This window comes from Planococcus citri, chromosome 4 (assembly GCF_950023065.1).
Source record: "Planococcus citri chromosome 4, ihPlaCitr1.1, whole genome shotgun sequence".
Lineage (NCBI taxonomy): Eukaryota > Metazoa > Arthropoda > Insecta > Hemiptera > Pseudococcidae > Planococcus > Planococcus citri.
This window is the reverse complement of record NC_088680.1, coordinates 10,186,566-10,663,663: the sequence shown is the minus strand read 5'-3', so window position 1 is coordinate 10,663,663 and position 477,098 is coordinate 10,186,566. Positions and strand designations below refer to the sequence as shown.

Below are 477,098 nucleotides of genomic sequence, written 5' to 3'. Positions count from 1 at the left end.
GCTGACTAAGGCGACTTTCACAATTAGCCCTTCATTTGAAGTGTTGAGTCTATGTATCAGGCGATCTAAAATTTGTAGGTCCGTGAAACTAGCACCACTTTTGGCCCCCATGAGTGCCAACATAACCCGCTATTTTTTTTTCAGAATCATCAGATACCAGGTTGCCAAGTCCAATAATCAAAATTTCCCAAAATAAATTTTTTCGATTTTTTTGAATTTTTTGCCAAAAATGTTGCAAAAACTACCCGAGTATGAATTATTAATGAAGAATAAGTTATTATTTTTAAATTTATCACGTTTCTTAACAAATTTGTTCAAAATGAAAAGAGTTTATTTTTCCAACTCAAGCCGTACTCTTTCAAAATATGGCACAAATCCTCCAAATGTGGGCCGATTGTTGCAAAAATTTGCATTTTGACTCCCCAGAACATACCTTTTAAGAAAATCAAAAAAGAATTTCAATTTTTACTGTAGTTGCTTCATTTTTTTGACCTCCACGAACGTTTCAACCGCCACAGTCGGATTCAGCACCCTAAGTACCTACTATGTACTAATATCCACCATAAAAAAGATATCGATTTTTTGGACATCAAGTTGGTTTTCTCGTGACAGATCACAATTGTAAAATGTAAAATTATCCATATCGATTTTTCAGACATGAAGATTTTTAGTTTTTTTCCTGGCCCTAAATCTGAATGTTTTTTGGGAAATACTTTAAAGTACCTATACTATAGGTACATATACCTATTAATTAATTTTTTAATTTGTGGGGGGGGGGTGATGGGAGGGGAGACGAAGAACATTTTATTTACAATTTTTTGAATCGTTCGAAGTGATTTTCTCACAATAACGAATTTATTCAAGTACCTAACCCAGACCTTTTTTTGTATCATCAATACGACGCAATTTACTCATTACTCATAGAAAAAGCTTCGAGAGAGATCAGTGGCATAGAGATAATCTTCGTAAAAAAAAGAGCTAAAAATATAACCGTACATCGATTTTATAGCTTTAGAGGCAGCCTAAAGTGTGAATTTAATAGCCACACATTTCGGTGATAGCCATAATTCTGTTTTATGAAGATTGGATGCTAAAATAATTATCTTCTAGTTTTACGATTTTCATTAAACCTTCTCGATGAAAAGCGAATGAAATTTATTTCTATCGCCCATTTTACTACACACCTTTTGCAAATTCAACTCAGAGAGGGAAAAGAATCGATCGCGACGAGCCACACCATGAGCTTTTCGAATTTCCATCTGAAAAGGAACACTTGAAAGCGAAATTAGCGAATCGTAAATGTAATTCTTGCAGATGAAGGAAGCGGCTAATGAAAAAAAAGTGACGAAAATTAGAGTAGAGTTTGAAAATGATGTAGATTGTATAGTAGGTTGTAGGTAGCTGATTAAGTGCTGTATAATTTCCTTAGTTGGACGTTTTCTCACAGAAGCTTTTTAATTTGAAATTGTGTCTTGGAAAATAGGTATAGGTACCTATATATAGTGGTACCTACCATCTATGTTTACTGATTCGCCTTGAACTTGAGGCTGTTCTGTTCTTATATAGTATATAGTGTTGGTTTAAATTTATGGCATTAATTAGACTAGGAAGTATCGAGCATTTCAATTAACTCGAATTAATTATACTTTTCACTGTTCCTTTAGGCTGCTGACATGATGGTGAAAAATGGCATGGAATACGACTTTCGCTTTTCACACCTGACACGACCTACAAAAGTTAGCAAGTTTTAAAGACTTTGGTATACGAGCTTAACTTACTTCCATCGCTATGTATACGATACCTACCTGACTACGATACATGGAGACTTTATACATTCGACATCGTCCCTCGCCCCTAAAACTCGTGTGAAACTTAGCAGCAAGTTTCACACATTATGATAGGTATATACGCGCACCAGGCGTTTATAAACCAATAAGTAAGAAAATAACAGCGAAAAAAGGCCCAGTCTTGAGTTAATTTATCGAGTAAAAGTATACAGCTCACGCGATATTCGCGTATAATGCATTTATACCTTCCTATTCCTATACCTGTATGTGTATTTATCGCCGAGGAAACGCCTGCACGCGTATATGGAATATTTCCATCCAAATGTGTATTTTCCCTGTTCTGGTTTCTGGGTAAATACCTACACTCGTGGTATGTTTTTAATTATATTGGGTAATATTTGAATTGCCATGCTTAACACGAGCTCGTATAAGTTGGGAATTTTTGACCTCCAGAGTTGAAAAAATTTCTCAATTTTAGAGCCAGAGTTCATAGTACCTATCTAAGAGATCAACAAAGGTGGGTATCAATTTCATAGAAATTCCAAATCAATTTTTTGTTAATTGTGAGATATTCATGGGCTGTAGAGAAGAGGTGCAGAGGACCGAAGGGGACAACTGTCTCTGATTTCAACTTCCTGGAGGGCTTAAAAATAAAATGATTGAGATAAAACGTAAATTGGTTGCCATACAAATGTTGGAATTTTCTTTAAGATTACTTAAACTTGTAGAGAATGTAAGAGGAAGAAGGAGAGGGAGTATCTAAGAAAATAAATTGCAGATTAAGAAGCAGTAATCAAAATTTGAAAAGCTCAACACATTGAACTCCGAAGATGAAAGCTCAACTGATTGTAACAAAATTAGAAAATAGTCCTCCAATTTTGAAAAAAATGAGTTTTAATAAGATCGCGATCTTCAAGTTCAAATATTTGTCTATTTTTTGGATTCAATACATCCACAGAGTCTCAGCAGTTTTTCAGAATAGAGGACTTGAAAGACACTGCTTGGTCTAAGCCCAAAATTGAACTTATATTTGATCTCAGTGACCAGAGGCGTGTCAAACGGAGAGGAGGAGGGGGGTTGTGGAGATGATTCATCCCCCCAAATAAAAACAAGAAAACTTAGGCAAAAAATTGGATGAGTTGGAAACACCCGATTCGCGCAGAGGCAAAATAAAACTAGTTTTTTTTTGCCACTGTGGCAAAAAAACACAAATTCTCAATCATGAAGGGATGCTTTGCCAACGTGGCAAAACATGGCGGACAAAAGTTTGCACGTGTCATTTTTTTGCCAACCAGTGGCAAAGAGTTGGCAAATTCAACTGATATCACTGTGTTTTTGCCAGCATTTTGACATTTTTTGTCAATTGAGGCAATCCACTCGCGCATAAATAATCATATTCCTAAGGTAGTATGAATTTTCTTTAAAATACAATTAAAAATTAAAATTTTTGAATTTTTAAATTGATTTTATTTGTTTTTGCATTAGTTTTTTTTTCAAAGTACATAGGTCCCTATTTTATGTTTTCCAATTTGAAACAAAATTCGCTACACCCAATCAAATTTTGTAAAAAATAAATTTAAAAAAATACAAAATGCAATATATAATTTATGAGGTGCCTATTTTAAAATATTTAAATTCACTGCAATCACTCAAAAAAAAAGACGAAGAAAAATAAAAGTTGCATCTATAGGTATGATTTTGAATATTTTTACCCAAAAAAGTGTGCTTTGTTTTTGAACTTTCTGAAAAAATTCCTCACAGTCACCTCTAATTTCAAAAAAGAAAAAATATAATGCAAAATAATTTGTTGCAGTTTTTGGTAAATTTGGAGTATTAAATGAAAAGATAAAATTTTGAAAAAAATTGCCATTTGTAGAGGATAAATGGGGCTATCGAATGGTACAATTGATTTTTTGATTGCATACGTAGTTTCGGCAGAAAAAAATGATTTATCGAATTTGTGACAGATCGTCCCACTCTCCCCTATAACTTTTTTGACACAGCTAGCCTAAATTATAGCAATTGAGGAGTTTCATGGACAAGGGGCCTTAATCAATGTTTTTGCTTTTCTGACAAGTATTTGCAATTCTGAAAATATACTTTAAAATTACGTTTTTCATCAATTCTCCACCATATTCAGTGATATTAAAGTGTTCTTTCATGAAAAAAAAAACGAATTAGAAAATGTTTGCTTATGGAAAAAAATGTCAAGTCTACTTGAACTCATAAAAGCAGTAAAAAAAATTGATCAAGGCCCCTTTTCCATTCAACCTCTCAATCAGCAACAGGCGCTCGCAAACAAATTATAAGAATTCATTTTATGCCCACATCTCTGTGTGATACTGGTAGCCGTAGTGTTAGGTGTAGGTTGTTAGGAACAGGAGGTCCCAGGTTCGATCCCCCCTTAGGTATAGGAATTTTAGTGACAGGAATTAGGTAAGAAAAATTTGTAAGGGTTGGAAAGTATCATGGATGAAAAAAATCGAAAAAGTACCTATATGTATCCCTTCATTTTTTATTTTTAAAAATCAAATAAATGTGACCGTTAATTATAAATGTGCGCTATTGGCAAAAATACTGCCATCGTGGCAATTGCTTGTAATTGGCAAAAATACTGCCTCGTGGCAATTGCCTGTAATTGGCAAAATACTGACACTGACAAACATTTGACACGTGTTGGCAAACTTCAAATACTCGTCGCTCATTGGCTGGAGCTTTGCCATTTCACTAGTTTTTTTTTGCCATTTGTTCACTTTTTGTCAGTGGCAAAATATTTTGCCTCTTGCGCGAATCGGGCAGTTGGGAAATTTGGTAAAGCTGAGACGAAATTGTGTGAGCAGGAAAAATCAAAGAATCACCTATCAACCCCCCCTTCCCCCAAAACAAGAAAATTTAAGCGAATAGTTGAGGATTTTGGGGAAAAGTTGGATACGTTGGGAAAAGTTGGGAAATTTGGCAAAGTTGAGACAAAATTGTGTGAGCAGGGAAAATCAAAGAATCACCAATCACTCCTCTCCCCCCCCCCCAAATCAAAAAAATTTAAGCGTTTCAAAGTTGAGGATTTTGGGGAAAAGTTAGATACGTTGGAAAAAGTTGGGAAATTTGGCAAAGTTGAGAAGAAATTGTGTAAGCAGGGAAACTGAAAAAAATCACCAAAAACCACGAGTTTTTAGGTACTTCTCAAAAATTATGAATTTTCATAAGTTTTCGCTTTCTCGCTTCGCTCGGGCCAGATAATTTTCCTTTTTCTTTACTGGTGTGTAGAAAAATTGACTTCTCACATCGAAAATAATATTGTTTTATGTACTTGAAATTTTTCAACAAAAAAAATAAAAAAATAAAAAAATAAGGTTTCTCTAAAGCATTTTAGTCAAAACTGCCGTAAAGTCTCAACTTCTGTTGAAATACCAAGAAATATTCTATTTTTCATCGAAAATTCAGAAACAATAACTTCAAATTTTTTGCAAAATTCGAGAATGAAAAGTTAACTTCAGATCTAGTAATTAAAAACGCCCCCCCTCCAATTCAGAAATTCAAGAAACATCACCAAATCAACACCCACACACATGGGTTGGTAGTTGGTACAGTTGCAAAAAAGGTGCAAAATCACGAAAAAAGGTGCGAAATTTCATTCAAAAATACCAAAAAGCATAAAATTTTCGCGTTGAAACTTCTTATATTGAAAATGAGTTTTTTGCATCGACCTTGTAAATAATATCGTCGTGAACATAAAGCGAACTGAATAAGCTGCAAGGTCGATGGTTTTTTGTATACCTCACAAATTGTGAATTTTCTGAACATTTCGCTCTCGCTTCGCTCGGGCAAAATCAAGTATATTCTGTTCTCTTTTTGGATTCGATTTTCGAAGGCCAAAAGGCTGAAAAAAAACTCGAAAAAATTCAAATCATACATATAATATTTTTGTTTCCAACTCCCTCTTCCAAAACCTCAAAAGTCGAAAACCCCAACTGTAAATTTCCTCCTTTTAATTGAATTCATATTCACATATTTGTACAATTTTCCAAAAATTAATCAAATTTGTGCCTTAAATGTCGAATTAATTCACTGGATTTTTTCCTAGAAAATGTAACTTTATACATAGGTAATTAGGTATGTAGTAATAAAAAAAATCACAAAACCTAACGCACAAAAAAAAACAAGAAATGTTCTGGGTTCCATTTTTTTAAAAAAAGTTGAACTATTTTACTACTTTCTTATGAAAAAGCGAGACTTAGCGACAATTTTCAGCAAAAAACTCCAAAAAGTCTGGATTTTTTCCCCAGAAATTTGTCTAATAAGTTATAAATTTTCACTTTTTTACCTATTGAAAAAAGCCTTAATTTTTGACAAGAATTGTGAAAAAGTTATCAGACATTTTGACCCAATAATGTTCAAGAAGTTGAGTTTTTTGATAAAATTGACAAAATTGTCTTTTCCAGCAAAAAAATTCGGAAAAGCCTCGCTTTCTCTACAAACATCACACAATAACACAATTTTTTTACCAATGATTCTCAAACATTGCTGTCACTACGAGTATTTGCTAAAGTTGCCAAATTGTTGTTTTTTGACAAAAATTCTCGCTTTTCAGCAAAATTGTTGAAGATTCTCACTTTTTTTCCAAAAAATTGCCCAAAGTCTCGCTTTTTTTCCGAAAATTGTCTCAAAATTCTGATTTTTTCTAAAAATTGTTTAAAATTTTCGTTCTTTCAAAATTGGCAAAAAATCTACTTTTTTTGCCAAATGTCCAAAAATTTTCGTTTTTTTGCAAAAAAATTCTAAAACGTCTCCCTTTTTTCAAACATTAGGTACTTAGTAAAAAAGTTGATTTTTTTGCCAGAAATTGCTATAAAAAGTTTTTTTTATGCTAAAATTGTCAACGTCTCGCTTTTAGCCAAAAACTGAATTTTTTCAGGAATTGCTAAAATATTCACTTTATTGTCAAAAACTCACCAAAAAGTCTCGCTTTTTCATAAGAAAGTTGTAAAATAGTTCAACTTTTTTTAAAAAAATGGAACCCAGAACATTTCTTGTTTTTTTTGCGCGTTAGGTTTTGTGATTTTTTTTATTACTACATACCTAATTACCTATGTATAAAGTTACATTTTCTAGGAAAAAATCCAGTGAATTAATTCGACATTTAAGGCACAAATTTGATTAATTTTTGGAAAATTGTACAAATATGTGAATATGAATTCAATTAAAAGGAGGAAATTTACAGTTGGGGTTTTCGACTTTAGAGGTTTTGGAAGAGGGAGTTGGAAACAAAAATATTACATGTATGATTTTGATTTTTTCGTGTTTTTTTTTCAGCCTTTTGGACTTTGAAAATCGAATCCAAAAAGAGAACAGAATATTTTTGATTTTGCCGGAGCGAAACGAGAGCGAAAGGTTCAGAAAATTCACAATTTGTGAGGTACAAAAAACTCATTTTCAATATAAGAAGTTTGAACGCAAAAATTTTATGCTTTTTGGTATTTTTGAATGAAATTTCGCACCTTTTTTCGTGATTTTGCACCTTTTTTGCAACTGTACCAACTACCAACCCATGTGTGTGGGTGTTGATTAGGTGATGTTTCTTGAATTTCTGAATTGGAGGGGGGGCATTTTTAATTACTAGATCTGAAGTTAACTTTTCATTCTCGAATTTTGCCAAAAATTTGAAGTTATTGTTTCTGAATTTTCGACGAAAAATAGGATATTTTTTGGTATTTCAACAGAAGTTGAGACCTTACGGCAGTTTTGACTGGAATGCTTTAGAGAAACATTTTTTTTTTTTTTTTTTTGAAAAATTTCAAGTACATAAAACAATATTATTTTCGATGTGAGAAGTCAATTTTTCTACGCACCAGTAAAGGAAAAGGGGTCGCTTAAATTTTTGTGTTGGGGCGGGGGAGTGATTGGTGATTCTTTGATTTTCCCTGCTCACACAATTTCGTCTCAACTTTGCCAAATTTCCCAACTTTTTCCATCGTATCCAACTTTTCCCCAAAATCCTCAACTATTCGATTAAATTTTCTCACTGAAAGAAATAAACAGTAATAGTTACATTAAAACGATGCACTCAGTGCATTAAAACGCGGTAATTTTGGTATAGGAATGAAACGCATTAATCAGTACAAATTTAGAGAAGTAACTATTACACAGGAGTGCAGTAACCATTCCATCGTTTTTATCCAGCAGTATTTAAATTTTAAAAAGTGGGGTTAGGTATTTTTTTTTTTTTTTTTTTTATCAATTGTTTCTCCGCACATTTTAATGTTTTTCACTGCACCGAATTTTTCAAGACCTAATATCCCTACGAAAATTTTCCTACCTAACCGGGATTCGAACCTGCGACCTCTCGTTCTAACTGCCTACACTTAACGACATGGCCGCGAGTAGAATGTTTAATTCAGGCCTTGGAAGTATTTATAAGTTTTTCACTGTTTGGAAATGTTTACCACTGACGATGTACTCAGTACATCGTTTACTGTATTCAGTAAATCACTACATGGTTCTCAGCCATGTTTAAGGAATGTAATCATTGCTTACTATACGATGTAACTATTACCCACCAAATGATGTTCTGAATACCATGTCTGCAGGACTGAGTCCCCAAAGAAATGTAATGAGAACATAGAAATGAATTTTGGAAGGTGATGCAATAAATCCATCCTGGTGATGTACTCATTCCATTATTTGATGCATTCTCTGATTTGAACTATGTAATCATTACATCAAAATGAGGTAATTTGAAAATTACTGTACTGTGCAGTAACCATTGCATCAATTTCGGGACTGAATACAGCGTTTTGAAAATCATTTCTTTCAGTGCTTGTTTGTTGGGGGGGGGAGTGATGGGTGATTCTTTGATTTTCCCTGCTCACACAATTTCGTCTCAACTTTGCCAAATTTCCCAACTTTTTCCATCGTATCCAACTTTTCCCCAAAATCCTCAACTTTTCGCTTAAATTTTTTTGTTGGAGGGGGGGGGGGAGTGATTGGCAGTTCTGACTTTGCAGAAAACGAGACTTTAACAATTCTAATAAAAGGCAGAGCTTAATACTCAACCTCAATTTTTATAAAAATGTAATTCGTTGTTTTGAGTAAAAAATGGAAACTTGTATTTTATCGACCGTTCCTTCCACTGACGTTTAGAATTATATTAATCCCCCCTCTACCATTCAAGACGAAAACATCTGATTATTAGGTGCTAGTACTTTTGTTTAAATAATATTTTAAATCTAGTCGAATAATAAATATTTTATGAAAATGTTTCCAATACTAATACATGATTATTTTCAACCAGGATGATAAAAAAAACATGATTTTTTCAATTTTTTGTTCGAATAACATCTGGTTAATTAGCATGAAAAGTACTGAAGGGAAGGAGGATGGGGGGTCCGGGATAAAACTGTTGGAAAATCTGGTGAAAAAATGTTCGAGAAAATTCCAGTTTTTCCCCACCCTCACCCCACAACGACACATCACTTTGTCACGTCTCGCAAATCGACAAGTCAGAACATGCACCATCTTTCGAACTTCTTCAAAGGGTACTGATCGTGCAGTCGTAGATATCCAAAAACCACGTGGATATTCGAACTTGTACATTTAGGGTCTATCTGTATTCGTAATTGAAGTAGGTAATTATGTACGTAAAAATATTTGGATCAAATTAATATTTTTTACAAGTCAATCTTTCTCATCAGTAAAGAGAAAACCAATTTTCATTTTGAGGTTTGTGTCGATGTCAAATGTTACCCAGTATACTACATTTACTTAATAGGTGTAGGTAAAATGTATCAGTACTACACTGTTTACAGTGGGAAAAGTAGCTCAGTACCGGCGAGTTTTACAACGTAATGTTTATTACTTTACCGAACAGTTTATAATTCTTTACCCCACAGTTTTGACACTTTACCCCATAGTTTTGACTCTGGCAGAAGTAAATCAATATAAATACTTTTAATTTTATTCCGGATCAATCAGAAATGAAACAAACACTTTTAAAACACCATTTTTGCTTTGTAATGGTACTGACGTATATATGTACGTATATATTAAGTACAAAAAACAAAAACAAAAAAAAAAAAAAACAAAAAGAATGAAACAAAAATACTAGATCTAACAGAAATTAAACTAGTTATCACTTTGAAAAATCATTTTGGTGTTCAAACCTATTCTTTTAAAAATAAAACATTTAACATATTGAAACTCAATAATACATAAATTAAATGAACACAGCTGAAGCACCATTTTGGCATATCTACTTGAATAATAATTAAAAAAAAAACTTATAGGTACTGGAGATCGAATAGAAATCAAAGGAACATTTTTTTAAATACCATTTTGGTGTACTTAAAAAATAAACAAATTGAAAAAAATAAGGACAGAAATGAAACAAACACTTTGAAACATCATTTTGGCATACTTAAGAACAGGAGAAAGAAATAATTTAAGATACTTTTTGAAAATCAAACTGAAACTAAACAAAAAACAAAAACACTGACTTATTGAAAATCAAACTAAAGCTAAAATAACAACGAACATTTTGAAATTTAAACATTATTTTGGCATACCTACTTTTAAAAAAAATAAAACATTGACTAATTGAAAATCATCAAGCTAAAGCTAAAATAACAACAAACATTTTGAAATTCAAACACGATTTTGGAATACTTTTTAAAAAAATAAAACACTGACTAATTGAAAATCAAACTAAAACTAAACGAAAATCAAAATGAAACCAAACAAACAAGGATCATTTTGAAATTAAGACACTATTTTGTCATACATTCCAACTTATTGAAAATCAAACTGAAAAACGAACATTTTGAAACATGTCTGAAAAACGAACATTTTGAAACTGTAACACCATTCTGGTATACTTTTAGCAAAAAGAAAAAATGTTAAAACCTCCGGTTTTATTAATAAAAAAATAAATAAATAAAATACTGACTAATTGAAATCATCAAACTAAACCTAAAATAACAACGAACATTTTGAAATTTAAACACTATTTTTGGAATACTTTTAAAAAAAATAAAACACTGACTAATTGAAAATCAAACTAAAACAAAACGAAAATCAAAATGAAACCAAACAAACAAGGATCATTTTGAAATTAAGACACTATTTTATCATACATTTTTTTTTAAATTCCAACTTATTGAAAATCAAACTGAAAAACGAACATTTTGAAACTGTAACACCATTCTGGTATACTTTTAGCAAAAAGAAAAAACGTTAAAACTTCCGGTTTTATAAATAAAAAAAAAATTGATCTAATTAGAATTACTCATCACTGTGTTACATTCATAGTAACATTGCAGTTATTAAATACAAAAGTATTACCAGTACTACTAAGCTTTCCAACATTTTCCTGATTACACTCCTTCGGATTTGCATTCACAATAATATCATCTTCTTGACATGATAACGTCAGTATATCTTCTTCCACTATAAGCTGAGACAAGGATGGCTGTTGAGATTTATTAACTTCGATCTTGTTGGTATTATTTGTTGAATTATTACGAAACATTGGAACTTTAAATTTAAACACTGGCTTTTTAACATTATTATCAGCTGCATTAGTATTTCTATTTACATATGCATAATCACCAACAGAATTAATATTTAAAATAGAACCATTTTCGTCTGTAACTGGGATAAATTCACAAGAGGTAGAAATTTCACTAGGATCAATTGTTGGAATAGTTATCTCCGAAGATATTAAACTAGCCGTTTTTCTTTTATATCGTAATGAATCTTCAATGTAGCGTTTTGGAGCTGCGTCACTCTGCCACCCACCATGACGTTTTATGGTCTCAGAATTTGCTCCTGCATTTGCTAGAATAGTAGTGGAAGTTCTCCGAAAACAATGACCTAAAATTACAAAGTAAAATGTAAATGTATGACACTATGACAATAATGGTCAATAATTCTTATCAAAATAACTCACCAGTATATTCCCCTGGCTTTTCTAGATTTAAATATTCGGCTATCACTTTGGGTAAACTTCTAAATTTGTTTATTCCAATAGGCTGATTCGTGCATTTATTCTTCTGATAATTCAGAAAAAATCTGTCAGTTTTGACATTTGTTTTTGGTCTTGAAGCCATGTAACGATTAACCAACGCCAAATGTGACTGCTCTTCGATGATAAAATACTTCGGACGTTTGTTTTTAGTATTAATACCAGGAATTTTGACTTTAATTAAATTATTTCCATGCCTTTCAACATCATCTACCGTAATTTGAATCATTTCTGCCATTCGCAATGCTCCCATCAGTCCGAATATAAGAGCAACCTGTTGAAAAAACAATTCGTTTAAAACTAATCAATTGAAAATTGAAAATAAGGTGTAAAACAGAACGATCATATTGGTTTGCTGAACTAGTTAGAGAACAAATTAATAATCCTTTGAAACAGGAATTGATTGAAAATTGAGAAGTGTTACTGTGTTAGACTTGATTATTATTAGTTTACTGACTTACCTTCGTAGCTAAATGTACTTCATCTGGAGCAAGTAGGATGAAATTTCGAACATCTTCTTCAGTTAGAGGCTTTGCTGATTTTGGCTCATAGCCTTCATTTTTTCGTTTAATCAAAGCAGTTACTCTGGAATATTCCTCAATATCTATATCTTTATGTAACTTGATAGTTGCTTTTAATCTCGAGTACATAGACCATAGAGATGGTGGTGCCATTTTTTCAGATAATTCTTCAAAGTAAATTAACATAACATTCTCTGTAATAGGCGCACCTTCTCTTCGAAGCCAAGACATAAAACTAGTGTAAGCTTTCATGTACTTAACCCTTGATTTCTCCGGCAATAATGATAGTTCGATGGTTTTAGCGCGAGTTCGCATTTCTGGAGGAGTATTAACGAATTCTTCGGTTTCACTTTCTTCGTCATGTACACTCATTTTTTCAAAATTATATTACAACAAATAATAATCACGAAAGACAAAAGTATTCAATTAATTATTTCAAAATTATATTATAACCAATAATAATCACGAAAGACGAAAGTATTCAATTAATATGATATTCACCGGCAAAATATCACACGCAGAACACATGAAGATGTGTTTCAAAATTACAATGTTGCCAATTTCACGCGCAGCAAAATGATCATGCTAAAATAAGACACTAATCTGTTATTTTGTATTCAACAGTGCCGTTCAAAATTTCAATTTATTGTAAGTTGAGGAAAGTTGAATCAGTGTAGCACTGATACATTTTACCTACATCTATTAAGTAAAGTATCTTACTCAACTGTTTGGCAAAGTGCGTGAATACCGACGAGTGTGAAGTTTGCAGCGCGAGCCGAAGGCGAGCGCTGCAAACTTCACACTCGTCGGTATTCACGCACTTTACCAAACAGTTAAGTAATATACTAATTTTACATGGACTTTACCTAGATACTAGAGCTGAAAACGGTACTCGCTGACAGCGGGTAACTATCGTATCCGTATCGTAAATTCTCGCTACTCGGTAGTAGCGGGTAGCGAATTGAAAAAATGTCGCACCGGTTCAGGATATAACTAGTAGCGCATTGAATGCGTAGCTGGTGTACCGGCATGACATCATCATTGTCATCAATCATGTCAAACGTCACCAGGGTTGTGCGTGATTCGAATCATTTGTGATTCGAATCACGATTCGAATCATCATTTTCTGGATTCGACTCATGATTCGAATCATTTTCTGGAAAACGATTCGTGATTCGAGATTCGCTCGAATCTTGGCCCATGATTCGTGATTCGTGATTCGATTCATATTTTCTGTGATTCGGCAAAACCCTGCTCAAAATTTAATTGAAAAACTGCTTGTTTTTCTTCTTTTTTGGAGGAAATTTCAAGTTTAAAAACAGAATTTCTTAAATTTCACACAAATATTTGTGAAATTTTGTTTTTAAACTTGAAATTTCCTTCAGAAAAGAAGAAAACAACGTTACCTTAATGCCAAATCCGAGTATGTCCAAGAACGTGAATTTTTCAGGAGAGGAAATTGAAAGTTTGAAAGATGATAAAAACAAATGGAGGGGATATGAAGTAGTAAAATTTTGAAGTATGATAGCTCAATCTCTTATGAAGAGATTTTCTGAGCTACATTTGTAAAATTTCTCAATTTAGTACGTGTAATTAAATGTTTTTCAGGCGGTGATGGACATACTCAGGTTTTGATTCTATATGTCCATGTTGTTACGAATTGAAATCCGAGTATGTCCCAAATTTCTTATGAATTTCGGGTATGGGTGAACTGTTATGCAGTCTTAAATTAAAGACAATGAAATTCTTATTCGATTGGTGTTGAATTTTTATCATTTCGCGTAAAATTAACGATTTAATGAGTACTTCTATTTTACTGATTTTTGCATACTACGTACGTCATCTTTAAACTAAAAATACTCGAAATTTTCAGTGGACACATAGGTATTTTAATACAGCAAAATGTTCGGATTTTCATCCTCTTGAAAATGAGCTGTTACCGAAAGCTCTACATGCAACCGTTCAAAAGTTTTCGAAGTTTGAAGTTGCGAAAAAGAGCTGCAAGCTGCAAGTATTGAACTTCAAACTGAAATTACTGAACCTTTTGAGTGGACACATAGGTATTTTAATGTATCAAAATGTTCGTAATTTTATCCTCTTTAAAATGGTTGTTTATCGAAAGCTGTTCCTTCAACCGTTTGAAAGCTCTCGAAGATCAAAATTACGGAAGGTGGTCAACTGTGTTATCACTGTTATCATGCAGTCACAATTAATGAGTTCATTGAGTTCTGTTTAGAATATTTTGTAATGCGGAGTAGGTACTAATTTATTTACCTAATCTATGAAACCAGTTGTCTGGCGTACGAGATGATAAACAAGCTGGAACACAATCATTGATGGTTTTATTTTTAATGGACATACTCAATGGACATACTCGCTTTTAGCTTCTAAATGGACATACTCAATGATTAAAATTTATTTAAATTCAATTTTTTTACATTTTCATAATAATTATAAGGTTTATTATTTATTTCACTAGATTCGGCTGAGCGTCAGCTTTTCAGTGACACCAAAATCAAAAAATTGAAAATTTTGGACATACTCGGATTTGGCATTAAGGTAACGACAAGCTGAATTTTTGAGAAAAATGCAATAAAGAATGATGAATTGATGATTCGAAAAATGATTCGAGATTACCGAATCACGAATCATTTTGAAAGGAAAGTATTCGAATCATGATTCGAATCACATTTTTGAAAGCGATTCGTGATTCGAGATTCGCTCGAATCGTGGCCCATGATTCGTGATTCGGGATTCGATTCATATTTTCCGTGATTCGGCACAACCCTGAACGTCACGAACGACAGGTGTCGAAGCGTAACTCCTCCCACTTACGCATTATCAAATTTTGGGGTGCGTGCGCAGACCAAGTGCGAAAACTTTCGGGTTGTACTCGCTATACGCTACTATCTATATCCGAATCAACCCGATACAACCACTAGCGGGTTTAGCCGGTATTTTAACCAGATACCGGTAAGCGGGTAGCGTAACCGTTTTCACCTCTACTAGATACCCTGTACTGTAGGTCCTATAGGTATTTTATTAACGATACTACCGGGGAGGGAGGTGAATAGTGACTCAACCACAGTTTTGATAAAAACGAACATGCCTGAATTATGCATTAATGATTCATTCATTTTAAAAATAGTGTTATCTTTATCTCGGTGAGTTTCGAAGTCGGTCGACGTGTGTTTCGTGTTTCTTGTGTCTTCGTATTTGTAAATCGTAATAGGTACCAAACGTTATCGTGTTGCATTATGCACAGAGTGTGGTGCGCGGGTGGTGACCGGGTGCAGTGTGCCCAATGTCAATAGCCTTATCAACTATCGCAGCTTACTCACAGGTATGTTGAAGTTCTGTATACTATTATTATTTTTTGAGATCTAATTTTAGTGGATTTTTCATCATCTTGTGTATATTGTACGTAGCTAGCAGCTAGAGTGGTCAGTTAATGCCCATTTAAAATTTTTGATTTTACTTTCCCTGGTACTTTTAGTACTCTTTTTGGTCAAAAATTTTCAAAAAATCGTCCAAAAATTGTCGAGAAATGCGATGGATCTGCTAAACATTTTGTAATTGTTTGAAACTCGACTTGTGACTAGAAATTACGATTCCTAATTTCCTAAAATTGTAGCTACCCATTCCCATTTTCTGACAATTTTTCGAATCAATTTTAGACTAATGTACGGATTTATTTATTCGAGATTTGTTTCACTGACTATTTTTAGAATTGTTGATTTTCGAATGAGAATCTTCGTTGACTCAGCAAATGGACCTTAGCAGTCAATTCAGCGTCTCAGCGAAGATTTTCAGTCGGAAGCGCATTTCTATAAGTCCTACGTATGTACATATTTTGAACTAATGAAAAATAGAAAATTCATCAACGCAGTTTATTAAACATTTTTTCATTTGACGCGAATCCCATTCGAGAACGTACAAAAAACAAAACAAAACCATAATTCAATTTTTCCACCCAAGCGCATAGTTCAATTATCATGAAACAAAATGCCAATCAAACGCTCAATACCCTATCTTTTTTCTTCCTCGTCGTACAAATTATCCTCATCTAAATCCGTCCAACTTGGTTAAAAATCAAATACTTACATAGTCTGCAACACAATCCTTTTTAAATTGAATGAACATTAGGGGGGGAGGAGAGGGAAATCCACCAGGGACGTGGTCTACTTCAAAGCGCAGCGGAATCTAATTTCCTTCAAAAGCTTCCACCAAGCTGTAAAAATCGAGCGTAAAGGTATTCCTATTACACTTTATATATAAGTATAAACACGATGTCGTAAAAAATCTACGTGATAAGATCTCTCTCGCCTTCTATAAAATTTACTATCTATACTTTCTATATACTAAATTTCTGCCACGATCAGTAGTACGAGTACTATGGTACGTGTGCGTATGATGAATTGCATTTTGCAGCCAGCATTCGCACAATCATTCTTTTTCATTAAAAATTTTCCACACAGCCGCCTTCGCATACGTGTACATATGCAATTTAATATTAAAGCTGCGATGAAAAATTGCCATAAAGCTCATAACTCGTAGTACGATTACGAATTATTCTACCATCGAGATATAAAATTTTTTCGTGACTGTTGAATATCAATGGGATAGTTTCGGTGTAGACGACGTTCTTTCACAATTGATGTCTATATTTCGCAGACTGGGTGGGTGTAAGAGTGAGGCTTGAAAGAATTTAGGGTGACGTGCATAAGTATGGGGTGATAAAATAATAAGTACAATGAGAATTTTGATCAATTTCTTAGTGAAAACCTTTATTTTGAGTTAAAATCATGCGGAAAAAATTTCAGCCCCGGAGGTACCTTTAGAGGGAAGGTATATGGGTCCTCAAAGAGGAGATATTTTTGAAAAAATCGTGAGTTTTTCGCTCTAGTCCCTCCCTACTCAACATGTTAAGCATTGATCTAGGTCATTGCCATCGAAATCCAACACAACTTTTTTCTTCTTTTTGAACGATTAAAAATTTTCAAATCGATAATTTTTGGGTAAATTCGTGTTTTTAAAATATTTTTTGGAGAATATTTTGGAACGCAGTGTTGCCAATTTTTCGGTCATTATTGTCAATATTTTAAAAAATCGAGAAAAATAGCTAAAAACTTCAAATTGATTGGATCCTATCCGCTATTCCAGCACCTCCCCAAGGGGGGGGGGGTGGTAAAAGCAAAAAAAATGGTTCCATTCGTGTGACACATATCGCTAAACACGAATATAGCCTTAGTTTTTCATATTTACCTCACCCATGGCCCTCAGAACCTCCCCCATTAATGGGTAAACGCCCTATTGGGAAGGTGATGAGGGCCGTGGATGGGATTTCATCAAAAATCTGACGCCATATTCGTGTTTAGCGTCACCAAAAACATACTACCTATTTCATATGTCGCACGAACAAAACACTTTTTTGAACTTTTACCTCTTTTGGGGAGGTGCTAGGGGTCGTGGATGGGGTCCAATAAAAAATCTGACATCACAGTCGTGTTAAGCGTCACCAAAAACATATAATTCGATATATCACATGCCCCAGATTTTTTTGAAAGTTTTGCCCAAATTTGGGGGGGGGAGGTGCTCCCTTTCTATTAAAAGCTCTTATCTTGAAAATTGAATGTTTCGAAGAAACATCAAAAGGTACATCTATGGAAATTTTTTCAGAATTTCATAATTAAAATTTTAGCAAAATCAAGAATTTTTGCCAATTCTGGCGACAGGATTTTTTGAACATTTTGGCAAAAAACAGGAGTTTTTTAAAAATAGTTTTTCATAATTTTGACAAAAAAAGGAACTTCTTTACAATTTTGACATAAACAAGATTTTTTTGACAATTTATAATATGTAAAAACAGAATTTTGCAGACAATTCTGGTAAAACACATAACAAGGACTTCTTGGGATAATTTTGACAATAGCAGGAATTTTCAAAATTTCAGCTACTAACAAAGTTTTTTGATAATTTTTGCAAAAAAGATTACAACTTTTTTAATAATGTCAAAGAAGGCATTTCTCAACAATTTTGGCAAAAAACAGGGTTTTTTTGGCAATTTTGACAAAAGTTGGGATTTTCAAATCATTTTTTCAAAAAAGAAATTTCGGTTTAAGTAATATTAATTTTTGCAAAAATGAGACTTTTATGACAATTAATATGACAATAAGACTTTTTGGGCATTTGGGCAAAAAACAGGTGATTTTTTTAAGCAATTTTTACAAAAAGTTGATATTTTTTGATCATTTTGGCAAACAGGAATTTCTGAAATTTTATAGCCAACGTGTTTTGTCAATTTTTACAAATAATTCTTTCTCGCTTGCCCACATCCGGACATTGCGACTATGAAATACTGGTAACCAGTTCCCTCCAGCTATCTCTGTCTTTGGTCCTCCTTGTGGATTCTCCCACCGTCATTTCGGCAGATTTCTTGATCAAGTCCGTGTATCAGGTGGGATCTTCCCCTTCCCCTCTTGCCTTCTATGTGGCCTTGGACTGTCAGCTTTTCCAGGTTGTCGTTTCTTCCATTTGGGATTTGACAAGACAGCTGTAGCACTCTAGGAAATAGTAGTCAAAAACGCAGGAACTAACAAAAGGTCCTGTTATAATCAGCAATTTCCAGCAATTTTGACAACATTACATTCCAATGTTTATCCCGGGACCTTTTGTTGGCCAATCAGAAACAAAGCAACACTAGCTTGGCTTGCCTCTGTCAAGTTCCTATATGCCCAAAATAGCGTAGTCTGCGTAATATCCATCTCTTGATAGCTGTGTGCAGGCTTGTCGGACCGGACCAAAAAACCAGACCAATGACCACGACCAGACCCAAAAAATGCACAGAAGACAGAGTGGACCTGACCTGACTGGACCTTGGACCTCTAAAAAAAATGTATGTAAATATTAACCAAACAGATGACCCTTTTCAGAAAAAATGACAGGGACAGGCCGAGACCGAAGATCTTTCAAAAATGAACCCTACTGACAAGAAATACGCGGTACTGCATGGCGTAAAAATGACAGTGCATATTTCATGCAATTAAATGGGCCTACGCGGTGTTTACACCTTTCGCGTAAGTGCGTAAACATGGTCTGTACGTGGTGACACTGTCATCCATAATTGCGGATTTGCCCTTATCCGTGGCCAATCGCTCACAAAACCGAGTAAACTTGACAGTAAACCGCATTTTCAGGGGCGTTTACGCCAGCGTAATTGCGGATTCCTTGTCAGTAGGGAAGACTGTTTTTTGGACCTGGGCTGACCCATGACCACGATGAAAATTTCTGGTCAGGACTGGACCGGACCAACCTACAAAGACAAAAAATGCAGAACCGAATGACCGGACTGGACCATTTGAAAGCTCTAAACTAGGACCTTGATTTTGGAGCAACTGCAAAACCTGAGCGGTCTTACAAGCCTGGCTGTGCGAAGTCTCTCCTTTACTTCCAGTTGTTTGAGTATTGATGTGTTTGTTCTTTTGTGGACCCATGATATCCTCAGCATGTGCCTGTAGCAGTACATTTCAAATGCTTCCATTTTGTCCTGATCTGCCTTGCATATTGTTCAGCATTCTGACTCATACAAGAAGATGGAGAAGACTAACGTTTTTACAACTCTGAGTTGTGTGACCTTGTTGGGGGAAAGGGATCTTGCCATCAGTATATTCTCTAAGTTGTCCATACCATACCACCAGGGAATTGCGACTCAGGACTTATAAAGAGGCGGTGCCTTGTTTCCCTAACTTCAGTGTTGCCCTAGCTTGGGCATAAATTACCTAGTAATGGTGGGATATCCCGAGTCCCTAGTCCCCACTACATATGCCCTGGCTGAGTAGTGGACCCAACCAGAGGTCACGTCTAATCTCAAAGCCTAAAAAAGGACAAAATTTTGGTGCCCGTAGTGGACTAGGACTCAAATATATGCCCCACGTTGGGCGCCAATGTTGAGAGGAAAGGTATCTTGCCCTCAGTATATCCCCCAAGTGGCCCTTACTGTACCTCCAGGGAATCCTAACTCAGGACTTATAAGAGGCAGCGCCTCGTTTCCCTAACTCAACAAGTGAGAGAACCTCCAAATACCCAATCAAACAATGCAAGTGCTGTTGTGATCTTTTATTCAGAAGTCATGCAGACAATTCTATGCAGGGGCGGACTGGCCCAAAAGGGCATACAGGGAAGTTATAGAAATTGGGGCCTATTTGTATATAAAGGGCCCATTTTCCATGGTCTTTTCAATCATGGGGCCCCCAAACTCTCACTCATTACCAAAAAAAGTTGCATACGTTTGAATTTTATCAAAAATTCATGACTAAAGGGGCCCATTTTTCACCAAAAGGGCCCACTCCCCACCCCAGGGCCCATTTTCTTCCTGGGGCCTACTGGGATTTCCCTGTTAGCTCTTATGGCCACCCGCCGAACATTTCGTGTCATTTTACTGTCACCGACTCGCCAAAACATCGTCAATTCTGTGTCAAGGAATTTCAACCAATCAGAAAAGAGGTGGCTCCGCCTACTTTCCGGTTTCAGGTTTGACGAAGATTTGAGGCTGTCAGTAAACGGTCAAATTTACGTCAAATTCGTGTCATGCAATCCGTGACACAAAATTGGCAAAAATATGACATAGTATTGACAATTTTTCAAGGACACTGAATTGACAATTGATGTAGTGAAACAACAACAAGCCTTTGACGTGATTTTGACGCTTATGTGATAGTTTAGTGACATATCTTAAAAATTGTCATTTGTTGAGCAATTTTTTGTTTTGTGATAATTTTTGAGTTACAAAACCAATCAAATTTTTTCCAAAATAAGTTTTATGCATATAAAAAATGTTATACCCTATCTATGCATATTTTTAAAAATTATTTTATAAATTGCAAGTGGGTAGGTACTTTGAAAAAAAATAAGAAGAAGAAATTTTTGATACCTATTTTTAAAAAAAATGATTGAAATACCTACGACCTACCTATGTGCATTCAATTTCTTATAAAATTGAATATTACCTACCTATGCAAGAAATAACATTGATTTTTTATTATGTAAAATTGATAGAATAATTCAATGGGCCTAAATTATTTAATTTCAGATCTAATCAAGGGCAATTTCGCGGAATCTAGGAATAAGTTTTTCATTTCCAAGTATTTTATTATTTTAGGCCTACAAACCAATTTAAAATTTTATGCATATTTAATTTGGGTATATCTGTTTTGAGCATTTTTTTACACTGTTTTTATTGTTATCAGGTACCTACTTAACTTACGTAGATGCAGAAAAATTATTTTAATACCTTATATGCAGAAATTCTAGAAATTCTTTCAAAATCAAATATTAATGATTGGGTACTTATTTTAATTTATTATTCATGTAAGGTGCACCGGGGCAAGTCAGAATGATTTTTCGCAATTTCAACTTTGACCAGCTGTTACTCCCCTTCTAATGAACCAATATGGATCAAATTTATTATGTAGGTTCCCATAAGGGTTCTTAACCTATGGTAAAAATTTGAGCGCGATTGACACAATAGCTTTCGCTCAGTGGAATAAAATATAAACTGTCCTGACTTACCCCAATTGGGGGAAGTCAGAACAGGCTAAACTTTGCAGAGGCGTAGATCACAAACCGAGTGTCCTAGAAAAATTGCATATATACAAAATTGTAGAGAATTTAATTCTCTTTGAGACCACTCTCATCAGATTTTCACTAGGACGCACGGTTCGTCCGCTATATACGAAAAACTAAGAAATAGAAAGTCTGTATTTTAGACCAAATTCAAAATAAGTTCAAAACAACAACAAAATACAATTGAACCAAAGACATCTAAAATGAAACTGAATCGCGAACATTTTTATGCCGTGATGAAGTAGGGGTAGTACCCTCAAGTCACCTTTAGTGGCACTTCGCCAGATATAAACCTCTAGGCGCTAGAGCAAGTTTTCTAACTTACCCCGAATTCCAACTTCCCCCGGTGCACCTTAAAAAAAATTCAATGAAATTGGTAGGAAAAATTTACTTATCTGCTGTGCAAAGTTTTTAAAAACCACGTTAAAAAATTATAGACATCCATCATTTTACACAATATATTGCCTTTAATGTCTATGTCAAAGACATGTCGGCGTAGCACATTGGTTAGGTATAGGTTGTAGGGTAGATAGAAATGTAGGGTCCCAGGTTCGAATCCCAGTCAGGTAAGGAATTTTCGAAGTTGAACTTGAATTTGGGTGATACTAATTGATTCCTATCTATACCAGAAGGGCAATGAAAGTAGAATTGCATTCGTCAATTAATTACTCAATTTTTAAAAATTAATTTTAATTTATCAAATTTGTCAAAAAGCAGTCAAAACATCGTCAAAATATCGTCAGGTATTTGCCAATAGATCGCCAAAACAACGACACGTTGTGAAGTAGAGTCAGTACCTTGTCAAATGCTCTATCTAACGTAAAACCGGTTTGGTGGCATGGTATTGACGCGTTTTTGACACTTTCAACCTCTTCCTGATTGGTTGGAAATTGTCAAAATAGTGTCAAACGCACAGTCAAAATTATCACGCCAAAAAAGTGTCATTTTACTGTCCTGCTTTGCACGGCGGGCAGTCCGTCCCTGATTCTATGCATACAAATACAATATTGTGCTGAGCATCTAACAAAAGATCTTAGGACCAGGGTAAAAGTCCTTTCACCTACAAAGAGAATGGAAGACTGCAAACTGGCCAACTTCTGCAGCTCCGGCAGCGGCTCTGATGAACTAAATCGACAGAGAGCGGTCAGTGTTGCCATAGCTTGGGCATAAATTACCCAGTAATGGTGAGATATCCGGAGTCCCTAGTCCCCACTACAACCTTTGTGATGTCATGGCTTTTCCAGATCCAATAGAGCTTTCCCACTGCTGCCTTTGCTATGGCCAGCCTTCTCCTGATTTCTCCAGCTGAGCTTCCCTGATTCGTTATCAACGATCCAAGGTACACAAAGTCCTGTACTACCTCTATGCCATCAATATTCAAAATTTCAGGTCTGTTCTTGCGCTCTTTATCGATTATCATTATTTTTGTTTTTCCTTTGTTGACCTTCAGACCTGCCTCATTACTGGCTTTTTCAGTCTTCTGAAGCATTTCCCTCAACTGATCGGTTGTCTCCGCAAGCAAGGCAGTGTCATCTGCATAACAATAATTCATCATAATTTTTCGAATCTGGGAACAGGACCATTTTGCTCATCTTACATTCTTACCTGGAAATCACCTTTCAGCCTCACCTCCCCCTTTTCCAACCACCACAATACGTCACTTCTTCACGCCACTGGATAGTCTTCTTTAAGGTAGATAGGTATTTATTTGTAGAACTGACTCTAAAGCTTGCAAAAAGTGAAAAAAAGTACTCGCAGTTATACGAGTACCTACATTATTATACGTAGAACATCATTAGAAGCTATTAAAACCTTGCGAATGCCTTTAACGTCGAATGTACTGTAGTAGGTACGCAAACGTTTTATTTTAAAATCCATACGTCATTCAAAGTCACACCGAATACACGTATACCTAATTTGATATATAACGTTAAAATCAAAAGCACCCTTATACGAAAAGGAAACATCATTCGTCGCTTTTATGTACGAAAGCAAAAATAATCCAGCAAAGTTTACATTACACACACACAAACACACACACACTGTAACGTTACTAACGTTGAAATAACGATATATTTTTCAATGTGCTATATTATTTAAGGTGAAAATATTTTCATATCGTTTTCATATCTCATTAACTCGCAAAGCTTTAAAACACGTTTCAGCTTTCGTTATACTACAGTATTTTGTGAAATTTCAAAGCACCTCGACACTCTTTATGTAGGTAAGATTACAAAGTGAATACGTTTACGTTTCAGTCAACAATGATCTTTTATTTGCTCAACGCTCTGCTTGAAATGAACGACAACAACGTTATTCGCATAAAACATCGTGATATATAATTTACTATGTAGATTCGAATTTTAAAGAAAAACTGAGCAATTTCTATAAAAAGTGTCATCTGTCTGGATGTCTCGTACCTAGTAAAAGACGAGATAATGTATGCATCAATCTAATCAAATATTGAGGACATGATTTCCCCCCTTTTAATACCCATCTCGAGGGAACATTTTCCAAAAAGGAGACAGTAATTCCAGCAGTAAAATCAAATAAATTGTTAATTTTTATCAGCTTTTTGTCTCGTATAAAATTATATTCGTATCACTTTACAATACGTGTAGGTGAAATACACTACACGTGTACATATAGGAAACCATTTATTCGACAAGAATGGCGTGACGTTGGCTGATACAATATTTCGATGACGTAAACTTTGGTTCACTCGGTCGTCGGTGGGTATCCTAAAAATGAACATTAATTAAATCGTCGAGTCGTACTCGCGTTGGTATAAAATTAATCTAGGAAAAATTAATTTTCAACATTGAAGTCGTAATTTTATAAGGTTGCCTTTTACGAAATATTCGAATCGAAATTTCAGCTAACGCAAATCCCTTCCTACATTTTTTAAAAAGAACTTGCCACCGACAGAAAGAATTTTTTCAAAGGAATCGCAAGCACGACGAGGTTTCGAATATGTTGCACAGGATTACGTAGGTACGCGGTAATGAAAAGATTTTAAGCTCATTGAATTTTACTTCTACTCGCGAATTAATTCGCCAAGCAGTAGCAGAGTTCGCGGAAAAAGTCTTTTCAACGAGACAATTTTGTTCTGTGTGGTCTCGTGTAGTAAGTACAAGGTATATAGCCATTCTTTTGCTTTATTAATAGCCCTATCCTGCATTAGGAAACGTACTACGTAAGATGAATAAGTTGTATCTGAAGAGATTAATGTACCGGTTATTGATTGATTAGCCAAACTTTCTCACTTGTAACGTTGTCGATAAAAAGTATACCTACCTATAGGTGTATTTTCGCCGGTGTGAAATATTTTATATTCCGACTAAACAACAGTTCTGCGGCTTGGTGAAATGGACCTTTTGAAATGCCATAATAAATCACATTCGTTTCTATTTTCTATCCTATACCAAAGCATAGAGTTCGAGCTATCAAAGGAAATGTCACTCATCGAAAAAATTTCCTCTAAAATGCGGGTTGTCGAACTCGATTTCGCTTCGGATGAAGCTCTCTAAGAGTATGAAATTACTAATAACTTGGTGTTCTGGAGAGGGAATGAGGGTAGCGTTGAAAACGATGTCGTATAGTTGGACCTTTTTTTTCGGCTGGTTGGGTTTATGTTCGTGGATTGGATTAAAGAGTGGAGAAAAATTTATAAATTTTGTACCTTATTTTCAAATTTCAACGAATGTTAATGTCATAAATGTTACGAATGACCTTTGAAATGAACCGAAGTAGGTACGTTTTATTCAAATCCTCGAAGCTGTTCTCTAAAATACTTATTTCTGCAACATTAAAAAACTTCAAGTTCCAAAAGGGAAAAACATGTAAAATTTGAGACAGTTTTCCTTTCCCTCTTCTTCTCACATTACATTTTCATTAAGGAAATCAATTTTTAAAAATTATAAAAATACTAGCGTAGTAGATAATGTGATAGAATTGATTGAAATTTAAAATTTTCCCCCATTATTTCCAGCACTCAAAGGGATAGCACTGGAAAAAGAGAGGGAGAAAGGGTCCTTCAAGCAAAATTTTCAAATGTGCAGAGATGGCTCAAGGCTCATGCAAAAATTCTCAGCACCCAAGTTTATCGAGTGACAACATTTTTTTCAGAATTTTTCAAAACTCGTTACCTAGAAAACGGCTGAACCGACTTTGATAAAACTTGACGAATCGTTATTAACAAGTGGATCTGTTTTTAAACGAATTGTTTCCACTATAAATTGATTCATTTTTCAGTGAATTGTTCGTGAGAGTATAATTCATTTGAGGGAATCATATTTATGAACAAATTGATTAATTTTTTGAAAGAACCATTCGCGAACGAATTGATCAATTCTTCAACTTACAAATCAATTCGTTCGCGAATGATTCACCAAAAATTATTCAATTCCTTCGTGAATGATTCACCAAAAACTAAGTAAATGAATCGATTCGTTCGCGAATGAGTCACTTGTACGAATCAATTCGTTCGCGAATTATTCGCTAAAAATCATTCAATTCGTTCGCGAATGATTCACCAAAAATTATTCATTTCTTTCGCGAATGATTCACCAACAATTGTTCAATTCGTTCGCGAACGAGTCACTTATACGAATCAATTCGTTCGCGAACGAGTCATTTATACGAATCGATTCGTTCGCAAACGAGTCACTTATACGAATCAATTCGTTCGCGAACGAGTCACTTATACGAATCAATTCGTTCGCCAATGATTCACCAAAAATTGTTCACTTTGTTCGTGAATGATTCATCAAAAATCAAATTAACGAATCGCTTCGTTCGTGAACGAGTCACTTATACGAATCAATTCGTTCGCGAGCGAGTCACCAAAAATCAAGTAAATAAATTGTTTCGTTCACGAAAGAGTCACTTACACGAATCAATTCGTTCGCGAATAATTCATCAAAAATCAAGTAAATGAATCGATTCGTTCACGAACGAGTCACTTATACGAATGAATTCGTTCGCGAATGATTCATCGAAAACCAAGTAAATGAATTGATTTGTTCGCGAAAGAGTCACTTACACAGATCGATTCGTTCGCGAATGATTCGCAAAAAAATTTTAATTCGTTCGTGAATGATTCGTCAAAAATTAAATAGATGAATCGATTCGTTCGCGAACGAATCACTTATAGGAATCAATTTGTTCACGAATGATTCGCCAAAAATCAAGTGAATGAATTGATTCGTTCACGAAAGAGTCACTTACACGAATCGATTCATTCGCGAATAATTCATCAAAAATTGAGTAAATGAATCGATTCGTTCGCGAACGAGTCACTTGTATGAATCAATTCGTTCGCGAATGATTCACCAAAAATCAGATAAATGAATCAATTCGTTCGCGAACGAGTCACTTGTATGAATCAATTCGTAATTCATCATTTTGTTCAAGTATTTTCAAATGTGATTCAGTGGTTCCTAAAATCTGCTCGAAGAATAAAAAGACAAGCAAAATGCAAAAATCTTAAATCAAAGCCCGAAGAGGGGTAAAAATGATTTCTTTTTTTTTGCTTCGAGTACTTTAGAAACCGGTTCAATGCTTCCTAAAAATTCTCGTGAAAAATAAAGACATGAAAACGTTTGAAATCTAACTTTTAAATCTAAAGAGGGCTAAACTCAATTCATTTTTCTTCATTGAATGCTTTTTAATGGTTCAGTGCTTCCTAAAATCTCCATGAAAAATGAAAACAGGGGAAAATTTACAAATAAAAACCTGAAAAGGGTCGAAAACCAATCCATTATTTCGTTCGAGTGTTTTTGAAACCGCTCAGTGGTTCTCAAACTGCCCACAACAAATACAGACAAGGAAAAATCTCAAACTAAAACTGAAGAAGGCTAGAAATCAATTTATTATCTGGTTGCGGTAGTTTCGAAACCAGTCCAGTAGTTCCCAAAATCTCCATTAGATTCCAAAAATTGTTCAGATATCAAATTATTGTGTTTTTTGAAACCAATTCGGTGGTTTCTAAAATACGAGTATTCATGAAAAATATAGGAAAGAAAAAAAATCTCAAATTAAAACCTCTGAAGCGGTCCAGAAATCAATTCGCTGTCTAATTTGAGCGCCTACTCATAAAACCGGTTCAGCAGTTCCCAAAATATTCGTCAAAAGTAAAAACAAGAAAAAAATCTCAAATCAAAATTTAAAGAAAGTTGTAAATCAGTTAATTTTTCTGTTCGAGTACTTTTGAAACCGGTTCAGTGGTTCCCAAAATATCCATAAAATATAAAAACAAGAAAGAAATCTCACATCAAAATCACGAAGAGATTCAAAAATCGATTCATTATTTTTCAACTTCTTTTAAAACCGATTCAATGGCTCCCAAAATCTTCAAAAAAATAAAAATACAGATCAAAAAAAATCCCAAATTTAAAATTGAAGAGATCGTAAATCAATTGATTATTTATATGGAGTTTTTTTGAAACCACTTCAATGGTTCCCAAAATGGAGTCAAGGATAAAATCTCAGGACAAAAACCAAAAACAATACCTAATAATTTTTCTATCTTTCGCGTTATGTTAGAATAATCCTCTCAGTATTCTCACCCATTTTCGAATCATCTGCAACAAGAAAAGCTTTTGTGACATCCTGTGAAAAATATAACGACCAACTAATCATTTAATCTCAATATTAAAACCCCCCTTGTATCTTGAAGTATTGAAGGTGGTTTTTATTGATGAATTTTGAACATTGGACAAGGACCGTTTTTATTTGAATTATTTTAAATTGTAAAAAATGAATTGTTAAAGTTTTCCAACGAGTAATCTCTCTAAAAAGGGAAGAAAATTCTACCAACAAAGGTCTCTGACTTGGAAACCAAACAACCCCGTGGTTATTTTTTCGCCTCCATCGAAAAATCAACTCTAATAAAATTTATTCGGCGTAAAGGTAAAATAGTATTAAATTTTTCTGCCAGATATTTTAATTTTCTTTTCATCGTCGGATATTTTATGGCTTCAGGTTCATCGAACGCCAACGTATCGCCGCCGCTTTCTCGAGGGAATATAAGGAAAAAAGAGTATAATTTTTACCCGTAAAATACCACAAAAAATATTCGTTTTAAAAATAACACTAGGTATTACACGAGATGCTTTGAATTATTATCGAACTCTAATCGCAAGTGTCAACATTATCGAAAGCTTGTTCTGGATAAAAAATTTCATCATTCGTGAATAAAACATTACAATTAAGAAACGCGTGGCTTAGGTATTCGATAACTTTGTGAAGTTGAAGTTTTTTTCTTCTTCTTTTTTACTTTGTTATACAAAGTAAAACGTCTCACGAAATAGACCAATTTAGATATATTTAGATATCATATTCTCGATGCGAATGACTACGATTACGTTTTTTTCGAGAGAAAAAAAATACCTACTCGTTTTATAGGTTATTGTTTTTTTCTTCTCCTTTTTCTTTGTCTTGTGTGTACAAAATCGAATTTTTATAAAAGTTTCTTCTTCACGATTACGCGACGATCCTACCGAGCACGCGAAAATTTAATAAAAATTCTACGTACTGTGTAGCCTGATGTCTCGTCTCCCCGAACACGAAATATACGAGTACGCCAACTCTTCCAGTCTATTAGTTTTAATAATTTACGCCTCCTGCGTTGCGCTTTCATTTCCTCCAAGTGTCTCGTGTATCCCGAGTACCGAGTTCCGAGTCATTTTCATGAATATCCTACGTCAAAAGTACACTCTGCTGTGCATAAAACTGACGAGAAATTTTTCCACTAATAACATGGTAGCTGGGCTAAAATCACACGGTACCTTATACCGGGTGTTCCAAAATATCAGTTGAATGAATCGTCTGATAGAGCAGCAACCTGAATTACACGAGTTTAGATAGGATTGTCTAACTTAAAAGTGAAAGGAGCGAAGCAATCAGGTACCTTATTTATTCTTTAATGTCATTTCGTCATGTGATAGAAATTTAAAAGAACAAATAAAAAACCTCCAACAAATTTTGGCCCCAATTTTAAATTAAAAAACATCTTGCGCAGTTCGCAAGATCAACCGACTTTGCTCTAAATATACCCCAGTAATTTACCAACATTTATATCAGTAATTTACCAGACATTACGTAAAAATTTACCAATTTATCAAAATGCGCGGAAGTACCCAAATTTACCGATTTAATGAATACGAAAAGTCGAAAACATCGACAAAATAAAATAGTCAATCATAAGTAGCCATCATATTACACTTTTATGAAATTGATTTTCAAATAAAAATTAGCGTACTTATGAAGACGTAACCGTCATATTACAAGTGGAATAATATATCAGGAAAATTGTTGACAAAAAACAAAATTATTACCGAAATTTACCAATTTACCGAAATTTAGCTATTTACCAAAATTTACCAATTTACCTATTTACCAAAATTTACCTATTTACCGAAATTTACCTATTTACTGAAATTTACCTATTTACCAAAATTTACCTATTTACCAAAATTTACCAATTTACCAATTTACCGAAATTTACCAAATTTACCAAAATTTACCAATTTACCAAAATTTACCAATTTACCAATATTTACCAATTTACCAAAATTTACCGATTTACCAAAATTTACCAATTTACCAAAATTTACCATTCTACCAATATTTACCAATTTACCAAAATTTACCAAAATTTACCAATTTACTAAAATTTACCAATTTACCAAAATTTACCAATTTACTAAAGTTTACCAATTTACCAAAATTTACCAATTTACCAAAATTTACCGATTTACCAAAATTTACGAATTTACCAAAATTTACGAATTTACCAAAATTTACGAATTTACCAAAATTTACGAATTTACCCAATTTTATCAATTTACCAAAATTTACCACTTTACCAAAATTTACGAATTTACCAAAAATTAACCCAGCAATTTACTAACATTTACCTCAGTAATTTACCAGACATTACCCATTAATTTACCAATTTTCCATTTTACCAAAAATTACCCCAGCAATTTACCAACATTCACCTCAGTAATTTACGAGACATTTCCTCACTAATTTACCAATTTTTTTACCGAATTTTAATTACCCCAGTAATTTACTGTCAAAGGTTTTTACCAATTTACCAAACTTTACCAATTTACCAAAAATTACCCAAGCAATTTACCAAAATTTTCTACCAACTTTAATTACGAGTAATTCACCAAAAATAACTAATCATTTTATTTACTAAAAATTACTATTAATTAACAAAAAAAAAAAAAATTATCAAAATTTACTGGCTATTTACCAAAAACTTAATGTTTTTTGTTAAAACAAAAATTACACTAGAAATTTTTGAAAAATTTTGATTTTTTATGGCAAAAAAATTTTGGACGGATAAAATTAACAAAAAAATTAACAAAAAAATCAACAAAAAATTTTCTCCTCTTGACTCGCGCGGGATTCGAACACCCGACCTTCGGCGTACCAATCTGCAACCTACACACCCTAACCACCCCATCTGTTTGTTGGGGGTGAGCCGTTTGCGAGATATAAGGGTTTTCACAAATTTCTGCTTATCCATAACGTTGAAACACACTTAAACGTTCATATCTCGTAAACGGCTGAACCGATTTCGACCAAATTAAAAATTTCTCTAGTTCAGTATCAAAGCAATATTTTGCCATCATCAGGTTCGACTTAAAGTTCGGAGCTTTTGAGTTCAGCGTGACACAAATTTATACATAAATTGATATATAAACTTATATATAAATACACATGAAAAGTGGTATTACGCAGCCCATACTAGATAAACCTCAGACTTTTTGCGGCCCATCAGGACTTTTTGCAGCCCAGTACCGGGCTGCAAAAAGTCTGTTCTGTTTTCGACCACTACAGACATTCAAAAACAAGCCAACGCAGTGTGTACATAAGGCAAAACACCACTAAAGACCTGCATTATCCGATTTTATCAACTTGGCGTTACATACACCAGCGAATCGAGCTCCTCGCCTCTCTGTAAGTCAATGAAAACATTTTTTTGGTGGCGGAAAAAGTCTGGGGAATATCGAAAAAACATACACTTGAGTGGGGAGCTCTCCTCAAAAATCGAAAATCGAATTACAAGCCTAAATGTCAGTCTTTTTCCAACCTGGTGGAGTATATACCTTCTTCGCATGGCCCAGCAGTAAGCTGCTGTGAGAACACGTGGAAAAATTCAAGCGCACCCCTGCTAGTGCCAACACAAGTCGGTCCGCAAAAAGTCAGTGAAATATCATGGGCCGCGTAATGTATGGGGGACATCTATATATATATTTGCTTGCGACCAGACATGTCAACTATGCAGAAAAGTGAACAAAATTCTAAAATTGGTATAATTTCTGTTCTAAATCACTTATTAAAATTTTATTTGCAGATTCAGTCTAATATTAAAAAAATCCATGTTTTGAAAAAAGTAATCAGATTTTTAGGCAAAATTTTGAAGAAAATTTTTGTAAATGGAGTCTAAGTAATTTGAATTTTGAGAAAGTTATGACACCAAAAGAAAGCTTAAACAGCATAAAAATTTTTGATGTTTTTAAATTTTCCATAGGCCAATAAAATACTGAAAAATTTCAAGTCAAATTTGTTGTCGTGTACACTCAGGATCGATGTATTTGCATACATCTCCACCAGCACATCACATTCTACTCACTACAAATTGACTGTAGACCCTGCGTTCGTCCTCGCGCCTTGATTTCTAAGCCATGCGCCCTCTGGTGGAAGTTTCGGAAAACTCATAGTTGACTTGTATAGTAAAATTAACCCATGACTTGTCAACTATAGTTGAGAAGTTGGTCAGTCCACTTGTATAGTAAAATTAACCCATTCAATAGTTGACATGTCTGGATACTAATACCTATATATACATGCAAACGGTACCTCTACGTCACCTTTTATATACTCATGCGTTCTCTTCGTCACCGAATTCGGTGACGGAGGCGTTTTGCCGGTGACGAAGACGTTTCCCTGTGTATAACAAGTTCAAACGTTTGTTTTCCCCTGAAACGTAAAAGGGCAAAACTTTGTCTGGTGACGAAAAGGTCATGTATACACCTACTGTATACAGATTTTAAAATTTTTGTTCCATCAACACGGACATACCCTCGACGTCACCGTATATAAACAGTACCATTTGGTCACCGCTTTTTAAATGCCTCCAGTTGTGTTATATTTTCGTATTCGTAGCCAGCACAGTTGTAATCTATTAGGCAAGGCATCAGGTGACACAGACGTATAGTCAAAATATTTTTAAATACACAAGGTCACGGAAGAGATCAGTTTAGAATCGGAGGCGAATTGCTACCATTTTTGCAAATTTTTTTGTATAAACTAAATGTATCTAAATCAAGTGGGGAAAAGAGTGGAAGCACTATTACAGCTGTGCTGGTTACGAATATGAAATAAATACACCGCTGGAGGCATTTTAAAGCCTGGTGACCAAAAGGTACTGTTTATGTACGGTGACGTCGAGGATACTTAGGTCCATATATATATATTTGCTTGCGACCAGACATGTCAACTATGCTTGGCATATATGCAGAAAAGTGAACAAAATTTTAAAATTGGTATAATTTCTGTTCTAAATCACTTATTAAAATTTTATTTGCAGATTCAGTCTAATATTTAAAAAATCTATGTTTTGAAAAAAGTAATCAGATTTTTAGGCTAAATTTTGAAGAAAATTTTTGAAAATGGAGTCAAAGTAATTTGTATTTTGAGAAAGTTAAGACACCAAAAGAAAGCTTAAACAGCATAAAATTTTTTGATGTTTTTAAATTTTCCATAGGCCAATAAAATACTGAAAAATTTCAAGTCAAATTTGTTGTCGTGTACACTCAGGATCGATGTATTTGCATACATCTCCACCAGCACATCACATTCTACTCACTACAAATTGACTGTAGACCCTGCGTTCGTCCTCGCGCCTTGATTTCTAAGCCATGCGCCCTCTGGTGGAAGTTTCTGAAAACTCATAGTTGACTTGTATAGTAAAATTAACCCATGACTTGTCAACTATAGTTGAGAAGTTGGTCAGTCCACTTGTATAGTAAAATTAACCCACTCAATAGTTGACATGTCTGGATACTAATACCTATATATATATAGCCGCATACAGGTAAACTCATAACGTTTTGTATAAAATACAAACTCACGTCCCACCTATAACTTCGTTGCTGTGCATGCGCTCGACGCGTCACCCCATAGGCCTGATAGTACTCGATGTTAGGCCGCGTTATATTCGTTAACTTGATTTTTGGGTGACCTGTGGAGAGGTATCTCATTGCCGAAACATCAATTTTTCAGAAAAGCTTTTTTTTAAAAGTCCCTTACGTCTCTGTTTTTCGCAAATAGCTTTTTAACAAAGCATCCCACAGAAAAATAACCAGCTCTGAGCAGAAAGAAAATTTTATTCTCTACAATTTCCTTCATTGCATTTTTTTCCTAGGATGCATACTTTTCCCATAAAATCACTGTTTAGACTGAAAAACACGAAAATTCGGACCTATATAATCAACTCTAAATTAAAATTGAGCAGTCAAAAATTTATTTTAGACGATTTTTGACCACGCCATGTGAAAGAGGACATCTTCAACCACCAAAATCACCAAAAACAACGTAAAAAACGTAAAAAATGATTCTTGGCAATAAACACCTTTTCCTCATGTCCTTGTACATAATACTTAGGCTATGCACTCATTTGAAAATTGAGTCAAAAGAGAAAGTGTATAAACGGCAATCTCACGTCCCTGCTCAAACTTTGCCAGTAGACTCCCCACACCTTGTAGATTCATATGGCACCTCATCGAAAAGTCACGTCCTAAAAAGGTTACGAGTTTGTCAAAACGTAATGAGTTTGCTGGTTAATCTATAAAAAAGTTACGAGTTTACCCCCTAGAATATTTATATAAATATATATATAAACTTATCTCGTTTTGCGCCATATGTCTTATCGTGATCAGCACACTCCAAAACCTCAAGAAAACCCACCCCCACCCAATTCCTCAACCATCATGACAAATACAATACCTTACTTTTCCGTTTCCGGCAAAGTCGGTAAAAAGCCAGGAATGGTGTCTCAAAAGCTTTTGTTGCAGAATGCAGTGATGTATCGAAAATGGGTGAAAATAGTGAGAGGATTATTCTAACGTAAAGTGAAAGATGAAAAACTTATTAGGTACGTATTGTTTTTAGTTTTTGTCCTGAGATTTTTTCCTTGACTGCATTTTGGGAACCATTGAACTGATTTCAAAAATACTCCATAAAAATAATCAATTGATTTACGACCTCTTCAGTTTTTAATTTGGGATTTTTTGGTCTTTATTTTTATTTTTTGAAGATTTTGGGAACCATTGAACTGGTTTTAAAAATACTCCATCAAAATAATCAATTGATTTACGGTCTCTTTAGGTTTTAATTTGGGATTTTTTTTTGGTCGTTATTTTTGTTTTTTTGAAGATTTTGGGAACCATTGAATCGGTTTAAAAAGATGTAAAAAAATGAATTGATTTCTGAATCTCTTCGTAAATTTTTCTGATGTGAGATCTTTTTCTTGTTTTTATATTTTATGGATATTTTGGGAACCACTGAACTGGTTTCAAAATTACTGCAATCAGATAATGAATTACTTTTTAGCCTTCTTCAGTTTTAGTTTGAGGTTTTTTTCTTGTCTGTATTTGTTGTGGACAGTTTGAGAACCACTGAACCGGTTTCAAAAGCACTCGAACCAAATAATGGATTGGTTTTTGACCCGCCTCCGGTTTTTATTTGTAAATGTTTACCTGTTTTCATTTTTCAAGGAGATTTCAGGAAGCACTGAACCATTCAAAAGCATTCAACGAAGAAAAATGAATTGAGTTTAGCCCTCATTAGATTTGAAGGTTAGATTTCAAACGTTTTCATGTCTTTATTTTTCACGAGAATTTTGTGCTCGAAGCAAAAAAAAGAAATCATTTTTACCCCTCTTCGGGCTTTGATTTGAGATTTTTGCTTTTTACTTGTCTTTTTATTCTTTGAGCAGATTTTAGGAACCACTGAATCAAATTTGAAAATACTTGAACAAAATGATGAATTGATTTCTGATCATATTTGGGTTTTAATTTGAGATTTTTTCCTGTCTGTTTTTCCATTTGAAATTTTGGGAATCACTGAACCGATTTCAAAAGTATTCAATTTTTTTTCTCATATCCAGTCGACATGCCTAAATTAACATGAAAAACTCAATCTAAATCTTAATCTAAATCTAAATTTAAATACCGTTCTCCTGCCACTCAAGGAATCTAACTGCTTCATCATCAAGTGTCTCATTTAATTTTCTAGGATTGATTTCTCCTGATAATTCACACTCAAATAAGTGTTTATCAGTCTGAACATCACCGCAGTTGACGCAGTCACACTTTTGCCTCCATCAAGTCTCTTCAACAGTTGCCAGTATAGACACTGGACCTGCGGAATACGACAACCAACTGTAGGCTGAGGGGAATGGAAACAGTAAAGAAAAGGTGTGTAACGCAAATTTATCCCACTGGGTGCTCTTAGCTGCGCTGATGTCGAATTCTTGTACAAAGTACCATGCAAACTACCAGCAAACTACAGCACAGCCAAGAGCATCCAGTGGCAGAAATTGGCTCTACACAAAATATCACTACTGTCCCTCTTCCCCATTACCTGCAGATTGAAGTACAGCGCATTTGCCAAGATAGCTGCCAGTTAGTTGTCTTATACGCAGGTCCAGTGTCTATAGTTGCCAGGCTCTTCTGCTGTATTTGCAGAAATCCAGATGTCTAGATTCTACTATATCACTTCCTAATTGATTTCCTACTTTAATGGTTTCCTTATTGAAAGGATTTTCATTAAATTTTTCAACATACTCCTTATATTGTGTCATGAGGTGCAGCTCTATTCCAGAGATATACTTCTTTCTTGCTCCCCTTGGAATATGATCTTTTGAGGCTTTCTTAACGATTTCATTGAAGAGTTCATAATTTTCTGGTATTGGAAGTAGGTCGTCTATCTTTTCTTCAATTACCTGTTCAAAAGATTCCCAATTGGCCTTTTTGTAATTGAATCTTGGAGGTGGGTTTTCACATTTAATTGGGCTGATGACCTCCTTAATTTCGCATGTAATTGGCCTGTGTTGGGTTGGGGGAATTGGATCTGCTACTCATTTGTGACCAGTGATGGCAGCATTTGCGAAAATTTTGAACCCATTTGCAAATGCAAATGTGAATGAGATTTGATCTCGAATGTGAATGCAATTCTCAAAATTTCAAAATCAAACAAACGTGTTTTTTAAATATTTTTTCATCTGACCTTTTTTTTCCAAATTCTTCGGGCAAATGGCAATTTATGTTGTTTTAAAATTTATTATGTTGCAAATTTGATTTTTCAAACCTCAAAATTTGCGTTCAATCAAGATGAATGCCATTCGTGTTCGTGTTATTTTCAAAAGAACATGTTCACAGTGTAGGTGTTCTTGTAAAAATGAACGCGTTCCGTTTGCGTTTACGTTTACGTTCACATTCTCGAATTTGTCGTTCACGAATGTGACCGCTGCCATCATTGTTTGTGATATAGACTTGAGATTTGCTCTGAAACAAAAATGTTATCTGGGTTATATCCGCGTTTCCATCTTCCAATATTGAAGGATGCCGGCACGCGGCAGGTTTGCATCAAAGACCAAGCTCAGCTGCTGCTCTTCAGCCCATTTCTCCGCTAGGTCACCATCTATTCCATTTTCAGCATATCCCCAGCTCACACTGTGGCAGTTGAAGTCTCCAACTATTATTCTTATTTCTATGGGTGGGACATTGCTGTTTTCTTTCCATGTAAATTCTACATTTGGTGGTTTGTAAACTGATGAGATTAAGCAGTCTCCCATGTCAATTGTTAGAATCTCGACATTATTTTCATCAGACAGTGAAGTACTATTTACCTCCATGTTTAGCTTAACTAGTATGGCACTTCCATATTTCTCATGGGGTCTGTCAATAATAAGTTTCATTCCTTCAATTTTTGGCTTCCGGCTTTCTCTGTGCTTATGTGTTTCTTGAATCGCGATCATGTCTATGTTCAGGTTCTTGACCATTCCAGCTAGTATAACTTCCTTTGGCCCTGATAGGCCCTCTATGTTTATGGACATGATCCTTAGGGGAGTTGTCCTCGTTGGAGGCCCTGAGAAGGGCTGTTTTAACCCAGGTGTAGGGTGCATGATTGACTGGTGATGGGATGATTGGCCAGTAGTTGAGCTACTGTTTGTAGGGGGTGCCAGCTTATCTAGAAAATTTATTCACAGTTCTTAAAAAATCATTCACAGAGGATCATCCCTTGCCCCCCCCCCCCTGTATTCGATAGAAATGACAAATAATTTGTGACCGTCTTCAGATTGTAATGTGGTGTTTTTTTGTGTCTTTATTTTATTTTTAAATTTGGGAACTTTGGAACCGGGTTTTAAAAATAAGTCACACAAAATAAAGAATTGATTTCTGACCATCTTCAGGTTTTAATTTGAGATTTTTCTGTTGTTTTTTTTTCAATTAAAAGTTTGGGAATCACTGAACTGATTTCAAAAGTACTTGATCAAAATATTTTGGTCTCGTTTCTGGTTCTGTTTGTTCTCAAAATGAATCTATGGTTCGTTCTCTCGTTCGTTGGAATGATAGGTACCTACCTAAATCATATCTGATAATTTTTCAATGGTTCCAAAATATTCCAATTTCACATTGAATAAAAAAATTTAAAATTTCATTTTTTCAGTAAATAAAAAAGTATATATAAATTCTCCCCTCCCCTTCCCTACCCTGTCCACCAATTCCGTTCTTTGAAACGTCATTTTAAATGAAAATTATACAAAAACATAGAAAAATGGTAAATTAGTTACTTTGTTATTATTGCATTTTTTTTTTTTTTGAAATTACGAAACAAAATCTCGTTCAAAGAAAAGCAAAATGACAACAACTCTCTCTGAAAATACGAAAATTAAACTGCAAAACTTTTCACAGAGAAGTTTAACGTGCCCACGTCAAAAATTTTCACTAAAAGCTAAATTATTTCCTGTATCGCAACTCGTCGAAAATTTCTCAGCAGGTAAATTAAGGTGAGCATTGTGAAAACGGAAATTGTTTTAAAATTTCATTTCATTCTGACAAAACAACTAAGAAGGATTGTTATCCTTATTAAAATTATCTATTTATCGTACCTTTTCTCAGCATTTCTTCAGGTACGCACATAAATAAGTAGGTAAGATTTGATGAAACACGGTTCTTCTAGGCTATACTTACTATTTATAGTGAAATTCTACGCATACCTAGTCTCTTAAACAGCTCGTTAATTAACGTAAATAAATCGAGCCTGTAATTAAATTCCAAGTACACGTAGCCAGAGCCACCCGCGCAATCGAAATAATTAAAATTTTCTCTACATCTCCATCTCCACCTCATCTAACGAGTATAACGACCCTCATTACGGCGATTAAATTGGAACATAATATTCACTAAAGGAGTACGATACCGTAAGCTGACAAAAAAAAAAAGGCAAAAGCCCATCGAGCCAAGGTTACCCTAAGGGCGGAAATTAATTGGCCAAATAATAGACTAATTTTGGAGACACGTAATTAAATCGGTGGCGGGAATAATTAGTTGAATTATTGAAAAATTACCCAATAATGAGTCGAATAAAAAACCTAACGTCGTTGAGAGTTCTTTCTCTTCGCTGGTCGTTCGTCGTTCGTTCAAGTCGACGACGATGATGTATCGGTTTTCGGCCAGCAATATAGCAAATTATTCATAAGGCACACGATCCGCCGGTCAAACAGATAATCAATAACGGGTTTGCCTTTTTACTGGAAATTACAAATTAACTGATTCGAGCATTGGGTACGTAACGTACCAACGTAGGTACTATACGAAGTATTATAATCTACATATACGAGTAAATAAGTTTATATGTGGTTGTGGTTGTGCTTGTGACGTATTACGATAAAGTTTACAAATGTGGGTCGTTGAGACAACTTACCGGCTACCATATCTCGACTAATTGCTTCGAATTCATTAGACGTCAGGGGGTTCATTGGCGTTAGCTTCGTATGTACGTAAAAGTACATGCAGGGTTTGTAGGTAGTTTGTATTATACTAAAAACGAGACACGCCGACACAAACTAGGCAACTTGTGTAACATTTGTAGCAAAACAAGTCGGAAACTTATTTTACATACGAGATGTACAGGCCACAGGGTGTTCCGTAACGAGTGAAAAAAAATATTACATTCCAGGGCAGCAACTCAAACTACACGAGAGTAGATTGGTTTCAGTTTACTCTGAAAATTGAAGGGGTAACTACATGTTTTTGTTCAACATGTCATAAATAAGGTATACTTAACTGGAAAAATAACTAAGTATGGTTCTGAACTGCAAAACATCAATTTTGAAAAAAATTGTGTGTATTGGTCATGATGTGTCACTAACGAGTACCAGTCCAGTTATAGGTAATCTGGACAGATTTTATAATTTTTTTGGAGGGGGAGGAGAGGAGGAGGGGACTAGAATTTTCAAAAAGTCGCTGGAGGCTCCAAAACGACTTCAAACCATCTCTAATCGACTCAGCATGCTGAAATCAAGGTGCAGAGTTAATTTTGGCTTTCGAAATTTCATTTAGGAAGATTTTGTGAAAATTTCAGGTTTAAAATTTGCTGGAGGTATCAGAACTGCTCAAAATAGTTCGAAACCGTTTCCAATCGATTTGAAGGATCCAAAATAGCGCAAGTTTATCCCGAATTTGAGTTTTTTTTGGGTCAGTGAGGTGAAATTTTCATTTTTTTCCTCATTTTTACCCAAATATTGGTTTTATAATTTTTAGAAAATTTTTAAAAATTCGTGCAATTTCGCCAAATTTTACTAAAATTTATTATGTTTACGCTGATTTGCAGTGTTGGCTTGAAAATAATATGTATAAATATTGAAATCACTTCAAATCAATAAAAAAAAATTGTTAATTTTTCTAAAAGGAGGAGTCTCGATAAGGCCATTTTTTGGCCCCACCTAGTTTTCCACTCAATCACTCTAAATATTATGTTGTAATAAATGTCCGAAATATTGACTCGTCTGCTGGCTTCCCAAGGTTGGCTGTCTAGTGTGCCTCTTATAAGGTCATTGACCCTAGTGTCTAAATTCCCAAGGTCATCGAGGCATATTAAGGTCATTAATCTCTCTGATTGCCTAGCCTCTAAAGGTCACTGACCCAACTGTCTGGCTTCCCAATGTCATCCGTCAGCCTTTCTGATCTCTTAAGGTCATTGACCCCATTTGACTGTCTGGCCTCTAACGGTATTTAACATGTCAATATGACTTCTCAAGGTCGTCTGTCTTCATGTCTGGTCTCTTGAGATCATTGACCCATCGGTTTGGCTTCAAGATCGCCAGTCAGCCTTTCTTGTCACTTAGGTCATTGACCCCTGTGATTGTCTAGTCTCTATAAAAATTATTAAATTCTCAATATGGCTTCTCAATGTCGTCTTGTCTTTCTGCCTGACATCTCAAGGTCATTGACCCATATGTTTGGCTTCCAAAAGTTGTCTGCCAGCCTTTCTGTCCTCTTAAGGTCATTGACCCCCTGACTGTCTGGCCTCTAAAGGTTATTACATGATAATGGCTTCTCAACGTCGTCTGTCTTCCATATCCGGCATCTTAAAGTCATTGACCCACATGGTTGGCTTCCCAATGTCGTCTGTCAGCCTTTCTATCATTTTAAGGTCATCGACGCTTCTGATTGTTTGACCCTGTAAGGTTATTAACCTGCCAACTTGGCTTCTCAAGGTCGTCTGTCTTCCTTTCTGGTCTCTTATAAGGTCATTGACCCATCTGTCTGGTTTTCCAAGTTCATCTGCATTCCTTTTAGTCCTCTTAAGGCCATTGACCTTCCTAACTGTCTGACCTCCAAAGGTCATTAACATGTCAATATGGTTTCTCAAGGTCGTCTATCTTCCTGTCTGGCCCCTTAGGTCACTGACCCATCTACGTGGCTTTCCAATGTCAGCTGTCCACTTTTCTGTCCTATTAAGGTCATTGCTCGCCTGTCTGATTTCTTAAGGTCGTATGTCTTCTTTTCTGGCCTCGTATAAGGTCATTGACCCATCTGCCTGGCTCCTGAAGGTCACCTACCTACCTTTCTGTCTTCTTAAGGTCATTGACCTCCTTGACTGTCTGACCTTCAAAAGTCATTAGCATGTCAATATGGCTTCTCAAGGTCGTCTATCTTTTTGTCTGGCCTCTTAAGGTCACTGACCCATCTGTCTGGCTTTCCAAGGTCAGCTGTCTACTTTTCTGTCCTATTAAGGTCATCGACCCGCCTTTCTGGCTTCTCAAGGTCATCTGTCTTCCTGTCTGGCCTTTTAACGGGCCCCCTCAGCAATTTAATCATTTTTTTTCAAATTCTTATTCGTTAGATTTTTGTATCTAAAAGTTTAACTTATTGCACATAAAAATTCCCAAGATGAATAATTTTCTGAAATTCAATGCAATTTTTTCAAAGTTCTTAAAAGTCAGATCAAATTGTGAAATCAGATAAATGTTCTATAAATATTGCAAATTGGTCTATTTTTTTTCAATTTTTAAAAAGTCTGATATACAAAAGTGATGGCAAAAGTACATATGTCAATTTACTCAATTTTGAATTTTTAAGGAATGAAATTTGTATTTTCTGGTAATCTTTGGAATTTTTTAAAATTGATGATACGAAAAACACTCGTCTTATTATTATTACATATTTTTGATGTGTCAATTAGCATGAAAAGTTGTACTTGAGGCCATTTTTTCAAAATTTTCGAACAATATGAATGCCATCTAGAGAGAAATCATTTTTCAGCTAGGTAATTTTTGATGCTCAAAGAGCTAGAAACATTGATTTTCACCATATCTTCAAGAATCTCTTCTATAACAGACCCACAGATTGGCAACAGTTCCAAATTTGTACCACTGTAGTTTCCAGATGGACCCGGCTTAAACTTTAAGATATCCAAAGTGCAAAAAGCTTGGCAATTTGACATGGAATGACCCAAAAGTATTAAAAACATCGCAAAACACAGAATCAGGGCATTTTCTGCAAAAATTACTTTTATAAAAAGTGTTAAAAAAGCGATAAAATGATGTAAAAACACGAAGAAAAAAATACTCAAAATTGTAATCATCAAAAAATAATGATTGTCATCCCCTAAAGCATTCGGAGAGTTGTCTCTTGTTCACAAGTGACCTTCCCTTTAGTCACAGAGGAATATGCAGAGGGAAATCAACAACTGAAATCTTGGGATTATCCGAAGAATTATTACCTGGGAAGAGGGGGGGGGGGGGAGTAAAACTTGAATAAATGTACCTCCCTGAAATCGAAATTCTTCCAGCTCAAGTATAATTTTCTCTCTTGTAAGAATATATAATTTCTCAAAAAAGATCATCGCTTTGGCTTTAAAAAATTTCCATTGATATTTTCCAATGAAAACTCCAATTTCAGATTGGGGGGGGGGGGGGGTGAGTGCCTCGATACTATCCAAATCGATCAACCTTTTCCTTTGCTTTTGGGTAAGTATCGATCTGAAAGAAGAAAAAAACTAATTTTATCCCCCATTTTTACTAACAAAATCTCATCGAAGGATCATCATATTTTTCCAAAAAATTTCCAGCGTTCAAGCATCCAATTTCCTTGACTTAAAGTATAATTTTGGAACTCTGAAAAGTGAGAGCAAGATAACCCCAACTTTATCTGTTCGATATAAGACTAAAATTATTGCAAACACCTCACAAACTTTTTCAAATTTTGGAGTAAGAAATCTTATTTTTTTGGTGCCAAATACAGCGAAGACAAAAAAATCGAAAAATATGTAATTTTACTCGAGAAATCTATTTCGAAATATGAACATTTTCTTCGATGGGCTTGAAGATGGTGGAAGGAGGGGGGGGGGGGTCGATTAGGATTTCAGCTTCTAGATAGAGAAACAAAATTACACCGCCCCTTTCCAAAATCTATTTGAAGGATTGCTTTTCAGAAATTAGTCTCACAGAATGTGGAAATCGATTTTTATGCCCTTGCAAGTCTTTCATTAGATCACTGAATAGCTTTACAACCAGCACTCGACCATCGAGTTATTTTCCTGAATTACCATCTTCCCTTCTGCCTTCGATTCTTCAATTTGAATTGAATTTTTATTTCCTTCCACATGTAAAACTCCCAAATTGACCAAATTTCGCTCCAAAAATCGCCATCTCGAAAAAAATTCTTCACCTCTCTTTCTCTACGTACTCTAGCATGACGTCGTAAAATGCGTGGAAAAAATGACGCGACGTGCGGTAAAAGTGAGAGAGCGCATCTACACTGCAAGCCACCGCCGCATCGCCAGCTCGAATGAGACCGAGACGGAGACAGAGGCGGAAAGGTATGGCAAAGAGTAAATAAAACACGACGATCGCCAGAAAGAAACAAACGTGTAATCGACGCAAGCGCTTCTCTACGTTCGCAATACTACCGAAAGTTGTTAATGTTTCGCTTTTTTTCTTCTATCAATTGTATTTTTTTTTTTTTATTCACTTTATAATCATTGTTCATCGCGTAAGTATTCGTAACGTGTAAACGTATTTTTACGACGGGAATTATTCATCGTCGTGCGAATGTGTCTGTGATTCACGAACGTGTGTTACTCGTACCTTCTTCGTAAACGTTGAATTTTTTGAGAATTTTTTTCCGAGTTCGGTTAACGTTTTACGTAAAAAAATCGCGAGTTGAAAAAATCTTCGTACTGGTGGAGTCTTCCGAGTGTGCTGAGGTGAGTTTTTTTTCCTTGAGTATAAGTAGAATTTTGTAATTAGTTTCTATTCGTGAAAATTTTTCAATTTTTCTGTTGAAAATTTTGAGAAATAATTTTTTTTAGTACGAAAATTCCACCAATTTTCAAATTTCAAGACTCGTTTTACGTAGAAATGTCGATCTGGGTACGTCAAGTCGACTGGAAACCAACTGAGGAGGGGTATAGAGTAGTTTTCTGAGCACTAAGAAGGGTAAAAAGCAGTTTTCAAGATACTGATAAGGGTAGAAGGGACTTAGAAAATATCTCGCCACAACTACACAGGTATAAATTACACTCTCGAGTCCATTCTCGTACGTCTGACTGATCCTTTTTTCGACCAATTAATAACTCACGAGTTGTAAACTGTAACCGAACATTTTTCTAATCCGCCTTTACCGGTCACATCAATCAATCGACTCACTCTCAACAATCGAGAGAGCCATTGATTAATACACTGGTTGGAAAAAAACATTCGACCAACTCTTTCGGTAGGTAATTTGTAACCCACGAACCGATGAAAAAAAAATTCCACGAAAGGGGGATAAAACTGCACCTGGTTCATCTCTACATTTGTATAAAATGCTACACGAAGATGAATGTCGATCTTCACTCTACTAATTATTCAAAATTATACATCTAGCTTAAAGCTGACATGACGTTTCGCTGCTGTTTGTTCAATTGCTCCCCGACGAACTGTATCCTGTGCCCTTAATGACCCAAATCTGCATTTTTCTTCGCTCTCGCTGTCGCTAAAATACGTAAAAAAAAATTCCCCATCATTTGTGCAAATAGCTTTTTAGCAGCTGGGTGAACCAATCGCGAAACTGTGGGAATTTTTGCCAATCTAATTCGTACGTGTATGGCCTGGTGTTAGGATGATAAATGATTCGAGCGTGTCGCCTTAACTAATATTCCATACGTCAAAGCGAGTCGAGCTTGGAGCTATGGGTACTATGTGGTTTAATTCTGCGAAATACACTTTTTCATATTTCGCTTACCTTAGCTTATTTTCCCACCAGCATCGAAGATGTTTGGAATTTTTTATCAGTGTATAGGTATATCTGGAAAAATGGCTTGTTTTTCACCTTAAAACCTACTATACGTGTAGGTATATCTTTCGGTATACGCTTGGATGAGTCACGAATCGCGTATACCTTACTGGTGCGAAATTTACATTTAAAAGAGAAAAAAAAACTGATTAAAGTTTTGATTAAAATTTTTATAATAATTTACATGGATGTGTTTTCGAATCGTGTGTGCGAAATTATACCTTACTTTGTGGGAATATGGTACACGTAAAAATTGGGTAATTTTTTCACGCAGCTCAGATAGAAAAACGTGAGCATGAATTGAAATCGAGGACACGTATTGCTCATATTTGTCCCAGATGTTCCGAATCAAAAATACATTTGTATATTTTGATAAGTGTACTTTGAAACAACTCGCATTGGTTTCGATTTAAATAAGAAAAAAAAATGATGAACCAAAAAACAAACAAATAGGTAAATAATCTTATACATAAAGAGAGACTTCTTCTTATATGTACCTACTTACTTATGTACATCCTACGCAAACCAAACAGGCTAACAAATTTTCCACTTTGAGCATTTCACTTTGGTCTGATTCTGATATCCCTCATCTAACCTTATCGACAAAGTTAACTAGAAATTCCAAGGCTTTTCTTCGCTTTGGTTTGGTTTGGCGAAGAATAAAAATTTATAGGAAACGAACGAGCGAACGATGGTGGATAGAGAACTATACAAGTAGTATAACTTTCGTTAGAAAATTCGAAATTGTTTCAATTTTCAAAGGGAATAGAGAAAAGGTTAAAATCACAGCGAGCGGTTGAATCCGGAACAATTTGACAGAAAGTTTTCGAATTGCCTTAACATACATATTTAAATTCGAGTTTTTGTACGACGATTTATACGTATATAGGATAGAAAGTCTTGTTTTGGTTTTTTTTTTTTTGACATTAAAACTTTATTGTTGTGTGTCACATGAATGTGTCTTTTTCGAGAGGTCTCTTGAGGATTGGGGGTTTTGTTAGTGGGAGTAGGTGGTTTTGAAGATACGAGGGTTGAATTTTCATCTTGTTTAACCCCCTTCTTGTCTGATGAGAAAAATGTGAAATTTTGATTGGTTTTAGTTCTTTTTTTCCTGTAATTTTTGCTGTTTGAATATTTTTAAGCGTAAGTTTTGGAGGGTTCGGTGTTTTTAAAATGTAGACTTTTTGAGGAGGAAAAATTCTGTATATTGAGTATTTTTGTTTATTCTCAGTTTTATAAATTTTATTTTTGCTGTTTTTTTTTTTTGTTTTTTTTTTTAGAACAAGCATCAAGCATTGATCTAATTTAAAGTCAAAGAAAATTGAACTGGCTTCTTTTTTTTTTATTTAGAAAAAAGTATCTAATTTTCAATATTGAGTTGAAATTCTTTTGAAAATTAATATTTTTGATAAATCTTTAAAAAATTATCAAGGGACAAAAAAATGAGAAATTTTTTATGCTTCCATTTTCCAAACATAATTTTCTTTCAAGTTTACACCATCAATTTGATAAAAATTTCAGCTGGAATGTAATTTTACCCCTACCCTTTTGAAGATCAATATTATTCTCCCTCTTTGAAAGAGAATTCCTCTAATTCCCCCTCCTTCCTCTCCTTCCCTCAGTTCGATCCTATTGATAGGTTTTTTGCTTTCAAATGAGCATGAACTGATTTTAATCTTTTTTAGGTATCAATTTCATTCTTTGAAAATTTTGAAAACGTACATTTTTTGTTTTTTTAGGGGGCGGGGGGGGGGTTAATGAGTTTAAATTGACAATATCGAGTAAAATTTTGCAAATAAAAACTTTGAATGAAACTCCTAAATTGAGTTATTAATATCTACCCACTTCAAAAGTTTGCGTTAGTTTGGTTTTTTTTTTGCTTCTCTTCTTCACAATTTGTTCATTTTCATGGTTAAAATGATTCATTATTAATTTCAATTTTTTCCCTCACAATTGGTAAATTTTTAGTTGTTTTGTGACAATAAGCCCTCATTTTTTAAAAATTTGAAAAAAATATAAATATTTATTAAAGATTTTTCGAATAATTAGAACAGGTTGGTTTTAAAAAAATTTCCAACATAAGGAATAAAAAAGTTGCCAAGAATCAGAAATTTTTTGAAAAAATGTTGCAGTTTGTTTTTTTTTTGACGAAAAATGAATCCAAAAATATAGTTTTTTACTTCCTTTTGAAAAGTACATAGAATTACTTGAGTAGGTAGGTACCTACTTCATTTAAAAAAATGAAATTTGGCTCATCTTGATATTTTTTATGCATCACATTTTTTGTACAAAAATTATATGTATCTAAAATGGATTAACAAGGCGAGGCTTTCTGCATTTTCCTCAAATTTCGAAAAATTGAGATCTCAAAAGAATCACTAAAGTGGTTCAAATTAAGATAAAATAAATTCAGATCTTTATTTCTTATGAAGACTGGGTTCCATAAATTCCAAATTTTTAAAAATTGTTTTTATTTTTAATCATTTTTCATTTTTTTAAACTCTATTTTATTTAAGCTCAAAATGAATAAAAATGCACTCTTCAGCTCTAAAAAAAAAAGTGAGAAGAGCCGAAAAAATTACATTCAGAGGTTCCCAAAATACGGAAAATACTGTATATACCTTATAAAAATACAGATGATCTTGGAGATGTGCAGCTTTTTGAAGTTTCCCTGTACTTTATTCATCACTAAATGCTCATAGGGTGGTTTTTACCTCAAATATGATTTTCAAAACGAAAAGCAGATTGAAAAAAGTAACCTATCAATAATTACTTGAGTATTTTTAAGATTTTGAACAACGTTCAAAGTATAAAGTTCAGGGCGCATTTTTTTTTTTTTGCTTATTCTGACTCTATTGAGTGACTTGTCCTTGGGGGGGAGGGGGGTTGAAAGTTGGATAAAAGTCCATTTTGTTTTTAATCTTACGAAGTTGTCCTATATATTTCTTGCTTTTGCTTTTCCATGTTTAATGATTTTTTATTATATTTCTCTTTAGAAATTTCACTCAAATTAAACCACTGTTCATTTTCCGGATGCTTACTTTTCTCATCAAATCAACATGGATACATTATTGAAGAATACAAAAATGTGAAAATTCGATCTCACGTCAAATAAATTTTCAAACAATAATTTCACAGAAACTCAACAGTCGAGAAGAAATAGGAAATTTTGAGCTTTTCTTTATCTGTTTTAATTTCGTACATTTTTGCATTTTTTTCAGTGGGGAGTTCAATTTTACTGCAATTTTGAGTTTGATGCTGCAAAAGGAAAAAAAATTACAAAACTTGGAAACCTTTTTTCTTAAAAGTTTACTTTTTAAAAACTGAACTTTGAAAGCTTAACTATTCAGTACCTACGATAAAAAATGAACATAATATTATTGGTTTATTTTGGTCTCATTCTCGACAAAATTTTATTCACTGTCGTTCTATGTAGGTACATTAGTAATTAACTATCTAAATTTTACCACTTTTAACGAATTTGTTCCTTGTTCTACGAAATGTCTCAATTTTAAAGATTTTTCATCATTGAATATTTTTCTGGAATTGGTAGACCTGAACCATCACCTAAGTACTTAAATACCTTTTTGGGGGGGGGGGTGGTAGGGAGGAATTGGAGATTGAACCGAGGTGGATAATCATAAAAAAAGACTCCATTGGGACATTGAAAAAAATTTTCAAAAATTATTGATGGAGATTAGGTACCTTTAGGTAGGTATTAGGTAAATACATAATTATTTTGTTTCAACATACATACGTAAATTCTACCAATAGAAACAATATTCACTTAGGTATGAAATTAATTTCCATATCTAAACAAATCGAAATTAAAATTCCGATGTGAAATAGTCAAGAGATGGCCTCGACAATTCTCGAATTTCCAGTTAGCATTAGCAAAATTCAAGTTAATTTAGGTCCACACTTTACACGTTGTACGTACAAGTACGAGTACATTCCTATACTCATTAAAACAACACATAGAAATTTACTATACCTACCTAAATTACCATAAGGATCGATAAAGATATGAAATAATGTGTGATTTTCCGAGTTGACTCATCAATTATCGTGCGTACTTCGTAAGTATGCATACTTAAGAAATTACAAACAAATCGTATATGAAACGATGACCAATAAAAAAACGCGAATATTTTCAGCATTAAAAGCCATATTATTGTATTTGTATTCTTCAAATCTGCTTCACACCCCCAACAACTCTATTTCATCGACATTTTCAAGGACTGAATTTTAATTGGGTTCCAAACTATTTGCAGTGGCAGGGGATTTTTCCCTGAGGGTTCCCATACTTTTGGGTTTGAAAAATTTTCAGCCTTCTTAAATCATCTCCCTCCCCCCCACCCCGATCAATGAAAATTTTGATATTTGACCCCATTTCTAGTGTTTTTTGTGAGGAGGAGGAGGAGGAGGAGGAGGAGGGGTAGAGGGTTCGACTGAAAATTTGCCATATTGATAAAAGGAAAAAATACTTACGAATTTTGCAGATTGATATCATCTTCTAATGACTTATAAAAATTTTCATTTTCTGTTTTGGATTTTTGGGGGCCCAAATGTGAATTTTTTCGTATTAAAATAAGAAACAATTTAGCCTGAGCGAAAGAAGGGCGAAAAATTTTGAAAATTTGATTTCGAGAGGCATAAAAACGATGTTTTTTTTGGTTTAGGAAATCAATTTTGAAAAAAAGTGGACAGGTCAAAGCAAAGTGTGGGCGAAAAGTTTTGAAAATTTGTATTTTGAGAGAACTAAAAACGATGTTTTTTATGCAAGGAGTTTATTTTTTGGCTTTTAAAATTTTAGAATTTGAAATATTTTTTTTAGAATGTTAATTTTGAAAAATGAAAAAGAACTTTCCAGGCTCTCTAGAGAGCGAAAGCCCGGAGCAAACTGCCCCCTTTGCCCTCCTTCTCAATGACCCTGAATTTATGTGCTTTTTAAAATGTAGTACAAATTGAATTATTCTTATCTCGTTCACGTTTATTTATTTTTTAATTCCAGGTCATATCCACTCAACCAACAAAAAAGCACCGAATGACTACATTTAGTAGTTGTATATTCTGATGAGATTGCATGTGCCTAATCAATCCATCTGGATGTATGGATTTCCAACGAGAAAACACCATTACACGGAGAGAGGACTGGCCAAACGTAAGTGTTTTGAAAAATTTTATCCTTAAACTAAGTACTTGTAAGTACATTTATGTATAGTGTGGCTGTGGCTTGCTCGATGTATCTGTTTTGAGAATCGCAAATACCAAGTTTTAATTCTTCAGACGCATAACACCACAAATGATACGCATCGGTTAATGTACCTACATATATAAGTTAAGTACACAGAAGAACTACACAGGACTAAATTTGTTATCCTACGAAAGTTCTAATAGTTGAGAATTATTCACGGTTAAGAAAAGGAAACGCGCCACAGCTATCCTATAAGTATAACTTACCAGAGTTTGCTCATCTGTTTGTTTCATTTCCTTTGGAATTTAACCCCCCCCCCCCCGCACACCCCTGTGCTCATCTCTTGGTAAACTATCAAGTACAAAGTATATACAACAAATGCACACTGTTCCTACCAACCACCTAACCCAGCCATACTCGTACATCGATACGATGTGTATTTTAATTCAACCACCTCAGAGTTTTCATCGCATCGACTCATCGTCGTTTTGCTTTGTGTAGGGCTGATATTTAAATTAGCTTGAATAATTCATGCGGCTTAATTGAAAGTAAACACAGGTTAGTGATATTTTTCTATCATAACCCGCGAGCCCTCAAGTGTCATACTAATCACATCAAATCCCTCTTCAGCTCATTTCACGACCCTATCTTTCTCTCTCGTGTTTTTATATTATCCTTCTTATAAAATTAATCCTTCAACGAGTAGATAGGTACTGAACGCGGAACGTGGAACGTAAGTATAATTTTCCAAATCGTTTTACATTTTCGTGAACTTGACATACTCGTGAACTACGATTGTCACAGAGTCATAAAGTTCCATTTTTAATGACCTGGGTAATTTTCTACGGACAGGATTATTGGATGCTTTTCCTTTTGAAGTTATTCTTTTATTAATCGACCTGAGTATTTATGTATTTGTGAGTGGATGGATTTTTTTTCTGTCGAATTGTTTATTTCAGTACCTAGGTACTAATTTATTTTCCAATTATGTGAATGACAACGAAAAAATGAATCCACTTGAGTCAATGTATTGAAATTTTCCAAAGTCCAGCATCAATTCATCACAATCTTATTAGCTTTTGAATTCTTGAAATAAACTGAGGCTGTTCTTAAAAACCCTTTACCTTTGAGAAGTGTTTTTTGTTTTCGTAAAATTTTTGAAAAATTGTTTCATGGCTTCATTTTGATTGGAAAGTTGATATTGCAAAATGATAATCAGTTTTCACCATTTGATAAGCTAAAATTTCGTGATGAGGTGGAATACCAATGAATTCATGGAAAACATGGGGTTTGAAGGGAGGGGGAGGGTTGGTTGTGAGGTGGGAAAGCTTGGAGGTGGGGGAGCAAATTTTGAGAAATTTTCCAAAAGAATAGACAATTTTGAAATTCTTAAAGTAAAATTCAAGATTCTTAACTTGAAAAAAAAAATACACTTTTCAAGTATTCAACTCTATCTATTGGTTTAATCGACTCAGAATATTAAATTCGTGGCAGGATTAAATTTTTCTACAGCAATTTGGAATTATACTGAAGAAAAGCCAACTTGTATTGGAGATTTCACATCGGCTTAAAAATGTTTGCAATCGTTTCGAGGAACAACTCCAGTGCACAATCCGATTTTCAGATTTTCCATCTCTTTAAAAATTTGCCAAAAATCGAAAAATCAACTTCAGCTGCTAAAAACTTGGTTCTAAAGTTTGGATGATGTGCTCTTTTAGAGAGCAACGTTTTTCAATTTAGATGTTCCTAAAAATCCGATTTATGTTTCAAATTTTTGAAAATTTATATTGATTTATGAAAAGTATTAATAAATTGGTTCAAGAGCTTTTTGATTCCCTCCTCTTCGAGCCCCCTCTCCAATCAAGTGGTGATGATTTTAAGCCAATTTGAAGCCTGTCGTTGGTATAGAAATTGACATCAGAGATCATCAGATCTGTTTTTTACAACTGCTTTCTTTCTTTAGAGGTTCTAAAGGTTGAATAAAAACAGGTGCCTTATTCCAAGATTTTACATCCATTAAAAAGGAAAACAGAAAATTTAGACTCTTGAGTTCATTTTTTGACTTCTGAAAACATTTTTAAACTGTAAAGAAACTGAAAAAAATTATGTTTACAATTTTTGTGAGTTTTTTTTTTGGAAAAAATTGAAAATTTATGAAATGCTCGAAAAAGGCACAGAACTTGGAATTTTTAATTTGGGAGGGGGAGGGGTGGAGTAGTTTGTATGGAATAATTTTTAGAAAAAATTTCGATCTGTTAGTGCCAGAAAATGTATCATTTGAATGGAAGATTTTCTGGTAATAGCTGAAAAGTGAGACTAAAACGCGTATTTCTTGGCAATAGGGGAGTAGGTTGCATGATGTCATCATATCAAGAAGTTTTTGAGAGATATGGGACTTGACTAATGTGTTTACATTTAGATCCCCTCCGATTACCAATTTTTCCCCAAATTTTGAGAGTGAAATATTGCCTGTTCTATTTTATTAAAGAATAAAAGAAGACATCCAGATTTCCAGTAGGATGGCTTGTATACAGAGAGTATATTAATACCCCTACTGGTAAGATTTACCCCACAGATTTCAATGTCTCCTTCCGCTGAGAGTTGGCATACTTCATCTAAATTTTTGTAAGCAGTTCCAAGACTATTTGCCAACAGTAGGGTAAATGTGCCTAAGTTGCGCGCTTCCTAAGATTGCGCAGTAACGATTTCTCAGAACCAGTGAGAGTTACAACATTTGATACCGCCTTTACTTGAAAGAAGAATTAAAATGACCATACTTCACGATTTTTGGTGATGGTAGCACCAAGTGTTGCAAATTGACAAGCGAAAAACTTTTTTCTCAAATTTTTTTATAATTTTTTCAATAAAAGCGACACGCGACAATTTTTATGGAAATGGCTGTAGAAATCTAAATAAGCTATTTTTAGATTCGTCATTGTCTGGGGATTATAACAAGCACATATTTCAAGTATTTTCTGCTTTAATTAAGTTTCAATTTTTCAATTTTTTAAAAAAGCACCCCTGTGCCTAAGATTGCGATTTTCAGTTTTTGTTACTTTTCTAGACTAATAATGATACTTTTCGAAATTTTCATTAAGAATTCAATTTATTTGAATGAAATGACACCTTCTATATGTGTATCGAGTTTACTCCTTGTCAAAACCCATGGGAAAATTATTTGATAAAATCCAATAAAAATTTATCAAATTTGAATTTTGATCTTATTTGATCAAATTAGATAAAAAATTTGATCAAGTTTTGTAGAATTCTATCAAAGTTTATATAATTACATCTGATTAGATCCAGTGGATTTCAACTGTGAATGTAAAGTTTTCTATAATTTCATAAAGATTCATAAAAGTTGATAAAGTTTTATGAAGTTAGATGAAATTTGATTAAGTATACACATGAAGTTTTATTCAATTTTATAAAAATTGATGAAAGTTGATAAAGTTTGATGAAATTTGATGTAGTGCAATACAAAAAGTTTGATGTGATTTTATAAAGATTTGTAAAAGTTGATAAAGTAGTATAAAGTTTTATAGAGTTGGATGTAATGCATTCTTGAAATTTAACTTATATAAAACGTGATATTGTTTGATAAACTTTTATAAAATTATATCAAAATTGATCAAAGTATGCACCACTTAGTTGAATTGTTATACTTACTTTTATTTTATCCAATTTTATTGAATTGCATAAAACTAGATAAAAGTTATGAACTTCTGTTTCACTGAAAAAATTTCTCTATGACAAGGATATTCATCTTGATCAAGTTTGATCAAATTTAATCAAACTCGACCAGATTTTATAAAATTTGATCAAACAATCCTGAAAATTTTCCAAGTCCAGACCCTGGGAAAGAGAATATAAATTTCCTTAATACCTGAACTCTCATGGAACAGGGTGGTATAGTGGTTAAGAAAACAGATTGAGGTGTGGGAGGTTGAAGGTTCAAACCCAGACACTGCCAGTGAAATTTTTTGAAATTTTTTTTCGCTTTTTTGATGAAATATACTACACTACTTCACATTTTAAGCGCAAATTACATTTTATGATTTTAACATTAATTAGACCATTTTTACTAATCAAATATAATTTTTTAAAACAAAAGAATAATGAATTTGATAGAATTTTATCCAAGTGAATCAAATTAAATGAGATTTGATAAAATTTTATACTTAGGTACATTCTGGACATAAAATTCTATAGAAAATTTTTCAGTGTTTTTCATAGAATTTTATAGAATTTTTTTTCCATGGGAAGCTAGGGAGAAATGGGTGTAATGCTGTAAATACCAGATATGAGCGCATTTCCAGTGTGATTCACTCAGAAGTTTCAAATGCACGTTCACGTGAGACATTTTGTTTGCTTTCATCATTAATTAAACAATTGACGAATTTCTATGTTTTTCACTGGTGCACAATCTTGGGAAGGTGAATGCGCAATCTTAGGAAGGCATATGCCTAAGTTTGCGCATTTGACTTTTTTTGGTTTTTGGTCAAAATATCAAAAACTAAATCGATTAAAAATTTCATTTCTGGGGCAAATCATAGCCAAATGTTTGAAGAACCTTCTGTACAAATTTCAATATTCTAGCTCCTTTTCATAAAAAGTAGTGACTGTTTGAAAATTAGGTGCGCAAACTTAGGCACATTTACCCTATACATGCACCCCCTCCCCTCCCTGAAGTCCTAGAATAATACAAACCTAAAAAGTAGCCATCAACCCTAAGCATAGGAATTTCATTAGGACTCAACCGGGTGCGTTCACTTTGGCTGTCAAAAATGGGTATACCCGATTTCATTAGGTATAAACAAATTTAATGATGCACAAATTAGTTCAAAATTGGAAAATTAATTGGCAAATGATAGGCAAATTTTTCAGAATAAAATGAACATATTTGGTAGCCTATTTCATTAGTCAGCAGGAGACAACCAACAATATTTTTGTTTTCTGAGGTGAAATTCATGTTTTGTTCATGGATCCAACCAAATCTTTCAAAGACTAAAAAATTCTGATTGGCTGATGCTTTGTTCATATACATAATGAAATCGGATGTACTCGATTTTGATGACCAAAGTGAACCCAACTCTGCTCATTTATGCAGGCTACATGATATCGATGACATGAACATCAAGTTCACCTAGTGTATGCTCTACTAGGGACACCTTATTTCTAAGTGTTTTTTTTTTTATTCAAAAATTAACGGCTATCAAATGCAATATCATTCAACGTTATCAAATTAAAAATCAATCGAACGTTATCACTTCGCGTAGGTATATTATGATTTATTGGTACTGGTTTTGCGGTAAGATATCTGGTTTTCTTAATACATTTCTTAATTTGTAAATTTTCGTAGATTTATGTCTTGACGGTGCTATTCAGGGTATATTTTGTTCGTCCCATTGTTCGTAAAATCAGATTCGATTTCTTGTAAACCTTATACAAAAACTAAAGATGGATTGATATACGTTGATTGCTCAACACAGCGTAAAAGTCTAGTAGCATGGGTAGAGTTCGATGATAAACACAATATTCCCTACAACGTTGAGGTTAGTCACTTCACAACAATGATTACAAGTGTATGTACAAAGAATCACCCGAATTACGACACTTTTTTTTTCCAAAATCAGATTATGGAGCTGTCGTATACGAGGTTTGGAGTTCACGAAAACACATTTAGCCAGTTTGAAAATTTAAAAAGAGTTAAAATGTTTAATAATTACATCGTGAGTAGAAACCGTATCAGTGGTAAGCCGAAAGAATGGTACGAAGGTATTTATAAACATTTATTCGCCGATACACATCTCGAAGTTATCGAGATCAAGGATTGCGATCTCGTCGACGACAATAGATTCGTGTATCCTTTGTCACTCAGAGAGTTAAATTTAGCGCACAATAAATACACCGCAATTGATTTGACATCATGCGAGGATTTAGAAAAACTAGAAATCCGACGCAATAGTCTCTTAGTATTACCTAAGTTTTCTGATGCAACTCCTCCGTTGCGTTATTTGGACATCGGAAATAATCCTTTGAATAATGTTACCGTTAACGATATTGCTGCATTATGTTGGGTCAAGACGCTGTTGGCCGATATGGACTATAGCACTCACAGTAGACTGATGACTAAAACCGACAAATGCGAATGCGAAAGGATACGAAATTGGCTCGTGGAAATAAAAATAACATTCAGTAGCCCGTCCTGTTACGAACCAGCTGATGAAAATGGTAAAATTATTTGGCTAATTTTAGGTTATAGGATTACCTCTGTACTAGAGTTGAATTTTGGGTCTCGTGGAGATGATTTTTTTCCTCTGGTTTTGAGAGTTGAGTGGGCTAAGGGAAGAGGAAGTAGGACAAAATTCATCTCCGGATCTCGAAATGAGTTCCTGATATTTATTAGTTCATACGAAGTTGGTCATCGATTGTTTCAAATCTTCGATTATTTTACAGAAGTAATCGATTGCTCGAAATACACTTTGGACGAGGCGAGAAAAATACGCCAAAATTGCTTCAAAACGAATACAGGCATTTCTTTCGTTCTACGAAAAATCAAAAGATACAAGTACAGAATCATGACTGTGTTTCTCGGATTGTTTATATTTGCTCTCATCGTTTACATGATTTATAGAATACATCGCGGTACCTTGACAGAAAGTACGTTGATTCGATTTAAATTAAATTTAGCCCCCCTCTCTCCAAAAATAGCTCCTTTGGTTAATTCGCATCTTGTGCTGTTCTATTTATTGTTTAGGTTCGGATTGGAAAGGCAGACAGAGCAAAGCAACGGCTGCAGAAGAGAGTGAAGAAGAAGAGGAAGAAAAAATAGTGTCATACTAATCACATCAAATCCCTCTCCAGCTCATTTCACGACCCTATCTTTCTCTCTCGTGTTTTTGTATCCTTCTTATAAAATTAATCCTTCGACGAGTAGATACTTAGGTACTGAACGCGGAACGTGGAACGTATAATTTTCTAAATGTTTTACATTTTCGTAAACTTGACATACTCGTTGTATGTACGAGTAGATGGTGAACTACGATTGTCACAGAGTCGTAAAGTTCCATTTTTAATGACTGAATGACTGCGAAAAAATGAATCCACTCGAGTCAATTTATTGAAATTTTCCAAAGTCCAGCATCAATTCATCACAATCTTATCAGCTTTTGAATTCTTGAAATAAACTGAGGCTGTCCTTGAAAACCCTTCACCTTTGAGAAGTTTTTCTTTGTTTTCGTAAAATTTTTGAAAAATTGTTTCATAGCTGCATGTTGATGGTAAGGTTGATATTGCAAAATGATAATTATTTTTCACCATTTGATAAGCCAAAATTTCATGACGAGGTGAAATATCAATGAATTCATGGAAAACATGGGTTGGGTTGGGGGGGAGGGGGTGGAGGGTGGGTTGTGAGGTGGGAAATCTTGGAGGCGGGGGAGCAAATTTTGAGAAATTTTCCACAAGAATAGGCAATTTTGAAATTCTTAAAGTAAAATTCAAGATTCTTAACTTGAAAAAAAAATACACTTTTCAAGTATTCAACTCTATCTATCGGTTTAATCGACTCAGAATATTAAATTCCTGGCAGGAATAAATTTTTCTACAGCAATTTGGAATTATACTGAAGAAAAGCCAACTTGTTTTGGAGACTTCACATCGGCTTAAAAATGTTTGCAATCGTTTCGAGGAACAACTCCAGTGCACAATCCGATTTTCAGATTTTTATTTCAATATTATCTCCTTTTATAGAAAATGTATGACCCGAAAAGGTACTTTCCATCTCTTTAAAAATTTGCCAAAAATCGAAAAATCAACTTCAGCTGCTCAAAACTTGGTTCTAAAGTTTGGATGATGTGCTCTTTTAGAGAGCAAAGTTTTTCGATTTAGATGTTCCTAAAAATCCGTTTCATGTTTCAAATTTTTGTTAACTTACATTGATTTATGAAAAGTATTAATAAATTGGTTCAAGAGCTTTTTGATTCTCTCCTCTTCGAGCTCCCTCTCCAATCAAGTGGTGATGATTTTAAGCCAATTTGAAGCCTGTCGTTGGTATAGAAATTGACATCAGAGATCTTGAGATCTGTTTTTTACAACTGCTTTCTTTCTTTAGAGGTTCTAAAAATGTTCATTTTACGTTGAATAAAAACATGTGCCATTTTCCAAGATTTTACATCCATTAAAAAAGAAAGCAGAAAATTGAGACTCTTGAGTTCATTTTTTGACTTCTGAAAAAATGTTTGAACTGTAAAGAAACTGAAAAAAGTTACGTTTACGACTTTTGTGAGTTTTTTTTCTGGAAAAAATCGAAAATTTATGAAATGCTCGAAAAAGGCACAGAACTTGGAGTTTTTAATTTTGGGGGAGGAAGATGGGTGTAGTAGTTTGTATGGAATAATTTTTAGAAAAAATTGCGATCTGTTGGTGCCAGAAAATTTGTCATTTGAATTGAAGATGTTTTTGTGAGTCGAGGGAAGAGGTACCTCAGAGTAAAACGGTTGAAACATGCTTCGATAAATTCTTATCATCTGATCGTGGGATGAAAGAGAACGTACTTTTTGCTCAATACCCTAATTTTTTCTAGCATTTCACTTCTCCATCTAAAACAAGATCATACTTGTTGTACACATTAAAAAATATATATAGGCATCGCGGCAGGCTTATGAGCCAATTTTTCAAAATTTCAAAATTTTTAAAATTATTTTCAATTTCTGTTCTAATTAACTAAGTAATCAAAATTCTAATTGCACAGTCATTGAAATATATAATTTATCTGTATCAAGAAACAGAATAAAAAATTTTTGGAGACAATTTTTTCAAAAAAATTTTAAAATTTTTTGAACTATATTGAATTTTGTGAAAATTGCTTGGTTGTCAAAAAGTCTGAACCACATCAAAATTTTTGGTATCAACAGTATTCCCATAGAGCAATAAAATGCAGAAAAATCATTAGTCAAATTTATCATCGTGCATACCCAATTTCAACAGGGCTTTGGGTATGCCGACCAGTACTTCCTATTCTATAGGCCTCATGTTAGTACTACATCTAGCGAACATCTCTGAGAAACATTCGGTGCGCGCAGCTAACTTTGACAAAACTAGTTTGAAACAGGTGGCTCACTTGTTATGTAACTTTAGCCTTTACGAAGTGAGCCAGGCTGGTAAACCTACTGGTTCACTTCTTATGCAAGATTAACCCATACATGGGTTCATAAGTGTGCTGTCGTGAACATATATATATATAATCGTTTCAAAAAATCTACTTGGAGAGAAAGGGGGCGGAATCGGAGATTGAAGTTTATCTTACTCGCTCTTTATCTAGGTACCTTTAAAAAAAAAATAAATTGAAAATTTTGATTTTTTCACTTGTTCTGGAATAAGGTAGAAATTAGTAGGAATTCACTTCATTTCATTCAAAAAAATTCTCATATTTTCATGAAAAAAGTTTGAAAAATCGCGCTTAAAAAGAGCTTTTTTGAATAATTTTTGAATTTTTCAAAATTCACAAAAAATTCGAAAATGACTTTTGGCTTCTAAAATGTTGATCAATGTGAGTTTTAAGTAAGACATGTTCTTTTTGATGTAGCATTTCAGTATTGGTATCGTTCAAGACGCAGAATGTGAGTTCATGAGGTTCTCTCCCAATCCTCTTCCTAATGGATGAGTTTTGGTTGCTTTTTTCCCCTCAAAAATGTGTATCTAGGTTGGCGATTTGATTCTCAGACAAGAATAAAGCTAAGTTTTCATAACCACCTTACATCTTCAGTTTTAGTCTCGTAAATTCGTCTTCTTTTTTTTTTTAATCATTTCGAGTCAGAAAAATGGAGATACTTTCTTGCTAGTTTAAAATTTAGTGAATTTGAATTTTGAAAAAACCAAAGTGATTAATTTTTGCTATGTATTTCTCTGTTCTGTTTTACACTACACTGAAATGAAATAAATCCAAAATCCTTAATAAGATATTTTCCAAAATTTAAAATTCAATTATTCAAAAATTCAAAAGCAAAAATTAAAAAATCAATATTCAATTCGCACATCGAGTTTTTTGGTTATAGGGTAGATACACTAGTGTTATTAAAATAAGGGTGTGATTTAATACCACGACAAAAAAGGGCGTCAGCACGACAAGCATAGGCACTTTCACGCCAGAAAAATCATTTCCACGACTAAATTGGAAATTCCCGACAATAAAGAGCTTACCCCGACATAAAAGGTACTCCAACGACAAAATAATGTATCAAACGACGAATTAAAAAATTCACGACATTTAATTACTTTCCACTGCTATATAAGGCAATGCACGACAAAATTTTTCTATCAAAAACAGGCATTTCACCGACAGAAATAAACGTTTCAAAATATTAAAATGATACCAAAAAAACGAAGTAGGTATGTAAAAAATGGCTCTTTATAGAAGTAATGTTTTGTGGACTTTGATGGATGACCCCCCCTTCGTTTTTTGACCTCAGGTACGAAGCGAAAGGGGGCTAAGGAGAGACAGTTTCCCCCCCCCCTCCGGTTCCGCGAAAGTAGGAAAAACGTGGGAAATTGTGAGAAATTCAAAAAAGTTAGGAAAATACAAAAATTCCAACAATATTTTAGTTTCAGTTTTCAAAAATTCAAATTTTTTACAATCATGAATTTAATTATCGTTTATTTGCCGACAAAATCGCCGATCTATCCTCAAAATTCTCATTTTTCCCCTAAGATTTTGCCCTCGCTTCGCTTAGGTCAATTTGGTTGTCTTCTACTGAGTCACAATTTCACTCAATTTTTTTGAAAGAAACCCTCAGTTGATTATTTGTTAAAATTTGTACAAAATATAAACGTAATTGAACTGATAATGTTCTGTCATGTATGAAATTATTTTGTCGTGAATACTGCTTATTTCGTTATTAAATCGTAGTCGTTCATAAATACTTTATTGTCGGGCGTCATCTGGCGTGGAACTTCATAATTTTTCGTCGTTCATTCATCTTTTATGAACGAAAAAATGCTTGTCGTGATGACGCCCTTTTTCGTCGTGCAAAAAATATTTCCCCTTAAAATAAAGGAATCAAATAAAGTTGAGCATTTGACATACATATAAAATAAAGCATTATTAATAACTTATAAGTACTTGCTGATGATGAAAAATAACAAGGAAATTTTCCTTCATTTCAAACACATTCATCATTCTATTTTAATTTGAAATAAAAAGATTTTAAAAGTAGAACTGGAATGTGTGGCTAATAGAAAAATTTATTGCATAAACAGTAAAAATTGTTGGCTAATAAAAACAAAGTTGGAAATGCTTAGCAAATAGCAATTTAGAATTGAACAAAGTGACTTGGCAAGTACAAAGGAGTCTTGTGTGTATAGTCCAGGAAAATTAGACCAAAAAAAGGGGTCATAGGGAAAATTGAGGTAGCAAGCTGAATTTTGGTATACTGGTTCATTTTTGTGTGCTGAACACGAATCCGATGAGTCCCCGCGCGTCCCTGGTGAGCGTTCTCCCCTATTGTGGATCTAAGCCCCCCAAAATCAGTTTTTTGCAATTTTCTCCGCCGCATTGCATTTTAGCGAAAATATGTCAACAGGTAAAATAATCTACGTCAAATTCCCGATCTAGTGATATATCAACTTTCCTTCTACCCCCAAGGGGGGTGGAGCTAGGACCGTTCAAATGAGAGGGGGTTTCTAAAATGCTATTGACGCTGGGGAGGGGTGAAATTTCCCCCGACAGCGTTCGGGTTGATACTAGCATGGAAGGTGGGTACCATTGAGAAACTTCCACTTGAAAAATTTCAGATCCCCACCCCTTCCCTTTTTTGGGGGACCCCCCTTTTTCTGAAATTTCAATAACACTTTTCTCAGCTCCATTTCAACCGATTTTGAAAATTTTTCTGGAAGTTATGTATAACCTTAGTAGGTATCCCCAAAAAAATTTTTAACTTCCTCCCCCCATATTTACCCCTCAAAATGACTTTTTTTTCATTTTTTATGCCTATTAACAGTCAAGATTACGAGGTACAATTTTGGAAACACGTTTTTGGATGTATTTTCGGCCCCCAAACATCATATACTTTTTTTTAGAAATTTTTGCTTTGATGCGCCGTGGTGAAAAATTGGAAGAATGTGTTTTGGGGGGTAGGGGGTGAAATGGGAATTTTGAGAAAAATAACTATTAATGAGTAGGGTATCGTTTTCATATGATTCGATACCGCTGAGCACGAATATGACTTCAGATTTTCTGCTATAATCGCCTAGCCCTCTCCACAGCCCCCCCCCCCAGTCCCCCTAATTTTTAATATTTTTGAAACAGAGTTGTTTTGATGATGTTGGCGTCGTTTTCATATGATTCGATACCGCCGAGCACGAATATGGCTTCAGATTTTCTGCTACCCTCACCTACCCCTCTCCAGTGATGAGTTGATTTGGGGTTCACCCCTTCCCCCCTCCCCCTTCATAAAATCATTATTTCCATTAGGTACACGAGTGAAAAAAGGGCGATCGTATGTGTTATGAAATAAATTTGTATTATGACTATTACAGATTAACACACTCGACCATTATCCTCCCCCTTTGGTGGATCCCTGCCCCCCCTGAATGATTTTTTAGTCATATCTGTCATATCTCATTCAGTTTTATTGCTATGGGACAATTACATAAGTTCATCGTCATTGTATATAAAATTTCTCGTAGAATGAGCTACAGCACATGGCTCCCCCTCGGGGGGGGGGGGGTGGACCCTTGAATTTTTTCTATGCAGAAATCGTAACAAATCTGTATGTGTATAGATACTGTGTAGGTATGAGGAGCATATGTGGCGTATCTATTTCACAGAACGTGTTGGAATGGATACAGGAACATTAATATCACACAGCGAAGGGGTGTCTTGCACAAATAAAAATACCACAATATTCGATGACGAGGATCCTGATGATCCAAAAGAAGTGGACCTAGTAGAAGAAAAAGTTGACGATGACGATGAAAAAGACGACGATGAAGAAGACGACGATGAACGAGACGACGATGCAAAAGACGACGATGAACGAGACGACGATGCAAAAGACAATAACGACGAAAAATGTGATGACAACGATATAAATGATAGCGATGACGACGAAGATGATAGCGATTATGACCTCGAAAATGACGATTACAACTATTCCAGCGACGAAAGTTATACCACAGATGATGACATTAGTGATCATGACGATTAAGTGAATCACAAATTAACATTCTTTACTTTTTTTTATAAGTAATTCGTTACCATATTTTTTTCTTGTGATTTTTTATGTAGGTAGTCATTGAATTATAAAATACATACTCATACATACTCAAGTTACAGTTATCATGAATAATTATTATGCCACATATGCTCAGCATACCTATACAGTCAAGTACACATACAGATTTGTTACGTTTTCTGCGTGGAAAAAAAATCAAGGGTCCACCCCCCTCAAGGGGGAGCCATGTGCTGTAGCTTATTCTACGAGAAATTTTATGTACAATAACAATGAACTTATGTAATTTTCCCATAGCAATGAAACCAACATCATCAAAATAACTTTTATTTCGAAAATCGTGAAAATTGAGGGGGGCTGAGGGGCTCTGGAGAGGGGTAGGTGAGTGTAGCAGAAAATCTGAGGTCATATTCGTGCTCAGAGGTATCGAATCATATGAAAACGACACCAATGTCATCAAAATACATAACTATATTTCGAAAATTGTGAAAATTGAGGGGGGCTGAGGGGCTCTGGAGAGGGGTAGGTGAGTGTAGCAGAAAATCTGAGGTCATATTCGTGCTCAGCGATATCGAATCATATGAAAACGATACCCTACTCATTAATAGTTATTTTTCTCAAAATTCCCATTTCACCCCCTACCCCCCAAAACACATTCTTCCAATTTTTCACCACGGCGCATCAAAGCAAAAATTTCTAAAAAAAAGTATATGATGTTTGGGGGCCGAAAATACATCCAAAAACGTGTTTCCAAAATTGTACCTCGTAATCTTGACTGTTAATAGGCATAAAAAATGAAAAAAAAGTCATTTTGAGGGGTAAATATGGGGGGAGGAAGTTAAAAATTTTTTTGGGGATACCTACTAAGGTTATACATAACTTCCAGAAAAATTTTCAAAATCGGTTGAAATGGAGCTGAGAAAAGTGTTATTGAAATTTCAGAAAAAGGGGGGTCCCCCAAAAAAGGGAAGGGGTGGGGATCTGAAATTTTTCAAGTGGAAGTTTCTCAATGGTACCCACCTTCCATGCTAGTATCAACCCGAACGCTGTCGGGGGAAATTTCACCCCTCCCCAGCGTCAATAGCATTTTAGAAACCCCCTCTCATTTGAACGGTCCTAGCTCCACCCCCCTTGGGGGTAGAAGGAAAGTTGATATATCACTAGATCGGGAATTTGACGTAGATTATTTTACCTGTTGACATATTTTCGCTAAAATGCAATGCGGCGGAGAAAATTGCAAAAAACTGATTTTGGGGGGCTTAGATCCACAATAGGGGAGAACGCTCACCAGGGACGCGCGGGGACTCATCGGATTCATGTTCAGCACACAAAAATGAACCAGTATACCAAAATTCAGCTTGCTACCTCAATTTTCCCTATGGAATGTTATTTTTCCTGGACTAGTAGTGTAATATGCAACACATAAGACTCCTTTCTAAATAACATGGCGCATTTGAATTATTGAACGCGATTTTAATTGGGGTCCACTTGGTGGGGGAACCCTAAAAAATTGAAAAATGAATCAATAGGGTTCCACTTGGTGGGGGAATCCTTAAAAACTTGAGAAAATAAAGCAGTGTTTTTTTTTTTACTCAAAAATTAACGGCTATCAAATGCAATATCATTCAACGATATCAAATTAAAAATCAATCGATCGTTATCACATCGCGTAGGTATATTATGATCGATTGGTACTGGTTTTGCGGTAAGATATCTGGTTTTCTTAATACATTTCTTAATTTGTCAATTTTTGTAGATTTTATGTCTTGATGGTGCTATTCAGGGTATATTTTGTTCGTCCCATTGTTCGTAAAATCACAAAGATCGATTTTTTGTCAACCTTCTACGAAAACTAAAGATGGATTTATATTTGTTGATTGCTCGACACCGCCTGGACGTCAAGTAACAGGGGTAGAGTTCGATAAAAATCACAATATTCCCTACGACGTTGAGGTTAGTCACTTCACAACAATGATTACAGGTGTACAAAGAATCATGTGAATTAAGACACTTTTTTTTTCCAAAATCAGATTATAGAACTGTCGTATACGAGTTTTCGAGTTCACGAATACACATTTAGCCAGTTCGAAAATTTAAAAAGAGTAAAAATGTTGTATAATTACATCGTGAGTAGACTTATTATCAGTGGTAAGACGAATGAATGGTACGAAGGTATTTATAAACATTTATTCGCCGATACAAATCTCGAAGTTATCGAGATCAATAATTGCGCTCTCGTCGACGAGAATAAATTCGTGTATCCTTTATCGCTCACGGAGTTAAATTTAGACAACAATAAATACACCGCAATTGATTTGACATCGTGCGAGGATTTAGAAAAACTAGAAATCAAACACAATGGTCTCGAAGTGTTACCTAAGTTTTCTGATGCACCTCCTCCGTTGCGTTACTTGGACATCTCATATAATCCTTTGAATAATGTTACCGTTAACGATATTGCTGCATTGTGTTGGCTCAAGACGCTGTTGGTCGCTGTGGACTCTTACAGTCACAGTACACTGGTGGAAAAACCCGGTAAATGCGAATGCGAAAGGATACGAAATTGGACCAAGGAAATCAAAGTACAATTGAGTGGCTTGTACTGCTACGAACCTGCAGATGAAAATGGTAAAATTATTGGGCTAATATTAGATTATAGGACTACCTCTTGAGGTGAATTTTGGGTCTAATGGAGATGATTTTTTTCACTGGTTTTGAGAGTAGAATGGGCTAAGGGACGAGGAAGTAGGACAAAAATCATCTCCTTATCTCGAAATGAGATCCTGATATTTATTAGTTCATATAAAATTGGTCATCGACTGTTTCAAATCTTCGATTATTTTACAGAAGTAATCGATTGCTCGAAATACACTTTGGACGAGGCGAGAAAAATACGCCAAAATTGCTTCAAAACCAATACAGGCATTTCTTTCGTTCTAAGAAAAATCAAAAGATACAAGTATAGAATCATGACTGTGTTTCTCGGATTGTTTATATTTGCTCTCATCGTTTACATGATTTATAGAATACATCGCGGTACCTTGACAGAAAGTACGTTGATTCGATTTAAATTAAATTTAGCCCCCCCCCCCACCAAAAATCCTCCTTTGGTTAATTCGCATCTTCTGCTGTTCTATTTATCGTTTAGGTTCGGATTGGAAGGGCAGACAGAGCAAAGCAACGGCTGCAGAAGAGGGCGAAGAAGAAGAGGAAGAAAAAATAGTGTCATACTAATCACATCAAATCACTCTTCAGCTCATTTCATGACCCTATCTTTCTCTCTCGTGTTTTAGTATCCTTCTCATAAAATTAATCCTTTGACGAGTAGATAGGTACTTACTGAACGTGGAATGTATAATTTTCTAAATCGTTTTACATTTTCGTAAACTTGACATACTCGTTGTAGACGGTGAACTACGATTGTCACAGAGTCATAAAGTTCCATTTTTAATGACCTGGGTAATTTTATACGGACAGCATTATTGGATGATTTTCCCTTTGAAGTTATTTTTTTATTAATCGACCTGAGTATTTATTTGTGAGTGGATGGATTTTTTTTCTGCCGAATTATTTATTTCAGTACTAATTTATTTTCCAATTAAGTGAATGACTACGAAAAAATGAATCAACTCGAGTTAATTTATTGACATTATCCAAAGTCCAGCATCAATTCATCACAATCTTATCAGCTTTTGAATTTTTAAAATAAACCGAGGCTGTCCTTAAAAACACATTACCTTTGAGAAGTGTTTTTTGTTTTAGTAAAATTTTTGAAAAATTGTGTCAGCTTCATTTTGATGGTAAGGTTGATATTGATAAATGATAATTATTTTTCACCATTTGATAAGCCAAAATTTCATGATGAGGTGGTATACCAATGAATTCATGGAAAACGTGGGTTTTGATGGGAGTGGGGGTGGTGGAGGGTGGGTTGTGAGGTGGTAAAGCTTGGAGGTGGGGGAGCAAATTTTGAGTAATTTTACAAAAGAATAGGCAATTTTGAAATTCCTAAAGTAAAATTTAAGATTCTTAACTTGAAAAAAAAATACATTTTTCAAGTTTTCAACTCTGTCTATCGGTTTAATCGGCTCAGAATATTGAATTCCTGGCCGGATTAAATTTTTCTACAGCAATTTGGAATTATACCTAGTGAAGAAAAGCCAACCTGTATTGGAGACTTCACATCGGCTTAAAAATGTTTGCAATCGATTTGAAGGTCAACTCCAGTGCACAATCCGATTTTCAAATTTTTATTTCGATGTTACAACTCCTTTTGGGGGAGGAGGAGAAAATTTGTCATTTGAATGGAAGATTTTTTATGAGTCGAGGGAAGAGGTACCCCAGAGTAAAACGATTGAAACATGCTTCTTATCACCAAACATGATTTCAGTACAAAGAATGCAAGTTTTTGAGGAACTTTTTTCGCTAATTTTTCGAGATACTTCCAACATAACTCAAAAAACAAAGAGACCTGATTATGTTTCAGTGCAGAGTAGGAAACTTTCAAAACTGACAATCTCCAATTTGAACAAAACTAAAAACAACTTTTGAAATTTTTGAAATTTTTAAAAATCTAAAAATTGAAATTTTTTAAATTTTTTAAAATTCAAAAATGAACTTGAGCACATGAAATTTTGGTTGCGAGGGCTTCAAGAGATGGTGTTGAAATCTACTCTTAGCTTGGTTTCGTTCAAATTGAAGATTCAGTTCTAAAGGTTCCCTCGTGATTAGCGAATCAATAATCAGGCCTGTTATTTAAGAATCTAAAAAAATTAGGGTAAAAAGTTCTCCAAAAACTTACACTTTCTGTATTGCGAAGCCATTTTTAATGATAAAACATACGTTTTTTATTCGTTTTGCTCTGAAACACTCCTTTCCCCGACCCACAAAAAAATCTTCTATTCAAATAACCAATTTTTCTGCATCAATCTAGATGGATCTTTTCCCATCCTATTGCTAAAAAAAAATGAAGGGTAAATTTATGGAAATGGAAATACCTATTCAAATAAAAAAAAACTGCACAAAAGCTGGTCTCTGGAGCAGAACATATATTTTGAGACTTTTAAAATTATACGACGGGATGGGGAAGGGTGAAGGAGAGTTTTCTGAGAAATTGCATAATCCTAGAGCAAAGTGATTTCAAGTTTTTCGACCACAAATGACTAGAACCTCAAAAATGACGATGTTTTATTGGTATTTTTTTGTATATTTTTTTGAAATATTCAATAAATAATGACTAATAGTCCAGGAAAAATAGCATTCCATTGGGAAAAGTGAGGTAGAAAGCTGAATTTTGGTATACTGGTCCATTTTTTTGTGCTGAACACGAACCCGATGAGTCCCCGGTCGTCCCTTGTGAGCGTTCTCCCCTATTGTGGATCTAAGCCCCCCCCAAAACCAGTTTTTTGCAATTTTCTCCCCCACATTGCATTTTAGCGAAAAATGAGGTTAGATACAAGAATCTACGTCAAATTTCGATCTAGTGATATATCAACTTTCCTTCTACCCCAAGGGGGGTGGAACCACAACCATTCAAAGAAGGGGATTCCCTGAAAAATACATAACGGCTATAGGCGCCTAAGAGGGGTGAAATGGTCCCCGAAAGCGTTCGAGTTGATATTAGCATGAAAGGTGGGTACCATAGAGAAAACTCCGCGCAAAAAATTTCAGATCCACACCCCCTCCCCATTTTGCGGAACCCATCTTTTTTGAAATTTCAGTAACACTTTTCTCAGCCCCATTTCAACCGATTTTGAAAATTTTTCTGGAAGTTATGTATATCCTTGATAGGTATCCCCACAAAAATTTTCAACCCCCTCACCTCATATTTACCCCTCAAAATGGCGTTTTTTTCATTTTTTATGCCTATTAACAATCAAGATTGCGAGATACAATTTTGTAAACACGTTTTTTGGATGTATTTTTGGCCCCCAAACATCATATACTATAATTAGAAATTTTTGCTTTGGTGCGCCGTGGTGAAAACTTGGAATAATCTATCGTAGGGGGGTGGGGGGTGAAATGGAAATTTTGAAAGAAATAACTTTCATATGATTCGATACCGCTGAGCACGAATATGACCTCAGATTTTCTGCTACACTCACCTACCCCTCTCCAGAGCCCCTCAGCCCCCCACAATTTTCACGATTTTCGAAATATAGTTATTTTGATGATGTTAGTTTCATTGCTATGGGAAAATTACATAAGTTCATTGGTGATTGTAGCAGAAAATCTGAGGTCATATTCGTGCTCAGCGGTATCGAATCATATGAAAACGACACCAACATCATCAAAATAACTAATGAAAATTGAGTGGGCTGAGGGGCTCTGGAAAGGGGTAGGTGAGTGTAGCAGAAAATCAGAGGTCATATTCGTGCTCAGCGGTATCGAATCATATGAAAACGATACCCTACTCATTGATAGTTATTTTTTTCAAAATTCCCATTTCACCCCTCACCCCCCTTCGATACATTATTCGAAGTTTTCACCACGGCGCACCAAAGCAAAAATTTCTAATATAGTATATGATGTTTGGGGGCCAAAAATACATCCAAAAAACGTGTTTACAAAATTGTATCTCGCAATCTTGATTGTTAATAGGCATAAAAAAATGAAAAAAACGCCATTTTGAGGGGTAAATATGAGGTGAGGGGGTTGAAAATTTTTGTGGGGATACCTATCAAGGATATACATAACTTCCAGAAAAATTTTCAAAATCGGTTGAAATGGGGCTGAGAAAAGTGTTACTGAAATTTCAAAAAAGATGGGTTCCGCAAAATGGGGAGGGGGTGTGGATCTGAAATTTTTTGCGCGGAGTTTTCTCTATGGTACCCACCTTTCATGCTAATATCAACTCGAACGCTTTCGGGGACCATTTCACCCCTCTTAGGCGCCTATAGCCGTTATGTATTTTTCAGGGAACCCCCTTTTTTGAATGGTTGTGGTTCCACCCCCCTTGGGGTAGAAGGAAAGTTGATATATCACTAGATCGGAAATTTGACGTAGATTCTTGTATCTAACCTCATTTTTCGCTAAAATGCAATGTGGGGGAGAAAATTGCAAAAAACTGGTTTTGGGGGGGGCTTAGATCCACAATAGGGGAGAACGCTCACAAGGGACGACCGGGGACTCATCGGTTTCGTGTTCAGCACAAAAAAATGGACCAGTATACCAAAATTCAGCTTTCTACCTCACTTTTCCCAATGACCCTTTTTTTTCATCTAATTTTCCTGGACTATACTTAATGGGGGACAACACTTCGATAAATTCTTATCATCAAAAAAATTTTAAAAGTAGAATTGGAATGTGTGGCTAATAGAAAAATTTATTGCATAAACAGTAAAAATTGTTGGTTAATAAAAGCAAAGTTGGAAATGCTTAGCAAATAGCAATTTAGAGTTGAACAAAGTGACTTGGTAAATACAAAGGAGTCTTGTGTGTAGCGTAATACGCAACACATAAGACACCTTTCTAAATAACTTGGCGCACTGAATTATTGAAAGTGATCTTAAGAGGGTGCTCTACGTATTGTTTGTTCACTTTTCAGCGTACCTGCGGGCAGAGATTAGACATTTTTCAAACGCATTTTTTTATTAGTTGGAAATAATGAAAGTGAATAATTATGTGTGAAAACGTTATTACTGTATTGTAACGATATAATAAAACTTTGAAACAAGCTAAACGATTAAAATATAATGAATTCAGACGGTTCTCTATATTCGAGCATTCATTGTCAGTCCTCAGACACTTGACACAAGATTATTCTGAAACTACTGAACACAGAATTTGATGAAATTTGAATATGTTGTGCAGAAATGAATTCCCGACAACTTGACGTTGCCCTTTTTTTGATTAATTTTGTTAAATCAAAGTTATAGCCATTTGAAATTTTTAAATGGCAATATCTCGAAAAATACGAAAAAATTTGAAAAAAGGGCAACGTCAACCTCTCTGGACCATTTTTATGTACAATACATATATTCAAATTTCATCAAATTCTATTCAGTAGTTTCAGAATTATGCTGTGATGACTGACAATGAATGCTCAAATGTAGAGAATCGTCTGAATTCATTATATTTTAATCGTTTAGCTTGTTTCAAAGTTTTATTAAGTATGTTGTTTCAATACAGTAATAACGTTTTCACTCATAATTATTCACTTTCATTATTTCCAACTAATAAAAAAAATGCGTTTGAAAAATTTCTAATCTCTGCCCGCGGGTATGCTAAAAAATAAACAAACAATACGTAGAGCACCCTCTTAATAGGGTTCCGCTTGGTGGGGGAATCCTTAAACAAGCTAGGTCACAAGTGACCTGGCAACGAGTTCCCCTGAAGCCTGAAAACATGAAAATTTTTATAAAATTTATTTTATTTTAAAATTTTTCGATTTAGATTACAAATTTTCGGGGGTAACTACAAAGGCTACAACTTATAAATTTCCATTTAGGTATTTGCAAATTTTTGAAATTTTCCTTCATTGTAAACACTTTTTTAATTTAATTTGAAATCAAAAAAAAAATTAAAAAATTGAATTGGAATGTGCGGCTAATACAAAAATTTATTGCATAAACAGTAATAATTGTTGGCTGATAAAAACGAAGTTGAAAATGCGTAGCAACGAGTGTTGTTGAAGAAACTGAAAAACACTAAGCACGTAAAAAGGTGTCTTATGGGTAGCGTAATACGCATCACATCAGACACCTTTCTAAGTAAAGCCTGGTATAGACGATCCAATATATTTGACAAACTCGATTTGTCAAATCAAATTGAATTTAATCAAACATATTCGGTTGTGTGGACGCTCTGATGATGTCTTTCTCAAATTTTTAACGTTTTGTTGATCGGAGACACCATAGACACAACTCTGAAAATAATTCTGAAAATATAAATAATTTCTATTTTCAGAATTGGTGTCATCGATCAACAAAACGTTGAAAATTTGGAAAAAAAACTAAGATTATCAGAGCGTTTACATGATCTAATATATTTGACTTTCCATGCAACCAAATATATGTTGATAAATTTTATCAACGATGTCAATTTGACAAACCTGGTTTGTCAAATATATTGGATCGTCTATACCAGGCTTTACTTAGAAAGGTGTCTGATGTGATGCGTATTACGGTACCCATAAGACACCTTTTTACGTGCTTAGTGTTCCCCATGGTGGGGGAACCCTAAAAATTGAAAAATGAAGCAGTGTTTTTTTTTTATTCAAAAATTAACGGCTATCAAATGCGATATCATTCAAGGTTATCAAATTAAAAATCAATCGATCGTTATCACCTCGCGTAGGTATATTATGATTTATTGGTACTGGTTTTGCGGTAAGATATCTGGTTTTCTTAATACATTTCTTAATTTGTCAATTTTTGTAGATTTATGTCTTGATGGTGCTATTCAGGGTATATTTTGTTCGTCCCATTGTTCGTAAAATCAGAAGAATCGATTTATTGTAAACCTTTAAAAACTGACGATGGATTGAAATCCGTTGATTGCTCGGGAAGGACTGCAGGTCAAACAGAATACGTAGAGTTTGATAAGAAACACAATATTTCCTACGACGTTGAGGTTAGTCACTTCACAACAATGATTACAGGTGTACAAAGAATCATGTGAATTAAGATACTTTTTTTTTCAAAATCAGGTTATAGTGCTGTACTATACGACGTTTGGAGTTCACGAATACACATTTAGCCAGTTTGAAATTTTAAAAAGAGTTAAAATGTTTCGTAGTTACTTCGTGAGTAAAAACAGTATACCTATCAGTGGTAAGCCGAAAGAATGGTACGAAGGTATTTATAAACATTTATTCGCCGATACAAATCTCGAAGTTATCGAGATCAGGTATTGCGAACTCATCGACGAGAATAAATTCGTGTATCCTTTATCGCTCACGGAGTTAAATTTAGACCACAATAAATACACCGAAATTGATTTGACATCGTGCGAGGATTTAGAAAAACTAGAAATCAAACACAATGATCTCGAAGAGTTACCTAAGTTTTCTGATGCGGCTCCTCCATTGCGTTATTTGGACATCGGATATAATCCTTTGAATAAGGTTACCGTTAACGATATTGCTGCATTATGTTGGCTCAAGACGCTGTTGGTCACTTTGGATGCTTACAATAAAAGTAGACTGACAGAAGAAACTGGTAAATGCGAATGTGAAAGGATACGAAATTGGACCAAGGAAATCAAATTATCCTTAAGTGGCATGTCCTGCTACAAACCAGAAGATGAAAATGGTAAAATTATTGGGCTAAATTTTAGGTTATAGGATTACCTCTGTACTGGAGTTGAATTTTGGGCCTCGTGGAGATGATTTTTTTCACCTGATTTGAGAGTCGAATGGGCTAAGGGACGAGGAAGTTGGACAATAATCATCTCCGGATCTCGAAATGAGATCCTGATATTTATTAGTTCATACGAAGTTGGTCATCGATTGGTTCGAATCTTCGATTATTTTACAGAAGTAATCGATTGCTCGAAATACACTTTGGACGAGGCGAGAAAAATACGTCAAAATTGCATCAAAACGAATACAGGAATTTCTTTCGTTCTACGAAAAATCAAAAGATACAAGTATAGAATCATGATTGTGTTTCTCGGATTGATTATATTTGCTGTCATCGTCTACATGATTTATAGAATACGTCGCGGTACCTTGACAGAAAGTACGTTGATTCGATTTAAATTAAATTTAGCCCCCCCTCCCTCTAAAAAATCCTCCTTTGGTTAATTCGCATCTTGTGCTATTCAATTTCTTTAGGTTCGGATTGGAAGGGCAGACAGAGCAAAGCAACGGCTGCAGAAGAGGGCGAAGAAGAAGAGGAAGAAAAATAATATTATACTAATCACATCAAATCCCTCATCAGCTCATTTCACGACCCTATCTTTCTCTCTCGTGTTTTTGTATCCTTCTTATAAAATTAATCCTTCGACGAGTAGATAGGTACTGAACGCGGAATGTGGAACGTATAATTTTCCAAATCGTTTTACATTTTTGTAAACTTTTGACATACTCATTTTTTTCTGTCGAATTATCTATTTTAGTACAAAGTTATTTTGCAATTAAGTGAATGACTACAAAAAAATGAATCCACTCGTGTCAATTTGTTGAATTTTTCCAAAGTCCAGCATCAATTCATCACAATCTCATCAGCTTTTGAATTCTTGAAATACACTGAGGCTGTCCTTGTAAACCCTTTACCTTTGAGAAGTGTTTTTTGTTTTCGTAAAATTTTTGAAAAATTGTTTCATAGCTTCATTTTGATGGTAAGGTTGATATTGCAAAATGATAATTATTTTTCACCATTTGATAAGCCAAAATTTCATGATGAGGTGAAATACCAATGAATTCATGGAAAACGTGGGTTGCGATGGGGGGGGGGGGTGGGTGGAGGGTGGAGGGTGGGTTGTGAGGTAGGAATGCTTGTAGGTGGGAGGGGGAGCAAACTTTGAGTAATTTTTCAAAAGAATAGGCAATTTTGAAATTCTTAAAGTAAAATTTAGGATTTTTAGCTTTGAAAAAAAAATACACTTCAAGTTTTCAACTCTACCTATCAGTTTAATCGACTCAGAATATTACATTCCTGACAGGATTAAATTTTTCTGCAGCAATTTGGAATTATACTGAAGAAAAGCCAACTTGTATAGGATACTTCACATCGGCTTAAAAATGTTTGCAATCGATTCGAGGGTCAACTCCAGTGCACAATCCGATTTTCAGATTTTTATTTCAATATCAACTCCTTTTATAGAAAATTTATGACTCGAAAGGCACTTTCCATATCTTTAAAAATTCGCAAAGAATCGAAAAATCAACTTCAGCTGATCAAAACTTGGTTCTAAAGTTTGGATGACGTGCTCTTGTAGAGAGCAAAGTTTTTCGATTTAGATGTTCCTAAAAATCCGATTAATGTTTCAAATTTTTGAAAACTTACATTGATTTAGGAAAAATATTAATAAATTGGTTCAAGAGCTTTTTGATTCCCTCCTCTTCGAGCCCCCTCTCCAATCAAGTGGTGATGATTTTAAGCCAATTTGAAGCCCGTCGTGGTATAGAAGTTGACATCAGAGATCTTCAGATCTGTTTTTACTGCTTTCTTTCTTTAGAGGTTCTAAAAATGTTCATTTTACGTTGAATAAAAACATGTGCCATTTTCCAAGATTTTACATCCATTAAAAAAGGAAGCAGAAAATTGGGACTCTTGAGTTTATTTTTCGACTTCTGAAAAAATTTTTGAACTGTACAGAAACTGAAAAAAGTTATGTTTACGATTTTTGTGAGTTTTTTTTTTCTGGAAAAAATTGAAAAGCTGGTCTCTGGAGCAGAACATAATTTTGAGACTTTTAAAAGTATACGATGGGAGGGGGAAGGGAGAAGGAGAGTTTTTTCAGAAATTGAGTAATCCTAGAGCAAAGCGATTGCAAGTTTTTCGACCACAAATGACTGCGCGCAACCTCAAAAATGTCGATGTTTTATTGATATTTTTTTGTATTTTTTTTTTTTTTTTTGGAATATTCAATAAATAACTAATGACTAATGGGGGACAACACTTCGATAAATTCTTATCATCTGATCCTAGGAAGAAAGAGAACCTACTTTTTGCTCAATACCCTAATTTTTTCAAGCATTTCACTTCTCCATCTAAAATAAGATCATACTTATTGTACACATTTTTAAAATATATATATATAATCGTTTCAAAAAATCTACTTGAATAGTCGGGGGGCCCGCATAAGGATCACCTGCACCCCCCTGCCGATTCTCCGGGACAACTTTTTTCTTAAAGGGGAAGTCCTAAGGAACATTTCTAGCCCTTGTCCTCAAAAAAAAAAAGTGGCCCCACTTACAAAATGGCGGCCATTTTGATTGACAGGTCAGCCGAAATCGCAGGTTTTGCGTTCCAACATAGGACGTTCACGGAATTTTTAAAACCGTATAAAGATGGATCGAAAGAGCAGGCAAAAATTCATCACCTGTCAAAATTTCAAGTGCTGAAGTGCCTTTTTCGATTTTTGGTGAATTTTCAAAAATCAAATTTTGGCCAAAATGTGAGAAAAAAATCAAAATTTTACCAAATTGACCTATAGAAAGCTGAAATTTGGGGTATATCCTATTATCGACCTGCCAAATCGATAGAAAACTGTTTCAAACCATTTTGAGCAGTTGTGGAGCCTCCAGCAGATTTTTGAAACTCGAAATTCTCACAAAATTTCATCAAATGGAGTTGGAAAGCCGAAATTTATTCTTCAAACAAATTTCAATACGCTATGAAGACGACTGCAGGTGATTTTCAAGTCGTTTTGGAGCATCCAGAGATTTTTTGAAAATTACTGGAGCCTCCAGTAGATTTTTGAAACTTTAAATTTCCCTAAAATTTCATGAAATGGGGTTAGCAAGCTGAAATTTACTCTGCAAACTAATTTCAATACAATATGAAGTCGACTGCATGGTGGTTTCAAGTGGTTTTGAAACTTCCAACTACTTTTTAGAAATTTCAAGTCTCGTAAAAACGCGATGAAACTTTTCAAAAAGTCACTGGTGGCTCCAAAATTACTTGAACTCACCTGAAGTCGTTTCAGAAGGTGTTAAAATTGAAGTGCAGAGTCAATTTCAGCTTTCCATCACCATTTGATGAAATTTTGGGGAAATTTCAAGTATCAAAAATCTACTGGAGGCTCCAGTAATTTTCAAAAAATCGCTGGAGGCTCCAAAACGACTTGAAAATCACCTTCAGTCGACTTCATAGCGTGTTGAAATTTGTTTGCAGAATATATTTCGGCTTTCCAACTCCATTTGATGAAATTTTGTGAGAAATTTGAGTTTCAAAAATCTGCTGGAGGCTCCAGTAATTTTCAAAAAATCTCTGGAGGCTCCAAAACGACTTGAAAATCACCTGCAATCGACTTCATAGCGCATTGAAATTTGTTTGAGGATTTCGAGTTTCAAAAATCTGCTGGAGGCTCCAGAACTGTTCAAAAAGGGTTGAAACAGTTTCCAATCGATTTGGCAGGTCGATAATAGGATATACCCCAAATTTCAGCTTTCTAGGTCAATTTGGTAAAATTTTGATTTTTTTCTCACATTTTGGCCAAAATTTGATTTTTGAAAATTCACCAAAAATCGAAAAAGGCACTTCAGCACTTGAAATTTTGACAGGTCATGAATTTTTGCCTGCTCTTTCGATCTACCTTTATACGGTTTAAAAAATTCCGTGAAAGTCCTATGTTGGAACGCGAAACCTGCGATTTCGGCTGACCTGTCAATCAAAATGGCCGCCATTTTGTAAGTAGGGCCACTTTTTTTTGAGGACAAGGGCTAGAAACGTTTCTTAGGACTTCCCCTTTAAGAAAAAAGTTGTCACGGAGAATCGGCAGGGGGGTGCAGGTGATCCTTATGCGGGCCCCTCGACTAGAAGAGAAATGAGGCGGAATCTGAAATTGAGGATTATCTCGTTGCTCCTTATCTGGGTACCTATTTTTTTTAAAAATTGAAAAATTTGATTTTTTCACTTATTCTAGAATAAGGTAGAAATTAGTTGGGATTCGCAATCATGAAAAAAAGTTTTGATTGGTAAAGTTGACCCATTTGACCCCTATTTTCACGCATCTGTTGAATAAGTTGAAAAAACCCCTTCTCTCGATCGGTGAAATTAACTCATCACAAAAAAATCAAAATTCAAAAAAATTCAAAAAAAAAAACAAATTTCATTTTTTTTTGCCGTGAGTGAGATTTTTATCAAATTTTTCATGAAATACGTCAAAAAGTGGTCAAAATAAGACAACTGAATAAATTTAAACTTTTTTTGATGTTTGAAATTCAAAATTGAATTTTTTCAATTTTTGATTTTTTTGTGATGAGTTTATTTTATTGAGTGAAAGGGGTTTTTTCAACTTTTTCAACAGATACGTGAAAATAGGGGTCAAATGGGTCAACTTTACCAATCAAAACTTTTTTTCATGTTTTAAATCAAAAAATCACATTTTTTCGCAATGTTTAAGTTTTTTAAAATCGGTTTTGTTACAAGTTACCATCCCTATTTTTTAATATGTTGTTCAGCATGAACAGTTGTCCATAATACATTTTTTTCAGAATTTTTGAAAGTCGGAGCGATATGAAAATTACGTTTTGAAACTTTTTGAGCTAATTTTTTGTACGGAAAAAAGTGGCAACACTGATTTTTATGATATCACCAAAATGCCTTTCAAAACCTCTAACTATGGGGAAAAGTTCCATTTTTGTAGGTATCGCGGTTATCGAGCAATCCACTGCTGAAATGGATGATATTTTAGGTTCACTGAAAACTTTGACACCCCCTGGCTGCCGTTAAAAATGAGCTAGAGGGCTGCGATTGGCGCCATTGGTCATCCCTTCGGAAGGTCTTTCCACAGGAAAAATTTCAAAAAAATCGCCGAACCCTCCTACCACTTCTTGGTCCAATTGACGTGGAATGACCCCTTTCTGAATAACGTGGTACACTGAATTACTGAAAGCGATTTTAATAGTGGGTTCCCCTTGGCGGGGGAACCCTAAAAAATTGAAGAATGAATCAGTGTTCTTTTTATTCAAAAATTAACGGCTATCAAATGCAATATCATCCAGCGTTATCAAATTAAAAATCAATCGATCGTTATCACCTCGCGTAGGTATATTATGATTTATTGGTACTGGTTTTGCGGTAAGATATCTGGTTTTCTTGGTACATTTCTTAATTTGTCAATTTTTGTAGATTTATGTCTTGATGGTGCTATTCAGGGTATATTTTGTTCGTCCCTTTGTTCGTAAAATCAAAATCCATTTCTTGTGAACCTTCTGAAAAAACTGAGGATGGATTGATATGCGTTGATTGCTCGGGAAGGACTGCAGGTCAAAAAGAATGCGTAGAGTTCGATAAGAACCACGATATTCCCTACGACGTTGAGGTTAGTAACTTCACAACAGTGATTACTGCAGGTGTACAAAGAATCATGTGAATTAAGACACTTTTTTTTCCAAAATCAGATTATAGTGCTGTACTATACGACGTTTGGAGTTCACGAAAACACATTTAGCCAGTTTGAAATTTTAAAACGAGTTAAAATGTTTGATACTTACTTCGTGAGTAAAAACAGTATCTGTATCCCTATCAGTGATAAGCCGAAAGAAGGGTACGAAGGTATTTATAAACATTTATTCGCCGATACAAATCTTGAAGTTATCGAGATGAGGCATTGCGATCTCGTCGACGAGAATAAATTCGTGTATCCTTTATCGCTCACGAAGTTAAATTTAGACAACAATAATTACACCGAAATTGATTTGACATCGTGCGAGGATTTAGAAAAACTAGAAATCCGAGGCAATAATCTGGAAGTGTTACCTAAGTTTTTTGATGTGGCTCCCCCATTGCGTTATTTGGACATCGGATATAATCCTTTGAATAAGGTTACCGTTAACGATATTGCTGCATTATGTTGGCTCAAGACGCTGTTGGTCCATTTGGACTCTTACAATCAGAGTAGACTGACGGAAGAAACCGGTAAATGCGAATGCGAAAGGATACGAAATTGGACCAAAGAAATCAAAGTACTCTTAAGTGGCTTGGACTGCTACAAACCAGAAGATGAAAATAGTAAAATTATTGAGCTAATACATATTAGGTTATAGGAGTACTTCTGGAGGTGAATTTTGGGTCTCGCGGAGATGATTTTTTTCTCTGGTTTTGAGAGTTGAATGGGCTAAGAGACAAGGAAGTAGGATAAAAATCATCTCCGGATCTCGAAATAAGATCCTGATATTTATTAGTTCATACGAAGTTGGTCATCGATTGGTTCAAATCTTCGATTATTTTACAGAAGTAATCGATTGCTCGAACTACACTTTGGACGAGGCGAGAAAAATACGCCAAAATTGCATCAAAACGAATACAGGCATTTCTTTCGTTCTACGAAAAATCAAAAGATACAAGTATAGAATCATGACTGTGTTTCTCGGATTGTTTATATTTGCTCTCATCGTCTACATGATTTATAGAATACATCGCGGTACCTTGACAGAAAGTACGTTAATTCGATTTAAATTAAATTTAGCCCACCTCCCTCCAAAAAATCCTCCTTTGGTTAAATCGCATCTTGTGCTGTTCTATTTATCGTTTAGGTTCGCATTGGAAGGACAGACAGAGCAAAGCAAAGGCTGCAGATGAGGGCGAAGAAGAAGAGGAAGATAAAATTGGTTAGGATGAAAAATCAAATATGTTTGGTTGTTTTTTGTTACTCGATCGCGATTGTTTTATAATAAAAAATTTTATTCAACGTTTCTTTGGATTTTCAAATTTTTTACTTTTATTTTTTAAAAACTGAATTCTTTCAAAAAATTACTCGGTTAGTTCAAATTTGTTTACACAAGAACAAGATGGACGGATTTTTTCTGGTTTGTAAGAAAATTTCAGTTTCGAAAAATGCCACAATAAAGTGGAAAATTTACTAAATTTTTTTCCCAAAAAAACTTGGAAAATTTTACCATTATCGATAAGATGAAAATGGGTATCTTTTCATGTCATCTCATTCAACTAAAATTACGAGAAAAAAATCCTGAGATTTTGAGCGTTTTAAAATCTATTTATTTTTGAAAGCCAATTCAAAAGAATTTATGATAATCAAATTTTATACTCGTATGACGAAAAAGGTATCTAATACTTGTTTTTTTCCAACAATTTCGACCTCTCAGATCATTTCATCTTTCTTTCATTTTTTTATACTCCTGGAAATATACATTTTTTGACATCGCTGTACAGCTTCGTCGCTCGAAAAGGAAAGGAATTTGTCACACGTTTGAAACTTTTCAAAATTAAATTTTCATCTCGCGATCTAAACCAATTCATTTCATTCGCGAATAAGTTACTCGAAAATAATTAATTTAGCGTAGATGCCTCGCAACTTTACTTACCTATATCAAATTAATAGCTACGGTACTGGCAGTTTCAAATTTCAAGACACCTAAACAGCTATAACATCCGAGTTTCTTTTGTAGATCAATCTTTGTCTCGTTTCTTAACATCGTTTATTAAATTAACACTTTAATAACCCTTTTTCGACGTATAAAATTGTATTATGTATTCTTAAAAGAATCGTGTCATTTGCGTTTTATAAAAAGACACGTGTTACTTACGTTGGCTGGGGTTGGCATTTTTCACATCTGTGGGTTTTTCAACCGTGTATATTATCCATAACGTCGCTAAAATATTTGTTTCATATGCTAATCAACTATAGCCACGTGGTGCATGCGGACGTTTTAAAGTTGAAAGTCGACCTCGAGGTTGTGCGGATTCGGTGTCCTGAAAATATCGTAATAAGCTGATGTTACTTTGTAAAAATTTTAAACTCGGAGCCGTTTGAGAGTTGGAATAGAAAATGTTGATCGTTTAATATGGAGATTCGTCGTTACGATTTTTTGGCTCGAATTTAATTTTTAAAATTCAACAACTCAAGTTTTGGCTGGTTATGTACTTTTCTTTAAGCTCTTTCGATTTAGATCAGTCTGAGTTTAAATTTTTTAGCCAGTTCAGGGACTTCCACCACCTTTTTGTTGAAACTACAGACTAGGTACTACATCTAAATTTTAAAAAAAAATTGCCTCATCAAGTCAAAAAATCAATTTCAGATTTCAAAATTTGGGCTCTCTTGGACTTAATTGCATAATTTCGTGACAGTCTACACGTCTTATATTCGTTCAAGAATTCGAATTTCTAGGTACCTATCTACGCAAACAAATCCAAAAACGTAAGCACAACACAATGAGTTATTAAAACGTGAGATTACTGTAAACATACCGTAAACTCCAAACTCTCGAGATTACTCGATTAAAATTCTAAGAAGAGCATCGCAGCTGGATGAGTGGAAAATGGTGAAAATTAGTACGAGTAAATAAGCACTCGAACATTAATACCTACGAGTACCTAAAATATTATTAGTCGAATAGTCGACCGACGTGCACGAATATCTACCTAGTCGAATACACAGCAGACTACGAGCATTTATTAACTTAACGATTAGTCAGTCGTAGCGTGATATTATTATTGTGTTTTCATTAAATGAAGTAATTTGAATTCGTTATATGACAAGATTGATTATGTTTTTATTCAAATCTACTGCGTAAATAGTACGACTACGCGGAGCCTTGGACAAAGAGGGGTATGCGAGGGGTAGACTCTGGAACAAATTGTTATTCTTTTTCCCCGAGAGAAAAAAAATCAAATATGGGTTACGTAGAATTTTTCATTTTCATAGGTTTTCAATAGAGAAATTTTCATCCTTAGTTCACCGAAATTGAAAGGATATTCTCAGGTACAATAGGCGAAATGGCCCTGTTCCCAGATTTGGAAAATTATGATAGATATTTTTGGGTACCTCTGAAAAAAATTTTCGAGTGGAATTTCCGCCCCTCAACCCATTAAATCAAATAATATGTAAAACATAAATAGCAATGCGAATTAATTTGAAGATCTCCAACTAAGTATTTGGAGCACAATCAAAAACAAAAAAAATGCTTCTTCCAAAGGTATGCAAAGGTAGGTGCCTTCTGACGTTCTCGCATCATTCTGCTCGTTTCGTTGAGTCATGTTGAGCGATAAATCTAGCGACGAATAAAGATTTCTCATTATTTCATTAATTCGAAAAATTAAAATGACTAAAATTTTCTTAAAAAATGATAAAAAAATATTGCGAAATAGACGAAATGAGTATAAAAAACAATTAGTATAAAAACACAGCGGCTTGTTTATTAATTGAGGTATTCCTCCTCATTTTTGAATCCATGCAATGTTTCACTCATGGATCTGTGTTGACTTAATTACTACTTATTACCTTTCTTAAAAATATTAAAAAATACTTAACTAAAATGCCAAAGTCACCCCCTAAATTTTACTCCTCCGTCTCTCTTTCGATCCCTGTTGTAGAACTTGTTTAACTTCATCTTATGAGTGGCTAAATAGTCTAGGGACAAACGCAGCAAAGTACGGAAGGGCAGAGGGGATGGGTACGGGTGGTCAAAGGTCAATCCCTCGGGTCATATTTCCTTTTGATCCGTACCCCAGTTGGGTGAAAATCTGCCCTTCTGCCAATAAATACGCGGTAAAGAGCAGTTTAATCGGCGTTTTATACTTCAACGCGACTTTAAACTGCTGCCATGCAGCAGATTTTTCAGTTTTCAAAATCGCGCTTCAATTCACAGGCGTAATTTGAAGCGACTTTTTAGGTTCTCACATTTTCTGCACAGCAGAAAAAAATTTCTGCTGATAAACACGCCACAAGAATATTTTGTAGCGTATTTTTATCGCATAAAGCCACTACGCTTCTTAATTATGTGGCGTATTTTTGCACATAGAAAAAACCAGCCACAAAAATACGCTACGCAACTATTTCGTAGCGTATTTATTCACATATTTGCTGAAAAACGCGCGTTAATGTGATATTTTGCGCGTGTGTTTCAGCTTAGTATATAAATCTTTAATCACTTCCACCAAGTGCTCTGGTGGCATAGGTTGCAAGGATTCTGCTCACAGATCCGGGGACTCGAGTTCGATCCCCGCTGGTGCCAAAAAATTTTTCTTGAATATTGATCAATGACAGATTTTTACGCTTAAATAAAATACACGCCGATTAATGGGCAGAAAAAGCATTGGCGTAAAGTGTTAAATCTCCTGCCTGCGTTTTTATGTCGCGTAAGAGCAGATTTTCACCCAACTGGGGTGCTTTGAACATTTGTCCTACTCCTGGTCAAACCCACAAAGGGGCATTATGTGATGAGCAGGATTGCCCTGACTGCCTGTAGGTGTTCATAATCTAATTTCTCCTCAACATAGTTTTATGATCTTGCCGACCTTGGGCAAGATTATGCAAATTCTACTGTAGGGGCATGCTCAAGGCTATCACGCGATAATTCTGTCAAAGCTGGGGTCCAGCTCCAGCTTCGTTCTCCCTAAAAAATCAGTCTTTTGACAGAACAGTTCGAGATAGTTTCCTCTTAAGCTCGACCAGCTAAATAGGTGACCAGCGAGCTGAGGGAGCCCTGCCTCAGCTCTCTGGAAACCACACATTTGATGTACCCATCTGTAGATGGCGATTCTGAACTTACAACGTGTCTCATTGTTAATCCCTCCTACTAACATGGTTATATTTTATATAATGCGATACTTCGTTAATTTCCTCGTAAGATCTTGGTACTTTTTTGGCTCTTCCCTTGATTTATCTGGAAATCAGGGATGATAACCCTACAAAAATGGAGCTACTAATCATACCTGCTGAAGCGACTAATATTTGGGGTCAGCACAGGAGAGGCAGACAACGCTCACAGTATTATCTAGAACCTGCTCAAACCCAGGTAATCGTTGAACCTTTTATTCAGGGTTGGGTGCACCTGCAATTTACCTAATTACTTAAATTATATCATTAAGCGTAATTGTATCAATCTATAGGTGACAAGGTGTTAGTCACCTATTCATTGGTCTACTTGATTTAAAGACCCTGTTGTAATTCATCTCTCATTGTTTTACACTGCTTTATAACTATCTTCCGAGCTATACTAGCAAGTGTTTTAAGACACCTGCATAATCTTGGCCAATTATGCTGCGGCCATCAAATCTCGTGGCAATACAGAATAGTTACAGGGTATCGAGTACCCCCAAGAAAGTTTTTCATTAAAAAATAATATAGGTTGGCAACGTGAAATAGATGCATAATTATGATTGCAGTGGAATGTTATCTCTCCAGTCCAACAACCAATCATGTGCTATCATTATTATCATTCACTGTGACCAACCAAAGTATTTTAGTAGAAAACTTTTTTTAGGGGTACTCGATATTTCTGGGCACCCTGTATATATTTTATGTATAATCATTTGGTACTTACACACATCTCAATTATTGTAAATATTTCTGATTAAAATTAATGTACATAATTGCTCCATGAGTTGTCATTTTTTTTCGATTAAAAAGGTAACTGAGGATAGTATGTAGTTGATGAATAGTGTAGTAGACCGACTAAGTCTCTCCAATTTGAGCTAAGCAGGCACCTGAGAAATATTTCCTCTCTAACGAATATTTCTCAGAATTCGCCTATGACAAAATTATAAGGATATCTCCTTTATCTTGGAATTATCCATATCTTTCCCATTCGCAGTCTTTCTTTTCCCCATTTTTGACCCCAAATTTGAAAATTAGCACTGCTGCGTTCCAAAATATTTCCCCAGTTTCATCGATGATATTTTAGTTCAGTGGCAAAATGTATTTTTTAAGCAATAAACGGCAAATCATGATAAAGCTATGAAATTTGGTATGGTGAACAAGGACACCAAAAGGAAATTTTTGAACCCGGGAGCCCATCGCCAAGTCCCATAGGAAGGGAAGGAGGGTGATTTGGGGGGGGGGGTGGGTTCAACCCCCATTTTGCAAAATGGGGCTATCGGCGCGACTTTGGTATCAATCCCATATGATTGAACCCCGCTGAGTTCGAAAATACCATTACTTTAAAAATCTGAGGAAGAGGCATGCCTCAAATTTGAGATTTTCTGAGTAAAGTTTTTGCATTTTTCTCAAAAATACCCCAAAATTACAGTTTTTCAACCCTAGACGACACGCTGACCTTCCATCGGCATTTTTATGGTCATTTTCGGATTCTACAGGTCAATTACAATGCGAATCGACCATCAATATTTTTGCATACCTCTACCGCGAGTGCACAGAGAGGTCAAAAGGGGTTAAAAATTGGCAGTTTTTCGGCATTTTCTTACAAAAATCACCGTTTTTGAACTGTGCACCGGATACAATTGGCGGAAGAAGGTTCCATGGGTGATTTTCGAATTCTACAGATCAAATACTATCAAATAAGGCTCAGAGGCACTTTTTACACCCCTCCTGGAAGATAGTAGAGGGGGTCAAATTTGACTCTCATCTTGCTTATGTTGAATTAATTTTAGAAATGTAATTATAATATAAGTATACATTTGCTTACCATCGTGATAATAATGTTTGTATCAATGTTTTTCGTACCGCCGAACCCAAATTTTCAATTATTTTTTCGATTCCAGCCACGGGAGGGGGGCACCATATGAGGGGTGGGTCCATTTTTTACGAAAAATCGACATGTATATCAAAATGTAGGTTTTTGAGGGCGCTGATTTCAAAAATGCTATCGATTTTTCATTTTGGTGCAACCCAAGGGGATGATACTGCGTTCAAGGGGTGGGGATGAAATTTTTCACAAAAAATCGACTTGTATATCAAAATGTAGGTTTTCGAGAACGAACATATTAAAAAATTGGGATGGCATTATGTCGTAAGTCGATTTAAAAAAATTAAAAGTTTGTGAAAAATGCAATTTTTTGATTTGAAACATAAAAAAAAGTCTTGACTGGTTAAGTTGACCTATTTGACCTCTATTTCTACGTATTCCGTGAAAAAGTTGATAAAAATCACACTCATAGCAAAAAATTAAAATTCGTTTATTTTTTCAATTCACTCAGAATTTTGATTTTTTTGGGATGAGTTTATTTCATGGAGTGAAGGGGGTTTTTCAACTTTTTCAACGGATACGTAAAAATAGTGGTCAAATGGGTCAACTTCACCAGTCAAAACTTTTATTCATTGGTAGATCTTTATAATAAGTTTTTGAAGGTGGTTGTTCAGAATCTTCCTTGGCTCGGAACCAATAAAAAATCAATAGCATTTTTGAAATCAGCGTCTTCGAAAACCTACATTTTGATATACAAGTCGATTTTTTGTGAAAAATTCCATCCCCCACCCCTTGAACGCACTATCATCCCCTTGGCTTGGACCCAAATGAAAAATCGATGGCATTTTTGAAATCAGCGTCCTCCAAAACTTACATTTTGATATACCTACAAGTCGATTTTTTGTGAAAAATTTCATCCCCACCCCTTGAACGCAGTATCATCCCCTTGGGTTGCACCAAAATTGAAAAATCGATAGCATTTTTGAAATCAGCGCCCTCAAAAACCTACATTTTGATATACATGTCGATTTTTCGTAAAAAATGGACCCACCCCTCATATGGTGCCCCCCTCCCGTGGCTGGAATCGAAAAACATTGATACAAACATTATTATCACGATGGTAAGCAAATGTATACTTATATTAATTACATTTCTAAAATTAATTCAACATAAGCAAGATGAGAGTCAAATTTGACCCCCTCTACTATCTTCCAGGAGGGGTGTAAAAAGTGCCTCTGAGCCTTATTCGATAGTATTTGATCTGTAGAATTCGAAAATCACCCATGGAACCTTCTTCCGCCAACTGTATCCGGTGCACAGTTCAAAAACGGTGATTTTTGTAAGAAAATGCCGAAAAACTGCCAATTTTTAACCCCTTTTGACCCCTCTGCGCACTCGCGGTAGAGGTATGCGAAAGTATTGATGGTCGATTCGCATTGTAATTGACCTGTAGAATCCGAAAATGACCATAAAAATGCCGATGGAAGGTCAGCGTGTCGTCTAGGGTTGAAAAACTGTAATTTTAGGGTATTTTTGAGAAAAATGCAAAAACTTTACTCAGAAAATCTCAAATTTGAGGCATGCCTCTTCCTCAGATTTTTAAAGTAATGGTATTTTCGAACTCAGCGGGGTTCAATCATGTGGAATTGATACCAATATCGCGCCGATAGCCCCATTTTGCAAAATGGGGGTTGAACCCACCTCCCCCCCAAATCACCCTCCTTCCCTTCCTATGGGACTTAGCTATGGGCTCTCGGGCTCAAAAATTTCTTTTTAGTGTCCTTGTTCACCATACCAAATTTCATAGCTTTATCATGATTTGCCGCTTACTTACAGTTTGCCACTGAACTATAATTAATGCCACATATTTGAGAAATTAAAATTCATACCTATAAAACACGAATTTACCTACCCAAAAATAAGGGATTTGCAAATTTTTAACCGCTCAGTAGAACCCTAACAGCGGTCTTATAATTTTAATGGCAATAGCCTAGGTCAACGCAGACTCGCAAGGTAGGTACCAACTTGTAGAAGTTGGGCATTTTCTCCAAAACAATTAGGCTGGAGCTACAGCGAAATTAATCCCACGATTTTTTCAATAATACTCTTTTTTCTGAGTACCCATAACCCTCTTCTTCTAGGGGCATCTCTATGGAGCCAAAATTCTTATTGAATGAAAATGACTTTCTTCAACTCAGGAAGCTATCTACTAAATTATGACTAAATCCTTCAACTTTTTTTCACAACCCCCCCCCCCTCCCCACCATTCTTCTCCCCTAACCAGCACATTATCAAATTATACTACAGCGATTTCATATTTATGTATAGCTGGCAAGTGAGCACACAAAAATTTGATACTGTGTTCCTGGAATACCAATTTATGTAAATTTTCTTATGATATGAATTTTCTATACCTGCCATTTTATCCTCGATGAATAATTTTTAGAGGATTTTAAGCGGATTAACTCTTAACAGGGATAGGATAGAAGCTTGAAACGAATCGTGGTGTAAATTTCCATTGTCACCAGAAAATCAAGTGAACTCGGACGTTGTCATGTCGGTTAGTTCATTTCATGACTATAAATATCGTTAATACGAAATACGTTGATGGCTGGTACGTGAAACGGTGTCCAAAGTGAAACGTGAGCATCGGTGTTTACAAATAGTCGCACAGGATGGCATCGCATTAATATTTTCAAAGACTGATTTGCATTTGCATTCTCCGTACCTATAGTATATTGAAATGAGACATTATATCTAATTACGAGGTAATTTTCTTCTTTCAAATCATGACGTAGGTAAATCGAATAATTACCTTTTTTATTTTTTTGAGAGAACTTAAACGTTAATTCGATAATTGCAAACACGTTGCGAAAAATTCACTAGTCACTGGTTGAAATTTGGCATCTAACTTCAAGTTATATTTCACCAGTCGTCTCGATATTTAAAAAAAATGGGAACAAAAAAAGAATAAAGATAGGTATTATTATCAAATGCCTCCAAAACAATCTCATATTACACCCAAGAAAAACATTTGCAACCTTGAAAAAAAATATTGTTTTTCCTTAAATCCTGCAAAAAAACGAACCCCCTCCGGTTATTAATTCTTTCATACTCGTAGATATTTGAATTTTTTCCATTTATCCTTCATCCTTCTGACGAGGAAGAAAAGACGCAGTGAGAGGTATTTTAATAAGGAGGCAGGAGGCTGGTTGCTTTAGTAACACAAGTAAGTAAATTACAGCGTGTTTATTTACCTGTGTAAGGTAATTCGAGCCTCTGTGACGTTCGCCCTCGCCCTCGGTCCATTAATGGAAAATAACGCAAACGCTTTCACTTAGGCAGCCATTTTGTTAAAATTTACGCACGAATTTTTTTCATTGTAATCGTCACTCGTGCACGTAATGTCTTCTGCTCGGTATTTTTTTTCCATCAGGCTCGTCGTCGTCCGTCTTCGAGGAGGAAAAAAATACCTATTTTGTGTTTACTCAACATGGTATGGTATACGACCGACGAAAAGAAGAAAAGGAAAATAAGAGGCAAAAAAACACCACATCGGAGACGTCATTTCACCATCGTCGTCGTCCAATGTTATTAAAGGTGCGAGTTCATTAGAAATGGTGCACGATGCGGTGGTAAAATAAATCAGTATTTTAGCCCGATCCGATCCGAGAGACCGAGAGGTTAAATAGGGGGAAAAGTAGGTAGGTAGGTACATCATACAACACTTTGAGTAACCATGAATTTTCCTTATGTACATTACACAAAAGGAAAAAAAATGATTTATTAGTCTTTTCTTGCGTTGTAATGATCTACTCAACGTGGCTTCTACGAGTATTTTTGCGGGTTAACTTCTCGGAACGTGTAACTTTTCCGGGCTGTGTTTTGATATGGCTGTTTTTTTTTTTTGTCTAATACTTTTTTCGTCTATTTTTAACTGCTCGAGGGGTACTTGGGTCGAGTAAACATCGCCAGCAGGGGTATAGGGCAGTGTGGAATTAAGGCACCGAGACCGAGTTAGTGAAATGTGTGATCGATTGAGATGTCCTGTCCTGTTCTGTTCTGTTCGCGAAAAAATACCATACCATAGTAGACCTACTACTTTGGTCGTTTACTCGATTCATTATTTACGACTTTTGTATTAGAAAAAGGCACGAAATGGACGTCTTGTTCGATTTTCGCCTCTGTTAGCGGTCTGTCCTCCTGTATGCCCATCGATGCTCACGAGTTTAATTATTTTTACTTTTTATTTGGTTCCTTGGTTCCTACTCGTCGACTGTAGATATAGTTCGATTCCGAGTTTCTAATTGAATCGAACGAACGGAACGAAACGAAAAACCAATTTCATCCTGGTGTCTTTCAATGTTCAAACAAACCGTTACCTAATCAATCAATTTTTAATGTCAATTTTCCAATACCTATATACTCTCACTATATAGTGAGAATGCGAGCGAAAAAAAAAAACACCAAGCTAGGATAACGTTTTAGTCCGATTAGATGGACTTTTTCGCACAACTTTTACCACATCGTTTACCAATGAGTATTTTAAGCATTTGTTTCGTCGTGGTTTTTCATCTCCGAGTGTGGTTTTTTTTTCGACGTTGATTTAAAGAGCGAAATTTCAAGTGATTGATGAAGAAAATTTATATTCATTACATTTGTTTGAAAAGCCAAGTTGGACGCAGTGATCAATTCTTGGATTTGAAACAAAAATGGATGTATGTCCTAATATTGTTGGGGACCTCCAAAAAAAAATTTCGAGCGGGATTTCCGCCCCTTAAAGCACTTTCCCTTGGACAGTATGGCTAAAAAACGCATTTTTGCGGGAAAAATCGATATCCATGACAAGGTGTCCACTCATTTCTGGAAATGATTTTCCTTGAATTTTCCAAGTTTTCCAGATCAATTTCTCCAATTTTCCAGATTCTTGAAAAGTGAATTACACATTCGATCAGGTTGAGGGGGGAGGGGGGTTATCCAATTTTTCCGAACATCATGAGCTCCAAATATTGTTAATAGATCTACAGTTGTGCCCTTTTTTCCAAGCATGACTGTGTGCTCAATAGGGTGGCCCTTATTTAAACATGGTGGGATTTTTTAACGGGTTTTCAGTGGGAAAAATCAAGATTCTAACGTGCTGAGCTTGGCTGAGCTCAATCGATGGTATCAAAATTTTTAAAAAGAGAGGCGTTCTGTTAAAAGAACAAAAATTGTATTAATAATTCGCATTCCATCCAGTCTTTCTGTATTTCCATCCTTCCGTCTTAGTGAAAAAATACCAATGGTTTTTAAAATACCACAGATTAACAATGGTCCTTGGCTATATACGAGTGATTTTTAAAAATTCACCGAAAATCGAAAAATTATGGACTTGAGCTTATGAAATTTTGGCTTGGTCGGGTACTTTTGCATGTTCTTTTCGATCCAGTTATATCAAACTCAAAAATTTTGTGCCAGATGGATCTCCCTTGATTGGAAATTATCACGGTCACTATTTTGAAGTTTCTTTTTTTATGCTTCCACTACCCTCTCCCCCTCTTTGGTTGGGTTTTATCAGAATTTTTCCTCAGGAATTGTTCAGAGTCCTTCAAAGTTGCAAAAAAAGTGATAATAAAATTTTGTGATTGAAAATTATTTCCGATTTTCAGATCAGAATTCTTCGCTACATCGTAAGTAGTATTTTTTAAAGAAAAAAATCTTTTGTGGTATCCCAAACAATTTCGATTCCCTTCTATACACCCCTCCCCCAGCAAAAAATCAAAAATTAAAATCAAACAAAAGTACCTACCTAAGTAAATTTTTTTATTTTCTTAGTCATAATTATTCCAAATAATCTTCCTTATTTCCTGAAAAAATATTCCTCATTTTTCTCAAGTAACGTTGGCTTCATAAATAGAGCTCTAACTACAGCTACATACATGCAAAGTAGAAATGAAAATTGGGGAAAAAATGCAATGAAATTTTCCAACATTTATAATTATTTCTGTTGGTAACAGAATTACTATAAAAATGACCCTATTTTTAGGGGGGGGGGGGATTTTCTCAGATTCTCCACAAGCGATGTTGGTCTCCTTGTTTGAACTTTTGGAGACCTCGACTCAAAAAAAAAAAAAAAATATAAGTGGGCGAATATTTTTAAAGAATTTTCTATAAAAAAATTAAATAATTTTTGTATTTCGAGGAAGGGGGAGTTAAAGGGTACAACATTTCTCAAGGAACGTGAGAATAGTCCACTGGAAAGGAGTTTATTTACATTAGTGAAATCTAACGCACAATATCAAAAAATTTTGAAAACTGTGCTTTGTTATATTTTTTAAAACTCTCCCCATCCCTCCACCCCTTTTCAGGGTTCCAAGTGAAAAAATTAATATTATTTGTAGGCCCTGATAAGTTTGGGGAGGGGGGGTTGGACTGTTTACGGTAATTTTGACCTACAAATTGAAAATTTTGAAGAAAAAAATAACTTACGTAGTATTTTGTTTGTTTTTGATTTTTTTTCAACTTTTTGGAGCTTCATGCAGAAGAACCAACGAAATTTAATAAACCAGAGGACTTGGAAGTCCTGATTAATTTTTTTTGGGGGAGGGGGGAGATTAGACTGTTTATGGTAATTTTGACCCAAAAATAGAAAATTAAAAAAAAAATTATTTATTTGGTTTCTTTTGTTTGATAAAATAATATTGTGTCGTATGTACCTACTAAATATACGTTCGTATATTCGATACCTACTGCCTAATTACCTACTCGAATAAGCAGGTAATCGGATACGGAGATGTACTAGTGTAATTGTAATAAAGCTAATTACTTACCTCGGCTAGGGCTTTTAGTACACTACCGAACACAATACAATATCATACGCAAAGTTCGTGTAAACGAATGTATTTGTCAATAAAGACAACTTATAACCGACTCGGAGCACTTCAAAGGGTTCAACACAACGATTATTCGGGGGGAATTACAATTACGTTAACACTACTAAATTATTACTAAATTATAAAATATACAAGAACACTTTAAACCTAGGGCCGGAGCTCTAAAGAATTAAGGACATATTATCTTGGCAACTCGCTTGCTTCACGAAAACGAACTACGAGTTGGTCCAGTTGCCAAGGAAGCTGGAAGGCTCATTTGACACCTTGACCACTCATTGTTACCAACCACATCACCGAACGGTGCTGGAAGGGTTAAATTACCTGTTTATACACATACGTGTTACCATTAAGGCATATCCGTCTAACATATGCCCTCCGAGGTTTACTCAGCTATGACTCAGCGAGCTAAGTTCCCAGCAGAGGAAATCACGGTGTGAGACATAGACATGACTTAATGATAACACTGTCCGTACGGACCCTGCTGCCCCCCATGAGTTTCTCGGATGAGAAATTGGTGAGCAGAGAAGAAAGAAGAAAATTCTCAAATTTGGAACCACAGCGCACCCTAGGTGTTGAAGCAGGCGCGTACGTGACCCACTGAGCCACCAGAGATCGATCACTCGAAATATAATGTACTCAACAAATACACGTAACTACCTAGCTCTAGCCTAGGATACACGACATCGAAAAAGTTGCCAGTTAGCAATAATATGATCCTTTTTTGTTTCAGATATCCGTCCAAAAAGGTGAGAATATGGATCGATTGAAGATAAGCCGCCTGAGCTCTGAACGATGAAGCGAATAAGAGCTACGTACGTAGCTGCGAGTTCGATGTCCAAGTCAACATGTCCAAAACAGGTGAGAACCGGTTACCAACTATTGCTATTATTTCGATGTAACTACTGTGAATAATAATCAAAAACAAAATAAACAAAAAAAAATATTAGATTTGGATTTAAACTAGGCTCGTAATTATACACCTTGTATACTAACACAATTGTTTCTATTTTTATGTTTCAGGTTTATGGGTCATTAGCGCCTCCGAGCCGGTTCTATTTATCGTCGTAAATATTCTTAGTAAATAAGTGCAAGTTGTAGAAAGAAAAGTGTGCAAATTTAAGAATAAGTTTGTACTTTTATTTGTATTTGAGTTACAACATGCATTATAGGATATTGATTATTGTTTATTGAGAAAAAATAAAAATAAATATCAATACTATTTCGTTAACTAATTTAGACACTCAGTCTTAAAATTTCAGTCTTTGAAATTAAACATAGGGAAAATAATCAACGATAAAAAATAAGGTCGTTAAGACAAAGAAATGCTACTTACGTAGACATAGCGTAAAAAAAAAAAAAAAAATCACTGAATTCATACACGAACTGTTATACCACCTCGAACGTGTAGAAAAATTATTAACGTAAAGTACAAACATAACGTAATACTAAAAAGAAAAAAAAAGAAAAAAGTAAAAATGGGTAATACTTGTCGAAAAACAATAAACAACTCTTCGAGGTTATTTTTAGTCCTAAGACTCTAAATGTGGTACATACGTACGCCTTACAACTAATGCCAAAGTAATAACCTCTCAAAAAAAAAAAAAAAATCTTGATTTTGCTTAATTTTAACTCAAACAACTACATAACATTGTAAAAAACTTAAATAAACACGCTTTTTTAGGCTTACGTCACGATTCGGTGGTAAATATTTACAGGAAAGTCACAATTGGTAATTTTAATGGATACTCCATTATGTCAAAGATTGGGTAGTATTCGAACGAAGGTAACGAAATTTATCACTTTCAAACTACACGAGAAAATTTTTGAGCAATTAAAGAAACATATTGCATCGATAAAAAAAATCCTTAGTTGCCAAAGTTCCAACATTTATTACCAAAAGATCGATGCAAAATTACTCGTACGAGTATTGATTTTGAATAGAATGGGAAAATTCCTCTTTTTCAATTTTTTCTGGTCTACATTTTTCCAGCAGGAGCTTCATAGTACCATGCAAACGTAAGCAATAACAATGACGTACGTCAATATCATGCTGTTAGTTTGAAAGTGATAAATTGTACAAACGAACCTTATTCGAGCATTTCTTCGTCCGTGGTTAAATTTGGAGCGGTTGTCGCATCGCCGTCGGTTTTTCCAGTATTTTCAGCTTGCTGATTTTCATCGTCGCTCAGATCTGAGACCGTGGTAGATAGCGATTTCATGTCTTCGTCAATATGGAGTTTGGAATCGACGGAATCGTTATCGGCATCGTCGTTGTTATCCGGCTGAGGCGTTGGTGGCCGTGCTTCCTGTTCGTTCGCTCGAACGCCCGAAAAACCTTCGCTTTCGTCAATTTTTTCTTCGGCCGTTGAACCGTCGTCGTTGGTACGGTTTTCGGAGTCTTCGCCGGCGGTAAGGTTTACCCAACTCTCGGTGAGTGCGGCTTTCGTCGATGGGCCAGGTTGGGCATCGTCTTCAGTCAAATCGTGGACGGCCTGGTGCGGCTGGGCGTCGCGCGACGTCGAAGCTGGGCCGTGCGTCAGCTGGCGATTGTCAGTCGTCGACGAAGATTCATTTTCGGATTGCGATTCTGCCGTCGGGTTGCGAAGAAGATTTTCGGGTTCTCGATACCGTTGACGTATTGCCTCGCTGGCATCGTTGGTCGGCGGAATGAACGTGTGCCGTATCCATACCGCGAACTCCTCATGTTCCTGTATCGTGTACATGGGAGGTCGTTCACCGACTGTCGGGGTGTAGTTCACGAACCACGGGTAAGGGTCGATCAATGCGTAGCGTCCGCCGAGCATGGTGCTGTAGTTCACCTCAAACACGGACATGACCGAAGCGTATACAGTTTCATCTTGCTCCGCGTGTTGAATAATTGGCACAGCGTAAATTTCACGCACTCCGCGGTCGCGGCAAATCTTGATTAATCTGCGAAATAGTTCTTTGAATTCTTCGCTGTCGAAATTATCGAACGCGTCAAGATTACCAATGGAGATGATGAGGCGAGGCGGTAACCGTTTGAAACTTGCGAGCGTGCTGATGAATTCTCGAATACGAATCTCGCGTCCATACAGACCGGGATGCATGTATTCGCGTATATCGCGTTGGTACATAATCCATTCAGCTACACCTAGCACAAATCCATCACCAGCCAATAACACGTCTTGTGCGGCGACCGCCGATCTCGCGTCATTTTCGCCGACGAATACGCCAAGTGTCGTAAACTCGTGAGGTAGGGCGTTGAGCGGATAGAACGGCTTGAGCATTTTGGAGTCGATCTTGAATTTTTTGTAGAAACGATTGTGGCTTTTCGAAAGATTTGCCATGCAATGCGGTCTTTGTTTCTCGGCAGGTTTCGCAGGCTCGGTGATGAATTTGCTCGTTGGATTGCGTGCGGTAGGTGGAATCGCCTCGTATCTGTCGTTGCTTGGCGCTGGACCAGATCGAAGGGGTCGGAAGCCCATGGTTGCGATCGATCCATCTGCATTATATTGGGGTAGATCTCGCATCGGCGTATCGTATTCGTAGTTGGACAATGCGGCAGCAGCGTGCGAATTCGTAGGTCGGCGGTGAGACGTGGCATTATCGAAAGGCCGTACGGTCGCTACGTTTCCAGAAGACAAACCAGGTGTCGGCGGTGTCACGTTCGTGGCGTTGGTCGTCGAAGTCGTCGCCGCGTTTGTGGCGGTATTTGCCGGAGTCGTATCGGTATTCGTCGAAGTCTTCGAAGTCGTGGATACACATCGCTGATCGGTGGTGCTAGTAACAGCTGCGTTACGATTAGGCATATTGCGACTGGCTACATTGACTCGCGGCGGCCTGGTAGCTTGGTTACGATTTACGAGCGTAGCGTTCTCGTTACGTAGTTGGCGATTGACTTCTCGCTGGTGCTGCAATTGATTTTGTAAGCGGCGAATCGTCGCATCTCTATCTTGCACCGATTCGCGATAATTTTCCATGATGTATTCATACCTCGAAATTCGTTGGCGGGCCGCGTCGAGTTCAATTTGTGGGTCCGGACGGGCAATTGGAGCTGCGGCGATTTGATCGGTTGCCGGACTAATGAAGTTCGCGTCGAGTGGCCTTATCGCTCGGTTACAATTCAGCTCTGGACATAATACAAAATTGCCATTTTCGTCGGAAGCCATCGACTCACCTCGCATTTGGCTAAGGCAAAACGGGTGAAAAGCGTGGCAGCGCGTGGCGGCCAGCGTCGGTAAATTATCATGATTTACTCGTTGGTTTGGGTCGAAAATCGGTTTGTGACATTTGGAGCACAAGATTACCGTAATTTGGTCGTCGGCCATGGTTGAATTCACTTGCGATCGGTAAAGTTTTTCCACGAATCGTACACACGTACCCGAGATGTCGAACACTCTGCGTTCGTAGATATATAATTCGCGACACACCGACACTAGAGGATTATCGTACTCGCAGTATTTACACATATAACACGTAATGTACGCACAAAAAATTCATATTATTCGCGCAATTTACAAGAATAGTAATAAAATACTCGATTCATCGAACACTGATACTTCGCAAAACGTTCACACACGATAATAACATACATAAAAAAAAATACAATGATAATTTTAAAAACGTAAAGATCGAACTGTAGCCGGGCGGTAGACAGGAATATAATGGAACCGATTACAATATGTGCAATAGATAGTAATTCGAATCCGTCTGCGCGCGTCGCTCGATGCCTTTTTTGTATAAATATAATTTAGAGGAGGGTGGAAAGCATCTCTCGAACGAGAGCAAGTATTTCTTTGATTATCAGTAAAATGCGCGATAACGTTTCGCATTCTTCCAGCGTAAGCATGATGATAACACGAGCGACTAGAAGAGAATAATCATATCAGTAGACAGAAATGAGCTGCTAACGCAAAAACTGCCCTTCTCCCTCCCTTAGGTGACTGGTTGGTGGCGACCAAGCGGCGTAGTCAAATTTCTAAGAAAAGCAGAAGAAGCACGTTCGTGCAATGTGCGTATTGTTTCATTTTATTACGCACTAGAAGGCGGTCTTTTGGACATCTTATTCGGTTTCAAGTTAATTTTTTATAGGTAATAAATCCGTAGTTGTCACGCTAGTGAATATTTGGTCCTTTGAAAGGAATTTGATTGTGATTTTAGCCTTGAAACCGAACCCTGAGATGTGTTATATTGTTCGTACGAACCTATTCGCTATCATCACGTGTGTAGAAAACATGTTTGGTTCAACGCACGTGGTTGTTTTTCACTTAGTAGGGCATCGAACGATGCATTAATTACCATTTTAATGGTCGATGAATTGTTACCGAAAAAGGTTCGTATTCATCGTACGATGAGTGTTTGAGTAATTTGCAGCAAAAAATGAACCTTTTTATGGTAATTAGTCACTCCGGTGGGCGTGGAGTTAGAAAAAATAAACGTACGTTTCTAACTGGCATTTCTTATGTATTATTTCAAGGCAAGTAGGTACCTACCTATTTCTTCGCCTTCTCTACTGAACTCACCTATTTCTGTCTCAAATATACGATGTTTTATGTGTTTTCAGGAGTGAAACTGTACGAGTAATTTGAGTGAGGTGTGAGTAGGTTAGTGTGGGGCGGAACGAGCGTTTCAGGTTTTTAAAATAGTAAATCAAAAAATGTGTACGTTTTCGTACATGTATAGATTTTTCAATCATTCGTTTCTACGTATTTTCCCGAGCTAGGTATGATTGTAAAGTACTTACCTTTCGGTTATTTGCACATAGGTGCATCTTGCGTTCGTATCATAACTGTGATACCACCTGTAGAGAAAAATGTTTCAATACAATTGATACTTACCCATATCTGTTGAGATAATAGTTACCAAGTTTATTTTTAAACTCTTATCACGTTGGTGATATTCTATTCGAAGCATTTCGTTAAATTTTTACTCATTTTTGAGTCTGTTAATTTTATCCCCTGTTGCCACGTTTGCCCTTCCTATAATTTTGTTGATTCTTATATAAGCTTTTACCTATTTGTTCGAACATAGTTCCTATTTATTTTGCCCTGGTAGGCATGGACAAGTAATACGTATACGTATATCGCTGGACTATCCGTACAGTTTTATTCGTTGAGAAATTTTACATCTTAAAATTAAATACCGAGGTACAAGTTACCTATATAACAGTTACCGGACGAGTTCTTACTTTTTCGAGTGTATAAAACTTCAAATTTTACGCAAAATCCGCGTAATTTAATCTTAATAGCTGCAGGAACTCGTCTATGATCGCCATTGGTCGATAGACCCTTGTCGTACGATCTCTTCGCCTCGCAATGATCAGCTGCGCACCCTCTTCATTAAAATGTTGGTGAAATTCGATAACGATTGCTGAGTTTCCGTGCGCGAAATCTGTAAGATTTTGAAAAATTAGCTCATTTAGCCGTTGGTCGAAATCGTTGATATGGAGGAATCGTATTATATTCCGCTCATTGGCAGCGACTGTTACTACGATACGCGGGCGTCGTCGTGCTGCGTGTCGAGGTCGCTGGAATTGTAAGAAGATCGATCGGAATGGTGGTCGCATTTCTGGCGGTCGAATGGCCGCAAGCGCCGGATCTAATCCGGGGAAAATCGGCTCCTGAGCCATCGTACGAACGTAGAAAGATTGCGTAGCAAAACACTCGTAAATTAACCGTACGGTAATATTATAAACGCGATCACTTTACATCAATTTACAGTACTCGATATACGCACGCTGCCTCCCTTATACGCTCGAAATATTATGCTTTGCGAGAACGCACTTAATCGAACTACTGGCACATTGGTTGATTTATCAAAATTTTTGGTTTGATAATCGTACGAACGCCCATTCGAATTTTGCTTAGCAAAATATTCTCCGATCTAGAGTGATGTGATATTTCACGATTGCGATATTCAAGAGAATCAATTTTACTTACCTGTTACAGTAGTTATTCTCTGGCTTTGTACGTGTGTCAATTTGTTCATTTATTGTACTCTAAGTAAAATAAAGAAGTCTATACGTGTGTACATTAATTATTTTATTCGAAACGAAAAATCGAGAAGAAAAAAAAAAAAATATCAGAAATCAGGTACATCTTGACTTAATACTAGGTGGTACGTACGTATCCTACTTAATCTAAACATCTTAAAACTTACATAAATTCCGCCGGGATAAAGCCGAAAGTATCGAGGAAGTCATCGACGACTGCTATGGGTATGCGTACCCGTGCCGTACGGCTTTCTCTGCGAATTACCAATAATCGATCACCATTCGCGAAGTAGAAATTGTGAATCTCCATGATGATTAGTTCTATTGGGTTATAATCAAAATCGAACAATAGATCTTGATGGAACAGCTCGCGGATCATGTTTCGGAGATCAATTCGGGAAAATCTTCTTGTGCAGGCTCGTCCTCTAGCTCGTACGTTAACGCTAATCGCATCCGGTATAATATGATCATGGACCATTCCGTTTAGTCGTATCCGAACGGTAACATACCCAAATCGTAGGTTCCAGGGTCGACGTCTGCGTAATGCGGGAGCCAGGTATGGAAATGGTCGATTGTTATCCATTGCGATCGTTGAAATTGCCAATAGCACTGTTTTTTTATCACCGTAAGGTACTTGTATAATTATACGTACGCACTTATCTTACATTAAACTATATTACCGCACATGTACTGGTTTCTCGCGAACTTATACTTCACCGCATCAGGCGCTAAATAATAAAAATAGCCACGTTAGCTCTGGTTACGCACAATTACGTCCTTTCGATACTGATCTACACAACATAATAGCCTTTCAATCGATAGATGACGCGTGATGTTTCCAAAACTGAACGGCTGATTCTCGCAAAATTTCCTGGAATTTTACGAGATCGGTACGAAAAGTAGCGAGAGGGTGCGGGTGAATACGAATGATAGAACGACGAGCGTCGCTGAATTGGCTAATTCTAATCTTTTTTGTTCGAACCCATCAACCAAAGCGCCAATTTTTTAATCTTCGATTTTGCTTTTTTACCTTTCTTATCATTTTTCTCCGTATCAGAGTTGTTTGGCGAATTATTTAATATGAATTCCAGTGAGTTTTCTTCGTCCGAAGACAATTCATACGAGTCACTTTCGCTTTCGCTAACTGATACTGAACGGTCATCTTCGTATTCAGTTTTTGGATCTGGATCAGTACCGTAATACTTGCCGTAGAATTTTTGTTCATTATCAAGCATTTTAATTTGGTTTACCGTTTTGGCATTCTTTTTCAAAATTAACCGTTGTCCCATTCGAAGGGCGGTAGCTGTGAGACGTTCAGATCTTCGAGTTTTCTTTTCCTTTGGTTCTTCATTCGCAGCATCTTTCTCCTTGTCATCCGTGGTTAGATCTATGACAGGTACTTCGTTCGAAGTATTTTCCTTTTTCTTTTTCTTCTTTTTTTTCTTCTTCTTCGCAGGTGTGTCCAATTCTTCGTATATTGGCTCTTCACTACTAGTGCCAGCTTTACTAGCTAGGTACTCCGAACGTTTCTTAGCTCGAGCGGCTTGTCTTTGATCTCGCGCGATTTTTTCTAATTTTGACAAAATTACCTTCGTGGCGTTTTTGGTATTTTCATCATTTTTGTCCGATCTTGGAACCTTGATTTTTTGAATTTTTTCGACCATTTCTAATTCATCCTCCTCCGATGATTCGTCGTTGTTGGTTTCAATTTTATGGTCATTCAAAAAATCAGAAATTTTCTTCTCTAACTTACGTTTATCAAGCCACGAACGTAGGCAGGGATCTTTTTCCATTTCTGAAATTTCAGCCTTTTTTAAAAACAACGTAAGTTGTCTAACGTTCGCAATGCGATTTACGTTTGAACCGTCGGTTGGTTCAAGTAGGTACGAGTTGGTACCTGCTCGTTTGAGAATCTTAAATGGACCAATACGCTTTTGGTACAATTTTTTCGCGGTTTGCTTGTCCGAACTAGACAATTTATGATTTGTGAGCAAAACCATATCTCCTTCCTTAAGCGTGTCTGGATCCTTGTGCTCCTTGTTGAACTTGTACTCCTCTTCGATCTTTTTTAGTCGTCTTCTTTCCCGAATGTAAGTTTCAATTATTTGACGGTCAGTCATTTTATCGATTTGGAATTTCGCCAGTTCAATCGTGTAGACAGCTTTTTTGGCCAAGTGATCCGCTATCACATTCGTGTATTCGTATTTACGTGCGTAGACGTGGTGAAATTCAATGAAATCGAACGATTTTTTCAATTCCAAAATTTGCTCAAAAAGCTTCTTGTGGTGGACAGGTTTTTTCCTGGCGTTAAGCCACTTGTTTTTCAACCACACGTTAACCGTATGGTTCAGAGCCTTAATGACGTAATTCGAATCTGAAAAAAGCTTAACTTTTTTCACGTCATTAAATTTTAAAATTTCCAATGCTTGAATAATGGCTGATAATTCAGCAAAATTATTCGACAGTTGGAAATCTTCAGTAGGTGATATCCGATCGGATACATTTCTCAATGAATCTGGTGCAAAGCAGATTCCAATCCCCGCTACCGCGTCCGCGTCTCCATTCTTCGAACACGCGCCGTCGGTGGTTACGCGGGCGTATCCGTCTGGATCTAAAATTAAGTCGACCGTAGGGTCTAATTTCTTCGTAAAGCATTCCGATAACGGAATTGAAGGAGCTTTAATTTTGCTCAAATTCTCTTTCAATTCGATTAATTTATGGGTAAAATCGAATTTCTTTCGTTTATGAGGCATTTTTGCATTTATAGCATCTACCATGCCCCATGCCTCGTTCGGGGTGAATCCGAATGACGTAGGTGTATTATTTATTTCAATTTGGATTTCTCCAATAAAGCCTTGCCACCCCGTATGAGGTTTATGAGGATTATGAATTTTATTCAATTTCACCCTCAGCTTATCACCGATTACTCGCATCGTACGTTCGACCGAAGACGATTGCGGGTTGTAGGCATTGGTATGGGCTACCTTGATATCATTATGTTCAAGTAGCTTATACCACGATTCACTAATAAATTGAGTACCGTTGTCGGTAATTACTTTTTTGACGGTTACGTCACGACGTTCGATGTCCGCAAGGACGGTTTGCATTGCGTTGCAGACATCCTTTTTTCGCGTATGACACATTGTTTGGATCCAAGTTTTACCGGTAAAAATGTCTTTTACCACCAGTAAAAATTTAGGATATCCTTCGATCGCAGGAATTGGTCCAAAAATGTCAACTGACAAAACATCGCCAATGGCGTACGCCTCTATTTGTCCGTATTCTAAGACCTTATGGTTGGTGTAATTTTTATTCACTTTACACACAATACACGTATTACATATCTCACGTATGTAGTGCATAGAGTTGGGATGATAATACATGCGACGAAATATCATCTCCAACTTAGCTGGGCCCAAATGGCCATACGCGTAATGCAGGTAGTCTACTGTATCGTAGAATAGGGTATCTGGTAGGTAGGGTACCAGCGAGCCATTATCTAGCCTTTTCATTAACATTGGTTTTTTAATAGGCGTGAGGTCGTTGACCTCCTCATCATCTAAGTCCAATTCGTCCGAATTTTCATATACGAGCGTATCTTTGATCGCAAATTTCTTAGCTTTACGCTTTTTTATTTCGATTTCTTTTTTGTCCGTTTCCGGATAATGCGTAGTTAAAATCTTCATGATCGCTTCACATTTTTCATCTCCGTTTTGGAACTTAGGAATATCGTTCAGACGATTATGAAGTATCGTGATATTTTCTTCAACAAATAACACTTCCAAAGGTGGTATTTCGGTCGAAAAATTCTTTAATTCCAATTCTGGCGCTTTTACACTGTACAAGTGCTTATTGGATTTATCCATAGTCCATTGTAGATCGAAACAATTGAACCAAGTAATCCAATGAGCAGCTTTACGATGTGTTTGCGCCATCTCTCTATACCTATTAGCGATCGCCAATAAATTTTTCCGAACGTGAATTTTTCGTCCAATGACCCACATTTGAACTTTCTTCAAAACTTGCACCAGTGTCATCATTTCACGATCGAAAAGCGTGAAATTCTTCTGATGTGTTTCGAAAAGTTTCGATACAAATAAGCAGATATGCTTCTCTTTCGATACCTTATCTATGTAGAATAACACAGCGTTCATTGCATCTTCGGATACGTACGTATCAAGATACAAATCACCATCTTGAGGCGGTGGTTTCAGTTTGAAATCTTTGCAATACTCAGCTTTCAATTGCTCAAAAGCTTTTTCTTGCTCCTTGCCCCATACGACCTTGTCTTCATTACCCTTGGTAAGGTCATAGATAGGTCGCAAAATTTGCATATAATTAGGAATAAAATTCCTATAAAGGCCGGTCAGTCCTACCAGAGTGAGAATTTCTTTCACCGTTTTTAGTGCAAATTTCCCTTTCTTCGTGTGTTTTTCAACAAATTCCATAAATTTCTTTATTTTCTCACTCTGTTTGGCAACTTCATCTTTTGAAATAATGAAGCCCAAATGTTCCGCGTATTCGCGGAAAAATTGCGTCTTGTTAGGGTTTAATTTTAAACCATTCTTTCGAATTGCTTCGAATACTTCTTTCAGACGATCTAAAGTCTCTCTAAATGTTGCACCAGACACCTTGACGTCGTCAACAAATTTAGTCACTCCTTTCATGTCAGGAATCACCTGATTTATCATGTGAACGAACTCGCCACTTGATATTTTTAAACCGTACGGTAATCGACAAAACTCATAAACTTGTCCGCATACTTGGAATGCGGTGTATTGACGCGATGCCTCGTCGAGAACCAGCTGCCAGAAACCGGCAGTAAAATCGAGAGTGCAAAATAATTCATCACCTTTGTTTTCAAAGATGATCCATTCAACCGGGTTCGGTTCTGTAAGCACTTGTTGTAGTTTTTTATTGAGTTCGTCGGCATCTAAACACAATCTAATGTCACCGTTCTTTTTTATTACCGGCGCCATCGTATTAATGTATTTTGACCGTGAGGGCCTTATTATACCTTCTCGCAGCATTTTTGCGATCGTCTTTCTCAAGGCTTCCATGATCTTCTGCGAGGGACGGAATTTTTCACCTCTCCAAGGACCCAGTTTTGGGTCAATGTCAAACTTGAAGTTGACTCTTTCGCCAACATAGCGACCTGGCGAGTTGCTGAAAATGTCACAGTAGCCTTCAACTTCTTTATAGGCATCGTCTGCCTCTTTCGCGGTAATTTTACCCTTGAGAACGAGGTTGTTTAAGTCATTCTTCATATTCTTTTTATAGAGCTGTTGAGCCTTGAATTGCTCATCGAATAGCTCTTGGTCGAGGTATCCCGATTTTCTGTGTAAGTTGTGCACCATTTCGTGCATGTATTGTGGTTCAACTTCACAATGGTAGACGGACAAGGCGTCCCTATATTCGTCCTCACGTAGGTAAGGTATTTTGAACGGTTGTCCATTTCGTGGTTTACATAAAGCATAATCGTGCCCCTCTTCTAGCTGAGGTAAAATACCTAAATATCTCATGGCCACACGGCCCATTATGCACGATTTGGCGGGAGTATCCAAGATGTAAAATGGTGAGTAAATCATCTGAGTACCTACTCTCATACAAATTTCCACGATATGAGTCATTGTTTTGACTAATTTATCATCAGCCATTCTTAATAGTACCGGACGGCGTAATTGGATATACTTAATCCATTGAGGGTGTTGTCGAGTAATGTACTCGACGACAGGCTTCGAAATTACATTGGGCAGAGCCCCTGAGTCCAATTGCAACGCCATCGGTTTTAATCCAATCATAACCGGGATTACGCACGCTGGATCGACCGTTTGGTGATCAATAAATTGATCACGAGTCATAGATTGTATCTCATCTTCGTTCGAAGCAGGGTGTGCATACTCGATTGCATCAATCGCATTGACTTTCAATTTAGGTGTTTTATCCACTTCCGGGTTCTCGTCATCAGAATTAGCATCTTCCATAATCACCTGGTTATCACCTTTGCCAAAAATCTGTTTTGGCGGTCTTGGTGAAAGAATGGTCAATTCTTCAAAGTTCACCGGTTTGGATAAGTGGCCAGCCTTAGCTGGCGGATCATATACAATTTTTGCAAAAATTGCATCGCCGTTTGGCGTTATTTTTCGACGTAAATAAACACCCGTATTTGGACAGCAATCAATTTTCATAGACAACGCTTGGATTAATTTCTTCATCATCGAGTTGTTTATGTAAATTTTCTCGTCCATAGGATTTTTATTTCGGTCGATATTCGATTCGAATAATGTTTTCAGACGTCCTGATGCAGCTTCCCGCGGCGGGACCTCTCTATCACGTTTGTAATCAAGTACAGATGTTTCCCATTTATCGAGAGCGTGCACAACCATCTGAAACACGTGCGTGTACATCGACATGTCTGGGTAATATCGATTGTACGCTTTCGAATAAAAGAATTTATTCTGTAATGGTATTACATTATTTCTTTGATCGATCGCAGGTCGATCAAATTCATCGCCATTTTCCGTATGGATCTTTTCTAATTTTAAATATGCGTACGCCATCTGTCGCCAAAACGTGATACGTTTATCGTCTGTTAATTTTACTAAAATATTTCTATACGCAATGTACCTACTTAAGCTTACTGGTTTGTCACCTTTTTTACGAGGTTTTACCAGCGGCATCATTAAAAATATATGCTGGACTTTTTTAACGTCCAATAGCAAATTAATAATGCTGTTAATTTGCTTCTGTACGACCTCGTAAGGTTTCCTTGAAAAATTCAATTCTCGTTGTCCTAGCGACAATACCACCTTGGCATTAGGTGTAAAAGTCACCTTTTGAAGGCTCGCATAGAGCTCTTCTAAACCTATTTGGTCACGTACGTAATCTGGTAATTTTTCAATTTGGTCAACATCACCTCGTTTGAGATGATGGACCAAACCATCTCCGATCCACACATACTCGTAAAACATATCGTTAGGGATCTCTATGTGGCTAGGTTTATCCCTCTCTTCCCCTAGCTCTGTCGGTTTCCCGAAGTCGCCGTGGTGGCTGCTGGTTGAGTCGTCGTAGACGCTGTATTCGTGGTGCTCGTTAGACTACTCGTAGCTGTAGGAGTAGGCGGGATGTGCGGGTTGTTTACGTTCGTGGCCACGTGCGTGGCGGTAGGTGCTGGATGCATAAGCGTGGCGTATTGAACTTGCATCGAATTGTCAACGGTTTGTTGCTGTTGCGGTAATTCGGTAATTGTCGCTTGGTGCATCTGTTGATTTAAACATGCATCATACCAATCATTGTATTGTTTTTGTATTTCATCATACAATGGTTGGTGTTCATCGCTATAATAAAAATCATCATCGTCATTATATTGGGGTTGAAGGGGTACTTGTGTACCAGTTACCATTCTTGGTATTCCGTTCGGGTCTATCATCATAAACTTAGCTGGCATTATTGGCAATGGAGCATTCTGTGCTGTGGGTGGGGGCATTGGAATTGCTGCATTGGCGTTCGCATTATTTTGCGCGGGTGGTGTGTAATACACATTTTGGTTGTGATTTGCATTCCGATTGTTTCCTCGTTTAAATATGTGCCTGGGTATCCACCCCTGTGGATTAGCTTGGCCTCTAATTAATGGGGGATACCGGAATGCATTCGGGCGTACCGGCGGTACCGTTGGTGCCGAAAAAAGTGGATGTTGCATTAATGGGGGTGGAGTGGGAGGGAGCGGTCCCATCGGTCCCATTTGGATCGTAGGTGGAGCATGAGGGGGCCATACCCCACTCATAATCATCTGTTGTTGCAACGTCCACTGGGGGGTTGGTTTGGATTGCACGTTCGGCATAATCCTTACCTTCTTGTGTTTAGCAAAATCGATATTAATTTCACTTAACGCACGTAGCTTTTCAATAAATTGCTCTATTGTTTGACCTTTCTTTTCGACTCGCATCTGGTATGCACCAGGTAGTTTATGTGCGATCGTATCGATTATGTAGGACGTACTACGGTGGTCAGAATGGCTTAGCGCGATAGTAAATCGAATTAATTGCCCAATTACGTCTTGTAGGCTGTTTGCACAATCAAAATTGTCGCACGCTCGTTCGAGCATATCTTGGGCACGTTCATTCCAATAGAATCTCAAAAAACTCTCCTTTGTACGTTCGTACGTATCATCTGGCGATAACGTCGTCATCCAGGTCTCACGATCGTTCGTAGCTACCACTGTGGTAAACACATGTGCTTTATGCGCATCAGGAGCATTCGTAGCATTTGTAAAATGCTCAAATTTCTGAATGAAATCATGTGGAAACAAGCGATTTTGCTCCGTAAATACTATGTTGGATGCTTTCAATAACATCACGTCGATCTTATTAGGTTGGCGGTTCCCGCCACCTCCTCCTCCGCTCGGAGCATTGTTAACACGTTGTTCGAGGGTATTGACCTTTTTGGCAAGGTGTTCGGTAGTAGCATTTGCATCCTGCAATACCTCTGCATGTTCCTCAAGCTTGTGATCCAGCTCTTGTATGTCATCAAATAATTGATGCATCTCATCATTTGTATCACTTATAAGTTTATTGGTGGTTTCCTGGAACCTGTCATTTTTCTTGACGTATGCCGCAGATGCTTTGTTGATTTTATCAACCTCTTTCTGGTTCGCTTTGGCTATATCATTGGCCTTTCCAGCCATTGACAATGCACGATTCGCCGCATTGCTCGCCTGTTGTGACGAAACGTCAATTTCATTGATCCTATTTTGCATCTCTTTTTGCTTTTTATATACCTTTTTAAAACGACCATCGACATAGTTCCAGGTATACGTAAGTCTTTCAGCAACCACATCGAACGATAAATCGCCGGGCGGCATTGTGGGAGGGTTAATTACCTCACCGTCACTCGCGGTAAGGTCATGACTTTCGTCGCCAAAATCGTTCATCTCGTGTAGTGGACCTAAGTTGTTTAATGATGGATTTCGCGACGATTTTTTACTACCTACGTTGCTTGGTTTGCGACCTTGCAAATCTCTCTCGTTTAGGCTTCGTCTGTTAGGCCTATTTCTTAGTCTGTCTTTAAGTTCCGACATACGAGCGATATATTGGAACGGGTATTAAAACAAATAAAATTACTAGCTCGTAAAACAGTAGGCGTTGACAGACAGCAGAAATGCGTGAATGAGTCACACATGCACCGCAGATATAGTTGTTCTGTCTGGGACAGGTTTCGCACCTCGGACGTTGTACAGAGGTTCCCCTCTGAAATCAAGCGTGACGAGGTCAACTAAGTATGTAGACGCGTTCGCGCCTTTTTTCACACCTAATTGCACACGTTTACAAATATACAAATACCTACACAGGTATTTGTTATCCGAAAGCGGAAGCGAAGCACAAATTAATTAACTTTAAACAGATTACAGTAGCTAACTGTATATTAGGCGCGTTTTTCCGTAAGGAAAATCAAGCTCACTTTGCATGCAATAAAGATTTGCGTTGAGGCGCCAATGATAAAATAATATTGTGTCGTATGTACCTACTAAATATACGTTCGTATATTCGATACCTACTGCCTAATTACCTACTCGAATAAGCAGGTAATCGGATACGGAGATGTACTAGTGTAATTGTAATAAAGCTAATTACTTACCTCGGCTAGGGCTTTTAGTACACTACCGAACACAATACAATATCATACGCAAAGTTCGTGTAAACGAATGTATTTGTCAATAAAGACAACTTATAACCGACTCGGAGCACTTCAAAGGGTTCAACACAACGATTATTCGGGGGGAATTACAATTACGTTAACACTACTAAATTATTACTAAATTATAAAATATACAAGAACACTTTAAACCTAGGGCCGGAGCTCTAAAGAATTAAGGACATATTATCTTGGCAACTCGCTTGCTTCACGAAAACGAACTACGAGTTGGTCCAGTTGCCAAGGAAGCTGGAAGGCTCATTTGACACCTTGACCACTCATTGTTACCAACCACATCACCGAACGGTGCTGGAAGGGTTAAATTACCTGTTTATACACATACGTGTTACCATTAAGGCATATCCGTCTAACATGTTTTTTTTTCAACTTTGTGGAGCTTCATGCAGAAGAACCAACGAAATTTAATAAACCAGAGGACTTGGAAGTCCTGATTAGTATTTTGGGGGGGGATTAGACTGTTTATGGTAATTTTGACCCAAAAATAGAAAATTTTGAAAAAAATTATTTATTTGGTTTCTTTTTGTTTTTTTTTTCAACTTTGTGGAGCTTCATGCAGAAGAACCAACGAAATGCAATAAACCAGAAGACCTGGAGGTCTTGATTAGTTTTTTCTTTTTTTTTGGGGGGGGGGATTGAACTGTTTATGGTAATTTTAACCCAAAAATAGAAAATTGAAAAAAATATATAATTATATTTTATTTGTTTTTGATTTTTTTTAACTTTGTGATGCTTATTCATGCAGACGGGCCAACGAAATTTAACTTACTAGAGGACATATTTTTTTTCTTTAAAAAAAGAGGTCAAGTATTTTAAAAAACTTATGACGCATAAATAGAAAATTTTTGAAAAATATCTACCACCTTCTTTTTGACTTCGTGTTTTCAACTTGGTGAAGGAGGAGGAGGGAGTTGGAATAACTCAGTTTTAAGTTGGAGGTCAACATTTTTTAGAGATTTTTCAGATTAGCTTTTGGCAGGGGGAGATGAAGCAGAAAAAACGTTAGAAGGATTTGCGAGCTTAGGTATAAAGAACGATTGACATGGAATGGATATATTTTTATTAAGGTTGGGGGAGGGAGAGGGTTCTGTTCAAAATTTGCGCTATGCCAATCTTTTAAATTTCCCACTCTCTAAATTTGAAACAGTCAATTTCACTGCTTAGCAGTCACGACATTTTGCCTTTTTAAAGCAGTAGTTTTTTTTACTGCAAAACAGTGAAAAATTACTGAATTGGTCAGTAAAAAATCATTTTGACTGACCAATTCAGTAATTTTTCACTGTTTTGCAGTAAAAAAAAACTACTGCTTTAAAAAGGCAAAATGTCGTGACTGCTAAGCAGTGAAATTGACTGCTTTAAATTTAGAGAGCAGATTGCGTGTATTTTATTCAATTTTTACATTAGTGCTGACTGCTGAGGAATCTGAAGTACGTACGTATAACTCTCAAATAATGGTCAAAAATTGCAGTGAGTCATTTTAAAAAAATCAAAGGTTTATCCTCATCATTTCTCCATTCTCCAAGAGAATCAGAATCTTGAAATTTTCACTTCTGAAATTTTGAAATACAAAAAATGACATGTTTGTTTTTTTTTTTTAAGGTTTGATAATAGAAAATTTGGCTCTGTGATGGTGTTTTTTTTTTGGTGAGGGAGGGGGAGAGAATTAACATTTTCTACCGTGATGTTTTTTTTGGTGAGGGAGGGGTAGAGAATTTATATTTTTTATCACATTTCTTCGAAAATATGCAAAAGTGGTAGGTACTACTGATTTTTGATCCACCTATTCCCAGTTCAGATCTTGCAGAAAGGAGATGGGTAGGTACAGTTTAGTTTGATCCCTTCATAAGAGTGATGCTCTAAAGTTGGAAATTTTTCCCAAAAACATGTTTTCGATAAATCTATTTTCATTATAGAACTTTATTTTCATCCCTCTTTCAGAAGTATAGGTACGTATCTCAAAAAGGTACATTTCCAGACATAAATTCACGCGCTCTTGATTCGATAAATCTCTCATCTCATCCTCTTTCTCCTCATCATCGACGACGACGCTGGAAATTCGTCGTAAAACATCTCCAGCTTGGAATAAAAAGCGTAAAAACGAAGCGTACAACTCGCATTAATCAACGAACCGAATCGAGTTGGCGAATAAGTACGCGAGTATAGGTACGAGACTACGAGTATAATAAAATTAGTCGAGTTTATTTCCGAACACCGATGTCTCGAGTTTGTCTTTATTCTACGCTGTCTTACAATATCTCAGGTTAGATTAGAAATTCAAAAATATAAGCGAGCTTGATCGAAAACTACGAAAATTTAAACAAACCTCGCTTTCGTACTCGTACCTCTCTTCCTCATCACCACCTATTCTTCCTCGTAGTCGATTTCGATTTGCAACGTAGAACGTACCTACTTGAACACGGAATTCGTAATTCGTAGAGAGAAACAAGATATCTACCTTGTCTAATACTTGTATAGCGAAGATACTATAGATAGATAGATAAGTTATACAGAGTTAAAATTCAATCTCGCCTTCGTCATTATTATTTAGCTTGGTAAAATGTAAAATGTATAGGTAGTACAAAGAGCTGTGTTTATGCTACGCGTCTATTACGAATTTACGACGAACGATGGTGGTTCTGGTTACTACGGTGGGTATAAAATTTATCGAATAAATTTCACCACGATGACGTTACACTGCCGCTGGCTAAAAAGCGTGCAAATCATCTAACAATGGGCGAGTTAATTTTAAACTTTCGCTATATTAATTAAGCACAATAAAAATTATCTCGCTTCGAAATGACGGAAGCTTTTGACGTTGACGTTTATATCTACGTACATTTGCATCTCGCCTTCGCAACCCCCTCCCCACCCCCTGCTCCCAAACCCATCTCTCCAACATACACTCGGGTTGATATTACATATTATTACAGTCGACGCAGCTGAGCAGGCGAGGCGGTGAAATATTAATTTATATTCGCCAAAAGTTCACCAGCACTCGACCAAAAGTCGAATGTTAATCGATAGTCTATAGCGGGGTTTGTGTTCTTAATTTAATCGACGATGTACTACGTACCTCCGAGCACTGGCACAATTTACCAAAATCTACCCATGCTTTTGGCGTCTGCGGAAAATTATTGAAGCAAAAATTTAACAAGATAAACGCCACCGTCTGCTCATCTGCTCTGCTCCGCTCCTACTCCTACTCCTTGTATTCGCGCGCGTCTTCAACGTTTATAAGCTTCCATTTATAAAATTAATTCGGCAGCGGATAAATGATGCGTATCGGGGAAAAAAAGGGACCGAGTAATTGGTAAAGACAATACGAGGAACTGACGAGAAAAAAAAATACACTATAACGAGTAAATTTCCCTTTTTCATCTTCTCAGACCCTGCAGTATATTCTAGTATATTTTTGCGGTATTTTGTTTTTCCTTCCTCTATCTAACTACATCTAGAAGCCCCTGTTTCTCATCCTCCTCGTCGCTCATTTTTCGTAGTAGGTTGGCCCGAAAAGGGAATCTGGAAATTAATTTTTTTCCGCGAGCTTTTCTACAAGATGCTGTCGACAAAATTATTCGTTTATTTTAACCTCAGCCCACATATATTTGTTTGTAAATAATGTACAAATCAACAGGATTTAAAACGTTGCAAAAAAAAATCTGAAATTGTCTCGTGTTTTACGGAAGGAGATGAGGTGGAGTAAGAGTCAAAAAAAGTTCTCACGTGACGTCAAAAGAGTGTGTTGAAAATTCAAAATACTTCGTTTAAGCTTCTCATGGATCAGTAACGAGTAAAATTTTTGAATTTTCAACACATTTATTGGAAACTTTTTTTATCAGAGGAATATTTATGAAAAAAAAACAGTGAAGGAATGAATTTCGGGTTTCCAGCTCCATTTGATGAAATTTTGTGGGAATTTCAAGTTTCCAAAATTTGCCGGAGGCTCCAGAACTGCTCAAAATAGCTTGAAACAGTTTTCAATCGATTTGGTAGGTCAAATATAGGGTATATCTCAAATTTCAGCTTTCTAGGTCAATTTGATGAAATTTTGATTTTTCCCCTCATTTTTGGCCAAAATTTGATTTTTAATTTACCAAAAATGGAAAAAAAACACATTATTTTCACTTAGAACTTTTCCGTACCTACAAAAGTAAAACAAGGCTACAAAAGTAAATCAAAGGAGAAGGCTACAAAAGTAAATCAAAGGAGAAGGCAAAAATTTATCCCCTGTCAAAATTTTAAATGCTAAAGTGTCTTTTTCGATTTTTGGTGAATTTTTAAAAATCAAATTTAGGCCAAAAATGAAGGAAAAAATCAAAATTTTACCTACCTTGACATAGAAAGCTGAAATTTGAGATATGCTCTATTTTCGGACTGCCAAATCGATTAAAAACTGTTTCGAACCATTCTGAGCAGTTCTGGAGCCTCCAGCAGATTTTCGAAACTTGAAATTCCTACAAAATTTCATCAAATGCAGTTGGAAAGCCGAAATTCACTCTACGAACTAATTTCAATACGCTACCAAGCCGACTGCAGGTAGATTTCAAGTCGTTTTGGAGCCTCCAGCGATTTTTTGAAAATTACTGGAGCCTCCAGTAGATTTCTGAAACTTGAAATTTCTGCAAAAATTAATTAAATGGAGATGGAAAGCCAAAATTTATTTTGTGCTCCAATTTTAACACCTAAAGATGAATTCAGGTGGGTTTAAGTCATTATGGAGCCTCCAGCAGATTTTTGAAACTTGGAATTCCCAAAAAATTTTATAAAATGGAGTTGGAAAGCCGAAATTCATTCTGAAAACTAACTTCAATACGCTATCAATTCGACTGCAGGTGCATCTCAAGTCGTTTTGGAGCCCCCAGCGAGTTTTTTGAAAATAACTGGAGCCTCCAGTAGATTTCTGAAACTTGAAATTTCTGCAAAAATTAATTAAATGGAGATGGAAAGCCAAAATTTATTTTGTGCTCCAATTTTAACACCTAAAGATGAATTCAGGTGGGTTTAAGTCATTATGGAGCCTCCAGCAGATTTTTGAAACTTGGAATTCCCAAAAAATTTTATAAAATGGAGTTGGAAAGCCGAAATTCATTCTGAAAACTAACTTCAATACGCTATCAATTCGACTGCAGGTGCATCTCAAGTCGTTTTGGAGCCCCCAGCGAGTTTTTGAAAATAACTGGAGCCTCCAGTAGATTTCTGAAACTTGAAATTTTCGCAAAATGTCATCAAATGGAGACGGAAAGTCGAAATTTACTCTGCACTCCAATTATTACACCTTCTGAAGATGAATTCAGGTAGGTTCAAGTCATTTTGGAGCCTCAAACGACTTTTTTAAAATTACTGGAGCCTCCAGCAAATTTTTAAATCTTGTACTTTTTGCAAAATTTCATCAAATTGAGATGGAATGCCAAAATTTACTCTGCACTCCAATTATAACACCTTCTGAAGATGAATTCAGGTGGGTTCAAGTCATTTTGAAGCCTCCAGCAGATTTTTGAAACATGAGATTCCCACAAAACATCAAATGAAGTCAAGGAAAGCCAAAATTCATTCTGAAAACTGATTTCAATACGCTAGCAAATCAACTGCAGGTGGACTTCAAGTCGTTTTGGAGCCTCCAGCGACTTTTTGAAAATTACTAGAGCCTCCAGTAGATTTCTGGAACTTGAAATTTTCGCAAAATTTCATCCAATTGAGATAGAAAGCCATAATTTACGCTGCACTCTAATTTTAACACCCTCTGGAGACGACTTCTGGTGGGTTCATGTCATTTTGGAGCCTTCAGCAGATTTTTGAAACTTGAAATTCTCAAAAAATTTTATGAAATGGAGTTGAAAACCCGAAATTGATTCTGCAAACTAATTCCAATACACTATCAAGTCGACTGCAGGTGGATTTAATGCCGTTTTGGAGCCTCCAGAGACTTTTTGAAAATTACTGGAGCCTCCAGTAGATTTCTGCAACTCGAAATTTTTGCAAAATTTCATCAAATTGAGATGAGAAGCCAAAATTTACACTGCACTCCAATATTATAACACCTTCTGAAGATGAATTCAGAAATTACTGGAGCCTCCAGTAGATTTCTGCAATACGAAATTTTTGCAAAATTTCATCAAATTGAGATGGAAAGCCAAAATTTACACTGCACTCCAATTTTAACACCTTCTGAAGACGACTTCACGTGGGTTCAAGTCATTTTTGAGCCTCCAGCGACTTTTTGAAAATTCCTGGAGTCTCCAGCGGATTTTTTTAAACTCTATATTTTCACAACATTTCATCAAAATGGAGTTAGAAAGCCGAAATTTACTCCTCAAACTAATTTCAACACGATAATGAAGTCAACTGCGCAGGTGGGTTCATGTTGGTCGCCATTTTGTAAATGGAGCCACGTTTTTTTACGACAAAGGCTAAAAATATTTCTCAGGATTCCACCTTCCAAGAAAAAAGTTGCTCTGGCGGGTCGGTCGACGGGGGGGGGGGAGCATTTAGATCCTTAAGTGAGCCCTCCGATTACTTATACATAGACCTATGTATTTTTCACCAATTTTTGAAATTAAAAAAACAAAAATTGATTAGTTTACTACTTACAAACGAGAAATCGAAAAAGGAGACTAAAATACATCGCCAGAGTAAATTTCAAACTGCTGGAATTCATTTTTTTTTTTTTTTGAGAATTTTTGGTATTTCAAATTTGATTTAGGAAACTAGGTATTAGGTATCTACTTATTTTATGAAAAAATTCAAAATTTGATTAAATTAACACAGAAGGCTGAAAGTTGTTTTATATTCTATTTTATTGTTAGACCTCATCCACATTAAACCGTTCTGAAGCCTCCAGAAGATTTTTGGATTCTCAACGTTCTGATAAAAATCCACAAAAAATCAGCTCAAAATGAAAATTCGGTTCTTAAAAAATTAGCTTTATTGTCTTTATGGCCCTTTCAATTTTAGGAACGTACTCGAGGTTCTCAAATTAAAATTTTCTTCACTGAATATTTTTGGGAGAAAAAATTCAAAATTAATCTTTCGAGCCGTGAATCCACATTTATCAAAACTCAGTCTTATTTTGTCCCTATATTTGTGGAATTTTTTCGAAAAGTAGAGAATCCGAAAATCCGCTGAAGGCACTTTTCTAAATCATTATCAATCGACTCAACCCACTATTTCGAATCTAGTCACGTCAACTCCTTTACTCAACCCAAAATAAAGGATAAAACATACGTCACACCTTTATAGGAACCCTGTATACTTTAAATACGATGGCATTTTCGTCGTCTAAAGTAGGTCTAGGTACCTACTGGATATGAAAACGTTGCTCTTTCGATCATATTAAGTACTACAGATGAGAAATTTTATACCTACCTACTGCAACCAAGGGTGACTGTTTTGCATTTTTGAAACGATATAACTAGCAGGCCTCGGACTCGGTACTAAAAGCGAAAATACACTCGTACATTTTACTGCTATATGTGCTTTTCGCGACGTCGAAACGTCGAGCTTTTACGATATTAGCAATGAAAATAGCCAGCCTATTGTTTTAGAAAGGCAAATATGGTAAAAGCAATTTCTTACTCGACTTTTAAATTCCCAAAGGTGTTGGTAAGTTTTATACTACGTGCTGCTGTCTCCTATGGGAGCTGCTTCTTGACATATACCATACTACATGTACATACGTCGAGAAAACCATCCATGATACGTGTATCTCGCACGTAAACAACCATGGCGCACATATCGATTCCGAAGCTACACTTAATTACCTATCTACCTATACTTCGTACAGTGTACAAAGTAATTTTATTTCAATTTTTTTTGTTTTTTTCAATCTCGTATCAATTATTTAAATAATACTCGTATAATCCGTTTTACGATATAAAACGAAGGCAGATGGAGGGAGGGAGGAGGGAGGGAGGAGGGAGGAGAAGATTTGCGTAATTTTTCCATTCGATTGGAAACTCGAAGCGTTAAAAATAGGCGTACTGTGGATAGAGCGAGGTATCGATTAGATAAACGAGTTGAGTTTTTTCGCGTTTTTTTTTTATTTTTTATTTTTTCGAATTCATTTAAATAATTTCAAAATCTGAAATACCGATGTAAAAATTCCGTTTTATTCCGAACACGTACTCGAGAAAAAAGAATCAATTTGAACAACGGTTATTGGAATTATTCCTACAGAAGAGGGAGAGAGCCAGAGGTTCGGCTTCCGGCGACAAAATTTTCGATATGCAATTTTTTTTTTTTCAAATAAGAATAAAAATCGTCTACGAAAACCAGGTCACGATCATTTTTTTGCTTCTCTCGTCCACTATACGAGATTTTTCCAACACATATTCTTTGCAGTTGGTAATGGAAAAAGATTACGAGGATATAAATCTTTCGGTTTTTACGGTGGAAATGGTTAATATATGATAGGTTTAATCGAACGAACCGTACATGTATGTAGGTTTGTGTTTGTACACATCAGTTTGTATCTCTTGACATTTTTTTGGCCAGTGATGAGATCTTTTCCGGTTCGAGTTGCACGTGAATTTGTATTCGAACGACGTAATTATTTTGCCATGTTTGCGTACGTACATATTACACACGTCAGCGTGAGCAAAACAAACAAATTATCGCGGTAATACGACTCGAATATGTACATTATTATTACCCATTGATAGGATAGGGGTAGGTATAAGTATTGGCGTGGAAATAAAATACGCTCGAAAGCTATAGTTTTGATTTTTATTTCGTTTTATTTCGTGCTTGACGATATCTCTCGTTGAAAAGTTGCTATATTTTCGATACCCCTATACCTATATTTATTGTATGTTCAAGCTATTCGAGCTATAGCTGTAGCTATATAACGATAATAGTGTAATAGACATGTTTTACTGAGCCCAATATCCCAGCAAAAATATTGTTTTTTATATTTACACTCGCACAGTCATGGTTCGATGTACGAGCTTTCCTTCCACCTGATAGCTTTTTGTATATACCTATGCTTATGGTACAAATAGTATCTAATATCTGTGTACTAAAAGTATTTTCAGCCGAAAATATCCTCTCTCGTGTAATGTCTTTCGGTCTTTCTCTATAGTCGTTGAGAAAGAATTTCGTTATTAGAGATTAGAGACTTTAAAATATGAGGTAATCGACCTGCAACCTTCGGTTTTATGTGTACACTGTACGAGTGTAGGTATGTACAATGTACATTGTACAATGCTCGTAACAGCCTTGAAATTGTCATTTGGGTTGAATTTTTCTACGTCGAGAAGAATTTTCTTTTGCCTCTTTTATTATTTTTTTTTGGTGAATCGTTACAGGTCAGTTGGTTTTTAAAATCCGATGAAAATCCTGCCAAATAGGTATGTGGATTAGTTGAGATGGACGGGGGGGAGGGGGAACTCATTTTGAAAGAACCTTGGAAATTTTTGGAATGTAATCTACTAATGTAGGTATCCTTCTGGATTTAATGATTTTAAAATTGTAGCAAAAAGTATCTCAGGTGTGATAAATTTTTATAAACTCGTGAATAAATTGTCATTATGTGTATAAACAGCAGTTGATTTAAAATATAGTGGGCTAGGCTGGATCTGCAGGGGAAAAAAGGTCTAAGGATTTTCTAATAGCCTGGTATGATTTCGTGGAAATTTCAACTTTCAAATATCTACTGGAGGCTTCAGAACTGCTCAAAACAGTTCGAAACCGTTTCCAAAAAATTTGACGGGTGAAAAATAGGGTATGTATGTACTATGCACATATCAAATTCCGGATTTATAGGTCAGTTTGGTGAAATTTTAACCTTTCTCCCCTCATTTTTAGTCGTTTGATTTTCAGAAATTCACCCCAAAAATCGAAAAATGCACTTTCGAGCTTTTGAAATTATGGCTGGTGGTGTATTTTTGCATACTCTTTCGATCCAGTTGTGTTCAGTTCAAGAATTTTTGTACCAGTACTGCCAGTTGGGCCTTCCTAATTAATTTTGGAATTGGGTTTTTTCAAAAAACAATTTTCTGTTTATTTATTCTTCCACAGGAATAACAAAAAAAAAAAAAAAAAAGCGTGAGAAGACCCACTTTTCTTAGAATAAAAATCTTTTACGAACGAATTGATTCACTTTTTTTGAAATATTTGTACAGCAGTTGATCTGGTTACAATCGAATCGAATCATTTACGAACGATTGGCGATTTAAAAAATTGATTGATTTCTTGGCGAGTCAACTAATTTACGATTGATTCGGTTTTTGTGAAACTGTTGTATGGGAAATGATCTGTTTTCAAGCGAAGTGAATCAAATCGAATCGAATCGGGTCCTTCACAATCGATTGGCGATTGAACAAACTGATTGATTTCTAGGTGAATCATTCGCGAACGAATTGATCAATAGTTACTGAATCATTCGCGAACGAATGGATTCGTATAAGTGACTCGTTCGCGAACGAATCGATTTGTATAAGTGACTCGTCGTTCGCGAACGAATCGATTCAGTTACTCAATTTTTGATGAATCATTCGCGAACGAATTGGTTCGTATAAGTGAATCGTTCGCGAACGAATCGATTCATTTACTCAATTTTTGGTGAATCATTCACGAACGAATTGAATAATTTTTTGTGAATCATTCGCGAACGAATTGATTCGTGTAAGTGACTCGTTCGCGAACGAATCGATTCAGTTACTCAAGTTTTGATGAATCATTCGCAAACGAATTGATTCGTATAAGTGTGACTCATTCACGAACGAATCGATTAATTTACTCAATTTTAGGTGAATCATTCGCGAACGAATCGATTCGTACAAGTGACTCGTTCGCGAACAAATCGATTCAGTTACTCAATTTTTGATGAATCATTCGCGAACGAATTGATTATTTCAAGTGTGACTCATTCGCGAACGAATCGATTCGTATAAGTGACTCGTTCGCGAACGAATCGATTCAGTTACTCAATTTTTGATGAATCATTCGCGAACGAATTGATTAGTATAAGTGTGACTCATTCGCGAACGAATCGATTAATTTACTCAATTTTAGGTGAATCATTCACGAACGAATTGAATAATTTTTAGTGAATCATTCGCGAACAAATTGGTTCGTATAAGTGAATCGTTCGCGAACGAATCTATTCATTCACTCAATTTTTGGTGAATCATTCACGAACGAATTGAATAATTTTTTGTTAATCATTCGCGAACGAATCGATTCGTATAAGTGGCTCGTTCGCGAACTAATCGATTCGTATAAGTGACTCGTTCGCGAACGAATCGATTCAGTTACTCAATTTTTGATGAATCATTCGCGAACGAATTGATTCGTATTAGTGTGACTCATTCGCGAACGAATCGATTAATTTACTCAATTTTAGGTGAATCATTCACGAACGAATTGAATAATTTTTAGTGAATCATTCGCGAACGAATCGATTCATTCACTCAATTTTTGGTGAATCACTCACGAACGAATTGAATAATTTTTTGGGAATCATTCGCGAACGAATTGATTCGTGTGAGTGACTCGTTCGCGAACGAATCGATTCGTATAAGTGACTCGTTCGCGAACGAATCGATTCAGTTACTCAATTTTTGATGAATCATTTGCGAACGAATTGATTCGTATAAGTGTGACTCATTCGCGAACTAATCGATTAATTTACTCAATTTTAGGAGAATCATTCACGAACGAATTGAATAATTTTTAGTGAATCATTCACGAACAAATTGGTTCGTATAAGTGAATCGTTCGCGAACGAATCGATTCATTTACTCAATTTTTTGTGAATCATTCGCGAACGAATTAATTCAAAATTAAAGAATTTATCGATTCGTTGGTGAGTGGTTCTTTCAAAGTGCTCGGAGGCCTCCAAGTTGCAGTCAAATTTTTCAGCAAACTGGTGAACTGAAACCTTTTGGAATGAAGTTTGATTCCCCCCCCCTCATTCTCCCCTGGACAGCATTAGAATTCATTTAAAAAAAAAAAAAAAAACTCCTTAGATGAGGTTAGGTTACGTTCACAGTTCAAGTTTACTTGATGTGAGGGTGATTTGTACTTTGTAGAGATAAAACCCCTTTCACTCAATAAAATAAACTCATCACAAAAAAATCAAAATTTGAAAAAATTCACTTTTCAATTCCAAACATTTAAAAAAGTTCAAATTTATTCAGTTGTCTTATTTTGACTTCTTTCTGACGTACCCTATTTCATAAAAAAAGTTGATAAAAATCACATTCGTGAAAAAAAAATTGAAATTCGTTTATTTTTTGAATTTTTTCGAATCTAGTGGAGGAGGTTCTTTCAACTTTTTCAACAGATACGTAAAAATAGGGGTCAAATTGGTCAACTTCGCCAGTCAAAACTGTTTTTCATGTTTTAAATCAAAAAATCGCATTTTTTTCGCGAACTTTCGATTTTTTTAAATCGACTTTACGACTTAATGCCATCTCAATTTTTCAATATGTTGTTCATCATGAAAAGTTGTCCATAATATATTTTTTTCAGAATTTTTGAGAATCGGAACGATATGAAAACTACGTCTTGAAACTTTTCGAGCTAATTTTTCGTACGAAAAAAAGTGGCAACACTGATTTTTATGATATCACCAAAAAGCCCCTTAAAACCCATAACTATTGGAAAAAATTCCAGTTTGGTAGGTGTCGCGGTTATCGAGTAATCCACTGCTGAAATTGATGATATTTCAAGTTCACTGAAAACTTTGACACCCCCAGCAGCCTTTAAAAAAAGGCTAGAGGGCTGCGATTTGCGCCATTGGTCACCCCTTCGGAAGTTCTTTCTACAGGAAAAATTTCAAAAAAATTGGCGACCCCCCCTTACCACTTCTTGGTCGAATTGGGATGGAATGATCTACTCAGGGCTTATTTGTTATCAATTTCAATTTTTCGATTAAGTGTGGTGCGCCCTTTTTTATTTCCGAAAAAATATTTTTAATTTTAAAAGGTTCGATAAAATTATGAGGCAAAAATCAAGCCATGGCTGCACGCCTTTTTTGCCTTTTTTGGAAAATTTTTTGATATTCTCAACTCGTGGAAAACTTCTAAAAACACATAAAAAAGCAATGGAGACAATTTTTATGCATTCATCTAATAAAAATACTTATAATTGGGTTCCTAACCCAATCATAATTAGGAAAAATGTCCATGTTTTTAGATCAGGTACCTAGTACCTACATCAGACAAGTTTCTTATTTTGAATTGAGAAAAAAACCATTCGGGAGAAGAGTCGTTTGGGTAATTTTAATTCGAGGGATCAGATTTGGGGAAAAGGGATTCGGAGAATTGTACCAAAATCGGTCCCCGGGGGCCACTATAGCGATCGTCAATCAACATCATAGACCAGTCCTTCCCTGAAACTCCCTCACCTCCCCTCCTTCGTTACACTAAAAAAATCATCTCAACGACAAAATCCACAAAATATTCTCGTTTCATACTATACGTACGTATTACGAATAAGAGGAGAACATCGGTAATATTCATCGTGGTATGAAAATAACGACCGTCGTATGTCGTCGTCTTCGTCTTCGTTCGTCGTCTCGGGTGCTTTGCATTATGTAAAATTTCAGCTCGACTGAACAACAACAGCATAAATGAAGCTTTTATTATTTAGTCGCATAATATAAACTTATTGAATAGCTATGGGCGTAGCTAGATAGCAGGTTGAAGTTACTTAAGCTATTTTACGCGGGCACGTGACTTCTTTTATAAATGCTCTATTCAGCTACTATACTCGTAGGGTACTAGTCAATAGCGAACTACATTGTAATTCATTTGCGCTGGCATAAGAAAAACATATCTTGGAAATTTCGGTATTTATCATCATTACATAAGCGTTGTGTTGGTAAATATATACGCGATTTCCTCTTCTCTCTCTCACTCTCTCTCTCTTCTTCATCCTCATCATCGTCATCGTCATCTGTGTGAACCACCTACCTATACATATAGGATGTCGAACAGAAAACGTTCGACATTGTGAACTGTGACAAATGAGACGTTCACGTATAGTAAGTTCGTATATTTTCATGTGAGTGTGTGTGTGTGTGATGATGATGATGGGGAAGGGGAGGGGAGGGGGTATCCTTTTTCGAATGTGTTGCTGGGATGGAGGAAATAGGTAGTCTGAATCGATTGAACATTTTCTGGCTTTGATTGATTATAGAGTTCATTTTATCGACTATATAGCTGTGGTGGTTGCTCGAAAGACGATGGATTAAATGTGTAGTATGGATTCACTTTCAACATCTCCACGCTTTAGTTTTCAATCCTGTCTGAAGTTGGAATATCTTGAACTAGGTCTAGGGCTCGATAGTATAATTAATCGAACCGATAGTCGAGACTGGCGACTGGTCTCATTGAACTCGTCGTTCTATATTTCGTCGCTTTTAATACTAATAATAAGATAATAGGGGATCAATAACGCTTGGACGACGATGGTCAGTAGTATACTTTGAAATGACCCTGGCTTGTCAATTTGACGATAGTCGTCAATATATTCGTAAATATTGTAGCTATGGCAACCCCAATCCAATGGTAATAGTTTGTACGAGTAAAAATTCAACCATCTTTCTTTACAGGTATCGAATTGTATAATTTTCTGCACCCTTGACAATGGTTAATACCTATCGTAGTTTTTATTTACCCTACGAAACAAAAAGCGCCCCGTCAAAAAAACACAAAGAGCTTTGATTTTCACCGCCGATTTCGTATCAGTTACGTATGATCTGTTTAAACGATTTCCGTACAGTCGAATGGTGTTTTTTAGCGAAAAAAATTTAGGTCATTGGGTATTGTAGCTATAGGTTCGTCGATTTGTATCCGCTATTTTATCATTTTTTTCCAGTAGGTGACGTGCGAATTTTACACTCGAATGAATTCTCTCTGGTCTGGGATGATAATCTGCCTCGTAGGTACGAGTACATGTGGACAATGCAGATAGCGAAAGTGTACAAATTGATAATGAAAGTGTGGCTGAATGACATCGATGGCGAATCACGTTCACGTCGTTCCATCGAGATTTCCATACCACCTAAAAAAAAAAAGCAAACCATTTATCAAAGAATTCATTATCACTAAACCTACTACTACGAAGTTTTCCCAGCGATGAAAAAAAAAATATTACTGTAAACTTCGCACCTCATACAGTGAAAGTTTTCCACCACACGTATTCTGTCTCAAGACTCAAGTTCAAAGGCAACGTGAAAATTGTCAAATAGCAAACGTTATTTTTCATAGGTACGTTTTCTCGAAAGTCAAAACTGTAACAGTAGAGAGTTTTTGTGGGGTGATGAGTTATACGACAAGTATAACTCCAGGCTGTTAAAGTTTATCCGTCGAGATGTTACGTCTCTTTTCTTCATTCTATACATATACGAATAAAAAGAAAAACTTTTACACAGAGGAAAAAAAAATCAATGTTGAGAATTTGTCGAGCTCCAAGTCGAGCTGTCAGTTGCCTTGTAAGTTATCAAACGATTGGAACATTCGTTTTATTCGTCGTAAGTATACATATATAGAAGAAGTATAAGAACAAAACGTAGGGTAAATTGTATTTTGGCAGAATTCAAATTCACCTCGGATAATTTATCAGAAAATGTTGTCGCGTGAATGCGGAATTTGTTTGTGTGACGTAGGTATGTAGGTAGTCGTAGGTATTTTCTGGGCTTATTTTTATTTTTTCGTGAAATGCAGGTATTGATGAGGAATTATTGGTTCTGCGGTTGTGGTTTTGATTGAAGAAATTATATGTATTTTGACGTTTGGAGTTATTTTGCTTTTGTGGGGGTGGTGGTTTTCAAGGATGTCTGCCTAGTTGAGGTTGGCAGAAATTATTTTATTTATAAATAGAATGGTCACGGTTGGTTAATGGAAAAGGATTTTAGTCAATGAACTCGATTTATTTTGAGAACCACTCTTTTTAAATCAATTGCTGGACAGAAATTAAGGGTCTTTCGAGATTATTGAAGAGAAACGAAATTTTTGATCATAAAATTTTTGATCAGATGGTGTGATTCGAGGTCTATAAAGCTTAGTTCTGGAGAAATTTTGTGCCAAGATTGGGAGGTTCAACTCAAATGAATTGCGTATGATGAAAAAAATTCACTAGTAATTTTAAACTTTTCCATCGCAACAATTTTTTTTTTTTTTTAAAGTTGTAAATTTTTTTCCAAGATGTATTGTTTCAAAAATATCTCAGGAACAAATTTCAAGGCTCAAATTGTTAAAATATTTTTTTTTTGAAAATTGTACTTCCAAAATTTTTTTTGAGTGCCTGAGGAGTTAAACTTTATGATATGGAAAATCAGAAATCTGTTGTCGATATTGACAGTAGGTACCTCGAGAGCCACATTTCCATTCGTAGGTGTCTTAAAATTTGTTCAAATAGTGCAAAAATTATCAAAATAGTACACCAAATCATTTGTGACATAGGTACTATTTTAAAACATTATCGTAACATCGTTGTGTGTCATTTTTTGAGAGTTTTCAAAGTGTTTGGATGTGGTCGTGCGTTTTTGTGTTTTTATAATGCTATCGGGTTATGTAGTGTGGTGTAGTTTTCTTTTTATCTTTTTTTGCACTTGGACGTGGTCCGATGAGTCTTCTTATCATGAGTAACCATTCAGGTAGATATATTCAAGTCGAACGTTGTTGTAATCATTTGTAACTTGGTTTTTGTGTTGGAATGTGCTGTTAAATCTCAGAAGTAATTTTTTATTTACGATTGAGTTAAATGGAAATGATTTCAAGTACGTACCTTCAAAATATAATATTTATGTCAAAATAGGAGAAAATTGCTCTAAAAATACTCAAAAATCATGTTTGGTGGAATCATCTGGTGGTGCGGTGGGGGGGGGGGTGTGAAATGGTATTTTTGGAGCCTCAGCCCATTAAGTACGGTTGCCAATGGTTAATTGAAGGCACAAAAAAAAATGAAAAATAAAACTATAAAATCACCCAAAAATGGTTTATCTAAATGTTCAAAGTAAGAAAAATGAGTAGGTATTACGAAAAATTCCAAATCAATTGAAATGAAGTTCTGTGTTGCAGAAATTACTTGAATTCAATAAAAAGTCTTAAAAATGGTTATAAAGTTGTTAGAAATATAATGAAAATAATTTGAAATCTTCAAAAAAGGTGTTGAAAGTGTTCGTAAGAAATTCTTAAATCATTCTAAAGTCGATTAAAATGATAGAAATGTTGATTAAATTGAAGAAATTTGCTTAAAATGGTCTCAAGATCACTCAAAGTGTTGTAAAATTCATTCTGAAAGGTGAAAATGCAGCAAAAATGTCTGCATCAATAAGACATTGAAAGATTACTAAAAACGACTTAAATTGGAAATTTATGAGTGAAAATGTTATTAACAGTGGGTAAAAAATCTAGTCTAAACTGATAAAACTGATGAAAAAATGATTTGAAGTGATTCGACTTTGGTTCAAAATCCAAAAAAAAAGTCTTGAACTTGACCAAAAGTTGCACTAATTACACAAATTTTGTCAAAAAATTATACTTATTTCATAAAAAGTGGGTGAAATTTAAAAAAAAAAATGTTTAAAAGTCCCATCTATTTTTTGGTATTTTTAAAAACTTTTCTAACATATTTCATTTTTTTCCAAATTAATAATCTAGTAAGTAACCCCCTCCCCCTCCACCCCACAAGAAAAACAAAAAACAATTGGTAGATAATTTTTATTCATTTTTTAGCTCATTTTTCGACACGTTTTAGCAATTTATTGATATTTTAGCAACTCTTGTATAATTTTTGAGGATTTTTCTCATAATTCGAGCAATTATTTCACAAGATTTTTTTTTTGAAATTTTCAACAATTCAAATGACTTTAGCTGTCCTGCTTTTGAACAATTTTGAACCATTTTTGAGTATTTCAACATTTATTTTGAATTAAGGTATGAATAAATTTTACATGCCTTATAAAATTGCTTTTCAACATTTTAACAAACATTTTCAGCATTATTTTTTTTTCAAACTAACCTATTTTTTTGGGCTTTTTGAACTCATTTCTCCAAATTTTCCATCGTTTACAAAATTTTGAGAAATTCTAAAAAATGTTCAACAATGCAAGTTAACTTTCTACTGCTTTTGTGCAATTTTGAAAAATTTTCAATCAATTTAAGTAAGTTTTTCTGAATTTTGAGATAGCTTTTTTTACTTTACTTTGGAATATATTCCTGAAATTTAACCAAAATAATTAACAATGTCATTGGATTTTTAACGACATTATTTTCAAATATGTTTTCCTGATTTCAAAGTTTTTTTGATTATTCGGACTCATCAGGTAGATAAATATTTTGAATAAAAACGATTTCTGTTTCAATTTGAAAAAATTTTCTCATGCCTTGACCAATTTTTCACTTTTTAATATTCTATTAATTTTTGAAAAATTATGAAATTGATTTAAAATGCAGAATTATAAAAGTTGAAGTTTCTACAAAAGTTTGTTTAAAATTTCGAAAAAGTTGACATTTTTGTAAAATTTGCTCAAATTTTTGTGTAAAAGATATTAAAAATTGGCCTTAAATTTTGTCAAATTACAAGAAACATTCTTTAAAATGAAAAAAAAGAACTGTCAAAATATCATAAAATCGCTTAATGAATTCAAAAAACAACAAGATTATGTAGGTTTATATTGATAATGGTTCGAAATTTTCTTAAAATTAACAGAAGTGCTGAAATGATTTAGATAAAATTTTTAAAAAGAGTTGAAAGTACTTACTGTATTGTTCAAAATTTCACAAAATTTGCTATCATTCAAATCGAAGAAATTAGGTAGAATATTCAGACATTACGCTTCAAGAATTTGTAAAATTATTTGAATAGTTCACGAAATGTGTCTAGAAAATCCATAGAAATGATAAAACATCTATTTAAAAAAATGATTTGTTGCTTTTAAATTCGATAAAATTGTTGAAAATGTATTAAAAACTTGATAACGTTGTTAAAAATCTTTGTAAAAATGAGTAAAATTTCCAAAAAATGATTTTGAATTGCTTTAAAAATAGTTCAAAATTGAGGAAAATTGTTGAAAATAGCTAAAAGATGTTTAAAATTGTATAAAATTTGAAAATAGGATGTTCCAGTTGTTGAAAGTTTTATGAAAGTTGTTCAAAATCATATAAAAATCACTTTCAAATGTGAGACATGAGTTAAAACTTTTTCAAAATTATATTATTAAGAAAAATACCTAAGTATACAAAGATTTCAAAAATATGGTAAAATTGTCAAAAAAAACGGTTCAAGTGTTCCAAAAACTCACAAAATGTGGAAAAAGCGTTCATAATGAAGTTGAAGTTGTTCACAGGAGTGGAAAATTTGTCAATAATATTGCACTAAAAGTTTTCAAAATCGGTTCAAAATGGTTGAAAATATTGAAAAAATTCATTTCAAAATTCTGAATTTATTTAAAATTAAAAAAAAGTTGATCAAAATATTGCAAAAAAAATCATCGCAGTGAGGTTGATGTGACGAGAAAATATTTTTGTAAAGATGAGTAAAAATTTATTGCAAAAATAAATATTCAAACTTCTCAAAAATTTGCTCAAATAAAAAGTTTATTGAGAAATTGCCTGAAATGAGTTGAAAATTATTCAAAATCGCAATAAAGTTGTTGAAATATAATTAATTGAATTATTTTTATAATACCTACTTCAGCCTGTTTAAAATTTTTATGGAAATTATTCAAGTTGACAAATTAGTTATTTCTAATTTTTTTAAAATGACATTAAAATGGATTAAAATTGAACTGTTAAGTCACGAATCATATCTTGATACCCATTTAATATACTGGCCAGGTCCTTGCTTCGAGAACCCTGCTAAAATATGTTTACAACTTCATAAAACCGAACAATATAAATACAATTCAATTATTCAAGCGCGAATAAAAATTGCATAGAATTTACAAATGCAGACTAAAGGTTGAGAGAAGAAAGAAAGAAAGAAAAAAGAATACGAAGAAAACAAACGAGAAAATAGATTTCCACTAAATATAACATGTGTAGTAAGGTAATAAAAGAGACGATTAATGTGTTCCGTTTAAACCCCCTCCCCACCCCCTCCCTTCCTTCTCCTACCCTTCTTCTCCCGGTACATTTCCTCGAGCGTATAAAACAATACATCACGTAGGTAATTCAAACTCTCTACCTACCTACAACAAGGCACTGAAACACACAACACATCGACTCGGGATAAAAATCGAATTACCTCTTTGAATGAATTTTCTCGCGAGTAATTAAAGAGTAAAGAGATGAGGGAATTTGTGTGAAAATGAAAAAGAAGAAAATAAAAAGCCGGAAGATACTTGTTTTTCTCATACAAGTTGCCCGCTGTTCTGTTCTCAAACCTCCACCATTGAATGAAAGCTCTTCGTACTCGTTTTTATATTTATAATGTACTCGTTCGTAATAACTCCATAACGATTTTTAAAAATGAAGCTTACGTCGAGACGAACGACGTCCGCGTCCATCTCATTGACGTAATAATTTCAGCCGCCATCGCCATTGCCAGTCGAGTGTTTTAATTAAATTTCCACCGTTATAATCGGAATTATCGGCGAGTTTTTCACTCGGCAGTGTGACGACAAAAGACGTCACATCTTACTCGTATACGCTGCTGACGATGGCAGCGATTTTCGAAATTCAAAAACCAGTCAGGTCATAAAGGTGGAACAAAAGAGGGTTTAATTTTCAATACGATACAATGTATGGGGCTCATGATGCGGAAACCGCGTTCAAGATGGGTTGGGCTCTGCCTCAGCTGCCTACATTAGCATTTTTTGTATTTTAAATTTAAAGAATACGTAATTACATGGTTGTTGTTTTTTTTTTCATTCGGTTGGTAATTTTTTTTTTCTTGGTTTTGCTTTCAGGGCACAGCGTTTCGGAGAAATACGCGGAATTGAAATTCGCCGAACACTCGAATCCACCGTCTCCATATAAAGTCACCGGCTTAACTTGTAACGGAAATAAAGCCATCAGTCCTGCCATCAAAGTGAGTAATGATATCAAATTAAGCGTCCAAATTGAAAGCTTCCAAAGCTTTTATTATACCAGATCATTATACCTACGTGAAAGTTGTACTTACTTAATGCATAATGTATGATGTTATTTAAATGCAATCATTTTCGGCTCACCCAGTCACCCTGCCTTGGCCCTTGGCCTTTGGGATCGACTCACCTCTCGTCTCCGATCTAATCTACTTTTCAACCCCTTTTTCATCGTCACCGCGAACACGAATTAAATCTTTTTTTTTACTCGAGTAAGTAATATAGACTATATTAATAATCCATACACGAAAAAGTGCTCTAGAAGTTGATTTTGTATTTTTTTCTGGGGGACCAAAAAAATGCGCTGCCAAAATGAAGGTACTACCTGCCCCATTCAGAAAAGTGCAATTTTGACATTTTTACCCCTTACAACGAAGGGGTGGACCCTCGAAAAGGCGATTTTGGGGACATGGTCGGGACCGAAAAAACTCGACGGGGTTGTGTTGGGGGACTTCTCCCGATGCCAAATATGTCATTTTTTCCCATGAAACCCTGCACAACTGCATTCTATGGCACTTTGAATGCGATTTTTATGCATTTTTGGCCATTTTTGATGGTAAAATGGCTCTCATGTCCACAATATGGCTGGGGACCGAACGATTCTTGGACGTTTGTTAGACGGAGCTATTTGAAGCCCAACTGCGCAAAAACGGCGAAAAAATACGATCACAACGCGATTTTATGAGCACTAATAGGCTTGTTACCACTCCCCCGCCCCCCACCGAATTAAATAATGCATTGTCTATTCGATAATATCGATGCGACACATCAAAATGATATAAAATTTCGCGCTGAACTCAAAAATCGCAATCATTTTTAATTCTGACCCCCCCCCCCGGTGGAGTGTTGCCCCCCAAACTGAATATAACGATGATATTGAACAAACATTTGCACATTACACGTCGATACTGAGGATTTATGAGTACGAAATCAGAATGAATCTCATATTCGTTGCGTGGGAATATTTTTGCTTCAAAATTTTTCATTTAATCTCCACCCCTCCCTTCCCCTTTTAAAGACTATGTTTGAACATGGATTTGAAAACTTGAACATGACCTATCAAAATGGTATAAAATTTCGCGCTGAGCTTGGAAATTGCAGTCATTTTTCATTTTGACCCACTCGGTGGAGTTTCGCCCCCTCCCTCCATAAAGTCAACTATGAAATTGAACACGTTGCACATTACGCGTCTGTATATGAGGATTTATGTAACAATTATGACACTTGCAACATAAAACAATATTCAAGGAAAAAATACCAAAAAAATTTGAAAATTAGAACAAACATGAAAGATGAAAAAATGAAATGAGAAAAAAAAACAGAAAAATTAGAAGAACGAGAAAAAATACAAAAAAATGGAACAACAATGAATGATTCAAAGAATGCAAACGAAAAAAACGAGATGAAATGAAAAAAAAATAACAGAAAAATAAGAATGGGAAAAAATACAAACAGATAAGAAAATTGGAACAGAAATGAAAGATGAAAAAAAATATAAATGAAAAAAAAATCAGATGAAATAAGAAATAAAGAAAATCAATAAAAAAATACAAACAAGAAAAATGGAACAACAATGAATGATACAAAAAATGTAAATGAATAAAATGAGATTGAGAAAAAAGTACAAAGAAATAAGTAACAACATTGGAACAAAAATGAAAAAAAATATAAATGAAAGGAAATCAAATGTAATAGGAAAAATTAGAAAAACGAGAAAAAAATACAAACAAGAGAAATGGAACAACAATGAAAGATACAAAAAGTGTAAATGAAAAAAAATGAGATGAAATGAAAAAAAAACGAAAAAAATAAGAATGAGAAAAAAATACAAAGAATGAAAATGAATAGGTAACAACTATTTCGGTCAAATTCATTTTTCACAACTAACACGTAGATGTCGAGCACAATAGTTGTGATGTAATCAGCTGATTAATGGTGCAGTGGAGTCTTGCTAGCCATTTATTTGTGTTTTAAGAAACAACAGAAATACGAGAAAACGCTATCCCGAGCTCCATCGTTTCCAAACTTCATTCCAGCCATGAGAAAAACAGTCAATCGAATGTGGGGAGCGAGAGGAGGGGGTGAAAATGAAAATTGATTCCAATTTTCGAGCTCACAATCAGTGCGAAACTTCATGTCATTTTGATGGGTCGCGTCCAAGTTTTCAAATCCATTCTCTGAATTTATGGAGGGAGGGGGCAAAACTCCACCGAGTGGGTCAACATGAAAAATGACTGCAATTTCCAAGCTCAGCGCGAAATTTTATACCATTTTGATAGGTCATGTTCAAGTTTTCAAATCCATGTTCAAACAGAGTCTTTAGAGGGGAAGGGAGGGGTGGAGATCAAATGAAAAATTTTGAAGTAAAAATATTCCCACTGTAAATATAATGATATTATGTACCACTTGGTGATACTGCATAAGCTGAATACTCTGAGAATATTACTTACCCCGGCCAAAGGCTATATCAATTATATCACACAATAAGTAAAATGTAGTCACGTGTAAGACACTTTGTATTAAATGTAAAAGAACAAACACAATTAAATACCTTTAGAAGGTTTATATGTATCAACACGATACTTACACTTAAACTAATTAAACAATAATTAAAACTAATATAATATGCTTTCTTGCCAATTATGGCTATAATACACCACCGAGATTATATCGCGTCGACACGTCCGATCACTACGTACCTCAACAATATAACAATCGGCCGCAGCGCCGCTCCGTGGGCTTGTAGCCCTGTGTCGCGACGCGTGATCAGTGTTACCAACACATATACTTAATCCTATAAAACCCTTACAGGTCCGGCATATCTCCCCTCTATCATATGCCCCTTCGTGGCTTTACTCAATGAGTATAACCAGTCGTGGAAAGCACGGATCAGAGAGAGAAAGATATGTCGAAGCTGTAAGGCTGATCCCTGTGGGAGCAGTCTCTGCCCCTCGTGGTGTTCCACTGCGGGAAATTCGAGGCAGAGTAAATCCAATTTTAGCCCACTGTGCACGTAGCAATACCCCCGAAGCTCCCCTTCGCGACCCTGCACCACCCGCCATCGCATCCGAAGATACGAGCAACGAATAAGGACAGAATACACGAAGTTGAAAACATCGGGTAAGTATGTACTATCTAGCGACAGAATACAGAAATAAAGACTTTTTCCTTAAACTAATAATTTTTTTAAACTCCCAAATCGAAAAGGATAGACGAGACAAGAATCGAACAAGCGAACCGAAAGTCTGGTTACTGTGAACCAACGTAGGAGGTACGTGTCGTCTGCCTGTGGCAGTATGTCGTGTCGTACGTCGAGTATGAAAAAATTACAAAAAACTTAGAACTTCTAAAAATTTACAAAAAGTTTACGAAATACAATAGAAAATAGGACTGTATCGATGCGTCGAGAATACACAACTTATGAAAATAAAAAACAACTGTCCAAAATTACGCATCGTGAAAACAAATTTGTCAAATTCTTACAAAATAAAACTAAATCTAATCAGTCCTTTCGAAAACAAAATTATCGATAAACAAAAATTAATCAGTCTGTGACCGAACAAAATTACATGTAATCAAATTATAACAATCAGCACAATAATATATCAATCGAAAAATGCAACGTAGCGGATTAAATTATCGAACCAAAATACAGATGATTATCGTCGGATGTTAAAGTTGACTTCTTCGAATACAGATAACGACGTTGAAATAAAACGTTGGCGGAATGTTACCTCGCCTTGGTTGCGATGATGCCAAGTCAGTGGCGACTACGATGATATTTCGACGATTGCTGTTGAGAAAGTTGATTAATAAGGTACCCTGTGGGTAATTTTTATAAAATGTCAATTTTACATCGCTGCGCGATTATGTTAAAAAGTAATTTCGACTCATTTTTTGCAATTTTACGTTAGTCCACTCGATTTTTGAAAATTAGACAAAGTTCAAAACTACGAAAAATGAATAAGACTTCGAGTGGAAGATTTTTTAATGAAAATTCTGGTGAAATTGGTCCCTAGGTTCAAACCTTTTTTGAATTTATCAGTACCTACTTTTATTCGGATAGGTACCTACAATTTGGAAGTTGAAATTATTATTTCAAAAATGGTCAGAATTTCTATCTTTTCTGAGTCGTACGTAGTTGTTATTTTTCACCAGATTTTATGTATTAGACTGTGTCTAAGTCGTGTTTACGATTGTATCGTATTAGCTCTCTGGCATGTCAGCATCTTCGTGGTTGATTGTAGCGTTTGCGCTATCTTTGTTGCTATTCGCTTCGCCTTGTTGGCGTTGAGGTTTCGGCGTACTAGTAAGGAAGTTTGCTGCATTTTGCGACTTATTCGGCGATGGTCCTGTGGATCCTTGCGTCGTGTTTATCGGCGCCTGTGGCGTACCAGGGTTGGACGTTGACGGGTATTCTGAAAATGGAACCGTTCCTGGTTGAACAGTTGTTTCCATTCCTTCTTCCATTTTTTCAGGTGTTTTTGGACTGTGTCCAGTGTACTCAGTTTTTCCATCTCTTACAATGGTGAAAGCTGGTTTATCGATCGTTGGGGGTAGCCCTTGGTGTTTTGCAACTTGATTATTTCCAAATGGTTGCATTTGTTTTGTTTCAGGAGCATGTTGCTGAATAGTTTGATTCAATTCGTCGCAAGCTTGATTGAATCTGGTAGTCGAAATGTTCATCATTTGTTGTCCTCCAGGTACATCAACCATCTTTTGTACCGTTTCCGGTGTGGTTTCGATACCTTCCATTGCAACATGTTGTTGCGCTTGTTGCGCTTGTTGAGCGTTGAACTGCTCCAAGTTAGCTTGACTAAGTCCCGCGTTTACGAGTGTATTGTCGTTAATTCCAGCTTGTTGCTGACCAATCGGTATGTAGTCCGTTCCTGGGCTTTCGAATTGTAATTCGGCTTGTTTTTCCGGAAATTCATCGTCCTGTTGAACGAAATGTTGAGACGATTGCGAGTATTCCGAAGAAGTATCGTCGTCGTAATATTGGAAGGCGTCTTCTTCCCCTTCGTTCTCTTCACGTTCTCGCTCTTTCGGATCTTTCGGCGGCATGATAAGATCGTCGCGGATTGCGAATACGTAATCGTGATAGACCTCTGGTTCAAACCAGGGTCCAAAATCGTCCATGTTTGGTCGCATGTTGCCGAAAAAGTTTTCAGGTCCCATTATCTCTACGATACCGTTGTAGGTTCTCGACCAGGAATCAGTGAAAACTTTCGTATAAGCTGCTACCAGCTGTTCATTCTGGTCGGGAAAATACATTAGTGGCATAAGGTAGATTTCTCTAACCTTATACTTTCGCATTAGTCTTAATAGTTCCGCATAATGTTCGCGGAAAGTCGTCGGTGACATGCCATTGAACATGTCCCAGTTTCCAATTGAGTACATGACTCGAGGTGGTAAGTTTTTTAACTTAGTTAGGCAGTCGATCAGGTCGACAATGCTCAAATCACGTCGGTAGAGTCCTGGGTGTAATGCTTGTAGCATATTTTGTCGAAGTCGAAGCATATATTGGATCATTCCCCAAATATATCCATCTCCCATCATTAGGACGTCTTGAGCTGCAACTGCAGTGTATACGCCGTTCGCGGCTTGGTTGTGGAACGTCGCGAGGAGTGTGTATCGACACGGGTAAAATTGCAGTGGAAAGAATGGATATAACGTCGTTGCTTTTATCGCATATCGTCGAAAAAATCGATCGTGTTCTCGTTTTGTCTGTGCGAAAGGTCCTTTACGTTCACGTTCTAGTTTGCTTCGACTTTTTGTCTGTTGTGTGCGGTAAATGCTACGTTTCTCAGTTGTAGGTACGTGTAGCGCAGGTGGTATCAATTTGCCTTGATCGTCGTATTGTGGTACCTGGTCCATCACCGAAACGTGAGGAGGTACCTGGTCAGGTCTGGCTGCTGCCAGATTTACGTTGGCATTTGGTGCCATTTGCTGCTGTGCTGCTGCGGCACGTTGTTGGTTTGCTTTCGACATTCGAATGTTGCCGGGGGATATTCCTCTTGGTAGCCGTGGCGGCGGCATTTGATGTTGTAACATCTGTTGTTGTGGATTGTAAGTTGGAGTCGGAGCTCGGCCTCTTATCGTTGGGTTCGGAGCAAAACTCTTCTGAATATTGCCTGTTGGCAATTTTTGACCTTGTGTGCTTTTTAGCGGTGGTCTGTATTCATGTATCGGACGTTGAATATTTTCGAAATCCGGTTGGATTGCGGCTGCAGCTGCGTAGGAAGCTGGTGACGATGTTGATGTACCAGGTTGGTTTGTGTTGTCAGATTGAACTGATAATACGTTCGCAGCTGTGCTGAGAATAACGGATGCGTCGTCAGCGTTTCTCGCTGGTGTAGTCGATCTTGATCGTGATCGCCTTTCATTAGCTTTAGATAAAGCTAATTGGTAAAGACTTTTAGTCTTAGCGAGTTGAGTTTTCGTACTCGTAAGTTCTGCCTGTAGCTTCGCTACTAAAGCTTGGGTTTGCGCAATTTGTTGCTCACTAGTGGCGTGACTATCCTGCCAGAATTGAGCCTCAATTTCCACCGTCGAGTTTGCCAGCGCACGTAAGTCTAGCGCTTGTAGCGTAGTCTGCATTAGGTGAAATTGTGAGGCGTAAAGTGTCATGTTACACTGATCACGTGGGCAGAGGACCATTTGTTGTCCGTTGGCGCTTGCCTCGGTACACATGTCTCTTACGCATGCTGCGTGGAATACGTGTTTGCAATCACTTGTTGCGAGTACGGTGGCGGCTTCCTTTAGGTCTGCCGTGATGGCCGGTTTGAAGATTACGAGGTGGCATTTTTCGCACGTTAATGCTGGAAGCGCCGACATCTGTGAAGCAAAAATGAAACGAAAAAAAATACGCGATAAATTCGGCACTTGTTCACCGATGTTTCGATTTTACGTAAATAAAGTCATGCATTAAAAAGCAAAAATAAATGTGTGTTATTATTTACACTCACCGTCTTCGTCGTTATTTGTACTTTTCGTACTTGAAGTTGGCTCGTCTGGTCCAGGTTTGGCCTCTTTCACGATTTTTCTCGCTACTCTGATCCAATCACCAGGTTTGGTGGCAAGTCCGAATCGTTGTGTGTGATATGCACAAAAGTCGCGATTTTGCGTCGCTAGCACTTCGGATTCGTCAACGTTCGGATTCGTCGACACTTTCCACTGTGGGTCTATGTCCGCGAGCCGTTTTTCGATCGGTGGAAATTCGTATACTTTCTCACCTTCCGACATTCGCACTCGCGATTAGAAATTAAGCTTTCGAGCTTAAGAGTATAAAATAAATCGCACTTTACCCAAAAGTATGATCGTGACTTGAATCGCACGTCTCACTACCGGGCGCACGTTGGATTCCGAAATCCTTTCGCACTAAGTCGCGAAAAATGTTTGGATTTTTCGATAAATCACAGTAAAAAGCAGTTCGCGAAGTAATTCGCACAATTACACGTCAAAAGAGACACGTTTTATAAACACTTTCAGCTTAAAAAGGCAGAAATTCGCAAAAGTACACGAGCAAGCACATACCCGAACGGAGAACAGAACAATAATATTCGTAAAGTACGGCGTGTCGCTCGATGCAGCCGGTTGTATCGGCTTATCTGAGTCCCCCACCTACCTACTTCTTCTACGTTCGTAGCGTTCGGTTGGCGAAAACGGCGCCGGTCGGGCGGCTGGTTGCGAACCGATCGTGTAAGTGATGTGTTTGTAGTGGTAACTACGATAAGTTCTAGGAATTTCTGCTGTCCAATTGCAAACGTGTCGAGCTATGCTCGATTTCGATTAATTTTACGTCATATTTCAGTTGCTAATTAATATTTCAAAATTCTGTTTCGATAGAAATGTTCCTAATAAATCTGTGCATCTTTTAGTATAAGAATATTTTTCCTTTGTTATGTAATTTTAATAAAAACTTGTTGTTTTATGTGAGAAAATCTAGTCATGTAATCGGCTAATACAATCAGCTCGATCGAATCGGTTTGTGTTGGCTATGTTGCCAAATGTCGCTTTCATCGTGTTCGATGAATTCTCCGAAGTAAACTTGTCTACTTCTGTTTATTCGTTGGTTTTGGAAAAATTTTGACTTCGAATCAAAAAGTGATGCTTGTCGCAATATTAAAATTCAATTTTGGTTCGGAATGTGTTTCAAAATTTTGGAAAAGTCAGTTTTAGGTATTCGCTACGCGAAAATAGTTTTGAGTATTTGAATTTAATTATTCAGTTACGTAGGTATTACTTACCTATTTTGTACCTAATACTTACGTATTGAACTTGTAGTCTTGATGCGAATTTCTCAAATTCGGTTTTCTTCTTATTGAAATAAATTTATTTACCTGTTTTTAGCTTGTTAATTATTTTTAAGTTTTACCTAAATAAAAGTCTAGTCATTTTAACGTCGTGGAGAATTTTTATTCGCATATTTTACACTCTTAATTCTAGTTCTATTTCTAGTCAATCTTAATTGTAAATTAAGCCTTTTGGCTGAAAATCTTCGAAAGTAGCGACTGTGTCGCATTATGTTAAGTCTTCGACTCGATATTGAAGATTTTTTCTTCGTAGGTACATTTTAAGTCTTACTTAAGGTCGTCGTATTCCAAAAACTCCTGAAATTTCTCTGAACGTGGCTATCGGTATCGATGGTCGTTTACGTATTTGTCCATTTATTTTCACCGTCGTTCTTATTTTGTCTCCACGTCTTGCGACTCGAGTTACCGTGATGACATATCCGTCGTTGCTGGCGATTTCCGGTTCGTTGAAGATTCGAAGTCTGTGCATCCAGTTTAAAAAAGTTGCAATTCGTATAAGTCTGTTCGCGTCTCCAAAATCACTGATGTAATCGATGTTGATCGTCGCCTCCTGTCGTCTTTGACGGACTTCTAGGGTAAAGCTGTAGATTGCCATTTCGATTTTCGTTGTACGAATTTGTATAAAACTGTCACGAAATTTTATCACGAAAGATAGGTTGAATACTCGCGTTACGTCGCAAATTCGCGTGAGATCAATAGGTGTACAATTTTCGATACTTTGTATCACACGTAGGTTAATTTCTTTGAAAAATACGTCGATTTCGATTATTCACGAAAAAACGTTCGAAATACTTTCGTTTGTCTAAATTTCACTTGAAGTTATTTTTCCCTTTTTCCCTCGAAGGGAATTTACCTTATTTTGAGGGAAAAATTAACTTCGCGAATTTTCATCCGATTTGAAAAATTCCAACGGCGTTGGATGTGTGCTATATTCAGGAGTAAATGAAAATTGTCTAGAAAATTTTTTATGCATATTTTTGTTAGGTAGGTATGTTACCTATTTAGTCGAAATTTCGCGATTTTTCCGAAACTTTTTACGTAGCGTCATTTTTTCGTAGGTCATTAAGCTTTTTCTTAGCTTTTTCCAATGTAATTCGTTTTTCTCGTCTTTCCGCCATGTCTTGGCGTAATTTTTCGTGATTTTCTTTTTTCTTTAGTTTTTCAAGTTGTACTTGATCTCTTAGGTATTTTTTTACTGAAGCGTCACCTACGATCTTGCTTACGCATATGTTTAATTTTGGTCTCATCTTTTTTGATAAGTTTGAGTAATTTTCAATGAATTTTTGTTTGATTTTGTGTTTTTCAGCTTCATTAGCCTTATCGTAAACCTCTGTGGGTTCAAAGTCGAGATCTCTTTTGATCATGTTTTCTATTTCCTGTTGTGAAGGACGTTTTAGGATTGAAATTTTCTTCAGCTCTGTATTTTTGCTGTGTTTCTCGGTCTTGTCTTTTGAGTCTGATTCAGAGCTACTGTCTGACGATGCGTCGTATACTTTTTCTTGTTCAGTTTTTAACTGATCTACGTCATCGTCGTCTGTTAGCGACATTATGATCGATTGGCCGTCGTCGCTGCTATTGTCAAGCTCAGATTCGTCAGAGGAGATTTCAGTTTCATCCTTGATTAGCTCACAAGGATCTGGTGCAAAATAGTTGATGTATTCTCCATCAGTGTAATCAACTACGTCGATAGCATCTACGTCTATGACGTTTAGTGTTTTCTTAAGTTTTTTAGGCTTTGTAGGGCCCATTCTTTGCCTGTAAGCGGCCATGCGTTCTGATCGACGTAATTTGATTCCACTTGTGGATGGTTGGGGGTTTTGTGTCCCTGAATTTTGAGTAGTTGTGGGTAATTTTATTTTCTTTTTGGTAGGGTTTTTTACCTCTTTGTTTTTTAATTTGTCGTCAGTCTTAGGTGGCTGATTCGTAAAATTCGCTGCAAGTTTTACTCGCTTTTTCTTTTTTATATCAGCTTTTTTAGCTTCATTGTCTGATTTTTCTTGTTTACGCTTTTTGTATAATTTTTTGCGTAGCTTTCGAGCTTTTTGTGCCCCAGTTGATTCGTCTGTCAAATTTTTGTCCTGAGTACTTTCTTTTTCCTCATTTTGTGTTTGTTTGGGCTGAAGCTGCGCTTCTAATTTCTTTTTATTACGTAATTGAAGTCTTTGCTCTCTAGCAACGTCAATAAGTTTTTTTTTATGACCATTTTTGATCCTTCGTGGAAAATTTTCTTTTCCGCATCAGTTGCTAATGGTATACCTTGAATTCTTTCAAGCATGTCCTCTTCCGAGTCAGTTGTTGATGATTTTTGATCATCATGTTTATGTTTGTTTAGGAAGTCTTTGATTTTGTCAATCATTTTTCGTTGATCAATGTATGAATGTAACTTGTCATCCTTTTCCATTCTGTCGATCTCCTTTTGAGTTAGGAAAAGAGTGAGTTGCCTTATATTGGCTACACGATTGATGTTTGAGTCGTCTGTGGGCTCTAGTAAATAGGAATTTATTCCTGTACGTTTTATTACTAGGTAGGGACCCACTTTTTTAGGGTAAAATTTTTCTCCAGTACACTTGTCCTTACTGGATTGTTTATGGTTCGTGAGTAGAACCATGTCTCCTTTTTTCAAGATGGTAGGATCAGGATGCTCCTTATTGTATTTGTATTCTTCTTCAATACGTTGTAGTCTACGCCTTTCGCGTATGTAATTCTCAATTATTTGAGAAGGAGTCATTGATTCCACTTTGGATTTCATGTGTTCAGTCGTGTAGACTGCTTTTTTCGCCAATTGATCTGCGATTACGTTTGTGTACTCGATTTTACGAGCATAGACGTGTATAAACTGTACACTTGTGAATTTTTTCACTAATTCCAAAATTCGTTCAAATAAAATTTTGTGGTGTACTGGCTTCTTACGAGAATTAAGCCAGTTGTTTTGTTGCCATCTTGTGATAGTATAGTTTAATGCTTTGATCGCATAATTGGAGTCCGAAAAGCATTTTACTTTCTTAAAGTTGTTCTTTAACATTGTCTCTAGTGCGACTATAATTGCCTTTAGTTCGGCATAGTTATTAGATAGACTAAATTCACCGTCAAATTCCAATTTCTGTGAAATATTTTTTGTACTGTCAGTTGAAAAACAAATTCCAATGCCTGCTACGGCGTCTTCGTCTCCATTCTTGGAGCAGGCTCTATCAGCTGTCACTCTCGCATAGCCGTCTGGATCCGAGTATACATCCTTTTCAGGGATTAATGTTGTTTTGTGATTTTGTTCGATTGTCATCGAAGGTAGTTTAATCTTTGCTAATTTATGTAATAACTTTATCAGTTTATGTTTAAAATCGTACTTGGCCCCTTTGTGTGGCATTTTGTCAGTAATACAATCTTGTATGCCCCAGGCCTCATTTGGTTTAAATCCAAATGGACCTGGTGTATTATTTATTTCGTCTTCAATTTCTTGAACGTATGTGTGCCACCATATGTGCGTTGTAAAGGGATCGTGTAATTTATTGATTTTAGTCCGGAGTTTGTCTCCAATAATCCGCATCGTTCGTTCAACCGACGACGATTGAGGATTGTAGGCATTCGTGTGTGCCACTTTTATATTCCTGTCTTCCAGCAGGTTGTACCAGTCGTCATTGATAAATTGTTTCCCATTGTCTGAGATTACTTTTTTAGGTTTAATACCCTTTTTGTCTATCCATTCTAGGATTGTTTTCATCTCTCGACAAACGTTTTCTTTTTTGATTTCTGGCATCGATCTTAGCCAATTTCTGCCCGTGAAAATGTCTTTGGCTACTAGTAGGTATCTAGGTGCCCCTTGTATAGCTGGAACTGGTCCATAAATGTCTACAGAGAGTACCTCTCCCATTGGGTAGGCTTCTATTTTTCCGAATTCAAGCACTTTTGGCTGAGCGTAATTTTTATTGAGTTTGCATATTATACATGCATTAGTGATTTCTCGAATGTAATCGAGTGATTTTGGGTGGTAATAAATGCGACGAAATGCTGCGTCTAATTTATTTGCACTAGTGTGGCCATAGGCAGTATGTAGGAAATCGACTGTGTCATAAAATAGTTCTGTTGGCAAGTAGGGAACGTATGTATCGTCATCAAGTCTTTTCATAAGAATTTCCTTTTTCTTTACAGTGTCTTGAATCTCTTCGTCTGTGTCGGATTCAGTACGTTCTCCGATATTCGTATTGCATTGATTTACAATTTTGTATCGGTTTAGTAACCGTTTCTTTTTGTCTAATTCTTTTTTGTTTTTTACAGGTATATATTCCTTCATTATTTTCATCATTGCGATGCAATTTTCATCAGTTTGTTGATATTTAGATATGTTTGACATTTTGTCAAAAAGTCTTGGGACATTTTCGTCCAAAAATTTTAAGTCAAAAGTAGAAATCATCGTTTCGAAATTTTTTATTTCAAGTTCAGGTGCTTTCATCATATAAAGCATCCTATTTGATTTGGTCATTGAAAATTGTAAGTCAAAGCAGTTGAGCATTGTAATCCAATATGCTGCTTTGCGATGCGTTTGCATCATGTCTCTGTATTTATTTATTGTGGCTAATAGGTTTTTCTTTACGTGAATTACACGTCCGAATACCCACATTTGTAGGCGTTTAAGTACTTGGACTAGCGCCATCATATCCTTATCAAAAGGTGTAAAATTCTTTTGGTGAGCTTCGAATGCGATCGATACAAATAAGCATATATGCTTTTGTTCGTCATCTTTGTCTTTATTTGTGATGTAAAATAGAACTGCGTTCATAGCATCTTCACTTACGTACGTATCGAGATATAACTCGACGTCAGGAGGTGGTGGCTTCAATGTAAAATCTGCACAGAATTCTGTCTTTAGCTTTTCAAAAGCTTCTTCTTGGGCTGGGCCCCACAGTATTTTGCCATCTTTCGCACTTTTACCTACAGTCAAGTTATAAATTGGTCGCAATAATTGCATGTAATTTGGAATAAAATTCCTGTAAAGACCTGTTAGTCCGATTAGTTGTAGTAATTGTTTTACTGTCGTGATATTAAATTTACCTTTTTTGTTTGTATATTTATCCACAAATTCCATAAATTTGGTAACTTTATCCTTTTGTTTGGAAATTTCGTCTTTGGATATTACAAATCCTAAGTGCTCCGCATATTCGCGAAAAAATTGTGTTTTTGTAGGATTTAATTTCAGTCCGTTTTCACGAATACGTTCGAATACGTGTAATAGTCTTTTTAGTGTTTCTTGGAATGTAGCTCCAGATACCTTCACGTCATCGACGAATTTTGTAATTCCTTTTTGGTCAGGAATAACTTGGTTCATCATGTGGACGAATTCTCCACTTGATATTTTTAAACCGTAAGGGAGTCTACAGAACTCATATACTTGTCCGCATACTTGGAACGCTGTGAATTTTCGTGAAGCTTCATGTAGAACAAGTTGCCAAAATCCTGACGTAAAGTCAAGAGTACAAAAATATTTGTCACTTGTGTTCTCGTAAATTATCCATTCTATCGGACTTGGTTCAGTGAGTACTTTCTGTAAAACTGCGTTTAATTCGTCAGCGTCTAGGCATAAACGTATGTCTCCAGATTTTTTAATTACTGGAGCTGTGGTGTTTATGTAGTTTGACCTTGAAGGTCTTATTATGCCTAATTTCAGCATTTTTGATATTGCTCGTCGTAAAGATTCAATTATCTTTTGTGAGGGTCGGAATTTTTCTCCTCTCCATTTTTTCAAGTCAGGTTCTTTACCGTCATTTATAAATTTGAATCGGACTTGTTCGCCCTTGTATTTACCAGCATTAAAGCTGAAAATGTCACAATATTCTTCTAGTTCTTTCCAAGCATTGTTTGCTTCTTCAAGAGTAATCCATCCCTTAACTACGAGATTGTTTAAGTCTATTTTCATGTTTTTCTTGTAAAGCTCTCTGGCTTTTTCTTGTTCGTGAGCCCAGTCTTCATCTAGGTACTGTGTATGATTTTTTATCATTCGTACTGTACTGTGTACATTTTGTGGACATACCATCATGTTTTTCAATGGTAAGCTACCATAACCAAATCTAGGTGTTAGTTCAAAACGTTCATCTTCTGTGAGGAAAGGTATTGTGAACGGTATACCATTCTTAGGGTTGCAGATAGCTCGTTCTTGACCATTTTCACAGTCAATTTTTATACCTAAGTATCTTAGTGAAAGTCTACCAATTATGACGCTGTATCCGTCAGTGTCTAGTATAAAAAATGGCATTGTTAGCATATGGTTGCCTATGCGTACACATACCTCTACAATATGTGTCATTGCTCGTATGATTTTATTATCAGCTAATTTTAAGTTTACTGGGTGGTCCAGTTTTATGTATTTGATCCATTGAGGATGCTCTCTTGTTAGGTAATCTACTACCGGTTTTGTCATTGCATTGGGCAATGCCCCCGTGTCCAGCTGAGCTGGTATAGGTACATTGTCTATAAATATGGGGATTGCGCAGTAGTAATCTTCTGTGTTTATTGTTGGTCGTTGTAAATTTGTTTCGTGACGAGCTTCACTCTCATTTGTTTTCATAAATTCTAAAATGTCTAAAGCTTTTTGCTCTAATGTCAATTCAATCTTTTTGATTTGATTTGGATGTTCTTCATCCTCGTTTGGCTCATATTTGGATATTTTGATCCATGGATCGTCTTTTAAATTGTCTACAAATGATAGTTGTACATCATTTAAGTCCATTATGTCAGGCATCATTAAAATTGCCTCGTTTAGACGATCATTTGGTCTCATTTGTGATGCTTTGTCTTCGTAAATTTCTCGATTTCCGAGGTTGTCTGTTTTAATTTTTTTCATTCCAAGTATCGAATCGTATTCGTAATAGTCATAGTGTACAATTTTGTCCGGTGGTATCGTACCATTCATGTTCAAGGATTTTACCTCAAATGTTTTTATCTCATTTTCAATGTCGGTTTTATCGTCATCTTCGATCTGTTTTTGTTCTTCTAAGATATGTTTCTTTGATTTCGGCTTCATTGCCGTTTCTGTATTGTAGGGTTTTGAAAGCTGTGCACTTTTTGTAGGTGGATCGTAAGTTATTCTTACGAATTCGGCTTTTCCGTTTTCTTGTGATCGAAATTCTCTTTGCATGTATTCTCCAGTAGCTGGATCTATGTCTACTTTTTGGGCTAAAACAGCTACCAAAGTTTTCATCATGTTGCGATTAAGTTGTATTTTGTCTTGAGTTTTTTGTGTACAGTATTCGCTGAATTTATTTTCTCGTACGTAGCTTATTGGTTCTTTCAATAGACTACCTGTTTTGGGCATTTCTTCACCTGAATCGTCTACATCTAGCAATATTTTGCATAATAAGTCCATTACTATGGGGTACATCGCCATATCAGGATACTACCTATCGTATGCTTGACAATAGTGAAAAGTAGCCTCAATCGGCATAACCTCTCCGTTGGGTGATTCTTCGGGTTGAATGAACCATCCTTTTTTGTTGCTTTCGACTGTTTCAGTGCGTAAAAATTCGTAAGCTATTTGCTTATGAAATGTCACTCTAGGGTGGTCGTCTGCTATTTCTTGGAACATCTTACGATACTCTTTGTATCGATGTAGGCTCGTGCCTTGTTCACCTTTCTTCGGTGGTTTTGCTATTGGCATTAATAGTATTATTCGTTCCGCTCCTTTTTCTAGCAGTGCGTTTACGATTAAGCGTAATTTGTCTTTTACCATTTCAGTAGGTGCATTAAAGTGATTAAATTCAATTTGTCCTGCGGACAATATGTATTTGGCATTTTTTGGAAAGTTGGTTTTGCAAACTAGTTTTAGTAATGTTCTAATGTCAATCTGGTCCCTTATATATTCTGGTAGTTGTTCGGCTCTGCGTACCGTTCCTCGTCTTATAAAGTGTACGATACCGTCGCCTATCCATATATAGTCTTCTGTGAATGCATTTTTTTGCATAATTGGTGGAGGAAGCATTTTGCTAGACGAAGCCTCCGCGTCGCCTAGCTCTACTTGTTTCCCGTAAGTTTGTCAGCTTTTTCTTTTTCTAAACGTTTCTTCTTCTCCTCTTCAGTTTCCTTCTTCGGAGGATGTAAGATCGTAATTTGCGCTTGTGTTTGCGCATTCGTTTGGTTTAGCGCGTTTACCGGCGCTGTGAGTGTACCTTGATTTACATTCGATGATTGCTGCTGCGCAGCTTGTTGTTCATTTAGCGCTTGTAGTGCTGCTTGTTGAGCTGCGAGCGCATTTGGATCCACCTGTGGCATGAAAGTCGGCATTTGCATTTGCATTAGCGGGTAGGGATAATATGTGGGTGCTTGAAATACCGGTGGATATGGATATGTCATAGGTACTTGTGTTTGGGTCATCGATGTATCGAAATAATTCTGCGATGAATTAGAGGCTGTATCTGGGTAGCTATCATCCAAATTATTATCATAATTTGTGTTGTTGAAATCGACATAATTGCCGTAGTTATCATACCCGTAATCGGGGGTGTATTCTTGACCGTAGTCTGGCATTACGCCATCCATTTCCATTTGTTTCACTGGTAATGTTTGTTGTTGATTTCCTCCTTGTGGAGGTTTGTAGATAGCTACTGTCGTATCTGTATTAGGTTGTTGTTGCCTACCTTGTATTGGTAGGGGTGGTCTCTGTGTACCTTGTTGAAATCTATTGTGTTGTTGGCGTTGGCCGCCATTTGATTGGTTGTTGTTTTGTTGTCTTTGAAATCTTTGACCATTTTGATTCCAATTATTTTGATTTTGAGGTCTGTTGAATCTTTGATTCATTTGTTGATTGTAGAATTGAGCATATTGCTCCGGTGTAAATCTAGATTGGAACTGTTGTAGCATTTGCTGTTGCTGCATCAATAGATTATTTTGCGCTGTGCGTAAATCAGGTATGTTAGTATTTTGTGTCGTAAATTTTTCGGGTGTATATTTTAGTTCCTTGTGTTTGGGATTATGTTCTTTTTTCGAGATTTGTCTTAAGATTTCAATAAATTCGTCGATCGTTAGGTCCGGTTTTTGGACATATAATGCGTACATTTTTGGTGTCTTATCTCTCATCATGTCAACGATGAATTTTTCATCTCTAATAGTGGAATTTTTGAAATTTTCCAACCATCGTATCATAAATCCAATGATTTCTGGTAACGAACGGCAGTATTTTGCGTCATCGCAAAAGTTTTCAGCATCTTGCTGTGCTTTTGCATTCCAGTAGAAATTTAAAAAATTCGTGCGTAAATCATTATATACATGAACTTGTAAGTTAATACTTTTGAAAGCCCATTGGTCTTTCGTGTCTATGTTCGCACGGAAGGCTGCGGCCTTCATAAATTCAGTCACATTAAATCCAAGAATGTATTCTTCAAACGCATTAATGTACTCGTATGGGAAATAACGTCGCTGTTCGTTAAAGAACACGCCAGCGTTACGCATAGCTGTGTAATCGATCTTCGTTGGTCGCGTGTCTGCGCCTGTGATCGCACGTTGGTGTGGATTTGCTTGTAGCGAATCGTGAATTTTTAATACTGTGTTTGTAAGTGCCATTTGGTTGATAGTGCAATTGTTCACTAATTGTACTTGTTCAGCTACATTTTGTTCGATGCTTTGCATTCTGTTGTCGTTTTCTATAAATTTCTTTTTAGCGCTTTCGTCTAATGTCGTATATTTGTTTGAATAATTAACTGCCCAATCGTTCAGTTCATCTAATTTTTGGCGTACGTATTGTACGTTTGTAGCTGCGTCTTGCGCTTGATTACATGCTTCGAGTGCGTGTGACGCCGATGTCGACGCACTTTCAGCTGCGGTTTGAGCGATGTTTTTCGCTTCAGTTGCTACCGATTTTGTTGTTTCGATATGCGATGCTAATTCGCGTTGATTATCAAAAATTGTTTGCATTTGTGTATTGTCATATTTCCATGACTCTTGTAATAAATTACGTAGGTGTTTTATATCATCGTCCTCACCGGGAGGGTGGGCGGGAATATTCGTGCTACGAGGAGTGAATGTGTATTTGTCGTTCATGTTTTCGTTTGATACGATATCGGATTTTTCCAAAGTTTTCTGATTTTGCTTTTCAGAAATCGGTTTCGGAACACTTTGTGTTCGACTGCGCCTATGAGTTCCCCCTTGTAGAGTTACCTCGTTGTAATCTACACGGCTTATACTTCTCTCACTACGTCTCAAGTTTGACATACGCGCCAAAATAAATTCACTACTGTGTAGTTATAAATTTTATTACAAGTAATACAAGTCACAAATAATAATATGTACAATTAAATGCGTATATATACGCAACGTGGTAGATCACGCTGTTTAAAAACGCGCGAAAACACCTCGTGTTGAAAAATACGTTACGTGCAGCGGCAGCTGCGACAGTAAAGTCGTCCGAGATTGCGGCAGCGACAACGGCTCCGTTTTCCGAATTCGGCGGCTGGACGGGGCGGCGGTGGCAGCACGTACCACGTTGATTCGAGTGCTTTTGCTTCGCCTCTTCTTGGCTAATTTTCTCAAATTAACCTACGCGAAAATGCAAATAAAAGCTCCTACTTATTGCTAGGTAATTTAAAAGCCACTTTTTAATCTTTTATTTGCGGATTTACCACCAAAAAGAAAAATAGCAAGCGTGTACGAGCTCTAGCGGCTCTCTATTTGTCTGTAGACAATAAGCAAAAAATGAAAAAGTACTTGATGTTAGGCGCCAATGTAAATATAATGATATTATGTACCACTTGGTGATACTGCATAAGCTGAATACTCTGAGAATATTACTTACCCCGGCCAAAGGCTATATCAATTATATCACACAATAAGTAAAATGTAGTCACGTGTAAGACACTTTGTATTAAATGTAAAAGAACAAACACAATTAAATACCTTTAGAAGGTTTATATGTATCAACACGATACTTACACTTAAACTAATTAAACAATAATTAAAACTAATATAATACGCTTTCTTGCCAATTATGGCTATAATACACCACCGAGATTATATCGCGTCGACACGTCCGATCACTACGTACCTCAACAATATAACAATCGGCCGCAGCGCCGCTCCGTGGGCTTGTAGCCCTGTGTCGCGACGCGTGATCAGTGTTACCAACACATATACTTAATCCTATAAAACCCTTACAGGTCCGGCATATCTCCCCTCTATCACCACGCAACGAATATGAGATTCATTCTGATTTCGTACTCATAAATCCTCAGTATCGACGTGTAATGTGCAAATGTTTGTTCAATATCATCGTTATATTCAGTTTGGGGGGCAAAACTCCACCGGGGGGAGGTCAGAATTAAAAATGATTGCGATTTTTGAGTTCAGCGCGAAATTTTATACGATTTTGATGGGTCGCATCGATATTATCGAATAGACAATGCATTATTTAATTCGGGGGGGCGGGGGAGTGGTAACAAGCCTATTAGTGCTCATAAAATCGCGTTGTGATCGTATTTTTTCGCCGTTTTTGCGAAGTAGGGCTTCAAATAGCTCCGTCTAACAAACGTCCAAGAATCGTTCGGTCACCAGCCATATCGTGGACATGAGAGCCATTTTACCATAAAAAATGGCCAAAAATGCATAAAAATCGCATTCAAAGTGCCATAGAATGCAGTTGTGCAGGGTTTCACGGGAAAAAATGACATATTTGGCATCGGGAGAAGTCCCCCAACAGAACTCCCGTCGAGTTTTTTTGGTCCCGACCATGTCCTCAAAATCACCTTTTTGAGAGTCCACCCCCTCGTTGTGCGAGGTAAAAATGTCAAAATTGCACTTTTCTGAATGGGGCAGGTGGTACCTTCATTTTGGCCGCGCATTTTTTTGGTCCCCGAGAAAATAATACAAAATCAACTTCTAGAGTACTTTTTCGTGTATGGATTATAGTCTAATCGGTAAAATCACCTTGTAGAGATAATTTTTTCTATTATTTTTTCAAATTTCCAAGATGCACGTCTTCTGTCCCTGGGAAGGAAAAGTTATTACCTAAGGTGGTGTTTTACTCATCATTATAACGATATCGATTTGAAAAAAATTGGATTTCGTTATACGCGAAGATTCGGATTTTTTTTTCATTTTACAAACTCACTTTGAAATAATTTGTAGGTTAATAAGGAATTTTCCGCGAGTTATTTTGTTCGAATATATAAATTACATTTGGGTTTTTATATTCATCGGTGTAATGAAATTTCGCAGCTCGTTCAATTTCATATAATAACCAAATTACCATAATTTTTTTATAGCTGATGAAATTCGCTTCGCTTTGTTTTCAACTTGTTGAGTGTGAACGAGAATAAGCTACTGGGGATTATAAAAATGATAATATCGTTGTTGTTGTTGTAGTTCGTATCCTTGAATTTTCTGTACAATTGTTTTTTTTTTTTTTTAGTTGCGGGATGAGAATTAGGTACAAGGTAGTTAATGGAGTGTAAAACTTTTCCAAATGATTTTCCAAAGCTTCAGTTTATTCTTTTATGATTATCACGCTCGTCGGTGGGTTTGAGTACCTACATATAGAGTGGAGTCTGGAAGTTATCTGAGATGCAAATTATGTCCCTTAAAACAAATATTTTGAGCAAGGCACCTATAATGAAATTTATTGTAATTTTATATCTATACAGATTATTTTAATTTTAAATTGCATTGGGAGTACGACGAGAATAAATTGAACAAGTATCCAAAATAATGGAATTGCCTACTGAGGAACCTTTTTACCTACCTATAGTATTGAATTTTAAAACAACTTTCATATGCATGGAAGCCAGTAAAACTACGTGTGTCGAGGTGATCAGTTGTTAAGTGCGTTATCGTTATCCAATTGATTGTGCTATATAAGTGACATTATCTACTCTTTTACTTGTGAAAATCTGTAATTCATTATTATGTCAAATCAAAATGCTACACTGCTTCCTGAATGGCAGCTGCAGCAACCACGCTGGAAGAAGATACCACTCCGTGAGCCAAAAACTGTTGAAACGAAAAATGCAGTCAGTCGAAATCGTTTTGGTATCTTAGCTGATCAGCAAGACCACAACGATTCAAGTTGGGTAAGCGAATTATTGCAAGAAAATGTAAACACCTCTGTGCAACCTCCTCCAATCATGCTGAGTGGTATTAAAAATATCAACAAGCTGAGAGAATTGTTTGAAACAAAGCTTAAGTGGGATCGGTCCAGCTATAAAATTAGGAAATATGGCGATGATATCAAAGTGAACACTTTCACTAACAATTTGTATTGCGATTTGATGACATTATTGAAAGAAAAACAGCTTATTGGATATACTTTCACGAAATATAGTCAAGTTCCTTACTGTGTGGTTATTAAAGGCCTACATCATTCAATTCCTGGAACTGAAATTAAAGAGGAATTAGAGAAAATTGGTCATGTTGTGAAAGGAGTATTGAATCTTCGCAGTAACTTCAGTAAAAAATATCTACCGATACACATCGTGAATCTTGAAAGAAAAGAGAATAACAACGATATTCACAAAGTCGCGTATTTATGTAACCAGAAAATCAAAATCGAATCACCTTACAAGAAGTATATCACCCAATGCTCAAGATGTCAGCGGTACAGTCATACGAAAAATAATTGTTATCTTCCACCAAGATGTGTAAAATGCGGTGATAACCATATCTCAGCAAACTGCACCTTACCTAAAACTACTACTAGAGAAAATTTAACATGTACTTTGTGTAAGGAAAAAGGGCATCCAGCGAATTATAAAGGTTGCAAAGTATATCTAGAAATATTCAACCAAAAATACCCAAATCTCAAGCAAACTACTCCAGCATTCCCAGCAACTGGCAGCAATCCAACTTTTCCAACAACACATCACTGTTTACGAAATCAGGCAACACTCAATGGCGATCAAAATACTAGTGGTACGGGTGTTGTACCAAATCTTTCATATGCCGGAGCAGCTCGTGGACTAACTGTCAATCGTGAAAAATTGTTGAGCACCAATCCAACCTTTCCAACAATACAACATGGTTTACAAAATCAGGCAACACTCAATGGCTATCAAAATACTAGTGGTGCTGGTGTTGCACCAAATCTTTCATATGCCGGAGCAGCTCGTGGACAAACTGTTAATCGTGGGCAATTGTTGAGCAGCTATCCAACCTTTCCAACAGCACAACACGGTTTACAAAATCAGGCAACACTCAATGGCGATCAAAATACTAGTGGTGCTGTTGTTGCACCAACTCTTTCATATGCCGGAGCAGCTCGTGGACAAACTGTTAATCGTGAAAAATTGGTGATAGATATGTTGATGAATCAGTCTGAAATTTTTGAAAAACTGCGCACTGAAATAAACAAGATGATGGAAATATTGACCAAAATGATTGAACTTATGTAATCAAATCAATGAAAAGTTATAAATATGTATAAAATACTTACCAAGTTTCACTGGGTAGGTAACAAAGTATTCTCTAAAAAATGCAATGTGTTTGTTTCAGGGATGAGGCCCCAAACATTTTTTTTTGGGTTCAGGGTCTCAGAGCTTGGGCTTTCAATCAAAAATTTATTAGGGCTTGGATTGGGGCTGGGAAATTTTTGGTTTAGGTTTCAGGGCTCAAGTGTCCAGGGCTTGAACGATGTGTTCAGGGCTTTCCCGTGCTTTTCAGGGCTTGAAATTGCAATTTTATAGAAGAATAAAGTAAAATACTTGATTTTCTGTTAGAAAAAAAATGAGAAATTAAGTGCAGAAACTGCAGATTCTGAATTTTTGTTTTTTTTTTGCCTAATTTGCAAGCATACTGGCAGAGAACTTGACAAAAACACGTTTTAACCCTTTCACGCCGGCTGGGGCAAAATATGTCCCAGCAACTTTGAACAAATCTGCTGGGAATTTCTGGGACACATTTTTCCCGCAGACTGGGTCCCATCAGTAAAGTGTCAGGAATCGATTGAGACCACTCGCAATTTTTTCGCTCATGTTATAGCAACACTGAGAATTATTTTTTCAGCAAAAATATGGTTTTTCAGTAAAAATGTGAAATCTCAACAACTAGTTGGTAGTAATTAAAAATTTATTGCAAACACAGGGAGTGATTGTGCCTGGCAACAAATTTATATTTGAAAATAGATAGAATAAGCTACACTTTGGTATTTCAGTCTGTACCTAAGGAATGTTTTTCTGAATTTATTACTTATATTCAATTTTTATTGAATTTGATGCATTACTCACAGAGAAATCCTCTGCCAAAGAAAATCAATGTCTCAATTTTGGTAATATTTCATGAAAGTATTCATTTTCTGAAATTTTAAGATTTCATTACAGTAAGCTCTCAGTAACTCAAAACTCTTACACATGAAAACTTCTATCAGCCAAACTAACCTCCATTCCCCTTGAAATCTCCATAACACTCAATATTAACTTTACTCAGATAAGTTGAAATTGACTACACAAACCAGTCGTAACTCGAAGCTAAATTTTGCCAAAAATGGCGAGAAAGCCTCTAAGGTAAACCCAGGTGAGATGCCGCACTGGGTGAGTTGCCGCACCTTCAATTTTGGTATGTTGGCATCACTGACTTGAAAATCCAACAGTGTAGAAACATACCTCATACCCAACTACCTTACAAGCAACAAAAATATTCCACCAACCTAACATATTTTGGTCTGTTGAAATCCTTGAAGTTGAAAAGTGATGACATTTTTAAAAAAATGAATTTTCATGATTTTTAAAACAAAAATTTTCGTTCAAAATACATTCTAAAATTGGTTTTTAAATAGTCCAATGGAAAGTACATTTACTTAATATACATTAATTTGAGCTATACAAATTTTTCAATATCAAATGATTTGTTAGATCAATTTTACGAAAAATGAAAAAGTCTCAAAATGGGAGAGATGCCGCACATGTGTGGAGGGAGAGATGGCTTATGAAAATTTCATAGTTATAATAATGCTTTTCATTTTTTTAATGGAATTTTTTAAATTTGAGCTCACTAGACACATCCAACACAGAAGAGTACTTTTGTGACTTCTGCTCATCCCAAATTTCAAAAAAAAATTTCAATGTGTTTTCAATTGTTTACATGTAAGTATAATTCCATAAGCCATCTCTTCCATGTGGCTAAAATTTTTTTTTTATTTTTCAAAAAAATTGAAAAATTATTGACCAAAAAAGAATTGTTCATGGCCACAGGTACAGAACCTGTACGTAGTACTTTTCACTGACAAATTTTCAAAGTCCATGGCTGGGACATATGTGTTCCCATCTCAATGTCTTGAGTGTGAGTTGAGGATAAAAAATCTCATTTCATCAAACCAGCATGGTTTTGTTGAGGGTAGGTCAGTCAACACAAATCTTATCAACTTTGCTGAGTTCTGTGCGAGCTCCCTAGATGGCAGTGGTCAAGTGGATGCAATATATACTGATTTTAAAAAAGCACCTGATAGTGTCAACCATAGAATTCTACTACTAAAACTTGGCGAACTTGGTTTCTCTGACAACTTGTGTAGTTTGTTCTGGTCTTATCTGAATGGAAGGGTGCAATATGTGTCTCATAAAGACAAAATATACATGATACACCCCCATCCATCTGGTGTCCCTCAGGGTTCAAACTTAGGTCCCCTATTCTTTCTATTATTTGTAAATGACCTCCCATCTGTGCTGGAAAATTCAGAGAGCCTGCTCTTGGCTGATGATGCAAAAATATACTTAATTATAAGAAAATTCAAACTGTAAAGGATAGCCAAGAACTTCAGGCAGATTTGGATAGGTTTGTTGAATGGAGCATTGAAAACAAACTTCCTCTGAATGTTTCTAAATGTGCAACAATTACATTTACTTGAAACAATTTTTTTTATGGGATGCTCATACTCTGTCAATGTTGAAGTACTTTCTCTCTTGACAACAGTTAGGGACCTGGGTGTAATTCTAGATGTGGGGCTTACCTTCAAGTATCATGTTAATTCTGTGTTAGTCAAGGCAAGAAGGATGGTGTATTTTGTGGTTAGAAATGCTGCGTATTTCAGGAAGATAAGCATGTTTAAAATTTTATGTTTCTCATACATAAGATCAATCCTTGAGTTTGGAATACTAGTCTGGTTTCCTCATACCAAAAAATTTATAAAATAACTTGAAAAAATTCAAAACAGATTTCTAAAATACCTATACAGTAAAAGCTTGTTATAACGCTTTCAGTTATAACGCTGATTTCATTATAACGCTGATTTCCTCTGGTCAGTAGACAGCCCCATTTAAACCAATGTAAAATTAATTGCAATATAATGCTCATGAGCGATTATAAATCGCGTTTTAAAGCTCTAAAATTCAGGAACAATCATATTTTTTTTAAAAATGTTGACAACAAAAACCCACTTTTTTGCGACAAAAAAGCAAAATTTTCAGAAAATTTCAGCGATAGTACAGTCACTAAAGACCAACTTTGTCCCATCTATGGGAAAAATGAATATCAGACAGACCTTTCTCAGATATTGTTCACAGTGGTACATTTCATTGTTAAGTGGACCACTGTGAACAATATCTGAGAAGGATCTGTTTGAAAATTTTCAGAATATTTCAGCGATAGTCCAGTCATTAAAGACCAATTTTGTCCCATCTACGGGAAAAATGAATATCAACCAGATCTTTCTCAGATATTGTTCACAGTGGTACACTTCTTTGTGAAGTGGACCACTGTGAACAATATCTGAGAAGGATCTGTTTGATATTCATTTTTCCTGATAATGACTGGTACTACAACAACAGTTTTTTTTTTAATTTTTGCAGTTTTGATTTTTAAAAAAATGTTAAAAAACTTTTTTGTCAACATTTTGCCAAAAAATCTTTTTTTAAACTTCCAACAGTTGGAATTATTTTCGATTTTGACCAAAAAAAGTAAGATTTTTTGACATCAAACTGTAATAGTGCCCTTTCAGATTATTTTACTTCTAAATAATCTACATAATACAGCTGGTTGTTCAAAATCCGAAATAAAATTCATGTTTTGAACTTCCTTTTATTACGCTTTTTTTGTTTTAAACGAGAGTTCGCGATATAATGCTCATCAGCGTTAAAATGAGACTTTTGGTTATAACGCTCTTCTTCTCCGGTCTCTTGAAGAGCATTATAATGAGCTTTTACTGTATTTGAAGACTTTTGAATATTATCCTCATGACTTGACTCAAAAAGAACTGTTAGAAGGATTTGAAATCAACTCCTTAGAAAAAAGGAGAGAAATAATCGCGCTGATGTTCCTATATGACATTATCCATGGTAATATAAATTATAGTAACCTTTTGGGAAAAATTAATTTCTAGGTCCCCAAAATCCATTCTAGACAGAAAAAAACATTCTCCTTGAGCAATTACCATACATCTAGGATGAAGGTGTCTCCTATGAATAACGTCATGGCCTCAAGGGCGTCTCAGATGCTTTTCTCTTTCTTTTTCTGTTTTGTTTTTTTTCTTTGTTTTTTCTTCTCTTTATGAATCACCACTTACCTATTAATGTTTTACTTATGTATGTATCTTTTGTTATTAGTACCTATCTTTTTCTTTTGTTTCTGGATATTTCTCACTTTACCTCCTTATTTTTTGTATTTTTATATTTTTTTTTGTATTTTTTTTCTTCTTTTCAGTTTATAAAACGATATTTAGTTTTTATTCTCCCTTAGTTATAATTGGTCTCTCCTGTAATTGGCTTCTGGCTGCTGGAGAGACCTAAATTGTAAAATAAAATAAAAATAAATAAAATATGATAATCATAAACGTATCTACATAGATTATTAGTTTTATTGTTAGATGTAAGTTATAAAAAAGTCGTAGCAGTCTGCCGCTACGTAAGAGCCAAATTTTTGTGCAAGAAACATTGAGGGCTCTTGAACTACTCGCACCCTCGCTTCGCTCCTGTGCTTCGCCTGTATTTGGGGGGACTTTGTCCCCCCTACACCCCCCTTGACCTTCGCCCAATTACCTCCTGCTGATGTCTTTTTTTCGTGTTCTGCGCTTCTCCTGAGCTACTCGCACCCTCGCTTCGCTCCTGTGCTTCGCCTGCATTTGGGGGGGACGTTGACCCCCTACACCCCCCCCCATGGGCTTCGCCCAAATCACTCCTTCCGCGATTTCTTCCTTATGTTAGGGGGGGGGGACTTTGTCCCCCCTGCACCCCCCTTGGGCTTCGCCCAATTACCTCCTGCTAATAACTTTTTTTCGTGTTCTGCGCTTCTCTTGAGCTACTCACACCCTCGCTTCGCTCCTGTGCTTCGCCTGCGTTTAGCCCCCTACAACTCCCATGGGCTTCACCCAAATCACTCCTTCCACGATTTCTTTCTTATGTTAGCGGGGGACTCTGTCCCCCCTGCACCCCCCTTGTGCTTCGCCCAACTCTCTCCTTCCGCTGTTTCCTTCCTATATTTACGGGGGGACTCCGACCCCCCTGCACCCCCTCGGGCTTTGCCCAACTCTCTTCTTCCCCCTTCAAAAAATGTGGTAACAAACCTGTCTTGACCCTGAAACAGGTCAAATGGGGTTGGAAGGTTGAATCCTGCAAAAAGCATTCAAGGGGCACCTTCTTATTGTATGCTGAGAATTTGGATCCCCTAGCTCAATTTTAGGGGTGAGGGGGTCAAAAATAGGGGTAAAATGTGGGTTTTCCCAACTAAAATGAAGTGGGGATGACCTAGGAAGCTGAAATTTGGATATGTTGATCACAATAGGGGTACTGACCAATGGTATGAATTTGGACCCTTTTAATTCATTTGGGGTCATATTATGCCCCTCCAAAAAAATGACCTTTCTGTAAAAATGGGGTTGAACGGTTGAAACATGCAAAAGGCACTTCGGGTACATCCTCCCATTGTACTGTAAAAATTTGGACCCTCTAGGTCAATTTGGAGGGGCTGTAGGCTTGGCTAAATGTTGAAATTTTCAAAAAAACACGTGAAATGGATGAAAAAATCCACTTTTTTGACCCTGGAGAGGGGTCAAATGGGGTTGGATGGTTGAAACCTGCAAAAGGCACTTCGGGTTCATCCTCCCAATGCACTGTGAAAATTTGGACCCTCTAGGTCAATTTGGAGGGGCTGTAGGCTTGGCTAAACGTCAAAAAACACGCAAAAATCCACTTTTTTGACCCTGGAGAAGGGTCAAATGGGGTTGGAAGGTTGAAACCTGCAAAAAGCACACAAGGGGCACCCTCTCATTGTATGCTGAAAATTTGGACTCCTAAGGTCAATTTTAGGGGTGAGGGAGTCAAAAATAGGGGTAAAATGTGGTTTTTCTCACTTAAAATGGGGTGGGGATGACCTAGGGAGCTGAAATTTGGATATGTTGATCATAATGGAGGTACTGACCTATGGTATGATTTTGGACCTTTTTTGTTCATTTGGGGCCATATTATGCCCCTCCAAAAAAATGACTTTTCTGTAATTTTCAACTTTGACCCTCCCCACTGCAGGGGTCAACTCTAGTTCCCAAAAGAACCCTATTCCCCAAGTTTCATCTCATTTCATTCATTAGAACGTCTCTTGATTAAAAAAGTAAAAAATTCAAGTTTCGGTGAAACTTCTATATATATGAACATATAAACATAATATAAACATATAAATATATATATAAAAACTGACACACCGGGAATCGTCTAGTCTGAGCTCAAAACGTCGAGAACTATCAAAATTTTTGACCCCCGACCTTTTTATCCAAAGTTGGGCCTACCGCAATAGCCATCATTTTTTACAAAAATTTGGCTAAAAATAACAAAATGAAAAGTAATAAGGTATAAAGGTTGAAAAACCGTTGTCGTTTTTCAAGTCAACAAAAAACAGCAAAACGAAATCTCCAGTTTCTGGAACTAATGAAGGTACATATTTTGTTTGAAAAGTTACCAACAAAAAACTGAGATATCTGTGGGATTAAGGAAGTTGGGTTCATTTCGATGTAGCCAAAAAAATGCTTGACATTTTCATACTGGAAACAGACAACTTTTTTCAAATAAAAAGTTTATTTCAAATCTTTTTAAAAACATTTTGGAAAAATATCAGCTTAAAATTTTTGGTTGATTTTTATTTTAAAAATTATACCTACCTAATTCCCCGGAAAGCGAGGTCGTGGGTCAAACTGCATCATTTCCTCCCCTCTCAACGGTCTTGTCGTTTAACTTGCCCCATTCGGGTTTTACAGTTGACTTTGAAAAACTGAAAACATCGCTTTAAAATTTTTTGGTAATTCCATTCTTAGATAAACTTCTTCTGTGGTAAACAAAAAAAAAGAAAAGTTCTAGCGTGCGAAATTACCAAGTGCAATTTGCAATACGACGTAAGACTCGGCGAATAAATTGATAAAATATCAAACTTTGGCCATTTTAACCGCCAAATAAGAAGACGAAAGTACATAACGATAGTATTTGCACATAGTTAATGTACGTAAATGCGGAAGTAATTAAACCTAGAGTTTCGTATAAATCTTCATCATCACGGGGTAGCAAGTGACATAGGTTGGTACTGGTACTTTCAGTCGCTGCTTTTTCACTCTTAAATTGTACTCGTAAGTCGTAATAAGTATACTTTCTTCGCATTTTGTTCTTTTCTTTCTCGGGTTTTCTTTTAATAAATGCGCGGTTAATAAATGGCGACTGGCTATAGGTATGCTGGGTAAGCTCGGCTCAGATTACTCCAAAATGGAAAAAATCTACGCTGTCGAGGTGGTTGTTAAATTACATCCTATGAGACATAGGACATTGTAGACAGAGACACCATCTGCTTCAAAGTGTTATGCCAACTTTAACCTTCACGATGTCGGAATGTTTACACGCGATAGTATTCCCCAACTTTGCCATCGGTAGATATAGGAAAAATTAATTTAATTTAAATATAGCTTTTTCCGTTTTCTTTTTTTTGGGAGGAGGGAGGATTTTAAATTAGAAATAAGTATTGTAAAAAAAAAATGACACGCGATGGGCACCTGTGCAATGCAAAACGCAACTCGTGTCAAATTTTTCCGCAATATTAAGGTGATTCGAGAATAAATTGATTCAGGTAAAATATAGGAAGTTCAACAAAGGCTATAAACATATTAGGTAACATTATTGTAAATCAAGAAAAATTTTTCCTAATAGAAATCTAAAAGGAATTTAATTCATATGCGATTTTTGAATAAGTTGTCATGCAACAAACAGCTATAAAATGGGATTTTTCTGAAGCAGCTGTTTTTCCAAAATGTTTTTAAAAAATTTTGAAAAGAAATTTTTGAATTGAAAAAGTGACTTTGATCTATAATAATGAGCCTCACCCCCCCCCCCCATCCCACACATCTACATCTACTTTATCTACTAAGTATGTAATTATTTAACAAAACACCTCCCATCATTTTCAGTAACTGGAGATTTTGTTTTATTGCATGGCTTCTATGTATTTATGAAAATTACTTTAGAATTAAAAACGACGAGGTGAATAGATTTCTCTGTAAGCAATTTCTATTATGTAATAGGTACCTGTTCAATTTATTCTTCTGCTTCCAACGCACTTTAAAATCGAAATAACCTGTCAATAAAATCACAATATATTTCATGACGTAGGTACCCTATACACGATATTTTTTTTAAAGCACATAATTTGCATCTAAGAAAACCTCTAAACTCCACTCTGTGCATTTCATTATTATTTTCAAACCCACTGACGAGCGTCATAATTGTAAACGAATAACTGAGACTTCGGAAAATCATATTTTCAAAAGTTTTAAAGTTTTACACCCTATTAACTACCTTATAATTTTCATTTTGCAACTAAAAAAAAATTCCAATTGTACAATTGTACTGAAATTCAAGGACAAGAACTACACAACAACGACATTATCATTTTCATAATCCTTAAGCTGCTTATTCTCTCGTTCACACTGGGCAAGTTAAAAACAAAGCAACGCGACTTTCAACAGCTAACCCTTAAAGGCCTGAACCAAAGTGGAAGTGATCCGGAAAAATGCTTTTAATTTGTTGAATGGGACTTACATGAATATCACTTTAATATGTAGTATGCCTCTCTGCCCCTCAAAACTATTTCGTAAATGAGGGGTGAACTTTTTCAAATTTTTGTAAATTTCAAAAGAGCAAAATACATACTTAATTGGCCCAAAATTGAGGTAATCTTATATAATCGCATTCCACTCACCTAAATTGAAAGCAAATCCTTAATGAGCCCCGTCCCATTTTTGGTGGGGCATAAATAGGAAAAAGTTGCGATAAAATACAACCCAATAGCTTCCATTTTTAGTTTTAGGAATTTGTTAATATGCTTTCACAAAATATAATCACAAAGGGTATACACAGTGGGGTACAACAGAGTGATTTATTTCAATTTTTGATTAACTGGTTTCTTAAAAGTGGCTGAAACATGAGACCTGAGTAAGTCCATCAAGTACTGCATTTATGAGAATACACTTCACTTAAGTAAAAAGATAAAAAAATTATAAAATGTATATGCAAGCATGCCTGAGCTTCTTCAGGACTTTTCACTTTCAGTTGCACAACTATCTTCTGAATAAACTTTACACATCATTTGTAATTTGGATGAAGTGACATTTATTTTTTCTGATGATGCAGTTTACACGACTTCAAAATTGGACACACATAAAGGAATCATGATTAGTTACAAAAATTAATAACTATATAGATGAGAATGCCTGAGCTTTTTCAGAACTTTAGGCTGACAGCTACTCACACCTCTAAAGCACATCTGTATTTCCCATTGGGGGAAAATCTACCTATAAGCTAAAAAAGATGCCGGTACCAGCTGGTTTATTGAACACATGAAAAAGCGCTGTTCAGAAGGCGGATTGGTGCACCAAATAAAATATATATATCTGCTAAAAAATACGCTATGCGATGCTGGGTGAATATTTTGTAGTGTATTTTTCTTGTGTATGGCCACAGTCCTTTCAAATTACATGGTGTGTTTCTTCACTCTGCAAGAAACCGACTACAAAATATGCCACCAACCTGTTTTTTGGGTGTATTCTTTTGCATATTTGCTAAATAACACGCATAAATATGGTAGGTATTTTACCAAATTTTTTAGCACAGTATGTATAGAAATATTTGCATTCCTTTCATCACATGTCCCAGTGGTTAGGTAAGTAGGAAAGTCGCTCTCCAACTCAGAGACCTGGGTTCAATCCCCAGGCAGACCCAAACAAATTTTCATGAATATTGGACATTGGCAGAATTTATCCTGTAAAGAAATAAGTAGGTACACGCGCTGATTAATGAGCAGAAAAGTATTGGTGGAAGGTGTTGAAATTCCTGCCCCTTGTAATTAATTTGGATGGTGAAATTTTTGTACGATGATGCAGTTTACTCAACTACAAGATTGGACACGCATAAAGCAATCATGATTAGTTATGAAAATTAATAACCATATGGACAAGAATGCCTGAGCTTTTTCAGAACTTTAAGCTGTCAGCTACTTATACCTCTGAAGCACATCTGTATATATGTATTTTACACATCATTCGTAATTAATTTGGATGGCGAAATTTCTGTATGACAAATTGATGATGATGTGCCCAACTGTGTAGTGGATGAAACTGCATCAGTGTACAAAAATTTCACTATCCAAATTAATTACCAACAATGAGTGAAATTAATATAGATGTGCTTCAGAAGTATGAATAGCTGACAGCTTAAAGTTTTGAAAAAACTCAGGCATTCTTGTGTACATAGTTATCAATTTTTGTGACTAATCATGATTTCCTTATGATGTCCAATATTGTTTTTGAGTAAACTGCATCATCCCATACAACAATGACCATGCTAATTTTGATGTGAATGTCAACTCACCCACATCCATCACTTTTGGATGCCACATGTCGATGTAATTGTCGACTGATGTTGATCTGCATTTGTGTCGACGCGACAATAGGCTTGACACAGGGTCAAAATTCACATAGACGTGGGGCATCCAAAAGTGACGGATATGGATGGATTGACATAAATTTATGTCAACCTCCTGCTTCATAAAGTTATAAAATTTGATTGGAAAAGAAAAAACTCTCTCCTTATTTTTAAGCTTTATATTGCAAAGATCTTTTCAAAAAGTACAACTTTTCATCATCAGGCAAGAGCACTTAATGAACTAAGTAATACAAAGTGTACATCTTAAAGTAAAGGTTGGGTGTGGTCACTTCTTTGGGTGTGTCAATTTCTCTGTGTTGTGATTGGTCCTAAAACTTGGGTGTGGTCACTACCAGGATGGGTGTGTTTGTTTGTTGGAGTGTGTATGTGACTGGTTCCATGTAGGCATTTGAGCAGGTCAATGTCCAAAGGTCCCAAGTCATCATTGATGAGTTTTTCTCTATTGTTTTTGTGCATGGCTATTGCTTCGCTAATTGGTAGTTCTGATATTCTGGCAACTGGTTTTTCTAGGGTCAAGTTGAGTTCAGTTATTGTGTGTCCAGTTGCTATAATGTGGTCTCCTATTGCTGATTTTTCTTCAATATTGTATCTTGCTAGAAAAATGCTGCTAGCGTGGTGCTAGTACCATTTTCCTAGCATCATGCTGGCTACAGTTTGCTAGCAGATATGCTAGGAAAGGTGTTCAAAATGGTGCCACCAGTGCTAGCATGGTCATGCTAGCACTGTTGCTAGCATTCTGCCACTTGAAATTGTCAATAGGGATATCAAAGATGGTGCAATACTTTATCTAAGAGTACTAAACTAATCCATTTTCATGTCGACATGTCAATGTTAATGTTGATGTGAAATTCAACATCAACAAATACATCCACAATATCAACCTCATATCATCTACAACTCCAAACTGTGGAAAAGTGAATAATTTCATCAATGCCCTGAAAAATTTGTTTTCCCCATTGAACAAGATCATATTTTTGAATGTTTACCAAACTTTTAAACACTAAAACAGAAATTTCAATTCTGAAAAATTGGTACACATAGTTGTAGATGTAAATTTTGAGCATTGAATTTTACATCTACGTGTCAATCTGGCATGTCAAGGTATCAGAAATAATGAGAAAATTTTGAAAATTTTCATTTACCTGGCTTTTGTACGGACAGAAGATTCCTACTAAATAATTAATTGATCACTTTTCTATCATTATGTTGGAAAAAAATGTAGTCAATGTAAATGTTGACGTTGACAAATTGTTGTGCGGGTATTATACCGAAATTACACTCTATCCAAATTAATTACAAATTCTGTGTGAAATTTACTCATTTGCGCTTTAGAAATCTATAAAGCTGGCAGCTCAAAGTTCTGAAAATGCTCAGGCATCTTTGTCTATATGGTTATTAATTTTTGTATCATGATTCCTTTATGTGTGTCCAGTCTTGTAGTCGAGTGAACTGCATCATCATACAAAAATTTCACCATCCAAATTGATTACGAATGATGTGTAAAATCTATTCAGAAGATATTTGTGCAACTGAAAGTGAAAAGTCCATGTTTTATAAATTTTGTATCTTTTTGCTCAAGTGATGTGTATTCTCATATGCAGTACTTGATGTACTCAGGTCTCATGTTTCAGCCACTTTTACAAAACCAGTTAATCAAAAATTGAAGACGTCATAGCAAAAAGGACATATGTGTGAAAGTTGTATTTTGAGAAAAAACTGTTTGAAAGTTTGAGTGCTTGTGAAGTTTAGAAATGTGCATATTTGAACATGGTGACGATTTTATCTTATTTTCCCACTATCTAACTATATGAAATGCTATGCACCATCAGTCTGGAGGAAACTGTGTGTTAGCAGTAAGCGCTCAAACATTTCGAATTATATGTCCTTTTTGAAGCGAAAAATTGGCCAATTTTTTTTTGATTTAAAAATGTTTTTGAGCAAATTTTTGGATTCAAACCAGGTAAATAATGGTTGATAACACAAAATCGGCCATGAGTAACCAATTATCTCTGAAAAAAGATCGCTATGTTGAGTAAAAAAAAACAACAAAAAAGACAAGTTTTTTTGGCTAATTTTTTTTTATTGATTTAAAAATGTTTTTGAGCAAATTTTTAGATTTAAACCAGGTAAATAATGGTTGACAACACAAAATCGACCATAAGTAACCTATTATCTCTGAAAAAGTAAATTTTTAATCGACTTCGCAGTTTTAAAAAGGCGATATCTCACTGGTTTTTCGACTTTGTGAAGTGGGGGTGGTCTCATATGATAGAGGAAGGTCTGAAGAATAACAATATGGATTCGTCTCAAAAAGGACATATGTGTCATATATACCCCTTTTTGTTATGACGTCTTCAATTGAAAAAAATCGCTCTGTGCCCCACTGCGTATACTCTTTGTGATTATATTTTGTGAAAGCATGTTAACAAATTCATAAAATTAAAAATGGAGAATATTGGCTGGTATTTTACCTCAACTTTTCCCTATTTATGCCCCACCAAAAATGGGACAGAACTCATCAAGGATTTGCTTTCAATAATTAATTCTGAAAAAAAAAGTTTTAAGTTTTTGTGGAGCATAGTTTTTGAAAATTTCGAGCCCGAAATTGGCAATGATAATCAAGCTTATATTTGTAGATTTTCAAAGTTTTTGAAAAACTATTTCTTGGGGCAAAAAAAGTATACGCTTATATTTTCTGAAAGAATTTGGCCAATGCAATTTTTTTGCTTCATGTGTGCCAATTATTAACATTCGAAATCAAGTTGAATCAACTCATCGATATAAATTTCGAATTTTTTTGAAACTTTGAGCTTTTGGCTAGTAACTTATATTAGGGGAGGGGGAAGACGGCGTCTCTCAACACGTAACGAATAACCATTCGATGGAAACTTTGTTACACGAGTGAGAAATCTTTTGTTGATAATTAAAACTTAGACGATGTTTCATTCCATATACTTACAAATTGATTTTATATAACGCAATAGTTGGGAAAGTTGATTGACGTAAAAGCAAACTCGCATATAGGTACTTCTATGTATGTAGGTAAAGGTATACCAATTCTCCATCACACATATTATATAGGTGGTAGATGAAGCCCGTACATACTCGTATTTTCAAGGCGTAGATACTTCACAGTTCACACCATAAGGAATACGGTATGTTTTTTTTCCACCGTAGACTTAACATCGTCGTCGCTCGTCTGTGGCGCGGTAGTAAAACTTTGCCATATACTCGGGTATTAAATTATGAATACAATGAGGCGGTATAATAAGGCGACGGTAGTGGGCACGTTTTAATCAACGCATTGCCTTAATTGGCCCAACAAAATCAAAATTACTCTTAACAAAAAACTTTCACCCTCGAGTGAAATTTCTCTAGCGAGTTAATTGCCTGACTTTATAAGCTTTTGCGCGCAGCCAAGTTACCTCTATTACCCTTAAACTTGGCCATTTTTTTTTCGCCGTCATTTCTTTCAAAAGCTGACTCGTCGTCGTCGTCGTCGTCGTCGCTAACGAACGAGTATTTTCTTTTATGAGTATGACGTCTTTGTCGTCGTGTCGTGTCTTTTATTATCGAATGAAAAATTCAAACGTTTGGTATACGAGTAACCTACCTAGCCACCTACTATTTACCTACCGGGTACGTATACGTCGAGATATAGCGAGGTTTGTCGTTTGTCTCTCATCGTTGTCAAAGCTGCAGTATTTTTTTTTCCACATCGACGACGAATTGGTGTACAATATTCGACGACGAAACGACGATAGTATTATATGAGTGTATAGGTGTGTAGAGGTACCTACCTTTCAAGTCTGTATCGATTTGAAAATGTCGAGGTGTAACATTTTTCGAAAGCGCAGGTAACTGAGAGCACGCCATCCCATGACCCGGTCTACAGGTGCGCTTTTGTTGCAAGAGCGTTTCCAAGTACCACAATTTGCATACGTAACGTCAAACAAGGGGCGTTTTAACTACAAACAGACCATACGAGCTTGCAACAGTAAACCCTATGTACGAGTATATGAAATTTAACGTACATAAACACACAAAGACGGTCACCCAAGAGGGAAGGGGGGTAAGTGGAGGGTGTCTCCACACACACTAGCTACCGATAACGGTACAATGAACAATGTATCGGATGTGTATCTGTATAGTCTTCGTCATCGCAGCGGCGGAGAACATTTTACACAATTTAATCCGCCGTAGTACAAATATATCGTGCTACTAACCTAGAAAAACTTTCTTCGTCGATGTGCTCAGCTTCACCATGGACGATGAAAGTTGTGAGCGAAGTTTTAGCCATTTACGTTCGCAAGTTTCACGCCAATATGAAATAGGTACCTTCCCCCAGACACCCCGAATTCATACACAGCCTTACTCGTATATCGAACAAGTATAATGCAACAACGATATTATGTGATTTTTCACGCGACCAGAGTACGTAATTACGTTCGGGAGCATCGAGTCGTGTTTTTATTACTTTTTTCGTCGTTTTTATTAACCCCCCTTTCTCCCTCCTCCCCCTACCGTTCGTTCGGAAATTTTTTTAAAAATTGATCGTCGAGGGTTTGGTAACAAATTTGTATCGGTGTTTGAGTCTGTAGGGAAGAGGTGTACCTTAATTTTTTATACCTTGGTTCGCAGGGGATGGGATAGGCGAAAATATTACTACTTTTGGTTCGCCCCTCCCCCCTTTCGATGCTCCTGGAAAATTTTAAAAATTGATCGAGGTTTTGATAACAATTTTTATCGGCGTTCGAGTCCGTAGGGAAGATGGGTTAACCTTGATTTTTCATGTCTTGGTTCGCAGGGAATGGGATAGGTAAAAATTTTACAACGTTTGATTCACCCCTCCCTCGAATATACAATTTTTGAGCATATTATTTTATCGATTGGATAATACTTCCATTAAAGGGCGAGGAGGAAGAGGAGGAAGAGGTGGGGGGGGAAGGGGATGGAGGAGAAGGAGGAGGAGAACGGGCAAAGAAATATTCAAATCGATTCCAATCATCAAGGGTCAATTTCATCTTTTCATAGAAGAAGACTCTTTTTCGACAAGTTTTCAGCTGCTGAAGCTGATTTCTTGGTTTTTGGTGAATTTGAAACTGAGACGAAAACATCCCATGTATAATAATTTACTACAAAAGAGTAGGTAGGTAAATCTTGAAATAAAAATTTGAAAATCGGTTTATATTCAAAAGTCGACTCTCCGAATCAACTGCGACCATTTCTGAGTCGATCTGTAGCCTACAGTATAAAAATAACTCGTCTCCAGTAATTTCGAATTTTACTTTAAAAGGTTTTAATCCTTTCAAAAGTTCTATACACAGTTCCGAATCTAGATGAATCAAAAATGCAAGGTGATGGTTTGAAAAGAGTATTTTTTCACTAGTTGTTGAAAATCTTGAATTTTGAAAAATTCCAAAATCACCTAAATTTGCCGAAAATAATACGCTGCAAAAAAAATAAATTTTTGGATTCGTTTGAAAATTTAAACTTGGAAAGTTTCGAGTGGTTTCTTGCAAGAAAAAAACACGACTTTTGAAAGCGTTGGGATGGAGTGACCTCTTGCTGGAGGCTCCAGATTGAATTAAAGCTGGTTGTAATCGATTCGGGGAGGGGGGGTCAAATTCAGGGAGAAGGTGGAGTTTTCAAGGATTTTTTGTGAAGATAGACGATTTCTGAAATTTCTGGAACAAAGTGAACTTTTGCTGGAGGCTCCAGATTGAATTTAAAATTGGTTGAAATCGATTCTGGGGAACAAATTCAGGGAGAACGTGAAGTTTTGAATGATTTTCTGCAGAAATGGATGATTTTTGGAATTGCTGGAATAAAGTGAACTTTTGCTGGAGGCTCCAGATTGAATTAAAAGTTGGTTGAAATTGATTCTGGGGCTCAAATTTGGGGAGAAGGTGGAGTTTTGAAAGATTTTTTTCAAAGATGGACGATTTTTGAAATTGTTGGAATGGAGTGAACTTTTGCTGGAGGCTCCAGATTGAATTAAAAGCTGGTTGAAATCGATACCGGGTAGGGGGGATAGAATTCAGGGAGAAAGTGAAGTTTTGAGTAATTTTCTGCAGAAATGGATGATTCTTGGAATTGCTGGAATAAAATGAACTTTTGCTGGAGGCTCCAGATTGAATTAATAATTGGTTGAAATCGATGCTGGGGAACAAATTCAGGGAGAACGTGAAGTTTTGAATGATTTTCTGCAGAAATGGATGATTTTTGGAATTGCTGGAATAAAGTGAACTTTTGCTGGAGGCTCCAGATTGAATTAAAAGTTGGTTGAAATTGATTCTGGGGCTCAAATTTGGGGAGAAGGTGGAGTTTTAAAAGATTTTTTCAAAGATGGACGATTTTTGAAATTGCTGGAATGGAGTGAACTTTTGCTGGAGGCTCCAGATTGAATTAAAAGCTGGTTGAAATCGATACCGGGTGGGGGGGGGGTAGAATTCAGGGAGAAAGTGAAGTTTTGAGTAATTTTCTGCAGAAATGGATGATTCTTGGAATTGCTGGAATAAAATGAACTTTTGCTGGAGGCTCCAGATTGAATTAATAATTGGTTGAAATTGATTCAGGGGGTCAAATTCAGGGAGAAAGGGGAGTTTTTGAAGATTTTTTACAAAAGTGGACGATTTTTGAAATTGCTGGAATAAAGTGAACTTTTGCTGGAGGCTCCAGATTGAATTAAAAGCTGGTTGAAATCGATACGGGGGGGAGGGGGTAACATTCAGGGAGAAAGTGAAGTTTTGAGTGATTTTCTGCAGAAATGGATTATTCTTGGAATTGCCGGAATAAAATGAACTTTTACTGGAGGCTCCAGATTGAATTATTAATTGGTTGAGATTGATTCGGGGGGTCCAATTCGGGAAGAAGGTGGTGTTTTGAAAGATTTTTTTTGCAAAGATGGACGATTTTTGAAATTGCTTGAATAAAGTGAACTTTTGCTGGAGGCTCCAGATTGAACTAAAAGCTGGTTGAAATCGATTGGGGCGGGGGGGGGGGTCAAATTCAAGGAGAAAGTGAAGTTTTGAGTAATTTTCTGCAGAAATGGATGATTTTTGGAACTGCTGGAATAAAGTGAACTTTTGCTGGAGGCTCCAGATTGAATTAGTAGTTGGTTGAAATTGATTCTGGGGGTCAAATTCGGGGAGAAGGTGGGGTTTTGAAAGATTTTTTTGCAAAGATGGACGATTTGTGAAATTTCTGGAATGGATTGAACTTTTGCTGGAGGCTCCAGATTGAATTATGAGTAGTATGAAGTGTTGGGGGGAGTGGGAGTAAAATTCAGAGAGAAGATTTCCGAATGATTTTTTTGTAAGGATAGACGACTTTCGAAATTGCTGAGAAGAAGTGCCCTTCATGTTAAGATTTCCATAATTATGGAGAATTACTCATGTTTGCTGAAAATGATGAAGTCGATCGATGTCGTATCAAAAATAAACAAATCAATATCATTGGCTCAATTTTCAAGATTTTTTTTCAATTAAGTAAGTATAATAATATTTTGAAAGCAGGAATTTTTCAAGTCTTTTTTTTTCTAAGGAAGCTTAAAAATGTATTTTTTCCAATGTCCAAAATTGAAAGAAAAATCATAAGAAAATCGAAAGTTAACGTTTTTTCAACCCTTTAGGTTTTTTTTGGGGGGGGGGGAGGACGAAAAACGGGTTCAAAAAGTGTCATTTTTACCACTTTTGATTTATTTTAGAGGCACCTCATGATGATGGAGGCGAACGGATGTGCTTATACTCTTTATACAGACAAAATATACCTAGCTCAAGGAAACGTGGTTTAAGAATGTGGGGGAGGGGGTAGTCAAACAGGGATTTTAAATTTTTACTGCATCAATTTTCTTTATCCTCACTTCCATCATTCTTGAAAAAAGCACCTCCTTTATTAAAATGGGAGCAATAAGTTTTGCGAAAATTTTCCTCCTGGCGCAGAACCCGCCTATAGTTCATTTCACATTAACTCGATCTAAAAATGAAGTTGGTCATCTGATTAAGTTTAAGCCGCTCCAAAAGACGTTAGTTTCATCAGAAATTCGACTTTCTAAATCGACATAGGGGCACACGAGTCCCAAATCTGAGATGAGGCATCCTTTGAAATCTCTGGAGATGAGTGAACTTTTACTGAAGGCTCCAGGTCGGCTCACATTGAGAAGTGGTTGAAATTTATTTGGCGAGTCAAGTACAACAACAACAACAACACATTTTTCATGGCGAATTATATGTACCTACCTATTGTTCAAAATATTTAGGTTGAGGAAATTCGATTGGGAAAGTTGGGGGGGGGGGGGGTAATGTATATACTGCATCATTTTTTCGATGCTCGCTTCCAAAGTTCTAAAAAAGAAAAACAAAGGACTCGCCATTCCAATTGAAATGTGTGCAATTAGTTTTGAGGATATTTTCCTCCTGGCGCAGAACCCGCCCATAGCTCATTTCCCATCAACTCGATCCAAAAATGAAGTTGATCATCCGATTTTGTCTATATACAATTTTTAATGAGTTCTTTTCGAAGGTTTAGTAAAGTAAATACTATCATTGCATCCTAATCTCGCCATATCCCTTCAGCCTCCAAAGTTTTAGTGGTACATCCGATAAACTATATTTCATATAAATAACTCGTTAGCCTCGATGAAGAGAAATGCTAGGTACAAACCAGCCCATAAAATCCAACCATTCAATTAGAATAAATATCCAGTCCCGCATCAACACGAACATATTCTGCGACACGAAATATAGGTAAATTTTTAGCCCACTTTGCGAAAAATTTTTGCCACCTCTCAGAAAAGCGAAGCAGATTACATCTTATACGGATGCGAGCGATGGTCCCAGATGAGGGGATATTTTCCACTCGAGAAAACATCTTCGATTTTAAGGTGGAAAAACATCTAAACGACGGAACACTAACCAAGTTTTTGAAAAAGAGGTTTGGGAATAGGTCTGCGAAATATTGTATATCTTAATACACACATATACCTACCTACCTACTACATACATATTGCGGGTACACATACGTAGGTATAAAATTTACGCATTCTATTATAGCAGCGGCCTTACTATCACGTAAACCACTTGACGTTATATGAATGATGGAAAAGGCGAAACCAAGCCTAAGTATACGCATACACGCTAAACGAGTTTATTTAAAATACCCTCGACGTTGCATAACGCCAAAGTTAACCTAACTCGTACATGAGGCTAGAGCGATGGCTACAGAGGCAGGAAAGCTGGCAGGGTGCGGGTGAAAAAAATAAACAGCGAAAATTCAGTTCATCAATTCGCCTCGACTCGACTTGTTGAATAATGTCGGTGTATAACATTTTCTCTATATACCATAGTTTTCCCATGTTAACAATTTACGCCGTTGAATAAACGAACCGAACCGAACCGAGTATCGATATTACATTATTAGAGAGACGGAATCGATACTGGAGCGAGTATGTGGAGGTACATTGTACAGTGCACGATTTTATACATACGTTGTATGGTTCCAGGGTGCACCTGTATGTTCAAGTTTGCTCGTTAGAACAAACGTATGTGTAGTTTCGTGTTACGTTTTTCGAAATTATTGTATCTCTGAGCTACTACAATAAATGTGTTCGATAATAATATTTAATCCTCTATAGCTTTTGATTTTTACATAAAGCGAAGAAATCATTTGAATCATCGTATTTTTGGATTTATGCATTTTAATGCAGGTAAAGAGGGGGGGGGGTAATTCCGGGTCTATGAAAATTATTGGATTAAATGTTTTGAATACTGCGAGGCCATTTTTTGGACTGAAATGAGAAATGGGGTTTGTCGCGAGAAAAAAATGTTAAATAGTTTTGACCAAATTCAGCAAAGACCTTTATTTTGAATTGAAAATTACTCAATAAAAAAATTCAGCATGGGAGCTGGAGGCCCCAAGGAGGGAAGATATAGACTCTCAAAGAGGGAAATTTTCAAAAAAATCACGATAAATTCGTATTTTGAAAATTTTTATTTTCTTAAAATGTTCCTCATTAATTGAATCAAATCAAAAAATATCATCTTTGAAACTGGGGAAATATTTTGCAATACAGTGGTGCCAACTTCTTAAACATTTTAGCCAATTTCAAAACACCGAAAAAATTTGAGAAGTTTTTGGCTATTTTTCTTGATTTTCTGAAATTTGCACTAACGTAAGAACAAGTACCTAGGTACTTGAAGAATTCTGCAGCTTCCAACAAAATCTCAATCTCTTCCACGAGAATTTCAAATTGCTCTTGAGAAATATGGTTGATTTGTAGTCTTTCCAGGATAATTTGAAATTTCTTGAAAAAATCGAAAAATTTTTAAGACTGAGCATTCACATTGCATATTTATGACTATACATAGATTCAAAAATAAATCATCAGGGGAGAAAAGAATCTGAACATAGGTTTTTAATACAAAAGTTGACCTCCTGAAACCGATCTAAAGCCTGCTAAGAAAATTCGCTTTCGATTTTGGAATTATATTTTAAACTGGAGACTTTCAAATCGGATTTAGGATTCATGTGACCTAATATCGATTCATAAAGTCGAATTTCTAATAGAATATTAACGTCTTTTGGAGTGGTCTGAAATTAATCAGATGACCAACTTGATTATTAGATCGAGTTAGTGTGTAATAAGCTATTGGCGGGTTCTGCGCCAGGAGGGAAATCTTAGCAAAACGTATTTCACTGATTTCAACAAAATGACGTGTTTTTTTTCAGAATTCTGGATTTGAGAGCCAAATTCAATTACACGACGTATTTTCCTATGATCTTTTTTTTAATTTTAGAAATTGGGGGAAAAATACATTTTTACGCTTTCTTACATAGAACAAAAATACTTCATTTTCAGAAAAAAGAGAATATTTGAACATTGGTTTTAAGCTATACAGAAGTTGATCCTTTGAATCGATTGCGATCGATTTTGAGCTGATTTGGAGCGTCCACTTGAAGTTCACTTCTTTTAAGCAATTTTAAATCACATCAAAGCATTTAAAAATTGGAAATTTAACTATCCAGAAAAAAATTGAAGTCTGTAGATTTTTTCAGCTTTTCCTTTCTGGTCAGAATTTTTCTAGATAATCCTCTTTCCAAGAGAAAACATTTCCGGAACCTCCCCCCTCTCACTCCTGCCTAAAATACTGGTTCTATTGAATGGGAGCTTTAAATCAACACTGCTGGGGGACCAAGGGAGTTTTTTTTTAAGGAAAATTCTGACACAAAAATTGAAGATTTCATTTTGCCCATTAAAGGGGGGGGGGAAGGGCTAAAACCAGGGGAAATTTTACAGAAAAAGAAATTGAAGAGCTCTATTCCAAAGTGGGTTAAGTCATTTTTTTCGCCAAAAAATGCGTTTGAAATTTTTGTTGCTAAAATTTGTTTTGTTTCGAAAGGTTGGTGCACCTTTCCTTCCATTGGACATTGAACAATTGCTTGTAGAAAAAATCACTTTGAAAAATCGATGACTTAACTCTCACTTTTGAAGTAAAAATCTCCGTAAAACGTGTTTTTTTTTTTTAATGACTTAACCCACTTTGGAATAGAGCTCTTAATTATACATATTTACATTCAGCAGAATTCCGGTTAAAAATGAAAAATTTTCAGCATTTTTTTACTGACTGGTTTATTCTATTCAACTATTTATAGAAAAGGTTTGATCAGAAATTAAAAAATATAAATTTTCATGTATTGTGCTTCAGTTTTTTATTTTTCATTTTGTACTAACTTTGGGATTCTATACAATAGGGCCAATTTTGTCTTGGAAATCGAGGAAGGTTTTGTCTCGAAAAGTGGATTTTTCAGACAGATTCAGACCAAAAATGAAAAATTTTCAATTTTTTTCAATGACTTTGATTTTAATTAGGGTGTCTAACAGTCCTTTCGATCCAGAAGGTCAGGAAAAAGTCCTTTTATTTGCCCGAAGGTCCTCTTTTTTCCGAATTTACAAATAATTCATCGCTTAATCAAAATCGATCGAAAAATGAAATTTTAATTTTTCATAATTTTTCATTTTTTTAAATGTCAAAATAATTAAATGTAATAATAACGAATATTTTGTGTAATGAAAACAAATTAATTACTTCTATTTTTCTAGATTTTTTTGCTTCTTTTAATAATTATAAATTTTCGAGCTTTTTTTGGACAATTTTGAGAAAAATGATTTGGGAGGGGGGGGGGTGTCGCGGATTCGCGATTATTAATATTATTTGGCTATGTTTTCGTTGTATTTAAAGTTCGCGATCTCGATAATATTCGGCTGCAATGTTTGTTATCTCGAAGATTCAAAAGTATTTTGTTATTGTTGTCATTGATAAATAAATAGAGTTACGGAAAAGGTTCGTTTTTTGAAGCGATTAGAAATTAATCGCCCTGTTCGTTGAATTCCTTTTTCATTATGGTAGCAGGCTGATCCTAAATAATCGTTCGTTTCGTCCTCCGAATTCGTTGGAAAAATACAAAAATGCCGGAAACCAACGAAAATGCCGAAAAGATAAAAACGTTATCCACCAGAAAATCCAGACTTCGATCTTCACTGACTAGAAGCATGTCATACGTAAATGAGAAGCTGGCCGCAGCAGACTATAACGAAGTTAAAGTTAAGTTGACAATGGTCGAAGATATATATAAAAATTATCTTGCTTTACTTGACAAATTTGATAACTTCGAAGTTCCGGATCTGGATCCTTTCATAGAAAAATTCGAAGACGACTACATCGACATTAAAAGTAAATTAGAAAATCGTATCGATAAACTTACTAATAGTAGTGCTGTTCCAGGTTTTAAAAGACAGTGTACAACTGAATCTGGTGGTAGTGGTAGTTGTTGTTCTTGCTCAAAAGCTACGATTAAGTTACCAAAGTTGGAGTTGAAGAAGTATGGTGGTAATCTACTTGAATTCGAATCATTTTGGTCTTCGTTCAACTCAGCTGTACATAATACTGATTTAGAAGCAACTGATAAATTTACGTATTTGAGAAATAACCTGGTAGGCGAAGCTGAAGTATTGTTGAGAGGTATGGGTACCACTGCTGCTAACTATCCGATCGCATACGAAATGGTAAAAAAGAAGTTTGGTAATAAAAAGAAATTAATTGATTTACTATATGATAATTTAACGAAAATTCCAAAAAGTAACAAATGGACTAAAAATTTGCGAAATACTTACGATAATATTGAATCGAATTTACATGCTTTAGAAGGTGTAGGTGAAAATATTCAAAACAACACCATACTGTATTCGATGATTATGAAGAAGTTTCCATTTGATATAATTATGAAAGCCGATTTGGATGTTGCAAATAACGATTTATCCGAATTGAGACAGAAAGTTGGCGAATTGATATGGAAACAAGAGCAATATTGTGGTACGAATTCGAGTGAGTCATCCGATAATAATCCTAATAAAAAAGATTTTTTCAAAGGTACTACAGAGAGCTTGATAACTGGTGATAGAAAACCGAGTAAAAAATGTATCTATTGCGGTGAAATGTCACATTATTCCGATGAATGCAGCAAAATAACGACATTGGAAGACCGAAGAAAGAAATTGAATGGTCATTGCATCATTTGTTTGAATCCTGGTCATCTCGATAAAGACTGTACGGTAAACAAACCATGTGTACATTGTAAAAAACGTCGTAGTCATCATCGTAGTTTATGTATTAAATTATTTTCGAAAGACGTTAGTAATCCTGAACCAACTGAATCTTTACTAATGAAAGATCAAGAAGGTAACCTGTTAGCAGCCACAATCAACGTTGGTAATGAAAGTCGTATTCAAGAAGTTATCTCAATTCTGGATAGCGGTTCAAGAAGATCGTACATTACTACAAGGTTGGCCGATAAATTAAAATTGAAGCCTCTTCATTATGAAACGATTAGAATTTCTACGATTTGTTCTGAAGCTCCTAGAGAAATTTCAACCAAGGTCGTTAGTTTAGATATTTTTACAAATGATGGTGAAAAAATAAAAATCACTGCAAATACGATACCTAAGATTATTAATCGAATAAATCACCACGATATTAAGTTAGATTCCAGATTCGAGAAATTCAAGCTCGCTGAAGTTGATAAAAATCTTGTACCTGAACAAGAAAAATGTAGTAGATTTAGTTCCTAAAGTAGGAGATATCGTATCAATCGAAGGCGATAAAAAATTTTGTCCTAGAGGAGAGTGGAAAGTTGGTAAAGTAATTAATGTTAATGTTAGCTCGGACAGTAATATCTGGTCGGAGATCGTTGAAACTAAAAATTCTAAACTTACCCGTCCCATTAACAAATTGTATCCCTTAGAAACATCATAATTTTTCTTGTTTACTTATTATTTTAAATTTAAAAATTCGTTTTTCGTCGGGAGTGTCGCGGATTCGCGATTATTAATATTATTTGGCTATGTTTTCGTTGTATTTAAAGTTCGCGATCTTGATAATATTCGGCGGCAATGTTTGTTATCTCGAAGATTCAAAAGTATTTTGTTATTGTTGTCATTGATAAATACATAGAGTTACGGAAAAGGTTCGTTTTTGAAGCGATTAGAAATTAATCACCCTGTTCGTTGAATTCCTTTTTCGTTAGGGGGTATCAGTAGGTATATTTTTGATTTTAAAAATGTCTTTCCAAAAGGTCCTTCATTTTAATTTTCATATTTTGTTAGACAGCCTAAATTTATTTTTTTTGTAATTTTTCATACGTTGGTGAGGAGGGGAGGGGGAATGCTCATACAGGTCTTTTCTTGAAAAAAAGATTAACTTATCCGGAAGAATTCAGATGCATAAATCAGAAAATTTTCGGATGAATTGTATTTTTTTCATTTTCTTATTATTTTTTATCGGTGAGGGGGGGGGCTCCTGGCACAACATTTTTCCACTTGAGGAAAAATTTAAAAACATAGAATTTTTTTCTCATTGAATCCAACAAATAAACTATAAACTAAAAAAAAGTCAACACGTCTCATTAAATAGGCGGAGATTGAGTTATGAAAACCAACTCGCTGGAAAAAAAATGTCGTGTTTAAAAAATGTCATATCGTTTATGCAGGTTTTAAAATATTTGGGCATAAAAAGAGTGACAATTTTCATTTCGTTTATTTTGATTCGTAATTTTTTCGAGACCTCCCCTTCAAAAAAAATAGAATTTGGTGATATTTAACAGATCTATTTATCACCAAAATGAAACTATATTTGAGGATGAGTATTGCTTGGTTTTTTCGATACTCTGGTTCAAAATTAAGGCATTCATATACCTCTACCTCTTCCTCTGACCTTTCTCAACTGAGCCCCATAAGCCAATGACTCGGGGGGATCAATTTGAGGCTGAAAAAAATTAATTAAAATTTTCCCTTTGCTAAATCGATAGGTACCTAGCTCCTGTACCTAAATGTGTAAAAAGGCCAGTATGATTATCTGGGTAATTTACACGTAGGTAGCACGTTCGTATTGTACGTTCAACGTGAGAGTATGGGCTACGGGCACTCGATCGTGTTATTGACGTCTCGAACAACACACTTTGAGAAAACGTAAAATGACTAAAATACATAAAACGTGTTAATACTATGTACGTATATTATGTAGAAAATGGGCAACATTCACCAACTACGCAGCTAGCCAGCCAGCTATCAACACATTAGAGAGAGAATTCGAGTAAACAAAACTGTTGCTTTGATATTACCATCAAAAGTATTTAGGTACCTAGTTCGAATAGCTATGTAGTAACCCTGGACATTGGCTTTTACCTTCGCAAAAGATCGTTACACAATAAAAGAAAGAAAAAACACATCGAAAAAATACGTTTTCGAGTATATAAGTAGCTAAATTGATTGAACGATGAAGAGAAAAATCAGAGAGAGAAAAATAAACTTTGCAAGCGAAAAAAAATAGAAAAAAAAACTCGACAACATTTTTAAAGACTCGTGTACAGAATGAGCTGGAGAAATTAACGGTAAATAATGAAAACGTTTCTGGCATTTCCTGCTTTTAGCTGGCGGGTACTTAAAAACGATAAAACTTTTTACGATAAGTTGTTGGCGTATACATTTTGGCAACTTATGCGAGAATGACTTTATATTTAAAGCTTGGTTTCGCGCGCGAGAAAAAAATAAGTATAAAATACTCGTAGCGAAATAAACGAACCGCGGTAATGTATTTTTAAAGGATCAGTGCAAATATAACTTACGTGTACAAATTGAGCTCATTAACCCATTTTACAGAAGAGGGAAAAAATACTACCGAATAAAACGTCACCATGGGAGACTTTTTCTTATACAACCCTGTTTGTCAATTCTTCGTCGAGTATTACGAGTACATTGTTTCGACTAAAATATCGGCGACCTTTTTTGGTACGTATTTTAGACACAAGATAGGTATAGGTACTTACTCGAGTCGTATTTTAAATTGTTACTTTTTAATCGTCTCTTTTGTTCTTTATTTTTTTCACGTGTTTTTTTTTGGCAAGTACGATAAATCGAGAGATGGAAAATGAAATAGAAAAGACGAGGTACGTTGAACTAAACGTGAAAAATTCCTATGTCACGTGTTTTTTTAATATTAAAATTGACTAGTGTAATAAAGCTAATGCGATCTGAGGTAATACAAGATTATGAACATTGACCCAACTTGTAGCATTACATTTTTTTTTCAAGGTCAAGGAATAGAAAGCAATTCGCATGCGATACATGCGATGAAATTATTTTCACCTATATATCATTCTCGGTGTACCGAGCAACGTTTCCTTGTTTCAATTCACGTCGACCTTTGAAAATTCGTACCATATTCGTATTTGACCCCTATTTTTTGATTACCTCTGTCACTTTGCTATACGAGTAGATATATGGTGCAAAACATGAAACAAACCGTTTCCTGTTTACCTTCCTGGATGTTCGTATTCGTGTATGAAAATGCAACGTAGACCGAATAACGAATCCAGCAACGTCCGAATTAAATATGCCTTTACAGAGTATACAAAATGAAACGATCGTAAAAGACAAAAAAGGTAACAAAAAAAAATTGTAACCAGATTCTACCTCCTACGACAAAGCTTTCAAAGGGGAAAAATTGGCTGCCTCGTTTTCTAATTAACTGGCTCTAGGTAGAGATATAAAGGCACAAAATATACCTTATGGAACCCAAATAGAAAACCTTATAGTTAATAATTGCAAAAAGGTAAAATATAAAAGCATCATTTGAAACGAGCAAAAAAGGTAAAGGTAACCCGGGGTAACGTAATATTCGATGTACTTTTTAACTCGACCAACTCATTATTTGGTATTTCAAAAAAAAAAAATGTTACACTTATTGATCTAATTCAACTTCGCCATACTTATTCCTATACCTTGTTGTTGGTGAAAACCGTGCCAATTTTATGCACGCCTTCGCTCCCCTAGTCCCCGCGACCCCGCTGTCAGTCTCGCTTTGGTTGAAAGAGCTATACGAGCTACGAGCTGTACGAGTTCGCAGTGTGCCCTATTAAAGTAATACTTCACAGTTTAATTGTCACAAGCATCCTTTTGGATGGGTAAACAAGGTAATTTTAACACGTTCTGTTACAATGTTTACAAATTGTTAACGTTTGTGAGAGCGAGAGACAATCTAACCCAAGTTCGATTGAGTTCGCCTGATGTATAGAAATTAGAATGCCTTTCAAAAGGGTATTTTTTTTTTACTGTGCAATGACTAGAGCGAGCGTAGGTAGTGAAGAATGTGGATTAATTCGTGTGAGGGTGAGGATGTCGAGGTTGATACGAATCACGTATTTAAATTTATTGCATAGGTTGGATGAATCGAATTGGAATGTTGTTTTGAATTTACGAGCTGATGGCTTGAAGTGGTTGGAGTTTAGGTTATGTGGATGAAGGATTTTTTGAACGGAGTGTGCTTTGAAACTCCAGCGAGCAGAATTTCATTGACCACTTGAAGAGGTTTATTAATATTTTTGTGGATTTTTGAAAATTTTAAAAACACATTTTTAAAATGTTAAATGGTTTTATTTTCAAAAAAAAAAAAAAAAAAAAAAAATAGCAACATTTTTCAATTGCAGTACTTTTGCAAAGTGTCCTGATAACCAAAATGCAATTTTTGCAAAATACATATCTCTTATCTACCTCACCAAAAAAAGTTCAATTTTGGTGAAAAATAGAAAAATTAAGTAATAGGTACCAAAAACGGTTCCTTTTTGAAGAGGAGGTGTTTGAAAAAATATGGGCCGATGAAATGAAACAAAAATACAAATTTTACTCCTTTTATACTACAATTCATGTGAAATGTCTCTAAGTGTGCAAAATTCAGGATTTGATTCTAATTCTGGATTCTATTTTTTAAAATAAGATTTCAAATTTTTAATAAAATAAAAATGTCAAAAAATATTTCTGTCGAAAAAAATTATTTTTCACTTGATAAATTATGCACTTGCCAAGCTCAAAATTCACAATTTCCAATCCATTGAGGTCCTCCAAAAAGGTTTCAAAATTATTTTCCAAAGTTTACAAAATTTCTGAAGCATTAATTTTATCTGGGTTTTTGGACTACTCAATATCACTCGAATGAATTTTATGGATCTTTGGAGTATCCATCTTGTGGCAAGCCCCTCCCCCATGCCTAATAGGGGTTCATTGAGAGCCTTATTCATAAATTTTATTTGCTTTTAAATTATATTATGCACTATGATGTATGTAGTTTTCAATGTGCTAATCGAAAGCTTATTTTTTTGTTTGTTTTTGTTTCAGGTAAGTTCAAGTTATTTTTACTGTGTAGCAATGAAAAAATACGATGAAAAGTAAGTCAATGCAAAACTCTATTAATGATTACAATCAATTTCAAATGAAAAAAAAAGTCTTGAGAATTTGAACAGAGGGATGAAATCAGGGTAAAGAATTTTTGGAGGATATGCTAGTACGATCAAAATCTGATATGGAGCTGGTAATGAGGAATCTGGTGTTTAATGACAGTGAGGAAATGCACCTTAAGCTGAGTATGTATGGCAATTTTAGCAAGAAATTGACCATTAGGCTACGTATTTTCACTGCAGTCGAGTCTCTGTTCAAATTCATCACAGTAAAATATGTTCTGGGTTGAAACTTCGAGAGAGGTACATATAAGTAGGGAAGTGGATAGTCCAGTTTGTGGAGAAAAGATAATCAGGGAAATGTTGAAAGAGATTTAAGAGAGGGAAGGGGGGGGGGGTCAAAATCAGTAATTCAGTTAGTAATTTCTTTTCGAGTAGGTACAAGGTACATACTACATGAATATTTTTTATCTTTTGAAAAAACACACAATTTTTACCATCAAATTTTAAAAGTTGGAATTTCATTTTTTTTTGTTTTTTGGTGGATTTTTAAAAATTACGATGGTTTACTTTTCATAAAAAAATACAAAAATTTAATAAAATTTGAGGTAGAAAACTGATCTTGATTTTCCTACTTTTTACCTCCTGGTAATGTTTCTCACGTCAGTCTTATAAAAAAAATCTAGATTTCAAAATTTCGGTGAATTTTCAAAAAATTAGAATTATTGATCTACCTACATAATTTCCGTGGAAAAATCAAAATTAATTGATATGATGGAGACAGTAAGCTGAGATTTTAATTTCCAAGTACCTACATATTTTTTGACCTTTCCAATTTGTTGGTGGCAGTTTCGAGTCATTTTACATCTACCAGTGGTTTTTAATTTTTCTGTGTGATGAATGTTGACATACAAATAAGTGCCTATTCAATTTGAGTTTTTATCCTTTTATGACAAAGGTTGCCAAATTTGGAGAATCTAAAAATCTGTTAGAAGCTCTAAAAGATTTCAAAATCACTATTTAATACCAAACCAGATTTTTTTAAGTAGGTATTTGTTTTAAAATTTATTTGAAAAAAAAAATATTGCCAGAAGATGGCACTAAAAGATCTTTTTTTTTTGCAGTGAAGGTGCTGAATAAAATTTCTGATCTAGTAGTAACGAAATAGGGAAACGTAGAAAAATCACACCATACCTTACTTGTACTCCTTGGGAGAGGAGAAGGGAGGGGTGTAATCGGAAATGAATGCTCGTAATTTTTATACCCACTTGAAGATATTGGAGAAATACCAGTAGGTAAAAGCAATAAAACAAAACTTTTTTTTGAACAATCAGTAGATACGTATTTAAAATAAGAGCTTGTCTTTCTTATCACATTTTTTGACGTCCCACCACATCCTTTTTTGGCAATTTCACTTCAAAAACTACCCAATAGAGCAAGAAGACGCGCCACTCTATCGAAATTGTACAAAATATGCTGTAGAAATGCAATCTTTCTGGCGCAGAACCCCCTCTTGTTGAAAATGTTCTGTGAAAATGCTCCTCCTGGCGCAGAACTCACTATCACTTATTCTATATCAACTCTTACCAGAAATGAAGTTGAACCCCTGAATTCAGTTCTGTGGAAATGTTTCCTCCCAGTGCAGAACCCCCTCTCGTTGAAATGTTTCGTAAAAGTTTTGCTCCTGGCGCAGAACCCATCATCAATTACTCCATACAACTTCAACCAGAAATGAAGTTGAATCCCCGGAATTTAGTTTGGTGGGAATGTTTCCTCCCAGTGTAGAACCTCCTCTTGTTGAAATGTTTTGTGAAAATGTTCCTCCTGGCGCAGAACCCCCATCATTTGTTCGATATCAACTCAAACCAAAAATGAAGTTGAATTGTTGAACTGTGTTCTTTGAAAATGATTCTTCAACGGCACGGAACCTTCTCATTTTAAAATGGTCTGTGAAAAATGCCCTTCCTGGCGCGGAACTCTTTATCTCTAACTGTATGTCAACCCATACCAAAAATGAAGTTGAATCGATGTAATCTGCTCTGTGGAATTGCTTCTGTCCAGAGCAGACCCCCCCCTGTTGAAATATTTGTAAAAATTCTCCTCCTGACGCAGAATCTCCATATTGACTCGAATCAAAATTGAGGTCGAATCCCTGAACTCTGTTCATTGGAAATGATTCTTCCATGACACAGAACCTCCACATTTTGAAATGTTCTGTAAAAAATGCTCCTCCTGGCGCAGAACCTTTCCCCATTATTGGTTCCAAATCAACTCAAACCAAGAATGAAGTTAAATCCCTGAACTAGCTGTTTATTGGAAATCACTCTTCCTGGCGCAGAACCTCCTATCATTTGTTCCATATCAACTTGCACCAAATCACCAAATGTGAAGTTGAATCCGTGAATTTTGTTCAGTGGAAATGCCTCCTCCTGGCGCAGAACCCCCCTCTTCCTCTTCTAGTAATATTTTTCTGGAAATGCTCCTCCTAGCGCAGAAATCCTTGTCATTTGTTCCATATATCAACACGAACCAAAGATGATGTTAAATATGTACCTATGGAAATGCTTCCTCCTGGCGTAGAACCCCCTCATGTTAAACTGCTTTGTGGAAATGCTCCTCCTGGCGCAGAACCCCCCATCATTCGTTTCATAAATCAAGTTAAACCAAAAATGAAGTTGAATCCTTGAACTCTGTTCATTGGAAATGGGTCTTATTGGCGCAGAACCTTCACGTTTTGAAATTTTATGTGAAAAATGCTCCTCCTGTCGCAGAACTCACTATCTCTAACTCCTCGTCAACTCATACCAAAAATGAAGTTGAATCGCTGAAATCTGCTCTGTGGAAATATTTCCTTCCAGAGTAGAACCCCCTCTTGTTGAAATGTTTTGTGAAAATGCTCCTCCTGGCGCAGAACCTCCCCATCATTTGTTCGAAATCAACTCGAATCAAAAATGAAGTTGAATCCCTGAACTCTGATTATTGAAAATGGTTCTTCCTGGCGCAGAACCCCCTCCTATTGAAATTCTTTGTGAAAATTCTCCTTCTGGCGCAGAACCTCCTATCATTTGTCCTACAGTACAAGTGCTTTACAAAACCAAAATATTATTGTGTTGTAAGCACTAATTCCTAAATGAATGTCAATATGAATGTCAACTTGCACCAAATGTGAAGTTGAGTCCCTGAATTCTGTTCAGTGGAAATGGTTCCTCCTGGCGCAGAACCCCATCTTGTTGAAATGTAGATATTTTGGAAATACTCCTCCTGGCGCAGAACTTCCTGTAATTTGTTCCATATCAACTCGAACCAAAGATGAAGTCGAATACCTGAATTTTTCTCAGTGAGAAAGTTTCCTCCTGGCGCAGAACTTCCTGTTATTTAGTAATGTACCAAACCGATGCAAAAATGAAGTTTAATCCGTGGAAACTTTAAAATGATCTATTATAATTTCAAAAGTTCAAGTTTGAACCTTTAATATGATAGCTCAAACTTTTGTGATACGCACAAAAGTTGAAAGGTTCGGTATGAAAGTTTGAAATAATCATAGCAAAGGTACTTTTTGATCTGTTCCTTTGAAAAAAAATCAAAATAGAATTTCAACCTCACCTCCCTTCTTTTGAGGCGTCGAATGCTCTCCAATTTCGATCAAAATACATTTTTTTATAACTGAAACAACATATAGGACTATAGGTTATTATTATTATTTGAAATGAAGGGAATGGGTTTCTAAAAAATTGAAAACGACACGTGACTCGTCGTTTGTTAGATTTTCGCATCGCTGAGTTAAAATTTTCACTCAGTTTTTGGTTGCGGTTTCTCATTCAGTTCTCCTTCAACTCCCTCGATTTGAAAAAAATCTCAAACAGTCATTTCAAAAAATATGATCTGAGGTATATGGAAGATAATGACACCCTATATATTTATTTTCCAAATCAACTCCTCGATATCACTTTCCGCCTCCTACTCCCCACCCCCACGTTGAAAAATGAATCAAGCTTTCTCCTCGAACTTTCAATTTTGAGAGTTTCAAATTTTATTCAACGATCTCAAAACACCGACAAACGAAACGAGTTCGCGTGAACTAAAAATAGGGGGGATAAAAAGTGAAACAAACAACCAATCACATTACATAATCATATTTGTCTCAAAACAACGTCCTCGTCCACGTACCTATTTGTAAATTGAAATACCTTTTTCTTTCGTTTCGAAATCAACACGTATTTCAACCAAGACACGAACGGATTAAAGGCACAGCGAACTGCCGAAGGGTCGAGGGACGTAAAGCACCGCGCAGTCGAATAAAAAAAAATGATGAAATACCCTCATACTCGTATACCTAGTATATCGCATCCAATACATTCGAGGTCGCTGATAACGAATCCGGCTATGTTTTCTCGCTATACTGTACCGATATTCGATTGTGTAAACGCTCACGTATCGTATTTCATTTTTATTTACTCGTTTAAACGAATACCTATAACCTATTCCGTGTCGAAAGTCGAAAAAACACTGGAACACAGAGCGGCATCTTTATCATTTTTACGTGGAATGACGCAATAAATAGGTGAAAAAGGGGTCCACGATCCACGAACGAATATTTTGGCGCAGTTTAATCCTCGCTATTTGTAACAATCCGGTGTATGTTTAGATATTCTGTAATACAGGATTTGAAAAGTACCTACTCGTACTACTTACCGAAGTATCTAACTACCTGCAGTCTCTCTATGTGTACTTCACGCCTTGTAAAATCTTATTTCTATCCGATGTAGAGAGGATTAGTGAGAGGTACATGTAGCGTAACATTTTTATCGCATACAGTTCCCCTCTCTGGGGATGATATTAGCTTAAATCGTCGACTCTGTGTGCGAGAGTTTTTTCTTTACTATACGGTTTCAAGAGTCCGTCTTTAATACTATAGGTAGAAAGTGCAGTCGTTTGATTTTACGCTATAATCTCGAGTGCTTTTATAGTACTATTTTGTTTATTAAGAGCAAGAGCGTAGATATCAAGGTGATAAGTATTACTTTGATGTATCGTCGTCGAATTTTTTCCTCCTCGACGACGACGACACGAAACGAAAGAATATAATCCTTTTCGGAGTGAAAATCGTAGTACGACGACGGTTATCTAAAAAATGTGATAAAGTTACTTAGATATGCCAAGCAGGCGTACTCGTATATAGGAGAAGGTGAAGGATAAACGATACTGGATAATATAGGTACTCGTTCCATGCTCCTTGTATAGGACATTTTTTTGTCGACAAAGTTTTACTTACTCGAGATTTATATTCATTTCGAGAAGAATTAAAACTTCAACGCAACCAAAGCAGAAGAAAGATTTATATATTGAAACGCTATAATCTTGTACGTACCTACTTCACTTACTCTTATTTGAATTTGGAAATGAAATACATAAGAAAAAATATCCCCATCTTCGTCTCATCGTCCGCGTCGCAGCCATCGAAATGTTCACTTTTCGTTTGCATGGCTAACTAAATTAAAAAAGTTTGTCCGACGTTTGGCAACTTTGGTAACTTTTTTGTACGCTAAATCTAATAAGCACATTTAGTTTTTCGCCAGATTTTATTTTTTACTCCGTCGAGTAAATAAATATAAGGTTTTAATTTTATTATACGCCGAGCTCTACGTAGTACCGCGTGCTTTTTGCTCATCCGGTGACGTATATAAAAGTTCTTTATTTTTGAAATTTTACCAAAACTTTCGGACGATGCTGGAATTTCATAATAATTTTAATCGCGTGCCCCCTTTTTTACGTAGAGGGGAAAAAACACAGAGTTGAAATTGTCTTCTCGTCTGCTGTTTTTTTTTCTCAACTCCTCCGCGCGCTACGTTGAACGTTATAAATATATAATTACGTGTAAAACTACCCCTAAATCATTCATCGCTAAAAGCTTCCGTTTCAATTTTATAACTTCCCAACGATTTCTCACTTAGAACACGAAAACACGCAACTTGACGAAATCTAAGTTATTCGATAGGTACCTATGTTAATATCGACTCGCTTCTCGGTGCTATTTAGTACTAGCAGAATGACGACGACGACGATGTCTTTTACACGTGAAATTTTCCTTCACCTCGGTCCCATCCTGTATAGTACACATTTCGGGCCGAGATTCGCCACAGCAGGTGTTTTCTCAAAAGTGATACTTTGAATAGAGCTTTTACTCCTTCTCTCTATCTCGATAATGCACCCTAGAGAATTATACTATACAAGCTGTAGCTATTCGTTTTAACGACACTCTTCAACGATGACGATAAATACAATTTCGCCTAATTAATTTGAAAGCTTTAATATAGGAAAAGAGGAAATCGCTCATTCGGATCTCGATACTTATATCGCTATACTTACTTTAGCAAAGTTTACACGAAATTATCCCATTTTTAGCATTCGTGCGAGCGATTTACACGAATTTATATCTGATCGCGTATTATACGCTTTTACAAAGCCAAATCACTCGATTCAGCTGTTCAAAGTAGTGAAAGTGATAGGAAATATGAGCCAGATTCTATTCGATCCCCGTTCAAGCTGCAGGAGTGGTGAAAAATGAGGTAAGGGGTGAAGGGGAGGGGACAGATGTGGAGTAATGGAGAAATTACCGTGAAATTCGTAATCAGCGTGTTCGAAAATGTAGAAATCGATATGCATGATGCTATATGTTGTTTGATTTGTATTTCTCTCTCCCCCTCCCCTCTCCTCCCCTCCACTCTCCTCACACTTGTTAAATCATAAGACTAGAAGAAATGAAGTATTGCTTTTAAAAAATCCACCAGTTGAGTTGAGAAAAGCAAAATGATTCTGCCAGTTTATTTCCTCCATTTCACTGACGTCATGAACGGTTTCGTTCGGGACTGATTTGTTTATAGAATTTGGGGTTTTGACTCTTTTCCAAAACGATTCTTTTTTGTACACTTTTACAAATGGTTCGTTGCATATTTGATAATTCATTCGTTCTTCATGATCAGATATGTTGGACTTCTGATTAAATCTATTTAGATTTGATGTTCATTCTTTTGGAATTATGATTCTTTTATTTCGTTCGCGAATGATTCTTCTTTGGAGTGTGGTTTTTCTGCATCATTTTAAAATAATTGTTCAAAATATTATTTGGCTTTTTATACTTACCTACTTTTATTGCGAGGAATTTAAAATAATGGAAAAATGGTGATTCGTTTGTTTCGTTCGCGAACGATTTGCTTCAAAACAGTGGTCAATTTTTTCAATTTGCGAACGATTGACTCAATACAGATTTATCTCTTGTTGAACGAGGATTTATTTGAAGTTTGATTTTTTTCATTTCGTTCGGGAGTGATTCATTCGATTCATCGTTCCTTTGTTTCGTTCGCGAACGATTCTTCTTCGTACACCTTTACAAATGATTCGTTGCATATTTAATTCGTTCTTCGTCATCAGATATGTTGGACTTCTGACTAAATCTATGTAGATTTGATGTTCATTCTTTTGGAATTATGATTCTTTTATTTCGTTCGCGAATGATTCTTCTTTGGAGTGTGGTTTTTCTGCATCATTTTAAAATAATTGTTCAAAATATTATTTGGCTTTTTATACTTACCTACTTTTATTGTGAGGAATTTAAATTGAAAAATGGTGATTCGTTTGTTTCGTTCGCGAACGATTTGCTTCAAAACGGTGTTGAATTTTTTCAGTTTGTGAACGATTCACTCAATACAGATTTATCTCTTGTTTAACGACGATTTATTTGAAGTTTGATTTTTTAAATTTCGTTCGGGAGTGATTCGTTCAATTCATCGTTCGTTTGTTTCGTTCGCGAACGATTCTTCTTCGTACACTTTTACAAATGATTCGTTGCACATTTAATTCGTTCTTCGTGATCAGATATGTTGGATTTATGATTAGATCCATATACATTTGATGTTCATTCTTTTGGAATTATGATTCTTTTATTTCGTTCGCGAATGATTCTTCTTTAGAATGTGGCTTACTGCATCATTTTAAAATAATTGTTCAAATAGGTAGTATTCGGCTTTTTATACTTAATTTCTTTTATTGTGAGGAATTTAAATTGAAAAATGGTGATTCGTTTGTTTCATTCGCGAACGATTTGCTTCAAAACAGTGATCAATTTTTTCAGTTTGCGAACGATTCACTCAGTACAGATTTAAATCTTGTCTGATGACAATCTATTTGAAGTTTGATTTTTTTCATTGCGTTCGGGAGTGATTCGTTCAATTCATCGTTTCTTTGTTTCGTTCGCGAACGATTCTTCTTCTCGTACACTTTTACAATTAATGATTCGTTGCACATTTGATTCGTTTTTCGTGATCAGATATGTTAGACTTCTGATTATATCTATGTAGATTTGATGTTCATTCTTTTGGAATTATGATTCTTTTATTTCGTTCGCGAACGATTCTTCTTTAGAATGTGGCTTACTGCATCATTTTGAAATAATTGTTCAAATAGGTAGTATTTGGCTTTTTGTACTTACCTTCTTTTATTGTGAGGAATTTAAATTGAAAAATGGCGATTTGTTTGTTTCGTTCGCGAATGATTTGCTTGAAAACAGCGGTCAATTTTTTCGGTTTTCGAACGATTCATTCAATACAGATTTATCTCTTGTTTAACGATGATTTATTTGAAGTTTGATTTTTTTCATTTCGTTCGGGAGTGATTCGTTCGATTTATCGTTCTTTTGTTTCGTTCGCGAATGATTCTTCTTTGTACACTTTTACAATTAATGATTCATTGCATATTTGATTCGTTCTTCGTGATCAGATATGTTGGACTTCTGATTAGATCTATGTAGATTTGTGGTTCATTCTTTTGGAATCATGATTCTTTTATTTCGTTCGCGAACGATTCTTCTTTAAAATATGGCTTACTACATCATTTTCAAATTGTTCAAATAGTATTTGGCTTTTCATACCTACCTAATTTAATTGTGAAGAATTTAAATTGAAAAATGGTGATTCGTTTCTTTCGTTCGCGAACGATTTGCTTCAAAACAGTGGTCAATTTTTTCAGTTTGCGGAAAATTCACTCAATACAGATTTATCTCTTGTTTAACGACGATTTATTTGAAGTTTGATTTTTCTCATTTCGTTCGGGAGTGATTCGTTCAATTCATCGTTCTTTTATTTCGTTCGCGAACGATTCTTCTTCGTACACTTTTACAATAATTAATGATTCATTGCATATTTGATTCGTTCTTCGTGATCAGATACGTTGGACTTCTGATTAGATCTATGTAGATTTGTTGTTCATTCTTTTGGAATTATCATTTTTTTATTTCGTTCGCGAACGATTCTTCTGTACAATGTGGCTTACTGCATCATTTTGAAATAATTGTTCAAATAGGTAGTACAAATTTGGCTTTTTGTACTTTTATTGTGAGGAATTTAAATTGAAAAGTGGCGATTCGTTTGTTTCGTTCGCGAACGATTTGCTTCAAAACAGTGGTGAATTTTTTCAGTTTGCGAATGATTCACTCAATTACTGATTTATCTCTTGTTTAACGACGATTTATTTGAAGTTTGATTTATCTCATTTCGTTCGGGAGTGATTCGTTCGCGAACGATTCATTTTGAGTAACGTGGTTTTTTCCCTTCATCGTTGAATTATTCAGCCAAAGCATGCATGTTTTTCCATATTCACAAGTGATTATAATTGAAAACGACGATTCATTTGTTTCGTTCGCGAACGATTCGTTCAAAACAGTGATCAATTTTTTCAGTTTGCGAACGATTCACTCAACACTCAATACGAATTTATCTCTTGTGTAACGATGATTTATTTGAAGTTTTATTTTTTCATTTCGTTCAAGAGTGATTCGTTCGATTCATCGTTGCTTTGTTTCGTTCGCGAACGATTATTTTTGAGTAACGTGTTTTTTTCCTTTCATCGTTGAATTATTTAGCCAAAGTAAATACGCATGTTTTTCCATATTCACAAGTGATTATTGAAAACTACGATTTATTCGTTTCGTTCGCGAACGATTCGTTCAAGACACTGATCAATTTTTTCAGTTTGCAAACAATTCACTCAATACAGATTTGTCTCTTGTTTAACGATAATTTTATTTGAAGTTTGATTTTTTTCAATTCGTTCGAGAGTGATTCGTTCGATTCATCGTTCCTTTGTTTCGTTCGCGAACGATTCTTTTTGCGTAACATGATTTTTTCCTTTCGTTGTTGAATCATTTAGCCAAAGTAAATATGCATGTTTTTACATACGTTCACAAGATATTATAATTGAAAACGACAATTTATTTGTTTCGTTCGCGAACGATTCGCTCAAAACAGTAATTTTTTTCAGTTTGCGAACGATTCACTCTATACAGATTTATCTCTTGTTTAACGATGATTTATTTGAAGTTTGATTTTTTTCAATTCGTTCGAGAGTAATTCGTTCGGGAGTGATTCGTTCGATTCATCGTTCCTTTGTTTCGTTCGCGAACGATTCTTTTTGAGTAACATGATTTTTTCCCCTTCATCGTTGAATTATATTTAGCCAAAGTACGAATGTTTTTCGATATTCACAAGAGATTATAATTGAAAACGACGATTCATTTGTTTCGTTCGCGAACGATTCGCTGAGAACTAAAGGTCATTATCGTTCATGTCATTCATGAACGATTCACTCTGGTCACTTTTTTTGGTTTTTCGCTCACACGTAGTTTATTTAACGTTTGATTTTTTTATTTCGTTCGCGAACGATTCGTTCAATGCGTCGGGTCTTTGCTTTATTCAGCAATGATTACTTTTTTGATTTCAAGTGTTTTTGAACTTTGCCCAAAGTACGCTGCTTTATGTTCAAATTGTAAAAAATTTGGTCCGAAAATGGCGATTCATTCGTTTTGTTTGCGAACAATTCACTCCTTTCATGATAGCGATTCACGCTGTTGATTTTTATTTCGTATAAATGGTTTACTCAACGCTTGAATGCTTCACTTCGTACTCGAGTGATTCGTTCAGTGGAAGGTTCCTATGAGTCGTTCACGAACGATTTAATTCGAAATAAGTGATAATAGGCAGGTACCTAATTATATTTTATTTTGAAAACAGAAAAAGATTCATTCCCGTGGAAATTTTTTTGTTAACAAATATGGTTCATTCAACATCTGATTCCTCTACTTTCGTTCATTAGAGTGATTTATGCAATAATCAATATACTTAGGTATGTTTTAGAGATAACAATAATAAGATATATTTTACAACGAAGGAATTGAAAAAACGAAGAAATCGAATCTTATTCAGCATTTTGTAATCTCAGCATTTACCTACACCGTCCTTGCGATGATTTTGCTTCTAATGTAAGACATGGCTTCTCTGTTTGGAATTTTTACGAAAACTGTTCCCCATTGATGCTTGACAACAGTGGCCAGACCAAATTTCAATAGGAGTGAAAACACCACGTTTTCTTGGTGTAGCGAATCGTAAGTTTCTACACCATGCATCAACTTATTTACCAATTCGCAGTCTTCTAAAGTCAACCAATGAAATTTTTCATACGAAATTCCAACCAACGTATCGTTTGATTTTTCTACAAAATTCAGCATTTCAGCCTGAAATGTGGATTGGTTCAACATCTTGGTCAGTATATTACCGATGCATCCGGTTGGTTGATGAGATATAACTCTCGGATTACCAGAACTTATGAAATTTGCTACCGAATACGTTGAAAACATAGGCGCCGTTAGATTTGCCAGAGACCGAAATCCATCGGATTCGAGACTGGACTGAACATCAAAGTGTTTGGTATCCAGTCCGCGAAATTCCATCATCTTTTCCAATTCCCAATCGAATATACCGTAGAAGGGGAAAATGTTATCATAATCAGAAATGTACGCCCAATGGACTCTAGCATTGATACCTGTTAAGCAGGTCTCTTTATTAGTGCTCAGTATTCCTGTTATCAGTGCTTTTCGAAGACAATCGTTATTTTTGAAGGTTAAGTACATGAATCTTTCGAGGTGCTCTTGAAAATCCAATGTTTCAGGGGTGGATTGAAAACGAGAGTCTCCGAAGTAGGCAGCGTGTATAAAATGATCGGAATCATCGAAGACGATGACTACGTTTCGGTCATAAGTGGATTTCAATATGCCACAGAGTCTCCGAATCCCGATTAGAAGTTCATCCGATTCCATAACCATTATTTTACTCCAATCATAATAATTTTCGAAAATATTGAGGTTTTTTTCTGCGACGATATCACTTGTACTAAGGTCGCGTAATCTCTTCATCAGCGGAGTCTGGAGTCGATATGCTTCGTGTATTAGGGTTCTAATTGAAGAAATTCCAGTTTCCATGTTTAGCTTTCCACCATGGAGTCGAATAACGGCGTAATTAGCGAGATGTTCTTTGTTACCTTTGTACGAAGATATCAAAGGAGGTTGTGGATACGTTTTGTCGATAACTTTACCATTTTCGACTATGATCCCATTTACGAAATATTGGAAAGCTGGAGATTTTTCGCGATCAATCGGTGCACCTTCGTCATCAGTGTGCAATTCGCAATAAAATGCGAACATATTTAAATTCAAAGTTTTGCCCCATCTGGGACTTGACGTTACCCATATTAGGTCTTTATTTATTTGCTGTTCGTGCTCGAAAATTACTTTGATGAGCAGGGATTTATCAACCCAAAGCATTGTTTTTTTAATGAAACGATCGAATTCGGAAATGCTTGGCACAGCAATCATGTAGTTTTTCAAGTTAGTTAGTTCGTTCCTAGCTGATTCTTTGCAGAGTACTTGTGTTGGAGGCCAAATTTTATCAGAACTGGCCCATGCTAAATTTAATGAATGGAAAGCTGCACATACCAGGAATGGTCTCCAGCTGATAAACATGCTGGACTGATAAACACGATATCTAGATGAACTTGAATAAATGTCAATTCTACACCGAGCGATTTTTAAAATCAACACGATACTAAATACCGCGCACTTTCATTCATCGATTATCGAATAGTTGAGGGGTAGAGAGAGAAAGTATGTGGAAACGAACAACGTTTAAATTTCGTATTAAAATTTCACAACATAGATGATTCGAATTTTAAATTTTCGCGATAGGTAGTTTACACGAAATAAACATGTTGTGGGTACTTAAGTACTTTCATTGTCAATAAAATAATGAATGAAAAAAAGCATCAATTTCTCTAGGTAGGTACTAGGTACTACAGATTCTCTTGATCTATCATATGTACATATCTCTGTAGATAAGATATTTATAATTTACGCCAAAGATTAACCGTTAACGGAAGTTTTCATCTGTACATCTACCCAGACCTAGCTAATTTGGGCATTTTTTTCAATAATTCTAGGAAATTTTAGCCCATCAAATAGTTATCTCTGCACGATTAACGAAAGTTTTATCATTCTCAACATGTTATCTTTTCAATAGATTGACCGCGTCTTCTTGAAATTTTCGATTTTTAATTTGAAAATTTGATCGATTTTTCAAGTTCTTAGTTAAACAGTTACCTACTCGTACTAGGAATCCTTTGCAATTTAGCAACGCCAATCAAAGCTTAAATTTGACTTACTGAAAGGAAAGAGCGTGTCATCCCATACCTCGGTATCAAATTTTCAGCTGCCATAGGTAGTTGATTTTCCCACTTTCGACATATTCTTGAAAATATAGCTTATCGACAGGTGCACCTACTTGGTATTGAAAAAAAACCAAGTGATCAAAAATTTTAAAATCGACTCAATTACGACTCTCTGAAATCACTATTGATACTGTTTTGAAGCCGATATGAGGGCTCCAGCAAAAGTTGATATCCAGGGACAAAACTAAAGGTTTTGATTGAAGGGGGGGGGGGCAAAAACTTGCCACCTGATATTAGAAAAAAATACCAATTTCACTGAATAAAACGAATGATGAGAACACAATTCTGCCAGTTAGGTGTTTTTATAGCCTATCGTGACTTATAAAAAAAATTTCGTTTTCTATGTTCAATATTCTTAAATGCCTCAAACATGGAATTTTTGGCACACCTGTTCAAATTGTCTGGCGTCGCCACTGCTCTGTACTACCCGTACAACAATTGTAGACGTTGACATTTACATCGAGTACGTTTTTTTCCAACATGATGATGTAAAAGTGACCAATAAGTTATTTAATAGGAATCTTCTGTCCGTAAAGAATCCAGGTTAATGAAAATTTTTGAAATTTTCTCATTATTTCTGATACCTCGACATGCGATGTCGACATGTTGATGTAAAATTCGATGCTCAAAATTTACATCCACAACTATGTCGACCAATTTTTCAGAATTAAAATTTCTGTTTCAGTGTTTAAAAGCTCAGTAAACATTTGAAAAGATCATCTTTGTTTGAAGGGAGAAACATTTTTTAATGGCCTTGATTAAATTATTCACTTTTCCATAGTTTGGAGTTGTTGATGTTATGTCAAATGTGAAAGTCAATTGTCCACAAATACATCGACACTAACATCGAACAAATTTTCAAAGATTTCTCAAATTTGAAAAATTAAGTTGATATTGTGGATGTATTTGTTGATGTCAAATTTCACATCGACATGTCGTCGACATGAAAACGTATTAGTTTAGTACTCTTAGATAACCTATTGCACCTTTCAGTATAGAGAGTTTAATGTTCAACTATACTGAATATGGACTTTCTGTCTGTACTTCTCAGAGGTGGCCTCCGCGTCGATGCTGCTTTTGCTTTCAGCATGAGCAATGGCCACCTAAGTGTGTAAGAGAAAATGATTTTTGGAAAAAAATTTCAATTTTGAAACTAAAATTTAACAATTTTGCGTAGCTGGAGGTCAACATAAATTTCCATGCCAATGTCAATCCATCCACATCCGTCACATTTGGACTCCACATGTCAATGTAAATTTCGACCCTGTGTCGAGCCAATTGTCGACATAAATGCCGATCAACATTGGTCGACATTCGACAATTACATCAACAATTGGCTCAACACAGAGTTGAAACTCACATTGACATGTGGCATCTAAAAGTGACGGATGTGGATGGGTCGACATTCACATAGAAATTAGCATGGTCATTGTTGTATGGGTACTAGCATTTTTGGCCTCGGCATCTATGGCCTTGCACTCTTTGAACTCGGCAATTTTGGCCTCAAACTCCTTGAACTTTGAACAAGAACTAGAACTCGATCATTGGATCTTGACAGAGCAACCAGACCTCAATCTCCAAACTTTGTCACTATGGACTCCCACAACCAGAATCAGAACTCAATCTTGATCTCGAACAGCATCTCAAATGGCATCTCCAAACTACATAATAAGGTACCCAGAATTATGCAGAATGGTGTTTCCGGATAAATTTAGCTATCAGGCAAATAACAACTTACAGAACTTTAAAGTATCAACCTTGAAAAATTGTGAGGTAAAAACGGAAGAAAAGAAAACACATGCTTGTTAAAGTAAACAATTTTTGTTCTTTGTAATGTTAATCCTATCTAATACTCATTTTTGAAATTACTTACCTAAGTGTTTTTTTTTGACATTTGTTGTTTGTCCAAATTTGTTCATTTTGTGATTTTGTTCTAGTTTTATTACTAGGGGGTATTTTTGATTTTAGTTTTTAGAATTACCTGGTTGTGAACTTTTGATTTTTGTGTTGTAGAGGAGTGTTGGAAATGTGCAACACTGCCGTTGAAATTAACTAGTTTCAAGTTCTATCGGTGTGTGTGGTAACATTGTTTTTTATACACCATCCCATGTAACGACAACGATGCAGATTTTGATGTACCTAAATGTAGACACATCAAAATCCATCACAATTGGATGCGTCAGTGTAGAGTAGATGTAATTGTAGATGTACTTGTAGATCATCTACAAACACATCAACAGAACAATATCTACAACGGATCCACATTTGCACGATGCACGCCCTTTTGCAATGTAATGTTATAAAATTTTAGTTTCAAAATTAAAAACTATAACCAAAAATTATATCTCAGAGTTCACCACTGCTCCTGCAAAGAGTAGCATTCATGCAGAGGCCTAGATCTGTATAAATTACATGATGAAATAATTTTCTTTACTTATATAGAAATGGCACAATAGTTTATCTTATCTAAGAGTACTAAACTAATAGGTATGTTTTCATGTCGACGGTGTGTCAATGTTGGTGTCAATGTGAAATTCAACATCAACAAATACATCCACAATATCACCATCATTTTTCACTCATTTAATTCTTGAATTTTTTTTTCAAAAAGTAGTCGATGTTTTGTGGATTGATTTGTAGAGCATCGACATTTACATCGACCTGTGCCCGTACAACAATGACCATGCTAATTTCGATGTGAATGTCAACCCATCCACATCCGCCACTTCTGGCTGCCACATGTCGATGTGAATTTCGACTCTGTGTCAAGCCAATTGTTGATGTAGGTAATTGTCGACCAATGTTGATCTGCATTTATGTCGACAATTGGCTCAACACAGGGTCGAAATTTACATTGACATGTGGAGTCCAAATGTGACGGATGTGGATAGATAGACATTGGTATCAAAATTAACGTCGACCTCCAGCTACGCAGAATTGTTAAATTTTAGTTTCAAAATTGAAATTTTTTTCCAAAAATCATTTTCTTTTACACACTTAGGTGGCCATTGCTCATGCTGAAAGCGAAAGCAGTATCGACGCGGAGGCCACCTCTGAGAAGTACAGACAGAAAGTCCATATTCAGTATAGTTGAACATTAAACTCTTTATACTGAAAGGTGCAATAGGTTATCTAAGAGTACTAAACTAATACGTTTTCATGTTGACGACATGTTGATGTGAAATTTGACATCAACAAATACATCCACAATATCAACTTAATTTTTCAAATTTGAGAAATCTTTGAAAATTTGTTCGATGTTGATGTCAATGTATTTGTGGACGATTGACTTTCACATCGACATAACATCGACAACTCCAAACTATGGAAAAGTGAATAATTTTATCAGGGCCATTAAAAAATTGTTCTCCCATCTAACAAAGATGATCTTTTCAAATGTTTACTGAGCTTTTAAACACTGAAACAGAAATTTTAATTCTGAAAAATTGGTCGACATAGTTGTGGATGTAAATTTTGAGCATTGAATTTTACATCAACATGTCAACATCGCATGTCAAGGTATCAGAAATAATGAGAAAATTCCGAAAATTTTCATTAACCTAGCTTCTTTACAGAGAGAAGATTGTAATAGTGATAGAGAGAATTATTGGCAATGGGTGAAATAGGTATTAATTAGACATAGTTGCAAGGTGATAGGAAATAACTCCTCAGGGGGTGAGAAATTCCCTATGCCTAGTTCAATGGAATAGGCAACTCAATAATCCTCAGGTACTATACATACTAGATTTTTTCTGAACTCCATAACCAATTAAATTAGTTATGAGACAACAATACTATAGAGATTTATTGATGAATAAATATCAATGCACTGTATAATATGTCGTGAATATCATAAGGTATTAATTCTAAAATACACAAAGTGAATTAATACGGTATCATAAAATAGATGATTAGCTCTAGATTACGTTATGCGAGGGACGAATTTACTCAGGATGTTTAGTCCTGGCACACATGAGAATAAAATAAAGATTCAGGCCAGATTAAATTTATCTAATCATAAATATTAATCCTTACTCTGCTCGTAAGTAGGTAATATATCTAAAATATATGAAAAGGTTCTCTACTTACGAGACGCTTCTACATTGTTAGCAATAAAAGCATCGACAATGTGATTGGTGGAGAGTGTTTCAACTCATACCCAACTATTCGCGTTAATCATCTCCAATTAAGGGGTCCATTTACCTACGACGATTCTGTATCCATCATCTCGTAATACATTTTGAGACTGGGTACATACTCTCATGGTCGACGAATGAGAGATGATCCAAAATACCATAAATCGCGCTAATTCATTGAATCTTAATCACGTTTACGTTAATTGACACAAATTCACACCGAACAAGCGGGTAATACTTAGGGTTGAAATGCAAAGAGGCCATAGCCTAATAAAGTCTAGACAGTTGACCACTGTACCGAGAGCTCGAGATCTTGCACAGGTAGTGAAGATATTTTTCGCCATCCTGGTCCAGACCCAGGATCGCGGTAATTTACGTACGTAACCTTTCCCCGCTACCTCTAAACCAGTTATTATCTGATGTACCACTATAGGAATAGTTACAATAGTGACCACCTACGGCAGTCAGGGCATATCTGCTCATCACAAGATTCCTATTAAATAACTTATTGGTCACTTTTCCATCATCATGTTGGAAAAAAACGTAGTTGATGTAAATGTTGACGTCGACAATTGTTGTAAAGGTGGATGTAACATGCCCGCGTAGCACAAGCGATGCCAAAGTCGATGGAAAAGACGAGATCTCTAATCCGTCACTTGTAAACAGGACATTTGTTGACACCAATGTCGATAAATGACGAGTGAGAAGTTGATATCAAAATCAACTGTCGTCTCCCTTCATTTTTTGTCTCGACAAGGTCTCGACATTGTTGTAATTTTTTTGAGTCTAAAATAAGCAAATTTTGATTGAAAAATGTGCAGAATGTGCCCAAACCTATTTTTTTTATTCAAGTAAAATTATTCTCAAAAGTATTTCCCTCAAAAAAATTTTTTTGAAAGAAAAAAAGTTGCCCTGGGTAGGGATCGAACCTAGGTTGCCATCACTGCCATCACTGCTGTCACGTTCTCTAACCACTAGACCACTGCCGCTGTTGAGTGGAGAAGCCTCAAAAGAATATTCAGTCCATCTTATTCTGGACTTAGAAAATTTTTCTTATTGTATTGTCGACTCTGACATCGACAAATGAGTAGGTAACACTTCGAAATTTCTAAAAAAAAATGTATAGATCTTGTAATCGACATCAACTTCCTCATCAATATTAACCAAGATGATTGATGTCGATTACAAGATCTACAGAAGTATCTACTCGATGACGACATTTTGTAGATACTTTTGTAGACCCTATAATCGATATTGAAATTCAGGTCGTCTTGCTGATGCCAAAGTTGATGACAATTATTAGATCGACAAAAGTAACTATACAAGATCAAAATTTTGTAGATGCTTTTGTCGATCTTATAGTCAACATTAACTTCGGATCGACAAGACGACCTGAATTTCGATATCGATCATGGGTCTACAAAGGTATCTACAATGTATCGAAATCTTGCACATGACTGTAGATACAAATGTAGACAGCAATGACAACCATCAGCATTTTCATCATAATTTTTGAAAAAAGTGTCAATTTTTGATTAATCATCTTAAACGTAGTTAGATTAACCCCTTTGTGGATAATGTTTGGACTTTTTTCAATCAACAATCATGTAAAATCATGTCGATACTTTTGTCGAGGCCACTGACGATCTCGTCAGTGCTACGAGGGTGGTGATGTTTACTAAAAAAAGAGAAAATTTTGAAAATTTTTAATGGAGTGGATTTATTAGCCTGAGAATATACCAAAAGAATCACAATTTTTCGCTAACATTGCAATTTTAGCGAAAAAATTGTGTAGATGGTGGTGTAGATGGTTTGTAGATGTCTACGCTTCAATACAGGGTATGCCTTTATCTTCGTAAGTTTTGTACTTTTGTAATTTGATGTTTCGTCTTATGGTAGATATTAAATAATGAACAAAACTCTGCTTTTAGTGACTTTATTTAAATGAATTATAACAACTTCTGGTTTAACAAAAATTAGTTTTTGGTAAGGAATTTTATAAATAATTTGTAAGAGTCAAGTAAAAGTACCTTTTTTTTCTTTTTGGAAAATGAGCCTGTGTGCCCGTGCACACCGGGCACACAGGCTGGCATGGCCAGTGATATAATCCATGGCTTCTCTGTTTGGAATTTTTACGTAAACTGTTCGACGGTAATATTTTTGATCTTTGGCAACCGTGGCCAGACCGAATTTCAATAGGAGTGAAAACATCACATCTTCGTGTCGCAGCGATGAATCATAAGTTTCTACACCATGCATCAACTCATTTACCAATTTGCAGTCTTCTAACCTCAACGAATGAAATTCTTTATACGAAATTCCAACCAACGTATCGTTTGATTTTTCTACAAAATTCAGCATTTCAGCCTGAAATTCGGGTTGATTCAACATCTTAGTCAGTATATTAACAATGCATCCGGTTGGTTGATGAGATATAACTCTCGGATTAGCGGAATTTATGAAATTCGCTACCGAATACGTTGAAAACATAGGCGCCGTTAGATTTGCCAGAGACCGAAATCCATCGGATTCGAGACTGGGCTGAACATCAAAGTTTTTGGTATCGAGTCCGCGAAATTCCATCATCTTTTCCAATTCCCAATCGAATATACCATAGAAGGGGAAAATGTTATCGTAATCAGAAATGTACGCCCAGTGGACTCTAGCATTGATACCTGATACGTAAGTTTCTTCATTAGTGCTCAGTATTCCTGTTATCAATGCTTTTTTCAAAGACGGGTTATTTTTGAAGGTTGCGAGCATGAATTCACTGAGATATTCTTGAAAATCCAATGTTTCGGGGGTAGATTGAAAACGAGTGTCTCCGAAGTAGGCAGCGTGTATAAAATGATCGTAATCATCGAAGATGATGACTACATTTCGGTCATAAGTAGATTTCAATATGTCACAGAGCATCCGAATCCCCCTTAGAAGAAAACTTGAATCCATATCCATTATTTTATTCCAATCATAATAACTTTCGAAAATATTGAGGTTTTCTTCTGCGTTATATTTACTGCCCAGATTCCCATCACTACTTGCACTAAGGTTGCGCAATCTCTTCAGCAGCGGAATCTGGAGTCGATATGCTTCGTGTATTAGGGTTCTAATTGAAGAAATTCCAGTTTCCATGTTTAGCTTTCCACCATGGAGTCGAATTACGGCGTAATTAGCGAGATGTTTTTTGTTACCTTTGTACGAAGATATCAAAGGTGGTTGTGGATACGTTTTGTCGATATCTTTACCATTTTCTACAATGAACCCGTTTACAAAATATTGATAAGCTGGAGATTTTTCGCGATCTAGCGGTGCACCTTCTTCATCTGTATACAATTCGCAATAAAATGCGAACATATTTAAATTCATGGTTTTACCCCATCTGGGACTTGACGTTACCCATATTAGGTCTTTATTTATGTGCTGTTCGTGCTCGAAAATTGCTTTGATGAGGAGAGATTTATCAACCCAAAGCATTGTTTTTTTAATGAAGCGATCGAATTCGGAAATGCTTGACACAGCAGTCATATTGTTTTTCAAGTTACCGAGTTCGTTCCTTGCTGATTCTTTGCAGAGTACTTGTGTCGGAGGCCAAATGTCAGCTGAACTGGTCCATGCTAAGTTTAGTGAACATAAAGCTGCACATACCAGGAATGGTCTCCAGCTCCAGCTGATAAACATGCTGGACCAAATACCGATGAACACTACTTGTATGAAGCTGAATAAATGTCAAGTTTACGACGAACAATAATTCTTAAAAACAACACGATGATAATTACTGCGCACTTTCACATATAGATTATCGAATAGTTGAGACGAAGAGAGAGGAAGTACAAAGTATTAAACGAACTACGATTAAATTTCGTATTAAAATTTCACAGTGTAATTCAAATGTTTAAATTTTCGCGACAAGTAATTGACACAAAATGAACATATTGCAGGTAAATACATACTTTCATTACCAACAATATAATGATGAATGAAAAGGAAACTAGACGAAATACATATAGATACTTAATTATTAATTTTTCTTTCCGCTGCTTTTATGCCTACATATGTACTACCAATTTTCTGGATCTATCAAAATTGAAAGATAAACCAAAGTTTTATCGTACCTATTAAAATACCCAGCCCTAGATAATTTAAGCTTTTTTTTTTTCAATAGGAGATATTTTTATTCGATCAGATATCAAATTTCCAGTTTCATTATATACCTAACATGTTTTTTTTATTTTTGTGTTTTTTTTTAATCCCTATAAGTATCATTCGGAAATGAACCGCGTTATCTTGAAATTATAATTTGAAAAATGATAATAACATTTTTAATTTCAAAATTTGATTAATATTTCAAGGTCTTAGATAGATAGCTAGATAGACAGATAGGTACTTGGATAAATAGATACTCCAATGTAGGTACTAGGAATCCTTTGCAGTTCAACAACTCCAATCAAGCTGAAATGTGTCTACTGAAAGAATGTCATGTCATCCCATATGTACCTCGGAATCAAATTTTTAGTTGCCGCCATAAGTATAATATCTATAGGTAGGTACTAGGTAGTTTATTTTCCCAAATTTCAAAAAAAAAAAAAAAAAAATACAAGTGTGATGAAAAATTGAAAAAATTGATTCACGCTCCGCTCTCTGAAATCTACTGGTACTTTTTTGGAGCCGATATGAGAGCTCCAGCAGAAGTTGATATCCAGGAACAAAACTAAAGGTTTTTTCTGAAGGGGAGAGGGAGTGTGCTACCAAAAATTTGCTGACCTGTATGGTAGTTCGGCATATGGCATATATGGAGTAATTGCAGTTGCACCCCTCCCCCTCCCGATCGTTTGGAACAACTTTTTTCTCAAAGAGGATATCCTAAGGAACATTTTAAAGCAAACATGCCAAAAAAAAAGGGTGGCCTTACAAACAAAATGGAGGCCGTTTTGATTGAAAGGTCAGCCAAAATCACAGATTCTGCTTTACAACGTAACACTCGCACGGAATTTATTTGAACTGGACAAAGTTAGATTGAAAGAGTATGCAAAAACTCGTCACTAGTCAAAATTTCAAGTGCTGAAGTGCATTTTTTGATTTTTGATGCATTTTTTGAAAATCAATTGTAAGCCAAAAACTGTCACGCATGAAGACCGACTTTTCTTTGAATAAAAATCTTTTACGAACGAATTGATTCACTTTTTTTGAAATATTTGTACAGTAATTTGATCTGTTTACAATCGAATCGAATCATTAACGAATGATTAGCGATTAAAAAAATTGATTGGTTTCTTGGCGACTCATTCGCAAATGGATCAACCAATTTACGATTGATTCGGTTTTTGTGAAAGGGACTTGATCTGTTTTCAAGCGAAGTGAATCGAATCGAATCAAATCGAATCGAATCGAGTCATTCACAACCGATTGGCGATTGAACAAATTGATTGATTTCTAGGTGAATTATTCGCGAACGAGTTGATCAATTTGTGATGAATCATTCTAGAACGAATTGATTCGTATAAGTGACTCATTCGCGAACGAATCGATTCATTTAGTCAATTCTTGGTGAATAATTCACGAACGAATTGAATCATTTTTTGTGAATCATTCGCGAACGAATTGATTCGTATAAGTGACTCATTTGCGAACGAATCGATTCATTTACTCAATTTTTGGTGAATCATTCACGAACGAATTGAATCATTTTTTGTGAATCATCTGCGAACGAATTGAGTACTTTTTTGTGAATCATTCGCGAACGAATTGATTCATTTTTTGTGAATCATTCGCGAACGAATTGAATCATTTTTTGAGAATCATTCGCGAACGAATTGATTCGTTTAAGTGACCGATTCGCAAACGAATTGATTCATAAATTAAAGAATTGATCGATTTGTTGGCGAATGGTTCAAAAAACTGATCAATTCATCCGTGAATGATTCGCCAAAAATTGAGCGTCGTATTAGTACGTTGTAGGAATCGTGCAGGCCTATTGAGATTTCAAGTTTCAAGTTTCATCGAAATCGGTTCAGCAGAGCTGGAAATCCAAAATTCACGCCGCACTCCAATTTCAACGCGCTATCAAGGCGACTGCAGGTAGATTTCAAGTTGTTTTGGAGCCTCCAACGACTCTTTGGAAATTACTGGAACCTCCGTTAAATTTTCGAAGCATGAAATTTCTAAAAAATTTCATCAGATGGAGTTGGAATCTCGAAATTTTCTCGGCACAGTACGGGCTAAAGTTGATTTGGACAGATTTTATGGCATTTTTTGAAAAACAGAAGTCTCTGAAAAGCCGCTGGAGGCTCCAAAACGGATTGAAACCTCAGAATGATGTCTAAAATAGGGTGTGAACTGAATTTCATCTTTCTACTTCAAACGAAGGCGGAAGCTGAAATTTTCACATTTTCAAAGACGTATGAAATCGATGGAGGCTCTGGGAATTTTCAAAACGTCGCCGAAGGCTACAAAGCAATTGAAATCTACCTGCGGTCGACTTGATAACGTTTTGAAATTAGAGTGCAGAGCAAATTTTGGATTTCCAGCTCTGTTTGGTGAAATTTTATGGAAATTTCGAGCATTGAAAAATCTGCTGATTACTTTTGAATCATGGGCCTTCTCCCTGATGCGAAAGTTTTCACCGTATGCCACGTTGCCAATTCGAAAAAATTCAAAAAATTAAGGAATTTCATTTTTTTTGCTATGAGTGTGATTTTTATCAACTTTTTCATGAAATACGTCAGAAAGGGGCCAAAATAAGGAAACTGAATTTTAAACTTTTTTTGATGTTTGGAATTGAAAATTGAATGTTTTCGAATTTTTTTTTGTGATGAGTTATTTTATCGAGTTAAGGGGTTTTTTCAACTTTTTCAACGTAGTCTATACGTAAAAATAGAGGTCAAACTTTTTTTCATAATTTAAATCAAAAAATCACATTTTTTCGCAAACTTTCAATTTTTTTAAATCGACTTTTTGATATAATGCCATCCCAATATTTTAATATGTTGTTCAGCATCCATAGAATATATTTTTCAGAATTTTTGGAAGTCTGAACGATATGAAAACATCAGAGATGGTAAAAATTATCGTATGAACTGAGTAGGGGTTTTCCAAGAATTATTCCCTAGGGAGGGAAGATTTCTTATATACCTACTTACCTGACTAGCTCAGAGAGTGAGCTTTTAGATCCTTAACAGTCTCAACCACATCAGAAATGTCTTGAAAAATGTAATAAAACACCTCAACAGAACAGTTGATACTCGTTTAATGATGAAGTTATTACTTAACATCAGTTCAGCTAAATATGCCAAATAAATACTACTACGTAATTTATGTACTCTGTATGTGAGCAAGGCGAATAATTCCTTGATTCTTTAGTCAGAAGCCAGTCTGACTAGATCAATTAAAATGTTCCCAGGAAAACCTGGAAATTGTACAAAAAGGCATGGCAGATTAATCAGAGATACCTACGTTAAAATCATATCTCTCGTCCAATTATTGAATTAATGACTATTAAACACTCACCATTACAATACTTATGTGATTAATTTAGGATGGGCAAATGCAACCTGTAGTAGAGGTATTTTAACCTCCACCTAACACTGTACACTTTGACTGCCGCTCCCTTTGCATCCCCTAACCTTACTACTAGGTGCGGTGGCAGCTATTGGTATAAAGACAACACATAAAAATTGGGTACATTATCTCTATGTCCGGAGTATAGGAAGATGATCCAAGAAACCATAAATCGAAACAACATAAAACATAATGTCAATTTACGTTAAATAAACACAAATTGAATCGGTGGGAACGGAAAGGGGCTAAGTCCATTTTCGCACTTTTCAGGAATAACAAAAAACTGATTTATTTGAAAATCAAAAATTTTTGGTAAACATGCTTAAGGTCATTGAAAGAGGACCCCAAGACACAATTTTTAGCTCTGTTTAGAAAAAAAAATATTCACGTGCGCCGGCACTGTTGCTGCCTAAACACATGGGACTTACACCCTTTCTGCACCCAATTGACAAAATTTCTTTTGAAATTGCTCGGGCATGAATGGGGCTTGATTCGACATCTAAGTACATCATTTAGACTGCTATCTCGTTTAAATTGACCAAAAACCCCTCGAGTTCTAAGACTTTTTGCCGAAGTTGTTAATTTTTTCATCATTTTTCAGTTCAGAGATTAACTTAAATTTCAAAAAATGTTCTGTAAATATAATGATATTAAGTACCACTTGGTGATACTGCATAAGCTGAATACTCTGAGAATATTACTTACCCCGGCCAAAGGCTATACCAATTATATCACACAATAAGTCAAATGTAGTCACGTGTAAGACACTTTGTATTAAATGTAAAAGAACAAACACAATTAAATACCTTTAGAAGGTTTATATGTATCAACACGATACTTACACTTAAACTAATTAAACAATAATTAAAACTAATATAATACGCTTTCTTGCCAATTATGGCTATAATACACCACCGAGATTATATCGCGTCGACACGTCCGATCACTACGTACCTCAACAATATAACGATCGGCCGCAGCGCCGCTCCGTGGGCTTGTAGCCCTGTGTCGCGACGCGTGATCAGTGTTACCAACACATATACTTAATCCTATATAACCCTTACAGGTCCGGCATATCTCCCCTCTATCATATGCCCCTTCGTGGCTTTACTCAATGAGTATAACCAGTCGTGGAAAGCACGGATCAGAGAGAGAAAGATATGTCGAAGCTGTAAGGCTGGTCCCTGTGGGAGCAGTCTCTGCCCCTCGTGGTGTTCCACTGCGGGAAATTCGAGGCAGAGTAAATCCAAATTTAGCCCACTGTGCGCGTAGCAATACCCCCGAAGCTCCCCTTCGCGACCCTGCACCACCCGCTGTCGCATCCGAAGATACGAGCAACGAATAAGGACAGAATACACGAAGTTGAAAACATCGGGTAAGTATGTACTATCTAGCGACAGAAATCACAAATAAAGACGTTTTCCCTAAACTACTAATTTTTTCAAACTCCCAAATCGAAAAGGATAGACGAGACGAGAATCGAACAAGCGAACCGAAAGTTGGATGCTGTGCATCAAAGTTGAAGGTACTTGTCGTCTACCTGTGGTAGTGAGTCGTGTCGAAACTCGAGTGTGAAAAAATTACAAAAAACTTAGAACTTCTAAAAATTTACAAAAAGTTTACAGAATACAATAGAAAATAGGACTGTGTCGATGCGTCGAGAATACAAATCTTAAAAATAAAACAACTGTCCAAAAATACGCATCGTAAACAATTTGTCAATCTTACAAAATAAAATTAAATCTAATCAGTCCTTTCGAAAACAAAATTATAGATAAATAAAAATTAATCAGTCTGTGACCGAATAAAATTACATGTAATCAAATTATAACAATCAGCACAAAAATATATCAATCGAAGAAAGAAAATTTTTTGCAACATAGCGGAATTATCGAACCAAAATACAGATGATTATTGTCGGATGTTAAAATTGACTTCTTCGAATACAGATAACGACGTTGAAATAAAACGTTGGCGGAATGTTACCTCGCCTTGGTTGCGATGATGCCAAGTCAGTGGCGACTACGATGATATTTCGACGCTTGCTGTTGAGAAAGTTGATTAATACGGTACCCTGTGGGTAATTTTTACAGAATGTCAATTTGATATCGCTGCGCGATTAGGTTAAAAGGTAATTTTGACTCATTTTTTGTACTTTTACATTAGTCCACTCGATTTTGGAAAATTAAGCAAAGTTCAAAACTATAAAAAATAAATAAGACTTCGAGTGGAAGATTTTTAATGAAAATCCTGGTGAACTTGGTCCCTAGGTTCAAACCTTTTTTGAATTTATCAGTACCTACTTTTATTCGGATAGGTACCTACAATTTGGAAATAGAAAATATATTTCAAAAATGGCCAAAATTTCTATCTTTTCTGAGTCGTACGTAGTTGTTACTTTTCACCAGATTTTATGTATTAGACTGTGTCTACGTCGTGTTTACGATTGTATCGTATTAGCTCTCTGGCATGTCAGCATCTTCGTGGTTGATTGTAGCGTTTGCGCTATCTTTGTTGCTATTCGCTTCGCCTTGTTGGCGTAGAGGTTTCGGCGTACTAGTAAGGAAGTTTGCTGCATTTTGCGACTTATTCGGCGATGGTCCTGTGGATCCTTGCGTCGTGTTTATCGGCGCCTGTGGCGTACCCGGGTTTAACGTTGACGGATATTCTGAAAATGGAACCGTTCCTGGTTGAACAGTCGTTTCCACTCCTTCTTCCATTTTTTCAGGTGTTTTTGGACTGTGTCCAGTGTACTCAGTTTTTCCATCTCTTACAATGGTGAAAGCTGGTTTATCGATCGTTGGGGGTAGCCCTTGGTGTTTTGCAACTTGATTGTTTCCAAATGGTTGCATTTGTTTTGTTTCAGGAGCATGTTGCTGAATAGTTTGATTCAATTCGTCGCAAGCTTGATTGAATCTGGTAGTCGAAATGTTCATCATTTGTTGTCCTCCAGGTACATCAACCATCTTTTGTACCGTTTCCGGTGTGGTTTCGATACCTTCCATCACAACATGTTGTTGCGCTTGTTGCGCTTGTTGAGCGTTGAACTGCTCCAAGTTAGCTTGACTAAGTCCAGCGTTTGCGAGTGTATTGTCGTTAATTCCAGCTTGTTGCTGACCAATCGGTATGTAATCCGTTCCTGGGCTTTCGAATTGTAATTCGGCTTGTTTTTCTGGAAATTCATCGTCCTGTTGAACGAAATGTTGAGACGATTGCGAGTATTCCGAAGAAGTATCATCGTCGTAATATTGGAAGGCGTCTTCTTCCCCTTCGTTCTCTTCACTTTCTCGCTCTTTCGGATCTTTCGGCGGCATGATAAGATCGTCGCGGATTGCGAATACGTAATCGTGATAGACCTCTGGTTCAAACCAGGGTCCAAAATCGTCCATGTTTGGTCGCATGTTGCCGAAAAAGTTTTCAGGTCCCATTATCTCTACGATACCGTTGTAGGTTCTCGACCAGGAATCCGTGAAAACTTTCGTATAAGCTGCTACCAGCTGTTCATTCTGGTCGGGAAAATACATTAGTGGCATAAGGTAGATTTCTCTAACCTTATACTTTCGCATTAGTCTTAATAGTTCCGCATAATGTTCGCGGAAAGTCGCCGGTGACATGCCATTGAACATGTCCCAGTTTCCAATTGAGTACATGACTCGAGGTGGTAAGTTTTTTAACTTAGTTAGGCAGTCGATCAGGTCGACAATGCTCAAATCACGTCGGTAGAGTCCTGGGTGTAATGCTTGTAGCATATTTTGTCGAAGTCGAAGCATATATTGGATCATTCCCCAAATATATCCATCTCCCATCATTAGGACGTCTTGAGCTGCAACTGCAGTGTATACGCCGTTCGCGGCTTGGTTGTGGAACGTCGCGAGGAGTGTGTATCGACACGGGTAAAATTGCAGTGGAAAGAATGGATATAACGTCGTTGCTTTTATCGCATATCGTCGGAAGAATCGATCGTGTTCTCGTTTCGTCTGTGCGAAAGGTCCTTTTCGATCACGTTCTAGTTTGCTTCGACTTTTTGTCTGTTGTGTGCGGTAAATGCTACGTTTCTCAGTTGTAGGCACGTGTAGCGCAGGTGGTATCAATTTGCCTTGATCGTCGTATTGTGGTACCTGGTCCATCACCGAAACGTGAGGAGGTACCTGGTCAGGTCTAGCTGCTGCCAGATTAACGTTAGCATTTGGTGCCAGTTGCTGCTGTGCTGCTGCGGCACGTTGTTGATTTGCTTTCGTCATTCGAATGTTGCCAGGGGATACTCCTCTTGGTAACCGTGGCGGTGGCATTTGATGTTGTAACATCTGTTGTTGTGAATTGTAAGTTGGAGTCGGAGCTCGGCCTCTTATCGCTGGGTTTGGAGCAAAACTCTTCTGTATATTGCCTGTTGGCAATTTTTGACCTTGTGTACTTTTTAACGGTGGTCTGTATTCATGTATCGGACGTTGAATATTTTCGAAGTCCGGTTGGATTGCGGCTGCAGCTGCGTATGAAGCTGGTGACGATGTTGATGTACCAGGTTGGTTTGTGTTGTCAGATTGAACTGATAATACGTTCGCAGCTGTGCTGAGAATAACGGATGCGTCGTCAGCGTTTCTCGCTGGTGTAGTCGATCTTGATCGTGATCGCCTCTCATTAGCTTTAGATAAAGCTAATTGGTAAAGACTTTTAGTCTTAGCGAGTTGAGTTTTCGTACTCGTAAGTTCTGCCTGTAGCTTCGCTACTAAAGCTTGGGTTTGCGCAATTTGTTGTTCACTAGTGGCGTGACTATCCTGCCAGAATTGAGCTTCAATTTCCACCGTCGAGTTTGCCAGCGCACGTAAGTCTAGCGCTTGTAGCGTTGTCTGCATTAAATGAAATTGTGAGGCGTAAAGTGTCATGTTACACTGATCACGTGGGCAGAGGACCATTTGTTGTCCGTTGGCGCTTGCCTCGGTACACATGTCTCTTACGCATGCTGCGTGGAATACGTGTTTGCAATCACTTGTTGCGAGTACGGTGGCGGCTTCCTTTAGGTCTGCCGTGATCGCCGGTTTGAAGATTACGAGGTGGCATTTTTCGCACGTTAATGCTGGAAGCGCCGACATCTGTGAAGCAAAATGAAACGAAAAAATACGCGATAAATTCGGCACTTGTTCACGGATGTTTCGATTTTACGTAAATAAAGTCATGCATTAAAAAGCAAAATAAATATGTGTTATTATTTACACTCACCGTCTTTGTCGTTATTAGTACTTTTCGTACTTGAAGTTGGCTCGTCTGGTCCAGGTTTGGCCTCTTTCACGATTTTTCTCGCTACTCTGATCCAATCACCAGGTTTGGTGGCAAGTCCGAATCGTTGTGTGTGATATGCACAAAAGTCGCGATTTTGCGTCGCTAGCACTTCGGATTCGTCAACATTCGGATTCGTCGACACTTTCCACTGTGGGTCTATGTCCGCGAGCCGTTTTTCGATCGGTGGAAATTCGTATACTTTCTCACCTTCCGACATTCGCACTCGCGATTAGAAATTAAGCTTTCGAGCTTAAGAGTATGAAATAAATCGCACTTTACACAAAAGTATGATCGTGACTTGAATCGCACGTCTCACTACCGAGCGCACTTTGGATTCCGAAATCCTTTCGCACAAAGTCGCGAAAAATGTTTGGATTTTTCGATAAATCACAGTAAAAAGCAGTTCGCGAAGTAATTCGCGCAATTACACGTCAAAAGAGACACGTTTTATCAAAACTTTCAGCTTAAAAAGGCAGAAATTCGCAAAAGTACACGAGCAAGCACATACCCGAACGGAGAACAGAACAATAATATTCGTAAAGTACGGCGTGTCGCTCGATGCAGCCGGTTGTATCGGCTTATCTGAGTCCCCCACCTACCTACTTCTTCTACGTTCGTAGCGTTCGGTTGGCGAAAACGGCGCCGGTCTGGCGGCTGGTTGCGAACCGATCGTGTAAGTGATGTGTTTGTAGTGGTAACTACGATAAGTTCTAGGAATTTCTGCTGTCCAATTGCAAACGTGTCAAGCTATGCTCGATTTCGATTAATTTTACGTCATATCTTAGTTGCTAATTAATATTTCAAAATTCTGTTTCGATAGAAATGTTCCTAATAAATCTGTGCATCTTTTAGTATAAGAATATTTTTCCTTTGTTATGTAATTTTAATAAAAACTTGTTGTTTTATGTGAAAAAATCTAGTCATGTAATCGGCTGATACAATCAGCTCGATCGAATCGGTTTGTGTTGGCTATGTTGCCAAATGTCGCTTTCATCGTGTTCGATGAATTCTCCAAAGTAAACTCGTCTACTTCTGTTTATTCGTTGGTTTTGGAAAAATTTTGACTTCGAATCAAAAAGTGATGCTTGTCGCAATATTAAAAATTCAATTTTGGTTCGAAATGTGTTTCAAAATTTTGGAAAAGTCAGTTTTAGGTATTCGCTACGCGAAAATAGTTTTGAGTATTTGAATTTAATTATTCAGTTACGTAGGTATTACTTACCTATTTTGTATTTAATACTTACGTATCGAACTTGTAGTCTTGATGCGAATTTCTCAGATTCGGTTTTCTTCTTGTTGAAATACATTTATTTACCTGTTTTTTGGTTTGTTATTTATTTTTAAGTTTTACCTAAATAAAAGTCTAGTCATTTTAACGTCGTGGAGAATTTTTATTCGAATATTTTACAATCTTAATTCTAGTCCTATTTCTAGTCAATCTTAATTGTAAATTAAGCCTTTTGGCTGAAAATCTTCGAAAGTAGCGACTGTGTCGCAATCTGTTAAGTCTTCGACTCGATATTGAAGATTTTTTCTTCGTAGGTACATTTTAAGTCTTACTTAAGGTCGTCGTATTCCAAAAACTCCTGAAATTTCTCTGAACGTGGCTATCGGTATCGATGGTCATTTACGTATTTGTCCATTTATTTTCACCGTCGTTCTTATTTTGTCTCCACGTCTTGCGACTCGAGTTACCGTGATGACATATCCGTCGTTGCTGGCGATTTCCGGTTCGTTGAAGATTCGAAGTCTGTGCATCCAGTTTAAAAAAGTTGCAATTCGTATAAGTCTGTTCGCGTCTCCAAAATCACTGATATAATCGATGTTGATCGTCGCCTCCTGTCGTCTTTGACGAACTTCTAGGGTAAAGCTGTGGATTGCCATTTCGATTTTCGTTGTACGAATTTGTATAAAACTGTCACGAAATTTTATCACGAAAGATAGGTTGATTACTCGCGTTACGTCGCAAATTCGCGTGAGATCAATAGGTGTACAATTTTCGATACTTTGTATCACACGTAGGTTAATTTCTTTGAAAAATACGTCGATTTCGATTATTCACGAAAAAAAATGTTCGAAATACTTTCGTTTGTCTAAATTTCACTTGAAGTTATTTTTCCCTTTTTCCCTCGAAGGGTATTTACCTAATTTTGAGGGAAAAATTAACTTCGCGAATTTTCATCTGAATTGAAAAATTCCAACGGCGTTGGATGTGTGCTATATTCAGGAGTAAATGAAAATTGTCTAGAAAATTTTTTATGCATATTTTTGTTAGGTAGGTATGTTACCTATTTAGTCGAAATTTCGCGATTTTTCCGAAACTTTTTACGTAGCGTCATTTTTTCGTAGGTCATTAAGCTTTTTCTTAGCTTTTTCCAATGTAATTCGTTTTTCTCGTCTTTCCGCCATGTCTTGGCGTAATTTTTCGTGATTTTCTTTTTTCTTTAGTTTTTCAAGTTGTACTTGATCTCTTAGGTATTTTTTTACTGAAGCGTCACCTACGATCTTGCTTACGCATATGTTTAATTTTGGTCTCATCTTTTTTGATAAGTTTGAGTAATTTTCAATGAATTTTTGTTTGATTTTGTGTTTTTCAGCTTCATTCGCCTTATCGTAGACCTCTGTGGGTTCAAAGTCGAGATCTCTTTTGATCATGTTTTCTATTTCCTGTTGTGAAGGACGTTTTAGGATTGAAATTTTCTTCAGCTCCGCATTTTTGCTGTGTTTTTTGGTCTTGTCTTTTGAGTCTGATTCAGAGCTACTGTCTGACGATGCGTCGTATACTTTTTCTTGTTCAGTTTTTAACTGATCTACGTCATCGTCGTCTGTTAGCGACATCATGATCGATTGACCGTCGTCGCTGCTATTGTCAAACTCAGATTCGTCAGATGACATTTCCGTTTCATCTTTGATTAGCTCACAAGGATCCGGTGCAAAATAGTTGATGTATTCTCCATCAGTGTAATCAACTACGTCGATAGCATCTACGTCTATGACGTTTAGTGTTTTCTTAAGTTTTTTAGGCTTTGTAGGGCCCATTCTTTGCCTGTAAGCGGCCATGCGTTCTGATCGACGTAATTTGATTCCACTTGTGGATGGTTGGGGTTTTTGTGTCCCTGGATTTTGAGTGGTTGTGGGTAATTTTATTTCCTTTTTGGTAGGGTTTTTCACCTCTTTGTTTTTTAATTCGTCGTCAGTCTTAGGTGGCTGCTTCGTAAAATTCGCTGCAAGTTTTACTCGCTTTTTCTTTTTAATTTCAGCTTTTTTAGTTTCATTGTCTGATTTTTCTTGTTTACGCTTTTTGTATAATTTTTTGCGTAGCTTTCGAGCTTTTTGTGCCCCAGTTGATTCGTCTGTCGAATTTTTGTCCTGAGTACTTTCTTTTTCCTCATTTTGTGTTTGTTTTGGCTGAAGCTGCGCTTCTAATTTCTTTTTATTACGTAATTGAAGTCTTTGCTCTCTAGCGACGTCAATAAGTTTTTTTATGACCATTTTTGATCCTTCGTGGAAAATTTTCTTTTCCGCATCAGTTGCTAATGGTATACCTTGAATTCTTTCAAGCATGTCCTCTTCCGAGTCAGTTGTTGATGATTTTTGATCATCATGTTTATGTTTGTTTAGGAAGTCTTTGATTTTGTCAATCATTTTTCGTTGATCAATGTATGAATGTAACTTATCGTCTTTTTCCATTCTATCGATCTCCTTTTGAGTTAGGAAAAGAGTGAGTTGCCTTATGTTGGCTACACGATTGATGTTTGAGTCGTCTGTGGGCTCTAGTAAATAGGAATTTATTCCTGTACGTTTTATTACTAGGTAGGGACCCACTTTTTTAGGGTAAAATTTTTCTCCAGTACACTTGTCCTTACTGGATTGTTTGTGGTTCGTGAGTAGAACCATGTCTCCTTTTTTCAAGATAGTAGGATCAGGATGCTCCTTATTGTATTTGTATTCTTCTTCAATACGTTGTAGTCTACGCCTTTCGCGTATGTAATTCTCAATTATTTGAGAAGGAGTCATTGATTCCACTTTGGACTTCATGTGTTCAGTCGTGTAGACTGCTTTTTTCGCCAATTGATCTGCGATTACGTTTGTGTACTCGATTTTACGAGCATAGACGTGTATAAACTGTACACTTGTGAATTTTTTCACTAATTCCAAAATTCGTTCAAATAAAATTTTGTGGTGTACTGGCTTCTTACGAGAATTAAGCCAGTTGTTTTGTTGCCATCTTGTGACAGTATAGTTTAATGCTTTGATCGCATAATTGGAGTCCGAAAAGCATTTTACTTTCTTAAAGTTGTTCTTTAACATTGTCTCTAGTGCGACTATAATTGCCTTTAGTTCGGCATAGTTATTAGATAGACTAAATTCACCGTCAAATTCCAATTTCTGTGAAATATTTTTTGTACTGTCAGTTGAAAAACAAATTCCAATGCCTGCTACGGCGTCTTCGTCTCCATTCTTGGAGCAGGCTCCATCAGCTGTCACTCTCGCATAGCCGTCAGGATCCGAGTATACATCCTTTTCAGGGATTAATGTTGTTTTGTGATTTTGTTCGATTGTCATCGAAGGTAGTTTAATCTTTGCTAACTTATGTAACAACTTTATCAGTTTATGTTTAAAATCGTACTTGGCTCCTTTGTGTGGCATTTTGTCAGTAATACAGTCTTGGATGCCCCAGGCCTCATTTGGTTTAAATCCAAAAGGACCTGGTGTGTTATTAATTTCGTCTTCAATTTCTTGAACGTATGTGTGCCACCATATGTGCGTTGTAAAGGGATCGTGTAATTTATTGATTTTAGTCCGGAGTTTGTCTCCAATAATTCGCATCGTTCGTTCAACCGACGACGATTGTGGATTGTAGGCATTCGTGTGTGCCACTTTTATATTCCTGTCTTCCAGCAGGTTGTACCAGTCATCATTGATAAATTGTTTCCCATTGTCTGAGATTACTTTCTTAGGTTTAATGCCCTTTTTGTCTATCCATTCTAGGATTGTTTTCATCTCTCGACAAACGTTTTCTTTTTTGATTTCTGGCATCGATCTTAGCCAATTTCTACCCGTGAAAATGTCTTTGGCTACTAGTAGGTATCTAGGTGCCCCTTGTATAGCTGGAACTGGTCCATAAATGTCTACAGAGAGTACCTCTCCCATTGAGTAGGCTTCTATTTTTCCGAATTCGAGCACTTTTGGCTGAGCGTAATTTTTATTGAGTTTGCATATTATACATGCATTAGTGATTTCTCGAATGTAATCGAGTGATTTTGGATGGTAATAAATGCGACGAAATGCTGCGTCTAATTTATTTGCACTAGTGTGGCCATAGGCAGTATGTAAAAAATCGACTGTGTCATAAAAGAGTTCTGTTGGCAAGTAGGGAACGTATGTATCGTCATCAAGTCTTTTCATAAGAATTTCCTTTTTCTTTACAGTGTCTTGAATCTCTTCGTCTGTGTCGGATTCAGTAAGTTCTCCGATATTCGTATTGCATTGATTTACAATTTTGTATCGGTTTAGTAACCGTTTCTTTTTGTCTAATTCTTTTTTGTTTTTCACAGGTATATATTCCTTCATTATTTTCATCATTGCAATGCAATTTTCATCAGTTTGTTGATATTTTGATATGTTTGACATTTTGTCAAAAAGTCTTGGGACATTTTCGTCCAAAAATTTTAAGTCAAAAGTAGAAATCATCGTTTCGAAATTTTTTATTTCAAGTTCAGGTGCTTTCATCATATAGAGCATTCTATTTGATTTGGTCATTGAAAATTGTAGGTCAAAGCAGTTGAGCATTGTAATCCAATATGCTGCTTTGCGATGCGTTTGCATCATGTCTCTGTATTTATTTATTGTGGCTAATAGGTTTTTCTTTACGTGAATTACACGTCCGAATACCCACATTTGTAGGCGTTTAAGTACCTGGACTAGCGCCATCATATCCTTATCAAAAGGTGTAAAATTCTTTTGGTGAGCTTCGAATGCGATCGATACAAATAAGCATATATGCTTTTGTTCGTCTTCTTTATCTTTATTTGTGATGTAAAATAGAACTGCGTTCATAGCATCTTCACTTACGTACGTATCGAGATATAACTCGACGTCAGGAGGTGGTGGCTTCAGTGTAAAATCTGCACAGAATTCTGTCTTCAGCTTTTCAAAAGCTTCTTCTTGGGCTGGGCCCCACAGTATTTTGCCATCTTTAGCACTTTTACCTACAGTCAAGTTATAAATTGGTCGCAATAATTGCATGTAATTAGGAATAAAATTCCTGTAAAGACCTGTAAGTCCAATTAGTTGTAGTAATTGTTTTACTGTCGTGATATTAAATTTACCTTTTTTATTTGTGTGTTTGTCCACGAATTCCATGAATTTAGTGACTTTATCCTTTTGTTTGGAAATTTCGTCTTTGGATATTACAAATCCTAAGTGCTCCGCATACTCGCGAAAAAATTGTGTTTTTGTAGGATTTAATTTTAATCCATTTTCACGAATACGTTCGAATACGTGTAGTAGTCTCTTTAGTGTTTCTTGGAATGTGGCTCCAGATACCTTCACGTCATCGACGAATTTTGTGATTCCTTTCTGGTCAGGAATAACTTGGTTCATCATGTGGACGAATTCTCCACTTGAGATTTTTAAACCGTAAGGGAGTCTGCAGAACTCATAAACTTGTCCGCATACTTGGAACGCTGTGAATTTTCGTGAAGCTTCATGTAGAACAAGTTGCCAAAATCCTGACGTAAAGTCAAGAGTACAAAAATATTTGTCACTTGTATTCTCGTAAATTATCCATTCTATCGGACTTGGTTCAGTGAGTACTTTCTGTAAAACTGCGTTCAGTTCGTCAGCGTCTAAGCATAAACGTATGTCTCCAGATTTTTTAATTACTGGAGCTGTGGTGTTTATGTAGTTTGACCTTGAAGGTCTAATTATGCCTAATTTCAGCATTTTTGATATTGCTCGTCGTAAAGATTCAATTATCTTTTGTGAGGGTCGGAATTTTTCTCCTCTCCATTTTTTCAAGTCAGGTTCTTTAATGTCATTTATAAATTTGAATCGGACTTGTTCGCCTTTGTATTTACCAGCATTAAAGCTGAAAATGTCACAATATTCTTCTAATTCCTTCCAAGCATTGTTTGCTTCTTCAAGAGTAATCCATCCCTTCACTACGAGATTGTTTAAGTCTATTTTCATATTTTTCTTGTAAAGCTCTCTGGCTTTTTCCTGTTCGTGAGCCCAATCTTCATCTAGGTACTGTGTATGATTTTTTATCATTCGTACTGTACTGTGTACATTTTGTGGACATACCATCATGTTTTTCAATGGTAAGCTACCATAACCAAATCTAGGTGTTAGTTCAAAACGTTCATCTTCTGTGAGGAAAGGTATTGTGAACGGTATACCATTCTTAGGGTTGCAGATAGCTCGTTCTTGACCATTTTCACAGTCAATTTTTATACCTAAGTATCTTAGTGATAGTCTACCAATTATGACGCTGTATCCGTCAGTGTCTAGTATAAAAAAGGGCATTGTTAGCATATGGTTGCCTATGCGTACACATACCTCTACAATATGTGTCATTGCTCGTATGATTTTATTATCAGCTAATTTTAAGTTTACTGGGTGGTCCAGTTTTATGTATTTGATCCATTGAGGATGCTCTCTTGTTAGGTAATCTACTACCGGTTTTGTCATTGCATTGGGCAATGCCCCCGTGTCCAGCTGAGCTGGTATAGGTACATTGTCTATAAATATGGGGATTGCGCAGTAGTAATCTTCTGTGTTTATTGTTGGTCGTTGTAAATTTGTTTCGTGACGAACTTCACTCTCATTTGTTTTCATAAATTCTAAAATGTCTAAAGCTTTTTGCTCTAATGTCAATTCAATCTTTTTGATTTGATTTGGATGTTCTTCATCCTCGTCTGGATCGTATTTGGATATTTTGATCCATGGATCGTCTTTTAAATTGTCTACAAATGATAGTTGTACATCATTTAAGTCCATTATGTCAGGCATCATTAATATTGCCTCGTTTAGACGATCATTTGGTCTCATTTGTGATGCTTTGTCTTCGTAAATTTCTCGATTTCCGAGGTTGTCTATTTTAATTTTTTTCATTCCAAGTATCGAATCGTATTCGTAATAGTCATAGTGTAAAATTTTGTCCGGTGGTATAGTACCATTCATGTTCAAGGATTTTACCTCAAATGTTTTTATCTCATTTTCAATGTCGGTTTTATCTTCACCTTCGATTTGTTTTTGTTCTTCTAAGATATGTTTCTTTGATTTCGGCTTCATTGCCGTTTCTTTATTATAAGGTTTTGAAAGCTGTGCACTTTTTGTAGGTGGATCGTAAGTTATTCTTACAAATTCGGCTTTTCCGTTTTCTTGTGATCGAAATTCTCTTCGCATGTATTCTCCAGTAGCTGGATCTATGTCTACTTTTTGGGCTAAAACAGCTACCAAAGTTTTCATCATGTTGCGATTAAGTTGTATTTTGTCTTGAGTTTTTTGTGTACAGCATTCGCTGAATTTATTTTCTCGTACGTAGCTTATTGGTTCTTTCAATAGACTACCTGTTTTGGGCATTTCTTCGCCTGAATCGTCTACATCTAGCAATATTTTGCATAATAAGTCCATTACTATGGGGTACATCGCCATGTCAGGATAATACCTGTCGTATTCTTTACAATAGTGAAAAGTAGCTTCAATCGGCATAACCTCTCCGTTGGGTGATTCTTCGGGTTGAATGAACCATCCTTTTTTGTTACTTTCGACTGTTTCAGTGCGTAAAAATTCGTAAGCTATTTGCTTATGAAATGTCACTCTAGGGTGGTCGTCTGCTATTTCTTGGAACATCTTACGATACTCTTTGTATCGATGTAGGCTCGTGCCTTGTTCACCTTTCTTCGGTGGTTTTGCTATTGGCATTAATAGTATTATTCGTTCCGCTCCTTTTTCTAGCAGTGCGTTTACGATTAAACGTAATTTGTCTTTTACCATTTCAGTAGGTGCATTAAAGTGATTAAATTCAATTTGTCCTGCGGACAATATGTATTTGGCATTTTTTGGAAAGTTGGTTTTGCAAACTAGTTTTAGTAATGTTCTAATGTCGATCTGGTCCCTTATATATTCTGGTAGTTGTTCGGCTCTGCGTACCGTTCCTCGTCTTATAAAGTGTACGATGCCGTCGCCTATCCATATATAGTCTTCTGTGAATGCATTTTTTTGCATAATCGGTGGAGGAAGCATTTTGCTAGACGAAGCCTCCACGTCGCCTAGCTCTACTTGTTTCCCGTAAGTTTGTCAGCTTTTTCTTTTTCTAAACGTTTCTTCTTCTCCTCTTCAGTTTCCTTCTTCGGAGGAGGTAAAATCGTAATTTGCGCTTGTGTTTGCGCATTCGTTTGGTTTAGCGCGTTTACCGGCGCTGTGAGTGTACCTTGATTTACATTTGATGATTGCTGCTGCGCAGCTTGTTGTTCATTTGGCGCTTGTAGTGCTGCTTGTTGAGTTGCGAGCGCATTTGGATCTACCTGTGGCATGAAAGTCGGCATTTGCATTTGCATTAGCGGGTAGGGATAATATGTGGGTGCTTGAAATACCGGTGGATATGGATATGTCATAGGTGCTTGTGTTTGAGTCATCGATGTATCGAAATAATTCTGCGATGAATTAGAAGCTGTGTCTGGGTAGCTATCATCCAAATTGTTATCATAATTTGTGTTGTTGAAATCGACATAATTGCCGTAGTTATCATACCCGTAGTCGGGGGTGTATTCTTGACCGTAGTCTGGCATTACGCCATCCATTTCCATTTGTTTCACTGGTAATGTTTGTTGTTGATTTCCTCCTTGTGGGGGTTTGTAGATAGCTACTGTCGTATCTGTATTAGGTTGTTGTTGCCTACCTTGTATTGGTAGGGGCGGTCTCTGTGTACCTTGTTGAAATCTATTGTGTTGTTGGCGTTGGCCGCCATTTGATTGGTTATTATTTTGTTGTCTTTGAAATCTTTGACCATTTTGATTCCAATTATTTTGATTTTGAGGTCTGTTGAATCTTTGATTCATTTGTTGATTGTAGAATTGAGCATATTGCTCCGGTGTAAATCTAGATTGGAACTGTTGTAGCATTTGCTGTTGCTGCATCAATAGATTATTTTGTGCTGTGCGTAAATCAGGTATGTTAGTATTTTGTGTCGTAAATTTTTCGGGTGTATATTTTAGTTCCTTGTGTTTAGGATTATGTTCTTTTTTCGAGATTTGTCTTAAGATTTCAATAAATTCGTCGATCGTTAGGTCCGGTTTTTGGACATATAATGCGTACATTTTTGGTGTCTTATCTCTCATCATGTCAACGATGAATTTTTCATCTCTAATAGTGGAATTTTTGAAATTTTCCAACCATCGTATCATAAATCCAATGATTTCTGGTAACGAACGGCAGTATTTTGCGTCATCGCAAAAGTTTTCAGCATCTTGCTGTGCTTTTGCATTCCAGTAGAAATTTAAAAAATTCGTGCGTAAATCGTTATATACATGAACTTGTAAGTTAATACTTTTGAAAGCCCATTGGTCTTTCGTGTCTATGTTCGCACGGAAGGCTGCGGCCTTCATAAATTCAGTCACATTAAATCCAAGAATGTATTCTTCAAACGCATTAATGTACTCGTATGGGAAATAACGTCGCTGTTTGTTAAAGAACACGCCAGCGTTACGCATAGCTGTGTAGTCGATCTTCGTTGGTCGCGTGTCTGCGCCTGTGATCGCACGTTGATGTGGATTTGCTTGTAGCGAATCGTGAATTTTTAATACTGTATTTGTAAGTGCCATTTGGTTGATAGTGCAATTGTTCACTAATTGTACTTGTTCAGCTACATTTTGTTCGATGCTTTGCATTCTGTTGTCGTTTTCTATAAATTTCTTTTTAGCGCTTTCGTCTAATGTCGTATATTTGTTTGAGTAATTAACTGCCCAGTCATTTAGTTCATCTAATTTTTGGCGTACGTATTGTACGTTTGTAGCTGCGTCTTGCGCTTGATTACATGCTTCGAGTGCGTGTGACGCCGATGTCGACGCACTTTCAGCTGCGGTTTGAGCGATGTTTCTCGCTTCAGTTGCTACCGATTTTGTTGTTTCAATATGCGATGCTAATTCGCGTTGATTATCAAAAATTGTTTGCATTTGTGTATTGTCATATTTCCATGACTCTTGTAATAAATTACGTAGGTGTTTTATATCATCGTCCTCACCGGGAGGGTGGGCGGGAATATTCGTGCTACGAGGAGTGAAGGTGTATTTGTCGTTCATGTTTTCGTTTGATACGATATCGGATTTTTCCAAAGTTTTCTGATTTTGCTTTTCAGAAATCGGTTTCGGAACACTTTGTGTTCGACTGCGCCTATGAGTTCCCCCTTGTAGAGTTACCTCGTTGTAATCTACACGGCTTATACTTCTCTCACTACGTCTCAAGTTTGACATACGCGCCAAAATAAATTCACTACTGTGTAGTTATAAATTTTATTACAAGTAATACAAGTCACAAATAATAATATGTACAATTAAATGCGTATATATACGCAACGTGGTAGATCACGCTGTTTAAAAACGCGCGAAAACACCTCGTGTTGAAAAATACGTTACGTGCAGCGGCAGCTGCGACAGTAAAATCGTCCGAGGTTGCGGCAGCGACAACGGCTCTGTTTTCCGAATTCGGCGGCTGGACGGGGCGGCGGTGGCAGCACGTACCACGTTGATTCGAGTGCTTTTGCTTCGCCTCTTCTTGGCTAATTTTCTCAAATTAACCTACGCGAAAATGCAAATAAAAGCTCCTACTTATGTCTAGATTATTAATAAAGCCACTTTTTAATCTTTTATTTGCGGATTTACCACCAAAAAGAAAAATAGCAAGCGTGTACGAGCTCTAGCGGCTCTCTATTTGTCTGTAGACAATAAGCAAAAAATGAAAAAGTACTTGACGTTAGGCGCCAATGTAAATATAATGATATTAAGTACCACTTGGTGATACTGCATAAGCTGAATACTCTGAGAATATTACTTACCCCGGCCAAAGGCTATACCAATTATATCACACAATAAGTCAAATGTAGTCACGTGTAAGACACTTTGTATTAAATGTAAAAGAACAAACACAATTAAATACCTTTAGAAGGTTTATATGTATCAACACGATACTTACACTTAAACTAATTAAACAATAATTAAAACTAATATAATACGCTTTCTTGCCAATTATGGCTATAATACACCACCGAGATTATATCGCGTCGACACGTCCGATCACTACGTACCTCAACAATATAACGATCGGCCGCAGCGCCGCTCCGTGGGCTTGTAGCCCTGTGTCGCGACGCGTGATCAGTGTTACCAACACATATACTTAATCCTATATAACCCTTACAGGTCCGGCATATCTCCCCTCTATCAGTTCTTCTCAAAAATGTTAGTTATTTTTCAAGGAATCAAAAAAATTTTACAAAAAAGTCATAAATGCGGATCTGCCCTTTTTCTGCGCCCAAATACCACTTTCCCGGCAGTTTTGCGGAAATCTGACATCACCAGTCGATCCGCCGTACTTTGAAACCCTTATATCCGTGAAAAATTTTTTTTCCAAAAATGTGACTTGTTACCTTTCCGTTCCCACCGATTCAATTAACCAATAAATGGATTACTACACAAATAGGGGAAGAGGGGGTGGCCCTCACCTGCTTTTATGTCGCTAAACTGTAAGTGGTTCTCGTTAATTTTAGATCTTTTCATTGGGCTGAAGATCTATAGAATTTAACACGTGTACTTACCTGTTTTTCCCACTCTTATAGAAGGATTACACTAATATTTCCCATAAGGGCTATGTCACGAACCACCTATGGCAGTTAAGGCACTCCTGCTCACCACAAGTGTAAAACTTTCAATTTTTTCTCTCGAAAATGAAAAAAATGTCAGTCTAATTTTCTGATGTGTTATTCTACATAAAAAGGACTAAAACTGAGAATTTTTTCAGAATTTTTATTTGTGATGAATTGATGATCATAGTTATATTGAAGTTATAAGTTTTTAAATCGATTTTTTCATGTTTTTGAAAAGGGCAACACTGATTTTGACATCATTCGTCGATTATTCTCTTAAAGTACTACAATTCGAAAAAAAAGTTCAAAATTCTATATCAGCCATTTTAGAAAACTTTGAAGCCCCACAGCTCCGCCAAAAAAATCAAAAAAATATCCGGTTTGCATCATTCGTCATCGTTTGATGACCTCTAGGTACACATGATCTGATTTTGAAAAGAAATCGATGTCCCATCGTGCAAAAATCCGTCAATTTGTCATTAAATCTTCAAAAATTTGTTAAAAATTCAAAAATAAACTTAAGCATTTAAAATTTTGGTTCTGGAAGTCTAAAACATGCTCTTTCGATCCAGCTTGTTTTTTTTTTTTCAAACCCAACAGTGACAGTTCATATTTTTATGGTTCTTTCGTCGAGTAAATTTTTTCACTCGAATCAATTGCACCATTCAAAACTCCCCGAAAACCTTGAGATCAAAATATAGGTACCCATAGCGAATACGTGGGTAGATACAATACATAATTATATTCATAGTCGAGATAGACACAGCAAAGACCGACGAGCTATTTCAAGACGAAATACGAAAGGATCAAAAATGACACCGGCCAGCGGAATTTATTACCTACTTCCATTGGCCACCTCTCCGAATACCCAGATTACAATGCAGGTCATCTCTTTGGTATAGCGTCTATTACAGCAGGTAACCATCAAAATTTCCCATTAATATGCATATGATTCATTTCCTGGAAAAGACTATCTCATCGCTATATGCTACAGCTTGCAAACAGTAGGTACCTACCCAGCGAACGTCGGACGAGATAAATTTGAATTTGCAGCCTTCCTTTATACGAGTATACATAACTATAACCTTTTCAACTCGGATTTAGCTAATTAATACGGTGTAAAAAAGGACACACCGAGGCGACGCGACGCGACGGTGGACAGAGACATCGGCGTAGAGAAAGCATTTTATTAATATGTGAAATGCTTTTGTTCTGTGGCGAGCTGGCGTTGACGCTGACGACGCCTACACGCATCAGTTAATTTGCCACCGAAAGATAGGTAATCGGGTCTAGGTTTGCTTGTTTTGTTTAAATTTTCACTCATTTGGCACTTTTATTATTGCGAAATTGTCCTCTCTTTTTTTTCACAGCACGCAACATTGTGTCGTTATATATATGAACAAAACACAACATATTTCCCGTATACCCTGAAATAATTCTAGTCAATTATTTGTATCTCGACGAGGGAGAAAAAAAAATACATATTTGACTCACATTGATAACCTTGAACTGACCCGAAACGTACTGCATAAATTTGCAGTTTCGAACCAAAATGGCCAATTACGTGGAAGAAAATTCTACCTCGAAGAAGCAATAAAGCCTAATTTGAATTTTTTTTTCCATGCCTTCGATGGCGTCGATATACAACATGGACAAAAGGCGAAATAGGTACATTAACAATAAGCGCGGTGGAATTTCATAAAACATAAATAACTCGAGCAGTCGAATTACGTACCGCAGCCTTTTTTTTTTGTTGTTGTTGCTTTTTCTTTGTATACGACAAACTTTTTCAATCAGCGAAAATTTCGTCAAAAAATTTCACATCTGCGCACGTGTAATCCCTCCGCTTCTTTCTCACTCGGAAGAATTTTAAACATCGAAATGAAAATTTTACGTACTCGTGCAAATTGAAATAGCTTTATTTACGCATTCGTTGCAGTAAGGTTTACAATACAGTATAAAGTCGTCTAAAGCGTTTAATTTTTCTTTCTGTTGTTTAAAAAAGTGCGGAAAAAAGTCATCGCCTCGAGTTATGAACAAAGAAACACAAAACTCATTTCGTGTTTTCGCCGTACGATACCTAAAAAAGAGGAAAAAAGTTCAATTAATTGGAAAATGCTGTTGACGTAAATTATAAAAAAACATTTCGTGGGTTGAATTACTTATATATTTTATTTAACTCTCTTAAGGTACCTATATAAGTTGTCAGCGAGCAGGATACGCTCAAATAGGCTGAAAATACGAGTATATTTTCGATTTCGGAATCAGCCAGCTAGAAAACGAGGGTTTCCTGAGTGTGAACGGTGTGTGACGTAGGGAAGGTGTTTCTTCTACGAAAACACGTCATGTTTTCCCTTATTTGCTCTACGAGTACTATCTTATTTTTCTTCTTCCTAATTCGACTGCCTACGAAGTTGATAACAAGTTAATTATGAGATAAACTCGGTAACTAGATAAAATATTAATTCATTTTCGATTAAAATCCAAATGAAATTCTGGTTTCAGATTCAAATGTTACCTCCCCCTCCTCCACTGTCCTCTTGATAGTTCTCTGACAAGGGAACCTCTTGAGGTGTCATCATCCGATTTGAACGCAGTCACGATTTTTGGAAAGGGCGTGTTCTGAAACCCTCAAAACCAAATTTTCAGCTGCCCAACTTCATTTTTCTATTTTTGGCGAATGTTTGAATATTCAAAATTGACTGTTTTTGGTGATTTATCATTTATGCTTTTTTAAAAAAAAAATTAACGTACTTGATCAGTAAAAATGATCAAAATAGGTCCTAAAATTGATATCAATTCCCCAAATTCTTTCACCATTTTCAGCCATTCTGGAGCCTCCAGCGTGATTTTTCAATTTCTCCAGAATTTTGAATATGCTCCAGAAGACGTGAATATAAAGTTGGACAGCTAAAAATCGAGTTGTGTGTTATACTCGACCTATTCATATTTGAACCGATTTTGGGGGAGACACCTCAGGAGTGGTTTTTTGACCTGCTTTCTTCATACTTGTACTTGGGTCATTCCTCAATTCGACCAACGTTTTTGAGCCATGTCCTTCGATTTCGCTCAAAATTTTTTTTACGATGTCTACCCATCCAATAAGTGAGAAACCTGCAATCAGTTTGGTCCCAGCCTCCTCGAGGGATGGGAGTAGGGTGGAGGGGACTTCAATTAATTTGACATTGTCTCGAGGTATACTGAACTTCAGCAGCGCCTTACTCCAAAGCTGTGGTAATTTGATCAAAACTGATTTCACAGTTTGAAAGGGAATTGCATTTTAAACTTTTTTTAAGTACCTATTTTAAAATTTTCAAAAGTTGAAAGTTGAACTTTCAAATTAGAAGTTCAAATTTCAAAATGGCGCTGTAAGTGGGAGCTACCATTTAAAATTCTAAAAAAATTCCATAGGTGTACCATTTGATGTTTTTTCGAAATATTTAATTTTCGAGATGGGATCTTTCAATGGAGGGGGAGCACTCCCTCACCCAAATTTGGGCAAAACTTTCAAAAAAAATCTGAGGCATGTGATATATCGAATTGCATGTTATTGGGGACACTGAACACAAATATGACGTCAGATTTTTGATTGGACCTCATCCACGGCCCCCAGTACTTCTCTAAATGAGGTAAAAGTTCAAAAAAGTGTATTGTTCGTGCGACACGTGAAATAGTATGTTTATGGTGACGCTAAACACGAATATGACGTCAAATTTTTGATTGAACTCCATCCACGGCCCCTAGTTGAACTTTTACCTATTTGGCGAGGTTCTGGGGGCCATGGATGAGGTGAATTTGAAAAACTAATGCTACAATTTTCTTGACTTTTGTCCCCTTTGGAGAGGTGCTGGTGGCCATGGATGGGGTTCGATTAGAAATCTGACGTCATATTCGGGTTTATAGCGTCACCAAAAACATACAATTCGGTATATTACATGCCCCAGATTTTTTTTGAAAGTTTTGCCCAAATTCGGTGGAGGAGGTGCTCCCTTTCAATTAAAAAATCCCATCTCGAAAATTAAAAATATTTCAAAAAAACATCAAAATAGCCCAGTCAAAATGCAATTTGACCCAAACATTATTGCGATCAAAGGTTTTTTAGGTGAATATTGTCTAGGGTGGTATGCTGAACAACATACTAAAAGTCCCCGCCCCTAACCCACGAGCTAAACACCCCCCTCCCCCCACACAGTGGATCAAAGCCCCCCAAAATTAGTTTTTCGTCAAGAACTCCTGAAATATTGAATTTTGAGGAAAATGAGCTCAGTGATCATTTCATCTCCTCTCCAATACCTATCAAATGAGCTATCGACCAACTCCCTAGTCTCAATGGGGGTGGCGCTACGACCCCTCAAACTGACGTGATTTTAATAATTTTACATTTTATGACTTGGTACTTGTAACCTGTTCTAATTGATAAAATGAAATCAAACTTGGGGAATGGAATTCTTTTGAAAGCTAGAATCGACCTCTGGAGTGTAGAGGGTCAAAGTAGAAAATTACAGAAAGTTCATTTTTTTGGAGGGGCATAACATGACCCCAAATGTTTGAAAAGGGTCCAAAATCATACCATCGGACAGTACTCCATCTGTGATCAACATATCCAAATTTCAGCTTCCTAAGTCATTCCCACCCTATTTAAAGCGGAATTAAGGTGAAAATCCCCTTATTTTGCCCCTATTTTCGGGTTTTTCCATCTTAAAAGGAGTGGGGATGACATAGGAACCTGAAATTTGGTCATGTTGATCACAGATGAGGTACTGTCCGATGGCCATGATTTTGGACCCTTTTCAAACATTTGGGGTCATGTTATGCCCCTCCAAAAAAATGACCTTTCTGTAATTTTCAATTTTGACCCTTCCCACTCCAGAGGTCAACTTTAGCTCCCAAAAGAATCCCATTCCCTAAGTTTGACTTCATTTTATCTATTAGAACAGGTTACAAGTCCCAAATCATAAAATGTGAAATTATTAAAATCACGTCACTTTGAGGGGTCGTAGCGCCACCCCCATTGAGACTAGGGAGTTGGTCAATAGCTCATTTGATAGGTATTTGAGAGGAGATGAAATGATCACTGAGCTCATTTTACTCAAAATTCAATATTTCAGGAGTTCTTGACGAAAAACTGATTTTGGGGGGCCTTTGATCCACGGGGAGGGGGGTTAGATCGTGGGGTAGGGGCGGGGACTTTTAGTATGCTGTTCAGCATACCACCCTAGACAATATTCACCAAAAAAACCTTTGATCGCAATAATGTTTGGGTTCACCTATTTGTTTCTACTATTTGACTGGGCTAAAAGGTAGGTACATCCTCAAAATCATAATTTTGCAACTTCTCGAAACTAAAATTGTTGAAAGCTTTTGCCTTCACTTCATTTGGGTCTGTTTATGTTGCTTTTTCAAAGTTAACAACATTTAATAATTTTAAAATTTTGAAACCAAAAAAAATCAATTTTCCCACATAATAAAAATAATTGTTTTTTCATCTATCAAAATAGAAATTTTCTAACGTTTTACCCTTGAGTTCGTTCAGATTTACCTAAATTAAACTCTAAAATTTTTAAAACCATGAAAATCAAACTCCTCTCATATAAAAACATTGCTCTTTCATTTATCAAAATACATACAAATTTTCGAAAGCTGTTTCCCTCGCTACGCTGGGGCTAATTTGTTTCTCTTTTACATTGAAAAAATTCCATGTCTGAGGAATTTTAAAATTGAGCACAGAAAACGAAATTTTTTGTACTTAGGTCACGATAGGCTATAAGAAGACCTACGTAGAATGTTAACTGGCAGAATTGTTTTCTCATCTTTCGTTTTATTCGGCGAAATTAGTATTTTTTTCTTATGTAGTTCGGCATGTTTTTGGTTTCTCCTCTTCCCCAACCTTTAGTTTCGTCCCTGCTTATCAACATTTACTGGAGCCCTCATATCGGTTCCAAACTGCTACCAATAGATTTCAGAGATTGGGTATAGTTGAATCGATTTTTAAATTTTTTATCGCTTGAATTTAGTACCTGTCTGTCTAAGAACGTGAAAAAAAAATTAAAAATGATTTTATGATTTTTCAAATCGAAATTACAAAAAGACGCGGCTAATTTCCGAATAATAAGTAAGTATTAAAAGGATAACATGTTAGGATGAATGATGAAACTTTCGTTTATTATTACGTAGGTATCATTCCTACAGATATATCACTTTCATTCCACTTATCGAGATAGATAAATCAAGAAAATCTGTAGTACCTAGAAAAATTGATATTTTTTTTCATTCATTATCTTATTGGTGGTGAAAGTATAAGGTACCTAAAATATGTTCATTTCGTACCTATCGCGAAAATTTGAAATTACATTCAATGTGAAATTTTAATAAGAAATTTAAACATTGTTTGTTCGTACTTACATACTTATTTCGATGTATGAAAGTGCGCAGTATTTATCATCGTGTTGATTTTAAAAATTGTTCGGCGTAAAATTGGCATTTATTCAGCTTCATACAAGTAGTGTTCAATATTCCGTCCAGCATGTTTATCAGCTGGAGACCATTCCTGGTATGTGCAGCTTTATGTTTACTAAACTTAGCATGGGCCAGCTCAGCTGAAATTTGGCCTCCAACTCAAGTACTCTGCAAAGAATCAACAAGAAACGAACTCGGTAACTTGAAAAACTATATGATTGCTGTGCCAAGCATTTCCGAATTCGATCGTTTCATTAAAAAAACAATGCTTTGGGTAGATAAATCTTTACTCATCAAAGCAATTTTCGAGTACGAACAGCAGGATATAAATAAAGACATAATATGGGTAACGTCAAGTCCCAGATGGGGTAAAACCATGAATTTAAATATGTTCGCATTCTATTGCGAATTGTACACTGATGACGAAGGTGCACCGCTAGATCGCGAAAAATCTCCAGCTTATCAATATTTCGTAAACGGGTCCATAGTCGAAAATGGTAAAGTTATCGACAAAACGTATCCACAACCCCCTTTGATATCATCGTACAAAGGTAACAAAGAACATCTCGCCAACTACCCCGTAATTCGACTCCATGGTGGAAAGCTAAACATGGAAACTGGTATTTCTTCAATCAGAATGCTAATACACGAAGCATATCGACTCCAGATTCCGTTGATGAAGAGATTACGCCATCTTAGTACATGTGATGGGAATCTGGGCAGTAAAAATATCACAGAAAAAAACCTCAATATTTTCGAAAAGTATTACGATTGGAATAAAATAATGGTTATGGTATCAGATGAACTTCTAATCGGGATTCAGACGCTCTGTGACATATTGAAATCTACTTATGACCGAATGGTAGTCATTGTCTTTGACGACTTCGATCATTTTATACACGCTGCCTATTTCGGAGACTCTCGTTTTCAATCTACCCCTGAAACATCAAATTTTCTAGTGCACCTCGATAAATTCCTGGTCGCAACCTTCAAAGATAATCAGTATCTTAAAAAAGCATTGATAACAGGAGTGCTGAGCATTAAAGAAGAGACCTACTTATCAGGTCTCAATTCTACCCATAAGTCGTGTGTGTTTGATTATGATAACATTTACCCCTTCTACGGTATATTTGATTGGGAATTGGAAAAGATGATGGAATTTCGCGGACTTGATACCAAACACTTTGATGTTCAGTCCAGTCTCGAATTCAATGGATTTCGATCTCTGGCAAATCTGACATCGCGTATGTTTTCAACGTATTCGGTAGCTAATTTCATAAGTTCCGCTAACCCGAGAGTTATATCTCATCAACCAACCGGATGCATCGGTAATGTACTGACTAAGATGCTGAATCGATCGCCCAAATTTAAGGTTCAAATGCTGATGTTTGTAAAAACTGTGCCTGGTACATTTGTTAGAATTCCTTACGATGGATTTCATTCGTTATTTTTAGAAGAATGCCAATTGGTAAATAAGTTGATGCATGGTGTAGAAGCTTACGATTGGCCGCGACACCGAAATATGATATTTTCACTCGTATTGAAATTCGGTCTGGCCAGTGTATCCAGAAATCAAACACGTGGCCGTGAAATAGTTGAAATAAAAATTCCAAACAGAGAAGCCATGGATTATATTCAAAGCAAAATTTTCGCATAGCGTGGTGTAAATGCTGAGATGATGGAGTCGGATAGTAGGTAAATCAGTCTTGAAGGGGTAAATGCGAGGAAACGATGATTCAACAACTTTCTGATTCAACTATAGATTTCTTCAATCGACGCCATAGACACGGGAAAATAATGGTTTTGGAGCAACCAAGACGTCGCATAACGCGAACAAACCCAAATTCTTAGTAGATCTCATTTCTCAAATAAGCGTTCCCTGCATATACGTTTATAAATTTTGTTGTTTGCTAAATACGTTTTCAAAAATTGTTCTCTCAGAACAAACCTTTGGTGATGTCTGATGTACGATATGCAAACGAACTTATCGTACGAAGATATAGCTATGGCTTTAATGGTAAGCGGTTAGATAGTTATATTGAAGACGAGGACGCTGCTCTGAGCAACACCAGAGACACGTCACTCGATTAGATGTGCATTGAATTAGGCCATCGAAACACGATTTTATTTCGTTGGATTCAAACTAAAGTGTCGAGGAAAACAGAGCTATAGAACTATGATTTTGCTGTATCTAGATACCTATTTCGTTTTTTTTTTTTCAGCTTGAAGCTTTTTTCAATTACGAGTACCTATCAAAAAAAAGAGCCATCATTTTTGGTAATTTTGGTGTTAAATTTTTTAGATGTGAATAGTGTAACAGGATCGTAGATTTTCGAAATATGTAATCCACACCAAAAATACGTAAAAAATAACCAAAAGACTGACGTGTGTAAGAAAATGCTGAATAAAAATCGTTTTCTTCGTTTTTTTTTTGCATTTATTTGTTGTCATTTTCACCATATACTTACTATAGGTACATATCTCATATTACCTGCGAATTTTTTCGTTTCAATCTGATGCATTGTGTTGGATTTCCTCAGAAGATTCATCTGAAGACGATTCAATTTTTGAATTGGCGAAAGGAATCACCTTCACGTTCGAAATTTTCTAAGCATCGGATCATTGGCATTTATGATTGTCACAATCATAAATGGTTCTCGCACACATTTTCACCAGTTGAAAAATGTATATTAAGTTAAACCATCTACAAACTCGTACAACATTCACTATAGCTACACTGTACGTCTTGATTATGGATTTTGAAAATATGTTCCATTTATAATTAATTAATTAGGTACCTATTCAAAATCAGAATTTGTGAAAATGTATGTTCTTTTTACCGGATTTTGAACTAATTCCTGGCGGATTTTCTAAACTCTGCCTTAGGTGGCCACCACTTTCTGATTTGAACGAAATCAAGCTACACTGAAATAGAATTTTCTTCTGAGATCCCCTTAGCCCAAATTTCAGAAGCTAAACATTTATTTTTTAATTTTTGACGAATTTTTCATAAAAGCTGTTTCTTGATGGCGATTTTTCAACCTTTTCTCAAATATATATCTACAGTATGACACAGAAGTAGTGCCCGGTGGCTTTTATTTCTAAGTGAAAAGAGCTAGAGAGATGAATGAAGCGGCGTTGAGTAGGGAAAAATAAGGGCTTTCAAAAGCAACCTAGAAAATTTTAAGCCCATGCACAGGGTGTCTACAAATTGAAAAACTGGTTTGGTCAAAAAATTCAAACTGGTTTTTATTGGCGCAATGTATTCTACACACCAAGGCGACAAAAACGTGATATGAATGTTTTGAAACCGGTTCGTTAATTTGCAACCGGTTAACAAAAAATACCCAAAAATTGCAGATAGAGAAAAAAGTTTGGAACAAAAGTTGTAGAGCGTGAAAAATCACACAATTCTGTCTAATCACATTTTGAAGCCTGTTCATTGGTTCGCATTTAGCAACCAGTTTTTGACAATCACCTAAAAATTGAAGATACATAGAGGGAAAATGCTTGAAACAAAAGTTGTAGAGCGTGAAAAATTGAACCATTTTTGCTGATCATATTTTGAAACCGGTTCATTAAATCACAGCAAGCTATCAAAAGTTACCTGATTGTAAGTTAATTAGCCACTTTCAAAATCCAGTCAGCAAAAATGGTTCAATTTTTCACGCTCTACAACTTGTGTTTCAAGCATTTTTCTCTATCTTCAATTTTTAGGTGATTGTCAAAAACCGGTTGCTAAACACGAACCAATGAACCGGTTTCAAAATGTGATTAGACAGAATTGTGTAATTTTTCACGCTCTGCAACTTTTGTTTCAAGCTTTTTTCTCGATCTCCCATTTTTAGGTAATTTTGATAACTGGTTGCAAATTAATGAACCGGTTTCAAAATCCGATCAGCGAAATAGCTCTTTCCACTTAGAAATGAAAGCCACCGGGCACTACTTCTGTGTCATACTAAAATCGAAATGCTTTCTTAAGCATTATGAAAAAAATTGATAGGTAGGGGATATTGAACCTCTCCTTCTTCCATTCGAATATAAAATTTGAGAAATTGTCCTGCTTTTGTATTTTTAAAAATATTTTTCAATGATGGAATGTATATATAATTTTTAAATAAAATGAACCCGATCGAATAATTACCTATTCTGTTTCAACCAACCACCCCCCCCCCACTGCTACCTCACAAACTACCAATTCTACGTCATATTATGCCCATATGAGCCTCCGAAAATAAATTTTAGCATCTTCTGTAACTTCACTTGGTAGGTAGGTAGAGGTACCCTTTTGATCGTTTGAAAAGCCTCATAATCAAAATTTCAGCTGCCCTAATTAGTTTTTTGACTACCCCCCCCCCCACCGCACATGAAGTTACACAATTTCAAGTCATTCTGAAACCTCCAGCATGATTTTCGATTTTTCCTGAATTTTAAATTTTCCTCCAAAAGGGCGTGGAAATCAATTTGGCAGCTAAAAATCGAGTTCTTGCTCATATTTCTGACCTACTTGAACGGATTTTTCACATTTGAGCTGGTTTCTAGTTGGACTTCTCAATTACGTTCTTTTGATCTCAATACTTGTTTAAATTGTTCAAAAAACTAAAATTTTTCTGTTCCCAGGGAAATTTTTGAAAGTTCAAGAATGGGCAAATATTTTGCCAAAACCAACTTCCAAATCCAAAATTAGCAATTTTTGGAAATTCTGGAGCCACCAAAGCCATTTTCAGCTGTTTCAAAATTTCCTTACAAAGCGTGGGAATTAATTTGGGCTGTTGAAAATCGGGTTGTGGCTCATTCTCAACCTATTTATAATGAACTGATCCACATTTGAGCTGATTCCTTGGAGGACACTTCGAGTGGAATTTTTGATCAGTATTTTGCAGGTACCTATCATTGAAAATGTGTTGATTAAAACAAAAACAAAAACAAAACTCAGAAATGTTCACGTGGAAATTGGCCCATGAAATTTTGGCTGTAAAGGTTTCTGATCATGCTTTTTCCAAAAATTGTAGCTTTTGTTCAAATCGAAGGTGGAAATGTCGAGAGGTTCATTTTGAGCTGCTGAAATTGATTTTGCAATTTTTGGGAAAAGTTTTGAAAATGGCAAAAATTGTGGTTTTATATCTGCTTTGATTTTTTTCAAAAAGAATAAATATATGGATTTAAAAAAAATCACAAAATTGATCTTCATTCTGAAGTTGACTCCCCCCCCCCCCCGTTATAATCAACTTCAGCTGCTGGAAATTTCATCTTATCGCGTCGAGTTGCAGCTGAATGAATTATGAGTCGAGTAGGACTGATAAATGCAAATACAAAACAAACGGTTGAACATTTTTTAAAAATAAGTCGCAAAACTGAAATTTCTATTATTTATTTATTTATTTTTAAAATCCAAAGTACATATCAAGTTCTGCTATAAATTTCCAACTATTTCCTGAAGATGACCTCCTCTTCCCCTGAATCGATTCCTTAACCTTTTTCAAGCTAGTATCAAGGCTAGCAGATGAATTTCCCAGCTGCCAAAGTGAATTAAAAATGCATTTCCAAGGTTGTTTCAAAGTAGTACCTATAAAAGCATGATGTTCAAAAGTTGCTGGAAGCTTCAAAACGAATCAAGTATGGTTGGAATCTATTTGAATTGATTTTTGTACTTAGGACGGTGTAAAAATTTCAAAAAATCATGAGAATAGGTAGGTTTTATAAATTCTAAAAATTCCAAAATTTTCATGATAAATTCGACGAAAATTCTTGAAAAATTCATGATATTAGGTATTTGTTTCAAAACTTATAAACGTGATTTAAAAATAACAACGATATTAAAATTTCTCGACTTGAAAAATTGAACTTCAATTTTGTGATTTGTGATGCTTTTATTAAAAAAATTTACTCATCACATTTTATGACAACGTTGGGTGAATTTTATCAAATTTCTTACTTATCACTCTTCAGGTGCAACAATTTTTCTACATAGGTACTTGATAATTTTAGAAATTTTTGTGATATTCCAAATTATTACGACAAATTGATGATATCTAATTAAATGTTGGCAATGTTTTTGTAAACTTTCAAATTCTCTTTCATTTTGGTGATTTTTCATCACGATTTTGAGTCATAGTAGTTAAACACCTGAAGGTTCTGAATGAATTTTAGAAGAAAATTCCACAGATTCTCTGATACATATCATTACAATTTTCCAAATTTTTCTTTATTTTTGCTGAAGAATTTTTCTCAAATTCAAAAAGTGAAACTATTAACTCCTACACTTGAATAAAAATTACTCTCTTATATTTTTTTGAATTGAAAAATTGCTCCATTTCAATTTTATTACGTTTGGAATGACAAAAAATTTCTTATGTATCGACCCAGTCTGCGATTCCTCGTGTTTTTTCATTTTTTTTTTTTTTTTTTTTTTTCTAAGAGTGAATGAGAGGGAAGAGTTTTTGGGTCTTCTACCCATTTTTTCAACCAAAATTTCAGACGAATTTCTCTGACCTATTTCCTTTCATCACGACTAACATAATTTCCTCAACAGCCAAATTTCGTCGAAAAAAAAATTCGACCGTTGGCGTAGGATGTGGGACAAAAAGTGACCTATATATTTACGTATTTGTCGTATACAAAACGATATTACACGATTACAAATGCACGAAGGCCTTTCGTTGCAATAAAATTCAGCCATTTGAAAGAAAAAAAAAGTTTCACCCGACCAGACATCCTTTCGGAACGAAACGAATAAGGTGGATACCTTTACACGATATTTCAATCGTACTCGTTCGTATATTAATTCAAACTCGCTCGTGTCAGTTACAACTACACACTCTTATATGCTACTTTATAAGCATTTAAAATGTAGTATAACCGTTTCAATTAAAACACCCACGATAATCTGATCGTATTCACGTACCCTGAACCTACCCTCCAGTCCAGTTTAGTCGCCGATCTCGTTACAAATAACTTAACAACTCCATCTAAAGTAAAAATCTTACGATTTGATAAAATCTCTATTACGAGTAGGTATGTAGATTTTATATACAGGTAATAAATTCCGCCAAACTTACCCTCACTGTTCACGAAACCACCCAACAGGCTGATAAATTGGTTAATTCGTTTTATTACGAAAAAAACGCCACTGCTTGGGTTGGCCTGGCCTGAGCTAGGCTGAGCTGCGAATATTAAACACGCGAACTATATTTTCCTATTGTAGAATTTTTTTCTGATTACATTAAGCACGATAATGAATTCTGGCACAGTTCGTTGGTTGTAAAAAAAAAAAAAAAAAAAAAAAAGAAGAAACAAAATCGTGAACGATGAGAAGAACACTATATTTTATTTACACTTGCCAACAATATGTTTACCGTCAATTTACAAGTCAATGGTCTTTTTTTTTTTTGTTAGTTATTCGATTTGCATTCGTGATTGAAATTTTTAATTACGCAGACAATTTGACGTAGCGTTATACAATGGATATGCGCGATGCTTTTATTGTTTGAATTATATTTTTGTACTCGTATATAAGGTACCTGGTATCTACCTATATCTATGTATAATAGAAGGGTACAATTAGCGACTGACTGTAGATATTGTATAGATAATTTCGATTAATGGCTCGATGTGATTTCTGTTTACGATTAGGTTTTGGAAAAGAATGACATAAGCGTATTACCGGTGCTGTCGAAATGTCAATTACATACGAAAAACGGTCTCGTCAACCAGGCCAATAATGTGAACGCTAAATATAATAGTTTCGCCGAGAATGAAGTTACACCCGAAAATAGCATTAGTTATTATGGTAATATAACCGGATGGCATAGATACGAATCGCCTGCCAGAGATGTCAATCCGTACGCGTATCCAGCGCCCGAATCGCCCATCAGGTGAGTTTGTGTACATGAATATTAGTAAATATAATTACATGTATGTAGACTGCCAGAGGAATATTTTTGTTTTGGTTATAAAAATTAAATTTTAGTATTTTTTTGTCAATGCAACAATTTAAAAAAAATTGCAATTTTTAAAAAATAATGCATTGAGGTAGGTAAATGCTTCAATCATGTTTATGGTGTAAGGGTCTTGGAGTGGACGGAGGGAGAGGCTGTGAAGGGGGATTTTTTTCATCATTTCTGAGGTGACTCATAATTTCAGAACTGATCCATATTTCCTCTCCTTCTCAGCTCATTGTGGGTCTCAAATATCCCTATTGCCTCAAGATTATCAATTTCAATTTTTTATTCAAAATAATAATTGTAAAATTTTGATGTTTTTAAAAATTTTGATATCAAAGTCAACATTGTTCTCAGAAGTTGGATTTTTCTGTAAAAATTTTCTTTTTTGAGTCCGAATAAGTCAAGGAAATGGAAGTAAAAAATTTATTTTTATAATTGTCAACAAAAAAAAAATGATAAAGTTTCCGAAAAATTGGACAACATTTAGCTGAAAATCGTATTAAAAATTATGGAAACAGTTGATAGTTTGAATTGCACGAAACATCGTAAAAACATTTTGAAAATGGCATAACTTTAAATACTCGTAGGTAGGTACTTGTGCAATAACCAACGAAAATAGTGTTGCCTAAATTTAGCTAGAACTAGGCCAAAATCAAAAATCAACAAGATTATTAACAATCACTAAAAATTGACGACATTTTTGGAAAATTTCGCTAAATGTAATAAGAATATAGCTTGAAACATTGTGAAAATACAAATATACTGAAAATGACATGAAATTTTTAAAAAGCACCAAAACCATCGAAAATTTACTGATTTTTTTGCACAATTCAGAAAAAAATTGGGTTGCTAAAATATTACAAAAATTTGTTGAAAAGGCCATACAAATATCTTGAAACCGACAAATTGTTGAAAATTACCAAAAAATGACGAAATTTCAGGAAAATATAGTCATTATGTAGTTGAAATTACATACATATATAAAAGTTGTGAATATTGAGTTCCCATTTCGAGACAGAGGCGTGACGAGGTGATGTAGCGTGGGAAAGGGGGAGAATGGAAGGCAGAGATTGAAATTTTTTCAATTTTATTCGCCAGATTTCCCCAAATTTTTATCGGAGATTCCTCCCCCCCCCCCCCCCCCAACAGAATGTTCCAGCCAATTGGCTGGATGCGATTCGAACAAATTTTTGAAAGTGGAGTTGGAAACAAAAATGTGACCCACTGAGCGATAGATACCATTCCATATGAAAAAATGGAAATGAATATCGATATCTTTTTTTTGTGGTTTTGTGTGCAATGAACCCTAAACTTTCCAACGATACTCCGGCCGGACTTTAAATGCACTCCTTTGCCCCTCCAAACCCCTTTTTCATAAACCAGACATAGATTTTTCCACCCACCAGGCTACTATAACATTGGTCAAAGCAAGGGAAAGAAAAATTAGGTATCTATAGTCTAAGCGAAGCGAGGGCGAAAGCTATGAAAAATTGATACCTAATTTGAAACACAAAACGACATTATTTCTCAACGCAAGAAGTTATTTTCGTGACTTCAACATTTTTAGCTTTCAGAAAATGATAACATTTTTTAAAAAAAGGAATAAGATCTGAGCGAAGCAAAAGCAAAATCTTTCAAAAATTCAAAATTCTTCATATTTTCAGGACAAAATTTCATGTTTTCAAAAGGAATCAATTTTGGCAAAAATTAGAGAACTTTTGACCGAAAAAAAGACTTGAAAAAACTATTTTAGCAAAAGTTGGGAATTTCTGGCAGTTTTTACTGGAATAAAGAGACCTTATTCTTATGTGAGAAGTCAATTTTTCTACTGTCCAACTTTGGTCAGAGAATTGAAAACGAGAATATCTGGCCCGAGCCAAGCGAAGACGAAAATTTTTGAAAGTTTATAGGTAATTCAAGAGCAAAACCCCCATTTTTTGGCTTACACAAATTTTTTCCAACATTCTAATATAACTCGCCCAATTCATATTCGAAAAATTACCAACTTTTCTGCAAAATTTTTCTGTCGAAAGATTGAGGGCAGGGGGCTGGGGGTTGGGACACGCCTTGGTTTGGCACGCCACTGGTTCGAGATATGATCGATTTCTATTTTCCCCCTAAACTGGACTGCAAAATTTAAATTTTTTTGGAGATTTTAGATTGACTAGAAATCGATGCGATTTTGAAAGTCACGTCTTTCGATTTCGCTCAAATTTTTTTCAGAATGTCTAACCACCGAATAAGTGAAAAACCCGCAAATAAGTTGGCCTCAGCCCCCTCAGGGATGGGTTGAGGGGGAGCTCCCAATATTTTCACATTGTCTCGAGGTACTCAACTTCAACAGCGCATACCTCCAAAGCTGCGATACTTTGATCAAAACTAATTTCACAGTTTGAAAGAATATTGCATTTTGAACTTTTTAAGTAGTTTGAAATTTTCAAAAGTTGAAAGTGGAACTTTCAAATTTGAAAGTTCCAATTTCAAAATGACGCTGTGAGTAATAGCTAGCTTTTAATGCTTTTTCGAAATATTTAATTTTCGAGATGGAATCTATCTGGGGCATGTGATATTTCAAATTGTATGTTTTTCGTGACACTGAACACGAATATGACCTCAGATTTTCTATTGGACCACATTCACGGCCCTCAACATCTCCCCAAAGGGGGGTAAAAGTCAAGAAAATGGTTTCATTCGTGTGACACTTGAAATATATGTTTTCGATATCGCTGAACACGAACATGACCTTACAAGGGAACCTCTTGAGGTGTCACACTCCGATTTGAACGGGACCACGATTTTTGGAAAGAGCATAGTCTAAAATCCCCAAAACCAAATTTTCAGCTGCCCAAGTTCATTTTTAGATTTTTGGCGAATTTTTGAAAATTCAAAATTGACCGTTTTGGCGATTTATGCTTTTTTTTAAAAGTACGTACTTGATCAGTAAAAATGGTCAAAATAAGTCCCAAAGCTAATATTAATTACCCAAATCCAAATTTCACCATTTCCAGCCATTCTGGAGCCCCCCCGCGATTTTTCAATTTCTCCAGAATTTTGAATTTGCTCCAGAAGGCGTGAATATGCAATTGGGCAGCTAAAAATCGAGTTGTGTATTATACTCGATCTGTTTAACGTGTTTATCTGTATTCGAGCAGATTCTGGGAGTGACACCTCAAGAGTGGTTTTTTGACCAGCTTTTTCAAAAATTAAAAAATCCAAAAAATCAAAAGATTCCCGTTTGTGTGGAAATTCTTGAAATTCACGCGAGTCGTTGAATTTTGTCTAAAACTAACCCTGTTTTTGACGATTTATGCTTTTTTTAGAAGTAGGCTACAACATTGATCAGTAAAAATGGTCAAAATAAGTCCCAAAACTAATATTAATTACCAATTACCCAAATCCAAATTTTACCATTTCCAGCCATTCTGGAGCCTCCAGCGCGATTTTTCAATTTCTCCAGAATTTTGAATTTGCTCCAGAAGGCGTAAATATGAAGTTAGGCGGCTAAAAATCGAAATGTATATGACATTCGACCAGTTTAACGAGTTTATCCACATTTTAGCCGATTTTGAGAATGACACCTCAAAAGTGGCTTTTTGACCAGTTTTTTTCAAAATTAAAAAATCCAAAAAATCAAAAGTTTCCTGTTTGTGTGGAAATTTTTGGAATTCACGCGAATCGCTGTATTTTGTCCAAAACTAACCTCCCAAATCAAAAGTTTACGATTTCCCGCCATTCTGGAGCCTCCAGGGCGATTTTTCAATTTCTCCAGAATTTTGAATTTGCTCCAGAAGGCGTGAATATGCAGTTGGGCAGCTAAAAATCGAGTTGTATATTACACTCGACCTGTTTAACGAGTTTATCCACATTTGAGCCGATTTTGAGAGTGACACCTCAAGAGTGGTTTTGTGAGGTGTCATTCTCGCTCCAAAACGGCTGGAAATGGTACAATTTGCGCTCCGGGAGTTAGTTCTTGAAAAAATACAGCGATTCGCACAAATTTCAAAAATTTCCTCTCAAACGGTTATCTTTTGAATTTTTGGATTTTTTTATTTTGAAAAAAGCTGGTCAAAAAACCACTCTTGAGGTGTCACTCCAAAAATCGGCTCAAATGTACGTAAACTCTTTAAAGTTTTTCAAATTGACCTCACCCATGGTCCCTAGAACCTCCCCTAATGGGTAACAGTCCAAAAAAAATGTTTCATTTGTGTTGGGGGCCGTGGATGGGATCTAATTAAAAATCTGATGTCATATTCTTGTTTATCGTCATCAAAAACATACTATATTTCATGTGTCGCACGAACAATAAAACATTTTTTTAAACTTTTACCCCTTTGGGGAGGTGCTGCAGGCCGTACATGAGGTCCAATAAAAAATCTGACGTCATATTCGTGTTCAGCGTCACCAAAAACATACAGTTTAATATATGACATGCCCCAGACTTTTTTTTTGAAAGTTTCGCCTAAATTTGGAGGATGGGGTGCTCCCCTTCAGTTAAAAGATCCCATCTTGAAAATTAAATATTTCAAAAAAGCATCAAAAGTTTCATCTATGGAAATTTTTTCACAATTTCAAATGATAGCTCTCACTTGTCTTGTAGTGCCATTTCGAAATTTGAACTTTCGATTTGAAAGTTCAACTTTCAACTTTTGAAAATTTCAAAATGCAGTGCCCTTTCGAACTGTGAAATCAGTTTTGATTAAAGCATCATTAGCTTTGGAGGTATGCGCTGTTGAATTTGAATACCTCGAGACAATGTGAAAATAATTGAAGCCCCCTTGAATGCAGGTTTCTTACTATAATTGGGTGGATTAGTCATTGTAAAAAAAATTTAAGTGAAATCGAAGAACATGACCCAAAAACGTTGGTCGAATTGAGTTGGAATGACCCTCTTTAAAAGAAAAAAAATTCTTCAAAATTTTCCAAAATAATCCGATCTCAGATTTTCATACGAGAATTTTCTTTACGAAACACCGTGTTGTACTCGAAGTACTTACTCTCGTAAATATACCATAATTATGCAGATTACATGGCATGTACCGCCATCAACTACGAGTAAAATGTACATAGACGTTAATTGAGTTGCATATTAAGTATAAACGTGTACCAACTGAAATCTTAACTTGGTAATTTTCGCTGAATTATTCACATTATTCTCTTTAAAAGCATTACGGTTATACGATATTATATACAGGTAGGGTACCCTTGCCCCAGACCAGTACATCGTAATTTTAACAAACAGTGTTAAAATATAAGTATGTTCAAAAAAGAAAAAAGTCGTTTCAGCTTCACTTCATCCCTCTCATCCCCTGGAAAAACAGAAAGCCTTATTATTAAAGTAAACAAACACGTACCTATTAAATTCGCAAAAAATTTCCCCTGCAGCCTCATAGACAGTAACAAGTTTGGCGTTGTTTGGAGTAAAATTTGATTAGATGGGTGAATAAATTGACTCGATTCCTGCCTTCTCCCTTTGCTAGCTTTTCTTTTTACTCGTATACTATATAAAATTACATTACCTAATACTCTGGCAAAACATACACCAAATTCGTTTGAAGATGGTACATGGTAGGGGTACCCTCTTTTATCATCAATTCATCCTTGATCCTTGCTCGGTCGAACGTAGTACAAGCACACATCTCGAACTTGATTCGAAAAAACATACACTCACACATATACGAGAACGCATCTCACGAATACACCAGATGCCCTCTCATAAAAAGTAATACCTTTCACGTACCTACGTTGAAAATTAAAGCAGGTACAAGACGTATATATCGATTCGTCGTTTTCAATTTCCATTTCTCTACCGCTCTTTGGACTTTTTGTCGCTTTTCGAATGAAAAAGTACTTCTTTTTTTTATCGCAATCCAGCATAGAATAGTCACGTCGTCGTCGTCATCGGTCGTAGAATCGTAGAATATGTAAGAAAGCAAGAAAGCAAAAAAAAACTTTCCATTTCTAGGGCCTTGTGTAGTACGTTTTGTACGTAGTATGTAGTGTACTATGGTATGAGTTGGTTCGAAAATTGGTACGAGAATGTGTGACGTTTTATACCACGCATAAGAGTATGGACGAAAGGAGAAGTGCAGGAGAATGGGCATGAGACGTATAGACGAACAATAAAAAAAAAAGCTCTCTCGTCAGCCGAATCGTATAAAAGCTTCATTTTCCTTATTGGTGGTATGTTTATAAGGCTGTTGTCGGGGTTATGCCCATACTATGTACGAGTATACGAGATAGATAGATGCTAGTGACATAAACTCGAAACGACTTTTTCAGCATGTTTTTTACTCGTGTACACCACGCATTGTTCTTATATTTTGGAGATTTAAAGCATCATCGTCATTGAGATGTACTACGATATAAGTAGGTATAGAGCTACGATAGAATACGACGTATTGTCGCAGATAGCGCGGAACAATTGCGATTTTACTCGTACCGTCTAGATACTTGTCGCGATGTATTCGTTGGTTTCTATTATTTTTTGCTTGTGTTTTTTTTTTTTTTATGCTCCGGTTGTTATCTGTATCTATCTATCGGGTTTTTATGTAGTATGTGGCGTGACACGTGACACGAGCCAGGGTGATTCGAGCCTTTGCAGATTTTGTGTAGCACAATATACGATGTACAATAAGCTGTTCGTCATGTGTGTGTTTATCGAGGCGATCAGTTGGAAAAGTGGAAAATTCCGTGTAGAGATTTTTTTCCTTCTGTTTATTAGCGTCGTGTCTGGTTTGATGGGGGTATTTTGTGACCTGATTGAGGATAAGAAAGGGAAATGAATAAATTGTGAGGATGATTTTATTGGTATTACCTATTTTTTATTTTTTTCCATCTGCAAAAAAAAGTGGTGCCAGTAGCCCCCACCTCCATCAGTTGAAAAAAATTTAAAAAAATCACAAAAAAATCAATTTATCAAAAATCTTTGTTTCTGCGTCAGAATTTCTTTCAAATATTTCCCTTTTCAAGAAAAAACTTTCTCAGCTCCAGGGCCTTCGAGAGCCAATGCGGATCCGGGGCAAATATACGTAATTTGGCTCCCTCTCCAAGAACGAAACTATGTAGAGGGTTTTAAGAGAGGGAGGAGGGAGGGTGTTCGACTGAAAATTTGCCGACTGGTATAGGGAAAAAATACCAATGTTGCCAATTAATGTCCAGGTATTATTTATATGACTTATAAAAATTTTCATTTTCTGTTTTGGATTTTTGGGGGCCCAGGCGAACTTTTTTGAAAATTTGATTTCGAGAGACCTAAAAACGATGTTTTTTTAAGGAAGTTGATTTTGAAAAAAGAGAGGACAAGTCGCAGCAAAATGAGGGTGTAAACTTTTTGAGAATTTGTATTTTGAGAGAACTTGAGTGTAGCCAACCTAGAAATGCATGGTCTTTGGATGTTGGGTGTTATCAGTGTGCTCAGTGTGTTTGTAAAGGAGGGGCTATACTGAATTTAAGGGTATACTTACGTATTCCCTTAACTTATTCGGACGTAGCGCACAGAGTGGCTGAACTCTGGTGACAAAATTGAAAAGGTGCGAAAAGGTGAACAACAAACCCTCCGCCATCATCTCTGCCCTCCTCAAGAACAAATGGAACCATTTATATCTGAACAAAATAATGTTGTGATTGGTTGTCGACGTTTGTTGTTCACCTTTTTGTTACCTACTCAACAATATGCACACTAGCGCTCCATACCTATTCTACGTCCCAATACTTTAGCTTGGTTTATACTGAATTTAATGCCCGTTAACCTAAAATTTGCCTTTGTTTAACTTCTAGGGTTAAGTTTAAGTTTATGGTTAAATTCAGTATAGCCCCTCCTTTATTGGCAAAAATTTTGTTAAATTTGTACAAGGATTTTTAATCAATTCAATTACATCGATCCTAAGAGTATACTCGACAAACATTTGGTTTCTATGTGTGAAGCTAACCCGCGTAGCAGGGTAGCACTGATGAGATCGTCAGTGGCCTCGACAAAAGTATCGACATGATTTTACATGATTGTTGATTGAAAAAAGATGGAAGATTATCCACAAAGGGGTTAATCTAACTACATTTAAGATGATTGATTAAAAATTGTCACTTTTTTTTGAAAACAATGATGAAAATGCTGATGGTCGTCATAGCTGTCTACGTTTGTATCTACAGTCATGTGCAAGATTTCGATATATTGTAGATACCTTTGTAGTCCAATGATTGATATTGAAATTTAAGTTGTTTTGTTGATCTGAAGTTGATGTCGACTACAAGATCAACAAAAGCATCTACAAAATTTTGATCTTGTATAGTTACTTTTGTCGATTTAATAATTGTTATCAACTTTGGCATTGACAAGACGACCTGAATTTGGATATCGATTATACCCAGTTGGGTGAAAATCTGCTCTTACGCGACATAAAAACGCGGGCAGGAGATTTAACACTTTCCGCCAATGCTTTTTCTGCCCATTAATCGGCGCATATTTTATTTACATGTAAAAATCTGCCATTGATCAATATTCTTGAAAAATTTTTTGGCACCAGCGGGGATCGAACTAGAGTCCCCAGATCTGTGAGCAGAATCCTTGCTACCTACGCCACCAGAGCACTTGGTAGAAGTGACTAAAAATTTATACTAAGCTGAAGAACACGCGCAAAATACCCCATTTACGCGCGTTTTTCAGCAAATATGCGAATAAATATGCTACGAAATATTTGTGTAGCGTATTTTTGTGGCTGGGTTTTTCAACGTGCAAAAATACACCACATAATTTAGAAGCGTAGCGGCTTTACGTGATAAAAATATGCTACAAAATATTCTTGTGGCATGTTTATCAGAAGAAATTTTTTTCTGCTGTGCAGAAAATGTGACAACCTAAAAAGTCGCTTCAAATTACGCCCGTGAATTGAAGCGCGATTTTGAAAACTGTAAAATCTGCTGCATGGCAGCAGTTGAAAGTCGCGTTGAAGTATAAAACGCCAATTAAACTGCTCTTTACCGCGTATTTATTGGCAGAAGGGCAGATTTTCACCCAACTGGGTAGGGTCTACAAAAGTATCTACATAATGTCGTCATCGAGTAGATTCTTCTGTAGATCTTGTAATTGACATCAATCATCTGGTTAATATTGATGAGGAAGTTGATGTCAATTACAAGATCTACATATAAAATATTTTTAAAAATTTCAAAGTGTTGACGACTCATTTGTCGATGTCTGAGTCAACAATACAATAAGAAAAATTTTCCAGAAAAAGATGGACTGAATATTCTTTTAAGGCCTCTCCACTCAACAGTGGCAATGGTCTAGTGGTTAGAGAACGTGACAGAAGTGCATGGCAACCTAGGTTCAATCCCTGCCCAGGGCAACTTTTTTTCTTTCAAAATTTTTTTTTAGGGTGAACTACTTTTGAGAATGATTTTACTTGAATCAAAAAAAGAGTTTTGGACACATTTCCCACATTTTTCAATCAAAATTTGCTTCTTTTAGACTCAAAAAAATGACACCAATGTCAAGACCTTGTTGAGACAAAAAATGAAGGGAGACGACAGTCGATTTTGATATCAACTACTCACTTGTCATTTATTGACATTGTTGTCAACAAATGTCGTGTTGATAAGTGACAGATTCGAGATCTTGTCTTTTCCATCGACCTTGGCATCGCTTGTGCTATGCTGGAAGTACCAAGAACTACTTTTTTGCGGATTTTAGGTTTATGTTAGGCGCTTTTTGGTAGAATGACAATGTTCAAACATGAAATTATTGCTGTAATGTTTTCAAAATTGATGATTATAAGCCAAGGTCTTATGTATTTACAAGTATGTTGCATACCACATATATTTTCATTTCTGGTGAATAAACATTCAAATTGTGAAATTCAGTTTTGGTCTGCAATTGGTTTGATCCGCAAATGGTATTAGATATATATTTTTTTTTATGAATAATTTCTTAATTTCAATAGGGTTGCCAGGTACCCATTGCAGACTAGTCCACAACTGGTAGTTTTTCAACTTCAATATTATTTTGTAAACTTTGATGATGAAAGTTTTCTAATGTGGTTCTCAGAGTACTATAACTGGTCTCAGAGTGAAAAAAAATTAAACGCTTCCGTTCATATTTGCATGATCCGTAATTGGTACTTCTTCAAAAACTGTTTTTTTTTTTAGACCTTATTTCAAATAGGAATCAGGGAAATTAATTCCTGTGAAGCTAAATGTTATCATGTAACAGATTGCAGCAAATATACCTACTACTATCGTACTACAACTTTTTTTTTCAAAACTGAACACCTTGAAGTAAAAGAGGAAGCTTCAAGCATTATTATTTTTTTTTTAAATCATTTTTGGGTCATAAATGATGTCTTGGGGATTAATTGTAAAAAAGTGGTCCATGACTGGTAAGTAGTTTACCTTATGTTATTTGTGAAAAATAAAAGAGAACAGGCCAAGTGCTGGCGAAAGCTATTGAAAATTTGTATTTTAATTTTGAAAAAGAAAAGAAAACATGCCAGCAAATGACAAGATGGCAAAAGCTTTTGAAAATTTGTGTTTTGAGAATTACCTAAAAAAAACTGGTTTTCTTTGCACCGCAGGCTTGTTTTTTGCCAGCCCCTCCACAAAGCCTGAGCCCGGGGCAAACTGCCTTCTTTGCCCCTCTTTCTCAACGGCCCTGCTCTGGTCCTTCAAACCACATCGGACTCCTATAGTTAGCAGTCCCTCAAAGTTGGAAATAATGCGAATTAATCAAAATCAGGAAAAAGTTTTGAAAATGTCTCATTTCCGCATTAGAATTTTTCTACAATACATAAGCCCCTTTTCAAGAATATAAACCTTCGTTAGATCCCCAAATCTTGTATAGAGCCCTCGAAATTTGAAAAAAATATTAAAAAGTGAAAAATTGATGTGTGTAGAAATTTTTTGAAAATTTTTCAATGGACAAAATGTTTTTAAATTAGCACACAAGAAAACCCCTCCTTCGGTCCCCCAAATAGTGTTGGGTCTTCTTGTATGAGACGCCCAAAGTTGAAAAATATTTAAAAAGATGTAAAAATTGATGTCTGCACCAAGATTATGCTATTATAAGACTAAGGCTCTGGTTTATTTTTTTTCCAACATTGCCCAAGTCCAAAACTGTTAATCTAATTCTTTGTAGGTAGCAATTTAAAAAACTGTAGGTATACTTACGAGTAAAATATATGGAAAATATTGAAAACAAAAAGATCGATACGATAATCAATCAAATACTATTCCCAAGTCAGCTGCATGCTGTATCGAGCAATGCATATTGCGGTCTTGGCTTGAAAACTTTCAAAATTCATTTCTCAGATACTTAGCCGTGCTAAAGTCTAACGCAACGAAGGGGGTTAAATCACCTAACGACCATTTAATTTCACCCAAAAAGTCGAAGTCGAAGCCGAAACGTTGGTAATATAAAGGTGAAAACTTGGTTCGAGTGAATCTATATACGGTACACGTTTCCATTCATAATACAACACGATGGCATTGGCTGCAAGTGCTTACAAAGCAAATATATTTCACGAATACGCGCTTATGTATAAAGAAAGTTTTCAATTACATTTAAACTTACGCACACACGAACACATATTCTGGCCAAAGTATATAAATGTACGATAGATACTCCTCGTATACTTACTCACACAAAGTGTATAGGTAACTCTTTTTGAAAAGCGCCCTCTTTTTTATTTTTCTTACATACCTCATTGATTTTCCAGATGGTCGGACGCCCACGTCACCTCACCTGAGCCCGAACCCCGATCTCCGATAAAATTCGTTAAATATTCGCCGGAAACTTCGCCGTTGGCTGCCACAAAGGCGCGCTTCGACTGGACTAAAAATGGCGTCCAGAGGGCTCGCGTCACCGAGAAAATCAACAGCGACGCGTTCCGCAAGAATTCCATCGTCAAAGAGACTCCCGTCTCGCCCGACGAGCCCAAAGAAACCTCGCTCTTGAAAGCAGTCAAGCTGGAAGACACGAGTGTGCTATGTGATCTACTAAACGAGCCAATTACCGAAGATATAAACGCTACGGATGATACTGGAAGGGTAAGTTGAACGATAAATTTATGGCCTTTTTTAAAGGCCCCCTGCCCTTGCCCTTGCTACCGCGATCGTTATTATATCTTCGAGCTAATTTACGTATACCGCGCTATATTATGTACATAAATTTATCGCAGATGTCTCGCCTAAACGCTTGTAAAGGTTTGATGGGAGGGGTATAGGTGAGGAAATGTGTAAATTTCGCCACTGTGAAATTACCTATGGATGAGAATGTGCTCATTGAGATTGTGGAGCAGGAGGAGGAGGTGAGGAGAAGGTTGCATATTATATAAAGGCTAATACGTAATTTTACATATGTACTTACCTAACTTCCACGGAAGTGAATGCAACTTGGACATAATTAACAAATCATATAGGTAGTCTATTAGTCTATTTTTATGTTATCGATGAGAATGCGTGAATTCAGCCCAATTGACAAATTTAAGGAGTCAAATGGGCTAATAACATGCTGGAGGGAAAGAGTGAGGGAGGGGGAAGGAGGAGGAGGGGTCAACGTGTTCAGAATGGTAAAACGTGTTTGTGTTTTAAATTGAATAAAAAAGTCTGATTTCCCGAAAATTGTGAAGTGAAGATAGAGTCGACATTTTTCCCATATTATTTAGGGCTGAGATGGGCTAAAAACTCAGAAATTTTCGTTCAGTGGGGCAATATTGAACGTGGAATCATTTTTATCGTCAATTAAACGCGTGAATAGTCGATTTGAACATTTTGATTTTTTTCACCTCCTCTTCAAAAAATATTGAATTTTTGGTGATATTTAGCCCATCTATTTTTCACCAAAATAAAGACTAATTTTGCGGTGGTGTTTTTTTTTCAAATGATAGGTATTGGGTTTAGAAAACACTTTTGATACCAATTCAAAAAAAAATTTGGGGCGAAATACCGCATGCTCCAAAGATCACGAACAGTATCATTTCAAAATGGTTATTGTAAGTAGGTATTTTAATTTCTTTGCTTTGACTTTTGAGACACCGTGTGCGAGTCGAAGGAGATCCAACAGGGCTTGAATTATTTTACTTCATTAGACTTTTATAACATACTGTGAATGGAGTGTGAGAGTTTTCCATCATTTTTTCAACTCGAATATTTCATTTTTTGCGAGAAAAATATGTTATGAAATGATTGGAATTTTCACGTCTTTGTAGGTATCAAAATTCTGGTGGATTATTTGTACATATTATAGGTATTATTTTTTAAACCGAATTTGATGAATTTTTATGAGGGCCTCTGTACCAGAAAAGAGACCAAAATTGCTTGGGTATTTGGGGGGCTGAGGAAGAAGTTTTATTGAAAAACTGGTTATGAAAAATTCAGGCTCAAAAATCAAAATTATGATTCACTTTGAGAATCGGGGTTACTTTGGAAGTATTCTGTAAGGAAATGAAAAATGTCCAATGCATTGCAAACCGAATTTGATTCATTCTATTTCTATAAATTTTGGAGGTCTCCATTTGAAGAATCCAACATTTCTTAAGGACCGAAAGAGAATTTTTCATGAAAAAGAGATATTTATTGAAGAAGAATTTCTGACGCAGAAATGAACAATTTTCTAAAATCTTTTACCTGATTGGATTTACGTATCTATTCCTTTCTTTTTTTCTAACTTTGGAGTGGCTTCATTCAAAGAAACCAAAATAGGTACATTGGAATGGAAAATTTTAAGAATGTTTAAGACTTGAGTTTGAATAAAGTTTTCAGCTGGTCTATCAATTTTCACACTTTTGGAATAAATTCAAAAATTAAGTAGGTATAATGGAGATAATCGAAATATTGCAGAGGTCTCAGACTGGCTAAAAATTGTGAAATCAGAAGTCTTGTATGGGACCCTCCCAAATTTGGACTAAATCGTGAAAAATGAAAGATTGAAGTCCGGAACAATTTTTTAATTGATTTTTTTTTGGTCGGAATCCCCCAAAGTAAGTACAAAGTACTTTTCTTTTTTGATAAAACCCCTTCTGGCCCTCAAGCTATATTGGTCCCTCCATCAACACAGCCTGGGATCGGAGAGAGGTTTTGTTTAAAAGGAAGGAAGAGGTTATTTAGGAGGAGTTGATCAAAATTGAAAAATCTTCAACTTTTTAAATATTCAGGTAAGTACTTGAATTTTTGACTTTTAGCATTTTTATCAACTTCATCAAGGGGCTTCATGCAAAGGGAACAACATTTTTAGGGGGAAGAGCTGAAGGAGGCTTCTCGAATTGAGAGTTGATTATTTAAAAGTATTCTGACCAGAAATGAGCAATTTTCCATAAAAATATACAAATTTTAATTTTTTTAATTTTTTTCAATTTTGAAGGGCCCAATAATATTTGCAATTGATCCAACTCTGTTTTGGGCACCAAAGAAGATTTTTACTTGAAAAGAGCAGTAGCGTCGTGCTTCAAATTATCTGGGAGGGGAGGGGGTGAATTGGAGACAAAAATGCCGAATGAAAAATCAAAAAATATGGAGAATAATTTCATCTGACAGAATTAGGAGTAAGTACCTAATAAAGTACAATAAAAACAATTTTTTCGGATTTTTGGCCTTAAATGAAAAATTTGTCCATTTTAAAATGAGAAATAAATTGCCCCAAGCGAAGCAAGGGTGAAAGCTTATGAAAATTTTCGTTTTTAAACGACTAAAAACGAGGCGTTTTTTACTGCAAGGAGTTTATTTTTTGGGTTTTAATTGGTACATATTTTAGAATTGGAATGATATTTTTTTAAAAAGTTAATTTTGAAAAAGAAATTGGAATAGGTTCGAGCGAAGCGAGGACAGCAGATTCTGAAAATTTGTGCTTCGAGAGGCATAAAAACGATGTTTTTTGTGTGAGGAAAAAGAGTTCATTTCTGGACTTTGAAACTTGATTTTTTTTTTTAGAAATTTTCCATTATGGCCTTAAAAAAAGGCAAAAGTTTTCGAATATTTGTGTTTTGAGGAATATAAAATAATGTTTTTCTTTCATCACAGGCCCTTATCCGAAATTTTTCCGAATTACCGAATGAAAATTTGGCTGGGGGTTCTATACTTTCCCACCCCCTCCCCTTCCCTTCCCCGCCACATCGACGTCCCCGGAAAAGAGGGATAGATACATTTAGAAGGATTTGACCAAATATAAAACAATTTCAAAACTTTTTTCAATAGGTACTTCAATTTCTACTTTTTCGTCTTTTTTTCCCCCTTAAGTTTAGGGAGTTTTTGGCTTTACACAAATATAAAATCATTTTTAGGAGAGTGAGGGGGGTTTCCTTGAAAAGAGAGTTATTTAAAAGTATTCTGGCCATAAATGACAAATTTTCCAAAAAAAAAGTTAACGACCTTGAATTTTTATTTGTTTTTTGATCTTGCTTCATTTTGAGAGGGTTAATACAATCTTCTGTTTGGGGGCCAAGGGAGGGTTTTTTTTTAAAAAAAAAAAGAGGATTATTTTGAAAATTTCTGACACAGAAATTGATAATTGTCTTAATTTTGTCTGACCTAGGAAGGTTTTCAATTGAGAAGATTATTCAAAAAAATTTCGAATCAGAAATGATTTTTTTCTAGATGAATTGAGTTTTTGAAAATTTTTTCAGCCTGTTCAAACCCAAAACAAAATCTGAAAAAAATTGCATAATTTTTTCATAAAATCCAACAGTTTTGAAAATATGTAGAAGTGTATACATAGAAAACCGAAACTTCAAAATGAGATTTTGCCTATTTCTCTGAAATGATCTGAAGGTTATAAATTTTTTGTTATTGTAACAAGATTTACAAAAAAAAATCGCCATTTTTCAAGTTCTAAAATCAAATTTTTCAAAAACAAAGTAATGCCAAAAATGAATTGGATTGTGCTAGAAATTATGCTGATGCTGGATCCAAAATTTTAGAAAATTTAAAGAGCAAAATGACTTTGCATTGTGCTAAATTGGCAACACTGAAACCTTCATCAAATTGTGTAATATTCTGCCTATTTTCAATTCCAAAGGAGCCCATCACCATCTTATGCCTATACTGAACACTTCTCCTCGTAAAAATATGAAATAGCATCGGATCCATCGAGTTATATATTCGTCGAAAACATTAATATTCAAAAGAGCATCGAACAACCAAGCGAGCCAAAAACAAAAAAAAAAGAAAAAATTCAACTCGTAAACGAATTGAAAAGTTCACGAGCAAGTTCTGTGTACCTTTACCTACCTACCCTTTCTATTCTTTGTTTATATAGTACATATGGTATAGGTAAAGACTACAAGATAGGTAATGGGTATGTTGAATGTTCTGACCAGATATGGCATTCGACACACGTACAAATGTTGTGAAAATGTCACTAGAAGTAGTATACTGGAGTAGTTTGAAATTATATGTAGCATATTGGTCTATAGCTAGGTAGGTAAGGTAGGGGGTACCTATACTCGAAAAAGCTACATTATAACTTATATAAGGTTAAAAATTCTCTCAACGACTTGGTCTTTGGCATCTTTGCACAAGTTTTCACTATACGAGTACGTAATACGTACAAGCGAAACATGGATGAAGGATGGATGGATGGATGGATGGATGGATGGATGGATGAGGGAGGGGGCCAGGGTATAAAGTTACTAGCTATAGGATATGGGTAGGTATGTGTAAGAGAGTCTCTGAATGTTTCACGCTACATTACTTCGAATCGATCAACAACTTTTTTTTTTGGTGAATTTTCGTCGCTTCCTTCTCCTCATATAAGTATAACTTTTTCTCTGCTTGGTTTCAAAATACATATAGGAATTAGGAGGTGTAAGCTGCGATGAAAAATTCGCAAATACGATAACGACGAAGAAGTCGAATAAAAGGTGGAAGATGGAAGGTGGAAAGTTTCTCGCAGAGATTGTGTTCTCCGATGCCAAGTTGATCTGAAACGTTTAAATAATAAGAAAAAAATTAAAAGAGGGAAAAACCTGAACCATTCTGGGCTCTGGTTTTATCGTTGATATGAAATCTACAGCACTTCATTGTGGTCTGTGTATTATTCTATTTGGTGCAGAAACTTGTCTATCGTATCTGTAGGTTGTGATAGTTGAAGCTTTACTAGTACTCTTATCTCTCGTGTACGAGTGCAAGAGTAGGTAGATGATTGTGAAGAATCTTCAGATCTTAATCGTATCTTCGAACAGTATAGACCTAGCTGTGCTATAGGTAGAGGTACCTACTCGTCATCGTGAACGTGAATTTCGCGAATTTCCTCGTATATATTTTTTGGCATAACGAAGCGCGACGAAGCAGTGTATTGTGTGCTCGATTCGACGGTGGTGTAAAGTGCGGTGTGTTTTCTCGACGCATAATTCATGCAACACGGGTAAACGTCAGCGATGATAAATAGAGAACGGTGAAATTTTCATTTCGCTAGACTTATCTTTAAACTCAGCCAGATGAGCTAACAATAAATACCGATATGACAGATGTAAGTACCTGGGAAAATTCATTTTCTTCTCTCTGACATGTATACTAGCTACATAGTACACCTCTTTTGCTTCACTCGCTGGGCTGGGCTGGATGGCGTTTAATATGCGTCGCGTCGTCATCGTCGTTGTATCAGAATCAGCCCAGCCCTTTGAGTATTTCCTCTTCTTTGGATAGGTAACTATAAGTAGGTAAATGTTGTAATCCAAAATGTATACCGCGTGAGGTACTCAGCTAATTGCCGAATTAACCTCGATCCAGAACGTAGATAAGATTTATAAATTAATGACCATTGCATCGTCATTTCCCCCCTTCCTTTACTCGATCTACACATAGCTTTGGCTGCGAACTGAAACACGAAAAGCTCATCGTTGTGTATCGTTTTGGGTGGGTTGGAATTCTCGTGCGTCATTATCTATGACAAATTCTCACCCCCTCCCCCCTGGTTCGTTAAGTACCTATGGCGATCAAATCGAATTTACATGTAACTTTGGGTATTACTTTTCAACGTCATAATACGCGAGCTAACTATGCAGATAATTTTAGTTACATATAGGTATAGGTAGTGGGGGGAGATTAACATTGATTCATGTATCGTGTAATTTATAACTGATCATTTAAAAAAAAAAAAAAAAAAAAAAAAAACATTTCGGTGAATTTATAGAAGGTTTGAAAATCATATTCGGTAGGTGGATTTTTATCAGTTCATCGATTTTAGTCTTGAAAATAAGCTGACATTTTGAACCTATCTTACACGAGTGTACAGCAAACAGTAAATTGAGATTTCAAATCATATATTTGGGTCATATATGTATGTACATACCTAATGTCGAAGTAATTACATTTTGGGTTTTGAGTTAGCTAGCTGAGTATACTTATCCAGTTCCTCCGATTTTGCTGAAAATTACGCTCCTTGGGGCAGGTGAGGTGAGATTTTTTTAGACACAGTGGGCAAGAATCATAAAAACTGCGTACATAGCTTTTGTCCACAAAATGCATGACATTCTACCCATTAAAAAGTAACCTTTCCCATGTAATTTTCAACGCAGAACCTGATTTCGGGGTCATTTTTTTTCATCAGATCACATGTGAGGTGATCTTCAAATTTGAGAAGAAAATCAAAAAATGAGGTCGAATTATAGGTTTTTGTTTGAAGGGGGTGGGGGTCGAGAAATACGATTTTGGTATGGTTTTTGAAATTGGTCATTAAAAAAGGGAGAGTACCAGTTTCTAATTTGAAAAAAAAAACATCATAATTATTTTGGTGTCGAATATTCTACTTGATTTTTTTTGGAGGGGGCGAGTCGAGAAACACAATTTTGCTATCATTACCAAAATTGGCCATGTAAGAGGGGGAGGGGGGTGCCAGTTTAAAGTTTGAGGAAAAATCAAAAAATCATGTTTGATGTCGAATTCTAATTTTTTTTGGAGGGAGGGGGGGTTGTCGAGAAATGAAATGTTGGCATCATTTTCAAAATTGACCTTTAAAAAAGGGAGAGTATCAGTTTCAAATTTAAATAAATCAAAAAATCAAGTTTAATATCGAATTCTAGTTTTTTTTTTTGGGGGGGGGTCGGTCGTCGAGAAACACAATTTTGGTATCATTTTCAAAATTGGCCATTAAAAAGGGCAATTACCATCAAAAAATCAAGTTTGGTATCGAATTATGGTTTTTTTGGGGGGGGGGGTCGTCGAGAAACACAATTTTGGTATAATTTTCAAAATTGGGCATTACAAAAGGAGAGTACCATCAAAAAATCAAGTTTGGTATCGAATTCTATTTTTTTTGGGGGGGGGGAGCGTCGTTGAGAAATACAATTTTGGTATAATTTTCAAAATTGGCCATTAAAAAAGAGAGAGTACCAGTTTCAAATTTGAAAAAAAATCAAAACATCATAAATCTTTGGTATTGAATTCTAATTTTTTGGGAGGAGGGGTAGGGTCATCGAGAAATGAAATGTTGGTATCATTTTCAAAATTGTCCCTTAAAGAAGGGGGAGTATCAGTTTCAGATTTGAAAAAATCGAAAAATCAAGTTTGGTATGGAATTCTAGTTTTTTTTGGGGAGAGGGGGGCGTTGTCGAGAAATACAATTTTGGTATAATTTTCAAAATTGGCCATTAAAAAAGGGGGAGTACCAGTTTCAAATTTGAAAAAAATCAAAAAATTGAGTTTGGTATCGAATTCTAGTTTTTTTGAGGGGGGCGTCGAGAAGTACAATTTTGGCATAATTTTCAAAATTGGCCATTAAAAAAGGAGGAGTACCGGTTTCAAATTTGAAAAAAAAAACAAAACATCATGAGTAATTATTTGGTATCAAATTCTAGTATTTTTTTTGGGGGGGGGGAGGATCTCGAGAAATGAAATGTTGGTATCATTTTCAAAATTGGCCCTTAAGAAAGAAGGAGTGGTTCAAGTCTTAAAAAAATATCAAAACATCATTTTTTTTTGTGGGGGGATTCGAGAAACACAATTATTTGTCCATTCAAGAGGGGAGTACCAGTTTTAATTTTGAGGAAAAATCAAAAAATCATGTTTGGTGTCGAGTTATAGATTTTTTGGGGGTCGAGAAATGTACAATTTTGGAATCATTTTCGAAATAGAGCCTTCAGGGATGGGGGAGAGAGGTTCCAGTTTTGAAAAAAAATGAAAAAATTGATAAATCATGTGTGGTGTTGAATTTTATGATGGGGGGGGGGGAGAAATACAATTTTGGTACCTATGTCCAAAGTTGGCCCTTTAGACTTCAAGAGGGGGCATTAGTTTCAAATTTGAGAAAAAATTAAAATGTAGTCATGTTTGGTGTACTTACAGTTTTAGTTTTGGGGGGGGGGTGGTGAGTTCGAGAAAGACAATTTTGGTATCATTTTTAAAATTTGCCCTTCAAGAGGTTGGGGTAGGTACCAGGTTCAAATTTGGAAAAGAAATCAAAAAATCATGTTTGGTGTTGAATTTTAATTTTTTTTGGAGGAGGGGGGATCGAGAAAGACAATTTTAGACTTTCAGGAGGGAAGGGAGAGTACCAGTTCCAAATTTGAAAGAAATAAAAAAATCAAAAACTTCTGTTTGGTGTTGAATTTTATGTTTTTTTGAGAATTGAAAAATACAATTTTGGTATAATTTTCAAAGTTATCCTTTCAGAAAGAGGCGAGAAGGGTTACCATTTTCAAATTTGGGGGAAAAATCAAAAAATCATGTTTGGTGTCGATATCCGTGTTCTTTGGGTCGAGAAATACAATTTTGGTATTATTTTAAAAATTTGCTTTTTATAAGGGGGGGATACAATAAGTTTCAAATTTGAGAAAAAAAATTTGAGGTAAGTACAATAAGTTTTCATGTTTTTCGTCCTAAAAAACCGTAAATATTTAAAACATCAAGCTTCGTTATTTAAATAATTTTCTTCAAATTTGGAATCGCCGTCTGTCCTTCTTCCCTCCTCATCCAAAAATTGACTCGAGAATTGAATTCCGCGTCGAAAATTGATCCAAAAATAGATTAAAATAACCTATTCAAAAGTCATAAAAACGTCGAAAAAATTACTGCTGAAAGTTAATAAAATATTGCAAGATTGGAGAAAAATATTGCAAAAAATTTAGGCATTTATTAAATTTATGTACCTAGAAATTTGTCGCAAATGGTAAAAAATTGATCGTGGTTAAAAATGCGTGAATAAGTTTGTGAAAAATTATGAAAAAAAAATATATCAGAACATAGTTGAAATTTGTTGATAAAACTGCTTGAAAATTCATTAAAAACTAGAATAATTGAAACGAAAGTCGTTCAGAATTGTAAAGAAAAAAATTGAGAAATATCTTCAAAATGGCGAAAAAAGGTTTTAAAAATTACAAAATTACAAAAAAATTATTACGTAATGATTCAAAACTTGTTATGAAAGAATTGAGAAAATTGATGAAACAAGATCAAAATCATGCTGTAGACGAAAATATTGCGAAAATCTTTCGCAAAAACAGTTATAAATGTACGAATATTGTTGGAATAATGTAAAAATCAATGCTTTATTTGAAAATACTTCCTCAAAATTCAAAATATTATCATGAAAATTTTTTCAAAAGATCAGTGAAAGATTTTAATTTATTTGGAAATTAATTCAACTGCTTTATACAATCTGAAAATTGACTGATCTTGAGTTAAATCTGATTAAAGATTGAAAAAAAAATAGATTAGTGTTTCAAATTCATCAATTAAAATGAGAAAAACTCGAAATTTATGATCAAATTTTCACTGTGAAAGCTCAATTTTTCATGATGATGAGTACAAAAGTTGAAAACTACCATTTAAAAATTTGAAGAAATCACAATGAAGACCTTTTTTCAGAAGTACAGCTCAATATCCCTAAGGGACTCAAAAAAAGCCCCAATTTTGATAAAAACTTGCAAAAAAATTATGGTGTAGTCTATTGATTATTTTTGTTGATCCGACCTCGCTGAACTCCCCACCTGTCCCCTCATGGTAAAAATATGTATGTATCTACCTGAAAAAGGTATTTTATTATCAAAAAAAAAATCAAAATCATATCTGAGTTGTCGTTTATTGGATTTTCGAGAGCATTGAGTTCGAATATCTTCTTATTTTATAGAACCACTATCAAGTGCCCTTTCAGCCAACCCCCTCCCCAATTTTGATTTTTGAAAAAAATTGAAAAATTAAAATATCGTGTGACATGTCAATTTCTGTTAAATCGAGGCCATTGAGTTCGAATATTCGTCATTTTTGGGATTTGACCCCTCTGACCCCCCTCTCATCAATTCCCTCGAAATGTGGTCAAAATATTTTAAAAAACTAAAGTTACTTGAGACGTAGCATTTATTAGGTTCTTGAGACCACTGAGCTCAAATATTAGCTTATTTTTTCCCAAATCACTCCTGAATACTCCTCCAACCTCCCCTCTACAATTTTGAAAAAAAGTTGAAAAATGAAACTATCTTGTGACATATCGATTTCTACTGATTCAACGACGCTGAGTTCGAATATTTCATCATTTCTCGGATTCGACCTCTCTGAGCCCCCCTCCCCATCAATCCTTTCCATTTTTTCACCTTTTAAAAAAATACTAATTTATTCCACTTTTACTTTGATTTCAGACTGTAATAAGCTACGCTGTTTTAAAGAACTGTTTACCAATAATCGAGAAACTCACCAAAGTGCCAGGAATCGATGTAAATAAACCAGACAACGAAGGCAACTGCCCTTTACATTTTTGTGCTCAAGCTGGTAAGTTCTCCCTTTTCCATTTCCATTTCCATTTCGTTTGGGTGCTTTTTCATGCTTCATTTTCAAAGCCGAATGTAATCAAGTTATATAGTAGTCTCGCTGTAGGTACCGCAAAATACATAAAACAGAACAGAAAAAAAAGACGAGAAAAAGGTAGAAAAATACTACTTAAAAGTTTCTCTCACAAGGTGTTTGGAGAGTTTCACTGTAGGTAAAAAGGTGTTTTACGCTCGAATTATAGCTCGTTGTAAGTTTTAATTGCCGTTCGCGTAGGCGTTCTTTTTTCCTCGATAATCACCCAGTCGAGTCGTCGAGTCGGAAGCTAGCTCGTTGAAAGAGTAAAAGAAAAATACCTAAGTAAATATTTTGCCAAAAGTGGTATTCCTTTGTCGACTCGAGTCTCGAGTCGACTCGATGTGTATAGTATGCTGCGTAATATTTAACCGTAAGTAAGTAAGTTGTAAAAGAAGAAAAATTTCTTCAAAAATGACACCTTTGAAATATACGTCATCGTCACTTATGACGTCATCATTTTTAATACCATGTCCAGAGATGGAATTGACGTCAGTTTTGTTGTTGTCTCGTGTGGTCAAAAAAATAGCTCACGGGTTAGATGGAAATTTCTTTGAAAATGTTACCAAAATATACGACACGAAGAGACGAGGTCATTGCTCAATTTGTGACTATAATAATTTTACCTATTAAATGCTCGTTCCATAATAAGAAATTTTTTCCAACAGTCGTAAATAATTTCAAGGCGATAGTACACCGTATAGCCTACACAAGTTAGGGATGTTTTATTTTTCACGAGCTTTATATTAAATTTCTTTACTCGGCCGTATAATCTTTGTAGCGAGAAGTAGGAAAAAAGTACCCATCAATTTTAATTTTTTACTGTTACGAATTCATTTCACGTAGAGCGAAAGCAAGTGGAAAAAAAATATTATGAAAATAAACATTTCGCAAAAGTTTTCCTTCGCCTGAGCGAAGATTTTTTTAGCCGAAAGGAAATTTTGTCATTAAAACGGAGGGATTTTCTTTGGAAATTATTTACGGGTTAACGAGTATCGAAGATTAATTTCTCCTTGAGGAAAAAAAATTGATTGGTGGGTTTAATTTGGGAAATTATCGCTGCTAAAAAAAAAACTGCTGCTGAGTTGATCGATATTATGTAATATGTGTGTGTGTGTTTTTTTGATGATTTTTTTTATGTTTTAAGGTCAAGTCGAAGCTGTGAATTTACTGCTGAATTCTTGCTCAGGAATAGAAATAGATGCTCGGAATCAATACGGTGTAACTCCTTTAATGAAAGCCGCATTACAAGGACGGACGAAATGTGCTAAATTGCTGTTATTTGCAGGTAAATGAGCATCGCCACTTTATTCTGTGTACCTTTGCATTTTGTTAGAGTGAGTTATATACGACGAGGTATAGAATGATAAACGTGACGTGGCGAGGTATCCTATCGTCTTTTGTATAGGCTTGAAAATGTGACCAAAAAAGCGTCTTGGCAGTTTCCACTTTCCACTCTTGTTCTAGAGACGTATTTGTATTATAATTTGCGAGTGGAAAAAATAAACGTGTTGTAATTACGCCTACAAGCGTCGATTATACCACCAACGTCACGTGCGAGTTTTCACAAAGCTCTCGGTCTATTCTATCTGCATAACCGCGGGCGTTTCTTACGCAAAAATATGCCTATTGTTTCGATACACAGCTGTGTGTTTCCTTCCATATACGACGATATGGTTGGTAGGGAAATTTAAAATGTACAAATTTGTGTGTAAGATGGTTGGCGAAATGTGAAATTGAATGGGTAGAAAGGGGTGGGGAAGGAGGAGGGGGAATTGTGTCGAGATTTTCTTCAATTTCAGATTTAAAATGCCGTGTTTTATTGAGGAGGAAGCTAAAAAATTTATTAAAGTGTGTAAAAAATTGGTTGGTAAACTTTAGGTTTAGGGTAATATCAATTTTCCCGCCAAAAATGTAATTTTTCCAACTTGGAATAAAACTTTTCAAAAATTGCATATTTTTAAACATTTTTTTTTTAAAGAAAGAAATTAAAATTTGTGAAAAAAATTGAAGGTTAAGTGTTTTTAAAGCAGGAATTTATAGCATTGTACTTTTTTTGTCTCGAATTTTTCTGGTTTCTGGGACATAAATGTACAGTTGATTTATGGGGCCAACTATGAAAAAAAATCAAAAAAAGTTTCATTTTTAGAAGAGAAAACGCAGTCATCATTTTTTAAAAGTATGAGAGAATTTCATTTTCGAACAAAAAGTGAAAAGTTTATTTAGTTTTTGAAGAGAGTATGCAAACTTCTTCTCTGAAGAGAAAAGCCAAACTTCATTTTGAAAAAAATGCAACTTCATTTTTGAAGCGAAAAAACGAAAACTTCATTTCTGAAGAGAAAGAAATAAAAACTTCATTTCTGAAGAGAAAATCCAAACTTCATTTTGAAAAAAATGTACCTTCATTTCTGAAGAGAAAGAAATAAAAACTTCATTTCTGAAGAGAAAACCCAAACTTCATTTTGAAAAAAATGCTCCTTCATTTTTAAAGAGAGAAAAATGAAAACTTCATTTTTGAAAAAAAATGCAAACTTCATTGCTGAAGAGAAAACCCGAACTTCATTTTGAAAAAATGTACCTTCATTTTTGAAAGAAGAAAAAGTGAAAACTTTACCTCCTACTGAAAAGAAAACCCTAACTTCATGTTGAGAAAAATGTACCTTCATTTTTGAAGTGAAAAAAACAAAAACTTCATTTCTGAAGAGACCCAAACTTCATTTTGAAAAAAATTCACTTTCATTTTTGAAGAGAGAAAAATAAAACTTCATTCTTGAAGGGAAAGAAAATGTCAACTTCATTTCTAAGGAGAAAACCCAAACTTCATTTTGAAAAGAATGCTCTTTCATCTTTGAAGAGAAAAAAAATCCAAACTTCATTTTTGAAAGGAAAGAAAATGAAAACTTTACTTCTGAAAAGGAAACCAAAAACTTCATTTTGAATAAAATGCACCTTCATTTTTGAAGAGAAAAAAAAGGAAAACTTGCATGTCTGAAAAGAAACCCCAAACTTCATTTTGAGAAAAATGTACCTTCATTTTTGAAGGGGAAAAAACAAAAACTCCATTTCTAAAGAGAGAACCCAAACTTCATTTCTAAAGAGAGAACCCGAACTTCATTTTGAAAAATATTCGTTTTCATTTTTGAAGAGAGAAAAATAAAACTCCATTCTTGAAGGGAAAGAAAATGTCAACTTCATTTCTAAGGAGAAACCCCAAACTTCATTTTGAAAAGAATGCTCTTTCATCGTTGAAGAGAAAAATATGCAAACTTCATTTTTGAAGGGAAAGAAAATGCCAACTTCATTTCCGAAGAGAAAACCCAAACTTCATTTTGAAAAAATGTATCTTCATTTTTGAAGAGAAAAAAAATGAAAACTTTACTTCTGAAAAGGAAACCAAAAACTTCATTTTGAATAAAATGCACCTTCATTTTTGAAGAGAAAAAAAAGGAAAACTTGCATGTCTGAAAAGAAACCCCAAACTTCATTTTGAGAAAAATGTACCTTCATTTTTGAAGGGGAAAAAACAAAAACTCCATTTCTAAAGAGAAAACCCAAACTTCATTTCTAAAGAGAGAACCCAAACTTCATTTTGAAAAATATTCGCTTTCATTTTTGAAGAGAGAAAAATAAAACTTCATTCTTGAAGGGAAAGAAATTGCCAACTTCATTTCTAAGGAGAAACCCCAAACTTCATTTTGAAAAAAATGCTCTTTCACCTTTGAAGAGAAAAAAAATGCAAACTTCATTTTTGAAGGGAAAGAAAATGCCAACTTCATTTCCGAAGAGAAAACCCAAACTTCATTTTGAAAAAATGTATCTTCATTTTTGAAGAGAAAAAAAATGAAAACTTTACTTCTGAAAAGGAAACCAAAAACTTCATTTTGAATAAAATGCACCTTCATTTTTGAAGACAAAAAAAAGGAAAACTTGCATTTCTGAAAAGAAACCCCAAACTTCATTTTGAAAAAAATGTACCTTCGTTTTTGAAGGGGAAAAAATAAGAACTTCATTTTTGATGAGAAAAAAATGAAAACTTCATTTTTGAAGGGAAAATGATGAGTTCAGGGAACAAAAATGTATGTATTAACCTTCTCTTTAAAAAAAAAAGTTCGCTTAAAACGTATCTTCTGGCTCTTGGGAAAGTTGAAAATTTTCTAAAATTATGTTAAAAACGCGAAAATTGTATTTAAACTATTAAAATATGACCAAAAAACTCGTTGAAACAGTATAAAGATGCTTAAAAAAACGTTAAAATCGTGAAAAATGATTGGAAACTTGGAAATTTTGGCCAAATGTGGCAAGAATTGCTAAAAAATTTGTTGACATGTGTTTGAAATAGCATAATGGTATTTTATTTCACTAGTTGAATAACATATTTTATCCGTTCATGGGAAGAAAACGCGCATTTGATCACTCGAGCGACTAGCGAGAGTGAATAAAGTAGCGTTTTATTGTACCTAGTAGGATAAAAAACATTTTCAAGCATAAAAATTGTACCTAGCAAAATCTATGCCCATTTTTGAATGATTTGTGCAGTTTGTTAAAATATGTATGTACCTACTTGAATGTTGTTAAAATAGGTATCTCAGAATTACATAAAAATAGTCAAAGAAGCTGTTTTTTTTAAATCTTATTTTGTTTTTTTCTTCAAACTTTTCTCAAATTTTTAGGATTTTCTGAACCTTTGAAGTGATGAAATGTTTTAAATTTTATACTGTTATTTTGTTTTTTTTCAACTATTTTTTCAAAATTTCTGACTTTTATACAATTTTTGTAAGTTTATGTACTCCTTTTGGCTATTCCGAACCTTTTTTACAAATTTACTCTCATTTTGTTTCATGTTTTATTTTGATATTTTCTTTAAAATTTTTCAATTTTTATTGGTGTAAATTTTGAAATGGTTTGAGAGCACTTGAATGTTCAGAATAATCCTTCAGAATTATTAAAAACCGTTGAAATTTCAGGGGAAAATGATTGGATTGGATCATATCTGAATAAATCTAATGGAATCAGAAATCTATAGAGAATATCAGGATCTGATCAGGTCTCTACAGATCTAATCATATCCAAACTTGAAACTGTGATCTGATTCTGATTAGGTTTATTCATATAAAACATCGATTCGAATTACCTGGATCTTACCTGATCGAATCTAATCTTCTTATCAAACAGCTTAACCAACCACAATTTATCTTTATTATGATCAGATCAATGGTCTGATCAAATTGGATCCGGGGAATAAGTATCCGGATCTGATTTTATCAAACCAGTGTGATCAGATCACATCAGTTATCTCCTATTAGATCTGATCAGGGTTGAATATTCAACATACGTCTACTTATGTACTCATGTGAAAACTTTGAGAATCTGATCAGATCTGGTCAGATCAAGTTTGAAGTTGGATCTATTTATACAGTTATTGGCTTTGAACAAAATTATTCTGATCAAACAAAAACAATTAATAGAACATATTGATCTGATTAGATGTGGTCTGAACAAGTTGAATCTAAGCAATGCTCGAATCGATGATCTGGAATTGATCAAACAGATCTGATTAAAGATCCAATCAGGCTTTTCCACATTGAACCTGTTTGGGTTAAAATATCTGATCAAGACTGATCCGGTTTGAAAAAAATGTGATCAAATGAATAGAGTTTTGATTTAACTGGGTGTGATTTTTACATACATCAAATTGGATCTGAAGAGTATCAAGATTTGTGATCTGATCTGATCCAACAGTTCTGATCGGATCTATTCAATTCCGATCATATTTAATCAGATTTCTTCTATTGAACCTGATCAGATTACTCTGATCAAAAGTGATCTGATTGCATCAAATTGGATCCAAATAATGTCCAAGTATGATTAGGCCTGATCTCACCTGATCAAACATGTCTGATATTACAGAACTAATCAAAGCCTTTGCGTTGAACCAAACAGATCCCAAAAAAATTAATTTAAACAGATTATTGATCTGATTAGATCTGATTGATCAGATCAAATTGGATCAAAAGTGATCACCTAAAGTTCAAAAAATTAATCTGATCAAATAAATATAACTTTGATCTATTTGATGTGGTAAGATCAGATTAGATCTGAGAAATATCCGAGCCTGATTCAAGAGTTCTGATCAGGTTGATTAGATTCTTATCATGTTCAATCAGCTTTCTTCTATTGAATCTCATCAGATTATTCTGATAAAAAGTTATCTGATTACATCAAATTGGATCTAGAGAATGTCCTATTGTGATTAGGTTTGATCTGACCTGATCAAATATGCCTGATTATAGCCCTAACCAAGCCTTTGTGTTGAACTACATAGTTCAGGTCCGAATAAATTTTATTCAACCAGATCATTGATCTGATCAGATTCAATTGGATGAAAAAATATTAAGTTTGAAAAAAATGACTCTGATCAAATAAAATAAAACCTTGATCTTATTGAGTCTAGTTAGATCAGATAAGGTCTGAGAAGTGTACTGATCTGCAATCTGAACCGATCCAACAATTCTGATCGAGTTTATTCAGATCTGATCATATCCAATCACTAATCAGGGTTTCTTCTTCAGACTTGATCAGGTTAATCTGATCAAATCTGATCTGTTCAAATTAATACCTACCTATAGAGAATATATTGATCTAAATAATAAATAAATCGTACCTACTCTATTGCTACACTTTTGAGCTTTTCGGTCTGTGAACCAATTTTAATAGTATAATTTTTCTAATTTTCAGGCGCTTCTCCAACAATGCGTGATTACGGTCGAGGTCTTCGAGCCGAACAATGGGCCAGATACTGCGGTCGTTACATTTGCGCAGATGTAATTGAAAAATACGCTCGTAACCAGCTTCTCTCCAAAACAGCTTCATACGGAAACTGGGGTGGCGAACCAGAGCTTGGTAAATGCACTCATATTTCTCATATCTCATTCATTCCTCCTCATCTCATCATCTCACCATCTTTCTCACCTATGTAATTTTTCAATCCGCAGGTCTACATTTCGTAAACGGTAAACTCCAACCACCCGCCATCGTTCTACAAAACGCCATCAACCAAAGCTACAAAAACAACGGTATCAAGTCCAAGTTGAAAAAAGCATTCCAACGCACAGCTCATCCATCCAATTGGAACAGCAGCAGCAGAGTCAATTCTTTCTCACTCGTTACCCAACTTACCAGCGCAGCGCTTTGTGTCAGCAGTCCCGTACTTCCCAATTCCAGTAAAGTTTCGCCGGTTGTTAAATCTCTCATTAGACCATTCGTCATTCCCAGAATCGAAATAACTCCAGATTCAGATCTATCTGCCGAAGAGACTTCGCTCGATTCGGACTCGAAGGATCTATCCGAAATACCTAAAACTCGTAGAAAATCATATTTCGTTAGACTACGTAAGAAAAGTTTCATTTAATTGTAGGTAATTTCGGTCATTGGTCTCTTTGTTGATAGGTAACTCGAATGTTCGGACTTGAAAAACGTATTTGAGGTGATCTTTGTTAATTATTATGTGAATTCAATTGTTTTGTTTGAGACGAGAGTCTATTTTTGTGATGCTCACTAATGATATTGAGGTGCCTTTATTGAAAAAAAAAAAAAAGAGGTATCCGAAAGCTGAATAATCAAATTATCTGCTTCGGTATCGCTGAACCTTGAATCTTTCAATTGAATTTTTAAGTTAAGGAATATATATTGGACGATGATGAGCAGAAACCATAAAACTCCACTTAGGTACTTTACCAAGGAAAAAATTTACTATTGTATTTTCTCTTTTTAATATTTATTATAATTATCCTATTTTAATGAATATTTTTTTTCGTCATATCAAACCATCTTTATATACCTATTGTTGATTTAATTTACCTTTTATCGAGTATTTGTTAATTTTAAATAAGAAAAAAAAGACAACTCCAAGTTGTATCTAAGTATTGTTTTTTTTTTAAATTGTAAATTGCTTGAAATTCAATTATTACGTACTTAATAAGTCATCTACGTGTCGTCAAATTAGGGGAAATTTACGAACCATTGTCATTGCTCACGAATTAAAAAAAGTGAATTGTTTTTTCTGTGAAATTTATTAATTTCAAAGGTGATGTACTTTGTTGACACGAGATGTACTACCTATTGTTATTATTTTATCATGATTATTTTTTATTATATTTTTTTTTTGTAAAAAAAAACCAACATGTCTTTTATGTTAACGCTGTTTATTGATTGGCCTTCTTAAAAATTGTATTTTTAATTATTACGTTATTTTGCTATGTACTTTCTAGTCTTTGTATTTTCCTTTATTTTTTTTCTTTCATTTTTTTGGAATTTTTTCAGCTAGGTATATATTTTTTCTTCTTATTTATGAATTTTAAATACATTTATTTTTTTTAAATTGATTAAAATGTACGAGTAATTATTTAGTTGAACAATTCAAACGTAATATTTAAATTAAAAATGTTATTTGATTTGGATTTTTGTTTTTAATAAGGGTTGTAGTTGAATTTGTCTCAATTTCAGAATTTCTCGAGCCTCTTGAGGAAATGAAAAATATAATTTTATTTCATTTTCATCGTAGTAGTTTCAAAAAAGAAAAAAAATATAAAAAATGATTAATTTGAAAAATATTCTGTACCGATTTCTAATGACAAAATAGAAGCTCAGCAGTTGAAATAAAATCTCAAATTCACATTCGACCTAAAATTATCTGAAAATGGCCATTTCAGCTTTAAATATTCATCCTGCTTTAAAAACACTACTTACCATCATCATTAGATTCCATTTATCAAGTAAACCCCTATGGAGGCCTAAACCACAAAAAAATTCGACTCAGAAGCCCTCAATAATTTGGTCAATTTTCAATTAAACAGGTTGAAATTTTAATTCTGAATGGAAGTGTAGCGTCATCTGCAGGAATATCAACAAACTACGTTGACCGAATTTCAAATAGATGAATTTTATTTCTCAACGGACGCTTGGCGCTATCTACCGGATTAAAAGTGAACTACGTCGACCAGTTAAAATTTTGATTTCAGAGACCTGCTAGTATCTTCTATTCTCCTAATAACATAACCCATTCCGAGACCCGTTTTAATGCTTTTTAGCGAATTTAGCCATGTCGAATGGGTTGCATATCCAAGTCTATCGAGGCGAACCATGGCAAATTTTTGGCTGCATGGTGATTTACTTTTTAATTATTTGAGTAGGTATTTTTTTAAAGCTGAGCGAGTAAAATGTCGTGGAAAAGTTGCGAATTAGGTTTAGGGGGATTTTGAAGACGTTGAAACCAGATTTGAGGTTGTCTCGAGACATAACTCAATGGTAGTCTTGGAAAGGAAGGGGCCAAACTTGAAAATGAGCTTAAAGACTTGAGTCAGAAGGGGGCTTGGAGAGAAGGGGCCTGATTCGAGAATGAAGTTTAGAGTTACATCAAAAGAAAATTTGAAACCGCCACATCTCCAAACCTAATTCAAGCACACGAAATTTTTTTCTTCCAAGAATATACGTGCATGAGTAGGTACTATGTACATATAAATTTGAAATTGAAATTTTTTTCGAATTTTTTCTCCAAGTGGGTAATCATTAAGAACTCAAAAACACTCAAAAATGTGTTTTGTGTGTCGCGGCACCTTCAAAAAAAACGATATGTACTGCCAGTGATATGATGTAGTTTTGAAATTTTGCACAAAGGTCTCTAAAAATAATAGAATATTAAACAACTTCCAGAATATCTCAATTTGAGCTAATAGACACCTCCTCTGGCCCCTCCAACAATTTTAGGGCGAAAGAAGATTAACAATATGAGTATCGTTATCACATGAATCGAACCAGCTGAATACGAATATGAAGTTAGATTTGCAGTTTGACTTTCCTAAGGGCCACATTGAGGAAGGAGGGTTGCCCAAAAATTGAATTTTTTTGTGAAAAATGCTCTATTGTAGCGCTATTTAGTACATATTTACGCCTTGGTCGGGAAGATTGCATGAAATAAATACGCTATAATGAAGCATTTTCACAAAAAAATCAACTTTTGGGCAAACCCTTCCCAGTGAATTCAAAATCTTTTGTTCAAAACTTGTTGAAAGCACGATTTCCCCCCAAAAAATCGTTTTTTGCCGTTGTGGACAAGGGGATGGGGCGAGGGAATTCTGAGAGTCCCTACAGAGTCACCTGAGAGTCCCCTGAGAGTCTCAAGGGAGTCCCATGTGAGTCAATTGAAAGTCCCTTTAGAGTCCCACTAGAGTCCCCTGAGAGTCGTATAGGAGTCCTAGGTGAGTCACATGGGAGTCTCTTGAGAGTCCCTTGAGAGTCCTATGAGAGTCCTCTGAGAGTCACATGGGAGTCCCATATGAGTCAAATGGGAGTCTCATGTGAGTCCCTTCCGTGTCGCTTTAGAGTCCCCTGAGAGTCCACTGAGAGTTCCATGGGAGTCCTATGTGAGTCAAATGGGAGTCCCTTCAGAGTCATTTGAGAGTCCCCTGAGAGTCCCTCGAGAGTCCCCTGTGAGTCCTCCGAGAGTTCCATGGGAGTCCTATGAGAGTCCCAAGTGAGTCCCATGTGAGTCAAATGGGAGTCCCTTAAGAGTACCTTTAGAGTCCCCTGAGAGTCCCCTGAGAGTCCCCTGAGAGTCTCATATTAGTCAAATGGGAGTCCCATGTGAGTCCCTTCAGGGTCCCTTTAGAGTCCCCTGAGAGTCCGCAGAGAGTCCCAGGGGAGTCATATGGAAGTCTCATGTGAGTCCCTTGAGAGTCCCCTGTGAGTCCCTTGAGACTCTCCTGTGAGTCCTCTGAGAGTCCCATGGGAGTCCCTTATTAGAGTCTCTTTAGAGTCCCACTGGAGTCCCATGAGAGTCGTATGGGAGTCCTCTGAGAGACCAATTGGAGTCCCATATGAGTCTCATGTGAGTCCTTTCAGGGTCCCTTTAGAGTCCCCTGAGAGTCCGCTGAGAGTCCCATGGGAGTCCTATGTGAGTCAGAGTCACCTGTGTGTCCTCCAAGAGTTCCATGGGAGTCCCTTAAGAGTCCTTTTAGAGTCCCCTGAGAGTCCTATATGAGTCAAATGGGAGTCCCATGTGAGTCTCATGTGAGTCCCTTCAGGGTCCCTTTAGAGTCCTCTGAGAGTCCGCTGAGAGTCCCATGGGAGTCATCTGGGAGTCTCATGTGGGTCCCTTGAGAGTCCCTTAAGAGTCCCTTTAGAGTCTCCTGAGAGTCCCCTGAGAGTCCTATATGAGTCAAATGGGAGTCCCATGCAAGTCTCATGTGAGTCCCTCCAGGGTCCCTTTAGAGTCCCCTGAGAGTGCTTTGAGAGTCCCATGGGAGTCCCATGTGAGTCAATTGGGAGTCCCTTTGGAGTCCCTTTAGAATCCCACTAGAGTCCGCTGAGAGTCGTATGGGAGTCCTAGGTGAGTCACATGGGAGTCGCTTGAGAGTCGCTTGAGAGTCCTCTGAGAGTCCTATGAGAGTCTGTGAGTCATATGGGAGTCTCATGTGAGTCCCTTGAGGGTCTCATGGGAGTCCTCTGAGAGTCCCATGTGACTCCCATGTGAGTCAAATGGGAGTCTTTTCAGAGTCCGTTTAGAGTCCCATGGGAGTCGTCTGAGAGTCCCATGTGAGTCCCATGTAAGTCAAATGGGAGTCCCTTGTGAGCCTCATGTGAGTCCCTTCAGAGTCCCCTGAGTGTCCCATGGGAGTCCTATGTGAGTCAAATGGGAGTCCCTTCAGATTCACTTGAGAGTCCCCCGAGAGTCCCCTGTGTGTCCTCCGAGAGTTCCATGGGATTCCTCTGAGAGTCCCAAGTGAGTCCCATGTGAGTCAAATGGGAGTCCCTTAAGAGTCCCCTGAGAGTCCCACATTCATTTTGTTACTCCGAACACTGTTTTAGGCACGTGTACAAATAATTCCATCCAGTTAAGATTGAATTCAAGAACAAATCGAATGACTCATAGGTAATGATTAGGGCTAGGATTTTTATGATAATGCTTTTTTTTTTGTAGCAACACCCTATACGCCATAAATATATTTTCTTTGCGTTTAATTCCATTCTGAGGCGAATGGTGAAAGTTGATAGTGCTTTTTTTTGCTTTTTTGGGTGTAAATGCTTTAAAATGCTTATTTTTGGCGAAAAAGGCAAAAATGTTGCTTTTTTGGAGCTTTTTTAAGTCGTTAGCGCTTTTTTTGGTAAAAAATTGGTAAAATTGAAGAAATTAGATCCCGAAATACAAAAATTTATCCATTTTTTGCACATTTTTGAAAAAAAATATGTGATTGTTGAAAAACGATCAGTTCAAAAAAACAAGGGAGGAAAAACTGAAAAATAACAGATTCAGTTTTCATGTTTCAATTTTTATTTTAATAGCCTATTATTTTTTTTCTAATTTTTAGTAATCAGTTTTTTTCTTCTTTTTTATCATTTTCTTCTTTTCGTTCATTTTGGTTCAAGTTGTACATTTATTTAATGGAGGTATCTTGCTGGGTTTGAAAAAACCTTCATTTTGATATGTAACATGGTAGGATTTGATATCCTAGCCCTAGTAATGATGTACGTAATAAATGAAATATTTCGTGCAGTTTCAAGTTGCTTTCCGCAATGCAATTTCGTTTATAAACGTTCCACTTGCAGTTTTCAATTCATTCATAGGGTAGTTTAATTGTATCTAAACTGCAAACGTTAGCAGTACGTATTGATTCAGAATTCCACAACAACAATAACCAGCTAATCTATGAAAGTACCTATTCAGTAAACGCAATAGGAATAAAGAATAGAAAGATTACCTATGATATTTCAGTTGCGTTTATTCGATTTTCACGATAATTTTTTTATTATTATACAATTCAGAAATGAACGAACATATATTGTATAATCTAGATATTTTGAAAGCGCGAGACAAGCATAGTAATTGTAAGTATATTTCTAAACATATTATGTATACCTATAAGATAAAACTATAGCTAAACATATTGTTTGGTTTTTTTTCAAAATCTCGATCCTAATGCTAGCATAAATCATAAAAACTCCAGAAAATAGCTTCACAAGTACGATTATTAATTTTCGAAAAAAGAAGAACAATCAGACGATAAAATGAAATGCAAAAAAACGCATAAAAAATTAAAATTAAAATAACAAAAAAAGGAACAACGACTAGATAAGTTACTTTAGAAAATAATGCAGGGTAACTATAGGTATGAGAAACAATAAATATTCGAAAATAAAATAGGAACAAAATGAACAAGCGTTTAAGAAATGGTAACGAAGTAAAACGAGACAAAAAAAAATTGGAGATAACACACGAAGAAATAATAATGAGATGAAGCATTAAATATACCTTGACTAATAAAATGAGACATGTAGAACCCCTGTCCCCTACCTATACAGTACATTACTAATTCAATAAACAATATTACAAAAACGTTTACTAAACAAGTATTTTACCACACTTCATTTCAACGAGTATAATTTACTCATCTCTAAATACGCACCTACTTTCGAAAAATCAATTTAAAAAAATTCTTATTGGACCCAAATTAGAATAAATTTGAAAGTGCAAGGTAAGGTAACCAATGATGACGCCTTTAAGGCAACGAAATCAAATACGAGATCTCCAGCTCAAAAATTACTCCACCACTTTTTCGAAATAGCTCAAACTATACGCAGTCATCCAAGCACTAAACCCTTTACACGAATAATCATTGAGCATTCGAGTGAAAAAAAATAGTATACAAAGCGAAGAACACACAGAAGCCAATAATAATGAAACCGACAACACTCGAACGACAATATCTGCTACCAATCTCCAGGAGTATTCAATCCATTAACGAATAATCTGCACAGGTTTCAAGTAATACCCACCACCGTCTGGTCCATCGTTCCACACATTCATACGAGGATCATAACTGTATATATTTTGCTGACAGCTAATATACCATAATTCCCGATGCACCGGTATCAGATAGCTTCTTTTGGCTGAACAATGATTATAGATTACTTCAGGAATATCGTTAATGGTTCTCCATTTATTGGCTCTTTGATCGAATACTTCCATAGATCGACGACTGAACGCGTACAAAAACCCGTCTAGAAAGCATACCTTCTTCGTGTATCGATTTCTGAATAAATTCATACGTAGTTTCTTGTTCGGTACAAGGGTTTGCCAATTTTTACATCGGTCATCGTAGAACTCGATGATATTGCAAGGAGTAGGTTCGATGTTCGGTTTACCACCGATAACGTAAACGAAACGTCCATCGCTGGCTACTCCTGCTTTGGAACGAGGCACGTTCATAGAAGGTATAGTCAGCCATCGGTTCAAATGAGGCAAATACGAGAAGAATTGGTAATCGGTGGATAACTCGTTATAAAGGTAGATTTTCGAATTACAGGGTATCAAGTCGTTGGAAATGCAACTCGAAGGATACAGCAATTGCCATTTTTTCGTTTCCAAATTACAAGTGTAAAATGGAACACCGGACGATTCAGTGATTCCGATAGCTGCTCTTTCGCTGGCATTCAGAACGGAAATATTATTAAATAAACCGCAAGAAAGGTATAAGTTTTGATTGAGTAGAGTAGCTTCGGCGAATAGATCGGATCCTAGAGCTCGTACGAATCGTAGATCGTCCATTTGGATCCAGCTACCGCATTGGAATTTGATCAAGTATGGGTTATCGATGTCGTATTTTTTCGATATGAATAAAGGTTCGTTGGATGGAATAGCTCGAGGGTATTCTTGCTCAGTGTACAGGACGCCGTTGAATAACAACTCTAGACATTTTTCTTTACCCGAGACATTCCTTATGTTCGAAGTTAATCCTAATAATCCTTCGGGAGGTTTGAAGTTGATATTCACCAGTTTTGTCATCTCTACTAGATGCGCTATTCTGTTATCTACGTCGAAACATATCCATCTAATGCAACAATCAATCAGATCTTTGATATCGTACACTGTCAGCTCAGCAGCTAGTAATATTTCTTTGAGCTGTTCAAATGGTAACACGTAGAACTCGTCGGAGCTGGCTAATACCGAGAAACGTTTACAAATATATTTTTTGACTGTATCGTAAACGTCGTGTCTGCACTTTAGACATGGTAATGAAAACAGTTCGAATACATTGATGGCGTGTAGTTTATACTTGATCAAGTTGATGCATATGTCTTCACCTTCCTTTAGCTGGAAGTAAACGCAGGCTGCTAATACGTGGACTACGTCTTTATCCAGAACGTTTAGCTCGCCACAATATATGAAATTTAGCAGGATTTCGAATACGTTTTCGTCTACGTCGCGTAACTCGACGACTTTCTGGTTACATTCGCGATACGATGATTTGAACAGAGTTTGGAAGAAGTTCGTAGCTGAAGCTAAGATCACCTTGTGGCAATCGAAGTATCTGTTTCCAACTTTCAAACGGATATCGCAGAATTCTCCAGTTTTACGGAATTCGTTCAGCTTTCTTAGCAAGCTTAGGTGAATTGTGGACATTTTGAGAGGAGTTTTTCACTTCGAAGATGCCATCCGAGTTGAAGATGAGAGACGAGGAATCTGTAGCTGCTGGAAACTGTAGAAGTTGGACTGAGGAACGCTCACAAGAGATCCAAATTTTTTCATACACGAAATACTAGTTTTACTATTTTATTAGCAAAATTTGAAAAATTTTAATTTTTTTTTCAAAATATCAAGTCGTTATCAGTAATTTTGTTATCACTTTTGAATCAGCTGATCGTTCAAAATCCAACATCCAGAAACGTCATTTAACCGAATTCATTACAGCAAATTTTTCAACATTTTCTGGTTAAAAAGCAATTAATCTGATAATTTAAAATTTTTAAACCATTTATAAACCCATTTTTGATCTCAAAAGTCACTTTTACTTTCAAATTCTCAATAAAATGAGCATTTTTTGAGAAAATTCCAAACCAAAATCGTTCAATCCCACAGATTCATTTCCGAACGACCGAATGATTCGTATGGAAACTTCGACTCCGATTCTAATTTCAAAACTTTTTACATGATGGTGGTCGTAATTTCAAACTTCTGAGTTTATTACTTTCAAACTTTTCCGTTTTTCGTAATAATTTTTAGTTAAACGTTAAAAATTTCGAGTGTGAAATGTAGTTTTAAGAATGAGAGAACTGTACAAGTCATTCCAGCTCTGTCGTATTTCAATATTCGCTTCAAGTGACCGTGATTTATGGTAGCTTTCTAAACGTAACAATTCATCAACATATCCACTTCCATTACGCTGTGTTTTACTGTTATTGTAAGTCCTCAATTAAATTTACGATTTATCTGATCCAATAAACTATTCGTATCATTATAATTAATTAATTCTACTCTTTACAGATTCTATAGATCGTTTCATACAAAATGTCCGATGAAAACGAAACAAGTCCTAGTTTACTAACAACGTTACGTCAATTTAAACCGTCACAGAAACCAAAATTATCGCATATGCCGATGCTAGAATCGTCTTCGGGTTCGTAGATCTTAATCTTATATTCCATGACTTTAAATCGATCTTTAATCAACGTAGATATCTCTTCTCTAGATGATGGAAGTCCGGTGAAGCCGGCTAGGAGGCCAATCAGCGCCATAATGATCATCTCAGATTCGGATTCAGAGTCAGATGGGGTTCAGTGTTTGGATTCAGATGATGACAAAGTAAGTGTGAATCGGTTCCAGTGCTTGATTCGGGTTTTCATTCACGAATAAAACTTTGGTATGCTGTTTAGGATGATTGTGTTATTGTATCAACTGATTCAAAAGCTGAATCGATACCTGATAGTGATTCTGAAACGAAAAGCAAATCTAATCATTCGAAAGAACCGGACGCTGAACCTGCTACTCCGGGTAGTTCAGAAAAAAGGCAATCTAACGATTCAGACGATGACTGCTTCAGACCAATGAAAAGGAAACGACCAGTTCTGAAGAATAAAAGTGAGTTGTTAACTCGATGATTTCAAAGTCGAATAAAGTAACGATTATTTTTTGTCTCTGTAGAAAATAAACGCAGGAAGAGAATCAACTCTGATTCCGATGACGATATCGGAGAAGAAAAGAAATATCAGAAACAATGCGTCTACGATAGGTAATTCCTCAATTTTCCGTTCCTATTCAGAACTGATTTGTCGAAATTTCAATTCTTTTCTAATTTCTAGTGACGAAGAGGAACCAGCTCTGAAAGTGAATTCATCGTTACGAGTCAAAGTAGTCGAATTACTCGATAATGGCACCGAATTGGAATTGTACGCTGTACCTAATATGAATCCTAAAAAATTAGAATTAATAGTATCCAATCGTCCTTACACCGATTGGAAAACGACGGTAATTTTTTCACCAATAATTGACCAACATTCGTTTCTTTTTTCTAAATACATTATGTCTTTCGTAGGAGAAAAAATTCAGTATTACAAAAGGTCTCACCTGCTCTATGCTAAACGTCGTCAGTGATTCTATTGTGGCTCGTGAACAAGTACTCGAATTGATGACGAAATGCGAAAAATACGCAGCGAAAATCGAAAGTAAAATATCTTCGGGAGGAAATCTAGTATCTAAATCACCGTCTATACTTAATCCCGAGTAAGCTCTCGAATTATTCTACCGAATTATTTTCTCCAATACTGTTTAACTGGCGATGTTTGATTTCAGCATGAAACTATCCGGTTACCAATTAGTCGGTTTGAATTGGTTAGCATTGATGAGAAGTCGTACGTTGAATTCGATCCTAGCCGATGAGATGGGTTTGGGGAAAACGATCCAAGTTATCGCGTTTCTCGCTTATCTGAAAGAAAACGAGCTCGTTTTAGATGGTTATCCTCATTTGGTTGTGGTGCCTTCTTCTACTTTGAGTAAATGCATCTTGAAATAATTCTCAATGAATTTATTTCACAGCAGAGTCGTGCTAATGTTTTTTTTTATTTTGTTAGATAACTGGTACGAAGAATTCCAACGTTGGTGTCCTTCGTTAAACGTGACTATTTTTCATGGTACGCAAGTGGAGCGACGTATTTTGAGGCACGAGTGGAACAAGGAGGGTTTTGGAGATACCGATGTTGTATTAACGACGTAAATATCTTCTGATTGGTTATTGATTCCACAATGAATATTATTAAATGAAATCCTAACGGTATTATTTTCTTATCAGGTATTCCTGCGCGTGTACTCGCGAAGAAAAGAAACTATTCCAAGGAAAGGAATTCAATTACATTATTTTTGACGAAGCTCACATGTTGAAGAATATGAATACTCAGCGTTACGACTTTTTGATAAAATTCAACGTACGTCGCAAGTTTCTCTTTTTATTTTTACCTCACTACGATGAATTATTTTAATATCGATTTATATTTACAGGGCAACTTCAAAATCCTCCTAACTGGAACTCCTTTGCAGAACAACCTTCTGGAATTAATGTCACTGCTCATCTTTTTAATGCCTGATTTATTCAAGCCCAAAGTCGATCAAATCAAACTTCTGTTCTCCAAATGTACAGTAAGTGTTCCGTAAACCCGGATAAATTTATAAGGTCTTGTCAGAAACTTGATTCTCTCTTTTTTTTTCTTCAGAAAACTATCGACGAACAAAGTTCAGAGTTTGAAAAAGAGAAACTCACTCAAGCTAAAAGGATCATAGAGCCTTTTATGCTAAGACGTCTCAAAGAGAACGTCCTGAAAGACTTACCACCGAAGACAGTTTCCGTCGAAAAATGCCCCATGCTTGTTGACCAACAGATCAAATACAATGAGATCTTGGACGAGTATAAAGCGTTATGCGAAGCTGAATGCAATAACGATCATATGATATTTTTCATGAAATTGAGGAAAATTGCGAATCATCCTTTGATGTTGAGATATCATTTTACGGTAAATATAAGATGTAGAATTCATTATTGATGATCAATTGATCACTGCGTGTTTGAAGGCGTTTTCAAATGGATCGAGTGTCTATGGAGTTTATTGGTTTTGAGCAATTCGAATTCTTAATAATCTGACTAGGGAACCTCTTGAGGTGTCACACTCCGATTTAAACGGGACCGCGATTTTTGGAAAGAGCATAGTCTAATACCGTCAAAACCAAATTTTCAGCTGCCCAAGTTCATTTTTCGATTTTAGGCAAATTTTTGAAAATTTAAAATTGACTGTTTTTGACGATTTATGCATTTTTTTTTTAAAAGTACGTACTTGATCAGTTAAAATGATCAAAATAAGTCCCAAAACTAATATTAATTACCCAAATCCAAATTTTACCATTTCCAGCCATTCTGGAGCCTCCAGCGCGATTTTTCAATTTCTCCAGAATTTTGAATTTGCTCCAGAAGGCGTGAATATGAAGTTAGGCAGCTAAAAATCGAAATGTATATTACACTCGACCTGTTTAACAAGTTTATCCACATTTGAGCCGATTTTGAGAATGACACCTCAAAAGTGGCTTTTTGACCAAATATTTTCAAAATAAAAAAATAAAAAAAAATAAAAAGTTTCCTGATTGTGTGGAAATTTTTGAAATTTAGGCGAGTGCTGTATTTTGTCCAAAACAAATCCCCCAAATCCAAATTTCACAATTTTCCGTCATTCTGGAGCCTCCAGCGCGATTTTTCAATTTCTCCAGAATTTTGAATTTGCTCCAGAAAGCGTGAATATGAAGTTGGGCAGCTAAAAATCGAAATGTATATTACACTCGACCTGTTTAACGAGTTTATCCACATTTGAGCCGATTTCGGGAGTGACACCTCAAAAGTGGTTTTTTGACCAGCTTTTTTCAAAATTGAAAAATCCAAAAAATCAAAAGTTTTCCATTTATGAGGAAATTTTTGAAATTTGCGTAAATCGCTGTATTTTGTCCATAACTAATCCCCCAGATCAAAATTTTACAATTTCCAGCCATTCTGGAGCCTCCAGTGCGATTTTCAATTTCTCCAGAATTTTGAATTTGCTCCAGAAGGCGTGAATATGAAGTTGGGCAGCTAAAAATTGAGTTGTATATTAGACTCGACCTGTTTAACGAGTTTCTCCACATTTGAGCCGATTGTGAGAGTGACACCTCAAGAGTGGTTTTTTGAGGTGTCACTCTCGCTGGAAATGGTAGAATTTGCGCTCCGGAAGTTAGTCCTTGAAGAAATACTGCGGTTCGCACAAATTTAAAAAATTTCCTCATAAACAGTTATCTTTTGATTTTTTTGATTGTTCAATTTTGAAAAAAGCTGTTAAAAAAACCACTTTTGAGATGTCCCCTCCAGAATCGGCTCAAATGTGGATAAACTCGTTAAACAAGTCTAGTACAAAGCACAAGTCGATGTTTAGCTACCCAACTGCATATTCACGCCTTCTGAAGCAAATTCAAAATTTTGGAGAAATTGAAAAATCGCGCTGGAGGCTCCAGTACGGCTGGAAATGGTAAAATTTGGATTTGGGTAATTAATATTAGTTTTGGGACTTATTTTGACCATTTTTACTGATCAAGTTCGTAATTTAAAAAAAAAACATAAATCGCCAAAAGCAGTCAATTTGAATTTTCAAAAATTCGCCAAAAATCGAAAAATGAACTTGGGCAGCTGAAAATTTGGTTTTGGGGGTTTTAGACTATGATCTTTCCAAAAATCGTGGTCCCGTTCAAATCGGTGTGTGACACCTCAAGAGGTTCCCTTGTGAGTTGCATAAGAAATGCGAAAAGAAATGTATGAATTAGTTCATCCAATGAAAAAGGATTTCCAAACTGAAATAAAATGCTTCCTACTGGTATACTTCATGACCACTCTTTCCATGTGTGTGTATTATTTGGTCATTGAATTTATTTTTCGATTTGCAGGAAGACATGTTAGAAAAGATGGCCCGAAGGTTAGCCATAGATAGCCAGTATAAAGGCAAGAATGCTGAATATATTCAAGAAGATTTATATTTCAAGTCTGACTTCGAATTATATTACATGTGTCAAGATTACACAGTAAGTGAAACTCTTCATTTTTCGAATGTGGGTCTTCCATATCAACTCAACCGAAAAAATGCAACTTTTTTGAAATTCTAATGAATTGTAGAATTTTTTTTTGAATACAATTTTTCTTTTCAAGTTTTCAAGAATCTAATACGTAATTTAAGTAAAATACCACAAATTGGTATTTTTTTTTCAAATTTTTCATAAATCTGACTTTGTGTCAAAAATGTATCGAAATTTTTCCAAGTCCAATTGCTCCAGAGAGTGGTGTGATTCAGAAAAAAATTTAGGATAGTTTCGAGAATATTTCCTAAAAATTGAAAAAAAATTCAAATTCAAGCTTTTTTGAAAGTTCCATTTTCACATTTTTGTCAAATTTTGATGCTGTAACTTGAAAATTCGAAAAATAAAGCGTAATATGTATTAATTGAGAAATATTTTTCACAGAGCTTACATTCCTTAAACTACTCACTGCCAAACGAAGCATTCTGTAATTCGGGCAAACTGGAGAAATTAACGCCAAAGTTGAACTCATTGAGAGAAGATGGTCATCGAGTTCTGATTTTCAGTCAATTTATCACGATCTTAGATATTCTGCAAGAGTATTGTAGGATTAACCAGTTCACCTTCGTTCGATTAGATGGATCGACTCCTACCGCTGATCGGTAAGGGTTCCATTGAATACCTCATTCTCGATGTATCGACGAATAATCCAGCATACAAAATAACAACGATTATTTTCATTTTTTTTTTCAGCCAAGAGCTTATAGACTTGTATAACATGGATGAGCAGATTTTTATATTCTTGCTTTCCACAAAAGCTGGCGGATTGGGGATTAATTTGACTTCTGCTGATACCGTTATAATCCACGATATCGATTTTAATCCGTATAACGATAAGCAAGCTGAAGATCGATGCCATCGAGTTGGGCAGAAAAAGTAAGCATTACGAAAATTGAATTTTTTTAGTTCAATGTTTTCTGAAAACTCGATTTTAGACTCATTAATAAATATACTTTGTGTTTTTCAGACCGGTCCAAGTGATCAAATTGGTAAGTGAGAATACCATCGAAGAAAATATGCACAAAGCTGCGATGGGAAAGCTCCACTTGGAAAGAGAAATCACCACGGGTCATACTGGTTCGTATCGATTTTTTTAAAATTTCAATTCATCAAATAAGCTTCCTTCATTCATCAAGATCTCGATATATTTTTGAAAATATTGTCCACAGGCGAAGAAGCTACCGATACGAAAACAGTAGTCCAGTTATTGAAAGAATCGCTAGGATTAAAAGACGGCGTTTGAGCTGAACAATTTTTTACTGTGAAATTTACCTACCATCTTTTTTGTGATTCGATTTTATTTTTATGTCGCTTCTAATAACGTTTTTTTCCCCATTTCGTTTGTAATCGTCATCTTAATGTTTTTTTTATATATCGTGTTTTTAAATGTATTGTATTCTTTTTTTTTTTGTAGCGTGTTAAACTGTGTTTTGAATTTTACACCCAGCGAGAATGGTAACTCGTGTATCAAAAATTATCCTCGAGCACGAGTTCATTGGTCTTTGATTAGATATTATGAATTTGTTTGGTATTATATTTTTATTATTGTTTCTTTTTTATAGTATTTATTTTTTCATGCTCATTTTTTTTTCTCAAATGTCACAACTTTTGATAGGGGTTTGAGAAAATTGCAGGTAGAAGTTTCGAACGAATTATTTTTCTCGGTTCTTTAGTTTTTGGAGAAACAAAACGTTAAGTACCTAATACAATCGACGTAACGAAGAGTATTTAGACAGATGGTTTAGAATGCTCGCGAACTACGCAAAAATCCCATTATCAAGGTACCTACTGCGTTTGGGTAAGAAATCAATTTAATTGCGAGGGGTACAATAAATCACTCAATGTCTGGTCATAAACGTGTATTTATCACCTTAAAATTCCTAGGTACATTTTGAAAATCAATTCATATATCTCTTTGTACTTTGAGAGTCTTAGTATATAAAACAGTTGTTTTTGAAACTTGGAGATCATATCGGTGGACTTGCACGTTTAGAGGGAGATGTTTCGTGTTATTGCCCTGTGTACTCTGTTCATTGGTGAGAAACTTCTTTTTTGTTTTTGTTTCCTTTTAGACTTTTACTGTTGCTTTCAATTTTCATCAATTTTTTCTACGTTTTATAATTTTATTTCGGAAAATAGAATCATTCTCAATTATCTTGGCCATTTTGGGAACTCTTGGCTCCCTTTTTGGGCGACCTACCGGGCTGAAATTCAAGTCTAAACTGATATCAACTCGAAATAAATCATATTGGACCTGTTGCAATCTCAAAACAAAAATGAAAATCAAGTTTTTTAAACCAGATCAGTGTATTTTTTTCAAACTGAAAAAAGAAAGGAACTTGAAAAAATGAATAAAAAATTAACTATTTTTTGAATTACCTTACCGACTAAATATTAATCATCACACTTTGTAATCAGGGTTAAACAAAATCTTGTTGAACTTGAATCTGAGAAATATTCGAACCGGATCATTGATCACTGATCAGATGTATGGAGATCTGGTTAGACCCAATGAGGATTCTTCTGTTGGATCTTAGTAATTAATCTTTGATTTTTTCCCCTAACTTTAGAGGGCTCCATTACAAAGGGACATATAACTAACTTTGTTTGGGAGACGGGGGAAGATCATTTCTTAAAGTATGGAAGAGCTCTGGCACAAAAGTGGAAAATAAAAAAAATAGCTAATGTCGATTCATTTTTATTATTCGTCAATTTTTGAAGGCTCCGTACAAGGTGACATAAGGGAGGGGGGCAATATGGCCTTTTTTTTGAAACGGAGCTTTTTTAGAAGATTTTATAAACATAAATAAAAAACTTCTGAATAAATTAAATTTGATTTTTACATATAAAATATTTTTATCAGGGGGAGAGCCGTTCAGCACAACTTTCATGGACTTTGAAGAAAATCAAAAAATAAAAAGTTATTTTCTCATAAATCTGATTTGACAACCTCAGGGAGAGTGGAAGACGAAATCTAATCAGATCAAATTGTATCCAGAGAACGTCTGGATCTGATCTGATTTGGCCAAACCGCTCACTTTTAGCTGAGTAAAAATTTAAGAGATTACCTACCTTGAATCAGGAATACCTATACAAAAAAAAATCAAAGAAATTATTTAAATAAAAAAAATGAATAAATAATAATCTGATTAAAAAAAATCACAAAATTTTCTGTAAATAAGAACATGACTTTTCTTCGTGTTACGATTAGAAGTAAATTACGCAGTGACTGTTTCAACAGCTCTTCTCCGGCATTATAGTTTCTTCATATTGACTCGATTAAAATATTTCATCGGGAAGGAATTAAAATAATCTCATCAATAAGCTCACAAATATCACAATTAGGACAGTGGCGAGGACGTAATTCAAAATTATTAATCTGAAAAAATATTTTCAAGTTAATAAGCCATCGCAGAATTTCCTGTAAAGATATAGACACTTGAGTTTTGGCGCCAAATTTTTTGAAAGTTTCAAAGTGAGATTTTCAATTTCGAAACATCCATTCTGAAAGATATTTTTAATACTTAGCTTATTTTTTCCAACAATAAAATGTTGCCTCACCTTCGACGTTTTCTAAAAGCTTTCTGCAAAGTGTCATCATTTTCTTTGGCCAAATATCGACGCATCCCCAGAATGAAAATTTCAATGTATTCCTCTATATTCAGCTCGTCCAAGTCGCAGTAAAATATTTCCTTGTCTTTTTCAGATAATCTCGAGTATATTTCATTGATGTTACCAATTTTTATGATCCATTCTCCCAAGCTAAATGGTGCCAGTAGATCGACGAACTCTAGTACGCCTTGATACAATTTTCTAAATCTGAAAAATTAGTACGTTAATAAAATATATTTTCTTGAACTGTTTCAACCAGATAAATAGGTAGGTAGTTGAAAAAACTTGTTTTTTTAAAAAAAGAAAAGAAAAATTGATTCAAATTGTCTCCAATTTACTTGGGCTTTTTGCAAGAAATCATCAAAAATGAATCAAGGATGATTGCTGGGATCCAATAGAAGATGATTGTTGCTAATCGATAAAGAATTGAGTTACTGACAATCACAACACTGGGCAATGTCACCTTGAAGTAAGTATAGATAGATAAAAGAAATGAGAATTATTTTTCAAAAAAATGTACCTACATAAGCGTCCTTCTATAATTTTTGCTAAAAAGGCAAACAACTTACCATGCTGTAAAAAGGATATTTTTTCACGCCTTTCTTAACTCTGTCCAAAAAGCTTTTCCAAGTAAGTGCAAACTTGGTGAAACAATTGCTATAATTTATTATAGGTATATTGAAATTCGATCCATCGTTCGGTCGATTCTCCCTATGAAGAAAAAAATCTCACGATCGTGAAAAATTGAAAAGCAAAATTATTTTAAAAAATAAAGTAGGCATCAGTACCTACCAAGATTTATTTACGTGATATGCTGAGAGGATGCACGCATTTATAGTAAAATCTCCAGGAACGACAGGTGCATTTGAGTGTACTCTTGTATATGCTACTTTTAAGACGCCAATTGCAATACCATAATAGTATCCGACACTACCATAGGCATTATTTATCCATCCTGGAAGAGGTTCTTTGAAACAGGATATAACTGTGCAGGGAAACAACAAGGTTATGTAGGTTTTTGTTTTATTTAATGTTGAAAGAGGTGGTGATTACTCGATTCTATGGCTTACTTCCTGCTGGTCTGAAAATGCATAAAGGTATTCCGGAGCCTTTTTCTCGACATAAATCTTCGGCGATTGATTTCGTAAACACGTAGGTATTTGGAAAAGGTTTTATTAATCTGAGGGATCATCCAGAAAAATGATTTTTTTAAATTATTGTTGCTAAAATCGATCTTGATTCACAATTATTGACCCTGAATCAAATTCTTTTTCATCTCCTATACTCAAAATAATATGATCTTGGTTCTTGAAAAAATTTTTAAAAATGAAATTTATAAACTCAATGGCCAAAAATGTTTTAAAAAATCAAAATGGCATTGTTAAAATTTGTCATAAAACAATATAGATACTCATGGCTTGTAAGGCTTACATCGGCGTAAGTTCATCCAAAACTGAATCGTCAATGCATTCCACCAATGTTAGAAATTTGTCAGCTTTGAAAAGTGGCTCGTAAAATTTTTCTTCAATAATTTTCGTCCTGATCATCGAAGAAAAAGCAGTTGAAACGTGCACGAAAGCCTAAAATTATTTTTAAAAATGTTCACAACTGTGCTTGAACTTGATTCATCTTCCATGATGAAGTTTGGGATGTACAATTTTGTACCTACCTTCAAGTTTTTCATATTTTTTGCCATGTCTAATAAAACATTCAAGGTTCTGATATTAATGTATGTTGCTTCTCTTAAGACAGCATTGAATTTAACGGTGGCAGCTGTATGAAATATGATTTCTACTTCTTTTTCTATGATTTCTCGATCTGTTGGGGAAATACCTAAATCTTCCTCCATGCAGTCTCCTTTTATTGGTTTAATTTTGGTTTCCAAATCGGAGTGTAATTCTTTGGCATGTTCAAAGATCTGATGAGAATCAAATGTAATATTATTGAAGAGTATTTTAAAATTTTATGGTTTCATTATTCAAATTTTACCCTATTCTTACCAATTATAGTGATTTATTTGAAACATTAAAATGCTTATGGGAATACCCTTACTTAATAAATAGGTAAGTAGGTACTAAGATATTTAAAATTAGCAGGACTTGATTATTTTAAAAACAATACTGGATCATTAATGATGTTTTTCACTCTTTGACTCGTAGTAATATTTTCGTTCTTTTCTCGAATTAATAAATAGATACATCGTAATTCCGGGCACGAGCTGTAAAAATAACAGATAGTATTTGAGCTGTAGGTACACAAATTTGCATAAGTATTCGACATTTAAAAAAATAATACATTCCTTTGTTATTTTGAAACCTTGCTCAGGCGGGGATAAATTTTTAGATGTTATTCCACGCTGATGGATTTAGATTTAGGTAATTTTCCAGATTCATGCTATGGTATTTCAATTACCTAAATTATTATAGTCCAGCATATGACAATAGGAGTAATTGCACCCCCCCCCCCGCCGATCCTCCGGGACAACTTTATTCTTGAAGGGGACATCCTAAGGAACATTTTAAAGCAAACTTGCCAAAAAAAAGTTGGCCTTACTTACAAAATGGCGGCCATTTTGATTGACAGGTCAGCCGAATAGGACTTGCATGAACTTTTTCAAACTTTACAAAGGTAGATTCAAGTGCTAAAGTGCGTTTTTCAATTTTTGGTGAATTTTTGAAAATCGAATTTAGGCTAAAAATGAGGGGAAAAATCAAAATTTTACCAAATTGACCAAGAAAGCTGAAATTTGGGATATACCCTATTTTCGACATGCCAAATCGATTGGAAACGGTTTCAACCCGTTTTGAGCAGTTCTGGAGCCTCCAGCAGATTTTTGAAACTCGCAATTCCCACAAAATTCCATCAAATTGGAGTTGTAAAGCTAAAATTTATTCTAAAAACTAATTTCAATACGCCACGAAGTACTGCAGGTGAATTCCAAGTCGTTTTGGATCCTCCAGCGACTTTTTGAAAATTCCTGAAGCCTCCAGCAGATTTTTGAAACTTCAAATTTTCACAAAATTTCTTCAAATCGAGATGGAAATCTGAAATTTACTCTTCACTCCAATTTTAACACCCTCTGAAGACGACTTCAGGTGGGCACAAGTAATTTTAGGGCCTCCAGCGACTTTTTTTGAAAATTACTGGAGCCTCCGTAAGATTTTTGAAGCTTGAAATTTCCCCAAAATATTATCAAACTAAGATGGAGAGTCGAAATTCATTCTGCAAACTAATTTCAATACGCTACGAAGTACTGTAGGTAAATTTTAAGTAGTTTTGGATCCTCCAGCGACTTTTTGAAAATTCCTGAAGCCTCCAGCAGATCTTTGAAACTTTCAATTTTCACAAAATTTCATCAAATGAAGATGGAAATCTGAAATTTACTCTACATTCCAATTTTAACACCCTCTGAAGACGACTTCGAGTGGGTTCAAGTCATTTTAGGGCCTCCAGCGACTTTTTTGAAAATTACTGGAGCCTCCAGTAGATTTTTGAAACTTAAAATTTCCCCAACATTAATTTATCAAATGGAGTTGGCCAGCTGAAATTTACTTCGCAGATGACATGGTGGTTTCAAATGGTTTTGAAGCTTCCAGCTACTTTTAGGAAATTTCAATTTTCCAAAAAAACGTCATACAACCTTTCAAAAAGTTGCTGGAGGCTCCAAAACGACTTGAAATTCACCAGCAGTCAACTTCGTAGCGTATTGAAATTAGTTTGCACAATGAATTTTGACTCTCCATCTTAGTTTGATGATATTTTGGGGAAATTTCAAGTTTCAAAAATCTACTGGAGGCTCCAGTAATTTTCAAAAAAGTCGTTGGATGCTCTAAAATGACTTGAAATCCACCAGAAGACGTTTTCAGAGGGTGTTAAAATTGGAGTGTAGAGTAAATTTCAGATTTCCATCTCCATTTGATGAAATTTTGTGAAAATTTAAAGTTTCAAAAATCTGCTGGAGGCTTCAGGAATTTTCAAAAAGTCGCTGGAGGATCCAAAACTACTTGAAATTCACCTGCAGTACTTCGTAGCGTATTGAAATTAGTTTTTAGAATAAATTTTAGCTTTACAACTGCAATTTGATGGAATTTTGTGGGAATTTCGAGTTTCAAAAATCTGCTGGAGACTCCAGAACTGCTCAAAACGGGTTGAAACCGTTTCCAATCGATTTGGAATGTCGAAAATAGGGTATATCCCAAATTTCAGCTTTCTTGGTCAATTTGGTAAAATTTTAATTTTTTCCCTCATTTTTGGCCTAAGTTCGATTTTCAAAAATTCACCAAAAATCGAAAAACGCACTTTAGCACTTGAAATTTTTACAGGTGATAAATTTTTGCTTGATCTTTCGATCTACCTTTGTAAAGTTTGAAAAAGTTTGTGCAAGTACTATGTTAAAACCCAAAATCTGCGATTTCGGCTGACCTGTCAATTAAAATGGCCGCCATTTTGTAAGTAAGGCCAACTTTTTTTTGTTGGCAAGTTTGCTTTAAAATGTTCCTTAGGATGTCCCCTTTAAGAAAAAAGTTGTCCCGGAGGATCGGCGGGGGGGGGGGTACAATTACTCCTATTGTCATGTGCCGGACTATTATACTTAAACATTTTTAATTCAATTTAAGTTAATTTACTTATTTTTATTTGATCCTATTCAGTTTAATTATTGTTATTAAATTTGGGTAGGTTTTAGTTTAGGTAGGGAGGTACCTAGGCTACCTACCTATATTTTTACCTAAATTTATTTTCAATTCAATTCAACTTTTACTTAAATTTAAGGAGGAGTTGCGATAAGGCCATTTTTTGACCCCAGCTAGTTTTCAATTCGCCCACTCTAAAAATGTTGTAATAAATGTCTGAAATACGAATCCGTGGACCTTTTTTTTGGGTTCCAGGGGTTCCCAAAGTTGCGAATATATGTGAGGTGATTTTCTTACTTTTGATCCTCGGAGGCAAAAATGGGGGGGGGGGTTCAATTTTTTGAAAATTTTGGAACCACCATTTTGATCCTACCCCTTTGAACCCCGCTAAAAAGCTTTTTACATTTCATTAGTATCCGAAAGACCTCCACCCTATCAAATTTTGAGCCCAATAAAACAATTTTCCAATTTTTCGTAATTTCGATATTTTGGGAACCCCTGGAAAACTAGAAACCTGGGATTTGCTCCAATTGTAACGTTTTGAGGTATATGTTCGATTGTTCAGATGAAAAAGTTAAATCATGCTCTCTGTATATTCGTAATTTTGAACCCTTTTTTTAGAGCCCACCATTTTAGGCACCCCTAAAAAAGGTGTTTATGCATAGCTTTTCAAATAAATTGAAGAATTTACATTTGAAACACACTAGCAAGTGCTCGATAATTTTTCGAATGATTTTTCCAGTGACTTTCAAAATTGAGCTATTTTTGGTCAAATTCTGAGATTTTTACTAAGTATGTTGAAATCGTGAAAACGTGATTTTAACGTATTTTCGAAGAGTTAAATCTCAGAATTTGACCCAAAATATCGACTAGCTCAATTTTGAAAGTTACTGGAAAAATCATTCGAAAGGAGCTGCAACCACAACGATGGCAATTGGGTCTAATCAGATCTAATCTGATCAAAACTTTGAGCCGGTTGGATCATGAGATCAAATTGGACCTGGGGGATGTCATCAGTTCTGATCTGATTTATGCATCTCTGACCTAATTGAAATTTTGATCTGATCAAATAAAATTGGGTCTAGGAATGTCCTGATCTGATCAGGTCTGATTGGAATTATCGATTCAAGATCTTTCAGGTTTACCCTGTTTGTTCTGAGCATGTCTGAAATAATCTAATCTGATCAGAACATTGATCTGATGAGATCAAATTTGAGCTAGGGAATGTTCAGATCTGATCAGACCCGATTAGAACTTTGATATGTCGACCATATAAAATTGGGTATAAGCGTGACCTGATTTGATCCGGTCTGATCGGAATTATTGATTTCAGATCTAATCAAGCCCATCCTGTTGGTTGTGATCAAATCTGATCTGGTCTGATCAGAATCATCTCTTCAGATGTGGTTAAATGGAATCATTAGCTCTGATCTGATCTATTCAGATGGAATCAGTACTCTTCTGTTTAGTATGATCAGGTCTCAACAGTTGCCCCTGATCCAATCAAAACTTTGATCAGATTGGATTGAACATTCAAAACCGATCAGCAGATCTAATCAATCGAAGCTAATCAGAAGCAATCAGGTCTTCCTTCATTAGATCTGATATTCTCAGAAATTCTGAAAAACGTGCTGAATGAAGATAGTGTAGATATATAAAAAAAATCGGAAGGGTTTTTTCGAGTTCTCGATTGAAAAATTCCAAAAATTACGAAAAACAAATTTTTAATTTTTATAAAATTCCAAAGTTTAATAAGGTATTTTTGTAAAAGAAAATACTTTAAAATTTTTCCAACACTGAATGTCGATCCTTTAAATCAATTGTGACCCCTTTCGAACTGATCTGGGGTATCTAACAAAATTTTCAACTTGAAAAACAATCAAAAGAACTCGCGAATTGATTTAAATTACCAGAACATTGAATCATTAAAATCGTAAAAATAGATGCATAAGTGAAAATAATCATTGAAGTACTTACCACAGCAATTTCGAAAGTAACATTTGTCCCATGAAACCAGTTCCTCCGGTAACGAATAGGGTTTTGTTGGCATAAAAATTCCGTACATCACCCATTCTAATCAATTGCTTTGGAAAAAAATTCAATAAGGCAACCCCAAAATACAATATTATATCAAATAAATGTAGCGTCTATAACCATACGATAAAGCTCACTAGCTCACGAAATTTTCAAAAATTAAACTAAACAAGTACTCGAGCTGAGGAAACTTGAACAAAACATCCTGGGAACTTATCAAAACAAAAACAAAACATAACTGTATAGATTATATAATGGACCAAAACCGTATGGTAACCAATCCACTGGAAATTGCCTCTACCTTAAATAAATTCTTTTGTAATTTACCAAAGGTTGAAAACTTGAAAGATGATGAAAATCCCTTGAATAATTTAAACCCATCCAATAATTCCACATTCTTCATTGCACCAACAAATTCAGTTGAGGTTGTGAATGTAATTCACTCACTCAAAAATTCCTATTCAAAAGACTACCATGGGCTTGATACCTATATACTGAAAATAGCAGCGCCATACATTGCTGAACCATTAGCCAGCCTCTTCAACATGTCTGTTCAGGAAGGAGCCTTCCCTGATATCCTTAAGGTCAATATTGTGACACCTGTGTTCAAAAAGGGGGAAAGAAGTGCCATGAATAATTACAGACCCATATCTATAACATCAGTGTTTTCCAAAGTTCTAGAAAGCTTATTTTATAAACGTATATCTAAATTTTTCAGCGATAATAATCTGTTACACAGCTCTCAATTTGGATTTTGCAAAAATAAAAATACAACAGGTGCCATTTACCAACTTATTCACAATATCTTGGAAAATCTCCACAGCAAAAATGACATTATAGGGATTTTTTGTGATCTTTCAAAAGCATTTGATATGATTAATCATGAAATATTGCTAGGTAAACTAGAAAAGTATGGCATTAGAGGGGTGGCTTTGGACTGGACCACATCCTTTCTCAAAAATAGAACTCAAATTGTTAAGATAGAAGATATAAATGGAGAATACCATTTCTCTGATCAATATCCAGTTGAGCAAGGAGTTCCACAGGGGTCAATATTAGGACCTTTGTTCTTTATCTATTATGTTAATGACCTTCCAAAAAATGTAAGGAGTAATCTGATCCTATTCGCAGATGACACTACAGCACTGATTCCTATGAATATGGGTATCTCAGTACAGCAGGTAGTGGATGATTTGGTAGAGTGGTTCAGAATAAATAAAATGAAATTAAATGTTGAGAAAACAAACCTGATATATTTTGGTCACAGCTCACAAAATTTAAATTTGGCACTGCCAATTACTAAAGTTGAAAGTCTAAAATTTTTAGGAGTATACATCAACTCCACTCTTACTTGGACTGATCACATAGACTATTTAGCTGGGAAGCTATCATCAATAAATTATCTCCTTTGGCAATTAAAAGGTGTCACCAATGTGCAAACATTAAAAATGGCATATTATGGAATGTTCCAGTCTAATATGTCATATGGCTTAGTGTTTTGGGGCGGTAATGTCAGTCTTATGCAGAGAATTTTTGTAATACAAAAACGAGCAATAAGAATCATCTATCGAATGCAAGTCACAGAATCATGCAAGACTATCTTTCTTTCAAATGAAATTTTAACCCTACCCTGCTTATACATATATCTGATATCCCAAATTGTGAAGAAAGGCATAGTGAAATTACATACCCCTCAACACAGTCATTATACTAGAAATAGCCAACAACTACATAGCACACAATTCAGGACTAAATTTCACCAAGTTAGTATAGACTTCATGGCTGCAAAAATTTATAACAAAATCCCAACTGAAATTAAAATTATCAATTGCACAAAATTATTTTCTAAAACTCTGAAAAAATGGCTACTAAAAAAAGCATTTTATTCAATAGATGAGTATATGGACACTGTTACATAACTGAGTACATTAGCAACTGAACTTTCAGCAACTACTTGTAATTTTGATTTATCATCTAGCGTCATTGTTTCTTTTTTTATTTTTATGTATAACCGATAATTTTTGGATGTTATGTGGTAAATAATTCTAAGAATTTTTATAAATGTACATGAAATCTCACTTTTTTTATAATGTATTGTTTTCTGATTCATGTAATTATGTTGTTTTTTTTTTCTTTTTTCTTTATTTCTTATTTGGTTTCTATTATTTTCATTGAATGCGTCTATTTGGATATCTGTGCTGATCCTATGCCTGTATGGTGCTATACATGGCGCATTTATTTCATTTTATTTCATGTTATTTAATTTCATTATTCATTCTTTTATGTATTGATTATTTCCTATGTTAGTACATAAGTCGACTTTGTAAATGCAGCAACGCTGTCTATTGCAAAAAATAAAGTTGATTTGATTTGATTTGAATATGTAATCCACATCGTGAAAACAACAACGAACTAGGTGGGTATTCGACTATTCGTAAATGAAAAATGACAGTAATTCATCTTGTTGAAGTGTTATTGTAACCATAATACGTATTTGGAAATGCAAAAACCGTAAAATGTTAACTTCTTACGCAAAAAATTATAATTACCTACCTTTGGTAGCGAAAACATAAACATTTGACGCGTACCTATTTCCCAAGGTTCAACTTTTATGTTGATTTTCGGTCAATGTTTATAGAACCAATGAAAGTCTCTATGGAAACTTTTACAATTAGGTACCTACCTACCTACCTATAATATGCAAAAACAAAACGATAATTTCTTTTTCATAGAATAACCAGAAATTTAAGATTCAATTTTTTAATAGTCACAATTTAATGAACACGACTGACAAATGTAAAATTCAAGTCCTCTAATAAGACTCGAGACCTTCAAAGGTGAGAAATGTGTAGTTCGAAACTGTGCAGAATTGCTGACAACTCGAGCGAGTAAATATTTTATTAATTATAAAAATTATAATAGTAATCACAATACTTGGTGTTAGATAGGCCTACAAATGTACAGCAGATGTTCTTCAGAAAAAAATGAACGTATGATGGACCGATTAAAATATGCGAAAGTAATTGAAACAAATCATCAATAAATACATCAAGATCAGGATAATTAGGGCAACAACGACATAATGCAGAATGAGCAACCTAAAAAAAAAAAAAAAAAAAAAATGTGTAAATAAAGTGTAAAATACGTATTATGTAATAGGTACCTAGGTACTTTATATTATAATTTAATTAGGTACTATGTACTAGAAAATTATGGAACTTTGTACTTAGCCTACTACGTGTCTCATGCCATGAATGCCTGAAATAGAATTTTCAATTCTTTGATTCACTTTTTAAAATAAAAATAATGACTTACATCATTTTCCTTTTCTTAGCTTTTAGCACAGTGCCCTCTGTCTCTTTGGCACAATACAGACGTATCCCACGACCGAGTACTTCGAAATATTCATCAATATTTATATCATCCAGGTCGCAATAAAATATTTTCTTATCTGTTTCAGATAATCCTGCATTTATTTCATTAATATTATGGATATCCATAGTCCAATCTTGCTGTGTGAAAGGTGTTACCATATCCAAATATTCGTGAGTGATTTTATACAATTTTATAAATCTGAAAAAAAAATTGAAAATTATCACGTAAAAATAAATAGGTAGGTGCGTACCTGAAAATAAAATAATGCCTATCGGTCAAAAATGTTCAAAAACCACGTTTTTTTTTTTGTGGAAAAGGGATGGGAGGAAGAGAAAAATTTGAAACCCCAAATACATACCTCATTTCATCTAGAACACCTTCTCAATGTGAACGTAACATTTCAGCCTCCTAGATTTCGAAAAGGCTCTCGTCGATTATGGTACAAATAACAAAATCAAAAACCGTGGAAAAAGGCTTGAAACCCCTCTTTCCTGTTTCGAGAAAAATGTGAGGAGGAACAGAGAATTCTGACCCCCCTCCCCACCCCAGAGCTATTCAGAACGTCCCCCTCTAGCAATACGTGTCAAATTTTGAGCTCATAGGTCGGATTAGAGGGGTCGGGGCATCACAATAAGTTTTTCAATGTCAAAAATAATTTTTGGATATGTTCGACAACTCTTAATTATTTTCTATCGATTGATGTTACTTAATATGTATTTCCATTTTCTGATCTTTTTCACCTTCCTCCACCCCCTCCTAAAAATTTGGACTCATGCAAAAAAATACACCCAGATAAAATTTTAGGTTTCAAAGTGCATTTTTCGATTGTTGGAGGATTTTTAAAAATCAAATTTTGGCTAGAAATGGAAATAAATAAAAAAGGAATAGGTACTAAATTGACTAAAAATGCACTTTATTTACAACCCAAAAAATCAATTGAAAACGATTACGAACCGTTTTGAACAGTTCTGGAGCCTCTAGCAGATTTTTTGCTAGTTGAAATTTTCATAACATTTTACCCAAAGAATTTTCGTGAGCTAATAAATACGAGTATTTTACTTTACATATCTATTAATTTCAACATACTGCGTTGATTATAGATGGTTTGAAGTCGTTCTGGAGCCTCCAGTCATATCTTAGAAATTCTACATTTTCAAAAAGTGCCTCAAAAATCATCGCTAAAATACCGTGATTGGTTTTTTTTTCTAAAATTTGATTTCGACAGATTTTAAGAATTTTTTTTTCAAAAACTGGAATTAAAAAAAAACAAACTGGAGACTTTAAAACGACTGAAAGCAGTTCCAGATTTTTGGAGAAATTTATGGTTCCAAATTGGCAGAAACCAATTTTGGAAAAATTATTATAATTAATAAAGTTGATCACTAACAAACCACAAATGAGATTTTTTCATGCCAACGTTGATTTGAGCAGTTTTTGTTGGCACTATTCAAAAATATGGAATTTTCAAAATACAGCCAGAGGCTCCATGTCAGTTTGAATTCACCTCCAACGGACTCAGCATGTTGAAATTAGGGTATAAAGTGAATTTCAGGATTTTTATTTTCCTCGGGTAAAGTTTTATGGAATAGTCGAGGGGCCCACATAAAAATCTACTGCACCCCCACCCCCACCGATCCTCCGGGAACAACTTTTTTCTTAAAGGGGGAGTCTAATAAGGAAGATTTCTAGGCCTTATTCTCAAAAAAAGTGGCCCTACTTACAAAATGGCGGCCATTTTGATTGACAGGTCAGCTGAAATCGCAGATTAAACCGTACAAAGGTACGTAGATCGAAAGAACAAGCAAAAATTCATCATCTGTCAAAACTTCAAATGCTAAAGTGCCTTTTTCGATTCTTGGTGAATTTTCAAAAATCAAATTTTGGCCAAAATGTGAGAAAAAAATCAAAATTTTACCAAATTGACCTAGATAGCTGAAATTTGGGATATACCCTATTTTTGCATGACCTGGCAAATCGATTGGAAACTATTTCAAACCGTTTTGAGCAGTTCTGAAGCCTCCAGCAGATTTTTGAAATTCGTAATTCCCACAAAATTTCATGAAATGGAGTTGGAAAGCCGAAATTAATTCTGCAAACTAATTTCAATACGCTGTGAAGCCGACTGCAGGTAAATTTCAAGTCGTTTTGGATCCTCCAGTAGATTTTCGAAACTTGAAATTTCCCCAAAATTTCATTAAATGGAGATGGGAAGACGAAAGGTACTCTGCACTCCAATTTTTACACCCACTGAAGACGACTTCAGGCGAGTTCAAGTCATTTTGAAGCCTCCAGCGATTTTTTGAAAGGTTTAATGGCGTTTTTAGGAAAATTGAAATTTCCAAAAAGTAGCTGGAATCTTCAAAACCACTTGAAACCACCATTCAGTCGACTTAATATTGTATTGAAATTAGTTTGCTGAATAAATGTCGTCTTGTCAGCTCCATTTGATAGAATACTGTAAGAATTTCAAGTTTCAAAAATCTGGCGAAGACTCCAGTAATTTTCAAAAAGTCGCTGGAGGCTCCAAAATGACTTGAACCCACCAGAAGTTGTCTTCAGAGGGTGTTAAAATTGGAGTGCAAAGTAAATTTCGGCGTTCGCCATCTTAATTTGATGAAATTTTGGGGAAATTTCAATTTTCAAATATCTACTGGAGGCTCCAGTAATTTTCAAAAAATCGCTCGAAGCTCCAAAATGACTTGAACTCACCTGAAGTCGTCTTCAGAGGGTGTTAAAATTGGAGTGCAGAGTAAATTTCGGCTTTCCACCTCCATTTGATGAAATTTTGAGGAAACTTCAAGTTTCAAAAATCTACCAGAGGCTCCAGTAACTTTCAAAAAGTCGCTAGAGGCTCCAAAACGACTTGTAATCCACCTGCAGTCGACTTCGTAACGTATTTAAATTATTTTGCAGAATGAATTTTAGCTTTCCAACTCCATTTGATGAAATTTTGTGGAAATTTCGAATTTCGAAAATCTGCTGGAAGCTCCAGAACTGCTCAAAACAGTTTGAAACAGTTTCCAATCGATTTGTCAGGTCGAAAATAGGATATATCCCAAATTTCAGCTTTCTGGGTCAATTTGGTAACATTTTGATTTTTCCCACATTTCTGGCCAAAATTTGATTTTTGAAAATTCACCAAAAATTGAAAAATTCACTTTGACGATTGAATTTTATTTATTGATGTACATATTTTTTGCATGTTGATTCGAATTAGTTGATCCAGTTCAAAATTGTTTCTGCCACTTGGAATGCCTCCATTTTGTAAAGAAAAATAAGTCAAAAAATAAAATTCTTAAAGTCAACATTTCTTCACATTTCCTCCAGGAATTTTTGAAAAATTGAAATAAATTTAATTTTCAAGTAGGTATCTGAAATAAAATCAAGAGCTGCTTGTGGTATTTTTTCCCTTAAAGTATGCAAGAATCTTTCCTTGCTATATGTAGAATAATTTCAAAATTTTGAATGTAATGAGCCAAAACTACAGATGCTTTATATTTACCTGGGGTTTTTGCCAAGAATAACCAGAATGGTGTCCAAAACTACGGCAGGAATTTGATGAAGAAAAACAGTTACAAATCTGCAGAGCATCGAATTACTGATCAGTCTTGTCCTCGGTAATGAAATCTGAAAAATATAATTCTATCCTCATCTGTTTTAGATATCTAGGTACTTGATAGGTACTTGCCCAGTTGCTTTAGGACACCAACACATGAAATACCTACCCAACACACTTACCTACCAAGTTCATTTTAGTGCAACAACTCACTCACCATATTAGGAAAAGGATATTTTTCCGCCACTTTGCTAAAATCATCTAAAACTTTTCGCCATGTAAGTTCAAATTTGGTGCTACCGCTACAACTAGTGTAATTAATTATTAATGGATTGGACATTAGTCCTTCCGCTGATCGATTTTCCCTGCGTGAAATATGAGTAGGTAAGTACATAGATCTTTTATTTATTATGGAACTAGACGTTTTCAGCTGGCAGTACGTCATTTATGATTTCATTTTCAAAATTAATTAGGTATGTACCTACTCACCAAGATTTACAGGTGTGGTATGCCGAAAGGATTAACGCATTGGTAGTGTAATCTCCAGGAATTAAACTTGTCCTGTTGTTAGGATGAGCGTTGGCAACTTTTAATATGCCAACGGCATGGCCCCAAAGAAACTTGATAATACCATAAGAATTATTTATCCAACCTGGGGCAGGTTCTTTGAAACAGTTTGTAACTGCAAATGAAGGTACATACATAGTTTAATTATGTATAGGTAAAGGTATCAAGTTGAAAGAAATTCGAAAAATAATTTTTGTTTACTTATTCCTGGTCTAAAAATGCATAATGGTAATTCTGAACCTTTTTCGCGACATAAATCTTCGGATATTAATTTGGTAAAAACGTACGTATTTGGGTAAGTTTTCAAAAATCTATAAATCGATCATTATGATTATCTATTGGTTGATTTGTGAACAATAAATTTTTTCTATATTTAAATTTACAAGATGGATAATTGGATACTACATACTTTGGTGTCATTTCATCCAACATTTCGTCATCAAGATGTTCTATTAATGATATAAATTTTTCAGCTTGGAAAGGTGGATCATAGAATTTCTCTTCGATATGTTTTGTTTTCACCATCGGTGTATAGGCAGTGGAGACGTGCACGAAAACCTAAAATTACACAAACCTACGAATTGAATGCTTCAAGATGATTGAGTGGACATTTACGTGATACAAAAGTCAGCAAATAAACAAACATCACATGCCTTCAAATGTCTCATATTCTTCGCTATGTCGAGCAAAACATTCAAGGATCTGATATTGAGGTAAGTCGATTTTCTCAAGGGAGAGTTGAACCTGATGGTAGCAGCTAGATGAAATACAATTTCTACTTCACGTTCTATAATATCTCGATCTGAAGTAGAAATGTCAAGATCACTCTCAGAGGTATCTCCTTTCATTGGTTTGACTTTGGTTTCAAAATCTGAATGTAATTCTTTGACCTGGTCGAAGATCTGATGAAGCATATATATGTTATGGACCAAGACCGAAATTTTACTATTCGGGGATGGTACAGCTGATTTTGTACCATCTCCGAGGTGTCCAGACCAAGCGTGCATATTCAAAAATCGGGCTTGGTTCGTGCCATGCCCGAAGGGCCCTGACAAAGTGTTCGACTTCGTACAAATTGTGTTATGCTAAGTTCGAAATATAGTTACTCGTATAATGAATGAATTCGAATTATATGACTTTATTCCATATTAGATGACAATTTAATAGTATTCATTAATCAGTCGTTTTGTTTTCAAACGCAAATTCTTTGTGTAGAAAATAGGTTCATTTTTTTAGCGAATTTCGTTCGCGAATGAATTGACTCATGTTTAGTGAATCATTTGCGAACGAATTGGTTCATTTTTTTGTCGAATCTCGTTCGTGAACGAATTGATTCATTTTTAGTGAATCATTCACAAACGAATTGATTCATTTTTTGGTGAATCGTTCGCGAACGAATTGATTCATTTTTTGGTGAATCGTTCGCGAACGAATTAGTTCATTGATTTGCAAATCTCGTTCGTGAACGAATTGATTCATTTTTAGTGAGTCATTCGCGAACAAATTGGTTCATTTTTTGCCGAATCTCGTTCGCAAACAAATTGCTTCATTTTTAGTGAATCGTTCGCAAATGAATTGATTAATTTTTAGTGAATCATTCTCGAATGAATTGGTTCATTTTTTGGCAAATCTCGTTCGTGAACGAATTGATTCATTTTTAGTGAATCATTCACGAACGAATTGATTCATTTTTAGTGAATCATTCTCGAACGAATTGATTCATTTTTTGACTAATTTCATTCGTGAACAAATTGATTCTGATTCATTTCTAATGAATCATTCGCGAACGAATTGGTTCATTTTTGGCGAATCTCATTCGTGAACGAATTGATTCATTTTTAGTGAATCATTCGCGAACGAATTGGTTCATTTTTTGGCGAATCTCGTTCGCAAACGAATTGATTCATTTTTAGTGAATCATTCGCAAACGAAGTGATTCATTTTTGATGAATAGTTCGCGAACGAATCAGTTCATTTTTTGGCAAATTTTGTTCGTGAACGAATTGATTCATTTTTAGTGAATCATTGGCGAACGAATTGGTTCATTTTTAGTGAATCATTCGCGAACGAATTGGTTCTTTTTTTGACGAATCTCGTTCGCAAACAAACTGATTCATTTTTAGTGAATCATTCGCAAACGAGTTGATTTATTTTTGGTGAATCGTTCGCAAACGAATTAGTTAATTTTTTGGCAAATTTCGTTCGTGAACGAATTGATTCTGATTTTTGATTCATTTTTAATGAATCATTCACGAACGAATTGATTCATTTTTTGACTAATTTCATTCGTGAACAAATTGATTCTGATTCATTTTTAATGATTCATTCGCGAACGAATTGGTTCATTTTTTAGCGAATCTCGTTCGTGAACGAATTGATTCATTTTTAGTGAATCATTCACAAACGAATTGATTCATTTTTTGACTAATTTCATTCGTGAACAAATTGATTCTGATTCATTTTTAATGATTCATTCGCGAACGAATTGGTTCATTTTTTAGCGAATCTCGTTCGTGAACGAATTGATTCAATTTTAGTGATTCATTCGCGAACGAATTGGTTCATTTTTGCCGAATTTCGTTCGTGAACGAATTGATTCATTTTTAGTGAATCATTCACAAACGAATTTATTCATTTCTGGTGAATCGTTCGCGAACGAAATAATTCATTCATTGGAAAATCTCGTTCGTGAACGAATTGATTCATTTTTGGTGAATCGTTCGCGAACGAATTGGTTCATTTTTTGGCAAATCTCGTTCGCAAACGAAGTGATTCATTTTTTGTGAATCATTCGCGAATGAATTGATCAATTTTTCTTTGATATTTTGATTCAGTTTCGGTGAATCGTTCACGAACGATTGTAAAAAATAATCACTTTGTTTCTAAATGATTCGTTTGGAAATTCATTGTTATCTATGTAATATGGAATAAAGGCATGCAATTCGAATTCATTAATTATGAACAACGCAATCTGTACCAAGTCGAACACTTTGTCCGGACCCTCCGGTCATGGTACGAACCAAGCTCGATGGAAAAGGAACACTCATGCTTGGTCCGGACACTTTGGGAGTTGCTTCAAAAAATCAGCTTTACTATCCCCGAATTGTACAATTTCGGACTCTGTCCATAACATACGACGAATAAAAGATTAATGGTTGATAGGCAGAGGCACATGTGAACGAAAGCAACTTTTTACTAGTTGAATAAAAAATATTTGAATTATGACGAATACTACGTCTTACCGGATCGTCGAACATGTTTTTCAACCTTTCATGCATCAGTTTTCCACTTTTTTCTCGGATTAATACATAAATGCAGCGAATATCTGGACATGAGCTGTAAAAATTGACGACATTATGTATGGGTAACTTACCTACCACTCAAACGAAAATTTGTTCTACGCAATAAATTTTCAAACAATAAATATCAGCGATTTTTTAAAAAGGTACAAATACCTACACAGAAAGGGTATTCCCAAGTGAAACGGCCCTGTTCCCAGATTTGAGAGCAGAAATCTTGCTCTCACTCCACTTCACCCCCTGACCAGTGTGGCCAAAAATCGTGTTTTTTCGCGGAAAAAAATCAATATCCATGAGTATCGGAGATAAAATTTAGGTACCACTTGGAATGCGTAGAGAAAGAGTGAACCTTTAGACACGATTATTTTCAGAATCGGTTTCTTGGCTATACTGACCATGAAAGGTGAGGGTGGGGAGGGGGGAATTTCGATTCAAAATTTTTTTTAGAGGTACCCAACAATATTTTACCATAATTTACCAAGTCTGGGAACAGGGGCACTTATCACCTTATCTCGATCACCCTCATCAGATAAGTCGCAAAAAATTTTAAATAGAAATTCAAAAAAAAAAAAAATAGGTACCTACCCTTATTTATACCTTTATTAAAACTTTCGCTCATCACCTCAAAAAATGGGGGAAGATGCTCACTTATGACACCAGTAAAATGTAATAATTTTAAATTTGTAAAAATTTTCACACAATTTTTTTTATTGCTTGAAATTTTGACCAACTTTGAGATTTTTCTCCAAAATGATGAAAATGAATTTTTTATACGTAAAAAAAAATCTCTACTGCAGATTATCAAATTCAAAAATAATCCAGAAGTACATACTTAGGTACCATTCATTTATTTACTTACCATAATAATTTCCAAAGCAGCATCTGTCCAAGGTATCCTGTTACTCCAGTAATAAGAATAGTTTTACCTGCGTAAAAATTTTGTACATCCGTCATGTTGAATTCTTCGAAAATTCACTACAGATTTCTACGAAATTTTAGGTACCTATGTTTCTTCAAGTACATATCCAAAATTGTGAAAAAAATGCACAAAATTTAAATTTGCACTTTCTGACATAGAATGTTTTAATATTTCCGCAGTTATATGTGTTGGTTTATTTCTTAGTAGATGTGAGAATCGCTGAATATTCAGAACCTAATTGAGAGATTAAAATTTAATTAGCATCACGTAACAAGGTCAAAAACTTTTACCTAATGAGACGACTTTTCATTACGATTTAATATAAAATGCAAATCAAATTGAGCCATGAACGTGATAACCCAAAGAAATTAAATGTGACCACAAAAAAAAAAAAAAAAAAAGTAGAACTTATCAGAACAAAAGACGAATCAAGATGCTAATATTTATAGTACTCAACTGGCACAAATAAATGCCAACTGTCAAAAGTTTGACAACCGTCCACAACACAATTGATTCTATACACTTTTCTGATTGATTACCTTTATGATTCAAGTACATAATTTAATTCCACGAAGTTCGAGAACCAACAAAACGTTCGTAGTAAGTACCATACATTTAACTCGTAATAACATATCCACAAGTGAGATAACATAAATCAAAAATATATTTGGAAGAATTCGAGTGAATACTAGAAATACTTGACTATAATACTCGTACTTAGGTAGGTAATAATTTGCATAAATTGCATAAATTATAAGTTTATCATAATTCTACAAACTAAAATAATGACATAGTCTTTAACAAAAGGTAGAAGGAATTATTTGAGGTCATAAATCACATAATGGCATGTTGTCGTCGTAATTCTAGGTACAAAAAAAAGTGCATTGGGCAAATTTCATTTTCTACATGTATGCTGGGCACATAGGTAGGCAAGAATCACAACTTAATGATACGTGTATACTGTATTTATACGTAAATTGGGCACCTAACGAAGACTTCTCATTTTTTTTTTTTTTTTTTGGTAAAAATCACCAAAAAATAAAAACCAAAAAGTCCTAGTTTTCCATTTTTCAAACTTTCAAACCAGACTTTGAAATTATTTTCATTTATTCTTCTCTTAAAACTTAAAAAGTGGAAACATTCAGCCTATCCCCCACTCCTCAATTCTCAGAAATCAAACTACTCAAAAAATAACACTTTAGGAGGTTCTGCTTGTTTGACACCAACTAGTAAGTACTTTTTTCCATTTTTCAGTCAATTTTATTTTATTCTCTTTTTTTAGAACAGATTTTCAAATCTGAACATTATTTATGAAACTCCACTCTCACCGTTCCTGTAAAAGTGTTTAAACCCCCCCCCCTCCACAAAAATTCAAAAAGTATTCTCCCTTTACTTTAAAAACCAATTCTTCAACTTAACGAAATTTAAAAATTTTCAAATTTAATTTTTTGAGACTAATTTTTCATTCTAATGTAAAACATGAGAAGCAATGTCGACCTTTCCTCTCCCCTCCAAAATAAAATTTTCGAGAATGAATTTTTCCGTCTCCTTGTAGAAGTTTGAATTTATAATGTTTTTAATCTTTATTATCTCTTTTTTGGAAACTTGAGTTAATACAATTTTTCAGACGTTTTTCTGATGTAAAAAACATTATAAAATATTCCAGAAAATTTCTCTCGCTTTTGACCTGTTTTTTTTAGGACGATTAAATCAAGAAAATTGAAATAAAAATAATCCAAATGAACAACAAGTTGAAATTTGATAAGCAAGCTCTCTATGTTTACCCCCACTCCTCTCCTCGTCGACTTCAAATCAATTTGAAGTTACTTCGGATCATTTTAAGCAGTTCTGTAAGCCTTCCAATTTTTTTTGAAATTTAAAGTTTTCCCAAAATTTTAGAAATTGACTAAAAAAATGTCGATGGAAGTGCAGAAATTAGTATTTGGGACTTGAATTGTAAAATTTTCAACACTTTTTTTTGTAGCTGTTGCATTCAGTTCAGTTTCCAATTTACGTACTAGTTTCCCTTCCTGGAAGTGATTCCTTGCACCCAGTTTACTTATGTTCTACCAAATCTCATAACTTTACAGCTCTTCATACAAAATGTTGTTTTCTAAAGAAGACAGATACAACCATTTCAAAACCTCATTACTCTCAATACCCAATACCTCAATTTTCAAATTTTGATAATTTGCTCACAATTGTCCAAATTTTACAAAAAAATAACTTTCAATTTTTGGGATTATGCAGTTTACTATAAAAACGAAAAGCTTCGAATGCATCCATTAAAAAAAATTCTCAAGAACTTGGCTTTCGAGTGATTTAAACTGGATTGTAAGTTTGTTATAAAATTTTGAAATTGTTTACGAGGTAAAAAAACATTTAAAAATTCAAGTAGGTATCTAATAGGTGCAGAAAAAATTATTAAAAAAATTGTAAATTGCAAATCAGCAAATTTTAAGAAGAAATATTTGAAGGAAAATATAAAACTAGGTACCTAGGTAGGTACACACAACACTTACAATAAAAAACAGAACAAGGAATTTAAAAAAAATAGTGAAACCCAAATAATAAAATATATAGGTACATGAATCGTTGGTATGCAATTAAGACTAAAGAGGTTATATCTAAAATCAAATAGTACCTCAGAGAAGAGTTTAAAACTATGTACATACAAAAATTAGACTGGGGAGAGTACTAAAAAGCAAGGAATCAAACAATATAAATACATAGATAAAAATCAAGGAATAAAAAATTCCCACAAAAAGTATACAATAAAGAGGATAAAAAGAAGTAGGCAGTACAAAAAAACACAGGTACCAAAATGACATAAAAATAGACTAGGGTACTAATAACAAGGAATGACAAAGTACATAAAGTCACCAAGACTTACACTGTCTTATTTGATTAAAAAATAAGGAAAATTTTAAAACAAAAAAAAGGGAAACTAATTTAAAATAATTTTACATAAGGCACTCAGCAATCACAAAAAACGACAAGAATATCATAGGAAGTATTAAAAATGATTGAATAGAATTGAAAGGTAATAAAAAGTTTAAAAATTTCAAAAATACAAATTCACAAAAAAAAATAGGAAAAATGTACAAATGCACAAAATCACATAAAATTGACTGGGGGTACTAACAATAAGGAATCACAAATTAGGTACATATAATCACCAAGACTTACACTTATTTGATAAAAAAAAATATTGGAAAATTTAAAAACAAAAAAAAAAGAAAACTAATACCAAACACCATTTTATATGAGGTAGGAATCACAACAAAAGATAGGATATTGTAGGAAGAATTGAAAGTAGTAATTAAATAGGAATCAATAGGTAATGAATTCAAAAAATAATATTAAAAAAATAGGAAAATATACAAACACAATTTCACACTATACTTACAACAATAAAAGAATAAAAAAAAAACAATCAAATGACATGGCAAAACAAAAAACAAATATATACAATAAATAGGCAAAAATAGGAAAATATACAAACACAATTTCACACTGTACAACAATGAAAGAATTAAAAAAAACGAATCAAATGACATGGCAGAACAAAAAACAAATATATACAATAAATAGGCAAAAATAGGAAAATATACAAACACAACTTCACACTGTACAACAATGAAAGAATAAAAAAAAAAACCAATCAAATGAAATGGCAAAACAACAAACAAATATATACAATAAATAGGCCAATGTAAAATTAAACAAAACAAAATACAATAAACACACCAATTAATTAGCACTACTTACAGGTTTAAGGTAGTTACGATAATGGTCAAAAATCCGCATTTGACCTTTCCCATTTACTGGTCCAATGTAAGTATGCTGTTGGTGATCCATTACCACCAACAGCTCCTTACATTGGCGAATGCTGACCGGAGTTGCTGCAGTCCTTGCCCAACAGCTCATCACTTCCTCCCATTGACAATTCCTGGTATCCAGCTTCAAGAACTGCCAGTCTCTTCTTCCACGGCAGCCAATTGCAGCAACATACAGGTCCTCTCCAATGAATGTTCCACATGCAGCTCTATAATTCCGCGGCACATCAGCAAAGTAGATCCATTCAGACCACCTGTGATCATAGAAATGGACTGTATCACATTCGCTATTCTCGTATTGCCCAGCTACATAAAAATATTGTCCATCACTGGCACTAAACTGATAGCAAGTCAATCCAATATCCATGGGATTGAGCCAAACATCATGTTCAGCACAGTATTGTTGGACAATGCTTTCAGTATTTGAGTACAAACGATCATTGACAAAATGCAATCCTCTGATGCATTCTCCTCCAGGTGTCTTCATAGTTCTGATCTTATCAGTGCGGAAATTATAATGCAGGATGTTGGCTCGAACTTGAAATGGATCTGACAGCAATTCTTGAGTGGCTACGTATAAGTCTGCCTGCTTACAGGCAGCACTAGTGACAGTTGATGCGGCAATTGGAGTCCGAGGGCGGTTTAGTTGTGTCCACATCTGGCCATCAAAATGAGTGAGAGTGAGAATTCCATCCTCATTACTGACATACAGAGGCTGATCAGGTTTGAAAAATTCGTTGTTGAATTTCCTGGGAACTTTGGGCTGCCATTCGAAGATCCACGAGTACAATTCATTGGCTATGTCTTTCAAATTCCAGTTTTCTTCTGGGAGGTCCAACTGCATACTTGAATGGAACTTCTCAGGAGCAATTTTACATAGAATTCTGCCAACACTCATTGTTCTGTCATAAGAATGACATAGCCATGAGGCTATGGCCCAACAGATGGAGTCTTCATTGGCTATCTTGATTCTAGAGTCTGTCACTAGCGCTGCCACTACCTCCACCGACAACATTTTGAAGTCTTCGCTTGTGTGGATCATTTCAACTTGCGGTGCCAAGTGGGCAAGGACTGAATCCAACAGCTGGTCATTGTTTTGGAAGGTGTACTCCAGGAGGTAGATGGTATCCAGGTCATCAAAATTCTTCACTATGAATTCTTGCAAGTCCTTCAGGTAGATATCCTTCACTAAAAGGTACCTGCAAGCGATGTACACAGGAACAGCCTCCTCTGGATTCACCTCCAATGTACCGGTGTTGAGCAACTTGTGAACTTTCTGGAACACATCTGGTGCAATTCCGTGAAGTTTGATTTTCTTCAAGTCCTTCTCAGCAAAGTCGTGGGTCAGGAGAACGCTGAAGAAATCAGATTTTGCTGCGTACCTGCAGCAATGGATGGTGAATGCATCATCCTCGATAATCACCTGCTTCACTCGTGGTACCTGTGGAAACATTTCAAAACAATGTTAGACATGCAATTACAACAAACACATGCAAAAAAAGAAGAAAGCTGATATGAGTGAGGCTGGGAAAAACTATTTTAACTGCTTCTCCTAAAGAAAAAATTGGACCCCCCCCCTAAAATTATGGTGCAAAACTTCCAATATTACCTCTCTATCCCCAAAACTTCTTGAAAATGAAAAATTCTGGATTTTTTTTTTGGGGGGGGGGGCAAATAGAAAAAAAATACAGGATTCTTTTTTAGCACTGCCAAAAATCTGATGAACTCTATGTCACATAACTCTTTCAATTTTCTGAGAATTCTGGCACCAATGAGAGGAGGCTTTGGGACACAATCAATCAATGTATGTACGGGTAGGTATCTAATTTCAGTGCTCTCAAAAACACAATGCACAGTGGGCTTTGAGCACCCTCAAAACAGGTGTAATTCAAAAACTTACAATGAATTCTAAAACAATGGTATAATGATATCCTCCCTTATGTTTTTGGGGTCGCAGAATACGAATTTGACAATATTTTTTCGTAGGGTGGGGGGTGAGGGGGTGAGAGGGGTGAAAAATTCAAAATTTGACTATAATGATGTGTGATATGTCGAAATGTATGTTTTTGAGGGTGTAGATGACGTATTTGACAATATTTTTTTCGTAGGAATTAATGGTGGAGGCTGAGGGGGTGAAAATGGTTAAAAATTCAAAATTTGACTATAATGGTGTGTGATATGTCGAAATGTATGTTTTCGAGGTTGTAAATCACGAATTTGACAATATTTTTTTCGTAGGGTTGAATGGTGGGGGATGAAGAGGGTGAAAAATTCAAAATTCGACCATAATGATGTGTGATATGTCGAATTGTATGTTTTTGAGGGTGTAGATCACGAATTTGACAATATTTTTTTCGTAGGGATGAATTGTGGGGAATGAAGGGGGTGAAAACAGTGAAAAATTCAAAATTTGATCATAATGATGCGTGATATGTCAAAATGTACGTTTTCGAGGGTGTAGAAGGGGTGGAGGGTGGGGGATGAAGAATTTCATATTGGGAAGCCGTCAAAGTCCCTGGAAGAAAAAATTTGTAACATTTAAACAAAATTCACCATGATTTTTCACTATAATTGACTGTTGTGGTCACCGGGGCATTTGGGGGCAAAAATGGCAATTGACATCTTAAAATACACACGTATTTTGAGGACTTATTTCGACGCCAGTGTATAATTTTTCTATGCAGGTATGTGATTAACTGTAACATACCAATTTTGAAAAAATTTTGCATACTTAATCGTAGCTTTTTTTAAAAAAGTGGAATCCTGAAAAATTCGCTGGAGGCTCAAAAATGACTTGAAACTACTTCCAGTTGACTCAACATGTTGAAATTACTCAAGGTGAAAAGTGAGTCTTATGAAAAAAGTACACCAACTGTTGGTTGCCAATCTGTTCGAGAGGTTGCCTATTGGGGTGGTCCTTATTTATGAAGTTGGGATTTTTCCACTCCCACCCCCTAAAGTGGTGACCTCGGGTGAGAAAATAATTCCCTATTTTTTATTTTTTCCATTTTCGAAAAATTCGGGCTGCGGTGGGCTCCTCAATTTTCAAAAATTTGAAAAAAACCTAATTCAAAGAAAAATTTTTAAAGTTTCAAAATTTCGAGTTCCATCATCTCTAGAAGGTCCTTCTGGAGTAAAATAGACTCTCATGGCAATTTTAGCCCCCTCCCTTGAAAACCAAGCTTACCCCTCCTCTCCAGAATAGTTGAAATTTGTATATTATGTGGGATGTCCTAAAATTAGTTGTTTTTGGCCTTTCCTCCTCCCAACCCACAAAGTGGTGTTCTTTGGTGAGAAAATAATTCCCAATTTTTTATTTTTTCAATTTTTGAAAAATTCAGGTTGCGGTGGGCCCCACAATCAAAAATTTGAAAAAAAAACAATTCAAAGAAAAATGGTTCAAAATTTCAGAGTTTCATCGTCTCTAAAAAGTCCCTTTTGAGAGCTATTCAGGGGGGGGGGGTCAGCTTGGTTTTCATGGGAGGGGGCTAAAATCGTCATGAAAGTTTTTTTTTACCATGTAGTTAAGGACCACCCCATTGCCTATATTTAGGTCCTCAAAGGGTAACACTCACGTCATATTTGGTTGGTCTGACATGAGCCTAGTTTAGAATTTGAAGGGGCAACGATGTACACACTTTGGAAAACCTCATTTTTGACTATGTTTTCTGGAACAACTTTTCAAGACGAACAAACGAAGTTCTCTTAAAAAATAGCCTATCTCTGAACTTGAAGGCTCTCCACTGGCAAATCAATTTTCAACAATGTCCTAACATTTCTGTAAACTGCTGTTTACAGCTTATATTCAATTTCAAAGTTGGACAATATCACAAAATAACATTTTTTGCTCATCTTGAAAAGTTACACAAGGATTAACCTTCAAAATTTACGAAAATTCAACGTTTGAAAATTTTGAGCAATTTGCAACCAAAAAATTTATTCTATTTGCAAAACATGGTTGCCTGTAGCGCCTTCAGGTTCTTTTGTCAAAGAGCCTTTTTTTTTCGTCTCAACAAATCATGCCCAGAATCAATAATGGTCAAAAATTGGTTTTTCGAAAATCCACATACTCTTGCCCCTTAAGTTTCCAGATTGGACTCACATCAGAAAAACCAAATATCAGATGCGAGTTACTAACTCATATATGTAAATGTATTTACCTCGTACATAGAACATGTGGGCAAAGTTTCGTTCTGATCGGTAACTAACATTTGGGGTACTTCTCTCGTTAGTGTTCAGATTTCATCTAGAGAAATTGAAGGCTCCAGGACTATGCTCGAAATGGTTCAAAATCGTGTCCGATCGATTTGATAGGCTGGGAGGTTCATTTTTGGCCAAAAATGGCCAAATCACACCTTTTTAATGGTTTGAATTTCAATGTAATTTTTTCACAAGGATAGATGAGATGTGACAAAGTGATGTGTTGTCGGGGGGGGGGGGAGGGGAGGCTGAAATATTATTTATTTCTCAATTTTTTACCCCAGGTCTACCCTCCTGAATTTTTTCAGCTAATTAGCCAGTTGTGGTTTGCGCAAATTTTGGAATGGCGAGATGGAAACAAAATGTTGAATAATTTAAAATTTTCAAAATAATGCTTTTATACCATTACAAAAAATTTGAATTAGTATTGCAAGGTTCAATTAATTTCGCTGTTGTAGCCATCAGGCCAACGAATATAGAAAAATACACGAATAGTCGAATGTGTTTATTACTCGTAACTCGTCCGTTGCAAAGACTTCCGAAGGCAGTAAAACAATATAGCCACAAGAGCTAACCCGAGAGCTAAAACTGGAGACATTATCCGATGATTTATTGCCATTGCGAGGTATTAGGTAAGTACACGTTTACGTACATAGTCGTTAAATACGTTTCCAAGTTAGGTACCACATTCACATTGTCTCGAGGTACTCAACTTCAGTAGCGAATATCTCCAAAGCAATGATACTTTGATCAAAACTGATTTCACAGTTCGAAAGGGCATTGCATTTTGAACTTTTAGAGTATTTTGAAATTTTCAAAATGGGGCTGTAAGTGGGAGCTGCCATTTAAAATTCTGAACAAATTTGCATAGATGTAACTACGTCTTGATGCTTTTTTGAAATATTTAATTTTCAATATGGAATCTTTTAATGGAAAGGGAGGACCCCCTCCACCAAATTTGAGGGCAAAACTTTCGAAAAAAATCTGGGGCTTGTGATATATCGAATTGTATGTTTTTGGTGACGCAAAACACGAATATGATGCCAGATTTTGGAATGGACCCAATCAACGGCCCCCAGCACCTCCTCAAATGGGGGTAAAAGTTCAAAAAAGTGTTTTGTTCGTGCGATACATAAAATAGCATGTTTTTGGTGACGCTGAACACGAATATGGCGTCAGATTTTTGATTGAACCCATCCACGACCCCCCACACCTCTTCAAAGTGGTTTAAAGTCAAAGAAATGGTTTCATTCGTGTTACCCATGAAATAGAATGTTTTCGATGTATCGCTGACCACGAATATAGTCTTAGTTTTTCAAATTGACCTCGTCCATGGCCCTCAGAACCTCCCCAATGGGTAAAAGTCCGAAACTCGTTTGCAAAATATATACCTATCTATACCTATTCCAATACGACCTTACTCCGAATGTGGGAATTATTACGTATTTGTTGGATCTTTTAATGGGAGGGGGGAGAAGGTTCTCCCCTTCCATTAAAAGATCCAATCTTAACAATTTAATGTTTCCAGAAAGCATCAAAAGGTAAATCTGTGGAAATTTTATCAAAATTTTAAACGGTAGCTCCCACTTACACTACTTACAGCGCTATTTTGAAACTGGAACCTTCAACTTCGGAAAATTTCAAAATATAGGTACTATAAAAGTTCAAAATGCAATGTCCTTACGAACTGTGAAATCAGTTTTGATCAAAGTACATACTTTAGAGATATGTGCTGCTGAAGTTGAGTACCTCCAGACAATGTGAAAATAATTGAAGCCCTCCCCCACCAAGTCCCTGAGGGGGCTTGGACCAAACTGATTGCGGGTTTCTTACTTACTGGGTTCGTAGACGATAGACATTGTAAAAAAAATCGAGCACAATCGAAGGATATGACGCAAAAACGTTGGTCGAATTGAGGCGGAATGACCCCTTATTAAAACATTTAAAAATTTGTGAACTAGAAAAAAAATTTAATACCTAATAAGTAGTATAATGCCAAAATTTCGTGCTTTTTAATGAGTACATACATGCGTATTTTTGAATGAATTTTCGTTATTTCGTACGTGCTACGTAGTAAAATTTGACGTAAGGGAAGGATTAACTGAAAAAATACGTGGAACATTTTCGATAGGTCAAAATTTCAATTCCCACTTCCCAGTAAGTACCTATCATACTTTTATTTTCTGCGATAAAAAAAATTAATTCGTGTTTTCTCGCTTTTTTTTTTTGAAACTGAGGATTCCTCAAAAAATTACCTTATATGGTGTAGTCTATATGAATTTCCAAACCGAAATGTGAAGATGTAGACGAAAACAAGAAATTTAAGTTGACCTTTTAGATTGGATTAAAGAGGTACGAATACATCAACAGACGATTATAGAATGATTCATATTTAAGTCATGAACGTACACTAAAGATAACAACTCTACATATAGCTACAGTATCTGGTACATAACCAACGTACTGTACCTACACCTGTAATAGGATACCTAAGTAATTAGTAATTACCTACACGAGTATGACACATCAACGATTCTTACATGACCGAATTTGCTGTAGGCTTAAAACTTCATTATTTAAAGATGTTTTTGATCCTTTTCTCTTCAATTGTTTCATTTTTATAGGAAACAGGAGTATTATAATAAAAACACCTTGTTCAAAGACCAATGTACCTACAGGGTCATTCCACGTCAATTGGACCAAAAAGTGGTAGGTGGGTTCGGCGATTTTTTTGAAATTTTTCCTGTGGAAAGACCTTCCGAAGGGATGACCAATGGCGCAAATCGCAGCCCTCTAGCCCATTTTCAACGGCAGCCAGGGGGTGCCAAAGTTTTCAGTGAACCTAAAATATCATCCATTTCAGCATTGGATTACTCGATAACCGCGATACCTACCAAAATGGAACTTTTTCTCATAGTTAGAGGTTTTAAAAGGCTTTTTGGTGATATCATAAAAATCAGTGTTGCCACTTTTTTTCGTACAAAAAATTAGCTCAAAACGTTTCAAAACGTAGGTTTCATATCGTTCCGACTCTCAAAAATTCTGAAAAAAATATATTGTGGACAACTGTTCATGCTGAACAACATATTAAAAAATTGGGATGGTAACTTGTAACAAAGTCGATTTAAAAAAAATTTAATTTTGCGAAAAAATGCGATTTCTTGACTTGAGACATGAAAAAAAGTTTTGATTGGTAAAGTTGACCCATTTGACCCCTATTTTTACGTATCCGTTGAAAAAGTTGAAAAACCCCTTTCACTCGATAAAATAAACTCATCACAAAAAAATCAAAATTCGAAAAAAATTCAATTTTCAATTTCAAACATCAAAAAAAGTTTAAATTTATTCAGTTGTCTTATTTTGACCACTTTCTGACGTATTTCATGAAAAGGTTGATAAAAATCTCACTCACAGCAAAAAAAAATGAAATTTGCTTTTTTTTGAATTTTTTTGAATTTTGATTTTTTTGTGATGAGTTCATTTCACTGAGTGAAGGGGTTTTTTCAACTTTTTCAACAGATACGTAAAAATAGGGGTCAAATAGGTCAACTTTACCAATCAAAACTTTTTTTCATGTTTTAAATCAAAAAATTGCATTTTTTCGCAAAGTTTAAATTTTTTTAAATCGACTTTGTTACAAGTTACCATCCCAATTTTTTAATATGTTGTTCAGCATGAACAGTTGTCCATAATATATTTTTTTCAGAATTTTTGAGAGTCGGAACGATATGAAACCTACGTTTTGAAACGTTTTGAGCTAATTTTTTGTACGAAAAAAAGTGGCAACACTGATTTTTATGATATCACCAAAAAGCCTTTCAAAACCTCTAACTATGGGAAAAAGTTCCATTTTGGTAGGTATCGTGGTTATCGAGCAATCCACTGCTGAAATGGATGATATTTTAGGTTCACTGAAAACTTTGACACCCCCTGGCTGCCGTTAAAAATGGGCTAGAGGGCTGCGATTTGCGCCATTGGTCATCCCTTCAGAAGGTCTTTCCACAGGAAAAATTTCAAAAAAATCGCCGAACCCACCTACCACTTCTTGGTCCAATTGACGTGGAATGACCCGACAGGGTAATTCCATGTCAATTCGACCGATGTTTTTGAGTAATGTTCCTCGATTTCGCTCAAACTTTTTTTTACAACATTTACCCAATCAATAAGTAAGAAACCCGAAATCAGTTTGGTCCCAGCACGCTCAGGAAGTGGGGGGGGGGGCTTCCATTTCCTATGTTCACATTGTCTCGAGGCACTCAACTTTAGCAGCGCATTCCTCCAAAGCTATAATACTTTGATGATCAAAACTAATTTCACAGTTCGAAAAAGCACTGCGTTTCAAACTTTTTAAGAATTTTGAAATTTTCAAAAGTTGAAAGTTGAACTTTTAAATTGAAAGTTCGAATTTAAAAATGGCGCTGTAAGTGTGAGCTACCATTTAAAATTTAAAAAAAAACTCCATAGATGTACCTTTTGATGCTTTTTTGAAATATTTTATTTTCGAGATGGGATCTTTTAATGGAGAGGGAACACCCCCTCCTACAAATTTAGGCAAAACTTTCAAAAAGAAATCTGGGGCATGTAATATATTGAATTGTATGTTTTAGGTGACGCTAAACACGAATATGACGTCAGATTTTCGATTGGATCCCATCCATGGCCCCCAGTACCTCCCCAAATGGGGTAAAAGTTCAAAACAGGGCTTTGTGTGTGCAACACATGAAATAGTATGTTTTTGGTGACGTTGAACACGAATATGACGTCAGCTTTTTGATTGGACCCATTTCTACACGGCATCAAAATTACTCAATGAAAATTACGTATTTTGATAGATTTCACCGGACTTGTATGAAAAACATAATTGATTTAAATTACTTATTGAACACTTTTACAATTAATTTTTGCAATTTGATTACCTATTCTCCCCTTTCAAAATCTAAAAAAAAAAATCAAGAAATTTTCAAAATTTTAATCTCACGCTTTTGTTCTTTACGTGGAATTTTATTTTGAATGGAATTTTTTTCTAAATCAAAAACACTTACAATATCGAATCTTTTTTATTCCAATTTTGCCTCAATTTGGAAATTTCTGCTCATGAATGGTCAAAATTGTCAATGTATAGATAAAAAATGATTTAAATTTCTACTGTCTAGATTTTTAAAAAAAATAAAGGAAGAGAGAACTGGAAACATTCCCAGTGGTAACATTTTATTAAAAATGTCTATCAAGTTGGCCTCTTGTTTCTGTCCGCATCATTTATACTCGTTTTAAGAAATCCTCAATTTCATGGTATTTAACTGATTTTTTTTTTTTTTTTTTGTTGAAAAAAATCACTACTTTTTCGCCACCTTTTTTCAACAACATTTTCAGAAATTTCTCCATTCGACCCCCCCCCCTCCTCTTCCCCGCACAAAAAATCAACGAAGTCAAATTTTTCAAAAAAAATTTAATTGAAAGAAAATTTGTGAACGAAGAATTTTTTAATTTCAATCAAATCAAAATGATAAAAAAACAATATCGAAAAAATAGAAACGCAGTTGAATTTTTTTCAAGTTTTATCACCCTCCTTTTGGCAAAATTCACTACTTTCACTGCCTATTTTGGAAGTCACTACTTTTTTACTGGGCTACTTTATTACCTGCCTGTTAGATAGGTATCCTGAATTTTCAAAGTGAGATGTGATTCGAATTCTTTTTTTTTTCAATTTATATCAAATTCTAATTTTTCAATCCAACTTCTAACATTTCGAAATCTACTCGTGATTTTCAAGACACAAAAAAATCTCCAGGAATTCAAAAAGTAAATAAAACAGTAGGAATTTTCATTGAAAAAAAAACCTTTTTGAACGTGTAAGTATTAAAAAAAATCAATCCTCTTCGAGAACAGAGCAGATGAGTCGAAATGATTAATTAAAAAGTAAATAAGTTGGTATCTTAGGTTAAAATAAATGAAAGTCCATACCATCCTCGGAAACGTTCGAGTACCTAGTAGTTGATAAATTTCTATGCTTCTCGATACAATGAATTAAAAAAAAAAAAAAAATCATCGAAAAATACAACCCTCACTCACACACGAGTAATTTACTCCTGAAATCATCAAACTCGACGAGCTAAATTAACTCGAATCGAATCAATCCACGTTTCGTAGATATCACCAAATCCTCGTAATTAACTATTATCAAATAATTAGACCCAACAGCCGTTGGATTTAAACGAAAAAAAATTGATTAAAAATGCACGATGAACTACACGAAATAACTAAGTATTCGATAGCGAGCAACATGAGCAAATGCAATCCATACCTACGTATTATCTAGTTTATTTTTAAACTTACCTACCTAACTCACACCGAAATTTATTTGTGTCCTCGATACAATTTTTTAAATGACATATATATTGATAAAAAAACATTCATAGATGATGTAATGTGATGTAATGCAATTAAAAACTTACGTTTGGGAAAATTTTCTGTAGGCTTGAACGTTCAGACTCCATCGTGTTGAAAATTTACAGGTAGGTAGGTAACGGACGCGTGGAATGTTTTAAAAATCAGCAACAAGTGGAACACTCGCGAAAAAATTGTTCGTACAATTTACACAACACGAAATAAATATTTTTAAAAAATCGACAAAAATCGTACGTATAAAGTCTTGGAAAAATATCTTTAAAAAAAATCACACGACGAAAAAAAAATAAGCGAATTATAAAAACTGCACAAAATTACTCTCGAAGTCAGTCTTACGAAGAATGAAGGAACACGAGAACGAGTATGTATCTCGACATAAGATCAGATCTATAATGAGAAGATGCATTTTAAATCCTGCAAGTAAAAATTTCTAAAACGCCGAAAGACTAGTTAGTGAGTGGGGGTAGGAACAATAAAGGCACAAAAATACACATTACTGCCAGAATTTGATTGTTTACGAATGTGCAGGTCTACAATGTACGCACAGACTTGGCCACCCTTTAGATAACAATAAAAATTATCAGTAAACCGATACTGTCTATAAAAAGTAATTCGACAAACAAGTTCTCGGGTTATTGAAAGAGTCCAGGTATGCTCGTGGTGCAAAAATCAACGACACAGGCTCATTGTCTGGTGTTTATTTCTAAAGTTTATTTCCAAAGAACCACATTAGACCGAAAATAAAAGCGAAATGGTGAATAGCCGAGTCGTTATTCATAATGGATTCAGCTTCCGTTAATGATAATTCCACCACGTTGATCGATTCGTCTTCGATACCAGTTCCTGGAAAAATCGTTTGTTTTGAAAAAGTCACATGTCGTCTGCGAATATTGAATGGGTTTTTGGTGGCGAGACACGCACGTGTACAAAGTACTCATATAATACTGACCTTTGCCAACTCGCATCGAATCGTCTACTTCTACGTAAAATAAGTGTACGTCGTAGACAGCCGTTCCTGTTGATCTGTCGATGAACGAAATCGTATTAATGATTGGAAATGTCAAGGTTTTTGTTGAAAAAAAAATCGATATGGTGTTTTGAAAAAGATTAGGCGAGGGTATTGGATAAATGATAAATTAAAAAATAAAAAGCATCGATATCAGAAATCTTTAGCCATGGGCTTTTAAAAAAATCATACAAATCCTCGATGTCATCTTTGAAGTAATTTTCGAGCTAATAAATCAGAAGCTAACTTTCTTCGCCTCTATCACTTCTGATCTCATGACCAGAACGAAAGATTATGAATTATTGACTCACTCTTACAGAATAATAAACCATTTAAGGAGCCCTACTCTTGGATACATCACGTTCCAAAAATCTTGTAATTAAAAATCCACTAATCTAGCCAACTTCATTAGCCTAGGTACCTACTTATTCTATGAATTTAAAAAAATGCCAATTTTTCGAGAAAAAATATAATATTTGTATTTATGAAATTGTTAGAAATAAGTGCCTACTAGAATGAAAATTTATTTCATGGTCCAAAAAGGATTCCAAGGCTCCTACAATAAGCTGAGTCAAATTTGGGAGTCATCATACCCTTCAATTTAGAGTAAAAGTGACCGGTTACAGAATTATTCAAGTGACCTTTGCCACCTATCAAAATAATGATTAAATTTTGCAAAAATTTCAAATATTTCGACAAAAATATTTTTTGACCATTTCTGAAAAAATTTGAGCTGAAAACTGAGTCATGATTTCTGAAATTTTCAAAAAAGTCGTCTAACCTAGCAGCAGAAGTGGAAATTTCTCGAGAATCTCAAATTACAGACTAAAAACGTTTTCTGTGAATTTTGAAGAATTTTGAGCCTAAAATTGAGCCATGATTTTCGATATTTTTGAAAAAGTGTCATGTAATTTATCAAAATGGGTTAAAATTCTCGAAGAAACTCAGAAATTTCAATTAAAACTTTCTGTTGAGTATTTTTGAAAAAATTTTGAGCTTGAAATTGAGACATTAGGTAATTTCTGTATTTTCAAAATAGATTAAGATTTTTCGAGAAATTCAGATCAGTATTTCAATCAGAACTTATTCTGAGCATCTTTGAAAAGTTTTTGAGTCCATAAAGCGGACTTATCAGAAAAATGTACTCAAATTTTAGTTCAAAATTTTTAAAAAAACGTTCAAAAAATGTTGACAAAAATGTTTGATTTTTTTCCTCGAAATTTTAACTCATTTTTACAGAAATCTTACAATGTTTATGAGCTTATGACCCAGTTTTGGGCTCAAAATTCTGCAGAAATGACGAAAATTTTTGATTTTCTGCAAGAATTTTTGTCCATTTTGATAAGTCTCGTTATAGTACATTTGTTCAAAAATCTCAAAAAAGAATGAACAGCTTTCGAGGTTAAAATCCTTTAGTAATGCCCATTGCCCAAAAAAACATTTTCATTAAAATACTTATGCATTTGAAATTCTGCAAAAATTTTCACTTATTGTGGCGTTTTTAAAAATCTCAAAGATTATTGTGACTCAGTTTTGAGCTAAAAATTCTGGAGAAACGCTCAATTAAATATTGATAAAATTTTTTGATCATTTCCAAGAATTTTCGCTCATTTTGACAAGGTAGGTACTTAGGTAGGTATATTACATTTTATTCAAAAATCTCAAAAAATATACTTAATCCACATTACGAGCTGAAAATTCTTCGGAAATGCTCAAAAAAACCATTTATGTTGAAATTTTGAGGGGTTGCATGAAACGTTTTCAAAAATCTCAAAGATTATTATGACTCAACTTTAAGCTCAAAACTCTTCGTGAATGCTCAAAAAAACGTTTCCTTTGAAATATTTGCAATTCTCGTAAAATTCCAACTTTTTTTGATAGGTTGGATGATTTGTTCTGAAAAATCTCTAGGAATTGAGACCCAATTTTAAGCTCTGAATTCTGCAAAAATGCTAAAAAAAATCAACAAGAAGAAATTTTTGATTTTTTTCAAGAATTCTTGTCCATTTTGATAAGTCTTGTTATACTTACTTACATTTGTTCAAAAATCTCAAAAATATGACCCATTGTTAAACTCGAAATTCTTCGTAAATTCTCAAAAAAAAATTTCTTTGAAATATTTGAAATCTTCGAAAAATGCTAGCTTATTTCGATAGGTTGGATGACACATTTCTAAAAAAAAGTCGTAACAGAAATTTTTGTTCCAGAAACTTTGTAGGCTTTTCAAACACGATGGCGATGCTGGTCAATTGAAAACATTCAAATTAAATGGCGACACAATGAGTGTTTTTAAACATTATGTATTTACAGCTTCGCTGCAATGCCAATTTCGTGAATGAATTTTTCTTCCCAAGACGTAAAGTGTTCTTTTGGCATGTTCGCAGGAAGACTTACCTTGAGGACAAATTGACTTTATTTGATCGATTAGAACCGGTTCCAGGTCATAAAAATGTAAAAATCACCTTTACACTAAAACTTATAAATAAATATAATGACTGGCCTACCGCAAATAGCCCATTTTTTACAAAAGGCTAAAAATTTGGCTGAAAATCCAGTTTTTTGACTTTGGAAGGAAGTCAAACCAATTTGGAAGGCTAAAACCTGCAAAAGGCACTTGGGGTACCTCCTCCCAATGTACTGTGAAAATTTCGACCCTCTGGGTCAATTTGAACGGGCTACAGGGTGTTCTAAAAGTTAAAAAAAAAACTTGAAAATAGCTGAAAAATTCCACTTTCTTATCCTGGGAGGGTTCAAATAGGTTTGGAAGGCTGAAATCTTCAAAAAGCACTTGAGGTACATCATCCCAATGTACTGTGAAAATTTGGGTCCTCTAGGTCAATTTGGAGGGGCTACAGGCTGTCTAAAAAATTGAAAAACACCTAAAAAATAGCAAAAAAAATGCGCTTTATTGACCCTGAAGAGGGGTCAAATAGGGTTAGGTGGTTGAAACCTGCAAAAGACACTTTGAGTTCATCCTCCCAATGTACTGTGAAAATTTGGATGTTCTAGGTCAATTTGGAGAGGCTGTAGGTTTGGCTAAACGTCAAAAAACACGCAAAAATCCACTGTTTTGACCCTGGAGAGAGGTCAAATGGGGTTCGAAGGTTGAACCCTACAAAAGGCACTCAAGTGGCATCATTTCATTGTATTCTGTACATTGGGGCTCCCTAGGTCAATTTTAATAGTGATTATGGGTCAAAATAGGGTCAACTTTGACCCTCCAAACTGCAGAGGTCAATTTTAACTCCCGAAAGAATTTCATTCCCCGAGTTTGACTTTATTTGATCGATTAGAACCGGTTCCAGGTCATAAAATGTAAAAATCACCATTGGACTGAAACTTATAAAATTTTTTACAAAAAGGCTAAAAATCTTGAAAATAATTATGGTTCAATTTCGAGCTCAAAATTCTACCGAAACGCTCAATTAGAAATTTTTGATTTTTTCCAACAATGTTTACCCATTTTGACAAGTTACAATACATTTGTTCAAAAATTCAAAAAAACATGACCCATTTTTCAGCTTAAAATTCTTCATAAACGCTCAAAAAAACTTATCTTTCCACGTATTTGAAATTCTTACAATTTCTAACTAATTTTAATGGGGTGGGTAAAACATTTCCAAAAATCTGGGAAGAATAAAACTCAATTTTGAGATCTAAATTCTGCCAAAATGCTCAAAAAAATTAATAAGAAGAAATTTTTGATTCTCTCCAAAATTTTTCATATTTTTTTAATACAGCTCACTTTGCATTTGTTCAAAAATCTCAAAAAATTTGGTCCACTTATGAGCTTAAAAATCATTGGAAATGCTGAAAAAACATACTTGAAATTCTCGAGGCGAAATTTTAATCATTTGCCAGGTCATTTTTGAATGATTCTACAATAAACCATTTCTAATTGAAATGGGGAGGGGGGAGACAATATTTCAAAGTTATTTTAAGCAGAAACCAACTGCATTTTTTCGACACAGAAATTCGATGCCAGTTTAATCAATCACTTAGGTCAGTCATAGTCCTCAAAATCACAATTTTTAAAAAAAAATGGAGAGATGAGGTGGATACCAAAAGATTATATCCAAAAAATAAATAAATATTTGAACTCAATGACCTTGATTTAATATGAATCGACACGTCACACCACATTGTTATTGTTTTTAGTTTTTTGTTTCGAAAATTAGGGACCGGAGGGGGCAAGTAGATAATAATGTGGAAGTACGAATTACGATGAACTCTGAAACCAGATTAAACTTTAATGGACTAATCCTAATCCTCCCTTCCTTTCTCCTTCATCTCACAATCAAACAATACCAAGTGAAGTAGAGGTCTAGGTATCTCTATACCTAGACCTACACAGCTTAAACATCCAAAGCCAACTCTTAAAGGATCATCGTTTGAGGTTTACATAATACCTGAGAACTTTAACTTTCTGCAGTCTCTCAACCGGAACATCGTATCCAGTCTCTTCCAAAACCTCGAATTTCGCAATCTGTTCAACTGGCATTTTTTTATCTACGATACCAGCACAGAACTCTAAACTGAAGCCGATCTCTGGCGGGTGTTTTTTCACGTCAATGTGGCGCCACTCATTTCTCGGAATATTTTGAGCATAAAGAGCTGTAAAACGGGCAGTCGAAAGAGATAATTATTAATCAGTCTCATAAAATTGTCAGCACATTTCTAACTTGTAGGCCAATATTGATGATATCTCGAATTATTAAGTAGGTACTGACTTGGTCTGAATTGTTTAACGAACACTAGCTTTTTCCTCGTCGTGTTGAAAATGATAACAGCAACGCTAGAAGTGCATTATATAAAGTAATAGTAAGGCTACTATAAACTTCGTTATGGGTAAGGACAGCCGCCATTGCACATCCAAAAAATGGATAAACATGTTATCTTATCATACGTATGCATACAATTATTCGTGTATAAAATGCAACTTTTTCGATTGTTCGCGGGTTCGGATGAACTTTCATGAGGTCTCAAATTAAAGACGATGAAATTCCCTATCGATTGGTGTTAAATTTTTATCATTTCGCGTAAAAATAACGATTTTATGAATACTTTTATTTTACTGATTTTTGCATACTACGTACGTCATCTTTAAACTGAAAATACTCGAAATTTTCAGCGGACACATAGGTATTTTAATACAGCAAAATGTTCGTTATTTTATCCTCTTTAAAATGAGCTATTACCGAAAGCTCTACATGCAACCGTTCAAAAGTTTTCGAAGTTTTAAGTTGCGAAAACAAGCTGCGGATGGTAAGTATTGAACTTTGAACTAACATTACTCGAAATTTTCAGTGGACACATAGGTATTTTGATACATCAAAATGTTCGTCATTTTATCCTCTTTAAAATGGGTGTTTACCGAAAGCTCTACCTTCAACCGTTCAAAAATTTTTGAAGATCAAAGTTGCGAAAAGTGGTTACTGATCAAAACTATAACTTACTGATAACACATTATTGATAACCATAATAACACAATTTGACCACTTTCCGCAACTTTGAAGTTCAAAAACTTTTGAACGGTTGAAGGTAGAGCTTTCGGTAAACACCCATTTTAAAGAGGATAAAATGACGAACATTTTGATGTATTAAAATACCTATGTGTCCACTGAAAATTTCGAGTAATGTTAGTTCAAAGTTCAATACTTACCATCCGCAGCTTGTTTTCGCAACTTAAAACTTCGAAAACTTTTGAACGGTTGCATGTAGAGCTTTCGGTAATAGCTCATTTTAAAGAGGATAAAATAACGAACATTTTGCTGTATTAAAATACCTATGTGTCCGCTGAAAATTTCGAGTATTTTCAGTTTAAAGATGACGTACGTAGTATGCAAAAATCAGTAAAATAAAAGTATTCATAAAATCGTCATTTTTACGCGAAATGATAAAAATTTAACACCAATCGATAGGGAATTTCATCGTCTTTAATTTGAGACCACATGAAAGTTCACCCGAACTCGCGAAAAATCAAAAAAATTACATTTTTTATATGGAAAGTTATATGCATACAGATGCATTCTAATGTTGTTGTGTTCAAGGTTGGATGCAAGATGTCGGCTGTCCTTATCTGTATGAAATTATAGTAGCCCTAGTAATAGGCATGATAATGATAGGGTATAGATAAGCATAGTTATAATTGTTATGAAAAGTGAAGATGTTAGGATTTGAAAAATATACAATTTATTTTAGGTACTTCTAGGAAGTTGTATTCAATGAGTGCATATACCACCAATAGCTTGAAAAGAGATTTAATAGACTCACTTATCGATGAATTGTACGAAATGCCATTTCTTTTTTTTGTTATCCTGGAAACAATAGGTACACATGTAGTGATTAAGTAGGATAGGAAAATAGGAATACGTCGGTAGGTAGGTGAGTAGGTTGGTACCAAAAAGGTATGAATGTTTTGTGACATTGTAAAATCAAGTTTGAAAAGAAAAACTAGCTTACCTCTGTGTACTTGATTTCAAAAGATGAAAAAAATGTCGATTTCTTTAAATCACTGATACGAATTTTTGATACATTCGACATACTTTATCGCATAAATATCTTCTATTAAATTCATCGGCGATTTACTGCACTCACCGATAACGATAACATTATCATTAAACGATTTCTGCATCGTACTCGTACTTGCATTATAGTGTTGCACCGAAATAAGCTTCGTGGTTTATGAATCACTTCACGCCAATAAATAAACAATAATTGGCAATAGAGCGAAAAAAGCGTTTACATGTGTACGATTGCTTCATTCAGCTTCGAGATTTCAACGATGCTTAGGCTACTTACGAGAACGAAAGTTTTAATAATTAAATGACCTTCGTCGTTTAATTCATTGTCAGTTAGGTATCACTTTCGATGAGAAAAAAGAAGCAGGTAGTCCAGTCATTAAAGACATTTTTACAGGAAAAATTATAATTAGACTATAATCCATACACGAAAAAGTGCTCTAGAAGTTGATTTTGTATTTTTTTCTCGGGGACCAAAAAAATGCGCTGCCAAAATGAAAGTACTACCTGCCCCATTCAGAAAAGTGCGATTTTGAAATTTTTACCCCGCACAACGAGGGGGTGGACCCTCAAAAAGGTGATTTTGGGGAAATGGTTGGGACTGAAAAAACTCGACAGGGTTGTGTTGGGGGACTTCTCCCTATGCCAAATATGTCATTTTTTTCCGTGAATACCCTGCACAACAGCAATATATGGTACTTTGAATACGATTCTTATGCATTTTTGGCCATTTTTGATGGTAAAATGGCTCTCATGTCCACGATATGGCTGGGGACCGAACGATTCTTGGACGTTTGTTAGACGGAGCTATTTGAAGCCAAACTGCGCAAAAACGGCGAAAAAATACGATCACAACGCGATTTTATGAGCACTAATAGGCTTGTTACCACTCCCCCGCCCCCGAATTAAATAATGCATTGTCCATTCGATAATATCGATGCGACCCATCAAAATGTTATAAAATTTCGCGCTGAACTCAAAAATCGCAATCATTTTTAATTCTGAGCCCCCCGGTGGAGTTTTGCCCCCCAAACTGAATATAACGATGATATTAAACAAACTTTGCACATTACACGTCGATACTGAGGATTTATGAGTACGAAATCAGAATGAATCTCATATTCGTTGCGTGGGAATATTTCTGCTTCAAAATTTTTTATTCAATCTCCACCCTCTCCCCTCCCCTTAAAACACTATGTTTGAACATGGATTTGAAAACTTGAACATGGCCTATCAAAATGGTATAAAATTTCGCACTGAGCTTGGAAATTGCAGTCATTTTTCATTTTTAGCCACTCAGTGGAGTTTTGCCCCCGCCCGCCATAAAGTCAACTATGAAATTTAACACGTTGCACATTACGCGTGTCTGTATATATGCGGATTTATGTAACAATATGACATTTGTAACATAAAAAAATATTCAAGGAAAAAATACCAAAAAAAAAAAAAAAAAAAATGAAAATTAGAACAAACATGAAAGATGAAAAAATGAAATGAAAAAAAAAACAGAAAAATTAGAAGAACAAGAAAAAATACAAAAAAATGGAACAACAATGAATGATTCAAAGAATGCAAACGAAAAAAACGAGATGAAATGAAAAAAAAGTAACAGAAAAATAAGAAAAGGAAAAAATACCAACAGATAAGAAAATTGGAACAGAAATGAAAGTTGAAAAAAAAATATAAGTAAATGAAAAAAAATCAGACGAAATAAGAAATACAGAAAAGCAATAAAAAAAATACAAACAAGAAAAATGGAATAACAATGAAAGATACAAAAAATACAAACGAAGTAAACAAGTTGAAATGAAAAAAAAAAACAAAACAGAAAAATAAGAACGAGAAAAAATACAGAGAAATAAGAAAGTTGGAACAAAAATGAAAGATGAAAAAAATATAAATGAAAGGAAATCAGATGAAATAAGAAAAGAAAGAAAAACGAGAAAAAAATACAAACAAGAAAAATGGAACAACAATGGATGATACAAAAAATGTAAATGAAAAAAATGAGATTGAGAAAAAAGTACAAAGAAATAAGTAACAAAATTGGAACAAAAATGAAAATAATATAAATGAAAGGAAATCAAATGTAATAGGAAAAATAATACAAACAAGAGAAATGGAACAACAATGAAAGATACAAAAAGTGTAAATGAAAAAAAATGAGATGAAATGAAGAGCTCTATTCCAAAGTGGGTTAAGTCATTTTTTCCTCCAAAAAATGCATTTAAAGTTTTTGGTGCTGAAATTTGTTCTGTTTCCAAAGGTCGGTGCCCTTTCCTTTCTTTGGACATAGAACTATTACTTGTAGAAAAATTTACTTTGAAAAATCGATGACTTAACCCACTTTGGAATAGAGCTCTTCAAATGGAAAAAAAACGAAAAAAATAAGAACGAGAAAAAAATACAAAGAAAGAAAATGAATAACACAAATATTTCAGTCAAATTCATTTTTCACAACTAACATGTAGATGTTGAGCACAATAGTTGTGATGTAATCAGCTGATTAATGGTGCAGTGGAGTCTTGCTAGCCATTTATTTGTGTTTTAAAAAACAACGGAAATACAAGAAAACGCTTTCCCGAGCTCCATCGTTTCCAAACTTCATTCCAGTCATGAGAAAAACAGTCAATTGAATGTGGGGAGCGAGAGATTGATTCCAATTTTCGAGCTCAGTGCGAAATTTTGGGTCGCGTCCAAGTTTTCAAATCCATGTTCTGAATTTATGGAGGAAGGGGGAAAAACTCCACCGAGTGGCTAAAAATGAAAAATGACTGCAATTTCCAAGCTCAGTGCGAAATTTTATACCATTTTGATCTACCATGTTCAAGTTTTCAAATCCATGTTCAAACATAGTCTTTTAAGAGGAGGGGAGAGGGTGGAGATTGAATGAAAAATTTTGAAGCAGAAATATTCCCACGCAACGAATATGAGATTCATTCTGATTTCGTACTCATAAATCCTCAGTATCGACGTGTAATGTGCAAAGTTTGTTTAATATCATCGTTATATTTAGTTTGAGGGGCAAAACTCCACGGGGGGGGGTGTCAGAATTGAAAATGATTGCAATTTTTGAGTTCAGCGCGAAATTTTATAACATTTTGATGGGTCGCATCGATATTATCGAATAGACAATGCATTATTTAATTCGGGGGCGGGGGAGTGGTAACAAGCCTATTAGTGCTCATAAAATCGCGTTGTGATCGTATTTTTTCGCCGTTTTTGCGCAGTTGGGCTTCAAATAGCTCCGTCTAACAAACGCCCAAGAATCGTTCGGTCCCCAGCCATATCGTGGACATGAGAGCCATTTTACCATCAAAAATGGCCAAAAATGCATAAAAATCGCATTCAAAGTGCCATAGAATGCAGTTGTGCAGGGTTTCACGGGAAAAAATGACATATTTGGCATCGGGAGAAGTCCCCCAACACAACCCCGTCGAGTTTTTTCGGTCCCAACCAATCCCATGTCCCCAAAATCACCTTTTTGAGGGTCCACCCCCTCGTTGTGCGGGGTAAAAATTTCAAAATTGCACTTTTCTGAATGGGGCAGGTAGTACTTTCATCTTGGCAGCGCATTTTTTTGGTCCCCGAGAAAAAAATACAAAATCAACTTCTAGAGCACTTTTTCGTGTATGGATTATAGTCTATAAGTAATTATTTTCATTATTAAAAAAGTGAATCGCAAGAATTGAAAAGTCTGTTTCCTTCAGGCGTGAGCAGGGATCGCGGAGCGGAGCGGAGGTGGAGGCTCAGAGGCCCCCGGAGGGTACCCTTTTTTTGCCTTGCTCCGGGAGCAGGAGCCGGAGCAAGAGGTACTTGAAATTTTTCTACTGGAGCGGGAGGTGGAGGCGGAGGCACTTACAAAAAAAACCGGAGCCAGAGCTGGAGCCGAAGGTATTTTTTTTCAAATAGCCGGAGGGGAAGGCTCAAAACCCCCCCTCCTTGACCTCCGGAGGTGGAGCTGGAGGGCAGGAGCTCCACGGAGGGTACCCTTTTTTGGGCCTTGCTCCGGGAGCCGGAGCCGGAGCAAGAGGTACTTGAAATTTTTCAAGTGGAGCAGGAGGTGGAGGTGGAGGTACTCATGAAAAATCTCCGGAGCTGGAGCCGGAGCCGGAGGTATTTTTTTTTTAAATTTGGGGGCCGGAGCTGGAGGTGGAGGCACTGTACCCCCCCCCCTCCGCGATCCCTGGCGCCGCACATAGTACCTAGGTTAGGTACGGAGTTCCATAATTTTCTAGTAGGATAGTAGCTAATTAAATTATAATATAAACTGCCTACTCACATATGTATTTTACAGTTTATTTGCACTTTTTTTTTAGGTTGCTCATTCTGCTTTACGTCATTGTAGCCCTAATTATCCTGATCTTGATGTATTTATTTGATGATTTGTTTCAATTAGGTACTTTAGCATATTTTAATCAGTTGGTCATGCGTTTTTTTTTTTTTTTTTTGAAGAACATCTGTACATTATGTATGCCCATGTAACATGAAGTATTGTGATTACCTAATATTATAATTTTATTAATTAATAAAATATTTACTCACTCGAGTTGTTAACATGAAAAAAATCACCACATGATTTTGAAAAAAAGCACAACGCGATTTAAAAAAAAAAGCACCACGCAAATTCAAAAATGAAACGAGATTTCAAAAAAAAGCACAACGCGAATTTGAAAAAAAAGCACAACACCATTTCAAAAAAAATTCACAACACAAATTTGAAAAAAAGCACTACACATTTTTGAAAAAAAGCACAACGCAATTCCGAATACACTATGCTTTTCTGAAAGCTCCAGTGCACAACGTGATATATCTTGAAAGCATAATGCGACTCCAAAAGCACTGAGAGAACCTCTTGGGAGCACAGCAAAATCACGAATGACAGGTGGGATTTGATTCAGAAAAGGTAACCTGCTTTCATTGTCTAGGTACTGAACATGTGTAAATGAAACACCTGCAGGTGTTTAAAATAATAACCAAATTTGAAATGTTGAAATTGAACAATGGGAAAGATAATAGTGATGCAAAATATCGATATTTTTCAACTATCGGTATTGAAAAACTATCGTAACCAAACTATCGGTATTATATCGATAGTATCGATAGTTTGGTAAACGACGTAAACGTTAAAAACACGTGAAATTGCACAGTAATGGGTAGGATAATTGTTAATTAACACTTGGGAGCGTCATTATGATGTAACAAAGCAATAAAATTGGTGTTTTCATCTGTATTTTGAAATAATTCCACATTTCAAAAATAATCTCTCAATTTTTTTGTTGAAATATGAAATGAACGCGCACTTTTTGAGAAAATAGACAATTTTTGACGAAAAAAAAAAACGATATCGATATATCGCCTTCAACTATCGGTATTATCGATAGTCCTAAAAAAATCAAACTATCGGTAGTATCGTCGATAGTATCGATAGTACTGACATCACTAAAAGATAACACTGTAGATAAGAATATTTTACAACCCCAGTGGTGTTACATTTTAAAACTGATGTCAGCTTCGCTTTGATAAATATAACACCACATGGGGTCGGCTTCGCTTCTGATAAAATATTTTCCATTGTTCAATTTTGAAAAATAAATTTGAAAATTAAACAATAGAAAAGATTTTAGAACCCCTGTGGTGTTACATAAATTTCGAAAATTTATCAGACGTCGGCTTTGCTTTTGTCGGCTTTGCTTTTGATATTGGCCCTTTTCCCCTTTGTATTCTTTTTTCGGTACAAATTTTCGTAATTAATTGCCATTACTCAAGAAGCTAATTGAGTATTTGCAATTATAATTACGGCGTTCCATGCCTCACGTTAGACCACATCTACGTACAAAAATTTCAAAAAAATCGGCCCATCCATCTAATTGTTAGAGAACATTTGTTCCGAAGAATTTTTCCACTTTCAGAATGAAACCAATAGTGTGCTACGCACACTAAAAAATTTGAATCCTAAATTTCTGGTTATTCTATGAAAAAGAAATTATTGTTTTTCCAAAGAGACTTTTATTGGTTCTATTAATAACATTGACCGAAAATCAACATACAGTTGAATATTGAGAAATACACGTCAAACAGTGGCGTAGCCAGGATTTTCTCAAGGAGGGGGCAAAGCCAGATTTTTAGGCATGAAAAATCGAAATGAGGGGTAATTTTCTGGAAATCTATTAAAGTTTTTAGAAAAAATGGGTCCAAACAACGAAAAAACGTCCATTTTTGCATATTTTCTTTCAAATTTTTGCTCGCAAGGGGGGGGCCATGGCCCCCTTCGCCCCCCTTGTCTACGCCACTGACGTCAAACGTTTATGTTATTTCGCTACCAAAGGTAGGTAATTATAGCCTAATTGTTTGCGTAAGAAGTTAACATTTTCCGGTTTTCGCATTTCAAAATATGGAGGTTAATTACTGTAAGTTTTCATTTACGAGTAGGTACCCACCTAGTTCGTTGTTTTCACGATGTGGATTACATACTTACTTGAAATTCTCAGCTCAATTACCTACTTGTTTAGTTAAATTTTTAAAAATTTCGTGAGCTGGTGAGATTTATTGTATGGTTATAGACGCTACATTTATTTGATAAAATATTTTGTTTCGGGTTAACTTATTGAATTTTTTTCAAAGCAATCGATTAGAATGTGTGATGTACGGAATTTTTATGCCAATAAAACCCTATTCGTTACCGGAGGAACTGGTTACATGGGACAAATGTTGCTTTCGAAATTGTTGTGGTAAGTACTGAAATTATTATTTTCACGTATGCATCTATTTTTACGATTTTAATGATTCAATATGTTCGGGCAATTTAAATCTATTCGAGTTCTTTGTACCCGCACAGCAATAAAGAAGGTTGATTGTTTTTCAAGTTGAAAGTTTTGTTAGATACCCCAGATCAATTCGATAGGTGTCACAATTGATTTAAAGGATCGGCATTCAGTGTGATTTGGAAAATTATGATGGATTATTGTTGGGTGTACCTCCAATGAAAATTTCGAGCGGAATTTCCGCCTCCCCCCCTTGGACAGTTGCCAAAAATTTAAAATCTTAATCTAAAATTTTTAAAAAGTGTCTAGATGGGGGTAATTTGACCCGTAGAAACCGAATTCAGGATTCGTGTTTTTATTTCACCATTATTTTGTCAGAAAACTAAGGGTTTAAAACTTTTAGAGATGAACTTTTGAAAAATTTGCAAACATGAGTTGCATTAAAATCGATCTGGAGGTGAAAGGAAGCGTCCAAAAAATTTCTTGGTAGCAAAGTTGTAGAGAATCAAATTTCCAATCGACGTAATGTCGTTATTTTTTTTCTAGGATACTTAGTTTTTGATTTTTTTTACAAAAAACTAAAATTTTCGAAAAATTTGCCAACTGAGCTTCGTAAAAATTGATCTGGAGGTGAAAGGAAGCGTCCAAAAAAAAAAATTATGAAAACAAAGTTGTAGAGAATTAAATTTCCGATCGACATAAAGTCGTTAGTTTTTTTCTAGGATGATAAGTTTTTGATTTTTTAAAGAAAAACTAAAACTCTTGGAAATTAACTTTTGAACATTTTTTCATAAAAATCAAGTCACAAAAATTGATCTGGAGGCGAAAGGAAGAGTCCAAAAATAAATTTGATGATATCAAAGCTGTAGAGAATTAAATTTCGAATCGACATGATGTCGTTAGTTTTTTTCTAGGATGCTTAGTTTTTGATTAAAAAAAAAAAAAACTAAAACGTGAAAAAACAGGATACTGACTTTTGGGACACTCTGTATAAATAGATCTGGCCAGAAGAATCCACAGATCCAATTGGATCTGGTCAACTCAAGGCTCAAGGTTTTGAATGTATTAGATCTATTTATAGACCTGATCAGATGCTGTCAAGGAGACTCAATTGAATCCGATCCGATCGGATTTGAATATTTTTGATCAGATCAGCACATTTGCCAGATTCAATTTGATCTCGTCATATAGGTTCAGCATCAATAATTTTAACTAGGAAAAAGTAGAAACAAAAAAACAAATTGAATTGAAATAAAACGAAAATCAAATTTAATTTAACAAAAAATTGAATTGAATTGAAAATGAATTTCGTTAAATGGGTACCTACCAGCTACCGGCCTACCTAAATAAATAACATTAACCAAAAATAAGAGTAAATTAAAATGAAAATATCGAATACTTATGCAAAGTATACCTACAGCTCAAATGCTATTATTTTTACAGCTCGTGTCAGGAATTACGCTGCATCTATGTATTAATTCGAGAAAAGAACGAAAAGATTAGCACAAGTCAAAGAGTGGAAAACATCATTAATGATCCGGTATTGTTTTTAATAATCAAGTCCTCCTAATTTTAAATATCTTGGTACTTACCTATTTATTAAGTAAGGGTATTCTCAAGCTTTTTGAAGCTTCAAATAAATCATTATAGTTGGTAAGTTTACTTAGGGTAAACTTTGAACAATGAAACCATAAGATACCCTTGAATTACACTATACCATAACATTACGTATGATTCTCATCAGATCTTTGAACATGCCAAAGAATTACACTCCGATTTGGACACCAAAATCAGACCAATAAAAGGAGACTGCACGGAGGAAGATTTAGGTATTTCCCAAACAGATCGAGAAATCATAGAAAAAGAAGTAGAAATCATATTTCATACAGCTGCCACCGTCAAATTCAATGCTCCCTTAAGAGAAGCAACTTACATTAATATCAGAACCTTGAATGTTTTATTAGACATGGCGAAAAATATGAAAAACTTGAAGGTAGGTACATCGTGAACTTCATCATGCAAGATGAATCAGGTTCGAGCATAATTATGAACATTTTTTAAAATAATTTTAGGCTTTCGTGCACGTTTCAACTGCATTTTCTCCGATAATCAGGACGAAAATCATAGAAGAAAAATTTTACGACCCCCTTTTCAAAGCTGACAAATTTCTAACATTGGTGGAATGCATTGACGATTCAGTTTTGGATGAACTTACGCCGATGTAAGCCTTACAAGCCATGAGTATCTATATTGTTTTATGACAAATTTTAACAATGCCATTTTCATTTTTTAAAACATTTTTGGCCATTGAGTTTATAAATTTCATTTTTATTTATTTTTAAAATTTTTTTCAAGAACCAAGTTCATATTATTTTGAGTATAGGAGATGAAAAATAATTTAATTCGGGGTCAATTGTGTATTAAGATTGATTTTAGCAACAATAATTTTAAAAAAATCATTTTTCTGGATGATCCCTCAGATTAATAAAACCTTTTCCAAATACCTACGTGTTTACGAAATCAATCGCCGAAGATTTATGTCGAGAAAAAGGCTCCGGAATACCTTTATGCATTTTCAGACCAGCAGGAAGTAAGCCATAGAATCGAGTAATCACCACCTCTTTCAACATTAAATAAAACAAAAACCTACATAACCTTGTTGTTTCCCTGCACAGTTATATCCTGTTTCAAAGAACCTCTTCCAGGATGGATAAATAATGCCTATGGTAGTGTCGGATACTATTATGGTATTGCAATTGGCGTCTTAAAAGTAGCATATACAAGAGTACACTCAAATGCACCTGTCGTTCCTGGAGATTTTACTATAAATGCGTGCATCCTCTCAGCATATCACGTAAATAAATCTTGGTAGGTACTGATGCCTACTTTATTTTTTAAAATAATTTTGCTTTTCAATTTTTCACGATCGTGAGATTTTTTTCTTCATAGGGAGAATCGACCGAACGATGGATCGAATTTCAATATACCTATAATAAATTATAGCAATTGTTTCACCAAGTTTGCACTTACTTGGAAAAGCTTTTTGGACAGAGTTAAGAAAGGCGTGAAAAAATATCCTTTTTACAGTATGGTAAGTTGTTTGCGTTTCGAGCTAAAATTGTAGAAGAACACTTACGTAGGTACATTAAAAAAAAAAATAATTCTTATTTCCTTCATCTATACATACTTCAAGGTTGCATTGCCCAGTGTTGTACTTATCAGTAATTCAATTCTTTATCGATTAGTAACATTCATCTACTGGATCCCAGCAATCATCCTCGACTCACTTCTAATGATTTTTTGCAAAAAGCCTAGGTAAATATTGGGGACACTGAATCAATTTAAAAAACAAGTTTTTTCATCCACCTACCGCCTAGTATAGTATTTATCTGCGGTTGAAACAGTTCAAGAAAATATTTTATTAACGCATTAATTTTTCAGATTTAGAAAATTGTATCACAGAGTATTAGAGTTCGTCGATCTACTGGCACCATTTAGCTTGGGAGAATGGACCATAAAAATTGGTAACATCAATCAAATACATTCGAGGTTATCTGAAAAAGACAAGGAAATATTTTACTGCGATTTGGACGAGCTGAATATAGAGGAATACTTTGAAATTTTTATTCTGGGGATGCGTCGATATTTGGCCAAAGAGAATGATGACACTTTGCAGAAAGCTTTTAGAAAACGTCGAAGGTGAGGCATCATTATTAAATGTTGGAAAACATAGGCTATTGAAAATGCCTTTTAGAATGTTGAATGGTTCAAAAATTGAAAATCTCACTTTGAAACTAAAAATATTCGTCCATATTTTTACGTTGAAACTCATCTATTCTGTATTAGGCTTATTGGTTAGGAACTTGTTTAGTTTTCAAAAACTTGCCAAAAATTGGGAAATCGAGTACATCTTTTTTTTTTTTTTTTTAAATTCAACTTTTAAAGGATTTGGCGCCAAAACTCAAGTGACTTCTTTATAGGAAATTCTGTGATAGCTTATTAACTTGAAAATATTTTTTCAGATTTATAATTTTGAATTACGTTCTCGCTACTGTCGTAATCGTGATATTTGTGAGCGTATTGATGAGATTATTTTAGTTTTGTTCCGATGAAATATATTCGTACTTATCTATGTAATTGAATCAATGTGAATAAACCATAATGCTGGAGAAGAGCTGTTGATACAGTCACTGCGTAAGTTACTTGTTTATCGTCGTAACACGAAAAAAAGTCATGTTCATATTTACCTGCAGAAAATTTTGTGATTTTTTTTTAAAAATCAGATTATTATGTACCTATTCATTTTTTTATTTAAATAATTTCTTTTTTGAAATATTTAGGTTTCGAGATGGGACTCTTGACGGAGGGGGAGCACCCCCACCCCCAATTTTGGGTGAAACTTTCAAAAGAAAATCTGGGGCATGTGATATATCGACTTGTATGTTTTCGGCGATGCTGAACACGAATATGACGTCAGATTTTTGATAGGACCCGTCCACGGCCCCCAGCACCTCTCCAAAGGGGGTGACCCCCCCCAAATGGTTACATTCGTGTGACACATGCAATAGTATGTTTTCGATATCGCTGAACACGAATATTGCCTTAGTTTTTCGAATCAACTTCACCCATGGCCACCAGAACCTCCCCCAATAGGTAAAAGTCAAAAAAAATTGTTGGGAGCCGTGGATGGGGTCCAATCACAAATCTGACGTCATATTCGTGTTCAGCGTCACAAAAAACATACTATTCCATGTGTCACACGAACAAAACGCTTTTTTGAACTTTAACCCCCTTTGGGGAGGTGCTGGGGGCTGTGGATAGGGTCCAATCAAAAATCTAACGTCATATTCGTGTTCAGCATCGCCGAAAACATACAATTCGATATATCACATGCCCCAGATTTCCTTTTGAAAGTTTCACCCAAAATTTGGGGTGGGGGTGCTCCCCCTCCTTCGAGAGTCCCATCTCGAAACCTAAATATTTCGAAAAAGTATCAAAATGTACATCTATGAAAGTTTTTTCAAAATTTTAAATGGTAGCTTCCACTTACAGCGCCATTTTGAAATTTGAACTTTCGAATTGAAAGTTCAACTTTCAACTTTTGAAAATTTCAAAATACTTAAAAAGTTCAAAATTCAATGCCCTTTCGAACTGTGAAATCAGTTTTGACCAAAGTATCATAGTTTTGGAGGAATGGGCTGCTGAAGTTGAGTACCTCGAGACAATGTGAAAATAATGGAAGCCTCCCCACCCGCCCCCTGAGGGGGCTGGGACCAAACTGATTGCGGCTTTCTTACTTACTGGTTGGGTAGATATTGTAAAAAAAATTGAGCGAAATCGAAAGACATGACTATAGACACTGGACCTGCGGGAAGACATCCAACTAGTGGCCATATTGGCTGAATTACGTGTGTCATGCCAATTTATCCCGCTGGGTGCTTTTGGCTGCGCTGTACTTCAATTTTGCAGGCAACAGGGAAAAGGGAGGGTTGTGTAGTCCGCGAGGTACTCCTGACTGCGCGCGCAGCCAGGAGTTCCTTCCAGACTACACAACCCTCCCTTTTCCCCGTTGCCTGCAAACTGACGTATAGTGCAGGCAAAATCACCCAGCGGGAGAAATTGGCATGACACAAGATTTTACTTTCGTCCCTTTTCCCCGTTGCCTGCAGTTGGATGTCTTACCCGGTGGGCACAGGTACAGTATCTATAGACATGACTTTCAAAATCACCTTTTTTTGGTTGAGTTGACATGGAATGACCCATAGGCAAAATGCCCTTTGTAGAGGGTATCCGAGGACCACAATTACTCGCCATAGCAGGGAACTTTATGCCCTTTGGTCGGAGGCAGCACTGCCTAGCACCGCGCTCTGGATGGATAGTTCCACCAGGGCTGACAACGACCGACACCGACGGCTAGGTCCACCTCACAGTTTTCTGATGGTCGCTTTAGGTAGCAGAAGTTATAACTTATAAGTTCATTGTTGTTCTTATACAAAGTTGTAATCGAGTATTGTGCAATATGTAGCGGTAGAAATGACCACTTTTTCCACTATAGGGGGTAGAAAATGAAAATTTCCTCGTAAGTACAAGGTACTCGTGACGTCATACGCATTCGATTTTATGGTATTCGTGACGTCAGGTGATGGAAATATTCACGATTCATCATCCCTTCCGCGATTCCACCACCTATTTATTACGACCAATAAGACCTACGCGACGCGCGCCGTTATGTCCCTACTTCTACGTAATAATATCCGTCATCCCTGCTACTTTTACGTTGAACTTTCGCCTTTATAAGTTCATGCACGGGCACTTTTTCTTCAGTTGTTAGTTCCTTCAAACTACCTTGCTAGCTGATTAGTTGTTGTACGCATTCCTCCTCACGCTTTCGACTTCTTGCTGCCCAGTGGAATACCTCGGTGACCAAGACTTCGAAATACGAATTTATGACGCGGATACGCTTTCTATGGACCCATGGAACTTATCCATCCGTTATGGACCGACATGCTGAGTCACGCCTTACGCGTTCTTATATCTCCACAGTACCGTGGGATATAAGTCATAAAGGATCATAAATGAGGAACCGTGGAATGTAACTAGCACTCGGGCATTGGGGTTATAACGCTCGTCAGAAGACACTGCACTCCATAGAACACAATGTCCTCAACCACGACCTCGAGGGATTCGGGGGTTGCATATGAGCTTTTCGGTTTTGGGCTCAATATGCAACTAAAAACGTTGAAAGCCTGCCACCACAACTACGCATTCGATTTATTACGTTTTCTACTAGAAGTTTATAATTATCATTTAATTATAGAAGTCTCATTCATGTATACGATTTGAGCAACCTGTGATATTACGTGTTACGAAACCAATACATGAATTTATTATTTTGGCTGATTGAGATGTCATAATTTCCTTCGTACGCTTTAATCCTGAGAAGTTCTACCATCAGGGCTTCCTACCTGAACTACTCATCAACTTATAACGTTTTCTACTTATTTATGACTTCGCGCTTCACGATATCAAGTTCCCCGTTAAAATCGTGTATTTAATCCGGTTCACGAGGCTCCTTAGGAAAGAGTCAGAGGACATAATGTTGGTGGATAATTGCACTTATGCGAAGAAATGCAATTATTTCGAGAACACCAAAAGTAATTTGTGCATTTTACGACTACAACCATAGGCAACCAGAGAAAATGCGCCTAATGCACACATAATTACTTTCTCCCCCTACAAATAAACCTCTGAAAGGAATATTGTGTTGCCTTTTTTACTGTTAGTTAGTGGTGAATCCTTGTCTAGGTATATACTAGGAAGGGTGGATGTGAGCTTACTCCAACCCATTTTTGGAAGAGTGAGTCAAAGTCAGTGTTTACCACTACACCTTAACCTCGGATTTCGATTAAACTCACTGTGTATGTTTGGTACCCCCAAAAAATAATTTTGGGCCCATAGCCCGCTCCCCACCCCACCACCCCTTTGGCAAGGGGGCCAAAAAACGCGTTCTTCAAGAGAAAAATTCTGCATCTGCGCGTGTTTGAGATAAATTTATTCTGTAAACCAATATAGTTAGAGGATACATGGGGGTACCTCCCTGAATATTTTCAGAATTTTTCATCGCATGGGGGGGAGAAGGGGGTACAAATGAAAACTTTAAATCGGCATTACTCCGGAACAAAAAAACATACCAAAACGATTTTTTCGTCGAATATGTATCTTTAAGTCTACTTTCTATAGAAATTGGGTGCATGTCCACGCCCCCCACCCCCCACTGATAGACTTCAAACATATGCTATTCGTTTGTGCTACGTTCGTGCTGGTTTGTGCTGAAAAGTTTTTCGTTTGTGCTGCCCCCTTCCCGAGATGATTGAGAAAACTTTGGGAGGGGGCGTAGACACGGGAGCCCCCCCCCACTTTTAGCTAGGAGGTCCAAAATGGTGTCAATCGTTTGTGCTACGTTTGTGCTGGTTTGTGCTGCCCCCCTTCTCGAAGTATCGGAGAATACTTTGGGGGGGGGCTGTAGAAACGGGAGCCCCCCACTTTTAGCTAGGAGGCCCGAAATGGTGTCAATCGTTTGTGCTACGTTTGTTCTGAAAAGATTTTCGTTTGTGCTGCTCCCCTTCCTGTGGTATCGAGGGGTTATTTGTGGGGGGAGCCGTAGACATGAATTTTAAAAAAAGGGGTTAGACGAAAATTTGAAAAGAGAAAAATGGATGTATCTATTGTGCTTCGTTTGTGCTGGTTTGTGCTGCCACCCGTAACCCTGTAACTCATCCCCTCTATGAAATAGGGGTTTTTCACCATTTATCAAGATTTTGATTTTTGAAAAAATCAAAATTTGATCTTCCCCTCCTAGAAGGCTGAAATTTTTCCCAGATGTTCCTAAAGGTCTAAACAGACGACTCGATTTTTTTCAACTTTGAAATTGAAATTTTACCCCTCCATTGGTGGTACTGAAAATCTGGACCCCCTCCCCTCCCCCTCCAGGGGTCCGCTCGTGGTTGAAATTGAACGAAGGACCACTTGCACCAATTTTCAAACTTTCTCTCCAACTATTCGAATTTTTGTTAGTACTTAGCCAAATGTAGACTAAAATCTTCCCAACTTATACGTACTCTAGTTATATTATTTTTTTGAAAGTTTGAAAAAAAATCGGATCTACGCCTCCTAGTCGAGAGCTGAAATTTTGCACAGCTGTTCTTGAGGGACTGAGCAGACGACTCGATTTTTTTCGATCTCAATATTCAAATTTAGCCCTGGCCCCCACCCACTTTTATGATGTGTTGTTTATTTCATCGAGTGAAGGGAGGTTTTCAACTTTTCCGACGGATACGCAAAAATAGGGGTCAAATGAATCAACTTCACCAGTCAAAACTTTTTTTCATATTTTAAATCAAAAAATCGCATTTTTTCGCAAACTTTCAATTTTTTTAAATCGACTTTACGACACAATGCCATCCTAATTTTTTAATGTGTTGTTCAGCATGAAAAGTTGTCCATAATATATATTTTTCAGAATTTTTGAGAGTCGGAACGATGTGAAAACTACGTTTTGAAACTTTTTAAGGTGATTTTTCGTACGAAAAAAAGTGGCAACACTGATTCTTATATCACCAAAAGGCCTTTCGAAACCGCTAACTATTGGAAAAAGTTCCATTTTGGTAGGTATCGCGATTATAGAGTAATCTACTGCTGAAATCGATGATATTTCAAGTTCACTGAAAACTTTGACACCCCCTAGCAGCCTTTAAAAAAGGGCTAGAGGGTTGCGATTTGCGCCAATGGTCATCATCCCTTTAGAAGGTCTTTTCACTTAGAAAATTTCAAAAAAATCACCGACGACCCTATTTACCACTTCTTGGTCGAACTGACGTGGAATGACTCTCTTGAAACATTCATTCTGAAACTCAACAGATTTATAATTTCGAAAAGTTCTGAGACTGATGATCCGTCAATTTGAATTTTTATCTCGACATGTCTCAAAAAGTTATTTAAGAAGCTATTCTTTGATTTGTTACATCACAGTTCACTTTACTCCAAAGTTTTCGGTAAGTATATATTTATGAAACACCCTGTATAATTTATGATGTAGTTTTTATTGGGTATTAATTTGGCTTAAATTATATCATCTTCCTGACATATTGATAATTCTTTTTCCTGTTTGTTTCTACATGGGTACCTATATCTATACAGTAGGTATTGAATTTGCAGGGTTGCTAGTCTATCCACGTTAATATATTAAATTACCATTGTTCATCGAAGTGATAACAAACTAAGCTCTTTTGGCCACGGTCCAGATAATAAAATTTGCGATAAATTATAAAATTGAGAATGACCACATCAAATAAAATAATTATTATTTTGTGGCATTTGCATCGTACTCGTGTACTTAGTACTTCGTAGCTCGTTGTTTCTCAATTGTGTTGGGTAGTTCGCGATTCATTTTCATCAATTTGTGAGCTTTGTGATTCCTACCAGTTCGATAACTTTTTTGAAAAAATGGCCAAATATTTCATCGCGGAGCCTATTTTGATTTTTATCGGTATTATTAAAGTTTTAGGGAATTTTCAACCTTTCGAATCGTTTTATTTGGATTACGCGTCCCAAAAATATAATTTCACTTTAGACGAAGACGTGAGTAAATCTAAGTACAAGTAGACCTTTATAGATATGTGTTCAAAAAAGTATCTATACCTAGGTACCTATTTTAATTTTTTTTTCTTTTTTTTCATCAATTTTTTTTCAATTTTCAGAAAAAACAAAACCTGGTCAACTGTAGAAATATTTGGTGTTTTATATTCACTTTTGTTATACTATTTATAACCGATGGTCTGAGATATCGACCAATTATCATATCGGGCTCGATTATCACCTTATTGCGATACATTTTATTATTTTTTTGGCCGAGTGTCTTTTTAATTCAAGTAAATAATCTTGATTTTATAGCTCAGCTTCTAATGCATGTTTTTTTAGTGTGGATCGCGAAAAAAAATCCCGAAAAATCTTGACCAAATTTAGTGAAGACTGTAAAGATCTTCATTTTGAGTTGAAAGTCACTCAAATTTTTTTTTAGCTCTGAAGGTGAACCTGGAAAGGAAATAGATGCTAAGAGCGGAGATTATCAAAAAATCTATGTTTTTCGCTCTAGTCTCTTCTCCCAACCTGTTTTGGGAAAAATGGTTCAATTCCAAAACATAGTGTTTGAAATTCTGTGCCCAGCTTGGGTCATTGCCATTCAAATTAAAGACCATTTTTGAATTCTAATGGGAGGTTGAAAATTTAAAAATCACTATTTTTTGGGCGAATTAGTTCTTTGAATTTTTTTTTCAAATGTTTCACTTAAATTAAGCCAAAACCTCGAAATCATTTTTGAAACGTGGATAATATTTTAGAACGTAGAGGTGGCAAAATGGGAAAATTTGATATAATGACCAAAAAATTGGCATCATTGCTTTTCAAAATATTTCTCATTTTTTAGAAATGATATCTTTGAATGTTTTGGCCCAACTAACGTGAAATAAAAACCCCAAAAATCAGTGGTATGCAAATTGTCAACCGCTCAATGGAACCCTAGAAGTGATCTTGGATTTTAATGGCAATTGGCTTAAGTCGACTCAGTATCTTAAAAACTGTCTTTTAAAATTGGACCATTTTTTCCCAAAACAGGTAGGGTAGAAGCTGAAGTAAAAAAACAACGATTTTTTCGAAAATTTCTTCCTTTTCAGGGACCATATCATCTCCTCTCCAGGTCCAGGAATATCTCCGGAACCAACATTTTTTCCGAGTGACTTTCACTGAAGTTAGTCAAAATCTTTCAACTTTTTTTTTCGTGATCCAGCTTCAAGTACATAGATATGTAGTATGTAGAAAATAGTCTTGCAATTATTCTGGAATAATTTTATCCAGGTTGAGGTAATTTTATCTGCGTTTCAACATTCATCAGCAATCGCCAGTAGTGTTTACTTGTATTCCAAAATCAAAGATGAATCCAAGTATCAGAAAATCACCGCCTACGTGAATGCATTTTTTCTTTATGGAATGTGCCTTAGTACTGGCGTTGGATTGGTTTACGTGAATATTTTAGGTCTGAATTTGAGCTATTTGCTCGCATACAATATCACAGGTGAGTCTCTCTGTTCAATGATAGAATTGTACTTGGAGTTGTCTTCATAAAAAATTGATAACTAATAAAAAAAATTCTAAAAAAATAAATCGAAATTTTTGTAAATCTATTCTTTATTACCAGAAATTCATTTTCAAGAATGGAATTTAAATTACCTACATAAAAATCCTTGCATTAATTTGATTTTTTTTTGATCTTTAAATATAGACTTGAATTTTTACTTTAAAAATGTCTCATGAGCATCTGTTCTCAAAAAACTTGAAAACTTTATGTATTTTTTAAAGTTTCACCAGGGGAGGAGGATGTCTGTGGGTAAAGATGAAACCCAATCAAAAAATGATGGTCAAGTTCAGTATTTGGTGCCTATGAAAACACTCTGATCGGTGTGTCACACAATTGATACGATTTTTATGGATTTATTCTTGATTCTGAGAGGTTCCAGGGGACCTCACAATGCACCTAATCGAAAAACTAAGTTCGAAAATTTCTTGAAAGAGCTTCAAACGAATATCAAAGGCACCTTACCAAATACTTACCATAAATCCATTCAAGAATTCAATGAAAAATGATCTCTTTATGACTCCCCCTTCTCTTCTCTCACCAATATGACTAACAATGCATTGTATTTTCACAGTCGTCTTTATAGCTCTTATCTGCGCATTTATTCTACCTTCAGTGGATCCTGAAGAGTCAACAGAAGGCCTGCAACATGTAAATAGTCAGAATCCTATTCTTCGAACAGAAAAGGTAAGCACAATACCTGCCTATACTTCCTACACAAGGCTTATAGCAGTAAACTGAAACTAATTCATAAACCTAGGTACCTACTCAAGTATTTTGTAAACTGGTTGTAAAAATTGATTTCCCTTTTCAGCTTCACCGAAACAGTGCATTGAGAACCATCTTACACATGTGGTTTAATTTCAAGACAGCTTATACAAACATTTATGTACTGAAATGGTCCTTGTGGTGGTCCCTGACTTCATTTTTGGCACTTCGAGTAAACTAATATTTATACCTATCCTATACGTATCATTTTTTTTGCCAAATTATCGAAAAACAAACCTGTAATAATTTTTTTTTCTATTCTTCAAAAGGTGCGGTATCATTATCTCACATTTCTTGCATCGATTGAAAACGACGAGACATATTTTCTCACAAAAAATATCCACCCAGTCGTATTCATAATTTGCCAATTAACAAGTAACTAATTATGTACCTTAAAATAATTGCAAAATCTCATCACCTATATTAAAAAACAAACGGCGACTGAATTCTCATATTAGTCAAATTTTGATTTCATTTCAATTTTTATTTTGTTCCACAGGTGCTGTTTTAGTGATTATTTGCTCACTCAAACCGACCAACTGGAAAGCTCGAGGCGACCCCATCCTTAGTCTGGTTTCATTCACTTTATCAGTATTAGCCATAGCTCAATACTTCAATCACTTTTGGCCATTTATTTTAATCGGTATTGAAGTAATTTTCGCAATAATCGTCGAAGTATTCCTCACCATATGTTTGTGAGTTCGAAATTAGATTTTCTGATGAATAATTTTACCCACGATATCTACAATAAATATAAATACATAAAATAGCAAGAAGTGGGGGGGGGAGGAGTGAAAGCTAAAATTAATTCATATTTTTCGTATTATTTTTCAGATGGGAAATTGTTCAAATTATACCGAGGAATAGTTACGCTTTGATCGTAGGATTCAATACTCTTGTGTTTAATGGGCTGCATAACTTTTTACCTTTCTCTATTCGAATGACTGATTTTGTTGCCAAACAAGAAGTACCTACTTACTTTGATCTAATTTATTAATTTTGTTGATTTGTTTCGTTCATTCATAAAATGCAATTTTTTTTTCGCAGTTTATGCTTTATGGAATATGTTTTGCTGTAATTGGAATTGTGTTTGGCTTAGCTGGAATTTCACGTCCACTTGGAAATGATTTTGATCAAATCATGAAACGACAAGCTCCTGACGATCTGGAAAAATAATTAAGATGGTTTGAATTGCATCACTCCCCCTTCTCCCTGTTGCTTCACTAATTATAATTTTAGATACAAACAACGCCTAGAGCTATTAAATACCTATACCTACCTACTATTTTGTAGTTTTTATTTTCATTCGTGAGGAATCACTTGGGTTGTTATGGTTCTAATTTCAACAGTTCGAATTAATTTTATGACATTGGGAGAATTTTAAAGAAAACAGTTCAACAAAAATGATTATTTTCACACCAATTTCTAGATCAAAGAACATACGAGTATTTCATGTAGGTAATTAAAACTGATTAAAATTACCAAGATAACCTACCTTATACCTATTTTACCCGTACATTTACGCAGATCCTATGTACAGACACTTTTAACGTTTGGCACTTTGAAGAAATTCTGAAAAAAAAAAAAAAATCGAAATACGAGTAATACGTACCTAACTATGTATTTGAAAAACTAAAATGATTCATGTTTCGAAGCGATAAAATATTACGACGTAAACACTCGTTATTTTTAATTTCTCTTTCGAACACGTTTGTTGGCGAGAACTGTAAAAAAAATTGATTTGAAATGGCAGAGATCAGTAGCAACTGAATTTTAGCGAGTGAATAATATTTCAATTTTATGCTCATGCCTAGCGAAATGGGGACCAATTTTGAAGCAATAATCGGAACCGTCCGCGTCCCATCGAACGGATATTCTCTTCGCAAAACGTTTTTAATAGGTACTATTTTTTTACATCTGGAATTTTTTCGCTCGGAAGTGGCCATCATTTCTTGGAAATTGAATCGTTTGTTATTTCGCTTATACAACATAACGAGATAAAAATTAAATACGAGTATGTAGGTTATAACTGATGACTTCAACTGAAAACCCCAACATTGGAATAATTTTTTTGAAATATTATTTCATGTGTTACTAGACTCGTAGTTGACGGGTTAATGAGTTATACGTAAAACGTGGTTCGTCGATTTTAAACCGTTTTTTTAATGTGAATTTCATCATTTATTTGTGCATTTTGATTAAGTGTATCACAACGGAAGGCTGCTCTAATAATCGCTGACGAATTGGACAATCAGATTCGGAGACTGAATTGGTATGTTTATTTATTTTTTACATAGGCCTACCCCCCCCCCCAATATTCTTAAGTTTTGAAAAAAAATTATAATATTGAAAAATTTGAAAAAAATATCTTCCTACCTATTTTTGAATCTTTTGTAATTATTAAAATATTCCTCTAGGGTCATTTCATGTCAATTCGACCAAAAAAATTGTGATTTTGAAAGTCATGTCTTTCGATTTCGCTCAATTTCCGTTTGCAATGTCTACCCACCTAAGAAGTAAGATACACGCCATCAGTTTGGTGGCAGCCTCCTCAGGGGGCGGGTGAGGGACTTTCCTCATTTTCACATTGTCTCGAGGTACTCAACTTCAGCAGCACACTCCTCCAAAGCTATGATACTTTGATCAAAACTGATTTCACAGTTCAAAAGGGCATTGCATTTTGAACTTTCCAAATATTTTGAAATTTTCAAAACTTCAAAGGTAAACTTTCAAATTGAAAGTTCAAAATTCAAAATGGCATTGTATTGTGGCAGCTAGCTACTATTTAAAATTCTGAAAATTTTTCCATAAATGAAGCTTTTGATGGTTAATTTTCGAAATGAGAGCTTTCAATGGAGGGGGAGCACTCCGTACTCCAAATTTGGGCAAAACATTCAAAAAAAATCTAAGGCTTGTGACATATCGAATAGTATATTTTTGGTGACGCTGAACACGAATATGACGTCAGATTTCTGATTGAATTCCATCCACGGCCCCCAGCACCACCCCAAGGGGAAGGGTAAAAGTTCAAAAAGGTGTTTTGTTAGTGCGACACATGAAATTGTATGTTTTTGGTGACGCTGAACACGAATATGACGTCAGATTTTTGATTTGACCTCATCCACGAGCCCCAACACAAAGAAAACGACTTTTTTGGACTTTTACCCATTGGATATGAGGAAGTTCTGGAATGCCACGAGTGAGGTAATTTTGAAAAACTAAGACTGTATTCCTGTACTACAGTGGAACCTCGATAACTCGAAATCCAAGGGGAATGGTCATTCATTCGGCTTATAGAGGTTTTCGAGATAATCAGTTTCGAGTTATGCAGGTAAGATTTTGAGAGAATTCGAGTTATAGAGGTTTTACGAAATGAATGAATTTAGAGATATGTAAGTGCATAAAAGATAGAAGTATGAATTGAAATATTCGAGTTATAGAGGTAAACGCCAGACAACGTACGACTTATAGAGGCTTTCTCACTATTCTTGGCAAAAGTTTAGCTTGGAGTTACACCTGAGCTATGTAAGTGCATAAAAGATAGAAGTATGAATTGAAAAATATTCGAGTTATAGAGGTAAACGCTCGACAACGTACGACTTATAGAGGTTTTCTTGCTTTTTTGGCAAAATTTTAGCTTCGAGTTATGAATGGTTTGTGTAGTGAATTTCGACTTATCCAAGTAAAGTTAACATCGAGTGTTAAGAAGATTTCAAGGGGAATGGAGGTTGGTTCGGCTAATAGAGGTTTTCGAGTTAGAGAGTTTCGAGTTATCGAGGTTCCACTGTATTTCATGTGTCGCACGAACACAACACTTTTTAGAACTTTTACCCCATATGGGGAGGTGCTGGGGGCTGTGGATGTGATCCAATCAAAAATATGACGTCATATTCGTGTACAGCGTCACCAAAAATATACTATTCGATGTGTCACTGTAGTGGAAAGAAACGAACACACGAAATGATTTCAAGTTTTTATTAAAGTTTTTATTTTAAAACACAAAACACGAGATTTATACGCTAATTATACTTAACTGAACTTTACACGGCTTATACTTAGTCGCGAACAGTTCTAAGGGAACCGGTCCCAAACGTAGATAAGGTTAGGTTAGGTTAACTTAACCTTTGCATGTTCAGACAAACCAAAGATCTCCAAATGGTACTAGGTATCTACTGGGAGGATCAATGAGATCCCTATTCGACAAACCAAAGATCTCAGATGGTACTAAGTATCCACACTGAGGATCAATGAGATCCCTATAAGGCTAACCAAAGATCTCAAATGGTACTGAAGCAGCCACTATGAGAATCAATGAAGTGCAGTCTACACATAAGCGAAATTCTACACCTATGTTAAGGTAGACCTCCCTAGCTCTTTAGGCTAATGAAGGGACTTTGATACCCCGAAGAGAACTGATTTTACCAGTGAGTTGGCTGAGTTTATATACTCTGAAAAAGGTGGGTGCACTAGCTTCTCAGCTGATGAGGAATCTATCTCAGCTGTTTGAGATTTGTATCAGCTGATTAATATTTGTATCAGCTGATTAAGATGTAGGTATCTCAGCTGATTGAGTACATCATAAAAATGTATGGTTAAATAAGACCTGTCAGCTGATTGAGTATGCTCTTTAAAGGTAAAATAAAACAGCTGACTAATCATATTGAAATTAGTTATAGTACACTTCCCATAGGATCGCTAAGTAGATTAAATATCTGACAGTTTGTTTATTTTGATAAATTAAAGCAGAGCTGCTCTAGATAAATCAGCTGATTGTTGTGATGAATAGTTTCATTAGATGTCCTATAGGATCGCTAATGGTATATAAAGTAAAACAGCTGATTGTTTGAAAAATAGATTAGGTAGAATTTATATAGGATCGCTATGGTCTATATTTTTGTTTAGTTTCCTTCCACTACAATCACATGCCCCAGATTTTTTTTTGAATGTATTGCCCAAATTTGGAGTAGGGGGTGCTCCCCGTCCATTGACAGATCTCATTTTGAAAGTTAAATATTTCAAAAAAGCATCAAAAGCTACATCTATGGAAATTTTTTCAGAATTTTAAATGGTAGCTCCCACTTACAGCGCCATTTTGAACTTTGAACTTCAAATTTGAAAGTTCAACTTTGAACTTTTGAAAATTTCGAAATGCTTAAAAAGTTCAAAATCCAATGCCCTTTTGAACTGTGAAATCAGTTTTGCTCAAAGTGTCATAGCTTTGGAGGAATGAGATGTTGAAGTGGCGAGTACCTCGAGACAATGTGAAAATAATGGACCCCCCTCACCCCTTGAGTGGTCTAGGGCCAAACTGATGCGGGTTTCTTACTTCTTGGGTGGGTAAATATTGTAAAAAAAAATTGAGCGAAATCGAAAGACATGACTCAAAAACGTTGGGACCCCCTAGTCTTGAAAATTATAAATTGAATTCCTTTAAAATTATCAAAATTAGTACTTACCTGTTTTAGTCATTTTTAGACATTTTGAAGCCACCCTGACTTCTTCGAACATGAAATCAAAAAATTCCCGCGTGAGAAGCAAACCTCATGGAATTATTTTAATCACGTGAGGCTCATTTGAGAGAATTTTCTCGTACCAAAACTTTTAAAAAACAGTAAAAAATTTTCCTGATTTGACTTTTTTTTGGTTTTGTTTTTTTGTTTTTTGTTTTTTGCCCAAAAAATAAAATAAATAATCTGCGGATCAAAAATGTTGAAAAAAAATAATGTTTGAATCTCCTATCCAGTTCATTCCGTTTCAAAAAATGTAGCCACTCGATTACATTTTTCAACCATTTTGGGGTAATTTTTTGAAAATTTTGGGGCCAAAAAATACCCTTTTGAATACGCATACTTGAAATCGCACGCAAACTCCAGGAAACTTGATCGGTGACTAGAAAAGATGATTCCCAAAGTTGCAGCTACCTAATTGCATTTTTCAACTATTGTTGGGGAATTTTTTTGAAAATTTTAGGGTTAAAAATACCCTTTTAGATGCGCAGAATCGAAATCGTGCCAAAACTCCAAGAAACTCAACTTGTAACAAAAAAAAACGATTCTCAACTGTGTAGCTGCCTAATCGCATTTTTTGACCATTTTTGAGCAATTTATTTGAAAATTTTGGGGCCAAAAAAATCCCCTTTCGGAAATGTAGACTTGAAATTGCGCCAAAATTACAAGAAATTCAACACGATTCTCAAAGTTGTGGCTGTCCCGTGTCCAATCGCATTTTTCGACCATTTCTTATCTATTTTTCAAATATGTGGGGCTCAAAAACACTCTTTCATTATTGAGGGAATTGGCCAAAAATCAAAATTTTCGAGACCTTTGGGCCCTTTTAGTACTCAACTATTTTGCGATTTGGCAGCTATAAATTTTGAAGTAGACTATACCCCACAATAATACGAGATGAGAGTCACATTTTAGAATTTTGTGAGCAGATATCCTATTGTTGACCTCGCAGATCGATTGGAAGTGATTTCAAACAATTTTGAGTAGTTCTGAATTCATCAGAAAATTTTCGAACGTTGAAATTTTCACAAAATTTTCCATAGTGAAATTGCGAAGTTGAAATTTAGGTAGTTTAGATATTAATTATCTTAATATGTAGGTACATATATAGATATACCTATACTAGGAGTCGACTGAAGATGGTTTCAAAGTCATTTTAGATGCTTCAGCTGTACTCAGGAAAATCCAGCTTTTCAAAAGGTTTTGAAAAACCATAAAAATATTTCAGGAAATAGGTACTGAAGATGAGTTGAATCACATATTTGTCAAATTTTCCACGAAATAAAAATTGATGCTGGTAATTCACAGCTGATAACAGCATTTATCGAGCGAGCGTACCTAGAAAAATGAAAAATTTATTACCTAAGTCGGTAGATACTTACTAGATTTACATTCAGTACAAAAGCATGATACGGTGAAAACGCATATTTGTGCGTTCTCTCTCTTCTAGTTCTACATAGCATAGTCTTATCTCTTTTACTCGTATTATTATTGTTGTGCATAACCGACGCGAGTAGGTATTTATCACGGATTCTGAGCCAGGAGCATCAGGAGCAACTTGCTTAGAACTCTGCCACTTGAATTTAACCTAACGAGGCGTTGTAATTCCAACCTAACATGACCAAGGGCACACTTACCCAACATATTACCCCCTCCCCCCACCTGCCCAACACTAGAATCTGCTTGTCATCCCTCATCCCATTTTGAAACTCATCATTATCCAACCTAACCCCACAAGAAAGATGCTGCTGTAACCTAACCTTACTGAAGGCAACTCAATGCAGGACCCCCTCCCCTCCATCACGATATGACACCCGTTCCTCCACCACCCTCTCCTCCAAGAGCTTTTTTTCAGTTTTTTGTCCAATCTAACTTGACTAAATGTAGGAAATATAGGTAAATGTAACTCATTGTAGTTAGAATTAATAACCCCCCCCCCGCACGCTATAGGAAATGAAGTCATATACATTTTTCAATTTTTCATGACCAAATGACCCAAGTAATCTCTTCTACTCACATTCCCCCAAATTTTTACTTGCTTTCAACCTACCAATACCAATTAACCCAAAATGATTTATTTTTTTCTACCTACATTTCCCATACTTTTTCATTTGCTCGCCATCTACCAAGTGGCCCAAACAAATTTTGTACTTGCGTTTCGCAGACCAAGTCACCCAAACTAATAAATTTTTCTTACCTACACCCCAAATTTTTACCTGCTTCCCACCTAACAAGTGATCCAAACTGATTTTTACCTACCTACATCCTCCTCCACAATTGTTTTATCAACTTTCCACCTACCAAATAACCCAAAATGATTTATTTTTTCTACCTACATTTCCCCAAATCTTACACCTACTTTCTACCCACCAAGTGATCCGAACTGAGTTTGACCTACCTACCTACCTACCTACCTACCTACATTTTCCCAGATTTTTCACTTGCTCTCAGGTATACTATCTTACATCATGGCCCCTATGTACCCTAACCTCATTTTTAACCCCATATGAACATTACCTACACGATTTTTACAAGAAATTGTGCAGTGCTATGAACCTTTCCCTGATGTGACCTGCTCAGATGTGATCAGAATGTACGCAAATAATCGTATAACTATGTATATTATTTTCTCGTTTTACGTAAGTTTATTTTATTTTTGACACATACCTACGTACATACCTAGAATCACATCAATAAGTTTACCTAGCAATATTCAAGAATATGTAAGTATCTCCAATCTATCGTTTCAGATATCTCAAGTTAACCTATTTTTATTTTGTACATAGTTTGAAATACATACGTAATATCCATTTTATTGGTTCCTCTTTTATTCATTATAGGTACCTACTTTTTCATATTTTTTCAATTAGGATCCTTCATTCATGAAAATAGATACCTATCAAGTTTTTATGTGTATTTATTTTTCTACTTTTACCATACCCCCCCCCCCTTCCAATAATATTTATATCCTCGATTACTCGTGATTTAATTTTCCTACCTTCAAGATGTTTTCACATTAATTCCATTTTCCATCATTTCCAACATTTTATATATTATGTAGATACGTTTTTGTAAATTTTGCATGCTACCAGACAGAATTCTCTTACTTCAAATACTCATTTTCGCTCTTATCCCCTATCAGATCCATTTTCTCAATTAATTATTTACGGATCTATGTAGATACATTGATTATTTTATTAGAATTACCATTCCATTATTATACTTACCAGTAACTAATACATACATACGTGCCATATAATTATGTATCATAAAAAAACTGTTACAAATATGTATGTACGTAGATACTTAGAAGTAGGTACCTACCTAGATGTTTGTGCAAAACTGAATTTAAAAGATGAATAAACTGGTGATGGGTATGAGTGTGAGGGTTGCTTATTGAGTGCAATACAATGTAATGTAAGAGGAGGAGTTTAGTGAGAGATACAGAGTGTGCGAGGAGAGAATGGGAGATAGGTACTCGAAATTTTCAATTTCGGATCGGCATGAGTGTGAGGGTTGCTTATTGAGTGCAATATAAGAGTAGTTGTTGAGTGAGAGATACCAAGTGTGCGAGGAAAAAAAATGGGAGATACATACTTAAAATTTTCAATTTCGGATAGGTATGAGTGTGAAGGAACTAGCTATTGTGTGAAAAAACGAATGTGAGATGAGGTAGCATTTTGTGAGGATAGAAAGAGATGAGTGCATGAGGAAAGAGCGTGTGGAGGTAGCTAAGTAAATATGTATTGATTGTAGTATGAGAAAGGTTGGGTGAGAGACAAAGTATGAAAGTTGAGCTGAGGTTTTCTAAGAGGAAAAAACGTGAGTTCTGCTGAGATTTGTGAGTTGAGAGTGAAAAGAGTGTGAAGGGTTAATGTAAGAGAAGAGTGAATAAGTTTGAATTCTAATATTTGTGAGTCCGGACAGAAGGGTATTGTGTAAGGAAAAAAGCGTGAGGTCTGTTGAGATTTACGAGTTTGGAAAGGAAATAGTGAATAGTAGTGTTGATGATAAATTGCAAGTAGAGTAATATTCTGCATGATGCAAGAGGGTTGGCGTCATCTGGTGGAGAGGGTAGTTAACTGAGGTAAATAGAGAAATTATGTAGGTTATTTTATTAATAGAAGCGAATGAAGTACTTACCTACCTATGTGAAATAAATGCTTACCTACAGAAGTATTTTATAAGTTAACTTTATGAAGGGACTGTTTTAACATAATATAGGAGAGGGCAGTGAGGATTGTTTGAAATACTCAGTAGCTATCTTACACTTTAGAAGAGGGCTAGATTTAATAAAAGGGTAGGAGAGCCGAATCATTCACCTATACAATATTTTCTTGGGCTAAACCAGTTGCATGAGGGTGGGAGAGAGTGGGTAGGCAGACTAATCTACAAATAAACATGGTATACCTGATATTCTAAATTTTTAATGATTTTAATGTTTTTTTCTAATATTTTTACATTGTATGTATATCAATGCTTTTTATGGTTTTCACAAATTTTCAATAATTTCTACATACGTATTTCACTTATTTTTATCATGCTTCGTGTATTTTCAAGACGTTTTTGAGCGTTGTCGCGTATCTTTACCTGCTTTTCTCGTAAATTTATCTTGTAATTCGTGTTTTTCATCGATTTAAATTTTTTTAAACGTATTTTTACGCATTTTTAAGGCGTCTTCGAACGTTTTAGCGGCATTTTATTGATTTTCTGATCATTTCCCCCAGCATTTTGATCAATTTTATCGTTTTTTAACTCTTTTCCACGTGATTTTTATTTTTTGAACGAATTTTTACATATTTTTAAGGCGTTTTCGAGTATTTTCGCGTTACTTTACACGTTTTTGTTTTTCAATTCATAATTTTAACACGTTTTATTCGATTTTCGAGGGTTTTTATCGATTTTCTGCGTGTTTTTTATTGATTTTCGGGCGTTTTAAATTTTTTCGGCACATTTTCGGGTGTTTTACATCATTTTCAGGAGTTTTTAATTTTTTGGGGGGTGAAATCGTGTGTTTTTCATCGCATTTTTGCGTGTTTTCATCGGTCTTCATGTGTTTTTAATCATATTTTTGCATGTTTTTGTCTTTTTAAAAATTTTTTAAGCGTATTTTCGTGTAATTTAATGTTTTTTCGACCATTTTTATCGATTTTCACCGATTCTGTTTCGTTTTTATTCGTTTTCAGCGTGTTTTTGGGGCATTTTGATATTTTGAACGTAATTAACGTAATTTTTAACGAGTTTCACGTATGTTTGACACAATTTATTTGATTTTTACGTATTTTTAACTCGTTTTAATTCGTAATTCGCGTAATTTTATCGATTTTTTGCATGTTTTTTACTGATTTTTGGTCATTTTAAAATTTGTTTACTCGTAATTCACGTGTATTTTATTGTATTTTCGACATATTCACGTTACCTACATTTCAATTATTTTTCACTTCAATTAAACAAAGTATTCGCACATTTCATCAATACCTACCTATTTAATACAAATTTTCATTCAATAGATAGGTAGTATTTATATTCTTCATGTACTTACTCATACCTTCTTAATTATAATCAACTTAACCACCAGTATAAAAGTTTAAAGGATTCAAAACAATGCTATTGATACACGTACGTGTGTGAGTGCGAGAGACAGAAAAAGGTTAAAGTCTGATTCATTTTGTAATGGGTAAAGAATGTTACGAGAGAAGGGTTTGTGTCACCACAGGTGGTCCCATACCTAGCTATACCTACGTAATTATGCATCTTAGGTATCTTTATTTCATTGATTAAAATCTATATTTGCCAAAAATATGTAAAGTACCTACCTGCATTGACATAGTTATTATAAAACTGCTTGTTTCAGTTTATTCTAATTAAGGGAGTGCATGGTACAGTTTTATTTATTTTTCTATATCTATTAAAAAGGATCGTCGTGAAGATGTAGGCAAGCGGCAGTGTTGCAAGGACGACTACATGGAATGTGTTTTAAAAGAGGGTGGTTTGGTAGATGCACTTAACGCGTTCACAACTCCACAGGGTGGCGGCTACATTTAAAGAGCTTGCTATACTAAAAGTAAAACCAGTTGACTTGCTATAAAATTTATTATTTGGAACTAATGGTTGCCTGATATTATTTTTATAAGAAAGGGTTCACTATAATGAAACCAGTTACCTTATACCAACTGATGTTAGACTACCTTAATTTAATAGAAAGGGTTGTCAAGATAATTTATGTATGTGGGGATGGCTGGTGGTAGTGGCAGCATCAAAGATGTCTTTTAAAAGAGGGTTAGATGTACATAAGCAGGAAGGAAGCATTAGCTACACACTGAGTGCCTGTACAAAGTAGGGTGATGCAACACAACTGCACTGTTAGGTTATAAATTTATCCAAATACCTAAAAAGGGGTTGAATCAGGTATGCCTGGAATTTCTATATTCAAAGTGGGTGGCTGTTAGAGATGTGGGTGGCATGCCGCCACATTCAAAGATGTCTAGATTATTTATTTAAATTAGGATCCTTTGTAGAATGACATTTTAAGTGAAACTGGTTGATGTTTAGAAATATTTTATGTAAGTTGGGTTATTAAAAAGGGTTTTAGGCGACCACCTCGAAGATGTTAAGAATTAATTTATGGACTAGAATTTTAAAAGAGGGTTGAAAGGATGATGGTGTTGCTATCTAGGGGCGTGGCTTATATTATATTAAGGAGGGTGGATCTTACCAAAGCAGAAACTATAAAATAACAAGTTTAGGGAGAATCTTCTTCATTTATGTTTGCATTTTCTAGAAGTATAGCTGACTTCTCATCCATGCTGTTATGCTTGCTGTCTTTACAACTAATTAATTGCAGCTTTATCATTTTTTGCAACTTGTGTACTAATTGACTGCAGTTTTATCTGTTTTAATAACTTTACACCTGTTGATGTTACATTTTACATCAATTTTTTTGCAGTTTTGTGCATTTTCACACACTTGATACCTGCTGATATTGTGTTTTACATCATTTTTTGCAACTTGTGTACTAATTGACTGCAGTTTTATCTGTTTTAATAACTTTACACCTGTTGATGTTGCATTTTACATCAATTTTTTTGCAGTTTTGTGCATTTTCACACACTTGATACCTGCTGATAGTGTGTTTTACATCAATTTTTACAACATTTCAAGTGCAGTGCTTCGTTGTCATCACATTTCTCACAATTCTACTGCTTACCTTGATAACACATTACAATGACATTTACATGTTATGTGTGTGGTCAATCTTTCAATAAGCGGTTCAATTTAGAACGCCATTTGCAATCAAGACATAGAAGTCTGAAAAGTTTCAAATGTGAACGTTGTGAACATGAATTCACTCGTGAAGACAACTATAAAGTGCATGTTAAGCATTGGAATTGCACATTAAAACGACCAGCATCTGATGTAGAGAATATTTACCCTAATAAAAAAATGAAATCTTACTCAATCAAGCATTGTCAAGAATGTAATAAAGATATTGACTTGAACAAGTATCTGGGTCATCTCAAGAGCTTGGAGCATAAAAATAACTGTCGCTTCAGAACACTAAATGCTAAAATTGAGGAAATCAAAAGTGCCTTCAAAAATCGGATCAAAACCTACAGAATCACGCCGAATGAGTCCTATTATGACATTACTGAATGTTTAAGCGGTCTGCGCCCTGAGGTTGAAGACATCCTGGCAGAGACTGCTGGTAAACTTTCTAGCTTTAAGTATAATTTGGAATTATTTGCCAAGTATTATAAACCTATTGAAATGTCTGATGTAAAATCATTTAATACTAAGAATATTATTTACTGTGCTGAAAGTGGTGATTTGGAGGGGGCTTATCAACAATTTGAAAATATGATCAAAATTAAGAGTGAGGAATTTCAAAGCAAGGGGTCTGGGTGGTCTTTGGAAAAAATTTTATTTTTGGAGGTAAATATCAATAAGTATAAACCAATTGGAGGCAGCTCATACATACCTCTGCCTAAATGGTTGGCTAATAAAAAAGCTATCATAAATATTCAAAATAATGATCAAGCTTGCTTTGCCTGGGCCATAATTTCAGCTTTGTATCCACGAGAACACTTTCAACATCCATACAGAACCAGTTCTTACCCAGACTATAAAGAAGCTTTAAAATTAGATGGTATCGAATTTCCCATGAAGCTCCGCGACATTAAAAAATTTGAAAAAATGAATCTCTCAATTAGTGTAAATGTTTTTGGGGTTGAGGGGGAAACAGTAGTGGGGCCTTTATATTTCTCTGGAAATTATGCTCCAAATCAATTTCACATCAACCTGCTATACATTCAAAATGAGAAAGGGAATGGACATTATTGCTGGATAAAAAATTTAAGTAGGTTAGTTTCTTCTCAAATAAATTCCCGCCAACATGAAAAATACATATGTAATGGTTGTTTGGTAAATTTCCATTCATTGGAAAAATTGAAAAAACATGAGGATGTAGAGGGAGAAAAAACAGCTTTTTCTGCTACCTAACTGGGAGAAAAAACATTTCTTATATTGCCCAACCTGACGCGAATATTCAGCTCGCGGATACTATCAATACATGGGTATTTCCGCGATCTCATGACATAATATTCAGCCAATCATAGCCTAGAAACGCGCGCATCCGCTGCCTCTGCTGCTTGGTCCAGACTCATTTTTACCCTAAGCTCATAGTTGCTAGTTCCACTGTACAGTCAGTATCCAATGTACTGCCGAACTGCCTGGTCAGCTCTCCTAGACTCTCCGAGGCTTAGGGGGCTACCAGTGTGGATTCGGGGGTCACAATATTCGTTCACATTAATTCTATTCGTTCTATAACGCAGTGGATGAAACTAGCCAAGTACATGGAGCTCAGGGGTCACTATTTACGGAAGTGCCTCTTATTTACGTGTCCAATTTTATTGGATAGGGAATCTTTTCACACTGACTTGTGATACTCCCTATAATTATTAATTCTATAAAGTCAGGTGTATTGGAACTTCCGGAAGTGTATTACCATACAACAAGCAATTTTTAATTAATTCCTAGTATGGTTGGAATTAATTATATTGTCTTCCCAACTCAACACAATCCCAGGTATTTATCTTTTCTTTACCAATTTTTTATCCAAAAATACCAATCCGAGAATAGGCTACGAATTTGTAGTAATTCTCAACCTCCCTTTCCTTCTCCAATAATTACTCTCAAGAGATATCAACTTCATGTTGTTCTTTTCTCGTAATTTGAGATAATTAGATGTACTTGAAGAAGATCTGTGTTCTTATTTACGTAATTAATATTCGTTTCCCAACACTCAAATTCGTCCTATGATGATATTGGTGGCTTGGTCACTCACCCAGAGGAAATAACAAGGAGTAAATTCCCAATTTACGAGTTTTATTTATTCTGGCTCAAACCCCAACCGATATCTAGGGTTGGGCCCCCGTGAGGTTCTCGGACTGAACCAATGGTACTCAGAGGGTCCTGTTCATGTAGAGAGATTCGTTACTTTCGTGAATCCTTTCCTAGAAGCTAAGGATCGAAGTAACTAGCACCCCAGATCTGCATAATCTCCCCCTACATTTTGGCATCCCTGGTGGGGAGAGAAGATATTTACTTAAATATTAATTCAAGATAAATTCCTATGGGTGTACCAACCCATAGGTGTGGAAATAATCAGCATTATTGATTCTATTAGTTCTATTGATTCTATTAGTTCTCATTAATTCAAATTATTTCCTCATAGCAAGATATTTCTGTTAGGAAATTCTTAGCTCCAGTATGATGCAGTATTTTACGAAAAAACTGGTTATTTCTCCTATTATTTGGGTATTTGATTTGGCTGCGCAGACAAATCAGAACTACAGAGAAAGTTGTAGAAAGAAGCAGAATTTTTCGTAATTATTACATCCATGTATTTTTGTTAACCCCGCCAATGGAAAAAATTCCATAAGTCAGCGATTGATTCGAAAATTCATGCCAAACAACATCAAGATTTGCGAAAATATCTATTCATTCTATCACGAAGATTGAAAGTGAGAATTCATTAATTCTATTTAATTCTATTCATTCTAATTAATTCCATAAAAGTACCCACGGATGGAATATTAATTCACTTTCAATGAACGTTTATGGTGGTGAAATTTTCACGAGCTCGGATATACTACCCATCACCATAAATTTACCAACTCGAAAATATCTATTAATTCGCAAATCTTCGCATAACAGACGTAATCACGCTTTTACTGCAGAAAAAATGAGTATTTGTTCGTATTCCAGCCCCCTGTGGACCTTTTACACCCCCTGGGGCAACTTACCCACAAATTACCTCGAAGTATATGGTCAAAAAACGCATCCGAACGTGTTTTTTCGTCATGTAGCAGTTAAAAGTACATTTTTCACTCGATTACGTATTATTTCTATTTAAATTAAAATTCATTCTATTCGTTCATTTATTGATTCTACTCTACATGGTACGAGAGTATGCTTATGGCATTTATGAGCGAAAATAATTCGCAAAATTACGTCCAAAATGCGTAATTTACTACCAGCGAATCTCATTGGATGATTATTCTAACCGTTCATCCAATCACAACACTGGAAAGTACCAGAAATCGCGTATTTATTCGTTCGTTTATGGAAGAAATTATGACGGCAAAATGACAATTATTTGTTCTATTTATTTCCATGGAATGAAATTTGCCACTTTTTACACTCGTTATGGGATTTTCCACGAACCTAAAACGACCTTGATCAAGAATTCGACAGGTTTGAAAGTGTGACAATAATAGCACTGGGTTTTTTCCCATTTTCATATTATTTCTATTTATAAACACGTCCGATTAAAATACACGCGAAACCTGACCAAAGCTGGCGCTTAAACAAGATAACGGAAGTATTTTTAACGTAATACAATAGCCGCGGGTATTTACACGATCCTTATCTCGTACACTCGACACATTCAACATCAATCGTTATCTCAATTGATTATTTCGTTGCTGAAAAATTACACAATAATCGGCAGCTGGGAAAATACGCAACTACCTTTATCAAGATAAAAATACTAGTCCATTGTCTACCCTTCGCGATTACGCGAGCACCGTTAGATATTTGTTCTATATTTAGGTAGTTTGCAGCTTCCTTATCAGCATCATTCAAATATTTGCAAATCCTATTCACGGAAGGACAGCAGGTACTTGATGCTGGTTAGCGCCGCTGATAGCATTGTTATCCTCTTTCGCGAAGTTTCTTACAAATTTATTCAGTACAGAAAGATCCAGAATTTATCAACGAGATAACATCGGCACGGTCGAGTATTTAAACGCCATCAACGAAATATTTTAACGCCAGCAGCAAAATATTGTGCAATAATCGCGATTAACCAGCCCTACTCCCGGAAATACGACGACATACCCCCCTCGCGGTATGATTAGTAGGTCGATACCTAAGCAGTAAGAGAACAGAAGCTTCATTATTCTATTGATTCTTGACCTGTTCACATCAAGCTGTATACTGCTCTCTATTCGTTCTATTCTTTCGAATATTGATTCTATTTCAAGACTTTGAAATTCCTCAATATTTTGGAACAAGTTTAACGGAACTCAAATACACTACAGTTCCTGAATATTAATTCGACCGCAGTTATTTGCGTAATTATTTCTAATTAATCCACGTAATTAATTCTATTAATTCTATCATTGCGAAGCTGGGGAAAATATTCCTACGAATATTATTGTTTTTCCAGAATCGGGGTATTAATTCGATACCTGTTTAATTATTAGCTATTAAACGCAACGCGGCAAGTATTATTGATTTATTAATTCTACGTTACCTATCAGCGCCTTCGAACCTGGAAAATAAATAAAACACATTAATTCTATTTATTCTATTGATGTGGATACTTCTCTGGACACATTTGCGCTTACCTTGCCAAATTGTATTTTTTCTACTTGCTGTAATATTAGGAGTGCTGTATTTATCTGAATTCTTCGAGAAATTAATCAGCTCGCTCTTCAGCTACGTAAGTATTCCTGAAACACTACACGACAACATCTATTTAATTCTATTTATTCTAATAAAGATTCAATTAATTCTATATTTTATCGCACGTAATAACAGGAATAACTTCGACGATTAATTTATTCATAAAAATATACTACTCCAGCAATTTACGCAAGTACTAATTCGAAAAAATGAGCAACGGCGATCCAGTGCATAATCCTAATGGAAAATCAAGAAAAACCTCGACTCGTCCAAAACCTCAAGCGCAGCCAACGCGTCAGCCATGGACTCGCGCTACTGCTCGAAGAAATGCAGAACTCGGACATCCAACTCAAAGTTCTGAGCGAGGAGCAACGTCGAGATTCATCACCGAAACCCAGAGATTTTACGCTTCAAAAAAGAAGGCTACTCCTGAGCAGCAATCAGTGATTGCTAGTCCAATTATTTCTACTGAAGGCGGAAAGAAGAAAGTTCGATACACTCTTCCAGACGGAACTATACTCGAGCCCTCGACTTCCACTCCAAGAAGAACAGTGGAAACCCAGCCCACACGTGTTAATTTGTCAACTGTTGTCGAAGACGACAACGATCCCGACGCTACCCAAAATGAATTCGAAGAACTTCAAGAAACTTATCATTGGATTGACATGTTTGGAGACGTTCCAGAAATAAATTTACAGGTCCCCCCTCCAGCAGTTATTCGAAGAATCCCTCAAGCTGATCCTAATGCTGAGGAAGAAATTGACAACGGTGAAGGAAGACCTAGAACTCGTAACGTCGCGGTGAATACTGATGCTGAGGCTGGGGCAAATGAAAATGAAAATAATGACGTCGATCAAGATGCTGGCCGAGTATATTGTTTTGATGATTTTAATCCTGAGGCACCTTATCCTGCTGTTGAGGTAGCTGAGTATGTACTACCGGAAAATGATCAAGCTGTATCTTTGGCTCACGCTCAAGGAATTATAGACTGGATCAAGAGAGAAAATACCGGATGGGCTGCTCGAACATCTGCGGTTAAGGATCGCATCAAAGGTCTTGAAGTTGGAATTTCGACCACGAGAGGAGATCTCAAAGATGTGTATTTCACTTTTCAAGAACAACGCTCATCAGATCATAAAAATCTGGAGAAATATTTGACTGAAGAATTGGGAAAAGCCTCGCGTAAATTTGGAATGTACGACAAGATGTTTGAATCTTTAAAGAAAGATACCGTAAGAATTGACAGAAAAACCGATATGATTCAAGATACAACAACTGAACTTACTTATTCTGTCGATGATTTATTCTATTACAATGTGCACGGTAAGTACCCGTCCAGAGATCCTGATATTTTACCAATCGGTAACGAAGTATCTACTACTACTCGAAATAACGATCGCGGTTCTGATCCTGGGGGTTCCAGTGGTGGACATGATTCCAGTTCGCGAAGAAACAATGATGACAGCAGCGACGATGACGATGACGATGGCGGTGGAAATATTAATCCATTCAATGAATCCGGTGTATTTGCTCGAAGAAATAAATCTAAAACAAAAGACACTGGAGTTAAACCTCGTCAACGTACATTGCGGTATGATTTAGAATTCCTCGAAGGAAAAATGAATCTTAAAGCTAAACATCTACGCGAAGCTGATATTTATTACGATAATACCAACAAATATGAAGTAATGAGCTTCATTGAGAAATTCGAACATTTTATGCGAGAACAGCGCGCTAGTGAATTTCAGTATCGTAATTTATTTGCGCAAATTATTCAAAGCGACGAAGCCAAGGCGTATAAGGAGCACGTTAATCCAAAATTACCATATCTCAAATATCGTGATGGATTTGTACAGAAAGTTTGGGATGGTGTTGAACAAAATAATGCCAGAAGTCACTTTCTCAAAATGCAGTTTAATCAGAAATCATCGAAGAAAATAGCTGGAATTTTACTCAAGTGGTTCAATGTATTGGCTGACTCCGATATTACTGATGCAATGCTGCTGGACACTGTCTATCTAAAAGTACCGAAGGATTTGAGATTTGAATTCACCGAATGCAAAGAAGACCGCATCAGATTCAAGAAAAAACTGCAAGTTATGCGTCGACATGAAGAATACGTTAATGCCAACGCTGAAGTTAACGATCAAACCATTCCTCCTTATACTAAATTTTGGGTACCGCCATATATGTCCACTCCAAACCGAAATACTGATCGACGTGCGATTAAAAATTTGTTCAATAAACTTGGAAATAAGGGAAAAAGCGCCCCGAAAGCTAACGACGCTATACCAAGTACCAGTGGTACCAACGCCGGCGCTGGGGCATCCAAAGACCCTAAACAACCACCGAAGAAACCTTCATTCCGTTTTCCAACCAAATATTTGAATTCCTTAGGTATCACTGCCGAAGATTTGGAAAAGTGCACCTATATTTATCAGTCATTAATGGACAATCAGGAAGAAGAAGAAGAAAATCATCAGGAGCTAGATACTGATTCAAGCTCTGACGGCGAAGACTCTGAAGTTGAAGTTGTCAAGCCAAAAAACTTGAGGAGGTCCCCTGCGAGCCAAGCGGGGGACGAGGAGTTGTAATTAATTCTATTAATTCTATTACTTTCGATCGAATTCCATCAGCACTCGATGACTACGAAATTATTGGTGATGGTCTGGCTTATTATATCAAATATGGAATGCCAGAACTAGACTTCGATAAAAAACCTTATTTAAAAGAGGTCATTTTATTGAAAGAATTAGCTCATGAAATTGAAAACGCTTCATTCACCAAACGACATGTATTAATTTCAATGGGCGATTTTGAGCTGAATAATTCATCGATCGATATGAAATACGTTCAGAATTATTTCGATAGAATAATTCGACTACTAGTAAATAAACAATTTAAAGACATACTCGTAATATTTCCTCCAGTTCGTCCGAAAGCTGGAGATGAACCAACAACTTCATTCAAGAGATGGCTTGATTTTCGTCATATCCTTCTAGATGTCTGTTCAACTCGCAACGTACGCTATTCGCTGTATCCAGCAATATTCTTCGCTGAAGTAGTGGAAAATATACTCGTTGGAACCAAGTATACCGTAGCCTGCGATGAAAATGACAACGTGATTCCTGATAAAAATTGTTTCTATTTAAACGACAAAGGCGATTATTACAACCTTGGAATTACCGGACGAGAAAGAATTCTTGAGTTTCTTGAAACTTTCTGTGATCCAACCAAGCGCTTCATGGATTCACGTGATCCTGTAACCATTACTGATTTGACTACCGAAGATGACCCGAATGCTCGGTTTGTTGCTCGACCAGATGGCTCACTACAACATATGACAGCGAATTCATTAAAATTAATTCAAGAAATATTAGACTGTCCTAATAAAGAAGCTGCAGCTGAAATGATGCATACCTTAAATCAATCTGCCAGCGATTCATCAGACACTCTCACCGAGACAACAGATAACTCACATGACATTTCCGGTAAGCCCGACGCAAATGCTTCCGAAACAAATGCCTCCACTACGGATGCTCCGCACGATTCAGCGCAGAAAGATGAGCAGGCTGAAGATGAAGAATCCCAGTCTTCTTCTCCCGAATATCGTTATTTTCCAGCATATTCAGTCAATATGGTTAATCGCATATCTGTCAATCAAGAAGAACAAAACGCCTTGAAATCATCATCTTTTACGAAAGTACCGATAAAAGTCTCCGAAATGAACGATAATTTAAAATCGCAATTATTACACGAAAGAAATGACACCATTACCTGCGTAATTCCACTACGACTTGGAAATTCCTGTTATCCAGCCCAGCTTGACTCTGGGGCAGTGCCAAATATAATGTCAGAGGAAACAGCTTTACACCTGATTCGACACCATTCCGATGAATTGGATTTTATCGAGCTAGAGAATCCAGCTGTTTGTATTTTAGCTGATTCAAAAGAAGCTGAAACAGCAAGATATATTATTGTACCAACATTATACTTCGGAAAACACGCACTGAAAATACCTTTTTATGTACTGAAAGGCTGTAACCATGTATTTTTAATTGGAACCCAGTCGATGGAGTATCTTGGAATTGAACCGAGAATCAAGCGCCGAAAAGCACTCTGCAGGCCATCTACGAAAGTTCATACTGAAGTGGTGGACTTTTTGACGCCTGAACAATACGAAGGTAAACTGAATATTTTCGGCGGGAAACTGAAAGATGAATACAGATTAGAAATGAACAACATTTTACGGCGAACAGATATGTTTAGCAATTATCACCGATTACCTGATGGAGTTATAGATGACGGTCCAGATATATTTATTGAACGACTGGAAGCTGACCTTCAAGATGCTGTTACTGCTGGAAGAATCACTGTTCCGCAAGCTGAACGAGCTTTCGATGTTTTGAGCGAATTTCGTGACATATTTTCAAAGTTTCCTGGAAAATTTACCGGGAAAAGAGTTCGATTAAAATTCAACATTCCAACTAAAGATATTCGATACCGAGGAGCCAAGTATAATCCATCAAAGAAATTAATGAACGACTTACGTAAGGAACTTCAAGTAATGATGGCAACAAATGTCATTGAACCTTCAGATTCAACTTACGTAAACCCCATTGTAGTCAACGTCAAGAAAAGCGGGGAAATCCGCGTTTGCTTGAATCCTGTGGATTTAAATCCAATATTAGCAGAGAATTACAATGAAGCTGGTTTACTTGACAGGATTATTACTCAAGATGCTGAAGCAAAGCTGTTTTGTACGCTCGATTTCGTATCAGGATTTTGGCAGCTCGTAATGGATGAATTTTCACGCAAGTATTGCGCATTTCAAGTCGACGGACGCGTTTATCAATTTATTCGCTTGCCGTATGGCTTGAAAGTTTCATCAGCGCTGTTTGTAAATATGGTCAACGATGTTATCCCGGATAAAGCTGGAATCACCAAATACGTCGACGATATTCTTCTTCGCTCTGCAACATTCGAATATATGCTGGAATTATTGGTGGAAGTTCTTACTATTCTACGAATCAACAATCTACGTTTAAATGCGAAAAAGACTACATTTTTCAAAGGAAAAACTGAGCATTTAGGATTCGATCTTAGCCCTGGCAGAATTTCAAAGCAGTCATGTAAAATTGACAAATTCAACAATTACATCGCGAAGCATACTAAGCGTGGAAAATTTGTTCTCAAGAATAAAATCGAGATTCTCGAGCTGATTGGCTTGACCGGATTATATCGAAGATTTATTCCTCAATATCAACAAATTATTGCACCTTTGTATGAGTTAACCTGCGATAACGTACCCTTCGAATGGGGGCCTAGGCAAGATGCAGCTATCGAGAAATTGAAGCAAGAATATACGAAAGACTTCGAATTAGTTCCAGCTCGAGACAAGATAGACCTGTACCTAGATACATACACATCTAATGATGCTATGAATGCTGTTTTGTATCAAAACTACGAAGGACAAGACGAAATTATTCTATTTACCAGCCATAGTTTTAAGCCGCAACAAAAGAAGTATACTTTAATTGAACGAGAAATGTATACCTTGGCCAAAAGCATCAAAAAACTACAACTATGGCTCCATGGCAGAACAATTCATGTTCGTAGCGATTTACTTTCAATTGTACATAAATTCGAGACCATCGCAGAGGTTCACAGAAAAGCCGCTGGATGGATTACATTATTTAACTGCTACAATTTGATTTACGACCTACGAAGAAGACACAAGAAATGGTTCGGAATGCAGGCTCCCGAACTAACTATTAACAGTGCGAATTGTTCCAATTTCATTACCGAAGAAAATGACCTCTCACTGCGCATTCGTTCTCATTTATTGGATTATCTCAATCGTCTCAGTTTATTTCAGAAACGTGATCCAAAATGCGCAGATATTTTTCGTCGATTAAAAACACCAGATGAATTTTTAGACGCGAGAGGAGTACAAATTAAAAATAACCTAGCTAAACGTTATTCAATTGAAGTGATTGATAACAAAGAAACATTAATTTTCAATTACCCAGATGAGAGCCGTGTTCCAGTGCTGCCCGACGAAATCTTCAAAGACATGATTCTATTTCTTCATGAGACTTACGGCCACGTTGGAGCTAACAAGCTTGAAGCTATTTTCCGTCGTATGTACTACTCATCCAATGCGAAGCATTTTATTCGTTTTATCACCAGCGAGTGTTTGCACTGCAAAGCAAATAAAACTTATTCAGAAAAGAAACCACTCGAATTTGGATATACTAATTCATACGGACTTGCTGATGTGATCTCTGTAGACATTCTTGGACCGATTTCAAATTATTCCAATCAGCCGAAATATCTTTTGGTATCGAAAGATGTATTGTCCGGAAAGGTTTGGTTATCACCACTTCAAGATATTCTCCAGCAAACTGTTGCCAGCGCTATGGAAGCTGTAATTAAAGAGATTCATTCAAAAAAGTATAAAATTCGTAAAATAATTACAGATAACGCTACTCAATTTACCAACAAGATTTGGTGTAAATTATTGAAGAAATACAAGATAGCTATTGGACACTCAACAGCGCACAATCCTCAATCAAACTTGGTTGAGAGAACTATGCGCATTATTGGAGACCGTTTACGGATTAAAATGAATGTCAATGCAGATGGTGCGTATTCACACCATGGATGGAGTACTTACGTCAAGGAAATTGAAGAAGAAATTAATAATACGCCGAATGATGTCAACGTTCCTCCAGACGAAGTATGGCAAATTGCAGAATTTGAAACCGACCTTCCTACTGGAAGAGTAACATTCAATGCCAAATATCATTTACGCAAATTACTGGAGAAGAAAGAACGTCAAGATTTACCATCTATCACCAGCGAAGATTTAATGAACTCGAAACTTGACCTACTCAACAATGTTTACACTTCTGTTGATAACGTTGTTTGGGTATCAATCGACGGCGCTTGCGCTAACAACGGTTCAGATGACGCTATCGCTGGAATTGGCATTTGCTGGCATCCTGAGGGTAAACAAAATGTTTCCGAAAGAATCAAGCACGAAAATTACACACCTACTAATAACCTAGCTGAGGCTATTGCTCTACTTACCGCAATGAAAATTGCTATTAAGCAAGGAATTACTCGATTACACGTAATTTCTGATTCCCGATACCTGACATCAGCTGTCAATGATACTTTTTCTAAATGGACTGATAACGACTGGAAAAACTCTGCAAAGAAGCCAGTTCATCATCAAGAAATATTTAAAGAAATCATTCAGCTGAAATCTCAATTTGACTTATTCGAACTTACTCATGTTTATGCACGCGAGACTGATTTTGGTAACTTCACCGCTGATAGACTCGCTCGCAAAGCTGTATACACTACCGAATTTGACATTGCAGCAGCTGAGAAACTTACGAATCATCAAGCTCTTATCAGATATATCAAGGAGCAGCGTGAGCTAGATTTTCAATCCCGGGAGCAGAAACATAATAAGCGTTTTGGTGACCCGCGAATATTTAAGCCAGGTGAACTTATCATGATAACCAATCACAGACTGTCATCGGCAGATAAAGGAGCTTCAGCTAAACTTTTTCCAAAAAGGTTTGGGCCATATGTAGTGGTGGCTCACGCGGGGAAAAATTGTTACGAAGTTCAAAAAATTGCTGACAAGACTGATAAGAGGCTTATCAACGTACGTCAAATTACGACCTATCTCAACCTACATCATCTTAAGCAGCTACGCGAAGAACCAAAATTGCGCTCCAAATATGATGATCGCTCCTTACAGAAAAGAATGAAGCAATTTGCTGAGCATCGAGATTTGCTGGAAAACTTTATTAAAGAGCTAGAAGCTCCACCAAAGAAGAAAACTCGCAAATTCAGCGAAATGAACGAAGAGGAAAAATTAGATCAATTTACTCAGATTCGTAAGCGGTTTCGTAAGAAAAATAATGATTATGATTCCAAACAATTTGATGCTGTTTTATCTCAGGTAGTTCCAGATGAAAAATCTCGCAAAAATATTCAACAGCAAGCTAATTTGCGATATAATATGCGCAAGCGCGAAAATATCAATTACGACGAAGGTACTGACGCACCTGAAGACGGGCCGCGGACAGGTAGAAAGCGTTTTAAACACGTTAATTCTTTGATTCTAAACCTGCTCGACCATGAGCAACGAATGAAATTCGTCAAATTGTTATCCGAGCTTCCTGATTGGTCGCAAATGCCACGCGACCCCCTCAGCCCTACATGTTGATTATTTTTCTATCTACCTCGCAAGTTTCATTTCAAAAGCTGTTTATTATATTTTTCAACCGACTTCAGCTAACATCTCTTGCTCACGAATATCCCGATACAAATAGAATATTGATCTACCACTATTTATTCTATTCATTCTATTGATTCGTATGAAATTATTCATTGCTGCAGACCTGTGTAAATATCATTTCATCTAAGAGGAAAAATTTTAATTTATTCTATTATTTCTATTTTTTCTATTATTTCTATTTCTGGAAAAATGTACCCACTGGACAATTGCTATCCACTTCGATACGTAAATAAAGCTGAAAATATCATCAGAATTCGTCGCTTTGATGGCAGCTATCAAGATGTTTTCCTACCAATTACATGGGATAATTTAGAAGACAAATTGGTCAGCGAAAATTGCGATTACGGTCCAATTATGCCGCCAGATTATCAAGACCACTACACGTACGCTCAGCAGCATTTCTACATAAGCCGCTACATTTCATTAAGCAGGTACGACGGTATGCACATTATGCATTGTTTCATTAACGGCTGGTGGCTGATTGGCGACGGCATCGCGCATGCAATTGCAAGATATGCTGTCAAAGAAGAAAAAAGAGTTATAAAGATGTGGGATAATTCAAAGGTGTCCGGTACGAATATTTCAGCGAAGCGTTTGATGCATAATATCAAGCATCATAAAATCCAAGTTCCAAAAAGAATCATCCTATCTATAGGCTGCCATGACATACTGAAAGAAACATTCAATAAATGTTGCTATAACACAAAGGAGCTGATTGCTTTTCTATTGGATCAAGGCGTCGAAGACATTTTAATTTTACCAAATATTAATTCAAATATGCTGCCAGATCATTCGCTCCGGGGAAAATTTCGAAAATGGCTTCGTACCGATTTAATCGCAATGGACCCACAAATTTTGAAATATGCGACTAGCCTAGAAGAAATTTCAGATAGAGCTGATCCTTTCTACAAAGACGGAGCTGGAAATTATTACTCAAACCCGCTAATATATGCTGAACTCGCATACCGCATCGTGAAATTCACTCAATCTTTAGAAGAAGCTAACCAACTATGAATTCGACCGATATTTGCGCAATTTCCGGTTGATTGATATTTGTTCAATTTATTCATCATGTACATATCGCGTATTTTTTCCAGGCGAAGAAATGTAATTTTATTTTCATCTCATTAATCGTGTATTATTTCTATTTTAATCCATCAAATAAAATCATCAAAAATACGACCTTGTAAATATTTCTTCTATTTTTATCCACGAACCAAGCTACGCCTAACCATCATCAACAAGCAAATCTTTGCTTAGTATATGAAAATAGACGGTCGCAGACCGATATTATACGTACAGAGGGAAGGGGGTTGCGATAAGAAATCAGGCTTCGAGTACAAATGATCCTTATCTTGATTCCTCGAAATAGCAACGACAGCCAAAGCATACGCATCGAACCTACCATTTCATCATTCGACATTTGCTTCTCTTTGTGTTTAGTGCGTACATCTCTAACGTGGTGAAATTTTTTCTATTCTTTCAAAGTTTAATTTCGTTCTTATTATTTCTATAATCGGTAAGATTTACGCAATGCTGTATTTTCTTGGTTCGTTTACTCTATTTTTTCATATTTATTTGATTATTTAAACTAGTTTGAAAAATTCCAGCCATTTGTTCGCCATCTCGTGTGTTCAACGCGAAAAATACGTCGCAATACCAGGAGAATAATTTATTCTATTGAATTGTAAGTACTAGTGTAATTTACTCACTTATAATTTGCATGGTCTTATACAATTTACCGATTCTGCTGTAAAACACACGTACATTCGTACCCACCATCTCACCACGTGCTTTAGGCTACCTAGACAACTATTGTTTTAATAATTAATTCAAATTGAAGATAATTACGAAATTTTCAAGTGCTATTTATTCTATTTGTTCTATTTGAAGTAATCTTTCAAATTTGAGAAAGAGTAAATCAAAATTCAATATTTAACTTCGGTTCTGTACGTGTATTTTTGCCAGCTAGCCTAAGTACATTGCTGTTTTCATCATCAATTTATTAATCTGAGTGTTTCATCGCAGATTTTCGTTGATTGGTGAACTGAATTGTTCAAGAATTTATTCACGATATGATCCAGCTTCGTTTTGTTACTGGTACGACATATTAATTCTATTTCAACCAAAAATCCAGACGAACGATTAATTCTATTCATTCTACTTTGTTCATTTAGCATCGAACCTAGTTGCTGTGATTAATTGTTTCAATTGACGAAGATATTAATTTGTTCGACGATTATTGAACCGGAATCTGCGGAAAGGTAAATTGACCAGCAATTTATTCATATTATTTCTATTTCGCTCGTGAAACTTGTACTTACGCGCTGCTATTTCTCCAGTTTATTCGTTCTGCTATATCATTGGTTGTTTTGCTGAGATTTGTTCGTTTGTTCGCTACGATTTTCGTGAAAAAGGTATTGATTATTTCCATTTATTCTATTACTTCTATTAATTCTATTATCGATATGAATATTCATAAATTTATCACATGGAATGGCAATCAATACTCATTCAAGAAGCCAGAAAATTCATCTTTCTTAAGACAGCGCGAATTTGATCGAGCCAGATTTAAAGAAGGGCTATGGGAAAATACTTTTGATTCGCTGTGTAATACTTTCTATATGGATGATATACGTGTCTACGAACCTAACTTTTCTCGATTAGATTTTCCAACGGATTTTATCCAATCTATAAGCATCGAAGATTCCAGCGATAACTCATCTGACACTGATTCTTTTCTGTCCTCTAGGCCAATGGAAAGGTATCGTGTTCCGGTATGCCAGTACTGCGGGGAGGAGTTCGTGACAGGACAAGAAACTGTACGAAATGAAACCTGTCCACATACTTATCATCGCGAGTGCGTTAAAAGCTTAACTGAGCAGCGTACGCCCGCCGGTAATTACCGCTATCTCCCCGCAAAATGTCAACATCGAAGTTGCGGCGCGGTTTTGATTCGACAACACTATCACAGTGTTATTTTCCGATACGAGACGCCTGACAATATTTGCACCAACTCTGGACACCGGCAAAGAATCGCAAATCTCAGCGACACGATTGATTTCCAGCGTGAGCGCATCAATTCATTAAATGATTCGCTTCGTGATGCGGTAGCCCAGAATGAAATTATGACTGGAAGAATCGCAGATTTAGAACGCGAAATTACTCGACTTAGGAGACCGGCGCAAGATTACCAAGATTTTGAAGACGATCTCAACCGGCGAGATAACGATGACGACGACGACATCGGTGATGCGCAGCATCAGATGATAAATCACGATAATCAGGCTGCTGGAAATGAAAATATTCATGCCGCCGAAAACCAAGAAGATCGAGCTCCAGATAATTGCGCAAATAACAATAACGGAGCCAACGATTGTCAAGACGTCGATGAGCGCAACGACCTTAATGAACCAATTGATCGAGCGTTTGCAGAAGGATTTGTTCAACCGAACGGTAATTCTATTAATTCTATTGCAAATTTACGCATCTCAAACTCTAAAATTACTTTACCTAATCGTGATTTTGATCAATTGTTTCTAATTAATTCTATTTATTCTCCAGAAGAACGAGAGATGCAACGCCGTATGGACCAAGAGCGAGATGTTCAAGATGGTGTAATTCCAGATTCGGTTCCAACTGCGGTCAACGCTCCAGCTCCATCCGCTCCTAATCTCGACGATATAAACCTCGAGGAGCCTCACCCATCGAATTCTGGACCAGTTTTAGTAGCGCCAGAACTGGGAGAAGTAGGAAACGTTGCCGGACCGTCGCGATTTCGTGAGCCTTTCCGGCCTAGTACACGTAACGTTTTCTCTTCATTTTACAACTCCAATAACGTCTTGGTAAACCATGTTATGCGCAATGACCATCAACCTCGTGGCCAACCGCTGCTAGATGATGAAGACGCCCCGTACGAAGACTTTAGAACGAGGCGCGAAATACGCGTCTACGATGGTGGCGTCCAGAGCGCTGTATTTCCACATCGACGTGGAAATATTATGGCTATTTTGAACCAGTCTGGCTATACTTTCAACCCGCAGATTCAGCGCGAACTTCGTCACGAGTATACTCTGCATAGTCAGCAGATGTATTCTTCAGTTTATACGAGCTGGTCACCGGACGACCGCCGTCCAACCACCCATATTTTCCTGAACGGATGGTGGGTGATTGGCGACGGTCTTGCTCACGGTGTTGCGAGAGAACCGCTGAGACGAGATCCAACGTTGAAAAGTCGCTGGGACCGTAGCCGCTTCGCAGGAAGTTTTCTTTCGGCCAAACGCCTTCGTCACAACATTCAACAGCACGCTCGTAACGTACCTCGATTCTGCGTAGTGGCCATGGGAGGACACGACCTAACGCTTGAGTCCGAGCACACGGCCAGAATAAACACGTCAGCGTTGATTCAATTTTTGTTAGACCAGCGCGTGGAGCGAATTCTCATCCTCCCGATAATCATTGCTGACCGACGACCAGATGCGGAGACTCGTCGATCTTATCGCGAATGGCAGCGAGGAATTTTGCCTCAATTAGACAGATCCCGCGTTACCTATCTACAATTTTTGGAAGAAACAGTAGATCGCGTCCAGCCTTACCATGCTGACCTCGCCGGCATCATATATGCGCATCCGTTTGTGCACTTTGATATCATTTACCGTTTGGCTCATATGTTGCGTTATTTCGATTAATTCTATACCCGTCATTTGCGTAAATCTTTCGTTTTCTGTTTTTTCGTTGTTTGAATTTGTGAATTTTGTTATTTTTTCTATTATTTCTAAGTTTACGACGAAGACATGGCGATTCGGCTGAGTATTCGATGTTACCTCCTTGTCAAAGCCTGTTATTTTCGATATCATCTTTATTCTTTTTACATGTCTTCGTGTATTATCTACTTTGGATTTTTTAGTCGCATTTTTCTTTCTAACAGGTATTTACGAAATTACCAGTTTATATTAGTTCTATCAATTCTAAGTTCGTTGATTTTTGAGTTTTGAATTACCTATTCAAATATTATTTCTACTTGTTCTATGTTATATTGATTCTATTATTATTGCGATTTGAATAGCTGTGAGTTATGTTCCTTTTGTTGTGCCGAAGATAAAAATAAAAAAAAAAAGGGATGGCATGAATATTATTGTTTCATTTTTTCAATTACAGCTTCAATTAATTCAATTACTTACAATGCAAAATCAACTAGAAATGCACATCTCTAAGAGTAATTCATTATATCGTATCATTTCGAAAGAGAAGATTCTACTTGAGTTTTTAACCTATAAATAATTATCATTTAATATGTTCGAGAGAATGGTGATGTTACGATACGTCGTTTGAATAATAATACTGGAAATGATTGCCATTTGTTCTATTTAGCCATTTTGTACACATAATTCCCTGATTTCATCTCTTCAAAGAAGTTTCAGCTATTATTTATTATTATTTCATCGTGAACGCGTAAATATTATATTTCGACTTTATTTTAACATCATACAACGTTGATATCATTAATTACCAACTCGGAGATTGTTCATTTTACTTTGAGAATATCCACGAGTATATTTTACCTATCCTGACAGAGTTTAACTTGTTCTATTTGGTGAGAAGGTGGAATTTGCTGAAAATGGTTCGTCAAAAAGAAAATTTACTAATACACGATATTGATTCTATTGATTCTATTTATTCAAGGATAAAATTAACATACAGACAGAAATTATCAACAAATATATCTTCTAAAATGCAATTATTCTAACAATGCTGTCTACAACAGATAAGGGATTAAATATAGAATTTGCCAGACATCTAGCGATAATCTACAGCTATCGCAGATAGCTTTCTACTCCCTTTACCCAACATTTAACAAGATATTTGCGAGATAATCCCTTCCACAGTCAGCCTTTTAGGCCATTTTCTGCACCAAGAATTTACGCAAGTACTGATTCTGTCTTCATAAGTAATTTATTCTTCGTAAGGATCGTATGTCTTCGTTCAGTTCGTTCGTTACTCAAGCCGTTTATTTGTTCGAGACTCCGGTGATTTTTTCTATTGATTCTAATTAGTTCGTCGATGTTATGGCTAACGCGGAAATCGATCATACTTGTGAGCTCTCCATAGCTGTCTGCCCTTTCTGTGACGGTTCGCTCGCTGTTCCTCCGTCCGGTGCCACTGGACCTGCGGTATTAATCACTGGTAAGGAGTGTAACCATTTGGTGCACTTGAAGTGCTTTATGATTAAAACGAAAACTCTTAAAGAGCGAAAAATACCTTGTCCGTTCAAAAAGTGCGTCGCGAATATTGATATCAAAGCGCTACGTGAAATCGTCGTTCAAAAATCACCAATCGCCGAAAGCATTCGCCTTATCATCAATAACGCTACCAGAGCTCAGCTCACTGAGATGAATATCGCGATGAATAATCAGCACGAACGTAATTCCCAGCTTGCTTCTGAACTTCGACAGCTCCTACGACAAAATGCAGCATTAACCGAAGAAATTCGAGAGAAAGATAAGCTGATCAAAACGTTACAAACCTCCGCTCCAGCGTCGATGCCAGCGATTGCCATTCCTGAGATAAATCTGTCTGAATCGAGCTCTGATGATGAAAAAGCTGCTGTTCCAGCCAAAATCGATTCGCCGCTGCCATCTGATTCCGGTACGTCTGCTAAACCTACGATTACAGTTGAAAAATTGCGTGCAGCATTGGAAAGCTTTGTAGCCGAAAATTCCGACCTTCAGCCTTCAACATCCGGCTACGTACCTGCTCGTCGATGCGATCAATATTCGATTTCTTCGGCATCTTCGACTACATCAGATATAAATTTCGAAGAAGTTTTTCATCCAGTACTCCAACCATCAGCTCCAGCTCACGTACACGAAGCAGCGCCTGTTCCAGCTCCAATTATACCTGTAAACAGAGAGAATGCACGATTAAAAATCAACAGGATTGATATAAGACCGAACCAGCCTATTACATATTATCATAAACCAACATATGGTGTATTTTCGAAGCTGCGCATTCCTCAAAATGGTATCGTGACAACAGCCACATTTCACTCTTTAGTAGCGGAACTGCCTTTCTATTTAGATAGACAAATTCCGCGCGATATGGCAAATTACTGTCAGGAGCCACAATTTTACTTCTATTTAGTGGCTGGAAAACTCAAGCGTTCAGATCGACGACCCGAACCTGTTTATTTTCTACAAAGTCATTGGTTAATTGGCGATGGAATTATTAATGGCATAGTCGACGATGCTGTAGCAGGAAACATTGACCTTATCAATCAGCTGCCTAACAATTTATTCATCAATCGTTCCATCTCAATTACAGATTTACAGTCGAACTTGCGCAAATTTGTCGTTGTGCTGCCGAAGTATATCATACTATCAATTGGACATCGCGACATTGCCGACAAACGTAAGCTGGATGATATTATTGAAGATGCGAAGCAGCTGATATGTTTTATTAAGAATACGCACGTATCAAAAATCATACTTTTACCACCTATACTTACTAAGGAAAATGATCAGCTTTGCAAAGATTTTCGCGCTTGGCTCCGATACAAGGCTGTATTATTCAGTAATACACGACGAATCATCTACCTTCATGAAATTGAGACAATAATCGATAAACAGGGTCCAACCGAGAACGATCTTCCAGTACTACCGCAGAGTTTCCATCTCGAAATCTTGCTGGGATTGATTCCATATCTAGCTGATAAGCGACTACGAAAACCATATCTCAAGCGACCGAACTCTCCGAGCTTTAGAAGAGCTGAAAAACGACGTTAATGATTTGTATTAAATACCATGTATTATTAATTCTATCGATATTTTCGCAATTATCATTTTTTCTAAAATAGATAAATACAGTTCGGTGATTGATAACGCTGGTTGTGTTACGTCATAAAAATAGTTCAATTTTCAAGCCAATCAGCAGCTAGTCTTATTTTTTCAATTTATTCAACTTTTTCTTTTTATTTTTCCCAGCGACGAGATTCAATTTTTATTTATTCGAAGAATATGTGTATTGTTTCCATTTTCTAGTCATTTGTTCATTTACAACGAGTACAACCTTTTAGTTCAAACCTGATTTATTATTTCTATTCATTCTATTATTTCTATTAATTTTGAAGAAATGGCTGATTTACAAGAGAATACTTATTCATATTTATTCTATGCCGCAAATGAACAAATCAACATTTGGTACCAAAATTCTATTTCAGCACTGTGGAATGCCAGCATTATTCATTATAGATGCGAAAACTCAGAAAAATTAACTCTACCTAAATTTGACTTGGGAATCTACGATATTAATTCTAAAAAATTTACTCAAACACCTCGACATAGTAATTACAAATACGCCTGTGATGGAATTAATTTAATCAAATTTTCAGATATTAATTCTACTTCATTCGAAATTAATTCTAACAAGTTGGTAGTTACGCAAGATACACGAATTCTCAGCGATTATGATTTGTTCTTTGCGTGCAAAAATATCAATCTTCAACATTTATTAATTCCTCACTTCAAATTAGTTCAAGGCGTGCCAGGCTGCGGTAAAACTACCTACATCTTAGATAATACCCGAAGCATTGGTGATTTGGTTTTATTCCCAACGAAAGACAGTGCAGAGAATTTTCGCAGGCGTTTTAATGAGAAAAATGGACTTTCAATCAATGAAATTACTCTACGACGAAACTACCGAACTATTGATTCTTATTTGATGAGCCAAAATACATCTCGCTACTCTCGAATATTTATCGATGAAGCTTTCTTAATTCACTTTGGCCAAATTATATTTGCAGTAGAGAAAGCTCGAGCTTCAGAAGTAATTTTAGTCGGAGACAGACATCAAATACAGTACATCAATCGCTCGCCTATACCATCAATCCATTTTTCCTGCATTCCAGAGTATTTAATTTCAGAAATAGAATTTTTGAACATTTCATTTCGATGCACTCTTACCACCACAGCATTATTCTCAGAATTTTATCAACATGGAATGCTGTCTACTTCGCAAGTATATGCTGAAATGAACCTGCATACCTTGAAGAATGTCAACCATTTGCCTCATTTTATTGATTCTCATTACCTAGTATTTACGCAAAACGAGAAGCAAATACTAGCCAGCAAAGGATTTCCTGTAAACACCATACACGAGTACCAGGGAAAACAAGCCGAAAATATTATATTAGTTCGATTAATTCATCATCAGAATTCAATTTATGATAGCCTACCACATATCATAGTGGCTTTCAGTCGGCATACCAAGAAGCTAGATTATTACACAGTAAACAATTTAGACCTACCTTCTTCACTGATTCTGCATTCACGTAAGTTGACTCTGCACGATTTCAATGCGGTATGTATTCTTCCTATCGGTACTCCTAAATAAAAAAAAAAAAGATGTTACAATCAATAATGAGTTTTTACAATTTTATTCTCATACATGGAAATGAATTTTTTACATACGTTTGAATATTTCCAGTTCATTGTATTTTCAAGTTTCAACTTTTATTTACGAAAATACCTGATATTCTTTTTTCATTTTTTCATACTGTAAATATTATTGTTATTTTTTATTCTCTACTTTAGCTACTTTTGCATTTTTCACTTACTGTATTTTGTAACTTTTTATGCATTTTTCTACTTTGTATTTTTTACTCTTGAGTTTAATTTTCCATGTATCTTTCTTCTATCTTTATCCCTGGAATATCTTGGTTGAGTTGTAGGGATTTCTTATTACTTCTATTACTTCCAGTACACACTTCACAAGCACGTAAATATGCTACATAATTCGGGGCAGTGGGCGCGGATGATTAGTATTGATTCTATTGATTCTATTGATTAGCTGATAGGTTGGGCACGCAGATTATTGATGCTGAATATGAAGATTATTGATTCTATTAATTCTATTCTCCCGCTTCTTATTGATTTACGTACCATATTTCTCCCTTGTTCATCTGTCACCTAAATCGGGGCATTTGTAGAGGGAGAAAAAACAGCTTTTTCTGCTACCTAACTGGGAGAAAAAACATTTCTTATATTGCCCAACCTGACGCGAATATTCAGCTCGCGGATACTATCAATACATGGGTATTTCCGCGATCTCATGACATAATATTCAGCCAATCATAGCCTAGAAACGCGCGCATCCGCTGCCTCTGCTGCTTGGTCCAGACTCATTTTTACCCTAAGCTCATAGTTGCTAGTTCCACTGTACAGTCAGTATCCAATGTACTGCCGAACTGCCTGGTCAGCTCTCCTAGACTCTCCGAGGCTTAGGGGGCTACCAGTGTGGATTCGGGGGTCACAATATTCGTTCACATTAATTCTATTCGTTCTATAACGCAGTGGATGAAACTAGCCAAGTACATGGAGCTCAGGGGTCACTATTTACGGAAGTGCCTCTTATTTACGTGTCCAATTTTATTGGATAGGGAATCTTTTCACACTGACTTGTGATACTCCCTATAATTATTAATTCTATAAAGTCAGGTGTATTGGAACTTCCGGAAGTGTATTACCATACAACAAGCAATTTTTAATTAATTCCTAGTATGGTTGGAATTAATTATATTGTCTTCCCAACTCAACACAATCCCAGGTATTTATCTTTTCTTTACCAATTTTTTATCCAAAAATACCAATCCGAGAATAGGCTACGAATTTGTAGTAATTCTCAACCTCCCTTTCCTTCTCCAATAATTACTCTCAAGAGATATCAACTTCATGTTGTTCTTTTCTCGTAATTTGAGATAATTAGATGTACTTGAAGAAGATCTGTGTTCTTATTTACGTAATTAATATTCGTTTCCCAACACTCAAATTCGTCCTATGATGATATTGGTGGCTTGGTCACTCACCCAGAGGAAATAACAAGGAGTAAATTCCCAATTTACGAGTTTTATTTATTCTGGCTCAAACCCCAACCGATATCTAGGGTTGGGCCCCCGTGAGGTTCTCGGACTGAACCAATGGTACTCAGAGGGTCCTGTTCATGTAGAGAGATTCGTTACTTTCGTGAATCCTTTCCTAGAAGCTAAGGATCGAAGTAACTAGCACCCCAGATCTGCATAATCTCCCCCTACAAGGAAAATGACTGTAATCATATTGTGAGCATTGTACCCGAAGGTGAAAAAGCAAAAATAAACTTTAAAAATGTACATAAAATGCTCCGTGTTCCTTTTGTAATTTACTCAGACTTTGAAGCCTACTTGAAACCATTCTCTTCCTGCTCCAATGACCCAACTACATCTCATACTGAAAATGTCTCCTTACATGAACCATTCAGTTTTGCTTGTTTTACAAAGTGCTCCTTTGACTCGAAATTAGATAGGTACTTTTTGTACAGAGGCTCTGATTGTGTAAAACAGTTCTGGACCTACTTGCAGGAAGAAGCTAGACGAGCACATACCTACCTTTCGAAAACTGTACCTATGAAACCACTAACACCTGAACAAGAGACAGAGTTTAGAGAGTCTAGCATGTGCTACATATGCGAGAAAAGATTTGAAAATGGTGATGTTAGGGTCAGGGATCACGATCATTTCACAGGTTTATATCGAGGTTGTGCTCACCAAAATTGTAATATAAATTTACAGCGTCCTGATTTTGTACCAGTAATTCTACATAACTTGAGCAATTATGACGCTCACTTCATTATTCCAGAGATAGGGTATGATAATAGTAGGGTTGATTTAATAGCCAACACTAAAGAAAAATACATCTCTTTTACAAAACACGTCCCATGTGATGTAATAATTTCTGAAAATGAAGTTAAAAAAACATTTGTAAAACTCCGATTTTTAGATTCTTGCAGGTTTTTGGCAGCTAGTTTGGACAAACTGGTTAAAAATTTGCTACCTGATCAGCTCAAAACCTTGGCATCTCACTTTCAGGATCAGGAAGAATTTAAATTAATGAGCTTGAAAGGGGTGTTTCCATATGAATTTACTGACTCTGAGGAAAAGCTTAAATTGGAACATTTACCATCAAAAGATGAATTTTACTCAAAATTAACGAAATCTGGGGTCACAGATGAGGAGTATAAGCGGGCAGGGGAAATTTGGAAAAAGTTCAACTGTAAAAATTTAGGCGAATACTCTGATTTGTACCTTAAAACAGATGTCTTGCTCCTTACTGATGTTTTTGAAAACTTTCGAGATTTATGTCTCAATACTTATAAGCTAGATCCTGCTCAGTACTTTACTTCTCCAGGACTTAGCTGGGATGCTATGCTAAAATATACTAAAATTACTCTAGATTTATTGACTGATATCGATATGGTTCACTTTATTAAGAAGGGAATCCGAGGTGGTCTTTCTCAGTGTTCCAAACGAAAAGCTACAGCTAATAACACTTTTATGAGAAATTTTGACCCCTCCAAACCTGCACATCATTTAGTGTACTTGGACTGCAACAACTTGTATGGTCATAGTTTGAGTAGCTATCTTGGTCATAGTGGGTTTGAGTGGGTAGAAGATGTGAGTAATTTTGATGTATTCAAGATCCCCGATGATGCTCAGATTGGATACATTTTAGAGGTAGATCTCGAGTACCCTAAAGAATTACACGATAATCACAAAGACTTTCCCTTCTGTCCTGAATCCATGATCCCCCCAGGCTCTAAATCTAAGCAGCGTAAATTGATTGCAAATGTTCTTGATAAAAAAAATTATGTAATTCATTACTGTAACCTGAAACAATGTCTTACTCAAGGTCTAAAACTGAGCAAAATACATAGAATTTTAAAATTTAGACAATCTCGTTGGCTGAAACCCTACATTGACCTAAACACCTCAAAAAGAGCCCAAGCAAAGACTGAATTTGAAAAAGATTTTTGGAAGTTGATGAACAATTCAGTTTTTGGTAAAACCATGGAATCTGTTGAAAAACGGATTGATGTGCGACTTGTTTCTCAGTTTGAATCTGATAAGCAAAAAAGAGGTGCTCAGTACTATGTAAATCTCCCTCAATTTCATAGCTGTACCATTTTTAATGAAAATTTGGTAGCCATAGAATTAAATAAGGTTAAGATTGTGTATGATAAGCCTATTTATATTGGGTTTTCTGTCTTGGACTCTTCTAAACTGCTTATGTACAATTTCCATTACAATGTAATAAAGCCACTGTATAATGATAAGGTTGAACTTTGTTATACTGATACAGACTCCTTGCTCTATGACATAAGAACCCATAACTTTTATGCAGATATCTTACCCCTTGTACCTACTCATTTTGACACTAGTGACTATCCTAAGGAAAATATTTATAATTTCCCCATTGTAAATAAAAAAGTGGTCGGAAAATTTAAAGATGAATGTAATGGTAAAATAATGTACGAGTTTATAGGTTTAAAATCAAAGTCCTACTGTTTTAATGTAGAAGATAGGATTACTAAGAAATGTAAAGGTATAAAAAAATGTGTAGTTGAGAATGATTTAAAAATGGATGAATATAAAGACTGTTTGGAAAATAAGACAGATATTTTTAAGCCCATGTACAATTTTCGTAGCCATAAGCATGTAATTTATACTCAATTATTGAATAAAAAAGCCTTAAGCTTTGCAGATGATAAGAGATTTTTATTGCCTAATGGTATAGAAACCCTTCCTTGGGGTCATTATAAGATAAGTGAATATCAATAAGTTTTTTCTTTCTACCTTTTCATTGTAATTACCTGTACAGATTTTTATAGTACAATAAACCATAGAGAAAAAAAAGTTTGTTTTTCATTTCTTACAAGAGTAAAAAGTCAATGACAACACGCTCAATTTCTTTTAAATGAGATATATTTACATCAAATTTGACATACAATGTTCAACATACCATTGAAACAATAAATTCATATGCAATAATACACAACAGTTATGATTATAGCTACAACCACTAATCTTGACAATAGCAGGATACATTTTCCTGAGTTCTCTTAATGAAGGTGTTTGAAATTCTTCTGACATTTCAATAATTTTCACATTAAAGCGATTCAACTTATTTCTGAGGTATCTTGCTTTTTCTTCACCCTTCACTAAAATTTCGCCATTAGAGGCATGTTGACCAAGTTCTTCAAGGACATTTGAGAGTTCACTGTACTCCATGTAACCACTGTCCCATTCAATCATTTCCAAGTAATTAACCTGCCATTTAGCAGTAAAACGGTTTGAGCGAGGTAAATCTTCAAAAGAGTAAGGTGGTAGGTACACGTGATGAAATCCATACTCGCCTTTTAGGTCTCGAGCGCTTATCTCTTTAATAATGATGGAGTTGCGCCAGTCACGGTAAAAAGAAAAGTCAACAAATGTAACAGTACTATTCTTCGCCATGATGCTATTTTTTGTAATAGAATGCAGTACAAGCTTATGCAAATGGGCAACAAAGACGCCACACAAAATCAAGACCACTGAATTCAAAGACATTCAACTAGTTCAAAGTAGATGTGGTTTGTCCAACATCAGTTGATGAAATAACGTTATTTTACTCTATTCATCAGCTTTTATACATTACTTTGATTGAAAAATCTCGTTTCCTATTGGTTATTGTTAGAAAACAACCTGTCAAACATGACTTATGACCTTTTTATAAGCTATTAAGCAATCGAGAGGATTTGATAACTTTGTAAATGAATCAATCTGTATGATATCAAGTGGAAGAGAATTTCTTTCAACTTTTCAAATTGAATTTTATGTACTATAATGACAGGTTTGTAGCAGGAATTGAGTATTCTAATTGAAGAATCGTCACTTATGAGTTTATAATCACCAATGGAATCAACTCTATGGTTTGAGTAATCAGGTCCATCATTCACGTCTCCTTCTGGTACAGGCTGATTAGTTGATTCTTTCAACTTTTTAAAAAACGGCGTATTGATAAATTTGAACCAGTCGTGAATTTTTAGTTTGAAAAATGAGCCTGCTTTAAACCCTCTACGATCTGAAATGGCCACAATGGGTTGTAGATCATCATTATCCAGGCCTGTTTTTATTATCAACTCTTCATTGGGGAAGGAGACATCCCAATTTAGTAAAAGGTTCATTTTCTAAAGAACTGAGTGCACCACTTATAATGACAAATAAAAGACAGTGTAGTATAATAGAGTGCACAACGGACAGGATAACAATAGAAGAACACCAAGAGCGCGACCTACAAGCACGTTACCTTTCCAATACCTTTAACATAATAAACGCATTATCGGTTTTCTATAGTATATTTATAGGATTTCACGGATCATTTGGTAGTATGTCAGATTTTGGGATCCAGCTGTTTTCTGTTTCATCGAATCCTAGCCATTTAACAAGTACCCGATTACCTCGAGTTTGAATAATTTTCTCAATCAAGTAAATGTCTGGATGTTTTGTTTCTTGCAACTCTTCAGCATAAAAAGTCCCCTTAATTTCAGCCCCCTTGTAATCTTTGAGAATATATGTAATTGGACGAGTATTTGTTTGAACTTTAACCACAGTAAATATCTCAGTTGACCATCTTGGCAAATACCCAGGAACAAATAGGGCTTTTTGGTAGGAAATTCTAACTTTGGCCCCAACCTTGAATTTTGGTTTTATAGCCGGTTGCTTTGCAGGACCTGTATTCTTGAGGATTCGTTTCAATATTTCGGCTTGGTTGTGTTCATTAACCTGTGATGGAGCACATTCTATCGTTCTATGGTACCTATTGTTGTATATTTTCAAAAGTTTTGGTAGTATTTTTATGTACTCATAGGACCCCCTCACACTGAACTCACGGAACATTAAATGACGAAGACTTTGATTGAACCTTTCAATTATTCCTGCCTTGACTACGCTATAAGTTGAGTAGTGGTGAATTTTATATTTTTTGTAGATTTTCTGACAGTCTGAGTTGTAAAATTCTGTACCTTGATCTGTATGCAGATATTTAGGGGGCTTGGGTATGCTAGAAAAAATAGACTCCAACGCAGCAGCCACCTCTCGACCAGTTTTTTGTTTCAGAGGTATACACCATGCATATTTTGAAAAGCAATTTATCACCGTTAGAATGTACTTGAATTGCTCATTCTCTGCAGCATAAGCTATCATATCAACCAAGTCAGCAGCAAACAAGTCATAGAGACCTTTTATCTCAACCCTTCTCCTTGAGTAGTTCCTCCTTGCAGCCTTGTGCAGCTCCAGTGCCACCTCACGTTTGGCTGAAGTCATGCTCTATAGGCAATGATACCAGCTTCAAGTAACTCTTCAATTATGGAATGTAACTCTCTTTTCAAGTCTTCAGAGTGGTTTCCAGAGTTTTGTTCACCAACAAGTACTTTCATTCGATTGATTAATTCGTTGAAGTCGTTATAATAGATCAGCTGATATTTTTTATTAGATGGTGTAATAATCGCCTTTCTGGGGTCAGATATGCAACCTCCAGATTTTGGATTTGAAAATAAAGTTTTAATAAACTGAAATTTATCTCCTCTCTGCCACTTGAGACGACCATCTTTCCTTAAATGAGGTTTTGTGAGCTTTAATATCTCTTTATAAGTATTTATATCTTCTGGAAGAACACTGTTGTAGGATTTTTGAGAAGTTGTCAACAATTGCATCAACCCTGGAGTTTTTGTGAATGACTGGTCTTGAATGAGAAGTTCAGACTTGTCTATGTACACAGGAGTGTTACCTATAGTATAGGAGCCCAATTTTTTATTAAATTTCATGCCATAAACTGGGTCATCACTAGCTGATGTAAATAGAGATGTCTTATCTGTCTTTTTTCTGGGAATCTTGTATGAAATGTTGTGTTTAGGGCGTTTCCTAAGTACCCTCGGACTAGGGTTATTGACCTTACCATCTGTAGTTTCATTAACTTGATTATCAGCGTGGCTCTCTGGTTTAATTTTGATGATATTTTGTTCATTACCTGTTTGGGTTTCGATATCTTTGTGTTGTTTAAAATTATTTTTCAAATCTTGTAAAGGCTGTACTATAGGTGCCAAATTCTCCATTATTTTCCGTTGCTTATCAATTTTTGTGTCTTGAAGTAGCTCAAATTTCTCCCTAATTTCATCAGAAATGCTAACTAGTTCTTTTTTCTCAGCAATTTCTCTATTGAAATAGGGGGGCTCTGCAGCCTTTCCAGCATGGAGCTTTCTCTTTTCACGTCTCACCTTCATTGCTCAATGATATGAAATGATATAAGGAACAGCGTAAACGACCCCTATTTATAGGGGATTGTGTGTCAATCACTAAAAAACCATATCGTTCTTTCCAGCATAGTGCACAGATACTTTGAAATCGCTTGAAACTGAGGTCAGCACTCAGGTGATCATCATAGACATGTCGAGTATTCAGTGCATCTTGTTTGAAAAGCACTATAAAGTTTGCATTATCCCTAATTAAATGCTTACTTATCCTACTGTAGCTTTGAATCAATAGAAAAACTGAAATATTTTTATGCCTACCCATTGAAAAGTATGCACGTAATTTTGGATTCGCTTCATTTGATGAGCTTACATCGTCAAAAATTACAATGGAATTGGGCTTACAATCTTGGGGTTCACAGATTTTTTCAGGGGTGTCAAACGTGTAGTATCCAATTTCTGGGAGCATCCTATAGATTTTCTGCAATTTTTGATATTTTTCTTGAAATAGGCTTTTGCTAACAATGTATACATTTTCATACCTCAGACCATTTTTATGTTGTAGCAGGGTGATCATTAAATTAGTTTTTCCACATCCGGATGGTCCTACTAGTAAGCCTCTAATCGTGTTTGGGAATAGGTACCCATGGGTTATACGCTCCTCTCCTGCTTCCAGCATACACTGCTGAACAGGTAATTTTATACCCTGCTCTAGAATTCGCATCACTTGTACAATAAATTGTGCTTTTTTAAAAATTTTAAATAAGGACCCTCGTCAGAGTATTTATAGGAAAATTTCATGAACCCCCAGGGCAAAAAGTATATAAATAGGGTAGTTGATTGTAAAATTTATCATTTTTACTTGGGCAATGGTGATTAACTATCACTTCAGAAAGCGTAAATTTGGTAAGGGAGTTCTCAATTGGTTGATAGATCACCTACCTTTCGAAGCTCACATACCAGGTTACAATTTCTGCGGGCCAGGTACAAAGTTAAGCCAACGCCTTGCAAGAGGTGATAAAGGTGTTAATCCTCTGGACGAAGCGTGCAAAGTTCACGACATTGCATACGAAAAGAATAAAACAGTAGAGTTGAGAAATCAAGCAGATAAAGAATTACTTAGGGCAGCTCTGCTAAGAGGTGCAGCCAAGGACTCTACTTTTGGTGAAAAATTAGCAGCAAGGACCATTACAGCAGCTATGTTGGGTAAAGTCACCACAGGATCTGGTATTCGAGGTAAAAGGCGTGGTAGGAGACCCAGGCGAAGAGGAAAAATGAAAGGAGGGGGACTTACCTTTGGTCAGGTTGTAAAAAAAGCCAGACATGCTATAAAAGGGAAATCAAGACAGGATTTGCATAAAGCAGCGGAGGAATCACTGGCAGCAATTAGAAAATTTCGGGTCAAGAAGAAACCTACTCGTGTAATCCCTTTACCTAGAAGAGGCGGAGCTATAGCACTACTACCTATTTTAGGTGCACTTTCTCGAGTAGGTAGGATCGTTGGTCGTGTTGCAAGTGTGGTTGCTACTGCTAAAAAGGTCAACGACCTCCGAAACGAATTCCAGAATCGGACCAAAGTTGGAAGTGGAATTTACCTTGATAAGCATAAGCGAGGTCTAGGATTATTTTTAAACTGACGATGAAGAGAAAAAAACGGATTGTAGTGAAATTACCTTCAAGTAAAATACCACTATATGACTACCAGCTAGTAAAATATGTCAAGAAATTGAAAATTCCGCATTTCCGTGGCATATTTTGTCGCGATGAGCTCCCTAAGAAACCACTTAAAAATGAATGTCTCATATTGAATCTAGATACCTCATTTGGAGAGGGTACGCACTGGCAGGCGATGAGCAAGCAGAAAAATGAAGTTATAGTATTTGATAGCTTTGGTCGGATACCCTTGTTACCTGAACTTTTACATTATTTGAAAGGATGTCGTATTTACTACAATTGCATGGGTAATCAAGGATTGAAAAGTGTAAATTGTGGTCACTTTGTGCTCAAGTTTTTAACCAAACAATACCATCCACACTGTACAATTAAAGGTTCAAAAATTACTATATAAGTGACATGTATAAGGAAAATTTATTCATTTCAAGATGAGCTCATTTCGAATTCATATCTGTGGGAGGGGGCCTGCAATTCATAACTCTATTCACCCCCCCAATACATCTCAAACCTTATGCTAAATATGAGCTAGCTTTAATTTCTTTCACAGTGCTTAATGAGGTGATTCCAGACAGACCTGGCAATTTTTATTTTCATTATGATGACGGAGTTGTACCAAATAGGAATGCCTTCAAGGTGGACTGTGAAATGTTTACTTATGATAATATAGTTAAAAAAATAAGTGATCACTTTGATGAGCAAAACATAATAAAATTTCAATTTGATGCTAGGAGTCACAAATGTACAATTTTGTCAAGGTACCCCCTAGAATTTGATTGGAAGGATAGTGTGTTAACCCTGTTAGGATTCCCTCAAGATCATCAAGATTTGAATGCTGGCAAAACAGTTCGCACTCTCAATGTGTACACTTATGAAGCCCCCCATAAGATTCAAGTTCCAAAATCTTCTGAACACTATAATATAAACATACATGCAAATTGCGTCACAAATTCATATAAAAATGAAAAATTATCGCATATTTTGCATTCATTCACTGTTTCTGCACCTCGGCGCACGCTAATTGTGGAGCAACCAGTTCATCCTATCTATGTACCTATATCAAAAGGAGTTCATAATATTAGTGATATTGTGTTGCACTTGGAGGATGAAGAAGGAAATTTGATCAATTTTGGGAATAATTACATCACCATAATATTACTATTGGTAGAAAAAATTTAATAATTTCTCATGATTACCTATAATAGACACCCCCATACCTCAAAAAAACGTATAAAAGGGGGACAAATTGGTATAAATTTACATTGTCCATTAAAACGTGATAGAAAACATACTAAACAGAAGATTACAGCTGAAAATAAGAAATTTTTGAAAAAACTTGGTTTTAAAGTGTTAGTTTGAACAGCTGAGCAATGATAAGCAGTGAAAACCTACATTTATCAGAGTCTGTTGAATATGATGACAGTATCAAGTACTTTACTGAGAATACTTTTCGTCCTTATTCTCCAAGCAGTCTGTCTTACAATGATGAAATACGTATTCCTATTTTGAATAAAGAAATTTTCACCCTCCCCTGTCGCTCATTCCTCTATGTATCTGGAAAAGTGACAAATGCCAAGAGTACAAACTACAAGTTTGATTTTAATGGTCTCATGTACCTATTCAACACCATATCATATGAAATAAATTCTCAAATATTGGACAGAAACCTGAATGTTGGGCTTATAAGTTCAGTGAAAAACCATCTTACATGTTCTGAAAGCTCAAAAAACTACTATGAGTCAATTGGTTTCACTTTTTTGGAAACTTATAAATCATGCTACAATGAAACAACTGGAGACTTTGAATTGTACATGCCTATGGAATGCCTACTTGGAATATTTGAAGATTGTAAACAAGTTGTCATAAATGCAACACAGCAGCTCATAATTACGAGATCAAGAAATGATTCGAATGTATTTTATTTGGGGGGTGTCGCACCTGGCGCCAATGCTGATGGGACTCCAGCCCCTACCCCTTCAATAACACTTGATGAAGTGAGCTGGAAAATGCCAGTAATTTACCCATCTGATGCACTTAAATTGATGTTTTTAAGCACAATAAAAGGAAATAAAAGTCTATTGATGAATTTTAGATCTTGGCAAGTATATAATTGCCCTGCCTTACCACAGACCACTCATCATAATTGGTGTGTAAGAGTGAGTAATTCACTTTTGAAACCAAGATATGTAATTGTATTTTTCCAAACAAAGAGGCGCAATGAGTTTTCAAAACGAATTAGTCAATTTGATAATTTAGCCTTGGAATCTTACAGATTAGAGCTGAATGATAGATCCTATCCTTGTGAAATACCTACTCTAGATTTTGACAAAAAGCAAACCTCCCTTTTGTATCAAATGTTTGCTCAATTTTACTCTGCCTATTATAATACAGCAGTCATAAATACTCGTTATGGAATGGATGAGTTCATCACCTATATACCTATGGTTGTATTCAATTGCTCTCATCAAGAAGAAAATTTAAATTCTGCTTTGACAGGCCCAATAAATATTCGTTTGGAATTTAGGTGTAAAAATAATGTAGCCTCGGATACTGAGGCATTCTGTATCATAGTTTATGATCATATTTTCACATATAATGCATTTGATGGAATTGTTAAGCAAATTTTGTAAATAATGTACCTACCTATATTAAGTTACATTTTAAGTATACCTACCTATATATAAGTTTTGTAAAGTACTTTGAAATGAAATAGATTTTTTTTATACATATAACCCTGTGTTGTCTTTTTAACTGGTGGCGCCTGTTTTATGCAGTTTTAGAAACGCCAGCCTCTAGAGATGTTTATCAAGTTTAATTCTCATCGCATGTAAACGGACATCTCCACAGGTGAATTAATGAAAGGGTAAAGTGTGACGAATGTGTTTTGATAGAACATGCAACCCTTCTTCAATTTGCCTTGATTTAGCATAGACAATAAAGTATTTGATTTTCTAACTTGAAAAAAGAACAGTGGACAAGTTGGCAACTATACAGAGACAATCACTAAATGTCATTTTACCCCCAAACCCTATCACCCACGAATTGTAACGGATTTTTGTTAGATTTGTAGGAAAAATATACTAGTGCATCTCTGATCAAATTTAGTCTGTTTAAAACATTAGCATCAAGAGCAAGTCTTCTCTTCATAATTTCTTAGTAATCAAATAAAATACCTACCAGTAATAAAGTATCTACAGCAATATTTTTATTTCACTTTTTGAATTTTGAATTAATTGAATTTTTAAATTTTGTGATCATTTTAATTTCATTTTAATTTCATACTTGGAATTAATTAAATTTTTTAAATTTCGTGATTATTTGTATTCAATTTTTAGAACTTATCAAAAATCAGAAATGGAAAGCTACGAAGTAAGTACCTACACATTTTTAATTTTATTCATAATATTTACATGTTTTTTCATCAATTTTTATCGTAATTCGCGTGTTTTTTATTGATTTTCGGGCGTTCTAAATTTTTTCGGCACATTTTCGGGTGTTTTAAATTTTTTGGGGGGTGAAATCGTGTGTTTTTCGTCGCATTTTTGCGTGTTTTCATTGGTCTTCGTGTGTTTTTAATCATATTTTTGCATGTTTTTGTCTTTTTAAACATTTTTAAAGCGTATTTTCGTGTAATTTTGCATATTTTATTGATTTTTTGATCGTTTCAACATTTTTTGGGGTGGTTTTTTTATTATTTTTTCAATTTTCGCCGATTTTCTAGTATTTTTTACCTGTTTTTCTCGTAAATTCAACTCGTAATTCGTGTTTTTCCTCGTTTTCGGGTGGTTTTTTTATTATTTTTTCGATTTTCGCCGATTTTCTAGTATTTTTGACCTGTTTTTCTCGTAAATTCAACTCGTAATTCGTGTTTTTCCTCGTTTTCGGGTGTTTAAATTTTTTTTGGGGAGTGAAATCCGGTGTTTTCCGTCATTTTCGAGCGTTATCACGTATTTTTGTGTATTTTTTATTGTTTTTTTACTCGTGATTCGTGTTTTTTGTTGATTTGAATTTTTTTAAACATATTTTTACGTATTTTTAACACGTTTTTGAATTTTTTGGGGTGGTTTTTTATTATTATTCAATTTTTGGCCGTTTTTCTCGTAAATTCAACTCGTAATTCGTGTTTTTCCTCGTTTTCGGGTGTTTAAATTTTTTTGGGGGGTGAAATTGTGTGTTTTTCGTCGCATTTTGCGGTATTTTATTTTTAAAAAATTTTTAAGCTTATTTTCATGTGATATTATTTGTTTTCATCTCGGATTCGCGTATTTTAGTCGATTTTAATGTCGTTTTATTTTTATTTACGTACATTTGCGTGTATTTTACCGTTTTTATTTTTTCAAATCAATTTTTTTATTTTAATCAATTTTTCAACAATTTTTACTGATTTTTTTCGTGTTTTTACCGATTTTAACGTTGTTTTATTCGTATTTACGTACATTTGAGTGTATTTTATTGTATTTACAAAGTATTTGTCTGATTTAATTTTTTTGTTTTTGTTTCAGAGTTTCTGTGCTGGAGTCTTTGGGTCCTCAACTCCGATGAAAGTGGAGGATGTAGAGAGAATGGAGTACTCCATGACGATTGATGATGGAGACGCTTTAGAAGAATCTGTACCCTTCGCAGACATTTATGATGAGGTTAGTACCTAGATATTGATTTTAGGTAGTAAGTAGCATGCATATACTTACCTGTATCTAACAAATTATTTTTAATTTTCAGGGAAATCGGAGGTTCCTGTCGATGGTGCGATGGAGCCCCACCCCCCTGAGGGGTACGAAACGAAAGCTTTCGTTTGACAGTACTCCAATCAATTACGCCATGGTGGAAAAGGTAATTTTTTTATTTTATTTGTATTTTTGTAATAATGTTTAAATTTTTCTGTTTTGAATTGTTTTTAATTTATATTTTTTTCTGTTTCAGCCTATGGAGTTCGTATTCAGATTTTCTCTGCGGAGACCAAAAAGTTGCAAGGATTGTCCCCAAGATAAACTAGCGCCCATCCCGATCACATGCGGCTATGTGTTGTCAGTGGTGGTTGAAATTTGGTACGTGGAGTACCAGCCACGGGTACTGAGTTATGTAAGTATTTTTTAATAAGTTTAATGTAGGTTAGGTTAGGTTAGGTTAGGTTGGAATAAGACCGTCTCGTTAGGTTAAATTCAAATGGTAGAGTTCTAAGCAAGTTGCTCCTGATGCTCCTGGCTTAGAAACCACCATTTGAGTTTAACCTAACGAGACGTTCTTATTCCAACCTAACCTAACCTAACCTAACCTACATTAAACTTATTAAAAAATACTTACATAACTCAGTACCCGTGGCTGGTACTCCACGTACCAAATTTCAACCACCACTGACAACACATAGCCGCATGTGATCGGGATGGGCGCTAGTTTATCTTGGGGACAATCCTTGCAACTTTTTGGTCTCCGCAGAGAAAATCTGAATACGAACTCCATAGGCTGAAACAGAAAAAAATATAAATTAAAAACAATTCAAAACAGAAAAATTTAAACATTATTACAAAAATACAAATAAAATAAAAAAATTACCTTTTCCACCATGGCGTAATTGATTGGAGTACTGTCAAACGAAAGCTTTCGTTTCGTACCCCTCAGGGGGGTGGGGCTCCATCGCACCATCGACAGGAACCTCCGATTTCCCTGAAAATTAAAAATAATTTGTTAGATACAGGTAAGTATATGCATGCTACTTACTACCTAAAATCAATATCTAGGTACTAACCTCATCATAAATGTCTGCGAAGGGTACAGATTCTTCTAAAGCGTCTCCATCATCAATCGTCATGGAGTACTCCATTCTCTCTACATCCTCCACTTTCATCGGAGTTGAGGACCCAAAGACTCCAGCACAGAAACTCTGAAACAAAAACAAAAAAATTAAATCAGACAAATACTTTGTAAATACAATAAAATACACTCAAATGTACGTAAATACGAATAAAACAACGTTAAAATCGGTAAAAACACGAAAAAAATCAGTAAAAATTGTTGAAAAATTGATTAAAATAAAAAAATTGATTTGAAAAAATAAAAACGGTAAAATACACGCAAATGTACGTAAATAAAAATAAAACGACATTAAAATCGACTAAAATACGCGAATCCGAGATGAAAACAAATAATATCACATGAAAATAAGCTTAAAAATTTTTTAAAAATAAAATACCGCAAAATGCGACGAAAAACACACAATTTCACCCCCCAAAAAAATTTAAACACCCGAAAACGAGGAAAAACACGAATTACGAGTTGAATTTACGAGAAAAACGGCCAAAAATTGAATAATAATAAAAAACCACCCCAAAAAATTCAAAAACGTGTTAAAAATACGTAAAAATATGTTTAAAAAAATTCAAATCAACAAAAAACACGAATCACGAGTAAAAAAACAATAAAAAATACACAAAAATACGTGATAACGCTCGAAAATGACGGAAAACACCGGATTTCACTCCCCAAAAAAAATTTAAACACCCGAAAACGAGGAAAAACACGAATTACGAGTTGAATTTACGAGAAAAACAGGTCAAAAATACTAGAAAATCGGCGAAAATCGAAAAAATAATAAAAAAACCACCCGAAAACGAGGAAAAACACGAATTACGAGTTGAATTTACGAGAAAAACAGGTAAAAAATACTAGAAAATCGGCGAAAATTGAAAAAATAATAAAAAAACCACCCCAAAAAATGTTGAAACGATCAAAAAATCAATAAAATATGCAAAATTACACGAAAATACGCTTAAAAAATGTTTAAAAAGACAAAAACATGCAAAAATATGATTAAAAACACACGAAGACCAATGAAAACACGCAAAAATGCGACGAAAAACACACGATTTCACCCCCCAAAAAATTTAAAACACCCGAAAATGTGCCGAAAAAATTTAGAACGCCCGAAAATCAATAAAAAACACGCGAATTACGATAAAAATTGATGAAAAAACATGTAAATATTATGAATAAAATTAAAAATGTGTAGGTACTTACTTCGTAGCTTTCCATTTCTGATTTTTGATAAGTTCTAAAAATTGAATACAAATAATCACGAAATTTAAAAAATTTAATTAATTCCAAGTATGAAATTAAAATGAAATTAAAATGATCACGAAATTTAAAAATTCAATTAATTCAAAATTCAAAAAGTGAAATAAAAATATTGCTGTAGATACTTTATTACTGGTAGGTATTTTATTTGATTACTAAGAAATTATGAAGAGAAGACTTGCTCTTGATGCTAATGTTTTAAACAGACTAAATTTGATCAGAGATGCACTAGTATATTTTTCCTACAAATCTAACAAAAATCCTTTACAATTCGGTGGTAAATGTAAAACGGAGACCCGTTTTCTTTAAAGTTTTCGGCCACTAGGAAAAAATCTTGCTCTCACAGGAGCAAATTGAAAAAAATCAGCTCTCGCAGGAGCAAACATTTCTGAGCCAGAAATTTACACGCAAATCCACCCCTCGCAGGAGCCACAGGAGCACAGGAAGCATTGCTCCTGCGGGGGGTGGCTCAGAACCGGCGAAACTCCCCTACTGACGCGGGTTTTTATACATTGTTACTAGACGATAATTATTTTTGTATTGGAATCTTCTAATCTGTGAGTACCTCTATTTATCATATTATCGTAAAATTAGCAGACGAACGTCTTGGTCAATACGTGAAAAAGTTCTCCTACGAGTAATTTCCATCCATAAGCAAAACTCTAACCAGTATCATCTCAAACTCAACCTCACAACCTCAACTTCTACTCAATGTTATTTTGAGAAGTCATGTTTTGATTTTTTTCCCCCTTTTAATTCTCAATTTCAGTTAACATTTACCACCTCCCCCCTCCGAAACAAATAAAAATACAATTCACCTGATTAGGTAAATAATACTTAGGTAGGTAGTAGGTACCAATTAATAAAATTTCATTTCAATTCTCTGCTACAGGATCAAGATGCATTATCAGCAGCACGTGATCGTACTCACCTGCATTATTATGATAATCAGACAATGCAGACCACTGGTTTCGCTTTCTTTCATAACCTTCTCCCAGTCAGAATTCTTTAGCATCGAGTCATCAAACATTGCAAATGCATACAAGGTAGTGCAAAAAAATCAATTACCTACCTGTTGTTTCTAATAGACACACCTACCTAGGCTAATTGATCGTAATTATTACTTACCTATTTAATTGTTTCAGCAAATAAATCAAGCCCATGTACCGAGCACAAATTTTCTTTGGACCATCGCCCCTTTATCAGTACTTCTGTTTCCGGCTCCGGACAGCTTCAGAAGTAAATCATTCCTAATCTATGGCACAGTTCTGGAATTTTTCCGCTCATATTTGTTCAGCTTGTCTTACGATAATTTATCAATTAAAGCGGCTCTACCTCGAGTAAGATGTTCAACACTTCAACATCCGCTTCAAAAGATTTATGAAAATACTTACCATGTTTTTTATTCGCAGGTGAATTCAATTTTCGAGATATTTTTCTCGATAAGTACTGTCGTGTATTGTGCTTACTTGTACACCAAAGTTGATGACAGACAAATACATCATAAGATTACATTTTACGTCTATGCTTCCATCCTGATGGGTGGTTTTTTCAATAATTACATCCTGAATCAGGCTACGAATTCGAAAAGAAGTTATTTCGAGATGGACTCGAATCACATCGCTGGTAAGTTCTTGGAATTGATCGATAAACGATTTAGATGGGCGAGGGTGGGGGAGAGAAGGATTGAATTTTCAACTGTTTTTAAAATCTGACAGAGCTTAGGAAAGAAATAAAGCTCATCGTTTCCTATTCCTTTTCAAAAAAATTAGCTAAAATAGTAAATAAGAAAAATGACGAATAAAAACATTAATTTATTAAACATATTTTTAATCTACAAAAAATGACTATAAAAACATTGATTTATTAAACTTATTTTTAATCTATGTACATTTGAAAAAAAAAGAATTAACATTTTAAGTGTTTTTCAAGGAGATAAGTTGGAGGTTGAAGGAGAGAAGGGGGATAATTGAATATTGACAATAGAGAAGACCTAACTTCTGCACTTTTTTGAGATCAATTTCATGTTTTTTTTTCATCATATTTTTACTAAATAGATTTTTAAAAAGAATCACTCTAATGATCTGACCCCCCTCCCCTCTAATAAGTGCCCCATTCCATGTAAAATCAGCCCAGTTTTGGGTTTACGAGTCCTCTGATTTTGCTCAAAATTTTTTCTGATAGATTCCTCACATTTTAGGGGAAAAAAATTTATCATTGGATACTCACGTTCTTCCTGAATTTGACCCGCCGAATCGATTTCGACCAACTTTTAATCCAATCTGAAGCCTCTGGAAAAAGTTCATTTTCAAAAGTCACCTATTTTCACCAGAAATCGCTCAAAACTTCCTTCCCTTCCTGAATTTGACCCCTAGAATTGATTTCGACCTCTCTGAATTTGCGCTGGAGCCTCCAGCAAAAGGTCACTCCATCCCAACACTTTCAAAAGTCGTGTTTTTTTTTTACAAGAAACCACTCGAAAATGTCCAAGCCCAAATTTTCAAACGAATCTCAAAATCGATTATTTTTGCAGCTTATTCGTCAATATTAGTTACTTGAAAGTGTTTGAAAACAATTGAAGGGGGGGGGGAGGTCTACTTCCGGAGATGGAAGAAGTTTCACGTTATTTTCAGCAAATTTAGGTGAATTTGGAATTATTTAAAAATTCAAGATTTACTTATACTCGTTACCGAAAAAATAAACCATTACCTTGAATTTTTGATTCATCTAGATTCAGATTATATTTTTATTCAGCATTTTCAAAAACTTGTAAAACAATATGCCACACGTTGTACATTTTTTCAGGTTTTGGCCAAAATTTTGAGGCTTTGTACCCCCCTCCCCCCAAATAGATTGGAAAATCTCACCTGGAAAATTTCATGTTTTCAAATTTTTAAATTCAAAATTTGGCAAGCTTTTGAAAATGAAGTTTTCAAAAAATGTTCAACTTTGGTCTTTTGAAATCTTTGGAATGCATTTTGAAATCCACAATCAGTTACTTTCAAAACACCACAAAATCTTCTTTCCCAATGTGAGCAATTTTTTAAAAAAATAAAAATGAAACACAATCTAAGGAAGCTGAACTCAAAAATGGGACCAATTTGACATCTAGAATGATCCTGTGGAGAGAGAAAGGGGGGATGGATACTTAGTTTAATTTTTGAGCGCAGAAAAGCGCAAATTTTTGGACTTTTTCGAGATCATTTTATTTTTCCTGTTGATTTTTTTCTGACTCGAGCACCAATATTTGCCAATAGTTTTCATTAAAAAAAAAAAAAAAAACAAAAAACAAAAAAAACACTCGATAATCTCCCCTTAGCTCCCTTTTCATAAACATCTCATTTGAAAAAAAAAAGAGGTGAGATGAAAAATTAAATAATATCCTATCTATCCACCCATCATAAGTATGTAATTTAATTGCAATTGTTTCAGTGCCAGTAATCGTTTTCATGATATTCTTGCTAATTCCTAAAGATGACAAAGAAAAAGATATAAAAAAAGATCTCGCTGCTGCTGATCGATTTCTAAAGGAAACTTATTACGAGGAAGAGGTAAATAATATTTATTCAATATTCTCAATTTTCCCCCATAGATGGCATTTTTTTAAACACCCAACTACGAGTACCTTATATGTACCTATTTTCTTTTCAAAATTATATTTATTTACATTTGAGTTTTTTTTTAGGTAATTTTCCAGAGAGACCCATTTTGGAGGATATTGTGGTACGATTTCAAAGACATTTTTAGCCTGAAAGATGTGCAGAAATGGTCCATGTGTTGGTGGCTCAGTGACACTTTACAAAATGGGGTAAGTCAATTTTCCAACTCTAAAGCTGTAGATGCTCGTAGAGAAATTTTTAATATCGCGTATATTTTTTTAAACTGATTTATTCAGGTGGCTCAAGATTTCATGAATTTCATTCTGATGTCTGTACCAGTTGATCATACTCTGGAGGCTACGAGATGGTTCAATGAGATGAATTCGTTGGAGTTATTATTGAGTAAGCTTAGCAAAGTTACTACATACAAACAAAAGAATTTAGATTTTTCGAATCGTTATTTCACTCAAATTCTATGGGCAAAGAGCTTGAGGGAAAAATTGAATAGTTTTTTTAATTCAAAAAAAAAAAAAAAAAAAAAAAACAACTCGAATATTTGAAAATTGAGAGATGTACCTATACTTATTTAAACTCTTCTCTTTATTTTAGGTCAGCTTTTTTGAAATAATTTTTCACAATATATTCTAATACTCAAGTACACTTATACTCATACATTATACTAATATTATTGGTCAAGTAATTATACGTTACCTACGTACAAAAAAATACAACTACATAGGTACGTACCTATCAAAGTATCGATGGTAGGACAGCTCAACGAGCCAAATTTTGGTCTCCTTCAACCATAAATAGCCTTAATTCCAATTTCTTATATTTTCACCATTTCGTGAAAAAGCAAATTCTATTCGAAGGGCACTCGTACTTTGCTACTCCCTTAATATCCGTTCTCGTATTTGTAGTCTCAAGTGATTCAGCATCCGAAGTTAAAATATGCCTGTTCCACTTTTTATTTTTCAGTTCTTTGTATATTTCTGTATCTTCTATCGACATTCCACTTTGTTTGAAAGCTTCTTGATTTTTATACAGTTCAATTTCTCGTTTAAGTAAAGCAATCTCTTTGGCTTTGACTAGTTCTTCTCTTTTTATCAGTTCGCGTTCTCGTGTGTTTAAAAGAGCCTCTTTGGCTTTGACGAGTTCGTTGGGAGCTTCATCTCTTCGAATCAGGTGGAGTTCTCGTTGATTTAAGAATTCCTCTTTGTCTTTGACAAGTTCTTCTCTGATCTTGAGCATTTCTTCTTCTTCTTGAATGGACTGTGAATTAGCGGCATAACTGCCATCGATATTGTAATTATATGCGTACAGGAAGAACATCACCATCGTAGAAATTTGAATACTAGAATTCATATTGAATGCTTAGTTTTTAGATCTTTAATATTGTACTTATAGCGAGTTTGTTTTCTTCAATAACCACCGTAACTATATATTTATTCTGAAAGAAAGAAAAAAAAAAGAATTAGCGAGTTTGGCAATAGGTAAGGTATTGGCTATGTCAATTTTATAAGACTTTTTAACAATTAAAAATTCATTTGAAAATATTAAATATGGATTCGCTGAAAGAACCCGATTACACTTTTCATAATTATTTCGGTTCAATTGCCAAAATTCATTTTTTTTTATTTTTGGACTTTTTAAAACACCTCCTACAATATTATGAGAAAAAAATACGAATTCTAAAAATTTTTTCTTCAGAAATGTTTTCAGATGAACCCCCTGAACTACCAAAAAAAATCGACCCTCCTACTCCTGGTGCTAATTTTGGGGGGGGGGCTAAAACCGGTTTCGATTCACGTTTTTTGCGTTTTACTCCGTAAATATTAAGTTTACGAGAAAAACTACCATGACAAAAAATGTTCCCCTTTAAATTCTCGATAATTTGATACTACTCTCGATACCCATCTCTTAAGGGGGGTGCCTAAAATAAAGGGGTGGAAAGAGTAGGAGTTTCAAAAAATATCAGTCCAATAAATTAATCAAAGTTACGACTTGATATTGTTCGTTTTCGCTCAATTTTTTTTTTACAAAGTCTACACACCCAACTACTAATCAAACCATCACCAACTGGTATTCAACCCTCCCCGGGGGGTTTGGTGAAGGAGGGGGGGTGGTGTGCTTGATTTTTCAAGTAACACACAACTGAATTATGTATTCGAAAAACGAATCTGGACGTGCGATGTATCGAAGAGTATGTTTTCGAGATCGCTGAATACGAATATGAACTTGTTTTTTGGGTTTAACCCCTCGAAGCCCCTCCTGTGCCTCAAAAAAGGGGGTCAAAATTTTGAAAAATAGTGAAAAGTCGAGTGATATATCGAATGGTATGTTTTCGAGGTCGCTGAGTACGAATATGAAATTATTTTTTGGATCCAACCCCTCGAAGCGCCCCCCTGTGCCCCAAAAAGGAGGTCAAATTTTGAAAAATCGCGAAAATGTCGAGTGATATATCGAATGATGTGTTTTCAAAGTCGCCGAGTCCAAATATGGCCTTATTTTTTGGGTCCAACTCCTCGAAGCCCCTCCTGTGCCTCAAAAAAGGGGGTCAAAATTTTGAAAAATAGTGAAAAGTCGAGTGATATATCGAATGGTATGTTTTCGAGGTCGCTGAGCACGAATATGAACTTATTTTTTGGGTCCAACTTTTCAAATCCCCTCCTGTACCCCAAAAAGGGGGTCAAAATTTTGAAAAATCGCGAAATAGTCGAGTGATATATCGAATGATATGTTTTCAAAGTCGCTGAGTACGAATTTATGGCCTTATTTTCTGGGCCCAACCCCGCAAAACTCCTGACTGCACCAAAAAAGACCAAAATTTTGAAAAATTGTGAAAAATCGAGTGATATATCGAATAGGTAGTGTGTTTTCGAAGACTCTGAACTCGAATATATGAACTGTTTTTCTACTTACGATTCCTCAAAACCCCCTTACGCTCCCCTAAATAGGATAAAATTTTGAAAAGTTGGCAGAAATCGTGTAGGTAATACATATTATATCGAATATTATATTTTCAAGATCGTTGAAAACAAGACCATGGACTCATTTTTCATTATCTCACTCATTTTACTCTTCACACGCCTCACCAATGCACCATCCAATTATCCTCCATGTCTTTAGTAGGTAAGATGTCAATCTGTTTGCCCATCTCAATGATTTCATTTTTATTTCTGCCCTAGGGGAAGTTTTCGATTTCATTTATTATTGGCTATCAAGTGAAAACAAAAAAATGAAATGAATTTTTTTTTTTGATTAAAGAAAACATTAAAGAACAGCTCCTTTTTCACTCGATGAAATAAATTCATCACAAAAAAATCAAAATTCGAAAAAAATCAATTTTCAATAAAATTCCAAACATCAAAAAAAGTTTAAATTTATTCAGTCGTCTTATTTTGACCACTTTCTGAAGTATTTCATGAAAAAGTTGATAAAAATCACATTCGTAGCAAAAAAATTAAAATTCGTTTATTTTTTTCAATTTACTCAGAATTTTGATTTTTTTGCGATGAGTTTATTTCATTGAGTGAAGGAGTTTTTTCAACTTTTACAATGGATACGTAAAAATATGGGTTAAATGGATCAACTTCGCCAGTCAAAACTTTTTTTCATATTTCAAATCAAAAAATCACATTTTTCTCAAACTTTCAATTTTTTTAAATTGACTTTACGACATAAGCCATCACAATTTTTTAATATGTTGTTCAGCGTGAAAAGTTGTCTATAATATATTTCTTTCAGAATTTTTGAGAGTCGAAACGATATAAAAACTACGTTTTGAAACATTTCGAGCTAATTTTTCGTACGAAAAAAGTGTCAACACTGATTTTTATGATATCACCAAAAAGCCTTTCAAAACCCCTAACTACTGGAAAAAGTTCCATTTTGGTAGGTATCGCGATTATCGAGTAATCCACTGCTGAAATGGATAATATTTCAAGTTCACTAAAAACTTTGACACCCCCTAGCAGCCTTTAAAAACGGGCTAGAGGGCTGCGATTTGCGCCATTGGTCATCTCTTCGGAAGGTCTTTCCATAGGAAAAATTTTCAAAAAAAATCGCCGACTCACCCTTATACCAGTTCTTGGTCGAATTGACGTGGAATGACCCAAATGGTAGCTCCCACTCACAGCACCGGCCATCTTGAAATTTGAACTTTCAATTTTAAAGTTCCACTTTCAAGCATTAAAAATTTCAAAATACTTGAAACGTTCAAAATCCAATGCCCTTTCAAACTGTGAAATCAGTTTTGGTCAAAGTATCGTAGCTTTGGAGGCATGCGCTGCTAAAGTTGAGTACGAGTACCACGAGACAATGTGAAAATAATTGAAGCCCTCCCACCTGCCCCCTGAAGAGGCTGGGACCAAAGATTTCGGGTTTCTTACTTATTGGGTGGGTACAGTGTAAAAAAAATTTTGAGGGAAATCGAAAGACATGACTATTTATAGACATGACATTCAAAATGACATTTTTTTTGGTCGAATTGATATACAACGACCTTGAAACAAACAAGAAAAACTATTTTTATTCACCATTTCGAGGCATTTTTGGTCCAGAATACGTTGAGAATCAACAAAAAAAAAAATAATAATAATAAAAACACAAAGTACTTACTCGATATTATACCAGCATGTAAAAATTTCAGCGCCAAAATTGTTCTATTTTTTTTTTTCAATTAAAAAAAACAACCGCCGAAAAATTAAAAATATAAAATTTTGAAATTTTAAAAAAATAATTTTTTTTCGATGAAATTGTTCGATAACACTAAGATGCGTTACTTTTTCATTCACATGTAAAAATGACCGGTCAATGATGAATTCGCGTGCACGTGATGAAATGACTCCAGAGTCCAGATCTAGTAAGATAAACTTCGCATCGTTTAAAAGTCCACCTTGAACTTTTTCCCTCCAGGTAGCGCTCAATATTAACTGCGTTTTTACCCCTATATTGGAATACTTATTTCTCCTCCCTCCCACACATACTTCCTGAAGTTCTAACCTCGTGTGAGAAAATGAATCCCTAGTTTTTGTCTTGATTTTTATCCTATCTGAAAAAAGGTCGTGCCAAGAGCCCCCTCCCCTCCAGTTAAAAATAAGAATAAATCTATACTGAAATCCAAAATCCAATTTTTTCAAAAATTATCCATTTTTACGTCGAAATTTTCCTAAAAATAGCCTAATACCCATTTCAAGAAAGAACCTCCTTCAAACTATAGGTGTTCTCTTCTGCTTTTCTCTCAGGCGTCGTCATAAACACCCAAAATTGAAAAAAAATAAGTGAATGGGCGAATCGAAGTTGGGTGAAAATTTTTCAAATACATATTTCTTATTTCTAGCTGTGTTAAAATTTTTCTTTTCTAATTTATAGGTACCTTTCACAGTCTCCAAGTAATTATTGCTCCCAGAGATTGAACTAAAAGTTTTTTTAGGGGAGGGGGGAGGTACAATCGAAAATTTGCCGACTGATGTAAGAAAAAAATAGTCGACATTTTGCCAAATAGATAAAGCGACAGGTGAGAAAACAACTCTGCCAGTTAGCATTATAGGTACCTAGCTACCTACCCAAGATCTTCTTATAGCCTATATCACGACTTATGGAAAAATTTTAATTTTCCCATGTTCAAGTTTTAAGAAACCTTACACATGGATTTTTTTATATTGTAAAACATGGAAACAAATTAGCCCAAACGTAGGTAGCGGTGGCAAAAACTTGCAAAAATTCGTATTCTAATTTTGTATTTGTTAAACATTACAATATACAAGTATACCTAGGATAGAACTATTGGTCGAGTATCGATTGGTATGTACATAGAACAGCTCAGTGCGAGCCAAATTTTGATCAATTTCTCTAGTATCGTAAATGGCCTTCATTCGAATTTCTCAGATTTTCACCATCTCGTGAAAAAACAAAGTCTATCCGGAGGACACTCGTAGTTCACTATTTCCTTGAGATTTGTATTCGTAGTTGTACCCGTAAGTGATTCAGCAGACCAAGTAAACATGCTATGTCTGTTCCATGTTTTATTTTTCAATCCTTTGTATATTTCTATATCTTCTTTCGACATTTCATTTTGTTTGAGAGCTTCTTCTCTTTGATTCAATTCGAGTTCACGTTTATTTAAAAGATCCTCTTTGACTTTGACAAGTTCTTTGAAAGCTTCTTCTCTTTGTCTCAGTTCGTGCTCTCGTTTATTTAAAAGATCCTCATTGGTTTTGTTGAGTTCTTTGGCAGCTTCTTCTCGTTGATTCAGTTCGCAGTCTCGTTTATTTAAAAGATCCTCTGTTCGGTTCAGTGCACGTTCTCGTATATTTAAAAGTTCCTCTTTGATTTTGATAAGTTCTTCACTCAGCTTGAGTACTCGTATATTATCTTCTTGAGGCTTGTCTAGACTAGCACCATAAATGCGATCAATATTGCAATTGAATGCATACAGGAAGAACAGTACCATCACAGAAAATATAATCCCAGAATTCATATTGAATGCTTGCGTTTTTAGCTCTTTAATAGCGAGTTGTATTTCTTCGATAATTATCTTATATTCTGAAAGGAAAAAAATAAGAATAAGTGAATTTGGTAATACGGTCCATTTTGATCTGAGAATCAGACTAGGTATTGGATCCTATAGCTTGAAAATTTTTGTGGGATTAACTTCGAGAGATGACTTTATTTTTATGGAGTAGGTACTCAAAATTTTTAAAAACTGCAAATGTTTCCACTTGATTGATTATTAGAAATGCAGTTACTTAATACCTTAGATAGATACCCAATTTCCACTGTAATTAAAATTGCTAAATTGAACAATTTATTACGAGAAAAATACACGTTATTTTATCTTTTTCTTAAAACTGAATTTACGTGAGACGTATACCTAATGGTATTTTTGAAATAATTTCAATTTCTAGGAATACCCGAAACATCTCCAGTAGATGTTTGTTTATTTAATTATTTTTCATTAAGTTTCGTCATTGCAATGAAATTAACCTGGAAAATTCATGATTAAAAAGTTTTATTTGTGTTTTGGGATCCCTGAATCCATTTTTGATTATTTCTTGAGAAGTCAGAAATTATTTTATACTAAGAGAACTAACTCGATGTGTCATTGTCAGTCTCAGCAGATTCCAACAGGATTTTTTTTTCTTTTCGCAAACAGCATGATCTGAAACTACAAGTCTTATTTTGTAATGTTGGAAAATTTTACCTCCCACACACTGAAGTTTTAACCTCGTGTGAGAAAATGATTCCCTATTTTTTTGATTGGAGAAAAGTTGATCTATTGCACCCCCCCCCCCGTCGATCCTCCGGGACAATTTTTTTCTAAAGGAGAAGTCGTAAGGAACATTTATAGCCCTTGTACTCCAAAAAAATGGCCCTACTTACAAATGGCGGCCATTTTGATTGACAGGTCAGCCGAAATCGCAGATTTTGCGTTCCAACATAAGACTTGAAAGAAATTTTTTAAACCATACAGAAGTAGATCGAAAGATAAGGCAAAAATGTATCACCCGTCAAAACTTCAAGTGCTAAAGTGCGTTTTTCGATTTTTGGTGAATTTTTGAAAATCAAATTTAGGCTAAAAATGAGGGAAAAAATCAAAATTTTACCAAATTCACAAAGAAAGCAGAAATTTGGGAAATTTTCTATTTTCGACCTGTCAAATCGATTGGAAACTGTTTCAAACCGTTTTGTGCAGTTCTGGAGCCTCCAGAAGATTTTTGGAACTCGAAATTTCTACAAAATTTCATCAAAATGGAGTTGGAAAGCTGAAATTTATTCTTCAAACTAATTTCAATACGCTACGAAGTACTGAAAGTCGTTTTGAAGCCTCCAGCGACTTTTTGAAAATTACTGGAGCCTCTGGAAGATTTCTGAAACTTTAAATTTTCATAAAATTTTATCAAATGGCGATGAAAAGCTAATATTTATTCTACACTCCAATTTTAACACCCTCTGAAGACAACTTCAGGTGGGTTCGAGCGATTTTGAAGCCTCCAGTGACTTTTTGAAAATTACTGGAGCCTCCAGTAGATTTTTGAAACTTGAAATTCCCGCAACATTTTACCAAATGGAGTTGGCAAGCTGAAATTTATTTCGCAAACTAATTTCAATACGATATGAAGTCGACTACATGATGGTTTCAAATGGTTTTAAACGATTTCGAAGCTTCCAGCTACTTTTTGGAAATTTCAATTTTCCAAAAAACAGCATACGATCTCTCAAAAAGTCGCTGGATGCTCCAAAACGACTTGAAATCCACCAGCAGTCGACTTCGTAGCGTATTGAAATTAGTTTTCAGAATGAATTTCGACTTTCTATCTCCGCTTGATGAAATTTTGAGGAAATTTCAAGTTTCAAAAATCTACTGGAGGCTCCAGTAATTTTCAAAAAATCGCTGGAGGCTCCAAAATGACTTGAAATTCCGCTACAGTTGACTTCATAGCGTATTGAAATTAGTTTGCAGAGTAAATTTCGGCTATCCAACTCCATTTTGAATTCAATAAAGATCGGAAAAAAATTAAAAAGTGCGTGAAATACTCGTGATTTTCTGTGTCGTAGGTATATTTACCTACCAATGATAATTTTGTAGGAAGAAGATTAATGCATTTAGGTATCTATATTTATCATTTTTTCTTATCGGCCAATTATTAGAAGTGCAGTCAATACATAATATAATAATTTCCGCAGCACCTAATTAAAATTGCCAAATTGAACAATTTAGTTAGGAAAATACAGGTTATGCTATCTTTTTATGAAAATCGAATTATGACGTGAAAAGTAATGATATTTTTGATATAGTCGTCATTTCAATTTCTAGGAATGCCCGAAACGTCTTCAGGATGTTTATTTCTCAAAAGATGTCAACGTTGCAAATGAACTCAATACATACAGGGTGTTCCAGAATAACCTTTCACATTTTGGTGAGCACTGATCTGCGTTCAAATGGTGTTAGGGGAATGGTAAAAGCGGTTCCAGGTAGCCAACACATGCCGAATTATGTTTCAGTATTAATTTTTTACCATGGAGAAGTGGACGGCTGTGCAGCGCGCTTTTATTGTAAAGGCCTTTTTCAAAAATAATGACTCTTACATTAGTGCAATTCGTGCCTTCCGCAAACATTTTAAACTTACCGGTAAAAGTGAAGTGCCATCGAGGCCAACAGTGAAATTATGGGTAAAAAACTTCGAGAAAACCGCTCATGCTTGTAAAAATAAGCCTACAGGTCGGAAAAGATCAGTAAGAACGCCAGAAACAACGGACCGAGTAAGGCATTCAGTACAGACTACCCCTACCACTTCAATACGTAAACGAGCGTTAAATTTAAAAATCAAACCAACTTCTCTGCAACGAATTTTATCTGAAGACCTCAGTTTCCATCCATATAAGATTTTAATCATTCAAAAGTTACAAAAAACTGATTTTGTGAGAAGAAAATCATTTGCCGAGGATATGCTTACAAGAATTGATACTGGTGAGATTCCATTGAACTCGTTACTCTTTACTGATGAAGCTCATTTTTATCTAAACGGTGATGTGAATAAACAAAATATGCGCTACTGGTCGACAGAGAATCCGATGATAATACACGAGAAACCTCTACACTCCGCTAAGTTGACTGTTTGGATGGGCGTGGCTAAATTCGGTATAGTGGGACCGTATGTGTTTGATGAAACGGTGAACGGTGAGAGGTATCGCAAAATGTTAAACGAGTTTCTCATTCCTGAATTGAAACGCAGACACAAGTATAGAGTTACTTGGTTCCAACAGGATGGCGCTACCTGTCATTCCGCAACGGACACGATTTCTTTATTGCGTGAGCATTTTGGTCATCGAATAATTTCGCTGAACACAGAAATTTCATGGCCACCTCGATCCCCTGATTTTTCAGCATGTGATTTTTTTTTATGGGGTTACCTCAAGTCAAAAGTATATCAAGATGATCCTAGGACTCTGAAACAGCTCCTAGATAATATTATTCGTGAATCAAGACTGATTAGAAGAGAAATGCTCAACAAAGTGTTCAATAATTTTAAAAAACGTTTGGTCGATTGTGTCAAAAATGATGGAAAACATCTTGGTGGAATAATTTTTAAAACTTAATTTATAATGAAAACTCAAATATATGGTCTAAAAACGGCACATTTCTACTTCATTTTGGTTATAAAAAAATTTCCGTAACCATTTTTCTCTCAGAGCTACTAATAAAACAAAAGTGAAAGGTTATTCTGGAACACCCTGTAGTATGGAAAATCCACGAATTTAGAGTTTTATTTATGTTTTGGGACCCCTAAACCCCACAAAAATTGGCACATCAATTTTTTCTTCGGAAATGTGTTCAGATGAACCCACTGAACCACCAAAAAAACCCTAACCCTCCTACCCCTGGAGCTAATTGGGGGGGGGCTAAAACCGGTTTCGATTCACGTTTTTTGCGTTTTACTCGGTAAATATTAGGTTTACGAGAAAAACTACCATGACAAAAAATGTTCCCCTTTAAATTCTCGATAATTTGATACTACTCTCGATACCCATCCCCCAAGGGGGTGCCTAAGAAAGGGGGCGGAAAGAGTAGGTGTTTCAAGAAATGTCAGTTCAATAAATTAGTTAATCAAAGTTACGACTTGATATTGTTCGTTTTCGCTCGATTTTTGTTTACAAAGTCTACACACCCAACTACTAGTGAAACCATCACCAATTGGTATTCAACCCTTCCATTGGGTTGATGGGGGGGGGGGGGGGTGCTTGATTTTTCAAGTAACACACAACTGAATCACGTATTCGAAAAACGAATCTGGACGTACGATATATCGAAGAGTACAAATGTTTTCGAGGTCGCTGAATACGAATATGAACTTATTTTCTGGGTTTAACCCCTCAAAGCTCCTCTGTGCCCCAAAAAGGGGGTCAAAATTTTGAAAAATCGCGAAAAGTCGAGTGATATATCGAATAGTATGTTTTCGAGGTCGCTGAGAACGAATATGGCCTTATTTTTTGGGTAAAACCCCACGAAGTCCCTCCTATGCCCCAAAAAAAGGGGTCAAGATTTTGAAAAATCGTGAAAAGTCGAGTGATATATCGAATAGTATGTTTTCGAGGTCGCTGAGAACGAATATGGCCTTATTTTTTGGGTACAACCCCTGGAAGCCCCTCCTGTGCCCCAAAAAGGGGGTCAAATTTTGAATAATCGCGAAAATGTCGAGTGATATATCGAATGGTATGTTTTCCAGGTCGCTGAGTACGAATATGAACTTCTTTTTTGGGTCCAACCCCTCGGAGCCCCTCCTGTGCCCCAAACAAGGGGGTCAACATTTTGAAAAATCGTGAAAAGTCGAGTGATATATCGAATGATATGTTTTCAAAGTCGCTGAGTACGAATATGGCCTTATTTTTTGGGCCCAACCCCGCAAAGCTCCCGACTGCCTCAAAAAAAGGCCAAAATTTTGAAGAATTGTGAAAAAGTCGAGTGATATATCGAATAGTATGTTTTCGAAGATTCTGAACCCGAATATGAACTGTTTTTCTGCTCACAATTCCTCAAAACCCCCTTACGCTCCCCTAAATAGAATAAAATTTTGAAAAGTTCCCAGAAATAGTGCAATATTATATCGAATATTATATTTTCAAGATGGTTGAAAACAAGACCATCGACTCATTTTTCACTATCTCACTCATTTTACTCTTTACACGCCCCACCAATGCACCATCTAATTATCCTTCATGTCTTTAGTAGGTTTGATGTCAATCTTCTTGCCCATCTCAATGATTTCATTTTTATTTCTGCCCTGAGGGAAGTTTTCGATTTCATTTATTATTGGCTACCAAGTGAAAACAAAAAATGAAATGAATTTTTTTTTTTTTTTTTTCTGATTAAAGAAAACATTGAAGAACAGCTCCTTTTTCACTCGATGAAATAAATTCATCACAAAAAAATCAAAATTCGAAAAAATTCAATTTTCAATAAAATTCCAAACATCAAAAAAAGTTTAAATTTATTCAGTCGTCTTATTTTGACCACTTTCTGACGTATTTCATGAAAAAATTGATAAAAATCACACTCGTAGCAAAAAAATTAATATTCGTTCATTTTTTATAAATTTACCCAGAATTTTGATTTTTTTGTGATAAGTTCATTTCATCGAGTGAGAGAAAGTTTTTACAATTTTTTCAACGGATCCAATGGATCAACTTCACCACTCAAAACTTTTTTTCATGTTTCAAATCAAAAAATCGCATTTTTTCTCAAACTTTCAATTTTGTAAAATCTACTTTACGACGTAATCCCATCCCAATTTTTTAATAATGTTGTTCAGCATTAAAAGTTGTCCATATTATTTCTTTTCCGGAATTTTTGAGAGTCGAAAGAATATGAAAACTACGTTTTGAAACTTTTCGAGCTAATTTTTCGTTAAAAAAAAAGTGGAAACACTGGTTTTTATGATATCATCAAAAAGCCTTTCGAAACCCCTAACTATTGGAAAAAGTTCCATTTTGGTAGGTATCGCGATTATCGAGTAATCCAATGCTGAAATGATTGATATTTCAAGTTCACTGAAAACTTTGACACCCCCTAGCAGCCTTTAAATAAAAGGCTAGAGGGCTGCGATTTGCGCCATTGGTCATCCCTTCAAAAGGTCTAGGAAAAATTTTCAAAAAAATCGCCGACTCACCCTTACCAATTCTTGGTTGAATTGACGTGGAATGACCCAAATGGTAGCTCCCACTCACAGCACGAATTTGAAATTTGAATTTTCAATTTTAAGTTCCACTTTCAAGCATTAAAAATTTCAAAATACTTAAAACGTTTAAAATGCAATGCCCTTTCAAACTGTGAAATCAGTTTTGGTCAAAGTATCGTAGCTTTGGAGGCATGCGCTGCTAAAGTTGAGTACGAGTACCACGAGACAATGTGAAAATAATTGAAGCCCTCCCACCTGCCCCCTGAGGCCCTGAAGAGGCTGGGACCAAAGATTTCGGGTTTCTTACTTATTGGGTATAGGTACATTGTAAAAAAAAATTTGAGGGAAATCGAAAGACATGACTATATAGACATGACTTTCAAAATGACATTTTTTTGGTCGAATTGACATATAATGACCCTAAAACAATTAAACAAGAAAAACGAATTCTATTCACCATTTCTACACATGTCTTTTTGTTCTTTTCGAGGCATTTTTGGTCCAGAATACGTTAAAAATCTACCAAAAAAAATAATAATAATAATAATAAAAACACGAAGTACTTACTCAATATTATACCAGCATGTGAAAATTTCAGCGCCAAAATTGTTCTATTTTTTTTTCAATTAAAAAAAACGACCGCCGAAAAATTAAAAATATAAAATTTTGAAATTTAAAAAAAATGATTTTTTTTCGATGAAATTCTTCGATAATACTAAGATGCTTTACTTTTTCATTCACATGTGAAAATGACCGATCACTGATGAATTCGCGTGCACGTGATGAAATGACTCCAGAGTTCAGATCTAGTAAGATAAACTTCGCATCGTTTAAAAGTCCACCTTGAACTTTTTCCCTCCAGGTAGCGCTCAATATTAACTGCGTTTTTACCCCTATTTTGGAATACTTATTTCTCCTCTCTCCCACACATACTTCCTGAAGTTCTAACCTCGTGTGAGAAAATGAATCCCTAGTTTTTGTCTTGATTTTTATCCTATCTGAAAAAAGGTCGTGCCAAGAGCCCCCTCCCCTCCAGTTAAAAATAAGAATAAATCGATACTGAAATCCAAAATCCAATTTTTTCAAAAATTATCCATTTGTACGTCGAGATTTTCCTAAAAATAGCCTAATACCCATTTCAAGAAATAACTAAAAGTTTTTTTAAGGGGAGGGGGGAGGTACAATCGAAAATTTGCCGACTGACGTAAGAAAAAAATAGTCGAAATTTTGCCAAATAGGTACTTAAAGCGACAGGTGAGAAAACAACTCTGCCAGTTAGCATTATAGGTACCTACCCAAGGTCTTCTTATAGCCTATATCATGACATATGAAAAAATTTTCATTTTCCCACGTTCAAGTTTTAAGAAACCTCAAATATGAATTTTTTTTTTATTTTGTAAAACATGGAAACAAATTAGCTCGAACGTAGCAGTGGCAACAACTTGCAAAAATTCGTATTTTAATTTTGTATTTTTTGTTAAACATCACAATGTACAAGTAGGATAGAACTATTGAGCTCAGTGTGAGCCAAATTCTGATCCCTTTCTCTCATATCGTAAAAATGGCCTTCATTCGAATTTCTCAGATTTTCACCATCTCGTGAAAAAGCAAAGTCTCTCCGAAGGACACTCGTAGTTCACTATTTCCTTGAGATTCGTATTCGTAGTTGTACCCGTAAGTGATTGAGCAGACCAAGAAAACATGCTATGTCTGTTCCATGTTTTATTTTTCAGTCCTTTGTATATTTCTAAATCTTCTTTCGACATTTCATTTTGCTTGAGAGCTTCTTCTCTTTGATTAAGTTCTTGTTCTCGTTTATTTAAAAGATCCTCTTTGGCTTTGATAAGTTCTTTGAAAGCTTCTTCTCTTTGACTCAATTCGTGTTCTCGTTTATTTAAAAGATCCTCTTTGGCTTTGACGAGTTCTTTGGCAGCTTCTTCTCGTTGATTCAGTTCGCGGTCTCGTTTATTTAAAAGATCCTCTGTTTGGTTCAGTGCACGTTCTCGTGTATTTAAAATATCCTCTTTGATTTTGATAAGTTCTTCTCTCAGCTTGAGCACATCTTCTTGAAGTTTCTCTGAACTAGCACCATGAATGCGATCGATATTGCAATTGAATGCATACAGGAAGAACAGTACCATCGCAGAAAATATAATCCCAGAATTCATATCGAATGCTTGAGTTTTCAGCTCTTTAATAGCGAGTTGTATTTCTTCGATAATTATCTTATATTCTGAAAGGAAAAAAATAAGAATAAGTGAATTTGGTAATATGGTCCATTTTGATCTGAGAATCAGACTAGGTATATAATGGTTCCCATAGCTTGAAAATTCGTGTAGGATTAACTTCGAGAGGTGACTTTATTTTTCTTATTTTTCAAAATTTTTGAAAACTGCAAATGTTTCCACGTAATTATTATCATTTTTTTTTTTTAAATAAAAACGATGGATAGAAAGATTACTGAAGCTGATCCTAGTTTGAAAAACATTCGGCAAAAGCTTATGCATTATTGATAAAATTCGTTGAAGTCCCTCTCCTGACAATTCTGTGTGTGGTCGACAAAAATGAAAAGTACTTAACCGAATATAAATAAATTTAAAAAATACTCGTAGTAAAATTGAGCTTCAAAGGTACTTACATATTTATGATGCTGTGAACTGTAGTGTATCAAATGCTGATCACTTTAGACAATTTCAATAGCTCAAACTTGACTACACGATTGAGAAACAAATTAATTACCTACCTACTTTCACGAATGCACAACTAAAAGTGTAATTTGTTATTGAATATCAAGACGGAAAAAAATTAGGAAATGTATGAAAGACACGTGATTTTCTGTATCATAGGTAGGTATTTAGTTAACTATACCAATGATATTTCATAAGACGAAAATCAATGCACTTAGGTATCTATGTACTTATCACTTTTTCTTATCGGCCAATTATTAGAAATGCAGTTAATATTTAGATAGGTAGGTACGTAATTAAAATTGCTAAAACGAACAATTTATTGAGAAAAATACACGACGTAATTTCATCTTTTTCTGAAAACTGAATTGACGTGAGACGTATAATGGTATATTTGAAATAATTTCAATTTTTAGGAATACTCGAAACATCTTTAGTAGATGTTTATTTTCCAAAAAGTTTCGTCGTTGATGCAATGAACTCAACTTGGAAAATCCATGATTAAAAAATTTTATTTGTGTTTTGGGACCCCTGAACCCATTTTTGATTATTTTTTACGAAGTCAGAAATTATTTTACCAAGAGATCTAACTCAAGGTGTCAGTCTCAGCAGATTTCAACAGGATTTTTTTAGCTTTATTTTGTATCAACTTTCCACGAAATACGTCAGAAAGAGGTCAAAATAAGACAACTGAATAAATTTCAACTTTTTTTGATGTTTGAAATTGAAAATTGAATTTTTTGGAATTTTGATTGATGATTCATTGAGTGAAAGGTTTTTTTTTCAACTTTTTCAACGGATACGTAAAAATAGGGGTCAAATGGGTCAACTTCACTGGACAAAACTTTTTTAATCATGTTTTAAAATCAAAAAATCGCATTTTTTCTCAAACTTTCAATTTTTTAAAATCGATTTTACGACATTATGCCATCCAAAATTTTGTAATATGTTGTTCAGCATAAAAAGTTGTTCATAATATTTTTTTTTTTTCAGAATTTTTGAGATGTTTTTAAAACTTTTCGAGCTAATTTTTCATATAATATGAAAAAAGTGGCCACACTGATTTTTATGACATCGCCAAGTTTCATTTTAGTAGGTATCGCGGCTATCGAGTAATCCACTGCTGAAATCGATGATATTTCAAGTTCACTGAAAACGTTGACACCCCCTAGCGCCTTTAAAAAAGGGCTAGAGGGCTGCGATTTGCGCCTTTGGTCATCCCTTCAGAAAATTTTTCCACAGGAAAAATTTCAAAAAAATCGCCGACCCACCCTTACCAATTTTTGGTTGAATTGACGTGGAATGATCCAAATGGTAGCTCTCACTTACAGCGCCATTTTGAAATTTGAACTTTCAATTTTAAAGTTATATCTACTTTCAACTATTAAAAATTTCAAAATACTTGAAAAGTTCAAAATGCAATGCCCTTTCGAACAGTGAAATCAGTTTTGATCAATATATCGTAGCTTTGGTGGCATGCGCTGCTAAAGTTGAGTACCTACGAGTACCTCGAGATAATGTGAAAATAGTTGAAGCCCTCCCACCTGCCCCCTGAATTTTTTTGGTCGAATTGACATAGAATGACCCTAAAACAAACAAGAAAAACGATTTTTATTCACCATACTTATCTACACATGTTTTTTTGTTCTTTTCGAGGCATTTTTCGTCCAGAATAAGTACGTTAAAAATCTACAAAAGAAAAACACAAAGTACCCACTTATTCGATATTACCAGCATGTGAAAATTTCAGCGTCAAAAATGTTCTATTTTTTTAATAGAAAAAAAAAGAATACGATTCTTTATTTTAATTTTGTATTTGTTGAACATTACATAAACAAGTAGAACTATTGGCCTAGACCTTCACCAAAGCATACCAAAGATGATGAAATTGCAAAATCCATCCTTTTAAGGACACCGAAATTCTGACATTTCCTTGAGATCCGTTTCCGAGACTATAGTGCTTTAAGCTGACAGTCCTTGTATAGCTTCTTTGTTCCATGTTTTACCTTTCAACATTCCATTTTGTTCGGCAGCTTCTTCTCTTTGATTCAGTTCATGTTCTCGTTTATTTAAAAGATCCGCTGTAAGATTCAGTCAGTGAGCCAAATTTTAGTCCCCTTCTCTCATAAATGGAATTCAATATCTTGCGAAAAGACAAAGTCCATCCGTAGGACAATTATAGTTTACTACGCCCTTGAGATCAGTAAGCGTAGTTGAACCTGATTGAGCAGACCAATTATATAGTAGATATATGTACCATGTTTTATTTTTCAGGGCTTTGCACATTTCTATATCTTCATTCGACATTCCATTTTGTTTGGCAGCTTCTTCTCTTTGATTCAGTTCCTGTTCTCGTTTATTCAAAAGATCCGCTGTTAAATTCAGTGCACGTTCTCGTGTATTTACAAGATCCTCTTTGGTTTTGACAAGTTCTTCTCTCAGCTTGAGCGTATCTTCTTGGATTTTCTCTGGACTAGCACTGTAACTGCCATCAATATTGTAATTGAATGCAAACAAGAAGAACAGCACCATCACAGAAATTTGAATCCCAGAATTCATATTGAATGCTTGGTTTTTAGATCTTTAATGTAGGTAGTGAGTTTTTTAAATTCTTCAATAACTAAGTATCTATATTCTGAAAAAAAAAAAAAAAAAAGGATAAGCTAGTTTGGCAATAGGTAAGGCATTGGCTGTGTCAATTTTATAAAACTTTTTTCAATTAAAAATTCATTTGAAAATATTAAATTTGGATTTGCTGAAAGAACACGATTACATTTTTTACCATCATTTTGGTTGAATTGCCCAAATTCACCTTTTTTGTTTAGATTTTTTCAAACACCTAGTACCTAGGTACCTTTATAATTATGAGAAAAAATATGAATTTTAAAAATTTGATCCACGTGATAGCATAACATGCATTTAGGTATTGGAATGTACTTTTACCCTTATAAAAACGATCCCAGCGTTATTTTTCCCAAAATGGAATTTTCGTAAAATGTTCTCAGGTCGTAACTGCTAATTCGGTCCATTTTGACCGAACCGGACTAGGTACTGGGTCATTCCATGTCAACTCGAACAAAAAAAGGTGATTTTGAAAGTCATGTCTTCCGATTTCACTCACATTTTTTTTACAATATATACCCACCCAGTAAGTAAGAACCCCGAAATTGGTTTGGTCCCGGTGGGGGGGGCTTCCTGAGCTATTTTTACATTGTCTCTCGGGGTACTCAACTTCAGCAGCCCATTCCTCCAAAACTATGATACTTTGATCAAAACTGATTTCACAGTTCGAAAGGACATTGCATTTCGAACTTCTTAAGAATTTTGAAATTCGCAAAAGTTGAAAGTTGAACTTTCAATTTGAAAGTTCAAATTTCAAAATAGCGCTGTAAGTGAGAACTACCATTTAAAATTTTGAAAAAATTTCCATAAATGTACCTTTTGATGCTTTTTCGAAATATTCAAGTTTCAAGATGGGATCTCTCAATGGAGGGGGAGCACTCCCACCACCAATTTTGAGCGAAACTTTCGAAAGAAAAGCTGGGGCATGTGATATATCAAATTCTATATTTTTGGTGACGCTGAGCACGAATATGACGTCATATTTTTGATATAACTCCATCCACGGCCCCCAGCACCTCCCCAAAGAGGGTAAAAGTTCAAAAAAGCGTTTTGTTCGTGTGACACATGGAATAGTATGTTTTTGGTGACGCTGAACACGAATATGACGTCAGATTCTTGATTGAACCCCATCCACGGCCCCCAACAATGTTCTTGAACTTTTACCTATTGGGGGAGGTTCTGGGGGCCATGGGTGAAGTCGATTCGAAAAACTAAGGCAATATTCGTGTTCAGCGATATCGAAAACATACTATTTCATGTGTCACACGAATGTAACCATTTTTTTTTGGGGGGGGGGGTCATCTTCTTTGGGCAGGTGCTGGGGGCCGTGGACGGGTCCAATCAAAAATCTGACGTCATATTCGTGTTCAGCGTCACCAAAAACATAGAATTCGATACATCACATGCTCCAGATTTTTTTCGAAAGTTTTGCACAAAATTGGGGTGGGGGTGCTCCCCTTCCATTGAGAGATCCCATCTCGAAACTTACATATTTCGAAATAACATCGAAAAGTACATCTATGGAAATTATTTCAAAATTTTAAATGGTAGCTCCCACTTACAGCGTCATTTTGAAATTTGAACTTTCAATTTAAAAGTTCAACTTTCGAATTTTGAAAATTTCAAAATGCTTAAAAAGTTTACAATTTAATACCCTTTCGAATTGTGAAATCAGTATTGATCAAAGTATCATAGTTTTGGCGAAATGGGCTGCTGAAGTTGAGTACCTCGAGACAATGTGAAAATAATGGACGCCCCCCACCCGCTCCCTGAGGGGCTGGGACCAAACTAATTGCGGGGTTCTTACTTTTATTGGGTGGGTATATATTCTAAAAAAAATTTGAGGGAAATCGAAAGACATGACTCAAAAACGTTGGTTGAGTTGACATGGAATGACGTTACTGAAAAATTGAATTACTGCGTAGGCTACTTACAATTTTTGAAAATGGCAAATGTTTCCAAGCGATTAAAGATTTTTTTTACCAAAAAAAAATAATAATAAAAATGATGGATAGAAGGATCACTAATCCTAGTTTGAAAAAGTTTCGGCAAAATCGTGTAAGGTAGAGCGTGGGGTAATTGCAAAGCACTTTTTGATTAGTGACACTTTGAGAGGACGCTGTGAGAAGACTATTGCACGGATGAAGTTGAAATTTGTACCACTTATACTTAAGGGGTTCTCTATCAATGGTAAAATTTTGGTAAAATTTGGTCCACAAATCGTGGAAAAAGTTGCAATTTGAAAATTTGAAAATCGACTTTTGCATTTACCCCATGTTGGGGTAAATGCAAAAGTGGGCGATATTCTTTTTATTTTTTTAGTTTTTTGCATTTTCAACACACTCACTGTATTCTACGTGTCATTTGCTAACTTTTGATGCATTTGTGGTCTTGATTCGGTTAAAAATTCGATAACTTTTCCACTTCCCAAAAAAATTTTTAGGGGAGTGAAAAAATGTTGAAAAATTATTTTTTTAAAAACTCGCTAAAATGAACAAAAAATCAACTATTGATCATTTCTGACGTTTTTTATGTAAAAAACTCGACATAGAAATACATTTTTCATCAAATATATTTGTAAAACATTAAAAAGGAGCGATAACTTTGAAATTCAGTAAAAATGTTAATCACTTCTCTAATGTGTAACTCATCATGTGACCGTGGAAGTTTATTTTTTTTTGTAATTTCGAACCATTTTCAAGTCATTTAGGGCAAAAACATATTTGCGTGGTAAATGCAAAAATGAAAAAAAAAATCATTTTTGCAATTACCCCGAGTCAATTTTTTCTGGGGTAATTCAAAAACGCAATTTACGGTCAAAATAAAAAAAAATTTCAAATTGCGATATCTTACCTTAAACTTTGATCCTTCATGACCCTAAACCGTGAAAATTCCAGATAAATCGACAGTTTTTTCTATTTCGCATGCATTTTTTAAAAAAACACCTCTCACTTTACTTATGAGTGATTTCAACATGCTTTAATAAAAGTGTTTGCTACGGAGCGACAAGTTGAACCCCGCGAGTTGTGACCAGGTAAATATGTCGGCAAAGGTTGTCGCTTCGACACCCCCTAAAATTGATATTTTTTTGCATGAGGTCACAATTTTGCAATTACCCCACTCTACCTTACATAAATTGATCAAACTTGTCGAAGCCCCTCTCCGAAAATGAAAAGTGCTTGATCTCGAAATAAATAAATTTTAAAAATAGTTAAATTGAGCTCTAAAGTCAGGTACCTAACTGCTTATTTTTGAAATAGTGTACTTACATACTTTATACTGGTGTACTGCAGTTAAATCAAATATAGTGATCACTTCAGTCAATTTCTATAGCTTAAACTTGATTACACGATTGAGAAATAAATTAATTACATTCACAAAGGCACAACTAAAAAAGTAATTTATTATATGTTTGCATTTGAATATAAATACCGAAAAAAATTAAAAAATGCATGAAATATGTAGGTACCTCACGTGATTTTCTGTGTCATATACTCGTGGGTATTTACCCACCAATGATAATTTTATTAGAAGAAAATGCATGCATTTATTCTAGGTAGGTACGTACTTATGTACTTATCATGTTTCTTATCGGCCAGTTATTGGAAATGCAGTTAGGTAATATACTTACCCAATTTTCACTATACCTAATTAAAATTGCTAAACTGAACATTTTATTTAAAAAAATACAGATTATGTTATTTTTCTGAAAACTGAATTGACGTGAAACGTTTAATGATAAGTACCTATTTATTTTTTGAAATGATTTCAGTTTCTGGGGATGCCCGAAACATCTTTAGTGGATGTTTATTTCCCAGAAAGTTTCGTCGTTGCGATGAACTAACCTTAAGAAAATCCAAGAGAAAAAAGTTTCATTTGTGTTTTAGGACCCCTAAACCCCATTTTTGATTATTTTTCACGATGTCAGAAATTATTTATTTTGCAAAGAGCATGGCCTGAAATTACGTATAAGTCTTATTTTGTAATGTTGGAAAATTATACCTCCCACACATTGAAGTTTCAACCTCGAGTGTCCAAGTTATTTCTGTTTCCAGGGAGTAACTTGAAATTTTTGATTGGGAAGTTGGGGGAGGGGATGCAACCGAAGATGTGTCGACTGATATGAGAAAAAAAATACTAATTTTGCCGAATAAAGCGAAAGATGAGAAATTTATTTTGTAAAAGAGAAACATTCAAAAAATCGTACTTCAAGGTTGATGAAAACGCAATGTTTTTTATGTGAATGAGTTTGATTCTTTTCGATTTTAAAATTTTAGAATTTTAATGATGATTTTTTTCAGTTTCTCAATTTTTCCATAATATGTTACAAATGCTTACCTATACTTAGTGTAGATTTTATCATAATTCTCAAGTTGGTTACCACGAATGTCAAGCAATTCTTATGTCTACTTACCAACATGTTTTTACTTTTCAATAGGTGCTGTGGTCATTGCTATAATATCTCAATGCAATATTATGTGGAAAAACTACATCGATTGGATTGTTTGTTATGGTCCATTTTATTACGTGATGTGGGGTTTGGTCAGAGAAACTGATCCATTGTTGGTTACATCGTTTCTTTACATCATTTCTGGAATCATCACTCGAGTCACTTTTGTCATCTCGTTGTGAGTTTTTTGTTTTTTTAATGAAATAAAATTAAAATACATATAAAGTATTACATTTACGTTTCGTTTCCGCAGATCTCAGTTAGCCAAGTACGTTCCTTCATCTAAACATCTGTTGGTCTTTTGTTTCAACTCGATGTTCGGTCTGGCTTTGAAAATAGCTTTCCAGATATCCTACGAAAAATTTTATTACACTGTGAGTAAAAAAATTCTATTCCAATCTCTCGAACTATGAACTATGAATCGAAGATTATTTAAAATACTTCGTATTATCAATAAGTACAGAATTCTCAAGCTCATTTTTTTTTTGTAATGATTTATGTTTTAGGATGCCATTTTTAGAGTTCTTTTAGTGATCATGGTAGCAGCAATTGGGAAAAAAATGTTTACTTCACTAACAAAATTCAAGCCTAGAAATATGGAAGATTATTAAGAACGTTCAATTTACCTACCTATCCAGAAAGTGTTAACTACCCATTTAGGTAGGTATCAAAATGAATTATGAAACATGTGCGTAGGTACGATTTGTTGTGCAGGTATAAAGATACCTAATCTCATTATCAAGAAGACTATTTTGTTGTTTTTTATTTCAATTAATTAAAGATAAATTTTATTTTATAAGAATGTTTTTATTTTTTTACAATTACACGTTTGAAATGTAACAGTGTTGTCTTATTTACAAAAAATGGAAATAATTTTGAATTAAAACTGAAAAATTTGAGACGAGAGAAACCTCTCTGTCTTCCACCTTATTCTTTCTAACTCAACCAATAACCACACAGACGTGTCGAAATTGTATTAAATCTCTTCAACGTTTCGTGAATATTGCAATGAAAAAGATATTGTATTTTTTCCCACATCAAGACATTTTGAGACGCGACAGAAACGTGAAAAAAGCTGCAAGGTACATTAAAATAATATAGATATTTGTAGAATAAATCCACATGCAGACATTCATTTCTCAAAAATTGGCCCCGCGTTTCAAGCTTCGAGGAGACGAGGAATCTTCTTTCATTCGTGTACATACTTTTAAACGAAAAATAAAACAAACGAAAAATCTAGGAAATTGATGTACAGAGCCTAAACCATTTCAATTATTTCTGCGAAAAGTAGAATTATTCATCATCGAAAAAAATAGAACATTGTACTGCACCTGTCAATTGCTCAAAATGAATTATTCTCCTAGACAAATATTTGTACTTTGGTATTTAGTCCAGACTTTCTTTCATTGTTATTATTTTGCCACTCTGTACACCCTTTGTTTACCCACGACGACGCGAGTACCTACAATATCTACCCTATGACCTGTTCTCTACAACAAAGCCACAAGAGCAGGAAGAACAGTCTCGAGTCTGGACTACTTGTTATTTATTAAGACAAACAACGGTTCACTCGTCTACCTGGCATAGACATTTACCCAGCTTAAGCAGGAGGAATGGATGGAATCCTCGATCGTAAAAAATCACCCGATAACGGAGTTGATTTTCGAGCTATAATTATCTATATAATTGACCTTCGAAATGCCAAGGTATTTCATAATATTACGAAGAAATAAAGAAATAGCCAGTTTAAGGGTTGATCGTACCACGTTCGGAGTTATTTTCTTGATTTTAGTGCGTTGCTGTTTTCGATTTGGTTGATCGAAATGTAAGTGAATTTTGGCTTCGATTTTTTTTTCATCTGCTAAGATTAGCTTATGTACGTATTATGATTTAAAAAATTCCCAATATTCGATGATTCAAGGTATTTGGAAATAATTTTCGGTGTTATGCTGATCGGCCTCGGATTAATTAATGGAGAAGATCAGAGCAGAGAAGGTAAATGGCTGCTTAATGGGAGAACTATTACGTCCTTTGTGCACGAGAAATCATACGTGACGGAGTCAGTTGCTTCGTCTTGTGTCGTCGTACAGCCCTCGTTGCCTCCTTGTAGACATGTCAGACAGCTGGACATAAGGCCTCATCGAACTGAAAAGTAATTACTTACGGTTTTGTTTAATTGTATATATGTGATTTGCTTTTGTTGAGTATAAAAATGAGGAATCGTATTGTCCAAGATGTACCCTCGTATAGCCAGTTTCTAAGGCAGACAACATATCGAGGTTTTTCAGAAGATCCCGGCGGGGGATTTGTCGACCGATGTGGGAGAAAAATACCAAATCTGATACCTACCATGAATTCACCCCCGCTCTCCTATGAAATTCAAAAACCCCTTCACATCTTTTCAATTTTAAAAAAGAAATCGAATAAAATTTGTTTTTCGACTTTTTTTAGGTAGTTGAATTTGAATCTTTTACATATGTCCATATCGGAGCGCTGGTCACGCTTTCATCCTGAAGTAGCAAATTTCTAATAAGCTTTTCACACAAATAACGTATAGCTAGGCTGAGTTTGAACGTCATTTTCATGCTCAGTTGCCTCAAATTAGACAGAAAACGTATTTAAAATAATTCTGATTTTGAAAACAATTTTCTGGTTCAATTTGGAGCTGTAAAATGAACAAATATTCCAGGGCAACCAAAAACACGTGAGGTAATAATCTGACGCCTGAAATGAATTCATCCGCCTGCCAAAAAATCCTTAAGTAAACCATGTGAAGCTCAATTTCAGCCGTCATTTTGGTGCTCATTGACCTCGGTTTAGTCAGAAAACTTCGTTGTAAAAAAAAGAGTATTTTCAAAGACAATTTTATTGTTTCAATTTTGAGTCATGAAGTGAGCTATGTATTTCCAGTGAAACTGTTTCTTTTGCGAAAAAAAAAATCAAGTAGGAGATGTTTTTTGAGAAATTTTAGATCGCTGGGTCTGAATCCAGTGTTCATTCGGAGCGAGTGTACAAACCAATGCTCAATTTGAACGCCATTTTCTTGCTATGGTCATCTCAAATTTATCAGCAAACGTAATAAAATTTCGTGTTTCCACATAAAAACTTCAGCTAATCAGGTTAATAATTTTGAACTTGAAAAACGAGTTGTTTTTTAGGTCAACAGTAGAATTTTCCATCCTAAAAGAATTAATTCATTTAAGGAAATCATTCGTGAACGAATCGATTAATTTTTTGAAAGAACCATTCGTGAACGAATAATTGATCAATTCTTCAATTCATGAATCAATTCGTTCGCGAATGACTCACTAAAAATTATTCAATTCGTTCGTGAGTGATTCATAAAAAAACAAGTGAATGAATCGATTCGTTCGTGAACGAGTCACTTGACCGAATCAATTCGTTCGCAAATGATTCACCAAAAATTATTCAATTCGTTCGCGAATGATTCGCCAAAAATGTTTTAATTCATTCGCAAATGATTCACCAAAAATTATTCAATTCATTCGTGATTGATTTTTCTAAAATTAAGCAAATGAATCGATTCGTTCGCGAATGATTCACCAAAAATTATTCAATTCATTCGTGAATGATTCTTCTAAAATTAAGCAAATGAATCAATTCGTTCGCGAACGATTCAACAATAATTATTCAATTCGTTCGCGAATGACTCACCAAAAATGTTTCAATTCTCTCGCGAATGATTCACCAAAAATTGTTCAATTCGTTCGTGAATGATTCATCAAAAATCAAGTGAATGAATCAATTCGTTCATGAACGAATCACTTATACGAATCAGTTCGTTCGCGAATGATTCACGAAAAATTATTCAATTCGTTCGCGAATGATTCGCCAAAAATTATTCAATTCGTTCGTGAATGATTCATCAAAAATTAGGTAAATGAATCGATTCGTTGGTGAACGAGTCACTTATACGAATCAATTCGTTCGCAAATGATTCACCAAAAATTATTCAATTCATTCGTGATTGATTTTTCTAAAATTAGGCAAATGAATCGATTCGTTCGCGAATGATTCACAAAAAATTATTCAATTCATTCGTGAATGATTCTTCTAAAATTAAGCAAATGAATCAATTCGTTCGCGAATGATTCATCAAAAATTGTTCAATTCGTTCGTGAATGATTCATCAAAAATCAAGTGAATTAATCAATTCGTTCATGAACGAGTCACTTATACGAATCAGTTCATTCGCGAATGATTCACGAAAAATTATTCAATTCGTTCGCAAATGATTCTCCAAAAATGTTTTAATTCATTCGCAAATGATTCACCAAAAATTATTCAATTCGTTCCTGAATGATTTTTCTAAAACTAAGCAAATGAATCAATTCGTTCGCGAACGATTCTACAATAATTATTCAATTTGTTCGCGAATGACTCGCCAAAAATGTTTCAATTCGTTCGCGAATGATTCATCAAAAATTGTCCAATTCGTTCGTGAATGATTCATCAAAAATCAAGTGGATGAATCAATTCGTTCGTGAACGATTCACTTATACGAATCAGTTCATTCGCGAATCGTTCACCAAAAATGATTCAATTCGTTCGCGAATCATTCACCAAAAATTATTTAATTTGTTCGTGAATGATTTAACTAAAATTAAGTAAATGAATCGATTCGTTCGTGAATGATTCATCTAAAATTAAGTAAATGAATCAATTTGTTCGCGAATGCTTCAACTAAATTCAAGCAAATGAATCAATTCGTTCGCGAATGACTCACCAAAAATTATTCAATTCGTTCGTGAATGATTCATCAAAAATTAGGTAAATGAATCGATTCGTTAGTGAACAAGTCACTTATACCAATCAATTCGTTCGCGAATGATTCACCAAAAATTATTCAATTCATTCGTGATTGATTTTTCTAAAATCAAGCAAATGAATTAATTCGTTCGCGAACGATTCACCAATAATTATTCAATTTGTTCGCAAATGATTCACCAAAAATTATTCAAATGGTTCGTGAATGATTCATCAAAAATCAAGGAAATGAATCGATTCTTTCCTGAACAAGTCACTTATACGAATCAATTCATTCGCGAATCGTTCATCAAAAATTATTCAATTCGTTCGCGAATGATTCACCAAAAATTAAGTAAATGAATTAATTCGTTCGCGAATGATTCACAAAAAATTATTCAATTTGTTCGCGAATGATTCATCTAAAATCGAGTAAATCAATCGATTCGTTCGCGAATGATTCACCAAAAATTATTCAATTTGTTGGTGAATGATTCTTCAAAAATTAAGTGAATGAATCGATTCGTTCGTGAACGAGTCACGTACATGAATCAATTCGCTCGCGAATGATTCACCAAAAATTATTCAATTCGTTCGTGAATGATTCATCGAAAATTAACTAAGTGAATAAATCAATTCGTTCGCGAATGATTCACTAAAAAATTCAATTCGTTTATGAACGATTCACCTAGAAGTCAATCAATTTGTTCAATCTCAAATCGATTGTGAATGATTAGGTTCACTTCGCTTGAAAACAGATCAATTTCAATACAATATAGTTTCACAAGAACTGAATCAATCGTAAATTAATTGATCCATTTGCGAACGATTCACCAAGAAATCAATCAATTTATTTAATCACCAATCGTTCGTAAATGATTCGATTCGATTGTAAACAGATGAATTGCATAATAAATGTTTCAAAAAAAAGTCACTCAATTTGTTCGTAAACGATTTGCAGGCCTTTAGGTAGGTAGGTACTTTTTTGATTCGAAAAAATTAAAATAAAGATGTGTTTCGGCTAATTTGAGGTCACAGGTGAGTCTGAACTAAATAATTATGTATATAATTTTTTTTTGGGGGGGGGGGAGAGAATGTACCATCAATCCTTTGTTCAAGAAATTACATTTTTCATCGAATAATTCGATCTCTGAACTGGTGCTCAATTTTGAGTTCATTTTTATGCTCAGTGACCTCAAATTGGTTCTAACCAACACCACGTTTTGTTTTCAGAGTTTTCCAAACGTTTATTCTAAAAACCTGTCTTTCTGAATATTTTTGATCGTGGATGGGAAGGGGCGAAAGGGGATTGATTCAAAAGGGTAGAAACGAAAAAAATTGGCCAAAATAGCATCATTTATTAGCAACGATCGATACATCGTTTCACTTTTTAAAAAAATAATTCGATTTGGAAATCCTCATTCTCAAAATCATGATTACCTACCTAAAAAAAAACCGCAATCGAATTTGAAATTAAAATTTAGGAAACTTGAATGAGCATATAAACATAAAAAATAGTTCAATTCAAAATAAAACCCTCGATACTTTTCCTGCAGTAAAAAAAAAACAGACATCTGAAAATTATCCTCAAATTCTTTCTTGCCAAACCATAGACCACATTGCATTTAAAATTTCGCGAAATCTGAATCCAAAAATTCAAATAATTTCTGCAAATAACATAAAATCAAACAGCTGCTTTCCTCAAATCATAGATAGCGTTACATGAAACCTTGCTGGCCTCTAAACGTGCTCGATGATTATCAAGTAAATTCGCTAACAAGACCGAATACAGTTTCAACAATTTCTTAATGACCTTAATGCAATTAAAATTGGGAATCGTGTTCGACCTTTCTCTTTAATGTACTATAGGTATGCTTAAACCATGCCTTAAGTATTATTAGTAGGTATACTTACCTATCAATGAAGCATATCTCATTTCATCTCATTTCCAAAGCATGCCCATGCTCTGCTACAAGTACCTATTTCTTTATCCAAACTTGGAAAAATAATTCCAGACAAATCCAGTGAGGTGGAAAGGGGAGGGGCTCAAATTTCAGTTCATTCGGTGCCCTAACAATATTTGTTTCTATTTCATTGTAAAAGATTAGAAACAAATAAACGATTTTGAAAAAAAAAATTGGTTACTATGTATCCTGCAGATGGTATTGGTTCCAACTACACGATACAAAATTAAAGTGGACATTTCAATGTGAAGATACAGCAAGAGCAGGGGTGACTGGGAGAAGTACCAGGAAGAAAAGAACCCACTCTTCCTAATTCGTGAAAAGAAATTTTCTCAATAGTGCGGGGGTCAAGTGCACTGCATCTGGCGCACTGGACGGGCTCGGTAATGTAATAAAATAAGAGCTCCCCGGTATATTGGATTTAAACTCGTAGTATACTTTCAAAGAAAAAGAATCCCAGGCGACTCGGGTTGTATATCAATTTTACAAGTTGCGGGTAACTATTTGATGTTGGGCGATAGGTAGTAATATTTTACACGACAGTCAATAACCCTTTGAAAAGTATCAGGTAAGTTGGCTAAAGCTAAAGCTTACGTAAAAGCACGGATGTAAGAGAGAGAGAAAAAGCACCGAACACTTGAGAAAGCAAGGTACTCGGAAAGCTACTATAAAGTTTAATATTTGATTTTAAACGCGGTTCATATTGATAAGGGTGTCATCCGTCAAGCGAGCTTTTAGAAATTACTTTTTTTTCCTCCGTCCCACCCTCCCCCTACCGTCTGCATGGTCCCTCATCTTACGTTATATATTATAGTGTACGAGTATAACTTTGTGGCGTTTCGGGCTTGTTATACAGTATAGAGGTACTTTATGTGTACACAGGATCAAAATAACCGCGTCTCCGGAACTGCTCGGAGTGCCGGAGAGGACGTCCGCAGGGCTGATGTACGGGCCAAGAGTCATATTTAGCAGCAACGGCCACCGAGAGAACCTAGAGAGACAAGATAACGACCCGAAACCATTATCGTGGGCGGAATATCTCGGTCTGGAAGATGTCACTGTAACAAAAACCGCCGTGCACTCCGTCACGGCTAAGTACTACGATCCGAACACCGTCGTCACGTTCAACGTGAGGGGATGCCATCCGTCCAAACTTCCATTCAACTTGCCACTTTGCAATAATAACGCCACTTCCAGCTCAGCAGCCGTTAACAGCCTCGCGAAAGAAGTGCATTATGCTCCTTATAATTAAATCTTAATTATACGAGTAATTGCGCTCGAGGTGCGGTGGGATCTGGCCCTTGCCTGATCTAGCAGTATCTATATGACGCTTACGAGAGTTATGATGCCCTTCTATTTTATTAAACGTGTGTGTGTGTGTGAGTATTTGTGTACTTGAACAGATCATAGGAAGTGTGTATGTAGGTAACTGGGTGTACCAACGTGTGTATAGTTATGTATACCTCTGCTTACTAAACATACGTTTTTCTGATTTGTATACTTTGTATTTGGTTAGTCTATCGTCTCATGACTTTTTTAAATGTTTATTGAATAAGTATGTACTAAGTTCGTAGGTAGTTATTCCAAATTAAAATAAATTTTATTTTTTCGGAAGAATATAATTTTTATGGAGATTTGTCTCATTTTTACCTAGTTGGATTTTCGTTAGAGAAAGAAATGATGCAAACTATGCAAACCATTGAATTTCGTCAACGTAAAACAAAGCCAAAAGGGGATGCATTGGAATCCATTAAACAGTCTCAAGGTCTCAGTGGGTTGCTTTTAAAGAATAAAAAAAAAATCAAAACAAGAAAAGGCAGATTTTTTTAGCAAGTTAATGAAGTAAGTTGCCTCAAATAATTGGAAACAATGAAATTCGATGAGATAACGTATCAAGTACCTACCTATCTACACACAAAATGTTTAGGAAATGTCGAAAAATTGAGATATAAGGACGAAATAATGTGTCAATGAGAAGGGGGCGGAGACTGAAATTTTCTCAACTTTTTTCGCCAGATTTTTCCAATTTTGTACACCAGATCTTCCCTCTAGAATTTTTTTGCCTAATTAGCCAGATGTGGTTTGAACAAATTTTGAAAGGGGGAGTTGGAAACAAAAATTTTGAATACCTACCTGATTCAAAACAAAAAGTTTTAAGGTTAATTATTCTATTGGAAGATTGATAATTGCCACTTTTTTCATGTTTTTCCCCAGGCGTTTGGTCTTGGAAAATAAAATTCATGAAGAGCTCAGAACATTTCTTTGTCAAACCAAAGCGATGGGCGAAAGCTGTAGAAAATTTAGTTGTAAGTCCATAGAAAGTCTTATTTTTGTTCCAAAATTACCAAAAGAGTTCTGATTTTTTTTTCAAATTTGCTTAAGCTATAAGGTTCTGATTTTTTTTTCTTGCCCAGGTCAAAAAGTGTTAATTCTTGATCGGAAAATGTAAAAGAAAGCGTCAATTTTTGGCTAAATAGTAAAGAAGTGTCAATTTTTGGCACAATTGCTGAAAAATGTCCATTTATATCAAAATTGTCAAAAAAATAACCATTTTTATCAAAGTGGTTGAAAATGGCCGTGTTTATCAAAGTTGTCAAAAATAGATATTTTTATCAAAGTTGTGAAAAAGTGGCCATTTTTATCAAAGTTGTGAAAAAGTGGCCTGTTTTATCAAAATTGTGAAAAATGGGCATTTTTTAAATCAAAATTGTCAAAAACAGCCATTTTTATCAAAATTGTCAAAAAATGGCAATTTTTATCAAAGTTGTCAAAGAATGGACATTTCTGTCAAAGTTGTCAAAATTGCCAAAAAATGGCGATTTTTATCAAAGTTGTCAAAAATGGCGATTTTTATCAAAGTTGTCAAAAATGGCCATTTTTATCAAAACTGTCAAAAATGGCCCTTTTTATCAAAGTTGTCAAAATGGCCCTTTTTATCAAAGTTGTCAAGAAGTGACAATTTTCATCAAAGTTGTCAAAAATGGCTAGTTTTATCAAGATTATGAAAAAATAACCATTTTTATCAAATTTGTCAAAAAATGGCCATTTCTGTCAAAGTTGTCAAAATTGCCAAAAATAGCAATTTTTATCAAAGTTGTCAAAAATGGTCAGTTTTATCAAAATTGTGAAAAAATAGCCATTTTTATCAAAATTGTCAAAAAATAGCCATTTTTATCAAAACTGTCAGAAAATGGCCATTTCTGTCAAAGTTGTCAAAATTGCCAAAAAATGGCAATTTTTATCAAAGTTGTCAAAAATGGCCAGTTTTATCAAGATTGTGAAAAAATAACCATTTTTATCAAATTTGTCAAAAAATGACCAGTTCTGTCGAAGTTGTCAAAATTGCCACAAAATAGCAATTTTTATCAAAATTGTCAAAAATGGCCATTTTTTTCAAAATTGTCAAAACTGGCCATTTTTTTCAACATTGTCAAAAATAGGCATTTTTATCAAAATTGTTAAAAAATTTGCGATTTTTATCGACGTTGTCGAAAAATTGCCATTTTTATCAAAGTAGTCAAAAGTGGCCATTTTTATCAAAATTGTCAAAAATGGTCAGTTTCATCAAAATTGTGAAAAAAACAGCCATTTATATCAATACTTATTGTCAAAAAATACCTACCCATTTTTATCAAAATTGTCAAAAAACAGCCATTTTTACCAAAATTGTCAAGAAATAGCCATTTTTATCAAAATTGTGAAAAAATGGCCATTTCTAGTTCTCCAACTTTGGTTAGAGAAAGAAAAGGAAAGATGATCTGGTTGGAGCGAAGCGAGGACGAAAACTTTTGAACATTTATAAGTAATTCAAGAAGTAAAAACCCATGGTTTTTGGTACCTAACTCTTTGATTTTCCCAGCTTACGAAACTTCTTCCCAACTTATTACTAACATTTTTCTATTTGTGGGATGGAGGGAGGGGAGGCTTGACCCCTCCCCCTTCGGCACGTCTCTGATATTTTATTAACAGTCAAGTCTTCAGAAATACGAGTATGCATATTATATTTGTAAAATTATGATACATTTTTGCAGATCAACATACCTACTTGATATAAATTATGTAATGTGATTTAGCAAAAAAAAAAAAAAAAGTTCATGTAATTAATAAATAACACATTCTTTCTTCTCCTTCACTATAAAAGAATTCTTATCACACCATTTCGAGATGAGATCTTGATAAATCCCCAATAATTCCAAGTATTCTGCTTTCACATCGACTTTGCCTGTCCATTTACTAGAAAATCCATTTTTTGCCGAATTGCTATATGTGTACGTATACTTCTCAAAGCTCCAAGTCTGCTCCTTATCGCCTTGAGGAGTCACAGTTAGAAAAATACTAGCTCCTGGGAGAGCCCAAAATTGGATAATTTTGCCTTCGCTGTATCTGAACTGCATTTCAACCGAATCTTTTCCTTTCTGCCACAAGAACGTAACATCTCCATTGGCATTTCGAGTGTAATCAAAAACGTATTCGATGGTTTCAAACTTCCTGGTCTCATTTTGGCCTGCTACCAGGGTATTTAGAAAATCTTTGTTGAAGCCGGGAAGTTCAAAACGAGTATCTGAGGTGTTTTCGAGTTTGGTCGCAGGTTCATTTTCTGTAAGATTAACATTTATTTTACTAACTTGTGTTAATTTGCATTTCAAAATTGTGAAAATTCTTCAAAGATTCGGAGTTTGTATGTTTTTTGTCACGATATAGATTTTTTTCATCGCTTAAATGAACCTTACCTGTACTAGGATGTATAGAAGTAGCAGCATTATTTTGGAGTTGTGGATTCTATATGAAGGAAAATGTATCTGATTAAAATCAACTCGTTACTCTGGATAGGTTTAGGTACCTATAATGAGTAGATTCAGTAGATAGACACTTACATCTTTAACATTTACAAGCACAGGATTACTGTTCACGGTTCCATTCGAGGTTGTAACTTGGCAGAAATATTTTCCAGCTGATAATTTACTAACTTTTTGTAGTGCTAGATGTTCATCTGAAGCTATGATACCAGCTTTAAAGTCAGTCGATATCTGCGTATCCTAGATTGAAAAAAATGAAAAATAAATGAAAGAAATGTGTTGAAAATTGTTACCTATTTGCTTATATTATTAACTCAGCAAATGTAAATTTCACCAATGTCAAGAAATCACAAGAAGCTAGACTACATATTTGCTGCCGATGAACTTTCACCTTGATTAATTTTTATGCATTTGATAAGATATAAAAAAATTATGGAGGATTACCTAAATTTTTCCAAAAACTCCAATTCAATTGAAAATGATAGGTAATTGATGAGATTTGGTTTTGAAAAATCAGCTTCAGAAGTTCAGAACAAATTTTCATCAGGATTATCAGAAATTAAGCAGGTATATATTCATTTCAAAAATTGACATGTTGAGTTTTCTTCTAAACTTGCTTGCTTTTAAATTCTCAAATTAAAAATAGCAGGCAAATCAGCCTAAGGGCTCAACTTTTATTTGCTGAAGTTGAAGCTTTCATGTATTTATGTATTATGCACCTAACTGTAAGTCGAATAGTTTTCTGCAATAAAATAAGTACCTACCTAGGTAATAAATAAATAGGTAATTTCTACTTACGTTATGAAACCAATTAATTTTATCAGTTTTGGTTGAACTTCGTTTAAAGTTACAAGTAATGTAGGTATCGTCACCTTCCTTAATATCAATCGGAATCACTCGTAATTCTGATCCCAGGTTTGCAATAACAGCAGGCGTATCTGAAGAACACCGAAAATACGTACATTATTTCGATGCAAAGACTGCATTTAAAAAAAGGAAAATTTTTACCTGTATTCGCAGCATCCGCAATGTAACATAATATGTGTAATGAAGTTATCACAAAGCCAATTAGGCCTACACCTGTTTCAAAATTCGCACGAATCACCAAGTAAAGTCAATTTGAATCAAAAAAAAAAAAAACAAAAAACAATACCTAATTTAATCCACTTACCAAGAATTTTCATTTTACAGATTCTTAAATGAACACGAATCCATAAATTAAATGATGATTTTAAGGAACAGAACTGTGAGTACCTTGGTACCTTCTGTCCACGAATGCGTTGAATGGATTGAAAAATAAATAAAATTAGAAATAAAAATAAAAATGTTATTACTGAGGCGTGCTTATAATATTGACGGTTCATTTCATTGCAGTAGATAATGATAACTGATAAGAAGTTCGTCTACACGAGTGGTTATGGGCATCATTTGAACGATTCTAATGTTTTCTTATTTTTGATGATTATTTTTTATTTTTTTTTTAAATTAGTAAATTGTGAGTTTTGCGAATCACGTGGCTCCTTTGGTTTACAAGATAGGCAACCAGTCATAAAAATCGTTTTGAGCTGAAAATGGAAACCTAAAATTCCCTCTGTGCTCTATAATTTCATCACGCAAATTTGACTGGAAGTGGTTTCAAGCTTTTCTGGAGTCTCTACTGACATTTTGGCAATTGCAGTTTTTCAAAAAACCACATGAAATCTGTTCAAATTGAGGTACTTTAACATGTAACCCTATTCTCGCGTTTGGTGATTAGTTGCCCACTTGACCCGAAATTTTTCACACCGTACAAAGGTAGATCGAATGACCAGGCAAAAATTTATCATCTGTCAAAATTTCAAGTGCCAAAGTGGGTTTTTCGATTTTTGGTGAATTTTTGAAAATCAAATTTAGCCCACAGATGAGGGAAAAAAATTAAAATTTTACCAAATTGACCAAGAAAGCTGAAATTTAGGATATACCCTATTTTCGACATGCCAAATCGATTGGAATCTGTTTCAACCCGTTTTGAGTAGTTCTGGAGCCTCCAGCAGATTTTTAGAACTCGAAATTCCCACAAAATTTCATCAGAATGGAGTTGGAAAGCTGAAATTTATTCTGCAAACTAATGTACCGGGAGGGGATGCGCCCGCAGCTTCCACCTAAAGGGAAGTTGTGCTCCGGAGGAAGTGGTATCACTGCCAATGGAAAGTTCCATGGAAAGTTCCATAAGGCAGAGACATCTATTGGACCTGGTCCAAGGACCACTTCCGACATTGTAACCTGGGCAGAGCCAACAGTTTTAATATAGCCGTGCTCGCGTATAGTTATTATTAATCTTGTGCTAGGGAACTTGTTTTAGGCCTATGTGCCACGTACGTTATTAGCCTCATTGTTTTAGCAATTAAATTGTACTTTACTCGTAAATACAATTTATTGCAAGTGCGCACCTCCGGTGATTTATTTATTTATTTCGAGTCGCATCGCGATACAATTTCTTTCTGATCTCGTTAGTCAGAGCTAGAATATAGGTCTCCTGTATTCACCCATGTGGTTTTGGTCAAAGACTCTTCTTTCTCAAAGTAGAAGTCACCCCCGGACTCCACACTAATTTAAATGAGCTACGAAGTCAAATGCAGGGGTATTTCAAGTCGTTTTACAGACTCCAGCGATTTTTTGAAAATTACTGGAGCCTCCAGCAGATTTTTTAAACTTTAAATTTTTACAACGCTGAAATTTATTCTACACTTGAAATTTAACACCCTCTGAAGACGACTTCAGGTGGGTTCAAGTCATTTTGGAGCCTCCAGCGACTTTTTGAAAATTACTGGAGCCTCTAGTAGATTTTTGAAACTTGAAATTCCTGCAACATTTTACCAAAATGGAGTTGGCAAGCTGAAATTCACTTCGCAAACTAATTTCAATGCGATATGAAGTCGACTACATGGTGGTTAAAAATAGTTTTGAAGCTTCCAGCTAGTTTTAGGAAATTTCAATTTTCCAAAAAACGCCATACGACCTTTCAAAAAGTCCCTGGAAGCTCTAAAACGACTTGAAATCCACCGGCAGTCGACTTCGTAGCGTATTGAAATTATTTTGCAGAATAAATTTCGAGTTTCCATCTCCGTTTGATGAAATTTTGGGGAAATTTCAAGTTTCAAAAATCTGCTGGAGGCTCCAGTATTTTTCAAAAACTCGCTGGAGTCTTCAAAATGACTTGAAATATCCCTGCAATTGACTTCGTAGCGCATTACAATGAGTTTGCAGAATAAATTTCAGCTTTTCAACTCCATTCTGATGTAATTTTGTGGGAATTTCGAGTTCTAAAAATCTGCTGGAGGCTCCAGAACTGCTCAAAACGGTTTGAAACAGTTTCCAATCGATTTGGAATGTCGAAAATAGGGTATATCCCAAATTTCAGCTTTCTTGGTCAATTTGGTAAAATTTTAATTTTTTCCCCTCATTTTTGGCCTAAATTTGATTTTCAAAAATTCACCAAAAATCGAATAACCTACTTTGGCAATTGAAATTTTGACAGGTGATAAATTTTTGCCTGATCTTTCAATCTACCTTTGGTTTGAAAAATTTTGTGCAAGTCCTATGTTGGAACGCAAAATCTGCGATCTCAGCTGACCTGCCAATCAAAATGGCCGCCATTTTGTAAGTAGGGCCACTTTTTTTTTGAATACAAGGGCTAGAAATGTTCCTCAGGACTCCCCTTTTAAGAAAAAAAGTTGTCCCAGAGGATCGACGGAGGGGGGTACAATAGATCCTTAAGCAGGCTCCCCGACTAATGTGTGCCAGTTCAAAAACAAATTTTACACTAATTCATCAAATTTAAGCTTTCTAGGTCAATTTGGTAAAGATTTTGATTTTTCCCCATTTTTGATGGGAATTTTCTTTTCAAAAATTCATCAAAAATCTAGGAACACATTTTAACATCTGAAATGTTGACTATCTAAGTACCTATATTTTTGCATGACTTTCCAATCCAACTTTGTTCTGTTTAAAATTTTCTGTACCAATTCGAATATTCTCCTTGTTAAAGGATTAAAATTTTCAGAGAATTCTTCTTCACGAAAATCAACAATTTTTGGAGGAGGATAGAGGTGTGCAAAAAGACACTCTCCCAAGTATAGGTATGAATACGAAGATCGCTCCATGGTCAGTAAAAACCCATGGTTTTTGGCAACTCTTTGATTTTCCGAACTTACGAAACTTCTTTCCAACTTTCCCCGAAAAATATTAACTTTTTGCCAAAATTTTTCTATTGCTGGAAGAAGGGGGTGGTGGGGGGGGGGGTGGTTGACCTACGTTCGGCACGTCTCTGATTATTTTATCGACAGTCGAGTCTTCAGAAATAAACTGTATATTTGTAAAATTATGATACATTATTTACTTACTATAAATTTTGTAATTCAGTAAAAAAAAAAATGCGTCTTTAATTAATAAATAACACATTCATTCCTCTCCTTCACTATATAAGAATTCACATCACACCATTTCGAGATGAGATCTTGATAAATCCTCAATAATTCCAAGTATTCTGCTTTCACATCGACTTTCCCAGTCCATTTACTAGTAAACCCGTTTTTCGCCGAATTTATATATGTGTACGTATACCGCTCAAATTCCCACATCTGCTCCTTATCGCCTTGAGGAGTCACAGTTAGAAAAATACCAGCTCCTGGGAAAGCCCAAAATTGGCCAATTTTGCCTTCGCTAGGTCCCGTGAGGCACCAACGCTTAATTTACGTCAATAATACGTCAATGATGCGCTTGGTTTACCACAATTATACGTCAGCGTATAATCACCCATCAATTTCGCTTTTGCACGCTGAAAATATGTAGGTGAATACGTTAGTTGAACGCCCAACTTACGCTTTCGCAAAACTGTGGTTTATAAGCTTAATTTTCAAGAGTAAATCTGCAGTAAAAACGACAAAAAAACCATTGAAATTTCGTAGTAACATCGGCAAAATTTCAATGGTTTTTTTTTCGTTTTTACTGCAGATTTACTCTTGAATATTAAGCTTATAAACCACAGTTTTGCGACAGCGTAAGTTGGGCGTTCAACTAACGTATTCACCCACATATTTTCAGCGTGCAAAAGCGAAATTGATGGGTGATAATACGCTGACGTATAATTGTGGTAAACCAAGCGCATCATTGACGTATTATTGACGTAAATTAAGCGTCGTTGCACGCAGGAAACCATCAAAATTTTGCCAATCCTACTGTATATTTCAGCATAAATCATTGTATGCTGGTATTGCTGGTGTATGAGCCAATGAAACGTCATGCATACGTAATTTGATAAGGATCTCTAATACTGTAGAATGATCTTATAACTGTCGCATAAGCCATTGTGTATTTGTCGTATAAACCAATGTACACTTGTCGTTTCAACGCCAGTTATAAGCCACTCGAAGATAGCTGACCAGATATTCACATTAATTAATAATTTTCTAAATTTAAATACTTACGAAAATTTCTTGCCTTGGCTGGGATTCGAACCCAGGACCTTTGGATTAGTAAACCATAATCTTGTGCATGCAGCCATCACCAGGATATTATTCTTTAGACACTAAACTTGTACTCATGTAAGAATAGGTATATGAATACCATGCACTCAACTACGATCCTATGATGGAAACATCATATGCTCAAACGACAAAATCACCATTCACAAAAGTTGATGTTTTTGAAACGTCAGTATGCAGTGATTTAGTGCTTATTTAAGGTCAGGGACGTAGCGAAGTGGCTTTTCTGGTGGTGGTGGGGGGGGGCAAAAACCCTAAGATTTCCAACTAATTTGACTGAAAATTCTCAACTTATTCGACTGAAAATTCCCAAGCTGGGTGAAAAAAGAAGGTATTTAAGTTACATAAATTTTATCAATAGTTTCTTGGAATTGTGAAGTGTAAAAAAAAAACAAATTGGCCCGAGCGAAGCGAGGGCAAACGATTTTCAAAATTTGTAATTTTAACCCTACACCGCATCAGTGGTCAAATACGACCACTCCTTTTATAAAAATTCTAAAAATTACAAATTTGCTGATTTTTTACAAACAATTATTTAAGCGCATTTATTAAACTCCATATTAACCATTAAAACCAAAATCTAGTAGCTTTTCTGCAAAGAAGTGGATGAAAAAAAAGAAATTGTAAGGGAAATCGAGTAATTCATAAAAATTCACTCTGGCGTGATTCTTAGAAGCCTTCCAGCAAATCTATCGTGACCAAGCGGATCTGAAATATTTTTTTCCATTACAGCGCTACCTCAGGAACATGTGAGAACTAAAAAATCGAAGCATTTTGTTATTACGCGTAATTTACATAGCAAAAAGAAGAGTGGTCATATATGACCACCTATGCACAACGAGTACGAACAGGTTCATAAATGATAACTGATAACGTTGATAACAGGAGCGTAATAATTTTTTTTCGTCCTTGTTCTTCGCATATATTCGTTTCTTTTAAACAATTTTAGTGTTAAAAAGTGATTGGTTTAATGTAATGATGGAAAATATGAAAAATCTGCAAAAACTTCAGCAAAAATTTCGCGAATTTTGTCAAGAACTGCTCGAATTTCGTCAAGACTACTCGGATTTCACCTAATACTCCTCACAGATCGACAAGAAACTGCTGCAACTGTTTTATATTTTTTCATAACGCGTAATTTCTCATTTTCTTCATTTTTATGTTTGTCAATTTTCCGATTTTGACATTTTTGACTGTCAGATTTTTTTTAACTTGGAACAAACGATAAAACTGTTCATTGTGATTGAGAAATTATCATTTTCTACCATAATTTCACGAGAAGAGGTGATTTTTATGAATTTCAATTACAGAAATTTTTGTCGTTTTGTACATAAGTGGTCACATATGACCACTCCTTTATTCACGCCGTAACTTTGATGTAAGGTTGGCGAGATTTTTTTCACTATTTTTCCTGAGATACTAGTCGATAAAACAACCCAAAAAAAATTACCCCACCCCCCCAACTGAAATCATGCGGTGTAGGGTTAAGAAGCAAAACAGCTGTAATTTTACTGTAGTACAAACTGCAAATTTACAACAAAAATACCATATGCGAAAATTTGACGTATTTTAGGCTGTTTGACAATGTCATATTTACTGCAATTTTTTGTCAGAATTACCCTGGCAAATTCGACGTTACTACGTCTCACCAACCATGGCGTATGTACCACAATTTAACGTTGCAAAAACTACATCTTAATGAAAGCGTTTTCCAAGAGTAAAAACTATGATTTAGTTACCACACATTTATGTCAATACTACTCGTCACAACTTTGGCGTATAATTGACATACTTACCTGTGATGCGAATTTACGTCGAAAATACGGCAGTTTTACTCTTGAAAAACGCTTTCATTAGATGTAGTTTTTGTCAACGTAAAATTGTGGTATGTATGCCATGGTTTTTGAGACGTAATAACGTTAAATTTGTCAGGGTAATTCTGTCAAAAAATTGCAGTAAATGTGACATTGTTAATCTCACTAAAATACGTCGAATTTACTCATAGTATTTTTGTGGTAAAGTTGCAATTTTTACTGCATTGCGAGTACGTCAATTATACGCCAAAGTTGCGACGAGTAATTTTGACGTAAATGTGTGGTAACTAAATCATAACTTTTACTCTTGAAAAACGCTTTCATTAAGATATAGTTTTTTCAACGTAAAATTGTGGTATGTACGCCATGGTTTTTGAGATGTAGTAACGTCAAATTTGTCAGGGTGATTCTGACAAAAAATTGCAGTAAATGTGACATCGTTAATCAGCCTAAAATACGTCGAATTTGCACATAATAGTATTTTTGTGGTAAATTTGCAATTTTTACTGCATTGCGAGTACGTCAATTATACGCCAAAGTTGCGACGAGTAATTTTGACGTAAATGTGTGGTAACTAAATCATAATTTTCACTCTTGAAAAACGCTAATATTACTCCTCACAACTTTGACGTGTAATTGACGTACTTACGATGTAGTAAAAATTCCAAATTTACGTCAAAAATACCTCATGCAAAATCAGACGTTTTTTCAGAGTTCAGTTCATGACGTATCAACCATAAAAATATCACAAAAATACTACGCGCGAATTCGATGTATTTTAGGCTAATTGATGATGTAGTATTTACAGCAATTTCTTGTCAAAATTACGTCTCCAAATTCGACGTTAATACGTCTTACAAAACCATGCCGTATGTACCATAAGTTTACGTTGAAAATACTACATCCTAATGAAAGCATTTTTCAAGAGTAAAAATGATGATGTAGGTACGACACATTTACATCAAAATTACTCCTCGCAACTTTGGCGTAAAGTTGACGTACTCGCAAAGTAGTAAAAAGTGCAAATTTACGTCAAAAATACTACTCGCAATATCGCAGTATTTTGAGCGAACGTAAAATTGCCGTGTATACGACTATTATACCACAATTTTACCATGGTTTTTATGGCGTTTTTTAGGCGTTTGATACGTCAGCGTACCTATCAGTGTAAAAGGCCTCACGGGGTATGAACTGCATTTCAACCGAATCTTTTCCTTTCCGCCACAAGAACGTGACATCTCCACCGGCGCTTCGAGTGTAATTAAAAACGTATTCGACGGTCTTAAAGTTCCTGGTCTCTTTTTGGCCAGCTACAAGAGTATTTAGGAAATCTTTGTTGAAACCGGGAAGTTCAAAACGAGTGTCTGAAGTGTTTTCGAGTTTGGTTGCAGGTGCATTTTCTGTAAGAAAAACATTCATTTGACTAACTATACTGATTTGATGCGTTATTACATTTTTAATTTTTTAATTGTGAACATTTTTCCAAAGTTCGAAGTCCGTATATTTTTCGTCATGGAATAGATTTTTTTCATATTTTTATCATGGATCAAGTAAGCATAACATAATATGTATAGGACCTAGGTCTATATCAACCTCACCTGTACTGGTACTCGTATGTATAGAAATAGCAGCATTATTTTGGAAGTGTGGATTCTGTATAAAAGAAAAATATTTTAAATTAAAATGAGCTCTATACTTTGGAAATTATGAGTAGATAGGTACTTACATCGTTAACATTTACAAGCACAGGATTACTGTTCAGAGTTCCATTCGAGGTAGTAATTTGACAGGAATATTTTCCAGCTGATAATTTACTAACTTTTTGTAGCGCTAGATTTCCATACGAAGCTACGATACCAGCTTTGAAGTCAGTAGATATCTGCGTATCCTAAATTTAAAAAAATAAAAAATAAACGAGAAGCTATAGACTATTCACTGGCAATGAACTTTCACCTTGATTAATTTTTATGCATTATGGATTAGATATTATATAATAATTATGTATAGAAAAATTATCGAAGGATTTCCTACATTTTTCCAAAAGCTCTAATCTAATTGGAAATTATGATTGATGATCGAGATTTGATTTTGAAGAAGATTCATGTCAAAAATAGACCGATTGAATTTTCTTCCAAAAGTGATTTCTTTTAAATTCTCATAAAATAAATAGTAGGTAAATCAGCCTAAAGCCTCAACTTTTGCTGAAGTTAGACTTTTTATAACTCGAGTAGTTTTCTGCAATAAAACAGCTAATAAATAAGTAGGTAAGTATACTTCTGACTTACGTTGTGAAACCAATCCATTTTATTAACTTTAGTTGAGCTCGGTTTAACGTAACAAGTGATGTAGATATCGTCACCTTCCTTAATATCATCCGGAATTAATTCTGATCCTAGATTTGCACTAACTGTAGGTGTATCTGAAGAACATCGAAAAGTATTATATTCACGTCATCTTCGTCTACATATTATTTTCGATGCAAGACTGCGTATAAAAAAAGGATAATTTTTACCTGTAACCGCAGCATCCGCGATGTAACATATGTGTAATGAAGTTATCAAAACTCCAATTAGACCCACTCCTGTTTCAAAATTCGCAGTAATTAGGTATTAAGTAAAGGTAATTCGATTATGAGTAAAATTCAGAAAATAAATAAATGATTTATAGAGTAGGTACATATTTTTATAATAATCAGCATGCAATTTTTTCAATTAAGTGGGAATTTAAAAAAATAAATAGAGAACTTAATCCACTTACCAACAATTTTCATTTTACAGATTCTTTATAAGTAAACGAATAAATTAAATGTGTGTTTTCAAGCAACAGAACTGTGATTTAACAAGATTTAGCTTTTGGCTAAGTAGGTAGTAGGTTCCTCTTGACGATCAAAGCATTGAATGGATTTTTTTTCGAATAAAGTTTAAAATAAAATAAAAATACCTATGGACCTACTTTCTATCGACAGATTTGATAAAATCTCTGCCAATGAAAAAATCATCTAGGTGCTTTATCAGTGAATAATTAGGTAATAGGTACCTTTTGTTATTATTAATACGTGCTCATTGACGGTTCATTTCATGGCAATAATGATACGAATTTTAAATACATATGTAGATGTTCCTATCAGCTTGACATGAATATTTTGATATCAAAGGTAAAATGCGTATTCTGTGCGTTAATTAGATTTCACCTACAGTTGGTAGGAAAAAAGCGAAAGTATTTTCAATTATTAAGCTGTGTGGAAGGAAACTTTAAAAAATGCCAGAAAAATCACCGAACCTGACTTTAGTTTAGATTCACTCGATGAAATGAACTCATCACAAAAAATCAAAATTCAAAAACATTCAACCTGCCCCATTCAGAAAAGTGCAATTTTGACATTTTTACCCCGCACAACGAGGGGGTGGACCCTCAAAAAGGTGATTTTGGGGACATGGTCGGGATCGAGAAAACTCGACGGGGTTGTGTTGGGGGACTTCTCCCGATGCCAAATATGTATTTTTTTCCCGTGAAACCCTGCACAACTGCATTCTATGGCACTTTGAATGTGATTTTTATGCATTTTTGGCCATTTTTGATGGTAAAATGGCTCTAATGTCCGGGATATGGCTCGGGACCGAACGATTCTTGGACGTCTGTTAAACGGGGCTATTTGAAGCCCAACTAGGCAAAAATGGCGAAAAAATACGATCACAACGTGATTTTACGTGCACTAATAGGCTTGTTAACCACCCCCCACCACTGGAATTCAATAATGCATTGTCCATTCGATAATATCGATGCGACCCATCAAAATGGTATAAAATTTCGCGCTCAACTCAAAAATCGCAATGATTTTCAATTCTGGCCCCCGCGGTGGAGTTTTGCCCCCCAAACTGAATAGTTATAACGATGATATTGAACATATTTTGTACATTACGCGTCGATACTGCGGATTTATGGTTACGCAATCAAAATGATTCTCATATTCGTGTTATTTGGGAAAATTTTTGCTTCAAAATTTTTCATTCAATCTCCACCCCCTCTCCTCCTCTTTAAGGACTATGTTTGAACATGGATTTGAAAACTTGAACATGACCTATCAAAATGGTATAAAATTTCGCGCTGAGCTCGAAAATTGCAACCATTTTTCATTTTGACCCTGTCGGTGAAGTTTTGCCCCCCCCCCCATGAACCTAACTATGAAATTGAGCATGTTGCACATTACGCGTCTGTATTTATGAGGATTAATGCACACGTAATCAGAGTGATTTTCATGAACCTTATGTGGGCATGCTTTTCTTTCAGAATTTTTCTTCTAATCTCGGCCCCATCCCCTTCCTGTTTCAAAACTACTATGTTAGAACATTTATTTGAAAACTAGATGCGACCCATCAAAATGACATAAAATTTAGCGCTGAGCTCGAAAATTGCAATAAATTTTCATTTTGATCCTTTCTTTCCGCTTCCCAAATTCGATTGACTGTTTTTCTCATGACTGGAATGAAGTTTGGAAACAATGAACCGAAATTATGAATCTCATTTTTTCTTATTTTTCATATTTTCTGTTTTTTTTCTCATTTCATCTACATTTTTTGGTTTGTACTTTTTGTTTTTTTTTGTATTTTTCATTTTTGTTCCTTTTTTGCTTGTTTGTATTTTTTCCCTCGTTTTTCATATTTTTCTGTTTTTACTTTTTACACATTTCATCTCATTTTTTTTTCATTTACATTTTTTGTATCGTTTATTCTTGTTCCATTTTTCTTGTTTGTATTTTTTTCTTGCATTTCTTTTTTCTCTTATTTCATCTGATTTTTTTTCATTTATATTTTTTCATATTTCATTTTTGTTCCAATTTTCTTATTTGTTTGTATTTTTTCTCGTTCTCATTTTTTTTTTTTTTTTTTCATTTATCGTATTCATCTTGTTTTTTCATTTGTATTTTTTGTATCTTTCATTGTTGTTCCATTTTTCTATTTGCATTTTACTCTCAGTTTTTTATTATTTTATCTGATTTCTTTTCATTTATATTTTTTTCATCTTTCATTTTTGTTCCCATTTTCATATTTTTTTGTCTTTTTTTCCTCGAATATTTTTTGTTTTATTATGAGCATCATATTGTGACATAAATCCTCATATACAGACGCGTAATGTGCAACATGCTCAATTTCATAGTTAGCTTCATGGGGGGGGGGGGCGAAACTCCACTGAGGTGGTCAAAATGAAAAATGGTTGCAATTTTAGAGCTCAGCGCGAAATTTTATACAATTTTGATAGGTCATGTTCAAGTTTTCAAATCCATGTTCAAACATAGTCCTTAAAGAGGAGGGGAGGGGGTGGAGATTGAATGAAAAATTTTGAAGCAAAAATATTCCCAAATACAACGAATATGAGAATCATTCTTATTGCGTAAACATAAATCCTCAGTATCGACGCGTAATGTGCAAAATATGTTCAATATCATCGTCATAATTAGGTATTCAGTTTGGGTGGGGTGGGGGCAAAACTCCACCGTGGGGGCCAGAATTGAAAATCATTGCGATTTTTGAGTTCAGCGCGAAATTTTATACTATTTTGATGGGTCGCATCGATATTATCAAATAGACAATGCATTATTGAATTCCAGTGGTGGGGGGTGGTTAACAAGCCTATTAGTGCACGTAAAATCAGATTGTGATCGTATTTTTTCGCCGTTTTTGCGTAGTTGGGCTTCAAATAGCCCCGTTTAACAAACGTCCAAGAATCGTTCGGTCCCGAGCCATATCCTAGACATTAGAGCCATTTTAGCATCAAAAATGGCCAAAAATGCAAAAAAATCGCATTCAAAGTGCCATAGAATGCAGTTGTGCAGGGTTTCACGGAAAAAAATTACATATTTGGCATCGGGAGAAATCCCCCAACACAACCCCGTCGAGTTTTTTCGGTCCCGACCATGTCCCCAAAATCACCTTTTTGAGGGTCCACCCCCCTTCTATTGTTCGGGGTAAAAATTTCAAAATTGCACTTTCCTGAATGGGGCAGGTAGTACCTTCATTTTGGCAGCGCATTTTTTTGGTCCCCGAAAAAAAAATACAAAATTAACTTTTAGAGCACTTTTTTGTGTATGGATTATAGTCTATCATCCCTTCTAAAGTTTTTTCCACGGGAAAAATTTCAAAAAACTCCCGCCCCCCCCTTACCACGTCTTGGTCGAATTGACATGGAATGACCCTATAAAATAACGATTCCATAAACCGATTTTTATTAGAATTTGAGCACAATTTGAACATTGAACATCGATCAACACAAATGTAAAAATTTACACCTCGTCCATCTGATTTTTTTTTATACCTACGTTAAATAGTAGTAGGTATATTTGCTGCAATCTGTTACATGGTATTGAGGATTTTCAACCTCTACAAATTTAAATTGAAATGTACCTAGGTACGAGTACTTTATGGTATTATATTTGGAAAAAAAATTTATATGAACTATGTATTACGTAGATATATAGTCATCAAATGAATCATTGAGTACCTAAGCCTTAATTATAGGTGCATGGAACATGAAATTGTAGGTGGTGTTTTTATTCCTGGAAATTCAATCGCAGGTAAGTATAAATGAACATTTTTTTTTTCGAAAAAAAACAACCACAGACACAAACGTTACTCGTGACTTGAATTTCTGGTTTTTCTATAGGTAAGTACGCGTAATATTACAAAGACTCATGCATAGTAAAGTATTGATTGATGACTATGTAGTTGTTGTTTTTTTTCAAGTACCTTTCAAATATTCACGTTGGTCTAGGTACGTGTGTAAGTCCAAGTACAAATGAGTCTTCCTGCACTCGCGTAGGTACAAATATTCAAATGATGACTCCTGAAATAATTAATTTCATTAAATAGACATCTGATAAACACAGCGAATCGCGGAGGCCAAGAGGCGAGAATTACTCATTGAATATATTGTTTTATCTCAGTTACTTGTATTTACCTGTGTGTCCGATAAAGTACGTTAATTTACGCGTTCGAATTATAAACAGATCCCATTAGGTAGCCTACGTCTGATAAAATGAAACTTATCGGTGAGTTGATTTTTAAAAATTGTAAAATTTTAAATGAAAATTACACTTATACTAATTAAATTTGATAGAAATAAATACGTACTCGTAATAATGATAATGATAAAAAAAATCTGAATTTAAATGAGATATTCACATAACTACATACATATTATACAATACCTAACTTGTTATTCTAATTTTCACGGACTTTGAAGCAGGTGTAATTGGGTTTGTGATAACTTCGTTGTGTTTCATTGTGGATGCTGCGGATACAGGTAACGATGTTATTTTAGAATGGAATACGAATAATATAGGTACCTCTACCTAGACCTATATACAAAGAGAACGTGAATTAAAATTCTTTTTGAATTTCCTCAGATACACCTATCATCGGTGCACATCTAGGATCAGAGTTGAATCCGAGTCATGTTAAAGAAGATAATGATATCTATATTACCTGTGACATTGAACCAAATACAACCAGTGTCTATAAAGTTAAATGGTTTCATGACGTAAGTACAGCCTGCCAGTATCGAGCAAAAAGAATGATTTTCACTTTTCGTAGTTTTTCGTGATTGAATTTTTTTTTTGATTTTTGTGTTTCTGTTTTTTCTTTCTTTCTTTCTTTTTTTTTTTTTGGAATTGAGGTTTTGTACCAGAAATAGAAAAGAATAATCAAAAATTGACCATTTAATGCCCCAATACTTACTTTTTTTTTTGATCTGAGAACTTTTATTTATAATCTTTTAGAATTAGGTATATTGGTAGTGTGATAATTTTTAAGACAATTTTCACTTTGTTGTCGTTTTTTTTTTTTTTTTTTTTTGGCAAAATAAGACAAAACCCAGCAAAAAATTATAAAATGATCTCATTGAACACCTACAAAATCTTGTAAAATTTTGAACTTTTCTATAATTTTGCCCGAAGAAATGCTATTTGATACATTTTTTGCCCTGACACTGTTTTAAGAGAATTTCAATCAATCAATAGCGACCAATTCGGTTATATTGATTAATTTTTCCCTTTAGGCTTTGACCTTTTATTTCAAATTTGGTTTTCATTGATATTTTTTCTTTTTAAGCAATTTTTTCTGACAATATTGAAACTTTTCTGACGTTAGAAAAAAATATGGGTATTGAAAAGTTGAAATCCTTACCTACTATTTTTTTTAAACCGATACTTACTTAATTTGAGAATTTTTGCTCTGTCTCCTTGAATTTGGTTTCGTTTTATGGCATAAAAAAATTTAACGATGTGATTGGGTATATAAATTTTGTTATTAACGAAGAAGATTTCAGTCCTTAACTAAACCAAAATGGGTATTACAAGACAATGTTAAATTAAAAGAGCTCGCAAAAATACATCATGAATTCATGAGTAAAAATTTCAGGTGCTCAGGCGAATTTTTCAATTTTTGGTGAATTTTCAAAAATCAAATTTAGTACAAAAATGTGAAAAAATTTAGTTCTGGAGCCTCCAGCAGATTTGTGAAAATTGAAATTCCAGCAAAATATATTCCAATGCGGACTTTATAAACTATCGACATTTTTAGCTCATATTTACACCACAATTTCAACACGTTGAGTCTTTTTTAGATGTTTTTCATCTATTTTGGAGCCTCCACACTAATCTGTTTTTGGAATTTTTAACAACTATAAAATTGCCGAAAAACTTACCCAAGGGTTCCAAATCAGTCAATTTTGGAAAAATGATGTGTAGGTAATCAATCGACTGGGTCACTAACAAGTACCAACCTCGATTACCTATACGTGCCAAAGTTAATTTGTACAGTTTTTATGGCACTTTTTAGAAATTTGGAATTTTTAAAATATAGCCAGAGCCTCCAAAACAGCTCAAAACTAACTACATATTTTCAATCAACTCAGAATGTTGAAATTGAGATAGGTACAAATGTAAATTTTGAGTTATGGTACCTATTCAATTAGGTAACATTTTATGAAAATTTCACTTTTTCAAAAATCGTTTGAAAGCTCCAGAACTGCTCAAAATAGTTCGAAACAGTTTCTAATCCGTTTGGGAGAAGAGGGAGCGGGGGGGGGGGGGTCAAAATGGGGTAAAAAATTTCATGCTTCCCAGCTCAATTTAGTATTGTTTTAATTTTTTTTTTGCATTTTAGCTTTGTAAATTTGATATAGTTAATCTTAGCAAACTCCGACGTAAACGTGAATATACTTCTTACTCAATAAGTAGACTGGAATTCCCCACTAGTGAATAATATAAAATACATCACGAAAACAGCTCAAGTCGAGAGAACAAGAATAGCAATGTCACAGAACGGAATAAACAATGAATACGAAAGAACGAATTATTATTTATTATGTCGAATTAACGACAAAAGTTTAACACAAAAATATAAAAAATATAAACGACAACTTTTAATAATGTTATCGTAGATTCCGAATAGAATTAACCGAGAATATAGAATTAAATCTTGTTGACGCGATTATGACCTGATAGCCCGGGAATCAAAATACATAATGACGATGTCAGGTTTGTAAACAAGACAAATGTATTATTTACAAACCTGACTCTCAAGTTTACTAGCCAATGATTTGTATAATATCACGTATACGAACCAGGCCAATATGACACCTCTCAAATTTGATCTTTAAAAAGTCACTAAAACAATCGAAAAATGCACTACAGCACTTGAACGTTGACGTTCGAGTTGAATAAAATAGACAGCTTGATTTCGGTACAAAAATTTAACTTTTTTGTCCTTTCAGATTCACATTCGAGGAAGCCATCAAATGACTCCAATTTTTCCCCTCAAATGTGAAGAGACCTTGGAATGTTCGAAAAGAGCACGTAAAAAGTCCTCTGATCCAAAAATTTTTGCTTTTCAACTCAAATAAATGTTGAGGTTATTTTGATATGTATTTTAGAAATCTGTCAATTATCGAGAAACGAACTCGGGAAATTGATAAGATTTTGAATTTGATTGTCAGTTTTTTTTTACATGCTCCAAAACTCGAATCCAAAAAGTGAAGAGTTGAGAAGAGATCCCCTAATAAATAAGCTTTTTCTGGTTTGGAAGAAATGCCTCAATTTTGACACATTTTTTCAAATTTTGAATCCTGATTTCATGGACTTTTTCAACAATTTTTTTTCTTTTTTGATTTACCCCTTTGGATATTTTTTATTTTTTTAGTAAATAATATTAAAAAGTCGATGGAATTTGACCAAACTCAGAAGAAACCTTTATTTTGAGTTGAAAGTAACTTAGAATTTTTTTTAGTTTTGGGGGTGCTTTTGGAGGGGAGAAATGGGTCCTCAAAGAGGAGGTATTTTTAATAAAATCGTGTTTTTTTCGATTCTGTCGCTACCTAACTTATTTCTGGGAAAATAGCCTAGTCCTACATGGAAGTATTTGAGATTCTGCGTCGATCTATGTTACTGTAGTCAAAATCCTAGACCATTTTTAGTGTTCTTCTGAACGGTTGAAAATTTGCAAATCGCTTATTTTTGAGTGAATTTGGGTTTTGAAATTTTTTTTTATCAATTCAGCCAAAATATTGAACGATATCATTCCTGAAATTGGTGAAATATTTTGGAACGCGGTGTTGCCAACTTTTTTGCCATTACTGTCAATTTCAAAAAATTGAAAAAAAGAATTGTGGGGTTTTCTGAATATTTTTGGCCTTTTCTTACTTTTTTGAAAATGATCCAAATTTAACAAAATGATCAACATTATTTTTTCAAACGGAAAAAATCTCACCATTTTGATATAATAGATTATGCACCTACATTTTCTGTTTCAGGGTAAAGAAGTATCAACTGACTTCAAAGCTGGCATAATTATCGCCGATAAAAATCTGGTGTTACAGAATATTAAAAAACCAACGTCTGGAAATTATCACTGTGAAGCTATAACCGATAAGGGAGCGTTAAAAAGTGATCCTATTCCAATAGATGTTAAGAATGTGAATGAAGTAAGTACATATCCATTCGCTAGTTCAATGTGACCTGTACCTAAGTATATAGGGTGACCCGCCACAGAATAACCTCCTTCCACCAGCAACATAGGCAACTCATATCGAGATCATGTACATATGTTTGCCTAACCTCCAAGCCGCAGGGGCAAATTCATGGTCACTTGATTTTTTTTTTTCATTTTGTCCTTTACTTTCAACGTTACACCGTCGAGCGACCGTGATAGGTAGAGTGTTGTGGTTTGCGCGGCTGGATAACTAATTTTATGCAGAATTATTCAATGTGGCTGATAACTGTGCCAGATGAACAAGGAGAGCTGTTAGAAGCAAAATAGTCCAAAAAATGTGTTCAAAATTGAACTACTTTTTTCATTTTTGTGAAAATACTCAAAAAATTTCGAGTGACCATGAATTTGCCCCTGCGGCTTGGAGGTTAGGCAAACATATGTACATGATCTCGGTATGAGGTGCCTATGTTGCTGGTGGAAGGAGGTTATTCTGTGGCAAGTCACCCTATATAATATCTACACTCTTCGTATTTTATCTTCATCTATCACTTGTTCGTTATTTTTCATTGTTTGTAGACATCGTCCTCTGAAAATAATACTACTGTTCCTCCAAGTACAGGTGATATCATACGTCTTCTTGGCTTTTGAGAATACATACTCAAACATTTCCAGCTTATTCAGTCAAATTTACTTACATTTTTCTTACAGAAATTCCAACAACGACAGTAAACCCAGAAAATTCTACTGATGCGAGTAATCTCTTGGAAGGACGTTCTGACTTAGGCAAAGACTCTGAAAATGTAGTAAGTCTCTGCATATGAATTCAAAATTGCCCCTAGAATTTGATTTTCATTAGTCTATAATAAATGATTTACTGTCCACAGACATCTTCTGCTCAAAATACTACCACTGTTCCTACAACAACAGGTGAGGTATTATGCTTACCTATACTTTAGGCTTCGTGTCCTTGGAAAATGATTTTTAAAATGTTAGATAAAAAGACGTACGAATTGAAAACCTAAATAAAAACATTGTTGATATTTTTCCTAAAATAGAAGCAGCAACTACAGTAACACCAAAAAATTCCAAAGATACGACTAGTAGTCCTTCGGAACGTCCTGGCTCCAGCAAAGACCCTAAAAATGTAGTAAGTTCTGCACATTGATTTAGTAAACAAGCTTATCCATGCACTCTGGACTTTCACTTTCATTTTTTGACTGCATTTTTTTTTTTTATTTCTTACAGAAATCGTTTTCTCCAAATAGTACAACTCTTTCAGGGACAACTGTCCCCGAAACTACTACTTCTGGAACAACTACTCCTGGATCAACTACTTCTGGATCAACTACTTCTGGATCAACTGCTGCTGGAACAACTACTTCCAGACCAACTACATCTGGATCAACTATTTCCAAAACAACTGCTTCGGGAACGACTACTTCCAGAACAACTGCCTCCAGAACAACTCCTTCCAGAACAACTCCTTCCAGATCAACTGCTTCTAGAACAACTCCATCCAGAACCACTGCTTCAGCAACAACTACTTCCAGAACAACCCCTTCAAGAACAACCCCTTCCAGAACAACTGCTTCAAAAACCACTGCTTCCAGAACAACTGTTCCAGCAAATACAGGTATTTAAAATACACACCATATTAGTCCGGCATATGACAATAGGAGTAATTGCACCCCCCCCCCCGCCGATCCTCCGGAACAACTTTTTTCTTAAAGGGGACATCCCAAGGAATATTTTAAAGCAAACTTGCCCAAAAAAAGTTGGCCTTACTTACAAAATGGCGGCCATTTTGATTGACAGGTCAGCCGAAATCGCAGATTTTGCGTTTCAACATTGAACCTGCACGAAATTTTTCAAACCTTACAAAGGTAGATCGAAAGATCAAGCAAAAACTCATCACCTATCAAAATTTCAAGTGCTAAAGTGCGTTTTTCGATTTTTGGTGCATTTTTGAAAATCCAATTTAGGCCAAAAATTAGGGGAAAAATCAAAATTTTACCAAATTGACCAAGAAGGCTGAAATTTGGTATATACCCTATTTTCGACATGCCAAATCGATTGGAAACGGTTTCAACCCGTTTTCAGCAGTTCTGGAGCCTCCAGCAGATTTTTGAAACTCGAAATGCTCGCAAAATTTCATCAAATTGGAGTTGTAAAGCTGAAATTTCTTCTAAAAACTAATTTCAATACGCTACGAAGTAATGTAGGTAAATTTCAAGTCGTTTTGGAGCCTCTAACGACTTTTTAAAAATTCCTGAAGCATCCAGCAGATTTTTGAAACTTTGAATTTTCACAAACTTTCATCAAATGGAGATGGAAAGCAGAAATTTACTCTACACTCCAATTTTAACACCCTCTAAAGACGACTTCTGGTAGATTTAAAGTCGTTTTAGAGCCTCCAACGACTTTTTTGAAAATTCTTGGAGCCTCCAGTAGATTTTTGAAACTTGAAATTTCCCCAATATTTCATCAAACTGAGATGGAGAGTCGAAATTCATTCTGCAAACTAATTTCAATACGCTACGAAGTGGACTGCTGGTGGATTTCAAGTCGTTTTGGAGCCTCCAGCGACTTTTTGAAAATTCCTAAAGCATCCAGTAGATTTTTGAAACTTTGAATTTTCAAAAAATTTCATCAAAATATAGAGATGGAAACATGAAAATTTACTCTACATTCCAATTAACACCCTCTGAAGACGACTTCAGGTGGATTCAAGTAATTTTAGAGCTTCCAGCGACTTTTTTGAAAATTACTGGAGCCTCCAGTACATTTTTGATACTTGAAATTCCCGCAAACATTTATTTATCAAATGGAGTTGGCATGCAAATGGTTTTGAAGCTTCCAACTACTTTTAGAAAATTTCAATTTTCCAAAAAAACGCCATACAACCTTTCAAAAAGTCGCTGGAGGCTCCAAAACGACTTGAAATCCACCAGCAGTCCACTTTGTAGCCTATTGAAATTAGTTTGCAGAATGAATTTCGACTTTCCATCTCAGTTTGATGAAATTTTGTGAAAATTCAAAGTTTCAAAAATCTGCTGGAAACTTCAGGAATTTTCAAAAAGTCGCTGGAGGCTCCCAAACGACTTGAAATTCACCTACATTACTTCGTAGCGTATTGAAATTAGTTTTTAGAATAAATTTCAGCTTTACAACTCCAATTTGATGGAATTTTGTGAGCATTTCGAGTTTCAAAAATCTGCTGGAGGCTCCAGAACTGCTCAAAACGGGTTGAAATCGTTTCCAATCGATTTGGCATGTCGAAAATAGGGTATATACCAAATTTCAGCTTTCTTGGTCAATTTGGTAAAATTTTGATTTTTTTCCCTAATTTTTGGCCAAAATTGGATTTTAAAAAATTCACCAAAAATCGAAAAACGCACTTTAGCACTTGAAATTTTGACAGGTGATAAATTTTTGCTTGATCTTTCGATCTACCTTTGTAAGGTTTGAAACATTTCGTGCAAGTCCTATGTTGAAACGCCAAATCTGCGATTTCGGCTGACCTGTCAATCAAAATGGCCGCCATTTTGTAAGTAAGGCCAACTTTTTTTGGGCAAGTTTGCTTTAAAATATTCCTTGGGATGTCCCCTTTAAGAAAAAAGTTGTACCGGAGGATCGGCGTGGGGGGGGTGCAATTACTCCTATTGACATATGCCGGACTATATCTGAAATTAAAAACATACTTTAAGAGTTCTTTTAATATTCTTTAGCACCTTTTTTAAAAAAATTATTCGCCTATTTATTTATTTATGTATTTTACAGAAATTCCAACCACAGCAATCCCCGAACCCAACCCCTTCGGCACTCGTTTCGATATCCCTGGTTTCAACCAAGACTTCTTAAACGATCGCCAACCAGGCCAAAATTTCACCAAACAATTCCACCACGGTGACTGCAACATACAATACGACAGAAGCGACAGAGGCGATACTCACGTCACGTGGAAAAGAGGAAACGATGATATCGAAATGAATGTCAGACCAGACGGCAACATTGGTCAAAATTGGAATTTCCCCGGCGTCCAAATTAGACTAATTGCCACTTCTGCAGGTGAAAAGGAACAAAACTGGAATTTCGGTCCGGCTCAATATATTCTCAAGCAGTTGCCCAGCGGTGCCTTGGCTACTAGATGGATTGTGAGAAGTTACAGCTTTGGTACTCCTATGGTGGTGGAAGACTGGGATACGTTGAATTCCTATAGAAATTTGATATCTGCGTGGTGTGATAGGTTTTATTTCTTGGTTGATGAACGAAATCAGTGTATTATTTATTGAGTGTGGAAATTATTTGAAATATATTATTGTATGTACTTATGCAAAATAATATGCAAATAGGTAAACTGTTTTTTTTTTTTTAATTTTATTGTGTCGAATGAAATTAAAATGTGTACATACTCGTACCTAGGTACTTAAATAATCTGTTTTTGTACAACACATTTTTAATGAAAATTATAATAATCATAAATCTATTTTTTAAATGTGATTTTCGTGTATTTTAGATCAGGTTCGACCATTTTTGTGAGTTCATCATTTTAAAAAAGTCCATTTAAAAAAAAATGGGTGATCCAAACACATTTTTGAGTGAAAATATTGGTAAGTATTAAATTTATTTCCAACTGTTTAACTTTTTCCAAGCTTAAAAAATTTGAAATTTTCAATTTTTTTTCTGGAGAGGAGGGTATGGGTATTTGTTCTGAACCACAAATTTTCAAATTTTAACCACATTTTTTAAAAATTATTTCATAGCAATTTTCTGGGTGTTCAAGTTCAATTTTCAAACGATACTGTCACACTTCATTTTAAAATTAGCAAATCGTAATATAAAAAATAAAAAATACACATTTTAAAGAGATTGGTTATCTACTTTATACGTCACGTTGCTCTTTATATTTTTATGCTTGTTATGTAGATAGGTATGCGAGAATTTTTTTATCTTTTCGGTTCGTGTAGATTTCACTTGGACATGCAATCGTCGAATTTTTCGGTGATAATTTTATTTTTTTTATTTTACAAGGTCATGAATTGGTATAAGCATGAGCATTTCATGAAAATGGAATTATTTAGCTTACAATTATTTTTCTCATCTTGAAAACTGCATCTCCCCCTTATTCACTTTAGCACCAAGCTCTAAATTACTTGCCAGGCCAAGATTTGGATAAAGTTTCTTCATTTCTCGAATCACACCAGCGGAATTCTTATTTTCTTTCAAGGCCTTTTCATAGTCCACCAGATATTTCAAAGTGAACTTGATTGCTTCATCCCCATCCGGCGGTTTACCAAGATAATGTCCTGGAATCACTGTTTTGGGTTTAAGATCAATCATTTCTTGAAGAACCTTCCTCCAACCTTCTCGACTTTCCGTAGTGTTGGTATCTGCTGTGAACGGGTAGATCTCCGAAGAAACACCAACTCCACCAAGAATAGTACTTTGGAAAGGAATATGATAATAAGCTGCATAATTCTTCTCACTTTTCAACACAATCGGTTGAAAATCCAGAGAGAAGTACGTACTGTCGATAACCTCCGGTACGTATAATTTAGTGGGTGCTTTGTCTTTCAACATTGGAGCGTATGTTTTTAGTTTTTCGTCTTTGGTTGCTTTGATATGTTCCACTACTTTGGCAGAAGCTACAATTTTTACATCTGGGTAGTATTTCACGATAGATTGAAGACCAAAGTAGTAATCTGGATCACCACAGCTGATGATAATTAGCTTGAGTTTTTTTCTACTCGCTTTAATCCTTTCTGCAACTTTTTCACCGTCTGGTAGAGTGAACTCTGCGTCCATCTGTATTGCTTCTGCGAATCCTTCGATTAGACTTGCAGAAGTGGGGAACAATGCTTTTTGTTGTGGATTGTAGGTTTCGATTTTTAGGGTTCCAAAGCATGTTACAGTCAATATAGTTCTTGTTAAGATGAATATTAGTGCAAAATATTTGGCTTTTGTCATCATTTTGTTATTCACCACTTCGTTATTCGGGTCAGAAAAATTCAGCAAGTTTCAGTTTCCTAAAACAAAGCACGTCACAGAGAAATTAACTTCTAAAACATAATAAATCAAATTGGTATGCAATAGTACGACTATATGCCCACCCATATTTTTTTGATCACATTTTTCTGATTTGCATACCCATCATATTTCATTCAGTAAAATTTTCAATTTCCAAGCATACAAATCAATTTTGTGCTTCTGCTTTTGAATTCAATGAGATGATATAATACATAAATATTTACCATTCAATTACCCATATATCAAGTATCATTTGACCAAATTAAGCTATATCAATGAGTACTAAGTATGTACTTACAATTTATGCTGAATTTAAAATTATGCATGCAAATGAACAACTGATAGCCGCGTTTACGATTTTGTCAAACCAGTGAAAAGTGAGTAGGTAGTACTAAGTTCAGTATTTTTCTAGATTTTATTACAACTTGAGAATGTTTGTAGCGACATAAACTATGTTTTGGAATTCAACAGGAAGAGGGCGAGGAGAAGATAAAAAGTTGGAAAATTACGTCAAAACAGAATGTGATAAGTAATAAACTGACACATGAATTCATATACCTATTTTAAATTCATTTTTGAAGTAGGTAAGTAAATATATATTTTTTTTAAATAAAAGCATTCATGATGTTGGTTTTAAGCTCTTAAATTTGAAACTCTACAAATTAAAATTTCACCTTCTCAAAGATATTTTTCAATTTTTGAGAAATCTATTGTTGCTTTTCATGAAAAATGACCTCGTTTTCGAAGAAAACTCGTAAAAATTTTTAAATGGTGTTGAAAATGTATTCTTTGAAATGTTGAAGTATCGAAAACACGTACAGATAACAGGCTCGTATCCGGGATTTCCTCCCAGGGGGGGGGGGGGTGATAAATAAATTAGTCACAAGCAGGGAACAATAATCACAAAATTCCCAACTGGTTCGTTTAAAAATTCCCAAGTATGAAAAAAAAATGTATACTCATGTTGATTGTACCTATCAAGTAGATAGATTTTAGTAATTTTCATGTCGAATTTCAAATTTCAATCAAACTACCTACTCACATCTGTAACTTGAAAACTTGTTGATTTCAGTAATTCAATAAGCCCGAGCGACGTAAATGCAAAAATTTTGGAAACCCCAAGCGATAAAAAGAACATTATTTTTGATCAGAAAATTGATGTTTTTTTGGATTTAATTCAACACCCCTCGGATTCGAATAAGAACTTTTCAGAAATTCTAATTTCAAAAAAGGAAAGCAAACTGGGCCAAGCGAAAAGATGTCAAAATCATTGGAAATTCATAATTCAAGAAACGAAACAAAAAAACATTATTTTTTCGTGTATTCGAATTAATTCTACCCTCAAAATGTGAATAATCTGCGAGAAACACAATTTAGGTTGAAGAAAGCAAGTAAGCTAACGGAAACTTTCGAAAATTTGTTATGCAAGAAATCGAAGAAAATAAATTCAGTCTATTTTTAGGCCCCCGGGGGGGGGGGGGTGGAATTATACCGCAAATTCCCCCCTCCCTAAATACGATCATGACAGATTATGTGAATTTTTTCAAGACCATACCTACTTGAATTTTCATTGTTTTTAACTGATATCTGTACCTATCCAGTTGAAAACAGCTATCAATAATCAATCAAAGCTGATAAGAAGTTCATCAAAATTTCAATCAAAAAGAACATTTTTTGTACCATTTTTCAATGGAAGAAATCGAATTCATCTCAGAAACTAAGCCATCTAGGGGAAAAAAACAGTAGGTAACCTCACGTTTCAAGAGAAAGTTAAGATAGGATTTGATCCGGTCTGGATAAATTTACATGGTCCGGTCAAAGTTTGATCTTATTAGGTCTACTCTGATCAGATGCAATTGGATTAGGGGAACATATAGATCTGATCTGATAACATCAGAGCTACTCTAATCTGATCAAAAATAAATCAGATCCAATATAGGAATAACCTAACAAGTTCTAATCAGATGGAGATTTTGATCAGGACTAATTGTCTTCGGCGAATATTTGGAACTGATCAAAGCTGATCCATCCAGATCAAATATGACACAAAAGAGAGATTCAATCTGATCGAAATTCTGATCTAATTAGATCTTGTCAAAGCTAATCAGATCCAGGAAGTGTTCGAATATCATCCGATTTGATCTAGTCGATTCAGAATTAATCAGATCAGATCTGCTCGGACCTTGATCAAATCCAATGGCGAAACATAACTCGTTCTTATCAGGTCTGAACCGATGAAATGTGATCAAAACGCTGATCTGATTGGATTCGGTAAAATGTAATCGAATCCGAGGAATACCTGGATCTAATTATTTGTATGTAGCTAATGTTTATGACAAATAGAATGCTTACCGTGCAATTAGTCCTGATGCGATTTGAGGCTATGAAAATTCAGTCTGAGATCTTAAATGAACTCCACGGGCAACCGGAAGCGAAGCCATACGAAAGACCAGAGAATTCAAATTTCGAAATACTTATTTCGCGTGAAAGAGTTGATATGGTCGAAAAACACACCCAACACCCAAGTAGGTATACGTAAAGCAGGTATACTTACTTACTTATAGAATTTATTCAACACAAAAATGCGATAGGTAGCTAGTTCACACTGCAGCGTGAGCGTTTATATGACCACTATAGTTAGGTACTTCGTTATCAGCGCTGGTTTGCTGGTAGGAGTTGTCGTATTTCGTGCAATTACCAATTTGCTTTGTAAGTACATATCTATATGGCTTTAAAAAAAGGGGTAATGAAGAGAAAAATTTTGTAAATTTAAAAATCAATGATTTGGAATCAGATATCTTATATTTTTTCAAGTTGATAAAAAAATGATTCATTTTGTTACCCGTGATAGGACTTTAGGGCCATTTGCTGCGAATAAGTAATATTTCGATCTTACAAAGTTACAATAAATTAAAAAAAATATGCATAAAAAATTTCTAAAAATAATTTTAAAAAATGGTGTTCAGATATAGTAATCCAAAAATTCTCTCAAATCTAAAAAGGGATTTGTCTTATTAAAATTTATGAAATATCTGAGTAGGTACTCGTCTTAATTTTTATGTTTAAAAAAGTCCTTTTATTTGTTATGCAATAAAATTTATCTTTCAAAGTTTCATCATCTTAAAAAATGTTTGCCATTGCTGTATCAACACAACTTATTTTAAATTCATGTAGCTGGCAAGAGAACCGCAATTCGTCAACTCTGATCGAGCTCAAACTTAGCTCACTGAAAGAGCATGTCATTCAGGCCTCAGAACCGAATTTTCAGCTGTCTAAGTTGATTACAACTCTTTCTGGAGCGATTGAAAAATTGAAAATTGCTGGAATAAAAAGTTAACTTTTGCTGAAAGCTGCACATCGGTCCAAAAATGGTGGAAATTGATTGGGGGGGGGATCAAAATTAGCAGATGGGCAAAGTTTCGAGAAATTTATTGCAAACATTGACAATTTTGGAATTTTTTGATGATTTTTATATTTTTCAACATGTAAAAAAATATTTGAGTACACTTTTCAATTCGTCATCTTGCATATTCGATTCACCGAATCTAATCGATTTGACATTGAATCATTTAACCAGAAATTCGAAGTTACTTATATATATATTTTCAAAGCCATTAAATTTACAGCAAAAAATAGGTGGATATGTATAACTTTGTCAACCGTCTTTGGCTCTTATTCCATCTTCATTTTCATGCAAATCCCCACGGTTTGGACGTAAGACTCGCAGGAAAAATTAGTACAGCAATCCTGGCTGCTGAAACAATATCCATCATACCTACCGCAGGTTTTTACTCGTGATGAGATAATGGAGAAAGCAATCACAATCACCAAAACCAAAACCAAACACAAAATTGTTGATAAAAATTTCATTTTTATGAGCAGAGTCACAATGCTTGAGGTTATTTTTCAGTGGCGTAGAATACTTCAATTTATTACATTACCTGCATGTATCTAAATTTAACGCCACGTGAAGCCGAAATTAAAGTTATAAAAATACACAAAGAAACAACATAGCTGAATAAACTTCAAAATATTCCACAAAAACTTGCCAACAAAGAAATGTTGTTACGTGTACTCATCATCATGAAGTAATAAGACTGCTAGACAAGTAGATTATAAGACAGGTGTGAATGTAATATGCATTTCGAAATATTTTATAAAAATTGGCCAAATTCAGAGGTGTTAAATGCTGATATCTAGTTGTTATCAAAATACATAAAAATTCACCTAACTTACTCATTCCCTACAAATTTATAAGTACCTACTCACCACGATTTTGAGAGAATTTTATAAGAATTTTCTACAAATTATCGAATTCTTATTAAAAAAATTTAGTTTCTAAAAAATGCCTCAAAATTATATTTTTTCAATAGGTAAACTCAATCTTATAAAAATTAATTAAAAATTTCTAAAATCTAAGGTATCGTAACAAAAACTCTAATTTTTAGTAAATTAATACATAGGTATTAAACATATTTTTAACATTTTTTTTTCAATTTCAAAACTTCATCTCACCAGTGATCACTTTGGCACTCAGTTCCAATGACATCTCCATGCCAAGATTCGGATATGCCTCTTTCATATCTCCAATCACAGCCGCCGAATTCTGGTACCCATTCTTCTCCAAAACCTTCTCAAAAGTCTCCAAATACCCCAAAGTGAATTTAATAGCTTCATCTCCCGATGGCGCTTCACCCAGATAATGTCCAGGAATAACTCGTTCAGGTTTAAGGTTAATCATTTCTTGAAGCACTTGACGCCAAGACGCTCGTTTCTCAGGAGTCTCAGTATCAGCTGAAAAAACGTGAACACCCCAAGAAACACCAACTCCACCCAGAATAGTTTTAATACTCGGAATCCAGACGTAAGCTGCGTAATCATCTCGGCTACGCACCCCCAGCCATTTACCTTCAATTGTAAACTGTGTTTCAGGGGTCACTTCTGGCACAAATAATTCATTCGGAGCGCCATCTCCCAATTGTGGGCCCCAAAATGTTAGTTTGTAATCTTTGGTTTTATTGATGTGATCGATGATGAGTGGAGATGCGTAGATTTTCACGTTCGGGAAAGCTTTCACGATTGGCTCAAGACCGAAATAAAAATCAGGATCGCCGCAGGTGATAATTATCAGCTTGAGGTGCTTTCCAAGCGATTGTATTAATTGTACCAATTTTTCTCCGTCTTTGGTGCTGAATTGAGCGTCTAACAGGATAGCTTCGGTTTGACTGTAAACTAGTGTCGAAGTTACAGGGAAGATGCCATCTTTTTGAGGATTGTAAACTTCAGTATGTAATGATCCAGCAGACATCTTGGATATTGGTTTCTGAATCAATTACATATAAAGTGAATTAATTCTCACAATTTTCATGTTACCTATAGGTTATGTGAAGGTGTGACCTATCTTGAATATTGAAGGGGCAAAACAAGTTTTTAAAATTCAAGAGCCAAGATCCAATTTTGACCATAGGGGTTGGGAATACTTCGAATAAAGAACAAAATTACTGATTACTAGTACGACTTTTTGCACAACTTGTAAATTGAAGGGGCTATGTATGATTTTTAATTTGTCGAAAAATAAACAAATTTTGTTACTTATGATTATTTTTTTCCCTTAGTCTGAAATTTTAAAAAGTTTTTGGAACTCAAAAATAGCCAATTTAATGAAATTTTTAGCAAATCAAAATTTTTTGAATTCCAAAAACCTTTTAAATTTCAGACTAAGAAAAAAAATGATCATGACAAAATTTGTTCATTTTTCGACGTAGGTACTACTCATTTCCGCAATCATTATTTTCCATCGCGATTTTTTGAAATTGAAATGAAAGTCATTCAAAATTTCAGGAAATGATAAGGTAAAAAAAATTATTCAAATGTGAAAATCATTACGTTGAGGAATAAATATCACAATTTTTTTTAACGATCTGAATAGGTAAATAACTCAAAAGTAGTCATCATACATGTGAAAAGTAGAAAAAATTAAATTCACTGTAAATTGTTGTAAAATTGTCAAAAGTCTTGCAAAAACTGCAAAAACATCAAAATATTCAATTTCAAGAATTCATTTTTTGCAATGAAATCAAACAGTTTTCTGAAATATTCACCTTTAAAAAATCATTTTTGAAAAAAAAAACGAATTCTTAAAAGAAAATTATGAAATAGAAATGAAATTTTTATGTAAACATTTCCAAATTAATTGTTTTTGTAAGTTTTTAAGAGAAATACCCGGGAAAAAATGTTCAGATCAAATTTGATCAGAGTAGGTCAATTTTAATGAAAATCTTGATACAGTTTGATAAAAGTTGATCAATATTGATTAAAATCTTGGTATAATTGTATGAAAGTTTATCAAACTAGATCAAATTATATCAAGGTAGATAGACTGGTCTCACCCTTGTTTGATCAATTTAGATCAAGTTTGATATACCTACCTATTTCGATCGAACTTATTGAGCTAGATCAAATCTTATGCAATTTTATCAACCTTTATCAAGTTGTATCAAGAAAGATACACTGGCCCTAGCGTTGTTTGATCAATTTAGATCTAGTTTGATCAAGTTACATCGAATATGATATGAGTGATTTGACCAACCCTATCATGTTTGATCAAATGTTATGAAATTTGACCAACCTAGATTAGGTCATATCAAGGAATATACACTGCTCACAGAGGTTTTTGATCAATTTAGATCAAAAGAGATATCCTTATGTCAATCATGTTACCTAATTTGATCAAATTATAATATGAAATGTTTCAACCAACCTTATGAAGTTAGATCAAACAACGTTCAGATTTTTGCATGCACCTGATATAACTTGATCTAATTTGATAAAAAAATTTCAAATTATGCCAACTTTTTGATCAATATTCATCGAATTTAATCAAACTACGTAAAGACTTTAATCAATGTTAATCTACTTTTATCAAAACATTTTTTTCTTTCAATTTTCACGAATAAAAAAAGAAGGAAAAAAGGGGGAAAAGTTGTATTGAGTATGTGGATGGGTTATGCATTCAATTCATGTGTCAGGCCCAATAATTATGCAGTGATACAGTTTCCAAAAATATTTTCATTTCATTTTGTTCCCAAAAAAATACTATCACATTCAGTATCAATAAAAATGCATAATTCACATTTGAAAAAATGTTCTGAAGTTGATGAATTAAGCAAATTTTTGAAAATCGTTGAAATCTGCTCTTGTATGATAAGCAATAGGTGAATTTTTCCAAGTCCAGACCTATCAAAGGAGAATATATACTCCTAATGTCCCTCAACTCACAAGGAACGGGGTAGCCTAATGGTTAAGGACATGATCTGGAATGTGAGAGGACATAAGATCGATCCCACCTCCGGACACGAAATTTTTGAAAATGTTTCCCCTACTTTTAAATAAAAAATTGCAACTAACATCTCATATTATGCGAGGCTTACATTCTTGCAGTAATTTAAGCAATTTTACTAGTAAATATGGCTATTTTTAAAAAATCTGCATTACATTTGATCTAACTTGATCAAAGTTGATACAGGTGATCTAATTAGATCAAAAAAATGTCTCGATCAAAATAGATCTTATTATATCAATTTTGATAAAAACTAATTAACATTGATCTATTTTGATAGAGACATTTTTTTGATCAGATTAGATCATCTGTTTTTGATCAAATTTGATCTAAACATTTTTTCCCGGGTCACCGAAAATGTCAAAAAAATGTCTCAAATATTGAAAACTTTGATTTCACACCAAAGAACAAAACATTTTTTTTTTTAAAGAATTGAATCAGTAGAACCAAGAGGATTCCAAAAAGTCATTTTTGTTGTTTTCTGAAACCTTCAGCGAGTTTTTCAATTTTTTCTAAGAATTTCAAAGTGTCCAAAAACGTTAACTACTGTAAATAAAACTTCAGTTTGTGCTGATATTTGACATCTCCAAGTTCAATTAGATTCAATGTGAATGAAACCAAACTAGATCGAAATAAGATTACGTCCTGAAATTCCCATAACCAAAACCTCAGGTCCCAATAAAACTCATTTTTGAATTTTTGGCGAATTTTTGAAAAATTACAAAATTCAAAAAAGCTATTTTCAAGGTGATTTTCTAATTTTTTAAATGAAATGTAACTCATTTGAAAAAATGCACCAATGCGAATAATTCCCTCAATTTAACTACCACACATCAGGGACTATTAGTTTCGGGCCATTCTGGATTCTCCAACATTTTTTCAATTTTCTCCAGAAACTTCGAATTACTCATGAAAAGGCCAAAAATGAATTTTAGGACTTATATAATTGTGGTCGATGCTTATTAGGCCAATTCCCGATCATTTTAGGTGATTACCACGAAATTCCAGGAATACCCAGTTCAAAAGTAAATTTTTAAACAATTTGTGAATTCCAGAAAAAGTGAAAAAAAAAATTAATTTCCAAGAAATGCTTACAATGAGTAGTTTTTTCGGCAAAACATTGTCTGGCACATCTACCTGATTCGATACAATCGTAATTCGACCATTTTGGAGTCTCCAGTGAGTTTTCAAAACTCTCCAGATATTTCAAATCGAGCTCTGGAGGGGCCAAAAATTTACTTCAGAACTTGAATTCCTGGAATGTCATGGTAACCAATCTAGCCATGTAGATAATCTTACAAAAAAACTATCATCTTACAACTACCTTCTCTATCAATTGAAAAAAACAGCATCAATCGCTACACTAAAAGTAGTTTACTATGGGTTGTTTTATTCTAATATGTCATATGGACTTGCATTCTGGGGAGGAAATAAAACGCTTCTAGATAGGATATTTCTTATCCAAAAGAGAATAATTAGGACAATGTTCAACTTAGCCCCCACCCAATCCTGTAAACAAACCTTCATTGATGAAATAGTATATTACAATACAAGGAGCGAAAGTGAAGTATGTTTGGTCGAGTGCAATTTGACTCGCCGAGCCGAAGGCGAGGGGAGTTAAAGCACAAGACCAAACATTCTTCACGTCGCTTCTTGCATTGTAACATATTTTTCATTATTCATGCTACGAAAATAAGTTTTACGTCCGTTTTTGGTTGAAGTGATGAGTATGACCCCTTTTTTGCATGGTAAATATATCGAATACTAAGCCTCCTAGAAAAAAACTAAAGACATTATGTCGATTGGAAATTTAATTCTCTACAATTTTCCTCGACTTTATTTTTCCGTAAAATGCTTTTTTCCGCCTCCAGAGCGCTTTAAAAGTTAAAAGATGTTCATTTTCGACCCGGGTAAACATAGAGCATTTTCGTAGCATGCACAGAGGGCGGAAAACGTATACTTTCGTAGCATGCATAATGAAAAAATTATTACAACACCATCCCTATACAATACTGCAGGTATCAATAATGATAAAAAAGAATATTATTCAGCCTTCAGTACTGACCCATAACTATAATACCCGAGGGATAAACTCAATCTTTGCAGATCAGATGAGGACTAAAGTCAACAGGGAAGGAATAGATACTATGGCAGTCAAAATCTTTAATAGTCTCCCTCCTCAAATCAGAGATGTTCATAATACTAAGTTATTTAAAAAATTCCTTCAAAAATGGCTAATCAAGGAGGCATTTTATTGTGTGGATGAGTTCCTGGGCAAACTATAACCCTCTATTGAATTATTTTTATATTTATTACTTTATTTATTATTTCATTTTGTTTTGTTTTGTTTTATATCATTCATTTCATTTTATTGTATTGTTAATCATGGTAAAGTTGCTCTGTAGGCTCTATCGATGTAAATGACTATATAAATGCCGCTTGCGGTACCTTACAATAATAAATTTGAATTGAATTGAATTGAAATGGCCGAGAAGGTATCCAAAAATTTACTGACCAAAGTTCATGTTCGACCTCAACCGGACGAGCGTTTTGAAATTTCTGGAGAACTAAAGTTATCGGTGTTGAAATTCATTTCTGGTAGTCCGGGATATGACAATAGGAGTAATTGCACCCCCCCGCCGATCCTCCGGGAAAACTTTTTTCTTAAAGCGGATATCCTAAGGAACATTTTAAAGCAAACTTGCCAGAAAAAAGTTGGCCTTACTTACAAAATGGCGGCCATTTTGATTGACAGGTCAGCCGAAATCGCAGATTTTGCGTTTTAACATAGGACTTGCACGAACTTTTTCAAACTTTACAAAGGTAGATCGAATGATCATGCAAAAACTTATCACCTGTCAAAATTTCAAATGCTAAAGTGCGTTTTTCGATTTTTGGTGAATTTTTGAAAATCGAATTGAGGCCAAAAATGAGGGAAAAAATCAAAATTTTACCAAATTGACCAAGAAAGCTGAAATTTGGGATATACCCTACTTTCGACATGCCAAATCGATTGGAAACGGTATTAAACCGTTTTGAGCAGTTCTGGAGCCTCCAGCAGAATTTTGAAACTCGAAATTCCCACAAAATTCCATCAAATTGGAGTTGTAAAGCTAGAATTTATTCTAAAAACTAATTTCAATACGCTACGAAGTACTGCAGGTGAATTTCAAGTCGTTTTGGATCCTCCAGCAACTTTTTGAAAATTACTGGAGCCTCCAGCAGATTTTTGAAACTTTGAATTTTCACAAAATTTTATCAAATGGAGATGGAAAGCTGAAATTTACTCTACACTCCAATTTTGACACCCTCTGAAGACGACTTCAGGTAAGTTCAAGTAATTTTAGGCCCTCTAGCGTCTTTTTTTGAAAATTACTGGAGCATCCAGCAGATTTTTGAAACTTTAAATTTTCACAAAATTTCATCAAATGGAGATGGTAAGCTGAAATTTACTCTACACTCCAATTTTAACACCCTCTGAAGACGACTTCAGGTAGGTTCAAGTCATTTAAGGGCCTTCAGCGACTTTTTTGAAAATTACTGGAGCCTCCAGTAGATTTTTGAAACTTGAAATTTCCCCAACATCAATTTATCAAATGGAGTTGGCAAGCTGAAATTTACTTCGCAGACTACATGGTGGTTTCAAATGGTTTTGAAGCTTCCAGCTACTTTTAGGAAATTTCAATTTTCCAAAAAAACGTCATACAACCTTTCAAAAAGTTGCTGGAGGCTCCAAAACGACTTGAAATTCACCAGCAGTCAACTTCGTAACGTATTGAAATTAGTTTACCGAATGAATTTTGACTCTCCATCTTGGTTTGATAAAATTTTGGGGAAATTTAAAGTTTCAAAAATCTACTGGAGGATCCAAGAATTTTCAAAAAAGTCGTTGGAGGCTCTAAAACGACTTGAAATCTATCAGAGGTCGTCTTTAGAGGGTGTTAAAATTGGAGTGTAGAGTAAATTTCAGCTTTCCATCTCCATTTGATGAAATTTTGTGAAAATTCAAAGTTTCAAAAATCTTCTGGAGGCTCCAGTAATTTTCAAAAAGTTGCTGGTGGATCCAAAACGACTTGAAATTCACCTGCAGTACTTCGTAGCGTATTGAAATTAGTTTTTAGAATAAATTTTAGCTTTACAACTCCAATTTGATGGAATTTTGTGGGAATTTCGAGTTTCAAAATTCTGCTGGAGGCTCCAGAACTGCTCAAAACGAGTTGAAACTGTTTCCAATCGATTTGGCATGTCCAAAATAGGGTATATCCCAAATTTCAGCTTTCTTGGTCAATTTGGTAAAATTTTGATTTTTTCCCTCATTTTTGGCCTCAATTCGATTTTCAAAAATTCACCAAAAATCGAAAAACGCACTTTAGCACTTGAAATTTTGACAAGTGATAAGTTTTTGCATGATCTTTCGATCTACCTTTGTAAAGTTTGAAAAAGTTCGTGCAAGTCCTATGTTAAAACGCAAAATCTGCGATTTTGGCTGACCTGTCAATCAAAATGGTCGCCATTTTGTAAGTAAGGCCAACTTTTTTCTGGCAAGTTTGCTTTAAAATGTTCTTTAGGATGTCCCTTTTAAGAAAAAAGTTGTCCCGGAGGATCGGCGGGGGAGGGGGGGTGCAATTACTCCCATTGTCATATGCTGGACTATGGCCTTTCAAGAGTGATTTTAAGTTTCTGGGGGGGCGGGGTCACTGGGAGTTGAATTGGAGAAATTGTTCGTATTATAATGTTAGTTCTTTTTGTTCAAAAATTATATCTCTTGGTAAAAGGGTGGGGGGGGGGTCACGAATGTGACCCTGGATACGTTCATAAAGAAGTTCAAAAATCGTCCTTGAAAAAACTTTTGAATTTTTCAAAAATTTACCAAACTGCCAGAAATGAACTTTGGGACTCAAAATGTTGGTTTTGGAGGTTTTAGGACGTGCCCTTTCAGTCTAGCTCAGTTTCGTTCAAATCAGAGAGAGCCAGTTCATCAACAACTCATTTTTATGCAACCCAGGAATTTGGAAATATCCATGGAACAAATCTACTCGTCTCAGTAATCAATCTATCAACTTTTTATGAAATAAATAAAAATAAAAATACGAGATACTTGATTTAAATAAAATACTTAAATGTACGAAAAAAGTTACACTGAAAGCAAAAACCCACTTTAAAGACTTGCAACGTACTCACCTACTTTTTTTTATTATCAAACACTACTTCCGAAGAATAAAATAAATTTAAGCACTATTAAATTATTTATTCAATTCAAAAAACTGAACTAAAAAACATAGGTACTTAAAATCACACGACGAAATTTAAAAAAAATACACTGAGACACGATCAACGATATGACGTTCAATTTTATGAGGTATCTACCTGTAACGAAGCAATGACAAAAGTGGACATTTTTTATCGATGAATTTCATCGTCTTGTGTCATTTTTATTGAGTGTTGGTAGGTAAATCAAAGAGTATCACATCCCTCATTCGTGTGCTTATCAGTTCGATAAATTATTCACCTCTACGCTTCCGTTGATTTAATCACCATTCGATATATTTATAACATGAAAAAATTTTAAAAACATCGCAATTAATTTCCTAATTTTCGAACTTTATCAGTACAAACACATATTCGCAATTTTAAATGATTTAGATACATACCTATGCTAACCAATTTTTCTCCCAAAAAATATTAATTTCTCTCCTTTTCAAAACTTCATCTCACCAGTATTCACTTTAGCACTCAGCTCCAACGAAATTTCCGAACCCAGATTCGGATACAACTCTTTCATATCTGCAATCACCGCAGTCGAATTCTTATAATTATTTTTCTTCAAAACCTTCTCAAACTCCTCCAAATATTTCAACGAGAATTTGATAGATTCATCTCCAGCTGGCACCTCGCCCAGATAATGCCCAGGAATAACTCGTTTAGGTTTAAGTGCAATCATCTCTTTGAGCACTTGACGCCAATCAGCACGACTTTCCACAGTTTGGGTATCAGCCGAGAACGCATGAATACCCCAAAACAGACCAGTACCTCCAAAAATAGTTTTATAACTTTCAATCCAAACGTAAGCGGAGTATTTATCTCCACTTTTGATCTCAAATGTTTGATGTCCAAGTGTAAACTTAGTTTCGTTCGATGCTACCGGTAAATATATCTTTTTCGGGGTACCTTCTTTTAGTTTAGGACCCCAGATGGATAATTTGTAATCTTTGGTTTGGTTTATGCGATTTACTACTCGAGGAGTGGCGACGATTGAGATGTTTGGGTAAGCTTCGACGATTGGCTCGAGACCGAAGTACATGTCTGGGTCGCCGCACGTGATTATAATCTGTTTTAAGGTTTTATTACTCGTTTTGATCATTTGTAGTACTTTTTCACCGTCTATGGTGCTGAACTGGGCGTCGAATAGGATTGCGTCGTGTTGGTTTGAAATGAAGCTCGATGCGACGGGGAAAATTCCTTCGTTTTGAGGATTGTAGACTTGGATGTTTAGCTGATCATTGATGGGAATAGATGTTGAGATGTTTAGCTGACCAATGATGGGAACAGATACTGAGATGTTTAGCTGACCATTGACGAGAACAGATGCTGAGATCAATGTGAACAGGAGCAAGAGGTCTTTTGCGAGCGATTTCATCTTGATTTGGTGCTTGATTTTACTAATACTCGATTGGTTTCAGTTTCCTAAACAAAATAATAAGTTGAATTAAAGTTCTGATGCACTTGAGTAGCCATTTTTTAATTTTTTTTCTGGTTATTGGATACTTTTTGATTGGCGATTTGAAGACACAACCTCCCTCATCACTCTTTTTTTCACAGGATTATTTTTTTTTTAATCTAATATCTGTACCTATAGCTTCATCAAAAATAGAATAAACCTCTAATTTTTTTTTTAATCTTGAAAATATGTTCCCTCCCTAATTATTGGGGTGATTTATGTAATTTCGATCCCTTCACAATACACAAAAGCTTTATCAAGTTTGATGAACAAGCAAAACGTTTAAAAATACAAAAATGTAGGAAGGTAATTATGAATCAAAATTCATCACGATAGGGATTCTAATTAAATTGATAGGTACTTACTCTGTTTATTTATTCAACGGAGAACTACAAATTCACAAAACGATGAAATATTTTCAAAAAGTTAGCAAATTAAAAAATTAACCACACGTGTTTTCAATGTTAAACAAAATAGTTACACTTGAATATGGAAACGAAACGGAAATATTAAAAGTAGGTACTACCTACAATGTAGTTAATGGCTTAATATAACCGAACCAGTGTTTTTATAGCATTTGACCAAAGTTCTCAATGAAAGGCTTTATTGTTCAAATGGCCACCTATTTTTTTTCTGGGTACATGAGTCGTATAGGTTGACCAATCATGCCACTTTTGATGAAAAAATCAAACTAATAATTACGTACTAGTCTTTTCAGAAAGACAACAAGTTTTGAACTCCTATCAATTTTAGAGAGAAAAATATTACATGGGAAAGGACCGATTATTCGTTCGAAAATTAAGAGATGATGAGTTCAACATCAACACCTACCTAAGCGTTATCTTATCAGCGAACCATGCAATTGACCACGATAATTGGGTTGGGTGCTCGTTAATAAGGCAATTTCTTCTGTAATTATTTGTAATCAACTGATAGGTACTTGCGTATCTTTATTTTCAACCAAAGTCTGCACCATACTCGAATTTTTGTATTCCCTTGAATGGGA

At 35.2% G+C, this 477,098-nt stretch overlaps 16 protein-coding genes and 7 long non-coding RNA genes across 30 annotated transcripts; 8 read left to right on the top strand and 15 right to left on the bottom strand.

Annotated features, from left to right (window-relative positions):
* The first annotated feature begins 15,509 nt into the window (after window positions 1-15,509).
* On the top strand, window positions 15,510-272,816 carry LOC135842525 (uncharacterized). Of its 2 annotated transcripts, none has more exons than XM_065360027.1 (9): window positions 15,510-15,666; window positions 50,829-50,978; window positions 131,656-131,777; window positions 241,298-241,539; window positions 253,314-253,644; window positions 264,159-264,288; window positions 265,508-265,648; window positions 271,096-271,260; window positions 271,353-272,816. In XM_065360027.1, exons 2-9 carry the CDS (start codon window positions 50,891-50,893, stop codon window positions 271,766-271,768), a joined length of 1,635 nt encoding a protein of 544 aa, XP_065216099.1. In that variant the 5' UTR covers window positions 15,510-15,666; window positions 50,829-50,890; the 3' UTR covers window positions 271,769-272,816. The 2 variants fall into 2 exon arrangements, with proteins under 2 accessions (XP_065216099.1, XP_065216098.1); XM_065360026.1 differs by lacking the exon at window positions 15,510-15,666 and adding an exon at window positions 44,379-44,744.
* A 4,299-nt stretch (window positions 272,817-277,115) lies between these two features.
* LOC135843531 (kelch-like protein diablo) lies at window positions 277,116-280,011 on the bottom strand. The gene has a single exon (XM_065361467.1). The coding sequence runs from the start codon at window positions 279,812-279,814 to the stop codon at window positions 278,150-278,152; it is 1,665 nt and encodes a 554-aa protein (XP_065217539.1). The 5' UTR covers window positions 279,815-280,011; the 3' UTR covers window positions 277,116-278,149.
* Window positions 280,012-280,331: 320 nt separating this feature from the next.
* Etl1 (SWI/SNF-related, matrix-associated actin-dependent regulator of chromatin, subfamily a, containing DEAD/H box 1) lies at window positions 280,332-286,876 on the top strand. The gene is made up of 17 exons (XM_065360715.1): window positions 280,332-280,592; window positions 280,676-280,808; window positions 280,881-280,993; window positions 281,065-281,269; window positions 281,333-281,420; window positions 281,491-281,656; window positions 281,724-281,911; window positions 281,981-282,180; window positions 282,259-282,397; window positions 282,477-282,609; window positions 282,683-282,820; window positions 282,895-283,191; window positions 285,134-285,268; window positions 285,704-285,921; window positions 286,013-286,195; window positions 286,287-286,396; window positions 286,489-286,876. Exons 2-17 carry the CDS (start codon window positions 280,700-280,702, stop codon window positions 286,560-286,562), a joined length of 2,496 nt encoding a protein of 831 aa, XP_065216787.1. The 5' UTR covers window positions 280,332-280,592; window positions 280,676-280,699; the 3' UTR covers window positions 286,563-286,876.
* A 1,571-nt stretch (window positions 286,877-288,447) lies between these two features.
* LOC135842998 (fatty acyl-CoA reductase wat-like) lies at window positions 288,448-290,810 on the bottom strand. The gene is made up of 8 exons (XM_065360716.1): window positions 290,601-290,810; window positions 290,363-290,511; window positions 290,002-290,111; window positions 289,724-289,916; window positions 289,501-289,642; window positions 289,270-289,394; window positions 288,881-289,138; window positions 288,448-288,698 (listed from the first exon to the last, which is right to left on the bottom strand). The coding sequence occupies exons 1-8, from the start codon at window positions 290,778-290,780 to the stop codon at window positions 288,623-288,625; spliced, it is 1,233 nt and encodes a 410-aa protein (XP_065216788.1). The 5' UTR covers window positions 290,781-290,810; the 3' UTR covers window positions 288,448-288,622.
* A 7,666-nt stretch (window positions 290,811-298,476) lies between these two features.
* LOC135845838 (fatty acyl-CoA reductase wat-like) lies at window positions 298,477-307,507 on the bottom strand. Its single transcript, XM_065364683.1, has 10 exons — window positions 307,253-307,507; window positions 306,337-306,430; window positions 303,748-303,996; window positions 303,504-303,652; window positions 303,296-303,405; window positions 303,017-303,209; window positions 302,745-302,892; window positions 302,474-302,598; window positions 298,912-299,169; window positions 298,477-298,694 (listed from the first exon to the last, which is right to left on the bottom strand). The coding sequence occupies exons 1-10, from the start codon at window positions 307,345-307,347 to the stop codon at window positions 298,601-298,603; spliced, it is 1,515 nt and encodes a 504-aa protein (XP_065220755.1). The 5' UTR covers window positions 307,348-307,507; the 3' UTR covers window positions 298,477-298,600.
* Window positions 307,508-307,953: 446 nt separating this feature from the next.
* Window positions 307,954-322,293, bottom strand: LOC135845837 (uncharacterized). Its single transcript, XM_065364681.1, has 2 exons — window positions 321,804-322,293; window positions 307,954-312,592 (listed from the first exon to the last, which is right to left on the bottom strand). The coding sequence occupies exons 1-2, from the start codon at window positions 321,843-321,845 to the stop codon at window positions 311,066-311,068; spliced, it is 1,569 nt and encodes a 522-aa protein (XP_065220753.1). The 5' UTR covers window positions 321,846-322,293; the 3' UTR covers window positions 307,954-311,065.
* A 145-nt stretch (window positions 322,294-322,438) lies between these two features.
* On the bottom strand, window positions 322,439-329,459 carry LOC135845839 (uridine diphosphate glucose pyrophosphatase NUDT14-like). The gene is made up of 6 exons (XM_065364684.1): window positions 329,225-329,459; window positions 329,036-329,079; window positions 327,493-327,557; window positions 327,172-327,376; window positions 322,706-322,779; window positions 322,439-322,599 (listed from the first exon to the last, which is right to left on the bottom strand). Exons 1-6 carry the CDS (start codon window positions 329,303-329,305, stop codon window positions 322,460-322,462), a joined length of 609 nt encoding a protein of 202 aa, XP_065220756.1. The 5' UTR covers window positions 329,306-329,459; the 3' UTR covers window positions 322,439-322,459.
* Window positions 329,460-335,694: 6,235 nt separating this feature from the next.
* LOC135844003 (fatty acyl-CoA reductase wat-like) lies at window positions 335,695-340,219 on the top strand. Its single transcript, XM_065362073.1, has 10 exons — window positions 335,695-336,014; window positions 337,491-337,587; window positions 337,792-338,040; window positions 338,120-338,268; window positions 338,528-338,637; window positions 338,723-338,915; window positions 338,997-339,138; window positions 339,241-339,362; window positions 339,489-339,746; window positions 340,070-340,219. Exons 1-10 carry the CDS (start codon window positions 335,920-335,922, stop codon window positions 340,143-340,145), a joined length of 1,491 nt encoding a protein of 496 aa, XP_065218145.1. The 5' UTR covers window positions 335,695-335,919; the 3' UTR covers window positions 340,146-340,219.
* Window positions 340,220-345,904: 5,685 nt separating this feature from the next.
* Window positions 345,905-349,786, top strand: LOC135844835 (folate transporter 1-like). The gene is made up of 9 exons (XM_065363202.1): window positions 345,905-346,184; window positions 346,304-346,474; window positions 347,457-347,673; window positions 348,308-348,420; window positions 348,548-348,673; window positions 348,771-348,876; window positions 349,001-349,196; window positions 349,336-349,468; window positions 349,549-349,786. Exons 1-9 carry the CDS (start codon window positions 346,050-346,052, stop codon window positions 349,675-349,677), a joined length of 1,326 nt encoding a protein of 441 aa, XP_065219274.1. The 5' UTR covers window positions 345,905-346,049; the 3' UTR covers window positions 349,678-349,786.
* A 487-nt stretch (window positions 349,787-350,273) lies between these two features.
* On the top strand, window positions 350,274-426,997 carry LOC135842620 (uncharacterized). 2 transcript variants are annotated; one of them, XM_065360166.1, is made up of 10 exons: window positions 350,274-350,773; window positions 401,021-401,174; window positions 401,274-401,468; window positions 401,541-401,754; window positions 403,561-403,679; window positions 403,814-403,936; window positions 404,024-404,129; window positions 426,152-426,341; window positions 426,417-426,537; window positions 426,670-426,997. In XM_065360166.1, exons 2-10 carry the CDS (start codon window positions 401,028-401,030, stop codon window positions 426,772-426,774), a joined length of 1,320 nt encoding a protein of 439 aa, XP_065216238.1. In that variant the 5' UTR covers window positions 350,274-350,773; window positions 401,021-401,027; the 3' UTR covers window positions 426,775-426,997. The 2 variants fall into 2 exon arrangements, with proteins under 2 accessions (XP_065216238.1, XP_065216237.1); XM_065360165.1 differs by lacking the exon at window positions 350,274-350,773 and having other exon boundaries at window positions 399,076-401,174.
* On the top strand, window positions 359,587-362,507 carry LOC135843631 (uncharacterized). Its single transcript, XM_065361578.1, has one exon. It carries the CDS (start codon window positions 361,233-361,235, stop codon window positions 362,505-362,507), a length of 1,275 nt encoding a protein of 424 aa, XP_065217650.1. The 5' UTR covers window positions 359,587-361,232.
* LOC135845375 (uncharacterized) lies at window positions 379,627-382,089 on the bottom strand. 2 transcript variants are annotated; one of them, XR_010558743.1, is made up of 4 exons: window positions 381,806-382,089; window positions 381,052-381,198; window positions 380,560-380,961; window positions 379,627-380,481 (listed from the first exon to the last, which is right to left on the bottom strand). It is a non-coding gene; the product is annotated as an uncharacterized LOC135845375 (long non-coding RNA). The 2 variants fall into 2 exon arrangements; XR_010558744.1 differs by having other exon boundaries at window positions 379,627-380,466.
* On the bottom strand, window positions 398,392-398,936 carry LOC135842621 (uncharacterized). Its single transcript, XR_010558155.1, has 3 exons — window positions 398,804-398,936; window positions 398,611-398,721; window positions 398,392-398,520 (listed from the first exon to the last, which is right to left on the bottom strand). It is a non-coding gene; the product is annotated as an uncharacterized LOC135842621 (long non-coding RNA).
* LOC135842622 (uncharacterized) lies at window positions 401,923-408,899 on the bottom strand. Its single transcript, XR_010558156.1, has 2 exons — window positions 408,348-408,899; window positions 401,923-405,177 (listed from the first exon to the last, which is right to left on the bottom strand). It is a non-coding gene; the product is annotated as an uncharacterized LOC135842622 (long non-coding RNA).
* LOC135843481 (uncharacterized) lies at window positions 409,452-419,262 on the bottom strand. Its single transcript, XR_010558324.1, has 3 exons — window positions 419,043-419,262; window positions 416,972-418,637; window positions 409,452-410,273 (listed from the first exon to the last, which is right to left on the bottom strand). It is a non-coding gene; the product is annotated as an uncharacterized LOC135843481 (long non-coding RNA).
* On the bottom strand, window positions 420,887-425,244 carry LOC135844323 (uncharacterized). Its single transcript, XR_010558495.1, has 2 exons — window positions 424,983-425,244; window positions 420,887-421,726 (listed from the first exon to the last, which is right to left on the bottom strand). It is a non-coding gene; the product is annotated as an uncharacterized LOC135844323 (long non-coding RNA).
* A 797-nt stretch (window positions 426,998-427,794) lies between the features above and the next one.
* Window positions 427,795-434,528, top strand: LOC135844752 (uncharacterized). Its single transcript, XM_065363086.1, has 3 exons — window positions 427,795-427,988; window positions 428,085-428,315; window positions 433,777-434,528. Coding segments are annotated over exons 1-3 (603 nt in total). The 5' UTR covers window positions 427,795-427,986; the 3' UTR covers window positions 434,147-434,528.
* A 2,350-nt stretch (window positions 434,529-436,878) lies between these two features.
* Window positions 436,879-439,039, bottom strand: LOC135843948 (uncharacterized). The gene is made up of 6 exons (XM_065362016.1): window positions 438,862-439,039; window positions 438,699-438,770; window positions 438,489-438,628; window positions 437,769-437,930; window positions 437,625-437,673; window positions 436,879-437,491 (listed from the first exon to the last, which is right to left on the bottom strand). Exons 1-6 carry the CDS (start codon window positions 438,872-438,874, stop codon window positions 436,995-436,997), a joined length of 933 nt encoding a protein of 310 aa, XP_065218088.1. The 5' UTR covers window positions 438,875-439,039; the 3' UTR covers window positions 436,879-436,994.
* Window positions 439,040-445,161: 6,122 nt separating this feature from the next.
* LOC135845622 (uncharacterized) lies at window positions 445,162-448,399 on the bottom strand. The gene is made up of 6 exons (XM_065364314.1): window positions 447,784-448,399; window positions 447,539-447,607; window positions 447,312-447,445; window positions 446,753-446,914; window positions 446,625-446,679; window positions 445,162-446,426 (listed from the first exon to the last, which is right to left on the bottom strand). The coding sequence occupies exons 1-6, from the start codon at window positions 447,794-447,796 to the stop codon at window positions 446,161-446,163; spliced, it is 699 nt and encodes a 232-aa protein (XP_065220386.1). The 5' UTR covers window positions 447,797-448,399; the 3' UTR covers window positions 445,162-446,160.
* A 2,830-nt stretch (window positions 448,400-451,229) lies between these two features.
* Window positions 451,230-452,112, bottom strand: LOC135845624 (uncharacterized). Its single transcript, XR_010558785.1, has 2 exons — window positions 451,978-452,112; window positions 451,230-451,863 (listed from the first exon to the last, which is right to left on the bottom strand). It is a non-coding gene; the product is annotated as an uncharacterized LOC135845624 (long non-coding RNA).
* LOC135845620 (mucin-2-like) lies at window positions 451,927-460,370 on the top strand. 3 transcript variants are annotated; one of them, XM_065364309.1, is made up of 10 exons: window positions 451,927-452,068; window positions 452,263-452,322; window positions 452,426-452,559; window positions 455,830-456,000; window positions 456,585-456,627; window positions 456,717-456,811; window positions 456,893-456,935; window positions 457,064-457,152; window positions 457,254-457,641; window positions 459,789-460,370. In XM_065364309.1, exons 1-10 carry the CDS (start codon window positions 452,056-452,058, stop codon window positions 460,298-460,300), a joined length of 1,548 nt encoding a protein of 515 aa, XP_065220381.1. In that variant the 5' UTR covers window positions 451,927-452,055; the 3' UTR covers window positions 460,301-460,370. The 3 variants fall into 3 exon arrangements, with proteins under 3 accessions (XP_065220381.1, XP_065220379.1, XP_065220380.1); XM_065364307.1 differs by having other exon boundaries at window positions 457,064-457,155; XM_065364308.1 differs by having other exon boundaries at window positions 451,935-452,068; window positions 452,266-452,322; window positions 457,064-457,155.
* Window positions 460,371-461,002: 632 nt separating this feature from the next.
* On the bottom strand, window positions 461,003-464,732 carry LOC135845623 (uncharacterized). The gene is made up of 2 exons (XR_010558784.1): window positions 464,388-464,732; window positions 461,003-462,034 (listed from the first exon to the last, which is right to left on the bottom strand). It is a non-coding gene; the product is annotated as an uncharacterized LOC135845623 (long non-coding RNA).
* A 1,633-nt stretch (window positions 464,733-466,365) lies between these two features.
* Window positions 466,366-476,897, bottom strand: LOC135845621 (uncharacterized). Of its 3 annotated transcripts, none has more exons than XM_065364312.1 (3): window positions 476,458-476,897; window positions 474,556-476,058; window positions 466,366-467,358 (listed from the first exon to the last, which is right to left on the bottom strand). In XM_065364312.1, exon 3 carries the CDS (start codon window positions 467,341-467,343, stop codon window positions 466,534-466,536), a length of 810 nt encoding a protein of 269 aa, XP_065220384.1. In that variant the 5' UTR covers window positions 467,344-467,358; window positions 474,556-476,058; window positions 476,458-476,897; the 3' UTR covers window positions 466,366-466,533. The 3 variants fall into 3 exon arrangements, with proteins under 3 accessions (XP_065220384.1, XP_065220385.1, XP_065220382.1); XM_065364313.1 differs by having other exon boundaries at window positions 474,560-476,058; XM_065364310.1 differs by lacking the exon at window positions 466,366-467,358 and having other exon boundaries at window positions 474,608-476,058; window positions 476,458-476,890.
* Between the last annotated feature and the right edge of the window lie 201 nt (window positions 476,898-477,098).

Bases quoted from the DNA above. Each gene is read 5' to 3' on its own strand.
- LOC135842525 (XM_065360027.1), top strand. From the start codon at position 50,891: ATGAGATTGCATGTGCCTAATCAATCCATCTGGATGTATGGATTTCCA. The intron at 131,778-241,297 runs GTGAGTAATGAT...GTTTACGATTAG, and splicing joins CCATCAGTCCTGCCATCAAA to GTTTTGGAAAAGAATGACAT. The intron at 264,289-265,507 runs GTAAGTTCTCCC...TTATGTTTTAAG, and splicing joins ACATTTTTGTGCTCAAGCTG to GTCAAGTCGAAGCTGTGAAT.
- LOC135843531 (XM_065361467.1), bottom strand. From the start codon at position 279,814: ATGTCCACAATTCACCTAAGCTTGCTAAGAAAGCTGAACGAATTCCGT.
- Etl1 (XM_065360715.1), top strand. From the start codon at position 280,700: ATGTCCGATGAAAACGAAACAAGTCCTAGTTTACTAACAACGTTACGT. The intron at 281,270-281,332 runs GTGAGTTGTTAA...TTGTCTCTGTAG, and splicing joins ACCAGTTCTGAAGAATAAAA to AAAATAAACGCAGGAAGAGA. The intron at 285,922-286,012 runs GTAAGGGTTCCA...TTTTTTTTTCAG, and splicing joins TCGACTCCTACCGCTGATCG to CCAAGAGCTTATAGACTTGT.
- LOC135842998 (XM_065360716.1), bottom strand. From the start codon at position 290,780: ATGGAGGAAGATTTAGGTATTTCCCCAACAGATCGAGAAATCATAGAA. The intron at 289,917-290,001 runs GTAAGCCATAGA...TTCCCTGCACAG, and splicing joins CATTTTCAGACCAGCAGGAA to TTATATCCTGTTTCAAAGAA. The intron at 289,395-289,500 runs GTAAGTTGTTTG...ACTTACTTCAAG, and splicing joins AATATCCTTTTTACAGCATG to GTGACATTGCCCAGTGTTGT.
- LOC135845838 (XM_065364683.1), bottom strand. From the start codon at position 307,347: ATGACGGATGTACAAAATTTTTACGCAGGTAAAACTATTCTTATTACT. The intron at 303,653-303,747 runs GCATGTGATGTT...GTGTAATTTTAG, and splicing joins AGAATATGAGACATTTGAAG to GTTTTCGTGCACGTCTCCAC. The intron at 299,170-302,473 runs GTAAATATAAAG...TTTTTTTTTCAG, and splicing joins ATTCTTGGCAAAAACCCCAG to ATTTATAAAATTGTATAAAA.
- LOC135845837 (XM_065364681.1), bottom strand. From the start codon at position 321,845: ATGGAGTCTGAACGTTCAAGCCTACAGAAAATTTTCCCAAAC. The intron at 312,593-321,803 runs GTAAGTTTTTAA...ATGTTTCCACAG, and splicing joins TACAGAAAATTTTCCCAAAC to GTACCACGAGTGAAGCAGGT.
- LOC135845839 (XM_065364684.1), bottom strand. From the start codon at position 329,305: ATGTCGAATGTATCAAAAATTCGTATCAGTGATTTAAAGAAATCGACA. The intron at 329,080-329,224 runs GTAAGCTAGTTT...TATTGTTTCCAG, and splicing joins TTGAAATCAAGTACACAGAG to GATAACAAAAAAAAGAAATG. The intron at 327,558-329,035 runs GTGAGTCTATTA...ATGCACTTCTAG, and splicing joins TTCGTACAATTCATCGATAA to CGTTGCTGTTATCATTTTCA.
- LOC135844003 (XM_065362073.1), top strand. From the start codon at position 335,920: ATGTGTGATGTACGGAATTTTTATGCCAATAAAACCCTATTCGTTACC. The intron at 338,916-338,996 runs GTAGGTACTGAT...TTTTCTTCATAG, and splicing joins TATCACGTAAATAAATCTTG to GGAGAATCGACCGAACGATG. The intron at 339,363-339,488 runs GTAAATATTGGG...TTAATTTTTCAG, and splicing joins ATTTTTTGCAAAAAGCCTAG to ATTTAGAAAATTGTATCACA.
- LOC135844835 (XM_065363202.1), top strand. From the start codon at position 346,050: ATGGCCAAATATTTCATCGCGGAGCCTATTTTGATTTTTATCGGTATT. The intron at 348,674-348,770 runs GTAAACTAATAT...ATTCTTCAAAAG, and splicing joins CTTCATTTTTGGCACTTCGA to GTGCGGTATCATTATCTCAC. The intron at 349,469-349,548 runs GTACCTACTTAC...TTTTTTTCGCAG, and splicing joins ATTTTGTTGCCAAACAAGAA to TTTATGCTTTATGGAATATG.
- LOC135843631 (XM_065361578.1), top strand. From the start codon at position 361,233: ATGACATTTACATGTTATGTGTGTGGTCAATCTTTCAATAAGCGGTTC.
- LOC135842620 (XM_065360166.1), top strand. From the start codon at position 401,028: ATGCATTATCAGCAGCACGTGATCGTACTCACCTGCATTATTATGATA. The intron at 404,130-426,151 runs GTAAGCTTAGCA...ACTTTTCAATAG, and splicing joins TTCGTTGGAGTTATTATTGA to GTGCTGTGGTCATTGCTATA. The intron at 426,342-426,416 runs GTGAGTTTTTTG...TCGTTTCCGCAG, and splicing joins GTCACTTTTGTCATCTCGTT to ATCTCAGTTAGCCAAGTACG.
- LOC135844752 (XM_065363086.1), top strand. The intron at 428,316-433,776 runs GTAATTACTTAC...ATGTGTACACAG, and splicing joins AGGCCTCATCGAACTGAAAA to GATCAAAATAACCGCGTCTC.
- LOC135843948 (XM_065362016.1), bottom strand. The intron at 438,629-438,698 runs GTAAAAATTTTC...GGTGTTCTTCAG, and splicing joins TGCGGATGCTGCGAATACAG to ATACGCCTGCTGTTATTGCA. The intron at 437,931-438,488 runs GTAAGTAGAAAT...TTTTCAATCTAG, and splicing joins AAATTAATTGGTTTCATAAC to GATACGCAGATATCGACTGA.
- LOC135845622 (XM_065364314.1), bottom strand. The intron at 446,915-447,311 runs GTAAGTCAGAAG...TTTTAAATTTAG, and splicing joins AAATGGATTGGTTTCACAAC to GATACGCAGATATCTACTGA. The intron at 446,680-446,752 runs GTAAGTACCTAT...TCTTTTATACAG, and splicing joins TGCTTGTAAATGTTAACGAT to AATCCACACTTCCAAAATAA.
- LOC135845620 (XM_065364307.1), top strand. The intron at 452,323-452,425 runs GTAACGATGTTA...GAATTTCCTCAG, and splicing joins TGTGGATGCTGCGGATACAG to ATACACCTATCATCGGTGCA. The intron at 457,156-457,253 runs GTAAGTTCTGCA...TATTTCTTACAG, and splicing joins GCAAAGACCCTAAAAATGTA to AAATCGTTTTCTCCAAATAG.
- LOC135845621 (XM_065364310.1), bottom strand. From the start codon at position 476,011: ATGAAATCGCTCGCAAAAGACCTCTTGCTCCTGTTCACATTGATCTCA.